A 576716-nucleotide genomic window follows, 5' to 3' on the forward strand; every position below is an offset into this window, starting at 1 on the left:
GTTGCTCAATTAATTTTTCATGGAAAATTTAAAAATAAAGAGAATAGGGAATGTAGGGGGAGCTTAAAAAAATGCTTAATATAAAAAACCCAACAAACAGGTTTGACAATAACTGTACCTCCTGTAATTTTCAAATACGATTTATCCTGTTTACTAAAAATCACTAGATTTCTCTTTTCTGGAAGAAGCAAATGCTTAACAAAAACAGAGGGGCTTTTTTTCCTGTGATAATGTATATTTAGATTCAAAAGCTTTTAAATATATGTCAATAAAGAATCTGATAAATACACGTTAAGCAATTCTACTTATGACACATTGGTCCATTGCCTGATGACAGTGACGCAAGAGAAAAGAACAAGCTGCAATCCTGCAGAAAAGAGCCCCGGGAATAAAGGGAAGGAGAACAACAGAGAACAAGGCCTCATCCAGTAGACAACAGGACACCACCTCCTGAACGACATGTGGGCTAACGGTGGGTAAATTTTCTCCGCTGTAAGAACCTGGTAATGTTGCACTGACTGTCCTTACCCAGCCTCTCTGTGTTTTCTCAACTCAATGCGTAGCTATTTTTAGCAGCAGAACTCTGCAAAATGTTTTATAACCCATTTTGGCTGTAACGCTGCATCCAGTTGCAACATCCTTCATTGCTTTAACTAATCTAGGCTTGCTATTTTGGTAAGCATTTGAGGAAAAAAAAAAATTCACTGGGAAATAAATACGGCACCGAACTCCACTATTTGGCTGTAAATGGAAGCCTTTTGCTCTAGGACTTCTGTACCTGCCACACTCAGAAATTATGATGGCAAAGACAAGTCCGTCAATGAAGGGTGGAGGCTGTAAACAAATACACTTGCTGCCACGCTCTTGTGTTTTGCCATCTGGAACGTTACAACACAGCAGGAGGTTTCAAAACAAGATTCTTGTAAGTTAATAAACCTGTTATGTTGACAAAGAGGGTCATTCTGGTTTCGGTAAGACAGACTGCTCCCTGAGGGATGAGAAAACCCATGGATGTGGAACTAGAGTGTGCCGTCTGTGCTGGCACATTTATGTGAACGCGAGACAAGCCATTGCCGGGTAGCAGTTCCTAATGAGCCTCCCTTGGCATGTGCAGGGCAGCCATGCAGAGATTCATTTGATGATAAAATGGATATGCTATAAAGGGCAGGATGCAGTACGTGTTCCACTCATGGTAACTCAAAAAGCAGCACACATTTGGAGATCTTTATACCAGCTGAGAAATCACAGCTCTCACTAATAGTAACCATTTGTGTATATTTTTATCAGCCTACCAAGTAAACTAGTAGTTCATTTCTTCTGTCAAAAGTAAAAAACACCCAGGACAGAATGCTACCTAACGGTCTCAGCATTCCAAATATTTCCAAACTTGGGAGAGTTACACTTGTGTGTAAATGAAAAATGCAAAGCAAAGCGCAGTTCTACCATCTGACTAAAGCGCTCTCACAGTAACATTGCTGTCTGCATCTCTCATGTCTCTAATTGTTTCATAAGTAAGAATTTTCTGGATTTATTTGTAACATATATAGGCATTATGCAAAGCACACACAAGTTGACAGCAGAATTTCTAGGTAAAACAAAGGTAACAGCCTTCCAGTACTTAAAGGGGTCTTATAAGAAAGATGGGGACAGATTTTTTAGCAGGGCCTGTTGCGATAGGAAAAGGGGCAATGGTTTTAAACTAAAAGAGGACAGATTTAGACTAGATCTAAGGAAGAAATTTTTGACAATGAGGGTGGTGAAACACTGGCACAGGTTGCCCAGGGAAGTGGTAGAGGCCCCATCCCTGGAAACATTCCAGGTCAGGTTGGATGGGGCTCTGAGCAGCCTGATTTATTTAGAGATGTCCCTGCTCATTGCAGGGGGTTTGGACTAGATGGGCTTTAAATGTCCCTTCCAACCCAAACTATTCTATGATTCTGTGATATCATCAGCCTGGATCACAGATCCACCTATAGCTCTGCTTTCTATAATAAAACCCATTTATTCTGGTACAGCATGTTTCAGTTCTTTCAGAATAACACCCACATTAACACATAAATGGCAACTATGGCCATGCAAATACTAATAGCATCGTATTCATCCATGTATCTTCCTTTGGAGGACAAAGCGTTGTAATGCTACAGGTCCTAATTTCTTTTTACAGCACCATTTGAAAGGCACATCTTTTTTGCAGACATTAACAGAGGTTACACGTTTGCCTTAATTTTCATACCTTTACCACATCCCGTCACCATAAATCTTTTCGTTACTAGGGTGCAACCATTCGATTCCTAGGCACAGTAATTTTGTCAGATTATTGCAGTCCTTCCTGCAGCTGACAGCTAGCATTGGTACCAGTATCAATCCCAGAATTAGTGCTCCCCCTTCACTGATACACTTTCAGTTCTAGTTTGCCTGTAAGGCAAGGACTCAAGAGTTATCTCACTCCTTCCTTTCCCCAAAGTGAATGCTTTCCTTTTTAAAAAGAGCAAAGAAAGGAAGAAAGAACAGCATATGCACTAGTGTCACACCCTCTAATCCTTCGGACTTACTGAGCTTTCAACCTCTGTTTAAGAAAAAGACACCCCTCTCCCACCTTTGAACATTCACTGCTCAAATTGTCAGCACAGATGAACATTCAGCTTATTTTTCCTTCACAGCTTGGGTAAGTAGTTCTCCCAGATCCCACAGATGTTGCCTTCCTGCCACCAAAACCAAACCTATGCACCTATGCTACAGATGTCCGAGCCAATGTCCAGCTCACACCTAGCATTTTATTTCCTTTCCTCAAAGGGAAATCATTTGCTCCCTTAATGTCTAGCTCTGCACCTATGAATTTTTCATCCTGGACTTCAGCAGTTTTCCAGCAGCAGTAAGAGGAGACTCCACACGACCAAGATTGGACATGCAGGAGCAGATCAAGTTTTTTGTCAGTATTGCCAGGATTTCTTGGAACAAGTCTTGATCCATGTGCTGAGCTGCCCAATTACAGCAGCTGAAGGCCTTTGCTCTCTACTTACTTTCAGTGAAGACATGCACTGCTCTCCGTGTCTATGCCAGCAGACTTCTTTAAAATATCGAGTTGGTGAAGGCTCTGGGATTATTTGCTGAAGCATGGTCCAAGGCATAATTTAAGTCCCTAGTTCAGCAAAACTCACAAGCACCTGAAACTCCCACTGAGGTCAGTGTAGCTGTAGTGCATACACTGAAGCACTATACCAAATCACAGCCAGGGTGACTAATGCACAATGTGGGAGGAAAGGAGAGCATTCTAGGCCAATTCTGCGAACCGTGACCATTAAATCTCAAACTAGAAAATAGAAAATGTAACCCAAGCTCTCCAAAGTGCTGTACCTTCCCCTCATATCTAAGTGTTACAGCACCCAAGAAATCAATTTCAGGTTTTAAATCTCCATTTAATTTATTTTTGCTGGACTAGAAAAGTATAAATAACCTCTATTTATAAGTACTGTTGCCTTTTTTTTTTTCCCCTAGAACCATGCCACTTCATTTCCAGGATGGACCAGAGGGGAAAAAACCTCTGTGATTCAGCAAAACACCTCATCACACATTTAACTTAAGATCATATTTAAATCCGTTCCTGTTCTGTAAAGTGCTTAGCAACTTTTTTTTTTTCGCTTTTTTGTTTAGTAGGAGTCCAATGCACTTAATCCTTTATGAAATGAAGGCCCTAGGAGGTTAAGTGGTGCATGTGAGAAAGACAGAGAAGGTGGTTGGGCATAACATCAGGTTACATTATAATTAGCCACCAGACATGCTAGTTCTAGCTATAAAAAAGTAATTTAAAGTTTAAGCAAAACATAACATTCATGCCTTAGGGACCTCTTTTATATTTGGAATCACTATTTCCGCATCTAATATCTCTTCCAAAAGCATTCTATTGTGTTACTAAGTATAGCAGAAAGATATACAAGCCAGCTATAAGCTATTGTAGATTTGTCAATAGCGTTTTTAGTTGTAAGAACACGGACTTTCTATCTGCGTCTTTTCCAATGGCAGACACAAATAAGCTTCTAACATTAACCAGAAGATGACCAGAATCTAGTATTTGCCCTTGAAAAAAATACCGTTTCCTTAAAAATGTTGTTTTTGACAGGATTTAAAAGAGAAATCATGCAGACAGATCTTCATACACACACAAACAACTAGAAAGAGTCCCAGCCTCTGCTAGCAACGTCTGAAAAAGTCCAAAAAGCTCAAAGCTACAGGTTTGATGATTTTTCTCCACACTAGGTCTTGTACTTGGCAGAAGATGCCTCCTGTACTGGTGGATTTAGCCATTACTCAGTAAAAACAGGGCTGTGAGCTAATTAGATCACAGCTGCGTGAGTACTCTCTATTACTGTCGGCTATGAGCATGTGATACTTCACAAGTCAAAAACAAACCCGTTACACAGATCGGCAAAAGTCCTAAGAGACCAGATGGGCAAATTCCCACATCATCTCGTTCATCAGTAACACGCTTACCCAGAGTCCACACAACAAAGGTTTGCCAACAGAAGTATGTTGCAGTGCAAAGATAGGCGCATCCTACTGATTGATCTTTTTCTACCAGCATGACCTCTGAAGAGGTGCAACCGCTCCGGGAGCGGACATCTTTCACAGCTTGGTTTAGCTGTCTGTGCAGCTCCGGCAGCAGTTCCTGCCGTTAGCCTGCACTTGGGGGCTCTGGCAATGTAGCCATCATCGCAGAGGCCCCACAGACGTCTAACTAGCTAAGTTCTGTTGTGGTCCTCATCTCCCGGACATCCAAACACTTGGTCACATCCAGTAACAAACCTCACCAACCTACTGTGGGAGAGGAGCATCAGCGTCATTTACTAAGGGATAGCTTAGCGTCAAAAAAAAGAAATAGCTGTGGTTGGACCAGAATATGTTTCACTGATCTCTTTAATTACAGGGTTGGTTTTCCTCCCACCCGTTCCCCACTGGCACATTCACTGCTGACATGTCAATCTTTGCTAAGAGAACTGCAGCAACTTTCCCAGACTCATAAATTGATGTTTAAGCCTGGCTGACCCTATGCTGCTGAGAACAGCTGAGAAATGTTACCCACAGAATTTTATATTTTAGTATTTCGTTTTCCTCGGATCATCTAAGTGTTCACTAACACTACCAAATCAGAGAAACCACATTACAAGAGCACTGTTGTGTTTTGCAGTTATGGCCAAATTTTATCTGCATTTGGCACCAGGTTAACTTGGATTTCCTTATCAAGGAGTATTCTAGGTAAGAAAAAGAACAAATGAGAAATATTGTCTTCCATTTTCTTGGGCACAGCTCTAGCAGACCTCCAAATAGCATTACGGTTGTGGCATATGCACAAGGTGCGCCACTGAAAGTTAGTCCTGAACCAGTCTGTGGTTCTTCAGACAGAATTCAAAGGTCATATTCTTGCTCTCCTCCTCCTATTTACTGGAGACATTCTCAACAGAAACGTTCCAGCTTTCTAAGAATTATGTCTAGCAGACTGTGGCAGAAATCACCAATTCAGTATGAAGGAATATGCGCTGGGTGCAAGTAATCAAGAATACTGAATGCCCAAGCAGGGTGAGTACCCATTTTGTTAAGAATTTTAAAACATTCATCTCTTTGCATGCATTCTGATCCTCCATAAAAAGGTTGATCTTTACAAAGCCAGTATTATTTTATTTTATAAAGTTGTTAAACTTCATCCTTGTAAAGAAGTTCTCTCGTGTATCAGAGATCTTAAATTACTGAATGCAAAGGATTTCAGTGAGGTGCAGGGGAAAATAGTTACTATACTACTATAAACTTAGAAGTTGGACAGAGGCATAGAGTAAACCTTTGATAAGGAGCAAAAGATAAGCAGATTTTCTTGATCTGTGTGTATTCAAAAGACATACTGAGATTGCCTACCAAAGAGGAGTGGAGAAGAATTCTTTGAACTGTAAACTTTTCAGAGCTAGCATTCTTCAGCTTATTGAGAAGTTCAACCAGCTGAAATAAGAAATTTGACCTAGGGCACGTCCCTTGTTGTGGAGAACAAAGTCAATGACCACTTTAAAGTCATTCCGCTGCTGACTCATCTTCTCTCCCAAGCATTCACAGATACACCATGAGAAAATACGGCAGCAAGTAACCACAAAAGATTTTGGGGCTAGCAGCTGTTAGCAAACCAAACCCTACTCTGCAATTGTGGATCTGAAAATTTATAGGTTTGACTGAACAGCGAACGAGTCTCCCATGCTTTACAGTGCTGCTAAACGGCATCATCTTTGATCTACTGCCTTAGCTGTACCAGTGGGACAAACATTTTCTGAGAAAAGGATAACACAGCCTGAATAGCCCTGCATTTTCCAAGTATGACAATCATCCAGCTCAGTTTCTTTCAAGCACATTCATTCCTCTAGGGCAGATGAGATATTTTCTTTCACTATTTAACAGTAGGGGGCATATTCAGTGTACGCCAGCAAAGCTTAATGAAATCAATGAAGTAGCACTGATTTGCAGTAATTGAGAGTCCAACCATGTGTTCTAATGCCAAAGAATCTGGATATTTTAAAGGTTTATATTGCCTTCCTTTCTGGGAAGGGGGTGTATGGGGGGGGATCAAAGTCCATTTGATTTGTGGAATAGGGTTCCATCTAAGATAGTAGGTACAAGAAAACACCTGTGCAGAAATCTAAAAATCCTGACATTTTTCTTCCCACCTTTGTAATTAAAGTGTATTTTTTCTTGCTGTGCTCGCCAAATTTCCACTCTCTATCCTCCGGTACAGGCTGTTCCCACCACTCTCAAATTAGAATGTAGCTAGTATTGGACACATCTTGTGAACTGGTTTTGATCTAAATGACTACTAGATGCAAACATCAGAAGGCCGTTGGGTTCTGCATGCCATGTAAACAGAACCATAATATAGGCACTAGAGTTGGCTGCAGAGTGCAACCGAGTGCTATTAATTTACATGTGCTAAGAGGAATTTTTACAAGCTAGTTGTAACTGTGAATAACTGAAATCTGGGGCTAACATTACTGAGTTCAAATTGTCTCTACTCCACTGAGTAGGAACGGCAGAGAAGCTAAGAACTGATTTTGCCACTTCTTTTTTCAACAGAATAATGCAGCTGACAGGAAAGAGTACAGTAGAAGGAATGGATAAATAGTAATTTCTAACATCTATTAATATTATATTCAGTGTAACTGCTATGATTTGACAGGCATGCATGAAATGCTATGTTACAATTTGAATGGCTTTTGCACATTGCAGATCGGATATAGAGAATGCATTTTTGGTTTTGTATCAGGCTGATTCTGATCAGAGTGCTCTTCAGTTGTTAAAATGGATCAGCTAAGTCTCTCACCCACAGAAATCAGTCTCTAGGAGACTTCTCTAGGACAAGGGTTTAGATCTTCCAGCTGTTGACTACATTTGGAGACAGGTCTAATCCATCAGAATCTATCTGCAAATTGACAAAAATCAGTCAGTCTTTACTTTAAAACAAGTTTTCCATCACATACCTTGCAAGAACAGGAATCGTCAGTTTGGCAAATGAGGAAACCGAGGCTCAACAAGGCAAAATCTTGGGTTTTCAAGAGCAGCTGCTAACTTCAAGACTCTCAACAGGTTTGTCTCCTAGAAAGCAAGAGCAATTTGGATGACACCGTGGAAGGAGAATGCATTGCAATCGTATCATTTCCCAAGAGAGGCCTCTAATGTTACCGTTACTGCATACGACTATGTAGAAAGTGGACAATACCCCTGTTTATTAATGCAAACCTGCAACTCCCGTTGTGTTTAACTCAGTACTTGGTGTGACATATATATATTCTGAAAGCACACCCACCATATCAAGCCTTCCAGGTAATTCAGGAATACAGATACCTAGTTCTGGATTTCGGTGTGTTTTGACACAGGACCGATGATGCAGCTCGGGCCCTACCGCAACAGCAGTTGTTCTAGACACAAACAGCAAAGAAATACAAGCTTGAGACACTAGTTAAAGACTGAGAGATGCATTTTCAGCCTTAGTCATCCAACTTCCTCTTAGGTCCTTTCACAAAGCTGGACTCTGGTAACTGAGGTAAGATCACAAATAAGTTAGATAAGATTCAGATCCCATATACAGGTCTTCCAAATCCTTTTTTCTTTCCCATTTTTGCCCCACATTTAATGACCATGTCCTCACCATCCACCATCACCATTTTCAGCTCTTTTTTTTCTATCTACAAATATTTCAAGTATGCCAGCTTATGAATGATTAAAGTAATTCAAAAGAATTATGACACTGTTTTTGCTCAGGTCAAACTTCACGTCTGCTGCAAGATTTACCATTAACCATTTATCAAAGTGCAAGGAAAGAGCACCTGAGAGTGATTTGAGAAGTACACGTTGCAGATTCATGATAAAAATCCAAAAAAAAGATAGCTGCATTGGCGTGTCCTACAGAAACCAGTGGCATCGCTATTTATTGTGCAAATATATGAAAGACTATACAGCAGTTTTCATAATGGCAGGCACAAATCTTTTCAACTAGACAAGTGGATTCTTGTGTTTCATTAAAGTCAATATACACCTTTAAACACATTTGCTTAAAGCTGCTGGAAAGAGCAAGCCAGTTAAAACATTTTGCCAGCCCTGTGAAAAAAGCCAGAATGCTCAGAAGCCATGTTTTTAAGTCTATGCAAAACTATCATAATTGTCATTACTGCTATAAGGCAGAGGTAAAGAAGCGAGGGTGAACAGGACTTCAGGCACCTTTGGCAAGCCAAATGTTACACACATATTAGAATTACTCCGTAATTACAACACCAAAAAAACCCCAACGCAAAGTGCACACAAACATCATGGCTGTGCAGTAGAAGACAGATTATTTCTCCTATGGATACACTGATGTCAGATCACAGTTCTGAAAAACAAAAAAACCCTCAAAATTCTCAAGAACAAAGCTGCTTTTCTATATACTCTATTCGGCATTTCTAGGAAACATGTTGCCTCCCCCCCTTAATTAAGGTGAGTTAGACTAGATGCCCCTTCTTTACAGAGAGGGCTTAACGCTGCATCACTCGCTGCTAGCAGAATCTAGCTCCTGGTTAGTCTTGACTAACAAGGAGCCTGTCACAGTAGCTGAAACACTTACCGAGTCTAAACATTTCTGCAAACACTTTTAGGACTAGCTTCATACCATTTTCCCAGCAGCCACATGTATATAGCAGGCACATAACCGCATTCAAATCAAGAAGATCTCCGAGCTAGGCTGTTGGCGTCTGACTGCTGGGCACAGCAAACTTCTTCAGGGCAAATGAGTCTCATCACCAAACACTTCTGCCCTCAGTGAAAGTCTGGGTAGATGCTTCACCCTCAGGGCTGGGGACTCTCTCTCAATATACACACCGCAGATCCACTACGCTAGACGCTTCTTCCTCTAGGGAAAACACTTTACAACTATTATGCACCTGATACGCTGCTGATAAGACCAAACTAGTCAGTCGTGATCAGACTGAGGTGGAAGTTACCTACCTCTTCTGAAGCTACTTGCAGAAATAAGGAGGTAGAGATCAGCCAGATCTTCAGTTCTCTCTACAACTTTTGCATTATATCCATCTTTCCAAACTTCTAACATTATGGAAGCTGAAGACTTTCTCTCTATGAGCAGAAATATCCTCCTATGAATTCTGAAATTAAGTTCTGGTAATTTTATTGTCAAATTATTTACAAGTAATTTCTGTTTAATGTTTGCATACACATTTTGATGTAGCTGTTTGCTAAGAAAATATTTATTAGGATTGGAAGTTTAACATAGTAAATCAAACACTTAACATTCACTGGACTTCAAACATAGATATAAAATACTTTACAAAATTTTGTATGGAATTACACAAAGCAAATGCACAGGGTTTGTTTGTTTCTACACTGAATTAATCCCAAGCCAAAACCAAAAAATAACCCTTAAAAGATCACAAAAAAGGCATGATAAACTGCATTTTCGTCATTGTTGCACTGCTATGTAATAAGCCCTTTTTACAAACATTTACTTATTGTTAAAAAAAAAAAATCAATTAAAAATTTATTCCATCTAACAGAACTACTGGATTAAGAGCTGATTTTTAACTGACTTTACACCATGAAATCCTATTAATAGAGGTACCTTAGTCACTTAGTTTAAAATATGGAGAATAGAGATAGAAAAAAAAATTAATCTTTAGTAGTCTTTAATATAAAATGCACTAAATTTTCCAAAATATTATGACACACTAGTGCCAATTTATGCTGACAAAAGGTGATATCAGCTTCTTTCTAACTAAAATTAATTTCACAAAACCTTTATATATTACATGAATATTCAAGTAAACTATTTAAAAATATTTAAAAACACAAAAACTGAATTATACAGTGTTTCAGAGAGATGGTTAATTTGGGAATGCTGTCATATCCAACTATATATATTTATAGATATATCTTTTTCTTATTTAAGACCATCATGATACTACCTGATATTGCAAGAAATCCTTGTCATTAACATTTGATATTTTTCAATGTATAACTTTAAAAAAAATTATAAGGATTTAACACATCACTGTGTACTTTTTCATCACTGTTCCTGTGTATTGTGTGACACTGAATCACACTACTGGCTTCCCTTTGTAAAGTGCTGAGTAACAGCCAAATTACATCAGATTTAACTTGAAGATGATGGTGCTCAGTCTCTTGCAAAAACATCACCATTAAACTGCTATAATCAAACAATAAAATAAAAACAAATGAAAACAAGTTCAGCTGAGTAGCGTGTGTTCACCGGTGTCAAATCTCTTAACAAAACCCTGAAAGACTAACAACACTTTTCTTGCAGGCTGCATTCTTTACATCCATCAGCTGCAAGGACACTAAAATATTTTATTAATGATTCAAACACCGGACACCTCCTCTGGTTGAAGAGAGTTGCTCACTAGTTTTGGTCAAGTGGCTTTTGGGAAACTTTCAGAGCAAAATAACCCAGCAACAGGAAACTGGAATGGAAAAAGCCAACCATGCACAGGTATATTACTGCAGGAATTTAGTAACACATGCAAGACAAAGAAAAGGTCAGAACATACTAAAGTAGCAATGGTTAAGAAGTTAGTAAAGTTTTCACAGTGTTTCACACAGCCTTTTACTTTAACACAAGTGCATCACTTACCACCACTATTGCTCAGACATTTTAAAACATCTCTTGGCCATGCAGATCAGTTTGAGAAGAAAACATAGCAAATTACACTTCTTAGGCATTTTCAGACATTAAGTATAACTTATAATTTTATTTTTATATTCAGTCTTATCAAACAGATGTTTTCAAGACATAATCATTCTAAGTGTTGGGCTTTAACATTCCTTCCAATTGTGTTGGATCCTAAGCGCTAAATGCCCAAAGAACTGGCCAAATATACAAAGCTAAGCTTTGTTCAAATAGCCAGTTTATTACATAAACAGAAGGTATAGGGAATTTCTTATTGGCACTCCTAAATTTCTTCCTTCCTAACCTTGAGATGATCCTAACCTTGAGATGGTTGAATTTTATTCAGTTGTTCACAAACACCTTTGCCTCCTGGAAACATTACTCTACTTGGGTGATTCATGAAGAAGTAGAACTAGACTCAAGAACACCACTGACTTTTTTTTTTTCTCTGTCCAAGAACAAAATACACTTTTTTTTTTCCCCACTTGGCAAATTCTATTTGACGCCACATCACCACCACTCAACATTAACTCATAAAACAGAGACTTACTCCACTGTTAGACACAGCAGGGGAAAAACGTCCAGAGGATGAATGGGAGGCTCTTTATCAGATATAATTGCTTGCTCATAAGGAGAGAATCCAGCTTCCCCTTAGTTATTCTTTCATAAATTAATAATTTGTTAAAATCATAGTCACAAGAATTTTAGCTATTACACAAAATTCAAGTTTAAAAAAACAAGAATAAATTAGTTACAGCCTTGTAAACAATTGTTCATTTATGTAACATACTCGGGGGAAAAAAAGTTCCTCTATATAATAAATCAGACAGTACAAGGCACACATCACACTTAAGAATCCAAAGTGATAAAACCAGCAGATGCCTTCATCTTCTTTGTTTGCTGGTGTAATTGTGCTATAGACACTGTAAAAATATGTAGATTTTTGTTTACATTACAGTCATTTGAAAATACTTCATGACTGTGCTTTTTCAGTAAAATATTTGTGCTATTTTACAGTACAGTATGATTTGAAGCTCTTGGAATGAATCTTCTCAAATGTTCTCTACAAAGCTGCCAGGGAAAAGGCCCGTTTTTCCATTTCGTTGCAGAGTGCCTTTGAACCAGCCATCCTCACGTTTTTTGTGTACAAAAACAATGTCACCTTCCTTAAGTTCAAGTTCTGCTTCACTCTGAGGAGGATAGGATACCACAACCCTGTACCTGTGTAATTAGAAAAAAAACACTTTAACTTAGGTTGGCTGGTTTGTTTTTTTAAACCAATGCTTTTAAAAATACTCCTGCGCATGTTAAAACTTATCAAAACAGGAAGCTGCCTAGAACCATTTGCTGAGTACATAACAACTTAAAAGTTAAGTACATATTGAACAGAAAATTAACAATAGCAACAAATAATGAATTTAAGTCAAACGTATACATCTCCCACCAAGTTCTTTTTCATCAAGATTCCTGTAAAAATACATAAAATGGTTAAATAACAGGAGAAAATTGTAAACATCTTTTTGGATATAAATTTGCAGATTCTTCAAGCCAGTGTGACTCAATAATAATCAAAGCATTCACGGCAGTAACTGGCCACAATTTTACAACTGTACGTTTAATATGGTGTTATCCCGGGGAAGGCTCTTAAGAAAAGGCACAGAACAAAAAGAAGCAACTCAGAAAACCTATTAATTTGCATTGTTGCCTTAAATTCTTTCCATTTATCTTAGAAGCTTTTCAGGATAAAACGCATGCCATCTTATTTGGACACAGTTGCACAATTTTTGTACTACTACATTAAAAATAAACATTTTTCAAAAGTGTTCAGTTCAACAATTTTGTTAAGCACTGATAAAAAAGCGCATTTTTTCAGTTTTTCACAGTAAAATCACTTTTCAAACATAAGCACATTAAAAAGAGGCTACACTCTTCTATCTCTATTTTTAAACATGCACGCCACCACTCTATCTCTTCTGTCACGTTTTGAGTTCACATCAACCTAAAATTTAAGTGTTACAGCTCTGTAGACAATTATGCCGACTTCTTGGTCAAGTTTTCTGATAGATATTGTAAGTCAGCTTCTAGTTACACAACCAATAATGTCTCCATGGTGAAATCAAACAGAATCCATGGCTGACTGTAGAATTCAAAAGCTTCTAAGGTTAAGAGCCTTAAATGCAATGCTAGGAGATCTGCTGGACAAAATCTAATTTTCAGTTAAAATCAGAACATTTTGCACTCATGAAGATTACACATTACTTAATAGATTAAGATATTTGTTATCTTAATAACCTTAATAGATTAAGATAATAAATTAACAATCTGATGAAAACACAAAATAACAGGATACTTCTAGTAAAGGATGGAATACCAACTCTAGCTCAATACACATATAATAATACAAGTTAATTCTGTAATACTGAAATGGGAGAAAGATACTGTATTATAGTAGTACATTTTGTTAAGAACATACAAAACAAAAATGAAGTTGCTCCGTATCTTTAGAAGTATTCAGAAAAGAGTAGCAGCACTGTGTAAATAATTAGTCTCTTGGGAAATCTACGTATAGCAAATCATATTAGGACTTAATCAGTTGTCAAATGTTATTTATTACTGACTTATAAACTACGACTTAGTTTCAGTTACGACAATCCCCAGATTTCAGAGCATTGGAATTACTAGATTCATGCTTCATAGACATTACCAAGACCATTACAAGATTTATTAGCGTACAGCTTCAGAACGCTCCTCATCCAGCCTAGGCAGCACGGCACATGCCTGCACTAACTTCCACTGTGGGCACCTTGGATTTTAATGCTGACTTAGGACATAAGAAGCAGTCATTTTTAATAGACTGTAAGACTGTAAACTACTGGAGATCAAACAAAAGCCTCTACACAGGTAGAAAAAGATAGTAAAGGATAAAGAACTGCAATAGAGCTATGAAGAACTTCTAGTATTGCAATAAACAGGTTGCTTTCAGGCTGAAAATTAATCAGCGTACTACATAACACACACATAGCAGTAGTTTTATCCAAAGGGAAGCCCGTTAAAAAATGGGTTTCAAGAAAGCATGCCTGCCTTCCTTACCTTGCATTCTGTCAAATGCTGCCCTGTGAACATCTGACTTGAAATACGCTTGGTTTCAGTTTCTAATGCTGCCTTCGGTAACCTCTGCGCTCTCCTAGCTGCTAGGCTAGGCTGTTCTTTCCCTAGCTTCCGCTGCTGCCTCCCCAGTGTTGAAACCGGCAGCTTTGCCAAAACCCATCTCCTCTTTGCCCTTCCTTGAGGATCACAAACTCGTGCAGGAATACTGTTCTCCTGAGCTTTCCATACAGTTCTGAATCCCCTTAACCTTGCAGTAATTTAGTACTTCTGGTCAGCTTTTAGCTACCCGACTACTTTGATATTCATCTTGTAAACTAATGTCTAAAACAAAGCACAACACCCCTGGTGTTAAAATGCTCTTTTACTATATTTTTCAATGTTTAATGAGAAGAAAACCATCAGGCTTTACACCTTTTAATCACATCTCCTTTTGTTATGACAAGCCAGCAAATTTCATGCCACATTTTACAAATTGTATTTACCCAATTAGCAGTGATCAGATCCAGACTCACCACACATTCACATAGCTGTCTATTCAGATCACCTTCGATCAGCTATGGAACAAAAACTATTTTTCCATTACCTATTTCACCACCTACAACATACTGCCAAAACTACCAATTTCATGCCGAGTAAAAAGCTTATGCTTCAGCTCAAAAGTTCATTGGCAGGTCCCTGGAGAAAAAAAAATAAATCACATTTACTAGTTGTGACCTATGTTTTGGAAAAGCTGTTCATTCCCACATGTTGGAATCTTCCAAAACACTTCCTTGTTTATCTCCCTATTCAGTATTTGCAAATATTTTTAATGTCTGAAGGTCAAATTTGCAGACCTTTTGTGGTGACCTAATCTATAATATTTTACATGTACCTAAGCTGCAGTATGCCTTTTCTTCTTTCTATTTTCTTTGACTGTCTTACAGTATTTTTTATTAATTTTCAAAATATTATCTTAATTCTTTTTAATCAGCCAGTGGTAAAATATTAATGTTATAAGAATTGTATTATTAATATTATAAAAATAAAAGTACTTTAGCTTCCCAGAAGCAGACACCATATTTGCCATTAGTTCTTTCCTGATACTCCCAGTGTGTCTGGCTGTATCCCGCAGTGCTCTTGCTCTTTGTACTTTTCAGTATTTGGGGGGCGGGGAGGGTGCCTCATGGATGGAGGGGTGGTGGTGGGCTGTCTTCACTTGTCTCCATTCTACTTTTCATTTTTAATATTGGCATTTCTCACACTTTTCAATAACATGAAAAATATTGTATCTTTCATGTGTTTATCCCTTTCTTCATCACTTCTGTTTCACTAGACACAAAACACAGTTTTTTTTCCCCAGCAATTTGTAGTTGATTTTTGGGCAATCATCTGTGGTTTTCCTAATCGCCAAGTAGATAGAAATATTTTTTCACATGCAGAAAATTTTAGCTGAGGAAAACACAGAAAGTTGGAATTACTATTATTACATGAGTTAAATTTACACTTAGTATTCAACTTCTTGCTTGCTTTTTTTTTTTTTTTTTTTTTTTAACGCTTTGAATTTTTACTTTTCAGGTCACCGATGCCCTGCTGCTGTGCAGCTTTTCTGCCTGCTGAGTAGGTGCCTTGACTCCTACAGATAATCAACACCCATCTAGGGCAGACTGATTCTCAGCATTTAATTACCAGCATTAAATGCTGCCAGATGCGATAAAACCTGCTGCCCTCTAAAGCCACTGGGCTGCTGACTGGAAGCAGATGTTACACCAATCATTTTGTGGCGGATAAAATGACTTAGGGTCACTTTAATCACAGAACAAAATTACTGCTGTCCTTCACCGTAACTAGACGAAGGATCCATATTATAGTTTAGGATATGCAGTGATGTGTATTTAGGTTCAACACCAGGTCTTTAACACCATTGTGGCGTGCTGGGAAGTTTACTATTACAGTGCTGTATATTTACTGTAAAACTTAAGGCTATTTAACCAATGTTTCCCTCTAAAAGAGAAAGCTCATGCAAAGAGCTTGAAATAGTCTTTTACCTCATCATGAAAAAAACTTAACCCCTTAGATAACCAAATCACTGTATATTCATAGCATAACATGGCTCCCTCTGGGAACTGCAGGGAGCTGGGTCTATCTTTTTAATGAAAAGACAGTGATCCTTTCGCCCTGTCAGCGCTGCATCAATACAAGAAATCACAACACCCCAAGACCACTTGTGTCTTGGCTGGAGAATCAGAAGAAATGACCAAACACCATTGTAAAATCTCAGGTGACAGTAATTCTCCAAACTGGAAGCAAGGCTTGGCTGAAATTTCTTTTTAACTTCTCTGTTCCTTCTGTACAAGGAACATAGAAGGACCATGGACCACAGTAATCAAGCAACCTAGTTCACAGAAAAGCAAATATAGGAATGGAATTAAATTAGTGGTTTGCTACAGAGACCACCGGCAACAGCAAACCGGAATGGAATGTCATCATCTTCCCTTCCTTTAGCGAAATGGCCACCGGTATTAAGTATACATCTTCAAATCCATGCCACAAAGAGCTTGCTGATATCAAACAAATCAAATGCTCAATCCATTTATTCTGTATGATTGGAAATAAGTTCACAATTTTTACTTCCAATTTTCTGTAGAACATACAGGAAAGAGGTACTCTAAGACAACTTGCAATTCTACTGAATGGAGAAACAGTGGGATTAGAATAACAATTTGCAATTGCATCTTAAAGGAAGCAAGGACTTGGGGGAGACTCCATATCCAAAGCAGGAACATTTTCAAGTGCTTTCCAGAGTTGAGACAGCTACTTTTGCTCCTAATTCATGAAAAGTAATCAGCAGAACTTGACTCCTAAATCCTCTAGTCACCTTTGAAAATAAAACTTGAAGCCTAATAATTATACTGCAAAGACAGTCAGAACAGAAAGATTATTTTTTCTTTTTCCAAACAGATCATAGCCTGTGATTGGAAATGTGATCTGTAAGAGCAGAATAATTTTAAGCAGGAGATTTTGCTGTTCTTCAGCTTTTTGTTGAGCTTATCCTCATGAATATTTTCCTCCCCAACCCAAAATTCTCACTGAAGATACTACTGCATCATCAGTATGTTTCTTATCCACCCCTTCTTACAGACTAATGAAGATTAACTGATACTTATAAATTGAAGATATTGAGTACAATGTAAGAGGTAAGTATTATTAAGCAACACATTTAAAGCAATTCAGCCTAAAGAAATGGAAACATGACAAGAGCACATCAGCAGAAAAAGCATTAACCCTGTCCTGAAAAGGACAGGAGAATCCAGATGAGATTCTGTTTAAATATATTGACCAAAATATAACAATTCTGCATGACTACCTCGGAGAATGATCTTGTGGTAGCACTCCTCTGGTAGCAATTATTTCAATAACAGTAAGGATACAGAGATATATTAACAAGAATGTTTGAGTGTATGTTGTTACTGGATCAATAAAAATACACAGCATCATTTTCTGTAAGTCCTTCTGAGGAAAAAACCTCCACCACAGAAGTAAAAAAAAAAAAAAAATCTACTTTTTGTGAAAATGCAAATAGCTTTACACAAATATCACTAGTCATGCCAGAATGAATTTGATATTATTTTCACATTCAAGGCATAAAAACATATTACTGTGCCAAATAGACTTATGATAATGTGAAAATAAGTTATGCTACTTTTAAAGAAAAGTCTTTCAGTTTTTATTTTCCATCGGTAAGTGTAAATCTACTTCAGAAATTCAGTATGAAATAGAAATTTCCTGCCAGGAAACTGCATAGAAACAGTAATAACCTTTTAAAAATATTAAAGGAATGACAGAAGTCAAATAAAAGAAAAACTAGAAACTTACTGTCTGGCTTTTAATACATGGATGTAGCTTAAGATCAATGGACCTCTGGAAATACAACAGTATGCTTGCACAACATGAGTTAATAGTATGAGAATAAAGTCTACAACAGTCAGCATGAATCAATTCAGTCCTAGAGCTGTTAGCATTGCAACTCCACTATTTTTTTTCTGTACACGACACAATCCTGTAGCTACTGTAAAAGAAATCCTATGACGCTCACATATTGCTCCTATTACTAGGAATAATAAAAACAAGACAGTAGTTAGAAAACTGCCACTTCCTTCACAGTCTGTGCAATCTACTGGGGACTTGGAAATTTGAAAATAATAGGTGGACACAAAAGAAAGCTGACAGAACTTTAAAGCAACTGCCTGGCAGTTTCAGAGTCCAGACAACTGCGTATTTTTCAGGCTCACTTGCCAGGACACAGAGGCTGCCCTAGAGCTTGCTATGTGGAGTGTGCGGTAACAGGGCATTCAAGTAGTAAAAGTATCTTTGCAACAGCTCAAGAAATCAAATCTACTCATAGATAAGGATCTCAGTCACCTTATATTTAGTTTGGCAGTTATGCACTGCTAATAATCTTAAAGGACTAACCTGATATTTATAAACGCAATATTATAATGTGTTCATGTTTTGCAAAATGAGAGACCTATTTTATCCACCTCAATTCTCATACCAGACCTGTGATCACTGTATTTGAGTGTCCATTCGTTCCAAGACCTCAAAGTAACACCAAAAGTAAACAAACATGAGTGTTGGTTGCTAAGCATATAAAGCACTGTTAAAAAGTAAGTTTCATTTTGCTATAAAATCCCAGCATTTTCTAATATACACTGCAAGTGTCACAGAACAGAATTTTTTTTGGGTTGCTAGAGTCTAGGTGTGTAGGATAATTTACCTTTCACAGACAAGAGGCCTGGATTCATTCAGAACTGGACCCAGGGATGAGCAAGGCTGCCGAGGCGGCGGTGCTATCGGAACAGAGGAATCCAGGGAACTTGTTTTCCAATGCAGTGTCTCCTGTGCCAGCCCAGAGACCTCACTGTCGGTGGGACAGGATCCAGCTTTGCTGTGACTGCCCGCTGATGGAAGCTCTGGCCCGACTGCACCTTGCAGGGCTAACTCTGCGGCTGCTTGCTCAGCCTCCAGTGTTGGTGATGCTGGAGGTGACAATCGGGGCTTGCGTTTAGCGGATGCTCCAGAAAGCAGTTTCAGCAAACCTTTTTTTTCTTTCTGTAAACCAAAAGCAGTGCTTCATTTTAGAACAAAAGTCTCCCGTGAAGAGTTGAACACTTCCTTCTGATAGATGCCATTGTGATCAGACAGGACTCAGTAAATGAGATATTTGAAATTGTACAGACGACAAAAAATAATTATGAAAATTATAAAAGAGAAAGATAATTAGTAAAATTTGAAAGAGAAAAACAGTAAGTCTTTTAGACCGTAAATAAGCTAAGTCCTTTCACTTAGTTAAGGCTTACCTTAAAAGCCAATGGCACTGGCCCAAAAGTCTGTCTAGAAATAGGAGTGAGGAGTTAGATTCCCACAATGGGAATCTAAGAAATAAAATATTTTGTTAACATGGACGTTTCTAGGAAGGCATAAAGAGTTGTTTCAAACCAAGCAGGCAGGAAAGTCTGCCCTGGAGGCTGCTGTTTAGATAAGTGTCTTTTACTTATCCTGCCTCAGTAAGAGAAGACCTTCATGATTTAACAGAAATTTGCCACAAGGGGAATGTATTGTGTTTTGCTGCTCTGCTAGAGGGGAGAATTGTAAACATTCTTTCTGCTTGTCCAGACAGGAATCCCTGAAGACTATTACTTACCCTGAAGAGAATTATTTAAGTAGCTTTTGTGTTTCTTGTCTTTTTTTTTTTTTTTTAAGGGGTGTGGCAGTGATCTTCTTACCAACCCTTTGACTGAGTGAATTTAGTGCTTATGAGAAGTGCCAGATTGTAAGCCCTGGAGACAAAAATAAGCTATTTAACCACAGAAAGAGAAAAGCCTGAGCAATGTGAGATTTTTGTTATAGCTTGGGATGCAGCAGAATTGGTAAGCAGTGAATGAAAAATTCTCTGTCCTTCTTCCAAGTCTCCAATAACTTAAAGCTATTTCAGCAAAGAACTGCTGTCTAGCAAATGTGAAAAAAAAAAAGAGAAACTCAAAGAAATTAACGTAGTCCAAATATCTTAGCATCTTTAACCTTAAACTATAAATAAGTTTTCTAAAAGCACTGCCTAAGGGCACCTCAGTCTGATTTCAGTGGCTATGGCTAAAGTAATTTTAAAACAAAGTTCTAGGTACCTCCATTTAACAATGATCAACAGAAATAATTAAAAAGTGGGTGAGATTAGTGCACAGCCTATGATTAAAACCATCATTAAGGAGTGCACATGGGTGAAAACTAGTAAGGTAAAACTCAAAAACATTTGAGATGTAAAGAAAGTTGTCAAAAGGAGAAAAAAAATTCTAACTACCTCACAATTGTAAAACAAAACCAGTTGGAAAGTTGGAGGAATGTTTCTGCCTACAATGTAACATAATCACGTGGCTTGTTGGACAGTGAGAATGACTTTAGACACAGAGGAAAATACTTCAAATAGAAGAAAGGAAAGCAGAAGCACTACATGCTCAACTGATCTACATTTAGAAAAGACAGAGTTACATGCTTTTTTTTTCTTTGTCCAATGAACATTGCTGGTAATGTGTTTTTCATAATCTCTCAGTGTGTCTTCTTAATAAGGAAGGCAACCTAAAAGAATACTGATTTTTCACTAAATATTAGATTTTATTAGACTGAACTTTTTATGTTCCTGCAAGTTCATAGGTTTTTTGGTCTGGTTTTTTGTTTGGTTGTTGGTTTTTGTTTGTTTTTTTTTCTTTTCTCATTACAGGCTTATTAGTTTACAGATACTTACTGATAACATTTGCTAACCATACAACTTCCTAAAGTATTCAGGAAACTGACTGCAGGTAAAGAAAAAACCAAAATACTTAGAATTCCAACAGTCAACCCAGTAATTCTTCTGAACTTTATCCATTCACCTTTTGTTTTTCCTGCTTAAGGCATGAACCTGCTACCCTATTTTAACCCTTCTCCAAGGTCTGCTCTGTATTTTATCCATCCTGAATTATTCTTGTATGGCCAAGAATAAACTTGCCCATAGCTGTAGTCACAAAATGGCTGCCTGAGTTTCAGGCTCAGTCTTAAAAACCTTACAATGCCGCTATTCAGCAAGTGCAAGAAAAAAACCACAGATCTCTTAAAAGTTTGCATGATGAAAATGGCAGAATTCAAGGGAGTGATTTTATTCTCTACCCACCTTGCCATCCTTGTCCGCTTTACTGACAGCAGCATTTCCACCAGCTGCTAAAGCACTCTCTGGAGATGCAGGGTTAGTGTTTACAGTTCTCCCACTAATATCTCCGTCCAAAGATGAAGCAGCAATGTTGGGAGAATTCAAAGAAGCTGCTGCACATGCCAGCGGGATGGTTGAGCGGTTCGCATTCACAGCCGTGACGTAAGCAGCAGTATTTGGAAGCTGGGGTTGGAGCTGCTGGGAATGGTGGGGAATGATCACGGCTGCAGGAATAAGGCATGCTGGACTCTGTGCTTGTATGGGTGTGACTGCTGCTGTAGGTCTTTCTTGACTGTGTGCAGTAACTAGAACAAAAGAATAAAATGTGAGAGGGTTCATCTTTTCACACGACACACAAAACGAGGTACAGTCCCTGTTATAGCTAATCAGTCATAAGAAGCTTCCTTCCTATCTGCATAACTTCTATTTATATTACTATAATGACATCTTAAGACAGCACCAAATTTATCTCACCAGAATCAAGTAGCAGTATATGCTACAAATAGAAGAATAACAGCACTGTAACTCTTGTGGAGAAATCCAAGCTGCTATGTAAAACGCTTCACATACAGGCAGAGATGCAAAGTGAAGATTACATTTTAGTTCATAAGAGCTAGCTAAATCCTGCCTGGAACTTGTTTGTTCCTTTTAATATCCTGTGTAGTTGTCAGGGCGCATAAAACAAAGTAGGAAGAAACACTCCTTATAGAAGCTGCTAAAAATAATTGGATTGTTTTCCCTAAACTATTCACAAAATCCACAACAGATTTAGTGGGCCTTTCAAACAATAAGTACAGTGGCAATTACTGCTATGAGTGGTTTCTCTGAAAACGTAAGCTATTGTCTCTTGGGATGTTTAAATATAGAAGTGGATTTACCCATAGCCCTGTGAAATAAAAGGAACATCTACACTGGAAGTTGGAGAATAGCACAGGGCTGAATATACTAACCTGGGCTGCAGCCTAGCTGGAAAGCACAGAGCTCTGCATGAACTACTTTATCCTTTCCAAGAAGCAACACTGCTATTATAGTTATATGGTCAACCATACATGCTTTTGGATCATTTCAACAGCTTGGGTACCTCTGCACCACTGGGTGGTATGAAGACATCCTAACCAAAAAATATAAGGCAAAATGCAGCATCTCAGTGCTGCACAGACTCTTTCCTTCAAATAGTCTGAAACTTAGTATCTGAGGAGGGGTCAACCCTCTATCTTGGTGCATGTATCTCAAAGGTATCAATTCAGTCTGATTTTTAGAGTTTCAGGCTTGTTATAAATGATAGCCTGGAATCAAGCCTCCAGCACTTATTCCCTTTTATTCTGCTCTCTACAAATTCTCCTGGTAATTTGGTTAGATTGCATCAACAGTATATTAGAGAAGACTGACAAAAGTTCACAAATTTGATGTAACAATCCTACAGTATTATACACAATTACAATCTCTATGATGAGCCACACATTCTTTCTTAAAAAGAAAGCACCACTAAATGCTATGTCTATTTTCTGATATGTAGCCTCTTCCCCTGTAGCAGACCCTTCCTAACTCTGAATACCATGAACATTTCAAAAAAGAAGATAAGGAGAGTGCAGCAAGATTTTTTTGTAAAAAACAATTACTAACACTGCCATTTGTTCATGAGACAAAGTCACTTTTCTTACAGGTAGCTGCTGTTCTTCAAGATATGTCTATACTTACATGCACTCAATGGAGTACAAGCATGGAATTAGCTTTCTGGTTTTGTTTTCTTATCCCTGATGGAATCTGTAGGAAAAATGCTTCGAGTCACCCTAATTTTCATACAGTTCGTCCTTTAATGAAACCATTTTCTTCCCAGTTCTTTTCAACCAAAGAATGCATAACCCCTCAGCGAGGGGTGATGTCAAGCAATGTCTCCCTAAGATCATTTGAAGAAGGGTCCTTGAAGTCCTCAACTAAACTGAAACTGAAGAACAGCCCTGCAAAATGCAGCATTGGTCTGTGAAGCCTCATCAAAAGGGTAACATTCAGCAAAGGTGCTAGGGAAACCTCAAGATGATCACATTTCAGATGCTGACTATAAAGTTCTCTGTAACATTTGAATATAACGCAGACATTACTGCTTCAATTCTCAGGCCCTTGTAAGGGACAGATCTGTATTTGTGACTGAACAGTACACCTTTACACTGCAATCTAATGTTAAATTCCCTGTGAAGAGAGTGCAGCCCCTTTGATTTTTCTATTTTGGACCTGAAAAGTTGATGGGAAGTATGTTGTCATGTTTTCCAGCTGAATGGAACTGTAACAGCTTATTCATCTTGACAGCGGTGCGGAGATGCGGGGACATAAAGGCCTCTGGAGCCCACAGGAGCTTTTCTCCTTTGTGTTGTCACTTTCGAGCTTCTACGCAACTCAAAAGAAGGATTTAGAGTAGAAACCTCCTAGGCCTGAGAGGCAGGAAAGTACAGATGCTTTGCTTAGTTTCTCTTACCAGATGCCAATAGCACCTGGCTATTTTTATTCAAAGGTAAAGAATAAAGCTGTTACAGAGGACTATCATATCTGTTCCAGCCTAACATCAGACTGGAGGAAGATGGGGCCAATTAAGGAAATACCTGAAGCCATACGTACATACCCTACTTCCAAAATGAAACCTGGTGCTGACATCTAAACATGCACAGGGTGTTTTAGGAGATCCATGACTCTGAAGAGGGAATGGGCTAATTCATGGATCTTGAGACCATAAGAAACAATCATCCTTAAGGGGATAACAGATAATACCATTTGCATCTTTTGTTTTCTCTTCTGCTCTGTCAATAAGAATCTTGTGATTAAAAAAAAAAAAACCTTTGTCACAGCTCTCAGCCAAGAGACCTTAGGCCCCAAATTCAAGGCTGAAAGAGGGAACACTGGGATAGTTTGAAAGGGAATATTTTTTTTTTCTTTTCTTTTGAGGCCATAGAAGCAACTAGAACAGATTAGGCTCCAGTTGTGTGGTATTTTCCTAGTCTGGCAAATCCACAGAGGAGTGCATGGATTGGGTAAACAAAAACTCTTGAAAACACCACTATCAATCTTTTTAGATCTGGGTTTAAATAACAAGAAGGCATGTTTCACTATGATGTGGCCTGCCCCAGACAGTAAAGGCAGAGTTATACCTGTCAGAAATACAGATTTTTATGACATAGATGGTATGAAGCCAGTATAGCCTTAGTGCTTCAGAGCCAAAGCTGAAAGAAGTTGCAGTCAAGTTTAGAGAACAAACTGGAATGCCGAAGGACCAACCCTGAGCCAGAGCCCTGAAAATGAAGGAGGAATGAATGCTAAAGGTCTTCAAACATGTTAGGAGAAAACTGAACAGTGAATGCTAAATTACAGCAATCTGTAGCTGTTATGCAGTCGGTATGAAAAAATAAGCTATGACTCAGATGTCCTTACCACTTTTATTACTATATGAATTGCATATGAATGGGGAAGCTCAAAGAATGTCCCCATCCCAGATACTGCTGGAATAAAAAAAATTCCACCTAAAGTACATGCATATAAATTCCCAACAGTACGAGTACGTATGTACGCACAGCTGCTTAGAGGAGAATAATAAAAGATTCAACAATTTAGAGTATATATTGTCATTTCAGAAACCATTCAACTCTAAAAAAACACAAGATAAAAAATGCTTTAAAAAAACCCAACACGTATTTACACATACCCTGACTCCAGCCACTTGCCCAGACAAACCCTACAGTTTGTCTACCACACATAAAAAGCTTTATTTTATTTTTTTACCTGTTCTAACTGCATTGCGAGCCTGGTTGACTGTCATTTGTCCTGTCACGTGCATAAGGACCTTAGTTTGTGGACTAGTTTGGATATGTGCTGCAGAAACCACAGCTGTGGGTACTGTGCTTGAGTTCACTGCCACACCATTCCCCTGGAGCTTCTGAGATGTTCCACTAGCAGTGGAAGGGCTGACCATAGTCACTACTCGTCCCGTTTGGCCAGCGGTAGACATGGGAACTTTTGTTTGTGATGCACTTGTCACTGTCCTGCCAAAATTAAAAAGCAAAACACTAAAACACAACTGAAAAATGAGCTAGTTACTAAAACTTGTAGCTCTTCTATTATCCAATTTTAGCATTAAATAGAAGAATGGAATCATTTTGGACTTGAAATTAGATAAACTATTTAGACACTTGTATAAAAATATACCTTGTAACTGGAGCCACATAATTTCCCGGAAAAACACCAATCTTGCTTGTATGCATGGAAGTTCCCTTGAACCAGCCATCTTGACAGCGTTCAAACACCAAGAACATTTCTCCCTTACGCAGTTCCAGTTCATCATCTTTTCGAGGAGTGTAAGGGTATATAGCAATATACCTAAAAGACAGGAAAGTAGATGCAATTGATAAACCTAAAACAACTGCAAACATCACTTGTATTTTCTGGCAGAGAGAGTTCATCCAGAGATGAGAAGGCATGACAGAAAGGGTTATGTGTTAGTTGATCCATCATATAGTTTTAACATTAAAATAGAAGCTATGTCACTATTAAGGGAAATAATGACCATTAAGAATATCCTTATAACTGCACTTTAATGTAATGTACAATACTTCTAATAAGATTGTCCATTTTCTTAATTAAGTTAGTGAACTTAATTAAATAGGTGTTTATCAGCTACAGATCCCAGCATATCCCACTTGTCTCTCCTTACACCTGCTTCTCGTATCTCTTACACTTTGTGACATACAAAATTTTTGTTTTTCTGGGGGAGGTGGGGAGCATGGAGAAGTTGTTAGTTGGCAGTGAAAGATCAGTATCAGAACTACTTTTCAAATTGCAAAATTGGAATCTCCCTGTGCAACTGCAGTGCCAAAAAAAAGATGCATTACTAGAGCTTGAAGTCTATGGGTAAGGTACCCAACAGTTATTCACGTGTAAAGGTCACTTCCTTTTTTATCCTTCTAAGCAACATTAATGCATAATACAGTGCATCTGAAATCATACTGAGAGCTCAGAAACGTTATGCATTTTTTCTTTTGAAAAAAGACATTCTTAGGAAAAAAAAAAAGGTAAAAATAAAACTGAAGCTCCTGCAGTTGCATGCTGGAATATTCCTAGGGAAGTCTTCAAATAAGATTGCACAATTTCCTATTATGACATTAAAAAGCGACATTGTTTTAACCACCACTGTTCTATTTTCTGCCACCAGAAAACTGTTTAAACCATTTATATAATTATGGATCCAGACCTATGGGAAAGAGCATTCTAATAAATCACATTTTCTCAAAAAGAATACACTTTTCACAAAAGGACCCACAATTACTTGCAATGCTACTCTTGCCCACTCCCCTTGCTACCCCAAGGGTAGAAAAGCAGCTTTACAGAACATTCTCCCATCAAAATTGTCCCTTATGCACAGTAACGATAGCGTTAACTGTACGCTTCTCTTCTTTGCATTATGTTTTTGTTCCTTGCTGTCCACACAGGAAACTTTGCATTATCTGCAAAAATGCTTTAAAGGCAATATAGGTACCTGGTAAAGCAAGTCCAAAACATGCTTTAAAGGCAACATATGACACACTGGCAACAAAAGGCTTCACTGGTACATGGTTTAGGGGTGATCTACAAAGCCACATACTGAAGCTCTATGGGAAAGCAAGTGATGTGCTTTAATTGGTGTTCATTAACTTCCCTTTTAGTTAAATCATTGCAAATTTCATTAGTATCCTCATATAGAGCAACCCTTTGAAGATGGAGGATGGGAATAAATGAGATGGGAACTTGATTAACTGCACTAAGCACAATAATCCATAAGAAGCAGTGTTAAAATGCTCGACACTAAAGAAACTAGCCCAAATCAAGATGCACCTGCTATACAAGAAGGGTGCTCTCTTGGAGTGGGAGGAAACCTGGTGGGAAGATAAAAATAAAGACACAGAACAAAAGCGGTCCTTGCATTATTCAAATGTGCCCTATTAGATGGTTCAGCCACTTCTGAATTTTATTTTTTTCTTTTATCATTCTTATTCTCCAAGCTGCACACAATGAAGTTTCCAAGAAAGATGCTGTCAGCAGCACATGTTAATATATAAAACATTTTCACCCAGAAGGATGATGCACATTTGCTTGTATTACAAGTGTGAAGACATAATACTAACTAGCAGCTTTCTGCCTTCATTCCAAATTACCATCCATTAATTAACTGAACTGTAGAATCTTCAGTCAAATTTCACTACATACACAAGCAGTCTGACAATAACATGCTAATATAACAGTCTAGATGAAATACAGCACTTTCTGTGTTTTGGCATAAGTTACTCCATAAGAGAATAGCCTTTTCATTCCACACTTAACAGAAAACATTGAATAAATTCACTCCAGAGTTTGCCACTTGCAAGTTACACAGTTTTCATTGCTAACTCAAGTATTCATTCATCTTCTGCACGATAAACACTTTATATTTTTGAAGTGAGTCCTTTCTATACACAGCAACAGCTGATTATATTTACTTAAGACATAAATAACCTTCAGTGTGAAGGCTGTTTGGGGATATCACCCTTATGTATGTTTTTTGTTGCTTTTGTTCTGAGTTGTATGCTTGGCTTTCTGGGAATTTTAGCAGAACATAGCCAACTGGCATGATATAAGTACATGTGAAGTTATTGATCTCAGTCCATTTTTCTGACTGGCGAAAAGTTTTAATTTTACTTACACACTTGGACGAGTCTGTGGTCGTAAATGTGCCATTTGGTCAGTTGATCCTGATGTAGGCCTTTGTACTACACCTGCAGACTGAGGTCCAGAAGAGGCCGATGCAACGATTGCAGCAGACAAGAGAGGTGGTGGCGGAAGTGGAGGATTCATATTCTGATTTTAGGAGAACAACAAAAAAAAAAGCAACAGCTGATCAACATTGTTTGATGAGTTGCATCAGTTGCAAAACCGAAGTATGATATTCTAAGGAGATGGGAAAGAACACAGCTGAGTTCAGTATTCCTTTACCTACTGGTACAATTATAACTGTACGGTTAGGTTTGTCTTTATTTCTCTTTTTCCAGTTTAAAATCTTGAAGTCTTGGCAGCTAATTAAGCAAGTCACAAGCAATTTCTCAGCACAGGAAAAACGGTAAGCTTTGTTTCCAATTATAACATCTTTAGGATAGGACTCAATAAAAATTCAGAAGCCTTCCAGGAGGTAGATTTTGCATCCTACTGCTGACTGTACTTCAAAACGTGATTGTTGTTGTAACCTGAAGCTGAAACATAATATACAATTCAGCAGCAGTGCACCCAAACCCACCCATTCTGGGGAAAATTTTCTTTTGATGTATGGGTCACAAAAGCGAGCACAATATGAGACTATAGTCACTGAGCTATTGTTACCACTTTCTCCTATTCTTCTAGTTTAAAGAGCTAGCTTTTGAAATTCAGTATTATCAAGATTGGTAATCTTTAACAAACACCCCAGTAAAAATGCACAGTTCCTTTACAGGCAGATCGTAATGGGGGTCCTGCCTACAGGCTTCTGTGCCTTTTGAGAATCAATGGAGCAATTGTTACCTTCTGCTCTGTAAAGCCTCAAACAATTCTTTAGGACCTTGTGTACTGATGCTCCTGGGAAAAGTCTCTCACAAAAGGAGAACTTTTCCTTCCCCCATCCAAAAATAATTATTTGTGTTACAGCGCACACAAAAAAAGGGTAAAAAAAACCCCAACCTCCACACATTTGAAAATGTGAAATTGAATTAATTTCAAACATGATCTTTGACTTAACGCAATCCTTTAATATTGAAACAAAACTCTAAACCACGCCACTTCAGGTTTAAAAACCACATAAAAAATATAAATTAACAAAATGTCCTGAAGTACTGCCTGGCTCTTCCAGTACACCAGCATATAAATGCACAGCATTACATTATCAGTTTGGAAAATAAATAATTGAAAGTCATTTTAATTCCCCTCAAACAGCCTACTTCTAAAGGTTTTGTTTTGTTTTTCTAAAAAAAAAAAAAAACAACCCAAAACCTATAAGGAAAATAAGTTTTAGTTCTACACTATGTGATTATTACCTCGCTGCATTTGGTGAAAGTGTTAATAAAAAGAGAGCTCTCTGAACTAGTCTTACACTCTCAAGATACAGCAAAGCACAGCATGATTAAAAGCTTTCAAATCTAGAGAAAACTAATTAACTCTTATAGTTTTGCAGCAAAAACTCTTATACTCAGTTATGATAGGAACTGCATGGTATATTGTGAAATATTCTTATTTTATTTAAAGCTTTTTTTCTGATTGTACTTCAACAATTTCTAAAGACCACACAGGCCTCATGTATCCAACACAAAGCAGACATGACCTGCTGAAGAAACATCATTGTGAGCTTTGATACCAATAGTTATTTACAAAAACGGCAATTGTATTTGCTTCACATTCTAGATCCCCATCCATCCAACAATCTTTTTAAAATATCTTGATAATTCATACTGAAATACCAACATTTCTCTTTCAGTTCTTTACAGCAGAAGCTACTTCCCCCTCCCAGTTAGCTTCAGCAAATGTCTTATCTGAATGTAAGCATCTAACTTTTAGGCAACATGTCTATAGAATACAAACTCAAATCTTTTTTTAGGCATCTAGATTCCTTTATACATGGTAGAACCTGCAAATCCACATTAGCAGATGATTAGCTGGAAAGTTTTAAAATTAAACCTATTCATGCACAATATCAAGGTTGTCACGACTCCACACTTCCTATGTCTCTAAAGATGTAAGTGCTGGGCGTTGTGTTTTACTCATTTGAACACACAATATACATTGAATTTTTAGCTGCAGTAAAGGCACCTTCCAAGCTCCATTTTATTCTGCTTTATTCAGGTTCTGCTCCCCTCCCGGTGTCTATTAGTATGGTAACGAAACCAGCAGTGAGCCACAGCCCAATTATACTCCTGAAGACTTGGCAAGTACTTAGAAATCTAAATAAACCACCTGATAGGCTTTAGAGGACTAACACTCCTCAGTTTACACTGCTACATCTTAATAAAATAGATCCAAATGCTCTAGCCAAGTTTTCAAGAAGTTTTCTGGCATGTAACCCTTTTTCTAGCTATTGAGAAACATACCTACGTCCAGAGCACAAGCTAATTTTGATGGTTCCCATGTTCAACATTTTGTGAAAGAATATATGCAAACCCCATGTGATTTAATAAAAAATGCTTATCAAAATAATTAAGAGTGTTTTTATTTTAGATAGTTGAGGGGGAAAAATTAAAAGTTTCTGAAACTTCTTTTCAGACCACAAGTGTACTTTCAAGCATATAAAACAGCAAATCAGTGATAAAGGATTTTTTTTAAATTGGAAGATGAAACATTACATATTTGATGCTTAATTTGTGTAAAAACTTCAAATAGTACCTATACTCATGCTCTAGAAACTCATACGTATTGCTAAGTTTAAATATAATTAGGCTGCATTCCCATATCAGTCAACTGGAGATTCAATAATTATCTCACCCAAAGAAAAACAAAAGGCACAGCAGAGGAAAAAAAAACATTCATTATCTGTCTTCACTCCCACAAAGTCTAGAAAAAAAAAATATGACTTGCAAAATCCCCTGAGGGCTAACAAATTAAGGCTCATGTTTAACAAAATTCCTAAACTATAAATATATGTTATGAAGAGCAGGCCTCATACGAACCTCATCTTTTCTTTCAGCTGCTTCCTCTCCCCAACAAAAGTCGATTTGAATTTTTGTTGGTTCGAACTCAGACAGTTCTTACTTAAACCTCCTTCTTACTTATGCTGTTGAATCAGCTGGAACTACATGAGAGCGCTAAATGTCATCATTATACTACAACTCTCACAGCTTGTGCCTCATTAATAATAATTCAGACTACCTCATATAATTTAACATAGAGGGCAATTTTTTTAAGTGTGTGGGCAAGAGAACAAGAACCAGAAAAAACAGGTTTTTTTTAAATTTTTGAAACTTTTGGCACGTGAGTGAACATAAACTATCCAAATATAGATTACCTATTTCTGCTAGTGAAGTGCACATACCAAGACACCATTTCAAAGTCAACTTATTCAATCTGCAGAAGTAGCAATACGGATATCTAGGTCAACTGCAGTCCAAAATACTTTTAACTTCTCAAGAGACTGTAAAGGCAGAATGAAAGGAAGGTAAGTTATCTGTTGTTGCTACATTCTGTTTTTCTTCTGCTGCTTTTGAATGTAACTTCAACTTTGCTGTGGTATATTTTGTCTCTGTTTTTCCCATATCATGGTTCAAATCACATACTTCCTTTAAAAGTTTTTTCAGCAAATTCTATGGCAACTAGATCTCCTCCATTAGATAACTACCTTATAAATTACATCCAAGAATTTCCTCCCAAGTAAATGGGCCTTGCATAATTGTACGTGCATATTTTCACCCAACAACTACTGAACTTCACATCTGCTATTTATATTTTATAAAGAACTTCAAATATACTAAGCACCTACAAGGTTCAAAAATGCCAGTGGCCAAGAAGAGCACGCCAATTAACGACCCCATTAAGGGCAAAGTTGTGGTTTGAAGTCCCAGAGAACCGTGTGAGTGATAATATCAAGTCAAAAGCCTAAGCTGGGAGAAGTTTGTCTCAGTTCATAGCTTCTTCAATTTCAAAGAATCAAACCTCAAAACACGAAACAGGAATTAATGCTGCTGGCTAAAGAACTAGGCAACAGAACTGCTGCTGTAAAATAAAACTTTTAAATAAATTATCACAGGTTTTCTGAATGCAAATTAAAATTTGCTTAAGTGATACAAGCAGCAGATAGTGTATATGGTCACTCGACAAAAGCACTCTAATTCCTAAGTCTTATCTGTGTCAATTTTGGCTACAAATTTGTAAATTAATTCCTTCATACAACGTTTGGTACCAAAGAGCATCTACAGAAGATTATTATGGACAAAATAAAATCAATACAATTGGCATTTTTTGAACCACCATACTCTTTCCCAAAGTAACAGTGTAAACAAACTAAAAAGTGATCCTGTATGTGTACACAGACAAAGGACTCACAGGCTCCTCTGGGCTACAAATTAATCCCAACTGTCTTAGAGAAACTTGCTGCCCAACAAGACAGCTCAAAATATCTCCTCTTAACAATAAAAAAAGCCATCTTTCTTACATAAGACACTAGCTTTTCTCTGCTTCTAGATTCAGGACAGATAAATGCAGCAAAGATGCATAAGTTCAGGATTAAGGTAAAGGAATATATCCTTCTTTACTTCACTGATGGGGAATCATGCTCATCCTTTCTGATTTTTTCCCTTTAATATGAGTTTGGCCTGAAGTAAAAGAAGTTGTATAAATGGTTTGCTCTGAAAGAACAATCAATTACTTTAAATAGTGTTATAAACGCCAGAATGATTGACAGGAAGAAGATCCAATTAATCCATCTTCGTGGTAAAGAGAAACTCTCCCTCTTCCAGTCCAACTTCCTTGTCATTTGCTTAGTATTCAGAAATGAAGAAAAAGCTGAAGGGAGAAACTTTGAGAAATGCAGGAGTTTATACTTACAAAAGCAAAAAATACAAAAGCAAAAGGACTCAAGCCAACCACTTCTGATGTATTAAATCATACAATCACAATTGTCCCGTAGCTTAAAATTAATGCTCTGAACATCAGGGAGGGTATTTCCAGAAGGTAAACGTCTAGAGACACAAGAACATCACTTTCTCTCCTGACCTGTCAAAACTGTTTTGCACATTTCTAAAATTAGAACAAGAGTTTATGAAGCAAGAGGAAAAGTGGAGGTAAAAGACACACTTCACAGTCTGTGACAATAAACTGGATCATCATCTAATATCATCTATAGAAAAGAACATGGGACTGTAGCCTCAGTTGCCAGCTCATATTTTAGTCATGCTGAAAACAAGTCAAGAAGAAACAGAACATTATGTACAGAAGGTTATTGACTTTTAAAGAGGGTGGCAGAGAATAATTTAGATTCTCAATGGGAATTATATGCCTAATTGGAAACATAACCAGGAACATGGTTATCACAACGAGAAAGTAGCACTCCAGGATACAGGACGATCATGTGGCAGGAGTTTCACTCCATGCTGCATTTAGCACTATAATTTAATTCCTGTGAGTACCAATGGTGAGACTGCTGTTGAACATGCTTATGCAACTAAAGCACCCGAGGTGGTTTAATGACTTTGCATCAGCACCAAAATAAAGTATTTTTCAATGTTGGCATCAAAGAACAAACTACTGATTCTTAATAACAAACAAAAGTGTTTGTTACTGAGAAGAGGAAAAAAAAAAACCACCAACTTCTGACAGAGCTTTTGAAATTATGTCCTTTTTTTTTTTTTTTTTTTTTTTTTTTAAATTATGCTTTGAATCCTGCCTACCCTAGTTGGACTTGATGATCTTGAAGGTCTCTTCCAACCTTAATGGTTCTGTGATACCCCATCCTCTCCAAAACATGAGTGTCTCAGCTACAAATCAAACCAATGTGTTAGCTAGACCCGTATTCTGCCTAACAGCACAAATGGTACCAAAACTGATTTTGTTTGCTCATTTCTTACTGGTATTTTCTGAAGGACAGGATGAAAGAAGTATAAAAGATTACATGGATTAGTATATAAGCAGCTAATTGTTTCTAGTGTTAGATGTACACCCCAGATGCAAAAAAAAGGACCTGGGGTCCTTCCTGATGGACACCTAGTTGAACATGAGCCAACAATGTGCCCTTGTGGAAAAAAAGAAGGGTAATAGTATCCTAGGCTGCATTAAGAGGAGTGTTGCCAGCAGGTCAAGGGAGGTGATCCTTCCCCTCTCCTCAGCACTGATGAGGCCAGACCTGGAGTATTGTGTCCAGTCCTGGGCTCCCCAGTACAAGAGACACACAGACCTGCTGGAGAGTCCAGGAAAGCATCACTAAGATAATTAAGAGACTGGAGCATCTCTTCTATGAGGAAAGGCTGAGAGCTGGGACTGTTCAGCCTAGAGAAGGCTCAGGGGAACTCATGAATGTATATAAGTACCTGAAGGGAAGGTGCAAAGATGACACAGTCTGAAAGAAACAGTTTTTCACTGTGAGAGTGACTGAGCACTGGCACAGGTTGCCAAGAGAAGTTATGCAGTCTCCATCTTTGGAGATATCCAAAAGCTGTCCAGACACCATCCTGGGCAACTGGCTCTAGGTGGCCCTGCTTAAGCAGATGAGACTAGATGATTGGATGATGATGGTCCCTTCCAACCCCAACTGCTCTATGACATTAAACTATGAATCTAAACAGAAGGAGATTATTAACTGGTTCCAGATTAACATACATTTAACAGTAGGATTGCACAGACGATCCACAGATTGAAGGAGTTGTTCACAATAAAAGGACACAGCATTGCTACTGCTCAACCTGCATTACCCAGCAAGGCAGGGCCAAAGCATACTGTCTTTATAATTGTTAATAATAAGGTTATCTGTCTGAAGAACAAAGAATGTGAAATACACTTACCTGGATAAGAGCAATTACTGTATCACTAACGACGATGAAAACTTGTGGGATCATGGTGGATATTTAGCTGAACATAAACTTTGTGCTACGCTCAGGCCAAATGAATGAATGCAAATTCTCAAGATACAAACATCAGACTAACAGGATAAAAGTAAAAGGGTCATACTATCAATATTTTCACCACTGAAAAAGACCCAGTTCTGGAATGCACTTACCATGTGCTTACCATGCCAGAAGGAAGTACTGGAGATAATTCAGAAAACAACATCATCACAATTTTAAGGACCGGAAAGCATAACTTAGAGTCACAAAGCAAGCTCTTAAAATGCAATCTCTCAGCTGCAACCCAGCCACATATAAGTATTTACTTAAACAACAAAAAGTTAGTAACAGAAGACAGACAATTCTGCCTTCGATTTTGCAGACAAACGTATAAAATGATCAAAGTGTCGAAAGTTGAAAACAAAACCAGACACATTTAGCAGCAAGGCTATTCACCATGTTTTACTTGCTTTAAAGGCTGCAAGGATAATTAGACACCTAAACAAGATCAAGCCTTGGGGTTGTTTGTTTTGTTTGTTGTTTGTGTTGGGTTTTTTTAAACAAAGGAGAGATTTATTATTCAACTGTGCCCCGTCTCCCTCTCCCTCCCCGGTTAGGGGCACAATTTTGAACTTGAAACAATAAATAAATTTTGAGAATTCCTATGGTCAAAATAAAGGCTCATTAAGTTCCCTTGCAGATATCTGAAAATTGGTATCCACAACCTTTACTGCCGTTTAGGTCAGGATCTGATAAGTGCAGTATGATATAGAACATTCCAGAGCTTCTCCATCACAAGCACAGCAAAATACAAAATTTCAGTTGGTTTTGGAATGAAATCCTGCACTTTTTGAAGACAATGTCATTTTCTTTGTCCAAAAGAAACAGCACTGCAGTGTATTCCTTCCTTTAGAAGATGGCCATTTGCAACAGTTTTTCATATTGATCTCCAAAAATCTAATGTTCTTCTGGCCACAGGTGGACACACAACTAAAATAATTTTATTTAATTAGGAGAAAGCAGAGTTTTGAAACTTACTTCAGAGAATCTCGATAATATTGAGCTAAGAAACAGAAATATGTGGCAGCTGTGGTCTCAATTGATGGTTTTTTTTAAGATCTTGCTTGTTTCCCCTAACCTTCCCCCCAGCATAATCTCTTTCCTACTCATGCTGAAAAGAAACACTGTTCTGGAAGGAAGTGTGCTTCTTGTGTTTACTACAGCAAGAGGAAATCTGGAGAAATGGATATGCATGACAGGATGCAAACATTATTGTATCAATAATTCTTTGGCTATAGTTCAATGTAGACCATTGTCTACCACAAAGACAATAATAAACATAACAATAACATAATTTATTATTAAACTCATAATAAAATAATAATTTCAAATCGGAATTGAGAAAGAAAAAAGAGACTGTACAGACCAAAGATAAATGGCAAGGCTGACTTTTCTTAAAATATACTTACACCAAGAGCAGCTTGGTAGGTAACTTCTGATGGGAAGGTAAATGAAGGCCCTGTTGTGACTGGGCTGCTAGGGGGTGGAGTCACAATTAGCCCTGTAGTACCGATATGAACCTGTCAAAGAAAAAAACCAAAAACAAACAGCAGGGTCAGTTCAGAGTAGTTTAATAAGAGCTGGTTTTGACACAGCTGTAAGCTTCATGGTCAAAATCACCAGTACTCTACTATCTGTAACTTTAGACAAGAACTAATTTTTTATTAGATACTCATACAAACAGTATTGGATCACACCACTCACTTTTTTTTCCTCTTCCCTTATCTTTCAAACACTTTAGAGATACACTGAACCAGCAACGTGAAACATACTTTTACCAATGTTAGTTTTCTTTTTTTCCATAAAAGGCTGTCAGATCCCAAAGACATGCAAATAAAATATATTTACTAGCTTATGTAAACTGCCACCAACATTTCTTAGTCTCCAGTACTCTTCTCCCAAAATGTAATCTCTATGTGAAACAGACAATTGTACAGAAAATACTTCAGTTAGCTTCTAACTAAACACTTTGAAGAAACAGGAGATTAACAAATAAAGCTAGATATATATTTCTATTAATCACAATTAGATTAATATGGTACATTTCTGGAATTCATGTAACTTTCAAGTTGAATCTACCTTTTACTTGCATGCACTTTATTAATATCCAAAATTATATTCAATTTAGAGAAACCCCAAGAAATTAAATCACTCCAGTTTCTAGTTTCCACAGTTTAATAATCTGTGGCACTTAAGAAATTAACAACTGTGACAAAAATTAGCTTACAAGACCAAAAATATTTGCTATCATTGTATAAGAAGTGCTGTAAAATGTTTTCCTTAAATCCTCTCATGTCGGAAAATAAACTTTGTGAAAGCGTAAGTTATTATTAATTACGTATAATCGATAATTTGAAGTAATCTGACAAGATCAGAAGCCTATATATTTATTAAAAAATACAATTTATTTATATTTGATTTCATGCAAATTACCTGAGAAGGGGCACTACAGGAAAGTCCCGTCAGCTCACTTATGCGGGCTGCTGCAGTTGGGTTGCTGGAGCTGATGAGGACAGGAGGACTAATTTCCATTGAGTGGCGATTCTGAGAAGACTGTGAAGACTTGTTGGACATAGTGAGGGAGGTAAAAGAGTGCCGTTTTTTGGTGTTTTTCTTAGTATCGGTGTGCTTTTGGGTTGAATTGTGGGCTGCCCCAGAGGTACCTTCTCCAGAGTCAACAGCAGAACCTGAGGGCTTATCCAACTCTATCAGCTGTTTGGCTGCTGTGTTAAACTACAGAAGATAGTCAGACATTAGTATTTGTTTATAAAAATCACCTGAATATAACAACAACAACAAATCTATTTTCCTTGTATTCAGAATAGAATTTAAAACATGCAATTTAAAACTGACATACTGACCTAGTCTACAAACTAGCCATTACAAACTCAACGCACTTACTGTTGGGCTGGCGTGGACTACCCATCAGAGGTAAAATTTCAATTTCAATCAATAAAGGACATTATGCTCTAGTCTAGCCATGGCTTAATTCAGCAATATCCGCTGCATGTATTATCTAGAAGTCAGATTAATCACAGCAGCTCCATTTGACCTTATAATATAAAAATCTGTATTACAAAATTTCTTGAATGTTCATTTCATTTTAAGTCTTTTTTGTTTTGTTTGTAACTATGACATAAGCCCACACCTTTTCATGTGGGCTCTTGAGGACATTCCTTCTACTATCCCTTGGTATTTAGGCATGTATCTTTAGCACTACCAGTAGTAAAAAAACAGGCTTCCTAAATGTAGACGTAAGAAGACAGTAGGACAAACTAAAGATCCAGTTATATCAGTATACTGCCTGACAACAAATAGCTATACAAGCATAAGATAGTATAAGGAGAAAATTCTGTGGAAATACCATTTCAGCTTCTGAATTTTCTGAAATTTTACCCATTTTCCCACAAGTCTTAAGATACCTACTATACTCATTAAGAGTTTTAAAGCAGTATTTTACCCCATCAAAACTCTACTAGACAATAACACATCATTAATCATTATTAATTTTTTAATATAGAAAAGGTTTTCAAGTGGTATTTGAAAGAGGAGATCTGGAAGGAAATTCCATGCATATACAGAAGAAATAGACAAAGTTCAAAACTAGGACTACTGGAACAATGAGGAGTTGACATAAAAACCTACTAGGATGTAACAGTATGAAAATTAAGATCACGAAATGCTTGAAGAGGAAGAACTACCTAGAACATTCTGCAGTGGAAGAGAGGCATAATGGGGGATTTGAAAAAGGATACAAAAATGAGAAGATAGAACTTTTTCCTCAATATTCTTATTGTTGGTCCTTTAGAAGGCAGCTGAAGAGAACAGGAAGTATAGGACAAGACAATGTATGTAAACATTCCTAAGAAAAAGGTGGATGACAGATTTTCCCTGCTAATACTGGGCATGGAAAAAATAATTTTGTACCACTTGTGTAGTACAGAAGACATAACCATACAGCTTTCTCCAATTAATTTGTAAGCCCATTATTTAGACAATTTTTTAAATTTATTAAATCTAAAATTTAGAGCAAACATACTTTTAACAGACCAGTGAAAACAATGTTATTTTATCACAGAATACTGATCCAATGCTGAAGGACACGAAACAACTACAAAATAAGACCAGAAAAAGCCTGCTTGCTACTCATCCTGTCAGGGTCCTATCCATCATGGAAGAACATGCAGGCTTTTCAAAGACTAATCATTTCATACATTTTGCACATTTTATTTTTTCCAATTCAGGTTGAAATTCTTCATGTCCTTCCTGAGAATCTGTGTCTTCCATACTGTCTTATACAATGGTTGCAACCACTTCTACTCCTTGCTAAATAAGGGAGTAGATTAGATAAGAGCCTGTTCAGAAATTACACAGATCAGAGAAAGAAAAGCAGTAGTCATTTCTAAAACAAGAACTACTTAATTGGAATAGTTAAGGGATCACACAGGAATAAAATACAAAACCAAAAGCCACTCTCTCTGCTAAAAGCACCCCAACGTACCCGTTACACCTAATTATGTTTGTTTACCTCCTGAAGCTATTTGTGCTTGCAGAATCTGATTTCCTCTATACAGAAGTATTATTTCCTCTCTATAAGAGAAGACTTAAGGCTCAGCCATGGGACTGATTCATATATAAGCAATGTACTGAGCTTTCTTATGTAGAGAAGCAAGCACAAGACAGTAGCATGAACCTAAACATGGAAGTGAACTGCATTTTCTAGAAACAACCTGAAGATAGCAATAGTTGCAGAGTATTTTGCAGAGTGCGGTTTACTTCTTGAGAAGAGAAATCAAGAACTTGCATGCATTTTCTAATGAAATGGCTAGCAACTATTCAAGGTCACCATGGGAATGCATCCCACTCATCACAGAATCATTAAGGTTGGAAAAGACCTTCAAGATCATCAACTCCAACCATCAACCCAACACCACCATGCCCAATAAATCATGTCCTGAAGTGCCACATCCACACATTTTTTGAACACTTCCAGTAATGGTGACTGCACCACCTCCCTGGGCAGCCTGTTCCAATGCTTGACCACTCTCTCGGTGAAGAAGTTTTTCCTAATATCTGGTCTAAACCTCCCCTGGCGCAACTTGAGGCCATTTCCTCTCATCTTATCGCTGGTTACTTGGGAGAAGAGACCAACACCCACCTCGCCACAAGCCCCTTTCAGGTAGTTGTAGAGAGCGATAAGGTCTCCCCTCAGCCTCCTCTTCTCCAGACTGAACAACCCCAGTTCCCTCAGCTGCTCCCCATAAGACTTGTGCTCCAGACCCCTCACCAGCTTCGTTGCCCTTCTCTGGACACGCTCCAGCACCTCAACGTCCTTCTTGTAGTGAGGGGCCCAAAACCAATCACAGGATTCAAGGTGCGGCCTCACCAGCGCCGAGTACAGGGGCACGATCACTTCCCTACTCCTGCTGGCCACACTCTTTCTGATAGAGGCCAGGATGCTGTTGGCCTTCTTGGCCACCTGGGCACACTGCTGGCTCATGTTCAGCCAGCTGTCAACCAGCACCCCCACGTCCTTTTCTGCCGGGCAGCTCTCCAGCCACTCCTCCCCAAACCTGTAGCATTGCATGGGGTTGTTGTGACCCAGGTGCAGGACTTATTAAACCTCATACAGTTGACCACAGCCCATTGATCCAGCCTGTCTGGACCTCTGCAGAGCCCTCCTGCCCTCCAGCAGATCAACACTCCCACTCAACTTGGTGTCATCTGCAAACTTACTGAGGGAGCACTCGATCCCCTCATCCAGATCATCAATAAAGATACTGAACAAGACTGGCCCTAGCACCGAGCCCTGGGGAACACCGCTTGTAACTTCATGCTGTGAAGTGTTTCAATACAGCGTTCCTTTCTGCAACAAATACCCCTGTAACTATTTCCACATTTTCCATGTCAGTGGTTTTCTGTGACAGACCTATTTGAACCAAAGTGTTTTTAACTTTAACATTCACATTTATTTGTTTTTTTCCATTCAACAAAATCTTTGCTGTAACAGGTAGCCTGAAATCCAATTCCCCTTCCCATCAAAACCCAGGAAACATAACAACTCTCCAAATGGGGCAAGACAGAGGTGGACAGCTGAGCCACATCTCAGTGCTGTGGTAGGCTAGCAGACAGGTTTCTGCCTGCTTGCGGCCATCTGGAAAAATTACTAAGTCGACTACCATGCAAGACCTATTTCAAGGTTTCTTACAGTTGTGCTTTACTGTGCTTACTTTAGAAATTAATTCAGGTGTTCTTCACTCACATGTAGATAGTTAGAATTTATGTATCATCACTTTCTGAAATTAAGTGGAAACACCATCCTCTCCCTCAAATGATCTATCCATAGTCATGCAAAATCTTTATTTATGCAATTTTACCACATCACCATAAGTCAAGGAGTTATTTTTCCACATTACCAACACTATTATTAGTCAAATTCCAATTTCTAGACAACATTTTACTTTCACATATATTGGGAAACAAAGGAGTAAAGTGTAAGTGCAACTAAGGTAAATGTTGTCCTTATTTGACCTTATTATTTTTGCTAAGCATCATCCCAGAGGATAGGCAATAGCTTAGAAACATAAATTCAGCTTTGCAATTAAAGTGTCAGAACCAATATATTTTGTCCAAACCAGTGGAAGAATCATTTTGCAAATCTGGAACAGACCACAATCATGAGCAAAGATTATATTAAATCAATTTTTGAAACAAATGAAATAGTTCCGTATTGCAGTTTTTGTTGGGGAAATTAATCAAAACTACAATGCTCAGAAGCTGTCATTGGAATGATAACACCGAGATTATCACATTCAAATATAGACTATAATTTTCTACCCAAAACTAACAATCTCTGTTTTCAGGCGTAATATACAACATTCACTTTTAACATAAAATTTTCTGTTTTAAGGTCCAGGCAGTCAAAACAGTCAACAAATAGAGGAAAGTTCCCAGAAAAGGCTTTATCTTATTCTTCGGGGTTAGTATTGTTACAAAAGTCTGTTGTTTTTTTTTTTTTTATTTCCTAAGCACTTTAAATCAGATCATATCATTTAACAGTGACAGAGAAAGCTTAGCTTAGTAAGTACAATGTGAAAAAGATCATGATAGAAATCTAGAATGTATAGACACCATAAAAAGTAACTATGTTTTGAAACACTCCTGTTTTGTACAGGAGGAGTTGCTAATATAAAACCTCCAACCTGACACACTAGCTACATAAGATCTTATGTTCTCATTGATTAAAACACTGTGTTAACTGATGGATGCAGTAGTATAAAATGACAAATAACTTAAAATTTCTACTAGTGAACATGTTAGATCGTTTGGGGTTTTATTCCCCCTACATTTATATAAGATTATTTCTTTACAAAGCTAGAGGAGCTGGATTAATACAAAGGTGTTTCCCAGTTGTTCATGTTAACTTGGGAAAACAAAAGTTGTTATTTTCTACTGACGCTTTGATTGAAAAGTGATTCCTTTTCCCTGATTTTTCTTCTGCTATTCTGGGCGTTTGTATTTTCTACTTATTCTGTATGAGTGATGAATAACTTGTAAAAATGTAAATACTTTTTACATTTGGAGTGTGTTTACTAAGTGTTAAACCACATAAAAATGTCAAATTTGAGGTTTTTCTAAGAAATGTATATTGTATCCAGAACTATACTCCACATAGAAAAATTCCAATAGTATCTGTTTAGTTCTGATTAATCTTTCTTTTTGGAACAGAGATAAACAAAAGTGTTATGAACTTAACCATACAGTTTCTAGACTCACTGCATTGTATTTCGTCACTGTGCAAGAGCCTGGCTGACTTGCTTTTAATGCAAGCGTGTTGAAATTCCATCAGTCAAAAGTCCAGTAATTTAGATATGTTAATCAAGTCTTACTCTAGTAAAACTGGAGGGCTTCTTTGGTTTTAGCACTTCTTAGAAAGCAAAATTTAATTTTTTTGCAATGTTTTGCATTATTTATTTTTAATTTACAGATAGAAGTAATTATTTCACAATGCTAGGTGTTTACAGCTAAAGACGTAATGTTTTGTGACTCAGTTAACAAACTATACTTTTAATGGAATCACTATAAAAATTCCTCCCAAATGTTTTCAATCTTAGCTTTTATTATTACCACAAATTTAGTAAGTGAAAGCGATATAAAAGAATAGAGCAGACAAGCAATCAAGCAATCACTGAATCATAAAATGGTCTTCCAGGTAACAAGCTGTCCTCAAATATAATCAGAATTTTTCATGGACTTCAACATACCTAAAGTTTATTCTGTGACCTCATCGTACAGGAAACATTGCAAATTTCAGACCTATACTACAGAACAAACATCACAGACTACACTCATTTTAAAGTTAATGACTTCAGAAAGTCTCCAGTAAATGCGGCTACTAATTCACATTAAAAAAAAAAAAAAAAGAAAAAGGATGTGGACTAACGTACACATTATGACAAAAATAGGCAATGATTACAGGACTGGGAAATAGAACTAAAAAAACTATATAAAGATGCCTCAAAAATATGAATTACTTCTCATCTTTGGCGTCTTTCTTAACAACACAAGTAAGAATGGTTTGATATACTTGTTTGTATCAATTGCCTGCATATTATCCAGAACAACAGTTATATAATCTCAGAAAATGGGTATTTCAAAATTCAAATTGATAGTTTCCTGCATATCTCACCGCTCTTCATGACAGCATGTTTCAATTTAGTATATACTGAAAAAAACCCCTATCTGATCTCTATCTGATCTGAAATATCTCTTTGGGTATTATTTATCACTCTAGATTTCCCATATCATCTTCGTGGGGATTTGTGAGTGTGTACACAAGTGCTTGTACCTGTTCTAAAAGGGTTAACTGAAGATATGTTTTCTTATGGAATTTGTCTAAAAACATCAGTGAAATACATTTTGTGACTGAGTATCATTTTTACGTATTTTTTTCCAAGAGTATATCTCTGTTTTGTAAACTTTTGTAGGAGATGGAAACAGAGTTGTTATCAAAATAGTTAGCCCAAGTGGCAGCCCAAGGAAAGGGCTTTCTCTAACTTGGCAAAGTAAAGTGATTTTGTTGTAAAAAGCACCACAAAAACCTTTACTGGCTGAACTGAAGGGGCAGTTACTTGCAAGGAGCTAGGAATGAACAGCCAGGGGCAAGAACTTCTTAAAATGAACTTATTCTTAAATTCTTAAAAAAAACTTCTTAAACTGAAGCCAGAATTGCACTAAGCAGGTTGAAACCCTTTCATTGCTGTTTTTTCAGTCATGTGAAAATTTCTATCCCCAGATATACAGATCCTTACATCAACCTATAAAAATGAATAGACATATCTTCCCTTAAAAAAAAAATTCTATGTTGGCTGAACATAGCAATTTTGAATTAAGTTCCCATCTCATCAGGGTATTCAGAAATTGAATTAATAAAACCTGACTTGATTCTTAGTACGTTTACACACTTCTTCTGTGACCTGAGGTACATATTATCATCCCACAGGTAATGTGAAAATACTTTTTTTCACTGTTATGCCTCATTTATTTAAATGAAATCTCTTCAGTGGGAGAAGTGTACCTTACCAAGTATCCATAGCATACCTATCAGAAAAAGACAAACACTGTTCCAAACCTCTATATCTTTCTGTAATGCAAGTTTTAATAATCATTGTCACATAATCACATCACCTATGTCTTTCAACTCGTAAACCTTAAAAGGTTGGGGAAACTCTCAACTGCCACCTCTCACTGTAAACTGTCATATCACGTATGAGAAATGCACGAAGACACAGAAGATTTTACATAAGGGTCTTTTGGATGTAAAAGTCAATGCTTTACCTGCTTAACAACAGCCTATATTCTCTGACTTTCTCCTGCTAATTTGGTTTTGGGAGTCAGGTATAAAGGACAGTGCAAAGATTACAATTTCTCTGACTTGCTGATTGCTTTCATTTTGCAGTTAAGTGTGGTTTGTGATTGACTGCATGACTCCAATATTAACAAGAAAACACAGTGACTGCCTCTAAGTACTTTCATTCCAATTCTATTTAATGAAAACAGGTATCAAATAGCTAAGTAAAAATCACCGGTTCAACTGCTGAGGTAATTAACCTTCCCAAACTAAGCACACAGATCTTCAATTATTTTAGGTCTAAGACTATTTATACCTCAGGTTATTTTAGAATCATCACCAGTACTGATTATTTTTCCTTTTAGAAGATGAAATACACAGTGGGCCCAACCTTACTGAGGGCCCAACTTTACTCACCTCAACATATGAAATTGGAAATATTCCTATCTTGTCAGCCAGCATTCCTTCTGCCCAGTTTTCATCCACGCGGCGAATTACAGTCAGAACATCATCCTGTGTGAACATGCAGTGATTATGTCTCCCAGCTCTAATTAAACTTCTAATTTAATTTCCCTCCATTACGCACAGGTAATCAGAGAAGGTGGTACATGGACAAGAACAGCAGAGAAGGCACTCTGTAAAAGGAACATGCCGCTTTTGGGGTTGAAGTCAGTTCCAGCCGTTCCTTTTCCTATTTTGTCAGAGTTCAGCTAACTGTCCACAGCTAGTCTCAGCCATCTGACTTCACCCTTACTGCCAGGCTTCCTGCTGTGTTCAATCCATGGTATTCATCAATCCCCCTTTAAGTCCCTGGTATTCATCAACAGAACTACAATCTTTTTCCTTCTCAACTGACTCATTACCTACTCTTCCCTAGATGTTGCTTTCCTACTTAAGTACTTAAGAACACTGGTAAGTGATATTTCTTTCACATCTACATGGAGCATTTGGGATAGATATGGTTTTGAGAATGTTACATAAAAAAAGGGTTTATGTGCACATTAGACACTGCTCTTGCTTATATGTAATTGTTCCATACGCAAGTTAAAATATTTGGAAACAGATATGCTTACTCAAGTGACAGTGCAGATTTGAAAAAAACAAAATAGTTTGCCAACAAGTTAATCAAAATATGCAAGCTAATGCCAATCATCCTCAACAGTACTGCTGTTCTGTCTTGTAATAACCACTGTCCGTCCACGTGTTAATATCCTTCTTTTTTAGAATTTTGGCCATCCTTTTCATTTTCAAAAGGCAAGGATAGAAAAGCTATGAGCTCACATTTGATCTTGCAACATTTTTGTGCAATTTGATAAACTAAAGAATCAGACTGGAAAAAAGGATTCCTGTTAAAACTCTGTATCATTACGTGCCTTGCAAAACAGAAAATTAATCACAATAGAAACAAGAACAGAAGAAACATCATATTTTCCAAAAGGCAATTAGTAATACTATAGAACGACAAAGTTTAGTAGGACTTTGTGCCTAGTATCTAGATCCTAAAAAGGTCACTGACTAAATGCAAAGCTGAAAATAGTACCAACTCAAAAATTTAAAATAAGCATTTATTTCGAAGATGGAACACTTAATTCATAATATAGGTTATTTCTCATAAATTAAGACCATTACTACTGCAATTATGAAAAACTGCATTCTCAAAAACAAAACCTCAGAGAAATTATCTGTAATTTAGGAAGAGAAAGCAGGCAAAACTAAACAACATAGGAGAAATACCTGCAGAACTACTTGCCCTTTTTGTATTTAATAAAAAATGCAGACAAGACTACAGAACAGTCTTATTATTTCTTATCCAAGTGAATGAAATTATTAAAAGAAAATAATAAGTTTTATTCTGTTTTTACCTTTGCAAATGGTAAACAGTCTTTATCTGCTTCCTTGTCTTTTACTTCAAAGTCATAAAGTGCTTTGCACTGAGGCGGAGGTTGAGGTAAAGGTTTAATAATCTGAACAAAATTGGTAGGAAAAAAGCCATGGATGCCATTGACTTCTCCATGATACCAATTTTCATCCACCTGTCGACGCAAAATGATGATGTCTCCTTTACTGAATTTAAGATCTCCAGGTTCTTTTCCCTCGTAGTTATACAATGCTTTGGCACATGGTAACTGAGGTACACCCTAGAGAAGAAGAAAAAAAAAAATCACTAGAATTAGATGAATGTTACTAAATGGAATTTGTATTACATTCTTCTATATAGTCAGAAGACTATGAATGCAACTGTATAAAATTGCGAAGTAAAATTATACACAATAAAACTATTTTATTGCAATGATTCTACTGATGTTACCCAAACATGTAGGAAGAACTTCAGTCCTATAGAGTCTTAATATCCCCCTAAATTTCATTATGATTTTCATTAATGCTACAATGTTGCTAGACACAAGAGAGGCACAAAACAGTAATACTTCAACCCTCATGTACTAATTCACTAAGCTTCAACATTAAAAAAAAAACAACCCACACAAAACAAAAAACTGGAAAGTATCCTGATCACTTGAGAGATCTGACAGAAAAATGCTGCAAGAAAATACAGCACTAGAATAACAAATTTGCTCTAAGACCTTTAAGGTGTATCTTCTTCCTGATTTTCTTATCATTTTCCTCACCGTACTTATTTCACAGGCACAGAATGCTAAGGATAAGGACATAAAGGAGGTGTTTTCCAGCTTGAAAAACAAATCTCACTTTATTAAAGGTGAGCTATTTTATCCTGGAACAACCCTTTAAAATTAATATTTATTTAAAAACCTGGCTAAAAAGCATTACGGGGAAAAATCCGTTGAAGGTGTGCATCCTTGAGTTTCATTCACTTGATTCCTCCGTAATATCTGAAAACTATACGTCATTGGTGCTGCTCTTGGGTGTATGTCGGAAGGATTACAATATAATACTATGTCATCCTCCCTCATATAGACCGCAGGTATTATTTTTTAATTGCTCAGTCTCTGCTTCCACATCGTGCAAGAGTGAGCCATAAAACTCTACAATTCTAGTATTAGGGCTACTGCCTTCAAAACTCTTTTCTCTCCAACTTTACATGCCTAGAGGAGAGCTCACTCCCTTAATGATGTGAACAGCAGCAACCTGCATTACTAAGACAGTCTTTCCATAGCAAAGACATCATTTATAGTCAACTAGAGCACAGTATTTCACATCTTTAATGCTATCCCTTATCAGAAAGGCAAATTTTAATGAAACTCAATGTTGGCAATATTATTCACCACATCTACCCATAGCATGTCTTCTCCTCTCAAGTCTTCTACCAGCTCAGATTGTAAACTGGAGTTGCACTTGCAATATCTCCAGAGGTACACACACAACACAAGGAAATTCTCAGAAGGAATTACCACTTCCGAGTCTCACTGATCACAAGACAGAGGGCTTGATAATTTATCTCACATTTAGCACTTAAAATTTTGTCTTTCAATATAATCCAATTTGTTTGGACATCTTTAATTTTTGTGTATGGTTTTATAAACAGATTAATAATTTCATGAATGGATGAAGAGTATCTTAAAGATTAGCTTATTTAATGATTTTCTTTCTATACCAAACATTCAAGGGAAACCATATGTATATATATAGGTACAGACAACTATGATTTACATATGAATATATGAAAAAAATCACAGTTCATTCTATTGCATCTGGGAAGAACACTAAAACTATTATATTAGCGAATCCATGCAATTGTTCACAAAAACTGGTGATCTTCAGACTGAAGCAAACAGTATTTTTCTTCATGATCACACTTAACTGCATCAGTGCAGAACGTAAACATCACTGGCACAGTCTGCGTAAACCTGGACAGGGAAAAAGACATCAACTAGAGGGCCAACATTTGTGGGCCCCAAGTGGTTGAGGGGGAAATTCATGGCCACAATAGGAGAATTAAAAAGTATTATATGTACGTATGTATTTTTTTAGTCCTACGCGCTCTCTGCAGAGTAAACAGAGAGAACAAAGGAAGCAGTCAGCGTAGAAGTAGTAAGCACAAGTGCGGACCATAACTGGGCGGGGGGGAGAGGGCAAGTTGGAAGCAAAAAGAAACACATCTCTACACCCGAGAGGAAACACAGCTTGCTTATCCATTGCCATTCCAATAACAAACCAACCAGCCAAAAAAATTACAGCCCTTCAGTGATTACAAGCCAAAGAATTACTTGGTAGAAAATGAGCCCCAAGCAATTATGGCTACTACAAGACATATACATCTCTCTCACGCTGGCGGGAATAGCTGAGTTCTCCCAGGAATCACCCCGTTGTCCTGGGAGAAAGCTTTCTACCTCTGTGTACTTAGGAAGAACTTTAAGATTGTCTGTGTGTATAAAATACAGTTGGGAAAAACATCTTTTTAAAAACAAACAAAACCAAAACCAAAACAAACCAGGAATGCCAGCACAGCAGATCACGTCAGAGTGATTGAACTCATCGATTAGTCATCATTTAATTGTTAGAACTCAATATTGCATTTATGCAGTTTAACACAAAGCCTCCCATGAGAAAACCTTCACTCAAACATACAAACATCTGTTTATATTTTATAGTTAGTTCCTTCCCCAGTGTATAGGTTGAGTTTCTGCAAAACTTGCTTCCCACATTAAAAATGGTTCCAGTCTGTAATTTCAAACAGAGCAAAGTTCAACAAAACACACACTTGGTTCTCAGTCAGCCTGCCAGGGATTAAAGAGAAACAGTTAAACGACTCGGAAGAGAAGTAAAGGAATGCCTTTTTCTTCTGTCCCAGAGGGAGGATGAAGTGAGAAGGAACGATGGGGAGCGCCGCTCTCAGGGGTACCGTATCAAGGGCCCTCAAGCACCATCTTCACATGCCTCGTCCTCTGAGCAACCTGGGAGCCACAGCTTCACGGCTGATGCCTTCCGGGCCACCGCAGTTAGCGGCCTTGGACAGCTCCGGCCCCCCTTCTGCCCCACTGGCTGTTCACCAGGAGAGAAGGCCATGAGGATATGCCGAGCCGGAGTTTACGTTTCGCTCCGAGCCTCTCACTTGGCTAAACATGAAAGGAAGGCTTTGGAAGAAAAACTTCGCAGCCTACCCTTAGGTTTACAGCTGCCATTTACCCTGCCAGCTCTTTGAGAAAGCAAAAACAACAGGAAAAAAACCACCAGACAAAAACCATTTTAGGCAATTAAAATATAAAACTCAGAAGACTCCACACAAAATAGGTTTCTTAGAATTATTTCCTCAGTCCTTATGCAAAATCCTCATGCAAAAATATTTGAACTTCTAATACTACTGCTGATATACAAACTGTTTAAATTAATTTTCAGCTAAGGCATGGATATACATACATTTCATATGCCAGATTCCTTTAAAGAAAATAAAATTAATAATATATCATGACTTCACAACAAACAGTTTAAGAAGAATATGAAAAAATACATACGCATTCATATATGAGAGGCTCGGGTCCCTCAGATTTATTCTTCCAACCCAGATATTTTGTCTTAGAAACCCACAGAATTTGCTTACAATTTTCCTCTTTGGATTTATAGTTTGTCTTCAGTCACCTTATTTCGAACTTTACTCTTATTTTTTTGATGGACAATATGCAACTGTATGTTTTTTTCATGAGCTTAAGCCAAGAGAAACTTATGCCTGCACAGAAACATGAGATCTGATTTCCTTTTAAAAAGGACTTTTCTGTGGCCAAAGCACAAATGTAAATATGCTTACACTGCCGTAAAACAGTGCTCATTGTATAACCTACTGCACTTGGAGAACCAGCATAAGCTAAAGTAGCAGAAATAGTAAATCCCCTCCCAAGGAAATTAATGGAACAGAGACCAGGTCATCTGCAACTGTCTCCTTCCAAGCCTCCCCGGCTGTGGTGCTGCTGGCTGTCACTTTGCCAAGCGAGGCAGGCATTCCCTGTTCTCCGGCTGGGAGACTGGGATGTGGTCTGGGCTTCCCTGTGAATTTCCCCAGAATATCTATGCCATTTTCACCTGTTTGACACACACATTGAGTGTCTTCAAGAGGCCAGGAAGTCTTGTTTTTACAGAAGTACTGTTTATGTTAGCAGCAGGACAGACAAAAAAAGATTTCTGCAACTGCCTACGTGCACAACCGAAGCGCTACCAGGCTCCAAAAAAGCTGGCCTGCTCGGACACCTCAGCGGCAGTTTTTATGCCTAGCTTCTGAGCAACTTCTGCCTTTCTTTACAGAAAATCTAAAAACTGGAAGTTACTATCATTTTGATCCATGTTATAAGAGGATCTTGATAATGATCAGTTATTTGCAATTTTCTTACAAGACAGAAAAAAATACTTTTCTTCATCTATATTGTTATTCTCTTTCCATGCAGTTCCTAAATCAGACCAAGTCACATTAATAAGCAGGACAAGATGAGAAACTTTCACAAAAAATCTCCAATTACACAGCAATTCTAAGTACAGTAAGTCTAGTGCTACAGAGGTGTTTTTATCAGTCTAACTCTTTTTTTTTTTCTCCAAAGAACCAGTATTGTAAGACATACTCGGTTGCCAATGGAAGTTGCTTTTACATAAGGAAAGGAGTTTTTAATATGCTGCAGCCAACTTGTTTGCAAGGCAGATTTGGGTCGAGTGAATTCTTTACGTGTACATTCTCCAACAGGTACAGGTATACCTGAGATCCTTTCTTCAGATCCTAGTCATTCAAACCTTTTCAATGACAATATTGCTTCTTTTAATCTTCTAGTCGATTCTCTATCATATTGTTGCCTTCTTGACTCAAATCTTTCAATTGCATCCTTTTATTAGCTTTTTTAATGCATATTTTTGCTTTCTTGTCTTCTTTGGCCTTTATGAAGCTCTCCAGTCCTACATGCAAGAACATCCCATTTTGCACTTACAGTTTTTTCATGTTTCTTTCATCTTGCTGGCTCCAATACCTGTTTTCAAGTCTTAATTTAAAGCCATCTGATCTGTTTAGTTCCATTTTCTTTGTTGCAGTCTCCTTTGTTCTTTCTGTACCTGCATTTAAATTTTCACACATTTTGAGACACACAGCTTATAAGAATACTTCACTGAAGACCTTCTTAAACTGCTTACATTGATAGATGTGTTTCCTTCAGTAGGATTTCCTTCTAAAGGAAGGAAACATGCTCCCTATGTTAAGCTATAGATACACGGCTGTCACCCGAACAAATTAAATACTCAGTTTTGCAGAACACACCAACCTAGAGGCAATAACGTTTGAAACTAAGTCTGCTCGTTTCTTTTTGAGTTCCGGAACGCAAAGTGTCTTCAATAATCCAAGAAGAATGTTAAAAGCTGGCTCCCTGCATTTACGTTTCTCATCTAAGGAACAATACAAATGAGGTCAGATTTGCTCAAAGAAAGGCTAGCTCAAGCGTTATTAATCTGCATCTGATACTAAATTGTTAGTGGAACCAGTTTTACATACTTCTAACATTGGAACTATCTTGGAAGACTGCTGAGGTCATCACTGCAAATGAAATGGTTTCCAATCATAGCGCCTCTGAGGTTCCTGCTATCTAAATATAAAAATGTAAGATATTTTTATGTCAGGAGGCTTTATCAGATTGTCAGTATGCTGTAATAACGATAAAAACAAACCTTTGGTATCATCCAATATGAATTACTGTTGCTCTACTGCATACAATGAAACAGTATTTTTTATATGACAGTTCACTAGATTAAGGAAGTAAGCAATGTTAATGTTGGTAAGTATATTCACTTCTACTAGTTTCTAATGATACAGTTGTAATAAATCTCACTGTTCTCAGCACACGTTAAATAAAGAACCACACCTTCGACTTAAAACAGTAAAAAATTTGGAGTTGTTTTGAAATGCTAAAGATGGTTAGTCACAGCTTGGTACAGTTTTTGATTTTAATAAAAGTAGAAGCTGTGCATTGAGAGGAAACTAGCTAGCCAGGCTACCCTGATTAAAGAGACCAGGTTTGAAACCCATCTGTGTGTAACTTCACAGTGACCTACATAAAAATAAACATTTCGAAGAAAGATTACTTTAGCCAAAAAAATAGGATGCAGGATAAAAAACAGAGTCAAGCCAACATATTTGTTATACTTTTGGAAAAGCTGAACAACTGCAATCAGTAAACATTTTAGGTTTTTGATAAATGAAGAAATTGGATGAGATTTTAGAAATTATTTCATTTGACCATCAAGTTCATTTGACCTGCAAAGCTTCTCTGCTACTAGCTAATGATTACAGAATATGGAAAATTTTCTCCAACACTTAAACATGATAACTAACACCAGTACTAGCTCTAGATGTAACAGTGTGTGACGTACCAGAATACTTTTTACCAATTTCCAGATTTCAGCCATCTAGTGGAGGTTGAAATGCCAAGCACTCCTACGACACTTTGCCTGACTCTGTTGAGGACTTTATCAGTTAACTTTGCTCTTGGTAACTTGCAGCAGAACTTCACAGCGCAGGCTCAGAGAAACCCTATATTTTGTAATAGAAGGGTAGCTCCTCTCCTCACGTAAACAATTTTTATGTGGTCTTTTGAGGTAAACTATCAATGACCTACTTAAAGTAGCCAGTTTATGAAAGTCCTTTCTTGCTTCCTCTGTCTTAACAGTTTTTGGAAGAAAATATTTTGGCATTTTTTCTTGTCTGATGTCAAGAAATAAATATAAGGTTGTTTAATGTAAGTACGAGCAACTCTCTCCCACAAAGTTGTTTTGAAATTAAAAGCTGGAATACAGGAGAATGAAAGGAATTTAAAAATGTTGCCTCAAGGCCTAAGCAATCAGACTAATAATATGGAAGGCTAGAAAGGGACGTTTAGAAAGTTTTCCAAAGGCACTTAGCCCAGTCCTGCAATACCTGTGTTTTTGAAAACTTTTTTTCCAAATTAAAAAAATGAGTGTCTTCAGAATGCCACCTTCTTTGCCTCTGCCTATCCAAAATGCAAAAGTTGTCAGCTACTTACTTTTCCAAGGTTTGTTAGGTAAAGAAAATTCTGAATACTTTCCACTAAGTTCTCAAAGTAACCAAACAAGTAAGTAAAAAATAGGAAAAAATGGAGAGGAGAAAATAATTATATCCTGCATACTGCATGTCCCCAAATATTTTAACTCCATGCACTTGACAGGTTAAAGATTGCTTCTTTCCATGGGAGGGGGGCGATGGGGTATGGAGAAGCGAGGAAACTGCTCTGCACAGGAAAAACTGAGAAAGTGACTTTCAATTTGCAGAAGAGAATTTGGGTCTGTATTCCCATTGATTTCGAAAAGGAAAGCCAATGCATATCAAACAATTTCATTCCAAGTTTTTTAAAACCTTTTGATTAATTGTTTATTACAAAACCATTTTCCTTCGAAAAAAAACAGATCCTTGTAAGAATATAAACAAAACTATAAAGTGTGCACTATGTAGAGCTAAGTTGTTTATATAAAATAGTTCTTTCCAAAAGTAACGATTTGCTTTAAAGATCTGCTCTTATAAGTTGTTATACCAAACTCGCTGGTCAGTCTGAAAATGCTATTATCCCCACTGGTTTTCTCTTGCGATGTTACAAGTCACTAGCGTCTGATGCCTCCATAAAACTGTTTATTTTTCTTGTCCCAGTGCCATTGTACAGCAGTGTGGATCTCCTAACCTCTTTAAGCACGTCAAATTGATATGCAGCATAAGTTCATTCTATTCCACTTAAACTCATCTACCAGTGTATTTTTCAATGCATTCTGTTTTCATGTAGTATGACCTATGGCTTCTACGACCAGAATAAGAATACTTCATACTCCAAGAAGAAGGAAAAAGAAAGACACCCAGCCCTCTTGGCAAGCATACATCTAGGGGAACGGTACAAATGTAAGACTGGGTAGCAGGACTCAGTAGTCCTACTTCAAACTGCCACTAACCACTTGCATATCCCTGAAGAAGTCTCAGTGTGGGGTTAGATTTTAGAGTTTATCTTGTGTTTCCCAACCATATCCAATTTGTCAACATTAAAATCCCCATGGACATCTGAAGTTAAAGGGAGGTCAGCACTTAGTTCTTCAGAAAATGTTGTTGTTTCCACTTTCTCTATACACACCTACAGAAGTGCAAGAAACTTACCTCACAGGGATTAACTTTATCTTTTTAAAGAGTACTTTGGAAAACAGATGCAGTAGATTATTGATCCACTGATGAACTTTATTTTTCTAGCCATCTTGAGAAAAGTGACTTATCTTTATAATATTAAGGCAAAGACTTGGGGGGGGGGGGGTGTAGAAAAAAGTTAATCGGAAAAATGTAGAAAGAAAAGCAGCACAAAAAAAAAAAAAAAATCACATAAGATAAAGTATGTGAAGGTCAAGAACCTGTCAGAGACCTGCTAAAAGACTTGGAAATAATGCATCTCATGTAGTTTTCTGTGATATATATCACTGAAGCTCAGAATACAGAACTATTCAACTGTTCAAAATACCAAATTGCTAGATAGTACTTCTGTGTTTATCAAGAAGCCTCATTTTGCCTAGTCACCCATTAAATGCCTTTTGTAACTATTTGCCAATACAGATTCTTAAGTATCACTTGCTTTTTTCGCTTGTTTGTCATATGAATGTAAAATCACAAAACAGCAACTACAGAGGAGGCAAAACACCCCTCTGAAAACCACCAAAATACAGACCATACCTGGGTGTTAATTTCTTTCCCTAAATTCACTGTTACCTGACTATTGGGTAGCCTTCTCTTCTCACTCTTCATTTTAGTTTCCACACAAACTGGAAACTACACATCTTTGGCATCCTTTTGCTGCTGCCCAAATTCATACTCATCCTTCTAATAGTTACCTGGAAGTCACTCTTTCTGTCAAAAGCCATATATGCAATTGCTTAAAGAGCCAAATAACTGACCCCTAAGCAAGATGTGTGCCATTCTGAGCTCAAAGACCAGATTAAATAGAAACTTTCACGTAAAACCAGAATACTCTTCTTTCCCATTGGCTTAATGGGAGGCAGCTAGAGATGCCATAGGCCTTTTCAGACCCTTCCACAAACAAATAAAGCATCAACACTGCAACTGTTCTAATTTGAAATCTGCAACAGTCACCAGGAAGGGGGAAAAAAAAAAAAAAATTAAGTCCAACAAAACATTCACAAAACATCTTGCTGTAATTTCTAGAGCCAGTATGGCAGATATAATTTACATGACAGCCTGTGAGAATTTCTGCAGCGTGTGTAGTAGCTGATGAAGATATAGGGACAGAGTCAACAGCAATCTCAGAGAAAGGAGACATCTGGCAATGCTAAGAAACATCTCCCTTCTTTTGTTTAATACAGTCTCACTTTTTTTTTCCCCCCCTAAATACATTAACACAAAACCTCACTGCATGAGAAAGAAATAAAAGGTCTACACAACCACATATTGTAACACTTAGAGAAGATCTCATTATAAATGTGGTACACATGGTTGTACTATGCTGGAGAAACAAAGGTGAGAAACAAAGGTAAGAAACAAATAGAAATATGCATGTCGTCTACTGGTCTTAATAGGGCTACTCAGAATACATACCTTCTCTTTCATTTTTGCATTAACCATAAGCCATCAATACTGGAAAAGTACCTTTATTTTACTGTCCACATTTAAAATTCTCACAAATCTGCATTTTTTAATGCCACTTCACAAAACACATTCTGTATGCTCACATTCAAAAAAAGTTAGTCTACTTAGTGCAGAAAATTGGAACATTTGATTCACCAGCGAAGCACTGGGGCACAGGAGGCCCTGTCCCTACTTCAGGGAGCTGCCATCTTAACACAAGTATCAAAAGCTCCAGAGCGTTTATCAATAGTATAAAATTTTAAGAGTAATGCTCTGTATTATTCTGAAGGTTTTTACACTTTGAAAATGAATGTAAACAAGCTTCCCTCACTGTGATGTGAAAACGAGTATGTTTACTTGTTGCACCAAGAAAAGGAGAGGGAATTCCAGGTGAGAAGACAGATTGAAAAAAATTGAAAAGAATAAATGAGAAATGAGATTGCCAAGAGCAAACGCTTACTGCGCTTTGAAGCTGAGGAGTTTGAACATGATACAGAAGGAGCAAAGCCAGCAAATGACTCCGAACAAGGGAGTGACTTGGTAAGATTACTCGTGGTGAGATCAGCATGAAGAAACGTTCCTTTAATCTCTCAAATATTTTGCTGCCAAAAATTGTGCAATGGGAAAACACAGAGTTGCAAATGAAGAGGTTGCTGCATTTTTTGATGAAAACCTACCAAGGCTGACAGGGGTGACTTTTTATCCAAGCATGCTTTGCTTTCCATTATGATCAAGTGTTAATGTATCCCCTGCCAAAACCGTGCCAGGTCAAAAATTAAAACAACTCTGTCAATGGTGTTTAAAAAAAAAAGTAACCACACACAGCTTGCCTATCTGAATTTGATTTTAAAAACCTGAGATAGTATCTGGCATTCTACTACCTGCTGAGAAAGTGTTTTTAGGTTTATTTTCAGTCACTTCCACTATTTTGTAAATGCTCAGGTGCTTGTCCAACCTTCTGGATGAACACAACATCACTGTCACACACACTTCTCCCGTATTCCCTGCAAACTCTTGCTGCCAGGATCTGGAGGGACTTTGTGATGCTCCTCCTGAAACCCCCTCACTCCCTTGAAATTCTTTCGGAATCAATTTAATTCCTTTAATAAGTTCAAACAGCCCCTTGCCTACTGCAGAAAAGGTACTCATTTCTGCTGTCACTGTAGTATACACAAATATACGTTCATTGCATACACACAATAAATAACAAGCTCCATTTGCTATTTATTTTTACTTATCCTTTAATTTTTTCATGCCTCACAACTTCCTGGAGTATCTCCCCCCCCCCACAAAAAAACATTTTTATGGTACTCGAAGCAGCTGGTCAGCCTTTTGAAAAGGCAACTAAACCTAGCTGAAATTATGCATTCCCCCCCGCCCCCCAAGATGAATGTTCCTGTATGCTCTTTATTATACCAAAAGAGCTGAGTGAGCCAGAAGAATGCTACATTAACACTTATCTCTTGTGCAGTGACAAGCTGGAGTTTGCACCTCCCAGTTATTTCAGCCAGACTGTAAAAGTAGACAAACAGCCTGGCGCAAATGAGCCTTCTGCTCAGCGCAGCACTGCTGGAACAGGCTCGAACCCATAATGCCTACAGAGAGTACTATGCTTCACATTTCATACTGCGCAAATGAATACATTTTAGTATAAAAGTATTAGTGTAGAAAACAAGTGTGACCCACGTCTTGATTTTATCGGGTCTGAATTGGTACGTAGACATTTCCTACCCGTATCTTGCATCACCACGCTCCCCCCCGCTGTCACTGTACCTTTAGAAGCCCTTCCTGTTGGCCCCCATAACCTCCTCAGCCTCCCTTCTGCCTGATTTTTGCTTTTCTTAATCCCATATCTACATGCTTAGTGTTTCTAAATCCCTCCAGTGTCATCCATCCCCACTTCCACCTTCCCTACAATTCCTTTCTGCAAGGGAGCTCACAGTGAGGACTCCCTGCTCGGCCAGCCTGGCCTCCCTGCAAGCCCACCCCACTGCCGGCTGTCCCTGCCCCGGAAGATAAATCTGCTCTCCTGGGGCCTGACATTACTCTGCTCCTTAACTTGCAAACAAATCTCCAGCAATATGTGACTACCTCTCTGCAAAGCAGTGCAGAAAGACAGATTCCAGCTGTTCATGTTAGTTAGCCCCTTATTCTGTTACGAGTTGCCACTGCTTTCACGTGGGAGCTAATACTTAAGCAAGGTGTCAAACTCAGTTACTCCTGCAGATCTTGACCAAGTTTTCTCCTAAGTCACCCAGCTCTAGACTGACCTTCACTGTACAGGAGTGCTTAATTTTTACAAAAACCATAGCTCAAATACAGCAAAATCTCTCATTACTCTAATTCCACCGTCAGTGGTGGGGAGAGTTACATAAAGAGTACACAAAGTAGAACTAGGTATTTCAGGATAGACAGGAAAGGATTTTCCATTTTGCTTTCAAATGCAGTTGTTTATCCAAGAGGTGTGTTTTGGTTTGTTTTGTTTTTAAGCATGACGGGTGAACAAGGGTTAGAAATTCTAGGCAAGAAGACGCTTACATTGAAAGGACAACCTGTTCATCACCTCTCAGTATTTTACCACAGAAAAACTACCAGAGCTTACGTCCAGCGAGGTCTAGTCAGTCTGCGTTTGCTTACAGCAGTTCTGCTCCTCTAGTCCACTTGCACTTGTTGACATTCTATTATTAGTTGGTTACAACAAACTGAACAGATCTCACTGTGCCACAGAAACTAGAAGCATTTAAACTACTTAAATGAATGGTCTTTCAGCAACTGTGTTTGCATTCACCATGGAAAGAAGAGGAAATTTTGAAGTACTAAGTTGATCATTACCATGCTGTCGTAACGCAGATTAAATCTCTCTGTTTACAGATAATTTCCTCAGGAAATCTTCCCCCATCTTTTTTGAATTTGGTAGACACTGCCTCAAAATGGTAATCTTTGAATATTATATGCAAGAAAGCTGCTTCTTGACAGGAGTCCTCTATTTCAAAATACCATCCTTTCTACTTCAAACAACAATTTAGTAGCAATTCTATCCTGTTGTCGTAAGAGTTTTCCTAAAAGCCCTTTGCCTCTCCAAATGTTACAAGAACTTTGTAGTCGTTCTGTAAAACATCATCAGAAGTATCTCTTGGACTTTTACCACAATTTACCAGTCTCTGTATCTATGAAAAACAAGTTTATACAAGTTGTGGTTTCTTTTTCCTTTCACGTATTTGGAAAAGTTAAGGAAGGTAATTTTTTCCATTTGTCTGTGATATAAACACAAAAGAAACAATCCATTCTTTCATCCAGTTCAATGAAAATGACCATTTTCCTTCCCCAACAAAGGAGGATTATTTATATATTATACTATTAACTGTCTCAGATCTGCTTATAGTTTTCATTTATGTGTTCATGCCATAAATGAAAATCTATACTTCTATATAATGATTTTAATAAAGCAGCTATATGAATGACAAAGTTGAATAAGTAGTATATCCTTACACTTTTTTTTTTTTTTTTTTTTTGGACCAGTCTTAAAGTATATGAACTGCACTACTTTTTGATGAAACTAAAATGGAAGATGTGCTCCAACAGTGATTTACTGTTCCAACATTCCCTGGAATCAGAGTAGAGTCTGCTCAAAGTAAAAGAAAAAATACAGGCTGTGGCCACTGAGTCCTCAGCACCCACTGTTATTCTTCTATGGATCCATTCCCACTGCAGATTACTTGCTAATATGGATATAGCCAAAGTTTTCCCAACCTAAAGAAGTTTTTTGTCCTCTGGTTGTAAAATGTGATACATGCCATGATCTTAATGTTTTCTTTGAAATAATTAAAACAGTTGTCACTCCAGCCAAGTTAATCACATTATAGTGCGATTATAGTTATATTATAGTTTATTCCATGACACCCAGATTTTTCCAAAACCTGCCTCCTAAGGATAGTAAAACTGCTCAGATAAAATCACTAACAGTAAGGGACTAAATACCAGAAACTCTCTTGTAGGAGATAGTAAGCTCTTCCACAAGCACGAGACCATGCACTTCTTGAGCAATTTTAACTTCTAAAACTTTAAGAAGCCTGTAAGCTCCTACTTCATAAGGACCTCTTGTTTGAGATTCTATAGTAAGCAAATTAATAACCACCTACTTACATTAACAGGGAATGTACAGAATAATTGTGTTCCACAAATAAATTCTCAAGAACAACTTACAAGAAGCATAACTTTCTCATTTAGATAAAAAGTATTTTAATTATGCGGTTCAATCTTAATGCGTTATTATGGGAAAGCACTGCTTTGGAGCCAAGAGTTAAGAATCAGATAGACTAATGAAAGGCTGATGGCTCTTTAATGCTCTCTCTTAACTATTCATGCTACTAAACTCGTTGAGATATATTTAGAAAGCAGAATTCAGTCGTGCTGCTTCAGAGTTCTCTGATTCAGACGCCAGTGAGGCCTGATGGAAGACAACTCCTTGAGCAGGATACTCAAGTAAATTGAAACTCCACCACTTTTTGTCGTCTTGGTTACACAGCCTGCACCCTAAGGCCCACCGCTAATGGCATTGGTATTCCTCAGCTCTTGTATGAGACTGTACCTTACTTATATAGAATCAAACCGATGAACTACTCTTAAAAGAAACGCAAACGTACAGTAAAACCCCGGCGAATCACAACTGCATTAACACAGTCCTCAGCTTTGTAATTGTTCCACTCAGCACATGTGTGAATTGATGCTGACACAGAAATACTGTCCTGAATAAAAAGCCCTGAATATATATTCATGTAGCTACAAAGCTTGCATGTGGTACGACAACATTGGTATTAGGCCAATATACCTGCTGTTGTCACACACATTCAATTTTCCTGCAAAGGAAACCCACTTCAACCCACTGACTTGAGCCCAAAGCTCCAAATTATCTTGTAAGCAACAAAACCCCCACATTTCTCCTAACTGTCCTTCCTGTCAAGTTCTGTAGACATTCCAAGTTTTTCCTCTTTATTCACTCAACTCTTGTTCTCTCTTTGTTGGATGGCTGAGGTTTAGGATTTGATGTGACCCTAGACATAGTTTTGGAAAGTATGGTATAGAAATACTGGTATATACCATGACACATTCTGTCCAAAATTTGCTGCCTTCAACAGAGCTGGCTTGTAAGTCTGTCCCTGCACTGCCTGAAAGCCGGCATTTAAGGTTGTTTCTAAAAAGTTCATTAAGCCTGCGATGCAGAAAATAATTTTTTCCAGAAGGGCACCAAGTCTTGAACTGAACATATTGACAGATGAATAATTCCATCAGGAGGTTTCCACTGGCTTACCATACTACAAAGATGTAGATGCTTCTTAAAGTACTTGTGTAACCCTCAGTAACTTTGGCCCATTATTTACCATCACTCTTCTGATTATGTAAAGCTGTAATTTGTATTAATTGCTATTCCTTTCCTGCCACTTGTTATATGAGATTATTTTTGCCAAATGTGTTATTCTTTTTCTGCTTTGGGAAAGTAGCCCCTTTGAATCACCAAACATACACATCAGGGGCTGCTTATACTGAACATAATTTACTGTTTTTCTAAGGAACCAATACTTTGTCTTGAACTTCATTATGACAGCCCAAAATGACTGAATTCCTGGACTCAGAAATTACTCTTCAATCATATTTTATATGTTTCAATACATTCTGTAAAGTAAAATAATTATCTATATTTTTAGAAACTAACATTATGTCAATACAAGCTGTATAAGATCTTCAGAATAAGACTACTGTACGGAAGAATTTCAGTTTGAGACATTTCTTTATATTACATTAAGTACTTAAGGAATAAATAATTATTTTCTTTTTTTAAGCCTTTTAAAAAACTGTAGTTAAAGAGTTGTCAGCAAATTACATATAATCTCTCTTTGTTCTTTCCTTCTTTCCAATACTGTTTAAGGTTTTCTCACATTTCCCAATAGGTAACTTTTCTCAAGTACAAAGTCACACTGATCTTACTTCATCATCTATATCAGTTATAAATCCTGGAGGAGACAGAAGCCAGACTGTAGGAATAAATACAGAGAGCCTGTGAGGGTCTGTTCCTAAATGCATTAAACATCCTTCTAACACAACAAACTGTTGTTTACAGCTATCTGCAGGTAACTCCAGTTAAAGAAATATCTCTCTAGTATTTTCTATATTGGAAGCAAACTCTCAGAAAGTAGTCTGAACTCTGGGATTTGCCAAATCAGAATGGTTACATTAATGTTACCATTTACTGTCACTGCACTGCACTAAAGTAAAATCTCCTCAATATCAAAGAAGGATCAAGTCACAGGAGCACAAGTTCTGTGGCTATGCACTATTTACAAAGAACTTGCATACGAAAAAACTACACTTGTGCCAATTTTCATGTGCTTTCATAATTCGGTCACATTGTCCCAGTTTCTGTGACTTTCAGTCTTCTGATTTTAGTACTTATTTCAAAACTCTAGGCTTTACAGTTACTTAAATATACACTCTGATGTATTCACAAATAAATTTAAAACTCTTCTAGCTACGACAAAACACCAAAAAGGTAATGCTGCAGTTTCAAAATCTGGAAGTTAAATTAAAGTTACCACCAACTTGACTTTTTTCTATTCTTTAAACATGAGTTTGGAAAGCTCCCCTCTAGCATCCTGAATGCTTCGAGTTGCTGGTAGCGAAGACTAAGTAGTCTTTAACATTATTTATGAGACCTGAAGTACAAGAAAGAAACAAGCAAACCACATACTGCAACGTACATTTCAAAGCATGTTTTGTCTCCGCTACAGGCAACTCAAATCTTCCCTGTTAATAGACTGGACTGAAGGTATCTCTGTATCCCTTAACAGTCTTTACATAATTTAAGAACAAAGGCCAAAGGAATAACGTTCTGTGATAATGATCATAACAGAAATCCTTGTTTACTGAAATTGTAAGACTTTCCACGTGAAACTACTTTTTTCAGTTCCCTGGACTCAAATCGCCTCAAATTTCCACCTCAACTTTACAGAGTGGAAATCTAAATGCAGAAAAAGCAGCCATGGATTTTCTGTTTAATCACAGCTTAAGATGCAAAAGCAAAACTATTACAGCTCTTTTTCTGAAGTATCAAATAAAATACAAAGGAAGAGAAGAATTTTTTTAATGGTATGTTGCTTATCTATCATAATTCTTGACAATGTTAAAAAAAGCAGAATATATGAAGTCTATATAGAATAAAACTAAAATAATTTCTAAAGCATGTCTTCATTTTGTATTTACAGGTTTTTGGGAACCCCAAGAAAAGTCTCTTGTGGTAAATATCAGGGCACTTTCCTTGTAAGATGTCTCCATTTTGGTTAGGCATCAGTGTGATCATCCAGCAGTACAAACAAAATTCCATCCTTTGGAAAAAATGAGTATGACACCACGCTGCTCCTGCTGTGTTGCGTGCACACACTTCTTCAAACCTCATTTATCATCCATGAATCAAACAAAATACATTGCAAATTTAGTACATTGCCTAAAGGAAATCAAACCTATTATCTCATTATTCAGGTGTTAACATTTCATTTCATGAGTTTTTAAGTCTACATTAGCAGCTGATATTTAGTTTAAACTTCCAGATGAACAGTAAATAATTAGCTCTACGTAAAAATGGCCAACCTTGGCGAGATGCTGTCTCCAGTGCTTCTTGCATCACACTACTTTTGTGCTTCCCAAACTTTCAGCTGGGAGTGCTAAATACATCTTCCTATTTGTTTTTACAGAGCTATACTGCTCAATAGTTTAATAACATAAGGTTTGACAGCTGGCTTTTCCAATTAAATTAATTAGATGTTATGCCAGGTCAGACATTGCCTCTCCTCTCCCCTTCTTAAAAACAAGAGACCCCCAAAAAACAACCAACCAAAAAAAGACATTTCTAGGAAAGTACTTAAATAGTTTTGTGTGGGTAAACATGGCGCTGGCTTAAACGGCCTCTGCAAATACATTAACTAGTTAAAAGTAAAAGCTTCTTCATATGTGTAAAATGTAGTACAGTTTGGTTTCCTAAATTCTCTTTGCCGCTGATGAAAGCTTCTGTGTGAAATGCTATTTAAATACAAGAAATGATTAAACCATTTTCCTTAGCAATTCAATCTACATCTGTAACATTTCCCCTAAAATTAACTACACAGACGTCTTCTGTTTAAATTCAACAGGAGTCTTTGAACATTGTACAGAGGAGCTTAACATAAAACCGTATTAGAAGGAACTGTATTTTACACATCAGCATTGTCATCAGCATTGTCATCATTACAAATCAGCATGTATTTCAAGAGCATGTAATTGATTTTCTTTTAAAATATTAAAGACAACAATAATAAAAGCCACACATACTTTGGAAACTTGTTCTAAACAATAATTGTTATTGTTAACATCTGCTCTAAACACAAGCTAGAATATAAACCTTAATAATGTGGATGAAAATTCCAAGATCCGATCATGACTTCACAAAAAAAAAATTCCGATTTGTATTAAATGCTCCACGTCTGCTATGGAGCCAAAGGCAATTTTTAGCTTGGTTACATTTGAAAAGGAATCCCTGCTGTCTTGGCCAGCTCCATTCCCCTCTCTATCAAGCTGCATTAAAACAAGCAGGCATGTAAAAAGGCAGAGTGCCACGTTAGTGCCATCCTCTGCTTGGTTCTCTGTGGCTGCCGGCTGCTCACTGAGGACGTGTATAATTTGACACCAGCTACAGGCGTCCCTTTTCCAGCTGGCTGGGAGGGGACACGAGAGCGATAAGGGACGCCAGCAGACCCCAAATACTGTGTGATCAGTTAACACAGAGGACATTAAGAGGCATCACAGGTCACTGCAGTGCTGGTACAGGCCTCAATTTTAGTCTAATGAAAATAAGCAACCTTCCTTACCAGAGGAGACTTCAAGTTGAAATGCCTTTCAAGAAAGTTACAGGTGTACAAATTGGAGAAATAATGTTGGTGGTCTTCTACTCTCCCCTAGCCAAAGGAGCAAAGGAACAAATCCAGCTCTTTCTTTCGCTTGGGTTCAGTGGTTTGACTGTTGCAGCTTATCACTAGCTAATATCCAACATACTGAATAAAGACCAATCAGCCAACAAAGGGAAAATTGCTAGAAAGCAAATATTCTAGGCAGGGTACCAAACTATCAGTTACAGCACAACCACAGCTTCAGCAATGCACCGAGACAATGTTATTCACCTGGTCTCTCTAGGGAAAGAAGAGACCCATGCTTCCCGATTACCCCATTCACATCCATTGTCTTATAGTTGCTTTATTTAATAAAGTTACCTGCCTTGATAGGGAGTTACAAATCCAGCCTCCCTAAGAAAAGTTTCTAGCTGAGAGGGGAAGAGGACAGTAACAAGCAGACCCAACCGTGTAAGACAACCACCAACACCCAGACTGCAGCAGCCCTGCAGCTACCCGAGCAATGAGTACTTCAATTTCCTACAAAGGGCGTAAAACACGCGTCTCCTATCTTAACATATAACTCGCTCACCACACAAAAACAAAGCAAGTCTCAATCTGTGAAGTGTGCTACAAGGTGACCATTGACCATAAGGACTTCTGACAGGCTACTCAGATTAAGAGACCTGCCTAGCTTTCCAACCCCATTCTGCACAGTACCAGGGAGCCTCAACACCCCTGCAGGTCAGAAAAACTAGGAGCAACTCATTATCTAGCTAGCTCTTAGTAGACCAGGACTACCCACACGCTGCCATGTAAGAGCTCACTTTCCAGTTTCTGGTGCAAACCACGTCGTATTGACTTTAGCTTGGTATGTTCTCAAGCTGTATCTAAAGACTTAACATTTGTCAGTCATTCACCTGAAGTAATAATTTACTGCTGCTTCTGAATTGTTACTTTCTGTTACATCAACATGGCTTCACAGTCAATGAAGCAGGCTTACATCCTAAAAATGCCAGACAGACTATAATGGCCGCTTCTAAAACATCATGTTTCACCATGCCAATGAACTTCAAGAACAAGCGCAGAAAAACCTATATCTTACATATATGATTTTAAGTATACTTAAAGCCTTCTAGAAGAATTGACTGTTTTCTCCCACTCAAAATGCTCCCTTTAGAGAAACGCCTCTCATCAAGAGGAGGAAGGCAAAGGATCCCAGTCTAGTTTCTCTTCAAAGAGGTCATCATCTATTACGTCATTCACAATACAAATTTTAGGTTTTTCCAAAAATGCAGCTGATGTTTTGGAACATGGAACGTACTAAACTGCTTGCTTTACATAGCTATAGACAAATTATTCTTCCATTATATCACTCGTAGAAGGTCATTTTAATGATATTTCTTTATGCCTCACATTGCATTAACAAAGGTTCAACTAAAAAGCCTACTGAAAGTTAACTTTTTTCTCCTTAGATGAGATTTTGACACCCAAGTAAGAACAGCCCAGTAAGTAAGAACTCAAAGATGAATTATTGAGCCTTGTTTTACTGTATACACAAATAAAATTATGCTAATATGTATAATGCTAATGTATTTTCTCAACTTTAATCCTCTGAGATTATATCAATAAAATATAAAGTCAAAAGAAAAATGAGTCAAAACAACTTTGAATACATTAGACTGTATAAAATAGAACATACTTCTACCTCTCTCCAGCCAGTTTACCAACATGTTTTTTTTTTATATTTACACATAAACAGAGGTCATAATACAAAAAGATTTGCTTGTAAATCTGAATGTAGCAGTTGAGAAATTAAGTTTTGTCTTTTAACATTAGAAATCGAAGAAATCTGCACTTTTTTGAGAGTTTTAAAACTCTACAAATTATTGGAAGCAACACGATTCTTCTTGTATGGCTGGTGTTTAGTAGACGCAAAATTATATTTATCTGTAACTCCATTTAAGTACCTGTGCTATCACTATGACTGCAAGTACAAGCCACTGTCTTACCATGATGTCTTTGCTGCAAGTGGTTATCCCTGGCATAGTTAATTACTCTACAGGTTAAATTAAGAGTTTTCTACGTCTCCAGTCTTCAATTTTATCTTCTACTCTCCATAAAACTAATAGCTCTTTCCAAAGTCTTCAAGTAAGAATAATTCTTCTTTATACCCCATCCTGACGAAGCTTCCAAAACAATGCAATATAATAAAAAAAAGAAACCATCAAACTTCTAGAACTGTTAGTTTAACCCTTTACATTTCAAGGGTGTGCATTAACCCCCCAATTTTTTTTTTTTTTTTTACTATATCCAGCAATTTATTCCAACAAAGACAACAATTCCATATCATTAACTCTACAAACATTAGCTGACCCCTATTGCCTTGCATTTATGACTACTTAGAGCTATTATTTATTTAAATCTCTTGAAATCTCATTTGTTTCCACAGGAAGGTCAAACTAAGCAGAGCAGGGCAAGGCTTTGGACAAGTAGTCTATCTAAGGCTAGAACAAGAGGCCTCTGAAATGGCTTCCATAGCACAAGCACTCCATACACAGACCTACACCTCCCACATCAACTAAGCAACAACCCATCTCCCCAGGGAGTTCAGCCATTCCTCTGATTAAGTGACAGGTATTAGTCTGCTCTACTGGTCCCTTCCAGAAGCATCAAAAGCTCATTTTTGTTGTGTTTTGTCCAAAGATGATGGAGCAGTGATGCCACAGAAACCTGCCCTGTGAATAGAGAAATCTTTATACCAAACAGCATTTTAATTTATTTTATTAAATTATTTACCAAGTAAGGAACTTAACTAATCCAGCACTTGGGTAAAGAAATGAAGAATGGGAAAGGAAGTACAGAAAATGAGAGGGTGAAGATAGGAGAGGCATGCCCCATGGAGATCCCTCCACAAAGTTAATACACCATTTTTATATGTAAGAGGAAGGCTATTGATAAAACATATTGCTACACAAATTAGGATTTGAATCTAAAGACAACTTTTCTCATTAGCTTCAGAAAGTGTTAGCATTTTGCCTTCGTTACAGACTGAAATACAAATCATGCAAAGGTTTAATAATGTTCATAAACTGGCCTGGTAATCTGAATCCCAGATTTCTGGCAGCCAAGTAACTGGCTCAACAAGTGTCATCCCATGGAGGATCTCAGTAGCCCTCCTCCCTCATCCCCTTTTTGCCAAAGGGGTAAGAAAAAATACAACAGAAATCTGTAAGATATCATGCTTGACTTCATCCATCCAGGCAACAGTGGAAAACTAATAATCCAAAAAAGTCCCCTCTCTGGAGACAGAGAGAAAGCAGATAGTGCTGAGATTGTGCTGTACCTACTGGTGTCATACTGGCATCTGAAGATGAAAGGCATTTTAGTTGAACAATAAAGCAACCCCTCCAACAATACAGAAAAGCTAGTCTCATTAGTTCATTACTGGAACCAACTTATATTTAGACACAAAGCAGGTCTTCTACTGTCTCTCCCTTTCAAATACAACTTGTGTTAAAAACAAGTAACATTACACACTCAAGTCCTCCAAGTTACTAAATGCTGAACTGAGATTGCCTGCAGAACTTTACATTATCTCCCTATATATGCACCATAATACAGTCTCTAATTACATGATCACTGTTTTAATTTTATAGACGAGACTGTGTTATATTGCTTTCTTATCATTAATCAGTGAACATAAGTCTCCATGTCTTACTCATTTAACCAGCCCAGAACACTAAATTTTCAGTTTCCCTTAGTAAGGTTTTAATTACGTTAAGCACAATAGTTATTCATAAATATTCAAAATTGCTTCAATGAAGATGAGAGAGTGGTATAACTTTCATTTTACAGATAGAGGCAAAAAGTTAACAACCAGAAGTCCTCATGCCCTTTAGCTAACTTGTTTTACTCCTTTTTCTCTAGCTGTCCTTTCCAGAACACAGGATACTGAATTTTGTACTTCTGAGATTCATGCAAATAGGTACCAGTGACGGTAGCTCAAACATCAACATGCTAAAACACACGCACACTTCTCCATACAGGAAACTACTGCATACTCATGAATGGGTACAGTGTTATGAGTTTATATTGAAATTTGTTTGATTACAAAGTCTGGGGAATAGAAAGACATCAGGCAACCACTACTTTAGATAGAATAGCTGAAGCTCTCAGCTGGCTGCCAAGGGACCAAATGATGCTTTATCCATAGGTGAACAGGAAGAACGCTTTTCCTTTCCAAACATTCAAGAGCAAAAAAGATAAGGAGAGCAGTTTTTATCTACAACACTTGAGAGAGTATTTTGATGAGGCCCACACTAAGTAGTATTGCCACATCAACCTTCATGTTGTGGTTGTCCAAGGCGAACCAGCTCTTAAGACTCAATCTTATTTGACAACAGAGAGAGGTGAAAGTATTGGCCTTTGCAGGAAAAAAAGCATGGTCCCTTCCTTGCGTTACTGGTTTGCAGCATTTTCCTGGCCCTGCCTGCCTGAATGCACCAGCTAAATGACCACTTAAATACCTTGGAGAAGGAGGCAAGAAGGCTTAGAAGCAATTGCATGATTAAAGTAACTCAACCACAAGTTGTTTCGAACTAAGCATCATTTATATCCCATAGGCACATGTCAGAATATAGAATTTGTTCCTTGCTTTAAGACCTTTAACATCTATTCTCTCCTAACTTAGACTTTATTTTTAGTTAGCTATAGATAATCTCATATAAGTACATCTGGCCCAGGAGAAACTTGGCTGCAATATGCAACTTGTACCGATGTAAAATTTTTTTGTTCTTATTCTCTACCCTCCCCTTCCCTGGCCAAGATTCTTCATTTTCTCTCATGGACAATCTTACTCTTTCCTTCCTCAAGATGGACTGAGATCCACTCCCTCATGTGGGCAACTGAGACTTGATGCGAATACCATGATTGGGCTTACATGCCATCATTGTCATTAGTACGAACTCAGGTGTAACCTAAACTTTAAAGTCTAAGCACAAAAAGTTCAAAACTTTATAACTGGTACATTTCCTAATTGTTAAAAATAATAATAGTAAAAAAAGCGCGAATGTACACATTTCTCCCCTCATCCTCCACATCCTACTTGAAGGCAAATATCATTGAAAAACTATGCTCTGCGAATGTATTCTCCAGTGTTGTATTATCAACAAAATCCAGAAAACTACTGCAGTTAACATTATATATAAAAAAGTCCTATTAAATGGACCATTTAAATTCATTATGTTAAATATTTTCCCATTCTGACAAAGTATTTTGAAGTCTGACTCATAGTTAGGATTACAGTATTTGAGGCAGGCAACTGAAAATGGAAAAGCTAATGCCCATCAGCCTAGCTATTTTCTATATACTGTTTATATATTTGCATTTCAAAGGATCTATGAATTAGGAATCAGCCATCTCCAGATGTACAGTGGGACTCCAGTTACCCCCCCAAAAATGGCTAATTGTGTCAGGAAATCCAAGAAAAACTAATCAGCATTTCAAAAAAATATTTAACGCAATAGTTAATGACTATGTTATTTTAGCTTGCAAAATGTTTTTTAAAATCACAAGTGATGATTCAAAAATGCTCACACACACATTTACACTTATGGCAACGCACGGGGATTCATCTTAGAAATTGCTTTTTATTACATGTGCAGTCAGCATCCCTAATACAGCGGGTTTTGTGCATTTTATTAAACTTCTGCTCATGCAAAAAATAAAATAAAATAAACCTAACTCTTATTCTTCGGTTTCTTAAAACAAATAAGCAGTGCAAGGTTACCTTTAAGAGTTAGCCGGTGTTACCAGAAGCCAGACAGAACATTCATTTCCAGGTGAACAAGTGTTAGTGCTCATGCACATTTTGGCACAACCTAGTTCATTAGCAGCTTGATAGTAAAAGCAGAACAGCAGCTTTCTGCAATAAAGGCCTACTATGCTATTTGAGTACGAAGCATGTTTTGGGCACAGCAGAAAAAGGGAGTATTTTAACATACGAGTTAGAAAACGCACAATTCTCTGGTCTGTTCCCTTAAAACGTAGTTGAATACATTCGAGAAATAAATTTACACAGTTGAAATGTAACTAACTCGGGAATAGGTTTCCATTTTACAGCTGCATTAAGAGCTTTGAGTCTTGGAAGGAAGCACTTGGAGAATGCTGAAGGTTAGCGTTTGTTTTGTTTCCTATGAATATTTGTTGCAGCGAATATAGGCTCTTTAGAAGAAATATGCTTTTTTGTTGGCCCTCATTTTTCCCAGCAGACAATAGCTGCTACTGTCCAGTGTTTAAATGACCTTTGCCCTGCCCTCCTACTTTGTTTCCCTTAGGAATGTCATTCATCCTTTTGTAACACATTGCAACTCATTATTGCCTTATTTTTTCCTGCCACTTTTGTTCTGGTCTCTAAAAGAGAACATATAAACTCTTTCAGTCTAAAGGGAAAAAAAAATAATGAAAAGGAAATCATTAGGACTTGGGAGAATGCTCAGAGACAAAACAGTCATGTTGTGCTCCAATGTAATCTGAAAAAGTTTTTGCCCATAAACTTCCCAAAAGTAGTTAGTGACTGAGTGAACTAACCATAAACACGATGAAATACCCCATTAAAATAAAAAAATTAAGTATGTTTTTATTTTCTCTCATTATTTCTTCTTTCTCATTGCTCCCATATCTTCTTCAACATTTCATTACATGTTTGTAAGGAAAAAGGGGTTGCTATCCTGCTGATCCCAGACCACCTATATGTGTTCGTCATACACCCAACACCTTTGCTCAGGAATTCCGGATTTATTTAGCGAAGACATATCTACACTAATAGAGTTTTCACAACACATTTGCACTCTTGCCGTTGCTACTTCTGATACACTGGCACTGAAGAACAAAGGCAGACCTCCCACTTCCATAACACTCTGATGCAGCTGAGCCAGTATTAGCAAAGACTGACCTTTTTAAAAAAAACACTCCTCACATATACAGATGTATAGTATGTTTCTTTGAAAAAGTACCTGAAAAGTACTGAGAGTCTAAAATACAAATGACGTTCAATTTCCTCAAGTACTATACAAGAATGGCATTTTCACAGCCAGCAATACAGACTAATAAAATTTTCCTTGACCACAGTTCTTTGCCTAAGAGTAGTAAAGATTTTGGTAAAAAACATCCAAAGATTACAGGAGAACGGCAGCTGCAAAAGCTCAAAATTTTAAACTATCCTAGAACTCCTACATATTAAAATATACTTCGGTAATCAAACCTAACTCTCAGAAATATATAGAATGGGGATACAATGATTAAAATAAGTGTTTTGAATAATGCTTTTTAAAAATAAACATTACATGCAAACAGTTACGAAAAACTTACTGTTACAAAAATGATAAAAACCATTATTAACAACACTGTTCACATTGACAGTTTAGTCGAGCCTGTGAGACAGGCACAATTTAAATCACTGCCAAAAAAAGGAGGGAAAAAAAAAAAAGGTTCCTAGAGGATATGGATGAGGAGATATTGAAAAGATTCAAGATTACAACCATCTACTGTGAACCAGCAACCCTGGAGGGAAAAACATTTCTTCTCCTTTTCTTCTAGTTCAACAGATATTTCTCCCCGTGCTTGTGCTACATGCTAGCAAGAAAAATGAAGTCTTTGTTTCCTTTTTTCCTTTTATTTATAGTTCTGTGGCTCCAAAAGCTTGCAGTCTCATTGCTATGAAAACTGCCACTGGAAACATTACAACACCACGTCAAATCACACGAGGTACTTCCATATTGCGTCAAACTGCTTGCTGTGGAAAACCAGAGGTCCCTCTCGTAAAAAGATAGCTTGATACATTGAACCCGGTATTTCATTCTTTATCCTTCTTCCTTTCTGCTTTTCTCAATCCCACTTAATAACCCAGCTGCCAGCCACTGTACCAGAGTCACCTGTGAGAGGGTGACTTTCACACAACCACGTTAGCTGGTTCCTGCTGCTCAAGCTAACATCGGGTTTTAAAATGGGCCCCCCACAATCCATCCCTCAGTTCAGAGCATCTCAACTTTTGCAAACAAATAGGCGCAAAGATCAGCCCAAATCATTTACAACTTTGCCAACTGGCTCCTCATTCCTCAGACTAAAACCCTTGGCAGTTTAGCAGAGCTGCTCTTCTTGTCTGCCTTCCAGCTGCCTGCTGGGATGAGCAATATTTACCATCTTACTCTTCAATCAGAGGGCAACAAATAACAGCGTGAGTTAAAAGGGGACCAATTCGCATTCCGACAGGAGTATTTGAACTACTGTCTTCAGGGGAAAAATTCAAATAGCCTCCTACATACTCACCAAAACTCAATGTAAGAGTAGCTTTAATCTTTTAGATGCAACAGTGAAAAGCTCCAGCCACTTCAGAGGAGAAGCAGTCAACAGCCGAACAGTGTGCATCTTCTCTACAGCCCAGCTGCCAGCAGCACAGAAGCCTGCTCTTCTGCAAGTTTCCTTTCTAGAAAACTTTTCAGCATTTTAATGCTGTAACACAACAATGTGAGTCCCTCTCTGAGGGCATCTTTTCATTTCAGATTAACAGGAACCAAGGAAAAATTACATTTTACAATTACAGCCTTTAATTTTTTGTTTGTATGTGACTGTTTGGGATTAGATGCGCGCAGGGCTAAATGCTTGCAAAAGAATGTAAGGGATGTGTAGGAGGAAGGTTCAGGGGTGATTATACCCACTCCTGCAACTAAAGACAACTCTGCCTTGCTAGTAAAAAATAAAGTTTTAGTCCTTTTTCCAGCATGGAGATGAGAGAGAACTAAATTCCTTTTAAATAATATTGCTTTTACAAGTTGATATGGCTTACACGTTACCACCGCCTTCAAAGATGATCTTTTAACAAAAAGAATTATAAATTATTTTCTGCACAACCCCACATGTAAGGTAACAGACACACAATCCATCAGACAAACAGTAGTTCTAATCAAATTTAATGTGATTCAAACTGCACTCAATTTTTAGATTGCAAGAACTATAGACAACTAATAGTTTTCTCCTTAAAGTATCACATCTATTCTAACTACCTCTAGCGAACGGCTTTTGGCTACCACCGGATGATAAATAATGTAAACTAAAACCCCAAGAATGTCTTATAAGAAGAATTGGAAAATGATGGAACTCGCTTCCGTTTGTTTTATTCCTTAACTAAAACAGGTGCTTTTTTGAAGGAAAACACTGGACAGAAGTAAAAATAAAGTGTATTGTATCAGGACATTTTACAATAATTAACAAATTGAAACGTCAAAAAAACAACCGAAAAAGTCAACCTACTTTAGACTTGCCTGCTGGAAGTCCCCAGCACTTCAGAAACAAGTCTGCTTTTGAAGGACAAGATGACAGTATGAGGCATATAGCTGACAGACTGTACACTTTTCCCATGTTTCAATGAAAAATGAAGAGTAAGTTTTAAGAACAAAACCAACCTTTATTTTTATATTTCTTAATTCAGAAGTGAAATTAAAAAAACAGTCATCAAACATGGGGGTCATTGAAAAGGTTTTCACAGAATACAGAAGTTTCTGATTTTAGTGATTTAGGGGCCTCACTTCAAATAGCAAAGAAGCTTTAAAAAAAACCAACACCCTCAGTTTGAACAGAAATAGTGGATGCCACAGCTCATAGTTCACATATTTTGTATCAAAATTTGCCTAGAGCAACCCAAAACATTTGCTCCTATTCATATTTTAGGTATTTGTAGTTATGAGTAACAGCACGAGATGCTAATAGTTAGACTTCAAATAAGGAGAGCAAAACCTTTGAATTTCATCGGTCATGATTATTAGTAGCGACAGGGCATAATACTCCTTGTGCTTTCTCTGATCGCTTGAGTGAAATGCGATAGCATCTTTAACACCATACTCTGAAACAATACATACATACTGACTTTTAGGGAAGATTATACTACAGCATTTTTACAACTAATGTGGTAATGTACACAATTGGTTATTTCACCTCTTTCTGTTGCATAGGATAAAACTTTCTGTATTTAACCTCCAGATTGCATTAACTAGCACAAAATAAAGCATCAAGCTCTGTGGGTAAATCATGCTTATTACTGATTCATTTAAGAATATCTGGCCTTCAAAATCACCATGTCACGGAAAAAAAATCCTTTTTGTACAAATGGCAGCAAACAAGTTAGAAGAAACCTGTATATCTACCACATACCTTAGGAAACACTCGTTATAAAGTTAAATTCCTACAGTTAAATTCTCAAAAAGATCAAGAAATTAACTAGGCAGAGAAGTTTGATTCTCTTCTATTATGTATTATAATATATAGAAAACTTAATGCTGAAACTTGGGCATTCTCCGTTTTCAAATTTTTACTGTTACTGTAAGGTACTATACTGAATCCGCAGCATGCTCTGCAGTGATATACTAGGTACTTCTCATGTGACTGATTAAGGTTTTATCAATCTAACCAGAGTAAATCAAAACACACGTGTATCCAAGGCTTTAGAAACTGTAGAAGATGACAAGTAATCATGGCAAGTAATAAGGATTGCACAAGAAAGTCTAAAGACAAGACTGTATGCTAGTTTAATTAGAACTTTGAGGTGAATACTTAACCGCATATTAGTAAAGCTGTACACATACAGCTAGAATAAGAAAAAGACTATTTTTCTATTTACTGAATGTATAATAGAAATATTTAAACATTAATAAAAAAATTCACAAACACAGCACCCTATACAGTTAATCTAATTTATGCTAAAACAATCTGATTTATATTCCTATAATCTACAGGGGTTTTGTAACCAATTCTGCCAAGACTTGCTTATGTTATTTTAATACTCTGCTTGCCATTGGGAAAATTTCTATTCATTCCGTTTCATCAGTACAATGATTTCCATTTCAACAAGTGTGTAGATACAATCTTTAAAAACTCATTTATGAGTAAGCAACCTTAATTTCTTGTGTTAGAGTTCAAGAGCAACATACATCATCTGAAAAATACCATGCAATATTCTAGCATAAACACCGTCAATATGCAGTACTTCTACATTTGAGATTTCTTATCTATTATACCCACAAAGGAGATCTAAAAGTGTTAGAAACTAAATGTTTTGTAACTGTACAAATTATAGGTGCTCATTTCATTAAAAGAACAGAAAGAGATATGCAGAGGTTTTTTTTCATTACATACTACTTGAAAAAAATATTTTTTAAAAATCAGATTAGGCCTCAAACACAATTAGAAAGGTCGTGTCAAAAAAACAGCTCTACTTCTGTTTGCTACTACTAGTGATTTCATTCATTGCTTTAGCAATGCAAGTCCACTACTGCAATCAGTAATTTACAATTTCAACAATAAATACCTGCTTATGTAAAACTGTACTACTTTTAAGACTTGTTTTGGGTGTATTATTTTTTTAGTTGAAAATTTAGCATAAAAACGCATATTTAATGTATTTAATAAATGAAAAATAATGTACTTCAGCAAGCTACCTGTAAATTACAACAATTGAGAGATTTAATTGCATAAGCTAGAGAAATGCATTACCTCTCTTTTAGGGCACCTGGTTGTTCCCTCATTCCAATATCTAAACGGAGCACAAGATGATTTCTGACCCCCCTCAATTTTAGGTACAAAGCAGTACCTAAGTGGACAAAGTTTTTTAAAAAAAAAGAAAAAAAAAGGTATTATATTCATTTCACAGATCAAGAACTAAAGACTAATTCATCCTCTCTCGAAGACATACTACAGCATCTAAAATGTTATGTCTATTTTCTACTCCCCTTTCCTGCTGAAGATTATTGTCCATTTGGCAAGAACAACAGGAAAAAACCCCCATGTGCTAGCTCATCAGCAGGCATAGTTCATAGCCTGCCGATAAGCCTAAACTGACTTTGTCAGTAACCTTCAGCAGAAGGCAGGAGTGATAACAGTTTAAATTGCCACAGATAAACCTGTCAAAGATCATGATTCAGCTCACAGAGAGACTAAGTGATTTGCCCAATGTCATATATTCAGCTTAAGAGCTGGAACTTAACAGTATCTCACAGTCTTAACTACAAGAGAGCTTTCATTAATGCATTTTTTATTGAGGGCAAAAAAAATGAAGTTTCTGAATTAATCCTGTAATTTTCAGATTTTTGTAAGTGCTTCCAGTCTGTCTCTCTCGTCCATAATGTACAACTCCATGTAAGCCTACAAAAAGCTACAAAAACTCCACAGCTTACCTAGTTTACTCTCTCTTGCAAGATACAAATTTTATCAAAATCATGCACTGCCATGTTTTCATACGGCTGGGCTAAGGAGCAACCTTGAGCACACAAACCTGAACTGAAAGAATAGTGCTAGATTCATTTTAGAGCTGTGATACAAGGTCAGCAAATTGTAGTTGATTCTTTTGCCCCTGAAGTCGTTTATTTTGCCTTTCTTTTCAAAAGCATGAGTCCATCAGCAAAGAAAAAAAAAAAACCCTGATAAATAGAAACTAAAAAAGCAGCAGTAACCTTAGCTGTGAATAAACAGAACTAAGTTATACAATCACCATGAAAGAGTTTCTTGGATATAGCATTGGACAACGACTAACTCTGCTCAGTATTTCTCTTTTCATCTGCCCAAGAAATAAAAATGCAATGTTTTTCCAATAAACAGACCAAACTATCTAATTTCATGACATAATATTTCATTATTTGCTCCAAAAATAAACCACATTTATTCAATACGTGTGCTTGACCTTACCACAGGAAAAAGTATGCTGGAGATGGTGATTCATCTATATTGGTTTCTCAAACACCAAAAGAACACTAGAAAAAAGCACCATATAAAGACCCTGACCACAATGTGTAGTACTAGAAAGGTCCCTACAAGTACGTAAAACCAAAGCAGAGGAGAAAACTGCCAATATGGCAGGAAATAGAAGAGCACGGGACAGATAATGTATTAAGAGTTACATATACAAGGTACATATACAGGACACGTACACAAGGCTGAACACATAAATATACCAATATTCATGAATGTATGAATACACTGACTAAATATAGGGATATACTGGTAGTGTTGCTGTGCCTCCACCTTCACGGACTCACTGAAGTGAAAACAACTTTCTAGTGCAATCTGTTCTTTGTTTGAAAGGAAATAATGGGCTTCAATCATACCCCTGAAAACATGTTATTTCCACAGTTTGCTACACTTACTGCAATGGACAATAAGATAAACTACTCTGATAAGGAAGTTTAGCAGAGAAGGAAAGTTAAAAACCAAATGAGTGGTATGTAAAATGCATCTTGACTACGGGAGTCAGTCCTGTGAATCAGCTTCAATCTCACTCTCTTTGTTCCATGTGAATGTACTTGTTGAGAATTACGGGCCTCATCTCCCCATCTGCTGGAAGTGGGATTTCAATAGCAATCCAATTCATTAAATATATTTTATAAAGTATTTTGGTATCATAATATAGTCTTTCTACTACAGGCTGAGACTTGAATGCAGAATCCAACAGCGAGAAAAAAAGAAACCAGGAAAAAATGGCAATTGTTAAAATGCAGATAGAGTCTTCGGTGAAACTAATAAAAGATTATTTCTTGTCCCTCTTCCCCACAAAAACCTAGGAGTACTCATATCATGTCTTTTATAAAGAAATGTAACTTGCCATAAGTTTACCCATCAAGTGAATCGCTAATAGGAAAAATAAGATAATACCTTATCGTGCCTTTTCAACAATTGTGTACAGAACATGTACATCGAATCTTCACCTCTCTTACACACTTACAGAAAACTAGAAATATTTATTTTGCCACTGCACAAATGAATACTTAATACTTTCCTACTACTATTCAAGTCATACATTTAAGAGCCACGTTTAGGTTATGTATTAAGATGTAACATAGACCTGTAATTTTGATGGATCCGGTGGCTCTTTCCTTATTTATACCACTTAAGATTACAATTTAACCTATGCCAGGCTCCTTCATCCACATATTAATTTATAAATGAGACCATTCCAATCAAGACAAAGGCGGCAATGTGCATAGTCAATCACTACCACACCCAAGAAATTTAGGGGCAGGAACTATAGAATAGCTCATAGCTCTTGTCCCAGTAATTTCCCCGATAATTCCCAAGTCAGAAGTATTACTAAAAGAAGCTATTTCTACAGTAGCTTGGAATCCTAAACTCTCTGAGCACCTGACACACCAGGTTTTCTTTTACGAGGGATTTCCCCCCCAGCAGAATTTATAAGGAAGCTGTCGTCTTTGCCAATTAATATTTAATCTCACATTATTTTATATTATCCAGCATTGATTTTTAAAAGGTTTATAGTAAAATAGGTTTTACGTCAATTTTGAATATTGAAACTAAAAATTACTTCTGAATGCAAACAGAGTATCTGAAAGCAAATATAAGCGACCTTAAAAAACTGAGATGGTAAGGTGACTAGAGATGACTCTTGTTTACCCAGTCAGCATGCTGACACCTCTTTCCCTTCTACGTTCTGTTTGAGTTAATCAAGTAGCCTGATTTTCATTTGGGAAATCCAGATTAATCTAAGAATCATCAGGCATTCATTTAAAATTTGTTTTCTTAAAACTGTGCCCCCTAAAGTCACTGAGATGTTTCTTAAGAAGCAAAAACGATATAAACAAAAACTGCAAAACTTTAATAACCCAACAAAAATAATTTTCTCACTATGAGTAAAGATCTGCTTAACATTGCAAGTGATTTGGTAACATTTGACCTACAACGCAGTATTCAGTCAACAGATGATCTTTAGCCACGGCCGTTTCATGGTTTTGTGCCCGATTAAAAAATTCGCTTTTTACTATCTTCTATCTATTTCAACTGTATTATATCAGAATTTTAGCATATTGCCACCAGCGGCACTTACTAAGCTCACCACATGGAGCATTAAAGCAAACTTCAGTTTTACCTTTGAGAAATTAAGGAGCGAATACCATCCCTCGTGCTGATTTGGAAACATTTGTTATTGAGCAATACTAAATAGATCAGATCTTTTTGGAGCAGAGACAGCCATCAGCCCTGAGAGCTGCCTTACTCCCCGTTCATCTTCTACTGACCTTTTGGAATTGAATGCATCACTTTTTTTTTCCCTGGCATGACCTGAACAAGAGAGTCGAGATGCCTTACAGCCCTTCCACCTGCAGGTGGGTAGATAGTGCCCACCCTCCAGAAGCAGGAGCAGAAGAGTCTACAGCGCCACAAACAGAATAAAAGATCACTGTATTTTGAGAAGTACTCGAGTCACTGAAATACTGCGTGGGTTTTTTTGCTGTTGTTGTTTTAAGTAAATGTTCTATTTTGGTGGAGGAGGTTTTGTCGTTAAAGAAAAAATAACTTTTAAAGGAATCATCACCATAACCATTTAACTCTAGGAGAGTATTCCAAACTGTGAATACCCCTGAAATAGTCCTCTGCAGTTCAGAATTAGCTCACCCAGCCGTGGAGAGGCAGGATTTCAGACATGATGCTTTTTAGTGCTACCTATGGGCTACGTGCAGTGGATGCCTTTTGGAATATATTTGGAAATGTAAATCAAAGCTCAGCTATGGGATTAAAGCTGAAGTATCTAGTATCTTAACAGCCAAGTTTTTGTCAGTCTAGCAAAAGAACACAAGAATCTAAACACAACTGGATCAGAGAGCCAAATTTGATGTTGCCCCCCTGACTGCAGCAACAGATTTCTGCAGAACCACATGTGGGATAAACATTATCTCTGCTGTAAAAAAACATGCCTAAAATCAGTTTCAGAAAATAGCATTTAAATTAAGATATCTCGCCAATAATTATCATGGAAAACACACTGAATTTTAACAAGTGTAAGTGTGGGGCAAGGCTGCCATTAATAAACTTTATCATTAAATCTACTACTATTAAGTCTATACATACAAAGACTCTACTGTTTATTAACAGTTCTTTCTCATCTCAGCAATATATTAAAATAAGAGATAGGTGAACAGCTTACTTCTACTGTTAAAATGATAGAGGCTACATTTAGTTTTTGATAGTCACAGCAGTTTTGATATGCCTTGGTGGCACATTTCATTGCAGGGTTATCGCTGCCAACTGAAAAATCCACACACTAAAGGCATGCACAGGAAAACACTGGTGGATAGGCTTAGCATTTAATGCTCTTGTCCATTTGAGGATGATTCACTTCAGAGAACCTTCCAGCACAACTTCACTTACAGTAAGGATTTCTCCCAATTTTGCCACCCTTGGTCTAAGCAACATCTAAAGCACAGCACGAATGTACACTAAACTCCAGTGCTTTGGGTTCCTAGCCAGCCAAGGACAGCCTGGGTCATACACTGGCAACAACCTTGGCAGCACACTCCTCTGCTTCTATCACTGCCAATACTAATGAAACAAAACTGTACGCAAGAAGTTTCTTAGAAACTTGGTGTTAATGCTGCTTGGCTGGAACTATCTGTAATGCTTGTACTAATTATTCCTGAGTAGATTAGACCAGAGAGTGCCAAACCAGCCCAGCAGCCCTTTCTGCACACACTCTGCTGGGTGACCACATTTCTAAATTCAAAATTACATTAAATAGTTGACACCAACACAAATTGCAACAAAGATTCTTAAATATGAGTTTAAGAATCATTATAGCTATGATAAGAGAGTCATCACTGAAGCACCTTGAACATAACTCAAGCAATACATAAAAGTAATTTACATAAATAATCACACAATACATAAAAAAGTAGTTTTATTAAAAAAGGCAAACAATAAAATACAACCATAAAAATCTCAGGTTTGCTTTTTATTTGAAATATTGCACAGAATAAATGAAGAACGTGGAAAGAGAACAAAGGGATGATTTCTACACACCAGGAGTTCAGCTTTCTAGTGCCAACATTTTATACAGCGCATTACAGTCACTTTTATGCCCTCATCTGCATGCGCCAAATAGAACAGTTAGTCTTCTTCTAGAGCCGCAATATGAGTACATACTTGTACTTCTCAATAATACTACACTTGTACAGCTTCAGCTGTTCTCTCTCTTCCAAGGTAGAAGATTGTGGTTCTATTTTGCTTTTTTAAAAAAGGAAACAAAGGTATATTACATTGCCCAGTGATTTTTTTTTTTTAAATACAGATTCACTACTCGGGCGCTTTATGCTATAGCATAAAGCACACAAAATTTAATCATTTTTCTACCACCTAGAAAGAACATACCTGACACTCATTTGTCATTAAGAGAAGAACATGGAATTGGAAGAAGTGAAAGACTAGATAAATGAGCAAGGTCATATGAAAAACTGCAGTCCACATACATCTCAAGGCAATTTCATAGAATCATTTAGGTTGGAAAGGACCTTTAAGATTGTTGTGTGCAGTTTTGCTGATTATTATTTTTAAAGGAATAACATTATGCTGAAATTATTTTTTTTTGTTATTCTTCCTTCCAATTCAATAAGGCATATAATCCCTGCAAGATCAAAGAGATATAGCTAACCTGAAATTGAATATTCAAAGTTATGTATATTTTTAAAGCTGTCTCTTACAAAACAATTTAACTTGTTAAAAAAAAAACCCTTAATTTATGCTTCGATAAATATTAGTTTCTTTCAAAACAATAGCACTCCAATATCTGAAAGTTTGTCCCAAGGGATACTATTTTCTCATTAAAAACAGAAGTCAGAAATGAACTATTTTTCTCCTGAATGAATCTTATCTTTACATTACAGAGGAAAACAAGAAGAGAAATATCACAGCTAAGCCAAGACAAACAACAAATGTTATGTTCCCCATCTGACAGTCAAAAAATAAGGGAAAACCAAACTTCAAGCCGTACCCAATTTTGTGCTTTCTAGATGAAATATACAATCAGAATTATTTTATCTCACCAAATAATTCATTGGGGACACAAACAAGATTAAGGAAAAAAAAAAGAAGAAAATTATGCTATATCCATAAGAAGTGTCATTACTACCTGCAATACATAATCCAACACGACATGAGATCCGACCACTAAACCACAGATATGTCTGCATGGATTTCCCTTAACCTCTATTACAGCACTGAAAGGGACGGCAGAACAGTTCTCTGGTCCAATGACCCAAGCACTCACCTGGGATGTGGGCAGTTAGGTTTTAATCCTTCTTCCAGTGGATATTTTATTTTCGGAGAGCGGAACAACTTCAGTTTTAGAAAGGGGAGCCAAAATCTACATGATAAAGCCACCACAATCACCAGTACCAATCTTCACAATACATAAAATACCAAACCAAATGTTGAATTACCCTACTTAAGATGATTCACTTAAGGCAGATTTAATGCAGAAAAAACACACGACTTCTGTATCCAATGCTATTTTTTCCAGTGTCTTTTGAAAACATGTGCAAAGACAAACAAAAAAGCATAGAGAAAAAAACAAAGTATTTGTTAACCCTTGATCTGAAGAGTTAGCCAACATTCCTAGGTCCTTGCTGCCTTAGAAAGACAAAATGAGAATTTGAAATAGTATTTACCAAGAACATTCATAATACCATGATTCTCCAAAAATAACATGACCAAGAAACAGCACCCATGTACTTTGCAATTGTTGGTGCTACTAGCAGGTCCTGTGCTCTCTGGACTTGTCTGTTGCCTTGCTGGTTCATACACAGCTCGTTTTTTTGTTTGTTTTTAACTTCTTTTTAACCCTTTCTCAGAAAATCTAGTTTTCTTCAGGCACTAACCAATGACCCAGCTCCAGTATTTATGGTCAGTTTTATCAGTCCCCGTAGGGTAGTCTCTCCTGTTTCAGATTTATTATGCTGATCAGCACCTTCAGCAGCAGCTTCTATTGCTTCAGCTACCACAGGAACACTAAGATCAGTGTCCCTCTAATGAAGGGTATCTACTGCACTTGTTCATTTTTAAAACATCTGTTTTCAGGGAAGCCATTAACACTCTTCTGTATTCCAACAGAATATTTTCCAATGTATATTTTAATACCAAAGTTTAAAACTGCAGTTTTATTTTTATAGCCACAAGTCATTGAAAAATATAAACCCACTGAGTGTTTACATAAGACCACAGATTTCTTCTATTAAACTTAATATGCTGACTAGAAGAAAGAAATCTGCAAAAAGTGTTCTTTTTTCGAAACACAGCACAAATCAAATGCTATTTCATCCACTGAGTGCCGTTACCAAGACATTCAGATCCATTTATCGTAATAAAAATCAACAATCTTCTCCGAAAACAAAGCAGTTTGGCAAACAACGGTATATTCAGCCTAGACTTCAGTAATTGCAGTCTGCACCCAAAACCAGAGCTCTGTGGCACTGACAACACCCCTGCCATTTGAATTCTGTTCAGCACCAAGTTTGGTCTGCCTTTGCACAAAGCAATGGGTTTTCCCTAAGTCAGAAAGCCACGCTCTACCAAAAGTTTCATTGACTCTACCTCTTTCCCCATAATGAAACACCCAGAAAGAACGTGAATCTGAGTTTCTAAACACATTCATACATTCAAACCTACAAAATTAGGGCATAACTTGATTTTGGCTTATCAGAAATCTTATGGATTTTTACTCATGTTCTAGCTTTGAGAACCTGAGATACCCAAGTTCCCAGGAATTAGATGCTGTTTCTAGGAAGATGTTGGGTCCTAACCTTATATTGTAAATAGAAGCTAGCAGAGAGAGAAAGACATGATTTCCTAAACGCGACTAAAGCCAACATCCAGATCCGAGAATGAGGTTACCTGTTTATGCACGAAGAGGATTTCTCCAACGTCATAAGGTATCTTATACAAACATAACTTAAGAATTCCTGAAGGCAACTACTTATCATTTGCTCGAAACACAATTTGGAATACTTTGCTTTCCATTTACAATAGGCAAGACTAACCAAGCCCAGCCATCAAATATGCTGTGACTACTGCATACTAGGCTACAAGATTTTTCAAACCGTAAGACGTGACTAATTAAGACGACCAAGTTAGTGCTTCTATTTGATTCAGATAAACTAACTTGATCTTCAATCTGACTATGTGCGACTGGGCTTCAATCTGACTATATCTAAGTGAAGCTGCACTGAAATCTCCTTATGAGCAGATGAATTTCATGCACACGGATTTCTTCTGAGGACCGTGCCTCTGAATATTAGAAATCCACACCCTTCCATTACTGCAAGTACAAAATTGGCTCTAAAATTTTATTTCTTTTTTAACCATTTCTAATCTAATATCTTTAGTTGTGAACTGAGAAGTACACTCTAGGCAAAAATATACATCCACTTGGACAACCACAGCCTAAAAAAACCCAACAAACAAGGGCATAAACTTCATCAACCTATCCATGTCATTAACTGTTGTCATCAACATTAAAAAACAAGGAATTGTGTGGTACAGCCTAACTGGCTGTGCATTGCAGACATTTACAAAAGCTCTAAAAGGATTAAGGATGCCACGTTCCATAAAATTTTACTCAGAGAATGTTTTTTAAATGGCATCTGAGTTTGCATGTAAAATTCTGTGACTGCTGCAAGAAAAAGGGGCACAAACGTTTCCTGACAGTTGTGCTGTTTTAACTCACAATCCCTTTTTTCTTGGATTACTTTAGTGCAAACTCAGAAAATTTGAAACAAGAGTATTGATAGGGAGATTTTTTCCCCCCCAGTGTAATACTTTTGTAGAATAACCAGTTCTTCTTCTATGCTGTTTAAAATCCATTTTGACCTGTTTTATGCTGTTCCTTTTAAAGGTAGGGAGGTAGTAAAATAACAAATAGGAAAGCATATAAGACATCAGCTCCCTGTTGCAAGCAACACAATTCTGACTTGAATACAGGAAAAAGTATGATTTCCTGAGTAAAGAGCATATACCCACAACAGGAGCTGAAGTTAGAAATAAGCTTTCATTGACCCTTACGTTTCTTTCTGGATTCCGAAGTTTCAGGATGACAAGGTAAATATTGCTTGAAATTGTAAAGTGCTTTGGGAATCCGTTTCCAGAAACAGCCCACTAGCTATTCTATTTCTCCACTGAAAAACTGATTCCACTTACAAGTGAAAGTAAAGATAAACAAAAATCTCCCTTACTGAACAAAAATCATGTATTTTGAAAATATAATTCTAGAAAGACAGTTTTCCTTTTAAGCGTGTTACAGAACGTTGAGCTGCTCCAAGGGACTAAAAACATACTGAAAATACTCCATTATTTTGCTTGGAGAACCTGCCCCACAAAATTAATTCTTCTTATCTGTCATGACTAAATTCAAAACATTAGTAAGATTGTAGCCATTCCCTGTAATGCCAGTAGGATGTTTACGTCCTTGTTTTCAGCTATTATTAACTGAAGAACTACAGAAAACACTGAGGAAACATGGAAGCAAGGTGAAACAAAATGCTACCAAATCAGAATAGTCACAAATGCTCACACACACCCCCCCCCCCTTCCTGCTTTGAGAATCTTTTCTTATTTCCAAGAAATGCCTAGGACATTAGCCCACCTTTTCCTATAATCTTTTTGAGTTCATTGAATGGAAGATTTAAATATGTAGCTTTATTGGTTCTATAAGAACTGTGAGAATAGTTTATTGGTAATAAAATTGACATTTTTAGAATCCTGTGAAGGATCTCAAAGTGCTTGAGAGATATGCCAGAAATAATCCTCATATTTTCCTGAATTCCTGAGCAGGAAGTTCTTCATCCATTTTGGAGCTGAAATATTCTACATGTCACATAGTACAAGACACACTGTTTCAAAATAAACTGTGAAAAATAAAATACAAAGTATTTTGAAATTGAAATACACACATACTGAAGGAATATCAATGGCATGAAAGTCAACACAGTTAATTTTTGTTATTCTTGCCTCTCATCTAGCCAACTCCTCCATATCAACTTTGTCATTTTGATGTTCTCCAAAGCCTTGCCCAAACATCAAGCTAGCTCTTCAACTTGTTCCTTCAGCACCTCCTCTTCACCAGGTCTCTAGTTCAACTCCAGTGAGCAGAGTCATTTGCTCAACCCAATTTCCTTCTCTGTCATTTTCTATTGCTATGTTCCAAATCTACTACCACAGTTCATTTTCTTTCAACATAATTCACTATTTTCTGTTCCCTTATTACTTGACCTTTCTGGTCTTTATCACCCGTCAGTACTGAAGTTTCTCTGCTGTTCAGTCATCTCTTCCCAGAGGCCTTCTCCCATTCTTTCAACAAGATGAGCGACTGTTTTCATGCCTCATACTTGCTCCGTGCTCAGCTCTTCTGCCTCCCACTCCAAACACAAGGTCACCCTTGGCATCTCCCAGACCTGGCTTGCACCCCACATCCACCTCCTCTGCTCCCGCGCTGTGTTGAACATGCCTGGCAGGGATCCTGCGGTTAGTCTTCTTCCACTATAAACTGTTTTTTCCTTCCTTGGGCTCCACTACCTCAGCAGCTCTGCTCAGTAGACAGACACAGCTTAAGTTCAACAGGCCTAGAAGAGCCAAAACTGAAGAAATATGCAGCCTGCAGAGGTGGCCAATACCACATTATCTGCATTAATGTTTTTTAAATTCTGGTCCACAGACTACTGACTGCCTGAAAGATTTTCAAAGATAGCTTGTGAAACAACCACAAAGAAGCTTTTAATCTGCATATGCATAATGGCAAGGAAGCAAACTGTTATTTTTATTTACTCTGTTCTATATTTAAAATTTAATTTAATTTTATTAGGTTGTAAACCAGGAATGAAGGCATTAATTTAAAAATGCTTTATTCCCTCCTGCAGCCCCCCCGACAAAGTGATAGTCCTTTCAACTTCTTCCTCTAATGGTAGGTGGTGTGTCTTATACTTAATAGAAGTTCAGATCAGCATTTCTCAACCTTTCAAAACTCAGTGTAGATATCAACACTTATTTTTGGAAGACCTATATGTCTTCTGAAAGATTATCTATTCATCTACTTATTGACTATCCCTGCCCTGCTTAGACTGAAGATCTAAGAGGATTACAGAACCTGGTGGCAAGGCTGAAGGCTTGTTAACTTAATAAGGCCGTGGATTTAAAACTGTGTTAAATTAAACAGGTTTTGAAAATGGCTTAACTCTGCTAGTGTGGATAAGATTTAAGAGCCTCCTCTCAGTTCTTTCTCTAGCTCATGAAAAAGAAGACCACGTGAGATAGTAGGGCACTGGCATACACGAACAAGTGAAAGTCTATGAGACATTGATTTTTCTTTTTGCAAGCTCTCAGCTTCAGAATAAAAGCTTCATCTTTACTCAGAGGCACATCACCACAGCACACTGAATTCATCTTTACTGGATTTGTTTCAAATAAGCTTCTAGAACAGCTATGCCCTATATATGCCAACTCAGATCACCATCTGATACTTTTCATCTTAACTCTTTTTAATGTCAGAAGTGCCTCATCCTTCCCCAATTTTTTAATATAAGTAAAACACAGACTATAACCTAAAGAATTAGGATAGCATGCTAACAAGGAATAATTGAAGAGACTTGTTTCAAACCCTGCAGTATTGATCCTCTCACTCCTCTGTGCAAATAAGACTACATTTCTTTTCTTGATTTCAGCAGCTTGAAAGTCTGGTAGGAGTAAGTACTTTTGTCTTTAAATCTGAGCCTTTCAGAAGTTCGTCTTGTAAAATTGTGGTTCACACAAGATAAAACAGTGCTTCAGTTCTTCAAAAAGCTTTTAACGTATGTGTATATTTTGAAAATTTAGGTGCTGAGAAGATGAAGTCAGAAGAGGTAATATGCACATCTTTCCTTTATAAAAAGGAAAGCGGAGTTACTTCACCTTATTGCAACACTAATGCCGTGAAACAAAACCAGTTTTATTAACAAAGGAACACTAAAGACAGAGCAGTGCTTTGGGTGTTATGAAGTCCAACCAGACAATCTGTGATGCCTGGCTTATCTTCTGCACAACACTGGCAATACTCCTTCACTTCAGAGAGGAGGAGAATGATATTTGTATTAATATTTAAGCAACACCTTAATGCTCACCTTTGATCAAAATGCATTTATGATTAACAGCATACCTGCCAGCTAGAAACTGCAAAATTATACTTTGCACATTTGCAGAAAATAAAACTGGACAATCTATATTCAACTCTTTAAGAATCATGCCAACTTGGAAGAAAGAAAGAACAGTTAAGCACCAAACCAGAGCTTTTCATCCAATTAAGAAAAAAAAAGCACCACAAATTTACACTTTTTAACAATTTTATGTGGAAGGCTGAGCATACCAGCACAGTTTCAAACAAAATTACTGTGCAAGAGAGACAGCGCACACACCCGTGTGCGGGAGAACCTTGTTGTAATTTTTAGGACATCAGATACATTCTTGCAGGTTCTACTTTTTTATACTTGAGAGAGTGTAAGTGCTTAAGCTGTAGGTGGTGGGAAATTAATCAAGGGACAAATAAGATAGGAACAAAGACCTAGGCAAGAGATTAAATTACTTAAAATTCTGAAGCGTTCATACTCTTATGCTACAAGAAACTTAACTTTGGATAACAAATCACATGCTTGAGTGCCTCAACAACTGTCAAATGAGTGTCACAGTCCTAAGCATCTAAGAGTACAGGGATAAATGATTTCCATGATGCGCCACAGTTGAGTGTCATGTACCTAGCAGGGTCAGATTCTGAGACACGCCAGCAACAGTGTCTGTAAATGAAACATGAAGAGCTGAGTTTGACTTCTGTTGTTTCATTTTCCCATCAACTGGAGAATCCAAACCTGTATGTTTCCAGGAAACACTGAATGACATTTTGAAGATATGCATATAAGCATCACATGTCAGAGAATTCCAAATACTGGACTCAGTTTCTCTCTTTAGAGTAATTGTCCTTCTCTCCAGAGCATCTTCTCAAGTCCTGATGATTTCCTAGTTTAAGAGGATGCAGAAGAGAAAACAGACTTAACTGTTTGCCTCTGTGCTGACCAAGGCCAGCAGGGGCTTTGTGCCCATACTGCATGGCAGCCCCGGCAATACCTATGGGATGAGACTAAATGAAAGCAGTTATTCAGGCACTCTCAGTGCAGCAAAGCTCTAACTAGGACTAGCCCCACCATTTAGTCTGATGATCAGAGGGCAGTGCTGCCATCTCCCTCTCTATACCCAGGATTCTGGTTGCACAGACAGTGCTATGTCTAGGAGATGCCTGCCAAGATGCTAACCTCAACTGTCAACACTGCTGAGCCAGAATCTGATAGATTTGGAAACCAAAGAAGAAGGACGGACTTCTAAATTACTGGAGCTATTGCTTCCTTATCCTAACGCTTCAGCCTTGGACTGCAGACATTGAAGTATAACTGAAGTCCACCAGTTACACAAAATGGTGACACAGCACTCGTAAGGGGGCACACATCATCTCTTTAAAGCTGCCTTTGAAGCAGCTTTTTTCCTTCTCTCCCTCTTAGATCTATAGGGAGGTGGAAATCTGTAAGTAAACCCATGACATGACTATTCTTCAGTATTCCCAACACATGCTGGAGTCATATACATTCGCTTGTCAAGACAGATCAGAAAGGCTGAAGTGATCTTCATGAGTGTGGAAGGTGAAGATAAGAAGTGCAGAAGAGAGTACCTCCCTGGGATGTGCCATTCTCCCACCTCCGGGCCACTCACTTCCTAAGATTAATCCAGCTCACCTCAAAGCAGACATTCTCGGTCAAAAAAAAAAAAAAAACAACAAACCTGCTCGCCAAAAAGATTCTGATTTGGTGATATGAAAAGAAAAGCAAAGAAACTGATCTAACACAACTGACCCAAGAATGCACCTCTGGTTTTCTGAGATGACCCTTTTCTGTCTGGTAACAAAGAGGCATCTACCAGGAACTGAGACAGCACAGATGCACGCTTTTCCTACATGCATGCAGTAACGCTGGCCAGATGATATTTCAGCTTTATTTACTGAGACACGTTCTTGCCCACACTAGGATGTCTATATTGGTGATGATTTAAAGAAAAAAAAAAAAGAAACTTTTAAAGCAAAGGAGGCTAAGCAATACTGTAACATTAACCTACACTTTATGCTCTTCATTAATTTAGCAGATTTAGTCAAATACCAAGAGCATCTGTAGTACAGATACTTCAACAGAACATTTTCTTTCCTATTGCTTATTTTATTTTCCCTGTGTTTGACACAGTCAAGGACAAATTGGACACAAGAGGGAAGAAAGATGTATGTTTTCTTTTTCTTGGAAATAGTACACTAAGATCAGAGGCAAGAAAACGTTTGAATAAAGGCCAACGATGGAGCCAAAGAAAAGACCAATGAAGGTGTCAAGCATATCATAAGGAGAAGGCCAAAAATACTGCAAGGGGAAGTTCACCAAAAGACAGAGAAGCAATTGAACATAATAAGTTTCCAGTTTTATTATCACAGCTGCAGTTTCAAGCTTGCTGTTTTCCACAGTTCCTATCCATACACTAAACACAGGGGTAAGAGGAAGTACCATGTGAAAACCCCTTCACTGAGGTGAAGGAGAGAGGAGGAGAAGGATTTCTATCTGACCCCATCCCAGTCAGCCCCTTCAGCCCCTCCTACTGTACAGGATGTCTATTAAAGCCACCAAACAAGAGGTATCCATTGCAGAAAGCCAGAAGCTATGCATACAGAAACACGGCAATAGCACTACTGACTGACTTCTCTATCCAGACCCTGGATCACCTATGTAAAGCATTTTCATTGGGATTTGATTTTTGTGGTAATAAGAGAAAAAAATAAAAGATTTTTATTCTCTAACAAAAAAACTGTTCCTCTTCACAAGCCCATTAAAAATAAAGGCTTTGGACTTCCTTTTTGTGTAGAAGTTTAAATTTTCTGAACGATCAAAGCTTTTTGAGTAGAGCAATAACCTGTAACTCACTGGTGAAACTGAAGTGGAGAAATAAAGACACAATTTCATTTCAGGTAGGCAGTTTTAAATGAATCTGCAAAAATGGAGTAATATTAAATTGGAAAATGAAGGGAAATAAAGACAGACCCTTCTTCTACCTGAAAACAAAGCAATCATACAACAGTACCTTCCACTAATACACAAAAAAGGGATTTAAGTATCACACTTAAATACTGTGGATTTGGGGTTTTTTTGTTTATAAATCAACTTACTTCATTCCTCATTATTTTCTAAATAAAGGGACTACACTAGTTTCGTAGCTATTTTATAAAGTAGATTAATGTTACCTGGCAGGTTAAAGATTGCTATCAAGTTTCAAAGTATGCAATTAAATATTTCTGTACTACCAACACCACTCACATTAGACATTCTCTTTCTATTCTTTTCAAAACACACTCAAATCTACACACCAGTGTGCCAGTCGGATGCAGATTTCTCTAGCTTAAGAACAGAACACTAGCTTCCACAGATTTTTTAAGTGTCTGGCTTTTCCTCAAGGAGGTATTTATGTGATCCCCTATTAAACATCCAAACAAAATGAAATCCTTTTAACAATGTAACACTAGGCACTGGACCATCTTTGGTACAGGAAATGGATTATGAACAGCTCTCCAGGAGTGTGCAAGTCAATGATTTAAAGAGTGAGCAGCAGTATCTACTGACCTCAACTAAGACTGTGGACCCATTGTAAAACACCCTATAGATACATCCAAAATAAAAAACGTCAATCTCTGCCCTAGAGAGCATACAGTTTAAATAGTGAGTCAAACAAAGGAAGTACTATCAGTCATATCTGCAGATGGGAGACAGAGGCAAAAAGAGCTCTGAACAACTCTGTGCAAGGTTATAAAGGATGTCTTTGGCAGAGCCAGGAACTGAGCCTGGAAACTCTCAATCCTAGCCCAATGCCTCTGGACACTGAGACAATTCTTCCTTTTGCTTATCCTCACTCTCTTTAGTTAATTACGTATCTCTGAGAGGAAACACAGAAACACATTAACACCACGAGAGGCAGTCTATTTTACTTTTGCATCGTATGTTAAGCTAGAGAAAATTTAATGGAGATTATAAATATAAAAGTGCTGCAGAGAAGTAATTAAAATTGTACAATTTTAAATGTGAAAGCAGAATCTGGTATTTCAGAAAGTATAAGGGGAAACAAAAGCGTGCATACATGATTTAGAAAGACTTCCCAAAATGTTTTCCAACGGTCACTCTGGAATATGTATAAGAGCCCATCTCCACATTCTCAAATTAAGGTATTTCACATGTTAAAGTTGCACCTCAACACTCCTTACTTTTGTAGGATGGAATACATGCAAGGAATGCATCTATTAAAATGCATAATTAAAACTACACAGACAACCATAGGAGACACTTTTTTTTAATAAGAGGAAAAGAAGATTTTGTACAAATTTGTACAAACACAATCCTCAAAATCAGGCATCATCAAGTAATGTTCTCTAGTCTACCGTCACAAATAGCAATCATGAAACTAACTGCATTAGCCATTCTTTCTTACATATTTCTACAACCACTTTTGCCCCAAAGTGGCATACTTTACAATCTGATCTATTATCACAATGCAAGCCGCTTCTGTGAGTACTTGACCAACAGGTGTTTACCGATACGACATTCTGTGTACTGTTTTATTCTGCTACCTTTTGTTCAGAGATGATTTAAACATCTGTTCCAATCTGCACCTGCTGCTCTGCCTGGCCATCCCCAGATTTATTTCCAATCTTTTAATTTATTTTCCTCTTTGGCATTAAAGCTGCTTCAGCAGCTCCCAGGCAAGCCTACTGGATCACAAATGATGGCTGCTGTGGCAGTATGGATGTGAGAATTTAAATTTTTGTTGTTGCTTTTCCGTGTTACATGAGCACGAAAATGGATGTGTGGGTTTACGCTACAATGCAAGAGAGCTGAGCATTAGCAGAAACTCACGGAACAACCTTCTGTTTGTAGGTTTTTCTTTCCTCCTCAGTTTAGAAGAATTTATCACAAGCATCTAGGATGTTAGTGGTTCTCAAGAGAAAAACAAAGTTTTAGGAATGCAAAGAGCAATATTTTTCTGGATACAGTTAGAAAGCCCCCCTTTAAGACCTAGATAAGCATCTTTTAATAGCCTGTAATGTTCCTTTACCCTCTCATTTCAAGTAGACTTCACCACAAGTGACATCACCAGAGGCCTCTATCAGCTTTCCAGAGTAAAACCAAGAAAAGAAAGATAAAAGCTTCAGGACTTTACCACTGTCTGCACTATAAACGTTTCTCCGTAAGATTTCCCACTGACATACAGTATAATATACTCAAATTACACCATCACTTCTTACGGAGCATAAGCATCAACTCTATTAGGCATGGACACCTTTTGAGCTATTCATGCTTTTCTTTTGAAAAGGGAGACCATTTGAGTCCTTTGCTTACCTCTCCCTGCCTACACCTGGTCCAGAGAACAGCTGAAAACTTTACCAAAAAACATTTTCAACAGTGATGAGGTCTCAGACTATCTAGACAACTCTGCGCTAGGTTCTGCTGAGAAGACTGCCCTAACTTCAGAAACATGGACTATAAAGAAACTAGCACGAGAAGTGGCATGTCTTAGGCATGTACAAATTCATGTAGAGAGATTAGAACAGTTCTCCAACCTGTCAACTTATGCACACCTCTACATTTAAGAGTCCTGCAATAAGCATACCCTTGTAAAACTACCATAAGGAACTTAAGATAATACCTGTTTGACATACTTTGTGAAAATGACAAGATGAATAACATGAGCATAAATTTGAAAGTAAGTACCCTAAAATTTTCGTGTGCTCTTTTTAAGGAAAGAAGGCTCAGGTGATCATGCAGTCCCTCAACAACTTGCTCCTGATGACCAGGCCCAAGCAGATTTGACAGCAGGCTGCAGTTCTTAAGAGCTTTTCCAAGCTGTCAACCTAGCTGAAAATTTTCACTTTAAAAAAAAAAAAAAAAGCAAAGCATTAAATTAGCATCCATATCAGAGAGGAAGCCGCAGCATGAGCTTAACTATTACTTGTTCTCCCAGGCAAGCTGGCTGCTCAGAACAGTAGAGCTGGGCAGTCAGCAAACAGTTCTCCATCATGTACAGCAGTATGGTGCCTTTGTCCAACTGGTACCTGGGGAAAGGTGCAGCAGGTTTTATGCATCAAAATATCAGTGAATAGAAAAAGGTTAAGAACTTGCAGGGAGAAACTGCAGTTGTTACAGCAGTGGAAGATTATAGAGGCTACAAAAAAACAGGGTTATTGCAGTAGGGGGAGATAGAAGGCACAAGATTTGTTAATCTCCACCACTCACCCAGCTTCATCAGTTTTAAGACTCAGAGAACCATTTGTTTGTTTACTGCCATGTGTCACCACATACATACAGAGAATGCAATATACATAGTATGGTGCAATAACAGAGCAGGCAGCTCCAAAGTCATTGATACAGTTGTTCAGGAAATCACGCTGCAGTACGTGCCGTATTAACCTTTTCTGAAAATTATGGCATCCTCTGAAACGGCATTTATGAGCTTAGTATTACTTCAGGGTATAAGCAGAATGCTTGTGACTTGACAGCCTTCATCCACATTCACTTCATTTAACATAACAGCAACTTTCATTTACAAGTTCCCCTTCAGCAAAATTAGTTTAGGAAATCTGACTCTGCCACTCATCTAGAAACAGATTTTCCTCTCCAATTCGCAGAGAGGAACTGTATTTGCAAGCATCTTTATATTATAGCTAGCAAAACAAATAGGGCATTCACTTCAACACTGTCCATTAAATTGGCATTTTGCTTTCTGGAGCGTTTCTTTTCATAGAGAAAAAGGAAAAGTTCTTCTTATCTCCCCCTTCTTATCCCTCAGGGTCAGCTTGTGTTCTTCAAAGTACTGCCTTCCTAGTAAAAAAGGCTCTGAACAAAGTGGACAAAAGATGAGAAGATTCATCTTTCCCTGTCTCCCAAAGAAAAGACGACACAATGCCTGTGAAACCCCAGAAACAAAGATATATTCAGGCCTACTGTAAAATGTTGAAATCTATCACTAATATACACTGAGTATCAGTTAACTGCATGAGGAATGCACATGGTCACAATTTTAATGGCACATGGTACAGCATAACTAATAAATTGAAGCAACGTTCCATATGTTGTCACTTTCCATGCTGCACATCTGGAAATGCAAATGTTGCAAAACAGGATACTATAGAACATTAAAAAAAAAAAAAAGAGAGAATATTCCGTATTCAAGTTATTTTTTCTAATAAGACTTTGAGAAACTCTGAAGCACAGTCATTCACATATGCAGTACATCGCTGCACCGGAAGCCTTTTTAGAGGAGCAGCAGTCTCTGAAAATACACAAGTATTTACAAAGCTAGACACAAAAATAGAGAAACAAGTTATATGGGTATTTTGTTTTAAGTTGAAGAGCTTTTGCGAATGCAAGGTATCATGGTAAACACCTTAAGGTTCTGGAGAAGACCAGACTGGCTTTGATACTGCTGAAGCTTCTTTGCAGTATTTAAGGTTTACCTTCTGAAACAAAACAAAAAAACACCACAAAAAAAAAAAACCCAATAACACCCACACATCATCTTCTCCTTTACCAATTAATCTATAACAGAACAAAACTCATTAACAGAAAGTGGCATGATAATTATTATTTTTATACTCTGAAGTAGAGAACCTAATGAGAGTCTCTACCAAGCTGAGAAAACAGTACAATCTAATGGAAGAACACCTGTATTTTAAATCCTCATGCAAACTTAAGAGGTGTATCCAAGATATTTTAGAAAGATTCCAATCATGTAAGTACAACTGAGGACAAATAAGCGTAAGGCTTCCTTCATTGGTTAAGTAAACTAAATCATTCAGTACAACTGAGGACAAATAAGCGTAAGGCTTCCTTCATTGGTTAAGTAAACTAAATCATTCAGCTATACTTCAAAATAAAAAATTAGTCCTGCCAAATCCAAGGACAGGGCTTAAACGTGTAACTCCTTAAGACATTTCTTAAAAATAAAATAAACTTCACAAGAAGGAAACCACCTAAACCATTCAGAAACTCCACTTCAATCACAGGAACCCTGAATACACAAGCATCACAAAGTAGGCATCAAGACCTTTCAGAGAAGCTGTTCTGCCTTGTCATTAGATAAAACTGAGGAAGATCAAGTCACCTCATAAAATTATATTTCCCAATACAGGCTCTAGAATGGATAATCACAAATGAGGCTAATGAGTCTTCATTATAAGGTATGACAGAATCTACAGGTTGCACAGATCCTAGGAAGGAACAGGAGTACAGACAGAAGGCAATGTCTTCCATCACAGTACGTAAATTTTCCAGATGACGTAGAAAAAAATACCTCAAGAAAATTAAAGAAGGGGTGGGGACTGAGAGTACAAACAACCTACTAGACCACAGTAATTCAAAGCTTTCTTTTTTAAAGGCAGAGAAGTAAAAATATAGCTCCTTAGAAGCCAATAGCAAAACCTTCATTGACTTCAACAGGAACATAACTTCCCCGCTCATGTTTAACATTCGTTACATCTAACTCAAAGGAAAATTATTGATAGTCGGAATCATTACAGAAAGCGGAAGAACCAAAATAAAATCTCTAATGTCGCAGTTGACAAACCAAGAACAATTTCAAGTGCTCTTCACAAGATGTTTATTCTTAACCGTTACTTAAGCTTTCCACATAAGTTATCTTGTTCTACTGAACTTCCTTTTAATAAGACAGTTAAGGTATTGAGATGCTTTTCTTCTCCTTACCTCAGCAACTGAGGGTTTTAATAAGAAAGTATTACTGCTGGTATTTACACAAAAGTAAAGCAATACCGATAAGAACACTGATGTGTTTTGCTAAAAATCTACCACAAATCTCAAAAATACTTTGTTCTGCTGAATTTACTATCTGACTATCCTGAAGCAGACGCCACCAACTGTTTTGAAACAGCCCAGGAAAAGATATGATTGCAACAAAATACCATCATCATATAGTACTTACCCTAACAGGAGGGCTGCGTGCTTGCACCCTTTGCTGCTGTCCAACTTGAGAGCTCTGCAGGTCCTTTGATCCGCAATTAGCTACAGTGTTGATAGGAACCTTTAAAGCATTTGTGCTACCAGTCCCACCACCAGCGCTGGGTTTTCGAGGCCTCTGTTTAATGCCATCCAGTAGTCTAACAAGCAAAATATTACTGGGAAGTTCGTCAACACTGCAGTCCACTAAAGTCCTGCACTCTGGGCATCGAAGCTCATTTCGAGAGCTCACAATACCCAGCAGACAGCGCTTACAAAATGTGTGCTGGCAAGGCAAGACTTTTGCAGAAGCATCAAGTCGTTCTAAGCAAACAGGACACTCCAACAGATCCAGCAAAGCTGATTCATCCATTTTCTTTGTATTACTTAACCAAAAAACAAATCTTCGCAGAAGTGGTATGTTTTGAGCACCTCAAGGATATCATGTTACATCCATTCCTCTTCTGACTGTGCTCTGAAATTTTTTGAGAGAAAAAGGTATCAGTAAGCTGGAAAAAGAGTCAAGAAGAGTATTTTACATGAAGATGTTCATACAAAGAGCAAAATAAAAGATCTCTAGACTAATTCAGTAAATATTTTCAATAAATGAAAGAAACATCGAAATAGCAATAAACAATAATAGCAATCTACATTAACAGATCTATTTAGTTAAAATATTATAACAAATGCTAATGGCTAAGGTTTTTAAAGTCTAGTCCACATAAATTTTAACCTTGAGCGATGCTGTTTTCTCAAATTATTCCAGAATGAAGAGCTATCCCCAGTACAGCATTACAATAAAGCTTACTTTTCACAGTTCTTGCTTAACACACCTGTATCTCAGAACATTTCTTTGAAATTAGCTTTTTTTCCACAAGACGACGACAGGGAACGTAACTACAACCGGGGCCAAAACAACACAGCATACACCAACAGGGCACAGCAAGGGGAATTAGCCCAGACTAAGCCAACAGCAGACTACACTTCTACCATTTCTGTGAAAAGTAATAGCAGCACATTACACACACCAGTCTTGAAAGCAGCCTGTAGCTCACAGGGTTTCAAGCTTACCACAGGCACTGACAAGTGCCGCCTTTAAGGAGCGCTTCAAAAAACTATCGCCAAGTGATTTACAGCAGGAAGTGCTACTGCCGTATCGTTAGGACAACACGAGTGCTGCGTATGCAGCCACAGAGAGAGCGGCAAGCCTTCAGCCGGCTTAAGTGTATGCAGCCAGGGGCTGGCAAAAGGGGGGAGGAGCGGGAAACCCCACCACCAAAAAACTCCCTGATGAAAAAATATAATTCTGCGGGAAGTCACGCCAGGCTGCTGCACAGGGGAGAAAATGGCTTATCGAGCTCGGCAGTCCCCACCGCGACGCGCCCGCGTACCCGGCGCGGCGAGGCCGCCCCAGCCCGGGCCGCCGCCCTGGCGCTTCCTGCGGCGGCACGGCGGGGCCCGCCCGGCCGCGCAGCCCCGTCCTGCCCCTCGGGGGCTGCCCAGGCCAGGCTGCGGGCGAAGCCCAGCGCAGCCATCCAGCCCGCGCCGCCGGCCTGCGGAAGGGGCTCGCTCAGCTCTCGGGGCGCCGGGCGCGCGTCGAGGCGCTCGTCCCCGCAGCTACCTGTTTTCGGGTTCCCCGTCCGTACCGGCTCCTCTACTTATTTCTAGTTCCCCGTTCCCTCCTTCAAAAGCGACTCGCGGGCGGGCAGACCCCGCGGCAGGCGGCACGCGCCCCTCCGCAGGCCCTGCGGGGAAAGGGGCGAGCGGGGCCGGCACCCCCGGGACACGCATCCCGCGGCGGCGCGGGGGGGAAAGGAGGCGGGCAGGGGCAGGCCCGGGGCAGAGAGCTGTTACCCCGCCCAACTCCGGTGAGGGGAAGGGGTGGGTCCGGCCTGCGGCCCCTCCGCCGCGCCAAGCGCAGCTCAGCCCAGCCCAGCCGCCCCTGAGGGAGAGCGGAGGGTCCCCGCGGAGGCCGCACACCACTCCCCCTCCCACGTCCGTCCCTCACCCGGCTCTCACCGTGTGGCGCCGCAGCGGACCGGAGGGGCTGCACCGCCCCCGCTTTGTTCCCGTGAGGAGCCGCCGCCGGCGGCCCCACCGGTGCCTCTCCCGCCGCGGCAGCGCCGAGGCTCCCGTCCCCTCCCCGCCGCGCAGGGCTGACGCGAGGGGCGGCACCGCCCCGCCCGGCACCGCCCCGCCGGGGGGCCGCGGGGAGGGTGCCGCCCCCGGCCCGGCCCGGCCCGGCCCGGGCCGCCTCCCCTCAGCGGCAGCGCCTCCTCTCACGGGAGGGGGCGGGGCGCGGTGCCGGGCCGTGGCGGCCGCCCCTTCCTCTCCACCGCCGCTTCGCCAGGTGCCGCGGGGTGGTGGTTGGCTGTGGTGGTGGTGGGTGCGCTTTCCGCCCGGTTTGTGAGGTGGGGGCACCTGGCCAGGCACCTGGGGCTGCCGCCGAGAGTCTGGGGGCAGCGGTAGGGAAGGCGGGCGCGGGTCGTCGAAGGGCTCCCCCGCTCTCTGTGGTAAATCGGGCCTGGGGTGCCGGCCCGCGGCTGCCAGGCCCCACGGAAGGAGGAGCCGGGCTCCTCCGCGTCCGGAGAGCCGGGGTGCCCAGAGCCTGCGGCCTCCCGGCCAAGGAAACGCTCCCCAGGCGGGGCGGGCTTGTGTGGGGCGAGGGGGCCTCTCCCGGCGGGTCGCCCGGGCCTGTCCCCGGCTGTACGCCCTCGGCTCCCGGCGCGAAGCGCGCAGCCTCTGAGTGGGAAGGGGTGAGGCCGGGGCCCGCGGAGTGGCGGCGTTTCCTGCCTCTGGGCGGTGGTCGGACGCCGTGGTGGTGGGTGCCCGTCACAGCAGGTGCTGCCCTCGGGTGCAGTAGTGCTCTCTCGGGCCCTTCCAGACCGCTCTGTGTTACGGTCGAAGGCAGCATAAGGCACTGATCTGGGGTGTGCGTGCCTCTTTCAGGATGACAGAAAGTTACTTGTTAGTGTTGCTCAAATAAGTAAATCAAGTGAGGTCAGAAACTGCCCCAGACTGGCGTATGTCTCTCTTGACAGGCACACCAATGTTCAAGAGACAAAGGACTTGCTCTGGAGGAGCTTTTTGTGAATTACTTCTCTACAAGGCTGTGGGAATGAAGGAGGAAGTAAGCCCTAAGGTACATACCAATTATCAGAAAATGGCAAAAAGGAATTTTAAAAAGCGTGCGTTCTAAATCGGCAGCACCTTGTATATGTGTGGTGAAAAGTTCTAGAGAAATGTCTAAGTTCGAATTAAATGTCTTGTTAGCTGCATCTCAGAAAGGAAGCAATCCGAAAGCTTCCTTCTTGTGCATAGTTTTGAGCTATCCAAGTTTGTTATCATTCATACTGAATTTGGTGTGCATGTAAAAAGCTGGGGGGGGTTTCTTAATGGGTTGTGTAGGTTTGTGTAAATTGATCTGTCTTGCTCTCTGGATTTGCTAGCTTGGTTGTTCCCTATGGTAGTGATATTCTGAGATTATTAGGATTTCCAAAAGCCTGCTCATGCTGAATGCATCTCTAATTATTCTTTTTTCTTTTTTTAGTAGTGGTAGTAGAAATATTGAAAGTGCTGAGTGTCTACAGCTCATTAAGAAATAAGGTTTCCTCCCCCATGAATTCTGGAGTGCAGGAAAACTGGTACAGATGGGGTTCTGGTCTGAGTCTGTGCTTTCCAGGGAGTATTGTAACATAAATAGAAGAGAAGCCTATAAACATCTGATACTTAAGAATATTCCCATGTCTCATAGTATTCTTCTATCTTGCCATGTGAGTGCTGCCACTACAGAAAGAAGGATAATCAGTACGTTTAACATAGGGACTTGTTGAATCTAAACAAAAGTTCATCTCACCATTGGACTTCACTTTTGGCTGTAGCTTTTCCAAAAGATCTCATCAAGGTTGCATGGTAATAATCTGCCAGCCTTTCAGGCATAGTTTTGTAAGCAACACAATTATTGTTGTGTAAACTTGGTTCGCTGCCTAAGGAATGTCAAATATCTATTAAAACGGCAGAGGAATTTACAATACAGGTGGTGCACCAGGGAAGCTAGATGAAAGTTCAGGGAAGCAGGATAAAAAGATTAGCCCTTTATCAGGGATGGTCTTTGATAATGTTTTATGTAAAGTCTGTAAAATACTAAATATATTTTGGGATACTAGCCAAAGCAGTAAACATTCTGAAGAGTATCAGATAAATATGTTACTTCCTGAGCAGCAGCAGTAGTTAATTTTCAAACAAATATAATCCAGCTAAAAAACTGGGGGTGTGTGTGCTGATGTACGCCGCTGCCCTCTTACGGATGAAATGTTTGACTCGGAGTGGTTGGAATAGGCTGACGCCAGGACTGAAAGGAGCAGAATTGCTATTGCATTGAAACATTTATTCATTCTTGCTTCCAGCCACAAGCAGGGAACTGTACACTTTGCATACTTTTACATGTGGACACCTCCCTTCTTGAAACCATTTTGTTCGTATGTACAGTTCATTAGGTCCTTGCACAATTTTCACTAAGTAATTGATGCAAAGCAGAGATTGCAGAGGGCAGAAAACCATTAAAAACACAGATCTGAGCGAAGAGGCCCTCCAGTTACTCAAATCCCTGGATTTCTAAGACTATAGTGTTTATTAATATTTGTTCATATTTGTGAAAACAGGTTTTACACATTTTTGGTGTCATAAATTGTATTTCTGAAGCTGGTTTTCAGGCCCAAACTTTTTTTTTTCCTCCAATGTATGCTGTTTCTCTTCATCTGAAAGCCACTGGATAAAGGAAAAAGCAAAGGGCCATAGGCAGAACAGCAGAAGACAAAATGTCAGTAGCAGAACTGGTAGGTCCTGTTTTCTTTCTTTTTCTCTGTGTTCTCAAGGTCTGCATCCTTGGTGCAATAAACCCACCATGTCCTCTGTGCTCCTATTTCCCTTTTGCCAATACCACCTTCTTCTTTTGCAGGCCAACCAACCTACAGGCCTCCCTACTCTGCCAAAACAATCATACTTTCTATTCCTCCCTAAACCCTACTGCAGTAATTCCTGTTTCTGTCACATTTTCAAGTATCTCTAGTTTTTCCTCTGTCTTTAAAATGTGAGGCAGGGTATACTCTGCCTGGCTTTGAGCAACACGTGCTAATTGATAAGTTGGCAGGTTGATAAGAAGAGATAACTTGACGTTCACTGCACCCCTTTTCTGTAGGGGCATTACATTTTAGATCTTTTCTGGATATGACCACTGTTTTCCATAAAACCTATAGAATTTTTGTACCTGTACAAATATTCTGTCAGGTTTTGCCAGTGAATTATAAATAATTGGAAAGAGGGGATGACAGATGAACTCTATAATCATTTACATTTAGTTCCTTAGGAAATCTAACTAAGAAGTAGTATGAGACAATTTCAGAATAGAATTCTACTTGTTAGCATGCAAAACTTTTGTACTATTAAAAATTAAATGTGCTAACATACACTAATGCACTGAAAAGCAAAACGAGGTCCAATCTCCATTCTAATGCTACAGAAAATCCCTGAAGATTGTGACCCTGATGGCAGGATAACCTGTGTGCCTGAAGAAGTCCTGTTAGCAGTCCGTGTATTTAGATTAATAAAACAGAACTGAGTAAGTGAATGCTGAGTAGAGAAACCCTGGCCTGTGAGAATAAACATATGAATGCATATTTGATTTATTTGTGAATGCCATCCTTAAAATCTTGAGATGACTACAAAAAACTCAAAGGTGGTAAGAATCTCTTGGAACAAGAGGTGTTATATCCTCTCAGAAAGAAAATATGACAGAAGATAGTATATTGTGGCAGTCATAGTCTGAATTTTTTTTTATTTGTAGTTTCAGGAATGAATTTTAACATTATTTCTACTGAGAATAAGAAACATGTTTTTGTTTTAAGATACATTCTTTATACTAAACTATTTTTATAGCTATTTGTCAGAAAGGATGATGTTTCCCCATTGTAATGTCTACATTAGCCCACCTTTCCCATGCAATATAGATCTCAAGCACAGACCAAAAAGGTCAGTCTTATTTCCTTGTAAAATTGAAGATGCAGTGGCAATTTCCTTTCAAAGGCCATGCAAAACTCCCACTGACATCAACTTAGTAAGAGTTTACCCATGATGGTGATGCTGGTATTGCAGGCTTTATATTGGCAAGTACAGCACATAGCGAAGCGTGGCCAACTTTCTTCCATCTCTGGTGGGAATGAGCAAGGATGTTCTTCAATGACTTTGTTCCTTTTTTGTTAAAAATTGTGGATTTTTTTTGTGGTTTTGGTTTTTTAGGGGGTTGAGGGGATTGTGGTTTCCCGTTTTTGTTTTGTTGCTGTTTGGTTTCTTTTTTGTTTTACCAAGGTGTCTGTGCTACAGTTAGTGCTAGCTTTAAATTGCCTAGCTCGGTTACTCTTAGTGGAATTCTGACAGCATGGAGCTCAGCATGGTTGATATCGATCCAGTCAGTTTGCTGGCAAACTGGGTTTTGTGCTGCCCCTGCTGCACCTTCTGTGTTGTGAACTAGTCATAACTAGATCAATGACTGTGATACAAATGTACTTCTAAGGCTTCTGCATCCTGCCAGAAGGATTTCTGCTGTTCTTGTATTTGTGAGAAGGCAGAGAAATGGGTTGTTGTGCCTTCAGTACATTTTGACTTCTAGTTTTGCATCTTTATTCTGTATTCTGTCTAGCTCAGGGTACAAACAAAAGTTGCCTGGCTGCATCTCAAACCTGACAAGACAGAGATGACATTTGACTTTTGATTACTTTTTAGTTTCCTGTTTTCTTGAGGAGAGTATCATTTGTGTACTAATGTTGTGAACTAGCGCTCTCTGAGAAAGTGAAGCTGGGATCGTACCTTTGCACGTATTGATGCTTTTGTAAAAACTTCATTCGTGTCGCAGTGAGGGAATATGCAAAAGAAAAAGTGGCTGTGGCACTGAAGAATAAACATGTTACAAATTCTCAGTGTTCAGGTGAGTTCTTTGTTACCTCACGACATTTCCCCCAGGCTAGTCCCAGGAGAACACTTACTGTTCTTATGATCCACATAGCCTAGCTGCAGTGTCCGCTGCTGTACCTTGTAGAAATGCAGTGAGGTGTTCATGTGTGTAGGTAGTCAAGAACTTAATTTAAACAATCATTATACTGATGAGATCATAGTGCCTGCATCTCATTAACCAGCAAGCTTGAAATTGCCCTTCCTACAATCAAGGTTAAAGAAAGAGCAAAGGAGAATCTTTGAAGAAATCAAACTAGATGGCACACCTGTGAAGATTTTTAGAAGAGGTACAGAAGTGTAAGAATCCATTGCTTAATAAGTTTATTCTAAAATTAAATTATCTTTTTCCTTCTTTGCATGCAGCTGATAAGCCACAGACCTCATCTATGAGGCTGCAGCATAGATCCTAATGCTCCTTTGCCTCTCTAGAATTAGTGCTGTGTCCACAGAAGAGATTCCTGTGGGGACAGAGCATGACAGATTCTCTGTTCAGTCCTTTTCTAGGTATCTCCCCATCCTATTTAGATCTGCCCTCCCAAAGATTCATAATGTAGTTTTAGAATTATTGACTGCCCTAGACTTTTTGGAATACTTACATGCCATTTTAATAGTTTGCTATATTGTTAGCAAATTTGAAGCTATTAAAAAGCTATTCACATTTTCCCCACTTGCAGAGGCTACATGCAAGTCACAGGGTAGAGCTTCTTGATGACCTGACCCCTGTGTTTCGTATGAACAGTAAACTGATAACCATATAAATGTTTAAGTAGAACTATTGTTTTTCCTGACTCTAGACTGAGATCAGGCAGAACTGTAATCAACCACTTCAAGTGATAGTGAGTTGGAGTGACTAAACCCTAGTTTTATCTTTGAGAAACATTGTGACAAATGTTTGGAGCTTTCAAAACACAAACATATGAGATGAGTTGTGGGCCCCAAACATTTTTTTTTTCTTTTTAAATAAGTGAAAGCATAATATTATAAAGGATATTCAACGTTCATAAAAGTTTACTTGGTCTGCACTACCACGTCTTACTACCAAAGTATCTGAAAGAAACTGAATGTCTGGAGGCTGGATACTTGGCATGTATACTATTTGAACAAGAAAAATACAGTATTAGGAGGAGGTAGAACTGCCTCAGAGGAGAGGAGAGTCAGAGGCAGTTTTGCATGGGGAGTGTGCAGAGGCGGGGAGGTTGTGGGTATTGGGAGAAGTCTGTAGCCATCATGTCAGGTCTACAGTTCCTAGATTCTGTCTTCTATTGTAGTTTTTATTTCTAGAAATGCAGTACAGCTTCATTCTCTAAAATCCTGTGAGGTAGACAAAAGTTAGTCAGCAAGTTTCATGAGTGGGAAGAATTCACAGCACTGTACTACTTTATCTAGAGGGGTGCTGCATTCAAATTAACCCTCCTAGAGCAAACATCCTTGGCCAGAGCTTCAGGGTCCTGTCCTCAGAAAAGCGTCCTCCAAAGGTTGGACCCTCAGACCGCCTCACATTTTCACACCAAAGATATCTTTAGAACATATGAAGTACCTCCTTCAGCCTTTCTAGATGAGACGTTTTCAAGTCCACTCAGAGCATAGGCTCTATGACAGGTGATTTAAGGGATGTTATTTCTTTTTTGGGCAACTGCATGACAACACAGTGAAAGCTTAGTAATTTCTGTGGGTTTTAACAAACACCATATTCTAGGTGTCTTATTCCAAGAACAGTTACTGGAAGAGCATTTACAGAGGAGCAGCTCTTAAAATTAAACCACTTGTGCTTTTGTGGTCATTAAAGCATGAGAAATGTGTAGTAACAGCAATGGTATGTCTGTACATGTATGGTGTGTATGTTTTATGGTGAGTCCTGTAGTTCCTCCTACTGTCCAAATCGGGAATCTGTTGAAAAGCACCATACTCCCTTCACCTACATCTCTGCAGCAAGAGTCAGTCTGGATTTTGTGCCAGAGCAGAGTCTGAATATAGCTGTGCCACACTCCCAGGCTTAGGAGCAGGGACTGCTCCAGGATAAATATGTGACATCTTTCCATATGACACTCGTGTTTTTAGAGCAAAATCTACAAGAAGAATTTGCTAGCTTGTTTAAATTCTAAGTTAAGCCATTTTAGAATTTTGAGTGCTGCAACAGTTTGATAGTTTGCCAAAAAAAAAAACCCCAGAGTTGTCATGTTAGTTCTTAAAAGCATGCTCAGCTGGTTTTCTTTCCAAAAGATTTATTTCCTTAAAATAGCATTTTCCTAGTGAAACTGCCTGCTGGGCAGAGCTATCTGACAGGCAAGTACAATTATCAGCATGTTTACTTCTCAGACATCTCAGCCACACTTACGCCGTTCTGCTGTGGTATCAGCCATACGTGAGTGATGAGATAGATAGGTTTTGTAAGAGTTTGTGTACTAGGATATAAAAAATTGAAGTGTGTTGCAGCGTTTAAAGTGCGCTAACATTTCATCCCAAACTAGTCAAAGCAGTGTCTGAATACCCAGGTAAAGCAGTTTCTTTGACTGAAGCATCCCTTTTTGGAACGTATCCTCAGCTACCAGGGAAGTTGCATTCCCATTAGCACAAATGACACTTCTTGTGTTGTCCAAAAGGTACAGGAGCTCCTTTACACCTTCAGTTATCTGCAGTTTCTTGTACACTTACAGAAGGAGGGAGGCAGAGGTTTGGATGTGATCGGTGTACCATCCACGTACCGTTGGTTTTGTCTGTGCTATCTTAGAAGCAAAAAGCAAGGATTTACAATGTAGCTTGACTCTGAAGGAAAGTTTTGAATTACCTGGGGTGAAAGTAAGGGAATAAAGGGGCGAGTTCCCCAGTGATTTTTTGCAGAATCACTGTCATTCTGCTACCACAGTTCTTTATGAACCGGGGAATGTAGAACCCCACCCCCCCCTTTCCTTGTTCAAAATAAGATTAAGGAAGTGAGATAAATTTATGGAGTATTCATGGCACTACTTTGGATTTCTTTTATAAAGCTTGGGACTTGGCTTTTAAGTTGATGAAGACACTGAGATGCAAAATGAATTTTCTGAGGCTGCTGGCACTACAAGACTATGTAATCACTTTGGGATTGCCAAAGATTTTTTTTTTTTTTTTTTTTTTTTTTTTTAGATTTGTGTCACTTTCACTCCCACACATCTGGCAAGAGACCCCTCTGCACTGGCTTAGTTGAAAATCTTATCTCATAGATCATTACTAGCAATAAATTCCAGCCTTTGTGCATACTTAGATTGTCCCGCAGCCTGGAGTCACTGATTTTGTGGAACTAGGAATTCAGGCTGTAAAGTATTTATTCACTAACACACATCCAAAAAAAAAAAAAACAAAAAACCAACCGTTTAGCTCTTTCTTTGTGAAGCCAACTCTGAAAATGTAAATCATATCAAACTGACTCTCAGGGCCAAAGAAAACAGGCAGCTGGACTCCATCCTTTTAGTTAAGAATCAGCCCTTAAATACCTTTTAAACATACACTTTATATGAGCTATAGTCGAACTCATTTTCAAGTAATGTTTTCCCACGTGTCCCAGAAAATGCAAACAGCAGCTCTCTGCATGTGGATGTGACTAGGGCGCTGACAATGGATAAGCGTGCCAAAAACCTGTTTGCAAGCATCCCTGCAAACTGCTAATGCAGTTCTACCATCGTTCTTCTCCAAGGTCACACCTACACGAAAAAAAGGATGTATTTTTAATCCATGTCACAGTCCTTAAATATAGCTAAGGCAGCTGTGGTCAAAACAGTTGTCGGCAAATAGTCTGCGCTAGGTGTTTTCCCATGTGCTAGTTCACATTAATCAGTGAGCATTTTTCTGGTATTGCATTCTGGAAGCATTCTTATTTATGGTATTTATTGCGCTGTTCCTTTTCTATATGACAGGGATGGGGAGCATGACGGCAGAGTTATTTCATACACTGAAGACTTTGCAACTAGTAACGAGAAAGACTGGAAAGAGAAGAGAAGGTAAAACAAATGAGGGGAAATAATGACCGTCATAGATGCAGCTACCTCTGCAGGCTAAATTAAATAATTTGCTGGGGAAGCAAAAGGACAATTCCCAGAACTAAACCACAGATCTCCAGTTTAGTGATCTGTCTCCTGGAATACACTTAACGAGCAGGATCAGAGTTAGCAGTAACCAGCAACTCTTGCTGGGTAGCCAGGGGCATTGTCTAGGTATGGGGAGAAAAGGTGCGGAGGTGCTTGAGGTGCAGCGTACTCAAATATCCCTCCATCAGATTTCGTCATCAATATCCCCCCCATCATCAGATTTCAGAATAAAAGTCGGCAAATGGCAGATAATAAAGCCAGAATATTTTCCAGGAGTCCCAACAATCATTCTTGAGTAACTCACCCCAGCAAAAACATGGCAGAATACACAATCGGGCTATAACTTAGCTTGAAATGCCTTCCCCTTTTGTTTTCATAGGACAAATTAACAATGTTTTGTCTTTAGGTAGTGTTGCGTAACATGAAACGTAGTGGTTTTAACCAACATACCAGGATTATCCAGGAACAAGGTGTAACAAAATTTTTGGCATTTTTACTTTCAGTTTCCCAAGTGAATACTACTTTTGAGTGCATGGAAGTGTTTTTTAATCAGTCCTGATGCATATCCCCATACGCTGCCGTCTAGAATGAGGTTAGTGCATTATAGCTGGTGTGGGAACCTTAACTCACTTTCATTGACTTTAGGAGGATTAAGTCAGAAACACTACTATTTCAATGCCATTTTTTGTATTTACTTGGCAAATACTCTTGTCCATTTAAAGGTTCCCATGGGAGGTGTCAAGAGGTCACTGAAATTTTCGTGGGCAAGGGAGGGAGAGTGGTTGAAACCTTGGTCTCCCCGCTGCTTCCTTCAGTGTTTTTCTTCGTGTCATTAGTGCTGTACTCGGCACTTTTCCCCCAGCTTCCATTAGAAGAGGGAGTGAGTGAATGTAAAAATGTTAGTAAGAAATGGAGGCAAGAAACACAGAGAAAGCTTCCCTGCTGTTTTATTTGGCTAATTCTAGGCCTTGGTAACAGTAAACTTAGTTATAGAAAGTGCATATAGAATGTGTTGTCTAGCATGCACAAAAAACCTCCCAGATGCTTTCAGCACATTTTTTTCCCCAGTTCATTCTATTATTCTACACAGCCTTCTGTCCAAGGATCACAAAGTCTTCTGACCTCTCTGTTATCCTATGGCAAGGAAATACAGTTCCCTAAGGCTGAAAAAGCATTAGGGTTTGATTTCCAGAAATGAGGTACCTGCACTTTCCATGACCATCAGTGTAACTGTAAGTGAGCAGCATATTTTTCAGTCACAACTAAAACAGAAATGTAGAATGGAGGGGCAGGAGGAACACCTCACATCTCACAGGCCTTGTATGCAAGCTGAAAATTTAAGAATTTAAGCTGAAAATACCTGAGTTGAGGTATCAAAACCAGCTTTCTTAAAGCTAGTGACTGTAGGAAGGGATCTGACCTTCTTCATACTATGGATTAGCGTGATCCCTCTAACAAGCCCTCATGGTTTATCATGTGATAAAACAGGCAATTTCGCAATTGCTGGATCTTTTTTTTAACTGTTTCAGTTACACATTTCTCACATTTTTAACTGCTGTAACGCAGGATAAAAATCTGTGGGGAGTTCTGCCAGCAAGTGAAAGCAAAAATAGTGTTAAGTAAGTACATTATGACTTGATTAATGCAAGAGAAACATTATATGCCACACAGCTTTTGCTCCTCAGCAGGCCTATTTCACATTGTAAGCAGTCTTGCACCATCCTTGACAGATGCGCTTTAGGAACTATTACAAAGCGGTTTCAGTTATAGCTCCATCTGTTACACCCCATCCTTCTGGTGGAGATGGCTTCCACTGTGGCAGAACAAGCAGAATGGAAGATGTGCTCATACCCTCACCAGCTGCAGCTCAGAGGCTGGCGACTTGGCTCAAACCCATCTCCTCAGCGATGCTTTCTGCCGCAGCGTGAGTCTCTCAGCGCACCAGAGCACATTTCATTCTGTTGGTCTGATAATCGTCGTCAGAGGGAAAGAGTAGAGGCGCGCAGAACAGGCGCATCTTAACAGATCACAGTGGGATTTGACTCTTAAGCTTTCTTTAAGTTTTACTGGGAGGAAGGGGCCCTTCTGGCCATACTCATCCATGCTCTGCTGTTGTATGTATGGCTAGATACCGGTATTTGTGGTGGAAAAGCTGTCCATTACTGATCTGAGCAGAGCAGTTGCTGCAGTATCACTGCATGGTTAATGAAGGTTGCGGGCTAGGGTTGAACTGCGCTCCCTTTCCCAGCTGGTAATGCTTAACCTCACTGCCTGTTAGAGTTGGAATTTGCTGGAGTCTCTTCCTGGACAATCGAGATTGCCCGATGTAGAGAAAGCAGTAGTGGTCATCTGAGGAAAGGAAGCACTGCGGTGAATTGAGTGAATACAGTGAGTTAAGTTACTCAGGGCACTGTGATCATTAACTGATGTACTGAAGTCCACGATGGAACAGGATATACTGTTCCATGCAATCAGGCTTTTCAACAGCTGAAAAAAACATGCTATATTATTAATAGCTAAATAACACAAGAGATATTTTACTGCTGTGAGAGAATTCTCCATATATGTTTACTAACAGTAAAATAGAGATCTACTAAATAGGCTATAAAACTATTAAGTATGAAACACTAAAAAATACTAACATTTCTTACAATTAAAAAGGCATAAAAGTATGTCCAGCCTAAGTCCAAACTTACTGTGTTGAGAAGCTCAACTGCCACGAAAATCTTCACCTTTTCATTTCATCTTAGAAAGTTTGAAGAACAAGACTAAAATACTCCAAACTGCCATTTAAGTTATCAAAACTAACGTCAGTGGGAAAGGATCAACTAAGAGTGCTACAACAATGGCAAATCAGATGCATTTTATTACTGTGTTCTAGGCATCTTTTATCGCGAGTTGTTACAGCTCAATACAGAGGAAGAAATGGAGTTTAGAGGAAGTACCACAGCTACAGCAGTTTAGAAAAAGAAGGCTGACTGACCCTTTAGGCAGAGGTCATGTTGGTACAGCTCCAGAATAGAGAGCGCTCTAGCTCATCATTAACGGCATCTCGGGGTTTTCTGTCTTTTCTACATCCCCATCAAACCAATCACTTCTTCAGAAAAAGGCTACGTACCTTAATTCTGCAAAACTACTCTTTTTCCACTTATTTTTTCTGCTTTAAATAACATTTAAAATCATTCTAGCAGCAACAAAACAAGTGAGCAATGAGAACTCTTGACTGCTGATGGGGAAAGCAATAGAATGAAAAAATAGCATCCCTGAAGTATTGCTTGAGGTTTAAAATGTTATCAAGAGAGCTAGAATGGTGGAGTTTTTGCCTAAAATTTGAATCTGGAGCATTTTTATCCTATATTGAGGGTACAGCAAAAATGCGTACTTCATCCCATCCCCAAGAGAAGAGCTTACTGTCAGGACTGTCTGCAGGATACAGCAAAATGAGGGTACATCAAGGACCTGATTATGGTGCAGCTATCCTCAGAGTGTGTCTGCATCAGCTTGAGCCACAGTGCTATTTAAAACCGAACTGTGTTTTCTCCTGGCTGACAATGGTCCCTAAGGGAACATCTATCAGCCAAGCAGAAGCGACTTGTGCACCGCCCCAGCCTCGCACTTGGTACGGGCAACCTCAGGGACGACTTGTGAAAGAAGCCTCACAGCCATCCTGAAACTAAGAAAATGCTGCCTCGCTGGAGCTTTCCCACTGTGCAGTCCGCCTGGTTTTGGCTTTTGTTGTGCAGCTAAGGTGAAAAAACTCTCCAAGCCTTTGGCTCTGCGAGTTTTTAAACTATTATGCTAAAAAGAGAGTTAATAGAATTAGCTAAATCACGTCTTGGTTTAAAAACATCTTGGAAATAAAGTCTGGAAGAGTGCACCAGATCAGAGGTGCTCAAGGCAAGCAATTTAGCAGGAGCAGCTGAACTCCTGTATGTGTGTCTTACAAGGAACTACAAATTAATATATCTTTATGGAAGCAGTTCAATTAACATTTTAGCTGCTGAAGAAGCGTGTTATTAAGACTCTTGCACAAGCCAACCATTCAAAGTGCTACTATTTGAGTTGATGAACTCATCAGCTCAGCTGGAAGACATCGACTTGAAAATGCATTTGAAGTGTGTATTGCATTAACACACAAATTTAATTTAAAGGAAGAAGCTCTTTATGGATTTTAAAACTAGTACTTCAAACTCTCCAAATTGCTCCAACTAAACTGCTGTGATAAAAATGTCAAAAAGAAATGTCCCAGGAATGGTGACTTCTCGTTTCTATTTCATGCTAAATTTTAGTCTGTATGTCTCATAAATGAACAAGCCTTAAAATAAGATTTCAGAAAACACACAATTATTTGGGAAGAAGAACGCTTAAAAGGCTTGAAAAATCAAATTTCTGTATTTGTCTTTGGTTTATCACAGTTAATAAAATTAAGTAGAGCCTTAGCTTCATTTGAGCCTTGATGAGGTGCTTTCAGTGGAGAGAGAAAAGTCAAACCAGTAATTTAGTTGGGGGCACAATTCTACCCCACCCTCTGGCTGAAGGGAAGATTGATACAGAGTCCAACCGTAGACAACATGGTAACCCTGCTAAAAGTGTCCTGTTTTGTTTTATTTAGATTTGTGTCTAGTCATTTGGGGAAACCAGACATACCATGCCGTCCTCCTCTGCCCTCGGACGAGGCGTGTAAGGGTGGCATTGGCATGACTGATACAAGCTGCGAAACTGCACTCTAACAAAAGCCGCCTTACCCAGCTGTGTAAGTTCTTTCTGTATATTTCTCTGTATTGTAAATGATTTGTGAATACTAACGTTTCGTTAACAGCTGAAGACTTGTGTTTATGTGTAGGGTTTTCAGACATGGCCTTGTGCGAGGAAATACAAATCATGGGAAGAATTTCCATGCTGATTCAGACTCCACGTCTACCACCTTCAGGTAAGAGCACTAGGCAGCCCCACAGCTTGCTTTCCAAACGAGCTGCATGGGGGCTTGTACCCGCTGCAGACCCGCGCCATCGTCCCGCGTCCCGGCGGCGGGGCGGGCACCCCGGCGGAGGGGCTCTGCCCGCCCCGGCCCGGTCCCGTCTCCGCGCCGCCCGCCGCGCTCGCCGTTATGCTGCCACCTAGCGGTTGCACGGCGGCACCACCGCCCCATGACAAAAGATGGCGGCTTGGGACGTCTAGTCTAAGCGGTACCTTAAGAACTCGCAGTTCACCTCCGAGTTGAGGACTGGCAGAGTTTTGAAAAGGTGTAGGTTCCCCTGCAAATAAAGGCGTGGAGGGGGAAGAGAGGGAACAAACTTTAAAACATTTTTGTAAGTTTTCAACAGGTTTATGCAAGTTTGTAAAGCTTTAGAACAAAAGGGTTCGTGGAGAGTGCCTGTTTGAATATACAGCATTTGCGCACAGATCAGAGCAAGAGGGAGACAGAAGCACTAAAAGCTGAGGCAAGAATTATTGGTGAGTGATGTAGATGTCTCAAGAGCACAGAGAGCCTTGTCAGGACTATGGTAACACTGGAACTTTCTTTCAATCAGCCGTTTGCTTACCAGACCGCCGAAATGTTAGTGGTCTGCTGCGGTTCATGTTGCCCAACCAGGTAATACATGTTCCTGAAGTACTTTCTAGTAGTAACTTCAAATACACACTCAGAGTTGAGCAAGCTGAAGAGCAAAAGTCTCTTCAAAAAAGATTTTAGGCACCAGTGCTCGGGGCAGGATTCCCGTACCTGTTCCACTCAAAATGGAACCAGTTAGCAGTCAAGACTCCATCTTCCTGCCACATGCTACAAGCAGACATTCTCTCTGTGGGGGTGTTACTCCTTTCTGCTGCAGGCCAGAAAACCCAAGGTGTACATAAAGCTATATAAGATTCCTCATCTGAACTACGGTTGGCTTTTAGGGGTCAAGATGAAAGACTGAGGATAAGGACATAATGTGAAATAGTTTACAGTAGACTGTATTTCGTGCCAAAAATACCATTCTATATTTCAATTTGCTACTCAAAATACAACAGAAAATTCTTTATAGTAACACAGTATGAATACAAGTCAAATGCTCAGCTAATTTCAGTAAGTTACTACATACAGACCAATAAATAGTCCTGAAAAGTCACAGTCATAGATTAGTTTGGGTTGGAAGGGACCTTTAAAGGTCATCTAGTCCAACCCCCCCTGTAGTGATCAGGGACATCTTCAACTATACCAGGTTGCTCAGAGCCCCGGCCAACCTGACCTTGAATGTTTCCAGGGATGGGGCATCTACCACCTCTCTGGACAACCTTTGCCAGTGCTTCACCACCCTCACTGTGAAAAATTTCTTCCTTAGATCTAGTCTAAATCTATCCACTTTTAGTTTAATACGATTACCCCTTGTCCTGTCATAACAGGCCCTGCTAAAAAGTCTGTCCCCATCTTTCTTAGAAGTGCCCTTTAAGTGCTGGAAGGCTGCAATAAGGTCTCCCCAGAGCCTTCTCTTCTCTGGGCTGAACAACCCCAACTCTCAGCCTGTCCTCACAGGAGAGGTGTTCTAACCCTCTGATCATTTTTGTGATCCATGGTCTGTCCTCTGGCCCCTCTCCAACATGTCCATGAATGTCATTACAGCATACATTAAATAGGGATTTAAATTTTAAGATAAAAGTACTTCTTTAGGAGACAAACTTATTTGCTGTGTCAATTTTAAACTAGCTCTTGAGGGATTTCAAGGATATCCAGTATTGGTTGGCAGGTTTGAAGATTATTCTTGAAAAGCTGTGCACAATCTATACATATTTTTCAAAGCATTATCTGATATAAATGTAAAATGTCTGTAAAGCTTCAAGTCTGGAGATTATGTCCACTTTTCTTACCAGAGACAAACAGCACACTGCATAAAAAAAATTAAAATGTCAATAATGGTATGACTTCAATTTAAAAAGAATTAAACACCTCCCAACCCTTAACTTCAGGAAGACTGTATCACCTTGAGAAAATTCAAAACCATAGAGCACAAAATATACCAGTTAGTACATTTTCTTCTTTCCATATGATTAACCTATATTATTTTGTATCTAAAATCTAAAAATTCCCCCAAAAGGTGGGCAAGGTATGACTTGAAAAGCAAACTTGGAAAAGGAAAATATCTTATTCTTCATTAAACTCTTCAGGGTGTGTTTGCTAAACGTCATGGACCATGTAGTTCATGAGGACCATTTCACTGCTGAATAGTCTACTCGGAGAGAAGGGGAATGGAAGAGAAGCCTAGAGAAAAGCCCCAAAATTTACTGTGGGAAGTTAAAAAAAAAAAATTAGAAGGAAGGGGAAGAAGAGAAGAGGACAGAACCAGTTTCCAACAATAATACTTTCTCATCAGAGGAAGCAACAGGTGTTTATCAAATCAATAAGGATATAAAAAATTTAATATATTAAAGGCATTTATAATTATTAGTTTTGTTCTCATTGCTGGTTCCCAGGACACAAATGGAATAGAATAAGTTTGGTCACCTTCAAGAAGTGGATATGTTTCAAAAATTAACACTTTTCAGTGGGCAAAACTTTAATAACACCACCATAAAACAATTATACAAAAATCATGTACATATTTTGACTGTTCTAAATTATATATATATATATACACACTTGATTTTAATTTGTGGAAAAGTAACTTTTGACAGTTTCAGCTGTAGCTGAAAAAAAAAAAAAAATTTCTACTTTTCTCCAATAGGGCAAGCTGGAAGTTTGACAGTTCATCAGATTTGTAACAAGAGACTTACTATATGGGTAAGGCAATAATACTGTTCCCAGAGATGATGACTGGGAAACAACAGCATACCTAATGTCTGCTCTGTATCGTACTGCTTTGACAGGAGGAACAAGGAAGTGTGGGTCAGAAGAAACCTGTTTTTTCTTTCAGGGTGGTGGAAATCACCACAAAACATAAGCCAAAAGATGAGAAGTATTATTTCATTCTCCGTCCCTTGGCTGCTGGAGCCATGAGCTTAGCAGTAAGAATTTAAAAGCAAACTGGGAAAAAACACCCCTTTCAATTCAACAGCATACTAATATTATCATTGACCAGATTATAAAATTCAAAAGAGCTAAATACTTGGGATTTTGTGAAGGGGCTTGGGGAAAGGGACGAGGAAGAAAAATATTGGGAAAAAAAGTATTTTTGCTCCAAATGACTTTTACAATTTCAAAAAAACCCAGACATTTCCATGATGACTGTAGTACCAGTTTGCCTTGATTCAGAAACACTATGAAGATATTTCAGATGACACTGGTTAAAAAGTGACAGAAGCCTTCAGCTGCAAAGTACAATAGTTTTTTTAATTAAGAAAAAAGTGAAATACTCAAACTGGACCACTAGATTAAGATGCTATTAAAATATAACCATGAAGGTCAATAAAAATGAAGTAATTCCTTTATGCAGGTGTAAAGAGAGGCTATTTTAAGTATGTACGTGAATAGCTAGATGTGGGTACTTCCACAACACAATAGTCCTTCCAAATTGCTTAACTGTACCAACCAATTGTTGATATGGCAGAAATTCTGTTTTACATTCTAGGTCTCAGTTTTGTATCAGAGTATCTGCAGATATTCCTTTCTGTATTTCTTTTGGAATTTGAGAGTTTACAGGTTTGGGGGGATTTTGTTTTGTAGTTGTGTTTTGTTGGTTTTGTGGGGTTTTTTTGCTTGTTTGGTTTTTTTGTGTGGTTTTTTTTTTTTTAATTTTGGTCATCTAAGTATTTAATGAACACATATGCAAGTACACACAAGAGAAGCATACAGGTATCTCAGTTGTAAAAGGCATATTTTTCTTCTTTTTCACACAATCAACGTTCTATTTTGAAGTCTTGCTTCTCCTGCCCCATGTTACATTCTCTGCTACGATTTGTTATTCAGCTGTGCAGACTTCAAACACCAATACGTAGTACAGCATTAAGGAATTTCCTGAGTCAGGTTTATTCATCATTATCTGTAAAAAGCAGGACAGGGAGAGAGACAAGGTGAAAAGACAACACACACATACACACAAAATCAAGCTGGGGCTACAAAAACTAGAAAACACAATTTGGTAAGCAATAATACAAGAATTCCCTAAGTCACTCACCAGTGAATGAGGCGACTGTTACCAAAACTGCCTGGAAAGCACCATGTGTACAAATACTGAGCAACGTGTCATCTGTATTGGATTAGGGAATTTAAGATAGTTTCATCTCGGGTGGCCTGCTTCAGTTGGAACAATCCTCTTAGTAAAGAGCAATATAGATTTTTTTCTAATTTTTCTTATTTGAAGAGTATAAAGCTTGAGACAGAAGCTCATGAACACGCTTCTGACTGTCACTTGTCCTCTGTTCACCTGTATTAGCATAGGATTTTTTCTTTAAATGTCTGAAATTTAAAGAACTACTTTAAATGTAGGGGGGTTTATGTACTTTAGTACTAAAGTATTACATGTACTTTAAATGTCTGAAATGTAAAGAACTGCTTTTTCTTTACAGTTGTGTATGCCACCACAGATTTGTAAAATACAGAATCAGAACTGAAGCTATTAAAAATAGCCACTTGTTAATCAGCATTTTCCAAGATGAAAGTCAGCTCATTTTAATAGGATTCACTCAGACAACAGCTTACAATTTATATGCCAACATTTCAGCAAATTGCCATTTAAGCCTTTTAAGTTCTAAAATACCCTTAGGGCAAAGCAGCAAGGAAAAGAAACTAGTAACACTGTGGTTACCATTTTCTCCTCGTTCTTTGGACGTCCTTTGGACGCTTGAAAAATTAACTACTACAATGTATCTTACCAATTCTGTTGTTAAATCAATAAAGTGCTGTTGAAAAAAATATTTTATAGACACTTTTCTGTCATACTTCTGTTAACACAGCATGTAAACAACATGGTCCTCGTTATTCTTACTGCATCAGTAGCAAAGAAAAATTGCAAAAATGTAATTTGTATTAGAATTTCTTTTTAATTACTATGTTTTTAAAACTAGATTTTAAGACTTTTTTCCCCAAGCATTTATATATAAAAACCATACACAGCCGTAATCATCTTTGACCCTGTATTCACTGCTACTGTAACACATTTGTAAAAGAATTTAAAAGATGCAGAAAGTAGATGTTGGTTAACATGCATTAGAATATTTTTTAAAAATTGAAATACATTACATAGTGATTATTACACACATTTCTAAAGCCAATATATAATGCTTCTGAGCTTTTAGGTTTCCCTTTTTTTTTCCTTCCCCTCTCCAGTAAAGACTTTCATCATTAGAAATCTAACATAATTAGACATTACATAAGTGCAGTTAGATTTTTGACATGAGAGAAAAAACCCCCACCAAAACCACTTCTCACTGGTAGGGGTCTGTGTGGTATTTCATAGAGCAATTCTGAAAGATCTAGGAGCTATCCATCATCTGCCTAGTAACCTGTGCTAAACTAGGCAGGGCTCCCAAGCAAGATAAATTCTTGTCATGTATTGTTGAGCCACCTATTGAAAACTAAGATGGATCGTACCCCCACATCAAGTCTGTCTGAAAAATTACAATCACAGGATAAAGAACTACATTAAATTTTCTTTTCAGAAAAGTAGCAATGCTGCAACCCATTAAAATGGTGTTTTGGAAATAACAGTATTGGTTTAGCTAAAAATTAGTTAATTCTTAAGACAAAATTGTTTTTAATTCTGAAAGTTTTATTCTAGACTTCCATCTTCCAAATCTGTGTACCTGTTTCACAGAAATTAAGTAATTATACTACCCCTTTCTGTTGTTACAGTTGACTGTACACGTACATGGTGTTAAACCAGGGTAGTCAGCATGCTTCATCAAAGTTTGCCATGTTTTGTTGCAAGAATAAAAACACTCTTTCTGAAAAAAAATATTTTTATCAATTTAGCCAATGAAGAAAACAAAAAGACAGATATGTTTTAAAAGTATACTAGAACCTATTGTACATAACCATAAGACAACACATAACTGCCAGGATACAGTGAGATTACCTTCTTGGTAGGCTCCATCTGCCATTACTAGGTGAAGTATTTTGGCATACAGGTGTTTGTGTTCATTTCCAAGAATAGTTTGAACTATGGTTGAGCCAATATCAATATTTTCATCTTCATCTTCATGTATAGCCTGGAAGAAAGGACAATCCATGTTGCCAAAATTAAAATGGGTCTAGAATTAAATAGTTCAAATTTTTTAAATGCAATTCATGGTTAAACCCAACATTTTCCTCTTGAATCCTCTGGCATGGCATTTTCTGTGTTAACATTTTGGTGTGTCGAAAGAAAATAAAAGACTAAAGAAATAAGCGTTGATTCTAGTCACACAATGCAGTTAGTTTCTGGCACAGTAAACAGCCCTAGGTACATTTATCTTGTTTCTTAAAATATTTTCTACTTGAGGTTATTCCACAAACCTTTATTTTCTCATAAACTTCAATGAATTTTTCAAAGCCTATTTCCTGCTCCAGGTTATATCTCAACTCTTCCAAATGGCTGAAGATACTTTCACATTCTTCACATTCACTGGCAATCTCTCCATCACTATTATCTAAAAAGAAAGAAAACAACAGTAAAACCCCCTCAGTTTTCCTGCATTCTTACTACTGTTTCCATGTCCCTAAACTCGATATCCACACAGATCTCTAAATGTAACGATAGCACATAAGCTCAGGAGTACCAGACAATGTTGGCAGACATTCTGAGCAACCTGCAAGGAAACAGGAACAATCCCTTTCTTGACAGCAAATAAATTCTGAATCCCAAATGGGAAGTGTCTAGCTGTCTCCTCTAAAACCCTACTCTGATAGCTGGCCATAAGGGTATTCATACTGAAGGAAAACAAGGTATGGTCTCAAAGCAGACCTTTATTTACCAAAGCAATGTTAGTAGGTCGAGTTCCGTATAACCTTTCCACATATTTCTGAGGTGCAACTGATGCAGGGTTCAGTGGCTGTCCCACACTAGGGAGAAGGTGGGACACCGACACCAAATACCGTAACGCTTGCAACAACAGCAGCATCACAGAAGCAGAATAGTATTGTATCTTGTTAGTGTATAACATCAGCATCGTCAAAAAATGACAGAAGATGGTATTACCTATGGTTATTTTACCTTAAAATACTTATTGGAATGTATTATATAGAAAATATCTTAAAGCAATACTCACAGATTTTCAATTTGTTTAAAATTGTCTCCAATAAACCAAAATTACACAAAACCTATGTTTTAGATTAGTTACTGATTTTATACATCTTGTTATACCTGTATTTCTAAATGCACTTTGTTTTACAGCGGTAGTAAAATACTTCTATTTCAACCAGAATTTAAAAAACGGAACTGAGACTTCAGGACACCATTGGGTGTAGCTACTGCAAAATGCTAAAAGCAGTAATAAATTTTTCCATCTCATTTTTAGTTTTACTGCATTAACAGCTATTTCTGGCTAAGGACAAGGTTAATAATTTCATGTTCCTTTTGACTGCTTGTTAAATTACTTAATTGTAACGTAAGCTGGACCCCAGATACTCCAAGTCATGTCAATTGCTGTTTCTTTTTCACTCTTAGATTGCAGTCATGAATTATTCAAAACATATAATGTGCACAGACCCTTTGATCTTCCTTGAAGACAAGTTTTAGGCAACTAGAGAAAGAGTTACTTATAATCACTTCCTAATGAATAGCCAACATTTAATTTGTAACACACAATGTTGCTTAGATGTTGACCTTAGCATTCAGAAAGTCCAAATATTATCTGATTTTTTTAAACTTCTGTATAAAAACTATTAATTAGAGCTTTATTTCATTATAAGCATTCAGTATACAATCGAAAAACATTCTCTGGGTTTGAACTGTTAACATTAATAACTAACTTCTAAACCAGGTATAACAGAAATTATACCTGATTGCCATTCTTCATTAAGTGCACTTTCACTGCTGGGATTATTTTCATCTCCTTCATCCAGCTCTGTACCATTTGTTATGCATCTGATGACATTAGCCTTTAAAGTTGACTCCTCCTCTTCACTGAATTCCTCACTAGGCTGCTCCCTAAGCAATTGTTCCATTGAGGCCCGGAGCTCCTGCAAATCTGTATCTGCCTCCACAAACATACTAAAAGAAAGTGATGTAAAGTATTAATTATATAACCTTTATAAGACAAGCCCTGTAGGAAGAGCTCATTTCTTTTGATAAGCCAACAAAATGGAAAGCCAATGTAGCTGGAGGGGGGGGGGGGGAGTGACAAATATTTGTGTCCCCAGTCTAACATGATTACCGCACTGATACCACTATAACATGCAAGACACAGCAAATAAAGATTAAACAGATACCAGACCGTATCATCGTAGAAAGATGATGATAGGTCCTCAATTCAACTTTATTAGTAAGATCATTTCAAAATCTTTGTATTTGTGCACTATAGAACCCTAGCAAGTATAACATTCCCAATCCAGGTAAAAATGTGTCTGAAGCAAAATAAGAGATCTAGATCTCATCAGATTAGATACACCAGAGGATTTTATCCTGCAGACTACCCAAGCTGCAGAGAATAGCCAAGAGCCAGGGTCAGATTTTGAAGCCCCTGAAAGAATTTGGGGGACTTGAAAGGCATCCCAACACAACAGTAGAGAAGGTAGATGAGCGAGATTCCCAGAACATACAAAGAAAGGAAATATCCAAGAGATCTTTTTTTCTAGAAGAGCGGCAGCCATCAACTTTGATCTGCTTCAGCAGAATTCAAGGTACAGAAGCCAGATAGAACAGCATCTTGGATGGAATTGGGAAAGGAAATTCAGAGAGCTATTGTAAGCAGTACATCCTGCTAGCTTCTCAGTTCTCTGGAACAAGACTCAGAGTAAACAGTGATTCAACACAGGGTTTTTAAATTTGGGTAAAAACCCTATGCTGGTATACTGTGTATAAGCGTTAAGGTATAACCAAAATTGTTCTTGATCTAAGATGCCTGTTGAAATACTGGATAAACTCAATACACTCACACATCCTCAGAATCAGAAGGTCCTTCTTTGGCTTGCTCATCTTCCGTATCATCTATTTCAAGATTATGTTGATGCTGCACATCTGCTACACTGGGAACGTCTACTAAAGTTCTGTACAGTTTGTAGAGATCCGGGAGCGAACATGTTCTCAACATCTGCAAAGGTAATAGAAAGCCTGTTTGGTAACAATACTAAAGACAGTCTGACATTTAAATGAGGGTTTTTTAAAATCCTTTTTCATTTGAGGGTCAATATCAAAATAATGATGTAACCAGCACAGATACCCTAATTCTTGAAATATTGACATCTTGGATTTTGCCTCTCAGCTAAAAGGAAAGCATTCTTTCTGCCTTTATGGGTTGCAGTGATTGAAAAGCTTTAAGAACATCAGCTGACATACAAATCCTGGTTTTGTGCAGATTTGTTAGTTACCTTGGCAGCTATCTAAAGAAAAGGAACATTGGAACATTGCAGCAGATTAAAAAAAAAAAAAATTATATATATGCAATTGTTTACAAGGTATGTATTTCAATCACAGCTTAGAACCATTTTAAGTAGCTAACAAAGGAATATTTTTTAAAATGACATTTTATTATTTCTGTTTGGTCACAGAAAACCGTAACTTTTGTTTATGGTATAGTTCAAGGCTGTTCCATAGTATTAGAAGGAAGTTCATTACAAGAAGTATTGTAAAGAAGTTCAAATCATTACAGTAATTTGTTGCAATGGAAATAAAGCAACATGGAAACGAAGTAACTATTTGCTGAGTGATCTACCAGATCTCTCTTTTAAGAAGCCTAAGACCACCCCCCCCAATTACTAAATATTCACCACAGTATTAATAAAACAAGAAACAAGACCTAATCTGCAGTAAGAAGTTTTACCAATAAGCTTCACCTTCCTTCAGCATAGCTCCGAACACATGCATGTTCAGTGTTTGCTCCTAATGAAAACCCCTACATTTTAATGAAAAACATTGTTCCTCAGTTGCAATTTATACCAGCACAGTGTATTCATACACATGCTCAAATACCAAATCTCTGTCAGCACATGGCCAGAATATCATTGTCATCAAAGGAGTAACCATCCTTATTGACCACTACTCCCAAAGTGAAGGAACAACTTTTTACCCCATCATTTGAAAGTTTCCAAGTATTTTGAAAAATGCTTCTTTTCCTACTAGCCTACTTCTTTCAGCATACAGACCTGCCTACAGATAGGATACTAAGTCTGCCTGCCCTGCTCCCTGCTAAAGGTTTCCTTCGTTCCTGGGCAAGAGCTGCAATTGGGCAATTCCAGAAAGTCACATTTGCAGATACTGCAAGCAAAGCAGCACTGAACGTCCTCTTGCTGCAACCAAGTGAGGAATGGGAATTTGTTGCGCTCTTTCATCAAGTCTACTGCAGCAGTAACACCACCACATCTGTTGCTTTTCTCCAAGTTCTCTGCTAGTATGCAGAGCTCATCTGGTACTGCATTGACAATTCTGTGACAAACATGGCCAAAACACATGCCAAATATGCAGTAACAAGTGACATAGTCAATTAATCATCAGTAGTGCAACTTCTTTCATGCACTCACAAAAAAAGGCCGTGAGGCACAAGATGAAACATTCTTCCTTATCTGGCATTCCACCACCTAGGAAATCCTTTACTACATATTGACTCAATGCAACGCAGGTGTGCAAGTTTCCGGAGAACCCTTGCTACTATTGTTTCTCCACAAAGCAGCTGCTCTTTTATGCACTTTCCACTTTAGAACCCAGACAAGTATTGCACGTAATTTAAGAAGTCTGTTTCATCTGCTAGTTCCATAACTCTTCTTAAAATATTTTAAATTCATATCAAAACCGCATTCCATGATCCTGTGCTCACTTCACAGACTGAGAGTTGCCACTCAACCCTATGTAGCTGGCCAGGAAATGCCTTCAAGAAAGCAGTTAGTTCCATTTACTCTTCTTCAGTCTTCCTGCTTCACATCCAGAACCTGTGCTAGTTGGTTAAATCCTACAGGAAAACACGCAATCACTTGGTCAGCAGAAACGACAAGATACCTTTGCTGCTTTGTTCAGTGTTTATGTTTATGATGGCTCGGTAGTGGTAAGTCTGAAAAACCGCACAAAAGGGAGAAAGCAGATAGGGGAAGTTAGGAATTTTCTCATGAACTCCCTTAGTTATGCCTCAGAGAAGTGGTGGCATTCCTCCATAAACACCTGGACATGGAATGCCAAATAGTGAAACCAGAGACTCTCACGCTGTGCAAGTCCTGCTGATACTATGAACACAATGCAGTCATACTGCAGGGCAGACATGGCTAGACAAATACAAACACCTGCTGAAACAGTTATGCCATCTTTTCTGGCCTCAGCCTCAGTAAACACATAAAAATAATATTACTATAGAAAAACAAGTATTCCTTTTTAGTTTTTTAAACTTGCCTTTGGGTCATTTGCATCAAAAAGCCCTGTAGAAAGTCCAATCAACAATGAACTTTTGCCTTTATCTTTTGCTGGTGATATGGAACGTGAACGAGGTATAAAAGGCTCTTCCTGTGAAGACTGAGCTGACAGAACTGGTGAGGCTGTTGGTACAGCTGTGGGCTGTATCACCCTCTGGAATAAGGGTTCAGGTTGCAGAGAGTCACTGGAACAAGTTTCTGATGTGGTAAAAGAAGGTTCGTTACAAATCTAAATAGATTAAAACCCCCAAGTTCTTAAGCAAAAGGTAACTAAAGAGAATAGAACTAACTTTCTGTTGTACAATAGAAGGGGAGAATAGATAGCACTGTAGAAGTTATAAAATTTCTTTGGATTATTTCAGTAAATACATTACAATGTAAAATTCTCCCATTTTAATTTTTTGAAAATACAAAGCCTGGAGCTATAGCCTGTTCTGTTCTCATGCCTTCTAGTTTCTTGTTATCCAGTCCATGCCTGAAATTATGCTGTCATCCATTTTCATCTATTGCTTCTTGCCTTATACTACATTTCTTCAAAACCACCTCAACATAATTTACCCAAACACGGCAGGGGGGTGGGATGGGGACGGGACGACACAACAAAAAAACCAGTTTGCTTAAGCCACCCACAAATAGATGCAATAGTATCACCAATGATACTTGACAGTATTGCCGATATATTTTCTATTCTGCTGTAAAATATTCAGGCCTTCTGAAGTTACTTCAAAGACCTCCAAGAGCAAGCAATTCTTCTATGCAATAAAGACAAAAGATTATCATTACCAGTTGCTTACAATTTTTTTTTAATCCAAGCTGCAGCTCAATATTAATTTGACGTGTCTATAAACAATGCAGTACTTCTATTAAGTAAATTCACATCAGATTTCATGACATTTTAAGTAGTCATTTTAAAAGGTTGTAACGTTCAGAAACTTGACATTCACTTTTAAGTATCAAAGTGGGCCATTGCCCTGTTCACCTATACAAAGTGCAGCTTTGTTGTTACATGTTTTCTTCTAAAGTGGCAAATACAACACCCACAATTTGCCCTCCTAATCCACCAGAAATTTGATTTTTAGAAGTATGAACTAAAAAAGAAAAGGAACATAGAAAACCTGCTCTTTTGGGGTTAGCGAAGAAGTGAGAAGGGATGTTTCAAGTACGCCACACTGCCAGCTACAATAAACAAAACAAGAGACTTTGACTGACCTTCTGGAGCTTCCTTCTGTGGCTGCACCTTGTCAAGCACTGCTTTCTCAGAAGCTGCCTCGTTTCTTCTGTCAAGCTGTGCCCTATTATAAAAATACCACATCCAGGGGAAACACCATGTAACAATAGTCATTAGTCTACTGAAAAAGTCACCAAGTGCAGCAAATCTAACATGGCAGACAAACAATGAAGCTTTAGCTAAGCTTAACGTTTTAACTGATGTATATATCTAAATACTACTGAGTTAAAGCTAGTTGTTTGAACTGGAGAGAGATAAGAAGAGGAGAGTACTTACTTATCCTCTTTCTCTTTTATCCACACTTCATTAACAGTGATGGGAAATTCCTTACTCCCCTTACACTGGCACTTTTTATCTTCTGCTTCTTCCAACATCTCTGCTTCCAAATCATCAGGTTCTAAAAATTAATGAAGTCACACACCTCATTAAAAATGAATCCCAACCAAACAAGATGACAGGAGAGACTATACATCTTAAGATTACACTTAAATCCTTCAGCTTTAATACTTTTCTGTATTTTGCAGAAACAACTTAAGTTTTGTAACCCCAGAGCTAAAAGTTTGTTTCCAAGACAAGAAAAATATCTTAGAGCTCCAATGAACTATGTCTTCTAAAAACCTCAGTAGCATTCCCCCAGAAGTCAGCAGGGTGCTGGTATCATTGCAGGGGAAAAGATTCCAGCACAACTGTATGGGGAGAAACAAACAAAAAAACCCCAAGAACAACAACAAAAAATCTGAAGCACTTTAGAATTCCACTTGTATTCTAAAGAGTTTTCTATAAGCACACAGAAAAGTTTCTGGAAAATTACAAAATACATTAGTGAATCAAATTACAACACGGGCATAGAAAGTCCTTGGTCCTACCTAAAAGGTGTTAATAGAAAACTCCACATTACTTATGGGAAGATAGAAAAGTATACAGGATCATTACTTCCCTCACTGAACTGGAACACAGATTGTAATTACAATTACTAATGAAATCTCTTACCATCCAGCATAATAGGTTTGGTCTGCACCTGTGTAGGCCCAGCTCTTTGAGATTCTTCCAGTATAGTCATGTCAGACTCCGTGACATCAACAGGTACTGAAGACTGAGCTCCAGCCATAGCAAAAGCTTTCTCTTCCTTGTCCTCTTTTACGATCAAGGACTGATGATCTCCTTCACGAAGTTCTGCAGTACCTAATGCAAAATTACTCTATTATTTAAACAGTGCTTTGACACAGTTTGCTAATAAACTACAGTACAACTGCAAGGTAAGTTGAGAATTTCTGTTTCTTTAAAGGAAAACAGAAAAGTAAAGTTTGCATGATTTTATTACAACTATTATGAAAAGGGAAGCTAGAAATATTAAAATTTGAATTTGACCAGAAGAAAAAGTCCACTCATATGGTAAGTCACATGCTAACAAGGTTATAGGACCGATCTAATACAAAATTCAGTTGATGATATCCTGTACTGGATTTGCGTGGCAAGGTTTTGGTAGCGCGAGGGCTGCAGGGATGGCTTCCCTGAGAAGCTGCTAGAAGCTTCCCCTGTGTCTGACAGAGACAATGCCAGCCGGCTCCAAGACAGACCCACAGCCGGCCAAGGCTGAGCCCGTCAGCAACCGCGGTAGCACCTCTGTTAACAGAGTTAAGGGGGAAAAAAATGGCACAGCAATTGCAATCGGAGAGAGGAATGAGAATACGTGAGAGGAACAGCTCTGCAGACACCCAGGACAGAGCAGAAGGAGGGGCAGGAGGGGCTCCAGGCACCAGACCAGAGATTGTCCTGCAGCCCCTGGTGAAGACCATGGCGAGGCAGGTTGTCCCCCTGCAGCCTATGGAGCTCCATGCTAGAGCAGATCTCCACCTGCAGCCCAGGGAGGACCCCACACCAGAGCAGGGGGATGCCCGAAGAAGGCTGTGACCCCATGGGAAGCCCACGCTGGAGCAGATTTGCTGGCAGGACCTGTGGCCCCACGAGGGACCCACACTGGAGCAGTCTGTTCCTGAAGGACTGCACCCCGTGGAAGGGACCCAGGCTGGAGCAGTTCATGAAGAACTGCAGCCTGTGGGAAGGACTCATGCTGGAGATGTTCATGGAGAACTGTCTTCTGTGGGAGGGACCCCATGCTGGAGCAGGGTAAGAGTGTGAAGAGTCCTCCCCCTGAGGAGGAAGGAGCAGCAGAGACAACGTGTGATGAATTGACCACAACCCCCACTCTCCACTCCTCTGTGCTGCTGGGGAGCAGGAGGTAGGGAACTCAGGAGTAAATTTGAGCCCAGCAAGAAGGGAGGGGTGAGGGGAAGGTGTTTTAAGATTTAGTTTTGATTTCTCATTACCCTACTCTGATTTGATTGGTAATAAATTAAACTAATTTCCCCAAGTTGAGTGTGTTTTGCCCATGACAATTACTGGTGAGTGATCCCTCCCTGTCCTTATCTCGACCCATGAGCCTTTTGTTATATTTTCTCTCCCCTGTCTCACTGAGGAAAGGAGTGATAGAGTAGCTTTGGTGGGCACCTGGCATCCAGCAAGGGTCAACCCAGCGCAACATCAGAATTTGGAACACCAGCAAGGAGAAGATCAATCTAGACTAAACAATACTGGCACAAGAACAAATGGATTCATACTGGCCACAAATAAACTTAGGTCAGAATTAGGAAGAGGCTTCTAGTTTAATCAGTAAAATGAGTCTTTGGAAGAGCCTTCCAAGAAGAGTAGTAAGTGCTAGAAATATGACTCACTTCAAAATGCATCTGTTCATGAAAGGGTCTCTAATATGTTCTATGAAATGATTTCTGAAAACAGCTGGAGGCTACACTTAGTGACCCAAAGATCACTTCAGTCCTTTTTCCTATTTTCACCTATTACTATCCAACATTTAAACTCACATACGTGTATGCTTACACCTCACAGAAGAAATTATGGACTATGCTTGGCATCATAGTAGGTGTAGCCATAAAGTAAATTGCTGTGCTGCTCCTACAACTTCACTTGACTGGGCAACTAGATGAAAAGAAGAGGTAAAAATTTTTGCTCAACTTCTCAGTAGCTGACATTTAACACTTGGTTTTTCCCCCACCCAGAAGTCTGAGCCTATTTCAAAGCACCTTATTGAATAAACATATATTTAATCAATTACTGTTTTCTATAGCTAGGTCACACAAAACAAAAATACAGGTACAGTTCCCATTTGTGGCAGGAGTGGAAGACAGAGGCATTGCTTAGGTATCTATACTTGTTTGGAAAAAGCAAATAGCATCTGCTATCATCTAAATCACTTTGTTCTCTCCTTTATAACAGACTGTGACTAACTATATCAAAGGCTTCAAAATAGCAGATATAAAACAAAATAATAGAGCAGCAATCCTGCAGCACTGCTTTCAGACTCAACCAGTCTCCTTCTCGTCTTCACACAAATAACTGATTTACCCTAATAGTAACTGAGAGAAACAAAGATTCTGTGGAAGAAGAGATCAGATCTTTGAAGCTTTAAAAGTTTTACAACATTTCAGTAATTTGGAAAGCATAGGCATAGGTAATATCAATGTCACAAAGCATAAACACAGAAAGATAACCATGAGGAATATACCTACAGCAAACATCTATGTCCACAGGTAATGTACACATACCCTACCATACAGGAAATCTGCTATGTGAGACACACAGGTGTGTGTAAAACAACAGTTAATTTATATCAGAATTATTTGTTATATAGCTTGTAAAAGTTTGAACAAATTGGAAGACATTTCATAAAGGATTTTTGAAACTATTTTCTGTAAAAAAGCTTGTTATTTTATTGTTCCTTGCATTTTTTTCTATGTTACCTGGAAAGCCCTCAATTCTGTAATAACCAGGGACCCCAGGCTGGAACAGTCCGTTCCTGAAGGACAGCACCCCATGGAAGGGACCCAGGCTGGAGCAGTTCATGAAGAGCTGCAGCCTATGGGAAGGACTCATGTTGGAGAAGTTCACGGAGGACTGTCTCCTGTGGGACGGACCCCATGCTGGAGCAGGACAAGAGTGTGAGGAGTGCTCCTCCTGAGGAGGAAGGAGCAGCAGAGACAACGTGTGATAAACTGACCACAAGCCCCATTCCCCATCCCCTATCCCCCTGTGCTGCTCAAAGGGAGGAGGTAGAGAATTCAGGAGTGAAGTTAAGCCTGGGAAAAGAAGGGAGGGTGGGGGGAAGGTGTTTTAAGATTTGCTTTTAGTTCTCATTATCCTATTCTGATTTGATTGGTAATAAATTAAACTAATTTCCCCAAGTTGAGTCTGTTTTGCCCACAATGGTAATTGGTGAGTGATCTCTCCCTGTCCTTATCTTGACCCACAAGCCTTTCGTTTTGTTTTCTCTCCCCTGTCCAGCTGAGGAGGGGAGTGGTAGAGTGACTTTGGTGGACACCTGGCATCCAGCCAGGGTCTGCCCACCACACATCCACTTTAAAAAACGGACTTGTTTCTATCAATAAGCGAGGTCCAAGACTTTTCAATAAAATGAAGATCCTTCTCTTTCAACACATCCTTCTTAATTTCTTACCACTTCACTGAACTTGAAATATTTTAGTGTCTTCCACCATCAGCTTGTGCCGACATTTAGAACATTTAGAACTGAGGCAACACTCAGAAGTGGAAAGCAAAAGTGAGCACAGAATACGCTTTTATGACTTCAAAATTGTTCTCAATAGACAAATTGGCAAGCTGGCACTTTCTACACTTGCAGCATAGATAATTACCAGCTGTGCTTACCGTTTATTACATCTAGCTCCTCGAGTAAGTCAGTTTGCAGCTGCAACTCTGCTTCTCCTAGGATCTTCAGGACTGAATCAGTAGGGCTTTTGCCCCAGACTTTCCTGTGGGGTTCACCAATATCCAGCCTAATTACTTCCCCCAGAGTTTGACCTTTTGGGACACAATCACAAATATAGAAACTTTTAGAAGTTAGAAACTTTTATTCACTTTCTATACAATAAACAAACAAAAAACTTCCACAAAACTAAAAACTATTAAGCCAGAACTCATGTCACCTCACCCCAAGGCAGACAGCCTAAAGACTGTGCTCAAAAGTCTAGAGTTTTTCCGCTGCCAATTCCATTTAATTGCAGGAGTTATTCAATGCCAGTTAACATCTGCAACTTAACAGCAGGAGGAGATCTGTTCAGCAATTCAGGCACTCCAAAAGAAAACAGTATGAGAAATGTTTAAAATTGGCATGAGATGGTCTTAACTTTAGCTGAAATGGGAAACTAGAAAGTCTCTTGTCCTGCTGTCCTTTGACATTTGTTTCTGTTATTTCTCCCTCCAAGGAAAACAGGACATAAAGCAACAAAGAATAGTGGAAAAGAAGTTGTTTCTTGATCTTCTAACATCCTAGCCATGCAAAACTACTATGCTATGAAGTAAGACTGGATATTAGGAAAACTTTCTTTACTGAGAGAGTGGTCAGGCATTAGAACAGGCTGCCCAAGGAGGTGGTGGAGTCACCATCACTGGAAGTGTTCAAAAAACATGTAGATGTGGCACTTCAGGACATGGTTTAGTGGGCATGGTGGTGTTGGGTCAATAGTTGGACATGATGATATTAGAGGTCTTTTCCAACCTTAATGATTCTATGATTCTATAAGTCCGTCACGTTCTCGATTATTTATTTCTACAATGGGAAATGGACCCTTAATAAGATACACTGAAACCAGGAAAAAGGTTTTCCACCCAAGAGATCAGAGAAGGCAGATAGAAAACTTCAAGACAGGCTTGATTTAAAAAAAACAAAAGAGCTAAGAAGGGCACAATAAAAGTAACAGATAAAAATTGAGAAAACTGTCAGTTTTTATTGTTCTACTGATAACATAAAAGCATTTTGAAGTTAAATAAGAAACTTGCATATATCTTAAGTGCTTTTTATTCTTTCTGTTACATTAGTGCCTATTTAAAAGCCACTTACAAAGAAAGCAATCATGCATTTAATTAGGTAACTATTTGTTGAAATTAGGATATTATTTGTTTAATCTCCTGCAGGCCATTTAATTAGTCAGCCTGTGCCTTATTCCTTATCGAAAGGAATACATAACCACCTGTTTTTTAGAAGCAGATGACATGCAACTGATAACAAGATGATAATAATAAAGAGTACTTGCTTTATAAAAATGGACCCTACACACAGTAAACTGATTTACTAATATCATGGTGACAAAAAAATAAGTACTTACGGTCTGTTCCAGAGAGAGAATCTTCCATTGATAACTGAGCTAGAGGAACTACCAACTCAGATGCCCCAGATTCCCATTTTTTGCGATCTCCTAGAAGTGGGTGGTCACCTTCTTGTTGTTCCTTACCATCTTCAGACCCAGCTGATTCAGAGATATTTTTACACTCCTTTTTTCCTTTCTCATCTTCTTGAGCTTTAAGATTTTGATTTAATCTTCTCAGTATTTCTCGTTTATTCTGAAATAAGGGCCAACATATACCACTTACAATAGTACCTTTCGTAAAAGGAAAAGAAAACTAAATGGAACTGAATACAATTTGACATACTTGCACTGCAAAATCTGGCTTTTTAATTTCCTCCTCAGCTTCCTGGATAGCAGTTACATTTTCATCCTTTAAGTCCAGGAAGCATGAAAAACAATGCAGAAGAATATCTCAGAAGAAATAATCTTGAGAATATTAATGGATGTAATAGTGAAAAATCACCTCAAATTTTTTCATTGACAACTGCAGATAGACTGAAACAGAATGCATGATACTTCTGTTTTTATGGGACTTCCCAAAGACAGAATTTCAAGGGCAGCTTCTGTCTTTGAACCATTCGCTATCTGAAAGTGGTGAGCAAATGAATCAGACTCAGTTTAAGCAGACAAGTGAAAGTTCAGAGCACAAAACATGTAAAGATAAAACTAGATATGACCTCTACAGCAAAATACCACCAAATTCCAATGCTAGAAATTAGTAACTCTAGAGAACAAAAAAACAGTGGCAAGGACAGAGTCAAGGAGTACCTGTAAAGAAAAGCAGAAGGGAGAAGAGACAACTTTAGTGATATCTAAAATAGTCAAACTAAAAATGGAAGGCAAAAAATGTAGAACTTCTGATCTTTGTGTACAAGGCTTGTCTTCGTCAATGGCTCCGTGTGCCAATTTTCAGTCAGTTATAGTACCCATCTTGCATTACTGTAAAACTATCCACGTGGAAAAAATGTGCTAATGATTTAAGCATTTGTCAAAACACAATTTGTTTATTTTTACAGCTATTAACTGACATCTTTCAGTGTATTACATTTTACATACACTATTTAGCACTGAGTCTCACTATATTCCCATAGCCATAGCCTTCAGGGTTGTATACAGTATATAATCGCACACAACACTGAAATCTAGAAATATCTTAGGTAAAACCACACAAGTTAGCATTCAAATGAATACATATTGTGTTAAAAACTCAAATTGTACCACAATTTATTCAGTTTCACAATTGTTACTGAAATCAAATGGTGGTAGTAGAGGTAAACATGTAAGCATTTACAATATCAGGACCCAAGATCACAGAAAATAGAAAGTAGGAAGCCTCTAATACTGTTTTAGACAACAAGAGACAACACTACCAGATTCAAGTCTCTTAAACTTTATATTCTCTGTTATACTCATGTCCTGGTTTCAGCCAGGGTAGAGTTAATTTTCTTCATAGAAGCTAGCGTGAGGCTATGTTTTGGATTTGGGATGAGAAAATGTTGATAAGGTGCTGATGTTTTGAGTTGTTGCTAAGTAGTCAAGGACAGTCCAGCTTCTCGTGCTGGCCTGCCAGCGAGCAGGCTGGGGGTGCACGGGGAGCTGGGAGGGGACACAGCCGGGACAGCTGACCCAGACTGGCCAAAGACATATTCCCTACCATATAACGTCATGCTCAGTATATAAAGCTGGGACAAAGACGAAGGAAGGGGTGGAGGGATGTTCGGAGTGATGGCGTCTGTCTTCCCAAGAAACCATTACGCGTGACGGAGCCCTGCTTCCCTGGAGATGGCTGAACACCTGCCTGCCCATAGGGAGTGGTGAATGAATTCCTTGTTTTGCTTTGCTTGCGTGCACAGCTTTTGCTTTACTTATTAAACTGTCTTTATCTCAAACCATGAGTTTCCTCACTTTTACTCTTCCGATTCTCTCCCTTGTCCCACCGTGGGGGAGTGAGTGAGCGGCTGCGTGGGGCTTAGCTGCCAGCTGGGGCTAAACCACGACAGTCCTTTTTGGCGCCCAACGTGAGGCTCGAAGGGTTTCAGATAATGACAAGTTTGATTGGAATGTGCTAGATGATAGAATTTATAGCTGTTATTGCTGTTTAGCCATTAATTGCCAGGCCCCTGTGCTTGCCATGGGTTTGCCTTCCTTGCATATATTAGAGTCCAGTGCTCGTTAGTGGCTGCTTTTTGCTTTCGCTGCTGCCGCCGTGCTGCTGTACCGCTGATCATCTGACCCTTCTGTGCCTGGGAAGATTTTGATAACAGCAATCACCTTGGGCCTGGGCTGGCAGATGGCCGGGGCATCATTGCTGTTTCTGTGCTGCTGTACTGGACAGGCTGGAAGTCCAGTGTGGACTCGAGTCTGAGGGACTGTGACCCATGAAATAAATTAACTCTACCCTGGCTGAAACCAGGACAACTCAGCACATACTGTCGAACTCAGTGAAAACAAGAATAACATAAAATTTTCCTATTATTAAACATTTATTTTCTTACTTCGACCAGGTTACAAACTCCTAAACTCCCCTCTTCAAGAGGCTGATGAAAATGCTGGTTATTTGATGTTTTCTTCCACTAATCATTACTGCCTTGATCAAAATTGAAATTGCAGCCTAGGGTTCATCATAAGCCATTTTGTTCAAAACTGACTGAAATTGAGTTTCAGCGTACAGATGTATTTCAACAGCTTCCAAGTTTTGGTTTCTTTTTAAATACTTTCCCTAATTAGAAGCAACAAGTATCCTTAATTTTCTTCTATCTAATCCACATTTTCATCTAAAAATTCTTTTTCAAATCAGTATCTTTGTTTCCCATTAATTTTACCCTCTAAGCAAAAGTACCTACCACACCCACTTCCTTCAAAGCAGAAGTCATGGAGATGACTGGTGTATCAGGCTTCACTGGAACTTGTGTCTTAGGAAGAGCTGCTCCAAGCTCTTGTAGACCATGCACAGGACTGAGCTCTGTAGCTCCCACATGAAAAGGCACATTAGGGTTCTTTACCCCTTTCGCTATCAGCTGTATAGATTCAGTTAAAAAAATTTAAATCAACAAATTAACTTCAAGACTTTGAACATTAAAGACAGTACTATCAAATAGCCTCTTGTAAACCTTAGAAAAGGACAATAATGCCATACATTTTCATACAGAAGACAAATGCCAACTGCACATGTGAACTATTTCCAGTTTATCAGCTTCACAACAACCTGCTTTTTGTAGCAATATATTACTAGTCGGACTTGTTACTCCACAGCACACAGAAGCAAAAGAAGATTAAGTACACTTTGGTAAGTTACAGATCATTAATAAAATACTTAAGGTGATCCTAAGGATTCTTAGGTTTGATGTTCCTAAATTCTTGAACCAAATTCTTCATTCAAGTATACCTAAGATTAGGCTTCTAATGAAGCAATGCTGACAGATGCCCTCCTCAGTTTCAGAAAACAAATGAATCTAAGCTTGAAAAATCACAGTATAGGATTTTAGTTATACGAAGATATGGCACTACATACTTTGACTGTGTGTTAACAGGTTTATTTTCTTACATGTTCTTCCCAGGCTCTTTTCTCTCTTTCATATGCTTCCTTTCTCTTTCGCTCTAACTGTTCTTTCAGAACTGCAGCTCGAGCATTTGCTTGGGCCTATAGTAAACAAGTAAAAAAAGACCAACTTAAAATCATAAAAAGCATTAGTACCCCTTTGCATGGAACATTTTAAAAAGAAACATTCTTGGATTACTTCATCTTCCTTTCCCTCACTTATTACTGTTTAGACTGTGAAGGGAGGACTCTGCTGACAATCAAAATCACCACACAAGTATAATAAATGATCTCCTATGCCAAAAATAATGGCAACACCTCAAAATTTAATTACAGTTCTTGATTTGCATGATTATATTTTTAGTGTACACAGTAATCTTAAACAGAGTAATGTAAAATTAGAATCTCTACTTAAAATTAGTTTTGAAGCCAAATGCATTAATATTAAATCTTCAGTTTGAACTTTACAAACTTACTCAATATAAACACAAAAAGCTTCAGTTGCTGTTTCACCTCTAGTTTTAAGGTTAGGCATAAGGTTAGCTTGTGTTTACATTGCTCTTTGCAGATGACGGGGAAAAAAATAATCATAGAATAGAAAGAGTAGTACTTGCTATGTATCGTATGGCAGAGAGAGTTACTGATATAAGTACACCGCAGGGAATAAAGTTCCAATCAAACATTAGATGTCTGTGAAACATATTGGCTTTAAATGTACTTCTTCACAGCGGTGTATAGCCCATCTTCCAATCTACATGTAGCCCATATCAGCACAGGTAAGGAGTTTTGCCTTCCTTTATTCTTTTAACTAAAATAAAGTTATTATTTAAGGTATATCTTCCTTCCCCTTTTGGTATCAAAATTCTATTTTAATCATAACAAATTGCCTTTAGGACTAAAGCTAACCTAGAGAAAAATCTCAAGAGCAGGCATGGCAAAAATCCATATACATATTTTATAATTTCTGAGATAAAACAGTTGAACAGAGTTGTTACCTCAATACAGTTAAAATAAAAACCCCTTGTAGCAGATGTATGAACAAACTACTGATAGCAAAATGAAATGTAAGAAACTTCATGAGATACGAAACAAATTTGAAAACACTAAGTTCCATCTCCTCCCTCCCCACAGCTACCTTCTGTGCTTCTATCCTTTTGCGTTTCAGTTCTGCTTCCTCACTCGATTCTTGTCCATCAGAACTGGCAGCTTCATTCTGTGAAGTGAGAGTCCTCAAAGAATTATCATTAATTCATGTATTCAAAAGCTGATATAAGTGACTACTTGGATCGTTTAGACTGACTGTATGACTAACACGGGTCATAATTTCACCAGGTAACTCCTCACTCAAATGTAATGTCTACTTGGACAGAACTTCATCTTTGATTTGTGAGGTTTTTTGTTTATTTGTTTGGTTTTGTGGGTTGTTTTTTTTTGTTTTGTTTTAAAAGATATGAAGCTTTTACAAGGCAGGAAGAGAGTAAGACACCTATTACTGCAAGGGAAGTGACCTACTGATGCTGGGCTTTCACCTGCCACCCCTCATCACTGTTGCATGCTCTGCAGGTAAGGTATACAAGAAAGGTTTGATGCTCTGGAATTCCATTTTTTTCCACTGTATGTGCTCCAAGGGAGGTGGAATCGGTGAGGGGGGAAATGGTAACGAGTAAGAATATATAAAGTCTATCTCCGAAATTTCTGTTTTCAATCTCTCTTAGTTCTTTCCATGGCCTTTGCATATTCCTATTTACAGGACACCCTCACAGAGCTTTGCAAAAAAAGTTCTTACAGAAGCCTTTTACTGTTCATGCCCAACTAGTGCAAACCTTTTATTTAAAATAAATTATTTAGAAGCCCTATTTAGTAGGCTTCTTGCAATATAAGAAAAAGAGTATTATTAGAAATAATGTGGAAAAACACAAGCAAGAATTTTAGGTAAATTTTAGAGTGAAAATAAAGGAAATGAGGTCATGCCCACCTTGGCTGTAGTCAGCTAACAGGAAAAAAAAAATGACTGGAAAGAACACTGGAGGCAGAAAAACTGAAGAAAAATAATTTGGCAGTTTTCACAGGCAAAGGAACAAATACATATATTCATCTACTGTACATAAAATAGGATACTATACAGTAGCGATAGATATAAAATTGTTAATTAACATAAGGAAATAAACATATCTATGAAAAGATTTGGTCTGAGATGGTGTTCCTCTAGAAGTGAACCTCCATGCTAAAGTCCGCATCTGCAGGTCATCAAGAAAACAAAACCTCTTAAACTTGGTCTCTGAATTCTGAAAAGTAGTTTAGGCCTACTTCCTGGAAAGATACTGATCTATTCTCTGTTCCTTTGCAGGTGGCATACCTTCTGGGACATACAGCACTAACCCAGGTACCATACAGCCACTGGGAAAGGAAGTTAGGTTCCCGATATGCGTAATAACCCATACAGCAAATTAATGTCATGGTCACAGGAACAGTACTTTTGTTTGACTTTACTAGCACAAGTAGCCTTGGCCTCAAGAAAAGGTTTCTGGAGAGTACCTTTACTTCTGCAGTTAACCATACTGCAGGCAGAGTGTGGGTGCTCCTAATCTTGAGAGAAAGTATTGCAGCTGCTCAGTGAAAAAACTGGAAGAAACAGTGCAGTACAGCAATGGTTCTACATTGGTAACATCTTGGCACTGCCTTCAGTATTCTATGGGTACTCAGGAGACACAGTGAGATTTCGTATAGAGATGGCTACTCCCACCGCAGCAGTTTTGAAGCTTGTCCAACACAGCAGAGGAGACAGTTATGAGTGAAATTAGCAATTTCACGTAATACGCAATTAAGATAGCATGTGCTTATGGTGCATCAGCTTAGCATTTTATGCGAGTCAGCACTAGTGATAAACTTCACTGACCAGCCTGTACGGTAACTTCATAGACTCGCAAGACCTTGATTTTCCTCATGTTCCTTAAGAGAACAGCCCATGTCAGTCCCATGCCAGACTTAGTCACTAAAACATCTTATAAAGTTTGCGTAGTCTCCTCGGGTAGAAACATACATAACTTGCTCTGGATCACTCATTTTAGATTTAAAGGGGGCATGGGTTTTCATTCATTCAATGCACTAAAGAAGTTTTGCACCTCAATCAAGGGATTGAATTTGGCTCTCACATCTCATCAGTGAGATGCAATCAAGGTTAAAGAAAATGAAGAAAAAACTTCAGAAGAAAAAGGAAAAAACAGTATCTTTTAGCATTAAAAAAACCTCCAAAACCTACAGCAATACAGAAAGAATTCCATTTAGCCAAAATGGTGGTCCAAAGAAACTGAGTGGTACTACATGTAAGATGCGTGAAAGCACTTTATACGGGTGCTTACAAGTGGGGGTGTGAGGCAGGGCAGGAACTTTTGTCTAGTTTTAAATCACAAAGATGTAAGCAGGTAATCACTTGAGGAAATGCAAACACTCTATTAAGAAAAATGGACAGGAAGGGGAAGAACAGACAGGAGTAAAAGATCACACAGTAGGTTAATGAAAAGATGAAAACAAACTCCAGACCATATCTACTACACAGATTGGTCTCAAATTAAACTTTTTTTTTTTAAGTAAATGCATTGCTTCCAAGGCTGCCTTGGATTATTCATTTGACACCTTAAGAATTGTTCATTCTGAAGATAGTTTATGAACATATTATTTTGTTTTTGCTGTATTACGAACAAATTTTGGAAAAGTGATGTTTGAAAAAAAATGTATTGATTAAATTGAGCTCATGCCAGGAATTTCTAACTTTAATATGCACCTACAGAACGTATGAAAAGAATCGCTTCATACCTATTCTGTGTGAGCATTGTCAAAATGTGAATTCTGGAGAAATTCCTATAACTAAAAGCAAATAAATATAAATATGCTAGTGCTTGATGAGAAATTTACATGTCAAATTCACATATAACCTTATGTTGTCTTGTTTTCAAATCACTGTTAGTTTACAGGCACTGAAGCTGCACCCCTGGCACTGAAATAACAAACAGATTTTGCATATTCTGGAAGAAGAGATGGAAGTACACTAACTGTGGAACAGAATTAAATGTCAAAAATATGTCTACATATAAAACTGCCCATGAGCTAAGTTTTTCCACAGGGATAAAAGAAAACATCCCACAGACAACTTCCGTAAGTATATAAGATTATTTTTCAAACAAACCTTCTCTCCACGAAGTTTTGCTCTAATCTGTTGACGTTCATTAAAGTTCTGTAGCCGGATCTGTCTTAATCTTGCCAAATATTCCTAAGGCAAAGAAAGGAAATAAGTTTCAGTTATACTGAAACTGTCACCAGTATGGTTAACTTAAAATACATAAGATTCCACAACGAAATAAGATGGGTGAAAAACACCCCCACACTATTACCATCACCATATTAACATTTACTGATCTCCAGATCGCCCATCTAATGAAAATAAAGAAAACTGGAACATATGTTTCCCAGTATCAAGCTATCATTAAATTTTATATGACTGAAGGCTAGAAATGGTTATATTTATCACAACAGATAAACAGTCATATCTATATATACGCACATTCAAGAACCTCTCTAAGGCAGAATGCTGTTGACAACTGTTATTTTGATTATTTAAAAAAACCCAAAGAAAACAAACACACAGGAGCTCTAGAACTTTATACAATAAATTATTTCCTAGGAATTTATAAAGTCTTTTTATTTTATTACACAGATGAACCATGCAGGGAAACTAGGCACAGTCAAGGTCAAAATAGTGCTATTTGTGTGATGAACAAAGTGGCAAACATGCTGCAAGCATACCTCTTCCTCCTTGTTTCTGGATTTCCTTCCTCTTGCAGAAATGGGCCTGCCTCCATAGATATCTGCCACGTTTTGCAGTGTACCCTGTTTGCCATTTAACGGTAGCAAGTTTAAGGTGGCTGGGGTAAAATTACCTGCTTTATCCAACAACTGTTCACTTGTAAGAAACCAAATCCATCAACTATCTGCAGGTGTTCCGAAGTTAACCAATAACCCCTTTTCACTTATACAAAACATACAACAGTAATAACTAAAAATCCTGAGTAGGCAAAGAGAGAGACTAGAGCTTTAAGAATATAGTTGTCTTCTCCCTGCAATTCTGACCTTCTACTACTATGTTAGAAAGCCTAAACTCTGATGGGCGCAAGTTTTTCTACATCTGGACTACATACAAATTGTGGCACAGAGTTAGCATTTCTGCCATTGTTGGGGCAAGCCTAAAATAAAAGTGGAATCTTTGTATGTTCTTAGATTAAGTTTCTATCCACAATAATGACTTTGTTAAAAAACATATTACAAGTAGCAAACTCAAAAACCTAATAAAATACTTAAATACACATATTAGATCTGGGTAATATACATATACAAGCTGTGTTAAAAGTCTAATACATACACATTCACAGTTTATTCACATAGTCTTAGTTACTTGATGGACTCTGTGTCCTAGCGGTCACCAAAAGGTTCAACCTTTAAGGAAGTCCAATACAAGACAGTGCAAGAATCATTTAACTTCAGGTTTTCTGCCTGGATTAAAATCCAAAATATTTAAATTATTTTGTTCATGATATACCATAAGCCTCTGCTGAACAGGTTAAATCTTAAAGACAGTAAGCATACACATAACAGTTACATGTTCTGCCTTATAAAACACCAGGGCTTTCTCTATACCTAAGCTTGAGAAGGCTAACCATCAGTAAGTAAATACTCCAGTTACATTCTTGATAGGGAGGACTGAATCCAAATATTCTGGCTAAATCCTCTGTCAGATTGAGGGGGAAAAAAAAAAAAAAAATCAGTAATTCAAGAAAACAGCACATTTCTGCACTTCTGTGGTTTAGTGACTGGGGGATCAGAGAACAAATTAAAGGAGCCATCCGGGTAGATAAAAAGTAGCATACATTCATGAGGATTCTATGAATTCTGGTTTCAGCTTGAGTATTAAACCATACAAAACAGAAGGGAGTATTTTCCATATTCACTTTTTCAGAAAATACTTGGTTTTATTTAGCTTTTTTATGCATGTTCCTGAGCTTTGCAAAAGCTAACTGGCACTATTTAAAGTCACCTCATTGGTCTTCATTCTAGAATTCAAGTTAGTGTAGGTTTTTTCCAATCAAACTGATGGTGATTTATATCAATGCTCTTAACAAGAAAGAAACTGGAAGCAAGATTTTTGAGAGCTTATTTTCTTTCTGCATATTGTTAACTTTTACTTATGTGCCTACATTAAAATTTTAAAGACCAGTACTCAATGTTTTGCAATGGCACACAGCTACAGTGAAACAACAAATTAGGTCAGCAGCTGTCTTAAAGAGCCATCTTAAGAGGTGACTAAAAGTACCCTCAACTCAACTACTGAGTCAAACTTTACACTGTCACTTGAAAATTGAAACTGAAGCTGGGTAAATTAGCGTGAGTCATTTGACTTACAACTCTTTGTATGACTGAGAGCTGCATATTAGTTGATTCCCACCAGTTTCTCCTCTCAGATCACCATGGTCTGGACAATAGTCCCGTATCTGTACGAGAACTACTGCCAGCTAGTCAAGTTATTTTCCCGCACAAATAGAAGCAAGCTGCTGAGGTCTTCTGCTATCAATGGCAAATGATAGTACATGGATCTGGAACCCTGACTTTGAGTTATAAGTCTTAAGCATTTGGAAGTTACTTTTACGACTGTTCAGTAATCTCCCTGTTTTATTACGGCAGCCAGTTAAGAATAAAACTTTTGGGCTCAGCTGAACACATTAGAGAAACCTGAGAAACATTAACCTGAATACTTGGGTACCTTCCATTAATTGATCTCATACATTTCTATTAATGCCAACAAAAATCAAGAACAAAATGGAAGCAGATACTACTATGGACTTGTCTAAGAAGAGACAGTCTTAACAAGAATTGTTCATTTTTTCAAAATTATTTACTGGTTTTGCTTTAAAAAACACAACCATAGTTTTAAAGTGGAAGACTCATTTTTTAAAACATAAATACTAATCTAAGGATACTTCACTAAGGCAGTGAAGTAATGTAAGTGAAACAATCCCTGAAACAAAGACCTGGCTGTAAATTGTGATCTGATATTCAGATATAACTCAAGACAGTTATATATATAAGTCAACTTCGCTAAATCTGCAGTTGGTCACCTCTCACTGCAATACCAGCACCATCAGTTTAATTTCAGCAACTGACAATTATATTGTGACTTGGTTGGATATGAATAGTGTGGAGAAGCACTCAAAAAAGCAAAACTCTCCACATTATGAAAACACATAGTTCAACCACACAAAGTCCTAGTGCAAATGAGTAATTTCCAAGATAGCTTTACTGCAAAACAAACTTCCTAAATTCAATATTCCTTTAGAACTACAAGCATAAAGAACAAAGAACATTTTATGACACTGTCCACTAGTTAATCTCTAAAGAACAAAGGTTTTAGAAATATCAACCTTGAAAAAAATGGATGTCCTTATAATAACTTCTCAATAAGCAGAATGTGTTTTTGTAAAACACAGTACTGTACCTGATCATTAGCTGTATCAGTTTAATCAAACTTCATTTTAGGTTCAAGCTACTGAATAATACATAAAGTTTAATTTTCACCAAAACTTTAAAACTATGAACAGAAAAAAATGTAAATGGATGTTCTGAAATTCACAACATCAAGCTAGACACATGCAAAAAAAAAGGTATTTTCTTTTGTTAATGAAGTTGCATCCATCAAGAAACATACTGCACAATTCTGTTACATTTTAATAAAATGAATAACAAAATGGAAAAAACCTACCTCCCATTCTCTTTTTATTTTTAAATACTGAAGGAAAATATTTACCCAGCATTTCATGGTTATGATACTACTTCAAAAGATTCATAAGCATGCTGAAACAGTAATATACATAGGAAGAACAGATTCCTTACCAGGTGTCCTTCAGCTCGAGCTTTGTTTTCCATGGCTTCTCTCTTTCGTTGCCAGAATTCTTCAACTTGCTTTGCTCTATCTGCAGCTATCCATCCTTTTTGCCTGAGTAATTGCAACACATAGCAAGATGAAAGTCTCTGAAATACAACACTCAGCTCCCCCCCCCCCCATTTATTCTAACCAGGACACACACACAAAAAAGTGATTTTCTGTAAGGCATCTTCAAAAAATGCCTTTCATCAGCCAAAATACAAGTCAGACTTCCACAAAACAGAGGAAAATAGGCTCAACAAAGTTAAAAGAACAATTTAAACAAACAAACAAAACACCACATTGTCCTTCCATATCCTGGTCATCAAAACAAAAATGAACGTCAAAATACAATCTTAGCGCAATTATTTCTGAAAATGTCTCAGCTTGTTTCATAACTGTCATCGTTTGTGAAAAATATGACTCCTTCAAGATTTCCCTTGAAGAAGCAAGAACTCATCACATGAGCCAGTCAGTAAGGTCAATACTGCAGCAGTCTTTAAAGACTGACCTATGCTTGGAGTAAGAACTTCTACCGCTTAGGTAATTAGTATAGTGCTAGTATTCTCAGAGCTTTCTACCAACTCCTTCTGGAGGATCTTGGGCGATTTTTGTTTGTTTTTAAAGGGACTGTGAAGGAATTTTCCTACCTTAGAATTAGCCAGAATGAGATGGGTTTTTTCACATGTTCCACCCCAGGAGAGGGACTTGCTTGGGTAGACAAGAAGGCTATGTTCAAGTTACTATAACTGATCATCTGGCAAGTCTCCTAGTACATACATATGACTGTTTTGTAGAGTTTCTGACAAACTGGATAGAAGCAGACTCAGAAGCAGCTTTCTGTTAAAAAAAAACACTCAGAAATGGTGTAAGATATTCTAAAAAATGGTAGAATGATGAGGCAATCCCCTTTCTAAGGTTTCCCTAGCCCTGTTTGACTGAGGAGTATTGGAGGTCCAGCAGCAGGCTGGAAATTCGAACAAGCTCATAGCAATAACACATCAAGCTGAGACAGTTACAGAAAGAATCATTCTGCAGTACAGGAGCTATTGCTAGTAATTCATAAATGAATTAGCACACTAAATAAACATCCTTGCATCTTGTTTTTACTCTCCCCTCACGCACCCCACCACAGAGAAATTAAAACTTTCCATATGCTACAATTCATTAAGAGGAAGATGGAGATAAAACTACTTTAACACAATAAAAAAACCACTGTAGCTGCTCTGAAAAGGCAAGACAACGCATGTAGGCATTACTGGAAAAGAAACAAATGATAATCTTTATATACATGTATTTGACTCACTATGAGATTTTGACTGCAACTGTTCGTTACATATGAACTCAATTGATAGGTAGTGAAATCTGTCTAAACTCCTGTCACATAGCTGAAGTTTAACTTACAGTGTTGGAGGAGAGGTGCTTTCCAAAGCAAAAAACCCCAAATCTATTTGTCTCACACCAAATTCTCAGGAAAAACTTATTTCAACTAAATTTTATGAAAATGGTTTTCCCTACTGTAAAGCTGAGTAGCTCATTTTGCTAAAACTTTTCAAATAGATTTCTTCTGGGCAGCATTTCTGTCCAAGAGACAATTTTTAAAGATTGATGATGTTGAATATACTTTACATTAGTTGTGCAAGTGGAATCAGAAAGATTGCAACTTGAGAATTTCTCAAATTCTTTAATATACACTCCAAATTATCTATCTTTAAGAAAGTCGACATTATTTAAATTCCTTGTTTGAACTAAACATTCTGAACACCTATCTTTATATTTCACCTCCAGCTGAAAGAATAAAGTACAGGAGAGAAATATTGCTAAGCTAGCTATAATAATAAAACTGTGTCTAGATTATAAAGTACAGATACTTATCACATTTTAAATGCTAAGAAACAGTACCTCAATTTAAGGCTAAACGTAATCCAGCTTATAAATAAAAAAAAAATCTCTATCTATTTTGAAACTTCATTAAGTGCTTTCAAGTTCACTTATTTGAGAAATACTGAATCAGTTTCCCCTCATGATCAACATGTTCTTCATAATTTGCAGCCCTCTACTATAGTTCCTCTCAATTTTAACACATTTAAAAAGGTTTACCCAGGTGTAGCCAAGTATCATTTAATATTGTCAAATGTGCAAGGCAAACAGTGTTTCCTAATCCAGGCAAGATTTAGGGATTGTGGCACTGTGCAATATGTTGAGAATAAAAAAAGGAGGAGGGAAATACACATCTACATCAGCTGGGAAAATACATGTTCCAATACTGGGTTGTACCAGGAGGAATTTTAGTTAACTCCCAACAGCCCAAACTACTATAAAGAAAATAACATATTCCTTGTAGCTTGCAAAATTGTAACATCAGTGTTAAACATTTTATGTTACTGCTGCAAATTTTAAAATAGAAAAAAAAATCTACAGTGGTAAAATGTATTATATTAAAACATAAACCTGAATAAAGTTAGTTCAGAAAACCAAATGTTTTGTTTGTCCACTTCCTTTTCTTCATATCAACTCCATTTATTTCCTCCTCCGTGGGATACATCATTGGATCTGCACAAGTTTAAGTAATGTGTGAGAAAATTTGTCCCCCTAGGAAACTTCGCTAGTAACACTCATGTACTAAACTTCCAGAAAAATGATATTTCCCCATTTACTGCTCACAAGTGCTGACACAGTTCTTTGGGCAATATTAACAGATTTGAAGGAGAACAAAGAAGTTTTGAAGAAGCTACCTGAAAGAGTGAAGTCATTAAAAAAAATAAAAATCAATGATTGTTTACAATGCTTGTATATATAAAAATACCCAGTTTATAGTAATTACAAAGAATAAGCATCACCAAATTAGAAATTGCACACCATTATAACATCTGGCATTCACATCTCAACAAGGAAAGCTCCTAGAAGTTTTCCACCGATCAACAAACAGGAGCTAACAATTCTGGAAACATTCTCCCTCCTACGCTAGAGAGTCAAACACTTATATGTATAGAAGGCAGTCAGAATGAGATGACAGGAGAAGGAAGCATCTTGGCAGGTAACACAAAAAGTGGAACTATGAAAAAAGCAAAGGAGGAGGCTTATAATGTTATCTGCAACTGCATTAAACCAAGAATTTTGGCTGAAATCTAGTTTAGTTACAGTTGTTCATAATCCATTTTTGCCACTATTGGGGAAGCCAAGGTTTCCATTGGTTCAAAAGAATTGTGGTCAGCAAAGGACTAACACACAAACAGACAGCGCAGTACCAATGGATAAAAGTGATTTTGAGACGTCCAACTACTAAATGAAACAAGACACAGAACAAGAATCTAACATGTAGGGACAGATTTATGGAGTATCATAGTCCAACCTGTTTGCATTGGCTTGTTTAGACACCTCCTTCAATCTTTTCATTTTTTTCCTAACTGCACCAGCATCAGGTAAATGGTGATGACCTGCAGGCCCCTTAGGAACTCCTGGACGTATTCCAGGTGGAATTCCTCTGTAGATAAATACGTACAGTAACTTTCATTACTTTCATCTAAAGCAGACCACATGCAACTTCTAATGGAAGGTAGCCATACCTTTCAACAGCTTCTCGGCCTTGTACTTTTGCCCTCAATTTGGCTTCCCTCTCTTCAGCTACTCTAATGTTTTCCTTCTGCTGTTGCATCTGGTCAAAAATAGCATGATAGTGTTCATATTGTCCTCTGGAAGACACAGGAAAAGGACCAACACCACCTCCACCGCCATAATATGATGCCTGGAAATCAAAAGGGGTAGGGTGGAAATCTCAAATACTGGTTTTAACAAGCCCTTCCAATTTTCACTTCTTCAGCAGAATAAAAGCATTAATGTCCTGCAACAATGCTGTATTGGTTCTAGTTTTATTCCTGACATGCTCCTATTTTAACGAACTACAAGATATATAAATTAAAAACTTATTTTCCTGTTAGCATTTCATAATAACACAACATTTTACCTCCCTCTGATAATAGTCTAGTTATACCCGAGACATCTGTCACACATTTTGAAAGTTATTGGTAACAAATCCATTGAAGTATTATTGGAGACAGATGATCTACATGGTAAAAATAAAAGTTTTAGCACAAAAGCTAAAAGCGATACAGTACTAACTGAAGTACTAATGAGTGATTTGTAGTCAAACACCCATTTGTTCATGAAGCTGGAAACAGTTAAGAACTGACTTAAGCACTAACACAACTTCAAAGGTTGCTGAATGGCATTCAGTCCAGATTATCCAGGAATCCCCACTGTCACCAACCTATAATTTGGTTTCATCACCAGAATTGGTATGTTTCCCTACTAAAGCTCAGATCAGGGGAACATCTACCACAAGCTACTGCTTTATGTGAATTATCTTTGTCATTCTCAAAGAATTAGAATTCCTACAGAAGCTATGTGAAAATAACAAAAAAAAAGTTGCAAGCAGCTGTGTACAGTAGTAGCTAAGGATGGATGCAGAAAATGTGAAACTGGCAAAACAAAGTTAAGGTTGTCAGCACATGCATAAAAATGTTCCCTTTACACCTGGGGGAAGCAGTCAAATAGCCCACGGTAGTGAATCTATGGAATTTGATTTAACAATAGCGTCAATGTTCCTTCCGGAGTGGTCTTAACTATTTTAAATAAATTCAAGTGATTGCCTTTAATTAAATTCTAAGTGATTGACTACTTAGAAGTTCTTGAACAGATTATATCTGACAATGGAATTTAGCTCACATTCTGAGTTTTAGGTGCTCAACACCCATTGATAGTATTCTATAATATGTTTTACGGGGAGCTACCTGAAAGATCTATCCAGGCATTCAAATAAATATGCAGGTAAGCTGTTCATCTGAATAAAAATAATTTATTATACAAGACTATAGTTTCTACAAATAGATGGCAAAGCCTTGCTTTAGGCATGATTCAAGGTTTTACCTACCATTATTAGAGCTCAGTTTTCAAAAGGATTATCTAAAGAAATAGTATGATCAATCTCCAGGCAAATGCTATGAAGCAGGTACTCATCAACAGCCTGCAGACCAGTTACAGCCCCTGCTAGAACCAGAAGCCCAAAGCCAACTCCTTCCCTCTCCCCACTTTCCCTCAGGTGCCGACAACCAACTCAAAAAGACAAGAGGAGGAGAAAATCATGCAGTGCATGACCCTGCTGTGCCCTCATAAGAGGCATCATGGCTTGCATTATTGGAAAGCTTGAACAATGCTATTCAAAAGCATCATCGGAGAGTTGCTAGGTACAGTGTTTTCATGTTGGAGAAAGGAAAAGGATAATTAAGTCAGGAATGCTGTAATAGTATATGGAAACCCAGAGTGATGATAACCCAGCAGACTGCAGTAAGATTTGTACTAAACTATCCAATCTGGAGAAGACATTTAAATGAATTTTAAAGCATGTTCGCCATGACATTTTACACCAGTGACACTTAATGAAAATATACATGGTCACTGAACCTCAGCTTCCCCAGATGACTGAGGATACTGATAGTGAAGCAGCTGCAGCTACAATAGAACACTTTATACATTTGCACTGTCTAAGGACCTTGCAATAAAATTCTCAAAGTTAATCAGAAACATGATTGTTTTCAGGAATATATATAGCTCTGATCCAAATGTGACAATGCTGATATATCGTGTTGTATAGAAGCTTGCATTGCTGCCTGCCACTTTCATCTTGAGAAAGAGAAGGACACCATAGGAGCCAAATGGTGTTTTTGGATTTTTCCATTAAATCAGCACCTGGTAGTTTTTAAAGTCTGGTATGCGTAAATTTGCTTTTATATTTAAGTTATACTTACACGATGTGTAGCACACATCCAAAGATTATGTCCATTTTGAGATATATACTTAATAAGCAGCTACTGAAACCTGGTCAGGTGTTTGTGTATTCCTCATTCTTGTACAAGGAACGGAAAATAAAACTTCTATTCATTCTGACTCTACAGCTCAGTCAGAGCTTGTTTACAAAAACCCTACTACACATGTTTAGGCCAAGTATTTTTGTAATACTTGCTACCACCACAACAAATAGCTGTGTTTTAATCCATTGTCAAATAGATTTACACCACAGCAATACTTAAATTCCTGCACTGGCTCTGTTTGATGAAAGTACCCAGATGGTAGTAACTTCACGAGACTACTTCCCATAACAGTTATATTTTCATGAAACTATGACACACAATCAGGCAAAAAGAAACTGTCATAGGAATCAGGATAAATTATGTAATTAAATTATGTAAGAAGTGAATGGCTAGAGAGTTTACTGCTTTCAGAAAAAAATAATTAGACTTACACAGGATTTTCCACCCCCTTCCTGAACAACTCATCAGTATATATAAACATTTATGTTGCTAAATAACAAAGGATGCTTAGAAGCAGGTATTTAACACTAGGGAAGAGGTCCATTATACTATGAGAACCTGAAAAAAGACTTCAACACAAGAATTCAAGAACAAACTTGAATGTGAAAGAAGCTGTTCATGCATAGATTCAGCACAGAAAAAGTAGCAAAATTAGGAGTGGGAAAAAAAAAAGTGGTGCACGAAAACCATTACTGGCAGAAAGAGAAGAGATTCAGAAATTCAGTATTAAATATGAAAATTGCACATGATCTCCAAAAATGACGTGAAGAGAGTCTGTTACACAGTTTCTTCTAAATTATCCATAGATTAATAATGGGCAGCTCCAAGAGTTAAGCTCCAAGAGCAAATCTTTCTGAAAAGTGAAGGCCATGCCAGATAACCAAAGGTGGGGGAACAGACTACACCACATTTCTGCATCTGCTGCCAACCTTAACATCACCACTTCCACCTGAACCAAGCACATTCCTCCATCCTTGTTCCCTGGCTCTGTTTATTCGTTCCATCTGAAGGAGAAAACAATACAGGAAAACATAATTCAAGGAATCACTAAGTAAAAATTGAACTTCACTATTAACACATTTTAAACATATTTTACCCTTTCTTTTTCCAATCTTCTCATTTCATCTGCCTTCAGTAAACTCATCTGCAATGTGTAATGATGAAACATGTTTAGTAACTAGCAAATCGGACTACTTCATATTCTTACGCAACATGTAACACACCACAAGGTATTTCTTTAAAATTACTACGGGTGGAAAAAGAAAGTCTTGAGAATCTTGTCTACCTGATCTTTCTGGCGCTTTTCTTTTTCAGGCAATTCTAACCTTTTCTTTTTTGAAGGTTCCTGAAAAATAAGCAAATAATTTGGTATTTATTACTGACCCATTATTCTGACAAGTCTCTGTCAAGGTAGATTAGTGCTCCAATTGCTGGTATATGTCCACAAAGATAAAAAAAAAAAAAAATTTTAAAAAAATTACTGTTACATAATGTTTAGGAAAAAAGATACAGAAGAAAGGTTTGAAGATGTTATTTTGTCATTCTCGCTCTGGGCTTAGTTTTCGCTTAGTTTGAAAAATTAACAGATGACTTCATGATGCCTCAAACATTTTCCTCCTTTCTTCTCCTGGATTCATTTTCTTCATTGGAGTTGGAAAGGCCTTAGTTAAAAGATGAAACTTAAAATTAGACAGCACAATGCCAGAATGACAGAAAAATTCTGATTGGAAAAAAAAAAAAAAAATCTTAAACCCACAACTTAGTGTGCATAAAATGGGGTTTAAAATACTTAATTACTCAGGAGGTTTTTGATGAAAAGCACTGTTAGGATCTAGGGGTAAATGCTACTGTACTTATTCATCCTACACTACAAGCTCTGTCTTGAAAGCTGAAGGCAGTAAATCTGTTTTCTCTTAATTTTTCTTCTCTGCCAATATCATTCTGCATTACAATATTTTCCTATTATAAGTTTTTGAGGGCCCCTAGATATTAAGAGTCTCTTTCATTTGGAAAACAGATGTATTAGGTTAGGTTTATTAGGCTCTTTTGCTTGGGTAACTCTAACCAAGGTTCTTGTTACCTGTGGAAGAGGAGAATGCAGCCACTACTGAATACCTGGTAAAGAAGCAGCAGTATGTATTAAGTCATGCTGCTTACTTTAATCTTCTCAAAGAGGTGATGGTTACTTTTAAAGCATTTCTTCTTCTGACCGTATTAGAACACAGAGACCTTCATAACATTTTCTTTTGATGACCTAAAATCCTATCAAATGAGTACTTTAAAACCAGGTATTTCAGAAGACAGAAGCCTTTAAAGGCTTAAGTCAATGTAGTTCAACTACAGTGTGTTAATGTAACGTCACTAAACAAAGGAGATGATTGTTACATACTCCTCTGAAGAGCCAGTTGAGAGCTGCAAGCCTGGAACAACAGCAAAGAGAAGAAAATTTATATTAAACTGTAGCCATTGTTTCTATTCTACACCTTATCCCTTGTCACTAGGTACAATCCACAGAAAGAATGTGTCTTAAAATTGCAGTGTTACTGACTCCTTACATAGGACAAGAGGATATTTCCTCAGTCTCTACCTTGACACTTGGAGTCTCTATGCAATTTGGATGAGTGTTGGCTGGTAAAACTGACTCTAAAGACCAGCAGGCTAGCAGATGGTTGCACAACGAAGCCTTAAAACATAAAAACACTCACGGTCTCATAAGGACACGCAAGAAATCTGTGCATCCCCTTCTTCTTGTTCTCTTTTTCAAACTATGTATCACAAGCCAACAAGGCTTGTGTGATCAATAAGTTTTTCTCTTAAAACTCTAATAACTTTTGAGCTTGAAGATAATTTATATCTCACGGGTAATTTTCTATCCACCTATCAAATCTGACAGATGGATAGAGATCTCAGCATTATGTTCCCCAAAATGCCAGGGGGAGAAGGAAAAAACCAAAACCAACCCAACCCACAACAACAACAGAAATATGACTCATTCAGAAGAAAATTTGAAGTAATTATCTTGCTGAAGTGGGAGCTTCTTGGTTGCTAGTTGTTTGGCACATGCATACAGCTCAAAACTAGGTGTATCATAAACATCTCCTGGCCATGCAGTAATTAAATGAATAAAGACAGAGAGAAAAAAGAGAGTTTTATATAATAAGGAGTACAGAGAAGATGACTGGAAGACAGACCAAAAGTACTGTATGAAGGTATACAGAAGACTATTTCTCATTAGCTCATGGAATCAAGTCTGGAAAAGTCCTCTTGCAATTAGACAATTTCTCTGGCTGACAATGCTTTAGAAAACTACTAAAAAAGTTTTGAAAATTTGAGATTATTATTGAACAAGGAAGAAAGATGCATAATTCTTATCCAGTGTCGATGATCTTGGTATACCTGACAGACTTCAAATATTTCTAGGAGTGGTCAACACCAACAAAGGAACTGAAAACATGCAAAGCACATCTAATTCAGCGGTGGAATTAAAAACCAAACTTAGGTAACAGTCCCCAAAAATCATTAAATTAAACCCAACTAAACAACAACAAAAAAAATCAATAATGAAGCAAGCCCAGCATTTAAACTACTACAACTTTCTCTGCAGATGCACATACCCACATAAAAGACATTCTGAAAAGGAATGCATAGTATTTTCATAGCATTTAAATAAGGTATGAGCAAAACAGTTCAATTTAAGTAACTTAGCTTCTTACCTGTCTAGATTTAGCCAGTGGCTTCTTCTCATTAGGCTTTTTAGGTGCATCACAAGACTTCCTGATCACTAAAGGCACTCCATATTTTGCAGCAGGTTTGGTAATTTTCTGAGCTGGTCCAACTGTAGACAGTATTTGTTCTTGAGCTGGTCTTTTAGCTAAAAAGAAAAAAAGCTAATTGTTTTACAGCTATTCAGGCTGACCAGTGTACCACATTTCCCCTTCTCAAGTCTTGGAACAGCAAAACTGTGAGGAGGAAAATGGGTGAACTGCTAACATTTCATTCACATGAGCTGATGCATAAGTGCAATATACCCAGTTGTCCAAAAGAGCTCATCTAAATTTCATGCTTGATAAGAAACAGCTAAACACAACCCCTGAGCTTTTTATTCTCAACACTTCCAACTGGAGAACTGAAGCTTATTTCAGCTGCCACACTTTATTATCCAGTTGTCAAGGACACAGGAAAAAGTTTTCCTAATGGAATGGCAAGACAGGCCTCCCTCCACTGACAACACTGGACTGCAATCTGCAACACCAAAGTCAGCAGAAGATGAGCTCTGGAGAAGAGCTTCAATGGCCTTCAGGTATATTGTCTTCCCTGCAGAGCTCCTGAAAATATGCCAATATTGTGGATTTCACTCTGTACTAGCAGGGCTCTCTTACCACAGAATAGCCTGCAAAACACTTACGTAACACTATCAGAAAACACCAAAGCAGCTGCCGCAGCTTCAAGTAATTACAAGGAAATAAAATAAAGGGGAAGACTATCTAGGAACAAAAGGGTAAAATAATGCAGGGAAATGAAGTAAGGTAAGACCATCTTGACAAAGTGAACCAGGATCTAATTTGCTACCAGTAGGAGAAATTCTACTGCTTTGGGCTGAAGTCAGGGCTCAATCCTGGAATGTCTAAGAAAACCTCCCATTTTTTTACAAGAAATGGTATTTCTCATTACCTATTTATCACTAGTAAGGGGGGGAAAAAAATTCATATGATAACAACATATAAATTATTTCCAGTATTTGCAGTCTTCACTGCCTTTTTTAATTTCAGAAGCGTAGCATACTGCAAGAAGAAAAAGTACACCTAAATTACAGAACCATATTTTATACTTGTATCATTTGTACCCTACATACATCCAGCTCTCCGGGGGAGAGGGGAAAATTGCTTCCCTCTTTTTTCCTTAAACTGCTAGAAACAGGTATAAGAACACACCAAAAACAACAAAAAGCACAAAGCTACATACACAATCTTGCCAGAGCTGAAAGCAAAAGCACTTTACACACTTACTCACCTGGTGCAGCATGCGGTCCAAATTTCTGGAAGATTTTGTGATTGAATTCTTCTGCAATAAGCTAAACAAAAAGTTGAATGGTTAGCCAACAGCATTTATGTCTGAAGCTAGAAAGAACTTTTGAGAGAAGTGTGCCACTCCCAGTAAGCATCTAACTAATAGTATTTACTGTAACTTAAATTTAAATGAATACTCAACTTTATGTATCACTAACATTAATATGAAGCTAGATTCAGTATTTTCAAATATTTTTGGCATAACTACTCAAACAATTTTTAAAAGGCAATTTAGTCTGACTTCTGGGTGGCACATGTTACCTCATTTATGAACTCTCTAAGTATCTAGAAGGAAGTTAATGTGAGCATCAACATAGTTTTATGCATAGTTCGTTTTAGATTTCTGTATGGTTGCCAAATTTCACTTCAAATTCTCAGACAGCTTGTGTCAAAAAAATAGTCTTTTGGAATTGTTTGCAGATTTTAGTTTCTCTATCCTTTTCAAGATGGCAAAATGACTACACAAAGACTTCTGAATCTCACCTTTCATTGGGACTTTAATCAGAACTATTATTAGTTGAAAGTCTATTTCATCGACAATTGAAATTCCAATTATATATGGCCTTCTGAAATTTCTTTAGTTGTGAGTTAAAATCCACCAGAATTCTTTATACTTAATGAGGTCTCCTTTTTCACTCATTTCCTTCACATCCTTTCCTGTCTCTATTTATTTGCCTCGTATCAGGACTACTATTCACTTGTTAATCTTGATCTCTTTTGATTAGATTTATATTAAAAGGACATGAATAGATGTCAAACAATATCAGCAGATTCTAAACCAAACAGTGAACAACTTCTAGATTATATACACGTGATCTACTTAAACATCAAGAAATTTAAAGATTAATTTACTTAGCAATATTTCACAGAACACACTTTCAGGACATTGGACATTCCAAATTCTAAACAAAAAGTGGATTGAAGAAATTATGATAAAGAAGCGATGCTGAAGTCACTGACAGCAATGCATATCTAAACAAATCAACATCTCGCTCATAGTTCCTCACTATATAGAAAAACACACAAAACAACACACTTAAGAAAATGCCAATTTAAATTTGTTTGTGGAAACTACTAAATACTTAAGTAATTTGAGATTTTTCTTTACAGTTTGTAGTAAAACTCTTTTTTCCTCAAATGAAAGTGTCTCTATGAAAGCTCTAGGGAATATCATTAATCCAATTTCTTATGTTGTATATTGACATTAGAATAAAGAAAAGGAAATGTCCTATGATGCTTTCGGCAAAATTAGAATTAAAACTAACTCCATACCTGGGGTGTGAGAAATTTTTCAACCCGTTTGGCTATAAAGTTTTTCTCCAATATGGAGTTCACCGATGGTCTATTCCTAGGATTCCTTTTAAATAACTGTGTCAGCAGATTACGCAGGTCATAGGAGTAATGTGTAGAAACAGGAGGAAAAGGTCCAGAGATTATCTTCAGTACCAAGTTCTTCATGTTACCAGCTTCAAACTATAGCACACAAGAAAGAAATCAGTTGCTACATATTATTTACTGTCTGTCCACATGTAAGGCTGTATATAAAAATGAAGAGGAAACAAAAAAACCCAAACACACCTTCCCTTGCCTCAACACACCAAAAAAAATTTTCAAGGCCATATTATAGAGATATAAATTTTGCTAACAAATAATTATTTCCCTCCAGTTCTATACTGACAATGAAATCTAATAAAGGATAAAATAATTATACAATTATGTGCTTGCTCTCCTCTCCCAAATGCTTTCAACCATCACATGCCCTCCCCCCTTTTTAGCAAAGCCACATTTCAAATGAGAGAACATAAAGCATTCACACGCATTCAGTGTAAAATCCAAAGGAATGCTCAGGCTTCAGCTTACGCTCAGGAAGCAGAGTGCAACATTTCAATTTCTTTGTACAATAAAAACAGTACATACCACCCAGCTCACAGAAAACAACCTATTGCCATGAACTCTCAGAAAGACAACATTGTCAGCATTGCTGCCACAGAAACAACCAAGCAATAAGAAATTACAAATGCTTGAAATGAAATCCTTATCCCTGGAAATTTTTCTTCTGACTTGCATGTTTTCATCTTTTTTTCTTTTAATAAAAATAGCTATTTAAAAAAAAAACACAAACCAAAATCCACAACCAAAACGAGAGAGAAAAAAATACTTTTTTTTCCCTTCCTAACTGGAAAAAGGATGATAAAGATGTATTCTTCAAAACAACACACAAAGAAAAAGGCAAGTCTTTCACCCTGGGAGTTTTTTTCCTAAGAACTATTTCTGTTCTAAACAGAAATACATTAATCCACCTGCACAAAAGCCAACAGTCCAAATTCATTCTTTCAATGAAAATGTCAAGTTTTTGGAAAGAAAGGAACACTATTCACAGTATCCTTTACTACACCACCTAACAATTTTTTCAGCTAACACAGTTCATTAAAAACCTACACTGAAAACAACTTCTACAGTTTCTGGAGAGATTGGCATGAACCAAAACATAGATGGGAAATGTTTGTCAGTATAGGAAGAGGACACTAAAATGTTGAAGGTAATTTTAAACAGTCACCATGAAAGCCTTTCATCAACGGAAACACATTTGTGTAACATCAGGAAAAATCCCTGTTTGAAATCACTATTCTTTTAAAGAAACAGTAAGTTTCTACTCACCGCATGTTTAAGTGTGCACATTTCATACAGAACACATCCAAGGGCCCAGATATCACTAAATTGAAGAAAACATACTTAAGAATTAGTTCTAGGTGTAATATCTGTGAAGTCTATCTTTGAAAAGAAAAGGTTGTATTCTGAATATGTACAAGCTCCCTTGTATCTTCCACCTCCTCAAACCGCAAAACCCCAAACAAAAATAGAAATCAGCAACCAAAAATAAGGTCAACCTGAAAAGCAGATGGGGTTACTTTGGCTCCAGGTTTTATTTAGACCTTTTCATCTGAACCACCCCAATCGGAGAAATTAGACAAAATACGGACAAAGGCTTTTTTTCTTTAAATGTATGCATTTGCCTGAGGTCTTTGAATTGAAAAAAAAACAAAAAAACCAAACAAAACCCACCACCCAGTTCAGCAAATACAATTCTTAAAGTCAATTTTCCCTGTTTAACTTATTCTCACTCATTACAGGATTACAGAATTTGGTTAGAATACCATTGGATAATAAATCCCATGTAGAAGAAATTAAGGGACTATGAACTGTAATAATTTTTATCTTTAAGAAATCAACTGAAATGTGTATAAGGCATTCACAGCAACAGATACTGCAGCATAGTGCAGCCTAAGACTAACTTGCTAAAGACCATTTTAATTATGTTAGGGATGCTGTTACCAGATACAGCCTACTGCCAGGACAGCAAATGTATAAGCAAAGTATCTGTATGACACTTTTATCTGAAGCAAGCTGAGCCACCTATCTATGCATGTGCTTAGAGAATCCAATTACTATGTTTGTGATTTCATCCTTAACTCAGTTTCACATTCATCTTGCATAAACTAAGGCAGTACAGCTTGTGTGTAGATAAGCCAAAGTAGAGCCATAATTAAGAACAGAGCTAGATCTGGAACCCAGAGCATTAAGCTAAGTCTTCTCTGCAACACACTGCTTTCTACTTCATAGACCAACTAAGGTCCCACTTGTAAAGTGAGACTTGGTACCTTCTTGGGTAAGAGATGAACTAACGGCTGTTCACCATCATATGAATGGAACAACTTTAGATTTCTAAAAGAGTTCGCTTTTTTTCCTTAGCAAAAACATTCAATAAAATGCTTATTAGTACCTTTTATTGTTGTAAGGTTTGTTCTGACATATTTCAGGTGACAAGTAGTATGGTGTTCCTATGCAAGTGCGAGCCAACTCTGCAGTACTAAAAAAATAACAATGCATGTTAACTAGTTAACTCACATGAAGTGCACAGATTCTGTTTTCCTAGTTCAAAGTGACTTAATCTAAGTCAGAGAAAACAGCATCAAAAAGGAGTTACCTGTTAAGAACTCTGGCAATCCCAAAATCTCCCAGCTGGATTGTTCCATCTTTGGTTAAAAATATATTCTTGATATAGAAATTTTAAGAAGTCTGTTAATCAAAACATTCATACAATTGCAAACTTTCTGTTCTCAACATGTTTTGGGAAGAATAAAGTTTTCTACCATTCAATTGCTCTGAAGTTACTAGCAATAGTGTTATTGACTACCGTGAAACACCAGACTTATTCTAGTGCTACTTCATCAAAAGTTAAAGAAAACACTATTACACATTCTAAAACACAACCTTTTCTGTCTCCACACATAAATATGAGTAACACTTGAGTAGCTTCATCAAATAGACTCATGTGTTTGTACAAATATCACAGAAACCTCATCCAGACAATTCTGAAGAAAAGTCCTTCCAGTATTAGAAGTGTTTACATAAAAAGACTTTTTTCCATAATTTGCCAATTTATACTAGCAAGGTAAGAATGTAACCACTTTGGAAGTAAATTCAGTTAAACAATAGTTACCTACATACCTGTGACTTTATGTCCCGATGCAAGATTTTTCTATCATGTATGTGTTTTAGGGCTAAACAGATTTGTACAAACCAATCCAGAATCTACGTACAAAAGAAAATGCAACATCAACATCAATATTTATCTGAAAACTTCCCCAGTTACATAACTGGAGATATTATCAAATCAGTTTTATAACTATAACTCAAGATTTTACCCTTTTCCCACAAACCTGTCTGCATTTATACCACAGAATAATTAAAAACGTAACACTACTGTCACTATAATGCAAACTTTTCAATGAAAGATGCCTATTACCCAAATTAGATTTTAAGCCTGAGACTACAGGTTTCATTACATATTATAAAGCTAACAATAACATGCAATATGAATTTGATTGGCTAAAACATTTAAGACATGGAGCTTTTCATCTTAGAGATTGTACTTTTGCTGTAACCAACACTGGTCTTCTTGCAGTCCAGTTAATCAACCAAGAGTCCTAGAAAGCCATGATCATGTTTACAGAAACACTTATTTTATGCATTTGACCTTAAAAAGAAAAATGCTACAAAGCAGATTTCAATGCGTAAAACAACAAGCAACATAACTAGAAGGTTATAAACAGGCCAACAAACCCCTTTTTGTTTTTTAAATAAATTTGTAAAAATCACAATATAAAAAGTGACTAACAGCAAGAACTTTTCCATGTGAATAACAGTTTCACATTCCCAACTTAGAAGCACATAGATATCAAAATTACAGTATAATGCAAGGTGTAATTTTCACTTTTCCACTTTTTGTAAAAGTAAGCCCAAATTAGAAAAATGAAAAGTTTAACAAATTATATCCAAGACGTTTCATGATTACCCTATTCTAAATACCATCAATAGACCTAATATACTACTAAGCCTTTCCATCCACAGGTAAATTGAGATCCTACTGAATGCAGACACAAAAGCATAAAAACAATTTATAAACAAGGAAGCATACGTCAGTTCTAACCAAAAAATTGAATCCTACATAACCTATTTTCACTTAATTTAATGAAATCTGTACATAAAATCCTCTCAATTATTCCAAATTCTCCCACAGTACCAATGACTTTATAACAAGTACATGGAAAAAGAAAATCTGCTGGTATACTTCCAATACAATATGAATTTTTTTCCAATGGAAAAAATAAACTTTTGAATGATGTCAACTTCATATTGCCACATTTCATATTATCACACTTACAATCAGTATTACAAAACATACCCAGGATTTCCAGCTAGGTTTTTTTTAAAGATACTACTGTGACTGATGGCAACGAGAATCACAATTTGAGAACCTCCTTTTAGATTAAGCAGCCATATCTACCAAACTGAACCAAAATAATTTAAAATGCATGAAAAAGTGTCATGCAACAAAAAACTATATCAGCAGTTTGCTGTTACCTGATCTTCAGAGAATAAGATTCCTTTCTGGGCATTTATTTTTTTAAATAGGTCTCCTCCTTCACAGTAATCCATCACTATGTAGAGACAGCCATTTTCTGTAAAATAAAACACAAAGTATTTAAAAAAGAAACAAAAGACTCATCTTCAACATAACTTTCCAAATATCTTCACTGCAGTCACAGAAAAAGCAACAAAAAAAATTCACATTTTCACCTGCAGCTTCAGATATCATTTATTAGTCCCTTTTTTAAACTTCAAGTGAAAATGCTTTCATTATTTTAAGTTTCACAACATAAGTTTCCCATTTCTGGTAACATCAGACTATTTTGATATGGAGAGAAAAAAAGTGCATCTGCTAAACCAATGCCCCAAAATGGGGTTCAAAATCACTATGAAACTAAAGATGTCGCTTGTATGAATGCAATACATTCAAACAAAACCTGTTTTCAAACATCCTATAGATTCCCTACCCTAAAAATAGAGATCTTAAGTTCTAATTTAGGTAGTTGCCTCTATTGCCTAATTCTTTCTTAGAGTTTTACCTGGACAAGTTATTACTCACACTAAGTTCAAGAACATGACAATCATTAGCTCTCACAGTAGACATACATTTCATTTCAGAGACTGAAGAACAGTAACAAAAGTTCCAGCAGACAGTGCAGATGGAAACAATTATTTTCTCATTTTTGAATGAAATTCAGGGGGACTTCCAAAAATCCTAAGCAAGTTTCCACTAGGAGGTATGAACATATATAATACATTTCAAATAATGTTACAGCTTTCTTCCCAGTGCAATCTTTTCCACTTAACAATGAAAAAAAGAGATTAGGCAGAAGCAAATTGCAAGTTACCAAAGCCATAACAACACTATTCACATACTGGGCATGATTTTGACAAGAGCTGAATAAATGCATAAAATCAATCACATGCTGCTCAAAAGAAAAACTCTTATTTAATGAAAAAGTTAATCATAGCACTTAAACACCTCTAAATAGAGTCAAAATTAATTAAGCCAGCTAAGTCGCTTAAATTTCACTCCCACAGAACGCTTCTGAAATCTGCCTTTCAAAACATCAAACCTAGGATTTTTCTTTTGTGCTTACAGCTGTTTGTATCTTGCTTAAGCTTTATAATTGGTATTATTTTAAAAGATTATCCTAGAAGCCTGGATTTCTTGCAGACCTGGTGCTGAAATAATTCTCTTTTATAAGCCAAATTATTATGTTCAAAGTCTATGTGCTTTAGCAATAAAGATGCAATACGAAGTCTTGTGAACTACAGATTACAGGATCTAACTTATAAGAAAAAAAAAAAAAAGGCAGTCTTAAAGAACAGGCCTCTATTACAGAGAGGACAGAAGCATGGATTTATAAACCAGAAGACTGTAGCTGTGCAATATGGCTATGGCACAAAATTCTTATTTAATGAATAGAAAAAATAAAAGCCCCCAACCAAAAGACATATGAAAATCAGCAGAAAGAAAGGAAAGGAGAAAAGAGCAGTATCCTTAAAGAGCATCTGAAATAATACTTAGGTTTTTTAATAGTATTTTAACCTATATGATATGCTCTTGGAATATTTTATTTGTCCTGCTTATTTCCCAAGACATTCACTGTCAGAACAATGTGGAATTATAGTTCTCCTTCCTTCATAGCTTTATGAAGTAAACAGCCCCAACTCTTTTTCCAACTCTGCAAGCAGTAATGTGACTGCAGTTACTGAAGACTGTATTCTAAGGCAACAGACTTTGAGATAAAATTGCTCTTGCTAGGTTATCAATACCCAAACTTAGACCATACTCATATTGAACATACACAAGCATTTAAGTTGTCAGGGTATATACAAGTATTCAAGGAGACTTACACTCTGGAGAAACAAGAGACCGTAATCCTTTCATTTAAGCATCAACCAAAACTGATGCATGTAAGAAAGAGACATGAAGATTTCTGTTCAATTGTTGCACTTTTTTTCTTTACTATTATTTTTAAGTGTGCAGGGAAATTGTGAAAAAAATACAACCAAAAAAGAACTGAAGTAATAAAGACATGAAAAAGGCTGATTAAACAGAGGAAACACACTGACTTTTAAACTAAATGCAATAAGTAGTGCACAGACAGTCACTTACTATCATTACTTCAGGTTCCGCTGTATTGATTAACCTTACCTTCAAATGACTCCCTATACAGGACAATATTCGGATGTTTCATGTTAGCCAATACAGCAACTTCTCTCCTTGATTCTTCCCTCTCCTTATTTGACATCTTCAGAAGGAAAAAAAATATTTTTGAGAGCAGAAATACAAAAAGAATGGATCAATAATTAATAATAATCACTTACCTTAGAGATGTTTATTTCTTTAATAACATACTGTTGGCCATTTTCTTTAGCTTTGACAAGAATTGCTTTCCCAAAAGATCCTTCTCCAATCTTTCGTATTTTAATGTATTTATCCATAGTTATCTTCTTAAAGCATCCTTACTCAATTACTAGGCAAAAAAACCACAAAACAGATTTAGTTAGCCGTACTTGGTCATCTAGCCTGCCAGGTCATGTTACTTTCTTTTTTTTTTTGTTAAACTCAAAACATAAATCATCTACTCTTAGTCTCAGTTCTATTTTGGTACAGTTGGCTCATTTGGTGTAGAAAAAGGGCTGCATTGCTAAAACCAGTTTAATCTTTCATCTTGACGGACAGTATAAAAAATGGTGTGTTTTATCTTTGAATGCAGGAAGCAGCCAGTGCCATAACTTCCAATTCAGCTAGCATGCAAACATCATACAGAGCTATTGCACCTGCTTAACAAACTTTCATTCAACTTCTAAGAACTATGATAGTATGGAGGGAAAAAAATCCCTGCATGTTGTTTCTCAAGAAGCACTAAATACAGTATTATGGAAGTTAGTCACTACAATGAAGCCAAAAATGGACTGAATTTGAGAGACCCCCATCAAGTTGAGAATCATTATTCAATATAGAAAGGCGTGACCTTAAGTCTGACTGAAAACTTGGGTAATTTATTTTTCCATGTTGCATATAAAGAAAATTCTCTTCAAAATAGTTCAAATCAGTATTGTTAATGTACTATCTGACACCTTTGACTACTACCTTTTGAGATTAAACAGATTACTCAGCTGAACATTAATGGTGTTTAAGGTTCTATATTAACACTTTGGTAAAAATAAGACACTAGTGACCTGCATGTGGAAGGCAATGTAGAGAAGTGTAAGAACAGCGAAGAGAACACCAAAGCAATACATGTCAAAATGAATTCACAGTGGACTAAAAGGTCACCTTTTCTACAGTAGAAAGAACTTCCATACCCTAAGGAAGTTTCTGTAAACTTAAAAAGACAAAAGGTTCCTAAGCTTTTCCTGCATTCAAGCCTCGAGACCACTAACAGCATTTATGCTTTGCTGTACCCAGCTTCCTTCCAACAGGAGAACCTAGTATCTTAGATCCGTAAAACACACATATCTCAGGTGAGGCTCTTCTCCCCGATTTGGGAGCATTTTTTTTGGTCACAGAATTACCATGCACAGATGCTGCTAAAGAGTCTCAGGAAGATGAAGGACCCATACCATGGAAGCAGACTAAAATGAATAAGCTTGGTTAGTATAGCAAGACAAAACATAAGAGAACTGAAGTAATCTTTTCTGCAAAATAGGAAATGGGAAAAGAAACAGGACTAAGGAGAACTACAAGAAAGAAAAAAACCAAAGTGACAGGCCTGCAATGTCTTTTTGTCCTGTCTTTTCGCCTTGAAGTACAAAAGGTAGTTTAGTGTGAAGCTGCACTTCTAAAAAAAGTATTAACATCAGTATTAATATCAATACTGTCTTTTGGGCAACGGTAAAACATAGCAGGTAGGACACAATTTAACTTCACGTGGCTTTACTAAGTTCTCTTCCTATCCCTGCTTTGTTTATGAAACAGCCTATGCTGTACTATAGCTAAACCAGCTGCATCAGGCGTCGCTTAGGGCTCCTACTGCACGCTGTTCTGTGCAAATATAAACGACCAATAAGCAGCCTGTGGGCTAGAAGGTACAGTTCAGTCAAACGAGGTATATAATTTTGTACGAGATAGATGGCTTATTTGTACCCGTGGCATAGGAAATATGAGTCTTCAGAAAGGACAGCAGCACTGACAGGGCGTTGGCTTTTCAAGCCCTAGGCAAGAAGTCATTTTATCCATCACGGACACGCACGAAAGCGGCGGGACATAAGTCACACCCCGAGACAGCCTAACCGACCACTGCGTGCGGAGAAAGCGAGGCGATAGACCCGAACCGCACAGCCAGACCACGACCAGGCGAACGTAAAGCGGCACCGCGCAGTGCCCGCCGGCCCGAGCCCAGCGGCAGGGGAGGCCCCCAGGCCACGCGCCGGACCGGGCCGCGCTCCTCAGCCGGGCCCCACCAGGCCGCCAGAGCCAGGGCGAGAGGCGCAGCTGGGGACGCCCTGCCCCGAGACAACTTAAGAGAGGGAACCCGCCGCCGGCCTGGCCGCACCACTAGCTGCTACTGCTGCCGGATCCCGCAGAGGGACAACCCCGAGCCCCGCCCGCCTCAGCCCACCTCAACATACCTCCCCGCTGCGCCCGCCACTGCCACAGCCGCTCAACCGAACCTCACGCCCGCCACGGGCCCGCCCCCTAAGCCCCTATTGGGGAACCCTCCCAGCGGCTCAGCTCCTACTGGACGACGTGCATCAAGGCGGGGCAGCAAATTCGCCTGACCGCCCTTCCCGCGTTAGCGGTGCTTCACCGTGGTAACGCACGGCCAGAAGTCACGTGACGGCGGGTGGGGCGGAGCTCCGGCAGGCCGTCCCGCAGCCGCGGCGGGGAGGGGGGGCTTCCAGTCGCTCAGGCGGTTACTTGCGTTTAGGAACACAAAAAAAATGAAACCGCTGTAAATCTTTAACGAACCAGCCATGATCCACACGGCCGCGCAGCCCGGCACCGGCGGCAGGTGTCTTCCCAGGGTCGTCCCTGGGGAGGAATTGGGGGAGGGGAGGAGAGCGTGTCCCAGCGGGGCTGTGCCCAAAGCTTGCCCGGGAGGGACAGGCCGCCCGCGGCAGCTGGCAGAGTGGATCCTCTACTCCCTAGTCAACAAGTCCGTGTTCACAGCGCGTACGTGTAAAGGCTTGTGATTCCCAACGCTCTAATTGCCTTGATCCATCGTCCTGCGCGCGCACCGTAAAGCGCGGCTCCGCCGTGTTAGTCTTTTATATGAACGAACCTGCGGCTCTTTTACTATTTCTCTTTGGGGGAAAAAACCAAAAAACAAACCAAAACCCACCTAACCTGCCACAGTATTTTCGTGGAACCTCCACTCTGTAGATGTCTAGTACACTCTTTACTGGCCACGGTATCCCGGGCAGACACGGAAACACCTGCTTCAGGCTGACGGCAGACGGGAGGCACACGCTCAAGCCCGAGAACGGCATTTCACCCGCAGCTAAGCAAAACCTTTAAGCTCTTGGGACGCTATAGTCAGGCCGCGCGGCGCCCGCGAAATTTGGATGCGGCTGGATTTGGCCAGCAGAACAAACGATGCTGCGGTGTACTACCCCGCCACCCCCTTTACCCCGGAAACCCGTTACTTCCCGTTCGGAAGCACGGGGATTTCTTCCTCCCCCGTTCCCGCCCGCTCTCTGGGCCCGCAGAGAGACGTAACCTGGGCCCGTGACCCGCCCTCACGGAAAGGGCCGCCTCCGGCGCGGTCACGACCGGCGGTACGGCCCCCGTCAGCGCCCCTCACCGGGCGCGCGCCTAACGGCCGCTCCCCTCAGCGGCCGCCGAGAAGCAACGCCCCTCCGCGGGGGTGGGCGGGCAGGAGGACCCGTGTCGGCAGCGGGCCGTGGGAACCGGAAGTAGCAGCGATGACGCTAACTCCGGCAGTCCGGCAGGCGTCGAGTGGCGGTGCGCGTGCGTGTCAGGAAAGCCCCGCCCCCAGACCGAGGGGGCGGGGCTGGCTGGCGTAGCGACGGTTGGGCCGGCGGCCGAGCCGGTGTCCGCGGCGTTTCTGCGATCCCGCCCCGTCGCGGCAGGAGAATGAGCCAGCGCTTCCCCGGGGAGCAGCAGGCGGCGCCACCCGGACAGGTAGGGGCGGGGCTCGTCTCGTCTCATCTCATCTCCCCTCGGCGGAGGGCTACGGCGCGGGACGGTCGCTGCGGCACCGCGACGTGACGGGCGGGGCTGCTTCGTCCTGCCCCTTGGCGTTGGAGCGAGCGAGGCCGAGGTGGCGGCTCCGGCCCGAAGGCGGTGGCGGCGGGGCGGGGGGGGCGGGGGAGAAGAAGAGAAGGCAGCCCCCGCCGCACGGCCCGCTCGCGGGGCTGCTGCTGCGCTCTCGTCAGCCAGACCGCTTCGTCCTGCGGCCATCGGGCGGGAAGGGGCAGAAATGGCGGTTCCTCACGGACCCCCCAACTTCTCTGTCCTCCCCCGCCGCAAGGGGAAAGGCCGGGGTGAGGGGGAGCACCCCGCCTGTTTACACGGCGCGTTAGCTCTTCTCACATGATGTCGGTGTTCTTCTGTGGTTCGCATACGAATAACTGAAGGGCTCTGCAACTTAAAGACGCAGAGTGTCCTCCCCACGTAAACAGCGTTAGAAGTATTATTCTGCTTGAGTTGCTCACTTTATTTTGGTTCACGGGTTTGGTTAGTTAGGCTGCTGTTACACAAGAGAGGGGGATAATGGACTCTTCTTGGAGCTTCTTAATTAAGTGAGGAGGGTGCAGGTCAGCGAGGTTACAACTGAAGATTGACTTCATTTTTTCCTATTATTGTCCCTACTTATCCAAAATCCTTCCTTTCCCTATGAAAAACATGGAGCTGACTGTAAAACAAGCATGTATCAGTTCTCACCCAAAATGAGCAGTGGCAAGTGTGACAGTGGAAAATTGTGTGCTGATAATGAAATATGTTCAGTGTTGAATGGTAAATTTGCTGTGTCACACTTTAACTAGGTAAAACAAGGCCTTAAAACCAAATAAGAACTGTTTCTGGTGCTAAACTGTGGTAGAATAGATACTTAAAAATATTTTTTGAAAGATGTCCCGAACTGGTAATCATTTGGGTTTTAGGATTTGCACCTCCCTATTGAGGTTGTGAGACCTCTGAAGTCTGTGGTGCAGAGTTTGTGGGAAAAAAAATCAGTTAATGATTGTCAGATGTATTGGTGCTTTTTGCTTTCAGATGCCTTTCTTCTTGGTGGACCTGTGAAGGATTTTGTGTTCTGTATCCCTTGGTAACATAGATGCTTCTTTGCAAAAACAGCTATTTGAATGAAGGACGTGTTGGCATGAGAGATTTGAAAGCAGACAGTTAGCAATACTGTTTCTCTATTCAAGGAATCTTCAGTGTGCTGTAATGTAAAATAAAAAAAACCCATCACTTCTGTATTACAGGAAATACACCTTTGTGAAGTAAAATAAGCCCCTCGAGAACTCACCACCTGTCACTATAATTTTTTTCTAAGATAAAAGTCTTCCATTGGCTAATGGCTTTAAATTTTATGTCTGTCTCTGGTTGGCAAGAAGATGTAAACTTGCTGCTCAGTACCCTGAGTTGTCAAAATAGGAAGCAGTTCTGCTCTGGGAAAACTGCGGTTAGCTTGAAACTCACAGCTTGAAATAAAATGACTTTGCATCTCTCTGCAACACCTGTGAAAATAAAAGGTATATAGTGCTCACAAAAATGGAGCTTGGTTCTTGTTTGCTTCTGTTTAGTAGTGGTATGTCAATCCTAAAAATTCTTTGCCTGACAATAGTAGAAGTCATGCACAATGTGTATTGCAATATTTCTAGAAATATATTTTCCTTGTTCTGTGGTTCTTTCTCTCTTGTGCTCTCTTCCATACCTAATGTTTGTCACAAATTGATGTTTCAGTCACCTGCAAGTGAGAACCCACTGTGCGCTGGTTATTCTAAGAGCAGCTGGGTCTAGCTGCATAATATAAGTTCTCCCGTTCACTGAATATACACTGTGGCTTCCTCCCCACTCCCTCCCCCCCCCCCCAGCTTTGCTCTGGGGCTTTGAGGGCTCTGTGTGTGTGTGTGTGTCTTGGCATTTGAACAGCAGAGTTGCATTCTTTGAATGTAAGCACTAAAGCTGGGACAACTGTTCCAAGTTCAAAACCATTGCCAAAAGGCATTCTAGGAAAATTTAGAATTTTCTTCCCTCCTCTTATTTAAGTGACTCCATATAAGTCTGGATAGGTGGTACTGTGCAGATCAAGTTTTCAGGGCAAAGTCTTATAATAATTTGGCAGCAGGGATATTTTTAACTTGGTCATAATAAAAAAGTGGAATAGAAGCTCTGCTGTTGAAGAGGTTTGTGCCAGAAACGATAGTGCCAGTTCAAGTTGTTTGAAGAGTTAATTTCCTAATTCTCAGCCACTAGGTTGTGTGTTCCTGAACTTCTTGCTTTGGCACCTCCTTGGCAGCAGCAGTAACCCAATAGTCTCTGAAAGTGGTCAGCAGCAGTGATGATGCCTGTGAGACTGCTGATAGACCCTCCCTGCTCATTTTCCTCAGACTAAGGTTTCAACTTTATACCTGCGTGCTCCAAGAGCAAGTTCCCAATTCTGTGCTCTCTGTGTCAGTCTTTCCCTTATGTCATAACCTGAAAGTGCAGATTCTGTGCTGGCTGACTTCCTAAAGCTGTTCAGGTGTCAGGCCATGTTTTTATCTGTGCTCAGGAATGAGGTGTGCAGCTCCAGGCTCTGCTACATCGTACTTTGTGCTTGTTTATATGCCAGGCTTTGGAAACTGAAGATGCTCGGAATACTAGAAAGTTGAAAATAATAAATTTTTATAGCTGTTTAACTTGAAACTTGTTTTTCAATTTTGGAAGCCTTTATAAAATCATCTGAGAGAACAACGTTTAGACAAAACAATGCTCATTTAAATTGATACTAATAAGAGGGTATTTTTACAGACTGTAAAAATAGTGTTTGCTGGGACACGTGCTCTGCCTTAAAAAGATAGAAACTGAAAAATCATCATAGAACATTGAGATAGTGGTTACACTCAATGAGCTGATAATACCTATTAGCAGAGAGAAGAGTGTTAGCAAAGTATTTCCTGGGCTTCATGCGTAAGAGAAAGGATTCTAGATAAAGCTGTTAAAATACTAGTAAATCTGTTTACATCTGGAGTATCCTTATTTGTTTCTATTATGTGGTAAGTAATCTTGCATATGTATTCCTGGAAATGAATGGAAAGAAGAGAATTTATAAGTTCATAGTGGGTGCCAGTGTGTTTTTTAAATGACTTGCAGGGGGTCTACTCTGTTGTTTCCTGTAGAACTACCTAACCATTCAGCTTTTTTGTTTCTTAAGTGCTTTGCTTAGGCTTTCTAGTTACACGAATACACTCTGTGCTTATTTTGTGAGGGTAAGGAGGAATAGTAAATGAAAAAGTGAATTAAGTTCAATCCTAAAGCACTGACCCTTTGATAAAAATAATGCTTGCTGTTACTTTTTTTCTTATTTCTGGTATATTTTGATGTATGTGGAGTCATAGAATAGTTTGGGTTGGAAGAGAGCTTTAAAGGTGTTCTGGTACAATGGCCCTGCAATGAGCAGGGACATCTTCAACTACATCAGGTTGCTCAGAGCCTCATCCAACCTGACCTTGAATGTTTCCAGGCATGGGGCATCTGCCACCTCTCTGGGCAACCTGTGCCAGTGTTTCACCACCCTCATCGTGAAAAACTTCTTCTTTAAATCTAGTCTCTAAATCTACCCCCTTTTAGTTTAAAACCATTGCCCCTTGTCCTATGGCAACAGGCCCTGCTAAAAAGTCTGTCCCCATCTTTCTTATAAGCCCCCTTTAAGTACTGGAAGGCTGCAGTAAGGTCTCCCTGGAGCCTTCTCTTCTCCGGGCTGAACAACCCTACCTCTCTCTGCCTGTCCTCACAGGAGAGGTGTTCCATCCCTCGGATCATTTCTGGGGCCCTCCTCTGGACCCGCTCCAATAGGTCCATGTCTTTCCTGTGCTGAGGGCTCCAGAGCTGGACTCAGGACTCCAGGTGGGGTCTGACCAGAGCAGAGTAAAGGGGTAGAATCACCTCCCTTGACCTGCTGGCCACGCTGCTTTCGATGCAGCCCAGGATACGGTTGGTCTTCTGGGCTGTGAGTGCACATTGCCGGCTCATGATCAGCTTTTCACCCACCAGTACCCCCAAGTCCTTCTCAGCAGGGCTGCTCTCCATCCCTTCATCCCCCAGCCTGTACTGATACTAGGATCGCCCCAACCCGGGTGCAGGACCCTGCACTTGGCCTTGTTGAACCTCATGAGATTCTCACGGGCCTATTCCTTGAGCTTGTCCAGGTCCATCTGGATGACATCCCGTCCCTCAGGCATGTCAACTGCACCACTCAGCTTGGTGTCATCTGCAGACTTGCTGAGGGTGCACTTGATCCTGTTGTGTCATTGGTGAATTGGTGAAGATGTACTGGTTCCAATACGGACCCCTGAGGGACACCACTTGTCACCAGTCTCCATCTGGACATTACATCATTGACCACTACCCTCCAGATGCATCCATCCAACTAGTTCCTCATTCACCAAATGATCCACCCACTAAATCCATCTCTCCAACTTAGAAGGATGTTGTGGGGGCCCATGTCAGAGGCCTTAACAGAAGTCCAGTTAGACAACATCCATAGCTCTTCCCTTTTCCACTGGTGTAGTCACTCCATCATAGAAGGCCACCGGGTTGGTCAGGCAGGACTTGCCCTTGGTGAAGCAATCTCTTACACCTGGGGACTGAGAGCTCTTCTGCTCCTTGGAAAGCATCCTTAAAGATCTGCCAGCTCTGTTCTGCTCCCTTGTCCCCGAGGGCAGTTTACCAGGGGGTCCTATTGGCTGACTCCCTGAAGAGCTCTAAGTTTCCTTTCCTAAAATTCAGGGTCCTGACTTTACTCTTCGCTTGCCCCATATCCTTCAGGACTGCAAACTCCAGCAGTGCATGATCACTGCAGCCCAGGCTGCCTTGGATATTGACATCACCAATTAGCTCACCTGTTGGTGACCAACAGGTCCAGTGTGGCATCCCCTCTGGTAGGGCTGTCTCTTACCTGGCATAGGAGGTTTTCCTCCATGCACTCCAGGAGTCTCCTGGATTGCCTACAGCTCGCCGTGCTACTTTTCCAGCAGATGTTGGGGTGGTTTAAGTCCCCCAGCAGGACGAGAGCCTGTGAGCTCGATGCCTCCTGGAGCTGGTGTGAAAAGGCTTCTTCAGTAGCCTCCCTTTGGTCAGGTGGCCTGTAGTAAACACCAACCACGAGGTTCCCTTTGTTGCCTCGGTCTTTGATTTCTCTAAAAAATTCATGAAAGAGGAGTACTCAGATGTGCATTTTGCATGTTCATATTGCAATACAGTATAATGAAGAAATGTTTCCTAACTAAAATAGTAAAAATGTAATTTCACTTCCGTAATATGTTTAAAGTACAATTACCGAGGTGACTTACTATTTTGACATCCTGCCAATTAAAATTCAAGTACTTGCTTTCATGAAAGATGTTTTGTGTTTTTCCTTCTACTCTTATCTCCAAAGTAGTGTTCTCTGCCAGATTTGTTGGTTTTGATGTGTTGTCTGCAGTTCTTGATCTACTGTAGCTTTTCCCCTGAGGTTTCTGTTATGAATTTGTCTCTTGTATATCTGTTGGGGGAGGGAAGCAATTCTCCATATACTTCCAAACACACTCATTTTTTGATTCTGAAAAATGAATCTACAAATTTCCAAAGGGGGTATCTTTAAGAAAGAAAACTGAAGATTTTTTAAAATTATTATTTGACTTCTTGCTGCTTGTCTTGCAGAAAACTTTTAGTCTCTCATGGAATACTACAAATGTGATCAAACACTTAAAATTGTTATCAGTCTTAGGACTTACCAGTTTTCTTCTGTTTTGTACGGGGACATGAATATTCTTTTAAATTACCCAACAAGGCTTATAAGATTGTAGAACACTTGAGGAGACCTAGCAACCTGTGCATTAAGTATTCATGTTATTACTACAGTTACAAAGATCTTGATGTTTATTCTTCTCTAACAAATTTAAAGAAACCCCAAATTTTGTTTCTTTGGATAGGGAATGGTTTATTTTTATACATTAGATCTATGAACCCCTTGAACTGATGTCATCTCTGTGCTTATGTAACATATTTAAGATAACTGACCTTCTTGTATTAACCCTCTTAGCTAAAAGCCTTTCAGTAAAGTATTGCTGAATCTTTTTTCTGTAACTTTCAAAATTAAAAGTCTCGCACGAAGCCACTTTTTTTTACTCATAAAATCTTGCTTTCAACTTGATACTACTCTTTAACAGTAATAATTCCCTTCTGAACTCTTCTGCCAGAAAATTGTCTGCTATTTGTAGACCCTGACAAAGTACACGTAATTTTAGAAGTTGTGCTTTCCAACCAGCCAACTAAGTATTACAGCTGGAGAGAAGAATATTCAGGTGAGGGGAGCTTACTTTGCATTCAGAACTGCTAACACACTTGATGTAGTGAATACTTCACTTTTGGTTGTGTTTGGTTGTGAAGCATCTAGGGCTTCGCTGCCTTTTGGTTTATTGTTTTGTTTTTTTCTTTCCCCAATCTCCTTTGGTTAGAGTATATGTTTTTATTAAAAACCAGAAACAAGCCATTAACAATCATATTAACATCATAGGTTCACAGGTATCTCTTAACAGATTTATTTATTTATTTCTTCTTTTGAAGATGACCAGAAAGGCAAACAGTAATGGTTGGATATGCTGTATTTACAAAAATGAGGTAGCTTCTGTCTAGTTAGAACCAAGAAGGTCAGCTGTGAGCCAGATCCTGGTGTTGATTGCAAAGCATTTCAGTACATCCTCACCTCACAACCCTGACGTTGCTGCTTGAGAGGATCCAGAGCAAGAAAAAGAGCAAGCCTATTCTCAGGGCTCCTAGCCTTTAAGTTTTAACAGCTCTGCATAGTGCATTTGTCAATTTATCTGTCTGTTGCACATATCAAGAGAGCCCCCAGCCTTTTTGATTTCCTGATGGCCAAAGACTTGCCATTTCTAACCAGAGTATAGCAAACGGGTTCCTCATTAGCTGGTACTTTCTGCACTTTGAAGTTTAAAAATGAGTAGTACGGAGAGTAAGTAAACAGGAACCACCAGAGGTCCCCACAAGATTTCATAAGCAGTGGTCAAATGCCTGTGCTGTATTTTGGAGAATGCTGTAGGATTTCTTTTTTTTTTTTTTCTCTTGATCTCAGGGTCTTCAGTGTATTCATAAAGAAATTGGAATTCAGTACAAGGACCTTAAAAATCTGTGGTAGCTGCTCTTATCAAGAAGATGCTTAGCATTAAACTGGGGATAGAGGTGCTTTTTTGGATTCCCATTTGACAATCCTGAATTATAATTTTGCCTATGAATACTTTTCATGTGCTTCTCTTTCTGCTGGAGTCTGTGCTCTCATATGCTCTTTGTCTTGGCTTGCAGAGCCTCTTTTCTGTGATACTCTCTTGTTTCCTTTATAATAAAGTTTCTTTTTCATTCCTTGTGCACTTTCAGGTCATTCAGATACAAATGTATTGAATTTGTACAAAATTAGCTGAAAGATACGTAACTCAGGTGTGACCCTGAGCTTACGAATCTGTGCACATAGCTAAGGACTGTTCAGTGCCTTTCTCTGAAAAGATAAAGAAAAGTAGCATGAGTAGCAAGATTGTTGGTTATTCTGGTGATGTATAAAAGCTCTGCTCTATTGTTTGCGTAACCCTCAGATAACTGTAACAGTAGTCCACATTAAAAAGGTGCAAAATCCTGTAAAAACTGTAAAGAGAAGGTCGCACGCTCTTGCTGTGTCTTCTCGTTAAACAGAAAATGAGTGTCATGGCCAAGGACTCCACAGACAAATGTTACATAGTCTATAGTGGAACCTACAGTCACAGTTCCTGCCCTCCAAAAGAGGGGTACAAGTTTTATCTTTCACGTGTCTTAACGAATTTCAGTGTTACTCTCATCTGAATATGGATCACAGAAGGAACACCAAAGATGATTTTGCTAAGGGGACTCTCCATCTTTTCTTTCCTGGACAGAATGTTTCCAGCTATAGGTACTGACACATTAGTTTAGAAACTAGTACTGCATCTTACCTGTCTTTTAGGCTTGCTCTGAAGTGGCAGCCATGGACAGAGTTGTTTATCAGGACTTGGCTAAGGATCAGTACTTGCCTGTGAAGCTCGACCTTTTCAGTTATATTTGCTTTTATATTTAGTTCAGGTTCATGGTAAAGTATTATGTTACTGGCTTTTTTTTTCCTAAGTAGTTAACTAAAAAACCTTTAAAGACCTTACCGCTCATGTAGCTGCTTATTACTGCGCTTGTGTGGGAGACTACTCTTCAACTCTTGAGTGTTTTTTCTAATGTATCAATAAATGAGGTTAGTTTAGTAAGTTTAAACCAGAGTTTTCAGCTAATCCAGCCAGTTTTGGTTGAAAGCAATTGAAAAATATTCACATTAGTAACTTCATGAATGTGAAGAAGCAGACACTTCCATTACGTAGGCTAATATTTTTGTGCCAGGTAGTATAAGTCTTCGGTTGTCACAACTATGGGTAGCCATAGCCTTAGTAGTTAAGACATTTTAGAGAGTGGAGATGAAGTTGTTTTGAATACTTCATACGAGCTAAAGTCAATGCCCTTAATGTTTGGAATCATATGACTAGAAACATGAGTTCAGTATTCATCCTGCAATAGGCTCATAGTTTTTAGTGGGTTGTTTTTTTTTTTTTAAAGCTGAGAAGATAAAAAGTGTTATCAAAAATGAGTATTTATTATTGATTCTGCTTCTATGAAGATCAGATATAGTGGTGATATTCTGTGTTGGTATGTATCATAAAAGTCAAAAAACTTTTCAGGCTGTTCTTATGTTATACTAAGCTTTTATAACTAAGACTGGTAAGGTTCAACAGAATCTAGAAAGTAGATATTAGTACTGTTTCCTTGCTGCAGTTTTAAAGCTAAGATTATCTTCGTGCTTTAACAGTATTATCTTTTCAGGTAGTTTTGTCTATGTGTTTCTGTGTTTATCCTTGCTTTCTTTCTTGTTTAAAGAATATTTGAGTATGTGTCTCTCTCCTCCATGAACATTAATTTTATTTTGGAAGTAGCTGTTAGTCTAAGCTTTACCTATGTATATTTTTGCAAACTGACTTTTTATCTTCTATTCCAAGAGAATCTACTACATAAATAGCATTTTTTTTTTTTAAAACCTCAAATAACTTAATTTAACTGGCAATGCTCCTTTGTGAATTTGTTTTTCTAAATATAACCTAAAAATTGACCAAGATCCTTTCTCACTAAATGACTGAAGTAGGAGCAGTCCTATTCCTGAGATCAGTTAAGTTAGTTTCAGATGGGGTTTTTTTGAATGCTACAGAGAATGATTTTCTGTGTATTTATTTTTGTAACGTTGGCATATGCATTCTCTAATTTTTAAGTTTGGGTTCTTGAGTATCTTTAAGAATTTTTGTGGTCTAAGCTGACTTGAGAAAGTTCAGGAAAGCTGTTATTTCGCTCATCTTTCATTCTGTGAAATGTAGTGTAAGAAGTGTAAGACTTTTTTTTGAGCCTTTTTATGAAGAAGTAGTCTGCTAGAGATCTAAAAATTACAGTGAGAAATTCCTCACAGTTCACCCCTTTTCCAAACCTGAAGTTTGGAAGATGAGTGATGTTCTCATCTTAACTACCTTCACGTGACAGGCAAAAGAGGTAACTGGAGGCTAGATACGCTGGGGCTGTGATGAAAATGGGAATGTAATTTTGACACTGGTGAGGCTAAAGGTGAAAGAATGGGCACAACGTGGCCTTTGTTTTAAAACTGTTCTAAAAGGCTTATCATGTCTGAGCTCAACATTTCTTTCTGAAGGGCAAGCTATTTAAAAAATAAAAAAGCTGACAGAATACTATTTTAAATTAGTGTAAAATGGGAGGTTTGGAATTAAGTGTTCAAAGCTGTTCTTGAGTGCTGCCATCTTTTGGGCAATTGTTCTGATACACATGCATATATGTATATATATGGAATACAGGTTAAAATTTTAGTTTCAGCGTGGGTGTGGGGAATGCTTTTACCTGTTCTTAAGGTATATGGTAGTTGGATAGGGGTTTTTTTTAACAAGTGGAGATGTATATAATTCCTGAATACTTGGTAACACATAATCACTTTTGAAGGTTTTACCAGTTAATACCTTTAAAATCCTAACATTTTTTCAAAAATTTTCAACAAATGACTCTTCTTCTGCTGTGACTGCATTTCCTCTACTGTAGAACACATTCTTATGTGTAAAGATTGTATTCTTAATTTTCATTTAATCTGCTTTTGTTTTATGTCTGCACAGTATTTCTCACTGGGTAGTGCCCTTGTGTAGGGTTTGCAGGAAGATATGTGTGAGCTATAGAACAGATGACTGCCTTTTAGCTTTTAGTTCTTCGTATTGCACAGAAAAATTGAATATTACATTGATTTGTGGGGTTTATCAATCTTCATGGTTTGGGAAAGAGCTCTTCTGTTAACAATTTCAATTTTCAACATTGTGCTATTCCCCGCCCTGCCCCCCCCCCCCCCCCGACCATTTAATGCAGATTTGGAATCTGGAATCTGGAAGAGTACCTGTAAGTTTTCACTCCCCTCCCCTCCAGGGGAAATAATGAACTTAATATGCCTTTGTTATGTATCTCTTTGAGATACAGAAAATTGTTTTTATGTGTGTTTATGGGACAACAGAGCACATACCAGAGGTTTACAGATTACTCAGGTCACCTGACAACAAATGTCATGTAAATCAGACTTCTTATGGTTCTACTCTGTCTTCTCCAGAGACACTTCACTGTGCTGGAAGTGGTTCCCTCAGCTGACTTGCTTCTCTGCTTGACCTTTTATTTGTAGAGCTTGAAAGATAAGCAGGATGCTTGATGTTTGAGAGCAGAAATGTGCCTGAGGTACTAGACTGCAGAAAACTGCAATAGCCTTATATACTTTTTTCACTATTAATGCAGCTGTTTTTGTGTTGTTCTCATTTACCAATGTAGTTCCTGCTTGCCCTGTATTTAATTAGATCTTTCACAATTCGGTATACCTGTATGGTTATTACTTTCTTCCCTCTCCCGGGTAAGACATCCTGCTCAAACTGCATGTTCTTTGGTTTTGTTTGGTGTTTGTTTTTATTTTTTTTCTTTTGTTGTTTAACTTTTTTAGTGTCAGAGGCTTCTCTGTTAACCTGCTTTGTAGAAGAGTTTTGATGGGTCAGGACATCCTAGAAATACCTTAGTACTGGAAACGTGATGGGTTAGTTGCACCTTTTTTGCTTTAGAGTCTTTTCGTAGAAGACTTGGGTATGCGAATTGAGTGAAATTCCTTCCCTATATCAAGAACTCCCTGAATATTGCTTAAATTTTTTTTTTTGTTGTTCTTTCAGTGCATTACTTCACTATTTTGAGTTTGGTTTTTGGTTTTTTTTTCCCAAAGATTATCTGAAGCATTTTTGAGTCTGCTTTCTGAGATATCTGGACTAGACTCTGGATCAAAACTATGATGCTTTGTAGAAATAAGTTAAATGTAATATTTTTAATGTTCTCATTCTTTGTAATGTCTCTTGGATTTTCACAGTAGTCTAGGTTGAAAAAATAGTTTCTTAAATATACATGAATATTTACTCTAACTAGTGGCTGTTGAGAATCTCGTGTAGGACTTTTTGTTTGCTTTTTCAGGATATTTGGTTTGGCTAGTATTTAGCCAGTACCTTTCTTTCTCTATTTGCAATTTCTCTTGAGTAACTTCCATCTTTTCCCACTTGCCTTTTAGTGCCCATTTGGATAGGACAGGGAATCTGTGGAATGAATCTGACATTATAAAATGGCAAGTTGGCTGGTCAGTTCTCTCTTCACAACTCCATAAGCATTTGTGCAGTCTGTCTTGTATGAATGCACTCTTCCAGTACCCACAAAGGATAATCTGTACCCGACTGGGTTAGGCACAATACTGGTTCTCTTCTGGCTGTTGTAGCTGTAGAAAAAACATTTTCCTGGCTCTTCCTTTTCTTTATTATTACTGTTCCCAGCAATATGTTTCTGAGGAAGAGTCTACTCTCTGTGTCCATGTTACTCAGTATCCTTCACTCAAGCGAGGCAGGTCTCTTACCTGCTATAATAGTATTTGAAAGTCACATCAGCATACACTTTTAAGTTTTCTTGAATGTTTAACACAGATCAAGATAGTACATCCCTAACTTAGTTATCCTAGTTTGTTAAACAAATCCTTCTCGTAAAAGACACAAGAGAAAATTTGTTTTATGTTGACCTAGGCAGTCTTTCCCCACCTCCCATTAATTGCAGGTAGTGATGGACAAACTAGTGACTGATGTACTGTCAAGAAGTAAAATTTTAATTCTATGTGAAGCTTGTTGAACAGTCAGCGTTCTCAGGGTCTTAGTTGCCTGCGTTCCTGCCATTGCTGCATGCTGCTGTAAGGTAGTACCTGTAACACAGTGTCAGATAAGAAGCAGTTGGGGTACTTGTGTGTCTGAGAATGCAGAGAATTAATGTACAGTTCTTAAGAATCTTGATTAGTGTCCTCAGAATGAATGGTTTTGGTGTTACGGCTTTTGCTTGATTGTTGGAGAGGTCTGTCAGCAGCAATACTGCTGACATGTAGTGACACTGAGACACGTAGTGTTTCAAAACAAGAAGAGAAGGCCGGTAGTATCATGCCTGTCATGTAACTGTAGGCATGTATGTGCCAGAGGAGTTGGCATGTGTGATCACATTTGTGGAGAGACGATGCAGGGATTCTTCGCAGTATGCTTCGTCTGGCTCTGGAGAGTCTGTTGCATTTGTCAGTTACTGACTAATTTATGAAACTTTCCCTTACATTGTAGATGAGGCTGAAAGCATTTTCTCAGTTATTGGAAGATCAACTGGTCTGACATTTCTCTAAAGTGATTAAGAAGACATCCAAAGGGAGAGTTATTTCTCTTATTCTGAATAGCAGGTTTGTAGTAAGATTAACTGAAGCGGTGGAATTTAATGTAAAGAAAAGTGGTATTTTTTTAAATAATTTTTAAGAGACATTTACAGTGTTCTACCTTTTATACTATAATAAATATTTCTGCTGAGACTATTACAGGAAAATGTCTTTATTAGATGAAAAATCTGTATGTAGCTTCCAAACATGCTACAATAATCAAAAGACTAAGCAGGCTTTAGCCATGCCCTCAGTATGCATCAAACATAACAAACTGTTAATAACAGAATTCACTCCTTATGCCTCATTAATTTGCATGTGTTAACACTATAGAATCAATTCCCCCTGAGTTCAAGTAATTGCTTTTGCTAGTTGTGTTTCTGCCTGTGGTTTGCAAGAGAGATACTTTCACGTTTGCACACTAACAGTAAGCATCTTCAAGAATTCTTGGAGCAGTCTGAATTTTGAGTTTGGAGGCTGGGCTTTACACAGAATTAAGTAGTACTTTTGGGGCCTAGCTGTGCTACCTCTTTGTTTTCATATGTTTACAAACAACTCTTTGTGATTGCTAACTGAACAGTGGTCTTTCTCTTGCTTGTTAGTTGTTTTCTCTTTTGTAATAAAGATTACTACTTAAGTGAAAAAAACACAACTATTAAAGTCAGATATACAACAGGAAGAGAACACAATAGACTAAAACTCATAATGTGCTACAGAGAGGGGTTTGTGTCATGCTTTTCGTCTTCTAGTGCTACTTTCATGAACGGGGCAGGAGAGTTTTTCTGTCTCCTTGCAAACCTCATCAGAATGTAGGAAAAATCAGATGAACGTAAAAGTAATAAAGATTGCACTCAAGCAGGAGGCCAGCTGGCGGATGAGAGCCTGGAATATAATTTTTGGTGCATAGAGCAGGTGGAGGAAGGTGACAAATGATGCAGTGAGTGGAAACACTTCTAGGAAGTCCCCATGTCTCATTTCAGCTGTGCTATGTAGCTTTGATTTATGATAGTACCCAACTGGTATAGGCAGAGTGATGTTAACAGTGAGCATAATGAAGAAGTAGTCGGACTGTTTGTGACCTAAATTTTTCTTGGGCATGTTCTTTGTAGGCACTGTTTTATTGGGAATGCCAAAAATTACTGTGTGTGAGAAATGAATATCTGTTAATCAGTTTCAAGTATAGCTTGAATATATAAATTGCGATCTGATCTATTGGGGGAAAAAATGGAGATGCTTTCGTTGTTTCCAGATGTAAGTAACTATATTTTCAAACATGATATGCTTTGTCATATGACAGTGTGAATTTTTTTTGGCTGTCCATTACGGAGTTTTTCCTCAGTGCCTGCAAAATGGTAGAAGATTAAGAAGAATTTTCACATAAAGATGAATGGAAGTAATTTATTTGAAGATAAAGTATGTTTTAAATCGTAAAAATTCTAAATAGTTTTTTAAGGAAATGTGAATAAGTAAAGCCAAAGGGATGTGTCTTGCCCAATAGCAGATCTCTAGGGTAGAGTATAAGAACAGAATAAGCATATGCACATCTCCAGAATGCTCTCCTAGCCTCCAGCATTTCTGCCAGAGGTGTCATCTTTAATAGCTTTTGATTTTTTTTTTTTTTGCCTTCTGTGAATTTGTCAGACTGCTTTATGAACTATTGCATACTTCTGTGAAGTGGGAAAGAATTATGCCACTTCCCTACATGCTGTGTGAAGAATCAGCCATTTTTTCTCTGCTTGTCTCCTCACCTCTTATGACATGTAGGGACTACTGAAAAACAACTGATGCTCTCCACTATCTTCATGCCACTTGTGGTTCTACTGACATCTGTTGTGTTATCTTCTACATTACATCTTTTCCAGACTGAAGGATTCTGATCCATTTTGTTGCCCAGTAGAAGGAAAGCTATTTTGTACTCCATCATTGTGCTCTTTTGTAACCTGTTTCAGGTCTTCTACAATCCTTTTGGACTTTTGGCACCATGTAAAGTATTTAGGGTGTGGACAAGCTATGGATTTATACAGTGGTTTAATGACGTTCTCTCTCTTAACTGATAATTCTTGTATCAGATTAATTTGGGGACTGCTAGTGCATGCTGAGCTGTTTCTTGCAACTTTTTTATTACATTTGTGAATGACTGTAGTCAGATCAGAACCCATTGCTTTATAAAGTAAGTTGAGATTGGTTCTGCTGCCTGCTTGCCGTGTGACGTGATTCATATTTATCTGTATGGAATTTTATCTCGTGTTATCACCCAGCTGAATGGTGCTGAGAGTTCCATCTGCAGCTACCCAGCAAACCTTGTTGCTTCGTTTTTCGTCCCTTCTTCTAAGTCTAGGTAACTTCCTTAGAAGGCTGAACCCTTTGCCAATATGGGAAAGCTGTCTGTTTGACCTCTGCAAGTAACTTTTGACCAGTTTGGCTATACTTCACAAGGCTCAACAGCTGGGTAGAGGAGGGGGATCTGAATTGGAAGTCCTGTTACCTGTTTTTATTGCTGCCAGCTGGCTGGATGTTTACAGTGCATATAGCTTTGTAGCAATTACAGCGATTGGTTACAGAATTTGAGGATAAGCAGAAGAAAAAGGGTGTGAGGAAAAGATTTGGAGATGGATTGGGGGGACATCTCCTTTGCTTGGAGGGAACAAGAAGTTTCCTGTAACTGGAAAAAAATGTATTGGGCTGTTTTATGTTAAAAAGGAGTGATGATGATTGAGAAATGACAAACACAAGACTTTCTTTGGATAAAGGGGAGCATGGAATCAAGGTGTGATCACATCTTGTCCTCCCTCCCACCCCAGCCACAGTTGTTTCTGTGGATTTAACTCTACAAGGCACAGGAGGACTTGGCCCGAGTGTGTGAAAATCTAATGTGTTAGTGTTACACCAAATGTGCAAAAGCATGTGTTGCTGACATGTCATTATGTTTAAAAACAAAATAACAACCAAACAAACCAAACATTCATTTTTTAACCTTAAGATTGGCTGGATTTTGCACCAGCTCCATGGTGCATACGCATGGGGCATGCACATTCCAACCACCTGTACTAAAGGTGAAATACTTTCATGATGATAACGTTGAACTAAGGAGAGCCCAAATAAGGGGTTGAGGAAGCATCATCCAGTTAAAAATCACTGAAGATTTGTGTTAAATGTTCTATATATAAAATGTTCTGCGCTACTGCTATGCTTTTTGTAACATAGTATTGTGACCTTAATATTTTTCCCCAAAGCATGAAATACACTTGTGTTGTTTTATTTGGTATAAACTTCTCAGTCTTCTGTGCATATTCAAAGAGAAAACAACTCTTTTTCTTTATATAGGTTATAAAGCAGCTAAATGGAGTCTGAGCAGCTGTTTCATAGAGGCTATTATCGAAACAGTTACAACAGTATAACTAGTGCAAGCAGCGATGAGGAGCTTTTAGATGGAGCAGGTGTAATTATGGACTTTCAGACTTCTGAAGATGACAATCTCTTGGATGGTGATGGATCAATTGGTAAGTTAATGTTAACTTCAGCTTAAAAATTTCTCTGGGTTGTGTTTTTTGTGGCTTTGTGGGTTTTGTTTTGATTTAATTTTTTGTTTTAATAAACAAAACCAAGCCTTTTTAATAACTAATTAATGTTTCTGTTTAGCTAATCTGTACTTCAGAGGGATGCTTTAGACCTGAAAGTGGCTGAACATTTTTCTGTTGCTTGCCTAACGTTTACATTATATGGGATGACTTCCGATACGAGGCAGATCATAACTGACTTCTGGCAAATGACAAACTTGCTGTAAAGTAGGGGAAGGGCGGCTGTTCTGCAGCTACCTGGTCTTTCTTAGCTGCAGCAGGATTTTGGAAGTCTCGCTGTCTTCAGTATTTCTTTGGGGCAGAAATTAACAATCTCTTTTAATCGTTACTTCTAGGGATAAATCTGTTCATGCTTGATTCAGCTTCAGATCTGTAAGAGAGGCAAAAACCATCTAAGTAGAGGTGTTGTTAGAAGCAACCAAAAACACCGTATGAATTAAACCTTTGACTAGGTGAAAAGTTGCAAAGAAAACTTTCTACTGTGAGCACTGATAAAAGCACTGAAGTAATACATAGAAGAAAAAACTGGGAGGCTCTTCCTGTCTTATTTTTTTTTAATTAACAAGGCAGTTAATGGAGTGAAAGCATTAATGTTCTCTCAGCAGTGGTCAAAGAGAGGAACAGAAGGATGGAAAGAAAGAAATTTCTGTTTAAGACAGTAAACTTTGGTTAAATATATACTCTTGTCACTTCCTCTCACTTTGTTTAAAATCACTCAGCCTCTTGAGTTTTCTTTTTTTGTCACCCTTTTCTCACCTGTTAACATTCAGTTGTCTTCCTCCTCTGCAGAGTCTCTTACGCCTTTTCCCTTTGACATACTTAACAATTGGGTTTTGGCATTGTACTCGATAGTTGTGTTGTATCATTATAAGCATCCTTCTCATCTGTATTCCTTCTATCTAATTAGATACGTCTTGAATGTGTAGTTATTTAACTTGTATACCAATACCAAACACCTTCAATCTACATAAAAACTCCTTCTGTCAAATTACTTAGAGAACACCAGCATGATGTGAAGCACTTGATAGTTAGGAAATTAAGCTAACAACTGTCTTCTGTGTGTAATACTTTATTCTGAATACCTGACACTTCTAATAAAGTCAGTGCCTTGTTTGTCTAACATAGTATTTGCAACCTGTACTGAAACTCTGAAGCTATTTTGGTTATTGTTTATATAAATCCTCTCCATCACTTCAAGCTTTAAGGAGAGAGATGTTTGCAGTAAAATTTTCAGAGCCAGTGTTCTGCCCCTTACTTGTTGTGAAATTAGATCTGTAAATTGAGTCCAAACAGATGAGGTGGTGGTTTTGTTTGCACTGTCAAGAGCAATGCTAATTGCTGGACATGCCAGCAGCCCCATCTCACTGTAATGCTATAATCTGCAGTTAACCTGTCTTTGTTCTGTTGAGTCTTAAGTATGGATGAATTCACTCTACAGAATCTGTCCCACCTCCTGAGGAAGGGCAGGACCATCCTGGTCCCTGGAAGATCCCATGCTTCTCAACACTGCAGGCCCTTCAGAGCATGGTGTGAATGCAGAGGCATTAGATTTAGCTCTGTGCTTTAGTGGGTGAACCCTGCCAAAATCAGGAGTCCTGTTTAAACATACAGTTTGTGTTTTAAAGTCTGTAGGACTGGAAGAATTTATGAGCCTGGTTTCTTAGCAACATGAACAAAATGGCAATAATGTATCTGTACTTAAAATTATTCTGGAAGTAAGGTAGTTAAATTGAAAGCTGCATAGCTGCAGAATGTAAGCTTGGAGTACAAATGAGCACAGACATCAACTTATCCGATCTGGTTAAGTTGCCATGGTCAATAGAGTGTTCATCATCATTTTACAGTTTATGTAATAAAATACAGAATTACAGAGTTTAAAAAATCGAGATCATGCAGTGAGGAGAAAATGAAGGTTAAGAAATTATCTTTGGGATTTTTCCGTTCTTTTTCAGCTAATGAAAATTGAACCATAAACTGCACATACATTATGCAGATAAAAAGCTAACAATATGGAATTTCTAAAGTAATTGTAGTCTTATGACTTACATATGACTTATTCATAAGTCTTGATGAAAATGATCATCACAGTGACTATACCTCCCTTATTCAGAGGGCAGTAAGTTAACAGAAGTCTGCTCATTTCCGTAGGCTTGGTAAGTCCCTTGACTATCAGGACAGCAATTCTATAACGCTGGCACAGTACTGTCATTCACATTACCGCTCATACTTAAGTACTTAATGGGGACTTTCAGAGCCATTGAGGCTGTTATTCAGTGGTGAATATGCCTTCTGTTGAAAGCATGTGGAAATTGGATGATATTGGGAAAGAATTCTAATGATACCTACTGCTACTTAATGTGCAAAAACCTTTCATATGGGACTAAACAAGTGAATGTTAACTGGAACCAGTTTTCAGAAAGTCTTATCACCTAGTCTTTTAGATATCTTTAATATTTAGTTGATAGAGATTGGGCTTTTTAGTGTCACTTCTGATTTGCAATTTGAATGATTCTATGTAGTCCCATGTGGGGGACTCACCATTATGTTAAAAACAATGCAGTACAACAATCTTGTTTCTCTTAACATCATCTGAAAGCATGTATGTTACCTGTTCTTCACTGTGTCATCTGAGAAGAATACAGAAATTGTGACTATGTGGTGTTATATAGTAAATACAAATGTTATATAAATATATATGTATAGTATTTATATATATATCTGTATCTATAGTATATCATATGCTTGTTTTGTTCACCAGTAGCTGTTTTCTTTGCATAAATTTCAGACTTATAGTGGCAGTATTAAGGCAAACAAGGAGGTATTGTGAAATTATAAATTCATTGAGCGTTTTAACATGCTAAATAATGAAATTGCTATGCGTGTGGAGGCTTGGATGGCTTGCACCAAAGCCCTGCCTAGAAGGGATACTGCCTGTCAACTTTGGTGAAAACTTGCTTTTGTTCCTTATCAAAACTAATCTCTTTGTAGGATTGAAGTTGGTGGTTTTCCTTGAACTGCTGTCTAATGAGAAGTACAGTGGCACTATACTGATAACAGAAGTATCTGCCTCTTTGTAGGGAGGAGTCTTATCCTCTTTGTAGGATAGGTCTTGCCAATGCTTGTACATGCAATGTTCTTCCGTATATGCAATCTGTGTGGATCATTTTCATCAAGACTTATGTATGTTTTATTTTTAGACTGTTTGCCCTGCTTCTTGTTAGGTCAGTTTAAACACCTTATACTTACCATTGAGAAGCTTAAGTCATATAAGCTGATATTTACTGGTTTAAATTTTATAGGGGATCTATACTATTTAGTTTTTTAAAAAATTGTTACAGTAGGATAGGTGTGAAGGTGAAGGGTGTAACAAGTCTCTTCAAGAGTTCAAACTTCTTCCTTTTATTACTCAGGGTTAGCCAAGTAGTAGGTAAAACTGAGAGGTCTCCATAATTATACTCAGAATTGTGGGATGTTTATATGATGTAAAAGAGGACTGCATCAGTTTTAACTGTTTTTTAATTTAAGTGTAGGACATGCTCAGAAGGAGGTGGATTCTTGTAATGTTGTCAGACTGCAAAATTTTCAAGGCACTGACTGAAATCAGATGATTAAACCTTATTTGCAGTAAAAATGGTTTGCAAACAAATGATCTCAGTGGTGTTTACATCTCAAGGTACTTTGATCTGTCTGTGGGAGTCTGAGTCCTGAATGAGCTTGGTGTTCTTTTCAATAGCTATAGTGATTCCTGCATCAGTTGAAGGAGCTTAGTTGCTTATATTGTGACTTCACTGTGGAGACAGCTTACAGTCTGGCATATGGTGTTAACATAAAATTGGCAATAGTTAACCTTAATATGACAACCTGTAAACTGGTAATTCAAAAGCTGCTGCTACAGCCGTTACTATCTCCTTTCAGAGATAGCAGTGCCACCAAAAAAAAGAATATACCAACAGGTCACAGTGTAAAACACCGCAGCTCTCCTAAACTGTCCTTACCCATAAGTTGGAGTCCTTTGCCTAAAGTGAGAGACCAAACCAATCCATTTTCAGAGCCCTAAATACTGACATTAAAAATATGATATAGTGAACTAATATTACGGCATTATTTGAGGAACAGAATGTGATTTTCAGCAAGTGCAGGTGTTTCTATATAATCAAGAAATTTGTACCACATCAGATGTTAACCATTCACACAAGATCTAGACATAGGTCTCTTATCCAACAACACATGAATGTCCTTTCACATGTGTGCTTGCTTCTATTTAGCTATCACAGTTTATAAAGAAAAGAAAGAATACAAAGAAAAGAATAAAATAACTTATTTCCTGCATAAAAAAAAATTACGTTCTTGATACATTCTTTATATGTGGAAGTTGCATTAGCAGAGTCTTCTTGTTGTCCACAGCTGATATGAAGAAGGATCTTCAAAGTAATTTTGCACCATTGTCATTGTCTGTGTTTTCCATGCATGTGGTATAAAGCTGACTTGACTGAGCAGTCATTATGGCAGTTTAACATGTCTCTTTCCAAAGTTACATACGAACTATTTTTCAAGCTAGCAATATTTGCATTAAAGGGCTCATTGTTCTTCTTCATTAAGGAACCTATTTGCTCCCAAATGATGCCATGAAAATTGAAGCATGGGGTAATGACTTGCTCTGATTACAAGGGCAAGCATGAGGCACAGCTAGTTTATTTTGAATAGTTAAATTGTCAGTAACTGGTTATAATTTTTTTTTCTGTTGGACTGTTAGAGCTGCAGACACCTTGCCTATGCTTCATATTACTAATGCAGCTGAACACAGGATATCTGACATACAGAACCATGTTTTCTTTTACTTTTTTATTAGTAATGCGTGAAGTTAATTTTGTCCACCTATCTGGAACACAGGTTGTTATACGTTATGTTTACATAATGGATAACTGGGCTAATTAAAAAATTTCTTTCCTTGAGGATTTCAAAATTCCTGGCAGAAAACAAAAAAAATGACTGGAGGATTCTTAGGCTAAGGGTTTTATCTTAGTTATTGGATGTCATTATTGAATCAGTAAGTTCCAGGTGTTTGAAATGTCCTTTGCATCTTACCTGTTCATAGTGATAGTGATTTTTCCTGAACTCAGATTTGTTGGTTTTGTTTTTGGTTTTTTTTAGAGTAATTATTATCCAAAATGAAAATTCACTTGATACTGTTTTAGTTGAACAGCCTGTAATGGTGTTAACAGTGTTAGTCTGGGCCTTCAGATTGTAATTGGTTTGGTATGGCATTAGACTTCCTGAGGGACTGAAATTATGGCAGTGTATATGTAGAGTTTTAGTAACCAATTAGTTTCTTGTTCTCTTAAATGTTTAAAACCGAATATTGACCATTTCAGTTTCTCACACATGCCGTGGTCAGGTCTTGAAGACTTGTTATAGGATATGAGAATTGTATTAGTTTTAGAACTGAACCCTACCAACAGTCCTTGAGTGATCTTACCAGTCTTCCCTGCCAAAGTCATATTTACAAAATTAGATTTCATCATCTTCCAAAACACGCAAGCATATGCATTTCCAGCCTGATAATCTGGAATAAGATGAATCTTAATACTAGTAATTAATTTTTTCATCTTTTCCTATTATATAATCATGTTGGTTTCCTTCTGCAGCTCTGCTGAAGTGCTTAAAGCACACTGGCTGTGTTAACAGATGCTGCTGAGGCAGTTATTACTGCCTTCACAGCCTGTTGTGATGTTATCATAAGTATGTCCTTATCCCAGGCTCGCTGTATGAATAGCGTAAGATGAAGGAATAAAAGCAGAGGAAATGTGATGCCATATATGTAGGTATGTAGAAAGAAGAGTCTGAAGCGTACAATAAAATATAGTCTAATATGACTGTCAAGTCTTTAGGTATTAAATAAACAAATTTCACTACAGCTTTAATAATACTTTATTTATTCGTTTTATCTTTGATTTGTTCGCTCAAGTCGACCAACAGAGTCAGATACGATTTTAATCAAATTGATGTCAGGCTGCACTCTTGTTTTCTACCTTTGAGAATATTCTTGCTTACTAGCGTTTTAACATGAAAGCTTTTAATCTGCTTGGATTAAACAAAAATGTTATTCTGGAAGAGTATATCATGATGTCCCTGAAACACAAGAACAGCTGCACTGAGTCAAGCGACAAATCCACCTAACTCAGCATCCTGTCTCTCATAGGGGTCAAAAGTCCGTGCTTAAGGTAGAGTAAGAACAGGGTGAGTAACTGATAGTCATCTGAGTTCTTGTACAGCAGTTTTGTATAGCTGAGGGCTTCTCTCAACTGGGTGTGGTTTTTAGAATTTTAGTTCTTATCAGTGGATTTTTCTTCTACTGATGACTTCTTGAAGCAGTTCTTTAGCATCCGCACCATCCTCTGGCAAGCTTAGCTACGTTTCCTGTGAAGAACCACCTTCTTTGCTTTATTTAGAACCTAAATCCCAGTATAAATACTGCTGAGAAGCTGTAAGTGACAGAGTCTTGCCTAGGCTAACACCAGCCTATGTATTAGCATGGACTGACACATGGACTTCCTTGTCACTCTCCCTTGTACAGCAGAAATGCTTAAGTGCTCTCTTTTTTTTTTTTTTTTTGTTGATAGTTGCAGCTGTGAAAAATGTTTCTGCTGATACACAGGGTTTTTAGGAAACTGCTGTTGATACAAAAAGGTTTGATATGAAACTAGGACAAGGTGACCTGAAACTAGGATGACTTGATTGTCTTGCCAAATACACATACTCTGATAAGGCCTATCATGCACTGGCCATATGCATGTAGAAACTAACAAGGATTAACACACGGATAGCGTGGTGTTGTCACTGTGAAAGGTGGCAGTCCCCCTCCCACGTTTTAAGAGGAGAGGGGAAAGAATCATGGATTAAAATCCTGTTTCCCACCAAAAAGAACTGCATCAGAGCAGTGATTTAATTACAGCAAATCAGTGAGCAGGTATATTTTATTAATCACTAGTGTGAGATATCAAACTGTTTATAGCTTATTTTTTTGTTACACCTGTATACAATGTATCCTCATAAACAAAAAATTCTTGTTGTCCTTGCCCTTGTCATTTGTAGTGGTCTTGATCCTCTAAAACAAGAACTCCTTTATTAGAATAGATATTGAAAATTTGATTTCCATTGCTACTTATTTCTTTCCCTCCTCACTTATCTCTTTTCCGGGTTAACGACTTAAGGTTTGCTCCGTTGGACCTTGCAGCTATCCTGTGCTATGGATCCTTTTTAGTGCCCCTTTCTGAACCTTTCCTAGTATCTGTAACTTGAAGGGTCAGAATTTCATACAGTATTTGGAAGATGGGCATGTCATGGAAATAGAGTAGCAAGTCTTATTCTGACAACTAAGTAATGAGCTCATAGTTTCATGGAATTCAAATATGCCTGGCATAGTATATGTATTAACAACATACAAAATTGCTAATGGCACTATGTTCACACAGCTTATGTACGTATGGAAAGATGTAATTTTCTTGAAGATAGAAAGTAAGCTTAATATATATGGCATATCTAGGGAGGAATACACGTTGGTGCTGTAATTTTATCCCCTGCACATACTTTGAACAGCAAGTTGGAAATAGTGGCCAAAAATAAACAATCCTAAACCAGAACAACAGCTATCTAGCAGATAAAACCTATTTCCTTATATGCATTTCGGTAAGCGGAAAAGTAGAATGACCTTGGTAACAAAGTAGAATGACCTTGGTAGCAGAATTTTGGTGAGCCCTAGAAAAGGGGCAAGTAAACTTTAGGAAAGCTGCAAAGTAAGCCAGGATCACTTCCTGCTATGGTTGCCAAATCTTTTTGTTGATGTCATAATTACAGTTTTAGCAGATTTGAGTGTGAGAAAAGGACACATATGCAAAGGTGAAAATGCAGCAGGACTGACTTTCTTAATAAAAGCCTAACCTGTAAAAAAAAAAAAAAAAAAAAAACCACAACAGAAAAAAGATACGAAGTAGTTAAGAGGCTCTTAGAGAATCAGAGAAAGCAACTTGTTTGCAGAAAATAGCTTGCTTTTCTTTCCAAGTCCTCCTTGCACGATTAGTACAGTAAAAGTAGATATTTTTAATGTCAGTGTAGAGCTGACCAATTTAAACAAACAAAAAAAACCCACAAAGGGAAAAAACCCCACCTGTCTCAGCTGATAGCTATATGTAGTCTGTTGATCTCAAGGATTTTCTTACAGCATCGTTGGGTTATAGATCCAGAAGAGTGTGGTGGACAACCCCAGAAAGCAGTGAAAAGAAAACTGGAGTAGTCTTGCCTTCAGTGTTTTGGGCCAAGATATCAAAGCAGTCTTTAGGGCCCAAACACTCTATTTTTACCCCCAGTTTATTTTCGGTCTTAGGCATTAATGTTGCATCATGATTTCATTATTTCCCCTTTTTTCTGTCTATTTCTTCTCCTGCCCTAAAGTTTTGCATGTCAGTGGGGAGCCTTTACTTGTATTTCACTGATTATTAGTGAAGGTTCAGCTACCCTGGGGGGAAGTCAGTCTCAGAATTGATTACACAACATGCCTGTGGCTATATGACCTGTTCTACTGCATTCTGTTTGCTGGTTGGGTTTGACTTCAATTACCATCTTCCGTGTCTGGACAGTGAGTAAAAGCACCACTGGAAGTCATACCGTACTTGTGGAAGCATAATTCAAGAACCTGTGGTTGGCCAGTGAAGAAGCAAGCTTATTAGGCTAGATCCTGGAATAAAGTGTTCTCTGCTGGGTGAAATGATTGTAAGCAAAATTAAATAACTAATTTGTGGGAAACAAACAATTATGAAAAAAGAAACTGTGATTAAGAAGCTATTTTTTTTCCCTGTATAATAAAATGCAAGTAGAGAAAATCTTATTGTGTATTACTGCTAAGCTCATTCCTCTGGGTTTTTTTGATTCCTGTTTTGTTTAAACCCCATCTGCCTTGAACAACTCAACAGCATATGTTATAAATTTGTTTTCTTCTGCTTTTACATTACATTTGTTCTAAAATTTTTCCTGTTGCTGTCTGTCTGCCTCATTGTGATTGTGTCTTTGAGTTATTTCATCCTGGACCACGTCTGGGTACCAGAACTGGGAGAAGGGTATTTGTCCTTCTTTTATAGTTTTTAGTGTTCCCACTGCTGGCTCTGTGTGACCTAGATGAGAAAGTTGTATGATTTTATGCAGAGTGAACAAAGTCAGATGGAAGGGACTGCACGATAAGTAAACTGAGACAAGTTAAGCATGAGGAGAAGTCAGGCTGGAAGAGGGATTAGACCTGGGTTTAATTTGGCTGCATGGATTGAGAATAGGGTAAATGAAAGAAGAAATTGGGAAAAAAGGCAGGAGAATAAAGCTGGAAAGAAAAGGAATGGAAGGAAGAGAAACGGGACACAGTAGGTTATGAGACAATTTATGTGTTCTTTGGGCACCCTGTTATAAATGGATGCTTTCATGCCCAACCTTCAGCTGAGGGTGCATATGAGTTAAATTCTTTTCAGAATGGTTGGAGATGGTAGCTGTTTTGAGGAGTGCTCTATTACATAGCGTTTTTCAAGAGAACATTATCTTCTATTTCTGCTGAAGGAGAAGCTTTTTGTTTTGAATAATAATACGAAAGAATATGACAGTTAAGAGTCACACTAACATTTGGAATTATCAGACACATTTTTGGAATCTCTTGTTACTTTAATGAAAATGTTCAGCATTCCAAATCTTAGATTTGGAATTCCATAAAAGACACGATTTTATTTTTCATTACCTGGTGCAATGAAATTACATTTTCTGTCACCAAAATAAACCAAGTCATTGAGGGAATTGACAGAATATGTTTGATTTATATGTAACAAGGTGTTTGACTGTCTTCCTTAAACCTAGGTTACTTTTTAATACGAAATAGTGGAATAATGCTTCAGAATTAAGGCCTTCCCTCCAACCTTGGGTAAGCAGGCCATCACACCTCTGTGATACTCCCCTTCTTTTCATTGGCCTTGTTCTGTCACCTCAAAACACCTTTCCCTGTGTGTATCTGGTTTGTCTAGCCTCTGACTTGTTCTTATATTTTCAAATACTTCACCTTGAATGTGTTTCTTCTCTCTCCCTAAAAGGGAAAAGATAAGGTGTGGAGAGAGGATTAAAGTATCTTTCTTCATTCTCAGTATGATTTAAAGGTGTGTCACCCATTGTGATATTTCTAGAACAGTGGACTTAAAGCCCTTTTCTGCAAAGATAAATGCATCTAAGTGATGGTTAACAACAGTACGTGCCTGTTGAGAACAATGGGAGCACTCAGATGTGTGAAGTTACTTGGGTATGGAGGTTTTCTGGGATTGAGGCCTTAGTTTATAATTACTGTGATGAAATCTCCTTGAAAGCAAGCTGCTGTACAAACTTGCTGTTTATATATAAGCTGTTCTATATACTAAAATGGCAATTTTAAGGGATTCTCGGTCACTGCAAATAAGGCTATTGTAAGGCCTAAACTTAGTTTTACAATAAGTGTTCATAACGTTATATACTCCATCATACCCAAAATATCTAATCAACTAGAGAGATCATTTCGCTAACGGCAGTTTTGGAATTTGCTGAACTTCACAACAGAAATAACTGTTATATTCTTTTGAACATAAAATTATCAGACCGTTAAAGTCAGACCAGCTAGAAGAGTAATTTGGAAAGATGAAATTGTATAGACTTTTAGATATTAAAAATAAGACTGGCTTAACTAGGTCAGGTTAGTATGCATAGTATCCTTCTCTCTCTCCTTCTCTCTCTCGAAACCCCCCCACTTTTCACTGTATTCCAGGAAAGGGAATGCACACAGTGGTAGGGTTATGAACAGTAAGAACACAAGCTGCTGGTAATTGAGAAGGGAAAATGACTGTTCTGCTTTTTAAGACTAGCCAAAGAAAGGACTGTATTTGGCAACCAGTCTATAAGCAGTGACCTTGGAAGAGCTGTTACAATTTAATATTAGGTAGACTCCTGAAATTTTATGTAGTAAATACAAGTTGTACCTGTTTTACACTTGCAGAATTGTTGTCATTATTTTCCCTCATATCTAAAGTTTATCAGATATGCCCTCCAACTAGTAACATCCTTCATATTTTTCAACTTGGATTGAATTTTAGACTTGTATAGAAATTTTGCAAGTGCTGCAATCCAGTGAACAAGTTTAGGCCAACAAGTTAGCCACTTCTTTGCTATGATCAATTTTTATTATCAGTTCTAAGACATTCCAGGCCTTCAGTAACCACATCAAACTCTTAAATTAGTGGTAATCTTCCAGACTGTGCTAATGTCCTTTATTTAATATTCTTTCAAATATTAGTTGAATTTACACTCTTGTCTTCTATAATTGACATAATAAATACACTAACAGTTCATTCTGTAATAATTTTCTTCAGGTTACACAAATTGTTCTATTTCTTCCTCTGCTGTGAATGACTTTTTATTTAGATCCTTGCAATAAGATTACAGATTCTTTCCACGTGCTGTTGAAATAAGGAACTGAGAGTGCTTGGGGATTTCTGTTGTACTACTTAAATCAAAGGATGTGGAAAATTTAGAGTTCAGAGGTGCTTAGGTTTGTTTTCACAGGCAAAAGTAAATGGTGAGAGTGCATAATGACTCTGAAAGTCACACCACTTCTGGATGTTCAAGATCTAACAGGCTAGTACTGTTTAATATCTTCATCAGTGACATAGACCGTGGGATCAAGTGCACCCTCAGCAAGTTTGCTGAATGATACCAACCTGAGTGGTGCAGTTCATGCGCCTGAGGGACGGGATGCCATCCAGAGGACCTGGACAAGCTCGAGGAACAGGACCGTGTGAACCTCATGAGGTTCAACAAGGCCAAGTGCAGGGTCCTCCACCTGGGTCAGGGCAACCCCCAGTATCAGTACAGGCTGGGGGATGCAGGGATGGAGAGCAGCCCTGCTGAGAAGGACTTGGGGGTACTGGTGGGTGAAAAGCTGATCATGAGCTGGCAATGTGTGCCTGCAGCCCAGAAGGCCAACTGTAACCTGGGCTGCATCGAAAGCAGCGTGGCCACCAGGTCAAGGGAGGTGATTCTGCCCCTTTACTCTGCTCTGGTCAGACCCCACCTGGAGTCCTGAGTCCAGCTCTGGAGCCCTCAGCACAGGAAAGACATGGAGCTATTGGAGCGGGTCCAGAGGAGGGCCCCAGAAATGATCCGAGGGATGGAACACCTCTCCTGTGAGGACAGGCGGAGAGAGGTAGGGTTGTTCAGCCTGGAGAAGAGAAGGCTCCAGGGAGACCTTACTGCAGCCTTCCAGTACTTAAAGGGGGCTTATAAGAAAGATGGGCATAGACTTTTTAGTAGGGCCTGTAGGGATAGGACAAGGGCTAATGGTTTTAAATTAAAAGAGTGTAGATTTAGACTAGGTCTAAGGAAGAAGTTTTTCATGATGAGGGTGGTGAAACACTGGCACGGGTTGCCCAGAGAGGTGGTGGATGCCCCATCCCTGGAGACATTCAAGGTCAGGCTGGACGGGGCTCTGAGCAACCTGATGTAGTTGAAGATGTCCCTGCTCATTGCAGGGGGGTTGGACTAGCTGACCTTTAAAGGTCCCTTCCAACCCAAACTATTCCATGATTCTATGGTCTTAAAGATTCAGTTGCTCTTGTTGAAAAGGGGATTGTAAAAGGCCACTCTTCAGAAAGCATTTCCTTGTATAGATGACAGCAAATGGAGATGTCTCTTTAACTCCATACAAGATACCAGTAATTGAGAACTGAGTGCCTGTGGCTCAGGGGTTCCCTCTGTCTTGGACATAAGACAGTCTTTAAGCTTTTAAAATATATTTTGCTGTATGCTCATATGGTTTGATTTTTTTCTTTTTTTCTTCCTTCATTCTCACTTGTTTTTCCAGTTATGGAGATTCTAGTGTTTTCTCAAGGTTTGTATTGGATCCGTATTTTTAAGATTTAATATATTAACAGCTCTGTGAAGTAAATCCAGTATTTCTTTATGTCCTACTCTGTGCTCAAAAAGATCGTTTACAGTACATGGCTTGTAGCATTGGCTAATAAAAGAAGTAACTTCCTTAAGAACATACTTGGAAAATTATTTAAGAAACTAATGCATTTGAAAACTGAAATAGTTGTGTGTCTATCACACTTACAGAGGTGGAGGCATACATAATAAAATTAATTCCCTTCATGTGTGAATGAAGCTGAAGCTGGGCCTTGGTGCTGCAGGCATGCACTATTCTTAACTTCGCTAAGCATGAATAGTCTCAGTAATTTCACTGGGACCCCTTGGTTACGTAAATTGTGTGTTTGTGTGTATACAGACACATATGTACAAGATGTTTTAAAGTGTTACGCTGTGGCAGTATGTCTAGTGACTTGCATATCCATTTTTAGCTCTTGAGAGCATTTTTTTTTTCCTTTTGTGTAGTTTGACAAAAATGCATCTGCAGATTATGTGATAGTGTAGTTAATGTATGACACATTTTACTGAAGCAGAACACTTAAAATGACTGAGAATAGTAGATCAGGGAACAATAATTTTACATTACCTGCTGGAGGGGAAAAAAAGGAAAAACAATATGCACATCTTACATAACTGTTTCATTACAACAGAACTAATGATGGAAATCTCATGTAAAATAATTTTCTTATCTGTATCTACAAGATAGGACCAGTACAAGATCATACAGTAAACATAAATGAATGTATGCATACAATACGTAATAACATCATTTTCAAATCCAAGCATTTAGATAGTCAGTTTACAATTTCTTGTCTTCAGATACCGATTATTTGAAGTGCTTGGGTTTGGCCAAAGCTGTAACAGGCACTGTTTGGTGATGTATCACATGAATGCCTCGGTTAGCGTGTGTGTGGGTTGTTGTCTATTTTCAGTCTGTGAATTTTAAGGGTCTCGGAGCATTTTGTCAACGTGCAGAGTAATGCAAGCTTAAGTATGGACTTGTGTTTATTAATTTGCTTTTTTCCCCCCCCTCAGAGCTTTTTAATGTGAGTATGGGTATGATGTGGTTGTAATACCAGAATAATAATCACAAAAATACTGGAGACATCAGACCATTTTAATTAGATATGTGATTAAATTCTGGTTTTAATGTTTTAGATTACAAATGTTCAAATGTGACATTCCCTTCTGTAGAATTGAAAGTTCTGCAAGGCGGATGGGGGGCAGAGGTGAAGGTGGGGTAAGCTAACCTATGGGGCAGAGCGCTTGGCTTCTAGCAGGTCACGTTCTTCATTTTTGATGGTTGAAACAAGCAAGCACAATTACTGGCAAACAGGCTTCCACCCCACCAATAAAAATGTGATGGTAGCTGTTTGAAAAGTCTCTGCTGGTGTGGCTCCAGAATGCGAGTATCTTTCTCTTCTTCCATGTCGTGTACCGAAATGCAGGGTTGCCCTTCTCACTGAGCCAGTAACCCCCCCCGGTCGCTTGTTGAAGAGGCCGGCATTTTGGGCAGCCTCACGTCTGCAAGTGAACTTATTCCGTCGTTCACCCCGAGACGCTTCCTTTCGCTGCCGAAGCCGCGGGAGGGGGGCGGGGGCAGTGCTGGCGGAGGGGCCGGCTGTGCCTCTCCCGCAAGTTGCGGACGGGGTCTTTTCTCCTTCTCCTCCTTCTCCTTCTTCTTCTTCCCGTCAGCAATTAAAAGCGCGGCTTCGTTTTCCCGCACGGGTGAGGCTCCCCGCAAGAAGCAGCGCTGTAGCGCCTCGCGGCAGCGGGCCCCGCCTCGCGGCAGCGGGCCCCACCGCGCGCAGCGGTAGGCGCGGGGCGCAGGTAGCGGGGCCGCGCCCGTCGCCCGCGCCGCCACTGGCGGCGGCTGTGGCCGCCCCGCGCTGACATCAGCGGCGGGGCAGAGCCCGGCTCTTGCGCCGAGGCGGCGGCGCGCAGGCCGGAGCCTGGTCAAACATGGCAGCGTCCCCCGCGGCCGCCCTTGTGTAGGAAATGCCGCGGCCCTTCTGAGCCGGCAGGCGGGCTTCGGGTTCGTCACGGCCATGGAGGTCTCTTCTGATCCCTATCTGCCCTACGATGGCGGGGGAGGAGACGGCATTCCCCTCAGGGAGTTGCATAAACGAGGTATGCCGAATTTGCGTTTGAGGTACTTGTTTGCATATCTGGATGCGTGAGACTGCCGTTCAGGTTTGAAGCAGGGGGAGTGTAGAGACTTGCTGATCACCCCATTGCTTTGCTTTGCCAGCCTGATGCCTTTTGTAGGAGGAGAATTCGGCCCTGGCTGGTTCCTGTGCTGTCAGTGATTGTTGTCTCTGTGGGCAGATTAGTCCTGCTTCACATCGCATCGGCAGTGACTCCATCTTCGATATGTGGCAGTCTTTCCTGGCGCTCTCTTCTCTCTTCTTTTTCATCAATAAAACCATCTCGTGCACAAAGAAACCCAACAAACCGAAGTTGTGGTTGTGCCTGACCACGACCAAATATGCAAGAGTTTATTAAATAGGCTGTTTTCATGCCTCTCGCTAACTTGAATGGGAGCAGTATTTAGCTTTGAAGTTTCCATACGTGCTTTTAGACTTGATTGTTGACGTCTTCGATCCATGAAGGGAAAGCCATACAGCTGTAATATGTCTGTTAAGCCAATATTGATGAGTTCTTAAGAAACTGGAGCCTTGTGGAAGGTTCTTTATGCTGTTGCTTGCAAGGAAGCAGATTTAAAAAGAAAACAGTGTTACAGTGTTTGCGGGGAAAAAAAATCCGCTTTTGAGCTTGCCTTTTGTTTCTTACTGCAAATTTAAAACAGAATGCATTCTATAAAGATTTCGTTTTGTACTGAGAGAAGTTGCAGTAGGAATAAATTGAAGTTGTGCCTTCAGATTCTGAGGATATAAGTCTTTTTTTGTTAGATTTGATTTGTTACACTTTGGTGTTTAAAAACAGTAAATGTGGTAAATTCTCACGTTTGTTTAAATTGGTCTATCTAAACTTACAAAGTTATCAACATTTATGGCTGGTGGCGATGGCATTAGAGAGGAGGTAAGCTGGGAATAAAGATGTGATTTACATATGATGTATTTTTTTTCTGTCCATGTTAATTCATTGTTTCACCTTTCCTTGCAAACTTTTATTTCTATAAATAAATAAATTAGGTCACACTTTTTTATGTTCTTCTGGTATTTTTGTCTGTGTTTTAGTACTTTACGTAAAAGGTTATTTGTTGTCTTTTTATGATTCTTAGAATGTTTTTCCGCATACGTTAAGAATATCATCAAGTTCTAATATGGCTTGGTGTATTTTAAGATAAGCAAATTTTTCTCTGCCCAGACTACTATTATAGAGCAGGTGCTGGATATTTCTCTAAGTCAGATTTTAGAATCACTTCTGAGAAATCGAGGACGATATTTTCTTAGAACGTTGCAAGGTGTGAATTGGAGATCTTATCAGTGTATATAAGTACCTGAAGGGAGTGTGCAAAGAAGACAGAGCCAGGCTTTTTTTCAGTGGTGCCCAGTGCTAGGACCAGAGACAATGGGCACAAACTGAAACAGGGGAGATTCCCTCTGAACATCAGGAAATAGTTTTTTACTGTGAGGGTGACTGAGCACTGACACAGGTTGCCCAGAGAGGTTGTGAAATCTCCTGCTTTGGAGATACTGAAAAGCTGCCTGGACATGGTCGTGGGCAGCTGGCTGTAGGTGGCCCTGCCTGAGCAGGGGGGTTGGACCAGATGACATCCAGAGGTTCTCTCCAACATCAACCATTCTGTGAGTGTAGATTTATAGATAGTTTTAAAGATTAAAACTGTAGAGCAGCCCTATTATTACACTTTCAAACTCTGCAAATTGTAGTTAAACACTGAAATGTGATCAGCTCTCTATTCCGGGAAATTGCCAGATTATAGTTGATTTTACAAGATAAAGGTAGAGATATTTGTACTGCAAAATGGTGTCTGACACATTGGCGTATTGCTATTAAATATACAGTCTACAAATACTGTAATGAAAGCAGTCGCGGTTTCTACTAGGTGTTCCCATTGTGGTGACACCACTAGGAGCCAGCAGGAGAATCCCCAGTTGTGGCTTGTCACTTTTTGCATTTTCATTGAATTCCGTTAGGGTTTGTACTTCCTATATTCTAATACTGTGTTTCAAAACCAGTGTTACTGGTGCTTCTTCGGTTTGCTATAGTGAGTTTTTGTTTAAAAGCAAACAGACAAACAAATCCCCAACAGTGTTACCATAATCTCTTGCAAATCTTAATTTGTCAAGTGCGTATGACTCATAAGAAAATTGAGTCCCCAGACCAGTTTGTTCATTAGACTTAATCAAAAATGTGTGTATTTCCTGCTGATTTACAATACCACAGTAATCTGTTAGTGTCACCTAGCTATTAAAATGAGGCTTAAAATGCTGTCAAACCCAGAAATTTAAAGTAAATTCTTGACATTTACTTATTTTCTGTGAGTCTAGAAAAGGATGCTGCCAGGATTTTTTCCTCTCATGTAGGTTTTTAGAGCATTGTAATAACAAGCCAAGAGAAAATGGATAAAGATATTTTGCGAAAACAAGCTTTATTGTTAAAGCCTGTGGAACTTTTTCCCTTATTCACATACTGACGGCTCTTCTGTCCTGCAGAGTAATGTTCCCATCATGCAAAACTGCTTTATAACATCAAAGCATTTGTTGCACTTAATTGACTGCAGTGGCTCACCCGAAGTGATGGTGAAATGACTGTTTAAGTCATGAGGGGTCTTTAAGGTTTAATTAACAGCCTTTATTACTGTTTAGTGAGGTGAAACACAAAGTATTATAATACATTATTATTAAAAGTCTGTGCCGTTGGTTTGCATTAAGAAGATGTTTTATTTTTTTTCAATGCAAATATACTGTGAAACATGAAATGGAAAGATTTTAAAATACGTATTATTAATCGTGGTTAAATCTTACTATTGATTAGTCATCATTATCTCTTACGTAAAAATACAGATATTATTGAATATTTGTATCAGGACTTTAAACTTGCTCTGTACTGAAACTTCTCTTTATGTGGTACTAAATTCTTTGTTCCAGACCTGCTTATCCTCCCTGAAACTGCAGGAACGCAGCTCACTTAGAATCATAGACTCATAGAATCATTAAGGTTGGAAAAGACCTCTGAGATCATCAAGTCCAACCACTTCTACTCTCTTCTCTGGTAACTAAAAAAAGAGTTAAAAGTACTACTTCTCTTCTCAGAAGGAGTTTTTAAGTCTTGATTTAGAATTGCATATATGCAAGTAACTGCCATGTATACTTTTTCATAAGAATTTTTTATATCATAAACCATATGCAGGAATATGTGTTGTGTAAATAAATTGTGTTGCTCAATTCTTTGTTTTTGCATAATTTTTGCTGGTTGGACCCTTCTCAGAGTTCCAAATGATCAGTATCTTGCTTGTCTTCCAACAGTTCAGAGACATGCTCGCAATCTTTGATTCCTCTCTTCCTTTTTTTTTTTCCCCTACATAAGCATTCATTTTAGCATTCTTTAAAAATTTGAAATCTGAGCAATAGCAGCACATATATAGTGGCCAGGCTACCAGTAGCAAAAATGGAGCTTCAGCAAGCACGAGGGTTGTTAACTCCCTTTTATTTGTTGCATGCACATAAGTACATCTTAGATTTTCAGATGCTGGAAGTCCTCAAGCAAAATTAATGAAATGCTGTACCACTAATAATCTGCAATTGAATCAGTAGCCAGAAGATGTGAAAATAACATATAAAAAGAGCACACCAAATCTACTGATGACTTAGTTTTAGTAAAGTTAATTTTTTTTTGAGAGACAAAATAACTCTCAATTTCCTTTATTGTGCACCAGTCACCCCTGCATGTAGGTGCAACTCCTGTTGCTTAGACTATACTATTAATAGTAACAGTTGGGAAACCTCTCCCACCTCCCCAGCTTCCCTTGTTATCATCAGCTATGGGGCAAAGGACATTTAATAATATCCTAGGAAGAGTTTGTCGGATGCATACTGAGCCAGTTCAGATCCTCGAAGTGGTAAAAGTTAAACTTTTGTATTTTAGGCTGCATTTCTGCTGATGGGCCTCTTACATTTAAGAATTAGTAGGTAAATCAAAAGCCATTAGAGACTCAAATTCTCAGCATGACCTTTGAAATAAGTGGGTGTGAAAGTTGTGTACTCATGCTTAGAGCTAGAGTTTGACCCTGAAAATTTACTGGTAGCAGAGGAAGAGTAATAAAATTATTTTTTAGACTAATTACAGGCTCATGACAGAAAACATGATCAAGATGATTATAGCTGTCTAACATTGAGTGTTTTGAGAAAAAGCATTACTTGGAGAAACTCAACATGGTTATGGCACTGAATTACTGATACACTTTTTTTTAAGGTTCCTAGTATAAAAAGAGCATAAGGGTTTTCAGTTATGAGTTTAGTACATTTGATTTTGGTGATTAACAGAAAGTACCATGAATCTTCTGAGTTGTAAGTTTAGTAGTGTGGGAATCCCCAAAACTCTTCAACTGCATATCTGAAGTCCCAGTTCATTGTAGACGTAACTAAATAAATACAGTCCATTCTGCTTTTAAGACTACAAGAAGAGAAATATGTAATAACAAAGACATTTTTTTCTGCTGCATCGTAGGAACAGAAGTGTTTCTTCCACTTAAACTAAAATACCAAAGCTATTCATGTTCTTTTTTTTTTTTTTTTAAATTATGCTATACACGTTGAGCAATAGTTGACCTCTGCTTTGCTGCCTTTTAGATTTCTGTGCATTTGCACTGGATGCAAGTCTCCAAAAGTCTTGGTTTAACTGTGAGGTGCTACTATTCAACTTTCATTTAAAGGTTATTTTCAAACCCAGAAATATATTTTTTTTTTGGCAGAAGAAATGGAGAGGAGTGGATTATCACTCAGTACTTCGGTAAAGCATTTTATTTCTGTTCCCTGTTCTTCAAATCTTGTTCTGAGTCTCGCTGTTTCCCACCTATCAGATTTTTTCCAGCTGATTTTTTTCAGTCTGTGTATATATAGTTTTGTCTTTTTTTGTATGCATTTTGATTGTAATGCAGAGACCAATTTCTGCTTGTAGGCCTCTGATGCAGAAGAGCCAGCTGAAGAGACAGGCTGAAAATTCGTAGTTACACAGAAAGGGGAGTGTATTACTTCATCACAAAGACTTTAAATTCATTGATCATTAACAGTAGCGAATGATAGCACCCTGGCATGGCATGTTGTGCCTCTGATTCTGAAATTTAAAAATTACTTCTAGCCAGGAAAAGACAATAGTGCTTAATGACTGTTCTTGAGTGGTTACAGGCAAATTTAAATAAACTGATAATTGGATGTTTGGTTTTTTTTTTTAATTGAAAGCCTCCTATTTTGAGGTCTGAATATGGAGACAGAAAGAATCTGAGGCACTAACATATCTTGTGTGTACAAATCTTCTTTGTTAGAAGTGTAAATGATCCTTATGGTGTGCGTTGCATTCAGGGTGCTTCCTGCCTCCATTCCCCTTGCCACCTAATACCCAAGGACACACGGGTGAAGCAAAGCCTTGGATTAGTATCTGGCCTCTGGAAAGCTACAGCCCCTGCTGATTTTAGCACTCAGCAGGTTTGGATGGTCATGTCAGGGAGAGCTTATTCCAGCCTTGCTCTAAACTGATTAGCTTCATTTTCACTCTTGGTGGTGCATTTATTTTTTTTTCCCCTCCTTTCATGCTGCTTGGAATAGCATAAGTGAAATACGTCAGCCAGAAGGACGGCTGCTGAGGGGACTGTGTAGTTGTGTGCTGCCTAGAAAAAGGGATGTGTGAGCAGCAGCAAACTAGTGTGTTCTTGCTGTAAAGGTTAGCAATTACATAGCTTGTAAAGAAATACCTTTGAGAAATTGGGTCCTATTATTGCTCTGCCATTGACGCCAATATTGACATTGTTTATCTGTTGTTTTGTTCACAAATCTGAAATGTTTCTAAACATAGCCACCTTTGGGAGTTTTGAGCTCTGTGAAATGGATATTACTGTATAGTGTCTGGATATTAATATTTATGTAGAAGTTTTGAATTGTTTCCAGCAGGAAGATGTAATGAAAATCTAACAAGACCCCAAGGGTGCATTATATATTTCAGTATAACTAGTCTGATAGTTTGTTGCTGTGGAAAGGGATGAACTTGCTTGTCATTCCTCATCTCTCAGTTCTTGCTCTTGCACTGACCGTTTCTTGTCTGACAGCACAAAAGGTTGATTCCAGTTCTGTATAATGGCAGATTTTTTTTTTTTGGTAGTTTTGTCAGCTTAGCTGGATTAGCATCTTTGATTGGTTTACTGTGCAGTCGGACCCAAGGGTGACAGAGCTCATCCAAGGGTGAGAGTGGGAGTGTGTGACCAAGAATGGGAGGGAGAAATAGGAGGAGCAAGGTCCCCTGTTTGGGTGGCAGCAGTGTGTTAGATCAGCTCAGCCTTATGGTGTAATTATGTCCTGAGAGATACGTCTCATTTAATAAAATGGAGTAAGCTGATAAATGCTAAGTTTCAAATGGAGTGGTATATTTTGTGATGTGCATTCGGAAGATATATATCATATGCTCTATAGCATATAGAAGGAGTCTTAAGCTTTATCATAAAATTATGGTCTCTTATTAAGTCTGCTAGCCACACTCTTGACAGGACTCAGTTCTGTATCTTGTCCCTCAGAGAGGCTGTAGCTCTGTGGTTTTGTTCTCTAGGTGATATTAGGTAATTGTTCACATAATTACATGGTGGAGAACCACATAAAAATTTATCGTGCACAGTTTGATTACCCAGAATGCAACATTTATTTTAAATCATGGTGTTTCTCTTCTCACTATTTTTATAAGAAGGAGCACTGCACACAAGGATTGGGAAGGATTGTTGAGCAGCTATGCGGGCATCAGGAGCATCAAGTATGTTGCAAAACCTCTTTCTTGTGTGAAACTGCATTTAGATAACCATGGAGCACTTGCTCCCTCATTTCTTTAACTCATGGTGTTTTAAGTGTATTTTCAATGGGATTCTTAAATCATAGAGTGTGTAAACTGGAACGCACTGCCTCCCTGGAGAAAGAACACCAAGAAAAAGTGAGAACCCAGGTCCACTGGCTCTTCATTTCTTCATATCAGGGACAGGATAGCAGGACCCTTAAGATACAGGTTTCCTTCACTGGGGACTTGTTCCAAGAGATGCATGAAGTGAAAAATGCAACACCATATGAGTGTCGGCAACTCACGTTTTGATTTGTTAGTGGTTTAAAATGTTTTACCTTGAAAATTTTTGAACTGTACCATAGTGAATAGGCAGTAATAGTCTGCTTGTGTTTTAAAGGTGTTAGTTCTTGCTGACATGATCTTTGTCTTTTTAAACAAATTAGTGAAAAACTTAACAGGTATTTTTCTTTAAAAAATCACGACTTTAATCAGCTGTGTGTTCCCCAGAGTTCCTTTCAAATCTGAAAGAAATCTACTGAGCTGCAAAAGGACAGGGGAGTATGGGATCACTACTGGAGGAGGTGAGGCAGCCTTTGAAAATGCTCTGCATGGCACCTGAAAAATGCTGTGGGTGATCTACAAAAATCAGCTTTTTGCCTTGTTTATCATAGTTCCAACATAAATCAAGATCGAAGACTGCTTGTGTGAAGGCACATATATGCAATATGAAAAAAGAGAGATTCCTTGCCTCAGGCGGCATAAGGCAAGGAGGAATCTGTAATGTATGAAACAACTTGTGTTAGTATAGCAAAACATTAGTTCTGTGATTTCTTTGTTCCTGGTTTACGTCAAGAGGGACTAGCTAAGCAAAGCAGGAGGTAGGATCAGTGTTGGGAGCTAACAGGCATTCAGTATAACTTCATGTTCAGAGGGAAATGAAGGAGAGCAATGTGGTAAGGACTGCTTTCTCTGTTGGACGTCAGTGTGCTCTCAGGCGATTTTGGATTGCACTTTTTTATTTTTCATTCTCATTTAAAAAAAAAAGCAAAAAACCCAAACCCCCACTTCTTCAGACCTGAGAGCTTTTTTTATGATGTTGTAATCTACTGTTCTTATTCCAGTTATGTCGATGTAGCATTTTGTTTGTCTTTGCCGTACCTCATTCTGGTCAGGTGTCCCAAAGTAAAGCTTATTACAGTTTTTTTTCTTTCAATATGATGTGATATTCTTTACTAGGGTTTTAACAGTTTCACTTGAAACTGTTCTTAGCACTACCAGAGCTGATTGCTGAGAAAGGATGGTGCTGAAGGCTTGGAATTACATGCATGGAAGGATAACAGAAGTCAGCTGCTTTCCTAGAAGGTAGTTCTGGCAAGACCTCTACAGTGACTGAATCACCTAAAAAAGAGTCTTCTTTCTCTGAAGAAGGATATTGCTTTTATTGTCTAGAAGCTTACTGTCTGCAAGCTTGCAGTCTGTGATTACAGCAGCTCGCTAGTTATGTGTTGAGAATACAGGCTTGTTAAAGATGCTATTGAAAAAGAGTGTGTGCATAAAGGGATGCCAGCTACCTTGGTTTTGCTACGTATGGAAGGATTGTGTTGAATCTGCTTTGAAAGGATTCCTGTGAGTTGTATTGAGCCTCTGAGAGGATCAGTATATTACTATTTGCCTCCCTGTAGTAACATGGATTAGTTTGGCAGAACAGTAGTAATAGAAACTGTCTGCCACTCTTACTGTCTGCTTCCCAGTCTAACAAAGCCTTAAGCAAACGCGTATGTGACCAAAAAAAAGGCTTTACTTTCTTTACAGCTGCAGAATGGCTCAGGTGTGTACATACGGAAAGTGTCAGTGTTTTCTTAGCGTAGGTGGAGGCTGTGTCTACATACCTTGTGTGGAAAGTGCTTGTTGCGCTTTTTAAGACTAAGGCTGCTTGTATTTTGATGAAAAGCACTTGTATTGAGTTATAGCATGAGAAAGACTCTTGAAACTTGAGGACTGGGGAAAAGGGGGAGGAAGAAGGGGGAAGTACTTTCTGCATGTTGGGAGTGTCCAGAAGGCTACATTTGCTAAATGCTACAATTTATCAGAGTAATGATGATTTCCTGCTTGGAGGCTAGAATGTTGTGATGAAAGATCTATATTATGGTGAGGACTTTAACAAAATCTGTTGAGTTGAAAATAAATTTAATAACATTTTGGTGAAACTGGCAATAAATGATGAGGATATGCTGATGAGAATCATTATCATCATAGCTGGAAGGAGCATCTTACTGTGTGAAATGCTAGAGAAGGAAGGGAAGAAAGGGAAGTGGAAGCTTGGAAAAGTGTTGAGTATTTGTAAAAGTGTATTTCTCTAAATTCTCCTTTCGGGTAGTTGTATGCTACATAGTTCATAATACTACCTGGAGAATGCCCTCTCCCACTGCTGTCAGACTTAAGTATCTTACATAGAGCATCAGATTTTGTACAGTTGTCCTCTTCATGGTCCTCTAAAGGGCAGCCTTTCTACCACACACTAATGCAGGGTATCACTACTGCCTATTTCTCACTTGGTACAAGATTATAGCTATTCAGCTGCATCAGATGTTCACAGCAGCTCTGTATTCCACAAAACCACTTCTTCAGCTTGTCTCCTCCCTATCACACAATAATCATTTATATTCCAGTATTTGGCGTGCCAGCAAATGCTGGCAAAGTAGGAACCTGACACAGTTTTGGTGGGATTTCTATTGTATCCAGGTAATGACCATGCTTTGTGGTCTACTCCTAAAGTTCTGCTTGGGATCTGGTGCAGTGAGTATCGTGCCATCCCTGATGGCTTCCCTGGAGATAATTCCAATTCAGCACCTTGTGATGTGCATAAAATCATCTGTTACTCTTTGTGATACATTTATAACTCTCAACTCTCCTTTGCCTTGTGTGGCATAGGATAGCATGCTGCTTATAGCTTGATACTGCTTCATATATAGTAGGGCATAAAACTAACTCCCCTGGGACAAAAGCAAGGGGAGGACAAGCTTTTATTCTCCCATGATCACTCAGGTTCAGGAAACTGCTTGATCACATTGTAACTTTGTAGGAAATTAATTATTAAAGTGTGGCTGAATTTCTGTCCACTTGCTTTGCAAAGGAGGTTAATTTCATGTAAAAAAAAGTTTTCATAATGTATTCTGTTATTATTTTAATTTTGAGAGCTAAAGAAATCATTACAGTATGAATTTTGTCACTATCTTGTCCAGAAGACCGGCTTGACCTTTCAGCTAGCTGGAGATGTATCTTAGACTTCCTTTTTAGTTACGAGAATTGGAAATGGCAAGAGAATCGAAACCCTTATCCTAAAGCAAGGTTTTCACAATCACCTCTATTAGCAAACCTGATTAAATTTGTTGTTGTTAGCATTTTATTAATGGAAGCATAGGTAATGATTCTTTACATCTGCCTTAAGAGAGAGTAGCAGCAGATTTGGGAAGAGATTTACAGGGCTTAGCTACAGTGTATACATGAGGGAGAATTTAATATGGCATAGACTAGGGAAAAAAACAGTATTAAGAAAGATGGCAGCCAGGCTGGCATGAGAGAATGGTATTGGCATTGTTGAGGAGTTGTCTCCTGCATTTGCATTCTCTCCTTTTACTTGAAGCTTAAAAAAAAAAAGTAATCTTTTAATGGAATGTTATAGAATGTTAAACTTTTCTATATGTAATGTGTATATGTAATGAATAGTAGTTTGTGTATATTGAAAATTTTAGATTGCATTTTGTCTTAATAGGGTTTTTGTATTATTTTCTTGTGTGTTGCCTTTCACCATGAAGAAAATGTCCAAATAAACACTGTGTTGTATATAGGCATAAATGAGACCTCTCAAGCAGTAGATGGCTGAGGCACATCTTTGGGTCTGAACATAATGCTGGGTATCACACTGCTGCTGCTAAATCTCAGACTTCACAAATTTAAAGGGAAAAAGCACATTTTATGTATGTATAAATCTAAATCTGTCAGTTGTTGGTGAGAGCTAGGGCTCGTGAACTTGGCATTTGTAGCATTTGGAAGTTTACAGGTAGGCCCTTTGAAGACATTTTTTTTTTTTTGATAAGTTGGAAACTTCTGCTGACAACAACTAGAACTGAGCCTGCAATAAAAAAACCCTCAAAAAAACAACAAACCAACCAAGAAAACCCAATTCAAAAAAACCCCCGACTTGCCTAACCATTCCAGTGTCAATCTAGTGAAATGAATTCTAGTCCCTGTCTGAACTGATAAAAGTCTTGGCCAACTTGGGCCGACACCTTTAAGAATAGAGATTGCTGTGGTATGCCATATGTTGTTGGTCAAATTATTTTGCTCTTAGCCAAACAAGTAAGAGTAATGACGCTTTAAATCATTGTCTATATTAACCTCATTATAAATGCTTCCTTTAGAGCAATTACTGTTGCAGAAGCAGTTTGTGTTGGGTGGGCAAAGGGTGGCCATGCTATATTTAGGCAGCCATCCAGCAGAAAATTATGCTTGGAGTCTGTAAATGTACCAGAAGAACTCAAAAAAACCAAGATATTGCACAACTGATGACAGATGAAAGCTTAAAAAAAGGAAGACTTTCTCGATTACTTGTGAAGAGGGAAAAATTCTTAGTACTCCTCTTGCTCTGCTTATTCTGATCACTAAAAAGAAATGCTGTTGGGTATATTGCTATGCAGGCTGCCTGTGAAGGAACTAGCTAGTGATGACAAATTAGCAGAAGACGTTTTCTTATATGGTATTTCCAGTTTTCATAACTGACGGCTATTCTGTGAGTTACCTGAAATAAATAAATAAAAATAATTTTTAAAAGCGATTTGCTTGGCTTTCTGTTATTTTTTAGCTGCACTGATAATGTATTTTAGGTTTGGCTTAGACATGTAGGAGAGATTGGTAATCAATGGTATGTATATTTAAAAATAACTGGCAACTTATGGAAATGCTGTGAACTTTGTCTAGTCATCTGGTTTTGTTTTCTTGCAGGCAGATTTTCTTCTGGTAGTTCATAAACTGAAATAAACTTCACGTTAAATGTGTGTCGAAGCTGCTCATTTCTTCCACTCTGTTCTCCTGCAGTTTCTCAGGAGCGTGCACACAAAACAGAACAACAATTTGACCAGTGCATTCATATTTAACCAATGGAAATACAAAAGCACTAATGTGCAAATTTAACCTACAAATGAGTGACAGAAAAAAATGATAACATGCAATGCTGAGAGACCTAGATGAAGTAAAATATGTATATTATGAGAAATGTCTTAATTACTTGCTCAGAAATTCTATATGCTGTAGTGTTATGAACATTAGAATACTTTGTTTATTGCAGAATTTATTCATTCCTGTCTTTCCTCTGCCACAGGAACTCATTATACAATGACAAATGGAGGAAGTATCAACAGTTCAACACATTTACTGGATCTTTTGGATGAACCAATTCCTGGAGTAGGAACGTATGATGACTTCCATACCATTGACTGGGTTCGAGAGAAGTGCAAAGACAGAGAAAGGCATAGACGGGTACTTGAGATAAATAACAATACTTGAAAAATATTTTTTGTTGGGTGTTGGAATTAAGGTCTGATCTAGTAACACATACAAGTATGTGCATACTTTAAATTTGTAAGTAGTTACGTCAGCTAGAACTACTCAAATGCTATATAAAAAACACCTATTTCATTGATATCTTCAGTCCTGCAACAGTTTTATAACTTGGAAGGGAAACAGTAATTCTTCTTTATCAGTGGTGCGCTCTGCAATGGGTTCTTTCATGAAATGGCCTCGAGTTGTGTTAGTCAGTAACATGCTGGATACTGTCATTCGTGTAATAGACTTGTTTAATAGCGTTTTAGGAGGAAATACGCTATTTAGAGCCTTACTGCCAAACTTTTGGGATGGATACATTAATCAAGCTTAAAAACAGAACAGATTTGGAGATGTAATTTTTCCGAAAATACTTTTAACTGATCAACATGAATGGTTAAAAATTAATTGTCATTGTATGGAGCGGTCAGGGGAGAGGTTCCTTCATGTACAACACTGTAGCGTTATTCTGCTTTCTTTGGAAGCACCGTTTTTAACTTTCTGGAAGGAAATGTAGGATGTATGTGCTGATTTGTTCTGACATGGTTAAAAATTAACCTTACAGTCGTTTAAAAAACAAAACGTCCACAATTGCACTACCTAGTTCTTTTTTAAGGAAAAGAGATCCTTGGACAATGGATCTGAGAACACATACCTTGTTTGAATGCTTTTAATGAAAAGTAAGAAGGTATTTTCCATGTACTACTTCATTTCATAATTTGATGTCTAAGCAGTAATTAACACAACACCATCTTTACACTGCGGATGTGTAGGTTAGTGTCTAATGGATATGCCACTGGATAGAACGCTGAGCCTGACCAAATCCTGGCAAGGCAGATCACACTTGGAAATAGGTTATCTAGGGTGAGGTCTCACAGCTACTACTCATCTTAATGTCTGAGACCAGAAAAGTCAGACAAGCCTGTTCAGTTTATAGTCGCAGAACTACTGTGGAATATATAAATATGCCCTGAATGATAGGAGACTGTCTGGCCATGTAGTCAAAGATGTGGAAAGAAGAGGAAACGAGTACTAGTTCATGGTGGTTTTGAAAGACACGTTACTGTAGAAACAATACTTTATATTAAAAAGAAAAAAGTTTGAGAATCCCATAAATGTAGAGGAAACTATAAAAGATATTTATTTGCTTTAGGGATGCTATTTTTTTCTAGATTTCCTTGTGTAGTATGGTGCTTTCTTGGTTTGGTTGGGTTGGGGGAGGTTTTGCTGTTTGTTGCACATACAGTCTCCCTCCTTTTATAGAATGAAAAAATTATAAGAGTAGGATCCAGTTACAAATTGAAGGTTTAATCATAAAACAAATTATGCACAAATTTCAGCTAAGTGCACAAAATAAAGTAAATAAGGCTAAAAGAAGAATTAATTGTTTTTTCAGTACAGTAACTTCAGATGTCAGTAGTAGTAGTTGTCTAGAAGAATCACAGGGTAATTATCCAGTTTTTGGTTTTACTTTTTTGTCGTTTTAGTCTAAAGATAAAAGCAATATGTTTACATTTGAAGTAGAAGTTTAGGAGCTTTCTCCTGGAGAAACTGGCGGCTCGTGGCTTAGACGGGTTTACTCTTGGCTGGGTGAGGAACTGGCTGGATGGCCGAGCCCAGAGAGTTGTGGTGAATGGCGTTAAATCCGGCTGGCGGCCGGTCACGAGTGGTGTTCCCCAGGGCTCGGTTCTGGGACCAGTCTTGTTCAATATCTTTATAGATGATCTGGATGAGGGAATTGAGTGCTCCCTCAGTAAGTTTGCAGATGACACCAAGCTGAGTGGGAGTGTTGATCTGCTGGAGGGTAGGAGGGCTCTGCAGAGGGATCTGGACAGGCTGGATCGATGGGCAGAGGCCAACTGTATGAGGTTTAATAGGGCCAAGTGCCGGGTCCTGCACTTTGGCCACAACAACCCCATGCAATGCTACAGGCTTGGGGAGGAGTGGCTGGAGAGCAGCCCGGCGGAAAGGGACCTGGGTGTGCTGGTTCACAGCTGGCTGAATATGAGCCGGCAGTGTGCCCAGGTGGCCAAGAAGGCCAACAGCGTCCTGGCCTGTATCAGGAATAGTGTGGCCAGCAGGAGTAGGGAAGTGATTGTGCCCCTGTACTCGGCACTGGTGAGGCCGCACCTTGAATACTGTGTTCAGTTTTGGGCCCCTCACTACAAGAAGGATGTTGAGGTGCTTTGAGCGTGTCCAGAGAAGGGCACCGAAGCTGGTGAGGGGTCTGGAGCACAAGTCTTATGAGGAGCGGCTGAGGGAACTGGGGTTGTTTAGTCTGGAGAAGAGGAGGCTGAGGGGAGACCTTATCGCTCTCTACAACTATCTGAAAGGGGGTTGTGGCGATGAGGGTGTTGGTCTCTTCTCCCAAGTAACTAGTGATAGGACGAGAGGAAATGGCCTCAAGTTGTGCCAGGGGAGGTTTAGATTGGATATTAGGAAAAATTTCTTCACTGAGAGGGTGGTCAGGCATTGGAACAGGCTGCCCAGGGAGGTGGTGGAGTCGCCATCCCTGGAAGTGTTCAAAAAACGTGTGGATGTGGCGCTTCAGGACATGGTTTAGGGGACATGGTGGTTCTGGATTAATGGTTGGACTTGATGATCTTAAAGGTCCTTTCCAACCTAGTGATTCTGTGATTCTGTGATTCTGTGAATAGCTTAGTAGTAGTACACTAATAGTTTATTTAAAGTTCAACAAAAAATAATTTAAGATTTGGGAGATAAATAATTTTACAATTATATGTTTTAGATGTGTATCATGGGAAGTATTCATTTATCCTAATAATGCATTTCCTGGGCTTTAGTTCTTTAAATTAATCAAATTTACTTTCCTCTGTCAGTTGTTTGATGTCTGAATAAACAAGCTGATTTCTCTATGTAAAACACTAAATACAAGGAGAACGCTTGTAGTATAAAGAGAGGGTATGTTTGTTTGCAGCTTGCATCATGCAGTTTCTATGTCATACTTACTTTTTTTCTCCTGTTCATATTACAGAAACACGTACAAGTATACATAATGATTTCTCTTTGCAGATTAACAGCAAGAAGAAAGAATCAGCATGGGAGATGACAAAAAGTTTGTACGATGCATGGTCAGGATGGCTAGTAGTCACACTAACTGGTTTGGCATCAGGTAAATTAAAAAACAGAGGATTTCTTTCTTACATTTGTCAACAAGTATAGTTACTGTGCTTTGCAGTTGTGTGTTATCCACCAACCTGGGTAACAGCTGGTTCAGACTACTACCATAATTCCATGAGGGAAGGAAAATGTTGACTACCTCGATTTACAGGCTTTAGCATTTTGAGGGGAGGGTTTACTAATCAGATGGAAAACAAAATCCCCACTGAATTTAGTGAGAGCTTCTCAGAATTATTGAACTTCTACCTACTAAATTATCAATGTTCTTTAATACTGTGATTGAGATTGGTGTGTTCCCTTTCTGCTAAATTTTGCTTTTTTCCTGTAGGATTTATTGTGAAAGTGTATTAATTGATTATGCTACATCATTTTGCTGCTATAATTTGGGGTTTTGTTTTTTCTTTTCACTTTACGGAACCTATTAGCTTATTCTATGTGAACCAAAAAGTAGCTCTGGTATATGTATAGTTTTGGTAAACAGACTTCCTTGTAAAGCATGTGTTTATACATGAGCAAAGACTAGCTATATGTTTATGTCATACCTTTCCAGAAGTTGTTACACAGAAAATAGTAGATTTAACAGGTAGAGTTTGTTGGCCTCTACTTCAACTCTTATGTTTTGTTTGTAATGTATTTTAGGATGAGTTTTACAGATCAAATTGACTGATAGTTTGTGGCTCCACTGTCATGTGGTGCTGCTTTCTGTCAGCATTGCTTGGAGTGACCAAAATGTGTAGGAGTGAGAAGTCACAAACTTTGTGTCCAGTTTTTCCAAAAAAGTACTTCAAACTGATTCAAAGAAATCACAAACTTAAGAAATTTAAACTCAGTAACATCAAAGTGTTATTAAGCAGACATCTTTATTGCAGCGCTGGACGCATGGGGGTTATCTCCTCCTATCTTGCGTGCGCTGAAACAAAAGTTCATCCTTTATATGCCTTAAAGACATGAATATTCACACATTTTCCAAGAAATCACCGCCTCCTTGCTTATCTACTACATTTACGTAATGCTGGTGTTGCAAAACTACACTACACGTGCGTGGGGTTCTCAGGTGGTCATCGGTGGTCGTTTGGGGACTTAGCCCCCTACTTCTTTTTCCCTTGTCTGGTCACGGGTCTCTTGAGGATAATTTCTTCTCCTTGGATGTTTGCCCCTTCTGTCGTTCAGTCAAGCAGTTCCTTCTTATCAGTCTTGTTAGCGCATTCCTGCTAGGATGTTTCTATTCTCAAGGTTAAGATACCTTCTCTGTACTCATTAATTTCTCAGTCCTTGCTCTTAACTCTTCTCCTGTTGGTTCTCTCCACCTGTCTTCTCCATTTCTACTTGTGTTTTAATTTTCATGAGGCCTGCTTTCCTTGTGATTAACTGTTTACACAGAGTTACAATGTTAGCATTGAGGCAAATACAGCCTAAGGACTATGAGAATAGGCTGTTAAACATAATCACACAGTTATTAGGCTAAAGAATTCTATAATAAAGTTAAACTAATCACGTACTCAGTAACCTTCCAGAACGAACCTATATTAAGAAATCTGCAAAACTTACAGTTGATTAGTTACACATGCTAAAACCTTATAATTGTTTTAGATCCTTGTTTCAAAACAGAGGTCTTAGATTAAATGCTAGGAAAATTGGATTAGTTGCAGAGTATGGCTACACCTGTTTGAAAGGCATGGTAACTGTATGATTACTACTTAGATATAGACGTAATCACTTTCACAAATCACATATTAATATATATGCAAAGTTTGTAGCATGTTTATATACCTCTGAATATACAAACAGGGAGTGTATAATTACTGGAAATTGCTTGTGATAATTTGGGTGGGAAGGTGCAGTGTTGTGTTTCCACCCCCAAGCTGCTGAGAACAAAGCAAGCAAATTCTGGACATGAACATTACTAGGTTTTTTTTTAGTTTCAATTGGTTTCTTTTATGTATGTCTAGTGCACCTTAAATGGTACAGCCTTGATTTCAGTCATGGGGAGATCTTATGTTTATGTATTTTAATTAATTTAGTTCAAATTTTGTTCTACTGAAATATTGCCTTTGACTGAGGGTCTGTCAAGATTAGTAAGTACAAATTAGTAAATAGGAGGTAATTCTCTACTACCAACTTACACAAGTAAATTGTGGCTGTCTCTAGACAGCTATTTCCAGTAGTGATTAATACCTAAAAATAGTAAATTATAATTAACAGTTGTACATGTTCACAAAAATACTGGCTTTTGAAGGAGTTTTTCAGTATACTGCAACCATGAAAAACTGTTTTGCTTTTGTGAAATAAAGGGGTTTTAAATATTTTTTTTTTAAATCCTTTGAAGCTATTTCCTAAATAATGCCTGTTTTGTGAGGACTCTTCAGCAAGTTTTCTGCATGTAGTTAGAACACAGAAGCCCTCTTAAGCTTTGAGTTTGTGAACTGCTTACTATCTATACTGTTTGTTACCTGCAGTAGGAAATTTACATGCTCACTATGTTAGAGAATTAAGTTGTTTTGTATGTGGATTACATGAATGTCACTAGGGTTTAGTTAGTGTTTTATTTATCTTGTCCTAACACTATTGTTGTCAAGGTAAGAATTATTTTCTTCAAATATGCTGTTCTATACAAAACATAGTAGGCTAGTTCATGAATTCTCTGAGGCATGGCAAGGTAGTTTTGTCAGAAGGTCTATTGTCTTTTTTTTTATCACAAAAATATATCAGTCCTCTTTTGACTCTTAACTCCTTAGTTTCAGTGCACTGTTGGACAACTGTGGCATAGAAAAAAAAAAGATGCATTTACCTGGGGAAATATACAAGGTACTAGATTCTTCAGCAAATACTAATTTTACCATATTGCAAATAGGATATATTCCTGGAAATCAGTAATATTTTAAATGTCTCTCTCTTTAGGTTTTCTGTAATTTCGGTTTAAATCAATTAATACCAGCACATTTCTTCATTTTAGCTGTGTATGTTATTCTTATTTACCAGAATATTAATACAAAACTGTTTCTACAACAGGGGCATTGGCAGGGTTAATTGATATTGCTGCTGACTGGATGACTGACTTAAAGGAAGGCATTTGCCTTAGTGCTTTGTGGTTTAACCATGAACAGTGTTGTTGGGGTTCAAATGAGACCACATTTGAAGAAAGAGATAAATGTCCCCAGTGGAAAACATGGGCAGAACTAATAATTGGGCAAGCAGAAGTAAGTATCTACCCATTCTTTGATGGTCTTGCTCAACAGATCAACTGAACATGGAATGGAAATAATGGTCTTAAGGTTAGGGCATTGAACACAGATTTGGGTTGTACTGTCTGATCCATTTTTCAACAGTTGAATTGATTAATAGGTTGTACTGTAATAAATGTGCATTTCATGCACTGCAAGGGGGCTTGGAGTGTTGCAGGTGTAAGGAAGCTGTGAGAGTGTAGAACTGTTAATAACAGGAGAATTTTATTCTTGATCATAGCTATACATAAAAAAATAAAAATGAAATTTGTGGTGTTCTTCAATAACTAAAAATAGATCGGTTTTATTTTTTATACTGCAAAACTTTTTAAATAAAGAAGACTCACTCTGTTCAGTAGATTTTAACAGCTAATAGCTATTAAAAAAATAGCTGCATCATGTTTATTTTTTCTTTTTAAGATGAAGTGTTAGAACACTTTCTACCTTGTATAACACAACTGCTGATGTGCAGGTGTCATGATTTTATGCTTTTCAACCCAAATTCTCTCTTGGCTTGGTAATATAGTTACTGTCCCTCAAAACGTGTGTGTAGCTGTACTTGAGCAAGAGTACTTCTGGGTTAAGTAGTGATTTTGCTCCTACATCAAATTTATGTTCTGACTTTTTGTTTGTATTTGGTTTTGCTTTTAGGGTCCAGGTTCATACATAATGAACTACATAATGTACATTTTCTGGGCTTTGAGCTTTGCCTTCTTAGCAGTTTCTCTGGTGAAAGTATTTGCTCCCTACGCCTGTGGCTCGGGGATACCTGAGGTGAGATCTAAGTAATGTATACATTATGAATGTTTCATGTGAAGGTGAAAAGCCCTGCTGCCTTACGGGGCCAAGAGGGAGCACCCTGTGACTTTGATGAAATATGTTAATACAAGTATTCAAATTGAAATAATGTAATTGTTGCTGAGAAAAATACCCCAAATTTTAGAGAATCTCCTGAGCTTGTAGATTTTGCTGCACGCTTCTCGCTGGACTACCTTTTAAGCCAGCATTGAGCTTAAGAGAGTAGGCTTCTGAAGAGTGATTTCCAAACCTCCCTCCAATCCTCACCCTCCCTACAGGGATAAGAGAGCAGTGGTTCATTGACAGAATATGGGTCCTTTGATCAGCAGTTGATCTTTTGTTGCACTGGCTTTAATTGCCTTGTCTAGCACAAACCATTGGAACAGTCACAAAGTAAAATGTGTAATATCCTCAAAAACTCATTATTTTTACAATTGCTGTCTGCTACTATACACAGAATGGGAGGGATAAACCCCAAGTCAAAGTCTGGTTGATGTCACTTGTCCAGTAGTTGTGTAAATATTTCTTTATGTATGTGTGTTGTAGAAGTTGAAGGACAAATCCTGCCACTGAATAAGCCTGGAGTAGTTCTGTGTCATTATTCCAGAAGAGATTTCATCCTAAATTGGTTTCCATATTTAACTAACCTTTACTTTCTAGCCACAGCTGCCCAGTGTTTTGTGTACAACCTATTTATAGGCATGTTGTCCTTTCCTATGATAACCATATTATTTCCTGTATGTGGGCATATTTTCCAGGCTAGTAATATGACACTGTTAGGCAAAGTAATACCTTAGGCAAGTGGCACATCTTTTCTAGTGGAAAAGGCTGATCTTTTCCATCTTTATGTCAAGAAATCTACTGCTAAATTTTTATGTAGAGATCGAAAAACATAAGGAGAAAACAGAGGATTAAAATTGGTCCAAATATGATATTGCTACAATAGATGACCTTGAGTGTAGTGTTTGAAGGGTTATGTTTCCTTTGAGTGTTTTCTGACTTTCGCTTGATAATTTACATCATAAACCAATAAATGCAGTCTTAGAAGCTACTGCAGATTAATATTCTACTAAATATAATTGATAATGATATTTTATGTTCTTGTCTGGTGTTTAAGAATAATTTGCAAATGGAGAGCATCTGGCAACCAAATGGACTCAGTGTAGCAATCTGAACAATACTTTTTTTAAAGCATGATAAAGTTAGTAATTTGAAAAGGCTATTTTTGAAGTTTTGCAGCTAAAATGATAAAAGTAATTATTTTCTGAAGAAAGGAGAATACAGTAAGAGATACCATTTTTTCTCTCTTCCAGATAAAAACTATTTTGAGTGGCTTCATCATCAGAGGTTACTTGGGGAAGTGGACTTTGATGATAAAAACAATTACTTTAGTCTTGGCTGTTGCATCAGGTTTAAGTTTAGGAAAAGAGGGTCCCTTGGTACATGTTGCCTGCTGCTGTGGGAATATTTTTTCCTACCTCTTTCCAAAGTACAGCACAAATGAAGCTAAAAAAAGGGAGGTAAGTTCTTCTAAAAGCATTTCTAGAATGTATTGTATATCAATGCATTTACACTGATTTATTTAAAACAAGATATTTGTTCTCTTGGTCCGTGTTTAGGCTTGGATTATCAGTGTTATTTTTTGTGTTAAGAACAATATATTATCCCTAGCATTCTCCAAGGTGAATTGTTTCCATGTCATACTCCCACCTCAGAGACCATTTGATTTTACTTAAATTATTTCTGTTCTTGGCTCTACCTTTTGGTAATTGATGAGTGTGTTCAGTTGTGAGGACAGCAGAGGACTTTTGAACTGTGAACAAAGTATTCCTGGGAAAGGGTTGGTGAGAGCAGTGTTTCTGCTCTGTGTCAGTTTGTTGTTGTTAGTGAGAGTGTGGTGGGTTAAGCCTTGGTGCCCACTAAGCTGCTCTCTCACCCCTCTTCCTCAGCAAGACACCAGGGGAAAATAAAATTAAAAGCTCATAGGTCAAAATAAGGACAGGGAGATCACTCACCAATTACCATCACAGGCAAAACAGACTAGACTTGAGGAAGATTACTTTATTGCCAATTAAAAACAAAGCAGGATAGTGAGAAATAAAAACAAAACTCAAACCACCATCCCCCCACTCTCCATTCTTCCCAGGCTCTGCTTCATGCCTCAACTTCACACTTTTCTATCCCAAAGCAGCACATGGGGATGGGGAACAAGGGCTGTGGTCAGTTTGTAATGCTTTGTCTCTGCTGCCCCTTCCTCTTCATGCTCTTCCCCTGCTCCAGCGTGTGGTCTTACCCATGGGAGACAGTCCTTCACAAACTCCTTCAGCATGGGTCCTTCCTCCGGGGTGCAGTCCTTCAGGAATGGACGGCTCCTGCCTGGATCCTCCACAGGCCACTGTTCCTGCCAGAAAACCTGCTCCTACGTGGGCTCCTCTCCACAGACTGTGGCTCCTGCCAGGAGCCTGCTCCAGTGTTGGGCCCTCCACGGGCTCCAGGTGGATATCTGCTCTGCCATGGTCCTCCATGAGCTGCAGGGGGACGGCCTGCCTCAGTGTCGTTTTCACCATGGGCTGCAGGGGAGTCTCTGCTCTGGTGCCTGGAGCACCTCCTGCCCCTCCTTCACTGACCTTGGTGTCTGCAGAGCTGTTCCTCTCACAGTTTTCTTGCTCCTCTCTCACAGCTGCGGTGCAGTGTTTTTAACCTTTTCTTAAGTATCTTATCACAGAGGCGCCCCTAGCATCATTGACAGGCTCAGCTTTGGGCAGCGGCAGGTCCATTTTGGAGACAGCTGGAACTGGCTCTGTTGGACATGGGGCAGCTTCTGGTAGCTTCTCACAGAAGCCACCCCTACAGACCCCTGCTATCAAAACCTTGTCACGTAAACCCAATAGAGAGAGCCATGCTAATGAAAGCAGGTACAGTCTTAGAGAGTAGCAAGATTAACATTCTTACTAATTCAATAAAATGTTTGTATTGTAAAATAAAAAAGGGTGTCATCCCAACTGTGCTTCAGGTCTCAGTCTCAACTTCTATACTTCTGGAAGGAGACTGCAGAGCATGGGAAATTTGCATTCACTTCCTATTTCAAAGCTGTGTATTCTTAAATCATTTAATTTACCTATGGTTTAGCTACTCATCTCAGAACAGAATAATGCAATAATTCTTAGAGTTTCTCTGTGTATTCTTCCACAGATGTGTAAGGGCTACTACCTGGGCATCAGTGTTCTTGCAATGAATTTGTCCATTATTGTTACAATTAGCACACACTTTAACAATCCTCATGTATTGAACAGAATTCCTCCATGATGCTGGAGGACTGTCTGCTGCTTCAGTTCCTCTTAATCTCTCCCTTAATCTCTGCAAGTTTTTGCTTGACGACTACTGAGCGCAAAGCTCCAGGTATAATGATATAAAAGCTATGTACTATGTCATCAATTTTTGTCCCTTGAATAATACTTGTGGTTAGTGGACTTCACCACCACACACATCTGGCACAGAGAAAGCTTACTACAGTTTCTTGAAAATGAGATATCAGCAGTTTCATACTGAAGCATAGACTCCTTTGGGTGCTTTTCTGGGGAGGCTTTGAGCAGCATCTTTGGCTTTGTTGTGGCTAGTACCTGATCTGTGGCTGCTGGTCCCCTGGCCACATCTTCTGAGCATTCTGATACACTTCCTTGATGCTTTCCTGTTAGTCAGTCTGTGTGTCCTTGGCAGAAACGTAGAAGAAACTGGTAGCTGTAATGAGATTCGGTTCTTCATGTTTAAGACATATCACAGACTGGGGAAGAAAACCCTCACCATTGTTCTTTTCCAGGTGTTGTCAGCTGCCTCAGCAGCAGGAGTATCTGTAGCCTTTGGTGCCCCAATTGGTGGAGTCCTTTTCAGTCTGGAGGAGGTATGTCAAGAGATGGCACTGAAGGATAGATATTAAAAAAAAAAATCTTTTTTAGCATGAATAATGTCAGACTCCTTTAAGGTGCGGGAGTCTTTCCCAAGAAGGAAATTATTTTTGGACCCACATTTCAAAATAAAGAGCCCTGTTACCAGCGAACTTCTAAAGATGTTTTTTCTTTTCTTTAGATGAATGTCAGCTTTGCTGTATTCTCAGTTACATTTTTCTGGAGAAGGGCTGATTCAGTTAATAATTACAGTTTACATGCAGATAGAGGTACAGTAGTTTTTCACTCTAGGAGTGTATTCTAAAAAAAAAAATAATCAGGCATTTTCTTTTTAATTTTGAAAAAGGCTTTAGAAAACTTTTACAGTTTTGTGAAACAAGTTTTTAAACATTACTTTTCCTAAAGTTTCAGACACTAAACACAATTGAATACATGAATTATTAAAAAGACAAATACGCTATAAAATTGACCTCCAAGGCAACCAAACTCTCTTCTCCAAGAAATGTTTTGTATTAAATTAGTTTCCATTAGTTGTTTTCAAAATACATAAGGATGTTATTTAGAACATCAGGTTTTTCAAAAAAACTAAAAATCTAAAAGTTTCTGAATTGAAAAAAGAAAGCTAAATATTCTTTCATGTATAATTTTGCTATATCACTAGGGGATTTTGAGGAATTCCTTTGTTGCCAAAAAAAATTCCAGAACAGCTCAGAAAAAAACTCTCTTGAAATTCAAATTAGTCTATGTGGGGCTTAAGTATGAAATTGCATGCTCTGTTTTGAGGATTTTTTAAAATGTTTTAATTGTACTCCATAAAAATAACACATCTGCCAGAAACCTTTCAATGTAGGCTGAATGGAGATGAAACAGTATAAGCAGGAAATTTGAGAGAGCAGCTAGTACACAGTCTGGTTCTTGTGAATGCTAGAAAGAGATATTTACAAACAGAGAAGCTTTTAAACATAAATTACTATGCATTATTTCCTAACAGTCTTAAAACAGCAGTGGTTTCAATACTGCTTTAGTATTGTCTTTAAAACTGGTATGAGTATGAATTGTTGTAGAGCTTTATAAAAACATAGTATATGCTGGAGCGCCAGTGCTCCAAGTGATAGGAATAATACTGTTAATGTAAATTGAGAACTTTTTTTTAGCCTATACCATGTGAGCAGCAGTACTGTAATATGTGCATAAAACACTCTTTCCAGTATTTTTAATTGAATCACTAATTATTCTCATGTATTGCCTTTTGCAGGTCAGTTACTATTTCCCACTGAAGACCTTATGGAGATCATTTTTTGCTGCGTTAGTAGCTGCATTTGTTTTAAGGTCCATCAATCCTTTTGGTAATAGCCGCCTAGTTCTTTTTTATGTGGAATACCACACTCCTTGGTACCTTTTTGAACTGCTTCCTTTTATTCTTCTGGGAGTATTTGGTGGGCTCTGGGGAGCGTTTTTCATCCGAGCAAACATTGCATGGTGTCGTCGACGCAAATCTACGAAATTTGGGAAGTATCCTGTCCTGGAGGTTATTATTGTTGCAGCAATAACAGCTGTCATTGCGTTTCCTAATCCATATACAAGGCTAAACACCAGTGAGCTTATTAAAGAGCTCTTCACAGACTGTGGGCCATTAGAATCCTCCTCCCTCTGTGACTACAGAAACGATATGAATGCAAGCAAAATAGTAGATGATATTCCTGACCGTCCAGCAGGCACTGGAGTCTATTCAGCTATATGGCAGTTGTGTTTAGCACTCATATTTAAAATAATCATGACAGTCTTCACCTTTGGTATCAAGGTAAGTGCGAATGCAGTGGCTGTATCATCTGCTGTGATTATTTAATTACCGCCTTTCTCGTTTTGCATCTCTTAAAGCTAGCAGCTTTGTTTATAGCGTTTTTTCATATGTAGTTCTTCTAAAAAAAGGTCTTTTTACTGTTGATTAGTAAGCAGTTGTTGTAGAAAACAATATTAAGTTTAATTCAGACTAGCCCTTTGTTCAGCTAAATAGAAATGCATGCTAAATTTAATAGGGAACAGTAACTGTGTGGGTGGATGGCTGTTTGTATGGGCCTGATTCAGCAATAAGGATGATTCTAAAATTTCCAAGAGCTGAGTTCAAACACAACCACTCGGGTTCCCTAGTCCTATCACATGGAAGAAGAAAAGACTGTACCTCTTGAACAACTTGTAGTTTGGATTTTTTTTAATCCCCTCTCCTAATTTATCACATAAATGTAATTACTGCAGACTGTCAAAGGGAGCCGATGATGATTTCTTTCCTGAAATTTCCAGTACTGCATGTCATGACTAAAAAGCGTGCTTTGTCCATGTGACTGTAATGGGAATTTCTTCTTCATTACAAAGCAGCATAATTTTTGTCTTTCCTGGTCATTTTCTAAATCTGTTTTGGAGCTCTCTTCAGCTTCTCTTCAACCTGTGGCCGTTTTCTGAATGATATGTAACAGTCATGCCTTCATCATTTTCTGTCTTGTCAGGCTCCCCTCATAGTTTTTTTGCAACTGCATCATTATCAAACATTTCTTAACACAAACATATCGTAGAATGTTCACTAAGCAGGATTTGTGTTTAAACTGGCTTTAACTTCTCAGTCTACATTACTGTTCACGTGACTTGCGTGCATAAGAAATCACCTCTTTACTGTGAGAGTGGTTGAACACTGGAATAGGCTGTCCAAAGGACTTGTGGAGTCTCCATCCTTGGAGATACCAAAACCTAACTGGATGCAATCCTCGGCAATCTGCTGTAGTTGACCCTGCTTGAGCAGAGGTGTTGCATTAGACAATCTGGAGTGGTCATGTCCTCGACCATTCTGTCATTCTGTAATTGATAGAACAGTATTGTTCTGTGTTTCTCATGTGTTGAAACTTTAGAAGATGTTGCAGTCTGTTGCTTGAAGTTACTTTCCATCTATTGTTTGATGGGTAAGAGAAATCTATTGTATTTTAAATGCTAGTCTTCCATAGGTCAAAATTTCAGGTGTTATTCTATAACATGACTGCTCCAATCTGTTGCATTTACTTACTGTACTTGTATCTACGGCTCTGCCCTTCTAAGCACTGTAACATTTCTTTCCATTCATGTGTTCAGGTGCATCTGGCTCTTGTGGGATTGTCACCACATGATCACACTTTGTGTATTAGAATTCACTAGATTACAGAAGGGTAGAGCTTGCACTTCATTTTGGTTTTGGTTCATTTTCTCAACTTAAGCATCTGCAATTTGGCGGAAACATTTTTCTGAAGTTGTAAGAATATATTTATCACTTTGCCAATAGAGCAGGAGTCATGCTGCTGTCATTGATGGGACTGTGCTAAATACATTTCTCTGAAGCTTTAAAGCATACGGCTGGTTAGAATGTCAGCCAGTATCTGGAGACCTGGAGAAGGGGATTTCACTTTAAAAGCAAATAAATATAACATTATGCTTTATTTCTATGAAATGATGAGAAAATTGAGAATTCTAAAAAAATAAATTTAAAAAAGATGACTTTGACAATTAAATCATTATCAAGGATCCTCTCAGCTCTCCAGGTGTGTTCCTGGAGCTGTAGCCATGTGCACACACATGTCTCCCCCACAGGCACTGTTTTCCTGTGAGGTAAGCAAAGCAACTGGGCTGCTGCCTGCGGTGCGTGGAAGTTCCTACTGCTCTTACTGCCATGAACAAGGAGCACCAGGAAGCTGATGCAGCAGTGGCTTGGGTTTTTTCTTTTGTTTGGTCTTTTTCTTTCAGGCTCTTGTACATATACTGTACTGCTCATTGTCAGTAGACTCATCACTGTATCTAAATGCTGAGGATCAACAGTTGGGTGGGATTACAGCTTTGCCTCAGAACCTGACTGATACGCAGCTACACTACCATAGAAGTGGGAAGTTGCATCCATATCCTGATTCCTTGTTTGTTTCAAAAATGATATACGTACCCCAGAATAATAATTGCCTCTGTAGTATAACTTGAGTTAGGCTGGCATGCACTGGAGAAGAAAGCTAAGACAAGGTAGAACCTAACTTTTTTTCCTTGTTCCTTCTCAGTGAAGGTTCCTCTCTGCTTTGTGCCTTGTGATTCAGAGGCTTATGCAAACGAATGCAGATGTAAAATCATAATTGCAGTTAGACTTGTAACCATTATCCACATGTGATAGAAAGAAGAGAGGGAGCTAAATGCTTAAAAATGGTTATGTTAACAAAGGACCGGAAACAATGGGTGTTGGTCTCTTCTCCCAAGAAACTAGCAACAGAACAAGAGGAAATGGCCTCAAGTTGCACCAGGGGAGGTTTAGACTGGATATTAGGGAAAAATTATTTACTGGAAGACTGGTCAGGCATTGGAACAGGCTGCCCAGGGAGGTGGTGGGGTCACCATCCCTGGAAGTGTTCAAAACACGTGTAGACATGGCACTTCAGGACATGTTTAGTGGGCATGGTGGTGTTGGGTTGATGGTTGGACTTGATGATCTTAAAGGTCTTTTCCAACCTTAATGATTCTGTGATTCTGTAGTTTGGATGCAGTTTCCATGTGGAGACTGAATTTCTGTGGCACACTGCAGCAGCAGACTAGAATCGGAGGCAGTTCCAAAGATCTATTAAATTACTTTTATATTGGAAATGTTCTTTTTCTTAGGGTGCTATTGAACTGTTCACCAAGAAAGAATTTCACTCAAGAAAAAATTGGAATTTTAACAGATAGAAAAGGGTTTAGATGCATGATTGATTGTGGGAAATAACAGTAGTGATATAAATGCACGGTTTGGATATTACACTAAAAACATAGCATTGAATAGTTCCCTCTATCAGCAGTGAAATATTAGGTAATTCAGGATAGGAATGAATTAAACTTCTTCTCCAAAACCTGTGCTGCTGGCTTTCAAACACAAAGCTTGCTATGTTTGTTTGTCCTTGGTTTATCTGTTAGAAATCATCTTTGCAACCATAAATATTGGCATAATAATAATAGATTCTGAAATACAGTTCTGCACCAGCTTATTGGATTCCATGGCAAAATCTATAGTTTGGAATTGCACAATACTTACATTTCACAGCTGTACAGTGGGAAAAAAAATTAAATTATGTGTCCTGTTAAACCAGGAGTGCAATTTTTTAATGAAGTTATTTTGACAAGATGGGTTTAGGTACATTTGGGCAAAAAGTAAAAATTCTACTTATTTGTAGTCAGATCTGTACCTTGCTCACAGTAGAAAGTATTTTCATACTAACAGCTGCTGTGAGGTGAAGCAGCAGGCATTTGCAGTTTAATGAGACATTTAGACACCAGTATGTTTTTTGGAAAGAAGATTAGCTTCCTAAGGAGGAGAAAAGATACACAACAGCAGTTTCTCAGATGAACCCTCACTCCGTGTGACGCTGCTGAAAAAAGCAAGACTTGCAATGATATCTTACTAAGCCATGTTGGTCTGACAAGGCTGTGTGTCCTTTTCAGATTTTAGTTAATAACAGAAAAAAGAGTTTAAATAACTAAAATTACAGTAGGAACTTTTTTGTGCAGTAATATGTTATCTACATTTTGCAATGGGAGTTGTCCTGCCCTTTTCTCTCTTAGTGTATTCAGCATTCTATATACATTACTTTGCATGGAAAACTGCAATACAGTAATCAAAGCTTCTTTTAAAAATCACCTATTTCGTTGGCCGTCTAATTTATAGCAGTGTTAGGAAACAGCTTGGGAAGGTAGTCCTATGTGCAAAGCTTGTTTAGTCAGTGAATGTTGACTCGAGCACATGAAGTAATAAAAGAGATGGGAAATAGTAAGGAATACTTTTCAGTGCTAGTAGTGTATCTCAGATTGTACGCACATATGGTGAGAATTGTGCTGCTGGCACTGAGAGTCTAGTTTGCGGTCCTGTATTAGCGATAGATTGGCTCTTAAATACAGTAAAAAATAAACAAGCATGCTCATAAAATGGGATTCAGCTAACCAGGTTGATCAGAGGTATCAATAGCATTGTGTTAAGTTTTACTAACCTTGCAGTGTCAATTTGCATGTTTTTAACATGACAGTTTGAGCATTTGCATCTCCTTTGGCAAACAGAAAATTACTGGTAAATCTGTGCATCAGGTATGTTCCCATCAGCATGATGGCAGTTCTTCTGTTTTGATTGCAGGTTCCATCCGGGTTGTTCATACCTAGTATGGCAATTGGAGCAATAGCAGGCAGGATTGTAGGAATTGCAGTGGAGCAGCTGGCTTACTACCATCATGACTGGTTCATTTTCAAGGAGTGGTGTGAAGTTGGAGCCGACTGTATTACACCTGGTCTTTATGCCATGGTTGGTGCTGCTGCATGCTTAGGTAACTAAAATATAATGAAGTAAATAAGTATCTGATTTCTTGTATGTTGTCAAAATAATGATTAAAAATGAAGGGAGATACAAATGTGTGCAGTTTTGGAACACATTATCACAATCATACGGACTTCTCTCCCTTCAGAATAATACATTCACATCTCTAGATGAGACCATTGGACCCTTGCGATCTGAGGAGTAACACGTGAAATTTAAATTCATGAGAAATAGAAGAATTGAAATTGTACTGTTTGCTTTCTCTTTTTGGTATCATTACCACATCAGTTAGGAAAATATGTTTCTTGAGATTTATGAAGTAGAGGATTTGCAGAGTCAAGTACTGTTGAAATTATTACAAGGAGGTGACGTAATCAGCTGCCACATCTACATGAATTGCAAAAAGTGTTTTTGAAATTCATAATCCAAACAAAACTTTAAGACGTGTCTAATGATTTGAGGAGTCCAGCCTGAGATATTTTTAACAAGTCTAATTTACAAGCTGTTGAAAATCAGCTTCATAGAAAGAGTCTTAAGTTGGGCCTTAAACTAGGAGAGGGTTTTTTGAAGGTTTTCTGTGGTCCTAGCTTATAACTTCGTTGCCTTAGAAATTAAACTTAAAAGCTATTAGTACAGATTCTGAAAAAATGTAGACCTTTTCCCTAAGGAAAAGTGCATTAGAATGACCAAATAAACGAGTGGTACAAATACAGTTTTTGGAGAGGTTGTTTTGTCTTTTAATAGACCAACTCAAATCATTTGTGGGTGCATTGGAAGAAAGATCATATTCTTTTATTGAATGAAGATGTGGCATCAGAAACCTTGGCAGAAAAAAACATCTTGAATAGTAACAAAAGAGAAATACAATCCCTCTTTTCTCCCATTGTCCAAGAAAGAGATTTCTTTTCATCAGCTCAGAATTCTCTTCAACTTTTATGATTCAGCGACAGCATTAAATTCCTAATCCTTTGTACAGCATAGATGTTGAATTGCTACCTGTGACTTTCCTTCATTAGTTCCATTCTTTTTCCAGATTCTTGCTTTCCTGGATTTCCTTGCATTTCTCGGTATTTTTAACCTAGGTGTGGTATGGAGAAATACATAGTTTTATTCCTAGTTTACATGAAAGAACTGCACATATTTTCCCTTTATTCTCTGACCATCTAGGAATTTTCCCTAAAGCTTAGTTTCACTTCTGAAAGTTTTGTGCTCATTTTTCCTGTCTGCTTCTGTGTTATACAGAATGATGTTTGTCAGATGACCGTTAATGGCTAAGTTAATGTTTGTAGTTCTCAACAGGAAGGCAGGAAATTCTAAATTCATTATTAGCTGATACTAGAATGTTACTGGCTACCATTTTTTTTGCAGGTGGTGTGACAAGGATGACTGTGTCCCTGGTAGTTATTGTCTTTGAGCTAACAGGAGGGCTGGAATATATTGTGCCCCTAATGGCTGCAGTCATGACCAGTAAGTGGGTAGGAGATGCCTTTGGGAGGGAAGGCATCTATGAGGCACACATCCGACTGAATGGATATCCTTTCTTGGATGCAAAGGAAGAATTCACTCACACAACACTGGCTGCTGATGTTATGAGACCTCGAAGAAGCGATCCACCTTTAGCAGTTCTGACGCAGGACAATATGACAGTTGAAGACATAGAAAACTTGATCAACGAAACCAGCTATAATGGTTTTCCTGTTATTATGTCAAAAGAATCGCAGAGACTAGTGGGCTTTGCTCTAAGAAGAGATTTAACTATTGCCATAGGTAATTATCTTCCAGTATTGCATGATTATATATGCCAACTGAAATTATATTATAGCTGAAACCAGAATTTACTCTGTGCATTTCTAGACTTATTTCAGAGTCAGATACCTCATGCAGGCTGTCCATTCCTTTATTGAAGGTTATGATTATCTTCAATAGCAGACTCTGAAATAGGAAAAATAATAATGTCTTTGTCATAAAAACAAGAGTTGTCATACTGAAGTAAGCATCATCTAGTCCAGTATTTTTATTTGTATTGAGGCTTTAGCGTCAAAATCTCTCTTCCTCAGATTACGTTATATTCACATTCTTCTTCAAAAGTGAGTAAATTCTCATTTTAGAACAGCAGGCTTCTGTGAGAATAACTGTCCAAGTAATTTTTAAATTTAAATGGATATCGCAATTCACTCTTGACAGTATGTTACTTACTTTTGTTACAGCAACTGGGATTGTATTATGGAGAGATAATTGAAATATTAATTATTTTAGGTTTCTGTTTTCCTGTTTGTCTGTATAATGGGAAATTTGTGCACATCAGCACACAAGTCCTCTTTGAGCCATCTGCCTCTGGGGGAATATTAGAACTTGTGTGATTCTTGTGACAATGCCTTGTGCATTGGCAAGAAAAAAAATTGTGGATTTTGAGGGTATTACCATACACAAAAAGTCATTACTATGTAAGAAAATTATTATGTAAAAAAACCTGTAGCATTTGGTGCATGAAGTCAGTGATGGAAGTTGCATCTCAAACTACTTGGGGTTTTTTACAATTCATAAGATTGTACATTGAGAAGTGTCTGTCTAACAAAGACACTTGAGAAAGAGACACAAAGGTCTCCTGGAACATATTTTTTTTTAAAAAAAAAGCTTTGCGAACACAACATTGGTCATTTCAGAAAAACTTTTGCCTGTGGTCTTTATACTGTGTAAACTGTGGTCTTGGACCATGTAGGATGTGTGTGAATGTTCAAAACTTGGAAATTATCATAAACGTACTGTTTTAAGTTTCCATTTAGAGTAAATGAGGGAATAACAGAACATTCTTCTAATAATGCACTTCCACAGGTAAGACTCGATTCAGCTGCTGAGATTGCACAGTGCAAGTTGCTTACTTTTGGGTTTTGGCTGGCGTAACAGAGTCCGTTGTGTGAAATAGTACAGGGAGGGATACTGATGTCACCAAGGTGATGAAGACGTGAAGAGGAAGAAGATGCAGTTCAAACAAAGCTAAATAAATTCATACAGACAAGACAGGATTTTCAGAGTGATCAGAAACTAGTCCTCTGGTTTCAAACTAAGAATAATTACAGCCATTGGAATGATGACAGGGAAGCTGTCAACTGAGATTGGCTTTCCCCTTGACAGTTTTTTCAGCAGCCAATAATGTGCTTCCTGCATGTTAGTTTTTACGTCTTTCCACCTCTTTATAATAAATAGAAGTTACTTATCAGAGCGAGAAAGGTAGTAGCTGAAGAATGGCTAAAGCTGTGTGGTATATAGATGGCTTCTGTGATTACTGCACAAACACTTCTTAGGGATAAAGCAGTGGCTTTATGGAAACACATCAAAATAGCATATATCAGAATGTCAGCATCTAAAGAATAACGTCAGAACCTTGATACTATCGATAGATCTGTCTGTTTGCTCTAAGTTATCTTACTCCAAGAATGTAAATTCTTCCTCCTCTGCTGTTCCCCCCCCTCCCCTCTTTTTCTTAAAGAAAGTGCTAGAAAGAAGCAGGAGGGGATTGTTGGCAGTTCCAGGGTCTGTTTTGCCCAGCATACTCCATCGCTTCCAGCAGAAAGCCCTCGACCTTTGAAACTTAGAAGCATACTTGACATGAGCCCTTTCACCGTGACAGACCACACACCAATGGAAATAGTGGTGGATATCTTCCGGAAGCTGGGTCTGAGGCAGTGCCTTGTAACACACAATGGGTGAGTAAAGTGGCAGCAATGCTGTTCATTTTGTTAGATACAGTCATTTTTACTTCCAGGATCAGAGTATTTGAACCAGGATATATTCCAGGATCATGGTGTTTGAACCCGTAAGTTTGGTACTGCAAACACGGACCCTGACTGTTCATTAAGAAGGTGCTGTGCTGTGGCACTTGTCATAAATTCTTACTCCTGCCTTGTATTCCAAGTAAGCAGGCAGGTGATTTCAGGCATTTTAAGAAGTGCTGTTAAAACTTAGGTCCCATTCAGCAAGTTTTGTGTGTGCAGCTTGCATGCAGAGGAGACACAACTTGTCTCGCAGAAATTTGGTCTTGGGTGGTGCACAGTCTAAGGCCTGTATTTCCTTGTTCTTAATGTATGTTCTGGCAACATGCGATGTATCAGCTATTGAACATCTACAAATATCTGGGTTCATAAAAAGCAAGGGAGAAAACGATCCAGTCAGTATCTCCTATTCTGGAGTTTAGTGATGGCGACTGCCACCAAGCTCTTGTTTTTTGGAATACTAACAACTAAACAACGGCTACTAGTTCTGGACTTCAATCTGCAGTCTTTGTTTCTACACTTCAAAATATTTCAAGAAAGTAATTTTAAGATTTAGAATGTTTGTAAATGAGACTATAGGGACTTGTCATGTGAGATTACCTAGTAAATAAATCAGCCCTAGGCACAGAAACAGTTCATTATAATTGCCTCTTAGGTAAACTACTCCTCTTTTTTTACCTGATCTTTGTCTGTATAGCTGTTCCTTTAAGATCCTGCTTTCCTGTTTCTCTTGTGTTAAAAATTTGACACACAACATTGCAGCTCCTACCATAGTATCTTGCTTTCTCCTTAGCATGTCTTTTAAGGCACCAAGGGAGTGAAGCATTGTCTGCTAATCCACGTTATTTAGGATCATGGGACAAACACCCAGGAACCTGAAACATGGGTGGGACTTTCTTTGTTTGGCTGTAGGCAGAAGGACTGCTGCTACAAATGGCAAATATTTAAATACTGCATTGGTTTCCAAGTTTATTTTTTCACATTTATTTAAAACAAATGTATTTTAAATGTTCTCCTCTTCTTTTTTCTTCAATGCACCCCTGTATTGAATGGCGAGTACATGTTTTCAGAAGCACAGGTGACTTCAAAAACCTTTCTCTGATGGGGAAAGGACATTGTGATCTGACACTTAGAAGTCAGTGCAGGCGTGCAGTTATTCTTGTTTTGGGGAGGGAAATCTGAATTGATAAAATATCAATGAAGACTATTTACTGTGATGGTTTTTTTCTTAGTTTCTCTTGTGGTTGAGTGCTCATTGACATTGATGTTAAAATCGACTCTAAAGAAGCTTAATTGTGCAAAGTCAAACTGCACTATAAATTTTTAAATTTTATTATAAAGTAGCAGCAAGTATGGATGGCTTTGATAATATGCTTTTTTCAGACATTGATATTTGTTATCCTACTTCAGTTTACAAACTTGTGATATTCCATGACCACACTGTCCATTACAGCAAGATGAGATAATAAATACTAGTACTAGTGGTATTTAGCCATGGCATACAGCCATGTGGACATCAAGGACTAATCTATATTTTGGCAAATTTCCTGCAAAGTGAATATACCCACATAAAGACACATACCAACTTGTTGGTTCCAATCCAGATTGGAATAGGAACTGTGCAGAAACTGGTGCTGGTGACAGAGATATATAAAAACTGAGCTTCGCTCTTCCTAATTTGTACCAGAATATCCATTCCAGGGAGTTGCTCTTGATTTATACCGTCATGAATGAGAAATTTTCCTGAATTGGTCTGTTTCTAGGGACACCAGATAACCCCACTCTATAGTGCAGCTTCAAACCTCAATTGCTCTGACTTCACACAGTTATTATGACGTTCATCTACTATGGCTTGTTAAAATGTGAATAATTTATCTGTATGCATGAGGAAAAATTAACTATTAAACAAAGGAAATAAAAGTAGATTTTAGTTTCAGTGCCTCTAAAACCTGAAGAGACGTGAATTTGGGGAGAAGGGATGAAGTATGTTTCCCTGACCTGTACGTCATATGAGAAACACACTGCTCTGGGGTGGTTGAAGATCCAATTGTGTTCAGCATTTTGAGAGAAAAATTAAAAAGGCAATGTCTGGGGAAAGGGTACTGACATTTTTCATTTAATGATCTCATTAGCTTTCCTGCAACCTTTTTTTTTTTTTTTTTAAAGTTTTGCTCTACTCCTAATCCTTTTTCATTGTGATTAGAACTTTTTTTTTTATTTGATTTCATATACAGTTATTAGCATAACGTGATCTGTTTCAGGATTGTCTTGGGGATCATCACAAAGAAGAACATATTAGAGCATCTCGAGCAACTAAAGCAGCACGTCGAACCCTTGGTGATTAGATATATCAGATCTCGTAATTAGACACATTAGAAGTCAGGAAGCATGAAACTTGTGAACTGTTCAGGGCTTTTATGACATCAGCTGAACAATGAAATCATCTTATGCTAAAAATTTGTATTAAACCATAAAATAATATGTGCAAAATCCTTTTGTAGAAATTAAGCTGTTACTGTGGACATACTGTTAGTCACAACATTAAAGTAAACAGTAGACTTTTGGATATTTTTGTTCTTGAGATCACGTAGATCCATCTAGTTGATCTGCTGATTTCCCCAGGTGGGAAAGCACGGAGCTAGGAATACTTTTTCTCTGCCTGATGCAAATTAAGATTTTTGTGTATGCCAGTTTTTTTTTCTGATCTTGACAGCTTTAAGTAGCTGTTCAATAGCAAAGTAAGTGTCATGTCTTTTGAGAAGCACAGCCAAGCATGTTTTCAGTGTATCACAGCATTAGATCTTCCCTGTAGTCCCCCTTTATCAACATGATTTTTTGGAAGTACTCTTATTTTTAGTAAAGTCCTGTGATTTTATGTAAAGTCCTGTGATTCTGCTGCTGTTACCTACAGCAATTAATGTACTCCTTTATAAAATGTTCAGTGATATCGTAAGCCACTAAGTGATGCTCCTATGTTGACTATCGACTTCAGCATCTAGATGTTGTTTCAACCATGATGTTGTGAACTAACCTTAGGTAGAAGGTAGACTTTGTCTTAATTTGGACGTGGGTTGCTACGTCTCTACTAAACATGCCACCAAGTTTAGCTGCTTATGTGCAAAACATGCTAATTATGTTCTCATTTTATGCTAATATTTCACAAGTATTTCATGCATCCTTTAATAAGACAAACTGAAATGTACTAACCAAAATAACAAGGGCAGCAGCTCATTCATTCTGCTCTTTGCTTCTCCTGTGATATTATCCTTTTGGACAGTCTCACCTTTTTTGGTATTTCGCAGAGTTATAATTTTAAAAGCCATGAAGACCCTGTCATAAGAGCACAGTATCTAAATTGGAAAATGAAAACTCTCTTTTTATTATTCACGATTTATTTTCTAAAGCTGGGAACTCCAAAAACTACTTATCCGTTGTTTATTTTACAAAAGTTTCACGGCCAATACAGTGTGCTCCTATGAATACATTCAGCCTGAGCCAGTGCGTCAGACTGGAAGGATCCTTACGATTTAAAAATGGAGGGAAGGGGAGTTTGATTTGCGGTTAGGATTTTGGGCCATCAAGTGGTACGTCACTTCCCTTATGAAATGGGATCAATATCACTTCTTTTTCATACCTCTTTTTTCTTTGTCCCTCTTTGTTACTTTTTTGTTGGCATATGCTAATAAAAATTTCATTTTTGTAGAAACAAAAAGTTAAATAAAAATTGTCACGGGCTGTACTTGTATCACTTGTATTTCATTAAAATGGACTACAGCTGTCAGATACCATCCGATATGGTGTCTCAGCATTGCTGTCTTTTAACAAAGCGGTGGTTCCTCAATATTTTGATTAATAAAATGTTTTTGTTTAAATAAGAAAATCAGGCTGTTTACTTTTGCTCTATTCCTGTCAACAAAAAGGACTTGGCTACAGATTTGTTCTGCTTTATTGTTTTCCTGCTTGGATTAATATCGATCTTCCCTTTATCCTTTTCAGGCGCCTCCTTGGCATTATAACAAAAAAAGATATCCTCCGTCATATGGCCCAGACGGCAAACCAAGACCCCGCCTCAATAATGTTCAACTGAAACCCATAGCTGAGGAGAGAGAGGAAACGGAAGAGGAGGTTCATTTGTTGAATAGCACAACACTTTAGTCTGGGGGATACTCCCAAAATCAGAGGCGAGAGCTGGGTTTTTGCGTAACAGTGCTGCTGGAACTCAGGAGTTGGTCTGGGGGACTGTGTGGCGAGGAGGAAGGCTGATGGGAGCGTGGGAAGGGAGAGCTGCTGTCCTGCACTGGATGCGTCCCGAGACGTCAGGTCTGCCATGATAGTGCAGTGGGTGAGCCGTGCGAGGTGGCGCAATTCTCCAGCCCCGGCCTGGTACTTCAGCATTGAAGAGACGCGTTATTAGTCCCTGTTTCTGGAGGGATCATTCCGAATTGAGCCATCTTACGGAGACTGAAAGGTCTTGCCCTTTTTACCATTGAAAACTGTTGTGTTCACTCGTTTAACAATTACACGTTTCATGTCACCTTTCTACATTCCAGAAGAGCTTTATTTCTCTCTCTCCTGAGCCGTAACAAAGCCTCTTTAAAATTGGTGTGCCCTCTTGAAGCAGTTGTTTCTCATATTGAGATGTACTGTGAGTTACTGAGGTTTAATCACAAGAAGGGAGGTTTTTCTTGTGCCATTAATTGTGTAAGTTTGTACATCATGAAATGCTTGGGGCAGTACAGATCCGCTGCAACAAAAACAGACTGGACAGGTAATACCATGCGAGAACAATGTGAAACTGATTTCAGCCCGTGAGCTGTCATGATACGAGAAAAATAAAAACTAGATGAAACTAGCGTTTCAAAGAAAAATACTGGTTTTGCTGCAGAAAATATCAATAATAATGTGACCCGGTCTTATGCAATTTTTGTATTATTGAAAACACTTACACTATATACCAATGTTGTGCAGTATAAGTAAAAATACTGCTACTCTACTAGTTAAGAGCTGGAACAATTCTGTATACGTGTATCTGGTAAAAATTGCATGCTACAACACTGGAGATCTTTTTTTCCCTCCCCTGTAAAATTTGAGAATGGTAATTTTTATTTTTTCTTCTCCACAACAGACGTTCCACTGCTGACATGGTAGGAAGAAATGTAACTCATAACTTGCACTAAATGTATATTATTTTTCTTGAAGTTTTACCATTCTTTATTTATATTTGTATGAATTAAAAATCTATTAAATATGAATCAGTTAATATCTTACATAACTAATTACCTTTTTAATGTGATTTTATAGAATAATTCATAATCCTCTGCAAGTAATGGAGGATTAGCAAATGTTTACAGCTAGATGAAGGGTTTAAACAAAATGGTTTCTTTATGATCCAACATGCATATAAGATCACTTTCAAATGTAACTTTCACTGCCATTACCTTAAGATTTCCCTTTTTCCTTTACTAGCAGATAACTGGAACAGTGATACTAAAAGTCTATTTAAGAAAACTGCAGGGTTTTAAAAATAATAGAAAGCAACTATCATTATTAGATTGCTTTTGACTTTGGGTTTGTTTTGGGTTTTTTTTCAAGTACATAGAGGTGTAAATGATACATAGCCACAGAAGATGAGCAGCAGGGCAGAATTGAATCCAGTACTTGAAACTTTGGCAGGAATTTAAAATTCAGCAGCAATGCACATGCTAGCAGGTGAACTGGCAGACCCCTAGCTTCTGTACTTTTTTCTTTCTGGTCATTAGATTAACTTGTTTCATATTAATCTCATCAAACTACCACCACCACACAAACACATGCAGAGGAAAAAGGCAATACGCCTTAAGCCTAAAGTAGGGAGGAAAAACATGAAGGAATCTGGCTGCCAAAAATCATGCTTTATAATATGGGGTTAGATAAAAGGAGGAAATTTTAACAACAATGCCCACAAGACTGCAAAAATGACAATGGTGAACGTCTAAAATAATACTACTGCTAGCTATCTCTAAGGCATTCTTCCGTTACCTCAAATGTCTTTATTCACAAAGCACTCGGTATGATTTTATCTTAAGTACAATAACATACTGAAACAAAATCCTGGTACTTTTGGCAAGCTCCAAAATAAGGCCTGTGCTTAAGTGCTCTGCTGAATTTTTAACTGATTTTTCTGAGTATAAAACTGCCACCTACATCACCTCACCTCACCTCTTGCAGCAACTGGAATCTGTAGAAAGCAAAAGGTGCCACTGGGCTCATGGTGATCAGCCCCTGTACTAAAAATGGGTTTGGAACTGGAAGAGGGAATCAGGCTGTGTTAAAACCCCAGCCGGCTCTATTCTTCCATGTGAAGTCAGTGCTAGTGGTTCAAAACTTGTTCTGTTACATTGCGTACGCCTGAAGTACAGGAGAAACTTCACAAAGAGCAGCATTTGGCCCATTTGTAGAGGCCAGCTCTGGAAGTTGTCTGTGGTGCCAATTTCTGTTGTCTAATTTTTTTCTACAGTGGAAGAATTTATAAACAAACACTACACATAAAAATTGCTTTAAATCAGCTTGAAACCTCTGCCATTTCTGATGTTCTCATAAAGCACTGCTGTGTGTACTGTATTAACTTGCACCTAAATCTACAGACTGTACTCTCTGAATTAAAATACAGTTCACACCCCTGCTGTGGTTTTTTTTATAATTTCAGTATGGATCCCGAGTGCTGCAGATAAATTGTGCATCTCAGTTTATTCTTCTTACCTGCTTAAGCTTTCCCTGTTGACATTTCAAATGTCTTCTGGTAATGAAGTATGTGTGCCTGTGTTGTGCAACAAAAATTTTCTAATGTAAAACTTCCAACGCCTTACTCAAGTTACTAATTTGAAAAAAAAAGGTGGTGGATGGGAGGGGGAAGTGTCAGCTTTTTTTCTTTTTTTTTTAAACCCATTCAGTTACTGGTTGATGAAGAATGCATTCTTTGTTAATCTGTGATGTTGCCTAGAGCTGTATTTAATATTGATCTCAATGTTTTTATTTATAATAGTGTGGTAGAGCTGCATATCATTACAGTACAAATTCTGATTACTGTGATGATTTAATCAAACATTAAAAACTTCTATGACCATTTATTGTTGTCATGTTTTCTCATTGTTTTCCCAAACAACCTTTGTGTTGATTTTTGAATTTCATTTCCCTGAGAGAAAATCAACAGCTAGGAATTTTACATCCAAAATTAGTACACAAGATAACAAAAGAATGACTTGACTTTTAGGAGGAGAAGCAGTGTTTGTATTGCCAATGATTGGCTACAATTAACCTGATCAAACAGGATCGGTATTGGATACTTCTTTTTTTCTAAAGAAGACATTTAAAAAAATGTTTGTTTTAATTATATGGTTATAGAATAGTTGGCTTCCAAAGAGTTAAAAGTGGATGTGCTTTTGCTGTCTCTTAAAAGCAAGGATGATGTAGTTTCTACACAGTACTCTGGCTTACAAAATATGGGAAGTCAGACATCGGCTGATGATGTATATTAACAGTGTACACCACTTCAGTATTTTTTCACTTAATGTAGCAGTTTTCCTCTTTAATTAGAGATGAATAGATAAGACTGGAAAATCCATACAGAGGTCCCCATTTTTGCAGATTTAAGTTTGTATTTAAATTGTGAATACTTTTTTTTGTTATGAGTTACAGGGCATTAATGTGCAGGTCCCTTCTGCTTGCAACCTAAAAATGGTGAGAATGAGACTGAATTTTCAAGAAAGTACCTCTTTTTTATGCATTAGTCAGACATAAAATTCTGGCCCATGAAAGAGTCCACACCAGCCTGTGCTTATGTTTGAATAAATGGAACACACATTTGCCGAGTGAAAGGGGTGGGGTTGGCAAACCTCCAACAGTACATGTGGCAAACAATTGCCTTTTTCATTTAAAACTCGAGATTTTTGCTGCTTTTGCAGCAGTCTAACCTACCTTGTGAATAACGTATTAGTTTATGCTAGAAGGGACCTTTGGGGGTACAATCCTTTGCTAGGAAGTAGGGACACTCTGAGATGGGAGCATATGGCCAGTGCCCCATCATCTTCAGCAACAGCACTACCGCCATTAGCAATGGCATCAACTGCAGCAAGAGCAGTCAAGTCACTGCATGACGCCTGGCCTGCTGGGTAAGAACAAATCTTGCCTTCCAGCGGTTTCTGGACTATTATCCCAAGCAGCTGCCTGAGAATAAAATTCTAGGTGTAGTGACAAGAAAATAGAGCAGCAGGCTAGCAAACTTGAGAACAATTTGCATCTTGTACAAAATCACTTTGATTCTATTTTTAAAAGTCCCGATTGCCTAATAAGGTAGCAAATGTAGTGGAATTATTAATTTATCTTGTAATGTCAGCTAGCTATTTTTTAACCCTATTAGTTTCCTGTTAATTGAGCCAGATCCAGATTTACTGCTTTGCAAAAGGGAAAGCAGCCATAACCGTACTTTCACCCACGCGGTGGGGCAGAATTCCGGGAACACAGAACGCCAGCAAACACCCAGGAAGAGCACGGAAACGCAGCTCGGCAGGCGTAGAGCAGCAGCCGGCTGCCGCTGAGCGGCGCCCAGCCAGCCCGTGACTGAGCGGGTCCGTCCTCCCAGGACAGCACCACAACCGCCTGCTCGTGCTCGGCGGCAGTAAGCCGCGCGGCGACGCCAACCGCCCCAGGGCCAGCTTCAGCCTACAGCAGGGAGACCCGCCGCGCCGCCCTGCCCCAGCTCGCGCTGCCGCCACCGGCAGCCCGCCCAGGTAGCAAGGCAAGCCCCCCCCCCCCCCCCCCCGGCAGCTTCCGGCACCCGCCGCAGCCGGGCGCCACCCGCCCGCTAGCAAGGGACGATGCCTCCGCCGGGGGCGTGGCCTCCACAAGGCCAGGCCCAGCCCCTCTCCCAGCTCCACGCGCGCTGACCTCCGCCCATCGGTTGCCGCATTAGCAGCACGTGACTCCCCCTCCACCTCGGCGCATGCGCAGCGGGAGCCGGCGGTCATCACCGGGAACCACCCTCGTCTTTAGAAAAGCTTTACTGACCGCGGGGGTGGGACATCCGCGGGGTACAAAAAAAACACCACACACGCGCTCACACACACACACAGAGGCAAAAACAGAACGAAAAGCCCATGCCCGAGAACACAAGAGCAGCTGGCCGGCTCAGGACGCAAGCTGGTCCACCTTCTCCTGCCGCCGGTCAGCCAGGTGCGACTCGATGATCTCAGCAAAGAGGTTCCTCTTCAGCAGGGTGTAAGCCAGAGGCAGCAGCTGGCCCACCGTCTTGTGGAAGTACTGTGGGCAAGAAGGAAAACAGGAACAGCCCTGGGGGCTCAGTGCCTCTGTGCAGCCTGAGCTCTACCCATGGCCGCATTCAAAAGCCCTTTCTTCAGCCTGTGGCCAGAAAGTGGCGAGCACCCACCCCTGCTACACCTGTAACGGCCACAGCAAGGTCAGGCTGGGTTACCTGAACTGCCACAGTGAGAGAGGGAAACCAGGTTTTAGCAGTGCAAGAGATGATGGCTATTGCTGAGGCACCAGGCATCCAGCCTGCAGTTTTAAGTCCTGGCACGCTCCACAGCTCGAGGGGAGCACAATGGTACTTGGAGTAACCATTTAAGTGCTTCAAATGTATAAAAGTCAGCATATGTAGCATTTGTGATAGTTATTTTTGTGTAAGGCCATTATACCTCTCAGATGAAAGGGTAAGAGGTTTAAGTGATTTTCTGTGTCTTGGGCTACAGCTGAAGTGTCAGTGTTGGCTCTACGCAGAGCTCCAGTTGGAACTGGAAAGCAGCTCTCAGGCATCAACAGCCAGGCAAAAACACTGGGACCAGACCCTGGGTTATTTATGCGTGAAGCCATTGTTTTCCTTTTCTGTTTACCAAACTAGAAAATGAAGGTTTCTATTTTCAGAAAACAGCTGCAAAGTTACAGCTGTTTCAAATTGCTGCCCAAGATAAATATCAGGCCAAGATATAACTATTTATGACACGAGTTTGTCAGTGGTTAATCTCATGATGAGAAGCACAAAACATGAAAGATGGGGTTTTGTCTCCACCTACTCAGCCAACTGGAAGTAACTATTTCCTTCACTGCCCTTCCAGATGTTGGAAGGAATTAAGGAGCTGAAGGAGCATAGTCACTGAAGGAAAGGTCCTAAATAAGCAGGGTATCAGAGGGAAATACAACACATTCTCAGATGCTGTAGGGAACTTAAGACTTCCTGCCCTGCTCTCCTAAGAAACAAATTTGCAATTTAACAGTGTATGGACAGAGCAGTGAGTCTTCCTTCATTTCAGTGGCTAAGTGTTTTAACTAGTGTTTAGCATAACTTTTCTGGGCCTACACTTAGTATTGCAAAATGTTTATCTTTCTACATGATGCTTTGGAGCACCCCTTAGCCAATACTGTTTTTACAAAAAGAAGTATTTTGCATGAGTGTTTCTATGACACTAACATTGCACTGATGTTGAAGCTTCTTTATGTTATTTCCTAGCCATAGATTTATCACAGACACAACCCTTTTCATCAATGAGACAGTGGCTAATACAGAACAAAGTGTTAAGCAGAATCTTTACATGTGATTAAGCACTAGTAAGTCAATCAGCTTATTTATGATACTTGTTGTTAACACAGAACTAGAAAGAGACTCCTTGTGGGAGATATCTTATGCAGCCATACAGGCAGTGCAGGCAAGCAACTGACCTAGGTTCAAATTTTTTCAGCTGGATTTACTACAAACATCAGTGTGTTTCTTGATGCAGCTGAACATGAGTGCTTGCGTCCATATGAGCAGCTGGGGACAGGGGGCTATAGCTATTCGGTATTTCTGGATCAGATGGCTGATCATTTTTAGGCGTCTAATAACAGCTCTGGATTGCAGGACTGCTTTCATGCAAGCAATTTTAAATTCAGCATGGAATGGTGTCATTAAGTTTGACTTTTTAACAGTCTTCACAAACTAAGAATATTCTTGTAGACTTTCACGATTCCTAGGGACAATGATGGGATAGGGTTTGGAATAAAGATATACGACAGAACTACTCCTGGTCCGCGCAGAAAGCAATGCAAAATTTTGTGAAGTATAATTGTTGTGGTACTCACATGTGATCCATAGCAAAACAGGTCCATACCCAGTTCATACCCCATTCCATAGTCGCATTCATCGTTAGCAAACTGAACAAAGGTCAGCATTTCTTGAATGGGTGCAAAGGCCTTCAGTCTCTCATCATCAGTAGGAGCATCAACAATGGCCTTACAAATTTTTTTAAGATTAGCTGCAAAAAAACAAAGTAGAAATATTTAGATGTCTAAGTAAAGAAATTTAATATTGCACAGAAGTAGTCTGTGGCAAAAACATACCTGTGTGTCATGCTTACATGAAGGCTAAGTGGGCACACCCTGAGCTGCTGGTGGAACAAGCTTCTCCCTCTTCTTTGCTGCTCATACTTGCCCCATGCCCATCTGTCTCAGTTCCCCAGAGACAAGCATTTGTGTGGTGAACTTGCACCATCAAGGAACTGATGCTTAGAACACCACCAGGAGAAGAGAAAGGAACAAGGAATAAACCCACAAATGCCTGAAAGTAGATCAGTTTTTTGGATCTACCTCCTGCGTGGCTGTGATAATACAAGAGAGAAGGTCATCTAAACTACTACTTCAGGAATTACTTCAGATTTAGCATGTTCCATTGATTCTCATCTGGTTCATTTAAAGAAAATACTTGGAGCTCAAGTGTGATGGTTAAGACTTCTGCCATTGAATCCCATTGCTCATATTCTTCAAGTAGGAAATACGAATGCAGTTTGGTTTTTGCAGACTAGCTGTGTGACTGAAGGTTGTTTACTTAAATAAAACAGAAGACTATAGTAAAACAAGATTATTTACCATTTGTTTCAGGAAGTTCTCTGTATCCAACATCATTTTTATCTACAGGAACAACTAGGCCTGCTCCATGAAATGCTTTGGTCACCACCTAAATAAAGAGAGACAGGAAATTGAATATAGCACTGTTAAGTCAATACTGTGACATAAAATCACTCACCTCACTACACCTAACTGCTGGTGGTCAAACCTAATATAGTGTCCCAGGGCTCCAGGGCGTCAACTTAGTTTCAAATTATAAAGCAGTTACTTTCAAGTATTGAAGTTTAAAATAACTGCAAACTCCGTTTTAGTCAAATTCTGAAATCCAAGAATCCTTCTAGTCACTTGTGTAGCATGGTTCTACATTTGTTTAGTCACCTCCTAGCATATTTCTGATAGGTATGCAAAAAACCTCTATTACTAATCCATATCATCCTTAATGTTCCTGTTTCCAATAAATCCAGCCCAACTGTTTGCGCCAATCTTCACCTTGAAGCAGGTTTCTCCATGCTCCCCATTTGTTTTAGTTTTTGGACTATTTTCCTTCTCTTCCCCCCCCCCCCCCTTAATTGAATAACAAGCCATAGTTTACAAGAGTAAAGAAAGTGTTTTTATTTAATCCTGTTACTTGGAACACATTTGTATTAATCTTCCCTCTCCTGAATTTTTAAAGAAAGTGCTGATTAACTTTGGAAATTCCTAATGAAGCATCTTTACTGACTAGAAGGAGGAAAAAAAAAATAAAAGAAACAGGCAAGTAAATGAAAAAAAATTTAACAGAACTTAGTTCTCTCCAGTGGATCAGGAAAGTCATACTTTCTTATCTCTCTGCTTCATCTTCATGGTTTTTTGTTCCAGAGAATAACCCAGTTCTTTTGCTTTTCTTGTTAGTTTTTCATCTATGTCTTTCAAAATAGCACTTTTCTTTTTATCGGTCACTTCCTTAAGTTTTTTTGACAAAAATAATCTGCAAACAGAAAAAACATGTCTTAAGAGAGCTTAACAGGAAAAAAACCAGCAAATAGCCTTCTAATCACTAAGTCCCCAAATCTTATAACAAAGATTAGCAGTCATGGGTTTATTTATACACATAGACTTGATAATGCAAGCTTCTTCATGACAAGAAGGAAAAAAAAAGGTCTGGCACAGACAGTACTCTGGTGTTTCCTATCTGTATTTGCATTACAATGTAGTTTGTGCAATCTGCAGGTGCTGAAGATTCTCATGGACTCGGTAGCTGTTCATCTTTCTATCTTATGGATTCAGTTTGCTGCTTCAGTGCCAGATTTACTATTTGTCAACCAAGTCAGGCACATAAATACATATTTATGAGTTTCATCACGGTGCTTTCAAAACAGATGTCCTCGTTTAACTCTGCACTACACGAAGCTTTTCTTCAGTATGCTTTCACTTACTGACACGCATCTGTCCTCAAGAGCCTTCTATTTTTAACTGGCAGGTCATGAAATATGTTGTTTACATTCACAATGCAGGACCATGTAAAGCTTCATGAATCACACCGAATTATATATCCATATAAATGTTATCCTGTCTCAGGTCAAATAACTACAAGAAGTACAATTTCTATTACATGCAAAAATAATGTATTTTTTACGTAGGCAAGAACAAGAGCTAGATGCTACTCATTTAGTATGATATTCAGATTTCCTTCATCACTGTTTGGGATGCCCTTTCTTTACTTATGAAGTATTTTAACACACCCAGTGGGCATTTTTTTTGCTGTAGAGCCTATCTCTTCCAATATATTTAAAGAATGAAATAATTTACACTTATCTATTTTACTTGTAAAAGGAAAACACTGTCAAGAAGCCTATTAAGACTTTTGAGAGTACCTTAAAACTTGCTACCAGGAGCAGAAAATAACCAAGTGTTTCTCAAGAAAGACAGATATGTAGTAAGTTAGCTACATTATTCTACATTGCATATCCCAATTAATAGTTTCTCTTCTACTCTTAATAAAGAAAAGGAGGGATGAACCTTACTTGACTGCAGCAAAGACATTATCACCAACTTGTGAAATCACACAGCCCTTCTTAGCTTCATTTGCACCAACCCACACTGGAAGCTCATCTGGCACATCCCTGTTTTTATGAAAAAGTACACACAAATAGTCAAGCTATGTCCATTTCTCCTATTTCAAAGTAAAATTAATTTTCCTCCTTACCACGCTGCCATTTCCTTCAGACACTTAACAAAAAACACCCTTAGATCTAAAGCTCTAATATCTTACAGCATGGCTTTGAAAGGAGCTTGTACCAATACATGCAGAGAGAATACAGGCTCCCTTTATTTCATAAGGCTTGACTTTTTCTTCTAGAGTATCATGGCAAAAGTTTAATAAGTGAAGGTGCTCTGGAGGGTTGGGGGCATAGTTTAGTAAATATTTACATTTAGTCTCCAACTCCAGTATCTTTGATCTCTCTTAATAAAAGATACCAACCCATGTTAATATTCTATTACAGAAGGGAAAGATTCTTGTTTGGTGATAGCATGCAGTTCTCAAATCCCATCTCGTGGAAAACAGAGGAGAAAAAGCTATACATAATTTTAGTCCAGCAAGAGCACACATTAAATAAAATACCTGAAATATCCCATGTGATACTGTGTTTTGCTATCCCCGACAAGTATCGTTTGGAATTCTGGGGGATCATAGAAGAATCTCCAATGAAGATTGAAGTCCAGATCTGTTGATTTTGCTGGTTTGTGTTTTCCAGCAAGAATATCATATGGTCCAACCAGTGTAAGCCCAACACTTGACACAAGTGCATCTGAAAAATAATGCATGAACTCGTTTACTTTCTGGTGGGTACATATCTAAACTAAGAAGTTCCTGTGTCACTCAGGTATCAAAAGCTTCCCACTAGACAAGGAAAGCTGAGACATTCTTTTATTCAGATAGCTTTCATTCAAGAGCTAGGTTATTACACTGCGCCTAAGAAGTAGTGGCCAACAGTTCAATGTCTAGATGGAGACTGGTGATGAGCGCTGTCCCTCAGGGATCCGTATTGGGACCAGGACACCTTCAACAATGACACAGGATCAAATGCACCCTCAGCAAGTTTACAGATGACACCAAGCTGAGTGGTGCAGTTCACATGCCTGAGGGATGGGATGCCATCCAGAGGGACCTGGACAAGCTCAAGGAGTGGGCCCATGTGAACCTTATGAGGTTCAACAAGGCCAAGTGCAGGGCCCTGCACCTGGGTTGGGGCAACCCCCAGTATCAGTACAGGCTGGGGGATGAAGGGATTGAGAGCAGCCCTGCCAAGAAGGACTTGGGGGTACTGGTGGGTGAAAAGCTGGACATGAGCCAGCAATGTGCACTCACAGCCCAGAAGGCCAACCGTATCCTGGGCTGCATCAAAAGAAGCGTGACGAGCAAGTCGAGGGAGGGGATTCTGCCCCTCTACTCCTCTCTGGTGAGATCCCACTCGGAGTCCTGTACCCAGCTCTGGAGCCCTCAGCACAGGAAAGAGAAATGGACTTGCTGGAGCAGGTCCAGAGGAGGGCCACAAAAATGATCAGAAGGATGGAACACCTCTCCTGTGAGGACAGGCGGAGAGAGTTGGGGTTGTTCAGCCTGGAGAAGACAAGGCTCCAGGGAGACCTTACTGCAGCCTTCCAGTACTTACAGGGGCTTCTAAAAGATGGGGCAGACTTTTTAGCATGGCCTGTTGCCATAGGACAAGGGATAATGGTTTTAAACTAGAAAAGGGCAGATTTAGGTTAGATCTAAGGAAGAAATTTTTCACAGAGGGTGGTGAAACACTGGCACAGGCTGCCCAGACAGGTGGTAGATGCCCCATCCCTGGAGACATTCAAGGTCAGGTTGGACAGGGCTCTGAGCAACCTGATCTAGTTGAAGATGTCCCTGCTCATTGCAGGGAGGTTGGACTAGATGACCTTTAAAGATCCCTTCCAACCAAAAGTATTCTATGATTCTATGATGCCACGTTGTGTTACATGTAATAAGTTTGGGGAAGCTGAAACCTGGATTGATACAAGGAAACTTCAGTTCCATACTATACACTTCAAACATATGTGCAAGAAAGGCAAATTTGGACAACAGTTAGTCCCTTTGTATTACACGATTTCAGTAATTATATTTTATAAAGCTTGAAGTGTACTGACATCTTTGTGATTATCTCCAGTGTTCTTGTTTACACTCATGTAAGTATCCTGCATCTTAACTGGACTGAAGGAGCATTAGAATGCATCTGACCACCTCCAGTTTGCCTGCCTTCAGGCTGGTTTTGAGAGTTAAAGTTAGAAAAGGAAAAAAAGAATTAAAAACCCACCACTTGGTTTCTCAGGATCTAGTTCCTCACAAAACTTCCAAAACTGATAGAAGTCTTCAGGCAGTCTAAGCCGATAGCATGTTTCTGCTTCTTGACAAAGACTATCAGGGCTATCTGCCTGATTTGACCTTCTCTTCTTGACATCTCCATTTTTTTCACACTGTGGATAAAAAAAACCCACCAAAACAAAGTTCATTTAATTGCTTCCTGTCAGTTTTACTAAAGGATTTTACAAAGCTTCTGTTTTAATGGAGGAACAATGATCAAAACCATTAAGTCACGCTCGTTACTTAAACCAGCATACCAATTAGAACATCTATTTTGGACAGAAACCCTTAGAAGTGCCTTATCTGAGACATGTGCTAACCCTGTATGAAATAGCAAAGTGCTACTTTGATATTAATGGGTCAATCTAACCAACAGAAGCACACTTACTAGCTAATCAAGGAAAGGACTAAGCAATCCCAAAGTTTAATCCAAGTTCTACATTATTTTAAAATGACCACTTCCAACCACACAGCAGCCTACATCCAAGCCACTCGTGTGTTTTACAGACACTTGGAAGCAGGGATACTATTTTGTCATGTCTGGCTAAATGATCCAACAAAAGTCCTGCAAGTCCTTACTATCTGAACTACTCCACTACTCAACATCTGAACTGGTCCAGTTTACAGCGCAGCATTTTAGAAGTACATTAAAGTTTCAGTTGTTTTAAAACAAGCCACGTAACACGAACTGAAACACGCTAGGAAATGATCCATTCAAGCACGCACACCACTGAAGCAGTAGCCTCAGCTACCTCGTTCCCACGTAAGCCTCCAAGTCTTGGTAGGAATCGTTACACCCCTATTTTGAAAGAATAGTAATAATAATTACAAAAAAGCAGGTTTCTTTTCTCTTGTTAGGGCAGTACGAGGAGGCAAATATTCCACGCCTTAAGCGGGCCGCCATCAGGCAGCGGCAGGCAGCCCGGGCGGCTGCGGTTCACAGCACACCTGAAAGGCGGCGGTCACCCGGCAGAAGCGCGGCTACCGGGGAGAGGCTCCCGCGTCGGAGAAGGGCCCTCGGGTTTTCCTCAAAGTAAACCAGAACGAAGGGCAAAGGAGGCAGAGGCCCGGCACCACGACAAGGCATCCGCGCCGATTCAGGCCTACGGTCCCCCGGTCCGGGGGTGCCTCAGGCCGCGCCTGCCGGCCCCCGCGACACCCCACAGGGCCGCTCCCTCCTCCCCCCCCCCAATACACACCCCCCCGCGCGCGCGCGCTAACGGCCACCTGCTCGCTGGCCGGGTCCGCCGCCCCGCGCGGCCTCCGCTTCCCGCCACCTGTCATGCTCCCGCCCGCCGCATCGCTCCCGCCCTCCCCGCCGCTTCCGAGGTCGTGCACTGCGCCTCCGCGCGTGCGCAGGCGGCGGCGCTCGCGCCTGGCCGGCCCCGCCCTCCCGCCCCACCCCCCTCAGCGCACCGGCCGGCGTTTAACGGCAGCGGCGGAGCATGAGTGTGTCTGCCCGCCACCGCCCCCGAGACGGCCAGCAGGGAGCCGGGTAGCGGGTGTTTCGGAGAGAAAGCAGGGGCCGGCTCGGGCCCGCCGCCAGCGGGGACGGAGCCCCAGCCCGAGGCGGCGGGGGCGCACAGCGCCTTACCTTCCCACGTAGGCGCCTTGCTGCAAGGTGAATAAGCGCTTTTGCAAGGGCAATACGCAGTTTTACGTCTACGCATCAGCTCCGGAGCCAGCCTGTTCCGGAGCTGGCTGGCAAGAGGTGGCGGGAAGGGGGGGCACAGCGGTAGCCCTGCGGTAGGCTGCGCTAGCCGCGGGCTGGAGCGGACAGCACCGCGTCTGAGGCGGGAAGAGAAGGGAGGCGGTTAACCCTTGATGGCGGACAGGTCCGCGGCTGGAGCCGGCCGTGAGAGAAACTTACCGCCATGTTTCCTCAGTGGTAGGCTACCTCACTTCGGGACAGCCTGCATACACTTGCGAGGCTGACTTTTTTTTTTAACCGTAATTACACATACATGCAAGTTCCTGTAATACAAGTTAGGGTCGTATGTTGAGACGAGGCAGAGGAAAAAAGATTGCCTGACTCAAATATAATATTTCGCTTCAGAGCTAAAAACGAGACAGGAAGGGATACTAGATTTCAGTACACAGAAGAAAGGAAAAAAAAAAAACCCAATCTCCTCAGACTTTAGTTTAGCATTTGACGGCTTCCAGGAATGTAAATGTCATCATGTAATTTCTCTTCCAGTGAAAAAATTAAGGCAGCAATGTATAACATACAGCAAGTGGGATGCATTGCTCAGCTTAGAAAAAGCATATAATCATACTGTCCAACATTCACTCATTTAAGTATACTGCTGAAATGCTTTGCATAGCAAAAGAGGCCTAGAAAACCAAGAGCACAGGAGGCGGTGGGAAGCCAGTTATATAAACCTTCACTTTGTTTCAGTAAGTCAGATTGCAGTGGTTTTATTTAAAGAAGCATAATATAATTTAGCTACAGGAGTTCTTTCTGGTGTGCAGTGTGTGTTCAGCAAAGATGCATATATGGCATAAATCCAGTGTGTTTTTTTGTGTTGCAATCCATTAAATTTGTAAGTATTTACTGTGGTATAGATTATTAGCTTAGGTCTAGGAATAAGATGCAGTGCCTTTCAACCACATATGACACTGGCAGTTAGGCAGGTAACATGAAAGCTTGGTAATTTTAAGTCCATCTGCAGCATTCACTATTAGGAGTTACACACAACATCACAGGAAACTTGATCCTGACTGATGATGTTCTTTCCTGTATGTAAAAACAGCTGAGCACTTCATAGAAACCATGGGTTGATACCATATAGATTCAGTCAATGACAAAGTCTCCTCCTTCAGCTGGAAAAATTGTTGTTTAAATCAACATACATATGAAATTGTGTATAAAATCCTGCACACGTAAGGAAGGAATATTAAATTTCAAATCCAAACCTCAGGGGATGAATTATGTTTCATAACCTGAAGTTAAGCAGAAACAAGGTGCAAAAGCTCACTAACAAACCACAAACCTAATTTTCTTCCTGAAAAGTGTGAAGAGTACCACTCTGATGTTTCTCTGGGAAATGTTTTTAATATTAGTCTCACTCCATAATTTCTAGTATACCAAACTTTAACTGTAGTGGACGCTAGACAAAATGGCACCCAAAGGAATGACAATTTCCTCAGTAGCTTGGTGGAAAATGTTCTAGGTGACTTCAAAATAAAGGCCTACCTGCCACACCCCCATCATGAGTATCCACATTCTACCCTAGCTTACCCAAATGCCAGCCTCATGCAGCATATTGGTGCCACTGAACCAGTATTTCCCATTTCAATATTAAAGCTAACAAATGCTAAGTTCTGTCACACATTATTATTTCAGGAGAAGCTTTTCCCCTATTGCAAGGTGAGGTTAAAGAATTAATCTCACCTCCAAACCTACAGCTTTGCAGATGCTTATCATGCTGTTCTCCTCTCAGTTTTTGCTGAAAGAAACCCTTCACATAACCATTTTCAGTTCCACAGTTACAATTTTACTGAGGTGAATGCAAAAGGGACAAGGCCAAGCATGCCTCATGTCTTAGCCTAGAGTCTCAAGTATGTATTCCTGCCACATTAGTCTTTTGCTATAAAACAAGTAAATGAAGTCAGCATGAAAGCTTCTACCTTTACTTTGGGTCAAGAAGAAAAAAGAACCTTTTTACAGGTGGAAAACTGAAAACTTCAGAGGTTGACATTTGCCTCTTACAGCATTTTCCATTCTAGCATTGAGAGAAAAGTAATAGAGGCATGAAATACACTTGTGGTGGCCCCATTTTAGCTATGCCAACATCTCACAAGGCAAAGCTATGCTGGAAAAAATGCAAGTTAACTGGAAAAAAAAAATACTACTGTGTTGGCTTGTTGTTAATATTAGTCTTAGGTCTTAAAAGCCTAGCTTGGAAGGCCTTTACCACTTCACTGAAGATACAGCTCTCATGAGCTTTATTGATCAGATTTTTTTTTTATTCTTTTCTCCACACAAGCTATTAAAGTCTCCAAGAGCACCTCTTTTCTAGAATAGCCTGCAGTTTGGTGATATCCCAGAAAAGACACACAATTCAAGAAGGAAGATACTAAATCCTCTCCATCTGAGGAACTCTTGCATTTTCCAGGCAGGTACCCCAGCCACTAGATTATTAGTTAAGAGTAGCAGTGTTTGGACATATTTAAGATAAAGAGGGCTTTAAAAAAATATTTTAATGTATATATATGTGTTTTTATAGATATAGTGCAAGTCATAATCCTTTTCTAGAAATCTTCCAGACAATGTTGGAATAAATACCTCATGAGAGCTAGGTAATGAAATGCCCAGTTGCCTCATCCTATCCCATCATGCTTGAAATATAAGGCAGATAGCTTGGTTCCATTAAGGTCATGATAGTGGTTATGTTCAGAAAACTAACTTTGCATGGTTGGATAGATAAGGGGTATTTCTGAGTTTAGATTTATCTAGTCCTAGGTGGCAGCTGATAAAACGTTTTCAGAACAGCAGTTTTGAGCTTAAGTACACGCTTTAGGTTTGATAAACCCTTTCAGTTATTCTTCAGTTAAGTCTATTCTACTCCCTCTCTACTCTGCACTGGTGAGGCCTCATCTGGAGTATTGTGTCCAGTTCTGGGATCCCCAGTTCAAGGGAGACAGGGAACTTTCAGAGAGAGTCCAACAGAGGGCTATGAAGATGATTAAGGGACTGGAACATGTCTCATATAAGGAAAAGCTGAGAGACCTGGGGCTGTTTAGTCTGAAGAAGAGAAGGCTGAGAGGGGACCTTATCAATGTCTATAAATATCTGAAGGGTGGCTGTCAGGAAGATGGAGCCAGTCTCTTTTCAGTAGTGCCCAGTGATAGGACAAGGGGCCATGGGCATAAACTGCAGCACAGGAAGTTCCACCTCAACATGAGGAAAAACTTCTTTACTGGGAGGGTGACAAAGCACTGGAACAGGCTGCCCAGAGAGGTTGTGGAGTCTCCTTCTCTGGAGACCTTCAAAACTTGACTGGATGTGTTCCTGTGTGACCTGCCCTAGGTGATTCTGCCTTGGCAGGGGGGTTGGACCAGATGATCTTCAGAGATCCCTTCCAACCCCTACCATTCTGTGATTCTATCCTCATTAGTTCTTCTCTGAAGTATGGAAATAGATTGTGGGGTGCCACCATGCAAGCCTTTAAAAGAGAAGCTATAAAATACTGAATGATTATTCAGTGCACCATAGTAATTTTTGATCAAATCTCTGTGAACAAGTGGTAACTCCATCTCTGTGTATCTACCTCCAAATAATTTGCTCTCACTTCTTGAATCCTAGATTTGAAAAGCATATATACTTTGATATTGATAGTCATATTGTCATTCATTCCATTAACCTCCAAGGCTGTAATATGGAAGACTTTTTACAAAGAAGGATAAGCAGCTAAAGCAGAGTTGACAATGTAGTATTTTAAAACCCCCTCCTTCAAACTAGTAAACCTAGCCTCCTGTGTCTATATCAGAATTCTGAATCAGCGTGAACAATTAACTCAAGAGATTAATCTGCAAAGTAGCTTTATCAAGCTCTAAAGCCATCTGTATGATTAGTCGTACTCCGCAATGAGCCTAGCTTTTTTTTTTTATTCCTAACTATGCAGTAACAGGTTTTGTGAGGAACCACAGAACTGGAGTCTGTTGTCTTGAAACAAAACTTCTCAGACCTGCTTTCTCAAAAGCTATGGTAGATACTTCCTATGCACGCATTTAATTTGTCCCTTGAGGTCACCAAGACCTTAGTGTGTTTTATGAGGTGTTTTTTTCTTCCTATATACATTTCCAAGATTAATATCCCTAAAGTTACCAAAGTATGCCCCATGCTGTGACAGAATCACAGTAATTAATAGCTATAAAACTCTGAAATGAATAATTGAGAAGAAAGCCTTCATGAGTTAAAAGCCTGAGGGAAAGCCTTATCAGCTAATAGATACTAAAAGAAGGAAAGATGACTTGTAAGGTTGTTCAAATCCAATTTATGCTCCCTCACTGTCTTTCACTGACTCATTTATGCTTCTAGCTTTGCTCCAGAGATGATTGCTTTCCTCCTACCCCTTACAAGGTTCGGATTTGCTCACCTGTGAAAAATATCAGAAAAATTAAGCTGTGCTATCCAGGTATTCTGTGCTGATGTGTGTTCCAGAGATTTATATTTAAGGACAGAGTTCTCTGTGAGACACAGTGTAGTCTAGTCTGCATTAGCAAATTAGGTGGGGTGCAGTATGTATAGTTCATAATCTATTTTTCCCTACCCTTCAGCATAAACTGTTACCTTTCAGATGTATCAGTCATACCTAGGTACTTTTTAGGTAGTTTCAAGTGTATCTAAGCAGCAAGGGCTAGGTCTGTGCAGTCTCCTCAGTCACCACAACATCCTGATGACCAGACTATGCCATATAATTTCTGTTCAAGGCCTGAGTTTTGCCGAAGAAAATGATACTGCATTTTTCATTCCACAAGAGGGAGCATTTTTCTTGTCATTAAAAAAGCAGTTTGAAGAACGAAGAGGAAAAAAAAAAATAAGTATTTTAATACACGATTGGCCACATTGATGTCCTTTTGTACCGTTCAATACAATGGCTTTACAAGTAGACATCTTGTTTCTGAAAACCAGATAGTTTAGTTTTATTCTAAATAATCCCAGCATATGTAGCAAGTACATTGGATTCTTGTGCCTGTCAGCTGTCATGTTGGGGTTGTACAGAATGCACTGTGACACAAATACAGTGAAATTATGCTATTTAAAAATATTTTTAACACTGCAGTTTAGGTGAAGGTCTGGTTCTTAATGAGTTGCTTTACAAAATTGCTGGCTGCCTTCTCAGGTTAAGCCTCAAGTAATCTTCAGATCACACAGAGCCTCTGTTCCTTGGGTTATTTAGCTTCTGTAGGGCAGCTCCCTGTTTTCAGGTTCAGAGGATGGCATGTCCTCCCTTCTGTGAAAATAAGGATGAGCAGGAACTGTGGACACATTCAGTGTCAAAGACAAGACTTCCCTCCAGGAAGGTTGCGAGTGAGCGGTGCTGCAGCAGACTGCAAAGACACACAGTGCCTCTGCTGAGTCACCACCTCACTGCTGCCTGTGCTGACAGGTTGCCCTGGATCCCTACCAGCTCCCCTTGCAGTTCTGTGAGGTAGGCCATATACATCAGGATGAATCAAAGAAGAAAACGCAGTGGGAGGAGGGGGAAAAAAAGAAGTCATGTCCCTAGAAGAAAACTAATCAGGATAGTGCAGGATGTATATTTCCTGAGAAATCCTGGAGGCTTCAGATTGTTTTGTATTGTGAATGTTTAAAACAGAATACAGGTGAAGATACACAGTAGTCTTGCTGTGAAGGACTTGAAGTTAGATATACATTTTAGTGTAGTGATTAATATTGTTTCGGCATCAATTCAGTGAGCCTTGCAATAACTGCTCTTGCCAAGAATGTAAACTCACAGCTTGGTACTGCTGTAATCCAGCATTTTGAACCACTATTTATTTAGATCTGGCAGTTAGCAGTAGACTATGCTTTTAAGGTGGCAATAGTATTTTACTGCAAACCAAAGTTGTCTGTGTTTCTGCTCTATTTTGAATATAGCAAAACAACTTTGATCACATAAATTAGTGCTTGGAGTGCTGACCCCTACATCTATGCTATTCTGCATTTAAATTACTCATTAGTCCTGTGATTGTACAGAGCTGCAATTTATGTAGGACCATTTGCCATGCCTGCCAGTTAAGTTTTACAGATAGCCATAGACATAGTAAGTTGCCCAGTTTACCTGGAATCACAGCTATCTGTGTTCAAAGCAGGAGCGAGGTACAGCTCATCTGAATGTACTATCGCAGGAAGTTAAGAGTCTTCCTGTAAAGAGCCCCTTATAGGAGCAGATGCTAACAGGAACACAAAAAAGTGTTCCCCCCACAACCATTGAGTTAGTGGGTCTAATGCAATTTTATTTCTAGTAGGATAGTTTTCTGAGCCAGGCAATCTAGGCACAGGATTAATTTTTCCAGTTATATTCTTTTGTCATTTATGGGTATTGTACTTCTCTTAATCTTTAACTTTTCACCTTAAACCCTTCCCTGCATATGTACAAAATACACCATACAGGTAAGGAAGATAAAGATGTATAAGGACAAATGGGTGCCACTGGAGGCAATAAATTAAAAAAAAAAATTTTATCTGATACATAAAAGTAGTCTAATGGCAAGTTATTTTAATCAACGGCTTCTTAGTAGAAACCCCCTTGTAAGGCCTTACATTTTTAATATGAAAGAAGCACCATTTGATAAACATGATTATCACCAAGACAAGCCCTGCATATATTGCTTTATTGTTAGTAACTTCTAAGAGTGTCATGTCTTTTATATTTACTTATATTTATACACACTACCTCCCAATCTTCAGTTTCAGAGCCCTGTTTTCGTGGGAGAGTTTACTAACATACACAGCAATTCACATTCTGCTGTCAGGTTAGGTTAACAATCAATACAAATACAAATAATGAAACAATATGTATTCATTAAGTGTTGACTGATGACTTCAACATTTCATCTAGTACATATGCCTTGGTTTCCTCCCCCAATATATAATGGGGTGAGTGGGTGGAAAATACTGGCTCCGAGTCATTTTGGCTTAGACTAGAGTGAGTCAGGAGGCAAGCAACTCAGTATGATTCCTTCTGTCCTTTTTCTTCAGGGTCTAAAGTTGGGGTGAATTGATCATATTCCTATTATCTGGTCGTTAGAGACAGAATTGCTGGCTACAACTGAGTGGCAAGACTCCTTTAGGAACAGAGTAAATCCATTTTTGTATTTTAACACCCCGAGAAGCAGCAGTTTACATTTTCAGATAAACCACTCTCAAATGACAACTTTTGTTGTCATTACTGCTACGAGAGTCCCTAAATCTGAGGATTTAGTGTATGGTTTAGGGTGAACAATCCAATTATATTTAGCAGCTTCTGCAAGAAACATTTCTTCTTGTGTTTTTTTGGGGCACCCTAGCAACCACAAAACATTAAAAGGAACAAAAGCCGAGTTAAGCGTAAATCTTAGAGGTGGCACTAAAGTAGAACATTGACTTTGGACTTATGTTCATATTTAAGGCTCTTCCCTCAGACCTGCTCAGATGTTTCCCCTCCATGTGGCTTCTAGTGCAACAGCATGGTAGACTTCTGCTGCAGACCTCTCTTAGCTAGTAACACAGAACCTGGTATATTCTCACTGTGACATTCCCAGCTAACAGCTTGGATGCCTAGAGCTGCGTAGCATTAGCACAGTCTGTTCTCAAATACGTTAGCTTTCTATCTATAAGTGTGGCTAATTCAGGTGCAGCACCATGCTGACACAGCTCTACTGTTTCCAGTTGTGGAACTGGTCAAGTATGATGCTCACCTGGGACTGCTACGCTGTGCCATTGCAAAACATGGGTAGCACTGACAATATATCCAATTCTGTTTTATGTGATCCCATTTTACATTCATCTGTCTTGATATTGTAAGCTACTATAAACAAGTGCCACAGCAGGGAAACATGTTTAAAGCCCTCCCCCATGGTTATAGCATATTCAAAGACAACAGCACTGTCTAAGGCAGGCTTACACCCAGTCACAAGAAGCAACCCTCTTCTGATCAGGATGGTGGTGGGAGAAGGTGGAGCTTGGTGTCCCACCTTGATGCAGACCTGCTCAAGTCTTGGGCTTGCCGCTCCTTTCACATCAGGGCTGGATCTGCCCTTTGCGCAGTAACCCAGCTACCACAGCCTCCACTGGGAAGCTGCAAATACAGCATGTCTAAGAGGCCAGGCCTTCACACCACAAGAAGAGACTGACAGGCTTCCTCAGCTTCAAGGGGCCAACATATTTCTTATGTAACTTTGATTCTCTAGGCCCCACAATTTTTTTGTACAGATATAATATATATGTCATTTAGACAGCTGTAGTATCAACACTGAAATATAAAAATAGGTTAATAGCCCCAAAAGATAATGAATGCTTCTTTCACATTAGGGTTTTGTGTTTAGCATCATCACTGTTTTCTGTTGAGATTTTGTGAAGTTAAGCTTTGTCTTTGTTGGGATGTACTACTTTTCACAAGCCGCAAACACTCACAGCTCATAGGGATTAGGGATATTCATGAGTATACTGAAACTACATTTCATCACCTACCCGTAGTAATACACCAGCTTCATAAGCCACCAACTTAATTACCAGCACAATACAAGCTTTAAGGATTTTTTTTTCATAATATATTGGCAAAAAATACACAGGCTTTGCCTCTGTCCTAGAAGTTGATGTGGGACCCTTCCTAGGGACTCCTGAGTTAACAGTTATTAGTACCAGCTAGCCAAGATGGCTTTAAAAAAAAATACCCTGCCAAACCCCCTCCACAACATCCCAAAACAAGAAAAAAAGCACAAAAAAGTCCCCAACCAACCAACCCAAACAAACACTACCACACAAAATGCCAAGATCATGAAGAGTCTCATCCAGGTATTACATAGATACAACTCTCCACATCCAGAGAGAGATCAGTTCTCCAGTTCAGAAGCCAACAACTGTCTTAAGTTCATCATCAACTCCAGCCTTTGCAACAAACAACAAAAGAACCCCCAAGTTGCATTAGTGAAGAATTACAGAGCACTGTCTCTTTTTACTCCATTTATTTCTCATTCTGTATTTACACCAAGAAAACTATTTGATAATTAGCCTTTTCTATTTTTTAAACATTTTCAAAGCTTAAGAACATTATATACAAAATCACTTCAGTGCACAAGACATTTTTGTGTTAGATTTAGAGGCAAATTGCTACAGTTTAGCCAGGTAACCCAGTTCTTATTGCTCAACTCCCTCACAGCTTAAGTTTGTGGGTTTTTTTCCCCCCATACTTCATAAAGAAGTTAGACCAGTACTTCATCTCAAGACAACCTAGCTAGTACCTCTCTCTACCAGTCAGCAGCTGTTGCTTTCTCACAGAAAGAAAAATACAGCAGGTATTGGTAGACAAGCTCTCCATTCTTCTACTGCTCTCAGAGCAAAAGGGAATAAAACCTGTTAATAATTACACATCCCAGCAGATTAAAAGAACAAACTCTGAATAAAAGTTCTTACCATTGCAGAGCAAAAAAAATCCAAAGTACGACCAAAATCTGTGACTTGGTGGAAAAAGCTATATGACTTCTTAACAGACCAGAGTAAAGCTAGTATGTCTTGTTCTCTTATGTAGATGTGCTGTTACCAAGGTATCAGCATTGGCTGATGAGTTGCAGGGTCTCAGCTGTACCTGTTCCCTGGCCATTTAACCCCTCCGTTTCTGGTTCCAATTTTCAGCAGATGTAACTGAAAAAAGGAGGTTTATGATTTTGCATTGTTTAACAGGCTGTAGCTTAAGGAATTTGTAGTGCCCCCAAAAACACAGTATAACTTACCATAGCTGCTTTTTTCCTGCATAATTTCCATATTTTTCCCTTCTCCTGTTCCAAGGGTTTTTTTTTATTTCCCCCCTCTCCTTCATGTTGCCTATCAGAAGAGATAACAAGTGTCAAATTTCCTCTGAAAAAGAAAAGTAAGAAGCTAGGTAGGGACCTCATCATGGAAAATCTACTCATTAATATGGCAGTTGAAACTCATCTTCATTTTTGTTACACTGTCAAGACTGGCTTAAAAGAATAGCAGTACTTCTTTTATTGATTTTATCATTCAGATAATTCTGTGTAACTAGAGGGAACTAATTAAGGAAAAGGGAAGCACTGAAAAGCAGCAAATGGGATAGATGTTCCGAATAGGGTTTTTGGAAACCCTTGCTGAACTACTGCTAGTTGTGTTTTCACTGTAACTGGACCATGGTCCATTAATAATAAAGAAATAAATCTTGGATATTAAAAATACGTTCTAAAACCCACTTCTTTTTAATGCAAACTGTTTAAAGTCTCAGTGTTTTCAGAGTGTCCATCCACTCATTTAAGCACCTAAATACACCATTTAAGCATTACTGATTTTTTCAAATTGGTATCTGTTAGGTGCTCAGTTTCTGCCATTGGTCATGTATAAAGCCCTCATGGTGCTGATGCAGCCTACATCATGGAATTTAAGCTAAAGCGTCAAACATCCCAAAATCAAATTCCTTTTTGCTAGAAAAGTTTGGATATCTGATACTTTCTGGAAGGTTCTGGAAACTCTGAATTGTAGGTTTAATACACCTTTCAGGAGTGGACCTCTATGAGCAAACTCATTGCATCATGGGTTTTGCAGGACTTTTCATAGTTCCAGCAATGTAATATGCGTGAATTTTAAAATAAAACTAAACTGCAGTATATAGCAAAATGAACTAAAAAAACTTTGCAAAGTCATTGACTCCATCTCTTCTCTTTATTTCATCATCAAATTTAACTCTCCCAGAGGTCAGTGTTTTACAAGGACAGTTTTTAAAATTTAAAAAAAATTGAAACATGGTTGTTTTTCATTACTTTTTGATCCCTGTGATATCTGAACAGAACAACTTGGTTCTGAAGCATGGTGCCTCCTAACAAAATTCAAAATGCTAAGATTGTTTTCTGCTGGCATCTTGTAGTATTTTACTGGAAGACTTCCATGAACTTACTTCCCTGACCATCATTAAAACATTGCTGTGGTCACACAAGGAAGGGGTGTCCGCTGGAATGGTAGATTATATAGTGTAATTCATGCCTTAAGTAGGTTCAAACCAGTGACTTCAAAAGTTCCTGGCAAAACATGAACTGCAAAAAGTATGCATAAATGTATTGTGGACATAGGATAGAAAGTTATTAAAGGCTTTGAGCAATTGAAGAAGTTAAGTAGCAGGATGTAAGTACACATAAACAAGACATGATTCCAAAGGTGCCACATCCAGAAATACTCAGCCATGTGGATATTCCAGGGCTGTCGTTCAAGTCCATGCAATGTCATAAGACATCCCAGAAAGATGCGTGGAGTAGTGATAGTTAATTCTAGCATATTTTAAAATGTCATCTTATATACTTTACTGTATGCGAGTGTCTTGTTACGATCAGTAATAATTTTAATTGTCTAAGAAAGACTGTAGGCACCTGTACTTTTAGCAGGTTCCAGCAAGACCCATTGTTCTGTTGTGTAGAGACTCCTGTGACTTTCAGATGACCAGCTAGCATTAAGCCATTGAATGAAATAGGCTACAATTTTTCTCAAACACTATGATTATATAGAGTTGTGGAATAGCATCTCAGAAACCTTGTAGGAAAGCAGTTGCTGTCTATGTCTTATTAAAGAAAAGGTCAAGAGTATTTTTTTTTCTTTCAGAGAGAAGAACTGGTCCAATGAGGCTGGTTTCCTAAGCAAAAATTGCAGATTAGTCCTCTTAATGCTATATAGACTTTTTTCTGTGACAATATTTACTGTTAGGGGTCAATTGTGATTAAAACATCCATTGGGCTGATAACCAAGAATCCAAAGGAAGGTGATGGGGCCGAGAAGACCGCAGTGTATTATTTCCTAAGAAAGTCAAAACCAATGAGAACATAGAGGTTTAGACTTGCAGTTCAGATGGGAGTTGGAGCTAGAGCAAAGTACTTCTCATCTTCCTCATTAAAGCTTTCAGAAATTCCCATTTTCTAGTCCCCACGGTTGCCCTGAGGTTGTCCTGGCTGCTAAGAGCTTGGTGGTAGCTGGTGATTCTTGAACACCAAGACAATTCGGGATCTGTGGAATGGGCACTCTGTGGAAAGCTTGCCATTTACATGAAGTTTCTTCATAGTACTTCTTTGAATTGAGCCCCATAGCGCAGGCAGGGACTCCTGTGCAAAGCAGGCTCCATGCTCAGTCAGCTACGTGAGAGCTGAGCACCTGCTAGAGGCATAAGAAAATTATGTAAAATTTGATCTGTACTCTGTAACAAGTCATTTAACTTTGCCATTGCCTTCTCTCATATTCACCATTAATATATTAGCTTTCCTTTGTGATATGACTAATGTCTTTTTTCTCCTCCCCACCCCCCAAATGTGTATCTTCACAACATTTAAGTGTAATGTGAAATAGTTTTTGAATTTACTTCATTGTTTGGGGAAAAAAATTACACGGCTATTATGATGTGTACGTATACTTGAAAACAGCTATAAAGCACAACAACAGACAATTGTCTTCAGCCTACAGTTGGCTGCACACATCATATTAGCAGCTATATGTATAGTATGATATTGATAAACAAGTGTTTTTTGTAGTATGAGACAAAACCCAAAATGTCCACAAAATGGAGAGTTTTGTTGTGAGATAAATTAAGGATTGAAATATTTACTTTTTTTTTCTTTAAATAAAGCATGGTGATTTAACCATATGGCTGCTAACAGTAAGAGGAGGCAAACAGTTAAATTTCTATAAATCAGAAAGAGCATTACCCTCTTACGGTTTCATCTTTTCTAAAGCAACTGAAATACTCTATGATATGGCAGCATTTCTGACTAATAATAATAATAGTACTTATCAGCGATCCTTAAATCAGTATTTTATCACAAGATTAATTAGTGTCATAATTTTATTCTTCATTAATTAAGCAATTTGTAGCTAATTGCTAACTCCTTGCGTTTCTCAGAAATCCTTCCCCAGGATGGTTTTTCTTTCTACCTGTATGATATTGCCTCTAATGGGACACAGCACAGCTGTTGAATGAGTCCACATGCTTGTTGAAAAAAGTAGGTGGATGACATGGTACCTGGCACTTCTTACATGCATGTAGTCAGCGCACATAATCTTATTTCCATGTGATTCATTTATTTCCTCTCTCCTGTTCAGTCCTGACGGTAGCTTTGGATTTCACTGAACTGTTTCACGAGTGAAAATTGGATTACACTTTGCGGGAGCCTTAAACCAGTGGAGAATAGAACATGTGGCTAAAGAAGTTGGGAATCCCTTGTGAGTATCCTGTCAGAGTAGACAGAGTAAGTTGGAAAGTGAAAGTTCATTGCATCTAGCTTTGAACCGAAATGTGTCCTATCGCTTTAAATGAACGGCTTTACTTGGGGTCCATCATGAGCAATGAAAGTTGCCATGGAAACCTTGATGAAATAATTATGATCCAGGCAGAGGAATAAGCCCCCCCCCCCCCTTCCACTTCTCCCCCCCACCACGCCCCCCTGGAGACTCTGTAATCAGATGGCCATTTATTCTGGAAGACTTGGGCTTCTGTCTAATAAAGGAGTATGGAATTGGTTGATTAAAGGAAAGCTGCTCTAGTAGGATCCAATAATGAGATATAAACATTTTTTCCTGTCTGTCAAAGACAATTACTGCATGGCACGTTGGTTTATTCACTGATAAAAATATTCTGAAGCTGTTTAGAGGACTCCAAGTATGGAAACTAAAGAAGATTTTGTTCCTGAAGATAGTTTTGCTCCAAATTCTCCTCCCTTCCACCTTGTCTACACTCTTGCTGTAATTATCACAATCTTATTTGAGGTGGGCTGACTCTGGTTGGATACCAGGTGCCCACCAGCTCTGCTCTATCACTCCCCTGAGCTGGACAAGTAAGAGAAAATGTAACAAAAGGCTCATGGGTCAAGATAAGGACAGGGAGAGATCACTCACCAATTACTATCATGGGAAAAACAGGCTTGACTTGGGGAAATTAGTTTAATTTATTACCAATCAAATCAGAGTAGGATAATGAGAAATAAAATCAAATCTTAAAACACCTTCCCCCCACCTCTCCCTTCTTCCTGGGCTTGACTTCACTCCTGATTTTCTCTACCTCTTCCCCATCAGCAACACAGAGGGATGGGGAATGGGGGTTGTGGTCAGTTCATCACACATTGAAGCAGGCTTCCCACAGGGGCACAGCCTCCTTCGAGCATCCACCTGCTCTGGCATGGGGTCCTTCCTGGACTACAGGTAGAGATCTGCTCCAGCATGGAGCTCCATGGGCTGCAGGGGCACAGCTGGCCTCACCATGGACTTCACCACAGGCTGCAGAGGAATCTCTGCTCTGGTGCCCGGAGCACCTCCTGCCCCTCCTTCTGCACTGGCCTGGGGGTCTGCAGAGCTGTTCCTCTCACATGTTCTCACTCCACTCTCCGGTTGCAATTGCTGTGCCAATTTTTTCCCCCTTCTTAACTCTGTTAACAGAGGTGCTACCACTGTTGCTGATGGGCTCAGCCTTGGCCAGCTGTGGGTCTGTCTTGGAGCTGGCTGGCATTGCCTCTGTCAGGCTTAGGGGAAGCTTCTAGCAGCTTCTCACAGAAGCCACCCCTGCAGCCTCCCCGCTACCAAAACCTTGCCACACAAACCCAATACAGCGTTCTTTCCTGTTAGTTTGTATATCTCTGTATTATACTGCATTACACAGTGTACAAATAACCGAAGTGCCAATTACACCACTTGAGATAAATATTATCCTGTGCAAAAAGAATATGTGTGATTAGTCTTGTTTAATTTGAGTATTTCACAGTGTAAGTGCAAAGAGCTGAAATAATCACACGATTGTAGTTGGAAATGTTTAAAAACTACTTCACAAACTTTTGTGAAATAGATGATTGGAAAGCTTGTCGAGTCTTCTGAGTCATACTCTTCTGGTTATCCAAGAATCCAGAATTCAAGCGGCACATGTGTCCTTGATGTAGTTTTTGGAGCTGTTTCCTAATTCCATCACATTTTTATGTAGTTACCACAGCAGAAAGAAGATGGGAAATAAAAAGAAATGGCAAGATTGTTTGCTGACTCGATACTAGGACTCTGAATCTCTCCAGGATCGTGGCTTGCCCTTTAACGGTATATAAGGTAACCATTCATAACTGTCCACTTATTTACACTGGCACCATGTTGGAGACAGTTGTGTCTTAGATTGTAGACATCACTTGTAGGATGGTTAAAAATAAAATTGCAATTCAAACTGGCTCCTTCTGAGTTTCAAAACTGTCATGAAAGCAATCTGTTCATACAGTATTGCTATATGTAGTCAGGATGTGAATAAGGGTGCTATTGAACAGCACAACACATCCTCTGTCATATGACATGGAGAGCACATCAATCTGAGCAGAGCAAATGGGGTCAAGCAGGAACTGTAACTCCTTTATATGCCCCACTGGTAAATCTGTCCTTCATTCTGGAAGAAAAATACTAAAAATATAGGTATATAGAAGCTTTCAAAAGGATGAACTCCCCTTTTTAGTCTGCAAAGCTAATGCTTATTATGCAGTTTTGGTCAAATATCATCTGCATGCATGAGGCACATCAGTGGATCCAGTCAAGTGGTTGGTACTCTGTGAGACTCCCTAAATATCATTCCTTTAAGCAGATACTAACTTAGTGAAAAAAATTACGTGTGAACAGAAAACACGAGAGTGGAGGATCAGTTTTGCACAGGTGCTGGGTAAGAGTGAGGAGAGGGTCTGTGTTTTCTTTCCTAAATAGTTTTTCTGCAGAAGGAAACAGATCCATGAAACAACCTGTGTGAAGGTTGGGTGTAAAGTAACTCTACAACCAGAAACTCAGCCGAGGGGTCTGTCTTTTAAGAACAGAGATCTGTGTACAGATGTGTTTGTCTCTCTGAAGAGCACAGGTAGTCTAACTGGGTGTTTAAAGTATCTGTAAGAAACCTATGTATTTACAGAATCAAATGCAAATTTAAGACTTGCCTACAGATTTGGATTCCTGCTGTTTGGCCTTTAACTCGGGATCAATTTAGAGTCTGTTTTGTGCTATCCTTATTCAAATACATGCCCCCTTGGAGGACAAAACTGTGTGTGAGTTTGTGAGGTGATATCTTATTACTCTCACCAGAGCCTTAAAAATAGCAGTTCAGTACAGTATTTAGTCCTGAATATGAAAAGGTTGAGTGTTAGAATGGGTGATTGTGTCAGGTTAAAAACCTGTTTAAAGACTGCTTTGTTATCTGAATGAGCTAAAAGCAGGTATGTGTGCTACATAAATTGTGGTAACAGCCCAGCAGTGAGGTAAATGTCCCCCAAGACAGATCCAGCTAGTGAATTATTTTAACTGCTGCATGATTCACTAATGTGAGCGGATAGCAGTTCACAATAATATAATGACTGAAACATTACTGTGGAATCCCATACTGCTATTTCTACTACAAATTCTGCACTGCCTGCCATGTCTAAAGAATACTCTCTCCGTTTGTGATGTTGTTCTTCTGTCTGTATTCACTTTTGTATTTTTCCTACTTTCAAAAATACACCTTAAAAATATTAGGGATATCCTTACTCTGTGTTTTCAAAAAAGCCCACCATGTACAACGGTGACCTGAGACAATTTCATACCTATTTACAAACTGAACAAGAATTAATTTTTTTCTAAGTGTTGGGACAGACTGAAGAAAACATACAATTTGAGTGTACATCTTAAACCTTTCAGTTTTGACACTTCTGGGTAAACCAGGTCAAGACAATTTGGGTGATAAGAAAGAACTGGTTAAAATGGTTTTCACATTGTTAAGTCCTAGACCGTAGCCTGTCAGTTTATTGCAAGATGTCAGTCTTCTGTTTTTATTTTTGTCTTATAGAGATCATGATTTTATTTTACTTATGTTATCTTTAGAGTGTTTTCAACAAGAAATTATGATGGACAGGGAGTGCAAAAAAAATTTCTCATACATGATTATCCGCTTGTCCAAAAGGTTTACATACTTGTGTTTTCTATCAGTATTTGTGTAGAGGGAACCCTTTTTGTTTACTTCTGTCTGACAAAATTTGATCAGATTTATAAAAATTCATATGGGTCTCTGCTGGCATATCAAAACTAAATAGCATTTGGATAAATCCATATTTTATTTGGGGTTAGCCAACACTTTTTAACTCCCTGTCAGTTACTGGTAAACACTACTCTAGAAAGAGATGTCCTGTTGGCTTGTGGAGTTAGATACAGGAATGACAAAGCTCTGCAGGAGTATTGTGCAGGAGTTCATGCTGGAGAAACATGTCTGAAGAAGTGAAACATTTTCATATGAAAATTTCATATATTAATATTTATTTCCCTATCAGTGGGGAAGGTAACTACGGAAAGCTCTTCAGTTTTGAAATATGATATGCTGTCATATTTGAAATAGGACATTCATCTCACATAGCTGTTTAGTTTAACTGTTACTAAACTACATTCATACTGCTAGATCAACTATGAATTATGATGTACAGATGAAAGATTCTACTATTATAGATATCTAGAAAAAACATTGCTAAAATTGTATTCTTTCTGCACTGGTAACTTAAGGGTGGCTCCTGAATTAGATATTGACAGTGGAATTTGCTAGCAGTGTAGCTGTAGACTTTGGCATTTTGGTATCTGAGGTATGAATATGCTGAGATTTAGTCAATGAATATGATGAATATTCATAAATTATTATGATTAATACTTTTAATTATTAATTATATTTAATACTTCCCCAAAAGTCAAATTGTGGAAGGAAGTGGATGCTTCGATTGCAGCTTCTACTAGTCTGTGCTAGTTCTTACCATTTCAAAATTGTAGAAATAAATGTTGACTCCAGTCCCACTAAAAATCATCTTGCTTGGCTGTCTTGTATGCTAGCAGTCAAATCCTCTTTTGATGGATTGCAGCTGACAGACTGTTGCAACACACCTGGTGCATATCAGTTGAGAAATAAATGTTATGCAAGGTTAAAAGTATGATGAAAATATGTGTTGTTACAATAACAGTAGGTAAAGTTGCACTTTTTATCAACTTTACATGAAATTGTGTCTTTCTCAATCTGTTGATAACATACTGTTGCCACTCTATCACTATTCCCTTCTGCTACAGTGGCTCACAGTATAACTGGCATTTCATAGATCGTTGGTATTCTCAGCCTGAATCCCAGGTCTCAGCAACTCTGTCTATACTGATGAGTTGCTCTTTTTAGACTCTCATAGTATTAGTAGCTGTTACAAACCCACTCATTCTAGATACTTAGTTTATTGGTATATTTTGGGAAGTGATACTTTTCAGTCTTCTGTGTTTATCATCTTTTTACTGTGACAGAAATGTTCGCATTCCTTTTATATAGCAATACTAAGATAGTCATGAGAAAGTGCTCTGGATTTACTTCCGCAATGCATCAATAAAATTTTTTTAGCCTTACCTATGACTGTGCATTTGCTCCAGCCAGAAAAAGAATATGTATTTCATATATATATATATGCAATGATATATATAAAAGAAATCTTATATTTCTGAGTAAGAAATGCCAGCATAGTAATCCAAAATATTACAGCAGCACATATCGTAAACACTGATTCTCCTTATTTTCCCATGATTAGGAAATGCCCCCTAAGTCAGAAGGCCAGGTTAAACACATTTAGGTTTCAAGTGCTAAGAGAAGGGAGTATGCTGTGTCTCCCCTTCAGACTACATGCTTAAGTATCTTCCTCTTTGAAAACAATACAAACATAAGGAATAATGCATATGCTGATGTGGAACCAGGCATGTGTGCCTGTACCCAGGAAATAACAGATGTTCAGATGCCACAATGTAGACAGAACCACAAAGGCCAGGTGCGGTTTAGATGCATAAAAATGTATTCTGCACCTGTAACAGATTATCTGTAAGAAAGCATTTTCCTCAAATAACTGATTTTTATTTAAAAAGGGTATGTATTTTCATAAATAAGGGTTACACTGAAATAATTTTATTTGTAAAAAATACTCTGTCAATACATGGGAATTAGACTGACTCCATTCAGCTTTTAATTCCTTCTTCCCTGATGTTGAAAGGGATGGATTATTTTCATTAGTAAAGACTGAAAAATGCTGGTGAAGCCATGCAAATGACCTTTAAATTTACAAAGACAGCATTTTAATTCTGTTACCATGTCGGACTGTTGCTGTCAGGATAGCATTTTTGACATCGTCTGACTTTCTGTGAAGTAAACCAAGTGTGTGCTGTTTTTCTCTAACTTTTCCCACTTTCATGCTACTAAGGGGCAAAAAGGAAAGCTAATACTATGGACATTTACAAGTGCCTATTTTGGAGTGTTCAGTTCATGAATTCTGTCTTGTAATTCAGTTCAAATTGCAGGGCTACAAAGATTATGCCTTCACATGACACTTACTAATTTCAAAGTTAGAGTTACTGTTCTTTGTGTCTTCAGGGACTGACAAGGAGGAGGAAAGAAGAAAGAAAACTTTGTTAAGAAATCTGTGTTCTTGCCGTAAAAACAGAAATGTCAACCCTGATCTTTTCGCTATAATTGCAACACCACTTCTCCACTCCACAGAAGGATGTTATTCAAGCAGTTTCAGTGCATGAGTCTCTCTCATGTCTTCCAGAGCATCTGCCCATATGAATCTGTAGGCCTTGATAACTAGTCTCCTTGGGTAGTTGCTTCCACTGCATGAAATACTCTTTTGCTTACATATGCACTGCATCCTGTCCAGGAGGAACAAGGGGCAGATTGTTAATTTCCATCAAAGGAGAACTGAAGTTGTCTTTCAATTTTTCTTGAATGGAAAACCTGAATTATTCAATTACCGTTTCAAAGATTGTTTTATTTTAAAGAAGAGCCTTTTTAATAACAGTGCTATGAAAAGCATTTTAAACCATCATGTAAAAGACTGATCTGCTTAAGCAGCTGTAAAAGTCTTCCTTCAGTACTGCAATGTTAGGTGAACTCTTTTGTATCAAGGTTTATCTTTTATTTTTCTGAAAATTTCTTTTCAAAACTCTGCCACCAATTTTCCAACCCTTTTTTGCTAGGGTGCCTTAGGAAGCCACACTTTCTGACTTCCCTTACTATCATAGACTGATATCTTTCTGTTAAAAATGCTTGAGCATATCTTTCCTGTCCATTAGCAAGATGACAAGTTTTAAAGAAAGGAATTCTTTTGCTGATGTTGAATTTACACAGACATCATTCTAACTCTGTCCAGTTCTATCTGCCCAGATTGTTACAATAATCAGAGTAGTATTGCTGATTTAATTTCACTTGAAATGAGACCAGTGCTGAGATGGGCAATACTAACATAGACTCTCAAGAAGTTATAAATAGTATTCCAGAGAATTTGAGCACAAATACATTTGATCTAAAATAACCACTTTCCCTCCTCCAATCATGTGCTGAGTTTGAAATTGGATGAATGCAATTTCTTTTGTCTTGTTTATAATACACAAAGTAATGTGCTAATAGAACAACATTTTGTTTTCTGATGGACATTTACATGTGATTTGTCTGTTTCTTCTCATTTGCAGCATGATAGGACTTCTTTGGAATGGCCCTTTCTTTTAGGCAATGATTGACTTTGTAGCTTTCTAGATGAGCAGATGGCTTACTTTTAAAGAATTTAAACCTCGTCAAAGGGTATTTTGTTTGTTTTTCCTGAATTTCAATGTGAAATGGTTCAATTTTTCTGTATTGGTTTGCTATGTTTATAAATGTTTAACCTTCTTCATCAAGTCCCTTTGCATTATATAAAAGTAGAAGACTCCTGGTTATTACAGAATTGAGGGCTTTCCAGGTAACATAGAAAAAAATGCAAGGAACAATAAAATAACAAGCTTTTTTACAGAAAATAGTTTCAAAAATCCTTTATTAAATGTCTTCCAATTTGTTCAAACTTTTACAAGCTATATAACAAATAATTCTGATATAAATTAACTGTTGTTTTACACACACCTGTGTGTCTCACATAGCAGATTTCCTGTATGGTAGGGTATGTGTACATTACCTGTGGACATAGATGTTTGCTGTAGGTATATTCCTCATGGTTATCTTTCTGTGTTTATGCTTTGTGACATTGATATTACATATGCCTATGCTTTCCAAATTACTGAAATGTTGTAAAACTTTTAAAGCTTCAAAGATCTGATCTCTTCTTCCACAGAATCTTTGTTTCTCTCAGTTACTATTAGGGTAGATTAGTTATTTGTGTGAAGACGAGAAGGAGACTGGTTGAGTCTGAAAGCAGTGCTGCAGGATTGCTGCTCTATTATTTTGTTTTATATCTGCTATTTTGAAGCCTTTGATATAGTTAGTCACAGTCTGTTATAAAGGAGAGAACAAAGTGATTTAGATGATAGCAGATGCTATTTGCTTTTTCCAAACACGTATAGATACCTAAGCAATGCCTCTGTCTTCCACTCCTGCCACAAATGGGAACTGTACCTGTATTTTTGTTTTGTGTGACCTAGCTATAGAAAACAGTAATTGATTAAATATATGTTTATTCAATAAGGTGCTTTGAAATAGGCTCAGACTTCTGGGTGGGGGAAAAACCAAGTGTTAAATGTCAGCTACTGAGAAGTTGAGCAAAAATTTTTACCTCTTCTTTTCATCTAGTTGCCCAGTCAAGTGAAGTTGTAGGAGCAGCACAGCAATTTACTTTATGGCTACACCTACTATGATGCCAAGCATAGTCCATAATTTCTTCTGTGAGGTGTAAGCATACACGTATGTGAGTTTAAATGTTGGATAGTAATAGGTGAAAATAGGAAAAAGGACTGAAGTGATCTTTGGGTCACTAAGTGTAGCCTCCAGCTGTTTTCAGAAATCATTTCATAGAACGTATTAGAGACCCTTTCATGAACAGATGCATTTTGAAGTGAGTCATATTTCTAGCACTTACTACTCTTGTTGGAAGGCTCTTCCAAAAACTCATTTTACTGATTAAACTAGAAGCCTCTTCCTAATTCTGACCTAAGTTTATTTGTGGCCAGTATGAATCCATTTGTTCTTGTGCCAGTATTGTTTAGTCTAGATTGATCTTCTCCTTGCTGGTGTTCCAAATTCTGATGTTGCGCTGGGTTGACCCTTGCTGGATGCCAGGTGCCCACCAAAGCTACTCTATCACTCCTTTCCTCAGTGAGACAGGGGAGAGAAAATATAACAAAAGGCTCATGGGTCGAGATAAGGACAGGGAGGGATCACTCACCAGTAATTGTCATGGGCAAAACACACTCAACTTGGGGAAATTAGTTTAATTTATTACCAATCAAATCAGAGTAGGGTAATGAGAAATCAAAACTAAATCTTAAAACACCTTCCCCTCACCCCTCCCTTCTTGCTGGGCTCAAATTTACTCCTGAGTTCCCTACCTCCTGCTCCCCAGCAGCACAGAGGAGTGGAGAGTGGGGGTTGTGGTCAGTTCATCACACGTTGTCTCTGCTGCTCCTTCCTCCTCAGGGGGAGGACTCTTCACACTCTTACCCTGCTCCAGCATGGGGTCCCTCCCACAGAAGACAGTTCTCCATGAACATCTCCAGCATGAGTCCTTCCCACAGGCTGCAGTTCTTCATGAACTGCTCCAGCCTGGGTCCCTTCCACGGGGTGCAGTCCTTCAGGAACAGACTGCTCCAGTGTGGGTCCCTCGTGGGGCCACAGGTCCTGCCAGCAAATCTGCTCCAGCGTGGGCTTCCCATGGGGTCACAGCCTTCCTTGGGCATCCACCTGCTCTGGTGTGGGGTCCTCCCTGGGCTGCAGGTGGAGATCTGCTCCAGCATGGAGCTCCATAGGCTGCAGGGAGACAACCTGCCTCGCCATGGTCTTCACCAGGGGCTGCAGGACAATCTCTGGTCTGGTGCCTGGAGCCCCTCCTGCCCCTCCTTCTGCTCTGTCCTCAGTGTCTGCAGAGCTGTTCCTCTCACATATTCTCACTCCTCTCTCCGGTCGCAATTGCTGTGCCATTTTTTTCCCCCTTCTTAACTCTATTAAGTTAACAGAGGTGCTACCGCGGTTGCTGATGGGCTCAGCCTTGGCCAGCTGAGGGTCTGTCTTAGAGCCAGCTGGCATTGTCTCTGTCGGGCACAGGGGAAGCTTCTACCACCTTCTCAGGGAAGCCATCCCTGTAGCCCCCCTACTACCAAAACCCTGCCACAGAAACCCAATACAGATGTGCTGTCATAATTGACTTAATTTTCTTTTTCTCAGGGTAAGCGGGCCAGTCTCTTTAAGTCTTCCTTCAGAAGGCAGGGAATCCTTCTGTCCCTTGATTATCCTGGAGAACTTCTCTGCACCTGATCCAGTTTGAATCTATCTTTTTTTTAACACAGATGATTGGAAGTGTAGACTGCATTCATGCTGCAACATCAAAAGTGCTTTATACAATGGCATTTATACTTTCTTTTCTTTGCTGTACATAGTTTTCCTGATGCATCATAGGATTTCAGTTGCCTTTTTCACAGCTGTATCAAAGGGATGTCTTGGGTATCCTGTGATGGCCATCCTTTTCCTATAGTGCTTTTAGTTGTCTGTATTTCATAGCAGCCTTCAAGTGTGTAACACTGTAACTTGTAGTATTAAAATTTAATCCAGTTTCTATTACTTCAGTCCTCAAGGTCATACAGCTGTTTCTGTATGGTATTTTGGTCCTCAGCCAGACTGGTGCTGCTTCTCGGTTTTAACATCAGCACCCATTAATTAGTACATGTATTTTTTGTGTCGAGGTCATCAATGAAAAAAGACTCATCCTAAAATGGATCCTTGAAGACCTCCTTTAAGAATTGCCCCTCATTTGAGTAGTTCCACTTTCAGTACAAATCGCTGGGTTGCATTTAGCCTGTTTCTTACCTACCTCACGTTTCTTGTGCTCATTTCCTCCATCACGTCTAACTAAGATTCCATACAGAGCAAGTCAGTGCCTGAAAGTAATTGTCTTCCTTTGGAGGTGTATCCTTATCTTTTCAATACCTTTCTGAAGTCCAGATGTAATCTTTTCCATTTCCCTTGGTTTTCTTTAGAATAGTGTAAGATTTTTGTGGAAAAAAAACCCTGTCAAAATCATCTTTAAGTAGAGACTAGGGAGGCAGCTAATAGATCCTTTTCTTTCTATGTATATTTATCAGAGTGAACATACAGAGAATTATGAGGGCAGACTTCCCTGTTAGCATTGTTGGTATGTTACCTGGGCTCTGAGCTTTTAGCAGCCCCAGTCATGTGTCTGTGCATCTGCTTTCATCACTATCAGCTTCACATAGCATCCATGCCTTGTTTTCTCAACACCATTATTTAGGAAGATCATTTTGCTTGCATGGCTTTGAATTATTGAAAATATGGTATTTTCTCTCTTTGAATATGTCCTCTTTCCAAATATTTATGTGGGATCACCTAGAGCCTTAAAATATTCTCTTTTAATAGGGCTGTACTGTAAGAAATGTTTTAACGTTACTCCATTTCTCACATCTGTGATATGCTGCCATAAGTCTGTGATACTCAAGTTCAGTCTGTCCATGCACAAAGATTTATTAGTTTCCCTCCACGTAACATGGAACTTTCTACAAGGGAAGGTGCCAACTGTGGTTGGCCTGATCTCAGGACAATGTTCGTAATTAGATAATAACATCGGTTTGTCTTTTTATCCTCATTTGACAGGACATCTCTTCTAGTATAAGGTAGTACTCTGGCATCATGGTAGGCAGCAATCCAGTGGTGTCTCTGTTCTTATTGTATGGATCAGTCTTTCACTTGACTTACTTTCATATGACTTACATGAATTACTCTGTTCCCATATTGTGTGGACCAATTTCTTCGTTAATCAGATGGTGCTTAAGTCTGATCACCATGTCTCTCCTTCAAAGGATAAATCATTTACATTTAACAAAATACTGTACTGGAAAGATCTTTTCTGTCTCATCTATATTTAATAGCAAATCTCTGCTTTTCAAATGGAGATTGAGAGAGGATCCTGTGAACTACTGCAAACCTACAAGTGCTCCTGGTAGCAGTAGGAGCTGGCACCATTCAGTAACTCACTTGGATTCTAAAAGCTAAGATTAATGGGAAGCTTGTGCCTGTGAGAAATTTTATTGACCAGCTCTTGGAGTCAGCCAGACCACCATCATGGATCCTGTAAGAACCTTTTCCCCCATAGGAGAAAACTCCCTATCCTAAAATGGAGGCACTGTGATGTCCATTCACTTTCAGCATTTCTCTCTTTCTGTTTTGTGTAATCAATCTTATTCATGAGCTTTCTTTTACATTCTAATTATGCAATGCCTCATCTCAGATGAGGTCTTTAAGGGCTACCGACAATGCATATAACTTTTTCCAGCACCAAGATTTGAACTCAAAATTAGCGGGAAAAGGCAGGAGCTGAAATTAGGCTAGAAACAAATGTTTTTACCAGGGTGTGTAATTAGTCAATACAGCAGCTTCTGGTAGGAGTAGCTGATCCACAGTCATTAAAATGTCAAAGACTTACTGTGGTTTTGTTTGTTTCCCTGTATTTAATATGAGCCATATGGCAATGAACAATACTTCATTTTGAGTATCCAAGAAGGGGAATTCTTATTAACAAAGACTTTATAGTAGCATGTGTGAAAGAGGGCTTTCATTATGTTTGTAGGGTTAATTTATATGGGGTAATGTTTGGTCTCAGTTAATTCATCCATCTAATATTTTAACAATATTTTAATGAAACCTTGAGCCAGATGTCAGTGTAGTAAGAGTTGCTTATTTTATCTGTTGATTTTCAGTAAAATATTGAAGAATGAAAAACTGAAAACCTAACTCTAACAAAAGGGAATTGTAGTGATCGTCATTGATTTCAACAAGGTCAAAATTTTATGGAACATTTATATGTTCAGTCACTGAACTAATGAAATATAAATATACAGATTTGAGATTACTATTATGCATGTTAACAGAGGCAGTTGTAAAACCTGCAATTCTGTCATATGTAGTGGGTCATAATGTTTTGTAATACATAGGCAAAAAACCCCCAACAAAAACCCAGCCTTTGTAAAACATGAATTGCATGTCAGCTTCCTTCCTAGTTAATGATAGTCACAAAGCTGGTCCCAGATCTCCTATTGCTAAATGAACGCTAAATTGATACTGGTCATTCTGTTTTTATTGTTCCGTAGTGTGGTCATCACTATTTTCAGCCCTCTGAGTAGAAGTGTCCAGCAGACATTGATTATGCTCATTACACGCAAATTTTAACTGTGTCTTCAATCTTTGAATTGGTGATGGAGGAACATAGACTAGGGCACTACCAGACCTTAACGGTTCTGATCAGGCTCACCTTGGGCCTCTGCCTACATCCCTGCCCATGGGCCCAGGAGCCTGATTTCAGCTCAGCCCAGGGCCTTCAGTCCCCATCCAAGCTATGTCAGAGGACTGGTAGTCTCCAGCTCAGCCACAGCCCTGTCCTGCCTGGCTGTGGGCTGTGTTGATTGAGACCCTAACCTGGAGACTGATTTCCTGGCTTGAGCTCAGCCCTGCCTCATCAGCATGAATTTGCCTGATGATCTGGACCCTTGGTTGAGCCTGACTGCCCTCTCTGGATCTGTTGTGCTCTGTTCATCTTACCTGGGTACTATGAGGCTGGGCCTTCTCTGCTGGCTAGGAATCATGCCTCCTTCCCATCCCTTAGAAAGCAGCCAACCCTCACTGTACACTGCTATAAACTGTCTACTAAAAGAGTTAGAAAAGGTTAGGTTCAGCTCCTGTTCCAGTTCACAAAGGGATGTTGCTTAAGGATGCTGGGATCATGGGCTGAGTCAGTCCCTGAAATACTAGAAAGAAATCTGTGGCAGAGTCAGCTGTAGTAGGATTCTGGTCACTCAGATGATTGTATTTATTGGTTACATGCATGAGCCTGTGGTTAAGGAGTTGTTACAGAGCTGTACTCGGTCATGTGCATTAGAATATTGAACCTGCTTGGGACTGTATTTAGCAAACTTACAGGTAATTTTCCAACTTATTGCAAAACAAGAGGCTTTTATCAGGCTGTCATTTCTTCACTTCAGGATAGATAGATATCACATGGTATAAGTACCCCAGATGGCTGCATGGGCAATTCCTGTATTCCTGATTTAAGGAATTTAAGATTCCAGTCTTTAAAATTTCACTGCTATCAAATCCTTCAATGCACTTGTGGCTGGATAGTATTTTGGTTTCTGTGGCTTTTGGAGCAATCTAACTTTTAGTTACTCTGCACAATATTCATATCCCTTCTCCCCCTCCTTACTATGTGTATAACATTTTTTGTCTTCAGACTATTACATCTAGCAGTACATGACTCATGGGCCGTTGCAGCTCAGTAAAATGTCACTGTTATGAATATATTGCACAATGAGCTTGCCTTGCACATCTTTGGTGCAATATTTATTATTCACCTCTTGCTGGAGTCAATGGAAAAATTCCCATTGGATTGCAAAGACATTTGGAGCAGGTCTGGGTTTGCCTTTAGTGTGCCTGGCTACTGAGCAAACAAAAAAAAAAGGCACATTTGTAGACCGGGTAGCCACCTCTTTTGTAACTGTAATGTAGTCACTACTGGTGACTAAAATGGAAGTTTCAGCATATTGTTTTCGCAAGACTACATACACAGGGCCTCTGAAGAACTCATAGGTTTTCACATGGGCTAAAACCAGTTGCATTAAGAACACCTCTTCTACTTCTTGAACAGGAAGCCTGTAACAGATACCCATTTCAATGTGGCCCATGATGGTCTGCTCACTAATCCTAACCTGTAAATTGTCAGCTGGCTCATGTCTGTCCCTAGGCAGAGCTCTGTGCATTCCCACTACTCTCTCACATAAAGGGCAAATCTCTCGCCTTGCCTTCCCAGTCTTCCTTTCCTAAGGGGCCTCCTTTCTTTCAGAATTTTGCTTTAACCCTCATTAATGGCATTTCATTCCTGTTGTGTGTAATTTTGCCTGCCTTGAACTCTTTTGCCTGTTTACACATTCCTCTCTAGGCTCAGTATTACCTTTCCCAATATTTCCTCATCCCCATTCTTATGTGTCTCCCAGTCTATCTCTTCCTCTGTCCTCTCTTCCTCCGTCACCACTTTGACTTTGGTATCTTCACATCAGTAGCTATCTGGGGCAGCAGAAGACCCACATCTCAACAGAGACCCACATCTCAACAGATGTGCTTTGATGCCATTCCTCAGTCCCTCAGAAGTTGTATTTCTTCCTCTATTGTCTTCCATGGCCCTCAAGGCTTATCTTTTCATAAGGTAATCCTCTTGAAAACGAAAACTGCCTGTTTTCTTGTAGTCTCAGAGCATTGCTATTACTTAAGTTACTAAGTAAAATTGTGAAGACACTGATGGTTTCTTAAGAAAAATCAGGATGTATTCTACCAGCCAGGATAATCTGTGATGTGCTAGTATGAATAGGATCTAAAATAAAGGTATGCTCTGGGGATGGTTTTCATGGAGTTCCGTTTCTTCTTGACGTATTTATGCAGCTAGCCTGACCACCACATATACAGTCAAAGAAACCACATATGCAAGTTGTCTTGTGCAATGTGATAAAAATGTACCTTTTTTAAAGCTATCAAGGTCATTTCATATGATGGTACTGACCCGTGCCATTCTGTGTGGGCTTGCTCGTTTGGCAGAGCTCCACAATAGCTGTGATATCCCAGCAGGTTTTTTGCTGAATATCACAGCAAAACAGGAAATCACTGGCTCAATTTCAAAGCAGGGTAAAAAAAAACAACATGGAAAACTAGCTTAAAATTATTTACAATACAAATACACAAATGGTTGTAGCAGTCACCATACACATTTAACCCATTCTTAAAATTTTGCTTCTACTTTTAAAATAGTAAAACTGCGTAATGTTGTTCTTTTTGTTATCTCTTTGGTCTGAGATTCACTAATTTCTACTGCAGGAGGTGCAAACTCCCTTAAAATAGGATTTGCTGACACTACATCATTACTACAGCACAAATAAGTAGTTTGAATCCATTGCTCCTAGCTAACTGGTGTTCTTTGCTAAGCCTTGAAATTATGAAATTGATTTTTCATTGAGGCTGATGTAATTGAGACTACCTCTGCAGAAATAAATGGAATAATAGGAACATAAGAACACAGAGAATAAGGCTCCACATCTCTGAAGGGAGGTGACATTTTTGGCTCAAAAGATTGTCAGTTTTTATAGTCATTTATGACTGATTCCCAGAAGACAAACATTGTCTAAAATTAAATGCTTCAGATTTGCAAGCAACAATGAGTCATGGCTAGATATAGAGAAAAGTAGCAAAGCCAGCAATGACAGAAAGTGGGTGTCAAGAATAATACAAAATAAATCTGAGATCTGATAACTGAATATTCATAATAAATCTCATTCTATTTCAGTTCTCTAGAAATATATCTGAGTTTCATTAGCTAGTTTTTCCAACATCATCAATCCCAAATAAGGTGAATAAATTGTTATCCAAAATTGCAAAATATTCAAATTCAATTAAGGGAATCTATAGTACATGTGAAAATCAATAATTTTTAAAAATATATTTCACTCTTTTTTGAAGGAGTTCTTGTGTCATTCTCAACTGTAATGGAGTCTGATTATAAATGACTTTATAATTATTTTTGCAAAAGTATTAAAAATAGTTTCATGGAGTACATCTGTTCTTCATTATTTCTCCCAAAGCTTTTAGTTTATCTTCACAGTACTCTGAATAAGATCAGCTCATCTAGATAGCTGGTAGCTTAGCTTGGTACTGGCATATCAGGTGAATGATAATGATCAAACTTATCACGTGGAACTGTGGGATCATATCCCAATTCATATTTTCTCTCCTGGAAAGGCTGAGAGTAGCTGGCAGTCATGTCTGTAGCAGATCAAAGCAAGATGCAGATGGGAGGTATGATGGCAGCCATTTCTGCAAGATTTCCTTCTGTGCGGTGGGAAGGTGAAACACATGAACAAAGCAATTTCTACATGAGTGCATCTTACTGCCCTGCAGTCAGGTTCCCTTTTCCTTTCACTCCTGAAAGATGTCCTTAATAAAATAACAGATAATAGCATCTCTGCATTTAGTATCATATTTCACAAAATCAGAATACATGTAAAAAGAAATTACATTTTAAAACTGGACTTCATAACAAAATGGGAAAAATCACACCTCAACTTTTGATGACAAAGGAGAAAATAGACTTTGTTGTTAAACTTCAGTTTTTGGTTACAGACAAAATGTCATTGTCAGTGTGGTTTCATAGATGCTCTGTTAATTATGCATCACTGAATATTCTGACCCTGTTTGTATACTGGAATATACAATTCCTAATCTTCATGTGTCAAACACTCCCCAGGAAAAAGTGTACCTTCTGTCCCAGGTAACAGCAAGAAAACTTGATTTTCTAGATGTAACACAGAAAGGAAGAAAAAGACACTACCTCTAAAGAGGGGAACTTACTGTGTCCGGTAGATCTATGCCTGGCCTTCTGTTGTGACTGCTCTGTGCTGCACTGAGCAGTCCTAAAACTAATCCAGAGACCAACCTGGATCAGGAAGATTCCTTTTGAATAAAGCCAACACCAAGCACTTTGCCCTCTGCTTCTCCTTTTTCTTCTGATCTTTTCCCTTACTGGTTAGTGATTACAGCTTAGCTTTGTGGGGAAAAGTGAGGGTAGCTTTCAAGCTCTCATCCATCTGCCTCCATTAATTTGAATTGTGATCATTTGAGTGGAGCATATGAGAAGCTGCCTGATAGCATCTTCCTTTAATCAGCAGAGAAAATGCACATCTCTCCCACTTAAATTAAGATAGGAATAGGGTTAGGACTTGAATGTGGGTCTTAACTCTTTTGTTGGTTTAATATATTTACACTGGAGCTAGAAATGAATGTTATGTACTTGATATTTAAAACACAACATTGAAATAATAATTGGTAAAAGGCTGCTCTATTCTTATTATATCTAATTGAAGTGACCCTTCGCAGTTCTCCAGAGGACTGAAAATCAAAAGTAAATAGTAATGCCTCCCACTGCCCTGGTGATAAGAACAGGTGATTATGTTTTATCCAGAAGCAAATATCAGAAGCACAGTGGAAAAGACATGTGAGGCACCTTACAGTGAAGGCTTCTTTTATAAAAACTTGAGACTTTTGGCTTTTAGGAGACCTTTTGGGCCTCATACTGTGTGATAAGTGGCTGGACTGCACATACCTAATAACCTGCACATATCTAGAGCAATGAGTTTAACGGGGTATGTGACGACATTCAAGAATCTTAGCCCTTAGAAAAGATGATTAAAAGGAAAGGGTAAGATATGATACATGAAATAAAGAATAAAGTACCATCAGCTGATTAAATAGAGAGGTGTGGTTAATTTTCCAAGTCCAGTGTAACAGAGATAACTTGAAGACCTACTCATGGTGGGTCTCCCTCTTGCTTGCATCACTGAAATTCAAGACTGACTCCAATATAAACTAATAGCACGACCACAAAAAAGCTGCAGGACCTGTGATTCAGTGTCTTGCACTAATTATCTTTGTTTAACAATGGTATGAGAGCTTGGCATGTGCAGGTGGGTCAGCTCCTTTTCTTCCTGCCTGCTTTTTCTGCTGCCACTTCTTTGATGGGTCTACTCTTAGGTTTTTCTTCTTTAGTTTTTTATTTCCCTTCTGAGGCTGCTGTAGAAGCTATGTTTCACACTCTTTTCAGGCTGCACTGGGTAAAGGCACTGTTGTTTCAAAAAAGAGTGTCAAGAATCTAGTTTTTAATATTTCAAATAACATTTTACCTTGGAGCAATCCTTGGAGAGTTTGAAGCTGAAATAGGTTTACGCACTAATACAGGCTGCCCTTCTATTGTGTGAGCATAGGCTCACATATGCGTGCTGACTTACTGTTCCAGCTTACAGCTTCCAGTTCTGGCCTGCTGGCAGGAAGATGGTATTTTATTCTTTTGTGTTTTTTCATTTGAGCACTGAAGGTCTTTGGTTTACTAGCTCTACCTCATTTTGAAAGAGAGGTGGGTCTAGCTGATGGAAGACCTGGGAAGAAACCAAATTAATTCACAGGCCATAGAACTTCAGAGTGTTCTGTCAATTAACACTAAAACCACTGGGGAAACAAGCTAAACAAGCAGTCAGCTGGAAGGAGGTACACAAGCACATCACAATAGATGTGACTGTAAACTGATGGCTACAATCAATTTAATGAGGGAATGAAAATAATATGCTACGTTTCAGTGCTTCTGAAGTCTTTTCCATGGGCCTTCTTTCTAATCCTTTAGGTAATCCCTAACCAAAACACAAATAATCTGAAGAACAGAGGGTGATAATTCTTCAAACAATGTCGCTGGAGGAATGGACTAGTCCAGGAGGAGAGGACACACATCTTTTCAGTTTGATACTGCTTCACCTTCTTAATTCTCCAATAGCCGTGTGCCAGCTGCAATGTAAAAGAATCTCCTACACTTCATGGACCCTTCTGTTAATGTAGATGCTCTCACAATCATATTTGTACTTAATTATTGAGGACTTGATCCTTCAGTCTTTGCAGGAATAAAACTGTGTTGGTTTCAGCAGGAATATTGAGACAAATTCAGCCTTGTCGCCAAACAACTGTCTGTGTTTGTAGTAAAGAATATCTAATGCTGATTAAGTTCAGCCTGTAGCCTTTAGGTGGTATACCTAAAACATCTACACCTAAAACCTTTCTTCAGACCAGAACTTCTAAACTCCAATATACTTTGCTTGGAGAGTATTTTTTGCTCTGCCACTTTTTTTATCCTCCTGTGCTTGGGTCAAACTGCAAGTCTGTAGGTGTACCCTATGGACAGAATTAGGAATTCTGTAAGCTCCTCCTGTGTTGAGACTTCTAATCTCTACTTAGGGATTGTCCAAGTCTGTAAAGTAGCCAGTCTAATGTCCATTCCAAGATCTTTATCAGTCTTACACTACCATTTGATACCTTCAATGGAATGCAAATTCTCAGTCTAACTTCTGCACATTGGTAGATATCTGACAGCCTCTGGCAATGAGTTCCTTAGTTTTATTTCTGTTTGTGTGAAAATACAGTTCATCAGCTGGGAATTTACTTTCTTTTTGTTTGATTGTATATATCCTTATTCTCCTATTACAAGGCAGAGACAATAGTTGCTCAATGTTCCACTCGTCATACACATTATATACTTGATGTCACTTAGTATTCCTCTTCCTGATGTAAATTACAAATCCTTACAGCATCCCTTCATCTTTCTTTGTTGATAACAAAACATTTCTGATTCTGATACATATTTTTACATGCTAGGTGTCCAGTGCTGCACAGAATACACCAGACAAGACTGTACTGTTTATTCATATAAAGGTATTGTCTGTAGTACTGGTCAGATTTTGGGAATTTTTTTTTTATTTTTTTTTTTAATGCAGTTTATATGGCTTTCTGTAATGACATGCAGATCTTTTTGGATACAGTTAAACTGTACAGGTGGTTTATATATTTCTCTTAAATGTGTATACTCTTCAGTGTGCATATTAAATACTCAATTATGCTATCATAATGCTTTTGTTTAGGTCTTTCTGCACTTTCCTGCAGTCTTCGTTGGACGTTACAAACTTAAGTAACTTGGTATGATACGACATTTAGTTACCTTGCAATTTTTTTTAATGCAGTATTGCATATTCCCTTTAGTAATTCAGTCATTTAATATATAAACTGCATCTGCACTCTCAGATACACTATTTAGGCTTGATGACTTATTGGTTTTGAACTACTAATTTCTTTTTCTTCCATACCCCTTTTTCTGAGTCTACCTCTCTCTGTTAATTCTGTCTCAGTTCAGTGGTTTTCTGGTGCCTGGGACCTGGATATTTCTTATAATTTGGATACATTTGAACAATTTGATGAATGCCAGACTCATCCTTGAGTGTGAAGAGACGAAATCCAAACCGTTAGCTTCTAGCAATGTCCTAGTCTGTGTTTATGGAGGTGTGTTTCCTTGGTTTTGAATTTGTAAATGGAAGCTCATAAAAGCTGTCAGACAGGTTTGTCACTGCAGATTTTAGATGAGAAAGCCTCTTAACTCAGCTGATCTGGATAGAAATTAATCCTCTGAAAAAAATAATGAACAGGTAACATATAGTTTAAAAGTGCCAATAAATGTTCTTTGTTAGTGTGTCCATTATTTCTACAGCTAGTCAACACAAAAAGCAAAGATGATTATTACTACATTGCCTTCAAGTATACCCACTAAGGGTAAACTTCAGTGCCTAAAACTCACATCTAATAGTCTAAAAGTATATTAAAACTAATTTCAGGATTACCTTGAAGGATAGGCAGTATGCACTGAAGGGAAAGTATGATTTGACTTCCGGAATAATTCAATTTGGTCAATGAAACTGGAAGTAAAATATTGTGATAATCACAAGTCTCTTTAGCAGGGCTAGGGACACTGTCTTTCTTAATGTCTGCTATTTTCCAGTAGACTAATGGGCCTAAAGGGAAAAAAAATAGCCACAATTTATGGCGTGGGCAGTATATAAACAACAAAAAGGTAATGAGCAACAGTGATGGTTTTATTGCAAGCATACGGAACAAGTCATAACCCAGTTGTATTTTGTACAATTGGATTTGGGTTTGTCTTTGGCTGTTGAGAGAAAAAATGGAATCTGACTGTAAAACTTGCTTTTTTGAGTAGCAGGATATGGAGTACATTACCATAAGCTGTCACTTTCTGATTCTCTTAACTCTTATAGTTATGAGTTAATGTAATGAGCAACTGATTCGCACTTCATAAAATAGAAAAAAACAATTGTCTATACACTTATAAACAAGAATAATGCTTAAAAAGGCACATAGACAGTATTTTCCATAAATACTTCCTATTAATGGATTGTTCTAAGTGCAGTTCTTGAACAACAGCTTTTGAACCTGTAATCTAAAAAGTGTCTAAACTGAACAACAGAGTAATGGCTTGCTGCTTCAGCTGTCCTGCTAGAATATTTTATTATGTATTATTTTAGCTATAGATAGTATATTTGTTTCCTGAATACAGATTAAAGATGATAAATATTCTTTTTTTTTCCCAAAGCAATTTGCTACACTTCAAATATTACATATTCATTTTTATTTCCAAAAACAATCAGAGGCTTTACTTGTAAAAAAAGTGAGTAGCTTTTTATACTATATGAATAACTCTAGCACATGATTAATTTTCTAACTGTGCCATTAAACATTGTAATACATATCTGTACTGTGTATATCCCATAAAGATGTATATAATCTCTTTTGAATGATTTATTTTTGTGCATTTAAGTTCCCCCCTTTTTTAAGTTCATGATCTAGAAAGCTCTTGGCAAGAAAATTTAATGATTACTGTAAGGCAAAATATATTTTTGGAGAACAATTTTATTCTGTACCCAGGCTCTTCCCTGAAATAACCTTTCCTTCTATTTACACCATGTTGCCATTGCTGTGCATGCATTCAACCATTTCATGATCACTGTGGCCAAGACGGCCACCTACCATCACAGCCCCCACAAGTCCTTCTCCATTCAAAATAGCAAGTCCAGGAGGGCATCTTTCCTAGTTGGCTCAGCGAGTACCTGTGACAAGAAGTTATCTCCTACTAACTTCAAGAATTTCCAAGACTGCTCATCACAGCAGTATGATATTCCCAGTTGATGTCTGGGAAGTTGAAATCTCCCATAAGGACCAGTGCTACTGATCCAGAAATTTCTCCTAATTGCCTATAGAAAAACTCATCAGTGCTTACATTCTGGCTGGGCAAACAGTAGTAGACACCCACTACAACATCTCCATTGTTTTCCATCCCCCTGATCCTCACCCAGAGGCTCTCAACCACATTGCCACTAACTGTAAGGACTGTACAATCAAACCTTTCCCTTACATATAGTGTGACACCTCCATCTTGCCTGCCCACATTCATTTGTGTTTGAAATAGCAAATACAGCATTTCGCTAGATAATGCTGTATGCAGATATTCTTCAGAGAAAGGATGAATATGAACTAAAACCCCACAATGTCAACCTTGCTGAACTGTGAGGAAGTTTTGCTCTCAATTTGAATCAGAATTTAAAAACTTTCCTGCTGGCAACCATTTCTGTACTGCCTTGGAGACAGAGCACCTGAAAGGCATTCTTTAAGACAAAATTGAAATATTTATGTAGGCTTTGTAAAGACGGCCGATTCTGAGCCTGCTTTTTGTTTCTTATGTGTCAGTGCTGAAATCAGGTATTCAAAAGAGTTGAACTAAGCAAATTTTGAACACAATAGTCACAAGGCCCATAAGTGAAGCAATTCATCGTGTTTCGCATGTCTCTGACAGAATGCAAAGTGATGTTTGAATGCAGAGATATTTATCCAGTTTAAATTAGTTACATTTGCTGTCCAGGCAGCCCATTTCTATCTGTGATTTTAAAAACAAGCAAAGGTCTAATTGCTCAAATGTCTTGTCAAGGGTGTGCCACAGATTACGTGGACTCCATCAGAAATTGTAACTTGGGCTCGCTGATGAAAAGCAGAGGAAGAGGAAAGGGAAGTGCAATAACCAAGGTATAATAATGCAGCAACAGAAACATATGGAAAACAAATATTCAGACAGTGTCCCAGTATTTAATGGGAAGAAAAAAACCCCATTAACTAGGGAGGCTTCTTGGGCCCAGCTGAGACCTTGAAGCTGTGAAATGACACAGTCGACTTAGCCGAATGAAAAAATGCAGGGAAAGTAGATAGGATACAAGAGAGAAAATCATCCAAGTTGCCTGGAAATTTCAAATTGCTTGGAATTTTCAAACTGCATATTGTTTAAGAGGAAAACACAGGAGGATGGGGAAATTATAGATGTTACATGAAAACTTCAATTGGTTATGAGCAGTCCAAATAATAGGAAAAAGAACAAGAAAAAAAGAGAGGATTTGGAGGATTTTGCTTGTGTGGGTGGAGTTTTATTTCTCCCTGAGGTTAGCTGAATTGTAAAATAGAAAGCAGGATGTAAATAATTCACTATAGTCCCAGGTAACTGAAGTTTTCTGTAGGAGGATAGTGCTCAGTGCCTGTGTCTGTATATAGTAATATCAGCACTCCTGATTAACTATTCCCTGATGGACTTTGGAGCCTTTTGGGACTTCCTTCCATGGCAAGCACAAATAATGTATTGTGTTTTATTGAATGCAGAAGTAGAATAACCTGGGGAAAAAATATCCCTAAACCAACCAACCAAATAAATAAATAAATAAACCGGTCCCGGAAATATTTACATCGAGAAATCAGATTAAATGATGAGTGTAACTAGCAGTTTCTGGGCCAGAGATACAAGGCAACCTGTTTTAATTATATCCAGCAACAGGCAGTAGTACAGCCACACATTAGTCGCACCCTCCCAGTGGGTCACGAGCCATTTGTACTACCTGCTTTCAGTCACACATCTTATTTGGAAGAACTAGGATCCTCGATTCACTCTATAAATTGTTTAGATTGTGCTAGTGCTGCAACTCTAATAGCAGAGTAAGAGGCTGGTAAATAAATAGTGCTACTGCCATGCTTGTGAATTCAGCCTTCAGGCAGATTTTCAATAAATGATGAGAATATGAGAGGCAACAACATGGAGTCCTGAAGAATTGCCACTTTGCAGAAAAGAGAAGTAGAAAATAAAAAAGTAGTAAAGATAACCTGCTTAAAACAGGGTTTTTTTGGCCCCCAAAGCATTTTTATAGAAGCGCTGTGCTGAAGTAAAGATGTTTAAGCAATTATTTACGTATCAGTCCTAACTACCACAGTGGTTCACAAAATATGATGAAAGCAGTATTAGCTATTCGATGTGTATGGATACAGTTTAATGTTGTCTGAACTGATTTCATACATTCATTTCATTTTCATATAGTGTTGCGTTCTCTTTCAGTGAGGATCAAAGTCAGAAGGAGGGCTGTGCCTTAAAAGTGGCTTTACCGTGGTTGTTCCCTGTTTCATAACACTTAGTTATGAGAATTTTCCTGTTGACTTCAGAGAGAGTTGGGCTGGGCTCTTAATGCTTGGTACATGGAACATTTCATTCATATTGTTGTCTTCCTAAATATCAGGAGTTTCTGGGTTTTTTTTTTCCTTTCCCTGTGTGCTAATGTTCAGGCTTTGCAGAATTTGTTCCATAGTGCATCTGATGTGTTACTGGCACACCACCACCAAAGTGAAACATATTGTTCCTACTTCAGTATGCATCTGTTGCTGTTTTATTAACAGGAGGACTAAAATATTATTCCCTTTATGTGTCTTTCTGCCTTTGTCGGGGTGGGGAAAAGATGAATACAATTTGTTCGAACAACTGTAGTAAATAGAGATACTGTGATGCATAGCATAATACTGTATACAGATGCATGTTCACCCATAATTACATGTAAAGTGGAACTTTATTCTGATCTCATTTACATTAATGGGAGCTATGAATAACTTATTTTAAGTAAGTAGATTTACATAAATGCAGGACTAAGAACAGAGGGAGAGGTGTTAGACTAACAAACTGCATACAGTCTAGGATACTCAGTAAAGGAAAATAATTGGATTATATTTTTTGTACAACAGTTTTTGTGATCCTTCAACAAACTAGGAGTTTGTCCCCATCTGCAAGTGGGTATTTTCAGTGGGTAGTTAAAAGACTTTATCTTAATGTGGCATCAATTATTTACACCTTTATCATTTCTCAGTTGTGTTACAACAGTGCTGTCTATCTGGAAATGAAGTCTGCCATACTTAGGCAGCATCCAGTACAAAATGTTACTGAGAAATGTCTTCTGCCTCATAGATCGTCAGTGCCACACTCAAGCTTCCCTTTCTCTGCTAAAATTCCCGCTGAATTTTGAATTATATCACTGCTTTGACCCTGATAGGCAACATCTTCCTTGGTATATCTAAACAGCCAACTAAGACCCTCAAATAAAAGCCATCATCAGCAACTTTCTTTGCTTGACATTCTTTGACATTCCTGACATTCTTGACATAGTGCAGCTCTCTATAGGTAAAACTCCTGTGTTCAGATGTTAGATGTTTTTCAGGACAGTCAGACATGGGACTAAATGACCACAGAAATTAGACTGACACAAATCTCCCTGCCCTGCACTTAAAACATAACATTCATATACTTACCTTCTTTAATACTTGGTAGCATATATAGCTAAAAAGATGTATAAGAAAAATATTCAGGCAATACATTTTTCTTCTGTAGAGTAAGATGACAGCAGAAGTCTAAGTTCAAAGGTAGAGGTAGGTAGTCAAGTTGCCTTTACACAATATGAAAAAAGCATACGGTGGCGTTGAGCCACGATCGTACGATATGTGGTGCTCTTGCTGACCCAAACTAGACCAGAGCTGCAACACATGCCACAGTGATGTAGTTTCACATAACAGAAGTGTTGGGGATCAGCAGTAATTTTAGAAAGAATGCTTACAACAAGAAAAGCATTTCTTCCTTTAATTTCCTTTCCATGCTTTTCTTTTTTATTTGTCTTGTATTTTTATCATTGCAGTTGTGTTGAATTCAGATAAGGATTATTTGATGCATCTCTTTTTGGACATTTGCAAATTATTCTGGTCAGTAATGATGAATTGTGGCAGCTTTTTGCTAAATTTTGGTGATATGAGATAGCTCATTCATACCCTTAGGACAAGAAGCTGGAGTTCTAGAGTATTTCAAGAGGAGCAGTAATAAACAGGCAGATTTCCTTTTTGTCAAAATAGTTTCTGTATTTTCATTAGATTTTGTTTTATCTCTGTAAGCAAAAAGAAATATCAGCACTGAATATCAGCCTGTATTAGGAAGTGTGATTTTATGGTGTTGGTTATTCAGGAGGCAGATTAGTATTTGCAAGTATAATTATCAAGTCTCTTTCAAAGATGAAGTGAGCATAACCTGTAACATTTTAATTGGCCACTTTATTGAGGTGCTGCAGAAGCTGGACACATACAAGCAACACTTCGGTTACCAGTAGCTGAAATTTTGATTGAATAATATTTCCATGTCTTTCAAATAACTCTCGTTCTCCAACAAAGCAGAAAGCTGTACAATACCATTTTCATAAACAGCTTTCTTAATCATGCACAGAACTTAACAATAGGAGTTATGGGTTAGCAAATGAAGAATCAAAGGATATAACTGCACCCTAAGGAAAAAGAATGAGAAGTGCTTTTTTTTTTTGCTTTTTTTTTTTATACCATCTGGCTTTTCACTGCAATACTACAATAACTGAGAGGTAGAAATGTAATTTCAGTAAAAGTTTTGACGTAGAAGAACTGCGAGTTCTTCAGACAGCTTTGGTGTGTCTCCTAACATTTGCAACATAGCCCAGCTCTTACATTCTTCACTAGAGTTGACTGAGGTTTTGCCTAAGTGTAGAGCTGAATGTGGGACTTCAACTGATACAGACTAATGATCCTTTTTTGTTCACCCTTGTTTTGCAGCTTTTTGTTAGTGGTGTTGAGTCGACTGGTCAAATTCTGTTGTTTATAATAGGTGATAGATTTGGAATTATTTTCCCAAATTTTGTGGAAGGCTGTAACTTTCCCAGACAGTGGCTCCAAATTACAGATATATAACGCAGTCAATACTTTATGAACATGTTGTACAAAAATAGTACTTTTGAGTGTTGCCAGTTAGTATCTTAAATCATAGCCTTATCTCATTTGGTGTGTTTTCCTTAAATTGTCAACTTTGAGACTGAGATTAGAACTGATTTGTTCTTCTCTTAAGAACTATTGAGAGGAACACTTCCTAATTCTGAGACCTGTGCAGGACCAGGCACCTGCCCAGGCTCCATGCTGGGATGCGACCTTATTGCACACTCTTTCTTGTCTCTGCTTCAGGTCTCGATGGAAGTGAACCCAGCTGTGTGGATTGGGCAGGCACACCAGGGTCACTGCTGAGGTTCTAGTCTATAAAATCCACTTCTATAGTAGCCTGGGAGTGTTAGTTTTGAATTAAAGCAAGCTCCTGGCCTTAGTAGCTGTGAAGAAAAGCTTGAAAATATGAACATAAATGCCCTGACATCAGAAGACAATGAAAACTATTAAAAATCTGCAAGGTTTGAGATTTCATGATCTTTTTTTGAGGGACTGGTAATATTTTCCTTACTACAGTTCCGTTTGGAAATAGATTCTTACTTTTGTTGAGGGTGTCTTTCTGTTTGCTATGTTAAACCTTGCAGAGGTGATGCTTGTCAAACAGATGAATCCCCTGTGTAATTTCATTGGCTTCCCTGGAGCTTTTCCCGGTGCTATTTCAGGACAATCTCAAATGGTGCATAAATGCTTTCTCTGGTTGGAGCTCTCTCTTGTTCTGCATACATGGAAACTATGACTGTAACTTGGCCTTTAAGCCTTCAGCTGGTCAAAGAGCTGTGTTCCCCACTAAGCTTCATGGTGTGCATTAATGGCATTAAGTCTAATAGTGATGAAGACTGGTGTCACATTATGTGTCTCATAGCACTCAGCTTGAAACAACAGGTCTAGGATCCACCCTTTGTTCTCTTCTGAGGCTAGTTAAGATGCTGAACTCACAACTAGAAACACATACCTTTTTTAAAGCAGAAGGCACTTGAACCTTGAAAAATATTTGACTGTGTTCAATAAAACAGTTTTAGAATTAAAAGGGTTAATTTTATTCTATGAACCTCTTTTTTTCATGAAGGGAACAAAGCAGTTTTCCCTTTCCTCCTTTCCCCATAGGAATCTTTTACGTATATTCTTTTAAAACTAAACAACTCCCAACTTCAACATACTGTGCTCTCCTGGCCTTCTCAGCTCCATCCCTAGACTCTGAACATCAGAGATAAACCATTTCTCCTCCTGTTTTTTCCCCACACTTTAATAGCATCAGTTTAAAGACCTGTTTACAAGCAGATAAACTACATGAACATGAGGGGGCATTAACTTCTGGCAGGTATGTATGGTAATGGGCTAGTCTGGACAGGGTGTGGAAAACTTGATTTCTATCTGCCAGCAAAGGAGTAGTGAGCCTGGGAGGGAAGAAAGGAGACAGAGAGATTGACCAGATCTATGCCATAAGAAGAAATGCATGAACACTTCCTTTCTGCTCCCTAGTCATCTTCTGGGTTGGACTTAACAAGTACAAGAGAGCTTGTTCCAGGAGAAAGAATGAGGGTGTGTAAATAAGGAGAGTTGGCATTGGGGTAAACGGCATGTTTTCTGAAAGAAATGTGTTGGGCCAGCTGGTTTTTAACATGTTCAGCTTAAATTGTTGGCTGATGGTAAAATATGTCAGTTGAATATTTTATTCACTTGAAAATAATGCTGATTTAGATTAGGCAAAATTATGTGTGAATTCAACAATTCGGCCAAGAAACCCTATCAGCAATTCAAATGTTTTCATCAAAAGTCAAGTATTTTGAGTTGTTTTTTTTTCTTTTTTTTTAATTAAATGCTTCAGATTTCCATTTCTGAACATTTTGTATCTAAGTATATTCACATGTAGCAGTAAGGAAGAATAGCTTTTCTGAGGTGGCAGCACTGTTTATTGGCTTCGTTGTTTCTCTAGAGAAATATTAAATATACACTTCAGGCTGAGGTGTTTTATTTTTCTTCTCGGCTTCCAAGGCAGTAGCTGATTTGGTACAGTTAGTTTCTGAGATTTAGGTAAAAGCTATGTCCATTATTTAGCATGTAGAGAGATGAGGACAAAACAGGTCAAGAATCTCCTGGATTTCAAGAGGTAGTACAATCAATATTCATATACTGCATCAAAGCCAAAGGTTTTTGTCTTTTTTATCATTCTTTTGCATGGGATCATCTTGAGGAATTAATTTATTTGCTCATCCCCAGTTCAGTTAAATATTATTTGAATGCTGATGTACTTTAAAACTGATACAGATATTCCTGGAAATATGTCCTTTACTTGAATTTGTGTTTTTATTTTGATTTTAGTTATTCTGTATCTCATTTTAACTGAAGTTAAAATTTGACCTTTGAAGGTGTTCATAAAGATTTTGTGATTCAATACAGATTTCATCCTTCTGTGATAAGTTCCAGTTTCTGTTTTTTCAAAGAATGACAAATACAGAGTTTCTGGAAGAGCAGGACTGAAAATTAAGTGCTAATTTTCTGTCATTATGTTACATTATCAGAATGATAGAGTGTCTGCAAAGAAGATTGGATTTAGAAAACAGTGTACTTCTGTAGTGGTGAAAGGAAAAAAAGTCTGAGAAAGAGCATGCAACTACTTTCCAGAACATCTAACATTAGTTGCAAACGATTACTGGCAGTAGTGTTATCTCCAGTTCACATCTTCCACTATTTAGAGAAAAATGCTACTATCAAAATGAAATTCATAAATGTAGGCATGTGGGCATCTTACAAGAAGTTTTCAAAATTTCAGTACTTTTTCGGGTTTTTTTCTTGGCAATAATCTCATTCATAACAGTTGTTGATAGCAATCAGTCAAAAAAACCCAGTATCTTACTAAATCAAGTCAAATCAGATCAGATCAGATCAGATCAGATCTAACCAAACCAAACCAAACCAAACCAAATCAAATCACTTGTACTCAGCTAAAGGAAAGACTATTTCTTTTTATTCTGTTACACTGATGCAACATGTAAGTAGTTTCATTGCTGTAAATAGAGCAAATCAGTGCAAATGAGAATATAATCAGTCTTGAAACATTTAAATGATTTGTATAGATACCAAATAAAATCAAGACGATTTATATGCTGCATAATAGCTTAGGAAAAAATTATTATGCTGAAATTATCTTTATCTGTTTTTTCTAAATTCATTCTTTTCTTTGTAATAATGACATCATCTAGTAGAATAGCAATTTTTTTCCAGAGTAATATAATTGAAACATAATCTTCAACCATTACACCATACCCATATTCCCCATGCTTTTTTGTTTCCTGTGAGGTAAAGTAAAAAAGTTGTACAATGGATGGATTCAATGATCTTAAGGGTCTTTTACAACCTAAATGATTCTATGATTCTATGATAATAAAAGAGGTCCTTCTCTGAGTACCTGCCCAGTACCAAATCAATTCAAGTTCCACTACTTTTCCAAGTGCATCTGGTTTTCTGACAGCTGTATTTCTTATGTTTAAAGCATACTGCCCATGTGAATTTGTTTGTCTGTCAGGTCTGACTTTGGCTCAGTTTACAGCTTGTTAATTGTTGTTTTGGTTGTTGATTCTTGGAGGGTTTCTCATGCAGTGTTCTGCACAGTTCTTGCACAGGAGATGGGCTGATCCTTTTTTAGGGTTCCTAGTTATTATGGTGATACAAATAAGAAATAAATATTAATCACAACAGTGCCCACTAGAAATTTCTGGCTTCTTGTTGAAAACTTCCTAGACATAATACCAAAGTCATAACATCAAACCATCTCCTGAAAGATACTGCTTTCTGACAAATCTAATTGGTAGTTACATGTAAAACAACTGTTAAGAGCTTGCGCTGAGTGAGAATGAGTTGATGTAATGTGTAGCTTAATCCAGTTGTCATATCTGCATTCTTTGATATATTTACCCACATTTTAATGGTGATACATGCACATGGATTGTAAAGCCACATACATTATTCTGGAGAATACATTAAAAATTTTTTTTGTGTTGATTCCTAGTTTTGTAGTTGGCTCACAGTTTCTACCTAAAATGTTTGCTGAGACATAACACAATTTTTAATTGTGATTTAAAAAAGCAACACAAGTGACTTCTGAACAAAGTGATCTCAAAGTGAACAAGGGGAGAAATGCTGGATTAACTAATCTGAAAGCTAAGAAATAGTTTTCTTTTCGGACCTCTGGTCTCCTCAGGCACCATGTGTATGAATCTCTTTAGAGAAGTATTGAGATTCAGCAGATCCCTGTCATTAATTTCACACAGGGCAGGCAGTCTCCTGCAGAGGCACTTGGTGTTCTCTTTTCTCCCTTTTTAATCAGCTAGGATGCTGTTAAACAACAGGAAATTCAACTAGCATGGTTAATGCCAATAATGAAATAAACTGCCTATCAGCCCTGCAAGCAACGTATGAATAATTGTTGACTGCTTCAGGGAAAAAAAACCAAAAGACAAAAACCCCAGACCACACAAAATAAATACATTTAGGATGTCTAAAAAAACAAGCGTGTTGAAGGGCCAGTGCTGGGTTTTAGCTAGGGCTGAATGGCAGCTTGAAATGTGCAGTATTTCTCAAGATGGCAGGGATCATGTTAAATTAAATCAGATTTCATTGCAGAACATGATTTCAGGGGCCTGTGCAAGCCCCTTGCTAATATTCTGCCACTAAACTGAATGACAAGGTTGCTTTTGATTCCCTATTATACAATGGAAGAATTCATTCCACTTCTGGTTACTGTCAGATCATTCCTGTCAAGAAGAATCTTAGAATTGTTTAGGTTGGAAAAGACCTTTAAGATCATCAAGTCCAACCGTTAACCTAGCACTGCCAAGTCCACCACTAAATCATGTCCCTAAGCACCACATCTTCATGTCTTTTAAATACCTCCAGGGATGGGGACTCAACCACTTCCCTGGCCAGCCTGTTCCAATGCTTGACAACCCTTTCAGTGAAGAAATTTTTCCTTGTATCCAATCTAATCCTCCCTTGGTGCAACTCGAGACCATCTCCTCCTGTCCTATCACTTGGCATTTGGGAGAAGAGACTGACACCCACCTTGCTACAACCTCCTTTCAGGTAACTGTAGAGAGCTATAAGGTCTCCCCTCAGCCTCCTTTTCTCCAAGCTAAACAAACCCAGTTCCCTCAGCTGCTTCTCATAAGACGTTCTCTAGACCTTTCTCCAGCTTGATTGCCTTTCTTTGGACATGCTTCAGCACCTCAAGGTCTTTGCTGTAGTGAGGGGCCCAAAACTGAACACAGGATTCAAGGTGTGGCCTCACCAGTACCGAGTACAGGGGCACAATCACTTCCCTACTCCTGCTGGCCACACTCTTTCTGATACAGGCCAGGACGCTGTTGGCTGCCTTGGCCACCTGGGCACACTGCCAGCTCATATTCAGCCAGCTGTCAACCAGCACCCCCAGGTCCCTTTTCTGCTAGGCAGCTCTCCAGCCACTCCTCCTCAAGCCTGTAGAGTTGCATGGAGTTGTTGTGACCCAGGTGCAGGACCTGGCATTTAGCCTTGTTGAACCTCATACAGCTGGTCTCGACCCATCGATCCAGCCTGTCCATATCCCTCTGTAGACCCTTCTGACCCTTAAGCAAATCAACACTCCCACCCAACTTGGTGTCATGTGCAAACTTACTGAGGGTGCACTCGATCCCCTTGTCCTGGTCATTGATAAAGACATTAGACAGAACTGGACCCAGTACTGAGCCCTGGGGAACACCGCTTGTGACCAGCCACCAACTGGATTTAACTCCATTCACCACAACGCTTTGGGCTCAGCCATACAGCTAGTTTTTTACTCAGCAAAGAGTACACCCATCCAAGCCATGAGCAGCCAGTTTCTCCAGGAGAATGCTGTGGGAAACACTGTCAAAGGCTGTACTACAGTCTAGGTAGACAACACCCACAGCCTTTCCCTCATCCAGTAAGCAGGTCACGTTGTCATAGGAGGAGATCAGGTTAGTCAAGCAAGACCTGCCTTTCATAAACCCATGCTGACTGGGCCCGCTCAGCTGGTTGTCCTGTACATGCCACGTGATGGCAGTCAACATGATCTGCTCCATAACCTTCCTCAGCACCAAGGTCAGGCTGACAGGCCTGTAGTTCCCCAGATCCTCCTTCCGGCCCTTCTAGTAGATGGATGTCACATTTGCTAGCCTCTGGTCAACTGGGACCTCCCCGGTTAGCCAGGACTGCTGATAAATGATTGAAAGTGGCTTGGTGAGCAGTTCCGCCAGCTCCCTCAGTACCCTTGGGTGGATCCCGTCTGGCCCCATAGACTTGTGTGTGTCTAAGTGGTGTAGCAGGTCGCTAACCATTTCCCCTTGGATTATTGGGGCTTCATTCTTCTCGCCATCCCTGTCTTCCAGCACAGGGAGCTGGGTACCCTGAGTACAGCTGGTCTCATTATTAAGGACTGAGACAAAGAAGGCATTAGATACTTCAGGCTTTTCCTCATCCTTTGAAAACCAATTCTTGACATAAGTAATGAAGAGTACAGACTCTTCATTCCTGATGACTGGTTAAATCCACTTGGGATGGGGATGGTCATATTTGCCCTGGGAGGTTATCCTGGGAAGGAATGAACCTTTTCTTTCTGCTATCCTATGCAGCCCCTGTGCTGACTCACTGACAGCTGTGGCACATCAGAGAGCGGTTGGCTCTGTTCAATGCAATTCTCAGCCAAGGGTATATTCTGGATATTCCTTTTTCAGAGATTAGTCTACATTGCTCTACAGAGTCGGGTATGATGATGGTCCTCTTCATATTATTCCATCTCCAGTCCTACTCTGTGATTCTGCTACGTCCACACTAAGGACTCCTTCCTTATGTTTGAGTGCTTTGATAACTGCTTTGAAGGGCTCTTGTCCCTGAGTGTGTCTCTGCAAAGACACGTTACAATTCCAAGCTGAATTAGCTTTTGCATGTAATCTCTGCTGAGTTGGGGACAGAAACGTAGGACAAGCCTTGGCAATCTGTGATTGCAGCACAACGAGGGGGTTTCTGGCCTTTCTGAGAAAAGGGTATCACATAAATACAGAATAAAATGTTGATAATTACAAATAATGTCCACTTATGAAACTCTGTTCTCTCTAAGTTAGACCATCTCTAAGACCATCAAGTAATTGCTAATGTTGTCAGTGAATTTTGCCCTTCATTTTATCTGTATTTTTTTTCCTTGCATTTGCTCATTGCTATCCTCCCTGCAAATACCTGCTCTTTCAGCGAGATCAGAATTCCTCATCTTACGATCACACATATGAAGAAGAAGTTATCAACTAAGGCAGATGATAAAGGACTAGGAAAAAGTGGACCCACTGGGGCAAATGTTTCTTCCTCTGACCACCCCCATGTCTCCCATAGTGTTGTTTCTTATTATAAGGAAGTCAGGATCAGGGAGTTCAGTCTAAGCAGATTCTGGTGAGTCATTTTGCTCTTTGAGGAGTCTGCCTTGCCCAGTTCTCATCTCTGACTCACTGCAGCTGTAAATGGTGGGGCATATAATTTTTGAAGGGCACATACTAAAACCCTCTTGAGAACAAGTTCATCTGCTTTTACCACTGATTTCTCTATAAAGTATATTTTGATCTTTTCTAAATCCTGATTCCTGGTATTGGCAAGTTCTTCAGGACCAGACTGTAGTCACAGAAATGTTAAAATTATACAAGTATTGCTTAAATAACACTTATTTATGTAATTCTTTTACATATAAAAAAATAGATTTTACTGACTCATTTAAAACTATAAAAATTGGATGTAGAGGAAAATTGTGGGGTTTTTTCCTGTGGTTGAAACAGAAGTGTCCACTGTTAATGCTGTTGTACCTCTGGATTTAATGAAAACTCTTGTATTTAAATAGATTGATCTTTTTTCAAACTTTGCCCATTCTATTTCTAATTATATCAGCATGTGAAATTGGGATAAACATTTCCTGTCTTGTTGCAGGCAGAACCTGTATTAATATCTGAAATGATTTCTGTGTGAGAAGATGACACTTGTTTGTCCCTGGATACTATGTGCCTCAGCTATAGGAATAAATCTAGTAGATAAAAGCACTGAATTATATACATAACCTCAGGTCACAGAGTGATGTACCTGCTGTGTTTTGCTATGGCTATTCAACTAGCAAAGGAAAAAAACAGAAAGTCTTGTCTTTCTGTGCTTCTATTTTAGGAACTTGTAACTTCTCAGAAATTTTTCCTTTGGGCTGGAGTTCCCTATCCTTGTTCTGAACTCATGGGTGATGTCTGAAGACCAAACCCAACAAAAATACTAAAACAATAGCCAATGTTTTAATCCTAAAAGAAAATGTTACCAACCTTGAAAGAAAAGGAATGGTATGTTTTTTACTTTGCCAACATAAAGGCCGTTTTAAGATGTGACATTAGGCAGGCAAAATGTGACCTGCAAATTGAGCATTAGGATCCAAACTTTGTTGTTTGGACCTAACTCCGGTTAGTAAAAGAACTGCAAAATCACGTCAGTAGTAGCTATGATAATAATACTGTATCTGCTTTTACATGATGCTTTTCATTGATAGATCATGTTTTTCCTGTTTTATGGATGATGGCTCCAAATGTGGAGAAGTTTAGTCTATTTGCTGAACTAGTTACAAAGCTCAGGTTTCCTGAATTCCAGTTCAGTGCTCTGTACTTTACTCTGATAGAGCTATGACATTCAAGCTGAGTGCTTGTGTGTTCAAGTAGCATTGGAAATGTCTGAATCGGTCTTGAAGATGTAGACATTTATACTTTATCAGCTGGTAAAGTATTTCTTCCTGAGCAAGGTTACCATATATCTGTAGTCACAGCTGCTGCAGGAGACAGTAACTGTGAAGCGTGAAGCACTATATGCCACAGCACTTAAGCACATAGGCGTATCAGGGAAAGCCCTTTTCTGCAGGGCACAGAACAAGAAAACAGCTTGCTTTCTTAGATGTTGCATGGCCAGCAGCCTTAAAGCATACAGAGAAGCTGCCAAAGCTAGTTGTTAAAGTTTGCAGCAAAGAATCCCTAAGTGGTATCATTTGTCAGCTGTCAGCAGAATTACGCATGCTGCAGCAAAACTGAGTTCAGACTGTGCCTAAGACCACCAAGTTTGCAATAAGGAAGCAGGTCTTTTCATTTTAAGCAGAGTTTCCATCACAATAGGTGAGTAAAAGATAGAATATTAATGAAGAAAAAGACAGTATGACCATCAAGACTGAGTTTCTGCATACTATAGCTAAAGATCCTCTTTAAATAATTTCTGCACTGACTACCACATTTCCCTTTGAGAATTTGTATATCTTTTTAGAAATATATCCACTTTTGATCTGGGATTTCTAGGAGTGTAAGCCTATACAAGTTATTCCAAAACAGTATTTGAAGCTTCAGTATATATCCCTTAACATTATTGCTGTAATATATACATAGAAGCTAACAACAAAAGAATGTTTTCCACAGAAATGTTCAGCAGGAATCACAGAGAAAACTCAAGACAACATGTCATGAAAGATCTTGATTCAGACTAGCGGGACTTAATGTAGTGTTTAGTGTAACCAGCTCGTTCTGTCAATCATATCACAGAAGAGAGGTCAGCCTAGTTTTGCTGGAGTTCTCGTTTTATAGCTATGAATATATAGCTTAGCTCAAAAAAGTATAAAATCTATTATCTGCAATGGTAATTATTATTACTCACTACATGTATATATCACCTTCTATTTGTGATTCTCAAAGAATCATTTGACTAAGTTTTGTCGTATTTAGAATAATGAGGTTTTTGGGTTTTTTTCTGTTGCTGTTTGAAATTTATGTCTATTTCAATTGCTTTCTTAGCTTTGTTAAAAAAACCCAAAAACCTAAAATTGAATCAAAATATTCTGGTGGAGCAGAAAGGAATTTTGCTTGTTTTTTATTCCCTTTTAAAAAATTGCCCTTGTGTAGAATTTTGAAAATGTTGAAGGGCTTCTTCCCAACTTGAAATATCACCATCTTTTCTTAGGTAAAGTTCTGTTTTCCATCCAGGTCTAGTCTTTATTATACACTTGTAATAGCTGTCTTTCTCCAATAGCTCCAAAATGGGGAAACTTGTGAAAGGATCTGCCCAGCATGACAACAGCTGCTGGTAAAGAAGGACACCCCTTGACTCCAAAGCCACTTCTCTAAGTACCAGATTTGGGGATGGAGGTCAGGTCAGCTTAGCCCACATTCTCTTTTAGTGTACACACTTCCTGTTCCTCAAAAGATGAAATCACAGATCTGGAGGGGTGGCTGCCCACCCACCAACCTGCCAGCATCTGTCACAAATCAGCAACAGCAAATTGTCTCTTTCTTAAAAGTCAACTACTAGGTATTGACACAAATTACAAGGCAGAGCCATGTACTGTTTTTCTAATAAATACCAAGCAGGCATCAAAACCACTGGCTCTGAGGTTGTTAGGCTTTTTTTTGAGGTAAGTAGAATGTATATTGTACTGTATAAATGATATATACGTGATGTTATAAATAGATTGTTATATTCCATACCGTGTATAGAATGTATATGTAATGTGTGTATTTATGCTATGCAAAAGTATTTTGTGCTGGTAAACAGTCAAAGAAAGAGTGTCAGCATCTCTGAATAGTATGCAGCAGACTGAGGCTCAGTCCTCCCTTCTGCCATGGATGTTCCATGTCCCCTCTTCCCTCTTCTCCCCCTTCCAATATGTAAAATGCAGCCCTATCCCTATGTATCTCAGTGACAAAGCATTGCTGCCATTTACCAGTGTAAGATCCTGAAATGGGTGTTCTGAGTCTTCTTTTTCCCTGCCAATTTTCTTGCCTTGTCTGTTTAGCCCTCAAGTTCTTTGCTTTCTGAAGCAGAGCTGATATTTTATTATATACATGTTTGTACTGCATGGCAGGGCATGCATCTTAGTTGGAGCTGCAGCAATAAATAGAGTAATATAACTAACATTCAGCATCACCTAATGTATCAAAGGCAGATAAGTAAAATGAGCAAAAGACAAACATGTATGCTTGGAACTAGTGCCTTAGAACAACCTTTTGCTTTAGAATTAGGGTGGGGTTTTTTATGATAGAGCAGCATGTCCTTTATTGGAGCTGGCGATGAGCTTTTGTCTTTGTTTTTGTTCTGTGTGAGATTAATGCGGGTTTCTACCCTTGCATGAATATTTTTTCTTTGTTGAGTTAAACTTTTTTTTTGCCTGATCAGTTCAACTGACCAAACTAAATTAGCTGCTCTGAGGACACACTCAAAGCAAAGCATTTTTGTATCGTTTCTCTCATAAAACTTTAATGCAGTGTATAATTAGAAAAGCTTGAGTGCTTCCATTAATTCTGCAAAGTTTTCTCACCCGTTTATTCTGATAAACCTAATATTTTGCTGACAGAATGAATCTCAGCTCAATTAAAGGTGTATGCAAAGACATGTATCATCGTACCCCATGGGGGTACAACATCCCACGGGAAGGGAAACAAAGCAGGAGTTTTCAGGAGGCTGAGCTGACATTTGCTGTCCTCTCAGAGCTTTAGGGAAGATGGAGCAGTCCGTGGGAATGTTGAAGTCTGGGTATCCCAGATATGTGCTTAATGGGGTTGAGTGATGTGCAGATCAGTAAGATGTCCCCGAGGAATTGGTGCCTCTCTGTTTCTGTTGCAAATCCCTTCCACTAATAGCACAGGCTGGGCAGAAGCCATGATGTTGCCATAGATGTGTAGCAGCAGCAGTAGAAAGATATTTGCAACAGTTAATACTGCTTGAGGCGTCATTAATTCCTAATGGGGCTTGAGAACAATACTGTGGAGGTCCTTTCCTGCTTGAAATCCCATACAGTCTAATCCCTCTGTGTGCTTGTAATAGTAGTGATGTAAAACTATGAATGGTTCTGTTATTATGTCTTCTACTTTGCTCTCTGTTTATCTTTTTATTGGAAAGCTGGCTAAAATTAGGCTTTCTCAGGAATTTGCAGAAAGGTTTATCCTTAGGATTATGACTTCAGGACTCTGAATACTATCTATATTTCTGCTCTACTTTGTGGTTATGGCAGCTTCCAATAAATCTTGGAGAGTACTATATAATTTCTTCCTGAAATAATTTTAACACTGTTTCCAGACAGTATTACTAACTCAGAACAAAACTAATGTGGAGCAAATCAGTTCATAAACGTGTCTTACAAGACCCACCCCGCCTATTTTACTGTCAAGTTTCAATGCAAGATTTCACTGGAATGCATACATTTCCATATTTTAGTACACTAAGCTACAAGGTGTCTTTAATATAGACACCTCTGATCATCTCAGGGAGGTGATTTTGTAGTCTCTGTTGGGTGGCCTCATAATGTGTGTGTGTGTGTGTGTCTGTGAATTCTTGACTCTTCTGAACTCAAGAGAACAGCAGCATTTTACCTCTCCTTAAAACGCTTCCGACTCCTTGGCAAAATAACAGTTCAGTGATTCCTGAGCTGGTAAGCTGGCTGCTGCATCAGCTCCTAGCAAGGTCAGCACTGCAGCGTGTCATAGATAATAGAAGGCAGCTCCTACAGCAGGTGGGGATCATCCTTCCTCAGAACTATTCCCCTCTTCTGTGCTTGTATATATGGAGGAGGGGGGTGTATGTGTGTGGGCGTGCACTTGCATGTATAGCTTTTCCTCCTTAGGTTTAGTTAGTTCATCACTGGAGTATGGATGTGGGGAAGTTAAAAGACTTTGTAGCTTTATCAAAAATTTCTGATAAGTAGACACTAGATATATGTTCGAATTGTTTCAGTGCTCCTTACTGCTTTCTAAGATGCCTGTGCTGCTCTCTACCCTATTCTACTCTGTGCACATACAGGGGTACAAAGGATACTCAATTTAAGTTACCTGCTTGTGAACACCTTAATAACAACATTGCAATATTGCTGCAACAATATAATTCTGTTCCTTAGACACGCACCCGGATTTTCTGAAGGGCCAGGGAAAGAGGGAGAAAGGTTCAAGAGCCAACTGTCTTCCTAAGAAAAAAGTTGGCAACATTTTGCTAGAAGAAGTGGAACATTAACCCACAGCCAGATGTCCTAACTGCTAGCTGTTTCTGTGAATTGGGTCTGCAAAGTTACTCCAATGCTTTTAATTTGTAGCAGAGCATCTAGCACGTAGGCTATAATAATCTCTACCATGGTGCCACTGAAATTCATCAGGGATGTCAGGAATGGATTTGGCTTCACTGCTTGTTGGCCTTTTGTACTTTGTCAAAAAGATTTTCCATTGTCTGTTTCCCAAAACAGTTGTGTCTTTCCATAGAGGGCTGTACTGAGTCCAGAGGAGAGGGAACAGATGCCTCATCATCCACACAAATTAAAGAATTTTTAGAGGGAAGGAAATCCTGCCGTGGTGCCTGAGTCACCATGCTAACATCGGGGACTGGCATCTTGTTCCCATTGTGTGCTGAATTGATACTTCCTGATATAATTAAAATTATATAACTTTTTCTGCTCTTAGGAACGTGGAAAATTATTCCGGGTTCCTAGTTGCATTGTAAAGGTATCTTTTACTGCAATTTAGGATAGAACTCTGAGATACAAATACTCATGCACTTTCTGAACAATTTATGTGAAGCAAGTTTTGTGTAACAGTTTTTGTTCAAATTTTTAAAAATTAGAAAGCAAAACAAAGAAAAAAAATCTCAAAGCCCTACTTGTCATGATTGTAAAGAAAACCTTAAAAATATGTCCCAGGCATGGTTATATGATGTTATTAAAAAATGGTTATTCCTGAGTAACTCCATATGTGGGTATTATTCCATAATTAGCATGACTCTCATTTTTAGCTTCACTCCTTTTCAAAGTGCATTAAGTTGAGCAAGAACATAGCAGTTTGTGAGAAGAAGTGAAATTTAAAACCAGGCTCCTGAAGAATGCCTTCCTGTCTTAGTAGTGTAGTCAGTTTACAGGTTGCTTTGAAGAAGGAAGATGAGGAAGATCATACCAAACCAACTGTCAGCCCAAAGTGGTGACATTGTTATCACAGTTAGAGTATAGAGCTACTAATAAGCCACATACTTATTTTTTTAAATATAAATTTGCAAATACACAATATGGACCATAAAGTTCAGGAGGGAAATGCTTTAAACTGAAACACGTGCAGCGAGTCATCAACAGGGAAAAGGGGAGAATTTTACCCCTGGTTGACAGAAGGAGCTGTGTGGTGGGCGGACCCTGGCTGGATGCCAGGTGCCTACCAAAGTGGCTCTATCACTCCCCTCCTCAGGGAGACAGCGGAGAGAAAATATAACGAAATGCTCGTGGGTTGATAGAAGGACAGGGAGAGATCACTCACCAATTACCATCGTGGGCAAAACAGGCTTGACTTGGGGAAATTAATTTAATATATTGCCAATCAAATCAGAGTAGGGTAATGAGAAATAAGACCAGATTTTAAAACACTTTCCCCCCAGCTCTCACTTCTTTCCTGGACTCAACTTCACTCACAAATTCTCTACCTCCCCACCCCAAGCAGCGCAGGGGGATGGAGAATGGGGGTTGTGGTCAGTTCATCACACGTTGTTTCTGCTTCTCCTAACTCCTCAGGAGGAGGACTCCTCACACTTTTCCCCTGCTCCAGCGTGGGGTCCCTCCCATGGGAGACGGTCCTCCATGAACTTCTCCAACATGAGTCCTGCCCACAGGCTGCAATTCTTCATGAACTGCTCCAGCCTGGGTCCCTTCTACAGGGTGCAGTCCTTCAGGAACAGACTGCTCCAGCGTGGGTCCCCCACGGGGTCACAAGTCCTGACAGCAAACCTGCTCCAGCGTGGGCTCCTCTCTCTCCACAGGGCCACAGGTCCTGCCAGGAGCCTGCCCCAGCATGGGCTTCCCATGGGATCACAGCCTCCTTCGGGCATCCTCCTGCTCCGGCGTGGGGTCCTCCCTAGACTACAGGTGGAGATCTGCTCCAGCGTGGAGCTCCATGGCTGCAGGGGCACAGCCGGCCTCACCGTGGGCTTCACCAGGGGCTGCCGGGGAACCTCTGCTCTGGTGCCTGGAGCCCTTCCTGCCTCTCCTTCTGCTCTGGCCTGGGGGTCTGCAGAGCTGCTCCTCTCACATGTTCTCACTCCTCTCTCTGGCTGAAAACACCACATGGCATTTATTTCCCCATTCTTAACTCTGTTATCCCAGAGGTGCTACCACTGTTGCTGATGGGCTCGGCTTTGGCCAGTGGCGGGTCCGTCTTGGAGCTGCTGGCATTGGCTCTGTCAGACACAGGGGAAGCTTCTAGCGGCTTCTCAGGGAAGCCACCCCTGTAGCCCCCGTACTACCAAAACCTTGCCATGCAAACCTGATACAGGCTGTTAACTAGGCAGTCAAACACAGGACCTGATACCTTGTCTAGCAAAGAGGTATTTTTCAACTCCAAGGGAGTGAAACAGTGCTTATTTTAACGAAGTGGAAATGGTCAGCTGACACAGTGGATAGGAAGGAAAAAAAAATGTTTTTTTGACTCCTGGCAGGATTTTAAATAGGAGGTGGGCTTTATAGAGGGTGTCATTCTCCAGTATGATAAGATACTTTTTAATGATTATTACCTGAGATATGTGTGTCACTGAAAGAGGAAACCTTTTGTCAGGAAAATCTGCAGCTATGCAACTGTATCATGAAAGAGAGGTGTAGGCAGAAAGATGCTGTTATGTGCATCTTTAACTTGTTTTGTGGTAAGAGTGATTTTGAAGTAGCTGGGTAATAAGAAGACATTTCACACCCAGAACTGAGGTGCTTCTAAAGCCATCACACCTAAAGCCATCACACCTATAAACCAGGGCATCAGGGGCATTGGAGCAAGCACCTGTGAATTCTGCGGTGTATCCAAAGGGCAGCAGTTGCCCCATCCAGGTGGAGAGTATGTGTTACTGGGGTCTAGAGAGGAAGAAGGGTTTTCTGTTGTTGGGTTAGAGCTGATGGCAGAGCTCATTGACAATCAGAAAAATACTGGAGAGCACTCTCAGACTCTGGCTGGCCCAAGGGGAGTTCACTGCGGTCAGCAACTGTGCTTGGCTGGCACAAACTGCATTTTCAGCACCTCTAGTTTGCTGGAACAGTAAAAAATATACGTATTGCTAGGCACAAAATACAGACTCCACGCCCCAGTGTGCAGGCCACACAAGAGTGGTTATAGGGAAACACTTAACCCCCAACCCACACGAGAGATGTATAGCACAGGGAGGCTTTCAGAGTCTGCCTCAGTGACTTTATGAAGTCTTTGGAGACTCTGTGGTGGTTTTCATGGCTTGTCTGAAATTGGAATCAATTGTCTGCTGAAGTGTTGAAAAGAAACAAAAGGATCCTTTGTGAATATAATACAGCCAAAAAACTCTGAAAAACACTGCCCTTTGTTCTGTGAGACTCTGTTCTTCCTCTTTATGCATGAAACATAAAAGGAGTTAACATTGCTTAGAAATGAGGAGCTCCATACAGGAGTAGGTTTTATTTTTGTAACAGTTTGTTCTTCTTTAGGGTGTTTGAATTGTTTACTTTTTGCTATTTTCTTTCTGTTGCCTGGAAACAGTTAGTAAGTTGTCAGCACTGTAACATCGGCTGATTTAAGATTCAGCTAGAACGAGCTCTAACACAAAAGCTTATAGTCTGTTTTGTAAAACACCCCAAGAATATCGAATTAAAGGGGTTTTTGCTTTGTCAGCTTTTGAGCAACTAGGAATTAATTTTACTAGGACAACAGCATTGAATGTACTTTTACAGTAAGATCAACTTCTTGTCTTTGACCCTGTATGCACTGCTGAGGCAAAATTTTTCACCAGAACCATTATCCCTTTCTCTGAGAACTAGACTGATGAGGTTGCACATGTTACATGTCACTAATTCAAGACAGACTTTTTAAAAGTTGCTCTTTTAACTTACACCTTTCTTTTCTCATTTTAGTCTCAGAAAGCTGAGGTATTTGCTATGTGAGAGGTCTGTCAGGACTTTGACTCTGCAAGATTTTGAACACCTCCCTGAGGCACACTGTTAACTCCCCTTAGAGTTTATGAAAGTTAAGGATGAAGAGTATTTGACCAGCATTGGTATTTCTGCAGTACTGACCATAGGACTCAAATCATTCAGTGTAAACTTGCACCGTGTTGGACACATCTGCAAAGAGTTCATGTCTGGCATTTTAGAGTAGATATCCCATCAGCAGTTTTAAATATCTGGTTCAATATATGGGAATTTCCAACAGGAATTTGTAGGCCTAAAGTAGGAGAATTGAAATGACTTGATTATATGAAATTGTTTCCAGGAGAATTCATGTTAATGATCTGTCTCAATTAATACCTATCTCTAAATGCTTATTTTTCTTATGGGACTGTTTGAAACACATTGATATCTCTCCTTTAAATATACACCACTGATCATAGGTGAAAGAATATTAATAGGTTCACAATATCATACAACCTACACTATTTATTTTTGAGTAGTTTAGTTTTATTTATCACGTAACATCCCAACTATATTGTAACTCATAAACCTTCACTACTTCTTCTGCAGTGATATTTCACTGCCTAAATGATCATCCTAAAAGTTGAAGCCGAACAAGCAAGCTAGCCAACAGTTGTTCTGACGCATGTTAGTTGGTTGAGATCAAAAGCAGTGCTCATTTTAAACACAGTTGTATGTGTGTTTTATGTCTCAGTCCTTCTGAGAGCCCTCTCCTCTCAGTCCTGGGGGTGATCATATGCATAGCCTGTACCCCATTTTGAATTTACAGGAAAATCCTGGAATAAACAGAAAGGCCACATGCAGTAATGGGGAACAAAGAAGCAATAGCAGAGAAAAGACTCATGGCAAATATTGGGAAAGAGCTTGTACCCTTCACAATGGTACTATTCATATATATAAATCACGTGCTTATGTGTTCTTCTGGATCTGGGCCTAACTGCACAACTAGATTTCTTTCAAGTGGCAAGTAGGTGCAAGAAAAAGCAGAAGACAAACTTAAACTCAGATTCCTCTGGTGGAGGGTATAGTTCATGCCCACAAATCAGAATGTCAAGGACTGTAAAGGAAAACTCAAAAGACCCGGAAAAGAGAAGAGAGCAGAAAGTGACTTTGCACAGTGGTGGTTTAGTGTTAGCATATAAAATTGAAGATGCTTATTTAGTGAGCTTGAAGTTTTATTTTCCACCTTCTATTAATCTTTGGTTGTATTATAAGAGAATAGGATTGGATGTGGACGAAAGCCCTTTTGAAGTAAAGAACAAGGGTATATTTTGGTCTCTGAGAAGGTTGCTTCCTGTTTCAGTGCAGAAAACGGTTTTGAAAGCTTTCCTAAGAGTGTATTATGAAACCCGGAATTGGTAATGGATGGTGTCTGTGAAAGATACTGAGGGTATGGGGTGTGGTAACAGATTGGTGAATACCCTGAGTGCTGCACAGTGTAGAACTAAGTTCATGTGTGTCTCAGCAAATTCCCTTCAGATCTGAACGGTGTTAATATGCAGAAGGCAGAATACAGCTTGATCATCTGCTGGATCAGAGATCCTGCTACCTTGCTTAATCTCTTCTTTTGTCAGGTAGCCAGTTGGCAGCATAAGCCATGTATTTTTTTATTTTTAATGTTTGCATGTTGCATAATAAAAATATGAGAGGTGTGGAAAAAAAATGCAGCTTGCTTAGTTTCATTTTGAAGCAGATCATTCATTTGAATGGAAAATTAATGGCTATTCTAAACTGTTTTCCTCTACACAGATATACATGGAAATAGAAAAAGCATTTATTAATTGATGATACATTAATGTCAACTAAAGATGTAGTGAAACAGGAGGATAATTGGGTTAATATGTAAAATACAATATTTGAGCCCAACAGATCTAACAAATGTGACACTGTGCTTTATCTAATGAGTGTAAATGGAATCTCACAAAAGGTTAGAGAATGCAGTACTTTGGTACTGCAGAATCTTCCATTCCTGTTCCAACCACATAGCCATAATCATAAGTCATTCATGACAAAAATCAATTATCTTAGTTTTCTGACAGCTTTTGTTCACTGTTCCTAGGAACTGTTTTCTATCTTTTCTCAAGAGGGTATTTAGAATTTAAGCTCCTTCTCTCTGCTTGTTTATTATGCACAGTGCCATTCATTTGCCAAGTGACCACAGTGCCAAGTTCCAGCTTGGCATTTGTGGAACATTTTCCTTTCAGACCCTTGAGAATACATGCTTTGGCCTCTCCGAAGACAGCAAATTCTCAGCACTGTAATGAAGTGCTGTGGTTTAGGCTGAAGTGGGCAGAAGTGTTACCAGCACCTGGTTCAGTGTTTGTGGCTACAACATGGTGCAAACAATAAGAGTTATTGATAATAGTTTTTGAAAGAGAAAATATGAAGGAAGACTTTTTTCTTCTGCTTCTGTGTTTGAATAAAACTTCTCTAATTGCATGGGTAGAGCATTATAGTTTTCTAGTACATATTATATCCTATAGGAGACTCTTAAGAGAAAAGAAAAAATGTGCAGCAGTTGGCCAGACGTGTGAAAGATTGTGTAGTTCTGCCTCAATAAAATTGTCCTTTTACAATCCATTATATGGTAAGTCAATGTAAATGCAATAGACCTCATTTACAAACTGGGAATTCCTAGTGTAGTTGCTTTCCCAACAGGGTACCTGATCAAAAGCATTTGCTATCAATTCTGCTAATTGACAGTGCCTTAAAACCTTTTATTCTGTTACCTGGAGGCAAGCTGAGGACAACAACCATCATTGAGAAAATATTGATTTTTTCTAGGATATCCTTTGTTTGTTCTGCAAATTGCAAATAGACATAGAATACAATTTGTACCATTGTGAGAAGAAAGTGTTGTGATTAAGTCTGTTCTCTTAACAGTTCATTGCTCAATTTTCACAGGTTAAAAAAAAAAATCATAGAAAACTCTCCATTAAAACACAGCAATAGGTCAAGCTGTACTTTGCTAAATCTGGCCAGCATCCTGCCATTACAGAATGAGAAGATGAATAAGCATACAGGACTTAACCAGGGAGAGGCTTTAAATCTATTAATTCAATTTGTTGTGCCTCACTTCTGCACATCCTCCTTTAGAACAGAATAGTTGGTCTGTTAGGTCTCTGAGGACTAGCTTTTTACTTGTGTGCTGGCAAGTGAATCCCATGCTTTCTTGTAAGTTAGTAATGGGGAGAGACAGGGCAAGAAGAGCCAGAACAAATCTCCTTTATGATTAGGCAACCTTGTAGCTGCTCACTAAGAAGCAAAAACTGGCTGGTCAGAGCCTGAATAAACAGAAAGACAAGGAGCTGTTGCTGAGCTGACAATAGGTGACATAGTTCTTTGGAGAAGAGGGTTTAGGGGCAAGGAGCTGATTTTGCTGGAGGTGTTTTTCAGCAGTAAGCATGGGACTGTCATCTTAATTCCATGTCTATTGAACTGGCCCAGTCTGCCTCCAGCTCACTCCCGCCTGCCTGTTTTCATCTGCTCCTGGCTTCTCCGGCTTCACAGCATCACAACCCTTTTCCACTTGAATGCTGGCCTCTGGGAGAGTCTTTATCTGGTACGGTACAAAGGCAAGCTCACATCTGCCAGTACAGCTGAGCTGCTCATTCTTCTGTGCATTTGCATGGTCTTCAGCAGCTGCCTCACTGAAGAGCCCATGTTTAGTCTCCCTTGAAGAAGAACTATGAGGTACTGCTAGAGCAAATAAAGGAGTACTTTGGTCAAGATATCAAGCCAGAAGGAAAGAATTGGGTTCTTATGAAAGGGTCTGACTCCACCATCCCAGCACAGAGTCTTTGGTGATGTTCCCAGTGCCTTTCACTAGTCAGGACACAGGCTTGAGTTTCAGATGCAATGCCCTCACCTGAAAAGTTTGGGGACTGCATTTTGCAACACCATCTGTAGGCTCCTGGACATTTCTGATTTACATGATATGGAATAATGTTCACCTCCTTATAGTATCGTGCATTACCCTGAGAAGTGTCCTTAGCTACTCTCTGACAACTCACAGCTACCTACTGGGAGTGATGAGCTTCCGTGCTGCAGTGAGCCCCATCTTTGGTGATATTTTAGCTCCTGCATCAATTTTGCATGCAAGATCCCCACTAATTACCTAGCTGTTGTTTTTTTTTCTGAAAAACATGTGAAACATTGAGTACCTCAGAGGCTTTCAGTCCCTGCTTCTTCCCTGCTGAGAAGGGATGGGTTTTCTCTGGAGTTTTTTTCTGAAACTGGTATAGAGTAGGAACATAGTTCTCAGTGGTGCTGTATCATATAACATTTGGCTAAAGGTCTGAGGCTATTTCTGGTAACTGCAACAGGAGTTACAGTGTCAGGGTAGGTCTATTATACGTTCCAATCAAATAACTTGTAGTCTGATGCAGACTACATAACAGATTTGGAGCTTTTCACCTCATTTGTGGTGTATATGTTAAAGAATGAGCTCTGTGCTTAACAGAGATTACATGGATTATGAAATGTAGAAACTGCAGTTGCAAAAAGCAGTTTTATTCAGCAGCAGATTAATGTAATTTTACTGCATACTTATAAAAACCTGTAGTTTCTAGTTAAAAGAATGCAGAAAAACAGACTCTGTTAACAAGTAGATATCAGCCTACATAGAAATACAGCATTTCAGTTAAGAAATGTGAAAAAGGGTTTATCAATGCATTTGAAATGAATATCATTTACATAGTGCCACCAAGCTGTCTGCAGTCTCTTCAAAAATATCTAATTTAGAGAGGCCCCTGCACTTGGCAAGCTATCCAATGCTAATGAATAAGATAAAACAATCCAGATAATGGCTAGCTGAGGTACAAGTGTAGGGACTGTGCAAATGTGCTAGTCCATCCATGATGGGAGGCTAAGCAAAAAGAAACACATGATTTAAGGCAGAGAAGTATCGTATATGACTTTTTTGATGTGAACAAACAAAAGAACATATATTCATAGACCCATATATGACTGAGGACACTTATTTAATTTATATCTTGGGAATTATGGCTTCACCTGTTCTGTTGATGCTGTTCTGCAAAAGAGATCTGCTTCAGCCTATTTATGAGTTCATACTACACCAACCTTGGAGTAGTTAATTGTACATCTGCATAGTTACAATTGAATTATATAGATGGGTGTGAAAGAAGCAAGAAGATAAATCCTCAGTGGAATATTGATTTTTATATACAAAGAAGAGATCACACAGGGTAAAGAATATTTAACCAAGAAGAGGACAGCAGGAAAGAAATGCACTTCCATCAATCCCTTAAGGAAGCTGCAGTCACAGAAACAGAACCATAAAAAGGACTAGAAATATCTTCGCTGATGAAAGATCTCCTGGGAGAACGGCTGGGCAATATGTTTTGTATTTTTGTGATAATATACTTTGGGGTTGGGGGTAAAATTTTCATTGTTTTTAGGAATCTCCTTTTTCTCCACTTCAGTATGTTTAAAAACAAATGAAGACTATTAAATGAGTTACAATTTAATATACTTTGAAGATAAATCACCTCTGGATGTTTTGAGTGAGGAGAAAAATTTTCCATTTTAATCTTCTTAAATTTCCTTCTGTTTTTTGCCACCTTTTCCTGAGGCTGTTTACTCTGCACATATTAGAAGGATAATGAGGCATTTTAAACAGGCAGGATCCATGCTTTTCTCCTTAGAAGGGAGCTTCTTTTTCTGGCTGGTATTTTTTTTAATCCTATGTTCTGACTAAGGTAGTGTTCACTAGCAGGAAGGAGTTAAAGGATACCCAAACAACTCAGGAGCTATCTGTCCATCAGGGCTAATCTTGAGGTAGAAGCAGTAAGAGGCTTCAGAAAGAGGGAAGTGGTGGCAGCATTTATTTTGCTTCTCTGTAATTATCAATTGAGAATGACTGGGCCTGAGCCATTAATAAATACAAGTGGTTTATTGGGTGGTATAATCAAAATCTATGCAAGAGAAGACAGAGATATTTCAGAAAGACCAGCTTATGCATCTCACATGGGAGCTCCCAAACTCCTTGGCTCCACAACAGGACAGTGGATTGATCAACAGTCTGTGGTTGACCTTCGATGCATAGCTAAATGGTCCTGAAAATAATTTCAAAAATGGTAGATGAGGCAGGCAAGGATCTTTCTGGTAACTCTTGTACTATTTCCATGCCTAAGGTGCTTGCCCACATAGGAAAGGTCTGGTTACAGTAAATATAACAGGAATCTGTTCTCAAAATGAGAATTGGCTATAGAATGGCAAATTGATTTGATACTGATGCTAAATTTCTACTCAATCGTAACCAAGGTTTTACATGTATTCTCCATCCTACACAAGGCTGGCTGTTAATTTTTTTCATTCTTGCCTCATCATGGTATGAAATAGCTTTTCGTTACGTAACTTGAGTGTCCTAAGTAAGTCTGCTACATTTATTGTTTGCTGACATACATTCTGATTTTGAGTAAGAAATTGGTAACTTAGCTTCAGTTTATGTTACTGTCTTTGACCAATTTACAGACTTTTACATGATACCATGGATTCACGAGTCAGCCTTTACCGTAAGAGTATAATGAGTCAGTTTGGGCCTGGGAGCCAGAGAGCTAAATATAGTACATAGCTTTAGAGCATGGTACAGCTGGGAAAAAAAATCCATTTTGGGACTTACAAAAGGTCAGTTTGGAACAGAGGTGCCTGGAGTGCAGAAACACTTGCCCTGACCACTAACTTCACTCTGTTCTCATTTGAGAAGTAGCACTGCAGAGCTGGTGGGGACAGAGAAAAGCACAGGAAGGTAAGACAGGGAGAGAAAGATACAGAGACTGAAAAGGAACCGGTTTTCAAGTCTCTTAGCTGGTTATTCCAGCCACTGGTGCAGGATGTGGGCTAGAAAATGTCCAGTCCTGTGGGAAAGGGGTGTTGTAGCACTGCAAATATCTGGGGTACCAGCCCTGAGCTACACACCAGCTTTCCCTGGCTCCAGTCTTAGCAGGGAGAGCAGAACTCCTGCACTGTCCCCATCTTTGTCTCTGTGGAGATAGTACCCACCAGCAGGTTTCAGTTTTGGAATGCCTCTGTAGTACTGATGTAAGGCAGTCTCCTCCACATGATAACTATCTTCTCTTCATAAGAAGCACTGGGGCTGGGGGGAGCCCCTTTCACAGTGTTCAGGAGTGTAGCTCACTGGGACCAACTGCTTGGTGGTACACTGCCTTCCTGAAAAATGCTCCAACACAGCTGTTGGAGGAGTTCAGCATGCTGGAGGGGAGCATCCTGAAGTGGTATTGTTATATAAAAAAAAAGTCACAGCATATCAAACTGCCCCCATTGCAAGAGAGGGTCCCATGCTGAGACAGTAAAATAGCATATGGCTCTAGCCATACATATTCCATTTTTATGATCAGTTTGTGACCCTTTCACTATTTTTCAAAGAGATTTTTAGATAAATTGTGGATGTCTCTCAGCCCCTTTAACGCAGCTGAAACTGTTGAATAAAAATGTTTCTGAAAATATTTTTTCAAAATTGGAGCACTCTTCAAACAGCAGAGTTAAAACATGAAATAAATAGCTATTGTTTTCCTGCTACTGGCTATGTTTTTCAGCCTAGAACAGGGAGCTGGCAAGAGCAAATCTTTCACGTGTGAAAGGGCTAGTCTAGTTCTATAGCACCAGCAGAGCCAGGACAAGGTATTACAGTGTCAGCTTCAACTAAGTCCTGCTGAAGACTGTTAGGGAGTGATACAGTCCAGCTGCTGTGGGACAGGAAAGCCATTTCACCTCATCCTTCTAGGGTGGATAAAGGAATGGGGGCAAGTATGACAACCCACACTTCTATTTTTTCTTGGTACTAGGGTGGCTCTGACAGAAGAGACACTTACTTTGTTGGTCCCAACTCTGTAACAGCAGCAAGATTTTTTGCAAGGCCCCATGACAGAGCTCAGAGAGGAAACTGCTGACAAAAAAGTCCTCTGGATTACATGCTGAAGTGCTGACATACTTCCAAAGAGGCTACAGACATGAGCAAGCTAGGCTATTGATAACGACACCAATTAACAATTGGATCTATATTCTGAATAACGACAACAGCTCCCTTTCAGAGCTTTATTAAAACTTCCTTTCTAGGTAAATAACTGTTTCTCCCGATCAAAGTTTCTGGAATGTTAGCAGATGTACAATGAAAGACATAGAAGTAAACCACCTGAACTTGAGTCATGGCATACTCTTACTAGGAAACTATCTTCTTGTTGAGTGTGTACAAACCCGGCATACTCTGTGCAAATTCTTTATTGAAACAATGATGAATTTACAAGCTGGATCACATTTCGTTTTGCCACTTCAGCATGAACTGGTCTCTTGTGGTTTACGGCCATAACCTATAAAATCAGAACAGTTACTAAAATCAAAATACAGTAACGCTTTCTCAAAAGAACACATTCATATTTGTCTCACATTTCTTGTAAAATCAAAAAGGGTTTCATAATAAATGAAATATAACTTAAGATACTTTAGTGCAAGCATTTCCTTTGCATCTAAGAAGCTTTCAGTTGTCCAACTAAGTATGGCATACTTAGGAGGCCAACGCCTAAAATAGCATGCTGCCAAGACATTCCGTGAGAACTTTGAAAATTCGACACTGTTAACAATTTCCAGAATTAGTTGATTTGAACCAAATTGAATGTCAGAAAGCCCTGGCTATATGTTACAGTACTCTTATCAAAAGGTAGCTGCAAATCGAGGAACTGACATCATATGTACATTAGAATAAAACAGGCACTGATTTAAAAAAATCAACATCTGCCCCTATATGCCATTCTGCAAGTCTTATGATTATACAGTAATTTGTGCACAGGATTGAACTGCTATGCTAATACCAATAAACCTGCATAAAAATGATCTATGGGTTCTTTTAAATTTTTTAAATTACAATCTCAAAAAATGAATGAAGGGTACATTTCATCACAAGCATACTCAAATCAGAGAACAAAAAAGGATCAACAATAAACAAATGCTGCTCAAAAAGAAAATGTTAAGGAGATAAAGTACTATGTTCAAGTGGTCTGATTAATATGGTCTGACATTTAGTGCAAAAGAATACTAAGTGTAGAATTCAAATGCAACACTGATTTCTTGTGCTCCAGAAATCTACTCACGTTTCATGAAATTTTGGCAAAAATATTTTAAAATAGTATAAATATATCCTGCAAATCTCTTTTCCTTTCTAAGCCTGGCTTGGTGTTCCTTATGCTTTTAGAATGCAAATTCAGTTGGACTGGATTTTCCAGATTCTGAGTGTTTTAAGAACCATTAGTGTTTGGTGATATAATAAATAGAACAATAAAACAAAAGGTGTGCATAGTCCAACGATGGGAACGGATCATTTGTCCCTGAAGTGCTTAAGGTGCATGAAAACACATAACAATGCAAATGTTAATGTTTCTTTAGAGCCATCATTAATTTTATGTTTGTGAATTGTGTTCTCGCACCATAAAATAGCCATTGCCTAAGAAATACTGCAAGACAGAATTGTTTACTTTATAATAGCACAACCAGAAAGTTTGGAACAGGAAAGATGGGTTTGGATCTTGCTTCCCATCTATCTCCCACAAAGGCAGTGCCTGAAAGCATGTAAAAAGCTTTATGCTTACAGGTGTTACATAATGGATGCATAAAGATACTTAGCACCATACATGCAAAAAGAAAAAATACATAAACCAGAACCATTACAATCTGTATTTTCTTCAGATACAGTGCTGTTCTGTTTTTATTCTGACTGGCTGGAGCACTCCTATCTGTGAACTCTCAGCTCTGAGTGAGTCCAGCTCCAGCAGAGTCAAGGCTCCCTTTGACCTTGCGACTGCAGGAATTCAGCTCTGCATCCATTACGTGCATCTAATCCAAGTAACTGTTGCTTACACGTGGTTTGCAATGTACCTTTGTGTCTACTTCAAATGCATGCTCTTTGTGGGCATTTTTCTTTGGAAAAAAACATAATCTGTAACTTCAAGGAAGTTTACACAGAGATACTGAAGAAAACCATGGGGATTGTTTGCTCTTAAATGTTTCTCAATAAATAAATAATAAACAGGCTAGAGGACAGCCTGAGGACAGCAGTCAGGATCAGAACTGCCCGGTACCAATCACCACATGAATACATGAAGGGGTCTGGTCTCAACTGTAGAAAGTTCATAATTGAAAACAATTAAAATACTGTAGTTAAATAATTTTGAAACCTTAATTTTTTCTTATTTTAAAATTATTTTTAGTTTTCAAGGAGAACATCCTTCCTTATCTTAGTTAGGCACCAGGAAGGTAACTTTAAAATGCATGAGCATTTTTTGTAGATGCTGGACAGGCAGAAAAATCAAGATGCCTCTTTTCAGGAGGTTAAGGTGAATTAAAATAATTTAGTGCAAGTTCCTGCTTTTTTTTCTGCCTTCCTCCTTTTTCATACCAGAAACAAATTAAGTGACTTGAAAAATTGATGTGAACACTAAATACAAATGTACTTTGGACTCAGACAAGAAGTTAACAGTTTGCATCGGTAGTATTTTCAATCACACTGGTCACAAGTGAGGTTCTCTATGGTATTCTCTTAATCTACCCTGTGTTCTAGATTTATATTGCTTCATTGGAACTAAAATATTTCCAGCCACGCTCCTAAAGGGACTTTGCCCTTGCATGTTTCCTTTTGGGCACATGCAAATGCATTTTGTATAGGTGCCTGCCACTGTGGTGACCACAAACAAACATTAGGCAACTAAATGCTGTCATTTTCACAAGTTGGTTGCAAAATCTGAAGTCCATTATTAAACATGTATTTTTTTTAATAAGCGTAGAAAGGTGAACATGGAGCCTTCTCTGCATCAGCTACGTAAATCACAGGGTGTTGTTCCTGTATTACACTGCTAGTGAAGCTCTGCATTTTAACATTAAGAAGTTCACATAAAACCTCAGTTCATTATCAAGGGTTTTTTTAGATAGCTGCAACATTGACTTTGTTTGGTCTCAATTGCTTGTGCAGTTAATATAGCTGATTGCTTCCACAGTATACCTTATAGAGATGTAGCTACTTCAATAAAATGTCCAGACAGCCATTCACGCATCGTCTCCCCAGAGACCCGTGACTTCTTTTTTTGCAATATACTAGATTCCAGCTTTATTTTGAGTATCTACACTTACACTACAGTCGTCCTTAAAAAGTATCAGGTGTTAGTTTGTTCATTAGTTCCAAATTAAATGTGTATCAAATAATTAAGAAATATGCTATTAATCCTACACAAACTCCTTCTTGTAAGTGCTTTCTTTCCAGACTCACTCCAGAGAAGGTCCTTTTTATTGTCTGTCTGCAATAGAAATTATCACTTCCCTTCCACTCCTGGCATTTCCTGGCATAAATGTTGATCCTTTTTAATGCCACAGTCACTGTGATCATCTACTGGGGTAGAGTTACATGTACTCAAGCAGTGAACATCTTAGGAAGTTCTTAAAATACCACGGCAATTATAAACGGTAAACAGGTTGTGTGATCGTCATTGTAATTGCACAGGATACTTGATTTTTTAATTTTTTTTTTAGTTTGGATAAAAAAGTCTCAAACTTATGGTTATAGATGAATTTAGGCTTGATCTGCAGAATATGAATCTGCACAAAATTGAGAATCCCAATAAAAGGGTCTTCTGCCATTTCAGCCCTGTCATCAGCTGATTATTGGCATTTGCAGGACCGTTAAGGAACCTGCACATCTTCTGGTAAGGTAGTGCATACTTAGGCCTACCGAATTACTACAAAACAAGACATCTCGCATATTTGCACTGTTTCCCATACAAACTTCTGGCAAAGTAAAAAATGGTCAAATATACACAAAAAACCCTGCAGAACCGTTGTGACTGCAACTTTCTGTAAGATGCTTATGGGCTTTCCCATCGTAAAATACACCTCAAAGTTGCTTCTCAGTGTGAAAAAAAAAAATGTTGGCATCTTCATTCTATGGAAAAGGGAAAACTATTTCCCTTGTGCCTAAGCAGTGTGGTCTCAAATGAAATGGAAACATTTTAACTTTCTTTAATAGCCCTCTAAATCACAATGCAGCTGAGCAAACAGGCTTTGTAAATGGGATCTATTAGGATTTTATCTGGCTACTGGAGTGCTGCCTCTTGGGTAGTATTTCAAATTCACAAGATTATATTTGCAAAAATGCAATAGATGGAAATAACGAGAATAAAGGAGGAAAATGAAAACCAGTTTTATGTTCAGTAAGTTCAAGTGTCCTACATCAAAGACTACCAATGACTTCCAGGAGGCCACTACAGGTGACTCCAAACTAGAAAATGCTGAGGTAAATGTTTCTTGGAAATACTCCTAATCGAAAAGAGCAATTATTATTAATGTAATAGCAATTACTCTGCCATACATCATGGTAAACTAAAGTCAAACTGAGAAGAAAGTGCCAAATAATTCACATACATGCTTTTGCTATGATCGTCTCCAGGTAAGGCTTAGCGGCAAGTACAATATGTATTTTTAAAAGAGCTCCACCTGATTTTCCTGCTATGCATAGATTCAGGAATAGCTATCATACATGGCTTTCATATATAACACATGTATTTTTGTCATTTGCCAATGCTGTGTCATCAGAACTGAGTTCAGCAGAAGGCTCAGGAGGGGGCTCTGCAGGAAGTGCTGGTGTTTGAGGAGTGTCTTCTTCCTTGGTGTCCAACTGCACACTTTCTTGTGACTGACCATCCATGCAGTCCCTTTTGGACAAGGGGTGAACTGACACTTTTATTGCAATCTGTTGAGGTGGTTCATGTAGTGACGATGCATCAGAGTCCGCTGTGGGAGAGTCGCTGCGCTTCAAAGCATTCGGGATCATATACAGCTCATCTGTTTCCGTGGTTTCCTGGCCTTCTGCTGTCTGCCGTACAAAATTCTGTCCTTGCTCCTCCAGACCGACAACCTCCATGATTTCTTCCATTATAGTCCTGCAGTTCATGATGAGAGGTGGCAAAGGTACGCTCCGGGCAAGCTCTTCAATATAGCGGGCAAATTCCATAGTCTTGAACTGGGTTACTTTGGCAAGCTCAAGTGTTTTGGCTGAAGTGATAATTGGGATACGCTTTGCAATCTCAAAGGCTTTCTGGAGTTTCTCTGCCCCTTCTGTTCTGAAGAAGTCATTGATGGCTTTCTCTGTTTTCTTCAGATGACTGCTCATCATACATAACCGAGTAATGTTCAGTATCATAACAATAGTAAAAGCTACAAGGCAGACAATCATGTAATATATTCCCATATCTCCGGAAGTAAAAACAACCCTCAGCGTCACAGTATTGTTAACACTGCCATATGTATTAGATGCGACACATGTGTATTTACCTCTGTCTTCAAAAGACACGCTGGTAATGTTTAGTAGCCCGTTGTCAAGAAACCACCATTTTCCTGCTGGAAAGGAGACAGAATAACTTAGAAATATTTTGTTCACAGGATCAGCATGGTGTTAAACATCAGCTTTGTCAAACTGGCTTCAGATTTTAGAAGAAGGATATAATGTTCACAAGAAGACAAAGAATTTACCATCACAAAGGTCTATCTGTCTCTGAGCACCTAGCTGTCTTACTATCAAATCCCTGACATCAACTGTGAATAATCAGATCATGCTCTAGAAAGGTCTCATGAAAAAATCAGTTAATATGCATGACATCTATCACAATCTTATGGTCAGTTAAGTTACAAATGACTATTTACCCCAGAGAGCCTCCCAAACACGTGCTGCGCTTCCTCAAAGAACAGTAACAATGGGACTGTGAGGCAGAAAAACTTACTTAGAAGACTAAAACAGCACAAACCCCCTGTGCAATGCATGTAAATCACAAGGCAAGGATTGCAGCCCTGCCACAGGTTGGTGTATACCTTGCTTCTACATTTATTTTATCCTTTTCATGGAAGTTCTTTCATTGTTAAAAAGATTATTCTAATTTTTTTACTTTATTTCTTTCAAGGAAGAATCTGTGGGCAATTCTGAAACTCATTAGGCAAAAGAAGCCTTTAATTCAGAGCAGTTACGGACTTTTACCATTTCTAAAGTTTTGCTAATTAAACATGGCTTTATCAAATTGCTTTTTTACATTACCTCCAGTAGAAGCCTATGTAGAAAGTATTCCCACAAGATCCCTGCCTCAGTTCCTGCATGGACAGTTCTTAATTACATCTTCTTATCCTCTTACTTACAATTTTTAACTTAGCCAAACCACTCTTTTTTGCCCTAGCTTAATTCTTGAAAACAGCTGAATCATTTTGCCTGAAATTAAAAAATACAGCATAAATAAAAATCTTGGTCTGAAGCAGACCTTCACATAAAAAAATCACCCCAATCTGCTAAAGTTAGGTAAATTCAGAAGACAACTCTCTTACAGAGGAAATGTCAGCATCTGTAACAGATGACACTTCCTTCTCCACCTCTAGAATAAGAAAAAGTACAGAGTATTGGCTGCTCAGTATTTCTTTGAAATACAATGTTGGCAAAGTAGTTCTTTATTAATTGTAAAATGACAAGATGCCTTCCTGATGTATCCTGGCTCCAGCTGTTATAAATGACATAATGGCATTGAACTGTGACTCAATGACTGGGTCTGTGCCAATAGATCCTGGCAGATAGTATAAGCCCGATGAGAAAACAGTGATTAGAAAAGGTATCATTTCTGGGTTTTGATAACAGTTCAATGACATAGTCAACGTAACTATATACATAGTAAAGTAAGGTCTTGTGCTAGGAAACATGGGATTGTGCAGTCTGGAGAAGAAGAGGCTGAAGGGAGACATTATCACTCTCTACAACTACCTGAAAGGGGGTTGTGGTGACGTGGGTGTTGGTCTCTTCTCCCAAGTAACTAGTGAGAGGACGAGAGGAAATGGCCTTAAGTTGCGCCAGGGAAGGTTTAGACTGGATATTAGGGAAAATTTCTTTATGGAGAGAGTGGTCAAGCATTGGAACAGGCTGCCCAGGGAGGTGGTGGAGTCACCATCACTGGAAGTATTCAAAAAAAGTGTAGATGTGGCACTTCAGGACATGGTTTAGTGGGCATGGTGATGTTGGGTTGATGGTTGGACTTGATCTTAAAGGTCTTTTCCAACCTTAATGATTCTGTGATTCTGTGATTTCTTAGAGGAAGACAGTCAGTTTTTTAAAGGAGGAAATGCACTGTTGAAAGTCAAAGTTGAAGTGACATTGTCTTAATACTACATCTGCAATTTTTCCTGATTTGGTCAAAGTTTTTGCTCACCTACCTGAATGTTTGTGTCAGTAGCTACCTCTCCCAGTTGAGTATACAGAGACCTGAAGTTAGATGCCTAACTAAAGGGGGAAATTTCTGTTAGTGAGCCTTAGTAAAACACTCTAGCACACTAGTCACAGTATGTTGCTGTGACCGCACAAATTATACCTGAAAGTCCACTTACTAGCTCAAGTAGTTCCTTTCTCTAGCTTTACTCAGAAAATGGTAAAATACTGTAATGTAAGATTATAATCAATTATGCAATAAGCTTTTACAGATACATTATGCTGTTGCACATCCAGCTGGGTCAATCATTACTCCCGTCATAGCAGAGTTCTCCCTCAGGTCAGCTATTAGTTAGGCAAGCTACCCTGCATTTAGTATGAATAACTTAAGAATTTATTTCATCATGCTGTGAACAAAGCAGTCAGTACAGAAGGATTACATGAGCAAAACACCTTCCATCCCCCCTGAAACGCTCCCTAGAAGTGTAACTAGGATTATCACCCAAACCTTCCATTTAAGGAAAACAAGCTCATGTGTAATTAAGGTCTCTGGCAAATGCAACTGAAGAGTCTTAACTAAAGCCAGGAAGGCTCAAACTTGGCTTGACGTTCTGACTGCTGCCCTGTATAGGTTCTTCTGTTGGTCATTCAGGGCATCTCCTGTTTCTCACACTCCCATGGCACTACGCATAAAGACAGGAGCCGTATGAGGGAGTTAGCTGTGTTGAATTCACACCAACAAACTATTCCATATGTCGAGAGAATCCTCCCTTGAGTTGGGAAATATCTGTTTAGTCTTTTTTTGGTGCCACAGAAGAACAAAAGAGGACAGAATGGGAAACAGGATCGAACCAAAAGTCTTCCAATGAAAAGAAGCCTATCTACACCTTCTGTTAAGTGCTCCAGCTTCTTGCTATGTGTTGCTATGAATAACACATTACAAAAACGTTATTGTTTTCTTCCAAGATGTGCACAACAAATTTATGGCTGCCACTGGGCTTTCATATATTTTCACACACACCACCACCAGAGTCAGGCCATTAAATTCAGGTTATTAGTCAACCTGCTGAAATCAGGAGTGTCTCTGGACAGGCTGCATCAGTGGGAATACTAAGATCTTACCTTTATTCTCTTCCTCTTGGAGCAGGTGGCCGTTGGAATTGTACCATCTGTAACGTGGACTAGGACTACCTTGGACATTGCAGTCGATCAAGGCACTACTCCCCTCCTTGACTATAATATGGTCGATGTGGGAGATCACCACAGGCACAGATCCCATGTTCACGTCAGTGCGGTTGAAAGTGCTATTATTCACATCCTCAGCAGTCGTCAAAGCTGCTAATAAGACGACAAGGCGTGTGGTAGGCAGAAGGTACAAAAAGTGGTGGCTGTTCAGTATGTTCATTTTCCTTCAGTGGGATATGCAACTGGCTGGGAACTGGGATCAGTTCTGTTGAACACAGGCCCTTGAGGTGAAGAAGTCACAGGAGAGTTCTACTTTGATCCATGCAATTTAATGTTTAAAATATCCTATAAAATAAATAAATAAGTACAATGTGATGGCATGTATAAACAATCCATTAGATGTGCTCTTTTAAAAAAGTGACACATCCATTAATGCATCACAATCATCAGCTCAGTGTCTTGTCTAAATGGCAATGTTATCACAGTCCTTATTCTTACTGGAAAAAGATGCATACGTTTTCCTGACAATAGTGTTGTTCAGAGTGGCAGGCGTGGGAGGCGGCTTTTATCACCTAGACACTTAGCAGCAATTTACCTACAGCAGCAGCTACAGTTTTATGCCAAAAGTTCTAAAGATGTTTCTTTTTTTTTAACATTTGCAAAATCAACAGGAAAAACAAAAGTGCAGCACATTAAAGCCGTCACTAGCAGTGCAGTGCTGCAACTCTGTCACGTGCATAGTCTTAGGTGAGTTGTGGAACATGGTATAAGAAAGAACTGCTCCAGGAGCTTATGTTGGAATTCTTAATATGCACAGTTTTGTCCGAATACAATAGCACATACAGCAAAAGATCTCAGACCATTCACTTTTCTTAAGCTACTTCATTTTTTTAAGTTTTTTGAAATACAACATAGCATGGAAGAATATTCTTAAAAGAAGATATTTAGTAGTTGATAGTGTCATTTCAATGTCATTTTTAGAGCAGATTTAGGAAGAAAAATAATTGCTAGTGACATAATTATAGGTAAAGTTTCTTTGAGATACAAATGAAATTGGGACTTTTTCATTCCTTATGTGGCACTAAGCATTTTGCCTGTATACTTTTTGCCCACTCTCACTACAATATTTTCCCTCAACTAATCATCTACAATGAGCCCTTTCTTAAACAACTGATTTCTGTTTGTAGACAGAGGAGGGGGGTTTACAAATGTGCTCGCTATTGGCCTCATTATGCTCCCAGTGAACACAACTGGCGTTCAGTACTGACTGAGGGCACAACGGCCTGAAAGTGAGCACCTCTGAAAATGTCACTCAGGAGTCTCAAGGCCACAAATGATTTTAAAATAACATCAGACTATCTAACTATATTCATTTTACTCATGTTTTTGTAAGGTAAATAATTGAAACTTAGAGAAACTTATTAGTTAGAGGAAGCTACCTGGAATCCAAATACAAATCCAAATACAGGTAAAAGCAAGTATCTAACAAACCTTCCCCAAATGAACATTTTACTTGCAGAACTGTTTACATTTTATCACACATCTGGTTGACACTATGGTAACTCATCTACCTTAGCTGACAAGGTTAGGTCAGTTCCATATATAAAGGAAACAACAAACAAAAAACCAAACAAAAAGGAAAGAAAACATTACTGTCTATCACTGCTAATATTTGACTTAGGTTGTTTTCTTCTCCATCCCATGTTCTCTGTAAGGCAATGAGCTTGATTTAATACAACTAGAGACAACTGTTATTAAAAGAGCAAAATAGTTTCCTGCATTTTGTAGGATGAATCATTACTAGAAATGACAAACTATGTTTTTTTAGACAAGCTGCATGGATGGCATGGATGCCTGTCACAACTGCAAGCCTGCCCTCGCTTTTTCTCTGTTTTTCTAACTATTGAATGTGGAAGTATTTGTCTTGAACAGCCAGAATAATTTTTCACTTTAAATTAATATGCAAATCTCATTTGTCATATAAAGCTATATAAACAATGACTTCAGAAATCCATTTCCAATTATGCAAAGCGTGTAAAGCCTGCGCTTTGGAAGTTCTGTATAGGTACAGCCTGTCTGAATCTGCACTTTGTTAAAAAATCCTTCAATTCTGCCTATTCACTTCAGTAACTATTTACATCTCATTTCTACTACTCCATTAACCTTGGAGACAACCATTCTTTACGGTTACACATATTCACTCTATAAAATGTTTCTGTGCAGCATTATAGATCTGCATTGCACCATACAGAAAAGCCAAAAGACATGTCACACTTCCTGGCAAGGGAGCAAGAACAAAGACTGGCTGGATTAAGACAATGGGAAGGGCAAAAGAACAACATAAATTGATTAAGCTTTGTATTGCTAATTACTGGCTGTGGCTTGTTATTATTGTATTTGAGCCTACCATGTTTTTTGATGGCAGAAAAATCAGTAGCAATCAAAAAAAGTGTTTAGTGTGGGGAGCAATTTGCATTCCAGAAGGAAATGAAACCGCATCACCTCAACGGGTGAATAGAAAACCTGTAAGCAAGGACTCGCAGTATATTGGGAAGCTCAAGGCAGTTGGTGGCCCACTGAACCCCTATAGCACAGGGATGCTGTGGATGGATGTTTGGAAAGTGTGTGATGGCAGTAACAGCACAAGGCGTGCCTATTCTGTACATTTACCTGTGTTTAAGGTGGAGCATATGAAAGCTAAAACCATACCTTCATGTAGCAATAACAAATGTGACTGGTTCTTAACATGATTAAAGGGACAATTACTTGTCTGAAAATAACAGTGACGCTCTTACTCTGGCACCAAAGTGAATCATAAATAGCTGCAGTAAATTTTAAGAAATAGAGACAAATAGTTTGTGTCTACTGTGTGAGATTCATGCCTACTCATGTTACTCCTGGGAATGTACTTTCCTATGTATGTTTCTGAAATGGAGAATATGAAGAAAACACTAAATATGCAGATGCCTTTCTTTGAAATAAATACAGTTTGATGGCTAGTATGAGGAATAACAAGGAGGTAGCTTTAAAGCAGAATGCTTGAAAATGGTGGCTGCTACTTTCATGTGCTATCCAAGGAAGTGCTCTTGATGGACACTTGAGTATGTTCGAGGAGTCAGGGAGAAATCTCTCTGAAAAGCAGTGTTTTAAGATGCAAGTTTAGACGAATGTTCCCAGGGCAACTAGGAAGTGATAAGGAATCTTTTCTTTGGTGTGCATCCTCTGCACTGTTAGTAGGGAACAAAAAATGGAAGAAACCACAAAGAAGGTTTTCTCAGCCTCACCTAGCAAAGAAAGTTAAAGGCTGGCCATGCGGGGAACTACACATCCAGGATCCTCTGCTAACCTCTTAGGCAGGACCAAAAATGCTAGGGTCAGGTTAGGAAAGCAGGGAGAAGCAAACAGAGAGAACTGAAAGGGTAGAAAATGTGCTCACACCACACTCTGGTGCAAAGGGAGATTTCCTGGTTGTTTCTGTCCTACTGCTGTGCCATCAGCACAGTAGCAGCCTGAGGATATCAGGGAAAACAAATCTGGGAGCCAGCTGCTTTGTTAAACATAAGCAATGTAATGGGTTATGATTCAATCACACAGCTAAATGGGGAGAAGGCTAAGGAGACCAAAATAGGACTGCTAGTGATGTCTGCCCACTTCTGGCAAAGAAGCAAGAGAATCCAGCATATCAGAGAAGTGGGCACAGTGCTGTCACCCTGGATCTTGGCCATGAGAGGCGGTAATTAGCTGTGGCCCATGATAAACCTGATGAAGGCAGCCAAGACTGTAACCTTTTAATCTGACCCAAAGTCAGAGAACAGCTGGATTGACTAGATTAAAACAAAGATTCCTGTAACTACTCCTCAAGACTGAGAGTAACACAGGACACTTCTGAAGGAGAACATCTGCAATACTGAGTATTGCTCTGTAGGAACAGACTGAGTCTCTGGGAGCATTTTTTGCCACAAAAGGGGGTCACTATAAATAAAAAATTAAATTTCTGGTCATGGAAAGAATGTAAGCTTTCTCTCCTCCCATCCACAAAGCACAAGGGCTACCTGTAAAAGTCTTATAAAAAAATTATAGTACATTTAATGTGGTTACATACTCTTTCCCCCCCAATTTTAAAACTGTGGTGCATGCAAAGCTCAGCTATTCTGAGCTACCTTTTCCACGCAAAGTTGTAGTCAGGGACAGGCTTACCTCCAAAGATGGAATCAGAGGAATCCCTAAACTCTCCTCCAGCACCTAGCACGTATATATAGATAATTTACTCTGCTGTATTTTATCTGTAGCAACATTTACCTCTGAAAGATGGTCATGAATGGTCCTTACATTAAATGGTTTTGGTTTTTTCTTCCCCAACTCAAATGATATAAACTGAAATCTGAAAGCAACAGATTTGCGCCTTGTGGGATTGATTTCCTTGGAAAATTGCACAAGACGTACGGTCTATAACAGGCTTTTCTTCTAAGTGACATGGCAGCCAGTTCTAGTGTGCTCTCTATGCATTTCTATCTAGAGAAGTTCCCTGGAACATGCTCCAGAACAAGTACAGCTGATGGTATTACTCCTAACTGTGTGAAACAGGGACAAAACCTGAGGTTAAAACTTCTCTGTCCAAAGCCTACCATCAGACTAAATTTTATAGCTCGGACTGGCTGGGAACATTCACTCAGAGACATGTTCTGACTTTTTCATGTCACAGGTGAGTTTGCTTCCCAGTATTACTGCCACCAAAAAAAATGACTGTGAGTGAGAGGCCACATTGGTAAGTAAGTACTGCATTTGTGCAGAATGACAAGATGACAGAGCACAAAATAATAGAAAAGGAGGGCAGTGATGCATACCTTTTCCTGGCTTACTCACTTCTGTAAGTCTGGTTCTTGTTCTTGGAATAATATGTAATCCTCTTAACTGTGAGGTTATTCAATTCAGAATTGAAGCACAAGAATCCAGCTCATTGTATAATACATAAATTATGTTCCTACAGCTTTAACATCCCAATGCTATCTTGCTTAGCTTGTAAGTGATCAAGAAAATGAAATTATTTTCATTCTAGTTCTCATTTGTCTATAAGTAAGTATCAAGGATGATACTACAAAAACAAAATTAAAGCTAGCTCTTTATTATTTAAAAACTACTTACTACCTTTTCTAGTTTCACAGGGCAGTACCTTTACAGAGTGAGCAAAAGTAAAAGTTAACAGGTTTTACTGGAACAGGAATGCAGATGAACTTATGCCACACAGAAGGTGAGAAGCTCATTGCCAGTTCATAGGCTTGAGAGTGAGAAGGACCTACTGAAAAGGTTAAGCTATTAAGAGTCCACACAGGCAGATGAAGAAAAACATCACTCATTTACAATTAGCAGAAACTTTCTAACTTATTTTTCTAGTCATTTGCTAGTCAATAAAATATTAAGGCTTGGCTCCAAAAGAGCTGCTCTGTTCATTTTTTTGGGGGGGATTTCAGTCCTTCATAACTTCATGATTTTTTGCTTCCCCGTCTATGTCAAATAGGCGACACGCCAGTAACATTTGTAAGATGAAGAGCTTCCTTCTTGCACATCTAGACCGGGGCTTCCCAAGTGGGTAGCAGCTCCCAACTATGTGTGTGTTTCAGTCTCTTCAGCTGCTTTCAGCTGCCTGGGAATCTTTTAGAAACTTCTCATCAGGGCTGTGTGATACTGCCCTGGCCACGTGTGCTCAGCCACTTGGTGTCACACTCGCTGCCTTCAGCCATCTGATGGGTTTAGAGAAGACAGACCCAGGCTCCTCTCAGAGGTGTGCAGTGAAAGGACAAGAGACAAGGGACTCAAGCTGCAACAACAGAAATCATGATCATTTATGAAGAAATTTTTAACCAGGAGGTCAGCCAAACCCTGCAAGAGGTTGCCCAGAGGGGCTGTGGAATGTCCATCCTTTGAGATGTTCAAAACTTGACTATACACAGCCTGAGCAAACTGGTCTACACTAGCCCTGCTTTGAGCAGGGTGTTGGATCAGCTGGCCTCCAGAGGTCCCTCCTAACCTAAAGAAACTGTAATAGTCAGGAAACGCAAGCGCAGGAGTTGCCTTGGAGAAGTCAGTGTTGAAAAATACTGCTAATCTTGAAAATTTCTATATGGGGTGCTGGGAAATTGCCTTCATGATCCCCTGCATAATCCTTTTACTTTTGAGTAACAGTATTTTAGAATGATGAGACAAGCTGAGAGTGTTGACTACAGCCTGAAAAAAAAAAAAATTGGCCTTATCCATTGTACTTCACAGCATCACATAATCATGTTTTTTGAATACTTCCAGTGATGGTGACTCCACCACCTCCCTGGGCAGCCTGTTACAATGTTTGATCACTCAGTAAAAAAATTTTTCCTAATAGAGTCTAAACTTCCCCTGGCACAACTTGAGGCCATTTCCTCTCGTCCTCTCACTAGTTACTTGGGAGAAGAGAACAACACCCACCTCACCACAACCCCCTTTCAGGTAGTTGTAGAGAACGAGAAGGTCTCCCCTATGGGTGCCTTTGCCACATAAAAAGGACTTATTTCCAGCCTAAGTAACTAATGAAATATCACTTATTTGGGGTGTCTGCAATAATGAATGTTGCTTTATCTTCCACATGTAGATAGTTAGACTCTGAAGTTTATGGGTTATTATCTGTTGATAGATACGGCTTCTTGATGCTAGAGAATTGTCAGTTGTGGTGAATCTAATCTTGAAATAGAATAAAGCAGAAGTAAGTCAGACTCAAAGGCAGACAAAGATAACCTTTTCAGACTATTGACTTCAGAGGGTAGATGAGTAAGAAGAGATGTTTTTAAAAATATACACAATACTGAATGGTGTAAAGAAGCCAGCTGACGCATATGTGTTTGCTGCTTCTCATAACGCTAACAGGAGACAAATGTCAGTGAAACTGAGGTGGAAGATGGGGCAGTGGGAGCAGAGAGAAAAAATATTTTTGATTAATATATGACTAGACTGCAGATTCTTGACACAAGATAAAATAAGGGCTGGGAATTTAGGAAGATTCAGGAGAGACTGTATATAATTTACATATGCAGGTTCATAGATTATGATGGTTTACGCAGACTTAACTGTCTTCTGTGTATTCACTGTCCTCTGAGTGTAGGGCTCTGGGCAGTGAACAAGAATGGCTGTCAGTGTGGCAACTTGGAGCCCTTTTCTAGGACTCCCGTCTAAAAGAAATTGTAACAAAGAAGCCTATAAATTAATTTTATGTTTTGTAGGCACTGGTAAGCTATTACAGGGAAACATTTGTCAATTTGTTTTGTAAGGTGACATGATAAATTACAAAAGAAAGAAAATGGAAAAATCAAGGGCCGTAGCTTACTGGCAGAAATGGAGTAAAATTTGTAATGAGTGTCTTCAAAAGTTATTTTGTTCTGAACACATCCGACACTGTAGGGGGTAACACAGTAAAGTGAATGACTGTAAAGGTTCAGTTATCTTAGTTTCAGGGTTTCATAGTGTATTAATAAACCGCAGCAAGAAAGCATCAAGCAATAAGGTGATTCCACAATTTACATGTGTGACCAAAAATGAATGCTATATACAGATTTTTGGTGTAAGGAAAGAAGCACATGCCATTCTATTCAGCAACAGTACAATGAAAGAGTTCTTCATGCTGCTTTTACGAGTGTGTAAATATTTTAGAATGTTTTTACTGTAAATTTCTCCTCAGTTTTGTTCCTCTCTATGCTACTTCATGTCTTGATATTGCAAAACTGGCAAGCATATGGCATCCTAGAGACTTTAAGACGCCCTTCACTTTAAATATTTGAATGGCCCCATTGATTTAACCATGTCTTTGAATGGTCTGGTGTGCACTCCTGTCATGCCAACGAGCTCTCAGAGACCCTAATCCATTAACCTAAAAAGGAACAGATGAAGGCTGTTGGTGCGTAATTATTGGAGAGATTATTTAAAAGTACCTCAAGAATGCCAAACCTCTGAAAAGTCTCCTTTTGATGTCACAGCTCCTGTAATCACAGCATCATTGCTGTATCATATCAATTTTTTATGAAATACACTGAAGCAACAAAAAACACTCAGGAAACCTGGATGCTTAACTTTTCATTAAATAAGCTGTATTTCATATGTGCATTTTGATACGGACTGAGCCATTTAAATGTTCTTTCTTGGAGGTATTTTAATGACTGCAGTAAAAACAAAGCGAAGTTTTTTATTTAGTGGAGAAGCTTGCTGTTTCTAATCAAGACAGGTACTGTGGTAGAAATGTCCTACTGAGTTGTGGGCTACCCAGATCATAAAGCAGATTCAACACTATTGGTAGTGGAGACTCTTCAAGGCCCAGCTTATATTTCACTAGGTAGGCACTTTACAAGATTTTTAATCTTACAAATAGATACTTCATTTATGTAGATTATCCAGATTTATTTAGCATTTGTATTTATGTGGAGGCTGGACAAGCGCCACTTAATATAGTTTTGTATACAAAGCTATTATTCCAGAAACATCTGTATGGCTTTAAGAGACACTTGCTTAACTCCTTGCAAGCTTTCAGCATAGCTGCTGTTCTGCTGTTGCAGTAAATGCAGATGGATCAATGCTTAAAAGTCCCCTTTGTTGAGAAAGGAGGAACAAAGACGATGCATAGAGAATCTCTTCCACATGCATCTGCACACTGCCTGGCCTCACCAAGCGCTACGTATTTTTCATTTTCTTTACTCACCTCTTATCTTTTATTTATACCGGCACTCTGTAAGCATTATTCTGCCAACAGTTTAAATAACTGAAGTCAGCAAATACAACAGATCTCATATGCTCTTGGCATGGCTTATGTGACCCTGCTAAGAACATAGCAGTGCAGAATGTGGCCCAATGTACTTCCCTCTTCCTCTTTTGAGCTGTGTTTGCCAAAACTAACCATCCTTTAAGCACATCTCATTGGTTTTTTTTTCCAAATGAAGAAGAAAAATTCCAGATGGAGGACATTCAAACAAGACATAAAATTAAAAATTACGTTTTGTTTAAACAAAGATATGAAGGGCTCTGCAGGGCTAAATATTTCTGCTATTTAATCCCTAAATTTTGTATGTGCTTTGAATAAGTGAGTGTTTTCAATGCACTGATACAGTTTTATGCTATTTTAACAAAAGGCTCCCATTTTAGTTTGAATATAAAAGAGAAAAAAATAGGAGAAAACAGATTTGAGTATGACTAATTCTTCTCTATCCCTATAGAATTGCAAAATGGATGTACTTTTTAATGACAGGCTTTCACATTTATTGGTTTCCGGGATACAGGGCAAAGAGGTTACACGTGGATGCCGTGATTAGGACAGGATTAACCTTGTCAGAGGGGGAATTAAAAGGCATCTAACCATTCATGACTGACTGCAGTAGAAAAGGATCATTTCAGGTTAAAAGTGCCTGTGCCTATTTCCTCCACAAGTAACAAAGGGGGACAGCAGACGGGATTCAAAGGACTTTGCCCTGCACCACACAATAACTTCAGTCTTGCTTGTACACAAATGTGATCAATTCAGCCCTTTCCAAGCATGTTTGTACAAGGCAATAATTTAGCCGGAAGCCCTCAAGAGTTTACTAAAGAACCTCTATAATTTCAGAATTTTGTGACAGTTATTTCTACTTCAGAGTGAAAAATGTAACATTAAAGTAACAGAACTTTCTCAGCATCCAGTATTGCTATCAGTGTCCAGTACTGTTGGTACGACTGCGTACCACACAGTCATGCACATATGACTGGGGACTGCACACACAGCAGTGCAGCTGCAGTGCAGTGTACGTGCACTGGCCCTGCATGACTTAAAAACAGCGGCAGAAATCTTTTCTTGGTATAAAACTCTCAGAGGGGCAGAACCATGTCAATTAAATGTTAAGCTTGGGCTAGGTAGGTTACTAATGTAATTCCTCTGCATGTGGTGGCCCTCTTCCAAAATAAGACATTTACACACGTCTGTACAGAGGTCCTTATTTCCGATAAAGAGCTGCTACTCATGGTAATTACTTTTACTCTGACATACAAGAGTCTTACTACCAAAGTCTCTTAGATAGCTAAATCAACATCACTAAATCTGTTTGAATTCCTCTATCCTGACACAAATAGGTGCAAGTTTTGTCTGCCCTTCACAGCCTTCCTGGCACATAGAAGATATGATGCTCTAAAATGCTGCTATGAATGATTTTAATCGTAGTAACTGGTGAAAAGTAATAGCATCTCTATTGTCTTGGAAATGATGTTTCTAACATGAGTCCGTATGTGGATAGAAAATGCCACTGTTTTTGTTAACAGAACTAAATAACAAAATTAAGACTACAAAGAGAGGTTTGCAAAGGCACACATGGATGGACGGTGGCTCAGAATCACAGGAACGAAAAAATTCCAGGAAGTATCCAGGAGCTTGGTCTTATACCACAGTCTTCTGGTGACATATTAATATGGTCCAGGATATCTCAAAGTGGGATCAAAGGCGTTTGTGCCTGCAAAAACTTCTAGTAAAGGTGCAACTTGCTGACAAAGATGCTAGAAAAGCTCAGTACAGGTTACTTTAGCTCCTGGCAAGCTCACTCTCCCTGTTATAAGTTGCATCCATCTCTCAGTGGTGCCTTACACTGGCAGCAAGTTTAAACCATAAAAGAAGTGCCAGTCCCCAGATTCTAAACTTTCTAGACAAGAACTGAAATTGAGATTGATTTTGTTCCATTTAAATCATTCCCCAGCACCCATATCATTGTGTCACAAACATGACCCTCTGAAACTGTATGGGGTGGCTTTGCCTATTTTGATTAGTTGTTTTTGTTTTCCCTGGTTGAAGTGATGAATACACTTTAACCAGGCTCCTGAGCTGACTCCATCCTCTTCCTCCTCCATACTAGAGCAGGACCTATCTAAAGCGAGCAGGATGGGGCAGGGAGGCAACTGGAGTTGGACAATATAGATCACTTCAGAATTCACTGCCACGCTCCCACCCTGTGTTAAATGTTTTAAGAGTGATTGATTTTATCTCTAAGCTTTCAGGATGGGAAACATGCCATGGACAAATATCACATATCACTGTATTAAAGTAGGAAGAAAGCCTTTTTTTTTTTTTTGTGGGTGTTCTGCTGTTTGTCTAGGCCTCTGAAAACTTCAAATTCTTCAGAAAAAAAGGGTGTACAATGTGCAATCCACCTGTGTAAGCTGCACTCAACATTAACTGATGTTGATATACTGCAGCCTAAATAAGAAAACTTTCTAATAATAAAGGATTCCTACTACACCAACCACAAGTGTATCAATGGTGCTGTTGCTAACTGTACACGCTAAGCCAGACAAAAGATTCCTGCCATGCAAACATCATCTCCATTGAAAAGAGATCTGCCGTATTTTGTCCTACTGCAGTGAAGGGAGAAACTCTTCCACAGTGTAATGGTTCTAAACAACTAAAATGCGACATTTTTTTCCCTTTTAACTCCTTTGAGTTTTTCCCTCTGAACTGACTTTACAGTCTTTCAGGCAAATACGGACCAAGTGAGGTCGCGTTTAATATTTCGCATGGCTTACACAGCTGGTACTTTTATTTCCGGAGCAGGGTTATCAGAGGAGCTCCGTCGGAGATGCTTCAATGTAACAACTGAAAGAGGACTGTTAGGAAGCGTATTCTCTTACAAGACTCTCCAGATAACTTCACTCGAAAAGTGCCTGCTCAGTAGTGCTCTCTGTTCTCTTAAGGTCCCTCGCCCTACGCTGTCCGAATTCGCCCCTTTACGGAACAGTATCTGACAGCTCTTGCAAGACGGCTCTGGAAGTTTTAGAGTGTTGCTCCCTCAGGGCACTTCTGAAATTGAGTTTTATCTCATGAGACTACCCTGTGAAGCAGAAGGGTAATTAAAGCAAAATATCGGGAGGCAGCCTTTATTTTAAATGTAAGGCAGCACAACTGAAGGTCCCTTAAGAAGCCAGCCCCACGGACGGGGTCTGTACTGAATTAACACCTCTCTCCCTGCGCCCCGAGCGCGGGCTCCAGCGGTGGCGCGGGTCTCGGGGAGCGCTTTGGGCTCGTTGGCCTTTTTGCCTAAAGCAGCACATTTCCCCGCAAGCAAGCCCCGGTGCTGCCGAGCTGAATTAATCTCTTCAACTTTCACGCTGAACACAGCGTTACTCCACTCCCGTTGCGCGGGTAGCTGCCGCTCTCCGCAGCGGGCTCTCCGTGAAGCGCCGTGCGACAGGCGCGGCGGGAGAGGGACGATGTCGGGCTCGTAGAGCTCGCCGGGCTCCCCCGCGGCACGGCCACCCTCCCTGGGCTCCCATGGCGCCGCTGGCGGCGGGGCAGCGCGCCCGCTCCGGGGCTGACGGCGGCGGCTCCGCGCCGGGGCCGGGGGCAGCTCCGCAGCGCCCGCGGCACGGGGGCCGGCGCGCGGGTCGCCGGCAGCCGCGGCAGGTGCCAGCGGCGCGGCCGGTGGAGGCGGCGGCGGCGGGTAGCGCCTCCCCGGGACCGCCGCCTGCTCGCCATCCCGCAGGGGGAACCGCGGCCCGCGCCCCCCGCCGCGCCCGCTCACCTGCCCGCCGGCTGCTCCCGCTCGCACACTGCTGCCGCCGCCCCGCGGCAGCGCCTGCCGCCGCGCCCCTCAGCGTGCCCCGCGCAGCACCATGCCGGGGCCGGGGCGGGCGGAGCGCGGCGCTGCCGCAGTGCCGCGCCGCGCCGTGCCGCAGCGCTGCCCGCCGCTCCGCCGCTGCCGGCTCCGGCAGGGGAAAGTAGGTCAGGGCGGCACTGAGCATGCTCGGGGCCGGGCCGGGGGGCGGCCCCGGGGCCCGGGGGGGGGTCCGGAGGGAGCGGCAGCGGCCGGGACCCGCCGGGGCGAAGCCGGGCCCGGGGCACAGGGCCGGCGGGAGCCGTGCGGCGGCTGGAGGCGAGGCGGCGGGGTGTGAGACCAGCGGGCTGCTGCGAGGCCACTTGCGGGGGGGGGAGTTTGACGGGTGATGTCGCCGCGCCGCCCCCGCGAGTCCCCTGTGCCCGCGCGGAGCCCGTGGCGCGGCGGGAGCGCTCCCCCGAGCCGGCCGGCGGGATGCGCACGGCTGTCATCGCACCCCTTGGCAGCGATGTCTACGGCAGCAAGGGCTGCGGGAAAGGGGGAAAAAACCCCACCTGTTCTGATAACCTCGAAAATCAAAATGCTGGGCTTCAGAGAAGTGGCATGCGTGGTCTCCCCGCAGGGCTGTATTCATAACGGGACCACAGCACCCAGCTCCAATTTCAGCCCAGTCTGAGGAGGTCCCAGCCCGCGAGAAGCTGACACTGACTCTAGGTGTCCGAGTGCTCTGTCACAAGAGGGTAAAGCTGTCTTTTAGCTTGAGCGAATCGGCTTGAATGTGGTTGGTGCTACCTGTACAGGCTGTGCAGCTGCTAAAAACAGATTGGGATGTATGCTGGCAGCCACAAGCAGGAGTGTGGCCAGGATCTGGTGTGTGCAGGTGCTGCCCTGCGCCACTCTCCCATGCTTCCTCCCTGACCTTGTGGCATCAGAAGAGAAGGATGACGGGCCACCTTCAGCTGAGCATCAAGGCCAGTGGGTTAAACCATGGAAGTCTATGTTTCCAGATGTTCATAATCCTCCTATAGCCAGGCTTATACCCTGCTCATGATACCCTCTTCTGATTGCTTCCAGGGCAGTAGTAACTGAAGTTCCTCTGCTCCTGGGAGAAGTAATCAGACAAGAGAGCATTCGCTGAAACTGCCAGAAAAACATGGGTTAGGACTGCAATCTCGCTGCACGAGGAGGTGTACGTGAGGCGCACTGTAGTGCACATCAAGGCAGGTCTCCAGCCTGCATAGGGAAAACTGAAGAGGAACAGCAACAGAGGGTTTAGAAACTGAGAGGAAGACCCAATCCAGGGAGCTGGACTAGTTACACCAAGGGCCTGGGCACCTGGACCCACCACCTGGCATGCAAGAAGAGCAGGGGTGGCTGCAGTTGTTGAACATGGATGCAGCCAGCATTCGGGAGTGGTGCAGGCTCTGGTGAGACCAATGCTGCTGACACCCAGGGCTCCCTGTGCTCAGGGAAGACACATCTGATGTCGTCAGGCTTGGCCAGACCCAGGTGCCAAGTGATGGGATAGGTCAAGGAGTGTGCTTCTTACTCATCCACTTACCCAGCAAAACATTTTCTTGATGGGAGGAGCTGTTTTGGTCATAGGACCTTGTTTGCCACTGATTTGTGCTAGCTTGGCCCCACTTACTATGCTTTTGTTTTTCCTTCTTCCCATGTTTAAGTACTGGTTTTGAACGCGAGTGGCTTTTATCGGTTAATGATGGAGCAGTTGGATAACTGAGTCCCCAATCTCACAAACTCCTATAAGTCAGGTAGCTGCTGCTCTCTGAGTGTATGTCAGATCTGTGTGAGATGAGGTTGAATTTTTGTGTTTGGAAAAGTCACACATTTTTTGTTAGTCCCTCTGAAAGTGGCTACCCTTTCAGTCTCCTCAGGTTTCAGTGAACATAAGCCTGTGTTGCTGGAGACAGCTGTAGGAATTTGGATGCCCACATACCTGCTGAAGAAGCAGTTTTGCTGGGACTTTTGTCTCCTTCCAGTGCTTCCACATCTTGATATGACTCCACTGCTGACAGTAAAGCCACCACATTATTTGCTCTATGCCCTTTCCTGGGAGACCACTATCTCCTGTGCTTGGTGTGGCCCATGCTTGTCCTCCCTTTCACTATAGGTGTTCTGGGGGTAACTTGGCAGGGAGATGTAGATATGTAGACTACCATGGGAAGTCTCCTGTTGCTCTTCATGGTCTGCAGCAGGTAGGAAGCAAGGACTTACACCACCACAGCAGTTAAAAGCAGTTGCTATCCTGCACAGTTTCCTTTGGTTCAATGCTTCCTTGATGTCCTCCTCTTCCTTCTCCATCTCCCAGTCTTGCAACCAAGGTGTAGTAGCCCTGAGGAAGGCAGCTGAGCTGGGAAGGTGAACTGCCTTTTCCAGCACCAGTGGCACGCAGAGGCTATCTGGCCATAAGCTCCTGAAGACCAGCGAGGAACTGCCTTCCAGCAGGTCAGGCTGCCTTGCCCAGGGTTTGAAATGGCTGATCCTGGCCTTTGCTTCCAGGGCCCACCTGGTATATCATTTGTGCCTCAAACGCTGCAAGTTTGGCAAGATTTCTGAACTGACTGCACTCTGGTGGCTATTCTTGGTGTCTTTGATGCATAGGAAAAAATGACTAAGGTCCCTGGGAGAGAGAGGGAGAGCTGGCTTGAAATTTGTGCTTTATCCAACCTGGAGCAAGGTCTGAAATCCCAGTCTGTTGAGTGGACTTCTGGAGGTGCTTTTCCATCCCATGTTTCCAACAGTGCTTGCACCGGCTGCATGCAGAGGACTGGCACATTGAGTGGAGCAGGGACTGTAACACGGGTCTTCCAGATGTGTACTGTAGCTCTAGATTAGCTATTAAAATCTCCCTAATTTACCTGAGATTAAATTATTATATACAGATGAAAGTGCGTAAAAAATAAAATTGAGAATGTTGTTATTTTCTTTGATAATGCCTGCTGTAGATAAACACTGGCATTTTATACTTGGTACTACAGTGAGCACATTTTACTCTTCTAAAACCATAGCATTGTTTAATAAGAGGCAGCCCTTTACCTTAGAGCAAACAGAACTTTGGTATTGCTGATAGTTGTATCTGAATAGCATAATCAGGAAAGCCTTGTAATCACGCTGTTAGAAATCTAAGATAAGATTAAATTGTACATTTTGTGTAACTACAATCTCTCCACCCACTAGGAGGAGCGGGATACAGGAATGGCCAAGACAAGCTTGTGTGCCACACAATGTAAGGTAACAGCAGAGAAATGAAAGAAAAAAGGGAATTTTTCAAGTATTGTTGAGCAAGATAACTGTATTACCATGCCAGTCAACATAGATACATGAGGTGATATTCCATTTAGAAATGGATTGGCGTATTTCACATAAAGTAGAAAGGACAATTTTGATTATGAGAAATGCCTTTTTTTCAGTATGGTGATGTTACTCTCTTCTTTCTTTTTTAAAATTTCTAGACCCAAGTGAAATTAGATCTTGTCTGAATACTAATGAGAACTTTCTTTATTATGCTATATGTCTTCAGCATGCTCTATTAACTCAATTTAATTTTTTTCTGAAATATGAGCTTTATTTATATCTGTTACCTGAGATTGTTACGTTAGTCACTGTAATCACATTATTCCTATCTGGAAGACTGCAATTCCAAGCTAGATGAGCACTGCTTTCTTCGTTGAGTAACATCCCAGGTTTTGGGAAAGATGTGGATACCTGAAAGGCATGGATCTGGCCTGCAATTCATCTTGGGTGGGAAGATGATACGATGCAGAAATCGTATGGTGCTGGGAACTCCCCAGTGTGCCGGGTTGGTGCGGGAGAAGGTGTTACAGGGAGGGATGGGCGTTCCTACCTTGAACCAGACAACTGGGGTCTAGTTCAAAATACTTTATTTATTTATTCATTTATTTAATCCAGCATACATTCTTGCAGCAAGTGAAAAAGGACACACTTCTTTTGGTACCTGATCAGGGGGAGAGCATGCTTTGAATCAGTCCCTTCAGAAATAACTTACTCTGAATTGTGTCATAGAACATCGTGGCTTATATCATGGCTTGTGTTTTGTTCTTGTTTCTCCTCCTTACCTTTTGAAATAACTCAAAATAAATTAAAAAAGGTTAGGCATGAAGCTCATGATCTTACAGTGTTTTTTATTTGTACCTCATAATATCATGTAGTGATAACTATTTTTCTTTGCACCTCTGGATTTATTACTTTCTAGTTTTGTTGGTGGTTCCTTTTTGTCCTCTACAAGTGTATGAATGGGAATGACCAACTAAATTTTATTCCTCCCTATGCCTTATCTTTTAAGGCATGGGGTTACAAAAGTAACTTGTTTTTGTACCTTTGCTGTGACCCCTCTCTTTGCTCCTCCCAGAGGGGGAAAAATTCTTGTCTTGCTGAGGAAGACTTTCTCTGAAGTGATCAACTTTCATCACTCACTTCTGAGGGAAATTGCTTCCTGAACTATGTCATTGACACACTCCGTAAATGAAAAAAAAACACTGATTATGTGGTCGCTATAATATTATCTTACAGAAATGCAAATACGATTCTTCTTGAAATTAACAGCATATCTTCTACCATTTCATTTCCTCTTTGAGCTTCTCTTGGCTTTGCAGTATATTCTCTTGCTGTAAAGGTCTCTCCCTGTCCTACAGCATGTATGTAAACACTTTCTACATGTGCTTGCAGTTGTATTGAAAGACTTGTTGCTCAGGTGCTTCAGTGATGTGTGCCACAGAAAGCCTCGCCACGCGGATATGCTAAGCCAAGGGCAGATATGTCTGCATAAATTATTGGCAGCTTTGGAGAGGGTGAAATCCACACCTCTTGTGATCTGAAGGGAAAATTCCACGATGACGTCACAGAAAACTAAGTTCAGAGGGTTTGGCACCATAGCTTAAAAGTTGCCAAGCTCTTTAGGACATGAGGAAATAAAAGAAAGGCTGGTGAAAGCCCCTCTGTCCCCATCCCTCCCCCTAGCAACTTGCAAAAGAAACTTTCCATGTGTAAGTTGAGGCCAACTGAGAGCACTTCTTATAGGTAAAAGAGTTTTGGTTCCTTTCTTTTTCTGCACTCCCCACCTCTTCCCTGCCCAATGATTTCCTATACATTTCCTTCTAGCTACTGAAAACTGGAGTCAGGGTGTTGCTTCAGATGATTCTGCTGAGATGAAAGTCTAGGCTGGACATGAAGAGTCACTGAGCCAGGAATAGAAGGATCTCAGTTCTCTGTCAAATCCTGAGAGGGCTTTTGTCTTCAGACAGAAATATTGGATGACAAATAGATTAGTGGGGACCCTGGGTAAGCCAAAGGCCTAAGGGTGAAAACAATTCGTTTACAGATACCTTAATAATGTCAAATGCCTCAGACTCTTTAATTCTTTTCCTTTCTATGCCAAATAATCTTACTTATTGCATCTTTCTATTGTATGAAACAATGATCATTTCTCTAGTCGCCTTTGCTGACCTCGCCTGCCCATAGCTCTCCAGCTGAATAAACTGAGATAGGGCAATAAAAAACAAACCTATGCCACTAATTAGCTTTAGAAACGTCAGTGTTTACCATTCACTGCATGAACTGACTATCAGACATTATACCACCATGGAAACAATCTAAAACTGCATGTCATGAATGTGAAATAATATGAGGCACAGAATACAGTGCTGAACTGCACATAAATGAGAAGATACTGGGAATGCTGCATGACCTTCAGCAAGATTCAGTGTTTATGTCAGTGAGAAGGATGGGCCAAATTATTCATGAGGCTGAAAGGGGGAGAAAAGGCATGTGATCTTGGAGCAGTCAGTATTGTTATTCTTGTAGGAAAAAATCAAGATGATCATGTTAATATTACCATTTCTGTTACACTCTCACCAGACTCAGAATTTTAGGAATGTGTTAAGCTTTGTGTATATTACCCAACTGCAAAAAGACGATAGAATTTTAAAGCATCAGTCGATGCAGTTTTTATTCCTTTTTGGGCTTAAATTCTTATAAAGCAAATGCTTTCAGAAACAAGGCAAATCAATAGGCATGAATCACCAGTAAGGTGCCTATAGGATGGGGGAAACTTTTTAAGAATGTAATGTAATCACACATTAATATGTAAAAACCAAAAATATATGACAACAAACTATTAAGGATTTTATAAAATAAAACAAACCCCAGAACTGTTTTCAGTGACGTAGTCCGAAGCTATGTCCTTTAGTGACACTCTACGCTTACCAGAGGAAGTTGAGTATATTATTGCAGGAAATAATAGGAAATGTGAGTTTGAAGATAGTGTTTATGACTAGAAATGAGAATTCTGTTTTTCTGCATGGTCCACAGTCGGGTAGCGCTGCTGAGCAGCACTGGTACAATGAATGCAGAATTCGTCCTGACACTGAAGGTGTGTCAGGCTGGGGCTTGTTACTTTTTGGAAGCCCTGTGTATCATCACTCCATGCATTTTCTTATGAGATCTTCACAAAAGAATGCAGAAACCTCTTTTTATGAATAAATAGAGTATTTCCACTAATCCTCTAGTTCCACAGTTTAATAGTGGAATCAAATATGTAAGTAATTTCAGCAAGGCAAGCCAAATCTGGCACAGGCCAAATGAGACACAAAAGCATTGGGTGTCTGATGTCTGAACCTTTTCTGCTAAATAAAACTGTATAAAATATGGACTGGTATTTTTTCTTGTAGCCATTTCAGTTTGCCTGCAGTGTACAGAGGTTTGACATTAGTGGTCATCCACAAATGTTTTTAGAAAGTGTTGACACAACCAGAATGACCACATTTATATCCACCTCATCAAAGTCCAAGTATCCTTCAGGGAGATGCCCATACAACCTCAGAACACTTACAAGGGAATTCACTTACTAGAGTCATTGTGTTTGAAATACAGTGGGGTGCTTCTTACTGCTTTGGCTGGAAAAGCAGATTGAGACAATTGTAGTTTTAAGAAGCTGAAGCCTCGTCCATTTGCAGCCAGTTGTTCTTAAGTCATACTGGGCTACGTGGTTTGGTTCCCGGCATGTAACAAAACATTTCTGACATCCTCAGGGTGCATCAGGCCTTCCTCCTGGCTGTTTTTGAGGAGTGTCCCAACATGTGAAGGTGTTCTCCACCCACTGAGGTCACGATTTCCCATATTGACAAAAGCGGTACAGAATTCCCTTTTCGGGACGGCCTGTATCAGGAATAGTGTGGCCAGCAGGAGTAGGGAAGTGATTGTGCCCCTGTACTCGGCACTGGTGAGGCCGCACCTTGAATACTGTGTTCAGTTTTGGGCCCCTCACTACAAGAAGGATGTTGAGGTGCTGGTGCGTGTCCAGAGAAGGGCAACGAAGCTGGTGAGGGGTCTGGAGCACAAGTCTTATGAGGAGTGGCTGAGGGAACTGGGGTTGTTTAGTCTGGAGAAGAGGAGGCTGAGAGGAGACCGTATCGCTCTCTACAACTACCTGAAAGGGGGTTGTGGCGATGAGGGTGTTGGTCTCTTCTCCCAAGTAACTAGTGATAGGACAAGAGGAAATGGCCTCAAGTTGCGCCAGGGGAGGTTTAGATTGGATATTAGGAAAAATTTCTTCACTGAGAGGGTGGTCAGGCATTGGAACAGGCTGCCCAGGGAGGTGGTGGAGTCGCCATCTCTGGAAGTGTTCAAAAAACGTGTGGATGTGGCGCTTCAGGACATGGTTTAGGGGACATGGTGGTGCTGGATTAATGGTTGGACTTGATGATCTTAAAGGTCCTTTCCAACCTAGTGATTCTGTGATTCTGTGATTCTTTTGCTCAGTCCCTAGAAAGGTGAACACTACTACACTGTCCAGCTGAACTGATTTTAGTCCCGAAAGACACTTTTGCTGATCACTTTCAGTGATATTTGTGAGGGTTTTTGCTTTGCCCATGACTTTATTCTGCAGCTGGAAACTCCAGTGGATTCTCACATTAAATACTGTGTTTTCTGTCTTGTCAGTTCTGTGTTATAAACAATTGTATAAATGAAGCTCATTTTAAACAAAGATAATTCTTAATATTGTATTGAGGTTAAAGATTTTTCACTACCTTAAAATATAACTTCTACGTTTTCCAGCGTCAATTAGATCAGTTAAATCAGCATGTGTTTATGCCCTTTCAGACGTTAATGCGTTCTGCTAATTAAATATACTTAATCAGTACTTGAACCTTTATCCAGCAGCCCTTGCAACTCGAGACTTCCAGCTTTGTCACAAGGTAACCCTGCCATCTACTGGGAAGTTTTTAGTAATGGTTTTTGGTCTGTAAAATTGGGGTGGGGATGTCTGCAGTTTTTACCTACAAAAAAGGCCACCTCTATTCTGGAAAGCTTAGGCTGATTTCCTCTTGTTCAGGGGATGTTTCCCCTGTATCTGTATCTGAAATGCACAGATAATGAGTTACCTGGGAAGGGATCAAATATGTAGTAAACAAGGACTTTTCCTCTTGGACTGACAACATTTTCTCCATCAAAGGTTTTCAAATCTCTCATCCTCCCCTCTAGCAGCTTTTTGTTTGGTGTGCCAAGACTAGGGAGGGTGGCTGGGGTGTCCCCTGGCTTCCCAGTTCTCTGCATGGTCGGAAAGGTTGGGAGCTCAGTGGGCAGTTGGGGATGCACAGCTCCTTTGATGGCTCGGAGATTTTGCATGTGTGGGTCTGATTTCCAGTTGAACATGCATCTGGACCCTGGGGATCATGAGGCATTCATCCGGAGAGACGGAAGCAGCAAGCGTCGGGATAGACCAGCTGTGATATAGACCAGCTGTGCTGGGGGAGCTGTGCATGCTTCTGTGTTGCCAGTCTCCGCTTGCAGGTGATGCTGTGGAAGAGTCCTTGGGTCTATCTGGTCCAATTTGAGGCTAATTTGTCCTCTTCTCTATAAGTTACTTTGCAGCTGGTAGACTGCTGCCATCTGGCAATACTGGGTCTAGTAGAAGCTGAAGGCTCTTCTTGGCTTTCTGAGCTGGTGTTTTTCTTTCCCTATGTATCTGTGTAGCTGAGAGATGCAAAGAAGGTCTTGTAACACGGTCAGACATACACTGTTACGTCTGCGCTTCTGGGAACATCTTGCCTTGAAGGCATCAGAGCTGATATCTTTACTGACCACAGACCCACTCCATGTCATGCTCTTCCTACACCCACTCTTTGTGGGTGGGGTTTGATTTAGTTATTCCACAGGACTGGTTTTATGCCTAGAATTAAGTCTATACCTTTGTATAAAAGTCAATCTAAAGAGCAAGAAAAATTATCTCCTCTGAAAGAGAGAGAAACAAAACCCAACCCCAAAAAAGTAAAGCAAAGTTTGTCCCATAAAAGTCTTGAAGGAATTTATAAATCATTTGGCATTGGTTTGCAAGGACTGGAAGCCATGTCCCTTCTTGATCAACTGCCATGTAGAGATTCACAGCTAAATCTGTCTGTAGGGGGTCTGTACCCCTTAGCACAATACAGGCAACTTCACCAGCTCAGATACAGCCATGTGTTGCATAATGTTCAGCCCCAGCAAATAAATCCAACAGCAACTTTAGCTGTGCTTAGCAGGACATAGTACTCGATCAGACTCACATCCAAACATCTTGGGTGGTGTCTCTGTGTGGGTGTCCCTGCAGAAGGAGCTAGGTTAGATGTGCCAGCACCTGGCAATGCAGCTATGCCTAACTAGGACTGGCTTAGCAACTGTGATAATTCCTATTAGCAAGCAGAAGTTTCTCCAGAATGATTTTTAAGTATAAGTAGCATTGCAAATGTAGTATATTAAGCATTTGCTTCATTTTTTTTTAAGACTAGATTACAAAGCAAGATACAACAGGTGAGTAATTTTAAGGGTTATCATGTAATGGCAGAGATGTAATCAAAGTCTCATTAGTGCTCTCTGTCCTCCACATACTATTTTTCACAAGAGATGATACTTCTTGGTAGGAGACACTTCTGTTATGGGGGAAGTGATGTTAACTTTCTCTTTGCTAGCACAAAAGACCAAAATTGTTATCTGTGCTGAGTTAAAATTGTAATTTTACAGCTCGCCTCCTCACAGAAAGACCTTGAATAGGGTTGGTATTACTTTCAGATATCAGAAGAAAAAAGTAATGGGTACCAGAACATTATCTGGATGCAAATAATATTTCAGTTTTACCTTTGTTGAAAAAATAATTTATTCCCACCATATATTAGAAGGAAGGAGGCTTGGCGCAATCATAGCGTTACTTAAATTTAAGCTCAAATACTTTTTAGGTTGTTTAGTCTTATGGAGGATTGTCTCCTACAACGTAATAGATGGCAGTTTTAGATGACAAGGTGTTAAAGCCCCAGAGATGGGATATCTTTTATCTAGGACTGAAATGGGATGAACTGCAGAAGGTATTGTGTCAGTGATGGGTCCGGTGGCATCAGCCTCTGGGCTTTACAGAAGAATCTTTGCATTAGGCATAAACAAGGGTAGTTTTGCAGGGAGAGGACACAGGAACTCCTTGAGCTGCTCATGATCAGAAGAAAAAAAAAATTTTTTTTTTGAGTGATTGCCACTGAAATGGGTTCTGATTTTCTGTTTCAGCACTGAACTAGCACTGCTTGTTCTTAGGCTGAGAGAAGGGTGGGATGGGCTGGGACAAGGTACTGTGATGCTGCTCTGCCCTCTGCGAGTGCCATGTCTCTTTCATGCAGTCAGCCAACTGATGTGGGTTGGGTTATTTTTTTTCCTCCAACTGCAATACATCTCTGCATATTACATTGAAGTATTTCTTGAACAAAAGCAGGACAATTTCAGTCATGGCTAGATCCTAAAGGGAACCAAAAGTATTCTGGTTTGACTTCTCCTGTCACATCATGATACAGTGTGTGGGGCAGTAGTAGGAAAAATCTCTTCCATCTACCCTGCATTTCACCTCCTGAAAGACTAGCTAATGTCTACCTTATGCAGAACATGTCATTTTTTTGCTCACACACCTCCTTTTTGTCTTCTGATAGTTTTAAAAAGCTCATTAAAACTGCTGTTTCCTTTTCACAATCCATTTCACAGGGCGCTGATATTTATGCATTATAAAACTTTCCTTTTGTCTACAACACAGGTTGATTTTACTGCCTACTCTCATTGTTCCCAAGCCTACATTAACGAGACACTGTAGGTGAAATCCCAACAGATACTGGCAGATTGCCTAAGAGGGAGAAGGTGGTACCATCTATTAGAATAAATAAAATTGCAAGAAATTCCATAGACTTCCAAAATATTCATTGTTGCAGAGTTAAATAGGGTAATTCTTGTTTGCAGAAAGCTACCTATGTACTTTTCAGAATAGATAGATGTACTAAACTTAGTTCTTTAAAAAACAGGAAGAACAGAGCAGAGTATCCATCTGCCCAGCCTCCCACAAGTAAGGAGCCTCCCTTCCCGCTCCAAAGGTGGGAATGGCTGCTGTCAATAAATTGAGCAAGGTCAGGAAAGGGTAAGCACAATAACTCCAGCTGGCAGAACAAACAGAATTTGGTGTTTCTCCTGTGTTCTGTAGAATTTTATTCTGTTTTTTATTTTCATTTGTGCCAAATACCTATCACCTTTAGCACTTGCACTGAACAGCAGTGAGTTGTCTCTCCACTCCGAAGAGGAGGATGGTGTCTGTTCTCGTTTACAGTGGAAATGCACTGGAAGGAAGCTATGCAGTGGCAGGGCCAGTACACCCCGAGATGCTCTCTCCCTCATTCTTCATGCACTTACAAGCCATGAGTCATCTTAGATAAACCCAGGTGGTGTGAGCCACGTCCAGCCACCTCACAGGTGCGGTGGGGCAAACATATTCAAGCTATCCACATCAAGTATTTGGTGGGAGACGTAGCTGAGCATTTCAAGCAAATAGGCAATTCAAGGTAATTGATTCCTCACAGCAACAGGAGCACATGGCTTTCTCTTCACTGCATGTGAACTGATATGTGGATAATTGGATACTCTTTGCATGATATATATAGCACATGTATTGATGACAAGTAGTTGTTGAAAGTATTTGCAGCTCTGGAAAAATAACGCACTTCCACTCTTGGTGTTTATTGTTTGATGGAAGAGACATAATTTTGCTCGAGGGGTTTATTTCTGGAGTCCAGAGAACAGCTTAATCACTTTAGATGGCTAATTTCTGAAACTGTTGGAAAATACCACAGTCCATAGAGTAACTTAACATGTGTACAGGGTGGCTTATAAAATTAAACAGTATTTAAGCATAAAAAGTGAGAAAGTTATTTGATATTATATTTATTTAAAAAAATGTAGATAGGAAATCAAGATGTATTAGAAAAAACAGTACTCTATTCTGTCTTATTTTATTTGGAAAATATAAGTTGGTGGTAATTTTAATTAGCTGTAGTAATTATTGATTTTTAAAGTCAACTGAGACTTTTAAAATGTAAAAATTAAATGGTTATTCACTCAAATGTCATTCATTCTCGTAAAGATAAAGCAAACTGTCAGTTCATCTGAGTGGGAATTTCCTAGTATTGGTTTGTTTGGAAATAGTTTATGGAGATATTTTCAAAACTAAACTCTTTCTTTTGAAACAACATTATTATTAAAAATTACCAAGATATTAAGGAAAAAGGACACTGTGCTGCAAAAGAGATTTAACTTTGGTGACATTTCTTTGTGGAATGTACGGCCAAGCACATCAGACTTGCTTAAGTCCCATGTGGAGGTACGTAGAGGTGCTGCTGGGTGGTTGTAGGCTGCTCTCGTGGTTCTCCTCTCCCTCACAGGCCATGCAAGGAGGATTGCAAATGCTCAGATTTTACATGGGGAATATAGAATTCATCCTTTTGGGTCTGCTCTTTCATATTTTAAGATCTCAGAGTGCTAGAAAAAGTCTATGAAGCCACCAGGTGCATGCACCCACTTTCATTAGTATTACAAACCTTATGACTGACATGGTAGTGACATGGCTGAGCAACCAGTATTTCTTTGTCATTGCGGTTCCTGGGCTGCTTGTTGATGAGCATAAACACACTTATTAAAAAGGAAACAAAATCATTGTGTACTTTGATCACACAGAGAGGCAACAATAGTCTTAAGTCACACATCCAGGGGGGCTGGATGCTCTCAACTCTTGGGCTCTCAGTAATGTGGGGTGTATCCTTGAGCAAATTGCTTAAAGTCTTTGCCGTGGGCTACAGTTTATACAACAGTAAAATGGGGCTAGTCGATTCATAATTAGGTTACAGGTATACCTTCAGGATGTCATACCTGGATGTTCTGTTGTTTACATATACCGTGTAAAGCATTAGTATTTGGAGTTGTTGTGCAATTCTTGATAGTTACTGAAGGTAAGATGGTTACTTTTTTAGATATCATTGAAATTAGAGCCATAATTTCTATACATTAATAAAGGCAGGTTTCAAAAAGTGCCAGTTCACAAGAGAATTTTGTTTTGATCTTTTCATACAATTTCTCTTACAGTTTCCGATAGTGTCCTAAAATCCTACTGTTGCAAATATAGGAAAAAGCAGATAAAACAAGTGTTGTAAAAGAGAAACTGGAGTTGACTTAATCCAAATACCAGCAACTAACATACTAACTGCTAATATCAAACTGCAATACTGTGCTTGTAAGGAGCTTTAGGCAGTAGTATCATTTCACATCTTAAAACCCCCAGGCAAACATTTCATCTTGCTCCCCTCCATGCCATTCCACTTGATGGCAGTTTGAGCCTTCGTTCTCTCAAGTCATGATTGACTTGACTTGTGTGTTTAGGATGGCATATAGGCTGATGTCTTACGCTTCAGAATTTATACTTCAATGCAGAAATTTCTCAGTGTCGGAAATGACCCTGCTCTGAAAGGAACTGAATAATCAGTCTGAGGGAGTGGGGAAGAAATGGGCAGCACTTCTACCTGCCTGTGACAGTCTCCAACATCTGGAATCAGCAAACACAACAACGGTGTCTCTGAAAGCTGTCTGGTGAGATGCACAGATCATAGACGAACTTAAGATAGATGGTTCAGCTCTGGGGAAAAGCATATGGAAGCAGTGAAGTATATCAGGAAAACTGCACTGATTTGTCATGTTGCATTTGCTCCCTTCTCTTCATCAGATGAGATCTTGCTCTGCACCTTCTGAGCAACGGAGCTTGGCACTGCAGACACCGAGTGCTGACTCTGTTCTGCTCATCTCACCTGCACCGTATACTTTGCATCCAAACAGCTCAGAGAACTTTGCAGTAATAATCTGTGTAGCTCAAAGTTGCCAGGCATTAACAATTATGAATTCGTCAGTATTGTAAAAATGAATTTGTATGCTTACAACTAATGAAAATAACCACATGTTAGTGAGGGGTTAAAGATGGGTGGCTTTTTGGATGGGTCCATTAGGTAAAGAGAAAACTAACCATGTGCAATTATCTTGCTTTTTGGTACTCAAGCTGGTGTTGGTCAGTGTAGACAAATCTGTTGTCTGACTGGGCTGACTGACTGTGTGAATGGCTACAAGTCCATCACTACCACATCTGGAACTGCTGACATCTCCAATGCCTTGGCTCAGCTACTACTGACCACTTTGATTCTCACACCCAAACATCCCCTGGACTTTCTGATCCACAGGGTGAGAGCCAGTAAGTATTTTCAGAGTATTGCTAAGACAGAGGAAAGGAGAGTATGTGTTCATGTGTGCTGTGTCAGCTGCCTGAGCAGTCTTGAGAGTTCAAACCTACCAAGCAGAGCTCCTAGCTTGGTCCTCAGAGATAGGCAGCCTTGCTAGCATGGTTACCACTGCTGAGCTAACAGCCCTTCTGTTTCAGTTTATTCACGTCACCACTCTAATGTAGCTTCACTGCTGCCAGCTTCGAGGCCAGCCACCTCTGCTAATTTGGGGATATGGTCCGCACCCTGTAGCCATCTTCTGCTCAATCAGGTTCCCAGCGTGAGGCTGCAGATCCCTTTTTGCAGCAAAGAGATAATGCTCCTAGGAGTGAATAATAATCATGATCCACTCTGGATTTTACTCTTTAAGATCCCAACAGTAAAATGAAGATTTTATCTACATAGCAGGCATGTTGTGAAAATACCTACATTGTGTATTATCCAGCATTCTAATACTATGGTAGTCTTCAACAAGCAGGAGCAATGCTGCTTCTGATTTTGTTAGGACACCGCTTCTTAGGTCTTTGTGACTTCAACTAATTACTGACACGCAGGATCACATACCAGCGTTAGGCTTTTAAGGCAGTTTTTAATAGCTAATCTCATAACTACCTGGCATCTCCTTCCTCTCTCCTGGAATTACACTGATCCAGGCTCAAAGTGACCAGAATTGGCTATAATGCCGTGACAATGTCAAATGTGATTATAGGCTGTAAATAACTAGCTAAAGGGTTATCACAGACCATCTAGGCTGATGGACAGAAGATATCATGGTTAACAGGAGCTTGGAAAGAATATAATTTCTTCATTTAACTGAGTAAAACCCAAAGAACAAATTTAGAGTAAATGAATGTATTTTTGACGGATGTACAAGCCAATTCCAGTGGGGACATAAAACCGAAATTGTTAATTGCATTTCAGTTGCCAGATAATTGGAAAATGGATGTAAGTATTTGACAGTGCTGCAGAGCAACCACTATTAAGTGTCAGTTTCTATGACTTGGGCACTCATCAGTGGTTTAAAACAAATAATTTGCATGTGAAGGCAAACAAAAGTGAGGAGGATTTAACAGGATTTGTCAGAATGAAAAATAAGCATTTCAGTCATCAGCTTTAGTTTTTCTCATAACATTCTTATATTTTTTTCAACAAGCTTGGGTGTAAGGCCTACCCCTTCTCTGCCACCTGTGGAGATTATGCCTCCATGTCAGAAGCTTAATCTGAGCCTTACAGAGCTTCAGATAAGTAACCACAAGTGTTTTGGGGCTAGATTCTGACAAATAAACCCATACAACTATTTACAGAAACAACTGAGGTTTTTCCTGTTTTGTGGAAGTATCATTCCTGTTCAGTAGTGGAGGAAGACTTAGGTGCCCCTTTGGTTATTGTATGAATGTCTCTTGCCAATACAATAGTGAAGGAGGATGTATAGCAGACCTAGAAAACTCCTGTAAAGTCCTTTCTGATAACTGAAAAGTGATCCACAGGAATGTGTGTCTAGTTTTGTCCTGGAAGAAAGTAAGTCCATGGCTTGGTTACAAGTGTAATTGATGTTAGAACAAAAACTGAAGATGGAAAGAAAGCTAAGGCTATTGCGAGGATATTTCTTAGACTTTAGAACAGCTGCGGTTTTTTCCTCCACTCTAAAGAGTTTTTTTTCCTAGTTTCCTTTTGGTTTTGGCATAATGTTCGTAAATTGTATAATGTCCCCAAGTATTTATAAAGAAAAACTAATCAATAAATTAATTTTTGGGCTTCCAAGAACCAACAAGCTCACACCATTTAAAATTCTCTATAGCCTGTGTAAATACATTTTTTTGTACTTACATCTAAGGTGCAGGCTAGGTTGCACTGGGACTGAAAGAAGCCAGTGGAAATGCTGTTATTGGGGAGAGCATTTTTGAATATGTGAGTGTGGTCACTCAGAAGACCTTCCAGGCTGATGGTGTCCTTACAATATTATATTAATACTTCTTCCACTGTTTTACATTTTTTAGTATAAAAACTGTAAAACTGCTAAAAGTTCACACCCTAGTCTTGCTAATCTTTTAATCTCTTTGCTTCTTGCTACTTGCTAATCATGTTACCTCTGCAAAGAATCAGGTAAGATAATTGGTAGAAGCTTTTTCATCAGTAGGTTAACGAGATTAGTACAAAGATTCACCCATCCTGACTTTTATACATGCCTGGGTAGACAGGCATTCTTCTTTGTGGACATTTTCTATGTCCATCTCATTTAATGGAATTTTATTATATGACATTCCCAGAGGAAATGACATGCAAATAATGGATCAGATCTAAATTATTATAATAACCATGTGATTCATTCACCCTTCCCACCCCTTGAAATTTTATTGTCTTCTGAAAGAAAACATCACTTGACTCACAGCATATGCAGAACAACAAAAATTCACAATATAGGCAGAACTACTTGGAGAATAATTAATTTTTCCCTCCCCTGAGTGGATAGTTTTTACTTACCCCTCTCTCCGTGGCTTCTTCCATGATCAACTGTTGTGTTTTGGAGGTGTCCTTAGTTGTAATCTACAAAACCATTCCAGTGGCAAAAGAAAAGATATAAAAAGAATGTTTTATTGATCCTGTAATTCTCCAACTCTATCATACTGAAAGTAGCTTCAAGATGGGCAAGATTTAATCTACAATACTGTGGGCAATTGACTGTACAATTTTTTTACAGCCATGTTTTAAGCAATGACCAAGCAATTCTCTTTTTCTGGAACCTGGGGTAGGTTTCCCTTTGTCAATCAATGATCATTGCAAATCAGTGATGTACACAGCTCAGCATAACTTAATGCTTGGTTTAAATTAAAAGATTTGAAAAAAGAATTCAAAAAGCATAATTATCCCCATTACTACCACGTGTATACTGGCACAAAAGGTAAAGAAATGCAGGAATGCTGTCTTCATTTGCACTGCTAATGGTCATGCTATTTTGATCCTTTTCTGTGCAGCGTATGTGCGTGTATGCAAGGGTGCACACACAGACCCTCTGGACACATATTCAGACCCCGGCAGCTTGGTACATTGTCTCTTCCCATAATTCCATTATGTGATCTGTGCCTGCTGCTAAATCATTATATTTGCATCAGATCGTGGTACCAGTTTGCCGTGTATTTCACTGTGAAAGCTGTAACTTTAAAATTATGCATCCTCTTAAAAAAATACTCCTTCCAGACAGCCTGTTTGCAGCTGGCACCTTTCAGTGAGAGTCCTGCTAACCACACTTGCCACTGTCTGCTTTACACAAGTGGTGGGCTGTAGGCTCATTGACAGAGTCAATTTTAGGGACAATTTTAGGCCCCTATTTTTTTTCCTAGCAAGTTTATGCAGGCCATACCTTCTGATTATCAGCACATGCAGCTGTTTTAATAACAATTATTCCCTCAGAGGATTTATTTCATTCTTGTCCATTTTCTGCTCATCATCAAAGAATCTAAACAGTGTTTTGTGGAAGGCCCAGGTCACCAGGTCAATTTTTGCATGGCAATTATTTTTTAAATAAAGCAGACAGCATCACAAAACAACTTCCTGGGAACATACATGTCTTGTATAATTACCTCTGAGTAAACTTATGCTGTGAACGTAAATCTGAACTGCATCTGGTTTGATGCAGTTAGAAATCTTTCTACATAGTTTTAATATTTATAGCAGTTCTTAAAAAGGAAAGTCCAGCAGTTTTAGTGAGATGTACTTGCATAGCTTATTTACCCCACAGACAGCAACTACCTCTGCGGCTTATCAGGTGAAGAAGTATTGCTCTGAAGGAAGGGAGCCCACCGCACTCCGTGCCACGCAGCTGTACAAGCTCATGGTCGGCAAACCAGCGTTCGGTTGCCTCAGCAGTGCCTTTCAGACATGGCCCGTCACACCCACCAACGCTGAGGCAAGCGGCTCACACCCCCGGGGTGGTAGGACAGGCACAAAACTTGCCTTTCCTGTTCTGAGCGCAGGCTGCGGGGGTTTGTGAGTTACTGACTGTTACCTCTGCCAAAAGCAGTAATTTGGATTAAAAAAAAAAAAATCTGATTAGCTTATGTCTGGAAGTCATGACTTACCTAGGGAGGGATGAATGTGTCAGAGTGCAGTCACTTCCCATCACCAGAGTGACTCCAAAGTTAGGTCCCTCCAGGTGTTTCCCTCTCTGCAAGGCTCAGGATCTCAGTAGAGCTCAGAGACTCTTTTATATCCTCGCTAGGCAAAAAATTTCACTGGAACTGCCTCCAGTCGCTGGCCTTTGACAGACAGCAGGACAGTCCTTGGCAGAGCCGAGGGTGATTTGCCTTCGGATCCCCGTGACGTTCCTGCAGCTGATGAGCTGCCTGCTTTGTGAGCGCTGCGGTCTGACGGGCTCACATCCCTAGCTCCTGGCTGAGTGGTGCTCTCCGATAGCTTCTGGTAAAACTGCAGGTATCACTTACAACCTGTGATGATCTGGGTGATGCAGGCTTTCTGTCTATATCATTTTTTGTGTGCGAGGAGCTCACTGAATGTGCGTGGCAGGGTGTCCCTTTCCGGATGGGCTCCCAGTTGAAATCTCCCTAACTCTCATGGTCAGAAAGCTGTGAAAGTTGCCCTGGAGTTCACCCACCTCTAGTCCGTAGTGCCTGCCTGTTCCTTAGTGTCTGTCCGCACTTCTGTGTGGAAGTGGCTTTGTGCTGCAGGTGAAGAGGGGCTTCTCTGTCGGGCTAATTTCTGGTAGTCTGGCGAGCCATTACAGCAAGTGTGACCGGTAAGCTTAACGCCAGAGATGATTATGCTAATTTAAACCTTTTCTGCACAGTTTGGCTCTGTGTGTGTGAGTACATACACAGACTCCCACTTCCAAAGACAGGCAGAGGCTCCGTCACCTCTTTCCCTCATGCAATTATGCAGCTCGCTGCTGCTGCTAACAGATTACATTTGCAGCCGTTACCAGCTGCTCCTAGTTATAATTTCGTCTCGTCAGATGCTTGCTATGATGTAGGCAGAAAACAAAACAAAAAAAAGGCAGTTTGTTATCAGATCATAATAGTCTTACCTCATAAAACCTTGCCGCTTATTACCTTCAAGTTAGTCAATAATGTGTTCTGATGCTATCACATAAGTGGAAATGTGGCATCCAGAGTAATATGAGACGGTACACGTGCACAGCAGACATTGTCTCATCTCGAAAACATCACTGTATCCCCACTGCAAGAAAAGTAAGTTAATTTTCATACTAACTCAAAGAAACTCTCTGATTCTTGTCAAACATTGAGCATTTTAATGTGTTTGAGGTTCTCTTGGCACTGCTTCTGCCTTAATAAAAGAGTTTTCTGCAAGATAGGCAGATCTGAAAGGCTGGTACTCCTGGCTGTACATTTCTTTCCAAATTAAGGTTACATATCCTGGTGAGTGTAAAGAGATGTTGCATAGAATTAGAGGTTGTTTATGTAAATTTATAAAGTAATGTAATAAGTAACAGTAATTAACAGGACCCACAAAACTAAACTGAGAGGTGGTGTGATCCAGTGTCATTGTGAAATGAGCTCCGAGATGGGAGGATGGATCACTGGGTAGCATAGTAAAGTAAGGTAGGGTTTGACCTCTAGAGATAAAAGAAAAAAGGGAAAGCTTGAGTTCATAGCAGGTTACCAGGGGAGCTTTTCAGAGTTCAGGCATAAAGCGCTGAGCTGTGTTTATGTTGGGATCCTGAAGCAGTTTTTAGGCTATAATGAGCTTTGGCTGGGATGAAGGTGAGGAGTCAGACTGAGTAAAACCATGATTTATGCAAACCTAAAAAGTAATCCTAAACTCCACTATAAGCCTAGCTGTAGTTTCTAGCTGGCCTAGAAGAGGTATGGGGCAAAACCACATCTGGGGAAAAGAAGAGGGGTGCAAAGACTGGAGCTAGAGTTGGGGCTTGAGTTCACAGAGCTCCAGGGTAACAGAGAGTGTCTGCAAGGGGAAACAGAGCTGCTGTTCTGTGTTTCCGCTGGCAGGTTGGTAGCAGGCTAGGAAATTCCATGGCGAAAGGATGGAGGTGAGATTGGGATATATGTTGAGTCGAGGCTGAGATAAATCAAAGGGTTAAGGTGATGACTTGTTCAGGCTGACTTAAGAAATGATGCCAAATTTGGTTTCTGAGCCACCATTTGCTCTGGGGCTTAAACACAAGGTTGGGGAAAACGTTAATATTAGGTTGGGGTAAAAGCTGGGATTTGCTTCTGCCTGTGCCAATAAGTGGTGCTGACAAGTTGGTTACACAGAGGTGGCCAGACTGTGTTGGGTGTCCGTGCCCGTTTATGTCACCATGAGGTTTGTACACGTGGGACTGGATACTGGATAGTGTCGCTAGGTTAGGGGAAACGCTAGTCTTGTACGTAGAATTAGAGTAAGTCTGCAAAAGAAAGGGTAGAAAAACTCAAATGCAAGCCTGTTTAAACTGATGTGGACTGTCCCGCACAAACGTATAAATAAAAGTTAGCAATGACGGGCATTTTTCAGGGGGCTGAGCTAGAACTGCAGGTCAACACTCTTCAAACATAATTTTCGTCTTTGAATTTGCTTGGATCTTAGCAAATACAGCAGTAGCACAGATGCTACCGGTGTGCACTGAGCACACTGACCTTTCAGCAATTTGCCTATGTGTTAGGCATTGTATCCTTCTGGGCCCGGGGGAATCCCAAGACGCTGGAAGCAAACCCAAGTAAAAGTATAAAAAAATCAATGCTCTTGATTTCAAAGAACAGCAGAGACATGAGTCAGTCACAGAGACGTCATTCCTTACTACCCTCCCTGTCATGTTCAGCCATAATTTCATTGGAAACTGATTTTAAGTGCTATCTTAGATGGTGCTGCTTCTGACCATATTTTTCCCAAGTCCTTTGATTTTTTTTCATGCAAGCTTTAAAAAAAGGAACAAAGCTGGTGGCTGACCAGTGGCAACTGATGAGTTAATTGAACGCCTGGCTTTGGGAGGAAGCAACCAGGCATAAAAATGCAGCTGAGAGAACTATTGTGGCTAAACTGTCCAGCCTGCTGGCATCTGGCAATGGAGCCACACAACCCTTGGGGAATAGCTGTTTCTCATAGTATTATCTAAAACTAAACTAAAAGGCAATGTCAAATTCTGTTGTCCATTACATGTGTTCTATAAGTGTAAGTTATGGTAGACTTTGGTCTCTAATGCACCGTTGATTACACGGTGAGGAAGGTCTTGTGGCTGAGTCAGAGAACTGAAAGTCAAAAGGTCGAGGTTTCTATCTCTGCCACAGGCTTCCTCAGGAACTTTGGACAAGTTGTTATTTTTGTGCCTCAATATTCCAAACTACAGAATAAAAATATTTAAACTATGAGGTAAATGTACGATTTTTTGTAAAGAGCATCTTAGAAATAAAATACTTTTTCTGGGTCTACCAACATGTTGCATGCTTACATCCATTTTGACTTCTGAGCCCAGGCCTGACACAGTTCAGTTTCTTACCTGAAAGCAGGTACGTTTCCCTACTTTTGCTCTTATGTTGTGCACAGAGAAAAAGAAAAAGCATCAAAACAAATGTGTATAATCTACAGCAGTTTATATTGGACTGTGGTTTTGCTTTGCTAGAATAGGTTAGGTAGATTTCATCATATTTTGGGAAGCTGATGAGTCACTGCACTTGCTATGAGTGGATCCTTGTGGGTTAAATTATTGAACCCTATTACGTCATATGCACATTGCACATTATATGAAGTAGCTCTGCCTTAATTTGCTTTATCATCAATCTTTATAAGTAAAAATTAAATATAGGAGTTATCATCCACATGGAGTGTAAGGTTTTGTTGGTAGACTGAGGGGTGATACCTATTTGGTGTTTGCCTTTGCTAAGTAATATAAAGCCTGCTTGTCAAGGATGAACCCCAAAGGATTCACAAATCTACAGATTTGTTTTTTTAAAGTATCATCAGTAAGGAGTCACTCTGTGGTCACGCATAGGTGAATCGAGAAAGAACAGTACTTGATTCCTCAAGGACTTGTCAGGGAGAAGGACTGTCAAAATCAGCCATGATACTTGGAAGCACTGCAAAGAGCGTACTGCTCAGGTGAGCAACTCACTCAAGGTGAGTATTGTGTTAACCAGCAGAATTATCAACACCCGCCACCTACTTTTCTCTGCATAGGTCCGAGCAGCAGTTGTACTTTCCAAACATAAACACCAGTGAGTTTAAGCAGCTCTTGAGTTTGTGTATATCCAATTGCACACGTTTCACTCTTGCAATAGTATAAGTGGGTTTTGTGGGCTCAAATTCAACCACTGGTGAATGACAGCTTAGGTGGTCTCTAACTGCCAAATATATATTTAAAACAGAGGGTTCTTTCAATATGTTTGACTATTTACAAGTTTTAACTAGGGCAGATGAAAATATATTGCTTCTTGAGAAAGAAAAACTGTTCATGACAGGAATACTAAAATCCACAAGCAAGTACTTACCTATTCCTACGGAAGAAAATAATATGGGTCACCCTCTGTCATAAGGAAGTCAAAGTCTTGCAAGCAAAAAGGAAACTGTATTTAAAAAGGAGCTATATTCTACATTTTCTTATCACCAAAGCATACTGACAAGAACAAGTAGGGCGATCAGTGACAGTGCAATGAGAACCAGTGGAATTAAATTCTATTGCTCCTGGAACTGTTTTATTCCTCTCTCCATACCTACAGTAGGGAAATTGAGGAATGGTTACAGACTGGGTGAACTGGAGGGTTTCTAACACCTGCATGTGCAGAGCCAATATTTTTCTCTCTGAGTTATATTCTGGTTATATTCCCCCCTAGGAGGGACAGAAAAGAAACTTAAGTCTGGTCAAAGTTACATTACAAATCTGTCATTGACAAAGGGTGCCTTTCATTTACAGAGACTTATCGGTGCAAGTTTTCTGTGACTCAGCAAACTGAGGGGTTTGGCTGTCAGAATGAAATCGTCTCTTGTGGCACAACGCCAGAGTTCAGTGTGCTTTCACTTAGTGTTATCAGAAACTAAAAGTCAATAAAATTTATAGCAGCAAAATTTTCCAGCATGTCCACAACCTTGCTGGAGAAAGTTGTGCATTCAGCAGTGCCAGTAACTGTCTCTCATTGTTCAGAGGTTGAGTCCTTGCTGTGGGTTGTATCCAGACTACCTTTTGTACGTGAGGAAAAAGATGGAGTTTTATGACATGTTAAATTCTAGTCTTATGATGTGGTGCAATTTCTACTAGCTTATACATTATAAGAACCCTATGTACTAAATTGGTCTCTCCATCTTGCTTTATCAAGAAATGCAAGGCAACAGCTCTCCTTAAGAACTTCAAAAAGAGATAATTATCCTTTCTGCTGGGGGAAAGAAGAAAAAGCTTCAGGGGACAGAAACCTGGCTTATTTTTCTGGACATCTTGTGTGTTTCTTTCTAGCTGGAATAAGTTCCACTACTTTATTATCAGCCCAGTCCTTAGGTTCATAAAAGCATTTGCTAAATTTTCTGAAAATATTCTGGAGAATTAAAACCAGAATATAAATTCAAGAAATCCTATTCACAGGTTGCACAGCCTTTTCACTTCAACAGTCTGATGAAACCAGAGCCTGCATGGCCTCGCTTTGGGCTTCATGATATCAGCTATGGCTCACTGATGGGGTTTCTAAAGCTTCCCATCATCTGGACGCTCTGTGCTCTCAGTATTCCGTTCTTGTTCTCTCTGTTATTAATAGGATGACGACTCCTTTGTTTTAATAAATCTAATACATTGCTCATACATCAGGTGGCGAAAAACATCATCCCCATTTCTGCTGTAGAAATACTGCATTGGATGTTAGTGTTCTGCTATATGTTTTTGGAACCTTTCCCATAAAGCATTTAATTATGTTTTCTCTTTCCCTGATTATTTTTACCCTTATCTCGATCATTTTTTTCGGCTGCTTCCTCTGGCTGTATAAACTAGATAGCAAAGCGAAGTGGCATAATCCGTGGGCTGGCAACAGTGTTATATGTTGTTAAGGGGCCATTTGTTTTGTAAATGTTGAACCTGGGTCCTGAAAAGCATTCTGATTAAAAACTGTGCTGTTAGATATTAACAGATGATACTCACCAGAGCTTGGCATCAAAAAGCAAAGACTAGAATTAAAAAAGTGCCACCTGCTTGTAAATTCCCTTGAAAAGCCCCTGAAATAAGGTGGTGTGTCAAGTAGGTGAGGACATAGTTCCAGTGAATCATAAAGGCAGTTAATATAGAAGTGCAAAACCACCTTTCTTAAATTATAGTTATTACAACAATTGACCTATTTACCACTTCAGACTGAAGCAAACCAGATCTAGTTTGATACTGTTCAGTGGAGAAAATAAAATCTTATTTTGCAGATAAGATTGAGTGAAAAAATAGGGCCCCAGAACAGTATAAATATAAACACCTTCTCCTGAACGACATTATCAGATGCATCTGTTCACCCAGGGCTATTCATATTGAGCAGCACTATGCCCACTTGGTCCATCTGGTCTAGAGATGCACTATGAAGGAAGATTATACAGAATAAATAGGATTTGTGCTACCATTTGAATGCATGACCAGAGAACAACAGTACTTCAGAGTTAAGATACTGACATATTTTTCTTAAGACGTACCTTAATTTGAGATAATTTGCTCTATAAAATGAGCTATAAAAATAATTTCTGAGCTGTAAAAAGGAATTTAAAGGAATTAAAGTGTATTGCTCTTTGACAGCATAAATAAATCAAATTATTTTTTCTTATCTGCTATTCTTTCCAATACTTCATCAGATCAGATACTTTCTGAAAACTGGAGTTTTCTTCTTAAATGGAGAGGAACCAAACTATGTGAGAACAGAATTCTGTATCTGTGATTGCAGTGAGATTGGGCAGATTCAAGACAAAGGAAATTTTGAGCCTGTAATTAAAATATGCGAGACAAAAAACCAAAACAATTTCTTAGAAAGAGTGTCAAGCAATTCCCAATGTAATTTTAATTTTTAAATGACAGGTAATGTTCCAAGTTGCAGATGTTTGGAGACCTCCCCATTGGGAAGTTTACTCTAAGACCATGTTTATTGTCACTTTGTTTTTTTTTTTCTAACTAATGCCAGTTTCAGCAGTGGAAAAGGAAAGTATTATGTAGTAATACAAACACATCACTTACCTGCATTCCTCAGGAAGCCCCATTTCCATGTCTGAAGAAGTTGGGATAAAGGTACCCAAGAAAGAATTGCCATTATCACTGATTAATAATTTGGGTGCTGCTTTGTGGGTTAGCGATCTTGTCTACATTTTGAGCGTTAGGACAGCAGTTCTGTGGGCTAAGCTCTATCCAAATATTATCTCCTGGAGACTTGCTAAAACGTTATGTCTTTCTGCTGCTTTGCTGGCATGGTGAATGACAATTTAGTTTGAAACCATCATTGCTTTCCAGCCCATTTTATCTTTTAATGTGAACACCCCAAGGCTCTACATATGCATGGTCTTCTAACACAGGTGTCGTGGACCATATCCTTAATGCTGCATGACTTAACCGAAAAAGCTTTGCTCCTTTAAAATTCTCCTTTACTGGCCCAATATTGTTTCCATGTGTCCTCCCCTTTTGACAGCTCTGGAACCCTGTTCCTGCTTAACCTCATGCAAGAGAGCAGAGCTGACAAGCATAAAAAGGAAAGGCATTTCTTTCTTATTTGCACGTTGGTACTCACATATGTGAGAGTGCCAAGATATGCTCCGAGTTCTGCATTCACAGAACTGTGCTGATAATAAGAGTGTTGGGATCAGTTAAAAGGCCCAATTTTATTTGTAATAAATCTCAACTAAGTAGAAAAGTGAACTTTTTAGGCCTGCTATTAAAAAGTACCTTTAATTGTAAAAATGACTGATTGAGTGTATGGACTTGTCCTGGTTTCAGCCAGGATAGAGCTGGTTTTCCTCACAGAAGCTAGTGTGAGACTGTGTTTTGGATTTGGGATGAGGAACTGTTGATAATGTGCTGATGTTCTGGGTTGTTGCTGAGCCGTCAAGGACAGTCCAGCTTCTTGTGCTGGCCTGCCAGCGAGCAGGCTGGGGGTGCACGGGGAGCTGGGAGGGGACACAGCCGGGACAGCTGACCCAGACTGGCCAAAGAGATATTCCCTACCATCCGACGTCATGCCCAGTACATAAACTGGAGTTGGCCGGGGGGGCGGAAATCGCTGCTCGGGGACGGGCTGTCGATCACGGGGTGGTGAGCAATTGCTGTATTGGGCCTCACTTGTTCTTGTACATTCCTTTGTTGGTATTATCATTATTGTTCCCTTCTTTCTTTCTGTCCTATTAAACCGTGTTTATCTCAACCCATGAGGTTTTTCCTAATTCTCTCCCCCGTCCCGCTGTGGGAGGGAGAGTGAGCGAGCGGCTGCGTGGTGCTTAGTTGCCGGCTGGGGCTAAACCACGACAGTCCTTTTTGGCGCCCAACGTGGGGCCCGAGGCTTGAGATAACAACGGTTGCAGGTCACAATATCAGTTTGATTTGCATCATGCTCTCGTCTTTGCTGTACATGTTAAGGATCGGTGTTGGTTTCTGCGGGCTGCTGCACTCTGCAATGATTAGTAATGTCTCGCCTGTGAATTTTGTTTTTAGAGCACTGACCTTGAGCTTAATGTGGTATCATCTGAGCTCTGTACTAAAGCCGTTACTGTATTTTGGCTACAGTCTTGTGGAGACGATTAGCAATTATACTTCTGCCTCTGAAAGGTTTTTTATGGAGGAAATGCAGAATGGTACCTTTGATACCCTCTATCATAACATTTCCTCCTTCATCACAATAATTTTTCAGTATTTTGAACACCCTTGGCTGGTTAAAATACCTCTATTGCTACTTCTGGGGAACATGGTTTCAGTTTTGTCTAAGGTTAGCAAGCAATTTAAGAATATCACCCGGAGATCTGCCCCAAGGCTGGATAGTTATGAATGGCAGGGTGTGTGGAACAGCATGGGCAAATGCCTGGGGCGGTGGGCACCTCCGGTGTTTTGGAGCTTCACTCCCGAACAAGTGCAGAATCCTGATAAACTAGCAGAATATCTGGAAGAAGTATGCTGTCAGCCTGGCAGCTCCAAGGAGACACAAATCATTGCCATGTGCTGGGGCCTGGCCCATGCCTACCGAACCCTATTTAACACTATGCAAAGGGGAGAGGGGCTCTCTGGGTCTGATGGCAATGTGGCAGGCACTGTGACTACTCCAACGTCTGTAGCAGGCACTGCCACTACTCCAACCCCCACGGCGGGCACTGCCACTACTCCAACCCCCACGGCGGGCACTGTAGCTACTCAGACTGTTGCAGCTGAACCAGAGGACCAGCCCATCCCGGTATCAGTTGCCCCTGTACAAAAGAAGAAATCTTGGAAGCGGAAGTCAGCTCGTTTAGTAAGGGAGGAGGAAGATCCTGCTAAGAAGGAGCCAGAGGAAGAGAGTGAGGAGGCAGAGTGCTCTGAAGCAGGGCCATCACAAGCACGGAAGAGGGAAGAGAACGAGTCATCGCTTGAGGAGGAGGAAGAGGAAGAACTTATAAAAGAGACGGTAACTACCCGATCTCTATCCCTGAGTGAATTGCGAGATATGCGAAAGGATTTCAGCCGTCGTCCAGGTGAGCACATTGTCACCTGGCTGCTCCGATGCTGGGATAATGGGGCCAGTAGCCTGGAATTAGAGGGTAGGGAAGCCAAGCAGCTGGGATCCCTTTCTAGGGAAGGGGGCATTGACAAAGCAATTGGAAAAGGTGCACAAGTCCTCAGCCTCTGGAGACGACTCCTGTCGGGTGTGAAGGAAAGGTATCCCTTCAAGGAAGATGTTCTATGTCACCCAGGCAAGTGGACCACCATGGAGAAAGGTATCCAGTACCTGAGGGAGCTAGCGGTGCTGGAAGTGATTTATGGTGACTTGGACAATGGACAATCATCCAAAGATCCAGATGAAGTCAATTGCACGCAACCTATGTGGCGGAAGTTTGTACGGAGTGCACCATCATCATATGCCAACTCATTAGCAGTAATGGCCTGGAAGGACGGAGAGAGACCAACGGTGGATGAATTGGCTGGCCAACTCCGGCAATACGAAGAAAGTCTCTCTTCCTCCCTACGGGCCTGCGTCTCTGCTATAGAGAAACTGTCCCGAGAGTTCCGGCAATTCAAAGAGGATATGCCCTACCCTCCACCCATACGGACCAGTGTCTCAGCCATTAGGAGTAAGCGCTCTTCTGTTCAAGAGAGAAGATATAGAGGATACACACCACGAGCCACCCTGTGGTTTCAATTGCGTGACTACGGAGAGGACATGAGGAGGTGGGATGGAAAACCTACCTCGACCCTAGAGGCACGAGTACGCGAGCTGCAAGGAAAAACAATTACAAAAGGGGGTTCAGGTTCCTCGAGGAAAATCGTCGCTCCACTTTCCAGTGGGCAGCTTCCCAGAAAGAATAGAAGAGCTGATCTCACCTCTGATCCTCTTGAAGGGACTTCTGATTCCTATTTACAAGAAGTGGGTAACGAGTACTATGAGCAGGATTAGAGGGGCCCTGCCTCCAGCCAGGCGGAGGAGAGGGACAATCGAGTTTATTGGACTGTGTGGATTAGATGGCCTGGCACATCAGACCCACAGGAATATAAGGCTTTAGTGGACACCGGTGCACAATGTACCCTGATGCCATCAAGCCATATAGGGGCAGAACCCATCTGTATTTCTGGAGTGACAGGGGGATCCCAACAGCTGACTGTACTGGAGGCTGAAGAGAGCCTAACTGGGAATGAGTGGCAGAAGCACCCCATTGTGACTGGCCCGGAGGCTCCGTGCATCCTGGGCATAAACTACCTCAGCAGAGGGTATTTCAAGGACCCAAAAGGGTACCGGTGGGCTTTTGGTATAGCTGCCTTGGAGACGGAAGAAATTAAACAGCTGTCCACCTTGCCTGGTCTCTCAGAGGACCCTTCTGTGGTGGGGTTGCTCAGGGTCAAAGAACAACAGGTGCCGATCGCTACCACAACAGTGCACCGGCGGCAATATCGCACCAACAGAGACTCCCTGATCCCCATCCATGAGCTGATTCGTCGGCTGGAGAGCCAAGGAGTGATCAGCAAGACTCGCTCACCCTTTAACAGCCCCATATGGCCAGTGCGAAAGTCTAATGGAGAGTGGAGACTGACAGTAGACTATCGTGGCCTGAATGAAGTCACGCCGCCACTGAGCGCTGCTGTGCCGGACATGCTAGAACTTCAATATGAACTGGAGTCAAAGGCAGCCAAGTGGTACGCCACCATTGATATTGCTAACGCGTTTTTCTCGATCCCTTTGGCGGCAGAGTGCAGGCCACAGTTTGCTTTCACTTGGAGAGGTGTCCAATACACCTGGAATCGACTTCCCCAGGGGTGGAAACACAGCCCTACCATTTGCCATGGGCTGATACAAACTGCACTGGAACAGGGTGAAGCTCCAGAGCATCTGCAATACATTGATGACATCATCGTATGGGGCAACACAGCAGAAGAAGTTTTCGAGAAAGGGAAGAAAATAATTCAAGTCCTTCTGAAAGCTGGTTTTGCTATAAAGCAAAGTAAAGTCAAGGGACCTGCACAAGAGATCCAGTTTTTAGGAATAAAATGGCAAGATGGACGTCGACAGATCCCAACGGATGTGATCAACAAAATAACAGCTATGTCTCCACCAACTAGCAAAAAAGAAACACAAGCATTTCTGGGTGTTGTGGGTTTCTGGAGAATGCATATTCCAAATTGCAGTCTGATTGTAAGCCCTCTTTATCAAGTGACCCGGAAGAAGAACGATTTTAAATGGGGCCCTGAGCAACGACAAGCCTTCGAACAAATCAAACAGGAGATAGTTCATGCCGTAGCCCTTGGGCCAGTCTGGGCAGGACAAGATGTTAAAAATGTGCTCTACACGGCAGCCGGGGAGAATGGCCCTACCTGGAGTCTCTGGCAGAAGGCACCAGGAGAGACTTGAGGTCGACCTCTAGGGTTTTGGAGTCGAGGATATAGGGGATCTACTAATAGAGCCGGCCCTGCCCAATCAAAACTTCTACGTACTGTAGAAGGGGATAAAGTCCCTGTGGTGCATGTGAGAAACATGCTGGGGAAGACAGTCTGGGTTACTCCTGCATTAGGAAAAGGCAAACCCATTCGTGGGATTGCCTTTGCCCAGGGACCTGGGTGCACTTGGTGGGTAATGCGGAAGGATGGGGAAGTCCGATGTGTACCTCAAGGAGACTTGATTTTGGGTGAAAACAGTCAATGATTTGAATTGTATTATGTTAATTGTTCAGAATGACATTACTACTATGGCTGCTATCTACCATATCAATGGTATTATAGTAAGAATCACCCAGACTGATGAAGAATGAGCTTCACTGAAACCAAGCAACGTGCAGCAGTGATGAAACCAGAACTGGCTTCAGCAGCTTGCGCCCAACAAACCCCTCGAGATCGACATCTTCGACCTGCAGATCATGGACATGGACCGTGCCAGATGACAATCCAACACCACATACCATCTCCCCTGCCCTGAGAGACTGCTATGATGGATGAAGCCCAGAGTCATGGACTGACTGAACTCCATAGACATTTTAAGTGATGGCCCATGGACTAAGAGAGTGATATCTGTGTGTATATATTAAAGGACAGGAAGAGTAATAATGAATAATTGGAATGTATTGAAAAGTATAGGACCTGGGCATGACGTAAATGGTATGGAATAAGGGGTGGATACTGTCCTGGTTTCAGCCAGGATAGAGCTGGTTTTCCTCACAGAAGCTAGTGTGAGACTGTGTTTTGGATTTGGGATGAGGAACTGTTGATAATGTGCTGATGTTTTGGGTTGTTGCTGAGCCGTCAAGGACAGTCCAGCTTCTTGTGCTGGCCTGCCAGCGAGCAGGCTGGGGGTGCACGGGGAGCTGGGAGGGGACACAGCCGGGACAGCTGACCCAGACTGGCCAAAGAGATATTCCCTACCATCCGACGTCATGCCCAGTACATAAACTGGAGTTGGCCAGGGGGGCGGAAATCGCTGCTCGGGGACGGGCTGTCGATCACGGGGTGGTGAGCAATTGCTGTATTGGGCCTCACTTGTTCTTGTACATTCCTTTGTTGGTATTATCATTATTGTTCCCTTCTTTCTTTCTGTCCTATTAAACCGTGTTTATCTCAACCCACGAGGTTTTTCCTAATTCTCTCCCCCGTCCCGCTGTGGGAGGGAGAGTGAGCGAGCGGCTGCGTGGTGCTTAGTTGCCGGCTGGGGCTAAACCACGACAGGACTTAACGACGTTACTGGAATAGAGTTATACCTGTGAGAAGACTAATACAGAGTGCTGGGAACCACAGCTGTCTGCACATTGTAGTTATTTCCTGGTCACGATTCTGGAGCAGCACTTACCCAGGAAGAAAAATAGCAGAGGTATCGGGCCCTCAGCTTCCACTAGCAGAAATATTGGTGCCTATGACATGAAGGGAAAAATTAAGTTATAAATGAACTAGTTGTGTTACCACCAAATAATTTTTATCTGCTTTCATTAACCAAGAAAACAAAAAATATTTCAATAATTTCTAAAAATGTCTATTAGGCTGTCACTAGTACACATCTGTAACAGGAGATCCAGTGTGACACAGAACAACAAAAATGTAATGTCATGAAAAGGAATATGGAAGATGAGATTCTTCTCACAGAGCTTTTGATAGCTAAAATATTATTCTCTATAATGAAGCAAGTCACTGTAAGCTCCCCTTAGGGTCTACAGTGGAAAAAGGAACCTTAGCAATATGATTCACTGGACCAATTTTAGACCTCTGCTATAGAGAAGATGAATTGCATTGACTGATGTGAATAATTCAGATGCAGATATGTACATTGTGGCCTTCATAAATTGACATTTGTGTAGATGGGTTCCCAGAGCACCACCTAGTAAATAAGCTAGTTTAAAAAGCTTTGTAAATATTAATAGCTTCACTTTCCCTCATAATTGCTGTTAATGTATTGATGATTTTTTCCCCCTTTCCTGCCCTATGCTTCAAATAAAATTGAAACGATAACACAACAGGACCAGTTCTTGCAACAGCTCTAATCAGGGAGATGTGTTTAGGAGGTGCGTATGAGGGAACCTACAAATGCCAGGCACTGTGTGATTCAGCGACACCGCTGATGCTCTGCCACGGCGAGACTTCTAGAGCAAATACTGCTTTAAAACCAGTCTGCTTAAGAATTTGAGAACCACTATGGCAAGTTAAAAGGCATGTATGCGCCCCTGTGGTATCCAACTGCCTCATTTAACACAGGATTACCTCAAATGCGTCTCTCTCTGCATTCAGAACTGTGCAGCATGGGAGGCTGAGTTAGGAGACTGTCTTCCTGGGCCCCATGTACTTGGGGTAGAGAGATGGGGTAACAGCCTTCAGCGCAGCTTCAGAGTGACTGGAGAAATGACCCTCCTAGCACGGCAGAGCTACCAGTTTAGATTCTTACAGACAGGGCGTATACTCTTCTCTTTCTGCTCTCTTACTGAACACTAGTAAATTCAGAAAAAAACTTTTACCTCTTTGAATTGCAACAGATGATATGGATCATCGTCCTCGCTAAGAAAATAATAATATTTTGCAGCTATGAAAAAAAAGAATCTCAAATAAATATGCATTCTTTGTCAGGTTCTACTAAGGAATTAGATGATGTAAGGAGCTGGGAATGTCAACAGCACCATTGGATATCAAAGTTCCATACAAAAGATGGTAGCTGTCCTTATCCCCATGGGGAGAGAGAGAACGAAGGGACTCATTCGAAGTTACTCAGAAAACAGCAGGAAATCCAGGTCAAAACCTTTTACAACGCTCTGCCCACCTGGCAACAACCAGTTTGGGTGTTGTTCCAATGCAGCTATTCATTCCACCCATATTCAACTGCAGTTAGAAAGGGGAAATAAGATATTGTATATAGACTCTGCATGATAATGTAGCCACTGTCTTAAGCTGAGCACACAGAAGCCAAGCCAAGTCTGGAAAAAAATGTGACTTAAAGAAAAATTTGAAGTTACTTAGCAGGAGACTGACTTGGTGCCTGCGTATGAATTAAGGATTACTTCTAAACCTTGTCCCTAGGTTTTAATTCTTGCTATCACTAGCTTCATATACAATAAGCTGTCTTGCCTGAATTGTCCCTGCTAAAAACAGAGAGGCAAGCTAACGTAAACACCCGTATTGCCGTTCTAGTTTATACCCATGGTTTTTAGTCCAGTATAATATCTCTGACAATGGCCAAAGCAAGGGCATAAGAAATGGGGAGATATTTAGTGATCCTTTGAGCACCTCCCTCTTCCAGGCAATCATTGGATTAGGAACTCCTGATCCGGACCGTGTGGATCATTGTATTTAACAGTCTTTCATGGACCTATTCTCGATCGTTGTGTTTGAACCTTTTCTCAGACCCATTTGTATATCTGGCCCACACAGAGTCCTGTGTGATGTTATAGTGCATGTAACACGTTTTCCTGCGTTTTTTCCGCATCTGCTGATTAAATCCCCCCTACTTCTTTTGCCATGAGAACAGTGCACACCCACTCCCTCTGTGTTTTGCTTGTGCCATTGCTGGTTTTGTAAAGCTGCCTTGCATGCCTTCAGTCCCTTTCCAAACTGCAGGGCCTGGCCCATTTTATACATCCTTTAGGGAAGCTGTTTCAAATCCCCGTATGCTTTCTAATGCTGTGATGCTGGCTGCACGTATAAAACAGTTACGGTTTTCTGAGTGAAGAGTGCTGTGTAACAGCAGGAGAACAGGTTTTGTTGCAGGTTTCAGTTTTTGGCAGGGGCAAAACATTTGTGTAGCTCATTCATCACAGTATATTGTATCTCATCTCCTGTGCTCTGTGAATCAGTTACTGGTACCAAGCTGTGGCAGCTATTAAATGATGTTAGCAAAGCTATTAGAAGAATTCATTATAGCCTGGGGAAAAACAGGGTGAGCAGTATTTTCAGTGAGATTCTTCGAAGGGTCAGTAGTTACATAGTGTTATATGATTGTTTTGGCCAGATGTTTATCATCCTTAATATATAAATAAATTTTAGAAAACTAAAATATTTTTGTCCCGTGAGAAAGAAGGCCATTTCACAATCAGAAAGTGTGGTTAGCACTGTGAATGAGTATTAGATACATCTCTAACAGAGTAAGTCTCTCTCAACAATTTGCATGGGGCTTTGGGAAAGTTTCTTCTTGTCTGTTATCACTGGACTTTTCTTATAGGCTTTGTTCTACTCTCCTTTTCTCCTCTGTTGTTGGGCTTTTCTCCAGCGTTCTCTCTCGCTTCATTTCTCCTGAGCATCACCAGTACTTCATTTTGAACAGTGAGAGAAAAGTCAGAGCATGCTATGGAGCTGTTTGCAAAGATCTTTTCCACTGTCATTAGACATCAGAGGCAACGTGTGGGGGTGTACATGTGGTCATGGCATTGCAACATTTCATTCAGGAAGCTCACAAGAACGTGGCTAAGATTTCCTCTTGCCCTTACAATTCTGAGTCATGAAACTTTTATCTGGGGTTTTATTAAAGAGGACATCAAAACCATGTAATTGTCTTAGGAATTTTAGTTCCATTTAAAAAACTAACTTGGTCATTCTGGAGTCTAATTTAACAAAACTTCAGTAGGACTTCAACCTCCTAAATACTTTACTCACTCTTAAAATCAGTTTTACTTTTAAAAACTTCTAGGGGATTGTAGGAACTTTTGCCGCATCCCTCCTTCATGGCTTTGGTATCACAGCTGAGGAATTCCAAATCATTCTTCTGAATGCTACTTTTACAAAGTAGCCCAAGGCCTAAACCGCCAGGATGCTAAGCAGGCATATCTAATGGCCTTTTAAAATAAAATGCTACTGACATCAGATGTCTATTTTGTTTATTATAATATAATATTCATAAAAGGCTCAAATGTGATTTCCTTATTTCTGACACCAGACAGCAAAGGATGACTTGCCAGTACAGAAATTATGTCCATTGGTGTATTTCCCACCCGCTTTCTGACCTACTTGACAAAACCTTCCTGTCTAAAAGGGAAATGTCACATTTCCATGCTCAGGATAGGTTTTGAGGAGACTCTTTTGAAAACTCATTAATTAGGAAAGAAGCTCCAGACTTCTGAAATATATTCTTTTTATCCCTTACTTTTGGCTTTAGGGAATTAGCTGAATTCATAGAAGTGACATGACTGGAGAGAATGCCATGTAATGAAGGGCTTTTTAATCTGATAGATTATTCTGGTGGGTTTTCCATCATTTTAAGCCTTAAAACCTAGATAGCATGTCTTTATCAGAGATAAGGGGGATGCGTGGCCTTTATTATAAAGCTGATGATGATTTCCTCTGGCTTTGAAACTTTGAGTCACTGGGATTCTTGTTCACAGCAAACACCACTTGCAAACATGACTGATGAATTCAATCCCTGAATCATCTGTGCATGTTGCTTTCTAAAAGTCCTCTCTGGAGACCCATTATGTGGGAACTCATTTAACATCTAAGGGTTACTGCAGAATTGCTAGGGAGCGAATTAAACATGGCCATAAAGATTGCCATTGTAATAGGCTTCATAAAAATGCTACTGCCGAGTAACCTAATTCATCTTGAGAGTAAAAAGGAGTTCCTACAGGTATCCAATAGAAAAGTTTAAACAGAGTAACACAAAGGTGTCAGTTTCCTGATAAATATGACTAGTTCCTAATTCATATGACTGGTAGTAAGTAACGATAAATAAAAAGGAATAAGAAAGATAAAAAATGGGAAACATTTTATTATGCCAATCAAGAAGCAGAAACAAGTAACACTATTATTTGTTTGGTATAACTGCTCTTACTTGAAGATAAAGGCAATATTATATTCCTGATAGTTACTCTTCTGAGGTGCATCTCCCCAAGTCTCCTACAGTGATGCTGGCTGCTTTAAATGAAAAAGTGTTTGGGTCAGACTTGCCACCAGCCAGAGATAAATTGTGGATGGGATTATGTATGATGTGCCGTACAACAAATGCAGAGAATAGGGTAATAGCTTACACTTGGTCATCAAATTAATAAAAGCTAAAAAAAATGGTGGTGATCGTAAGAAAATAATTGGCCTTGATTATTGAAAAAATATGTTACCTGGGGGTCTGTGGAGACAATGATTACAGAGAACCATGAAAAGAGCTCAACAAAGAAGTCCAGATGAAAAAAAAATGCACCGATACGCAAAATTGTGGGTTAAATACTTGGGGTGGAAAAGGTATGAAAAAATTTGATATCTGTAAGAATCAAGGCTGTTCTCTTTTGGTTTAGGTTTGTGATAAAGGATTTCCTTTCTTAGGTATTTCTTAAGGGCTTTTTGCTGTTTACTGTCATGTTTGTGGGATGCCTAAAATGTCTACAGTTTAACTGGCTATGCCCATACTAAGACAGTAACTCTTCTCAGTCTTGCTCAGAGATGCAGGAACCAGCTTATTTGTTTATTAAATAATCTCTTCCAAGTTCTTGGAACTGTGTTGAAAACGATATTTTACATAGTCTACCAAGAAAACTGAACCGGTGTTTTCATCTGTTTATTGTTTTGGGGGAGAGGCAGACAGGGAGAGAATGTATTAAATTAGGCACTGTCTAATTGAAAGAGGATTCCCTATAAGGCAAAACAATAATTTGATCTGTCAGAAAAACTCCTTTATCCCAGAAAAATGGAAACAGAAGTCATCAATACAGATGTAAGTCCATAAACTTCTCCTGGAATAACTGGGCTAGCACTAGTGCACCTTCATAAACATAACTAGCAGTGGTATAGGGATTAGTTTGCCCAGTTGAATTTTGTTTAATGTTGGCTTTCACTAGATGCAATTTAAATTTTAATTTAAAGACATTAAAAAAAGTAAAATGTAAAGAAAATATGTAAAGAAATACAGTATTTCAAATTGTTCTTGCATTCTGGTGGCTACAAAATGGAGGTGAACAAGCCATGTATATGATGGCTAAAATCAACCTTTGCTATCAATTTCATAGCAAGAGGTGTTCTACCTTCTGCTAAATTTTCATGGCTAAATAACAATAGAAAATCTAATGTTATATCAGTTAGACCAGGTATTCACTTAGGACCCAGACTAGATAGTGTTTTCCTGAAGTGTTTTTATATGCGGATAAAGTGTTGATAATTCATGCTGATGACACAAATAAGCAGATTTCTGGATTCAAATGATGTAACAAGCTGAAAAAAAGATCAGAAAAGACTTCTCGTTTCTGCAAAAACAATAGTTGGTTTTTACATTCTCGGATTCTGGGTTTACACAGATGGTTATATTCTCCTTCCTGAAACGGACACTGCAGTGGCTGCTCCTCCAGGGTTCTGCTGATCCGGCGTGCACGTACGTGCTGAAATGTGCAGTGTACAAAAGCTGCGACCTTGTCCTTTCTTGAATGCTGTCGCCCAGCACTAATTCAGGATGTGCCGGCGTCATCTGCTGGTGCTTATTCCAGTACTATGGAGCCACACAGATGCTCCCCTGTGTCCTTGGTGGCTACAGGCTGCTGGTCATAGGCACTGAAAAGATGCGCTTGGATACCAGGAGGGTTTTAGGGCTGGTGTCTCAAGCTGGATCTGGTTAGAAATGCCAGCATACAATAAGCAGGAGCCAAAATCCTGGGCCAGGCCAATGGTATTCTACCTCTCTTAACACCTGATTCTTTTGAGGAAAGTATTTTGTAATCTTTTGAAACTTTTAGGTTCAAAGCTCATTATTAGCCAAACGCAGAGAAAGTTCAAAGTTCTATCTAAATCAAGGAACCGAAATACCTTCATGTTAAGTTTTCCCAGGTCACATCACGGCATATTCACATGCTGTATCAATCCAGATCTATTTAATATAAGGTGAAAATAAAAAGAATATATAATTTTGAAAGTGTTTTCCAAATTCTGTACAGCTAGCAGGAATCTTCTAGCAGCAGTCAGATTTGTTAACATATTTCTGGGATATTCATTCTCAAAAAGAATCAGCAAGACCCTTATCCTTATCCCACGGTGATATCTCAGCTTTGCAGGGTTATACAATACCTTCCACAGCCATTATGAGAAAAGTGAGGTACTGGTATTCTTGATAGCAAAGTTAGAAGGATGAAAATGTGTGTTTCTTTGTATTTGCAGAGAGCTTTTCATTCAGAATGATTACAGTTCAAACACTGCAATTGTTCTGTTCCCATCTAAGACACAGCCTACACGGGGCTGCTCAAAAACTGTTACTAAATAATATAGAAAACAAGACAGATTAGGGCATGCACCAGCACAGCTCAATGGAGTTCATTTAAATATTTACCCCAGTGTATCACAATCCATATTGCAAAGGCAGAACTGAAAGCACTGAAGATCTGTAGGCCACAAGGTTTTAAAATGAAAGGTTCCACACAGAGCAAATAATTTTTAACGGATGAAGTTTGAAATGAAACTTGCACTCAGAATTTCAGGTACAATCCCCCAAAACTAAGCCAAGTGTTTTCCACAAAAACTATGAGTTCTTGAATGCCATTACAGATGCTCAGGGACTGATATTAAATTAGATGAAACAATTCTCTACATGCTAACAGTTTAACATAAGAACTATCATATTGTGTACACACATACATTTTCTCTTCTAATGAATTCCCCATAGAAATATTTTCTTCTCACTCATTAATCACAGCTGTGCTGAAGGGCTCTCATTTAAAAGTAAAGGGAGATATTTTCCTTCAGATCAATGACCTGTGTGAACCTAAAATTTGTAAATATATTTTATGCAGAAATTCAGGAATTATGTTGAAGTTGTTATAGTTAACATTTCCATTCTCCCAGGAAAGAACTGCTACCCCTTGCTACGTCTGTAAAACTCGCAGAGCAGAAGTGGGATGCGTTGCACAAGCCTAAATGCATGGAACAACACGTGCAGACATGATGTGTGTAGGATGGGTTGAGATTTATGTACCTTGTACAGCAGGATTGTTTGGGTCACGTACAGTGGCTATTTGTCCTGAATTTCTAGGTGGTTTTTATCTGCCAAAAGCCTGAAAATCCAGTGGAACCAAAGTGTAGGTACAAGAGAATGGGCAGGTAATTGCCCACTTGGAAAGAAGGCTGGAAACCCAGCCTGCCCGGAGCTGCCTACATGTCAGGCAGCTCTCTACAGCGCTGCTGTAAGCCCCCATCTAGGTAGCAGCAGCAGATGTGCTTACCACACCGCGTCCTTTCCTTCCTCTGTATCTCCTCTCTCCCAAGAGTAGATTGCATCACTTCCATCAGATGGCTTAAACCCAGCATGAATGAGAGAGGTTATTTGCTCTTGGATGGATGAAACAGAAAGGAAAAACCAAAACTTTCATTTGCCACATAATTTCTTTCTGTGTGAAGCTGTTGCCCAGCCTTTTCCTTTTGACTCTTAAGTGGCTTCCTCCAGGAACATTTAATCACAGCTCTCTCCCTGGAGACCAGAAACTGTGCTTTAAGAGGTTCAGGGAAACAGTATATGCATGTAAGATTTCGCTGCTGTTGTTCAACTTGCGTTGTGTAGCATATTAATTTAACTTTAGATGCTTCACCACAGTCAGGGAAAAAACCAAACTCTCTCTAAATTAGCTGATAGCAAAAGCATCTAACGTGCAGCAAATGGAATTGCATTTTGCTTACATTCAACTAAATTAATGTTTAGATCTCTGAAAATTAAGAGGTGTATTATTCAACACATCACCAATATACAGCTTGCTTAATAATGATATTTTGATTATGTTTTTCTAATTCAGGTCTGGCTGAATGACAGTATGACAATAGTATTTCACAATTACAATAGTATTTGCCTGAGAACCAAAAGCAGTCTTAAATAATGTTTACATATATTCCTCTGTAAAAGTATATTATGTTAGTTAAACAGACACATCAGTTCATTTTGTTGTATAAAATGATTTCCTAAATTGAACCCAAGATAAAAACTGCCTTGCTGTCGTGGTTTAGCCCCAGCCAGCAACTATGCACCACGCAGCCGCTCGCTCATTCCCCCACGGTGGCACGGGGGAGAGAATTGGAAGAGTAAAAGTGAGGAAACTCATGGTTTGAGATAAAGACAGTTTAATAAGTAAAGCAAAAGCCGCGCACGCAAGCAAAGCAAAACAAGGAATTTGTTCACCACTCCCCATGGGCAGGCAGGTGTTCAGCCATCTCCAGGGAAGCAGGGCTCCGTCACGCATAATGGTTTCTTGGGAAGACAGACGCCATCACTCCGAACGTCCCTCCACCCCTTCCTTCTTCTTTGTCCCAGCTTTATATACTGAGCATGACGTTATATGGTAGGGAATATCTCTTTGGCCAGCCTGGGTCAGCTGTCCCAGCTGTGTCCCCTCCCAGCTTCCTGTGCACTCCCAGCCTGCTCGCTGCAGGCCAGCACGAGAAGCTGGACTGTCCTTGACTACTTAGCAACAACTCAAAACATCAGCACCTTATCAACATTTTCTCATCCCAAATCCAAAACATAGCCCCACGCTAGCTTCTATGAAGAAAATTAACTCTACCCTGGCTGAAACCAGGACACTTGCTGATAGCAAAGGTAGAGCTTTCAAAATTTCTACACATGGTCAAGAAACTGAGTTGAAACCTGAAAACTTGCTGTTAAGCAGCACTGCACGGAGGACACTGCTAGTTTAGACCCCCCTTAGCACCATTAGTGTAAAAAGGGACAGGTTTGCCTTCAAAGACAGTGTTGGTGCTCCAAGAGCAGTTTCGGGACTAGGGCCTCACCCCACACTCTGTCACCCCGTGAGTCCTGGCTGCCCAAGCCCAGCCCAACTTTGGTGGGGCTGGCCTCATCCACTGCACCAGCTTGCCTGCCTGCCCGCCAGCGGCAGCCCCACAGCTGCTAACAGGGGGGTCAGAGAGGGACCTGGAGATGCAGGTTGGGTTGCAGACGAGGTGTGGTGGGACAATAGCCCCAGCCCCACATTTGCAGAAGGAGGGCAGGACTGACAGACAAGTTGGGACCATGCCAAGTATTTTGAATGGGTTCGAGAGGAAAAGTGTCACGTACTGGTATCAAATTGGGAGAAAATTAGTCTGAAAATCATGTGGACTTGACTAAAAGTTGCAGTAATCTGGGAAGAGGGAAAAGGATTGAGCTTGGATATGCTGCTCAAGAAGCTGCAAAGTGCAGAGATGGCTTGGATGTGTGACTAAATTAAAAGGCTTGAGATAGAGATAAAAGGTGATGCTGGGTTGAAGGCACCGGAATGATCCTGATTGATAGGAGAGATGCTGGGAAAGGCACATATCCGTGCTAGTTTGTTATGACACAGGCTATTTATAACTAGGGGGAAAAGAGGGAATAATAATTATCGTTACTAATCACAGAATCACAGATTCCATGAAACCAACCAGCATGGGTTCATGAAAGGCAGGTCCTGCTTGACCAACCTGATCTCCTTCTATGACCAGGTGACCCACCTAGTAGATGAAGGAAAGGCTGTGGATGTTGTCTACCTGGACTTTAGTAAAGCCTTTGACAGCGTCTCCCACAGCATTCTCCTGGAGAAACTGGTGGCTCGTGGCTTAGACAGGTTTACTCTTCGCTGGGTGAGGAACTGGCTGGATGGCTAAGCCCAGAGAGTTGTGGTGAAAGGCGTTAAATCCGGCTGGCGGCCGGTCACAAGCGGTGTTCCCCAGGGCTCGGTTCTGGGGCCGGTCTTGTTCAGTATCTTTATAGATGATCTGGATGAGGGGATTGAGTGCTCCCTCAGTAAGTTTGCAGATGAACCAAGTTGGGTGGGAGTGTTGATCTGCTGGAGGGTAGGAGGGCTCTGCAGAGGGATCTGGGCAGGCTGGATCGATGGGCAGAGGTCAACTGTATGAGGTTTAATAAGGCCAAGTGCAGGGTCCTGCACTTTGGCCACAACAACCCCATGCAACGCTACAGGCTTGTGGAGGAGTGGCTGGAGAGCTGCCCCACGGAAAGGGACCTGGGGGTGCTGGTTGACAGCCAGGTGAGTATGAGCTGGCAGTGTGCTCAGGTGGCCAAGAAGGCCAACAGCGTCCTGGCCTGTATCAGAAATAGTGTGGCCAGCAGGAGTAGGGAAGTGATCGTGCCCCTGTACTCAGCACTGGTGAGGCCGCAGCTCGAATCCTGTGTTCAGTTTTGGGCCCCTCAACTACAAGAAGGATGTTGAGTTGCTGGAGCGTGTCCAGAGAAGGGCAACGAAGCTGGTGAGGGGCCTGGAGCACAAGCCTTATGAGGAGCGGCTGAGGGAACTGGGGTTGTTTAGTCTGGAGAAGAGAAGGCTGAGGGGAGACCTTATCGCTCTCTCCAACTACCTGAAAGGGGGTTGTGGCGACGAGGGTGTTGGCCTCTTCTCCCAAGTAACTAGCAATAGGATGAGAGGAAGTGGCCTCAAGTTGCGCCAGGGGAGGTTTAGATTGGATATTAGGAAAAATTTCTTCACCAAGAGAGTGGTCAGGCATTGGAACAGGCTGCCCAGGGAGGTGGTGGAGTCACCATCTCTGGAAGTGTTTAAAAAATGTGTGGATGTGGCACTTCAGGACATGGTTTAGGGGACATGGTGGCGCTGGATTAATGGCTAGACTTGATGATCTTGAAGGTCCTTTCCAACCTAGTGATTCTGTGATTCTGTAACCATCTGCTGTTGGTGGAAAACTATAGTGCTTTCATCCAAACAGCAAATAAAACTTAGGTCATTAAGCAAAATGGGAAGCCTTGGAGAATCTGTACAGTTAAAACTTTCTGAAGGTTTTGTACATGTTGCCAAGTATCAAATGTTTGGGATGATAATGACCAAGGGATTAGAGATCAAAACATTTCTTTATTTTTTTTATTTTGCTTGCTTTGTACCTCTGGCAGTGTCAGGGTATTGTCCATTCCACTACGTCCCCTGTTCAGTTACCTAACACTGTTCAAAAACACGCCTGATTAACAAAGAGCAGAGAGCCGTTTTATTAGCACATCCACATGCCTTTGTCTACTGCAGATTTTCTAACACAGCTACAGAGTAATTATTCACAGACTGAAGTGAAAGCCAGCAATCAGACAAACTTTTACAAATTAGAGAATGAGCTGCAAAACCCATGCAAATTGCAAGGGACTTTAGGCCAAATAGTTTATTTGTAATCATAGCCTAATTTTCCTGGACCGGTTTCAATTTTTTAACATCCTTAAGTCAGTTTTGTCTGACAAAACTTTAGTAAAATTAAATACTGATCTTCAAATCTTCAAAACCAGATGCCATACAGCAGGACAAGAAGGAAAGTGACACACAAAAACAATTCCAACATAGGGTGTTGGAGGAATGTATCAGTTGGGATTAAGTAATAATGGCTAAGACCACCTCAGGTGCAACTTCCAAAGTAACCAATTTCCATCTTTCTCAACCCAAATGGGAAGCAAAAGCCAGAACAAAAATCAATTAAAATCTAACAAAACCATGGATTTGACAGGAAACAGAACATTTTGTTTTTGAGTATTTTAAGTGTTTCTGAATTGGAATAAATATAGTAATGCAATGTCCTGTTAGAAAAATTAAGCATATTGTTTTTCAATCTTTTGTATTTTTGCTTTTTTAGCTGAAAAAAATCTAAGGAAATATCCACTGTATTGTGCTTGCATTTAAAGTGTTCTGATGAAATCCAATTGTCAATAAATATTTTCTGGAGAAGATTTTGATTGCTGCAAGAGCTCTACTTAGCTTTTTCATAAAGCTTCTTTTATAAGGTCAGCCAGTCTCTTGAAGGCCTACAATGACACAAATATGGTTCACATTTATATTTCAGCATTACTTAAATAGGCGACACACCAAACCTGTAAAGCTACTAAAACTACCCTAACTAACCATATACAAACTCAGTATTTTATACTACAAAATTCTGCTGATATTCTGTTTTCTTTTTACAACAACAAAAGAAAAAATCAGCTAAGAAACAGCTTACACTGCTTCAAAAGTACTGCTTAATCATCTAAGTACTAAAAAAACTACACTTACATTCAAGAAAACACATAAGGAGAAGTAACTAAAAATAAGGGAGCATTAGTATGTGAGAAACTATCTTGTTAAGAATGTAAAAAAAAATAAATCTCACTTACCAGATCCATCTGGGCTGGAGAAGACAGAGAGAAGGAGACTCTGACATAAGAACTAGGCTCTGAACTATCGATACTGAATGCTGCTCCAGGTACAAGTAACACCTAAGAAAAATTGATTAGCTACACAGTTATCACCAATTCTACCATTTTAAAACACTGTGTTAAATTAAATTTGAGAAGGCTCACTGCTGAAATATTGGTATCAGAACATGGCTTAATGTACTTCTTCTCTTCAAAATGAGAAGCCAAAAATATTCAACCAGTAATCAGACTTTTCATAACAAAATCAAAGGGCTTTTAGGTTTTGGTTACCTAGGCTGGTGGGTTGCCAGGTCTGTCTTATCATCACAATGTTTAAAAACACCAGTGAGGTGGGATGTATTTTCTCTTATTAAAAAGATATAATGGACAGCCAGCATTCATATAGATACATATATTAACATTATATATACAGTATACATTACATTGTACTATGTATTATAATGTTTTAAATTTAAGTAAACTCATTAAATATGAACATCTGAATACAGACATGAAAATACTTTATTAATGAAGCACCATGTGACAATGCCTGACTTGCACTCAGTGATGGTGCACAGCAAGTTCCCTTGCTTTTTGATGTGTGTGCATATGTGTGGGTAGATATGGTAAATTTATTTTACCCTTCCCTCATTTCATTTTAACATAATAAGCCATTAAACCATAGGTCATACTTCTTTCTGCAAAGCTTTTTCCATGATCAACTGCTTTGTATCAGAAACACCCTTAATTTTGATCCATAAGAACATGCCAGCAGCAGGAGGGTACCATTCTGCCAAGCCTGGAGAGAGATGGAGAGAGAGAAAAGAAGGGAATCAAGAAAGAAAATTCTGCCCCACCTTTAACTGACACATCATAGATTCAGTGATATTATGGATTTGTTGCTCCAGTGAACTCAAAGGGAATGTGGGCCACAGAGCCAGCATGCCACTCACCACATCTAAAATGCTCCTAATCAAGTCTGTGTGGGTGTGGGCTTATTGCACTTGTGCTGGTATCCTCAATACTTCTTGTGAAAGTGATTGCTCTGAATTACAGAAATCCCAAACGTTAACAAACTATATTTGTTGATTACTTTCAGAGCAAGTAAACAATCTAAAATAATTTTTCTGATGCAGTTTCTCCTAGTATCACATTGACTATCAACACAATTTAAATTGTAGCAAAGCACAAAACTATTTTCCTTTAAGTTACAATGATTATAGATTTTTCCCCAAAGAAAAGGAGACCCTAGGAGTTTTGAGGCGGATGGGAATGCTTAGAGAGGATTTATGCCTTAAATTATATATGCAGACTTACTGTATACCTTTTGTTTACCTAGAATTCTTTATTTGGTTTTGGACATATTTTTGAAGAAACTATTTATTTGACATCCAGCTCTTCCTTGATGCATTTAATAATTACATATCTACAAAATAAAGGTCCATCTTCCATAATATTATGTCTCCTATTACTAGAAAATGTGAAGAACCTGTAGTCTTTTACATGAGTGTATTCTCACAATACACTTTAAGGTAGCCCAGTGCTATTACACTATTTTGATACTTGAGGAATTGAAACAAAGAAGGCCTATCTAGGTCAACAACTCATGGTTGTTCAGAGCCTCGTAGAAAAAGAAGAAATAGTTCATATCTAAAAACCTGGAATTAGCAAGAGTAAGTACATTATTGACACTGTGGTACCCAAATATCCATGTCCCATGGAAGTATCACCTAAGGCAGGTTGGCAGCTCTTAAGCAGTTACTGCTGATTCCACTTTGAGCAAAAGGAGTGAGTCACTAACTGTAACTGCATTATTGTTGATCAAATTCTTTCTATGCATGCTCTGTGATAAACCACAAAAAGGGACATTTAAACTGATTTCTCACAAAAAAACCCATTATCACTACTGATATATCAAATGTTTCTGTTTTCTTTTAAATTAAGGCCACTAAATCTGGTTATTTCAGACAGAGATTTTGAAGACAGCTATTTTAAAGATAAGAAGTAAAACACAGTGGAGTGAAATATATAGCCTTTGTAAAACTGCTTTATATAGTAATGTGGTGAGCTTTTTTCTCATCGCCATCTCCTTGTCCCACCAGAAAAGCATGAAAACAGCAGCACTAGATAATTTGTCCCAAGCTTAATATTTAATGTCATTGATCTGCTTATAGTGCTTATCTGTCACTTCAGTCAAGAGATGAACTTTAGTGATTTTTCTTGAATGCAAAGATGATAAATAGCTAGAAAAAAATCTAAGTAGTTAGCTGTGTTGCACTTACTGACCTTTTAACCACTTGTCAGCAGCAATGAGCATTGCATCCCGCTGGGTCCTGTAGAACTCCACCACTCTGAAAGTAAATTACCAATTCAAAGTCATGATTCCATAGTGCTTCAGAGTCCATTTGTTTCCAAAGGCAGAAACAAAGCTTTTCTACTTAACAACCTAAGTGCACACTTAACGAAAATATAAGTATATCCTAGATGGGCACAATACAGTATACTGTCTGTATAAAGCTTTGTATATATATCGGAGAAGTCCTGAATGCTTCAGTGTGTCTCCAGCAATGCACCGATCAACCCGACAGAGGAAGTGCCTGTGTGGCTGCTTCTTAAGCTTTATGTATGTCATGGAAACTCTTTCTATATTATACCCGTTCTGTCTATTATATGAGTGGATACAAGCCCTGTTAGCTATATTCACCACACAAAACAGGCATACTGAAGAAAATTAATGACTTGTACATATGCAAAAGCACAGACTCGATATTTGTGGATTTGGGTTGAATTTGTGTAACAGGTAAACATGGAAATGATATTTCACAAGGTAAAAAGCAAATCATATGATAAACCTGTGATGACTATCTGACAGTTTCCCCTTTTCTAAACTTTTGAACATATATATCTCCTTCACACTTTACGTAAAACTTGGAAATAATTCAATCTCTTATTTTGGAAAATGACCCTAACTGAAGTTTCAACATGGACAAGTCTTGTGCAGTGGCTTTTGTTGATGTAAGACAGCTGTGATTCTGCAACAGCAGACATGAGAGAAATGCCTGACACAGAATTCATAAATCATATGCAAATGTGTTCCCTTCTCTGCACAGAAACCATACTTAGTAATTTTCATAATTTTACATTTAGATTTTTTTATACTCTCTCAAGCAATAGCTTTGATTTCTGGATGCATTTTATTACACCCAATACCAAAGGCTTATATAGTTTAGGGACTCAGCCTACACCAATTACTACATTCTGTGAAATGGTAAATCTCACTCGTGCAGTTTTTACCACATCACAAATTCTGTTGCAAGCTTTTTACCTTTTTGTTATTTTACTTTCATGTTGGAAGGAAATAGTAAGTGCTAGTGAAACAAGACTTCCACAAAAAATGTAGTTGCTCCAAACTATAGGCTAGCTCCTACTCAAAAGCATGATCTAACAAGTTAACCTTGTCCAAATGAAATCACCTGGAACAGATTGCAGTCAGCTGTTAGGCCTCATCAATAGGTCACCTGATAACAGGCTCTAGAAGGTTATAAAGGGTTGCAGCTATCCTACTGCAGTACTATTCTCATTAGTCAAGGGGAAGAACAGCTTTCTGGGTTGAGCGAGGAGGCCCTTTGGTCTACAAGAAGGTGGTAAGTGAAGTAGATGCATTTAAGATATATTCTTCTAACTGCTGAAAGTTCAGCTAAAGTGTGGTCTGAGTTTCCTTTCAAAACCTCTCTTTATGCTCCTATTTCTTAAAACAAGACAAAGCCAGGACTGATGCATCTGTTTGGTTTTTTTAAATACTGGTGTTTACACTATGGACAACAGGTGCTCAGGGGACAGAAGTGGCTGTTACAGTCAGATACAAGAACTTCTTCTATGCTTTGCTCACATGCTTGTTACAGGCCTCTGCAGAGTGTAGCAACACTACCCACTGAAATACAGAGCTTGGGGTTCTAATGGTATCCAAGTATGGATACTTCTGAAATGAAGTATGGATACTCAAGAGAAACTATGTTCCTCCAGCATAATGAAAAACAAATGTGTGTCAGTCAGTAGGCAAGAAACACCTTGCCGAGTTAGACCTTAGCCCAGTGCTCTGCCCTCCAAGAGTGGTGACAGAAGCAATGTTTAGCAAGTGTCGGTGAACCTCACTGCTCTCTATAGTTCTTTCCATCAGCGTCCACCATCATTAGATTAAGGATGCTAGAGGGTGAATCCCTCCTGTGAGTTAGTGAGGCAAGAACTCCCTTTAGAGAAGCTATGCTGACTCTTTCTCAGTAGATTATGTACTTGGTGATCTTAGCCTTTCCTACGGACACTGCCACTTCAGCAGGGATGAAAACTTTATTCACGGACTTGGAGCTCAGGATCCTCTTGAGTTCCCTTCAGGTGGGAGCTGCATAATGACTGTGCTAGTGCACTGGCAGATTGTTGGTCTGTAGTGGTAATTTACATGCCCTGACCTGCATGTCTGCAACTTCACACAGACCTCCTTCAGGACTGGCTTAACCATTTGGCCTAATACTGATGCATCTCCTCTGACCTGTTTACGGCAAAGAATGTTTTATGTAGGTAACAAGGAGCAGAGTGACAGATGATGGGATTCAGCATATGATGTGATCCTACCTGTCTATATGCTCCAAGAAACCCTTTTCTCCCCATTGCTGAAGCAGCTGTGATATCATAATCTAGAGAAATAAAACACATCATCAATACCACATTTTAAACAGGACTGTTCCACAATCAACAAAAGATATAGCCTGATGCATTATTCAAAATTCCACACAGGCAAGAAATTGCATGTGGGGTCTCTTGGAGCCCTTTATAAACAGAGGTGGCAACAGCAACGGGCCGTTGTGGTCCATGCTACTGCTGTCTCCAAGGATCATGGCAGTGTTTGGAAGCTGGGGTGGGAAGAATGGATGAAGAGCTAAATAAGGTAATCAGGGAGAAAAAGGAAAGGCGATGTTATATTGCTTTATCTTCCTGCGCGTATCGGTGTGTCTGCTTTAATACAGCCTCTGTGATGAACTAATGGAGCTGGAAGATGGAAGCCATATTTAGATGTGCTCAATGTCTGCTTTCCTTATTAACTATAAAGGTACTGTAGTTGGCAGCCTGCTTTCTAATGTCTCTGTGGGCTGCTGGTATTGTTCTAACTACAAAGTAGGCTGAAAAATAGAAAAAAACAATGAACAATTTACACAGCGGTTTTTCAAGTGAGCTTACTAGCAAGAGATACGAAGTATTTTAAATCTTGATTCTTGAAATTTAGGGTTAGCTGTGCTTTCTGTGCACTGAGATACCCTCTAGCTCTGGTTGCAATTTCTATGGTGGTCTCTTTTCCGTTGGCAGAATTGACAATGTATGTGCTTATAAACAAAACTGCAAAAATGCAGAGCAACTGCAAAAGTGCAAAGCTGGCTGGTTTTTGTTTCTTATGACTTGGAATATGTTATCTTCTCTAAATACAATTCAGTTGGAAGTTTGGTACTTGCCTGTGTGAAAGTGCTGGTGTGCATTGTTGAAACCTGAATGTGTAGAATAACTCTGTCAATAAGAGGCTTGGGACCTGTCAGAAAACCTATTCTTAACCTAGAGAAAAAAAGCAGAGAAAGTTACTACAGAAATGCAGTGTGCTAATACTCTGTGTGAGTTATGGTTTAACTTGTAACTGGGAAAACCTGTAACAATTTTGTTGATATTGTAAGGCTCTCTTATGCATTTATCTATATCTTAATACTGCCCTAAACCCCAGGTTTATGCATCTTAGGAGCCGAGTATCAAAGTCATGAAATAAAAACATTTAAGGGTTTTTAATGCTTATAGTTGCTTCTTAGTTCTGAGACTTCAGGACATATCCCATATTTGTAAGCTTTCCCCTGCAACCATAAAGATTATATGAATCAAAGTCAAGAAAAGACAGGTTAAAAATCAAAGTCAAGAAAAGACAGGTTAAAAATCATGAATACTCAGGCTTTATGAAAAACAGATGAGAAGTGGCACACAGCTTTACTCTTTTACTCCCTTTCAGTACTGTGGAATAAATGGAATTCAGACTGATAAATCAGATTCTTATTCGTGCTTCAATGCTTATGACCCATCTTTACAGACTGGCTGAAGTTTTTCTTCAAAGAAAAATAGAACTAGTAAGCTCATATGCGTCTTTGACAAAGATAAAATTGCATCATGCCTTTTTGCAGTGTCACTTCTGAAACAGCAATCACACTTAGCATCATGTTGTCTCCTCACTTTCTCAGGGATGGGGTTATAATCCACTAGCTGCCAGTGCAGAATTCACATTAGTTTCTTATATCTATTAGAATAATAAACAAAAGCAAGTTAAAAATCAAATATGTTGACTTCTGTGAAATGGAAAACAGGCAGCCTAGTTTTTCAGGCAGGTGGAAACAAACTGAAAGAACTTGTAAGGCTAGAAGACAAGAGATCAGTATAACCCTATGAATAGTTTGTGGAGAATGATGCCATCGTTTCTTTTCTGTATTGCAAGTTCAGGGAGTCTGCAGGAATGGTAAGAGACAGGAGAAATAGAAAAAGAGAGAAAAGCTCTTAGGAGTTCCAGGAACAGAACTGGAATCCAGCATCTGCCTTCCTGCCTATATGGTGTCTGCAAGAATGAGCTGCCTGGGCAGGGCGGCTTAACTGTCAGCATCAGAACAGAAACAGAATCTGGAGTTAAATGACTGCCAAGAGATGACATGAAAAGTGAGCAGGCTGAGAAAATCTGTGTATCCAAAAGTACATTCCAGAAACGGATCGGTATTAGATGAAAAAACACTGACATGTCTGATCATTTTGTATGAAGTATTAGTCTTGTGCCTTAACTGAACAGGAAACGCTGAGCAGTGTGAAGCGGGCCTTACCCAGATGAGAGAATTTTAGAGAAAGAGTCAGTCCTGATAACTCGGCCATCCACATCCATTGAGAGGAAAGTTGGAGCCCATGGCTTGGAAGAAAAATAAAAATAAAGTTCAAGGTGCTAGTAAGGATTATGATAGAATTATTTTCTTTATTATTTCTTAAATATTTTTGATAATAAATATTTCACAGATGCACATTCCAAGAAAAAAAAAAATGCAGTAACTTGCTGACAAGGGATTGTTAGGCTAGCTGTCTTGAGATGTGATGACAATATTCTATGAAGGTCATAAAGAAATCAGCCTTGGTATTTTTTGATGCTTAGCCCATGGTTCAGCATACAAGTGTTCAGTTCAAGTTTTGGTATGATGCCATAAGTAGGGGAGAGAAATAATGATTTCTCTGCCAAGATATTTTATGGAATAAGCAGAAAGATACTGTAATTTCTAAGATGGGGGCCTGTAGATTTTAGCTTTATCTTAAAGGAAATCAGAAGATATGACTAAATTTTAATGATCTGAGTTCAGCATGCTTTTTTCCTTAACAAGAATTCTACTTTTAGACATATTGTCTAATGAAGCTACACAATGCTATTCAATGTGTAAGTGAAGGAATTTTATTGCCTCCTCCCATAAACATATTTCAAAATACAAAACACTGAACTTTAGCTTCTACCAATGTTATACTGCTTTATAAGATCAGCTTTTATTCTTTGCAGACTGTGGAACTGTAGACCCATATGTGAAGACAGGTCAACACTTGATTTTTTTTTTTTTTTTTACCATCTGGGGAAAATTTACATGAAGTGGGGAAGCTGCCTATCCAGTACTATGTTCTGTGGCACCTGAGAGAACTCTCCAGAAAGGCAAAGGGGTAAAATTAGGATATAGTAGATTGGGAGTAGGCAGTAGCATTCCACTGAATTAATGAGGAGCCTGGGCTGAAAGGAACATTGAGGCTGCTATTTTCAAATGCTGCTTCAGTGGCACACTTGTTTTGCTCTGGAGGCAAAGTCTTTGCCATTTTCTGACTACTGAAGGAAATTCTGTCCTGTAGAAAGCTTGAAGGAATTTGGACCACTGATTAACAGGACTGATGCAGTAAAATGCCACAAAGGGGCCAACAACTGAAAGTAGCATAGGCTGTTACGCCTTACAACTACCTTGGTAGGACATGAAGGAGCATGCAGGAAGACTCATGGCTCAAACCTTAGTTCTCTCCAGGACCAGAAAAGGAGGTCTTAATAAGGAGTATGGAAGACAAATTACCTTTTCAAACTGAAGAAAGTAGTAAGGGTCATCCTCTATTATAAGGAAATCATATTTTCTTGCAAGCTAAAGAAATGAATAAAAAGTAAAGATTCATTAAAATGTAGACACTGTAAATTCAGTTCTTCCTATACCCTGGGCCTATTACCAGGACCATATTATGAATCTATGGATTGTTTATTCGCTATATACAAGGGCCTATCAAGAGAAGCTTTCAAATGCCCAATTTAGAGATCAAGTGTAAACGTAAGAGCAAACATGATACCTGCAGTAGAAGGGCACATGTATATAACAAAGCCTGTTCCATGTAGTGTTCAAACTGTGCAGAAAACTTGCAATATGTCCAGTTTGGAGCCTATGGCAAAGATACCAGCCAGTGATGGGCTACTATTGCAAAAACAATGTATTTAATGCATAGTCCACCTCTGAAGAGTTGTCATGAAAGAGGTTCTCCTAGAAACAAGTTCTAGGAGGAATGTCTACTGGACCAATAATGGGCCCAAATGCCATACATGGGGTATCCTCAACTGAAATGAGACTGACATTTATCCATTTCCACCTACAAGGTTCACAAGGCCCCAGCTACATACCTGGTAAATCTCCTTCTTGCGCTCTGCGGTCAGAGAGTTTCCAGTTGGGTTGCAGCCATTTGGAATGGTGTACAGGAATTTGGGGAGATGGTGGCTACAATTTTTTACATCTTCTGAGCTCCAAGTAGATAGAATTTCTTTTAGAGCTTTTGGAATAATGCCATGTTGGTCGCTAGGAACATTAATTATGTTACAACCCAAAGGTCTCAGCTGTTGGTAGGAGGAACAAAACTGTCATAATACCGTAATTCAGAGGTCTTCCTTTTGTCATTGGCATTGTAAAATTTTAGTGATACAAAGTCTTTCTGGCTTTACAGCTGTAATCTCTAACTCCATTTGCTCATAATTCAAAAGAAAGCTTGTCTGAATTTGCTGCAGAGCTTGTCAAACTTACCACACTACTCTTATTTGCCCTGTTAAGACAACTGAGAAGAAACAGGTAGCTCCTATGTCCAACTGCTGTTCTTCTCTAGGAAATCACACCTGGTTTTGCAAGCAGAAAGGGATTTTGTGAATTTGAACTGTTCCCAGGACTTCCAACGCTCTCACCACAGGTAGTAAGTTCATAACACCTTCATTCCCTGATGACAATTTACGCTCTACTTCAGTGGAAGTGCCAGAACTATAAGCTACTCTTCACTGACAAAGGGCAAAGAATCTGTTCTCAATAGATATATTCAGCAATACAAGGCAGAATGAAATGATGCTACTGCAATGACAAGTTGACAGCAGCATGAAAAAAAGAAATGGGTAAAATGCTAAAAAAAAGCATGCTGTCTCCCCTCTGGAATTTCAATTTGTACCATGTAGTGCTCTGCACTACTTAAGTAAAAATGTAAGTTGCTGCATTGTCAAAATATATTCCTAAGAAAGTATATTTGATTAGATAAGATATACTCAACACAGAGAACAATAACAAAATTCCTTTTGAATCAAGGGAAGACTAGACTGAGATTGTGGTATGTTATCTATCGCAACCCTTCTTACAGTTCTTACGCATTTTAAGCTGACATTTAATTACATATGGATTAAATTACTTTTCAGAAGTAAAATTTGCTATTTTTGTGTAGTTCTTACTAATTCACATCTTCATACTCCTATATGGATGTTTCAGGACTATTCCAACTTTATACTATTTATAGCTATGGTATAATCTGACCATGAAACACTTCAGGTGTATGTGCTGACAGGTTGACATACCTGCTTGTTATAAATTTGCTTCAACCTGACTAGGTTGTGATGGCTTTCTTTCCAATTCCAAAAGTGACCCTAGCCCTTGAATGAACTAGGATTTGGAAGTGGAACTTCTGTCCTGGGAATAGCTTTTATAGAATTTTTAGTAGAAAAGCTTCTAGAAATTAATTTTTATGAACTTAACTAGACTAGTACTAAAAACTTGATTCTTAGATATGTTTTTATAGTACATACAGACAGTTTACATAAGCCTGCAGATCAGGTACTAAGTTGCTGTTTACTTCAAATATAACATTCACAATTTTTTGTAGCCAAAAAATACTTACAGCTGCTAGTGTCCCAGAGTATGTAGGTGCATCCAAAAGGATGTTGTCGCCAGGATTAATGAGCATTTCAAACACCTGTGAAAGAAAAGATTCTACTTTAGAAAAACTATGCCATTCTTGTACACATGGTTCATACTTCTGACTTCTTAGCTGGGTTAAAAATCTTGAATAGATATTAGTAATTCCCTAACCATTTAATTATGCTGTCTGTGAGGAAAAACAATTAACAGATGAAAAATCTGCTTTAGAGCAAAATGAAGCTAGGCAATCAGCTAGAGAATATCAATTTGAAATGGAAAGACACTGCTCTATTATACAATAGAAATAGTCCTTCGGTTACAGAAAGGATCAACTAAGCAGTAGTGGGAGTGGACGGGAAAGGGTAATTACTTAAGTAATTACTTAAGTAATTACTTAAGTCTAACATAATTAGAACTGAGTTATGGTAAAGAAAATAAAGCACCTATGTCCTTCTTACTGCAGTACTTGAGTAACATTAAATTTTACCTTGTAGTGCATTTTCTGACAGGCTCTTTGGTTCACCCAAACATTCATGCAGTCTTGACAGTTTAGATGGCTGCACCAGTTTTATTTCAGTTTTATTATCTTGTATTGATGAGAGACATATATTTAACAAACTACCTTGCATATAGTTACACTGTGGCACTTAATGCCGAGTGTAACTGAACTGATGGAAGAATAAGGAGCTTTTGGTCTTACTTTACACAAGCCTTCCTGGCTGCCAGTCGTGACACACACTTCCATTTGTCCTTGCTCAGGACTGTAGTTGGCTGTGGGGGGATTATGTAGATTCCGCTGGAAATCCTTTAGCCAAGACAGCAGCTCTGGAATCCTAAAACATGAATAAAATAAAGTGTATCTAACATCTTACATAGGCCAAAGCTAGGCTGTTCCTCTAAATCACCGCAAAATCTAGCGTGCAGCCCCGAGTCTGATTTCAGCTGTCACACAGATACACTTAGTTGCTGCTTTTATCACTGCTTTATCAAATGATGAAAATGAGATAAATGTTTCTTATGGAAAAGCAGAGGAGATGGGCATCTATGATCATAGACTCATAGAACAGTTTGGGTTGGAAGGGAGTTTTCAAGGTCATCTAGTCCAACCCCCCTGCAATCAGCAGGGGCATCTTCAACTAGATCAGGTTGCTCAGAGCCCTGTCCAACCTGATCTTGAGTGTTTCCAGGGATGGGGCATCTACCACCTTTCTGGGCAACCTGTGCCAATGTTTCACCACCCTCATCGTGAAAAACTTCTTCCTTAGATCTACTCTAAATCTACCCTCTTTCAGTTTAAAACCACTACCCCTTGTCCTGTCACAACAGGCCTGCTAAGAAGTCTGTCCCCATCTTTCTTATAGGCCCCCTTTAAGTACTGGAAGGTTGCAATAAGGTGTCCCCAGAGCCTTCTCTTCTCCAGGCTGAACAATCCCACCTCTCTCAGCCTGTCCTCACAGGAGAGCTGTTCCATCCCTCTTATAGTTTTTGTGGCCCTCCTCTGGACCCTCTCCAACAGGCCCATGCATTTCCTGTGCTGAGGGCTCCAGAGCTGGACACAGGACTCCAGGTGGGGTCTCAGCAGAGCGGAGTAGAAGGGTGGAATCACCTCCCTCAACCTGCTGGCCATACACCAAATTATGATACTGAAATCTGGGTGGAAATGATTTGCCAAGAATGGTATAGGTGTGGACGCTGAACAATATCCACTCCTAGGAGTGATCTTTTCATACTGAACTGTGGCAATGTGACAAAGCTAGTAATAATACTAAAAACAGGCTGCAGATAATAAGGATTTCTGAAACAGATGTTTTCAAAAAATGTCTTAAGATCTAGTGGCATGTCCAGAAATGGCTAGGTTAATTTAAATATTAAGACATAACTTCACTGATTAATACGTGTCTTTGCAAACCTGTTACAAGCCTGACTCCAGGCTGTCTGCTGGGGAGTTCATAAGTGCTAAAGTACTAAAAATGACTATACTATAAATACCTCCAATTGCTACAAGTAGTACATACTGACTTTAATATATAGTACCAAATGAGGGCAAAACAAATACTCCAGAATGTGGGAACTACGTATTGCAATGCAGTATCTTTTAATGAATATTTTATTGCAAACCACAAAATGATTCCTCCTAGTGATTTGGGAGTCTGGATTCTCAAATACTAACAGCCAGGAAATATTCTGGCTTGAATGTTACTAGTATTGGGGCTTTTTTAATTACTCATCTGCTCAAAACTTTCTACTTAAACTGAAATGTAGATAGTGAGGCAAATTGAAAGACATCAAACCTGTTTTACAAACAAACTTTAAAAACATAGGTGGATTAATGTAATAATAAAGAATTTTATGATAATTTGATCCTGGTATCTTGCTAGCAGCTGTGACAGATACCCTGCTGAGGCCGAGTACTGGAGAGCTCTCTTCATCAGATCTTCCCCAATCTCAACAGCAGTTCCATGTCCAATGGCAATAGTAGCTCTCTTAAATGGAAAAACATTAGGGTTTGGTGCCCCTCCAGCCAGAGAGATGAGAGATGGAGGAGACTTCTGCATCAATTCAGCTAGAGTAAAAGAAGACCTTGGTTACAATTTGATTACTGTAATGCTGATCATATCCTTTAGTCACTATATAACAATGGGTCAGAGAAGCTTGTTCTGTTTTTCACTTTATTTTTTTAAACTGTTATGAATTCAAAAGGGTGATAATTCTTTTTAAACTCACCTTTCTACTTGGATTAAATGGAGAGGGAGACATGGGTGATACAAGCCAAAACAAAAAATCATCCTTGTTTTAAAATAAATTTTAAATAGCTTTTTTATCTTATTTGGACTGTTCTACTACTATAAAAACTTCTTCTGTGACTGATGTCTTTTAAGCTTCAAGAATTTAAAATCCTGATGATCTTCTGTTTAGAATGAATTTTTGTTCAGTCTCACTTTAGCTGATGTGGCAGTAGTGCAGCTACACTGACAGTTGCATCTATGATTATAGCTCTTGCATAACAGAGTGGGAATGTTGCTGGCAGCTCAGCTTCAGTGGCAGAGGGAGTGTGTAAATAATTCACAGTATGAAGAAAATGTTAACAACTCTTGCTTTAAAGTCAGTTTCACAATCATTCAGATCCAATCTATGCAGTGCAGACTGGACCTTAATCCAGCAAGGGCACTCGATTGCATTAAATCTAAGAGCTCACAATATGGCATTCATGCTGGCTTGACAGTTTTACATCAGATATGAGAGGACAGGAGACACCTTGGCTTAAAGCCTCCTGTTATCGAGTTTATTCTCCGCTACTTATTAGCAAACTTGAGCATGGGGAGTTAATTCTTACCAGTTCAGCAATATGGGTCATGTCTGTGACTTCTGCTCTGGTAGAGAGATTTACTTTGTCATCAAAACAGCACACTCGGTGTGTCTTTCTGCACAAGCTGTGCTACTTGGTATTTCTGTTATGATGCGTATCAGTGTATCACTTGAGAAAGTATGGAGACTGACTAGAGTAAATTAGTTGACTTAGCTGTACCTATATGAAGCATTTTAAACAGAACTGCAAATGCCAACTCCTTACCCAGAGAGGAAATTCACCCCTGAAGGCTTAAGTAGTGAGGTATGTCTCATGCTCTGATTCTGTTGGGTCCCTCTAAGTTTCAGCTGAGTAAACAAATAGGCAGCTAACCTTTTCTGTGACACAGAAGACTGCAACACGGTAGCCTAAAGATAGCATTATATAGAAAAGGAAAGTGTAGTAACACTGAGAAGGTGGTGGGTATTTATGAACATTAACAGGATACAGGAAAGCTAGGTGGAAAGAAATATTATGCTGGGACTGAAATTCAAGTCATTAGCAGTTGCTTGTTCCTAGACAACCAGCGTAAATTCAATAGCAGACTGCCAAAAGCTCTGCTTCAGTAGCAGAGAATTTTTCAGACATGTGTTGAAGTGACAATACTTCTGTCTGGATGGGTTTCTGAAATGGTTCACGGCTATTCACTTTATTATTCTTTCTACCTGCTTGACATCTCAACTTGATGAAAGTTAAAGCAGTTAACTGGCCTTGCTTGTCAGCTGACAGCATGGGTTTTTTTCCAAGCCTTTTTCTAGTTTTTAGCCATGATACACCAGCAGAGTCCAGAATGTAGAATGATACCCTTCCACAGAACTGGGAAAGAACAGCCGCATACTTACTCAGAAGTCTTATTGGAGATCCTTTTCTTGCTGCACTTACAGTGGTGATAAACCGAGAGTAATTCATACCTATGGGGAAAGAGCAATTAGTTGGACATGAATCTAGGAAAGTTGAGTAGGAACCCCAGTGCTTCCGGTATGTGCATCTCCCACAAGTAATGCTTCCAATTTGTCATCTCCATAGATGTGTTCTACCATAAATTAAATGTAAACTTAATCCTGTTAAATTCCAGCACTGATTTTATTTTCCTTTTTGAATTCAGGGAAAAGGTTTCTGCTTCATACTTGCGGGTTCTGTCACAGTTTCCCAATGGCACTGGAACAGTGAGATTAGGCCAGATGCTGCCATTCTGATACACGCAAATAGCTGTACAGCTTTGATCTCAGGGATTTGCTGGTCTGCCATTGAACAGGAAAAAGCCTTTTTCCCCTCCTTTTACTGCCAGCTGTGGTTTTTAAAGGCAGTTTACAAATTTGAAGATCTGACAGCTCTTTTTTTTTTAAGAGAATTCAGCTTTATTTAGCTCTAAGTTTTGCACTTAAAGTGCTTTAACGATTACAACCCATACTTATGAGTCACAACACTTGTCAAGTTAGAGGTGTGTGTGTTGGTTTTTTTTTTTGGAAGAATAATTAAGGATGTCTTTCAAAATGCTTCAGATGAGTGCTTTCCCTCCTTTTCCCTGGTGCCCACAGAGATTCAGTGGATGGTGAAATGCAGTCCGGCAGGAAGCCTCAAGGCCTGTTCTCACAGGAGAGCTAACTGCTCCTTCCTCAGGAAGGGAAGCACAGGACTGAACTGGAGGGCAAAGAGATGCTGTCATTTTGGCTACCACTTCCAAGTGTCCTTCTACTGAACTCACAGAAAAGAGCCCTCTAGCAGCCACAGCAACACGTGTATACTGGAAGTTATTAAAAATGATTTGTCAAGGAAGGCTGCTTTAAAAAAAAAAAATTCTTTTAAAATGTACCGTTCTCAACTTTCCTCACCCTGCGGCGCCTTTCCCCCAGTAGCAGCACACCCAGGCCCTGCCGTCATGCTGCTGGCTACATACCACGGCCTGCTCCAGCACTTCGGGCACAGCGCCTGCCATCCCGCCTACCGCCAGCTCCAGCCGGGGCCGCCACCCCGGCTGCGGCTGCGCTTCCGGGGATATAGTTGAGGCTACGCTGCGCCCCCTCCCCGAGGTGGTTCCCGAGACAGCCCGCCGTTGCCCCCCTCCCCGGAAGGGCCGCTCCGAGAGACGCAGCCCGACCCCACCGTTGGCCGGCCGCTCGCTCACCTACCGGCAGGACGGCACGGAGCCGGCGGCGGTGGCTGGCCGCGCTGCTGGGCATGTGCGGGCCCGCCCGCTCCGTGCCCGCGCAGCCGGGCGCTGGGGCGGCCCCTGGGCGCCGGGCGGGGCGGTGAGCGCCCCCTGGGGCGGCTCCCTCAGCGCCGCGGAGGCCGCCGGGGCCTGCGAAGGGAGCGGGGCCGGCAGCTGGTCCGGTAGCTGCCAGGCTGTGCGGCCGTGAAGGCAGCTGGGCGGGTTTGGGCGCCGATCCTGTGTAGATTCGTGCAAAACTCGTAAAACGCGCGGCTCCCCCATCGGTTCCTTCTGTTGTAACGCCCTAAAAGCAAGGGCTGAAGCTCGACGGGAGGCGGGGTGGCCGGGCAGGGGGCAGCGCGGTGGTCGGGGCAGTGCCGGGGTGCAGCCTGGGCCTGCCGCCAACCGTGGGGCGAAGGAGAGGGTGGTGGTGGGGAAAACGGAGGAGAATGTGAAACCTCCTACCGTTTTCCTTTCCTCTGGAAGGATGCACTGGTTGGGTCAGTACATCAGTCCTTTTACTAAGATTATTAGTTTATAAATCGCCAGAAAGAGGCAGCAGTGTGGAATAGGAGAGCTAAACCCGGTGTTGGCCTGTCAGACCTCGCCAGGGTGGTGGTAATGGAGTGATGGGGTTATTGTTTTCCTTGCGCTCTCAGCTTCCTCCAGCGGCAGCGCAGATGGTCTGTGCTCTCACCGCTCGTGGGGGCTTGCTCCTGGGGACCCACATGGGACGAAGGAGCTCCCTTTGATTAAAGCACAGCAAAAACGTTCTCATTTTTCAACCCAGTTATGATCTGTTCCAATTTATCATGTTTTCACTAAAGCTTATGCTGGTACAAGGAAGCAGGATTTAGATCAAAATTCAAAGTGGGACATCTGAAAGTAAGTTGGGGGTTTTTTTTTTCCTTCCCCCTATAGATGAACAGGATGGGTGCAGGGAAAAGCAGGATCAATTGCCTTGTGACATGTCCCCTCCTCTCGGGGTGTCACATGCGGTCGTTTGTGCAACACATGTGACTGTAGCTGCTGCTACTTGGAAAGGTCCAGGGACACAGTGTCACTTTTTAGTCGTGGCTTTGGACTTCAGCACTTCAGGGCTGCTGTGGTCCTTGCTCCTGCGTGCCAAGTGGAACAGATGGGTCTAGGTGTAAAAAAGGTGGTCTGAAAAAACAGTGCAGGGACACGGAAAATCAGGCGTGCTTTGCAACATGAGAGCCTTCCTAGTTAGCTTGGAGGCAGGAGAGTAAAAATACTGGATGAGATGAGCACTGAAGCATCTCTAGGCTTTAAATAAGTAAATCACCAGGCTTAAAGGTGCCCAGTGCTGAAAGCACTTTTTAACTGGCACCTTCCAAAAACCTGTTCAAGGCAAAGCTGAGGTGTGAGAGCAAAATGGCGCTAGAAAAAAAGAGGAGGCGCCACAGCAGGTTACCTTTATACCTCTTTTATTTCTGTAACTTTGTGCAGTGTTCAGATCTGCTGACAGGCTCTATAATTAGATGGAGTGGATTGAAATTGAGTTCCTGCCTAGTTTTTGATGTAGGTGAGGAGGGATTGTTTGTTTCGTTGGTATGTGAATGCTGTTACACTGAAAATAAAATTTTGTTGCTAACTTTCATGGCCTGAAGAATTTCAAATTTAGGTAATTACCTTGTAATAGTGTCATGTACAAAAATAAAAGATGGGTATGTAAATATGAAATAACCTAGAGAATGACAACCTGTGAGAAAACTGCTGAGTGTATTGATTAGGCCCCGAAGCAGCCACAAATGGAGAGGTACCAAAGTTCTGTGGGGAGCTGGCTGTGAAAACACTGGTTGAATCTGAACTGCTTTTTGTGTAATCTTGTTTTTCCATTTCCAGGCTGTCAGTGTTGCAGTTCATGGCACAGACCAAAGCCCAGAGAAGTTAAAAGAAAGATTTCCATTGATTTTGGTGGTCTTTGTCTGGTCTCCTAGCCAATTGTGGTGTCATCTTACTGAAACAAATTTAAAAAAAAATTAGAAAATGTGCAAATGTTTGGATGCTTATCCCTGCTGGATTCATATGGCAAATCTCTGCATCACTGTTTATATTCCTTAGCAACCACAAGTCGAGTGCTCTGTTTTCCTACTGTGTAAGAATAGTTATTTCCTTGCTGTCTTTGTGTATTATGTGCACACTTGGAACAATGGCTATTTGGTGCGAATCTTTGATAATTCATGAAGCATTGGTAAGGCCTCCATATGGTTGTTTCTAACGAGAAATATCTCCTCTTGTCTTAAAATGTACTCTGCTGCTCTCCAAAATGTCTACAGGCTGAGGCTCAGCTAGGTCCAACTATGTGTTAAAAAAACAACCAACAAAGAAAATAAAAACCTCTAAAACAATTTGATTTAAGAGAATAAGGAGATCAGGCAAATAATGTTCCTGCACTATTTCTTTATCCTCTAAGGACTTAAGAAATACCAAAACAGTATTCCTTTGGAGAGGACCAAGAGCAGAGCAAAGAGTTGAGACAGTGAACACCAAAATTCAACTTAGATACTGTTTTTGCAACTGTATCAATTTTAGTGTGAAGTGTAAATAACCTTAAGAAGCTGCAATAGTACCCCAGGCTACGTATTTTTTTATAGTTTTAAAGCATGTTTATTCTGTAAGATTTGAATGCCCCATTTGAAGTGAAATTTTCACATCTATTAAACGCGAGTCTGTGAAAAATATGATACTGCCTACAGAGGACCTAGTCGGGAGCAAAACTATTAGAAGGGTTAAAACCTCAGTGGTGCCTTTGAAGAGCCTGATTTGTGGGCTCGCACCGGCTCTCGTTGACCATAAGATGGCGCATATGTACTTCGTTTCCAGGTAGTGAACTCGAACTAAATAAAAATTTAAGCTAAAATCATATTGGCATATTTTATTTGACTGTAATTGCTTCCCTGCAGGCAGTTCCTGAAACTCGAAATTAAGAGTCCCACCTGAACAGCTTGGCTATCTGCATTTCAGTCAATGGGTTAAATTTCTGCCAATAATGCTTATTACTGGTTGGAGACAACAGAATGAAAAAGCGGCGCTGTCAAAATAGCGCTATGATGTGAAGGTGGAAATTTTAACATGACGAATTGGAATGGCTGCCCATGAGAAAAATCGCATAAGACCGGAAAATGGATAAGCGTGAGATCAGCCATTTTAAGCATCAGAAGCAAATTGTTACTGCCAAGGGCTGCCTTCCACAGGAAAAATGTTGACTTTGGCAGTACTTTTCTGTTTGCAGAGCACCCTGTATGCAGCAAACCATCACAGGTGTGCAGTAGTCCCGAAGATCAGGAAGATCTTGGCAGTGCAGAACAATTTGAATCTAGGATGTGAGCATCCACCGACACAGTTACTCTAAAGATGAGAGGTCCTTCTTTTTCCTGTGGGAAGCTAAAACTGCTGGGAGAGTGCTGGCTCTGTGTCTAGAGAGAATTAGTTGAAGAGATGTGATGTTCCTCGTCCTTTGGCTTGCAGATTACTTGAGTAATTTCCCGACTGTCTGTCTTCACTCTAAGCTCTTGTGAAAGTAACTCTTTTATTCTTCCTTTATGTAGTGCCTTTTTCAGTGGGACCCTCATCTTGCTGGCCCCTAATCAGACCAAGTGTAAAACAAGTAGAATGCTGTCACTTGTTACTCTCTTTTGAGGCAAATGCATAGTAAAACCTGTTGATAGTGTTTTTATACAGGATTTTTAGAACTTGATGCATCCCAAAAATGGGAGAGGGCTTAGGTACCAGTGTAGGAAGATTCTCAGTTACAAATCTTGCTGCCTATCCAAATAAAATTAAACAGGAACATTGGCTCACCTATAGGTGAGATCAGCCATTTTAAACATCATGCTGTTCATGCTTGTTGACCACCTCACTATCAGGAGGACATTGTTATTGTGTCAGCGTGCTTTCTGCTGGTGCTCATTTTGTAACATATTTTCCCGTATTTTTTTAATGGCTGGCTCCTTATTATGCTTCAGAGACTTAGATGAAAGTAACAGGACATCCATGGTATTCCTAATATTCATATCAGCTGTCAAATGATACTGTCTTAGAGTGAAAGACTTACGGTTCTGCAGAGTGACAGCTGTGGCTTGTATATGGTTGAAGCAGCCCTCTGTGCTTGAAAGGTGGTTTCACCCAGATATGTAGCAGTCTTATTCTCTGATTGACAACCTTTTTGTTTTTTTAGTGTACCAGAGCTGTCGTCATTGTGTCCATCTTTGTGTTTTTCCAGTCAAGCAGAGAGGAAAGCACGGCATCTAGAAAAACACAGTTTTCTAGATACTCTAGTAAAGAAAAGCTGACTTTCACAGTAATGTATTCCTCAAAAGCAGTTGCTTGTTCCAGAATGTGTTCCTTTGATAGGATGTCTAATACAATGAAATGTTTTCCTTTGACATGTGTCAGAGGCTCTGGTGCTTTTAAAAAAAAAAAAAAGCATCAGGCGTGATACTTTTCAGATCACTTTGTCCATGCTATAGAAACTGAAATTGGATGGAGAAAAGATCAATAATATATCCAGTTAATACACTAACGAATAAATGAAATGAATCATAAGAAATGAAATTACTTTTCCTGACAATCTTGAGATAAATGCAGTTCCATAATACCTCAGTCTTGTCAATTTGAATTTATATTGTAGGCAAACAGTTGCTGACACGTGAACTCCATTGTGTAAATCTCCCAGGAAGTGGATACTCACTATTATTTGCAACATACGTTATTCCCTGGGCTCAGCCTTCACTACCCATTTTCATTTAGTACAGGCAAAAGAGTTTTTCTTCCCTGGCCTTGTATGTTCTTCTGTTCCGAAGAAGGTCACATGTTTTAGTCTGATGCAAGAGTGATGTGAAATAAGGAATTATCCTAAAGGCAGAATGAGATAATGGAAAAGTCAAGTTTTTGCTTCATTCTTGTAATTTTGTCATTGCCTTCGTAAAAGACGTTTCCCAGCTGTGGTGAAAACTAGTACTAGAGATGCGTTGTGTCTCTGTGTATTTTGAAGTTTGTCTACTCAGCATGGAGTGATTTGTTGGTTTTGCATCTAGTCGTCTTCAGACTGCTGAAGATACCTTTTTGTTGTTGTTGTTAATTCTTGATTAGAATTTGGCCTCTTGGCATGAGAGTAGATTTATCTTGACTTAGGCATTTATCTATTAATTTTAATTTCTGTGCCTTCTATAAATAGAAAAAATAATTTAGACTATTCCTCTATCCTACTTCAAGCCAAATTTTACTTTCAGCAGTTGCAATATAATTATGCTTCTGTTCCATTAGGTTTTGCTCTTCTTAAGAGCTAAGTTTCTTCAGTTCATCTTCAAATTACATCAGTAGTAGAAAGAAAAGAATGTCACTTCTGAGAACAGATGTCTACATGCGTTATCAGAGCGGGGTGTGGATAAGATGATGCTCATATCAATCAGTCTTACGGTGGTTATCTGCCTGCAGTCATTACATGGCTCCAGAGATGATACAGAATTCCTAAAGCAGCCTGAAGGTGCTTCTGTCACTCTGAATATACAGGGAATCTCGGGAGATTGCCTGATGTAGCTATTGCCTTTGAAGCATGCAATTTCTCTCCCTTGTTATGTATCCCGTAATATCTTGTCTTAGCTTGATACACTTCACAATTATTGCATGTAACTAGGACTCTAAAAATATTGGAAAACTTTTGGAAAAGCATATTTTGTATTTGTAGAGACTTATTAAATGGACCAACTCAATCTCCTGCTTAACTGCACTAGTGGCTATTATTCTAGTATGTTTGTTTTGATATACTGTACTACTGTGTTTGGCATATCATGCTTACCTTGCTGTTGGCCAATGCCTTTGAGATTCAAACCTAAAATAGATGAGAAGCTTCACAAGCTGTGGAGTCTGTCCTTTGATGTAAGAAGTTTCTGTCACATGGGTAACAAGTTAATCTCTAATGAAGGGTAAATGTTGTTCAACATACTTGAAGAAAGAAAAGAAAAAAAAAAGGCAGGAATGGGGATAACTGAGAACTGAGGAGGTGAGTGCCATCCATTTATAGGAGTGCTTCAGGGATACTCTGTATTATTTTTTTTTTTTTCTCAGACCATCTCTTGTTTTGTTCTCCTTTTGTCTCTCATATTGCAGAACATCATCTCTGTCAGAACATGCTCAAAGCACTGTGTTTCTCTTCTGTGGACAATTGCTGCATGTGACTGCTCCTTTCCTAATAAAACTTCTAAATGCGCCATTGTTCTGATAATGCTATTCTGTTAATTAGGTTGAAGCAAGGTCTGTTTTAATTATGGCATGTTTTGCTACTCTGTAATCCTTTTTCAAATAAATGCTGAGACCTGCAAGTCCAGGAGTGAAAAATAAGCACTGTTGCTGATATTCTTGGGCTTCTATCCTTGCAGGTGGTCAAGGTGATCCTTCTTCATGAAGTATATTCATGCTTGCCTGAATTCTGCAGTGCTGCAGGATCTTTGGGCATCATGTCAATTTTATCCTTCCTTTCCCATTCAGACTCTGCATTCCTCAATCTCGTGTTTCACTGTCCTGCTCTCCTCTTGTACCTATAACTCTGTCATTGGTTCCTTGTACTTCCTTCTCATTTTGCTTTCTTTTGTATCATGTTCTTTCATATTACATGGAACAGCTCGCTAGTTAAACCAAATCCAATTTCTTGTCTCATTTCAGAGGAGATCCTTAGCCAACCTGTTTGGGTTATACCCAGGGTACGTTTTGTTGTTGTGGTGGGTTGACCCTGGCTGGATGCCAGGTGCCCACCAAAGCAGCTCTGTTACTCCCCTCCTCAGCTGGACGGGGGAGAGAAGATATGATGAAAGGCTCGTGGGTCGAGATAAGAACAGGGAGAGATCACTCACCAATTACCGTCATGGGGAGAACGGACTTGACTTGGGGAAACTGGTTTAATTTATTACCAATCAAATCAGAGTAGGGTAATGAGAAATAAAAACTAGATCTTAAAATGCCTTCCCCCCCTCCTCCCTCTTCCCCCCCACCTCTCCCTCTCAATGTTACTCTTGAATTCTCTACCTGCTCCCCCCAAGTGGTGCAGGGGGATGGGGAATGGGGGTTGTGGTCAGTTCATCGCATCTTGTTTCTGCTGCTCCTTCCTCCTCAGGGGGAGGACTCTGTTCTTCCCCTGCTCCAGCGTGGGGTTCCTCCCATGGGAGACAGTCCTCCACAAAATTCTCCAGTGCGAGTCCTTCTCACGGAGTGTAGTCCTTCAGGAACAGACTGCTCCAGCATGGGTCCCTCATGGGGTCACCAGTCCTGCCAGCAAACCTGCTCCAGCGTGGGCTTCCCACAGTGTCACAGCCTCCTTTGGTCATCCACCTGCTCTGGCGTGGGGTCCTCCCTGGGCTGCAGGTGGAGATCTGCTCCAGTTTGGAGCTCCATGGGCTGCAGGGGCACAGCCGACCTCACCATGGGCTTCACCAGGGGCTGCCGAGGAACCTCTGCTCTGGCACCTGGAGTGCCTCCTGCCCCTCCTTCTGCTCTGACCTAGGGGTCTGCAGGGCTGTTCCTCTCACATGTTCTCTCTCCTCTCTCCATCTGCAGTTGCTGTTTGCTGGTTTTTGCCCCTTAACTCTCTTCTCCCAGAGGCGCTACCACCATCGCTGATGGGCTTGGCCTTGTCCAGCAGCAGGTGCATTCTGGAGCTGGCTGGCATTGGCTCTGTTGGACACGGGAAGCTTCTAGCGACTTCTCAGGGAAGCCACTCCTGCAGCCCCCCTGCTACCAAAACCTTGCCACGCAAACCCAACACAGTTGTCTACATGGTACTTGATACTAAATGCGGTATTTTTTTTTTTGTTCTTTTATTTTTTTTTAACTGAACTTTTCCTTAGGCAGTGACAAACTGTTTTGCTACTGCTATGTCTAATGCTGTAATGTGCAATGTAACTTTCATAGGACAATGAGAATGATTGTTGGAATAACAGGGCAGATGGAAGCAAAGTTCTAGAGGCTTGGTAGACCTTGGGAATGCTCCTTTAGTGGTGACAGATGCTGACTGAATTCATCATCAAATAATGAAAAAAGTTCTAGGAGGGATAGTTTTACCTTGTTTTTAAATAGTACAGTTAGTTTCTTCTGATGTTGAACTCCTCACTCTCACTTTGTAGAACAGCTTTATTCCTGTGTTGAGAGTCTTGATTGTGCTATCATTGTTTAACGTATTTTGTACTTCAGTGTTTGTGCCCCAGAAAAGTTCCTCATCTTTTTTCCTTCTGGCTTATTTGGGGCATGATTCAAAATCCTCAAAGAGACAGGCTCAGCCAAGTTATTTTTATGATCTTGATTTGTAAAGCACACTGGCTTTCTGTGTTTTTTCATACACCACTAAATTTAAAAAATGATAAACGGTTCTGCAAGCACCAACAATCTGTGGACTTGTACCTCTCTGTCAGCATATTCAGAGGATGCAATTGCATTCACAGAAGGAATGATAAAATTGACTGTATCATATAGACTATGAACAGCATTTTAATGGCATTTTAGCATTCATCAAAAGCTCTTAGCTTTGCAGTTGCTTTTGTTTTGCTCCCTGTTTGCATTTGTGCCATAAATCACTGCTTTTAAAATGGATTTAGAAAGTGCTTTTCTAACACTGTCAGCAATTAAACTGCAAAAGTTAATTCCTCAGGAATTATTAAATTATATAAATTAGTCCGATTAATTAGTAAAACTAAGGCAGAGATTAGCACAAGTAAGATGAACTGTAGGGTGATGGAAGTAAACATAGAAAACAAGAATATTCACAAGGCAAATTCAGTTGATGGCATAATAAAACACTTTATCATGTATAAAGTATGTCTGAATTTCCTTCATTTCTCCAAAGCACTGAGTATAAGTAACTATTTATACAACCAGGACAGGTTTTTAGGGTAATTTTGGCTAATGCCATGTCTCTTGTGTCATGGAGCTTTGGAGAAAGACCCAGGGAATAGTCTGTTGCCGATGCTTATAGGTAGATGATCTTGTGTTGCGATATTGCCTATAAATGATTAGCTATGTTTGTGAGAATGTCCTTGGGATAGCAGGAATTAAGAATCAAAATTCTAAGACATATGCGAGTTTAGAGAAGTCCCTTGTTTTTGTGGTGTATAGGAGTTCTTAGGAGGGATTATCGTGTGAATGTGAGACTCATAGTTGGTTGGAAAGATTGATGCATGTTCTGGGATTCCCTGAAATAGCTGGGGTCAGGATCTGAATGAATATGCTTTTGCTTTTAGGATGGCTGCATATTGCCTGTGCAGGTACTTCAGGCTGAAACTTGCAGTAATTTTGTAGAAAACTGTTTGTGTTAGCATGCTTACCTTGTGCCTGACCTAACCAGATGCCAGCTTTGTTTTAACTACACCTACCATAGGCAGATGTAGGGATGATACAAACATTTAAAAATACTATATAGAAAACTAATCACCTTATTGAGTGTTCTTGGAATTTGCCCATGCATTCTTGACATCTTATGTTCTACAATATAGTGTGTTACCCGCAAGCCTTAGGTATTATTTTTTTCAAGTCAGTAGAAAACTAAACTGTCAGACTGAAGTAGCTGTGAAGTTTTGTCCATTTTATGCTGCAAGAAAACCACAATTGCAAAACAGAAGCATGTGTCCGATTCCTGGCTATCTGTCTATGAAAGACTGTTGAGGTGCTGTGCTGGATGTTCGCTGTTGGACCTTAGACTTGTCAAGATTGGTAAAATATCAGGATTTTTATTCTTTTTGCTATCTTGATAGATGGTGTTGCAGCTTCTGAGGCTGCCAGGGCTGAGGTGCATTAGACACATTTTGAGGATTTCCTATCAGATGGTGTGCTTGAGCCTTCTCCAGCTGTCAGTCACCTTGATGGTTCTGACTTCTATGACATGAGTCTCTTGACACTAATGCATCTAGAGGCGGTACTCTTGAGAAGATTCTGCAGCTGAGCTTCACTTTGGGGGGAAAGAAGAATACTATATATACACAAGGCTGTGAGCCTGTAAGAGTGGAAGGAGTGAGGCTCAAATGGCAGAGAGAGAGCCATAGACGAGGAGCCATAAACATTTCCTTTTAGACCTCTGGGTTGTGACCAACAGTGAGTGGAAATAAATGAGTGTTGGAGGTGAGAGGAATGTAATGGATGAGATGTTTTTACATTTGTTCCTTAAATGAGTTCTGCTGTCAAATGCTTTCAAATATTTTCTCTCTCAAAATGAAAATTAACATCAGTTTCAAAATAGAAATATTACCATACATTGATCTGTTTATGAGAAGACATTATATGCCCTTTCTTCAAATTTATTTATGTAGATGTTGCTGGGTTTTCTAAAAGTTTTTTGAATTACCGACTTGAACCATTGTTTTTACTAAACATCCTCTGTAATCTAGTAGTATCTTATCAAATGAAGTTTTTAATTGGATAAAGCTGCATCAAAATTTTGGACTTAGTTTCATACAGTATGAAACAAAATTTTAACCTTCCCACTCCCAAATCCTACTTCTTGGTTTGATGGCACTCTATTCTTTATTTAGTTTAATATTAAATGACTGCATATTTTGATATACTTTGGGTTTGCTTGAAAGGAAAGATTTTGTCACGTAATCTTTCAACATGATTCATTTACAGATATGCTTGGATATCATGGAGACAACCTGAAAGCCTGAGCAGTTCTCCTAATTATTCTTTGTCTCCTGCAGGAATGATGAGCATACTCTGTAATTCTGGGACTGCATATAAAGTAAATCTTGCAGAAAGTAGCAGGAAGGCCTTGAAGTGCATGGGGTATTAAAGTCTGTATAGGCTTAATGAGAGAGTTTAAAGCCTGAAACTGTTCTGTGGAGACATCTCGGAGGGAAGCTGTCCAGCTGAGCATGCCTGCTTGCTTAACAAGAGCTATTGCATTGAAGCAGAAGTGGGAAAAGTCTTAACGTTACTGGCATATGCCTCAGGTCCCTGTGCATCTTTGGTTATTTCCCAATTTCCAGAATACCTGGAAGAGTGCAGTATTCCATAATAACCTGTTCTTTAAAAAAACTTTTTGCATAACTGGTCACTTGAAAAGTTTTTCTTCACCTTCAAAGGATACCTTTTGAAGCTGTGGAAGGTGTAAGCTAGCTAATAGGATTTCCACCCCTGCTCAAAGGAACTGATATGACTAGCCTTGGTGGAAGCAGTTCTTTTAGTGTTCCGATTGCTCTTCCCTAAGGGGATCTTCCTGTAGTTTAAGGCAGAAGCTTCTTTCCTCAACCTGCAGATAACAGTTTCAAGGCAGAGAACATTATGGTGCTAAAGCTGAGGTCTGATCTACCCATTTTCTCCCTGGAAATTGTATCCACAGCATTTCGTTCCACCAGAAGAAATTGCAGAAAATGCAAATTCAAGCCTCTTGACTATCTGTATTTCCCGTATGAGTGCATAGATGGAAAAGGGTGCTGAGATTTGTCTTGGAAACTAAATTTCAAGTTAAAAATCAGTTGTCATTGGAAGAAGCTGCTTTGAAAATTTGATCTGGTAGCTCATGAAGATTTTTTGTCGCTACACAGTATGGATACAGACTGTGGTAATAATATATTTTTCTAGGTTTGAGGAGCACTTGTAAACTGTTTATGGACCTATGAAAGCACTTGCATCAGGGTGACTGAATTTAGAAACTGATTGTATTTTGAGCATTTTAGACAAGACTTGCACAACAGTACAGAAAGTTATTTTTTTCCACTGTTGCCCTGTCAGTTGTTTACTTTATTTCTCTATTTTCCAGTGTCCCTCAAAGGTGGGCCAGCTATAGTCCTCTTTATTTTATAAGTCATGATAGCCTCTACGCTTTTCACAGAGAAATTCTTGCTTGATTGTCAATTGACTTTCCTCTATCCAGGTATAGTCTTGGTTTTACAAGTTCCTGCAAAACTGGCAATAAGCTTTCAATAAGTAAAATTGTTAAAATGATGCTGTTACTATGTGCAGAATCCAATATTATATGAAAGATTTTGAGATTTGAGTGAAGTATAAGTGTATTTTGAAAACTTCTAAAAGAGAGAATAAAGTTCCTCACCTTGATTGAAATATTGTTTGTAATTCGTTTTGCAAACTCTTCCCCATCTGCTCTGGAGATATTTCAGACTCTTCCCCTCAAAAATACACCACTGACAAAACTGGTGCTTGTTTTGTGAAACTTTAACGTTTATATAACTGCCTCTCCTGACAAAGACCCTCGCAAAGTTTTGCCATTTATCTCTACTGCATTCATCTATCTTATGGGCTGACTTTCCTTGCAATGTCTTGGTTTAGGAAAAGTCACCTAAGAAACAGTTGTTCTGATGAGATTTTGGAATTGTCTGAACAGTTTTCCCTCCTCCTTTTGTGCTGATACTAACTTTACTGTATCTGGTAGTTTAAATTTAACACAACTTGAGTAACATTTCATCCCTCTGGACTGGCTTACATTGCTTTCATTCACCAGATAATTGTTGGCTGTACTAAACATGATATTTGTAAGTCCCAGACTAGACTGAACTGGAAGTGCTGAGTTTTCAAGTTTGAAGCTCTCTCGCTATTTTATAAATGTTACTGTAGTCCATGCAAGAATACATTTAAAAGATCCTGTGAGCTTCTTTATCTCCAGAACTTGTCAAAGATCTGAAGTGATGGCCTTATGTCACTTCTCTGTCTAGGAGAGAATGGTGTCTGCAGTAGCTAGAACAGAGTACAAAATATTGGTTGGAATGCATATGCTAACTTCTTGGTTTGCATTTGTTGTGGTATCTGAAATACCAAGCACTGATGACTATTGATGACAGCATGCCAGAGGCTGGTTGTCAGTTCTTGCGTTCAGGGCGTGCTTTGTAATTCGTTTTCTGTTTAAATTCTTGAGGCCTCCTACTCTATTTGAGGTCTTTCATATAAGACATGAGTTATAATCCTACAAGAATAATTAGAATATGCCTAAGCTGCAGAGGCTGAATTTCATACCTGTTTGGACTCCAGTGTTTGCTTCCAATTATGAAGCATAAAATGAGAAGGCTCAGTTTTTAGACTCATGAAATTGGAGTTATTTAACATTGAGTTCTCTCATCCCTGACTTCAGTGAAGCAGTGTGGTTCAGTGAACCGAAGACAAATCTTTTTTTTTTTAAGGTAATCTTTGAAACAGATTAACATAAGCTTTAGATGCACATAAAAGCTTTCTCCCTACCACCTTATTTTCCTTTCTCGCTTTTTTTGAACAGTTAAAATTAAATTTCTGAGGTAGAACTTGCACAAAAATAGTAAACGGAGGAGAAAACATTCTTTTATTATACTTTACATCCAGATCACACTTCTCTTCGTGTCATCTGAAGATGCAGCTGTTCTTTCAGAGAGTTGATTCATGTCACCCACAATTAAAATGTCCTTGCTATTTAAAAAATGCTTCTCAGAATGTCTAAAAAGACTGTCCAAACAATTGCTTGTTCACAGTGAAAGGCCCTTAATGCTTTATAGAAGACTGATGCAATGACTTGATTAGAAAAATCTAGTTTTATCTGATTTCAGATGAATTAATATATTTTCTTGTATCTTCATAGTTTAAAACCAGATCTTCCTGATTTGGAGCCAGAGATGATAAGTTACACTGTATTTGTGTTTCCTGGATTATACAACATATTTACAAGTACATTCGTACTCATCTCATTCAACATTGCAGTTTCTATCAAATACTGAATTTCTTGCACCAAATGCAAGGCATTTGTACCTTGCTGTAGGTACTCGGGGATATGCAGTCCAAACTTTCTAAACTCCAGACCTTTGATTATTGATAAAGTTGCATTCTTTCTGATATTACTGAGTCCTTTGAGGAAAGCAATGTCATGAGGCTTGTTCCTGCTTAGTTAGTAATGGTTGGGCATTTCTAAAATACTGACACCCCCCCCCCCTCCAAACTTCTGTTCATTCAGGTTGATGGAAAGATTGAGTTGCCACAACTTTTAACATCATAATAAAGTATTATCAATGTAATTTTGAACTTCTTGCTGCCTTCTGGAGATCACTATCCCAAACGGGCCATGTAGGTATCTTGTACGATGTGTGGGGAGGGTTCCCCTGCTCATGAGTGTGGGATCCTGGCGTACAGACTTCTGACTCAATGACTGATGGCTGTACTTCTGTCCTTGGTGCCTGTTGGGATCCTTACCTTGTAGGGCTGCCTAGCTGCGGATTGTGGCAGCGTTTTTTGGCTGTAGTTCAAAACCCCCCGTTCTCTCTGGGAAGCTGCCTGGCAAGCAGCGGTTAGGCCACTTGCTGGAACATTGGAGAACAGAATCCCAGTGACGGTTCCTGACTGTGAAGTTACAGATGTTTTGTGACATGAGGTTTTTTTCAGTTTGAAACTGTTCCTCTCTTGGTAGTATAATTTGGTGTTCACAGACTGGGTGTCTGGTGGTGTTTGTGGATGGAGGGTTATATAGATCCTTGTTCAGTGACACAAAAGCATGCACTGAGGCAGGAACTGGAACCCAGCTTGCTGCCCTAGTCAGTAGGACTGTGGTGTGTACGTCTAGGTTTAGGCTCTCAGAAGCTGTTATTCCCTTCTGAACTGCAACAGCTTCAACTGAAGAGTTTTGCATTTTGTAGCAATTGCTAGATGAGAAAGATCCCTGCAAGCTGGACTGCTGTAGCAGTTGAGTAGCTAGACCACCTGTCAGCCGTACTTCAAATGAAGATACTTGTATGTGGTTTTTTTTTGTTTGTTTGTTTGAACTGTTTCAAAGCATAATTCACCATTAAAGCTTGTGAATTTCAAGTGAGGGAGGCCACCTTTTTTGCAATGCAAAAGCAAGACATCTGAATAGCACTGCTAGGTGGGTTTAGGCTAAAAGGGGTCTATTTTGCTTTTTCTGCTGTTAGGTCAGTGTGAGGAGATTTGTTAATCCTTCCTATATATTTGTAATTACCACCTGTGTTAAGGGAGAAAGAGAAAAAGCCCTCAGGGCTTGTGTGATTTGTCGCAGTTTCAAGATGCTTAAAAATTGAGTACCACAGTTCTAAGCATTGCTATATCTAGGTGCTTTGAAAAGACCAAAGTACCTAAATTCAATTAACATTTGATCTGGTGCACCTGTGCCACTTAAGCCTGAAGATTTTTTTCTACTTTGAAAGGGTTGTGCCATTCATGCCTTTACCATTATCTGTTCTGTGCACCAGATGTGCTTGGTGTGATTGTCATCTATTCCTTAGAGATGGCTGCAAGCCGGTGTGGCAAAGGGTTTATGACATTGATGTGAGTTTTACATGAAGACTTCTAACAGTTGAGTGCTCTTGCTACTCTTTGAATCCCAATGACTCTACCATTTTCCTGTTGCACATGGAAGGAAGTTTATTCCTCCAAACACTACTAACTACTTTTTTCCCCTTTTCTCTATCTTTTGCTTGTTCATATATACATGTAGCTTGACCATTTTTTGTGGCAGGCATCACGGTGATAAAATCCACCCCCCTCACATGAAACTGATAGGAATTGGCTTAGGATGTCACATTTAACACAGCATATGTTTTTAAGAGTATCTGTTACCTTTAGAAGAATATTCATCTCATCTAAGAACACCTGTTTACGTGCCAGTCTTTTTATGCATGTTTTCCACAGCTATTTTTTCACCTCATTCAAAACCAAGATGCTCATAGTCTCATTCTATTAAATCTAAATAGATCACTTACCTGTCTAACTTGTAATGTGCGATAGCAACAGAAATATCGCTGTTGATGCATGCAATACTTTGAGGCATAATACAGGTTGCTGCAGGCAAAAGGAATTTGCACCGTAGAAGAGTAAATGTGGTATGGTCACGAAAACAACGGAGATGTTTCTTCTCCTTCAGAGAGTGCTTTCTATAAAATATAAAATAAACCAGCCTGAACTGAGGGTGGCAATTTCCTCGGGTGGCAGTTTGCTGGTCTCCTGTCCTTCGTGTCTGTCACAAGATTAAGGAAGGAATGAAGAGTCACAGGAGAAACATAAAATCAACATCTAGTAGGACAATTAGCAATCTATTCAGAGCTCATCACTATACAAATTAAGATCCATTACATTTTGCTACTATGTTTAATTTAATGAGGGTAGCAGCTGCTCTGCTGCTGCTTCTAGGGGTGTCAATATTACAACACTATGCAGAGAGGGGCTTTGTTTATTTTTATCAGCACAGAAGAAGGCATTATATTCAGCAAGTAGCATTTCAGAGGAAAAAACTGCCTGTATTAAGAGACTGTTCAATTATTCCCCTAGCACCATATGACTTCCTCCCTTATGTCTTCACTAGTCTTCATTATTCAAAAACTCATTTTACCATTAAATTATAAGAAAATATTTTCCACAGATAATGGAATTAAAAAGAAGTCAATAAACCATTATGAGAATCACAAACATAATAATGTCACAACAATGGTACATGGCCTGTTCGGAGCTACAGTTTTGTTGCTGTGGTTTGTGAGGAGACTAATGATTTAGCAGTAGTCTTATTTTTGGTTTTAGAGGACAGAAGCTTAACATTTCCAGTTGATATTTAAGTCCTTCAGAAAAGGGGTTCAGGCTGGCCAGGTTGAGTCTGAGGTGGCTAGACTTCGTTAATTCTCAATTGCTGGCAAAGAGACAAATTCCTTCTGGTAATGATTTAAAGTGCTTAAATGCAAGATTTGTTCTGAATTGACTCCTGGGGAAGGAGACACTGTCCCTCCATGCACAGAGCCATGCGAGCATTTGTAAATGCTCCACAAGTAAGTTTTGAAAACTTAAGTTTCAGAGGCCCATGTAGCTTAGTGCTGAGATTCCTAACTTTAACACCAAGGGGAATAATTGGGTTTTCAGGGTTCTGATGATGTTGGAATTTAACTGGGGGTATTTGGATCAAATGCCCAAACTTTGGAGGAAAGTTCCTAAGTCAGAATGAAAAACAAGTTACTGTGTGACGTTGACTTCAGTGTTTAATTAACACGAATTTTAGAGATTTTGTTTGCTAGATGTTTCTCAATGTGTACTTTATATATATTAAAATATTATACATATATATGTATACTTTAAAAACTAAAGGTTAGGGAAATATGGCACTTTGAAAATGCTGAAATGTTCTTATAAATGTTTTTATATTATGAAAAATTCAATGTAACTGACAACTTTGCAAAGCATTTTATATTCCAGTGCATGTTTTGCTGAAAGCTGCCTGTGTGTCTCTATCTTAGGCTTTAGCGTATATATAGTGCTGAGATAGTGTAGATGTATTTCTATACTGTGAAAGAAAGGCATATTCATCTGATATCAGCTTATTTAATTTGTATACATGACTGGTTATAAAATGTATCAAGTGAGCCTTTTCTATCTAACATGAAGGTTGTATAGGACGTGACTGAGGAGTGACTCCTTCGCGAAGAACTGGATCCCCAAGCTTAGAATAATAAAAAGAGAAAGTCCATTTGGCTGGCTGCTGTCTCAGAAAGATGCACTCTGAAATGCACAGAAAATGTCAAGAGAGGAGTTATAATATTGCATTTGTGTGCCTTAAAACTTTCAGCCTGACCCTCCCTGCCCTGTTGGAGGTATTGTTTCTGCTTGGAAAGGTTATAATGGATTATTTGAATTCACTCACCTGCGTAGTTTCTTATCTCGGAAGGAGCCAGCTGTGGGACTGGCTGAAGTGGAGGGGCTGGGGTCTAGGCTGTGCTTTACGTGGTCCAGAGAAGCTCAGGCGTACTTCTCTTGAAGTGCACAAAACACTGTGGGTGGGACTATGTTTTGGATGAAGTTAAGATAGCTAACTGAACACAGACAGAGGTAAAATGTCTATCGCTGAGGAAAGAAATTGCTTCAATATTAAATGATAAAATGCATACCTAACTAGAACATAGTAGGAATGATATGTTTTTAACTTGGTCAAAACTGAAGCGTTGGGTACCCTTCCCCTCGCTTCTCTTCGGCTAAGCAAGTAGCTGTTTTGATCATTTGTTTAACTGTAGCCTTATAAGTCTAAGATGGACAAATAACACAGAGCATTTGACCCCTGGAGTAGCTTCAGTCTCCTCTTGAAAATAAGTCTCTTCTGTTCCATACCATTGTCTTGACCATAATAGCACTTGTATTCGGATCATAGTCCTTGTAGCTAGTCACACTATCAAGTGAGTCTCTTCTGTCCCTGAAATTAAAATGTCATCGTACTACAAGCCCTTTTCTCCTACTTGAATTACAAACGGTAGTTTGATTCTCGAATCTGTCCTTCTCTTTGGGTTTTTAAAAGTGGCTTTATGTTGTGGGACTGCACCTCCTGAAAATTGTCATCAGATGTGAGGCATATCCTGAAATTTCTCAAGGCAAGTAGTTTACAAAATATAGGGCAGAGCAACCTTGCCTTTGTAATAGGAAAAAAGTATATAATAAGTTGGTATAATTCTGTTTGCCTGTATAATACATATGGTTCTGTTTACATATTTCATATTGTGATCATACTTACCTGCTTGACCAGGAAGGGACTTCATGCATGGATTTTGCATGTCTTACGGATTCCTTCTGAATTTTTTGAACTCTCTGAAAATAAGAATGTCATATATGACATTTATTTGATGTGACTTAGATATCTACCTTAAACATGTTTTTCCCTTACATGTTTTTGAAATCATGCAGGGATCTGCATGTTATTCCTTTGTTAATTTTGGTTGTAAGAGAATTAAATCATTAAAAACAGTGAGCTTTGTGCTGCACTGTTGAAGTTAATGGGAGGTTTGTAGTTTATAGCAATGGGTTTGCAGGATCAGTAGTCACCCAATTACTTTTAAATAAGGTCCTAATTACAAATAGAAACATACTGACTATGTGTAGACACCTTCATCTCTGCTGGAGTAGAACATTGGTGACTATTAATTTTGCTAGATAACCATCCTTCCACCCTGTTGTCTTGTATCAGTGTAATAATAGCATTGCAGAGAAGGCTTTCATTTCTGGCCAGTGAAATTTGCTGGGGAGTTCTTATCTTTTTAAAATAATGAAATTAAGGACAAATTTCACTAAGGAAGCAGCTGTTAAAACACTTTTTGTTGGGTGATGAGAGAGAGGGGACTAGCTTCAAGCGTTCTTTGTGCCATTCTCTGAAGGCTCCTTATCTGTACAGTGCTGCGTCTACATTCCAGGAGCTGTGAAGAAAATGTCTCTTTCAAGGAGTTTGCAATCTAATGCCCTAAACCTGCATTGGAATTCAAGGAGCAGAAGGCTGCAGACTTGATTCTTATTACTTTGGCATGTGTCTGTGTAGATGCCTGGATGGTCAGGCTTTCCACACTGATCACAGTGTAAGGTGGGGAGGCGGGAAACAGGAGAAACAGTACTGCTTTTAAATGTGACGCTTTTTTTAACACTGCAAGTAGCATTGTGGCTTTTTCCTTCACAGTTCCTTCCAGTAGACAGAGGGTTGATGATTTGTCTTTGCCGTTCCCCCTGAAGGTGGGATGGCTCAAAATTAGGTAAACTGATAGAAAATTTGTGGCAAATTTCACATCGTTGTGTGAAGACATGGGACCTGAGCCTATACTTAGTGGTATAGTTATACAGTGACTATGTTCTTTGAAACACTTATGCTACAAGAAGGACCTATCTGTTTTAGGTGACCGCATGAAGGTCCATGGTTTTGATCAGCTTTACCCAGCAGCTGGCATTTGTTAGTCTTCAGAGTGACTACTTAGCAAAGGCTGCATTGTGTACCTTAAACCAGAAATCCATTGTGTGACTTCTTGTCAGAGACTTGCAGCAAAAGTGGCTTGTTGTTTCATTTTATTTCTTGGCACTAAGTAGCTCTAGAAGTTAATTGTTAGTGAAATCTGCAGTTTATTTCCAATTACAGGAAGTAAGAGCTGTGGTCACAGTGGAATGAAATAGTTAAACAGATTAAGCAAAGCTCTTAAAATGAGAATTGAAATTGGCTGGCATACCAGTGGGAGATGTATTTGATTCCTCACCTTGGACTTACTAGTATTTTCCTGACTTGTAGGTGAATGAGAATAACAGGTACTGAAAAAAAAGAAAAAAAAGAGAAAAACATTTACATTATATGCTACTGGTATATTTGACTTAACTGGTTGAGAAGAAATTTTAACCAAAAAAGCAGCAATCAGTGAAAGATCTTTCTGGCATAATGTAATTCTCTTACTGTTCAATAACATTAACTATTCATGCAAGTAAATCCCACTCAGCTGAAGTATCTTACTTGCAGTGAGCTTGGGTAATAGAGCTGTACTTTAAAAAAAAAAAAAAAAAAAAATTCAATTTTGTGATACTTAAAATGCTATTCCTGTGACTAAGGATTTCAGTGATGACACTGTGACACTAGTGATTCCCTGGGTATTTTTGAGTAATGCTGTTAACACAGGTGTTGACTGAATCTTTGAATTGATGTGAAAGTTACTGTAACATTCATGGTAAAACAGTATATACCCATTACTTGATTTATAGCTTATATCCCACATATTGGTAACTTTGGCCCTGGAAGGAAAAGTCTGTTTGGCAAGGAGTGGGAAAGATGCTCAGTTTCCTCATATAACCTTGGAAAACTGCATTTAGGCTGTTGTGACACAGCATAACTATTTATGCTTAATGGAAAATTATATGTGAACATTACTTAGTTTTCAGATACCTGATGTGCAAGGTAGATTTTAAAGCTTGCCTGTTTATGTTTCAGTAAACCTTCTGACCTGCTGCTCTCTAACTATTGGATTTACCCAAGGGTATACTTGCTACGGCTTTTCTTCTGTTTCTCCTACAAGAACAAATAACCCCAGCCATGCAGAAATAAAGATAGAGACCTGCTTTGCTCCTCTCTCTCTCTTCCCTTGGGCAAATCAGAGACTGAGATGCTCACCGTAATTTTTATATACCTGTGGGAAAAATGCATGAAGAAATCCTGCTAGAAGAGTAACAATTCAAGCATGATAAACCACTGAAACCCAAGCAATTCTCTTCCAGCAACACCTGCTTTCCCCTCCCCATTTTAATTTCTGAACAAGTTAAATGATGAAAGGACTATGTTCTCCCCCTTCCCATATCACATTAACATTGGGGAAGATGGTGTCTGTGTTTTCAACGTTCTTTGTAAAACAACTATAAAGAGTAAGCCCATCAGAAAAGAAAGTAACACACCTTCTTTGATGGATCATGCTTAACAATTGTTTATTATAGGAGCTTTTGAGGAAAGTGTCTTTACCTGTCATAATTCATTCACTTGTGTGGTGCTTATAATGCAGCTCATAAGGAAAAAGGCATGGATTTCAAAAGAAGTTTTTGATCTGAGACCTAAAGCATCTGACTTAATAGTTCTTTTAACTTCTGTCAACTATGAGAAGAGACAGTGGCCAAATGTTATCCTGGTGCAAGTTTTAAAGACGGCTTCTGTAGACATGTAATCATAGTCATATACATTTTTCTTGAATTTTACTAAATTATCTACTTCATTGAACTGCTGTGGCAGTAAGTCTCATGAATTTATTTTATAGGACATAAAATATGGCCCTTTTTATATCTCTATTATATAATTTTGTTTCACTAATTGAGTTTGTACAATACCCTATCTCGCACCATTTACACAGTGAGGGTAAATAGGTTTTCCAGTATTTTCTATCTGTATGTTGTGTGTGTAGAGTCATTGTTTGGCATCACTATGGAGCTTAATGAGTTTGAAGTAGACACAGCTTTTCAGAACACAGGTTTGTTGTTTTGGGGGTGGTTTTTTTTTTTCCCCCCCCTCATTTGGTAAGCTGAAATTTTACATTGTTATGCTTTGATTTTATTTTTTTTTGTTACAGTGAGCTTCTAAAATACTTGTATTCCATAAATCTTCATAGCTAATCTCTGCATGTTAATGAAATATGTTCTAAGATAATACACATTATTCGTACAGTAAAAATTCTGTCCTAACACAGTTTTGGTCTCTATTTTGCAAGATTACAGAGCTGGAAGCACCATGATATCTATGTGCTATGTGGATGAGGAGTGATAAGACTAAACTAGAAAACACTGTAACAGAGTTAGGGAACTGTCTTGGTTTCAGAGGCTTAATCTCAGCACCTGAAATGTGAGTGAATTCAAATATTTCTGTAGATTTATCAAGATCTGTAGCTCAGTGTATATGAAGGTAGATACATACCAAAACATGCATTTGCTTTAGAATGTTGTTTTTGAGGAAATGGTCATCGACTAGACTTGAGTTGAACAACAGTGTCTTATCTCTAATTGTTTTACCTTTTAGATTGCTCAGTTTTTACTTATCTGACTACTTCTTTAGGACAACAACATGTTGTTGTGAGTGAAAGCAAGTGGAAAAAAAAATCCAAAACATTTTATGCATAGGTTAGGGAAGATAGGGGCCCAACTGATTAAATTACATTCTGGTAAAGTGAGCTTAGACATTTAAGGGACCTACTTTGGATAAGTCATTTTAGAACGTTTAACTCTTGAATAAAGTGGTTCTTTTTGGGGAAAAAAAACCCTAGGCATACTTCAAAATTGATTACAGGTTATCCCTTATTTAGCTGTTCATTAATAGCAGTCACTTTGAGTGATACAGGACACAAATTGAAAGACAGTTCTCTTCAGAGTCTTTATGCAACCAAACTGGTTTTGGAAGCTTCACTATAGATCATCAACCTGACATTGTATGTATCAGGAGTGACAAGTCCAGCAATATTGTTTGGATAAATAATGTTATTTGACAGTAAACCACTATCTTTCTCAAGAACTCCCCAACAAAGCTTTCAGTGTTCCCTTGGCTAAGAATTATGATGTTCCTATGGTCAGAATTGGCATAAAAAGCCTATCATGTTAGAAGCATACATCTGTGAACACCAAGCATGGTATCTGTTACTTGCCTATATTTGGCTTGTGACATACCCAGTACTACCAGTGATGTCCATCACCAGGGACACAAATACCAAAAGTGATGCATGTTCTGCTCTATGTTTGGAGTCCAACTGAGGTGGAAATGGACATGGAAGCATGTGTACTCTGAGCAAGCTTGCAGATGACACCAAGGTGAGAGGTGCAGTTGACACACCTGAGGGACAGGATACCATCCAGAGGGACCTGGACAAGCCCAAGGAATGGGCCCGTGTGAACCTCATGAGATTCGGCATGCATCTGGGTCAGGGCAACACCCAGTATCAGTACGGGCTGGGGGATGAAGGGATGGAGAGCAGCCCTGCCGAGAAGGACTTGGGGGTACTGGTGGATGAGAAGCTGGACATGAGCCGGCAATGTGTGCTCACAGCCCAGAAGGCCAACCGTATCCTGGGCTGCATCCAAAGCAGTGTGGCCAGCAGGTCGAGAGAGATGATTCTGCCCCACTACTCTTCTCTGATGACACCCCACCTGGAATACCATGTCCAGCTCTGGAGCCCTCAGCACAGGAAAGACATAGACCTGTTGGAGTGGGTCCAGAGGAAGGCCACAAAAATGATCTGAGGGCTGGAACACCTCTCCTGTGAGGACAGGTTGAGAGAGTTGGGTTTATTTCCAATTGCACATTCCATTGGCACAGGTTGCCCAGAAAGGTGGTAGATGCCCCAACCCTGGAAACACTCAAGGTCAGATTGGATGAGGCTCTGAGTGACCTGACCTAGCTGAAGACGTCCCTGCTGATTGCAGGGGGATTGGACTGATGAGCTTGAAAACTCTCTTCCAACCCAAACTGTTCTATGGTTCTATGAAAATCATGGCAGAGGGGTATTAATATGGCACTGCTTGTTGGTCGGGTCTGTTGATGGGCCTCTTGTAGTCAGCGCTTATGCCTCGCAGTCAGTGTGTGTAAATTATATTTTTTTTTTTCTGCTCATTCCCCATTTATAAACCTCTGTCACTGCTACTAGGCGATTCTACACATTTGCATCCATTTCTTCTGTGGGTGGACACATACATGTACTGTTGTTCCACACATCTGTACCAGTTCATGTCTGTGTCCGTTGTTTATATATCGATATACAGGGATCGAAGCAGCAAGCTGTGTATGTGCTTGTAAAGGGAGTAGGCAAGAAAAGCAACTGAGGCAGTTGGATATGCATGTGTGGAGTGGGTGATTAGGGAAGGTAAGATGACAGCAGAATAGGTCATGGCACACTTGCCCTTGACCTATCACCTGTCGCTTGTCCCTTTTGTCCCTTCAAACTTAAGCAGAGTTATCCAGGGGCCTAGGAGAAATGGCTATATTAACCAGTCTGTATCCCTGCCAATGTGAAAATGCTCACTGCAGCACACTTTTAAAGCTTTTATCTCTGATAGCCTGAAACATGAAGTGGTTTCACAGTATAATTATTTCACTGGTGGAACATGTCAATAAGGAGGTTCTTATCAAAATTTCACTTTTCTGGTCTTCATCATTTTACTTTTAATCCTTGTGTGTTATCCTAGATGTAACTTCTAAGGAGGAAGAGATATATCTATCAAATATTCATGGGTACTCATGCTCGCTCTTCACTGTTAGCAAAGATCCACGTGTTTAACTCTTAATCTTTCCCCATAAATCAGTTTCTGAGTCTTATCATTCGTGTTACTCTTCACAGCCTGGTGGTGAGTGTTACCAGAGCCAGTGTTTCGAGTGGGAGCACAGTTAAAAGAAGGAATGATTATTGCTTTTCTGCAGTGTGGTTTCATCTCCTGTGATCACCAGGAAGGCTTTACAAATCACCAGTAGCACATCCTTTATCTCAGGTGTTTCTTCCTCCTTTGTCTAGTTGGATTCTTTGGTTTTGTTTATATTTAACTTAAGTTTAACCACATATATCTTAGCAGGAAACAAAGTTTTTGTCTTTGAGCTGCATCTGTGCATAAGTGATTTTGCTAATAGTGGTCCCTGGTCTACAGCTGAGGTGGCATATTGGCTGCAAGATCCTAAGGTGTTCATTACAGCAACAAAGAACTAGCCTTCTGTTGTTCAAAATGACGTTAAATACCCCCTAATCAAAGTATTCTGTATCAAGTTTCAAGAGATGAAAGTGTTATCAGCTGGGAAAGTTTTCATGTAGATTTTATAGCTTATGAATGAAAAATACTATATTATTGTTTGGTTTTATTATAGTAGTGAATTGGTGTGATTTATTGTTAGAAGGAACTCAGGCTTTCAGTGCACTAGCTTTAACACTGTTTCTTCTCTTTAAATAGGTCATTGTCCTCCTTAAATCTTACTGTTAAAATGTTTGTAAACATTAGGGCCCTATTCTTATCAATACATATCTGAAAATGTGAAGAAATAAGCAATCTGTTTTTTTGCTGTTTCTCAGTTAGTTGTATACCAAAGATGACAGCCACTTCACTAGTAACTTTAATGTGCTCCAGATGTTCAGAACTGTTGTGGCTGTGATAACTTTACATGGCATTATGCTGATACAACTGTCCTTCTTATCATTCCCACTACTGGATAGGTAAAAATACTGGTTTATGCAGATATAAATCTTAGAAGCAGTCATTCCTGCTTGAGTAACATTCCAGGGCAACTAAAGAATGACTCCATTTGAAATGAGTTGTCAGTTTGCTTAGTATGTATTTTGCAGCTGCTCATTTGTGCTTTTAGCCTTGACACTGCAATGGAGAGAAGAATTCCAGGCCATATTCATGGCAGTTCCATCTGTCACGAAGTGAGTCAGTTAAGATACATCCTCCTCTTTGCACACTGCTTTACTTTTTTTTTCCCCCTCAAGAAATATCCTATCATTTAAAATATTTAACAGTTTTCTTTGATAACACTTTGCAGTGCATAAAAACTTGTGTTGGTAGTAATGTTAACCTTTCTGTAGGTGTTTTGGTATGTTTGTCACTAATTGCCAGCTTTTAACAAGGGCAAGGAGTAAAATTGTAAAAAATTAGGGGCAAAGAGTGAAGCTTTGAGATAACTTTTTTCTGGCTTTAACAGGTCAAAATCTCTACTGAAAAGTAGGGAGCAGAGAATGCTTATTTGGTCAATGAATTTGGTCAATGTAATCTGGATTACTGCTGGAATAAAATGCTTATCTTTCTGCAGGCCTTGCTTTCAGGAAGGAAAGCTATTCCTTTTCAGAAGTCTCATAAATCATGTGTGTTTTAGCAAAGCTAGCATGCCACTAAGAAAAGATAAAATACTCAAAGAAAAGCCATAGTGCTGTAGAATGCAGAGTGCTTCTACATTATTAATAGTGATTGAGAAATTGTTGAAGTATCACGGTACAACTGTTTAGTGTTGGGAAGGACTCTTTGTAGCATGTGCTGAGAGAATTTATTTAATGGAACAAGGAACTCAAGACTTACATGTACCACATAGTGAGAAATTTAATGAGAAAGTACTTTCCAGAGTAAGCAGCTTCATAACTACAAGAATGGCGTACAGAAATACGCCCGTTTTGGTATCTAGACCATATCAAATAGACACAGCGCCTTTGGGAATATTTTTCTCATACAGTATGCAGTCTTCTTCCAAGCTGCACTCTGCTGACTCTGAAAGATGCAGTTTGCAGCTCTGCCTTCTGTAGTTTAAACAGAAGGGCTTGGGCCTGACCTTTGAGAGTGAGTGCCTCTCTCTTGTCATCTAATGAATAGGATTGTTGAAGACAGATTCCTTTCAATAAAAAAAGGGAAGACATGACAGGCGGGGGATTCTCAGCATTACAGGATTCTGTACCTGCCTCCCTTGGTGTAAAACTTTGACCTTTCTAAGGTCAAAGCATGCTAAAGCATGGGAGGTGTTTTGTTATTGTTTTTCAGAGAGCCAACCCACAGCTCACACATTTATTCCGCAGCAGGAGTATGCACAAAGCTGTTTCTGTAAGTGCTGGTTCAGCCAGTTCCTTTGAACGTGATGTTAAAGTTCTCAGTTCTGGTCCTTGGCGTCACTGCAGCTCACAGCTATAATTGTCAAGAAATCCCTGACCAGCTGTATGCCGAACTAGATCGGTGCAAGTGGCATCTATCAAAGTTTTGGCACTGAATCTCTGGCAAATCTTATCTTCAAAGTGCACAAACAATGGAGGCAAAAGCCATATATTTGTCTTAGTGGCCTGTTGCTGTGTTATAGCAAGTCTTGGCTGCAGATCATGTGTGTGCTTGAGATTTTGAGCATTGACGTGTCAATTTTTTGACGTGGGGAAGGCATCTTGGCTTCAGAAGTGATTGCAGTGTTTTGGTTAAAATAAAAAAAAATTAAATAATTATTTACTCATTCAGACAAGATTGCAGACTTCAACCTGAGCAGTTAAAAGTAAGTGCAAAGTTGTAAGCAACTGAAAAAATCTTACGAGGAAGGGAAATCTTAAATATTGTCCTTGTAAGTGTTTTGTATGTGAAAACAAACTTCAAGCAATAATCAAGGACGCAATTACCTTGGAAGCTGGCAGAACTTTACCAGAAGCTCATGGCTTGGCAACATGAGTGTGTATTGCTGACACCTTTCTCTTACGAGATGCTCACACAAAAGCTGATAAGCGTTGCTGATCAGGAGGCAGGATGGAAGAAGTCTCATGTAGTGGTGTATAGGTATGGCTGGGATCTAAACTTTATCTCTACTCTGTGTAAATATCCAAGGAGCTGGGACAATCCGCTTGCTAACAGCTGCTGAATTTGAAAGCTACCACCTGTTAACAGTACAACAATGCCTAAATATTGCATCTGTTTTGTCTTGTAAGACATTGAGCTGCTATAGGAAAATCTTGACTCTTCGGTAGCATGTGGTAAAGATGAGTGGGAGTTCATCTGGCTGTCTAAACGTGGAAAAACATGCTGGCCTGCTCATTCTTCTTGATCTAGCTTTAGCATTAAAAGAAATTTGCTTTGCATTATGAAGCTTGCTGATGTCAGAAGGAAAAAAATTAGGCCCAGATGGTGTGATGCTAAATAGAGCTGAGTACGAAGTGTGCATGTAAAACGAGGCCAATCAGTTTTTGCTGATCCTTTTTAAGTGTGAGGAGGAAGAATAATACTTGCTTTTCAATTCCTCTTCCTTAAAGAGACCCAAACTGGCTATACGTTATAGCTGAGCAGAAACCTGCATGACAAAAGCCTCTCGCTGCTTTTAGCAGGACAGTTCTGTCATTAGTTCTCAGATTTCCCACCTCCATCATGTTTTAAAACTGGCTGTTATCTGGAAGCTTAGTTTCATAGATAAACAAAGATCAGCCCTCTAAAGATGGGGAGGGAAAAGACTAGTTGATTGCAAATATAGTAATTGCTCTTGATTTGTTAAAATCTTCAAGTGAGCCAAAATTTTTTATGTACATTTGAGTAGGTTGGCTACTAAATCAGCTAGAAAGGGACAAATATGTCCAAACTTTTAGTCACACTATCTCTAGCCAGGTTGCTACTAGAAGATTTGTTTTTGAATAAGAACTGTTGATGCTCATAAAATGAAACTTGTGAAAGATTCAAAGAAGAAAAGCTGTAATGTTACTTATTTCTCAGCTTTAAAGCAGGAATACCAGGTGCTTTTTCTGTTTTCATCAGTAATACTTTCCTTCAAACAAGTTGGAAACAAAACCCCAGGTAAGCCAAAATGTCTTATATGGAGCTAAATTTGATTTCTTTTATACTATTTGCACTTACTCCAAGATAACTCTAGGTTAGATTCTGGCTTCTATACATATTAAGGGTACAAAATAAAAATCAGGCCTACATTCTTGTTCAGTTATGGTCACATAGCTCTTATTTTGCAGGGTTACACATGCAGTAGTGCTACGCATCAATGCTCTCACTCTTTGGTGTGAGTTTATAATGTTACATGTCCATAGCAAGAGCTACAGTTGTTTTCTTAATTTGGATGAGGAAGGTGAAAATTCAGACATATGCTTTGATTCTTCTGCAGTAAAATTACATCCTTGACTAACGGGCTTTTTGCTCTATAAACTTTCAGTTATCCTGCTGATTAAAATTGCCCTGAAATACTTTGTGTATAAGGTCACTGCTTCTTAAAAAGACGTGTTTTGTCTTTACCAGACATCACCTGCCCCCCCTGCCCCGCACTGTTTTATCAGAATCTTCTTAGTGTGCCTCTTTTTTGCTCTTTTTAAGCACTCTGGTGTGATATGGATCTTTCTGGTGATACACGTGGGCATATACTTGTGTCATATATGTGCTATTTTTTCATAGAGTAGCTGGTGTCAAGGTGGTTGTGATCTGAGACTTCCCCTGCTCCCACCCCAAAAAAAGTACTGAATTACAATCCATGTCAAACACTTCTTTTTTTAAAGGGTGAGAGGAGGAAGTAGGAGCAACTCTACAAACGAAGATGACACAAATCTTTCATACATCTTATATATCAGCTTTTTGGCTTTATTTAGTGTTTCATAATGTATGTGAAACTTGGGGAAGCAAACAGAAGCAAAAAGGTGAACTTCACAGGATGTCTGTAAACTGGAAGGATTCAGAGATTCAAAGACGTTCTCCATCCATTTCCTTGTCCAAAATCTAGCTGTACCTCTTGTATTCACTAAGTTGCATTGTTACAGTGTTCTGCGGGTGGCAACCTTTTCAAAAGCACTAGGAAAAAATGTGGGAATAAGACTTATGCCATGTCTCCTTCTTCAGTAGCCACAGATGGTATCATTGCTCTTTAAGCTTCCTCCAGGCAATAAACATCTATGCTAATTTTCACTTAGTAGAAGACCTTTAAAATACCACTGTTGTAGTAATTCTCCTCTTGACTTTGTTACTCAGAGTAAAAAAAAGAAGCAAAAACAGAACAAAGGGAACAGGCTGCAACTCACACGCTAGTGCTTTTTGAAAGGAGAAGATAAGCAAAAAGCCAAACGAGTCTGGTTTTGTCCGGTATAGCATTTGCATCTGGAAAATTTGTTTAGGCCTAGAAACAGATGATGCAATAACCCCTTTTATTTGCTTTTTATTAAGAATAGTCCAAGGAGGGGTGTAAGAATTGCTTCCTAAAGCTTTTAAAGTCATGACAGCTGACTTTCACAGGTGTTAATTCCGTTTGTAGCATTTAACATCCTTAAGTGTTCTGGTACTTTTCCATCAAATTTTTTTTTGAGTTATTAAGTTTTGCCTGCCCCGCATACCCTCTCTACCCCCCTTCTCCAAAAAAGAAGAAAGTGATAGTGTTTAGAAAATGGCATGTACAATGTGTTACCTAGGTTCGTTTTGAAACCTGCTCACTCTGCTGTATGATGGAATATGACTCTAAGGAAATATTCTGTATAATACAGTAGAGAAAAATAGATTTTGTTGTGACCTTTAAGTTGAGCTTTTCTGTTCTGAACCGCATTATGTTGCTAAATACAAGGGAACTGGAGCCAGCCTGTGACCTTTTGTTATCGTGCAGCTTTGAGAAATGGCAAAAGTCATTCTGATGCTCAGAAGTTCCATTACAGAGATACTGTTCGTTTTTTTTAAAGAAAAAAAAAATCAACCTTGAGAAGATTCAGAATTGTAGTTATATACCAGAACAATGTAACCATTTTCAATATTGGCATAAATGAAAGCTGCTTATACAAAGACAGTAATGTCTGAAGTTAACTGCAATCCATGTTCTCCTCAGTCCTTTTTGATCCTAGAGGTACTCAATACCTCTGAGAAATGGGTTTTCACCTTGTCAGTCCTTTCAAGTATGGAAGCTGTAGCAGAGAACTGATTAAATGATTTATCCTTAATTTTCTATGACTTCTGTGAATTTGCATTTGTGGCCTTGTATATTTGCTGTCATAGGATTCCATAGCCTTCAACTGATGTTTCCTTCATAGCTTGCTAACTGAGAGATACAATGTCCAGAGGAAGCAGAGGTGTGCTTTATTTTAAATATTGATGTTGTGATTTAATCTTCTTCATTAATCCCTTTTCCCACTCTGCTGCTCAGCAGTAAAGGAGACTGATTTGTTGCTGTCACTGAAAGATGTCTTTCTCTGATCTTTACAGTGCAGGGTTACTACTGAATGGTGACGACCTTCCTTGGGGTGCCAGATGCTGCAAATGTGGCACCACTTGAAGATCTTTCCTTCCTCAGGATTGGAGTGTTGGGGCCTTGCGTGCCACTCTATAGTTCTTTGCAAAGCTCTTGGTCACCATGTGTTGGGATGGATTCGGAACACTAAAAAATGTGTTGTCTGGAAGCTACCTGTGACTCAGGATTAGCTCTGAAGGATTCCTTTTATTTGCTTCAGCTAGCAGGCTGCCAAAGGAAGCTGCTCTTAGGCGGTCTCCCATGGTTCTCCAGAGCTGAGATTCTATCTCCTGGACAATCTTGGTCCTTAGGTGTGTCTTTCCAAAATTAATACTGAAGATTTGTCATGTAGATATTCCCCTTATTTCCTTTACTAGAGAGGATTTCACCCTTTGTGCTTCTGACATGTTTTAGTTCTGATCATTGACCTAGTCATGAGTATCTCTCTTCTGGCCTTGTTTCTTTGGCAGGTGAAGTTGCATTGGAATAGATAGATACGTGACACTTTGGGAATGTGCTTCCCAAGGAGGTGGACCTCAGCTAGCATTATATCTCATTGATGTAAAACCACTATGTACTTACCCTGTGCCAGAGCCTCCTTTTCTGGGAAGACAGGCTTTCTGGATATCATTGAGTTTAAATATATTCTTTCAGGTCGGGTACAGATTTAGAATTAGCTGTACAGACCTGTTAATGAGAACAGGGAATCCAGTCATTACTAGCTCTTTAAAACTACATCCTATGAAAAACAAATGTTTTTGATGATAGTGGTAGAAGTGGAGCTATATTAGTGATTGATGTTCTGAGTGGTATATGTTTCGAGTTGCATTCAGACCATGAGAGATGGATTGCTTTGTTTTGATGTGGGTGTGCTTTGTAGAAGGAAAGGACTTCAGAAACCTTATCTCTTTAAAGCACAGTCTGAAGACTGAAGTCTTCTGGACAGACAAATGGCACTGGGAAGTTTGGATCTAGATCCAGTTTGCTACTTGGGCCCACTGTTACGTTTCCAGCAGATGGGCTCAGAGTTTGTAGGCGATGAAGATAAATAATGTGCATCCACTGTGTCACTGACAACTGATGCTGTTCTGTTTTTAAGCCTCAGTTCCCTCCATTTACCGCTGCAGTTCTCTCATCTCTCTATGCCTTCCTCTTCTGCCCTGGGCTTTCGGGAGGAGTGAAGCGCTGCAAATCATTAGCCAGAGGCCCAGCTGAGTAGTTAATCTAGGACCAGGTAGTTTGAGGGATTAGAAAAAAAACAGTCCTAAGTTATCAGGAGACTCAGTAGGTACTGGCTGGGCAAAATCTGAAACAGCTTGATCAGCCAGCCGGTTCTCCCGGTTAGGGTACACACAACACTCGAGCAATGCTTGTTTTATAAAGCTGTATCCTGAAAATGCCTGAGACATGGTGGGGCAAGGCAGCCTCTTAGCAACTGTGAAGGGTTATGTTTTCCGTTAACAAGGCGGCTTTACAGTGCTCTTGTCCACTTTTAGGGAAGTGCAGTGGACAGGAAAGGAGCAGCAATAGGAAAGCTGGGAGACCCTTAGCCCTATGGGACAGGGTAGTAGTAAGAGGTGGGGGGAGGAGTGATGTCTAATGATTAACACTTAATAGAGCTGTATTAAGGCAGTGGACATAAGGATAACATCAGGGAAAGTAGTAGTGAAGTAGCAGTGAGGCACGGTGGCTAGGCAGTAAAGGAAAATATAACGGGGTATGGCAGGGATGCAAACATTTTTAGTTTGCTGGGTAAGGGATCAATACCTTATTAGAGAATGTGTCTCAAACTTGTGGATGTGGGAATACTTTCTGAGCAAGGAAACCGAGAAGCCTTTCTGGTGAGATTCACCATCTGAATGATGAAGGAAGTAGGATATTTGGTGTGCCACGGAGCACAGCTCCCTACTCATATGAATTTAGAGTTGGCTGGTAGCACTCACACTGATACAAAGCCTACCCGGCCTCAGACTCTCTGAGCTTTTAGTTCAGCAGTTAGCAGAGCTGCTTCAGTCTCTCATAAGAAAGATGAGGACAGACTTTTTAGCAGGGCCTGTTGTGACAGGACAAGGGCTAATGATTTTATTTGTTAAATTTATTATTTATTATTATTTATTATTTTCAATTAAAACAATAATTTAAATAAATTAATTTAAATCATTATTTAAATAATTATTTATTAAATTTTTTAAAAAAAGGCAGATTTAGACTAAGATCTTTAGTCTAATTTTAGATCTAAAAAACTTTCGATCTAAGAAAGAAATTTTTCACAATGAGGGTGGTGAAACACTGGCACAGGTTGCCCAGAGAGGTGGTAGATGCCCCATGCCTGGAGACATTCAAGGTCAGGTCATTCAAGGGCTCTGAGCAACCTGATCCAGTTGAAGATGTCCCTGCTCATTGCAGGGGGGTTGGACTAGCTGACCTTTAAAGGTCCCTTCCAACCCAAACTAATCTATAGTTTTATGATTTACCAATTCATTCAATTGAAACAATTATATGAGGACATATAGTACCTCTCTACTGATTTGCTTGTATCCAGATGGTGTCTGATGTGGAGAGGAGGCCTAATTTCTTTTACTTGCCCTTGCCAGCTCTAAATGTGGCATTAAAAGATTGCATGTAATGTCTGTAGTCCTGAAACACATGTGAAAGGCCAGAAAGCTATTTTCCACTTATCCCTTTTTGTCTGCCTGCTTTCTTGTTTGTGTGATCTGGCAGGAACGTTTTTACATTTATCCCAGTGTTTACTGCTGATAGTTAAATCTACAACGTGAAAAGATAAAAGGAAACGAGTTCCTTTTCCAACTTGCTTCCCTAAGCAAGGTATTCTAAGGAGAAATCTACCTATTTGCTGCTGTGAATTGGTTGCTTGGTTGCACTGCAAATCACATTAAAATCTTTCACATACTTTTTTTTTTCTTGGATGATCATGCTGCAGCTTCCCCGTTTACCTATCATTGCGCCTTGCAGACATACCTGTTCTCATAGACTCGCTCAAGAGTGTTAAGTTTTGGATTTTGTTTCTAAAGTAAATAACTACCTGGCACTGAAAGGGTTTCCCTGTTTTATCAGAGCAGGCAGTTAATCACTCATGGACTACAGAGGCTGCTTCTGCTGTTTGCTCCTGTGCTACTTCCCGTTGTTGGGGTTGTTTCAGCATATTGCATCGTCCTGTCCAGAGCTCATGCAGAAATGTTAGCAATTCATCTTAGCATTTTCCCTTTGTCAGCTGAGGTTGCAAACCAAACTAACATCATTTTTCAAAATGCCACTTTAGGTGGCAAAGAACTGAATCCTGTAGTCCTTAGCCAGGAAAAAAAAAAAAAATTAAAAAACCTCATGCTTGCTGATTTAACAGTACAGAATCAGATTCAACTGTCTATAGAATTAGTGTTTTGAAGTTTACCACTGATTTTAGTGACTATTTTCTGCCAATATTAAGAACTAACTGCATTACACTGTAGATTGTTTTTTACATGCTTGTGATATCTGAATGGTAATTTGAAATGTGAAATTTTATATGCTTAGGTACAAATTCTAACTTCACAATTGATTTGGAAATGTTACAAGCAGTAACACTTTTGACTCACATTAGTGGTAATAAATCCAGCCTTGAGTACTTTTTTCTGTCTGTCTGAGGATTGTATGTCTTTGACCTGCAGTCCTAAGGTAACCAGAATTTTGGCTGAATTGTGTGACAATGTGAGGAGTTGGAAGAAAATGATTGCCTTCAAATTGTGCAAAAGAAAGTTGCTAAGCAAAGAAAATATCCTTTTATGTTCCAGGGAACTGAGGGTTTGCAGTGTCAACTCAGCCCTATTTTTTTACCACAGAATTCTCAAAGGGAAATTACTAATAATGACCTAAAATTTTTAGATAATGTACTGTATTAGAAGTCAGAAGATGTAATCCCCAGTAAAGCATGCTTTTCTCATTATATTCTCTACTGTCTAATAAGGAGTGAGCTTATACTTTTTTAGAGCTGTAGAGATCTAAGAAAAGCTTGTGTGCTCAAAACTATGTTGCTCTTTCAGTAGTATCACTTGATTTAATAAGGTTTTACCACTCTATAAAAGCCTTGCATTGCTTCATTACAATGCAGTTAAAAATGTCAATCGGGCATGAGACACAAATCTATCAAAGAAGCAGGTGTCATTAGTTTCTGCTCAGACTTGTTTGTTTTATGGTCAAGATGGGCTTCTTGAGGAAGAAAAATAACTTAAAAGCAAGTCATGTTTTTAGAAGAGCTATAACTTTTAGAGGTGCTATTAAAATTGTAACTAATATGACTGAAAGTCATACTTATTGAAAATGACTGCAACTGCATAGTTTTTTTAATGAATGGAAAAGCTATGAGAATGCAGGAAAACCCCATATCTATGGGTAAAATAAATGTCATCTTAGGGTTGCTTGCCTCCCACTTCCATAGTGTCACAAGCATTCGTTAATCGTTCCTCACAGGTTGGCAGAATGACTACCTCCACTTTATAGATTGGTAAAAATGGAAAGATCAGAAAATTTAGGAGCTAATTCTGGCAGGCTGTACTACAGTGTCATTTTTGTTTAGAGGAAGTGGTTTTGAGTGAATCCCCTGACTGTTTCCCCACTCACTGTTCTGAGTTTAGTTTGAAGGGCAGTTTTGGGGTGCACAACTAGATATCTTCCAGTATAGCCTCTTCTGAAAAGAATCTTTTGACTGTCTTGATGAAATCATAGGTTACTGTGTGATTGAATATCTCACTGAAATGGGTTGAAACAGCCAGATCCCTAGATGTATTTGGTCCCAAGCCCATCAGTTAGGTGCTATTGCTCAGCTGCCATCTTACCCTGTAGGTTCTTGTGTTTCTGCTGTCAGTCATGTCTAGAGGGATGATTCAGCTCCTCAGGCCTTGCACTGCTATAGCTCGGACTGAAGCTTGAGGTTCCCTGAAATAGGATTCTTGAACTCTGAATATATTTTGGCCAAATCCCCTACCATAAGGTAGTTTAAAGATTGTAACATTCACATTTGACCTGTGACCTTGTGGTTTGATGGAGGGTCAAAATCAGCTGTAAGGTATTTTCCACGAGCTTTTCTGCATTTCAGATGAGTTCATTAAACACCAATGCAAGACATTTTATGGGACTCATTTTCTCATTACCTACTATTGGCTTTCCTTTGTTTTAAAATATATTTAGGGTAGAGTCTTGAGCCTGGTTTTATGCCTTAGGGAGTTGAGGGCTATGCAACTAGTGTGACACAGTCCCCTCGGCCACCGTACATAGATCAGAGGCCATATTTTATTGTGCTGTCCTGATTTTGGCTGGGATAACTTTCTTCCTAGTAGCTGGTATAGTGCTGTGTTTTGGATTTAGGATGAGAATAATGTTGATAACACGCTGATGTTTTAGTTGTTGCTAAACAGTGTTTTACATTAAGTCAAGGACTTCTCAAATTCTCGTACTGCTCTACCAGCGAGCAGGCTGGGGGTGCACTGGGAGCTGGGAGGGGGCAAGGCCGGTACAGCTGACCCAGGCTGGCCAAAGGGTTATTCCATACCATAGGACATCATGTCCAGTATATAAACTAGGGGGAAAGCTGGCTGGGGGCCACTGCTCAGGAACTGGCTGGGCATCAGTTGGTGGGTGGTGAGCAATCACATTGTGAATTGCTTATTTTATATATTCTTTTATCGTTATTATTAATTATTATCCCTTCTTTTTCTGTCCTATTAAACTGTCTTTATCTCAGCACATGAATATTACCCACCACCTGCCCAATTCTCTCCTGCATCCCAGTGGCTGAGGGGGAGTGAGCAAATGGCTCTGTGGTGTTTAGCTCCCTGCTGGGTTAAACCACAACACATGCCCAGTTTTGTAACGTATGTACATGTCTTTTGGTCTCTGTTTAGTTGTGGGGCAAGCTGATCACTTATAGTATTCACAAGGTGGTATAATTGTTGCCCTTAATTCATCATTTGCAACAGATAAAAAGTCTTTCCTGATTTTTATTGTTTTTTGAGCAAAGGTGGATAAGCTAACTGGTTTAAAAAAAAAAAGTGTAAAATGAAAGGGAAGATCTTCTGCATTTGCACTGATAGCAGAATGTTAGATGAAACCAGGCCTTTTTGTCAGGAAAGGAATTCAGAGGTGCTAAGTCTTTACTTAGAAGGATCTACTATTTTAACGGAGTCAAACAAAGCAACGTTGCTTTTCCACAGATGCCAAATGAGTATGCAGTATTCTGAAGGTGTATAAAACACTTAAAAGCCTGGGTTTCATTTATTGCATACTTTAGCCAAAGTGTATTAATGTCTCATTAAAGAAATTAAGAGAAAGGAAGAAAAGACAGGGAACTGAAAATTGTGTGTAAATTGAAAATGTTGTACATGGTGTCTACAGAGTGGAATCTCTCTTAGTGGATGGTCCCAATCAGTTGCAAGTAGGGAGCAATGGGAAAACACCTTATGACTGAAATTGTCCACATATATTATATCCAGTCTGTTGTATTTAATACAATTTTGAGGACAAAATTGCTGGGCTCAGTAAGAAATCTATACCTAAGGTGGAAAAAAAGGAGTATATTTTCTGCAAAATCTTTGTGATACATCTCGAAGTGTTGTATCTAAGGAAGGTTTGAAAGTGTACCGTTTCTCTTTTTCTACTACTGCCTGTACAGAAATTGAAGAAGAGCAATTTTTTTGATTTGGTAAGGTGAACCAAAGGTCCTAATGCTTTGGAGTGGTCTAATCAATTAATAAATTAGCATGAAGCAGCATCTGTCTCCTCCTGCCCAAGACTGCATGTCTGATAACAGTGTAATTGCTTGGGCTATGAGAACCTGTAACATCATGGGAAATGTATTTGGTCCAAACATGTGTCTTACTGAAAAGCTCGAGAGCAGGACTGCTTCAAAATACCTGAAGTTACATTTGTTAAAGTGAGTCTGTGTTCTCAAATTTTACAATAGTAACTTAGTAAATTAGTTATATTATGGAAATAATTTAAGTGGTATCTAAGTTTATGAAGGTTAGTGTGGGTAATAGTAGATTCTGAGTTCTTCTGAAGTCTGGAATAGGTAGATCTTTTCTGCTATACTAGAATAAACATTTAAAGGGCTCAGTGGTCTAAAAGTCCCTTTACTCAACAAATGTTCCCTTCCATTTTAGGGACAAGGGGTGGTTAACCATCCTTTCTTAAGTTTTACTGTCATGTATGCTGTAATTTTTTCTATAGTACATCTGGGGAAAGTGCTCATTTGAGGATCATAAGCAGTTGACTCCAGTTTTGTATTGGTGGCATTATGAAATTGTGATAGCTAGAATAATTTGATATCTGTCACTGACCTTTTCCAAAGATATTTAATGTGTATGACTTCAGCTGTTAGAATAATTCCTTAATACCATGCAGATATTGAAATTAGTGAATCAGGGCCCAAAGGAGATGTTTAGAAACTGATCAGCAGGTGTGCATCAGCCTCAAGTATCTCAGTTTGGCAGTTCAGTTTAGTTCATTATTTGTCAGAAAAATGGAGGATTAGCTAGAGGCAAGACATGTCTCCACATGTGGAGTGCTGTTCTGGTTTGCTTGGTAATGCTTCCCTCCATTATTGCCGTTCTTGTTCTTCAGTGCTTCTGTCTCAGATCCTGCTGCTTCTCCAAAGCAGAGACTTTGTTCCAGTAACCGGAGAAGCATGTAATAAAACTTGATCTCTATGACAATTAAATAGTAAAAATCTATAAAAATGAACCAGAGTGGTTCATTTACACTGTTAGATGCAGGAGTGTCTTAATGTGTTCACCTGTGTTTTTATTTCCTTAGCCTAGGGTTACATCTATGGGGTAAATTAAAGGATAAGGATTATTTACATCTGGTGATATTAATTAAAGTTACAGAAAAAGCTATTACTTTCTGCCTTTCCTTTCTGCCTTCATAACAGAGGAATTTCCTTATTTCCTGCTCATCTCTTCCACAAAATGGACAGATTATCTGTGCTGGCCTTATAGGAATCCAAGCGATGTGGCTCCCAGCTTTCTGCCAGTTCCAGGTCTCTTGGGATTTAATTTTGTAGTGAAGAGAAGAATAGGAGAAGGGGTAATGATGATCTGTCATGCTTTAGGATGGCTGCTGCTTCCAGGTATGCTCAGAAAAAATTCAGCTGTTTGAATTGCAGTAGCTGTTTCCTTTGGTGTTAGATAACTATGTGAGCTCTTTGCCTGAAGATATTGTCCTAGGTACCCCTCTGACATGAGGTCATATTCAAGGTTCTGATTCTTCTCTTCAAAGCACCCAGCAGCAACATGTCCAAGGAGACACTGCTTTGCTGTGGTATCCAACTGACATAAAATTCTGCAATAAATTATGACAAAACCATCAAATCTCTTAAGAGGACAGTTGATGTGTTTTAGTGCTGACATGGTTTTAGACAGCTGCGGATTCACTACCTTCAGGATCCTAGCATAAAATTCACTTCTCTTTAAAATTTTTTTTCTAGTGTCAGTGTATAAGAAACAGAAATTCTAAATGCGTGTTCCTGACTTACCTCTAAGGGGAAAAAAAAAAGGAATAGCAACATGTCAATAGTACTACCAACGTGTGGAGGTGCCCTAAGGATGAACCTGGTGTCATACCTGAACAGACAAACTAAAATGCACAGAAATCAACCAGGATATAAAGCAAACCAAGAACTATTTCACATCTTCTAAAAAAAAAGGTGCAGAAAAACAATTTTGTCCTGTGTAAATGTTGCAAGACTGAGTACTCCAGGGGTTTGTTATAAAAAAATGTAAACTCAAGAATTTGCTAAACTTTGACACAAACCCGTAAACAATATGATTTACTGCAGTTCACCGATTCTGTGCTCTGTACAGCCAAAGTGCCATGTGTTGCAGCTTGTGGTTGTGTTCTTCCAGTGCTTTTTGAGTGGCTTTTGGGCACACAACCTGGCACTCTCTCTGGGTGCAAACTGAGGTGTGCTGGGAAACACTGTGCAGCTTTGTGCTCCTCTTGCATAGCACCGGGATTGGGAGAGCACTCATGGAGATCAAGTGCTGATGTTCAAATGTAAGCTCAGTCAAAGTGGAACTGTTCAATATTCTCACGGTGCAAAAAATGATAAACAGAACTTTCCCTAAAATTTAGAAGTATCCTTCCCACATATTGGTCAGCCACAAAGTCAAACTGACAAAGAAACGGTTCTGTAAAAAAATTTTTTTAGGTATATTGTGGTTTTTACAGAGGAGTTCAGATGTGTAATGTTTGGTCATATAATGTTAAAAGTAGCCATGGAACAGATTCTGCCTCAGAGCACATGAGGGCGAAGTAAGCATTTGGAGAAGGTTGAGGTAATTCTGTGGTGAATATGTGACTTTCCTCTGCCCTAAACATAATGCAGCAGAAAAGGCCCAGAAAGAAAAAGAAAAAAAAAAGTCAAGGACTTTTCCTAGGTATCATATGCGTTCCTTTCTCTTGAATTACTAGGTTTTTTTCTTTCTGCATATCTGACACCAAATGACTATAGCACCTTTTATATTCCACAGCCTCTTTACTTTTAGTTTAATTGTAAAACATGCGAAGTTCTACGAAAGGGCAAATATGTGAAATATAGGTGGGCAACAAAAAGGACAGTCATCTTAAAAAAAATAAATGAAGGAATGTTATCAGCAAACAAATAGCAAGCCCCAACATATCTCTGCTGACTTCTATAAAACTTACGTATTTTTTACACTTTACTCAATATTTATCAGTTTCATCAGCCTTGAAATGGGAACTACAATCGCTTTGAAAAATGGATTCGAGTTTAGTTTCACTCTACTTTCTATAAGCAGCACTGTGTCTTCTGCTGAAATGCTATTTGTGACTTCAAGGAGGATTCTTAGTAAATTATGACCTATACCTCTATACCTTTTCCCTCCCATGAAAACAGTAGGAAGGGGGTGTTTTTTTAGCAGACCAATACTTTCCAAAATGTAACAGTGTCAAGCCTTTCCTTTATTGGAGGAACATGGAGTCGAGGTTGTAACTGCTTTGGTCTTGCAGCACTAAGGTTAGGGTAGTCTAGACCTCATTAGAAATCAAAATTGGGATCAAAACTATCAGCTCAAGCATAAATAATCTGTTTTCCCTTGCTCATAGCAAGACACTTATCTTCCATTGTTCCTGTGGGTGAGAGACGATTTGTTGAGGGGTTTGTGGCATGGATACAGCATATGAATGCCACATGTTCCGAGCAGTATGGATGAGCACTAAAAAAAAAAAAGAAAAAGCTAGTGTGAGAACTGATACAGGCTGTGATATATCTAGTGAAATACTCATCAGGAACGATCTACAACAGCCATTTAGGCATGCCCACTAAGAATTGTCAGTTACTTAGCTTACCCTGAGCCATCTCATCTGTCAGTTGAGAACCTCTAATGTTAAGACTGAATGAGCGTGCATTAAATGTGTGTTGGTTAAGGAATACTAGACAGCCCGAAGTTTTAGTCTCTTAAAGTTACTGCTTTTCAGTGAAACATAACTAACCAACTTGTCTAGGCTTGGTGGACAGGCTTTGTGCCAGAAACTTCATCGTGTTCGGGAGCCGTGCCACAAATACAGTTCCAAGCCCACGCAGGTGTCTCCTGTGCTCACTCTGCGTTGGTAAATCTCAACTTTTTCCCCTCACCGGCTTTGCGTATCCTGCTCCATGCCGATTTCTTTAGAGCTAATGCGGAGCGTATCCATGTTTTATATTAAATACTCTCTGTATAGTTAATTTTTTTCATTTGCCCTCTTGCTGGGTTTTTTTTTGTAGATCTTGCATTGCTGTGAGTTTCATGTTTTTGTCAGTCGTGTGACTGTTGTAATTATTGCACATGTGCATGATTACACTGACCCCAGCGCAGCCCTGCATTTAGAGTTAAGTGCATCAAGATCAGGAATTTACTGTTTAATCCTTCAGTTCTTCTAGGAAACAAGATTTTGAATTATACAGAGGCACACCATCATATGAACAGCATTGGAATAAAAAAATATTTAATGCTAACAGAGAAAATATTCTTAAACAGGAACTGAGGCCTTGATCCAGTTTTTGACAGTTATCAGCCATGCTTTTGCAAACTTGCAATGTGCAGGATTGCATCTGAATTTAGCTGACACGGGGTAAATTTTTAAGTCTGCATTCTTGTTGGAATCCCAACTTTAGAAAAGTAAATAACCTGGAAAGTTAAAAAATAAAAGGGTAACTGCAATGGAGTTGAAGAATGCAACACTGAATATATGCTGTATGTATGTGATATTGTCTGTAAATATGATCAATCCCATTTGTCATGCAAACTAAACAAGCCTAAATCTGCAGTTTTCAAGTTTCTTTTTTTGACAGGAAACTGCACAGACTTGTTTTAATTTGTTCCATCTCGCTGTTCTTTTCTTTCTCCAGGTAGAAGCTAACAACATAAAACCTACTGTTCTGATAAAGCACCTGTAGCCTAAATATTTAGAGTTGTTTGTCTTTGGTCTGGGATTCTACCTACCTTTTCAATCCATTTTTATATTATGAAATATTGAAGTTTTGCATGACATTTATCATCCTCCAGCTGAAGGAAGAAAATTCATTACTGGCAGTAAATGAATGCAGCCATACTGCTATCACTGAAATAACATCTGCTTATGTGGGGGAAACTTTGGTCCAATACTTTATTTTCTACATCAATAGGACTAAATTTGGAACTGTAATTATTTTTTTTTCTACATAATAATGCTAAATATTTGCAGCAATTGAAAATCAGTAACATTTTATAGATAAGCATATCATATAAACTCAAATATGCATTCCTGTGGACCTTTAAATCCTGCTTTCAGCATAAAGACAGATTGTTGGTGTAGGAAATTAAAGCTGCCTTACTGCAGCTATTTTGTCCAATGTTCTATCACAGACCCATATTAATATTTTATCCCCTTTAATATTATTACATGATGCAGGATTTATTTAAATGGATTTGACGGGCCTCTTGGTTGGCTTGACAACCAGAGGGAAAAATTAATGTTCTGCATTTAATCTCAGCTCAAGGCGCTAAATTATTTTGGAGGTCGAAGCTGTCATGCATATCATGCTAAATTATTGAATGTAATAACTATTAGCCTGACGTCTATTTATAGATTTTTTTTTTTTAATTGTTGTTTACTTCATGCATCTTCAGCTAATTTTGAAGGGAACATCTCTTAAGTTTTCCTCATCCAGTACAGTACTACTGTATCTTTTACAGATACAGCACTGGAGCTTATTTAACCAGCAATAGAAAAGGAGATGATGGAGTCAGCAGTCTTTAAAACTGAAATAAAATAGCTTTCATGCTGATGAATTGCACGGTGTACACAGCCTGTGTAACATACGCAGTCTTAACTACTCCAGTTCAAATATATTTAACTTTAAAAGTTCATAAAGGAAAGAATTATTTCCTTGTTTTTACTTTTATTGAAGAGCCATAGATCCCAAGGAGGAACTGAACCGCTAAGCATGTAACTTAGAAACACGGAGTTAGAGCTTAAGGACAGTGGGGTGTTACCTTAAGAGTACCATATGCTTTAGTAACAAGGTAATGCAGGATAGACTGAATGTTATTAGCAGTTATTTAAAGAATGCTACAACAGGAATTGCAACATTAAAGCTTAAGACAACATAATTATTCTCACTGATGTTGGTACATGTTTTCATAGCTTTGCATCTCTCCAGCTGTCTTGATCTGCCATTGCTAAATAACGTCCAGAGGTGTGATAACGTATATAGTCTAGAAGACCGTTAGGCTTATAGGCCTGTTTGTATCGCAAGGGCTCTGAGGAAAACCAGTTTCTAGAAGTGGGTGTGTGTGACACATCACTGTCTTCTGAATTGCTTCTTCTCTCTCCTGGTATAAGAATCAGTTTCTCACCTCCGTTTTATTCTTAACTTTTGAGTATGAAACTAAGAGGTACTTTATCTGTATCATTTAATAGCAATCCGTATATGACACTCTGTGAAGTCAAGCTTCTGTAACTATTTCCTGTGAAGCCGCCATCAATAGTGACCAATGGATAGGAATATAAGGATGTATTCCTATATATAATACAATACAATGTAAGGAAGCGCTAACATCTGGAGAACTTTATCTTCCTAGCAGTGAGTAGTAATGGACCAAAAATATTTCTGTGCGATCCAACAGTGCATGCTTATCACAAATGAAGGTGTGGAGACCATTGTACTGGTTGTATGTGAGCTGACATATTTTTTTGTTTAGATGTTTAACAGAGAACTCATCCTATGGTACATCTTTTAGGGTCCACTGATTCAATATTAGAACAGTTAATGTAATAAACTGACTCCTTTCAGGCATTGGTATAACCAGAGTAACTGCAGTGTTACCTTGTCATTCTGACAAAATAAAATTAAATGCATCCTTGTACAAAAGCCATCATAAAATTTTTTTTTTAGATTTGTGTTACTTTGAACCAAGACAGGATGAACAAATACCTTTTTTTACATAACTGTGATTTAAATAGTTCTGCTGTTCACTGTTTTGACTGCAGTAGAATGATATGTTTTCTTAGCGAGAATTAAATTTTCCTTTGGTGTTTTTTTTAATATACCCTCTAAACCTCAGCCCACATACATCTCACACTAACTCTTCAGCTGCTGCAAATTCATTGTTGTAACACAGGACTTGAAACTTCCCTTTAGCAGAGTCTATTGAACAGCTTGAATTACAAATAGAAATGGATAGCTGGAATAATTGCCTTGGCATCCGTACACAAATGTCTGTAGCAAAGCTGGGGATAAAGCCTTAGGGAGCTCAACTCTGTGTGCCTTGACCACAGCCCTTCTTGACTTGAGGGAAAAGAGTTGTGTCCCTTCACTTCAAGAGCCACACTGTCCTTTCTAAAAGATTTTCAGTTACTTAATAAAACTTCTCTTTGAGATTGGAAAGAGGGATGGGAAGAAGCCAGTTCTTTCCTTGATGCCTCCCTCCCTCCTTTTTTTTTTTTAACTTGGTATTTACAGCTGGAGAAAATAACCCTAATGGTGACATTAATCCTGTATGGACTTTTTCCCACTTTTCTCTAAAAAATATTGGAAAAGGAAAGGAAAGGTAGTAAGCAGGATTTTCTGATACAGGAATAAATACATAGTCCATTTAGTGTCCTCAGTGTCTCTGATGGTAATGATTGCTAGGTAGTTTAGAGGTGGTGGTTTTTATTTTTTTTCTTTTGTAAAAAACCAAACCCAAACCAACCAAACACCACCCCCCCACAAAAAACCCAAACCCCAAACAAAACCCCCGTGATGAATGTTGTGGAATAGCCCCATAACTTAACTTGAACTTTAACCTCGATTTCTTTTTAAATGAAGTGGATCTGGATTGTTTTTTTTGGCCAAAGATATTTTCACCAGTGCTGATCCTTTCCTTACAATGTTTTAGTTACTGAAGCATGCTGTTTTCCAGAGCTTTTTCTCACTGCTTTGTGTACTTGGTGGACTAGAGAAAACTGAAGATAGGTGTTTCTTTCTTTTTTTGTGTGGAAAGATGTTCTAAACAAGTACAGCTGGTAAAGGACACATGCAGGTCCAGACAAACAGTAGGAGCCTGTGTATGCTTTGCTTTCATCTTCATGATTTATTATTTTTTGGGGGTCTGAATTACCTAAAATATTTATTACCTAGAAGACATTTTTTCCCTTACGTGTGGTTTCTCCTCCAAGTCAGGTAGCCTTTCTTGCTAAAATTGCTGGGTATTTAACTGTAAATAGAAGAACATTGAGTCTTAGTTAATTGCTGGGGTGTATTACTACTAATAATTTTACTAAATTACTTCTTATTGCTATCTTATCTTACTTTCTGTCATATTGCTACTCTCTAAATTCCTGATCCACAATGGAGATGTAAAGGCAGCCCACTAACTCTCTGGAAGTGAAGTAAGATTTGTAGTTTTAAAACTGCAGGAAATTCAGTCTTGGACCAAAATTATAAATAGGCGATAGACTCCCTTATTCATCACAGCTTGCATTTTGCTGTGCACTGTGAAATGCTGATTAAAAAAAAAAGTATGGCTGTATAGCAGACTAGAATAGTTTTCTGGATACAGTATGTAAGTCATAGCTTTCTGGGCTGTGTTTCTGTCATTTCCTCTTCCCGTGAGTTAACATGACGTGCCACTGTTACACAGTTAGGGTACATCTTCACAAGCAAAGAGGAGTCTCTCCTTCAATCTTGTGACCTCAGTTGAATGAACTTAGTATGATTAAATAGTCGTCTCTTTAGTTTGGTCAGCTAACGTGGCTTTAGATTTTCTAGCCTGCTCCTAAACAGTGCTTTTCGATCATCTCGCACCCATTCACTTGAGTAAAGGCGACTAAAAAAAGCGCATTCAGTTTTTTGCTCATTGAGACCCAGCCTTAGAGAAACTAGTTGGGAAGGGGCCTGAGGATGCCAAGTTCAACCTTTCTTACTTCAAAGTCAATGGTAGCTTTGCTATTACTTTCACAGGATCACAAACATAGTATGAGAACATGATTTCTCAAGCTATTTCACTAATTAAAAATTGATTTTTGGCTTTGTGTGGATTAAAGCTGCTAGATACAAAGTTGTAGGTGGCTTTATGTTTCCACCCTGCAAACCCAGTTGCCGTACAGCTTGTATAAGAGCTGAGCTGGAAATAGTGGTAAATCTGCTTTAAAAACAGGAAAAAATATGGCCAACAACTATGTACACAAATATCTGGTACCTGCAGAATTTAACTGACTTTAGAATAAAGCACTTAATAAAACTGCCAGAATCAATAACTACATTTTTTTTAAGGCAAAACCCAAGTTCTGACTGTATATCAATTTCTTTTTTTGCTAAAATTCTGAATCTTGTTAAGTTCTTTTTGGACTGCCAGTTTTCCCTATCCATGATGATTTAAATCAGTTATTCCTGAAGGGAAGCAACTAATGCCTTCTGGATTTAATTAAGTGTTTGTTCCTCCTTGCATGTCAACTGGAAGGTTTTTCCAACAGTCTGCTTTCCAGAAACACTGATGCAGGATGTCTCTCCCTGCATCTGTCCAGTGGCATTTGGAGTCTGAGTAGATTCATTCTAATTCTGAGCTGTTCCAGTAAAAACTTCTAAATGAAGAACTTTTTTTCATCACCTATTTTCAGTTTGAACAAAGTGTTGAAGTTTATAGCTGAACTCCAAGGAAGGTCTATCTGGACAATAAAGTTATATTACCGTTTTACTATTGAACAATTCTAGTTAGTTCTTTAGCAGATCCTGAGGAACGAATTATCTTGATATCCTTTTTTTTAAATTTTTTTATTTTGTTTTGCCAGGCAAGTGCAGGCTGGCAAGTATACAGGAAGTCTACAAATCTGCAGTAGGAGTGAAGCATGTTGAGTGTGTGACTTGCATGCAGTGACTACAGACCCTAAGACTGCTTAAATGACATTAAGTGAAGTTTTCCTACTGAGTTAAGTGGGAAATTCTCACTCAAGCACTCTCACTTAGAGCTTCATCCAGATTATCTACCATTTAACATCCCACTCTGGTTTTCCTCACTGTGATTTACACTGGAGTGAGGAGAATTTAAGTGAAAGAAAAGTATGACCTTTATGGTTGTAAGCTGTGGAGCAAAGGGGTAGACTGTCTGGGGAAACTCTGAACCCTTAGAGGATGTAAGAGGTTAGACATGCATCTCAGAATGGTTCAAGTATTCTTGATCCTGGTTTAGGTCAGCGATGTGGACTGGATGCCTCCTTTAAAGCCCTGCCAATACTATTTTCTGATGGTTCTGGCTTAGCCATGTAATATCTTACAGTGAGTACATCAGTATGGGTGGGTGCAATAGAACAAGGAAGAGAACCTGAACTTAAGCCAGTACAATGTATTTCTGTGTGTTGTTCAGAGGTAGGAAATCCATGTGTGTTTTTAGCTTTCTACTACTGTAGATATGTAATGAGAGGTTGTATTGCTCAGATGATAGAATTCAACTGGAAAAACAAAAATTTGGGGAAAAAGGTACTGTTGTCTCCTTATAATGCATAGAAATCTGATGCATAGTGATATCTGGAGTTAGTCTGTGAGCCTGAAGTCCAGGACAGGAACCAGTATCATGAAGTCATTGACCATAAGCAGCATTTGCTTAGCTGCGTGTCCCCAGTGTATCGGTAAAATGCGTGGGTGTCCAGAAACATGCCAGAGTCATTTTGCTGTTGTAGAGATATAGCACATGCTGTCCCTTTTAAGTATCTAGCTTTTAACACTGTTTTTAATGATTCTGTGCTTAGTAACTGGGCTTCTTGGCTTAAATAACTAAATAGAAGTAGAATATGCAGGTTAACTTCTCTCACTTGTTCGAAGGTGAAAGCTGATGAGACTCCTAATTTTGCAATTTTTCCTAGGGAAAGGAACAACATTTTTCAAATTTCTTAGAGCAGACAGCTTCTTTTCTATGCTCCTGTTCATTAGGAGGAACTAAGCTCTCAGATCATCAAAAAAGGTGTTTGAACAGCAGGAGACTATTAAAAAGGATTAAAAAAAGTAGCTAGCTACACATTTTAATAGAACAGATATTTTGATGGTGAAACATTCCTATATAAGCAATTATATTGCTGAAAGCCCACAACCTTTTAATGCTACTTTCATTATTTTCTATAATTTCGCATCATATTTAGTTACCTAGAGTTCAGAAATCCCGATGAATAATATCTAGTCTGCTTTCATTTCTTAGCAGTGATCCTCCTATGCAGTCTTACCTTCTGTTGACCTACATTTGGAGTGCAGCTCTGTGCTGAAAAGCTGCAACTGTCTGTTGAAAAGCATCGTGTAAAGTGGACTTACTGCTCAACATCCCCTCTTAGAGTGAAAAGTCAGCAAAAAAACCCCAAACATTCCTGCTTTTTCCTGTGAGCACGTTGGAGGCAATAGTCTTAAAAAGAAATACAGAAGACTTGCATCGCATGTTGTTCAAGGGCTGGTTGTTGAGCTTCACGAAGAAAATTGAGTTGTATAATTGCGGAAGGTGTGATGGTGGCAGTTGCACGGGCCCCAGCGAAGTGGGGTGGGGGAGTCTGTGCCAGCAGGAAGCCTCACCTCAGCTGGTTAAGATCTGCTCAGAGGCAAATCAGACATATACTCATTCCTTCATGCTGCGTAAGTGCTGGTCAGTAGCTTCGGAACGGGGCCCAAAAGATGTACCGGATTTTTTAGCTCTGGCTGGCTGGCTTTTCTTTGAAGGAAGTGGTGTTTATGTATGTATTGACTGGTGAGGAACATTCTGGATTGAAATGCTATCAGCTGTGGCGCTAGAGACATTTTGTCCTCTGATTTTCTTTCTGAATTTTAGCTTCCCTGTAGATAGAGTAAAGGCTCCTCTTTGGTATCAGTTCTGACTGAGTCGTCTTTAACCATTGTCAGGACTGGAAGTAGGAATAGAGTGGTAGATGGAATAACAAACCTTGGAGTATCTTAATCAAGAATAATTGCAGACAAATGGAGAAGAATCAAGGATAAAAGTAATCTCTTAGGTCAGTGAAATTACGGAAATGGAATTATTTAATAGTACAATGACATGCAATCCAGTTATCAAACTTGTAAAAAAGGAGAATGATGTTGTGCTTTGTGGAAATAATTTTCTGAGAGGAGTTTCAAAGAGACTGAAGTTGGATAAACTTTGGAAGTGTTTTGAAAGTTTTGGGACTTACTCAAGTACACAGGTTTTGAGGCTGGTGGAACCCCTAACTGAAACCATATTATGATGGAGCACCATGGTAAGAAAAGACTGTGGGAACATCCTGGTGGGATGTGGAAAAAGCAATGAGAATTTGCCTGCTGCAATGTGAGATTAGGCTGTAAAACTTGGAAGAAAAATAGGACGAAGTTATCTTTGAACCTAAGGAGGAGCTTATAATTTGGTCAAAAGAAGCTTGTGAGAAATAATGCAGAAGATTTCACAAATCATGAAAGAAAACAATGTCTTAATCTGTGTCCGGTTTTTGGACAGATAATTGAGAAGTGAGAGAGGTATGCCGATGCCTGGAAGTAAGAATGGAAAATACCTGAGGAGAAGCAAAATGTATTTTGTGCAGCAGAGGAAAGGAATTATGAGAAGTTTTCTGTAGACCTTTCTGTCTAGTGACTAAATTATCACCTTGAACACAAATGAAACTTATATGCTTGCGAATTTGCCCAGTTGTGCAGAAACCAATACACTGTAACTAAAGTTACAATAAAGAGTATATGACCCAGTCACATTGAACATAGACTGGTGTTTGTGTCTTAGCTTGTGCAGCAGGGGAAGTTGCTTACTAAATACGTCTTTGAGCTAAATGGGTTTGTGTCAGGAAATGAAGTTGCATGTTCTAGGACTGAAAACATGCCCCAAAAAATAATTCAGAAAGACATGCTGCCATAGAAACACAGGAACTACTGTAGGTAAACTGTAGAGAAAAAAAAAACAAGCTAAGGGAAAGTATGGAAATACTCTAGGACAGGCCAGAGTCTCAGAAAGGAGATAAATGATGCCATTAAGCAAAGGGTAAAACTGATACTTTGCATTATTCAGTGTCTGACAAAGAACATTATTACATGTTGACATGCTTAAAGAAAGGTAAAGACCTTGGTCTAAAACTCAAGTGTTTGTGCATTCTATGATATAATTACTCTATGGTCCTCCCTGTGGTTGTTATTTCTGCAGTCCAGAAATGCCATGTCAGAGTGCCACCCCTAAACGTGTAATTTGATCCATAAATTCTGTGCTGAATACTAAATGTTGTACGTGCCCATAATAGATCCATTTGACCCTCGTGACGTGTCCTACCAAAATACAGGGCATCCAGGGGCTGTTCTGGTATGTGGTGCTGTCAGCTGAAACCCTGCTTCTTGGAAAACATGGTATCAGGCTCTTGGTTGTGTGGTCACTCTTGTTACAATAGAAGAAACCCCAAAGAGACCATATGCTGCAATCAGGGTTGACACGACCTACTCAGCTGAACCTGAGGCTGCTGGATAGATTAAGGCACGTTTGAACATCTCCAGTTGCAGAAAGTCACTGAGGGGTGTCTGGAATTTCAGCAACCCAAGAGAGTGTTATCCATGGAGGAAATAAGTAACAGCAGTAGGAAGGGCTGAGTGGAAAAACACAGACTAAAACTGCCAAGGTGCATCTTTTCGCACGGATGGTGCTCTCACTGACTGACAACTTCAATTTATGTGTTGTTTTATCAAGACTTTTTCTTTCTTTCAAAGAAGGGAAAGATTAGGGCTAGATTAGTTAGTCTGACAGATGGAGATCCTTCCCTGCTTCTCATGTGTTGCCTTTTTAAAAGTAACGTTGGTTTATGTACCCAATAAAAATATATATAAGAATCATAGTTACAAGATCATACTGAGTGCTTCGTTGCTTGATTGCTCAAGTCCTTGATTGCTTTCACCTAAAATACTGTAGGATGTTATTTGTAAGACTGGAATATTACAGTGCTAATTGCATATGTTCTTTTCTCATCTGGATTTCTTCTTACATATCAATGAAGTGTTTTTAAAATGTAAGGAATTAAATGTCACCACTTTCTTCCATACTTCTTTTTTTTTAAAATGGAAAAATATTTTTTTGCTGCATTCACTAGTTCTAAATCAGTTAACTGCTGCTGCTTCTATAAACAAGATAGTTTTAAGCAAATTATCGAGAGGCAGGTGTGAAGTCTCTTTCCTCCTTGTGGCTAGTCCTCTTGTCATTACTGTTAATTATCATGCAGTTCCATGGACAGGACCAGAAGGCTGTTTTGGCCTCAGATGAATTTGGCCTGTGAGTTCCTCCACTTAAGGACAAATACCAAGCTAATTTCTAGGAGAGAGATTTGAAAATGTGTAGTTTGGGATACCTGAAACATTTCAGTCTCTGCTTCGGAATCAGATTTGTCCTGGCACATGAGGAAAAGCCAAGGGACCTTGAATTTTACAGCACTGTTTCCTTGATCCTCTGTCATGATAATGTAATAATGTAGTTCTGAATCTGCCTCACCAAATGCTTTCTGTACAGTGGTAGTATACATAAAAGCAGAATCCCACAACTGCAGATTCATGTCACTCAACAGAAGTTTAACCATCTATTTTACGGCATTTCTGGGACAATCTTTTTGGACTCTGATGAGCATCTCATGATCAACCTTTTCTTTGAAATCTACAATGAGACACATTAAAAAATCTACATAGATATTTAGCACCAGAAGCTTTCATATCTTTACAATTATCACTTCTGGATTTTTTTTTTTTGAAAACAGAATCCTAACTTCTTACAAGAAAACCTGGTACTTTCCTTCTCGTTGTGGTGGCACAGCAAGAAAAACGGATTTTCCCACAAATTTGGAACTATGATAAATAGATTTTTATAGAGGAAGAGTCTTTAGGCTGCTAAATTGCTTAGTATGTTTTTTACATGTTGAAAGCTGTGCTTTAAGCATACACTACTGCAATTTAGGCTGTTGGAAAAAATTGTAGACAAGTTTTGTTCTGAAAAGGAGATGCTATTTTCATGGAGAAGTCCTATGAAGTAAGATCAATGGCACATTCCACCGTTCAGTGGAGTAAAAGTGTTGGAAGATTATTTTAAAGAGTAGAAATCTCAAGGACTCTGCATGTATTTGAGCCTGTGGATGCATGATCTTCTTGTGCTGCCACGGATATAGCAGAATGCCTCTTGCCAGGGAAAAGGAACGCGAGATGATGGTTCACTCACTTTGGGACAATGGATATGACAGATAATGGAGTATGTCCTTACCCGCTGATTCACATCAACTGATAACTTATTCTCATTAGCAATGCTCCAGTCAGATCCTTTAATCACACTTCTAATTCGGTGACCTGTAAAATCAGAAATGTCTAAGTCACTGTCATAAAAATATGTATCCTGAAAGTGCACATTACAGTTCATAGTATTCAGTTCAAGCTGAAAATAAAAGGTGAATTTCATCTTGTAAGAAGTGTTTGAAAGGATGTTTTAAGAAAAGTCATATGCAAATATGATTGAGGTTGGTAATTAGCTATAAATGCTTGTCTTTTGGGAAACTGAACTACAGTAGCAACCGGAATGCTAAAGGCTGTCCCTCTCTGACCTCCCCTGAAAGGTTATAAAACATCACTATTCTGAGATCCCAAGTGCTGGTATTTTTGGCTTTCATGGAGATTAGTTAATTTAATTATATTTCATTTATTGATTGAAATAAATTTAGTTGATTTAATTATATTTAATTATAGTAGTTGGATTCTTCTTCAGAGTTGTTGAAACAATTGTTGAAAATATTTGTCATACTGAAGATGAAATTCTGTCCACAGAGATGAGTGGTAGTATTGCCATGGACTTTAAACAAATTGATCTCTTACCTACTAGACCCTCCTGTAAGCAGTAATTGTATTGTATTAAAACAAGGAGTCAATGAGCCAAATTTTCAGTGAAAGGGTGAAATATTTCTGAAGTCAGATCTTTGCTCATTAATATGCTAACAGCACGGCTGGCTATAAAACAATGTTTTGTTTGCTCAGTTAAGGATTCAGAAGCTGGGAAATGGCAAATCTTGGTCTTGTGGTTGTTTAACATCACAGTTCCTAATTAGATTAATGTGTACTGTTTCTCAGATCGTGCCATATGATGTTTAACTGGCTAACTTATTCATTAGATTGTGTTTTCAAGCGTTTGTTCCTTGTATAATTTGAAATCCATGGTTACATACAGAAATAATCTATATAATGTATAGAATTCAAATAACGTGAGAAGGCCAATCTCTCTTACAGGGAAAAATATAACTTATCTCTAGAGATACCTTTTATAAACTCCCTGCAAATTAATCTTTTCCTTTCCTGAATACTTTGTATGATGGTTTTCAGTCTTTATACCTTGTTTAGAAAATGCTCCTGTGATTAAAGAAAATGACTGAGAAATTATGATTGAGAATTAAATTATGGATGTATATAAAGAGGGTTTGTTTTGATAGTTTTCCCCTTTATTCCTGCAGTCCTGCATTAGTGGTTTTTGTGATCTCCACCATCTTTAAGGTGGGGAGAGGGGAAGGGTGAGAATAATTGCTTTGCTAACAAAGTGTAATTTTATAGCACCAGACTTCCATCAAGTGATACGTGATATTCCTGAAGTGTGTGTGCCTTCTCTCCACAACCCCCTTCAAAGCAGAGTTAAATACTGGAGATAGGCACTAATGGTCATACTACAGTAAATTGTATCGAACCGAGGAAAGGAAGAATAGCAAGAAGAGAAAAAGACATTGATTCTATTGTATTTTATCCATATTCTACAGTAATTTTGACCCCACGGTGATAACGGCAAGGGGTAAGTACTACACTCTGTGTATAATGGATGACTGCTTTTCCCAGTTCCGTTACTGTGTTGGTGCTGGTTCTTTAATGCTTGAAATTCTGGTTTATTTGGAGTTTGTGGTTTGGTGGTGGGTGGGTGTGGTGTGTGGGGGTTTTTTTTGTTTGTTTGTTTTTGTGGGGGGGTGGTCCTGAAACAGAGCCAGAACTCATATTTTCTTACTCAGTAGTTTAGAAAATTTAAGAATATCTGATTTGAAGCCACAGACACCTTATTTGGGAGAAGAATCACACCGCTGCTTTAGGTATGTTCGTGCCTGTGATTAAAAGCTTTTTACATATGCATCCATCTTCTTTAGCTATTCTGCTGCCTCTGTTTGAGAATAACAGTGCTATCAAAGTGACAAAAGGCTAGGTTGTACTCCTAAGGGGAGTAATTATAGCAGCACAGAGCAGAAGGTAAAATTATCATTTGTTTGCTATTTTATAATGCAGTACCAAATATTTATCACAGTATTAGTAAAAAAGCCATAAACTTTATGTAGATTTTAGAATAGAACAATAAATGAACTCATACGGCAATGAAAAGCTAGGCTTTCATGAGACCCAAAAGAAATCTGTTCTAACAATGGCTTAGTCACAGTACCAAATATTAAAGATGCAGTGTTCTGCTGTCTCGTCTTATATGAAAAATGTGGTGGTTTTATCCATGGGTATTCTTACAAGTTTTTGGATAAACTGCTCTCAGGCTAAGCTCTAACTGTCAGGGCTTACTGTATCAGAAGGGAGATGTCGCACGTATGTCAAACGTAGGCAATGTTTTTCATGTTTTGGAAAAAGGTGTCTGAAGGATGGCCTCAAAATCTGTATATTTCCCTGGGGTATCAATGTAAAGCAACATTTTGTTCATCTGCAGTTATTTGGGATAGCCTGGACTGTGGCAGTAACGACTTTGATCTTTCATGCAAGTGAAAAAGCGCGCCATACGTGCTTTATGGTTTTTGTACCTCTTGTTCCTTATTTTCTGTACCGCCCTTCGTGCGGTGTACACCCCCGCAGCGATTAATCCGGTCCTTGGATGTGCCAACTACAGGTAGTTAAGTATTTGTTCAGCTCATAAATGACTTACTGCAAATAATGCACTGGTGACTTCTTACCGCCTCGCAACTTAGCGCATATACTTCTTTGAACAGGTATAACCACAGGAAAGACACAGACCCTGGTCAAATCATGTTTGCTGTTTGTACGTGTAAAACGAAGTGTTTGTTCGTCAGGCAGCGCGACCGGTTGTTCCGTACGTGATCCGACACGCTTGCATCGCTCGGGCAACGCGTGGGCTTGGCGCCCAAGCGGCGCGTGAGAGCCCTCCAAGGCTTGCCTGTCCCCGCGGTGGGGCAGCACCCGTCCCCCCCGTGGAGCAGGGAAGGTGTGAGTGGCTCTGGCGGCCTGCCTGTCTCCCGTAATGCATCTAGTCGCGCTTTGGTGGGGGAGGAGTTTGTATCCCCGGATTCAGTACGAGGAAGATAACACATGCCACGGCCAGGTTGCCTCTAGCAGTGACTGCTTCTTCTGGTGAATGCAGGTCAAAGACAAGAAACTCTTTTTCTTCTGTGGAAAAGTCAGGGAGATTTATTTTCTGCTATACAGTCATGTGTGGGTGCTGAGGAGCTTGAGTTAATATGCCTTGGTGAAGGCTGCATTGGATTTGTTCTCCTGTTCTATGTTCCTCTGAAATCTTATTTGATGGCTGGTAAAATTTTGAGGTGTAACATAACAGACCTTCAATGTAGTTTCAGTACAGAGACCATTGCAAACCTGTAGTCTGGGATTCTTCTACTACCTTCTACCGATTCTCATCGTGGCTCAGTAGATGGCCCTTAAGGTGAGGCAAGGCAGGGGGGACCACAAGCATAAATAGGAATAAGCATGTAGGTTCATATACAATGTTATGACTCACATGTTGAAGTACATAATGAATTGATAAATTCATGTTCGATGAAACGTTTAGTAAACATTCATGACAGCTATTCATCAATTCTACTCATATACTGATGCTAAGAAAAAAAGGACTTAATTTCATATTGCCTGCATAGCAGAATAACGCTCAAGCCAGTAGACCATTAATGACTTGATTGATACTTTGGTTAAATTTGGTGTGTTGCGCTAATACAGATCACAAAAAAAAAAAATCAACAAAGATCTATGTTTTTATATTGATTATACATTGAAATTCTATATATTTTATCAAATGTCGTTACTTTCTGTGCTTTTTTAACTGCTTCTGATATTATAGAAGAATTTTGTTGAAAATTCTGCTTTCAATAAAATTTGGAATTAAAAACATTTAGCATCATATATCAGTAACACACCTCAAATTACATTTATCTTACTCTTAGTGTGTGTATATAACCAGTAAGAAAAATCTTGATTTTTCAGATCACTGCCTTTAAGCACATCTCTATAAATTTTGAATTAAAAAAAATCTTTGAGCCACGAAGCATTTTTTCAAGTATGGTATACTGTAAGATGTATTTTTAGTAATTTTATGAATACAATTAATACATTTCAGGTAGGATAGAGTGAAGTGCTGGAAGCAGTAGTAGATTCCAGGTTGTGCTCCCAGATGGGGGCAGCATTGCTTTAAAAAGCAAAACAAGAATCGGGCAATCCTGGACTGGTAATTGAACTGTTCACTCCGAGCAAGTAGATGGGCTCCCAGACCAGACTAATAAATCTGTGGGTTAATAACACGTTAGTCAGATCAACATGCCCCATAATCACTGCTGTTGCTCCATTTGTCTGTCTTTACAAAGCAAATTGATTTTAACCAAGGATTCATCAAAGAGGAAACTTTCGTAAGAAAAAAAATACAGAAAAACTAAGAAAACCCAGCATGCTACTCTCTTCTTTAGCCCTAGTAGATAATTTCTCCTTAAAACTATGGTGCTATTGTGTTAGTCTTGTTGGGAAATTAATTCTTGGTGTTGCAACTTAAAATATTCTTCAGATATCACCATCTGCTTCCCCAGTATTTCTCATTGCCATTAATGGACTATGTAAAGAATTGCAAGAAACAAGGCTGGTGCTGTAGAGATTGAAGGTGGCTGAGTTTAGTGCCAAGAGGCTGCAGAAGCCTCGGCTTCTGGGCTTTGTCTCTGGTGGTGCATTTTTGGGTTTTCCATAGCAAGAGAGGAATTCCTTCTCCTTCGGTCAGGCAGGTGTTTATGCACACTCACTTACCTCCCTGTCTCAGAGGACTGCTGCAGCAGATGGAAAATCATCTTTATTAATCCTGGAAAATGGGGAATACGTTGAGCAAATGGCAGTTTGCTCAATAAAGGAAAAAAAAAAATGGGCAATTAAATTATATTTAGGGTGTGTTACAGGTACAGTTCAGACCAATTTCAAATTCTGGCACTTACTTGCTTCGGAGCTAGGTCATTGTTTTTCTTCAGTTCATAAAGTTTAGTTGCATTGCGACTGTTTCCATGGCATAAAGATAAAAGCTGCACAAAAAGTTAATGGACTTCTCAGAGCATTCAGAGGTAATATTTTTTTCCATGTGGCTTGTTTTTCTGTGGCTAGAGCAAAGGATAGAGTGAGAGGACATGTCCCATTGCTGCTCCTGCAGAACTACTGGATTAACTAGCCTTGGAACCTGCTGCCAATTGCTTGTTCGTTTGTTAACCAGAACAACCCATTCCTCATTCAGTCTGAAAGTGGAGGGGTGGCAGTCTGAAGGTTTGCATCTTTGCTTTGATTACCATGAATGGTGATCAAAGCCTTGTAAGAATAAATTGGTGGCACTTGCTACAGAAAATTTCATGTTTCATGCAGGCTGTCAGCTATGAAATCTCCTTCTGGGACGAAAGCAAGCTGGAGAGAGATACCTGTAAAACTTCGCACTTGTGTGCATAAAGTTTTTGTGGAAGTCTGCATAACCCAGGGTATGTTGGCGTAGATATATTTAATAACGAAAAATAAGTCTCAGTTGGATGTACAGAAGCCTGCGGAAGTGGGCTATAACACGGATGGAGTTGTGGTGATGACCAGTGGGAAAATTACGTGTTTCTCCTCAGAGATGCCTACATTTGTAACTTGTGTTACCACGCTTGTATGTGAAGAATCCCACCAAAGTGCTCGTGGCAGTGGCTTTCAGGTTTTTTATGAGCAGAGACAATGTCCACAGGGCAAACACTCTTCTCCCATTAATAAATTGCAAAGGTGTGTCCTCATGGCAAACGCTATTTGAGAAAACTCATATGCTGCAAGATATTCGCCCCACATATTCATTGGCTGACTGAATATTGTGCAGGTTCAGAAATGCCACCCTATCCTCTGGGCCAGCTCACGTAAGGAAAGCACACGTGTCTCTGGTACGGCGAAGGGGACTAAGGTCTAGATAAGACTGAAATCTTTCAGGGTGACTGAAAAAATTAACTGTTGGATACACAGGACTGCCTGCAGCAGGTGTAAAGTTACATTATGTTCAACCTTTGTGCAAGAATTGCAAGAGTAGTAGTTTTGAGTTGCAATTAGGAGGAGAATAAATCAAAATACATCCTAGGGAGAGAAAAGCTAGAGGCAAGTTGTGTAGGGAGCACGTTCGTTTTGCTTATTTCATATCTGCGTCTGCATTGTGGTGAGAGGTGTGATTACAGCACGCAAAGGCATACCCAAGTGGTCTTTATCCAACTCAGCTGAACACTGATGCCTTAAGGCCATGGTAATATCAATTTTGGAAAGGGAGGAAACATCCAAAGAGATGAGTGAGTTTTTAGTGAAAAATAAGACTAAAATTGTGAGAATGAAGTATTTAAAATGCAAATTAATATTCTTTAAAATAATACAACTGACATTAAACTTGAGAGCCGTATCCCTAGACGGGTATCTCACGTGCAGATATCTCTACCATGGATTAATAATTGCACTGTTCATGTGATAGCTGTTAAAAATGTTCTCAAGTTCTCAGAAATTACTCATATAGTAAAAGAGGAATCTGAAGTGATAGCATTTCTTCTTTTGCCTATTTATGGTAGACAGGTTGAGGTTGTAGGACCAATTTAAAAACCTAGTAGTTTTTTTTTTTTAATGTGCTTTCCTTAAAAACAAAGAAACAAGCAAAAACCCCAGACTGCTTTATTTTTCATTGGCTTCAGGAATACGCTTATGGAAAAAAATCCTGCTGCGGATATTTCAAGTGATTGTGGCCATGCAGATTTGTAAAAAATGGAGGACCTAGCAGAGCACTAAATATTACTGTACATAAGAACAATATTTTCTTGCTCTTTTCCCTTTTCATGATAGATTCTTTTAACTGGAAAAAGTAAGCTATTAAATAGATATGGTTGTTTTGATTACTCAAAATATTCCCAATGTTTTATGCATGCAGGTTGATTGCAAATGTATCATGACTAATTTATTTCTCAATTAATGTTAGTCCATTAACTAAAATATTTGTCTACTTGGACATATTTTTTAGATACTAAACTAACTCTGGTTCTGTGCAGCTTCCTTTCAACTTCTGCGTTGACATACCATTTTCAGGATAAAGATGCTTTATCAGATTAATCCTGATGAAACTCCATTGACATTGGCCATATCTGACTGTTAAAGTCAACCAAGTTTTACGGCACCTGATTGGCTCTACAGTGATCAATGATGAAAACTAATGTTATGTTCTTCATGGTTTCAGGATGTGAATAGCATTCATTAATGTGTATAGCAGATAGATGGAAAACCAGATCTTATTTTCAGAAAGGAAATTTGTGCATAATGTAATTTTTAAACTGTTTGCTCTATTCCACACTTAAGGAAGCATCTCTTTACTTTTATTATTTTCAGAAAATCTGTAATACCAAAACATAACCAATTGTTCAGTTAAGACCAAGGCAAGTTATGAGGAAACTGATACGCAAGGAAGATTTGAATGCCTTAATATCTTTAATTTATTATATGTTTACTGGTAGTAACATATACGACTCTTGGACAGGGAATAGCACAACAGACTTCACTTGTCATAAAGCCTTTTGTACTCAAATACAATGGGCCAGACATATGGGAGTGGGGGCAGTGTGTTGCATTGAGACCTTTTATTTCATCTTTATGAAAGAGTAGGGTTTATGTCTTTATTGTGTTTTTTCAAGCTACCAACTGATTTCCTCTTTTAATGATGTGTACAAGACACAGAGTGCTGGTGTGCTTGCATCCCAGAAAGCTACCTGTATCCTGGTCTGCATCCAAAGCAGCGTGGCCAGCAGGTTGAGGGAGGTGATGCTGCCCCTCTGCTCTTTTGAGATCCCACCTGGAGTCCTGTGTCCCGTTCTGGGGCTCCCAACATAAGAAGGATATGGACCTGCTGGAGTGAGGAGGACCATGAAGATGATCAGAGGGCTGGAGCATTTTTCCTGCGAAGACAGGCTGAGACAGTTGGGGTCGTTCAGGTGGAGAAGAGAAGGCTCTGTGGAGACTTTGTAGCAGCCTTCCAGTACCTGAAAGGGGCCTACAAGAAAGCTGGAGAGGGACTTTTCACAAAGGCATGTAGTGATAGAACAAAGGGTAATGGCTTTAAACTAAAAGAGGTTAGATTTAGATTAGATATAAGGAAGAAATTCTTCACTATAAGGGTGGTGAGGCACTGGAACATGTTGGCCAGAGAAGCTGTGGATGCCCCATCCCTGTGAGTGTTCAAGGCCAGGTTGGGTGGGGCTTTGAGCAACCTGGTCTAGTGGAAGATGTCCTTGCTCATGGCAGGGGGGGTTGGAACTAGATCTTTAAGATCCCTTCCAACACAAATCACTCTATGAGTCTATGATGTGATATGATCTTGTATTTTTGGTAACATAAAGTGAAGCTAAATGTGTCAGAGATACAGCATGATGGTACCATGGTGTGTGAAAGCTATCAGAAAGTGAATTTAAAATAGAAAATACCAGGGAATTTCTGGTGGAAGCTTTTTCATCACTATGGGCTTAATAATATTGGTTTTAATCAGGGATATTACTGACCGTAATCTGTATTCTTGCTCCTAGTTAGGGAGCAAAAGGCATTAAGATATGGGAAATGTGGACTCGGGTCCAGACCAAACACTGATTGCTCTTCTTGGTTAGGTCTCTTCTTAACTTTATGTGAAACTTTTTGAGAAACATCTGTTTTATCCTCATATAGAACAAAGCAGGCTTCTCGGCCTTGAAACCTTTTCACTGAAGTGGTATGTTTATTTTCCGACCTGCTTGGTCATTTAAGCCTTGTGATTACTTTCAAACTCTCTCCAGGACAGCATCTCCTCTCCTAAGGACACTGGAGCTAGACCATATTTTTTTGTTTCTTATATTTTTCTCCTTCAGCAATGCAAGCCTGTGTCATAGATTGTTTCTACAGCTCTTTGTAGCCTTTTCCTGCTCATTTACTGGTATGGGGAGCTGCTCAGATAACTAGACTTAACAGTTGGTTTAAGTCGGAGGGGGGAAGCAGAAATGCCTACCCCCTTTACCATTACTCACAATTACAGTCTTTATAAAGTGCTTAGTCTGACAAACTCTTTTCATATACCCTAGGTGGCAGGCAGTAAAAGCCAAAAATGAGACCCTCTCTTACCAGAATTTTAGGCAACTTAACAAATTTAAATGAAAAGATATTTAGTAGTAGTTAGTTTTATCCCAGTAATGCAAATATCCTGGGTCACTGTGGGTGAATTATAACGTCTTAACAGTATGTGAAAATCCTAACCTGAATAAAGCTCAGTTCAACGAGGATTTTCTTCTCAAGGTAAAACTCAGCCAAATGTTTTCAGGAGGATTTGCTCAGGTCCAAAACTCTTTCTTTCTGCCTTGATAGCATGCATGGTAACGTTGATGCTACCTACCCGTGCTCTGTATTTTTCACTGGTTAGTATCCATTGAATCTGCTAACTGGAAAGAAAAGTAATACCTAATACCAGTTAACAAGTTTTCATTGTGGGACAATCTCAAAATTAGGTTCTGGGAGACTTTTTGTTGGCTTCAGAAACCATGAACTTGAACCAAACTTATTAACCCGTCCTAAAGATACGTTCCACTTAAGTTCTAAAGCTCTTTGAACTGTTTCTCAGTTTGTAAGAAAAGATATGTCTTTAAGATGTACTTTTTTTATTTGATCAATTTCTAGCATGATGATTCATTTTTTTTGACCAAAATTTTCCTATTCTGATCTTAAATTTCCACCTTCCTCAAATTATAGCAAATGCTTTGCAAGACTGCAGAAGAATGGAGTGAAGGTTATATTAGGATTATCTATTTTTTTTTTTCCTTTTTTTCTTCCTCTTTTTTTGCCTTGGAAACTTCTAATGGCATTGCCGTTTTGTGGCCTGACTTAAGAGTGAGGTAGAGAGCAAATTTCTTAAGCAGGTTATTTTCAAAGAATCTGAACCATGTCCATAGAAACGACTCCACTAAACTACCCAGTTTCTTCCCAGAAGTGAATGTTTCCATGCCACAAAGACGACAACTTGAAAAACAATCTGGAAAGTTACTAACTGACATATCTTACAGGGATGAATACCAGATGTGGAGTAGGGAATTTTTCTTACCTTTGGTCCTTGCTGTATACATGCAGATGTTTAACTTGGTGGCAGTTTGTGTTTTATGGGTCATCAAATAGTTCTGGGGTCTCACTGGATTTTTTTTTTTTATTTCATAAAGCATCTGAATAAGTCTCTGTGTTTTAAAAATGTAAATCTGCATCTCTCCCTCTAGATGTATAAGAAAAAAGGGAAGAAAAGAAGTGTAAAGTTCAGAAATGACATGATTTACTAGCAAAAGAAGCAGCTATTTAAAACTACAGGATCATAGTTTCATAAATGAGTGTCACGGTAGGAACATGGTTATGTAAAAACCTTCACAATTTTATTTTCTTATTTCATTTTTATTGGTGAAGATAAAAATCAGATGAATATCTCCTACATAAAAATTGTAATGCTCTGAGTGCGTTTCTTTATATAAGGAGATTTAGCTAAAACTTGTGCCTTCAATTTTTGAAGGAAGCTCAGTAGTAAAGTACGGCCTTTTATAGGCTTATCATGGAACACATACGACTCTGTATGTGTCTGACAGTACATGACACATGAAGAAAGAAGTTTGTGTGATGCCTTGAAAATGCAGGGGGGGAAAAGTAATATTAAAAGTTGCTTTAATGTTTGCCAGGGTAAATTAGTGTAAGGATAGTGACTGTGAAACGTGACCCATCGATGGAGCTGCTCTAAGTCTGAACAAATGCACTGCTGCATTTCGTGCAGTGTTGAGTACACCCAGACTTCACCACCCAGGAAAAGCAAAGGATCAAACAAATGCTCTCTTCATCCTTTCTCTTCCTCTCCGAGCCTTCAAGCGGTCGTTACAGCTGTGAGGGCAGCTGTTTGGCAAGCCTGGTATGGGCAGTCCTCTACTTTATGCCTTGGATGTTGCATTCTCATCTTACTGGTTATCTTCTAGATGAAAACAAATATTTCTTTTCCACAAATTACAAACTTGATATGTTTTTAAAAGGAGCACTTAAAAGCTTTATGCTGTGTTCTATTTTATTTCTTACTCATCACTTTTCATGTTCTTTTACCTTCTAAAGTGCAGGAATGAGCCCAGTGACTCTGGCAGGTTAAGAGTATTGTCAGCGCAGACCAGATTCGTCCTGGTAATGGTGTGTATGACTGAGCAGAGAATAGATGGTTAGTGTGAGTATAAGGATGAGAGTATCAAAGATTTCGTACGTGTTGCTTTTCAGAATCTATTTGCTTGCATCTCATGTTCTTCGGTTGTCTTTTCTGACCCTCTGACCGAGTCTTATTTGATGTCTCTTGTAATCATTAATGAAAAGTCACGAACCACTTTGCTTACTGGATGAATTATTTAGAAGAAAAAAAGCCTATATTTCCATGCTTAGAGTGTTTAAAATTACTATGACCTAACTTTGCCACATAAGAAAAAGGGAGAAGCAGAAAGAGCGACTTTACCCCCCACTCCCCCCCCAAACCAAACCCCCACTGTTTAAGCATTTGTGAACTTGTTTGTCAAGCTTTACATGCTCAGACCCTTCGGTGTTTGTATGTATGCAACCGCGTGTACATACAGGTGCACTGGAAAGGTGAAGGCAGCCTAGGTTCCTAACTAGGTGTCCCTTTCCATTTTGAATCATATTTAGAATGTGGCTTTCCCCCCCCCCCGCCCCGTCATTGTGGGAATGTTCTTACAGCTGTTTGGAAACCCAGGTGAAAGTTTGAAGCTGAGGGCTCCAGTGAGCACAAGTAACACAGCGTGCCTAGTCTGCCATAGCAATAGGCCCTGAACAAAATAAATAAGGCATTCCACAGTAGTTTTTCCCATAAACAGAAATAATTGATTGCGACTTGCCTGATAGTTCTCAAGAGCTCCAACGCCCTATTACAATCTGTTTGTTAAAAAGAAACACGCTTTATAGAATTCCACTAAGGTCTGCTGTTGTAAAAAAGCAACCCTGTGTTATTTTATAGATTATGAAGTACTGGAAATTTTGTATGTAATGGGTCATATGCAATTGGTGTAATACTGTGCTGCTACCCCATGCAGCTAAGGGCAGCTAGTGTTCCTTTGGTAAGTTTTGTATGAGTAAAGTAGATGACTTTAACAGAATCTACCAGATGAGTTGCTGTTAAGAGGTTAGAAGCCCCCCAAAATTGAAGTCTCTAGGAAAACAATTGCCAGTTGTTAAATAAAAGAATTATAGTAACAATGTTATCCATAAACTTGGTGTTTGCCTAATTATTCATAATGTTATGCTCAAAGAGGAAAATGGAAGGGGAGGTAAAGCAGGGTATTAGGGTAAATGTTGGGGGTTAATGGAGGAATTGTTCTGTTTCCATCTTTGCTGTAAACTTTTTGTCTTACTACTGCTCCACAGAGCCATAGAGTCCAGCTCTACAAATGAGGCTGCTAGTTTTTTACCTGTGAATGAATGTACGAAGCCTTCATGGATGTTCATTAAAAAATAAAATCATATCCTAACGCAGGAGAGTTATATCTGTATATTGCTTTATGCAACCACAAAATAAATGGATTGATAATGTAAACAATAATAGACTGGATAGGAAGTCTTGTCCTGGAGAAATGTTAGAAATAATAAGAAAATTCAATCTTTCTTTGATAATCAGCTCTGAAAGCAGCCTGTTGTGTTGAGTTTTACAAGGCGCCAGGAACCTGATGTGATGTTGGACATGCTATGACACCCACAGCCTTAGGGCTGAGCTGAAGAATGAATGTCAACTGTGATGACAGTTTTGATGCTTTTGACAATTTGTACCTGAAGTGTACTTTTGCATTTGCTCTTTAGGTTAATATATGCAAAATGGACATAGTGTATGTTTACAGTTGACTTTTATGAATGTTAGCTATATCTTCCATGTTATCACAATCACAGCCGAATCCATTTTTATTAGAAAACATAGATAAATTATACTCTAGGAGCAGGGAAATCACATTTAGAATTGAATAAGCTGCCATCCCACTGAAATGTCAAATGTAACTTATTTGTGCAAAAACTTAGTCCTAGAATTTGATCATGGTCTTAAATTGATTAAACTTTTTAACCTATTAAATTTCCTATATATTTCCCTTTACTAAGAGGCGGTGGCTAAAGATGGTGTTAAAATGCTAATGTGAATCTGACATAAGATTTTTTTTTAAACTTCTCACCATTCTGCTGAAATGTTTTACAGTCAATATTACTGCAGTTGTCTCTTCTCATTGAGTGCAGGTGTCTTAAAGGAATACCCAGTTCTGAGGGAATTCACCCTTGTGGCACAGTCTATTAAATCAGAGCCTGAAGAAATTAGAAATGGAGAGTGAGAATGTGAAGGAAAAAAAGTGTAGGTGAAGACTGGATCATTGCAGTCTACATGAGGAAGCAAGTACTTGCAGACTTGGCTACTGACCATGTCACAAAAAGACAAAAATGCAACTTAATGGCCCAGTTTCCAGAAATAGGAGCTCTTTACTCAGTGCACACAGTTGCATATGCTAAACCAGTTATACAGGCAGACATTTGCCTTTATGTAGCCATTGAGATACTTACCCTAATACCTAAAAGGCATTCATCATCATGGCAGAGGTCTACAGTGTGATTTCAGGGAAGTGGAATGGAAAAATCGCTTGATTGGAACACATTAAGTTTCAGAATTTTTAAAAAGTTTGCCTTGAAGGAGCAAATTATGATAATAGCACTTTTGCCTTTTTCTTGCTTATCTTAATTCTAGAATTAAGAGGTATCTGTGTATATACAATTGTATCCCATATCGTTTAAGTTCTTACCTTGCTGCTTTTTCCCCTTCTGTGTACAGGCTGTATACAAGGAAAATTGTATTGCAGTGAATGTGTCTACTGCAATAAAGGCTGTCTTTAGTGATGATGTTGAGGAAAATGTGGTCAACCTTTGTCTTTCCATCTGGATGAACTTCTCTCGCAGTTTTAAAAATTGTAATTTAATGTGATCTTTTTAATAATCTGGGCGCTATTGATGTGAATTGGAAGGTAAAGCTGTTAAAACTGGTCTATATGACTCCAGAAATTAGGGGAGTAACTAGCTTTAACACCATCAAATGATTACAGTTAGTTCTCCATGCTAGTTCCTTTCCTTTCAAACTTTCTGCTTGCTTTTGGATGTGGAGAACAGCAACACAAGTCTGAGTTACAGTCCACTTAACCCAGAACATGGTGAACGAACATTATGCTACTGCGAATATTTGGGTGAAACTATGCGCTTGCGTTTAGAGTTCCTGCCAGCAGAACTGACTGAGCATGTTTTAAGCAGGTTGCTGCCCTTCCACTCCAGCTTTACCTTCACACTGAAATAAAACTGGCTGTTGTAATTCCCTGGTGATGGTTTTCATAAGCCAGTTCAGGGACGGGGGATGTCAGGCAGTCGGAAGCCTGTGTCATGGAAGAGATGGCTCTCGGCAGGAGGAACTGGGTAGCAGCTGACAGCAGCAGCTGACTCAAAGCAGGTTGATGCACTCACTGGTGGGGCCCGAAGAGCTTTAGACATTCTATCAAACCTAATTCTACCTGTCGCTGAGCCATGCACAAGTAATCCAACTGCCATTTCCCAGATAGAAAGTTTTCTGATGGTGGAATTACCTTGAGAAATTTTTCATTTTGGCAATGTTTGGCGCTTCGCTAATGCCCAGCCTGAGGTGGGGGCAACCAAAGGAAAGCACAGGCTGCAGCACGAGCTTGGCTGTGTTTGAGCAGTGGCTGCGAGGTTTATTGTGCAAGGCTCAGCTAGTGCTTATGGTGGGGAGAGAGAGAGAGTTTTGATTCTAGTCGTAGTAAGGCTGAACAGAGGCTGCCACATAATTAATGTAATATTCTTTTCAGACGAAATAGTTTTGGAGAGAAAATAGTAAAGAGAAACCAGGGGAATTGAACACAGTTTCTATTCTAGAGAAACAGGGCTGATTTTATCTCTTGTTCCATCATAACCATGTTGAATTTTGCTGGTTTTGTCTTAAGTCAGGTTTATAAGACATCCATTCTAGATATTGTATGGAAAATGGGGGTAGAAATGGCTTTTGGTAAAGTGTGTTTGTTCAGAAGTCTGTTTCTGATATGCACTTTCCCATTCTTGAGTTTTCTGTACTTGTGATTTTGTAAAGTTCTGAATATAACATTATTGGTTCATCTGGGATTTCTTTTTTTTTCTTTCCTTTTTTCCTCCCCTCTTTTATGCTGTGGCCATGTGATCTCAGCTGGAGCCTGAGATGTGGATGTGACTGACAGCATCCCTTAAGCAAGGGACAATGAGTGAGAAAGAACTGATGACCTTCACATTATTCTCTGATGATTAGAGCTGTGATCTAATTAACCCTCATTGCTATCACATGATTCTTCTTAGAAAATAATTTCTTAGTGAAGTTCCCTTACTTAATCAAAATTGCAAGGAAGTGGATAATTCTGGACTAGAACTTACCTGAATGCTTTTAAAACTCCTTTGCTGCATTACTGCTATATGACATCACTTTCATTACCTCTAGTGTTACTATTTTTATGTATTTGTCATCCTAAATTTACTCTGGAATTACACATTAATTTTGGAAATACAAAGCCATTTAAGTCCTCTGAAATTTGCTTTGCTTAGGAAGAGAGGTTTTTAATGCCTAAATTAAGATGTAGGCAGGGAGAATTTAGACACACTGTTCAAGAAATTGGCTTAGAACAACTGATCTTACTAATGTGGTTGTAGTGAATCTCCTCTTGCTTTACCTCTTAAAGCTGAAACGGTTCAAGATAATGCTTTCCTTACTGAGTCCACTCTAGTCTTCCTCCCCTATTTTCAGTGTTTTTTCAGGGATTTAAAGATGCAGAGAAGGGATTAATCTTTAATGACACCCTTTATTCAGAAGACAGCACTCTGTTTTCTAACTTAGGATGCCTTGCCAGAATCCTTCTTAGCTAAATTCTGAAGTGCCAACTTTAGATTTAGTGTCGGTAGTCAGGAAAATGACTCGGAGTAAATGAACACCAGTTATACTTAGCTTGGAAGAATTCAACACTCTGGATTCCAAAGCAGGATATCTACTATTTAGGGGGCAGTTAAAGAAGGAAGAGGAAAAGGAATAAAATGATGTGAAAATGACAATCGCATATTTTTAAGTCATAAAAATAATATTTCTTTATTGTAGGAAAACACACATGTGAAAAACGTGATGTCTTCCCATGGCTAAGCTGTTCCCAAGTGTATTCTTTCCTGCACGGCAATGTAGTCTCAGCCAGGAAAAGGCTGTGTCTTATTTTTTATTTTATAAATCACTATATTCAATTACTTAACAGCAAAACATTCAGAAAACTCCCCCAAAGAGTGTTAATGTTGTTACTTTTAGTACTTTAAAGTCTAAAAAGATGTTCATTGCATTTTTTCCTGTATCTGATATTGAAATAGAGAAGTATATGTAATGAGTCTCATCACTTAATGGTGATGCTGAAGATAAGAACAACAGAAGAGTTTAGGTAGCTGTGTACAAACTGTACAAAGTAAAATCAGCTCTATAAAATGAAGATTACAGTGATACATTTGAATTCCGAAGGAGGTTGATCCTACAACCTTTTTTCGGTCCAGTAGTACCAGAAGGGACCTGAAAGATACTAATCATTATGACCTGCATTGAGCAAAGCTTTTAAACACTTGCTTTGTTTTAATCCTGAGATTTTATTTCCACACTGCTTTAGGGATTGCTGTTAGTACAGAAAATAAAACTGCAAGCACAAAGTACAGCCTGAACCTGTCCTCTGTGGAGCAAGTGGAGCTGAAGGAGCTCAGCTGACTTCTTGTGCTGCCTGACTAGATGGGCTGCTTCCAGGTAAGAGTGGCAACCCAGGCTAAATAGGTTGTACTGTTCATCTTGATGCCTTTCTTGTAGACTTAGGCGTAGTGTTAACATTTTGGCTAATGGGCTCTGCAGAGCTGGATCTTCCTTTGGACTAAACCTTGTGGGACAGTTTTTGATGACGAAGGTAGAAAAGCATAGGAAAAAAAAATAGTTGCAGGCCAAAATTTACCTTATGAGAACTATACAACGCCAACCACTGAAATACAGTTCCAGGTATTTCAGTGATTACATCCTGACTTGCAAGAATAAAGTTCTTCTCATTTTATTCTACGAAGAAGAAAAAGTAAACTTCCCTATGAGATAGGAGACTGACTGAATCCGGTATCTGATGTATTTTATTTGACCATCCCAAGTTTTTGATAAGATGAAGCAATTTTAAACTTGTGTGACATTCTCATTCACATGCTTGTGATGAGTCCTTAGTGACTTGCAGTATACAACTGTTTAAAGTGTAAATAAGATTTTAAAAGGAAGAATTTAATCATTGTTTACATATCTTTAGAACTAGATGAAGTGTTGGGTATCTGCCACAATGGAAAATTTAAAAATGTTAGATATCTGATGTATTTATGCCTTTGAAATTTTTCCCTAAATAAATTTTAGTTCTTGTGGCTGCGGCATGTGACTAATCTTTCTCTGCTTTATGCCTCTGTCAGGGAGACCTACTGTAATCAAAAAACTTAAAAAACCCCCCACCCAAACAAACCCTCTTAAATGATTTTAAAAATCTGAACACATGGGAGGAATGTGCTGTTTTCCTCTAACTTTTATGGTTAAGAAAGGTCTGACTTGTTGAGAAAGCTTTTAGCTTTAGATGCTTAAATTTCTATCTGTATTCTAGAAAGCCAGTATGATTGTCTTGTCCTCCCTCTCTCCTTAGCAGTACTAAGAGATTTCTAAAGGACCACATTAGCCTCTTGAGTCCATTCAACACCTGGTGTTTTGCTATGGAGACAAAAGTAATACTGAAAGTATTCTTTTAGGACTAGGAGTATAAAGCCTCTTACAATTGCCAGTGTAGTAGCAGCTTACACAAGGAGAACAGGACAAATAGGAATAGTGTCAGGAATGGTGTTTAAATCTTTCTGCTGTGGCCTTTTTCTTATGAAATGATGAGACCTGGCAGCAGAAGATAATTGATGATTCATCAGCATTCATTGCTAGAGGCAATAACATGCTCTTGCTTTCCTGATCTTAGCATTTTGAGTTTCATTGCAACCTTAGTGCATGTCTGTAGGAGCAAAGAATGATTTGCATGGGTGTAGTGTTGCACATGAGCTGACTTCCCTACATCATCTGCTGCAAATAGGATTCCTCTTTTAGCAGTCATATTTTCTTATGAGGCTGACAATAAGTCAAATTACTGCTAATCATGCCAGAAGTTTTAATAAATAACAAGTTATTTATAGTTTCTCACGGAGAGTCAGCTTTCTTAGTGACATAAATCAGCATGGTGTTTTTTAGCTGAGAATGTGTCCTCATGTGACAAAATCATTGACTCAAATCCACCGTTAAAAGAATTGTGTTGTGATGGCAGCCAAGTTCGGCAGAAGGCCCATGTGTTGATACGTGCTTTGACATTGGGTTTGAAAATGTTGCTCTACTGTCTTGTATGGCTATCAAAAAGAAATTTCTCTGACATTTAGCAGTTATAGGAATGGTTTTCAAAACAAACCAAGCCATTGTCAGCAGATCTGGGAGGGCTGTGAGGGAAAGGGAAGAAATATTTCAAAGCTAGGCATCTAAAATTAAGTGCCTAATTTACCAAAAGTGAAAATATGTAGCGTAATTGTCTTGATTTCTGGAGTTACTGAGTACCCATCGGAGTGTACTCAGCAAGCCCATTTGGGTGCTGGAATTGACTCTCTGCTTAGCTTCAGAAATACAGATGTATTTACCTTGGTTTAGTTGAGGAATTGATCCCATGTTTGCCAAGTATGTTTCAGCTAACAATCAAGAACTGTTCATCTCATGCCAAACCTGGCTCTGGTAAGCTAAAAATCCTGTACTGCTTTGGATCTAGTAGTGGCAATCCATAATGAGATGATGGGTTGTTGTTAGTGATGGCAATATGTTACTGAGTCTTGGGATCTGAGGAAGTCCAAGCAGTGGTGAAAGTACCTCTTTTCAAAGCCCTGCTACTCTGATATAAGAGAGAGATGAGTGAGAAGGGGGAAATTCCTTCCTGTTGTCTTAAATGTTAACTTGCGAGCAGGAATACCATTCAGTTGTAGGAAGTAAAGTTCTAGACTATTTCAGATAACCAATTGTTTTGGTATCCTTGACCCAGCCATAGTTGATCTCTCTCACTTGTGGAGAAAAGGTTATCCTCGCAGCAATCCTTTAGTAGAAATTACTTGTAGGGGAGGAGAGAGGTCAGAAAACAACCTCATTCTTCTATAGGGACTTTATAAAGTATTTATTATGATTATTGTCTTAACAACCTAGGCTGTCATGACCATTTTGGGTAAAATGAACAATCCGTTATGCAAAGGGACTGAACAGTATTAGCACAGAGTCTGGAATAGAGATTCCTTGCCCAAGAAGGCCTAAGGCTACCCCAGGAAAGCTGGATCCAAGCATAACTTGGGGAAGGGGAGAAAGAACATCCGAGGTGAGCGGTTTCAGTGTTTATTAATTTTCACTGTTTCTTTGGAAAGCTTCCACTTTTTGCAGTCTAATTCAGTTTAACTCCAGTTTGCAATTACTATTTTTTTTATCATTGTCAGCAAATGCTAAATATATCACCTACCCCCAGTAGCAGATCTTTTTCTCTACATAATTCTATATGAAGTGATAACCACCTTACAGCCTTCTTTTGATCAGTGGAAAATGAACCTGAGTTAAAAAAGCTTTTCTTGGGAAGCTTTCTGCCATGTGCTAAAAACTATGTCTTAGGAACTTATATTTCTGTTATCTTGGACAAACATTTATGTGCCTAACATTTAGCTATCTAACTTTCCAAATGCTGATATGAAACTGGTCCTTTTTTGTGCATTTCATATAATTGCTACAAAGGATTTTCTCCTTACTTGAGCATGATATGATTTGGGGTATTTTACATTTGTAAAGAGTAAACCAAATTCTCCACAGTATTGTCTGTATTAATGAGAATGATCTGCTATGCTTTTAAAATAGTTAATCTCTAAAAAAAATCTTGAAAGCAATTCAAGATTTTAATTCAGTCTCCTTATTAGTTATTTTTCATGATCTTGTCAGTGTGGTAGTTGTACTCTGTATATATGGGTGTGAGAAAAATTTGAGAGGTTTGGTTAAAAGAGGCACCAGAAAACTTTTCAGTTATTTAATGAAACCACACAGAAGAGATTTTACAATCTAGCAATTTACTCCATAGTGTGAGCTCCTAGTTGGGAGTAACTTGTAGCAGGAGAACCTGTATTACTGCGATTGCAACTTGCAGTCTTTATTTGGAAACTACAGTTAATGTTCTAAAAGCATGATATTCAAATACTGTTCTCCCACTTCTCTTAACAGGTTGAAATTTGTACTTTCAAATACAATGATTGAGACAATCTGAGCATTGGAAGCATGCAGTCAACCTAAAATGCACTCAACTTAAAAACAAAGTCAAGCCATGTCAGAGATGATATCTCCTCTGTTTTAACTATGTACTACAGCACACTTTCTCTTTCCTCCCTTTCTCTTTCCTCCATTCTTGTGAGAAAAGAGACAGTGACTAATATCCTTGTTCTGTAAAGAACAAGATATCTGGCTAAATCTAAGCAGGTGAATGGTCTCACTGAAATCAGTGGGACTACTTGGTAGCTGAAAATAAATTGAGTTTAGTTCCAAGTTATCTCCTTTTTTTTCCTATTAAAAATATTGTCTATTTCTTGATATTTCTCATGCTTAAATCAGAATAATTTTTCTTAAGTGTCTAAGCTATCACTACAAGAAAACTAAATAAATACTGGAATTAAATTTTATAACAACCTCTCATTATGGGATATTTCAAATGTTCCTATTGAGATTTTGGAACCTCATTTGCTTGAAATTTGAAGTTATTAAAGCTGTAATTGCTTTATGGGTCCAGATTTATTATGCCTAGTACATCAAGATGCTTTTGACAATGTGTCTTAACTACTGGAGAGAAGCTCAGATGGTGAGTCATGTACATATTATTACACTATTTCTAGGATCTTTCCTCAAAAGGAAAAATATGAGCCTTTTGACAATAGACTTGTAGAAGTAATTGGCAGTAATGTCTGCTAATAACTCCTCAGACTTGGTTCTTGCGCTGTGAATGTGCCACCTGTGCTGCTGTGAATATAGTGCAGTGTTTTTCCTAATTTTTTTACTCTTTTTTGTCTAACATCTTATTCTAAATATCAGTGCAGGAATCAACCTTAGTAATATTTTTAGATTTGTTTCTTTACCTTGGCAGGAGATTATTTAGCACTTTACTGAGCGTGATAGTGCTACAGAGTCTAGCGCTGATGCGCTGATCACCGTGATATGCCTCCAAATGGCCATTAATTTACAACAGTTTCCGTATTATCTGTTGGAGTCATTGAAGAGTGGATTCAGCCAGAAAACTGCCACTTACAAAACTAAAACGAGAGATTTTCTTAGAATAGCTGAATTATATGAGGTCATATTTGCTTTCATAATTTTTGTTTCTGATTTGTCATTGAGAGGTGCTTGTGTAACTAGACATGTATTTTTCTGGCAGCCTTTTTATTGAGGTAGTAGAACAAAGTTAGGATGCCTAACAAGGAAACAGAGCAGCCACAGGGGCCTTAATGAAATAGAAATATGTTAGCCAAAAGAGAAGAAAAAAAGTCCTTTTGCCTGTCTAGGTTATTAAATTCAGGAAAACAGTGCATAAATGATCTTCTGCCACTATTGGCTATCCTTTGACAGGTTAACTAAAGTGAATATGGAGATATCAGCAAGCCCTTTTAAGCACGGAGGAAGCCTAAGGCACGCTTGACAATGAGGTGGTGTTCCTGGGTGCAGAAATGGCAGCTGCTGGGCAGTTTCCCAGACCCGGCTTTTAGATGTCTGGGCGCTGTTGGTTGATATGCTGGGAGAAAATGCTCTTTGGACTTCTGTTTGCTTTTACTTAAACTTCCAAGGATAATGTGAAACGTAGTAATTTGTACTACATGGAGTACAAGGATAGATAAAGGAGTAATTTGCTATTTGTAGCAGATTAAATCAGGCTTTTAGTTCAAGCAAAACAGCTTGCCGCTGAATGTTATAATCGGATTACCTGATATTGGGAGAAAAATTGAAGCTCGCCGAAAAGGCCTCCTCAGGTTGTCTTCATGAAATAGAATTTTCAGTTTCTCCCAGTTGCTGAATGGTTTTAGATTTACTAACACCCCACCCCCCACCAGCTACCTCAAAGTTGCATATTGAAATTTAATGAAACCATTAGTATAATACAATAGAGTGATGGTGCTGCTTTTCCATTAAAAACAGTAAAGCACTTGGTCAACATGCAGTTAGAGTGGGGAAGGATGATTTTGACAATTATATCTTGAAAACTTAATAAAATGGTCTTGTAAAGTTATTTAGCTGAAAGTGTCTGGCAGCATAGTCACATATTTAAAAATGCTGTATTTTGATTTTTGCTTTTTTTGCAAAAATTAGAAAGAACCTCTGTCTGCTCATACTTGCAGATTTCTTATTTTACAGTTTTGACCTTGGCTATTGAATGCATGCCTGCTTGCTTTCTCTTGCTTTTATAACATTGTGGTTTCTTAATTAATCTGAGTCCTATTTCTGCTGCTGCTACATTTCCATGGTTCATTCATGCCAACTGGCTTGCAAAGTTATCAAAACTCTTTTATTGAATGTCATTCATAGCAGCAATCGTGCCTGTCTGTTTCCTGTCTGACTCTGTAATTTTATAAAAATATAATAATTCTGAACTCCTGCGCCTTGCACAGCAAGCTGACAGTTTGCAAGTGACAGATCTGCTGAATGGCTTTGCAAATAGAAAAAGAATTTTGAGTAACTGAATAATTGTTTAAGAGCACCTTTCGTGTCAATAGGAGTCTTTTCATAGAGTGCCGTAATCTTTGGATCCAGCCTATATAGCCCATTAAATTCATTTAAAACATTGTAAGGGCATAATTAATTCTTGCAGTATTCCTTGACAATATCTCCCTTTAAAGTCATAACATCCTATTATCTGATGTAGGTTCAAGTACTAGACAGTCTTGATGTGCTATTCAAAACGTTTTTTGTCCGATGGGAACTGTGGGCCAATCATGTCAAATCCTTTTATCATTAGCAGTTACAAGTGCTTTCTAAAACTATCCCAGATTCAATGATCTAAAAGCTGAATCTGTCATCTTAAAAAGAGTCTCCCTGTTGACTGACCTTTTCTCTCTCTCCCAACCTAGAATTCCTGGGATTATAGGAGTGAGTATTCAGAAGGAAAGTACTACAGTTTTTCCTCTTTTTACTTGGATATCAAATATGATGTCGTCAATGTTACTTATTGTGCTATAGCTGTACCGCAGTTCCAGAGGTGACAAAACCAGAAGGATGCTGGTGTGAAACTAGCTAGGATTGAGTCTGGCTGCACTGAGCGGGGCAGGGCAGGCTGGTGGCTCACTTTGGTGATTGCACTGCTGTGGCTGAAAATTGTGAACTTTTCTTTTGAGGGTTGTGCGCTGCAAGAGGGAAAGGAAACCTCTTTAGGATTAGAAAATGTGAATATTTGTGCAAAGACTGAAAATTCTTTGAGCCTAACATGGTTAGATCACCTTTTCAATAAGACTGAAGTCTGGTGTGTTTTTGTTACACAGCTGAGTAAGCTTTTTTACAGTATACCAAGCAACTGTTTGGAGGTTGTCCTTTATTTATGGGAACTTTTCTCTAGTCCTACAAAATATTTTCTTAGGGCCACAGGGGAATCCTTCTCCTTCTTGCTGAGGTAATCCAAGCAATTTCTGCTAGGCTCAGTGGGAGTTCTTTTGAATTTTTCAAGAATGCAGAGAAAAACAAAACCTGAGTTAGTCAAAGTGAGTTAAAGTCAAAGTAAAATGGCAAAGCTGATGTCACTGACCAGGTTTTTAAAGGTGGTACCAGTGCAAATGGCTCTTTAGAGAATTGTAGAAAGGATGTTATAAACGGGGTTAAAATAAAAATGATGTATTAAAATAAGCAGGTATACAGATGTCAAGTTCTTGATGTGGCCAATAATTTGAAGAGGTTTAAAGGTAAGAGAGTGGTGTTTGAAATGAATAGAAACAGCAATTATTTACAAAAGTGAGGAGAAAAAATACAGTTGCGAATCGGGAGTCACAAGTCTCACCAGGCATCAGTTCCAAGGAGCTGCTAATGAATTATTAAACTGAACTGTGGCCCTGAAAATAGATTTGGAAAAAAAGAGAGTGGGGAAAAGGACACCTCTTGAAGGATCTGAAATAAATGTGACAGTCATCAACTTTGAAAATGTTGTGAGGATGTTAGGAAGACACTATCTGATTCATACATTTCTACACCAATTACATGGTTTAAAGTAAATATAAAGAGGTTCCTAATTATTTATTTGTGCAGCTGTCAATCTACTTTTATCTTTATTTAGTATTATGCTTTCAGTCTGTGATAGAACACCAGTGATTACAGATAGAGACCTAGAGTGAAGGAAATAATTTGAAATGCACCGAATAACTTGAAAACAGGTATGTGCTAAATGGCATTTATGTTGGGACTAGAACTGGGCAAGAACTTTGTGGTCAAAATGTTTTTCTAAATATTATGGTGTATTTTGTAGTTTTTCTTTTCCATAAAGCACTTGAAAAAGTTTTATTAATCTGAGAAAGAAATAATACAGTTGAATATCACTTCCTTCAGGAATCTCAGTAAAACACTTTGGGCATGCATATCTCTGAAAACCAAAACACATACACCCACACTCTCTCACTCACACTGTGTATGCTGTCTCTTTTGCCCATATGAAGAGTTGCGCTGATAAGGTACCAGTGTCTGAAATAATATTTCCATACACAAATATGTCACTTTGCATCCGTATGGATTTAATCTGAATTTATTTTCTGTAACCTTGAAATAATAAGATAAAACGTACCCCAGTGCAAGTTTCGAGTAAGAAACAAATAACAAGATAAACTCAAGATAAAATTTCTTGAGGAGACTGTAGTTGAGCCATCAATGGGAACAAAATTACCAGTGAGGTTCTGTAGAGAAAAGAATGTCTTATTCCCACAAGGGGATAGCTGGAGATCAAAGAGGATCCTTATCTCCACATAAAAGTCTCTGAGTGAGCGCAGGCAGGCAAGCAAGTGAAGACCACCTGAGGGAAAGAGAATAATTACATGGGTATCAAATTATGCCGCTTCTCCTTTAAAATGATGGAAGTTACTTGGGTTCATGGGGATAGAAAGTGTGAGAAAACTCTGCAAGCAGTCCTGATAACTCTTTACTTAATGGGTAAATAAAAACACTATGTTTTTGGAGAGGCTCGAGTTACTGTGTCACTTGCATTGTAATTCTTACCTGAATGTGCACCTATGATGTCTTAACGCTGGTTAGAGTTGCTTTGCATATGGAATTTAATAAAAGATATAATTGTAATCCCATGGCTCCTCTGCCAGGAGAAGCACTATATAGTTCTTAAAAAATTAAAGCACAGAATCCCAGGCTTTTCACAGATGTGAGTACAAATATACAGCCTTATCTGTAACTATGACATCCTTTAAACTCCGGTAACATGATGCTCATGATCAGTTTATTCCAAATCCTGTAGCGAAGCCACAGAAACTATCAGTATGCCGCAACTTAAGTCTAAAATGAATGGAACAAATTAATTTCTGGCTAGTATTTAACTAGCCTGGGTTTGATCTTCTGTCACAAAGCATCTTAGTGATGAACATTTCAGCTGAGGTGGTAACACTTCAATTTCTCTGGGTTTTCCAATTTTATGACTAGAAAAATTGTTTTATCTTTTTTGGGGAAAAAAAAAAGACTGCTGTCAGTTAAAAAGCCTTTCTCCTTCTACCTGGGGTAAAAGCCTACACTGAGAGAGCAAGAAAGGTCAGGCCCTATCCTGTATGCTCTCTTTCTAGTGTTTACTTTGCCATTCCCTCTCAGTAATTCTAAATTATTTTTTTCATGAAGAACAGTTGTATTTGATAGGAAAATATGAAATTTTAAATACCATTGAGAGTATTTTATTTTTAAGATTGTAACCGAAATTGTCAGACCCACTGGTGAGCTTACAGTGCCTTTGACTTCATTAGGCTTTCTCAATAGCATAGCTCATAACAGCATATTATGCACTAAGCTGTTTGTGCTGCAGATTAATCTGTGGGATGCAGGTGTCCAACTGTGTGGAAGTCTATAGGATTGAGGACTAAGGATGCTGTGTTTTCTATATGCTATTTCTGCATTCCCAGATATCCAGGTTTCAGATGTATCTAGTACTCAAAATAGTGTGTGGTACTCATAACATTTGCTTTATGTACCCTTATTACTGTATAAATCTATATTACGACAGCTCAGTTTTCTATAAATAGCTATGTCCTGTGGTTAAAACAGCAGGTACAATGCCTTACTTGGGATTTCTGTTCTGCTTGGGAAAAAAAAAAAAGTCAAAGATGAGTAACTGGTTTCTGGTTGCATCTAACTGCTTATATTTGCTCCATAAATAAAAATAATCCCTTCCTTGTGAATAATTTTTCCTCAGCTGTGATCTTTGCAGCCAAGTGATACATCTTATTTTTATTTTTTCCATGCTGTACAAGCTTTAATTTCCTGACAAAGACATTTCTGCATTATATTTTGCTGCATTTTTCAGTGGGTTCTCCAGATGATCCATGAGATAAAACAAGGAAAAGGATAAGGGCCGTGTTTCTTCTTTAAAAAAGTAAATTAGTGATGGAAAAAATACTGACATATATCCCAGAATATGTGAAAGATCTGCTGTGTGAGAAATGTCCATAATTCATCAGGAAATGTTATAAAAGACAAGACATACAGATATTGCTTTTAGCTGCACCAGTAGCTCCACAGGTAAACTCTGATTAACAGTTTCCTTGTACTGGGCTAAAGCAACCAGGATTTGTAGACGACTTCTTGCCTGGAATGTGCAGTAGTGCTGGAACCTACGAAGAGGATAAATACCCTCCAAAGCGATTGCCTGCTAGTCCCTTTTGTGTTGCATTTCACACTGTAGAATTTAGACAGTCTGAAGCATGTTTTCTGAAATGGAATGTTTGCAGTTCAGTTGTAGCCATGTCTGGGGTAGCTTAGAGGATTCCCCCGCAGTCTTCCTCCTTGCTTGTCCTTCGTTGTGTCTGCTCAGATTAGGAAAATGTTGCACTCACTTTAGGCTCTTACTTTTCAATTCCCGGTGTGTGTTTTGGTGTTGGTTTTTCTTTTCTTTTCTTTTTTTTTTTTTTTGAGGAAAACAAGCAACAAAGCAAACTGTAAACCTTACAGACTTTTTTTTTTGGTGGTAGCAAAATCTCAAATTTCATTGAGTGTTTTAAAATACAACTTTGTTGCTGAGATGTATTTGGGTTCATTGCAGGGCAGAATTGGTCTGCCTTCTGCAAACTTCAGCTGAGAGGTCAGAACTCAGCTGGTGCAAATCGAAGTGCTTCACTGAATTACATAGGGCTTTCCTCAATAACTCCATATTGCCTACCTCCTGTCCCAGGAATCACAATTAAAGTATTAAAAAGAAAAAAATGTCCCCCCCCAGCTCCTATACTTGCTGCAATAGAAATAAATCTAAATCCTTTTTTTAGGCAGTTCCTCAATACAAGGTAATAAAATTCTTTCCAGGCTTATTCCAAAATAACTAGTGTAAAACTTGTTCCTAAATAATCTAGCTTCATTCTACTTCTACAGAGATGGGAATGTAGGCTGATAACTGTGGAGATTTGAAAGAAGAATTTCGCCTGGAGTAGATGAAGTTAACTAAAACTGTGCAAAAAATGTTCCACTGTTTTAATTATCTTTGTGGTGTTTGGTGGTAAATATTGTCAGAAGTCCAGTAGAAATGCTGCAGTAGGTAATTTTCTTCAGGTCATACAAGATATATGGAAATTCTTCCTTCTGTTTTTTAAATTATTTTTTAACTAGTCTGAGAGTTGTCTTAGAAGTATGAAAACATGAGTTATTTATTCAAGTTTTCAGCTAGCTAAATCCACACTGCACTGATTATGTTTGTTTGCTTTTGTTGTGTTAATCCTGCTAGTCATTGCATGCAGAACTTTCCCTGTCCTCACTTTCCTCTGAGGAAATCTGACAGGATGGATTAACAAGTGAAAAAAACATGGATTAACAAGTAAGAACGAGCAAGCACGTTTTGTTCAGGCAGGTGAGCAGTCCTAATGTGAACTAGCTGGACCCTCTGGGTGTTACTCGGTAGGCGCAGCGTAAATCTTGATACTTCCGAGGGAATGAAAGTAGCTGTTCTTACATCTGCTATTGGCAATATACGCCAGCACAGCTTCTTCTGCCCTTTTCTTTGGAAGTTATTTTTCTTTCACGACACTAGGGAGAACAGAGATATGAAATTTCAGCCTGAATGCTGAATTCTACATATCTAAACACATAGTTAATTCACGTAATGGATGGACGGAAATTTTCATTAGAAGTGAAATCTTCTGTAGGTCCTTCTGACACAAGGTATATTTGAAGCTAGTTGTGATCTAGAGTGCAACTATGGCGTACAGAATTGTATTTTGCATCCTGATTCTTGAGAGAAAATTGTGCGGAAGGCTCTAAGTTCACTTCTTTCGGTCTCTGCAGTGGAAAGGTTCCTCAGCACTGCTGTCCTCCCTGGTTCTCCAAGGCTACTAAAAGGCAGAAGGAACTAGGTGGTGTCTTAATGACTGTTTGGAGGTTACTATATGCATACATATACACACCTATATACACTTTTTCTCAACAAATTTTTACATGAATTTTCAATACTGTGATACCAGAGTAAATGTTATCATAGCCATGTGTGCATGTGCTTACCTCTATGTCCTTTCTACCTTTTGACAGTTCTTATTATCGTAGTATGCAGTTAGGAGTGATAGACCAGTGAGACCAAATACTTCCTGTGCTCTTGTTTAGCTTTCCTTGGCTTCCAGTTGCAATTCAACATATGGAATGTTTTCTTATCAGCTGTGATACAGAACTATTCAAGACACTCTTTTTTTGGATGGGGAGGGAGATGATGGAGTCACCATCACTGGAAGTGTTCAAAAAACATGTAGATGTGGCACTTCAGGATGTGGTTTAGGGGGCATGGTGGTGTTGGGTTGGTGGTTGGACTTGATGATCTTAAAGGTCTTTTCCAACCTTTGTGATTCTGTGATTCTGAGGGCATGTGTTATCAGCTATAACTGCTGTACTGAGGGACTACCATCTAAGAGAAATTCTTGAGACAGTTCACGGATTGTAATTACTGAAAATAGAGAGTTGTATGTGTTTGTCATTTTTCACCTTGGGTTTTGACGTACCGAGGATCATTCTTCCTGGATAGATTATAAAAAAAGGTTGATTAGTCTGACTTTATAACAGGGTACACAGGAGTTGCATTCCCCTGGTATGTCCTAGGTAATATTACTTACAAAAATGTCCAATATTAATTTTACAGTTGCCAATGACAGAAAATCAACTGTTTGTTTAGGAAACCATCCTAAAACTCTTAGCTCTTAAATGCCTGGATTGCTAAGTCTAGTGATTTTTTTTTTTTTATTGTGTTGTAGAGTTCACTGTCAAAGTTTCCTTCCACTTTTTATTTAGTTTTTACTTAACTAACTTTTTGATTGTTCTGCTGGCGTCTTCTATAATATCTGTTTTCTGGTACTGGAATCGTTCATTGTGTATAGTCTCTGAATCTGTTCTAATTTATGAACTTTAACACTGTAAGATACGTTATTCCAGTACTGATCACATTGTAAAAGTTGCCTCACCACTCTGACTTGATTCTGTTGTATGCACACAGACTGCAGTAATGTTCTTATGGTGCAAAGACTAGTTAGTCTTTTTCTCACTGTCTAATAGAAGATATTGGTGTCTCCTTCACAACTGGTCTGCTTGGGCTACATTTTTAAGGAGTTAAGTATTTAGCTATAACCATGTGATTACTCAAGTTTGTGCATCATTCATGTGCTTAAACACCTGCAGGATCTGAGCATTAGCTCTGCTCTCCTTTCCTCCTTTTCTCTGAAGAATATGGCTTTGTAGTATTTGAAATACCATACTTTTTTTTCCTCCCTTTAAGTGCTGTTTTTGTTTCTAGCTTTATTCTCCTCACCTTTTAGTCATAAATGCCTTTTCCCAGATTCTCCTTGACCCTCAGCATTTTCATTTATGGGCTTTTTTGTTTCTCCTTGACTAATCATCGTGTATTTTTTTTAACAGCCTGAAGAACTTTAGCCAAAATGCCATTTTTAATCTCATTTTCTGTTTCCAGCATGCATTTTGGTAATCCTCTTTTCTTATACTATTTGAAATTAATGGATCCCATTAGTGTTCCAGACTATCAATGTTTCATTTGCTCAAAGGATTAATGCTGAAAAATGTATTAGCACTAATACATAGTAAATGAGAGGGATTCCACTTATGCCTTTGACTTCAGCATGCTCACTGGAAACAAGGACGCTGGCTTTACCTAGAGTCCTGACTAGAATGAGTATAAAATATAAACTAGGACTATTTCTAGGTGGATTCTCTCAAACATTCACTAAAACTCATTTCCCGTAGTAGGCAATATTCTCCTGCAGTCTGGGAATCCTCTCGTGGTATGCTTTATGGTGATAGTCTTTGCCAAATCAGCCTGCAGAAGTAAAAGTTAACTAATTGTTGAAATATTGTGTGGAATTAGCTTTATAAATATAGTTTTGAGAGGAATTCAAAATACAAAAATAGCTTTCTGGTCTTTGGACCTCTTCAGTTCTGGCCAGTCCCTGATAGAAGTAAAACAAGCCTCAGAAGGATTATGCTGTATTGCCTCTTTGCCATGGACAGGTCAGGTACCCAAAGTGCATCCTAGTCCAGGCAGGTTTGAGTCAATTCCGTACCTTCTTGGGAACTGTATTACAAGATGTGTGAATAATCTGTTTCCTGGCCTAGATTGAGTATATATACCCTAGTTGTCACATGTCTTCCAGTAGAAAACCATAAATTGGCTTAATCTGTGCTTGGGAGCGTCTTACCTGTGGCCATTACTGTTTTCCCAACCAACAAGGACAACACGCTATTTGGGAAATTGCTATTTATTTGCTGGGCTAACTGAAAACTAAAGCATAAAGATTTTCACTACTCATTGTTTTATATTCATGTTGCAGGAAGTTCTTGAAATGGATATATTCTTTATTATGCTCTGGTGGTGACAGAATCAGTGTCTTTTATAATAGAAGCAGGTCCTACTCTTGATATCAGCCTGAACTTTGCCAGAATTTGTGACATTTCACTGCCATTTCTTGGACTCTGTTGATCTGCATGCCAATGCAATAAACTGTTGATCTCACAGTCAATTATAAATGAAATTAATTTGAATTGCATGAATTTTGCTAAAATTTCCTCAGTTTTTACTTGCATGTTTCTGAAAAATAAGCTTCCTAATTAAAATATGGGCTTTATTTGTAAAGTTTTTATTTCATTCCTACATAACATATATGTATGGGAAAGAGGGAGGATCTAGGGAACCATGGGCTGCTCAGCCTTAATCCCTGGAAAGAGGGTGGCTCAGGGAATATTATCAATGTGTATAAATACCTGATGCGAGTGAATAATAAAAGTGCAGCCAGGCCTTTCTCAATTTTGCCCAGTGACAGAACAAGAGACAATGAGCACAAACTGAAATACAAACTGAAAATGGTGGCGCTGGATTAATAGTTGGACTTGATGATCTTGAAGGTCCTTTCCAACCTTAGTGATTCCGTGATTCTGTGAAATACAGGAAATGCATAAGAAAAAAATTTTTTTTACTGTGAAGGTGATTAAACATTGGAACAAGTTGCTCAGCTGCTGTAGTCTCCTTTCTTGGAGATAACACAAAACACAACTGTATGCAGTCCTGAGCAGCCTGTTGTGGCTGGCTCTGGTTTCAGCAGGCAGTTAGAGTAGATCTTCAGCTAACCCTTCCAAACTTGGCGATTCGGTAATTGTTCCTAGGATTTGGATGGGACATTTGAGTTGGATTTTATAATAGATGAATCCTTAATATGAATCAGTAGATTAGCAAGCATTAACAGAAACACCGGGACTCAAACTCCTGGTTTTATAATTGAGTTCATTCTCTGATGGATGAGAGCCCTGGTACACCAGAATGGTTTTGTCAGTCGTGTCTGTTGCCTGTGTGATCTTGTTTAGATTGGAAATACGGAATAGTTGCTTCCTTTTGTCATATGCCTCTTTCTGCAAGAGTTATAACATCAATTCTCTCAAAAAACAACCTAAATCCCAACTAGAGTGTTTGAGATTCTTGTGCTTCAGTGGTCATAGATGGTGTATTCCATGACTTCAAATAGACTAAGTTACTTAGTTGAAGATACGGTCAATGTCAGGCAGTAGATACCCATAACATTTTGAAGACAGTTGAAACTGTCCAATAAGAGTTCAGTCAGGCTCTGAACTGTGTTTTAGCCTTATAATTTTATTCTTATGTATGAGGATTCAGGGTGATTGGATGGGCAGTTTCAGCCATGTACAAGATGATCTAATCCTGCAAGCCAGTTAAGGTGGTATGAATAGTAGAGCTGGATGGAAAATGGAAATATGAAAATTAGATTATGAAAATTAGGTAGTAGATTGGAAAAGCGGCTTTGATTTTTAAAATGGTTATTGATGTTATTAATTGGTGGTTGGATCTCTTCCCAGCTGTTATTGTTGAGAAAAATGTACCTGTCTGTCATGCAAAGCAATGTATTGTTCCAATCACTAAGAATTTAAAAAAGTATGTGCATTGAGGAAGAATTCAGAGGAAAATTGAAAGGTATTTATTCTCACAAAGTTTATATGTCTTAAGTTTACATGCTTTCAGAGATATTTGCTTCACAGAGCATGAAAGCATGGGCATAAGTGTTCCATTCTCTGAGACTGAAAAACCGAGGTGTTGCCTCTGTTCAACCAGTAGCTAAATTGGTAAGGTATGTAATGGGGCTATTCATTCTTTTCTGTCAGTTACTAACAGTTGATGCTTTTCTTTGTTTACAAATATTTATTGCAAAATTTTTTCTTAAATAAACCTGAGATGGGCAAGAGTTTTACTCTTCAGTCGATGCCATGATAAATAATTTTGGGGAGCAGATTCTCAGCAAGTTTTAGTTATCGTGTCTGGCTGGATTTCATGGACAAGTACCAATTTCCATATGTTGGGAATTTTGACTTTTCTTAGTATTCTACACCTATTTGAATGATTTCCAAGTCCTTTCATCCATAGACTTCAAAGTTGGCTTGGGTGTGCAAATGTGGCATCTGGATCCTCTTCAGAACCAGGGCATTACATGTTGCAGAAATATAGGATATTATAGATAATATAGTTTAATATTTTTGTAGAGGAGTCCTTCATTCTGTCAGTCTTTCAACTAGTTACATAAAATAAAAATGTTTAGTGAGTTTATCTCTTACCTTGCAAAATGGCTTGCTCTATGAATTTATCCACATTACTTAATAAGAAATAATTTTAAGACAACCTTAATGTGCAGCTTGTTAAAAATCTTACAGTTGCCACTAATTAACTGATACAAACGTAGTGCTAAATTTATGGTTGTTGATGCAAGCTGTTAACTGGGTGTTAAGGCAATGTCATTTCATATAGTTCAATTAGTGGCTTGTTGACATCAGGAAATAATTGGAACAATTGGGAGGTCACTTTAAATGGTCAGTTATTGTCTCTTGTCTTAACTCATTCCTTGAAGATAATTTGACATAATTTTCTGAAACAATACAGTATCTTTATATCACTGTGATTGTTCTTGTTATCACTATTGTCTGATTAGCATTTGATTTTTTCCTTAGATGTGTTAAATGCCCCAGTTTTCATTTAAGATTTCTGTTGCTTATTTCTGCTGTAATTTTTCTCTCCCTCTCTCTGTTCAACCTTCTTTTGAAAAATCTGTTTTGAATACAGCCCTTTACAACTTGCATATGGCCTAAATTCAACACAATCTCCTTGGCATTCAAAAGATCCTTCTTATGATTTTTGGCCTGTTGCATTCTTCCCATGAAGCCCTGAGACTGTCGCATGTACATCACTGCTATGTATTTGCTTACAGGACCTGCTATCACATTCCGACTTTTTCCAAACACCAATTTCAGATCTTTTTCTTAGAGAATCCTGCAGAAGCAGCTAGGACTTGGGGCTCCAAATGGAAGTTCTTCCAGTAGTTCTGTGAAAGCCAGAGTGTCTTACTACATTCACTAGATTGCAAAGCTATTTCAAAGACCTTGCAGGACTTAAAAGTACCTGCAATCATTATGCTTCAGTGACAAATTGGAGTTCTTACCGACATATTTTCAAATATCTTTGTCAGTATGACCCTGAATGCCTGACATGGAATTTGAGTGCTTAATGCTTATGTAAAAATGCTGCAAGAATTCATCTCAATGGTGCCTAAATTGTTTTCTAGACCTTGATGCAAAGGAGTGTATAGTAAAAACAGTTATTTCCCTGACATGCTGCCTTTTCTTAATTGAGATCAGGAAATCAAGCGCTTCCAGGAAGTGGGACGATGCAAGTCTAAATTAAATTAGTCATTTATTTCTAGTGTTATGTTAAAAGCTTGTATTGACCTTCTCTACAAGGACTGATATTTAAAGGGAAAACTAAACAGTTAATGGCATTACTAAATGATCTAATATGGAAAGATAATGGTTTGTATTATCTGCAATCTTGATTACAGGAAAAGAGGAGTCATTCTAACATTTTGTATCTATTTACGATAAGAAGCAAACTCCATTTTTTTTTCCACTAAAGGAGAGGTGATTTTTTTTTTGTGTGTGTTCTAAAACTTTTTTTGTAGTCCTTCCTCTACCTGTCAACATTAATCAGAATTATTTTATGGTAACCTTTGTATCAGCAGTTTCATATGAGGTCAGTATCCTTCTGTGTTTCTTCCTTATACATACAATGCCAGAGAGAAAGTATCTGATGGAGAATTTAGATTTCCAGGCAAACTGATAACAGTACATAACAGAATTTTATTTGTAGGTATTAATCTAAAGCAGAGAATTTGTTCAGTGCTGGCCTAGTAAGTTTGCGTCAGAATAAGTATTGCACTTGGAACTCCTGAGTCTGAATGTATTACCATTGCTGCAATATTTTTCCTGTCTTACTTAAAATACATATGTGTATGCATGCATGCGTACACACAAATATGCACAGACATGTTTGCATTTGAAAACCGACACAATTCCAAAGACATTTGATCATAAAGGCAAAAAAAAAAAAATTTCTACTGGTATATAGTTTTTGGGCAAGAGACTGGTGTGGAGTTAACAGACATAACAGAACCTGAGTGCTCAGGCTCTTTCTCTGTAGTGTGTAGCTATTTCATGACTCCTCTGAGAAATTGCAGGCCTATTGAACTTGATAGTTGTTTCGGCTATACAAAAGCACAGCGACTGGTTTGTGTAGCAAAGAACCTTTTCTGAATTGTGGAAGGGATGAGAATCAGAAGACACATCAACCTTTGAGTTCACAGTTCAAATGTTACAACTGTTGAGACTGGCTTGTTTTCATCTTCAATTTGTGTACAAGAATTGTTTTTTGGTTGATTTGTAACAATTTATTTTCCAGGTGCTGGTAACTTACTCTGAAAGTCCTTTCTCCCACCTTAGTTAAGTGTTCCACTATAAATAGTTGATATTTTGTTAGGTAGGCAACAAATCTATTAACGAAGTCTTTCCATGCCAAAATCACCTGGTGTGCTTTTAACTTATTGCTTATGTCAGGACAGTTTCACATCAGAGAAATCAACCAAGAACACATTAAAATATTTATAAGATTAGATATGATGCTTACAGAATGTAGTGATATGCTACTTACATTACTGTAAAAGTTAAAGATGGTAAAAAAGTTTTAAAGTTCTTAATACCCAGTCTGCTGGTAGCTAAAAATTCTTTCAGTTTTTGGCAAATATGGCTTGGTCTTTGTGATGAGTGTGGTGTAGACAGTTGTCAAGAGGGAAGTCAACAAGTTCCCATGTCCTGCTGCATCATCACCATAGACAGAACCTTCTCTGTTGTCAGTTATTGAACATTGTGGGGAAACTCTCCTGTATGTTTAATACCTTTCCAAAGCCACGCTTAACAAATCAGAGTATTCTTTCCTCCAGCCTCTTTATTAATGATCTAACCAAACTGCAGGATTGTGTCTTCTTCATGAGTATTTCAGTTGTATTTGTCCAATGATCAGGTCAAAAGTTGACGCTGTGCGTTAATGGTTTGCCCTAAAGAGTTTAGACACCTGGAGGAGCAATAGCAGCCATTCTATTAGATGTAGGAAAAGTGAACCAAATATAAACTCTTCTTCTTTCTTTTCCATTTTATGTTGATGGAACAGGGTGTGATATGTAGCTTCTGTTTTGAAACCTATGTGGACTTTGTTCTCATAACTCTGGCAACCACAACCATAGTCTAAAGAGGCTTGATGTGAGCTGGATGCAGGGAGAGAAGAAGAGATGCTAGAAAGCTGCAAGCATTCTCATCTTTGCGGTACAGAGAGAGACACAAACTCTCCTAGCGTTCCAAAATAACTATGGCCTCCACTTCTAATAGTTCCCAAAGTCCTTAAAAGTCTGAATTTTAGACATTGTTGTACATTATCACAGATGTAATCAGCCATTGGTGTTAATAATTCAGATGTCTGTGAACAGTAATTTCAGCAAAATAAAACAAACATCCTTGATTACACGATCTGAATACATTTGAATAAAGTCTAACCTTGCAGTCTAGTTATAGCATAAAATTCTTAGTATCTGTACACCACAAAAAATGCTATTTTTCAGATCTCAAAGTAAAGATTGAGGCTAAAAGACCGCTTGCTTATTTCCAATTTACATCCATATGCCTTCCTGGTCTTACAATAAGAAACACTATATTCCTTCATCCCTGTGGCTCTCTTGTAATTTATTTACCTGGGGAAGATCTGCTTTTAGATGCAGCATCTGGTTTTCAATGATTTCCTGCTCTTAGCCAGCTGAATAGACTGAACTAGAAGGAGGTCAAGTCTGTTGTCTGAGGTCACACATGGAATGAATGCCTGAGCTTGGATTTAAAGTTAGAGCTGGAGTAGCCCTTCTTGGTTCTTTGATGCTTGCAATAAATACTTATTTTAAAATGTCAGGTGTATTTGGAAATGATCTGTATTATATGCAAGCAGAAAATGATCATGCTTAACCTGGTGCTTACTAAGTACATACAGAGTTCTTGCAAATGTTCTGTCAAAGCAGCTAGAAAGCAACAAAAGGGTAGAGTATTTTACAGTTACAAAATGTAAAAATATCTAAAACAATAACAAGTTACTGTAAACTGGTAAATGAGTACACGCTTTTTTTGGTAAAAATCAGATAATTATTTCTGTTAATTGCAAACTTAGTACAATGTTATTTGCTTTAATGGTAATCAGGAGAGAAGAAAAAGTGTTCTTTATCCTTGTTCTCAATAATAAATTACACTGTGTACATCTTTATAGGAACATGAATTACAGGATCTTGACCCTCTGTGTAGCATATTTCTGATATTCTGCTTGTGTAATTTCTTTTTTTAGTTAATCTTTATGTAAGAAGCTGTATATTAGGAATTAGAGAAATTCAGTCTTTACATGATTGTATTGCAAAACATTCGTCGTGATTAAGGGCATGGAAAAATGAGTTTATCTCTATAGTTCTTGGATATGAAAATGTTTGTCATAGATGAAATATAATTTGTAAAGTGTTTTTTTTTCCTGTTCCTCCTGTGAACAAAAAAAAATGTCTACAGACATGCTTTATTCGACTTGGAAAAAAGCCATTGATATTGTCAGTGGGACTTTTTATGTCTCAGCTAAAGAAAATTCTGAAATACTGTTTGCAGCTAAAACGGAAATATTACTGACCCTTGAATTTTTCTAGTTGAAAAAGTACTGCCATAGTTTTGCGCAATTATATCTGCAGTTTCTAGGTGGGAACAGTTCATCTGAAAAAGGACTCCCTTTTCAGGCTACTGTGAAGCTGGATGGTCATAAAGCACCTAGGAGAGTAGCTGAAATGACAGTGCAGTCTAAATGGAGTAGGAATAATTATGGTCCCAAGTCATCTTGAAATGAACCTCACAGTTGGTCAGCAATAGCAGTTACCCATAATAGTTTAAACAGCTCCTGGGAATGTTAACATGTCCTGTCCTGTCATGCAGAGGCCGAAAGAGGAAAGAAGCTGGGTCAGTCAGGAAGAGAGACACTCTTCAACGAAAATAGCAGAAAGCCTCGACAGGGATTATTTTGACCCATGACACTTTTTTATTTCCTTTTGCTTTCTGACCTTATTTCTGGAGATAATGAAAGGGACCCTTAGAGGACATGTACGAGAAGTTTTATCTCCTTATCTTGGCTGTGAAAATGGTATCATGTTAGGAGTCCTATAAACACAGAAGCAGAGGCTGGAATGATCTAGGAAAGACTATGTATTTGTGAAATCAGGAATTTTTTTTTTTCTGAAGAACCCCTTGTCTTGTTTCACGGAAGCTTGGCAGGAAAACAAAATTGTTCCTGTTTTGGGACACTGTTTTCTCCATGAAATGCCCCCAGGAAGTATAAGAGGACTCTCCTTCCCTGTAGCATCCCAGGAGCTTGTGAGCAGAGCAAGGAATGAGATCATGATGGGAGGATGAGGTATTGCGGAGAAAGGGCAGGAAAAGCAAAGGCAGGGCTCTGGAGTTGATGGAAATGGGACCTGTGCAGCCTCTGAGGCAGAAACAGGCTATTTCTCTGAGCGAATGTTTGGAATAAATAAGTGTTGAATTTGGAGGCTATTCAGGCCCTCTTTTATCATATGAATTACATAGAGGAAAGATGCTTTTCCTGCTCCATTTAATCTGACTGTGGGCTCTCTAACAGGGTGTGTTTTTACTGTGGTTCTGCTGAAGGACTGTAGCATGAAACAAGACGCTGCAGTCAGTAGTTATTTCCTTGCATGGATTTAAAATACAAAAAAGAATGAGTTTGAAAAAGTTAGCCAAGTTATGGATGGAATAGTTAGACTAGTTAGGAGAAGACTTTAACAAACATCTGTATTTAACAGAAGGAACAGATTTTTTTGGTGTCGGTGTTGTTTGGAAGATATGGGGTTTTTTGGACACATTAATTTATAGAATCTTTCTGATTAATTTCAGATAAACTTCCTTATTATCACTTTACTGAAAATCCTTGAATGTATAGGAGAGCATTTTAGTAAACAAGAGAGCTACTAGAGCTTAAGGTAGAAAGTAGTCAGCTTGGCAAAGTTAAAGAACTATAAGGTCGTTCAGATAAGTACTGTTTTCCCTGTATCTTCATTTGGACAAAACTTGGAAATATTTGCATCCTCTTTACATCATTGTGTTTCAACTCTGCTATCCAGCAAGGACAGGAGATATTTAGTTCTACTTCTTGTATAGATAAAGCTGGAAGTGCGATAGGCATAATAAAATGCAAGGATCAGAACAAATAAATGATTGCTGTTCGTTAAAAATGATAGTCAAAACCCCACATTATTCAGATACTTCAAACATGTTTTGAAAAAGGAGTTTTAAGTATATAAGAATGTTGCATAGTTTTGAAGTTAAAATTAATAGCCTATTGCAAAACATTCATTGCCTATATACTGCTGCAGCCAACATATAACCTATGAAATGGTGTTGACTTCAAGTATGAGTGCACTCAGACCCTTTTAAAAATTAAACTTTCAGTAAATACAGTATATAGATTCAAATACTGTATTTCTACTTATACAAAATAGTCTTTATTGGCATTTTTTGTAATGCTCCTTTCAAAGATATATTTTGCAATTGCTGCTTTTTTAAAGCAGTTCCTACAAGTTTCAGATGTAATACACCAAGCTTTCTATACAAAGTTTACTTAAAAAGACTCTCCCTTTGCTACTTCAAATGCACAAAAAGAACATGCTGTGTATATGCTTTGGAGCAATGCCAGGAGGGGGAGGATATGCCTACCTGTAGCGAACGTGTGCTTTATGAGTGGAGCTTACACAGGAGTAAGCTCTTGCTGGGCAGCAACGTATGGCTTGCTTGAAGAACTGCGAAGACCAGCAGAAGCTGCAAAATCTATCTGAAAAATGGAAAAACAATAGTTAGCTTTCTGTTGTTGTGGCTCCAATGACAGAAGGTATCAGTTAGCTTTTTGTTACGTTGGTGAAAACTGGTCTCGTAACTTAGAGCATAACCAAGCCCTAAAGTACTCTCCCAGACCTGCTGTTTTCTTGGAGGTGTGGTGTGTCTTAAGTAGTCACAGCTCAACTGAAAATCTTTTCTGGTGTCTGCCGTGAAGTGTGAGTAGTCCTAGAAATGTCTAACGCTGCTGCTAGGCTGAACAGGTTGGAAAGCCTCTGGATCTTTTCCTGCAGCGCGACGTTGCGTTGGTAGACTTCCATCTGTTAATCAGCAGGTTGCACCAACTGAAACATGCCCGTTGTCATGAGATACACGGTTGTGAGTAGAAGCTCTGGGCTAGAGGAGTGCGAATGTTTCACTGTCCTGCATAGTATTAATGAATAGAAAGATCATATCTCTCCACTGTCTGCTTCTTGAAATAGTATTCTTATCCCTCTGCCTTCTCATTTTGGTGTGTAATTAAACTTCTGAGGCCTTGTGAAATAGTGCGTACTAGTACTTTTTTCCTTTAAAATTCTTCACTCTCTCAACACAGTAAAAGGGTGTGCTTTTGAGAGCTCTTTTTGTTGGCACTTTTGCAGCACACTCAATATTGTAGTGTTGTGCTTTGAATAGTCAAAAGTTATTGTTTCTTCAAGTTGTTACAGGGCTAAACTTGTACTCCAAGCTTTCTTCTATGCATATCTGGCTTGAAGGAAGTGTGGTGGGCTGACCCTGGCTGGACACCAGGTGCCCACCAAAGCCGCTCTGTCACTCCCCTCCTCATCTGGACAGGGGGAAGAAAATATTACAAAAAGCTCCTGGGTTGAGATAAGGACAGGGAGAGAGCGCTTGCCAATTACTGTCGCAGGGAAAAGAGACTCGACTTGGGGAAAAAATTGATTTAGTTTGTTACTGATCAAATCAAAGTAGGATAATGAGAAATAGACCCAAATGTTAAAACAGCTTCCCCCCACCCCTCCCTTCTTCCCAGGCTTAACTTTACTCCTGAATTCTCTCACTCCTCCCCCCAGCAGCACAGAGGGACAAGGAATGGGGGTTATGGTCAGATCATCACACGTTGTCTCTGCTGCTCCTTCCTCCTCAGAGGAGGACTCCTCACACTCTTCCCCTGCTCCAGTGTGGGGGTCCCTCTCACGGGAGACGGTCCTCCACAAACTGTTCCAGTGTGTGTCCCTTCCATGAGGTGCAGTCCTTCAGGAGCAGACTGCTCTAGTGTGGGTCCCCCATGGGGTTACAATTCTTGCCAGAAAACCTGCTTCAACGTGGGCTCCTCTCTCTCCCCGGGGCCACAGGTCCTGCCAGGAGCCTGCCCCAGCGTGGGCTTCCCACAGTGTCACAGCCTCCTTTGGGCACCCCCTGTTCTGGCGTGGGGCCCTCCCCAGGCTGCAGGTGGAGATCTGCTCCACCATGGAGCTCCATGGGCTGCAGGGGCACAGCTGGCCTCACCGTGGGCTTCCCCAGGGGCTGCTGGGGAACCTCTGCTCTGGTGCCTGGAGCCCCTCCTGCCCCTCCTTCTGCTCTGGCCTGGGGGTCTGCAGGGCTGCTCCTCTCACATGTTCTCACTCTTCTGGCTGCAGTTGCGCAGTTTTTCCCCCCACCTTCTTAACTCTGTTATCCCAGAGGTGCTACCACTGTCGCTGATGGGCTTGACCTTGGCCAGCAGTGGGTCCATCTTGGAGCTGGCTGGCACTGGCTCTGTAGGACACATGGGAAACTTCTAGCAGCTTCTGACAGAAGCCACCCTTGTAGCACCCCTGGCTACTAAAACCTTTCCATGTGAACCCAGTACAGGAAGCGAGTTGCGTTATGGAATAATTTATTTTGTCATCAATTATTAATTATTTATGTGGCTCCAGCAGGTAGATTTAGGGACTCATATATGCATAGAAAGAACTAAAGCAAAGATAGTCTCTGCTTCATAGAGCTTAACATGTAGGATCCCAATGGCATCTATCTGCAAGCTGTGTTTTCTTAGCCTAGTTTCTAATTTTGTTAATTTTTTTGCATTTGTTTTTTCTTTTATAAAGCATTGTTTTGGAAACAACTCCCTACACATGGGCTAGCAATATCAGAGAGATACTGCGTTTTGATTTTTTTTTTTAATAGTTCCTTGAAACTATTCACTTCATTGAAACTTCCATCAATTCAAAATTTCCTCTTTCCCTTGAGCACACTTTTTCCATATTTTTTCACTGAAAGTACTATTAATACTTTCTGATTATTCAGCAGAAAACTAAAAATGTCTCTTGAGCCACTCAACCTGATTTAATTGGTTTCGGTGTATGGCAAGCTAAATTCAGATCTCCATTTATCAAACCCCAAGTTTCTCCTCCCCTCTAAAACTGAGCAGTGCCCAGGTGAAAAAAAATCATGAGCAAAAAAGTCTGTTTGGGACTGTGCATAAAAGATTTTGTAACATTCAGAAGGTCATTGCATAGCACAAATTTAGGGAAGGTTGGTTGCTTGCATTCCCCTGCACCCCCTCTGACTTCAGTGCTTCTCTGAGCCCCTAGACTGTTATTTCTGACAGCTTTCCAGGTTTCTCTGAATTGGTTTGAAGTAATATTTTTACTTTGTTCTTTGTTTCTCTGTTTTTTCCTTACTCTGGCACAAAGAAAAGGGAGTGGGGAGTGCGTAAGAATATAAAATATTCTTTTCTTGTGTATCAAAGACAAGCAGTGTATTCAGAAGGTCAAAGTTCCTTTTTTTTCCTGAAGAATTTAGATTTCTAGGCCCCTTGAGGTATGTGCAGTTGAGTATCACCTTAAAAATTGTGTTTTCTGTTCATATTTTACATGCTTTTCCACAGCAAAAAAGCTTTCCTCCAACACTCTCCTCCTCTAAACCCTCTAAATTCTACCTGCTAAGTTTTGCTTACTCTAGACTGGTCAAACTTCAGGACAGTGCATAAAACAAAGTGCAAGATATCTGGAAGAAATTAATGAATTCTATTCCGAGTTATTTACATGCTTAAATAAAAGATCTGATGTGCGTGTTTGTCCTGATCTTGGCTAAATGTCAATTGCATAATGGTTCACAGTTTCAGGGCTGGACTTTTTTGTTTCAATGCCATGCTGTTGGCACCCCATGTACTGCTGGGTCTCCTGGTTTATTCTTCTAAAAGTGGGTACAAGAGGAAAAAAGGCCCTCAGCTGAATTTCTGCATCTTCATTTTTTCCTAACTTGGCAGCTAATGCAAGCACCCTGTGGCAGAATTAGGAATAACACAGACTACTTTTCCTTCACCTGACATAAAAAAAGGGGTGTAAAGAACGAATTACATCTAACCTTGCAATATGTGATAATCCTTGCCTGTGATGCCTGTATACATGCGTAAGTGTGAAGAAGAGACAGGAAGGCAAGACTGGGTTAAGCTTCTTCCTTCTCATCTTACTGAAAATCTTGAATTCTCCTCTGTACAGTTGCCTAAGAGTAGGGAGAAGACTTAGTCACCGAGTAGAGTTACAGCCTGGTAGGCCACTCTTCATGATACCTGTAGAACCAAGACAGCAAAACACTCCTATATAGAGGGGAGGGAGGTTGGTCCATGCATGTAGAGATAATCTTTTCTTGTAGGTCTCTGCATACGTAGGTCTTTGCTCTGCAAGCAAAATGTATCTAGCTTACTTGTTCTTACATAAAGCTTCAGCTTCTGTTGAATTTACTGATAATTTGCTCTCCAGAAACTCAACGGTACAGCAGTGTACGTGTGTAAAATCTCCTGGGGTGATGCAGTTTTGCTGAAGTGTGAGAGAGGTTGGCCTTGCCTCCCTGTGAGGCTGCCACACCGGAACACTGGAAATGTCCACATAATCTAACATTTAATTATAAACTCTGCCAAACTGTTTTCTGATAAGATCTGAGCAAATATTCAAGTCACAAGGGCTGATAATCTAAATCCTCTGCGGTCTACTCAGTTGTGTTACTGTGTAGGTCACCGTTAAAATAGGTCAATAGTGTAGAAGAGAGGTAAACTTCGGGTAAGCCTTTTAGCTGTATGCCGTTATATAAGGTCTAGAGTAATCTGTTAAGGATGGTGATTGCCACCATGGCTTCACCAAAAATAAACATTTTCCATTTTTAAAAAAATGATTTTTTTTTGGGGTGGAGTGACTAAGGCTAATAGCTAGAAAGCGTATGTGGGGGGTTATTGGAAAGGGGATGTGGGTGTGTTGTTTGTAAGATGTTGTCTAAAGTGTTTCATTGAAACTTTGTAAGGTCAAAAATGCTGACATCAATAACAGGCTGCGGCCAGGAGGAAGGAAGAAATAAATGGGAAATGATCTTTCTAGCAAAAACTCATGAGTAGAACCCCTGGAGCGGGCTGATGAAATATCTCCATTTTCCACTTACAATATACTGTTTCTTTATAGATGGGACTGTGGTGTATATTTCTGTCTGAAAATTTCAGGCGTGCTGCACATGCAGTGGAAAGTTTGAGGGAATATAGGGAGACACATGGGTAGCACTCCTGCACATTCAAGCAATCTAACTTTTGAGGGTGTTTAGTTATGGCAAAGAGAGAGCAGAATAAAAAAAATCTTTGCAGTGCCTGTATGTACAGTAAATGGAAGATAGAAAACCTTTGTATGGAGGTTGCTAGAAGGGAGTGAGAAGCATCTGAAGTCAATCAAATGGCTGGTGATAAATCAAGAGAGTTAATGGCTCAGCTAAATGACTTTAAGACTACTGAGTAAACCTGGACTGAAATGGTCCCTGGTATAATTAGAGAGGCTGCACTGAATTGAGCAAAATGTGAATCAGGCTCTGAGCCTGGAGATCAGATTTCTGGGAGATAGTGGAAAATAACTGAGATGATTACTGGGGAAATATATGGATCTGTAAAGGTAAATTAAGAGCTTCAGTTGGTTAAGCCCATTTGCAAGAAGACTGTGGTATGGGAACTCTATCTTAAACTGAGTTACGTAGAACAGAAATTGTCCTGATAACTGGTGTTTTGGCTAAGTTAGTGGATTGGAGGTAAGTGGGTGAGATTAACTGACTGGAACATATACCCATGCACTTGCTCTGCTTGGTCCGTATGCTCAAACTGGGTCTGCTTTAAGGATGCCATATGGGAAGCTGTACTGCCAGGCTCTTGTGAGTGGGACGGGTGCATCCCCATGCAGTAAAATGCCACAGAGGTGCTCGGGGACCAACAGGCTGCTGGGGACAAAGAGAGGAGATGGTTTGGCTGAAGATTATGATTTATGGTTATGATCCCTTGTGTGGTACAAGCAGTATTTAGGGTAACTTAAGGATGCTGATAGGGATAAATAGCTGTACCAAGGTATGTTTGGTCAGCAGCTTTGAAAAAGTCAGCAACACCAAAATTTTGCCTATGTGCCTTTTTAGGTGCTTAAGCATGGCATAGAAAACCATAAAATCAGAGATGTGTGCTGTGTAAAGGCAATTCTGAGTATTCCTGTAGAGGTCAGAGGCTTTCTCTAGCACTGTGTCTTGTAGAGAAAGTCCTTATATGTCATTTGAAGATCTATAAATTTGAGAATCTGTGCAATATTGGGGGCCAGGGTTCGGTAAAATGTAGCTTTAAGTCATCAGGTTATTAGAGCTCATAATTCCTAAGAGAGTAAAAGAACAAAAAGGAGAACAACATTTAGGTCAATGAATAGACTTCCTCTGATTCACATTAGTGTAGCAAGCTTAATTAACTGGGTGTTTTATGTGATTTGCAAACATCATCATATAGACTCTGCTCAATTGTGCATCTGTTTTGTCAGTGCCAAGGGAATACCCAAGGTTCAGCTGATCTCCATCTCTGGAGTCGTCCTATGCAGTAATCTTCTGTGTTACTTTTAATTAGTAATAAAGACAATCATTACAGATTTCTTTCATCTTAAACTCTTTGATTTGCAGGCTAAGACATTCTGATTGACATCTCTGCCATCTGCCTGTCTGCTCTCTTTCGGGGTGGTGGGGAGGAGAGGCGCTTGGCAGTGCCTGGGGCAGAGTGGAGGGGAGAGGCTGGATTCACAGGGTCTGTTCTCCACTCTGCTGCTGACTCCCACTTTTGGGTACTTGATCTCCAAAGGAGTCCCAGTCCATGTCTCCATTTGGCTCTATAAACAATATAATAAAAAAACTTGGTATGCTCTTAAAGTACGTTTATATAGGGGGAGCCAATTCTCGCTGCCTACAGGCTGGATACGAACTTTAAATACATCCTCAAGTAAGTGAAACACTGTGCGCCGCACAAGTGGCCTCAGGAAGCACTGACCCCAAAACACACCTCCACAAGACAGTCCTTCCCCTGTTTACTTTCTACCCTGGAGACCAGTACCTCAATGTTGGCTTATATCAGCAATATATTACTGCTTTCTATTGCTTTGGTTTCAGCTACTCTACACCTCTGAGGGAAGGTGGTATCTGTCCCATGCCTCTCACTTCTTACTTTACAAAACAAAGACGTACGTGCAATATTGGGTTGGTCCTGGGCTGTTTTGATATTGCTTATGTGCAAAAGCTATGCACAGCTGCAGTGCTGGAGTTAGGGGTTTTCAGTAAAATTCCTCATAAAATGAGCAACGACAATAAGAGCAGAAAGAGCTGGATTTCTTTAAAGTAGCTTGAGGAAGCTTGCCCTCTCAGTAGTAACACTGCCTTGGCTTTGTCTAACCTAATGCTTGCACTGATACTGAATTACCAGTATTAATTTTCCTGCCTCAGGCAAGGTCATAGTGATCAAGTGACTTAAATGAATTTATAATCCTGGGTATGCTGACTGCTCATGCTTAATTTTTATTCTCGGCAATTTCTTCATGACATCAAATGCTCAGGAAAAGTCAATAGTCAAACTCCCACTGTAGATGACTTCAGGTTTTTAGGAATATAGGTGAATCTGTTTGGTGTATTTTTAAGAAATTTGTAACAAACAAGTTACTGGGACATCACTAGCCCCCCAGTTCACCACTCCTCATGTCAGCTGTTGATATAGATGTGGCGGAAGCCCACATTTTAGTTTCAGGGCCTAATAAAAAGTTTGAAAGAGTGAAAGGACCGGGACAAACTGATAGTCACAACTGCACGGCTATATTAAAATCTTCTCTGGTTATTCATTTCCATGTACTATTTTACAAAAGTTATTATTGAGGGGATGGGCACGTATGCAATCCATCACAGGCCAAACTGAGGGTGGTGTAAATTTGTTTCTGACACTATATGCACATAGGTGGTTCTGATCTGTCAGTGCTGTATGGTAAAACTAGATCCTAATTTAACTTCTTGTAGCTGGTTTGTCTGCCCATACTTAGAGTATTTCATAGGACTAAAAGTCTCTTAACTTAAGTATCTGAGAAGTTTAAGATAGTTGTATCTAACTAATATATATTAACTATCTAACTGATATATATATATCAGGCTTATCTGAATAAGCAGTGAGAATGTTGGTGCAAGACAAGGAAGGAAGCACATGAAAATTGGTGTGAGTGATTAGCAGAGGAGAACGCTCCCATCCATTCAATTGAATTGATTTTCACCGCATTCCTTCCTCGCTCTCTCTTCGTCAGCTACAAAGGCAAAAGGCAGTGATGCAGGAAAGAGTTAAAACACTGTTTTTGCTGTGCTGTAATTGATTTTGCTGTATCATCTTATATGGCTAACTTGTTAGCACCGGGGTAAAAACATGAAGGTGGGTTGCAAAGAAGATAACTGTTGTTTCTGCATGGAAAAGGCATAGGAGTTGTAGGTTAAACAGGCAAGTAAGGAACAGAGATCATGAAATATTTTGCCACGGGGGGGGGCAGTGCAATAGGAGAGAGCAAATATGCAGAGTTAGGAAGAGCCTTGAAAACAAGAGAACAAGTTTTGAAATTTATTTACCTGGAAAAGGGGAGCAGTGGTGTGAATGCAAATGCAGTGGGGACTGGGGAAAACAGCACTGTGGAAATTGCAGATAGCTTGAAGTCTATGAAGGTGAGTTAAAAGAGATTCAGGCTTATATACAGGAAGTTTTGGCAGTAAAACTGTGAGTTTTAGATATATACCAAATACTTGGATGTTCATGTTTGGATGCCTGAGGAGTGTGGATCAGGGATGTCAAAGATGCATACACTTGGGTGGCAAGAAGGATACAGACGTTATCAGAAATGGGAGAATATATACAGTAGGGGGAGTGCAAAAGGAAAGGTAAGTATGTCAAATAAGACCAGACTGGTTATATTGGTGGTGAGGCCCCTGCAAGATTGTGTTTGAGACAGCTGAAATGAAGAATAATAGGGTTGGAAAACCAATTCTTCAAGCGATCATCTATAAGGTATGCAGGGAGATAAGTATGAGGTGCCTTAGTGTAACACTTCATGGTATTGTTTGAAGTCACACCTTCAGTCTTTGGATCTTTCACCTCTGTCCAAGAGTCAAAATCTTCTCACAATTTGTGTTCACTATAATGTCATCACTTCTTCTGTTATGTTGGTGGCATTTATTTCCCGGTAGTATATATTTTCCTTGCAGTCTTTAAACTTCATTAGTGTGTCACAGATTTTGCCTTTGTACTTCAATACCATCTACCTTTGCTCATAAAATGCGTTTTTGGTAGACTCACTTATTTTCCTAAATGGTGGTGAATAGGGAAATTAAATGAGTTAACATATTCAACTTTAGTTAGGTCACAGGACTTCAAAAAGAGCCTCGACTAGCTTCAGTCGATTGGTTGGGTTAGACAAGCATGAGGATGTTACATTCATCAAGAAATAACTCTAGCTAAATGGACAGAAGTTTTGGGGTTTTTTTTCAGATTTTTTTTTTTTGGTGCTAATATTACAGTATCTAAGACACTAGGAATTCAATCTATCAACTTTACTGTATTTTAATCATCTTCACAATGTGAAGATGATTAGTTGAATAGTTGAATCAGTTGAATAGTGCTTCTATTTAAAAAAAATTAAATGAATTAATGTATTGTAATATATCTAGTTTTGTAAGTTACGCTTAGAGGGCTGCTGCACTCTTTTATACCTGCAAGGTGCTATACAAGTACTAACCTTTAAAATAATGGTCAAGTTATTTTAATTATCTCTCAGTTATCCTAGGGACAAAATAATGGAGAAAAAAAAATCTCACCAGTGGTAGTTAATATTTCTACATTTATATGAGGTCTCTTCAGAGATTATCAGAGATGGGGGTATGTGAAAGAAGAAACTTCATTAAAAGCACCCTGTTGCCATCATCTGTGATATTGACTGATCAAGTTAAGTCCCTGAAAATTGGGGAAAAGCTGAAGACATCATATAGATAAGTTTTGATTTATAGGGTGGTTTGTGGCCTGGTTTGTTTGTGTGGTTTTTGGTTTTTGTGTGTGTGGTTTTTTGTTTTTGTTTTTAGTAAATGTTTCCTATGTTTTATAATTTTTCTTAAAGATGTTATAATGGTCCAAAAATCCTGTAACTAAGTAGCACTGAATGTTTGCTTTGAAGCTGGAACAGAATGTTTTCTAAAGCTAAACTTCTTAAGAATGAAAGAAAAGATGAGGCAATTATATTCTTAAGACCACATATTAAACCCAAACTTTGTCTCAGACAAGGTTAAGGTCTGCCTATGTGTCATAAAATGTTATCTTGCTTATTGTCTTCACTGTTTTTTGTAGCATGTGAATCCAGAGCGTAGATACCTGCCGCATCATTTTTTTCATTGTAATTAAAAGGATATGTATCAATGTATTTGGTAATTCTGTAGTGTTTAATATCCAGATTTCTTACTGTCATGGGAAGTGTCATGCTTTTGCTTCATAACCAGACAGTGTATGTTTTCAATGAAATCTTATTTAGGAAAGTACAACACATTCATCCTTGATATTTAAGCAAATTCACATTGCAGAATGATTAATTGCATTCAGCCTTTTCATCCACTTCTAATTTTTCAGGGGACATAATTGGATGCAAATTGGCCAGTGTTAATCATTAGATACCACTAATTAAAAACAGAAGCTGTAGGTAATGGTATGATTATTGGTAGAAATAAATGAAGCAGATCAGGTAATACTTTTCTTCAGGGACTCATGACTTGTGCCTGAGCCTCATTAAATTCCAACATGTGAAGGTGCCCTGCTGGTAGAGGCTGCAGGAGAGATGTATTTATAAATAACTTAAAAGTAACATAGGAGGGCAGTGTTTGAAAAAGGAGGTGGGGAACATTCCTGTGGCTCAAGGACTCAGCAGTTTAATAAATTAGGAACTTTAAAAAAGCAATTTAATTAGGAGGAAACTGGTTTTGCATAACGAAAAGCTGGTTGAAAGAGAAACTAAGGACATTTCTGACCCTGTTCCTGAAGCATACTGAGATGCCATGTTCTGAAAATTCAATGAGTATTTTTTGAACCCAAACAATTCATTTTATACTTTGTCTTTTAAAACTGACTCTGATGTTAGATGACCTGTGTACTAAGGTGGTGGCTCACTGGAAAAACTGTGATCATGCAATCAGATTGATCAGAGTGTTTTGTGCGTACACTCAGAGGAGAGATTTTCCTCATTCAGAATCTTCTGACTTAGCTTTTAAATTACTTTTAAAATATACTGACAACCCATTAAACCTTGCAGTCCAGGGATTTTTTGCATCATAATCACCAAAGTTTATCAGGATTAAATGTTAATAGTTACCTTTAAGGGATTCATACAGTGATGGAAAATACCATTTAAATGAACCAAAATACTGATACCAAATAAAAGATGTCAACAGCAGGTACTGTTCAATCTTTCGGACGGAATTAGTGAATTGGTTTTTTTGGAGGGTGGGGAGAGGCATGAATGAGAGCCTCTTCATTTTTCACTAGACTCCTATTCCCCACCAAAGCCATGTTCATCAGTGACGTAGGCAGCCACGAGGAGCTGGGATCCCCGTTTTCTGGGAACACACGGCGCATGTGCTGCTACAGCCTGGCAGCTTTGCGCTGGCACTGCTGCTCTGGAGAAGGGAAGGGAGAAACGTGACCGGACCGTGGTATTGCCCATCCGACGGCTGGCGTGAAGGACCTGCGCAGAAGGCAGAGACTGAGGAAGGAACCTGAGCAAACAGAATTGGGCCCCAAGCTTACTGCTGTGTGTACCGCAGTTCTACACACACGGACCACGTTTAATCGTCTTGATAATGGCTGCTATTATATATACTTAGATTTGCAACTACTACTCGTGATATCAATATATTACCACCACTCATCCGTAAACATAAATGATGGCTTCAGCATAAAAAGTTATACTGAAAATAGATATTTTAAATTTGATTGTTACAGTTTTAATGACATAAAGTTTATCGTCTCCAGTCAGTTTATTACCTACACAAATAGCTTTCTTTTTCAGTGCCACATTCTTATGCCTGAAAGAAGTATTTTATATTGCGGGATTCTCATCAGATCTGAACAAATACTGCGTTAGTGCCAGCAGTACCAGAAAATACGCACAAAAGAATATAAATGTAAGTACAGTTTCTAGGACTAATATCAAATCACAAAAGGATATTTTTACCCTGCATAGCTGCTGGATCTGTAAAATAGAGGCCATCAGAAATACAGCTCTCTGCAAACTATAACATCTGGTGTCAAAACAGTGGGAGAGTTTCAGAAGGAAAGTACAAGCCAATAAAGCTTGTTTGAGTAATCTTACTTCTCACACGTGAAGTTCATCTGAAGTGAATTAAATTTTACTGAACTTTATGGCTATATGACCTTCTTTTTAAATGTGGCTTTTTATATATGAACGTGAACCCTAGTGAATACATCATCGAGATGTTTTTAAGAGACAATACTGTCCCCTGAAATAGTCGGTGGAGCAGATAGACTGAAAATTCTACATCTGAATTGCCAATTGTAAATCCAAAGCGAAATATTCTTCTAAAACAAGATGTGTCTAAAAGCAAAATAATGCGCTCAGTGGGGCACTAACAGAACAATTGACAAGTATATAGGTGTATTGAATGAATGAGGGAGAAGATACTTGCCTACTGAAATGTTACAATGCAAGAACTCTTATTTCAAATTGCGCCTTCTATCTGAATCTATTTCACTGAAAACAAGAAATACAGGATCATTTATAGGCAGCTATCTTAGGAATGGTGTGGGAGTTGTCACGGATCACCAGTGAACGTGAACCAACAGTATCATGTGAACATTTTGGGGGGCTGTACGTAGGCAAAGTTTTAGCTACATGTGGGTAGTACCCCTTTTTGGCCTGAGCTCTGTGAAAGAGACGGACTGATTAGGGAGAGCTGAGAGGAGGGCGGCAGTAAAAATGGTCGGAGATTGGGAAGTCATCACTGACCGGGAAAGACTAAATGTGTTGGTGGGTAAGATGTACTCTAGTGAAAAGAGGAGGGAACAGATGGAGGTCTTTAAGTCTTCAGGTGCTTACAGGGTTCTGACAAAGAAATAGTAGATAATCTGTTCTCCAATTCGTGATGCGTATACCAAGTAGTGGATTTGCATTTCACAAGGATGATTAGACGATAGCAAAACCCTTTTTCAAGTGAAGAGTTAAAATAGACTCTTTTCCTAAACTGGAGATCTTTAGGAGCAGGTTGCATCTTTAAGGGATGCCATAGATATAACTGAATCTGCCTTCGGGCAGGGGACTGAATTAGGTCAGCCTGTGACAGCTTGGCCATTGACAGTCTTTATGACATCAGGAAGTACTTTGGAAAAATGACTGTACAATGTCTGAAAAAAGAGGTGCACAAATACGGCCCTATGAACTAAGAAATTAAAAAATGAGGGAAGACAAAAGTCATCAGCACCCAGAATTTAATTCAATTGTCACGAGAAACAACAGTGGCAACCTGCAGAAAAAAATTAACCCCTCCCATGAATTAGATAACTGTTATTTCTAATTTGATTTTTGGCAGTCTATTTAACACTTTAAAATAACTTCTCTATAAATATATATTTTTTGATATATAGAGAATATATAATTTTTAAAACGCATGATAAAATTCCAAGCTCTGCACAGGGGACCAACCAGTGCCATAGTGAAAAGTAGGGCCCTGCTTTACTTGTCTGCTGTGTGTTATTTTAACCATTTATTGATATTTCCTGCTCATTCTGTATATATAAATGCAAATAAGTGTACTGGCACTATGAAATCATGGATAGTAGCAGAGGATACTTAGCACTGTGACTATATGAGCCACAAGGAGCTGTGAATCGTTTCATGCTGCTGTGGTATCTATATCTGGTATCGCTTTTATACTAAATAAATTACAAATTGAGAGCCGTGTGCTGCTGAGGTAGCTCGGCGGCCCAGGCCATGGCTGCAGGCTGGGGGCAGCGTGGGGTGCGTGCCCGGGGGGTGGGTTGCAGCGGTGGTTTGTACCCAGACTGCGTGTGCTGCCTTGTGTCAAAAACCATTTGTTGCAGCCTCAACCATGGTTTCTTTTCCCTGACTGGACAAGTAGAAAGAAAATTGACTTCAGCTTTTGCTCCGAGACGAGTTCCAGCAGTCAGGAGTGCGGTGGTAGGCCAGAGGCCGGGCCTTCTGGCTGCCTTAGCTTCTTCCAGCGGCATCGCAGCAGGCCCCAGTGAGAAGAAGGGTGCCGGGCCTCCTTCCAGGGCTGGCCTCTCGAAGAGACTGTTCCCTGTGTTCAATCATTCAGTGCAGCTCAATGTTAAGGACAGCCATGCCAAGTGGCCCTGGCGTGGCAACGTCTATCCTGGGCAGTGACGGACACATCTTTTATCTTTTTTTTCACCACCTCTCAGCACAGAGCAAGGGCTGGTGCAGGCACTGTGCAAGTGGCGACTGCGATGTGATGTTCTTTGCAGTAGGTTCCACCTGAGTGTCCTTCGCCCGTACTGCTCTGGCTGCTACCTTACTGTGCCAATGAGTGAATGAGAGGCCTGTGAGCCTGCCCTGGGGAATGGACATACTATAGCAGTGCAAAAGATGTGTACAGCATAGTCTGACCATGAGGCCTGCTAGAAGGTTGTGCCACGGAGAGAACATCAAAATAGTAAGGAACTGTTAACACACAAAAAAGCAGTCCTCTTCATTCCTCCCTGCAAGCCTGTCAGTTAAGCCCTGTCCATAGGCAGCTTTCTCTGCCTATGAAGAAAATAAGTTTTCACTCTAATTTTCATTCCAAGGTAAGGACAATAAGTAAACATGGACTATTGAAGAGATACTGACCAGTGGCTCCATTCAGTGCTGTCAATGTGATATCATATTTCAGGTCTAAACAAAACTGTTAGCCTGTTTTATATTTACATGGTCAGTGTAACAGCGGTCACTCTGCAGCTGACTGTCTAAAGAAAAACAAGCTAATGAGTCAATCCATCATCATTAGAAATCAATGGAAAGGCTTCCATTGGGTTAGCGAATAGCCTCATCAGCTGTCATGGTAGCAGACTATCTTGACTTGTGCGTTCAGAGAAGGAAAATAACGAGCATGGATAGAACTCCTTCAAACACATCTGGACTGAGTGGAATGGGTCCTGTTGTACTAAAGACTTCATTCTCAGGTGGAGAATGAACATTCTGTATGCCTTCTCTGAAACTCTGCCAGTCCCCATGTACTAAGCTGGGAAATGTTTTTTCTTTTTTTCCCTCTAGTGACACATACTTCCTTAGACAGCCTTTTTTTTCTTTTAAGTACAGTGCTTAGTCTTCAGTTTTTACAGAAGCCTTAAAAAAAAAAAAAAAAAAGAAGAAAAAAAGCAAGTTGTAGTTTCTTACGTTGAGACATAATCAGAAATGTGGACAAACTCATGTGTTTGGTTTTCCAAACAGGAACATGGGTAAATCCCATGCTAACTGTATGAGGAGTTCATAAGCCCATTTCACCTCTATTGCTCTAGGTTATTAGTGCTGCTGAACACAAGTACTACTGAGTCCTTGTGACTGTCACCCAGTCCATGTTTCAGATCTTTGTTGCTTGTATGACTCTAAAAAATTGATATGAATTAATTAAAATCACTAGCACAAAAATAAGTATTACATTGTTTTTCTGTAACTGTAAAGAACACTATTCTGTGTTTTTATGGGTCATGGCTAATACTGAAGTTTATTTGCAGGTGGTTTTCTAGAATGGACTGCCAATTTCACGTCAGCTGTGCCTTTACACTGAGCAAGGCAGTACTCGGTCAGCAGCTTGCATCATCTTCCATGCTTGACATCTTTGCGTTTTTCTGTAGTAAACTGCAGTGGCAATGTGGTGGCATGAAACATTTAATCCTGCTTGGATGTGATGCACGCATTTACGCACCTTGTCATCCTTGCCTAACGTGAATGAAGGTGTGTTACATGTGTCAGTATCATAACGGGTCTACCTTGTCTTGTTATGACCTAAAAGTTGACAGATGTCATTCAGTAGCAGGTCTGACTGAATTCTTTGTGCACTTGGCGGAGGCTTTATTTTCATTTTGTGAATTGTTAGAAGAATCTAGTTTCTTGAACTCATATTGTTACTGCTTCAATCATAGAGTTTCAGACTTGCTCAGCCGCAAAAAGGGAGAGAAAGATGGCGCCAGTGTCTTATGCCAAACATAACTTTTTCCTCCTTCTCCTTCTTCCTCCCACTTCCATCAATAGTCACCTTTATCACAAACTGCATCGTAAGACTTTTTCTGGCATTGCAATGGCTAAGGTCAAGAGAAAGTGCAGGAGCAAAAGAGCTGTGGAAAAGCACTAACACCCTGAAGTGTCTAGAAGCTGGGATCCTGGCGTGTGAATCCTGCAGCTGGCTCTCTGCATTATTCTTCTCTCCACCTAAACCAAGGAGAGGGGAAAAAGAAGGAAGTATGGTTCTTTCCCCCTAAATTCTTGTTTTTAACATATTTGTAGTTGTGCATCATGACTGGTACACACTGGTAAGTGTTGATGGAGTTAAACCTGAAAGCATATATTAAGAGGAAAAAAAGTGGGGGAACAGAATGGAAATGTCAAAATATGTCTTCCAGGAAATGCGCCTAGCATGCCAATGTTAAGAGTCAACCAAATAACTTGAACTGACTCAAAATGAGATTACTGATGATTAAGCTAAAATCACATCAAGTGTAGAGGCTTGGATCTTTTGATATATCTTTTTTCCTGCAAATAATCATCTCAACATTATGCAATCTATAGCCCTTCCAATTTTGTGAAAATGTCATGCTTTTGAAGTGCAAATAGTGGTGATTACTTTGCTTTATCCACAGTAATTAACAGGGGGTTTCTTTGCCCTGCTGTATGTACATCCTCTATTTTATCTTGCAGCAAATCTGTTTTACTGGAATAGCCTTGTAATGGGCAGTCTGTGCTTATCTACCCTATGCCTTTTTTTCTTCTTTTTTGAAGACTGAAATATTTCATGTTGGAGGTTGTTTCAGTGCATTGAAGTTTGTATCTATGGATAAACATGAGCCTGAATTTTCCATCTTTAAAAATGTAGCTTTTTGAAATACACTAAACACTCATAACATTAAATTTACATCATTATTAAATACTCAGTATACACAGTCTTAATCAGCACTAAGTGGGTACCCCAGGTGTCCTGTTCTGATTTGCAGTAAATTGTTGTTTAAGCTCCTGTAGATTTCATACTTTAGACAGATATGATACCAAGTGAAATATTTTATGAGATTTTTAAGTGAATTTATTTCTTTTTCTTTTATTATTTTTTTTAAAGAAAGCTTACTTTCTTTTAGATGTCAGCAAAATTAAGTTAGCTGCATCTAATTTCAGACATAAGCCAGCATGGCCTATTTTCCATACAAATTTAATCCAGTGTAGTGCGCATTATCCATGACTCAGAATAGCATAACAAAAAAGCCATCAAAGGTTTCCATTATGAGTAAAATAACTGCTAGATAAGATGAATATTCAAGACAGATGATAGCGGAAATTAAAATTTTATAATTGGCCTTCTACAATTAAATTCTAAATTGAAAAAGATTTTCTTCCAGTTCCATCTATTCTTCATAAACACCATTTGTTATGTCTTTGTGTAACTTGAAGAGGGGGAAATGCATTAAATGGATTGTTTTTTGAAAAGGATTATTATGATGCAAATTGCAGCCTGTACTACGTGGTGCACAATACTGCTAAGAAAGAAGTTCATTAGAGGAAGAGTGGACAGTTCAGTGGGCTGCAGATGGGAGAAGTCTTTCAGTTGTGTTTCATTTTTGGGATGGGATCTGATAATAGTGCAAGGCTAGTTGTAAACTGGTTATGTGTTGGCGATCTCATTTATTTTGAGTGAGGACAAAAATCACTATCACTGCTATAGTGATCTTTTTGTCACTGATAAGTGATCAGCGCTGAGGATCTGGAGTGCACTCTCCTGTCAATTCATTCAAGTTGTTAGTGACAGCAAACTCTTCTCCTGAATCCTTTCTTGTAGAGAGGTCAGATTAATTAGTAATGCCAAATAAACATTACATGTCCTGCGTAGTCAGAAAGTCCCTTTGCTGTTTGAACTTTTAAAAAGTAAACAAATAGGGAAACAAGAGCTTCCCAGCTCAGATTCAGAGAGAAATACTGGTGACTACATGAATCCTAAAGTGATGATTCTATGTTTTGTTTAGCTGGCTGTTGCTATTGCATTTTTAGGGCTCAGTCTCCTTCCTTCTTCGGTCCTGTGCCCACACAGAGCACAAATGATGGCTTCTAATGACCTTCTGTAGTGTTGCGCTTTGCAAAGGTAATTTTAGGATTGAGTAAATCATGGGCATGAAACAATCCTTGGGGGAAATGTGAGTGGAAAAGTAATTGGTATTGAAAGCAGTATATGGAGAGCCGCTTCTCACGTTTGGACTGGAGGCAGCCTTTTGAGAAAGGGGACATGATGAACGGGAGGGATGCACACTGGAAAGGAACACAAGGAATTGGGGCTGGGGGGTTATATTGGGAGAAAAGTGAAGTTTCCCCATTCTGATCTAGTAAAAAATGTTATTAGAAAACTAGATTACTCTATACTGTGGACAAGAAATGCAAAAATACCTGATCCAGTGCCAGAGCCATGAAACCCTCTTGCTATACAATTTTCTAGAAAGCCTTAAATTTTCAGCTTTGCATAAAAGCTTTTCTATCACTGCCTCATCCATTACCCTCATCTCTCTGATGTGGATGAGCTGGAAATATGGAATGTGTATCAGAAAGCACTGATCATAGAAAAAAAAAATACAACTGTTGTTTGATAGGATGAAATAAGGTAGTAAATACTGAATAAATAAATCAAAAAGCATGGTCATCATAGCTGGGAGTGAGACACATTAAGGTGCTGTCTGAATGGTGATGCTCTCTTTGCATACTGTTTTGGCTACATTGCCCTGAGAATGTAGATGCTTTAATGCAAAGATAATTGAAAACAGAGATTCTTAAGTTCTTCTAGCAGGCAAGGGGAGCTTGTAATGTAACTTGCTCTGATTGCAGTTGTGGTATGTTTTTTTTTCAGCAGCAACTCTTGCATAATTTATTGTTCCTAATTTCACATATTTACCTGGAGATAGAGGACACTGAGATGATGAAAATAGTTTCTCTGTATCTGATTTTTCCATTCCAGAAAGAATCTGCACATTTTAGTGATACAAAAAAATAAATAAAATTTTGCATATTCTTACCATGTTAGACATTTGCTTCCTGAAAAAACTGTATGTCAATACTAATTAGTGTCATCTTTATTCACAGGATAAATTGCAAGACACTAAATTTCGTTTTCATGATGATGATGTTCCTATTGTCGTAAAGGAAAGGTCTCTTAATGAAATGTGATCACCTCAGAATGCTGGTCTAGAGTGTCTCTGAGCAATGGCCAGATCTTCACTGTGTGATGCTCCACAGAGTGATAGGCAGTGAGGAATTCACTCCGCAGCTGGGGATGCTGTCAGCCCTGCTGGCTCTTGTGGGCCTGCCTCTCCTGCTGCAGTTACATTTCTGATAGCAATCAAGACACGGTCTTACTATGTGTGGGTCTATACTCTACATATTACGTGGTCTTACTATATATGTGGTTCAGACACTAACTAGCAGAAAGCAGAATTTTGCTGTGTTGGTTTTACAGCCCTTATGCTTGGTCTGGAATTTAATTTATGTTAGATATAGCTTCCTTGGGATCATTTTTAAGCTAGGGTAAATACAAGATTAGCTGAGAAGCAGAGATCTTTTCTCCTCACGAAGGAACATACTTAGAAGTAATATCTCTGATATGAAAATGCGAGTTGTTCTTTTAAATGTAGCTAAGTGTACTCTCCTAGTTAACTACCTTTTATGAAATATCTTGTTTTGAAAGTACATACAAAATTCATGCATTTAAAGGTATTTGAAGTATGGAAGATTAATTACCCATTTCAAAAAATAAGTTTGCAGTCTATTTATCAGTCAGCTCTCTTAAAGACAGCTCAAGGGTTTTATTGACACTTAAGGTAAGAAATCTTTGGTATTAGAACCATAATGGAAACTGTCTGCTTGATGATGACTGTTCTGGAAAGCTGTTGAAGGTATTGAAGGAGGTATTGAAGAAAAGATGTTTATCTTGGAAACCATTTTGTTTCTAGCTACTCTAGCAGCATAATTTTGAGTATGCAGAGCTACTTCCTCTATGATTACCAACTTACTGGATTTTGTTGTTTTTAATATGTATCCTACTCTGTCTTTTTGGTGCTGATGCAATCTTACTGCTTACGTGGAAGAAGCTAAAGATCTCAAGAAAAATAGCTGCTTTAGACATTGCCATACTCTGAAAAAATGAAGTGGTTATACTATGACATGGAGAAAGTAATCTGTTCTCATTAGAAGGTTCCTTTTTACTTCCTCATTGCAAACGTGACTTGAAGGAGTAATAAAATACAAGAGCTTAACTGTGTATTATCTTAAGTACAACCACCTAGGCATATTGTCAAAAACTGAGAGGTCCTAGCCAGGGGATGCCTTGGCTGGAATAATCTGCAAATCCAAGCTTGAGTGAACCCAGGAGCCCAAGGAATTAAAACAATGAACCAGGTGCGTTAACAATGACAGGCCATTAAAGAGCAACGCATTATTATGTGTCACTTTTGGCCTATCAAAATACGACGCTGAAAGCTAAGACTGAATTGAGGTTTAGGCTTGTGTTGTGAATCCATAAGTCGTAAATAGGTCTTTCCTGGCGGTGGCTGTCTGGTGCGTCACAGAAGTGAACAACTGCCCCTGAGGAGCCAAGCAGGGAGCTTGCAGAGCTACGTGAGGTCTTGCCTTTTCAGCAGTGCAGCACTATGTTAGTTGCTCACTTTGTGGTGGTGAATAGTCTGTGGATGCCATAGCTTGCTGGGTTGATGCTATTTGTCCATTGGAACGAAGAGGCATGGAAACTTATAAATTGTTTCGGGATTTATATATTACTTCACCTAATCTATTACAAAATGTGGGCTGAGTGAGGATGATAGGAAGTGATGCTAGTGGACAGTGTCTGAAACACATGGCTAAAATAATTACTTGTCATTACTTCTGTCAAGTGTCAACAGTGGATTATTCATCCCCAATCATTTCTAAAATTAATAAGTAAAAATTACTCCACATTCTTCCTCTTTGAATGAAGAGTTCAAGCCATCATTTTGAGGCTTTTAAGCCAGTGAAAGAGAAACTTCTAAACTGGTCTGAGTGACTCAATAGTATTATGTCTGCAACTTACAAATGACCTTCAAGATGCAACTGAGAATAACTGTATGATACTGCTTTTTTAGCTAATGACTCTTTTTCTTCTTCACCAACATAACCTTTCACAATTAGATTAGTTCCCAGTTAGAAGACTGACAAAACACTTTCATATGCTTAAATTTTAGAATGGCTAATAGGTATAATAGCGTTCATTTAATCATTTAACTAAATAATTATATCCCCAAGAAACAATCTGATGGGATGACATGTCAAAGAAGCCAGAAAGGACTTTTAAAATCTGCAGTGAGTTAATTAAATAAATAAATTTAATATTTGCATATAGAGATTATATTATTTATAATTAAATTCCCAAATAATTTATTTTGCAGTCTTTTAATTTCCTCCATATCCTCCTGCCTCATTGATAAATCCAGTCACATTTGACAGCCTCAATCTGGCATTTCAATGTGACCAAAGTAGACAGAGCAATCATTCTTTAAACATATTAAAAAAATCTTAAAATCAGTGTCAACATTCTTTTTTGCCCATGGCAGTCATAGATCAGGCCATTTCAAGGCCAAGCATGCTTTTTTATTATGTAGATAGAGCTTGCTGTATTCTGATTAATTTTATCCACAGTGGACGAAGTATTAATCTTTCTGGGTGCTCTCTTATGGGAATTAGTAGTCAGGAAACACCACACAACAGGAAGTTTATTTGTCTTTTTAATGGTAACAGAGGCAATCAGTGAAGGATTAAATTCTTTTTAAATTGCTTTAAATTTAGAGCAAAGAACATATATACTCTTTTATTGTGAGTCCATCTCACTACCCAAATTCTTCTCTGCCTCCAACTCAGCTGATGATCTTTTCTTCTGGCTTTCCCAAGAAATACAAAGGATTTTTACCATGTGAATCTTCTGCTTTTAGCATCTCAGTTTACTCAGTCTCTCCTTGAGCATGGAAAGTGATACATCCTTCTTCCTCATGTCTAGATTTCAGTCCAACCCCTGTAAAAGTTACTAGAAAGATTATGTTACAGTGAGAATTGAATCGCTCCTTATCAAATTGCCTTTATCCTGCTTCATCCAAGTGTGTCCATCATAATTATTCCTACTGTTTGATTTCGTGATGTGACCTAGTTCTCTGCTGTCAATCCACTTCCAATAAGCAAGGATAGGGAAGAGAGAATTGCATGTGAAAACAGAGTGGCATATAGCAAAGTGGAAGCTGTTCTGGGATCAGTTAGTTTCTCCCTTTCACCCTCATTACACCCAGGCTTGCTATCCAAATTACTTAAATAAGCAAATACTTTTTTTTTTATTAGACTAATTTTTCTTTTCCCTTGAGTGTCCTCACAGCCACATAAGTTTGATGTTTATTGTGCATAAATTGTTCATGTTAAATGTTGAGAATTATCTGCTTCCTGAAGTAAATGTAGAATGCGGAGGAGAACTAGTTAAACGTTATCTTAATTACCTGGACTCAAGGTATATGCTGTACATCAAAAATCAAGTAATGATTTAAACCAGACAGACATTTCCATGACTATGATTAAATCAAAGAATAACCAAGTATATGTCTAGTATTAACACCTGGGTATTTAGCTTTTGCCGGTAACCGTTGTCTGAAGAACTCTCTCTGCTTTTCATTGTGATCGTTACTCTTCAGATAAGAAGAATGTAGGGCTGCTGTGTTTGATACATCCCCTATTACCTGGTTTTGCTACTTTTGCTTAGTTGTGGTTCTAGGTGCAACACTGCTGTTGTCATCTTGGTTACCTTTTTATGTGGGATTGAATCACAGAGTGGTTAGTATACGTTGTTATATTAAAGATAGTAATTACACAATTCCATTTGCTTTGGAAATCTAACATGTTTTTTCTGAACTGAAAATACTTTTAGCTTGATATTGTAGTATTTTTCTATTCTGCACCTCTGTCTATATGTATATTCATTTTCTCTAGGTGAAGAAGCATCTGATAGCAATATTACCCAAATATTGCTGGGTGTGATGTGATGCTCTCTTAAATGTGGGTCCATTAAGTCTACTGACATTAAAAAGAAGAAGAAAAAGTTATGCTGTTTGCACTGACTAATAAAAAACTATTGTCATAATCACTGCAGAAGAGCCTTCTGTTAACAAACAAATAAATGAATAGCCTAACTGAAGCAGGAAAAATATGTAGTAATGATGTAAATGTTCTTTAGCTTCACGAATGTACCATTAGTCTTTGGAAGTGATGGAGCAATCTCGTGAGACTAGAGAAATATAATCTGTGATGGCCTTTATTCAGATATTTAGTATGTGAAACATTCATCTTGTCAGAATCTTGATGGATTCTATCATTTTTATGTAGAATGTTGCTGTAAGGAGATGTATTTTTTGACTGTCGGGTGAAAGTGTGGTATGTATACAAACTTAGGGCCTTATTCCTGTAAAAGTCTCAGAAAAGTTATAAAAGGAGGTTAATTTAGGATAAAGCTCACCCCTTTTAATACAGCCTAAAGGTAATAGTTGAGCTTTTCCAAATAGGAAGAAATTCTTTCAGAAAAGTTGTGGTAAATGGATGAACATGTTGGATGTGGCTAACTAGACTTGGTCAGGGTAAGCTTGCACTGGTACAGATCTTTGCATCAAATCTCAATCCAAGCTTTCTTAGATTTTTTTGAAAAGGATTCACCTTTTCTGTGTGTGTTGGAATTGCTTCCATTTCTAAGCAAACACACTGGAGGTGGAAATGCCTAGTGGACAACTGTTTGGAGCTTTTGTGTTTGTCAGGAGTTGTGTTGTGAACTTGGGCAAGTCAGTTGCTATTTCTGTATTCATTTGATGCCCACAGATACACTGAACAACAAGTTTGGTTTTCAATCACTCTAATTCCCGTTACTCTGTCAGACTATAAAGGAAATTTGGTGTATTTAAATGCTGCAAAGAATGAAGAATATGATCCAGATCCCAGTGAAGTCAATGGTATTTTTTTACTTAGGGAAGCAATCTTCAATGAACTCAGGCCATGCATAAAAACCAGATATAAAAGTTAAATGGGAATTAGTAATTTCAGTTATTGATATCTTGCTCTCACTACATCCAGCATCAAATGAACTCTTTAGCACAGTTCTCAAGTACTTGTATGATTAGCTATTTTACTCTTATTTATCGCTCTGGTGTTGTTATTCCACATGTTTTCCTTGTGATGATGAGATCATGAAAAATAATTCCTCATGTGGGCCCTATATGAATAGCTATAACATACAGTCATACTAAAACAGTCCTCTTAACTTAAATCAAAATTACAGTTACATTATCATACATCAGCTATAATGCCTTTGTAGCAAATGGGAAACCAGCTCTATTATTGAATATACACTACTTTTTGTTGATGATAGTAATAAAATGCATTCGGAATCGTATGAGCTTTTGGCTTCAAGCCTGCAGGCTTGTGATCAGTATACCGACCTGCTGCTTTCTAGAAATTGAGTATGGTAAATCCCTGAAGTGTTTCACCTCCACCATTTCCTTTGACAGTCTTTCACAGAACTTCCACTGATTAATTGTTAGGCTGAGTATGCTTGAACTAAGTCATTAATTTTGCCAGAAAAGGCATAATTCCAGAGCACTTTCTCTAGCAAGATGATATTCCCTGCATTATTAAATACTTTCTCTAGTGCCTGTCATCCATAAACCCTCTGCTCCCCAAGCACAGATCCCTTCTATTTACCTGCAGTTCACGGATAGAGGCAATAAACTAAGATGAGATTTTGTACTTCAGATGTCCTTTGATGAAATAGTTGTTTTTCTGAATCTAAAACAGCAGTAAATGATGAACTTTGAGTATTTTGAAGCTTTTTGAAGTGTAAGAAGCAAAATTGCTCATACTTAACTTTTTGTATACAAAGTTTTGCATAATTTAACCAAAGTTCCCTCTCTCCTCAAAGGAACTCACAGGCCTGTTAACTGTGGCCTGACAATGACGAAGTGAGTTGGAAGAGTGGAGAGATAGTGAAAAGAAAGGTAGTTAAAATGTAATTCCTTTTGCTATAAAAAGTCATAGGATATTAGACACTTTCAGCAAATAGTTTATTTTCATTTTAATTTAAGGTATAAAATAAATAAAGATTTCTTTCTATTGGCATACACAACTACCTCAATTTATCTCGTGTGATTTTGCACTACCATAATAAATTGCTGCAGCTTTTTTAATGGACATTTAAGTCAAATGAATATAAATTCTTAACATCAATAGAAGAAATAAGGATCCTGAGCCTTATTCCTTTAGAGAGTGTTCTCAGCACACTTGTTTGCCTGAAAAGATCCATGTTATTTATTGGACAATGTAAACCAATATAGGATATAGCCTTGGCCTATTTAACACTTTATGAGTGCAGTGTGTATGATTTTAACTCCCTAGATATGAACATAAGTACAGTCACAGAAAGCTTTCACCATTATAAGTTTCTAATGAAAATTAGCACAAGTTTATATACAGACACGTTCTTCTGACTGCAATCATTGACATTCATTGGCATCTAAGTGCCTAATTGCTGCATCTTCAAAGAAATCCTTCCAAACTCAATTCAGCAAAGAGTTCTAGAATTTAGTCAGTTTTGACAACAACAGCATGTATATTCTTATCCTCCTGTCCAGAGAAGCATAGAGAACCTCTATGCTTGCAAACCATTCAAGGAAAGAAAAGATTGTAGCAGGTGATATAATTTTATGCAAATCAAGTATGTTGTGTTTTCTCAATTTATGTTCCATTAACACTAGTAAATTTATAGGATAATTAAAAACTATTCTGATAATTCATGCTGGGGGATGGTGTAATAGCTTGCATCTAAGTGAGGGAAGGGAGATCAGAGTGGTAAGTGTGTGAAGCAAGGTGATAGAAGTGAGGAAGCCCTCAGGAAAGATAAGAGGCTAAAACAAGGCTCACCTCAAGTGCTAGTAGATGAAAGTGCACTTGTCTGGGGAACAAGCAGGAAGAGTTAGAACTCCCTGTGCAGACACTGAAGCATGGCACTGGTGTAGTAACTGAGATACAGTGGGATGGCTTGGAAGACTGGCCTTCTGTGATGCATAGAGACAGGCTGGGAAGATGAGGAGGGAGGCACACCTTTTACAGGAAGCAGCAGCTTGAATATATCGTAAAGGGTGATGTGTTCATGGGTGTTTTTTACAGACTACCCCATTAGCACGAGGAAGTGAGTATAGCCACCTTGGATCTCGTGAGTCTGCTATTCACTAACAAAGAAAATTGGTCAAGGAGGTGATCATCAATGGCAGCCTTGTCTGTAGTGGTGTTCAAGATCCTGCGGGAAGTGAGGAAGGCAAGTAGAAGACTCTGGTTTCCGAAAACAAAGGGGGCTTTATTTTGTGAGATAATACACTTTTCAGAGATAAATGTCTTTCTAATAACAAAACAAAAGTTTGTGGAATGCATATATCTGAATTAAGATTTCCCCTTAATATTTCTTGAGGGGAAACTTCCTTTCAGTAACAAGGACTTCTACAGAAGTCAAATCTATAGAATATATAGTTTTCTATAGAAAATGAATGGATTTAATGTCTGTGAAGTAACCCTACTCCGTTAGGGTTTCAAATTATTTTATACAATTTTTACATTGTTGCCAGTAAGACTTGAAAAATATTACTTATTTGTCATTCTTTAAAGCAGGCATGGGTTGTCCAGATTTTATTCAAAGTACAAATTTGCCATCAAAACCGGGTGGTGTAATAGCTGAGAAGGCTGAAATCTGGCTTGGCTTTTAAACTCTAGATTGTTTGCAGGGGTGCTGGCTTTTGGAAACATCCTCTCCTCTGCTTTGTTATGTGTATAAATGGCAGGCGTTGAAAACTGGTGCTACTGGCACGGCAAGGAACATGAAACCTCATGACAACATCTGTGAGCTTTGGGCTTTCCTCAGAGCAGAAGCAGACCTTAAAAACACCCTAAACTGGTGCCACGATTGTAATAATCATTTAAATGTGTTGATGAATAATTAAAAAATAACCAGTAACCTGTTCATCAAGACTACCTGGGAAATAATGAGGAACATCTTATTAGAACCTCCATTTCTATGAAAAGTCAGGGACATCACATTAAGACAGCAGAAGCGGGGCTTGAAATAACAGGATTGGGCTGAGGAGGGGATTAGTTTATAGTCAAGCAGTAGAACTCTTTGCCACAAGATATGGAGAGTCTATCTATAGACTATATCTATCTATAAAATGATCTTAGTTACACTTTGAGATTGCTAAATACAAATTAACTATATCTGTCTTAGTAAGTCCATGAACTAAAATGATCAGAAGTTGTGAGGTTGCTTTGCAAATATACTTATCTTGTTTTGCTACTTCTCAAGTGTTCGCTTTTGGCTACTGTTGAATATGACAGTGGGCTAAATGGACTTCTAGTGTGAATCTGTAGTTTGTATGTGCTTAACTGATTCACAGATAATTCAGTGAGGAGAAAAAGAAGCTAAATTTTATGAGTTAGTTACAGTGGAAAATTTTACAAGATCAATCAATTTTTAATTATAAGTTATGTAGAAAGATTTTTTTCTTAGGAAAAGGCTAGCAAGATAGAACACTAGAGTTTAACAGGCTGTTTGCTGTAATGTGTGCTGTTAGCATGTGCATGATATATGTCCATATAACTACATACAGTATCTGTCAACTTATAGCCTTAGTATTTTACAGAATACGGTTGGAAAACATCAGTTGAATTTGAGATAGTTATGATGCTATTGCCATGTATTAAGACACATGAAGCACATGTTCAAATTTTGATACGCATATTTGGCAGTATTTAATGTTGTTTTATAAAAGAAATAAAGATCAGACCAGAAAAGAAGGGCTACCATTGTGGGAAGTTCATGACAATTAGAAGGCACCGCTGGCAGCGGTAAAGTATCTTTAAAACCTTGCCAGTTTTCCTCTTGTGACATTTGTTGATCTACAAGCACAGGCACAAAAAATGGGGTGATTAAGGAATTTATTCTCATTCATTGAATCCTGCAGGCAAATGTCTTCAATATTTAACCAAGAGATCAATGAAAGCAAATTGTTCACTGACAACCAGTTAGTCACTTCCCTTCAGGTGAATTACTGTTCCAAGTACTCTATCAGGACAGTTCTCTCCTTATTTTCCTTTATTTCCTGTTCATTTTCCTCCCTATTTTTATTACCTCTCTTCCAAGAGCCACCTTACAAGATGAATCTGGAATTATTTAGAAATGTGAAACAGCTAGTCGCTACTGTGTCATATAGCAGTCAAGCTCCAGTAAGTAGCTGCATGTTTCAGTTTCATATATATTGATTAACAGTAATTTCAAAATGAAGTCGTGAGCCCAGACTATGGAAAGGTATTTCAGTAGCATCTGCATGCAGTCTTCCCAACTGGGCAGTGCCATTTCACTTGTTACACCATTTTGTCCTTTGTTGGGCTAAGAATTTACCAAATATCTCTACTCGTCAGTACTGGAGAGGGCACAGCGCCTGTAAAAATGATGTCACCATTTCCAACGAGGTAATAGTTCTTTTTCACTGCTGTAAGGCGAGGTCTGACATTCTGTATGTTTTTTTCATAGGCTGTGGGTAGCAATAAGAGAAACACCTCTCTTGTCATATCCTTTCCTTGTTATGGGAAGAGTGACAATAGTTGTGAAGTGCTTTAAATAGCTCCCAAGCTGGGACACAGTACATTTCAAAAGTCACTGTATACCTTAGAAACTAACCATCTTTTCATTTTTGTGCCTTTGTGGTTAGGAAAGTGGCAACACATCGTCAGCTTACAGAATTCTACATGAGAATTATTTGGGCAGTTATTTTTTTATGTAGGCTTATAGATAATGAGCTTTTGATTGTTCTTAACCAAATATCTTAAATCCTAAATTGTAAACCTGTAAACATGAAGAAGCTGACCCATGCAGTAGACGACCAGCTTACAACATCATGCCAGTGCTTAGAACAGCTGCAATCTCTTACCTCTGTAGCAGCCCACGTATTGCTTCTGTCAGTTCTGCCAAGGGATGGCCTCATTTGCACAGCTCTCATATGCCACTTGCTGTTATTAGGTCTTGACAAATCATTCTTCTCAAAGAGTAAACCAGTAGTTCCCCCACCTATCTTAAGCAGTTTCTCCTCCAGGTGCAAACAAGGGAACAACAGAGAAACAGTTTCAAATTAAGAAGAAGTTGTAAAGACATTTTAAAAATATCTAATGAAAAAATTTATACTTAAATATAAACTGCATAATACTGCTCTTTATACACATTGTCATGTCCTAGAAGCTCTTATCTGTTGTCTAAGATCCTATTGAGCTTTGTGCTCTACAAACACAAACCAAAAAGATATTTCCTGTAACATGCTCTCTATTATCCTATGCCATTGTATGTTCTGAAAATCTCTTTACAAAAGACTTTAAAAAAATCTGTAAGCATTCTTTGTCTTAGTATGCTCCTGCTGCTTAGTTAAGAGACCTATAAATATTCTCTTGAAAATTGATTTCTGAAAATTTCCAGAGAAAATGTTTTTGGGAAGTTTTTTATTTCCAGGCAATTCTCTTGCTTTTACGAAACTTTCTTTTCAACGAAAATTTTGTTACCGTAACTGGTAGCATTAATGCAGAAGCAAGAAATTATTAATAGTGGGGGGGGGAGAAAAAAAAAGCTGTGTAGCTAATAGAACTTAAGTGGGCTCTGAAGACATGGCTAGTCAGTATTCTACCCTGTTGATTATTTTTTAAATGCTTTCATGATAGTGTGACAGACTTGGTTAAACAGATCTGTAGGGCAAGATATAAATCAATGTAGCAATTTTGACAGCAAGAAAATAATAGCAGTTCAGATACACTGAGGATTTGTGCCTATGTCCTAGCCATGTTGGTTAATTCTCAATATGTCTTTGATGGACATTTGTAATCAGTGACACTGTTTGGAATAACTATACCTACTAATAAGAACCTAAGAACAGTGGTCTTGGGTCAGATCAGAGGTTTGTCTAGTGTGATGTCCTGTGTTCATAGGAAATGCTTAGGGAAAGAAAGCAGCAGCACTGATACTTCCCCTGGCATATTAATCCAATTTCTGTTTTTAGTAGCTAAATACATCCTGGCCTAAAGTCTGTTTTATAATTCTGGATACATTGTACTGTTAGTTTATCTATATTCTTTCTTCCCTCAGTTGGATATTTACCTGAAATTTTATAATTTCTCACACAGAGCTGGAACATTATATAAAATAGAAGGTTAAAGTCTGTACGGAGATGAGAACATGTGGTCCAGCCACTTCAATGGGACCACCATAAATACCCCCAAAAGATATGGGTAGACTTTGCACATGATGCCAGTGGGCATATAGTTCATATGCTTCTGTGCATAAAACCCTACTTCTGTATGATTTCTCATAGAAACCGCTTTTTAATCATTCCGCTAGTGAGTCCAAGAGAATACAGACATACAGTTTGCACAGTTTTATCGATTTCCAAAATTCCTCTGCACATGCAACCTTCTATGGATTTCTGTAACGCTAAAACTGGAGAGAAAAAACAAACAAGGAAATTCTTTAAATATGAAATCCAGTCTAAAGCATTTCCCAAAATACAGTAAGAAATGTAGAGAAATATGCAACAGAAAAAGCTCAACTCTTAGACCGCTTCAAATAGAGAAGGTTTTTTTTATTATGTAACTTACTATCAGAAATAGTTACTGGCATGACATCAAGGAATTTTTTCTTCCTATGATTGTGTCACTGTACTGCATTGATTAATCACAATTCCACAAAGCTGATTTTTCTGCTTTAAGTAGCTGCAACTCCTGCTTCAACTCCAGCAGAATCTGACAAGCAATAGACTGAAAAAAAGTATTTACAAATATAAAGTGAAAAGGACTCGCGTTTATCTCCTGGACCAAAGAACATTTCGTGTCCCATCTCTATTTGCTATCGAAGAGTAGGTTAAGCATTACTTACCTGCCAGATTCTCTGGTCTTGATTCAAATATACTTAACTTTATTACACAAGCTGAAAAAATTGCTGAGATAATCTATGCATACTTTTCACTTTAGTTTTTCCCATTTGTGCTCATTTTCCTCTTATTCCTATAGGTGTTGTATTGATGTGACATAATTCCAGTCAGGCATTTGCAGGCTATCTGTCTGAACACTAGACCGACAATATATATTTGACAGCAACCAACTGGGTTGGTAGTACATAATTTGTTGATAGCAATAGACACAGGGCATTAGGGGATTGTAAATGACGTGCTGGTATAGGAGTAATTACCGTCAAACTCAGCAGCATTGCCAAAGTTAAGGACTGAAGTTTGCTTTAAAGTCTGTTTTCAGTGGTTTATGTAATTCAGATAGGGTAATTTGCAGTTGAATGAAACCTGACATGGAAATTGTCAGCTCAAATGTAGATTTCTTTCGGAAAAGCATTCAAACAAGAGTCTAGAACACAGCAATCACTAGAGAGGAAGTTAATTTTTGCCAGATATAGTTAAGTAATAAATCAAGCATAAGCATTTGCAGCTTCCAAGAATTTATTTTTGAATGATTCGCAGCTTTGTGTTTAAAACACATTATCAATGAAAAGGTACATTTTTGTTACCACTTTATGAAGCTAGATATCAAACAGCCAGTCACTCCACGTAAACTCATGAAATGAAAGCAATACAAAATGGCATGAGACCACAACCAGAAGAACAGTTTAACTTTGAAATTAGTTCTTCGTCCTTAGATGTGTAGCTCTAAATGGCTACTGTTAACATTGCTCACTCTTTTAGGTGATACTGAAGCTTGGTCCCCTAAAGGATCACAACAGGTGAAAGCAAAAGAGGGAATTAGGAGGGCCTCTAAAAATTCAAATAGATATTAAATGAAGTTTTCATCAGTGATGTGGCTGTATTTCTTAGAATGTCAGATCACATTATGGGCCTTCACTCACTTCATTTGGAGCTTTCTCTGTATTGCAAATTAAGAAGTTGAAGAAGAGGTCACTAGCCAATCAACACAGCAAATTGATTGTAATTACTCCAGTCCCCAAAGGTAATAACATTTTGCTTCAAGTGACAGGTCTGCATAGCCTTGTGGTAACCAAGGTCACCTGAAGAGCTTCAATCCTATGTAAATATTGCACCATGGGAAAGGAAACCTGCTCTAGGAAGACATTTTTCTTGATTAAAACCTCTGGAGCTCAACATTAATTCCTTGCTCAGTTCAGATTCCACTTTGGTGTATTTACCTTGTGGTACTGTATGTCTGTGCTTACTATTATGTATTTATTTTCTCAGAAAAGAAGTAGAAGAACAGATTAGGTATTTGGTATTGAAGGTTAATATTACTTTTAAGAGATGTAAAGCAGCGTCATCCTCTGGATTATGCTTTTTCTCTTCAAGATCACTTGGCTGCTATTTGTGCCATTAATTTTACAGATGTGCTATTGAATTTGTAGGGACAGATATAATGTTCCACTTTAATAGTGAACCATGCTTAAGCCAAAAAGAACAAACTTGCAATCATTTCTCTTTGGACTCAGACCTCTTTAGTTGCGATCTCAAGGTTCCTGTATTGCTGGCATTCACCGTGATGGGATTTGCTTCTTAGAGGTTGTAACATGAAATAGAAAGTGTTATAGGCAGTGTTACTATTATCATTTGTTTACTGAGCAGCACAGCATTCAGGCTTGTTTCAATTATAAGGAGAAATTGGTTGTATTTTACTGATGTCACTTTATTTACAGAATCTGTTTTTCTGAATATGGTATGAATTAAACAGCGGCATTTTGTGCTCATAACCTCAGGACTTCTTCCACTAGCTCCTGACACAGAAGCCTCTTACTATTGGTTCTGAGGTTGCATTCAACATATTAAGCACTTTATGGTAATTTAGGGTGTGTTGGTGTTGGAATGCTCAGCCCCAGTTTATTGCTGCATGAAAGGAGTTTTAATTAGATGGCCAAACTTGTATTCTGTGAATGAAACAACTGCCTTTGGGGCATGTTTTTTAATAACTTTTTTTGGTCCGCTATACCAAGCTAAGTACTCAGCTGTGAGCCTTGGTTCTCTCCATGCACTAATATTGACAAAGCCCAAATAACCTCTTGTTCTGAAAGGCTACAAAAATAATATAGCATGTTTGACACTCCTTTCCCTGTCTCATTCTCCACTCCCCCTCTCCTAGTCTGTGTTGCTGCCTGCTTTTCTGTCTTTCATGTAAGTGTGTTCTTGCTTAAATGGAAAATGCTGTGTAGTGCTGAGGATGGTTTGAATTCTTGATGGAAATTGTATACGCTTTTTTTGTGTTTTCAATCTGAAGGAAACGAGAGGGAGCGCTGGTGAGAAATTGTTCTTTATACTCAATACTTTTTTCTTGAAATTAAGGAAAGAATGCATGGATACATGTTACTGTTGCCAGTTTTAAGTAGGCTATTCAAACTACAATCACCATCTCTGTTAAAATGGATGGGGGTGGGGGGAAAAGAGGGGTCCCAAACACTCTCCAGAATGCTGTTTTTCAGAATCTGTTTCAGAAGCTGAAACTTCATGAGATCTGTGTTGTGGGTTAACCCCAGGGACTAACCATTGTTCATGAGAGCTGTGCTCAGGTAGCTTTGGTTCTCTTCTGGACCAGAATTGTAGAATTGGTGGCCTTGGAAAAAATCAGTGCCCAAGGGCTGCTTGGTGTCAGAGAATTCCACTGGAGTTTCATAATTAACATGATAGTGCCAGAATTCCCTATTCTGGGCACCTTTCAACGTTTAGGTCCATGCTCCATTATGATTGCCCTTGCGAAGACTATATAAACCTCTCACAAAGTATCTTCATGGTGCAGCTAAGGGAGCTTGCCAGTTTTCTTTTCTGGAGCATATAAATAAACCACAACCAGTCTGACCATAGAAAGATGTTAAATCTGAAGAGATGTGTAACTAATGTATCTTGATCTATCTTATTGATAAATGTTGGGAGACGCTTTAGTTGTCTTATTGTTCAGAACAAAGAATGAATGACCAGAGTTTCTTGAATGAAATGCAAATCCTTGAATTTGTTCTTGGTTTCTTCTCAAGTTCTCACTTATCTTTTAAAGGTTTTTGTTGATACTGTTGCTTACTTTGCTTCCGTCTGCTCCATATGTTCCAAGAAGTTTAACAGATTTCTCTCAGCTATCTTGCTGTGAGAATTCATTCTCTTTACTGTGTCCTTATGTGTTGCATGAAGAACTTTGTAAATTATAATTTATATTCTTCCTACCACATGGACAGCTTCTAGGCTCTGTCTCCTGACTCAGAGTTGTGTTCAAACGATAAAGTTGAAGAAAAGGTGGAACTATCAAAAAGTCTTTGTTAAATTTCTGATTTCACTTGGGATTATGACTCCTTAAGTTACATGAAATAGATAGCAAAGGAACGTACACTTAAAGGCTGCTAGCCTGTTACTGTGTGTTACTGGTTTTATTTGAGTGGGGAGGAGAGGAAACAACCCCCAACTTCTCCAAAGCTTGAAAAATGCTAAAATCTCTGTTCTTTGTCCATACTACATTACTCTTTGTTGGAGATACAAGCTTTTCAGATTCCTGCACTCAATTTCATGGCTGTTTAATCCAAATCAGGATTTAAGCATACCTTGTGGAATAATAGGACTTGCCTACAATGGGGAATTGCTGCAAGCAAGCTGTATATTCATCTATGTAATTTAAATACTTTCTTTATACTAACTCCTTGCATAGACAGTTTTAGAGCATGTGCCCACAATACCTGTCGCAGAAGTGCCCATGCTAGCTTCAGAAATCGAAGCAGCATGGTTACGTCAGAGCTGCATTGCAATGAAGTTGATGTAGCTTTTAGGTTGATCTGGTTAATAGCTCTTCATAACGTCATGTGGGTGTACCAGCTTTGTTGGAGGTAGCTGCAGGCTGCTGTGCTGTATGCTGCTAAATGGTGTAGATACGCTCTTTCCATGTTTTTCAATAAAAGAATATGTAATCTTGCTTAGATTAAACTAGAATTTTTTTACAGTGGGGGATTCTCAGAACATACCACGTGCACTGTGTATTTCACACAGGTTAGTGTGCAATATAGCTTCTCTGTAGCAGTCTTCAGGATAGAGACTATGTGTCCCTCATTGCCTCACCAGATTACCTGAAGGCACTTCTGTGACTGAGGACTAGTAAACTGTTAGATTTCAAATTCCTAGCATCTCCCACTAAAGCACTGCAGCTGTTGAAATTAACAGTTAAGAGACATTTGTATAGTGGCAGGAGTATTTTATTTCTCTGTTTAGGATCTGCGCAAAGAATAATTTCTTGTGTTTGTTATTCATTAATGACACTGCACAAACTATACTTCATGATGCACTCGGGTACAATAACTTAGCTGGATGGTTGAATGTAATTTAAATATGCAAAGAGAATGGACTAATGGAAGATCCTCAAGGACCAGCTGATACTTTTATATATCATTACATCATGCTACTTAACTTCGCGAAGCTTTGTGTTCGTTACACACTGTGTTGTTGAAATGTAGTGTTTTAGATTTAGGTATAAAAGGACCTCAGCATTTTCTCTGTGGAAATATGTTACTCTGATTTGTGTGGTTGTGTTTTTTGGTTTTTTTTTTTTTTCATCTGTAACCCACCATCAATTCAAAAATGCCTCCTAGGGCTGGGCTTTCAGAGCAGTTCCCCACTTAGAAGAACTTCTAAAAACCTAAGCACATTTAGAGAGGAAAGGAGCAATGGGGGAAAAAATAACAACATTTTATATCCAAGGGAAAAGAAAGTGTTTAGCCTGGGAACCTGGAGTAGACTGTGAATTTTGTTGGAGCTCAAGGGTGATTGTCTAGCAAAACCTGCTCCCTCTCTGCCAAACTCAATCTGTCAGGAGTTCGGAGTGCTGGGACATGCACTGTTGGTTGGACTTGTGAAGAAGGGGAGCTAGGTCCTCTTCTGGGGCTCCATCCCCTTATTCAGCTAGGCTAAAGGTTCAGGTAATTCCTTCAGGTCTGCTACTGCCAGTAGTATTGCACCTTTTCAACAATAGCTAACTCTGCCATTTCTCCTTGTGAAATTCTCACTGCAGGACCTCAGTGTGTGAGTTCTGAGCCTCAACTATTGATGCAAAGTTTAGGAATAGGCTTAGGATCTGAGGAACAACGTTTTCGGTGGAAGAAAACCAGTATTGCGTAGGAGTGTTAAGTAAAGCGTTGGCTTCTATGTGGTGGATGCTCTTTTATCTTCTGACCAGTTTTAGTGGTTTTGGGGACTCATAAATAGTCATCCAAATAATTTGCAGATTAATATCTTTAAGCCTCTATAAAGTATTTACCTAAAATACCAGCTGGACAGAAGCACCAAGGACTCTGGAAAATTCCTTATTTTCGAGAGATTAACTGCTCTCTTGTAGGCAAACATTTTACATATATTTCTGAAAAAACGCATTGCCTGGAACACCTAGAACATCTACTTTCTGTCAAACAGCAACATAACCAATTGTGTGTGTTGTGGCCCAAGGGGTATCTGCTGCCCCCGAGGAATTTTTGTTCCTTCCAAATTTTATTTAAATACAGTTTGTTCTGAACTCTCCCTAGGTACTTTCACAGACATGCCTATTAATATGAAATGGAAGATATTTGCTTTTCTGATACTCTCAGTCACTTCAATCAATGTGATTGTCAGCTGCTAGTTAAAAAATGGACTTTGACATAATTACATTTTTTCATCTACAATCTGCTGGGCTTGTTTCTAATTCATTTTACAGCTCACCTGTCTGCTTTTATTCATTACAGGAAATTTAAATACCCTATTTAGTCTGAGTATAATGTTCATTTCCTTTGTATTTGTGAAAGCTGTCATCTCAAAGAAGTCATTAGATTTAATGTTAACTTTTAATGTGATCTGTGAATATGACGAACTATTCTGAATTGTCTGAAGTTTGTATATGACATTTCTATGTTGCCAAACCTGTCATTGATTAGCAATGTAGTGGTGCATTTCCAGTTTCAGGGCAACATCTCGTTTTCTGAGGTTTTGTGGATGTTGTGAAGTTGTTTTGGCCTTGCAGTGCTGATTTTCTTGCTCTAGATTCTTTTTCAACTAATATTAAACATGACAGGTCTCTGGCTTGGAGTTTCAGTCCCACTGTTTAGTAATACTGCTAAACTTAAGTTTCAAGCACTCTAATACTTTTTTTTTTTTTTTTTAACAGACCAGGCATTAGACATTTACCACTTACTTTGGAGTACCTTATCCTTCCAGCCCTCACTGGGCACTCTGGAACATGATCTGCAGCAAGAGCATCTGTGACTCAATAGACAACCTGCTTAATAAATGTTTATTGATTTAAATTACATATTATACACATACATGACATACCGAAATAAATTAAATCAGAGCTGGTTATGCGTCTGTCTTCACTTGACTGTACGTCTGAAATAATTATGGCAATATTTGAAGCTGGTGGGTTACTGGGTTTCTTTCTGTAGGTGCTAATCAGCTGCAGCACCCCTAGAAGGAGGTTTCTGAATATACCCATGAAGAACAAAGACAGCTTTTCAAGTGCTTACTTTCTGTACATTTTCAGGGACCTTTACCTTGTGGGAAAGTATTACAGGCCACAGCTGGTGCAAGTAGAAGTAAAGGCACTTACCATATGACCCAGCAGTAAGTTTGGCTTTATGCCTTTCTGCTTTGTGACATATTTCCATAGCCATATTGTATGAGAAATTAATTTCTCTCTTCCTCAGTAAGCTGTTGACTCTAATCAACTATTGGAAGTACAGTGCATGTAGCCATCATAACAATTTTCTTACACATTTTGTGCACAATTACAATTTTCCTTATTATTTTTCTTGACCTTTATCCTTTCTCTCTCCCTAGGCCTTTGGTTTAGAGGTCTGTCACATACAGAGGACATCATTATGTTCATAACAAAAGCACATCTGAAAGCTCTGCTTTTAAATCACTGCCTTTCAGCGACGATTTCTGGACTCTGTTGCAAATAACTGCACTTCTGTGTGACTGCTTTAACTATTTGAAATAATACAGGAATAGCTCAGACACAATTTACCTGTGTGACTTACAGTCTCAGATCATCTATTTCAGAAGCTAAACTGTTCCTAAGCTAAGCTGTATGTATCAGAGAGGTGTGCATAGATAGCAGTTTCATTTTGTATTCATTTTACGAAGTATACAAAAAGGTCTGGTTTTGCTGATCATCATGTTCTGCAGTGTAATACAGTGGATCATGTTTATGCTAGTGCTAACCCATGGCAACAAGTTTGTAGTTCCAGCTCTGTGATACTTTTCAACACTGGCTTGGCTCCAGAGTTCACTTAATAATCTTTAGGATCCAATTTTTAGGTGATGGTTAGATGTTTCAGGATGTAGATTTCTGCTTTTTCAATTTCAAGGGCCTTGTGCAGATCTTGCACGGCTGAAGTCATAAGCAACTGTTTCTGCCTGGAAAGTTTCCGTTAGTTTTTCTTCCACATGGGAATTTGTCCCATGGTTCTCTAGCCTCAAGGTACTTGCTGAGGGCAAAAAAGTGATTTTAGAATGCTTAATGAAAACTGATGTACATTATAAGAGGGTTTCTTACTTTCTTATTGTCAATACCTATGTTTAGAAGAGTTCTGCTTGATTCTTTTTGAGGGGTTCAGAGATTTGATCCCCACATAAAGAACTCAAATCCCATAGCAAGGTGAGGTGTAAGATGAATATCAGTCCTTGACATTTGCTCTTAATTGGCCTCACCATTAGTGTAGGCAGGTCAACCAGCAGCATAACTGCACCCAGTCATACATTTGCGTAGCTTATATGTCCCACTCAGGGCTGGGGGTGTTGTTACCAGCCCCCTCAAAGTGGCATGGGTACACTGCAGGGTGTTTTCCCAAGGATAAAGGTGTGGCCAATTCAGAGCGCTTTGTGCTGCTAGAGCTGCCCAAATGGACTTGATTGTCATTCTAACTTTTCTCCATGAATATTACCAAAAGGCAGCAGGCATAGCGAGTGAGAAGCCATGGTGAGACGCCTGATGTGGTTCTATCTAATCAGGTTTCTCATTTCTGCAAGTGTGTTGTCCAGGTGAGAGCACTGGTGAGCCTGGACAGCGAACTGGGCAAAAGAGCTGGTCCAACTGAAAAGAAACCATGCCAACTCCCATCCCCACTGTTTTATGTTCAGAACATAGGAAGTTTTATGTTTTACTAAAAAATAAAGCTGGATCAGTTCCACTGTCTGATTTACCAGGCACTGGCACAGGCTGATGGTGGGGAAGCTGGAGCAGGTGGGCAAATGGTGTGAAAGTGAGGAAAGGGGGAAGGCTTAAGCAGCTTGCTGGACTGTATTCTCAGTGTCTTTATATATAAAATTGCTTAGTTGTCATGATCATCCATCTGATTTGTCTTTTTACACGTGAGAATCTTGTTTACTCCTCATTATTTTACATTTGGGTTTACTTAAATTTGTTTTGTTGTATAGTATTGAACTGACTGCGGCCTAAAGAGGTTTCTCCTGAATCCTCGTCAATACTTTACTCCCTCAATATTTTGGATCTAAATCTCTTGCTTGTAGCTACATAGACTGAACTTACTGAATGGTTTTTTTTTTCCATTTAGTATATCAAGTTGAATATTATGCTAGCAAAAAGGGAAGTTTAATGCTCCCTATTTAGAGAACTATGTATCTTTTACTAATTATGCTGGCTGACTGCTGAGTTTTGGGAATGTCAGCTGCCTTCCATGAGTCTTTTGTACCATTTATAGAAGTAAATACTAATAGCACTTAGTTCAGAAGTGTGTTGCATGGCTAAATTAATGTTTGCAAATTATTCTGAAACTCTAAGATGCCAAATAGTCTGGTGCAACAATTAGTGTTGCTAGTGTTAAGTACCATCCAATTTCTGTATTACATATTCATGTCCTTTAACAAGGGAAAGGAAGCAGAATGTAATGCTCATTGATGTTTTAAAGTCCTTTATTAGCACTAATGTCTTATTAATAGCCTGGAAAAACTTCTTTGCAAATATGAGTTTCAGTTTTTCTGCTACTTTTGAAGTCTAAAGACTGTATAGAGGAGCTGTTACTGCTTCATAAACAGTTTCTGGGATGAATTTGCAGATTTACTCATGTTTCATGTTGGGGTAGTCCTAGAGGTACTATTTCATGAATATGTAGAGTATGTTTTCTATAATTTTTTATACTGTAGATTCATGGCAAATTCCTAGTTTATTCGGAAAGTCACCTGCTGTGGAATACTCTCTGTATAACATGTGCTTGTTTCTTTGGCAACTCAGACTTTGTTATTGATATGAAATAAATCTGCAGTGCAGTATTACTGTGCTTTGAAAGCGTTAAATGACATTTGTAGTTCCTTTGTTCTTTACAATGCAAAGAATTTTTAAAATAATTTTTAAATTTTCTGATACCAGATTTATCTCTACCATTCATGATTTTGCTTGCCACACCACACATAATTTTCTGTTGAGTCAGCTCCCTCCCTCTTTCTGTATAAATACCTCTGTTGAGTCCTTTTCACTCATAAACGTTTAGAACTATGCGCAGTTTTGAGACTCTTTCTTACACTGTTGCTTCTCTTCAGTTCTCATGGTCACATTATACTGATTTATATTTTAGTTTCTTTCTCACTATCATTTCCTCACTGGAGATTCCCTAACATAGTTGGAAATGGGGTTATCAGGAAAAGGTATTTTTAGTTTGAAATTAGCTGTAGTCTAGGAAAAGAATGAGACAATCTTGTAGCTGAGATAAAGCAGGATTTAGAAGTACCTATGTATTACTGCAGGAAATTTTCTAGTAGTTTGAGTGGCAAGAGATGTCTACATGAAATAAGAAATACTTCAAAGTTAGTTTAACTGAGTTAAGTGGGCAGGTGTATCATTAATAAACTTGGAAGGGAAAATGAACAGAAATTTGAACTCTGTGCAAACCATTCATACAACTGAAATGAGAATGTAAACCATGTACAGTAGTTATTGAGAAAAATACCAGTGGTCATGAAAATAAAATTGATCTCTAAAATTTATTCAACAAACTGCTGTAGAGCAGACCAAATACGCTAGTAAATTGATACAAAAAAATACAAGGACATTATGCAAATTGCATTTTAAGTAAGCGTAGAACATGTTATGTAGTTTTTGCATGAGGAAAACATCGTGACGGAAGAATCTGGAGTTCTGCTACAATGGTTATTTGCCTCCATGCTTATTTGGAACACTTATGACTAGATAGATTCCTAAAAATGAATTCCATGAAAAGTGCTGAAAATAATGTACTCAAAGTCTTGAGAAAGTACCAAAAAGCAATTGTAGCTCAAGTATATGGGAAAATTAAAGAAAGATTATATTGTTTACAAGGGCATCAAGAAGAGAGCAATACTTAAAGAATCTTATATGTTGAATGCAAAAGTCTTCTAACATCATTAAAACATAACATGATTTCCAGTACAAAAGACTGAAGGCTAAAAGTTGTTATACATTTTTGTAACAGATACTGCTTCATAAAACAGACTACCTGGGATACCAATCTTCTGGAAGTAAGTGTGGAATGAAAATTTTTACAGGCACTATACTTTAATAAGCAGATGAAGAATAGCATAGAAGTGGAAAAAGAAATGTTAGCTTGTTGTGTGTAGACAGTAAAAAACTTCCAACACAACAATACTGATTTTGATTGCAGAATTCAGATGTCTGATATGATGCTGCATACGTTAATTAAACTGAAGTTGTGGGCAGCTAGCCTCCATTTCCCTTCCATGTGAAAGTGTGATTCTACTGGGTGATTTCCTGTGATTTTAGTGCCAGCATTTTTGGGTGTGATTATGGTGGGATCTTTGAAAGTAGATGCTTCTTGCCATTCATGAATCTTATGGTATGCCTTCTCAGTGTAAAAAGGAAGAGTTGAGATCATAACCTCACAGACTGAATTGGGCTTCCATATTGCAAACTCCATCACTCCTGAATGGCCCAGTGATTCCATAAATGAAATTTCTGGTTTCTGTAACCTGTTTGCCTGCCTTCTCAGCAGTCTGTTGGGATAAAAACAAAGGACTAGAAGTACAGGACAAAATCAGTCAGGAGGTCTAAGCTGCTGTAAATAACGTAGATGCTCAAAGTAACTACATCAGTACTTTTTTTTCAGTCACAGAGATGCACTCCGTTTTGAGACACGTTTTTCATATCACCATTAAGGCCTCTCTTCTATATTCCATTTCTCATTTTCCTCTGTATTAGTTATTCATAACCTTTGTATTTCTATGATTAGCACAGACTACAACATTGTCTTTCTTTTTATCTTGCTCATTTTTACTCCAACAGTGAAATCCACACTGATTAGACTGGTGCAAATTCTTCATCCTGTAGTAGCTTATATAGCCCTTAATGTAGACGTTACTTTTTTATCATTAACTTAATCTTTTCCTGTATAGTGCATATAGATGCAGATCATTTAGACCCTATGCATCCACTTGATTTATACACCTCTGAAAACAGATCTATTTTTCAAATAATTCTTTATAATAAGGTTAGGGTTTTTTTCCTTTTGTATTAGAGTAACTTATCTTAACTTTTTTCTGTTCTTACTATCCTCTCAGTTTTGTCTTTATGTCGTTATTTCCATTTCACTTTTTCCTATCCATTAACTGTTAGTAGAATTCGTGAGTTTGTTTAAACAAAATGATTTTTACTACTTTCTCCTCCTCTTTCACATTCATCACCACTTACATTTTGTAGAGCAAAATTGACTTCAAGACTCAAGCATAAGTATATATTTTATCAAAAGCAAAACCACTGGTTGGCATTAAAATTCCAAGGTAGCTTCTGTGAGATGATAGGGTAAAATATAAAACCTGCATATAAGAAGTACTATAGATAGGAATGTCATAGTAAAAATTCTAAGAAGCCTCGTAATATCAAATGTGATGAAAGTGGTGAGGATTGTTAGAGCAAAGATAAAGAACATTAGTAAAAAAGATTTAGTTAGTTTAACACAAATATGCTTGCTCCTGTGTCTGCCAAGAGGACCAATTGGTTCAACCTTTTCCTGGAACAGTTTCAACTGGTTATTACCAAGTCTGACAGCCTCTGACAAGAATATCTGGCTCACCAGAAGGTTGTGTTGTGAACTTACAGGAAGATACTGGCATCCTGGATAGTGATGTGGGCCGGGCAGAGTGCCTGAATTATTCTATTGGAGGCTTGGAAAAAGCTTGATTTTTTTTTTTTTTAATTTTAATTTTAAGTACAAAGTATTGTTTGAGGATGATTAGTAGTGTACTTGAAACTATCATATTTATTTACCTTTTCTTTCAGTGTGAAATGACCAGCTAAGATCATTGTTAGGTCAGATGCCTGTTCCTGCATGACATTAGAATTCTAAATGCCAGACATGAGTGTTAGCACTTTTTCTAAAGTGAAAAATATTCTCCTTTCTGTGAGGAATCCTTTGGAAATAATTCTAATTTTCTTTTTCTCTTGCCTTTTACTAACCTCTGTGTCTGCCTTGTACTGCTTTGCGGAAAACAGTGTTTAGAAATGCACACATATGGCCCAGATGCTTCCATTCTGCTTTTCACAGAATACCTCCTGATGTCAATAATTTGCTGAAAAATTTTTTTTAAAGAAAGGAGATGAGGCTGTAAGTACAGAATTTTATTATAGAGAAACCAGAGCTTCGTGAAGTGTGCTTATGAGTATTTTTACTAGGGGAGGCAGTTTTCCAGGTATGTGAATCAGTTTTCACATAGAAACTGTAGAAAAAGAATTTTTATAATTTTTCTGTTAAACAAAAATAAAAACTACATAGCACAAATTTGAAGTAGTTACTTCTTCAAATATCAGCATACTCTATTTCCCTGAAGAGTAGTTTACCATAACATTACTGTCTTCCACCTAAATGGAAAACACTTCCTGAAATTAAAAAGACAACTATTTCAAGAAGCTAATGCTTATAGTTAACTTACGAAATAAATTTGGTGAGATATTTTTATGATCCACTGCTCTAACTTTCTTTAGGAAAGTACTGAACTCAATAAAAACAGAAGTTTAACTAAGATGTCTATATATACCGATACTGAATTTACCCACAATAGAAATAGTCAAACAAAAGAGATTGTCTTTGCTGAAAGAAAAGTCTCATAGCAATTTTATATAAAAATGTTCTGGAAATAAATCACCTAGATTCCCATTCATCATCATACTGATTTTTATGATCCAAAGGGAATGATGATGAGAGTGACACTGTAGCCTAGTAGAGAGATGCAGGTCCCAGGGTTTGCTTTAATGAATACTGAAGTCTTTTGCACAAAATGGAGCAGCTATGACAGCACAAACTGAGAAAGACTCTAAAGTTTTAAATAGTGTTTCATACATTCTTCTCTTCCTAAAGCATACGCTCACCCGTGGATCACAAGGAAAAAAGGTCTTTCTAGTGTTCTTGGTATTGCCGTATCAGCTAGCACTGCTACTAATGAGCCAGGTATTTACTGTGCTAAGCTCTGAATGAAAAGGTAACTCCTGCCTTAGAAAGCTAAACTAGACTTTTGTATGTTATGGTAGCTTTAAAAAAAAATTGTTTTTATGAAACAAAACAATACGATAATCTAGAGAGTATCACCCAATATTGGGAATAGCTATAGAGTCTTAAAAAAGGTGAGAGAATAGACAATAAATATATATAATGGGTTGACTTCAGCTTGAACTACTCTGTCATGTGCCTGTTGATTGCTGCAATTAGTCTTGAACATGTCAAACTTCTCTCAACTTGACTTTTCTAAGAAACTGATAAATTAATTCATTCAGCCTCAACTTACTGGCTTTGTTCTTAGCAATTCTTGTTCCAATCTTGGTGTTACTTCTTTTTGTCTATCGATACCTCTCATCATAATGCTGTTTGTAAAGGTACTGCAACTTTTCAGTCACAACTGTTCTATTATTTTTTTGTTTTCTCCATGTCTGATTAAATCTCAAAGTCATTGCCAGGAAGATTTTGTTAAAATGTTTCTTCTTTTTTGCTATTAAAAATATCATGTACTTAGAATTGAATCAAATGTAAGTTCCCAAACATCTGTTTTCATCCTTAGTTTTCTTCCATTGAATATTTAAAGTTGTTCTGGAACCTGCCCTAGTAGTTTAATGACATTTACGTAGTACGTAGACTTTGACCTTTTCTCCTGGGCAAGGAGAATTTTTAGTGAGTGGTCTCCTGAATAACTAAGAAAATATACGAATAAAGGAAAAGATAAATGTAGTGCAATTTTCCTGCTTCATGCATAGTCTTCAGAGGATTATATCTGGTATGGGTAGTTAGACTAATTCAGTAATAAGACAATTTTTTTTTCCTGCAAATATATACGACTCTGTGAGGATGATGCCTACCTAATTTACAGGGGCAGATTCTCCACTAAAATGTAGGACACTCCAATTTGAAGGGTTTTCTTGTAGAACTAGTGAGAAAAGTCTTACCTTCTCCTTTTGCTGTTCCTGAGTACTAAATTATGTACATCATGTCTATATTTTTGACCAGGTGCTTTTCAGTCATAGGTTCCTTGCTGCTGAAGCTCTGTGAATTTTTTCTGCTAACAGAAGTAGTCTCTAAGAAGACTTTCAGTTATATGCTGAGGTGCCATCCACATAAACAGGCAACCCAAATTTGGCTTTACGTGCATATAATATTCCTGTCATTCTGTGCCATTTAATTTTTGAAATGTAAACAAGATGCACATATATGACTAAGTCAATGCAGAACTTTACAAGACATGTCAAGTTATGAAAATAATTTCATTCATTAAAAAAGAAGTGAATTCTAAATGTCAGGAAAAGCTCCTATTATGAGTAAGTTATTCTAAATAACGTGTATTAGTCTGAGATAATTTAACAACAAGCAACATGAAAATGTGTCTGTGGTTTGCAAAATAATTTGCAGCATATTGTTAACATTTTGAATTATTTTCATTCTTCAATACTGATGAGTTTTTCGCTGTTTAACTTGGGAAAAGGAATTCAAGTGTATGGCTGCACACTACATAAAAACTGTTAATAATTGCCTAGTCTATACAGCTGCTGCAGGAGGGGATCTTGCTGCAGTTCTTGGGAGGTATCTGCCAGGAATTTTACTTGAAGAAGTACTTCATGGTCAGGCCCAAGCTAACATAGCAAATTAAAGTCTGAGGCACTATCTCCCTCCTTCTTTCTGGTGCCCAGAAACAAAATATATGAGAAATATGTACCACAGGAATGTTACCACTAGAACATGAACAGAATCATCAAGTGTTGTGGTTTAACCCCAGCCAGCAGCTAAGCTCCACAGAGCCGCCTGCTCACTCCTCCACAGTGGGACGGGGGAGAGAATTGGAGGGGTAAAAGTGAAAAAAACTCATGGGTTGAGATAAAGACAGTTTAACAGGTAAAGCGAAAGCCGCACACGCAAGCAAAACAAAACAAGGAATTCATTCACCCCTCCCCATGGGCAGCCAGGTGTTCAGCCATCTCCAGGGAAGCAGGGCTCCATCATGCGTAACTGTTACTTGGGAAGACAAACACCATCACTCCAAACATTCCCCCCTTCCTCCTCCTTTCCCCAACTTTATAAGCTGAGCATGACATCATGTGGTATGGAATATCCTGTTGGTCAGTTGGGGTCAGCTGTCCCAGCTGCGTCGCCTCCCAGCTTCTTGTGCACCCCCAGCCTACTTGCTGGTGGAGTGGTGTGAGAAGCAGAAAAGGCCTTGACTCTGTGTAAGCACTGCTCAGCAACAACAAAAACATCCCTGTGTTATCAACACTGTTTTCAGCACAAATCCAAAACACAGCCCCGTACTAGCTATTGTGAAGAAAAATAACTCTATCCCAGCCAAAACTGGCCCAACAAGTTGCAAGTAGACGGAAAGAGATTTAGCATTTTAATAAATATGCCAGTTCTAAGAGGCATTGTAAACTGGTGCTTAAGATGCACTCTTTATATTACACAAAACTTGTGTGATATATTTATATCAGTCTTGTGATCAAAATCATATAGGTAGTAGATACTTGCAGTTCACAAAAATCTTTCCATTAGTGTATAACTTTTTACCTACATACATTCTTGCTGATTCTCGCTTAGTTGTGGTAGCAACACCTTGTTTTGCAATGCCAATGTATATAATTAAAAAATTGGTTACTGGTGTATTCACAGATGAAAAAACAAGATTTTTTTGTGAATCGGCACCTTAGCATCCACCTGATGCATGATAATACTCTTTCAAAACAATAGTGCAGCAAAATTTCACTTTTTTTTGTCATGTACAAATTTTACTCTTCTCCCTAAACACACTCATCTTTTTGACTGGTGCATGGAAAGTAGATAATAAAAATAATTCAGGAGGTTATAAGACCTGTTAAAGCACTCTAGGTATGAAATGGCTGTCACACTTCACTTTCACAACTTCAGACATAATTATTGCTGCTTAATGGTTAACAGGCTAGAGTCAGTTTTTACAGGCTAAATGTTAAGAGTGGATGATGGCAGCAATAAATACCTGTCAGCAACAGCTTTCAAATACTATAAAAAAAATTCCACTTGTATCTGGTCAGAGCGATAAAAGCACATGAAAGTTCACAAATTAACTGACTTTAAAAGGATTTGTCAGGTCAGAACTGCTGGATTTCACAATTTATCTTTTTTGAATAATATTTGTAGCTACAGATTAGCAACTATTGTTACAGAAAATCAAGTGAGAGATGAGGAGAATGGCAAGTATGAGGTTTTTATCTGCATTTTATCAGGCTGCCCCTATTTTTGAATAGTCTATGCAGTACTTGGTAGCAAAGTACCTCATCTTGTGCTGACGAGGCAAGAAAAAGTGTTCAGCTTTGGACTATAAGCCTAGCTCTCATGACATCAGCAAACTTGTTTAGGATACTAACATTTTAATGTATTTAATCTTAAATACTATTGCTTTAGGTTTTTTTTTTGGGGGGGGGGGGGCTTCTATAGTCTTTCAGCTTTAGTAGTAGACATACAAAAGAGGTAGTACCCAACTTGTCAAGTAGTGCTTAGGTAATGCACAGTAAAGCCCTCCAAGCACCTAAGCAGAGACAGCTGCTTTGTTTATTTTGCTGTTTGTCTTTAGTTCATTGTGGAAAGGGGGGAGTGATGGGGTACCGTTACCAGAGGTGAGTGAGAGCCAATCTACCAGCACCTACGTTTAAGGCATTGGATCTTCTCGTGTTTAGATCTAGGCTTTTGGTGCAACACGAAGTGGCCAAAGTAAAGGCCTATGACTGCTCCTTCGTCCGCACTCTTCCCTGCTCTGTCCTTCTTGCTCGTGTCCTCCACTCCGGCATGGGACCTCTGTGGCCACAGCCCCCAGGATTGCCAGTGCCAGCCCCACCACAGAACATGCCATGGCCACCCTGCCCCTGCTGTTCCTCTTCCCTTGCTGCCTGTCCTTAAAAGGCTTTCCATGGTGGTGCCGCCAACTCTGATTGGCTGAGTGGCACCACGGACTCCCCTGATTGGCTCTGCAGTGTGCTGCACTATGTCCATTGGGGAACCGGCTGGAACTGGCTGTTGCCAGTTAGGGGGCAGCCCCCACTCGCTCCCACAGGGGCTCCTCCTGCATGCACACCCCCTGCCCTCCTGCAACCAAAATGTCACCATTTACACCAAACACAAGGGGATGCAACAGGGTAGGGGAATGCAGGGGGGGCAGATGGCAGCTGAGAATAGATGAGCCACAGAGCCACCCCACAAAGGTGCCCTGGGTCCCACCTTGCTCCCCCCTCACCCATGCAGCCTACCCCCTTGGTGCAGGCAGCTATAGGGTAGGTGATGCTCTCTTTCCCCTCCATCACTCCATGGTGACAGCTTCTTATCCCCACCTTGTCCTGCACCTGGCTGGAAATGGCTTCTATCCCATCTCCAAGGATCAAGGTGTGGTCAATGGGCCTGTGGTGCCTGGCTCTTCCTTCTGGCCTTTTCTGGAGACAGGAGTCACATTTGCTTTCTCCCTACTCCTCAGGAACCTCTCTTGATCGCCGTGACATTTCAAGGACAATCAAGAGGGCCCTCACAGTGAGGTCAGCCAATTCCTTCAGCACCCATGGGCTCATCCTACCAGTCCTCAGTGTAGCACTAGAGTGCCCCCCCAACCCTAGGAAAGAAACATTGCCTCCCCAATGGTACAACAGTGCCCAAAGTCTTTTTGACCAAAGTCACAGAATCATTAAGGTGGGAAAAGACCTTTAAGATCATCAAGTCCAACCACCAACCCAACACCACCATGCCCACTAAACCATATCCCGAAGTGCATGTCCACACGTTTTTTTGAACACTTCCAGTGATGGTGACTCCACCACCTCCCTGGGCAGCCTGTTCCAATGCTTGACCACTCTCTCAGTAAAGAAATTTTTCCTAATATCTAGTTTAAACTTCCCCTGGTGCAACTTGAGGCCATTTCCTCTCGTCGTATCGCTAGTTACCTGGGAGAAGAGACCAACACCACAACACACACAACACCACCCACCTCACCACAACCCCCTTTGAGGTAGTTGTAGAGAGCGATAAGGTCTCCCCTCAGCCTCCTCTTCTCCTGACTAAACAACCCCAATTCCCTCAGCCACTCCCCATAAGACTTGTGCTCCAGCCCCCTCACCAGCTTCGTTGCCCTTCTCTGGACACGCGCCAACACCTCAGCATCCTTCTTGTAGTGAGGGGCCCAAAACTGAACACAGGATTCAAGCTGCGGCCTCACCAGTGCCGAGTACAGGTGCACGATCACTTCCCTGCTCCTGCTGGCCACACTCTTTCTGATACAGGCCAGGATGCTGTTGGTCTTCTTGGCCACCTGGGCACACTGCTGGCTCATGTTCAGCCAGCTGTCAACCAGCACCCCCAGGTCCCTTTTCTGCCAGGCAGCTCTCCAGCCACTCCTCCCCAAGCCTGTAGCGTTGCATGGGGTTGTTGTGACCAAAATGCAGGACCTGGCACTTGGCCTTATTAAACCTCATACAGTTGACCTCGGCCCATTGATCCAGACTGTCTGGATCCCTCTGCAGAACTTTCCTGCCCTCCAGCAGATCAACACTCCTGCCCAAGTTGGTGTAATCTGCAAACTTACTGAGGGAGAGCTCAATCCCCTTGGTCCAGAGGTGGCCACAGTCATAACAGACCTTGTCTGCTCCCTGTGGTACTTGGGAACCCTCAGCAACCCACAGGCCCTGGAGAGCTACAATGACACTGGAAGAGCTGTGAGGAGCTGGCCCAGCTGGCTGCTTGCCCTGCCACCCTAGAGCTGTTGACTCCTGGTCTGCCAGCGACCTGTGGAGGATTTGCTGGCCTACTCTTGGGCCTCTGATCTCTGCCCAGACCCATGATCCGGAGCTCAGCCCTGCTTGAACATATATGCTACAGAAGGAGTTTTATTTCCAGTCCCATGCCACTTTTTCCAGGATTTAACTTACCAGTATGGCTTTGAAGTTAACATTCTTGTATATGAGTGGTAGGGCCCCATAAAGCCCTGCTGTGGTTTCCCACCTGCACCCATTTAATTGTTGCTGTTTTGGACTCATGTTGTCTCCTACTCCTCCACAAAAACAACTCCTGTAATAGATGTATCACTCCAAAGAAAAAAACACAAGCAGTAGAATGTTTGCTAGGGCCTCTACCAGAGCTTTCCTACAGGTTACCAGCTCAACGTTTGTCTCACGTAAACCACAAATTATACTGTCTCACCAGAAGGGAATAAAAACCTTTTACCTCCCTGCTTGCAACAATTGTCTTATATTAAAAGCCTCTTCAATTTTAGACAGCGCTTTTAATTTCTGCCAGGCCGTGCAAGGTATCTATGCCAGACCATTGCTCCCAGCTCAGCGCTAGCTTCCTCTTTAGTTACTGTTTTGGATCCTCAAAGGACGCAACCTTACTTGTTTCTCCAAACCAAAACCACCTTGGGCCTGTAGCTGAAGAGCTGCAGAGAGACCAGTCACTCAGAAATGAGACATAGCATTTCAGCAGTTCAGCACGGTGAACTGTGCGTGTCCCACACCCAGAGGCCTGGGAGTTTTGATTCTGCTCTGTGCCTCAAACACATGCTGAGCTGTTTCAAACCTTTCTTTTAAAAATGAAACAGCTTTTCTTTCTGCTGGCATTTTTTCCTGACAAACATCTCCAAACTTGTTTCCAGAGCACTATCTTCCCTTCAAAAGAAACCACGTGCCACTCCTGTTATCAAAGTAACTGTACATTTCATGAGAAGGGCACACAGGTTGTGCCACTACAGCTTGGATCTGAGCTTTTCTCCAAAGATTTCAGTAAAGATCCCTTTCCACACTTTGCACATTACAAGAATCCAGTCTGGGCATCTTTGGAAAACTGCTTTCAAAAGCTGTGTTCCTCATAATACAGATCAAGCCCTTGCAGACAAATGGGCAGGGAGTGCAAACCTGGTGTCTGATGCTCCATGCACATCAACTGATGTTCACAGAGACCCACACCCGCACATAGATGTTTACTGGTGGAAGCCTGGTCTGAGTGGAAACTTCTGCTATTACAGATCCCATGCGTGTTGCTTTCCTATCTGTCATCAGATTTACAAATAACTTTATTTCCTTTCTTCTTCTAGTACTGTGCTTTGTACTGTTTATGCCTATGATTTATGTAATTTATATTGCTTTTCTGTTGTTTATACTGTACTTTATACTGGTTGTTACAGAGCTCAGTCTATGTGCACTGCCTGACAGCTCAGCAGACTTTGTAGTTACAGCAATAAAAAGACTGCAAAGGTATTTTATATTCATACTAGAGTTGAAAAGGCTGACTCCTGCATGAGCTGCGTTTGAGTTAAACACAAAGAGATTGTCCCATCCCCTATAATCAGAACGGCATTGAGAACTTTCCCAAGACACGTATTTATATAAAATAACCCTCCAAAATTGTCCCCTCCAAACTGTAATGTCTTGAACTGATCTTGAAAAAAACACAAATCTTAAGGATTCCACTCTTGACTGTGGAGGCGCATTTTTGACACCCTGATCTGTTTGCAAGCTACTTGCCTTTCAGACGAGGCTGAGGAGTGGAAGCCAGTGAAGTTTAAGCAGCAGTCCCTCGGCAATGTCTTGGTTTTGCAGTTTCACACATGGTTTGGGTTTTCCTAGATCAGGGTCTGCCCACCAACACCCTGAGAAAAGCTGCTCCTTCTCTACAGCCTGCCATCCCCAAGGCCTTGAGGACAGCCCAAGCCCTGTCTACGGCTGCCGAGCTGGAGTTATTCTGTTATCAGGGGATACTGAAAAGTAGTGCCCATAGAAAATTACCTACTGCAGTAAGCTCTCCAAAACACCTTTTTTTTTTTTTTTTAATCAAAGAAGCCATTTTGTTTAAACGAAAGCAATGTAACTTTGGAACAACAGCTCGATGTTTCTGGACTTAAGTTAACATGTTAAATAAGGAAAATGTAAAGTAATCAGAGAAACAAAACAGAACTGAAGAAGCTCATACCCACATGAATATTCTGTTTGAGTAATGATAGCAGCATCACAGGGAGCAGACAGGGAAGCAGGACAATCAAGGGGATATAAAGGGAATACTGGTTCCTTCTGTGTGATGAATCTAAAATGCAGGAAACCAGACGTGTTTCTGTGCCAAAAAAGTATTGAAGTTTGCAAGTTACCCACAAGTGCTATTGCTTTCCACTGGAGTAAATGAATCTTCAGTGTCTTGAAGTTCATGCACTGATGCACAGGTCAAGAGATTTGTGCCCACAGGTTGCTCACTCTCTTGTTGAGTGGGAGACATCAGGGCTTCTGCACAGCATAACTGGAGTGAAAGATTTACACTTAGACCCTTACAGGCAGAGGAAGAAACTGAAAAGCAGGCATGGCTTACCTAGGTGTTTCAGTCAATTAACATGGTGGTAAAGATATCCTGAAGGGAAGAAGTAAGGTTGAAGTTTCACCTTTCTTGGTTGGTGCTCTAACAACTAAAATATTATGTAAGAGTAGAGTGTACATTTCCCTTCTTAAATAGTAGTACTGTTTACTTCAGTGTTCCTTTACTTATATCTTCTAAGTTCCCCACAGTTTTTCCAATTGCTCATAGGCTGGATTTGACATGCCTCAATTTTGTCTTATGTGTGTTTCCTACCTGTAGTTCGGCTAGGTTGGTTGAAGAATGAGTAGCTACTGTGATGCTCATTCTGCTTTTCTCAATCGGTTATTTCCACCTTTGTTAGTATTCTGTTCTGTGCATAGTTGGAGTATTTCGGTTACTTATGGCTTATTTGCTCTTGATGGATAACTTAAAGTTACAAAAGGATTTGAATAATTATCCTAGAATAACTGTGTTTATGGGGTACAGAATTGCCACAACGGTTTCACAGAATCACAGAATCACTAAGGTTGGAAAGGACCTTCAAGATCATCAAGTCCAACCATTAATCCAGCGCCACCATGTTCCCTAAACCATGTCCCGAAGCACCACATCCACACGTTTTTTAAACACTTCCAGAGATGGTGACTCCACCACCTCCCTGGGCAGCCTGTTCCAATGCTTGACCACTCTCTCGGTGAAGAAATTTTTCCTAATATCCAACCTAGACCTCCCCTGGCGCAATTTGAGGCCATTTCCTCTTGTCCTATCGCTGGTTACTTGGGAGAAGAGACCAGCGCCCTCATCGCCACGATCCCCTTTCAGGTAGTTGAGGAGAGTGATAAGGTCTCCCCTCAGCCTCTTCTTCTCCTGACTAAACAACCCCAGTTCCCTCAGCCGCTCCCCATAAGACTTGTGCTCCAGCCCCCTCACCAGCTTCGTTGCCCTTCTCTGGACACGCGCCAACACCTCAGCATCCTTCTTGTAGTGAGGGGCCCAAAACTGAACACAGTATTCAAGCTGCGGCCTCACCAGTGCCGAGCACAGGCGCACAATCACTTCCCTACTCCTGCTGGCCACACTCTTTCTGATACAGGCCAGGATGCTGTTGGCCTTCTTGGCCACCTGAGCACACTGCCAGCTCATACTCACCTGGCTGTCAACCAGCACCCCCAGGTCCTTCTCTGCCAGGCAGCTCTCCAGCCACTCCTCCCCAAGCTTGTAGCGTTGCATGGGGTTGTTGTGACCAAAATGCAGGACCTGGCACTTGGCCTTATTAAACCTCATACAGTTGACCTCATCGATCCAGCCTGCCCAGATCCCTCTGCAGAGCCCTCCTACCCTCCAGCAGATCAACACTCCCACCCAACTTGGTGTCATCTGCAAACTTACTGAGGGAGCACTCGATTCCCTCATCTAAATCATCTATAAAGATATTGAACAAGACCGGCCCCAGAACCGAGCCCTGGGGAACACCGCTTGTGACCAGCCACCAGCCGGATTTAACGCCATTCACCACAACTCTCTGGGCTCAGCCATCCAGCCAGTTCTTTATCCAGCGAAGAGTAAACCTGTCTAAGCCATGAGCCACCAGTTTCTCCAGGAGAATGCTGTGAGAGACACTGTCAAAGGCTTTACTGAAGCCCAGGTAGACAACATCCACAGCCTTTCCTTCATCCACTAGGCGGGTCACCTGGTCATAGAAGGAGATCAGGTTGGTCAAGCAGGACCTGCCTTTCATGAACCCATGCTGGCTAGGCCTGATCCCTTGGTTGTCCTTTATATGCCCTGTGAGCACTCTCAAGACCAATCGCTCCATGATCTTCCCCGGTACGGAGGTCAGGCTAACAGGCCTGTAGTTCCCCGGATCCTCCTTCCGGCCTTTCTGTAGATGGGCGTCACATTGGCAAGTGTCCAGTCATCTGGGACCTCCGCTGTTAACCAGGACTGCTGATAAATGATGGAGAGTGGCTTGGCAAGCTCCTCCGCCAGCTCCCTCAGTACTCTTGGGTGGATCCCATCAGGCCCCATAGACTTGTGGGTGTCCAGGTGGTTTAACATGTCCTTGACTGCTTCCTCCTGGATTATGGGTGGGTTATTGTGCTCTCCATCCCCATCTTCCAGCTCAGGGGGCTGAATACCCTGTGGATACCTGGTCTGGCTATTAAAGACTGAGGCAAAGAAGGCATTAAGTACCTCAGTCTTGTCCTCGTCCTTGGAGACAATGTTCCCCGCCATATCCAGTAAGGGATGGAGATTCTCCTTGCCTCTCTTTGTTGTTAATGTATTTGTAGAAGCATTTTATGTTATCCTTTGCAACTGTGGCCAGACTGAGCTCTAGCTGGGCTTTTGCTTTTCTAATTTTGTCCCTGCTTGATCTAACAACATCCTTGTACTCCTCCTGAGTTGCCTGTCCTTTCTTCCAGGGGTGATAAACTCTCCTCTTTTCCCCGAGTCCCAGCAAAATCTCCCTGTTCAGCCAGGCCAGTCACCTTCCCCACCAGCTCTTCTTACGGCGCATGGGGACCGTTCGCTCCTGTGCCTTTAAGATTTCCTTTTTGAAGACTGTCCAGCCTTCCTGGACCCCTCTGTCCTTCAGGATTGTCTCCCAAGGGATTCTCTCAACCAGTGACCTGAACAGGCCAAAGTTTATCTCAAACTGTTTTCAAAATGGATCATGTTAAACCAGATGCGGCACTTTTATCCTGGAACAAGAGTATTCACAGATTAATTCAGGGACTGCTGTTCTGGAAAAAACTATTCTTGAGTAAGTATTTCTGAGGCGCTCATATGTAGAAAGGCTTTTCTTCTAATGTTCCCCACAATTCATTCATAACTCGCTACATTTAGTGTAACAGCAATTTGGAAGCAGAGGTGAAAAGAACCACAAATCTCACTTGGTGTGCCACGTGGGTTGTTTTTCCTGCAAACAGCTTAGATGTTCCTTTATAGACATTAAAAGTTTATTAAAATGCATGAGAGACATCCATTATAAAACAGAAAAAAAGTCCATTAATATTACATATCAAATGAGAGTTATATCCACACATTACACCCCCAAGAGCCTCTAACACCAAAAAAAGCACCATTTAAATGTAGAAATTTAGAAAGGGCAGAAGAATATTTTTATACTGTGCTGAGTAATTGATTAAACTACTAAAATGTGGATCAATAATGAGACCTTCTGTCTAGAAATCCAGCCAGTTCCAAACAGTGCTGGCATAGATCCATGATATGGTGCAGCTGACATTTCCTGACCTTGCATACTTTGAAGGAAAATTGTGTGGCCTTCATACAATAGTTCTGGGAAGAATGAAAATAACCCATAAATATTTGAAGGGTAGTTACAATAAGGAATAAGAATCCTTTAGAATAAACACAGTGGTACAACTAGAGTTAATAGGATGAAATTAAGGAAAAGGTAAAATGTAGGTGGACTATCCTGAGAAAATCCCTGTTTGTAATTTACTAAGCTATATTTGGATACAAAATAATTTCCCAAGAGAAGTGGAGTAATGCTGTAACTGGGATCTTTTCATGCTGGTTTATGCACAGCTATATTCACGTGCAACACTAATATAGTATTGACAGAGAGTAGATTGTTTGTTCAGTACTTGAATGTTTGTCTAGTTTACCCATGAAGTCTTCTTGTTTCAGTTACATGCTGGGAAACTGATATAGAGTGTTTCACAGATGTGTAGAATATGAAAAAGTGAACAAGCATAAACTGATGTTCTAAACCAATAATAATTCCTGACTGCAGCTTTAAAGATGTTACTGTTTTCTTTGTAGTCAGCTCTAGCTGTGTTTTAGCTTTTCAGCCCCCTAAGAGACTCCTTACTGCAAGTTCCTTTCAAAATTAGGTCTTTCTTTTCCAAGGTATGTGCAACGTTAGTACATCTGTGTAATTCTTGCAGTGTAGCTCAGCAGGCTTTTGCCAAGTAGTAGCTTTCAAGATAACTCCCTTTTGGTCTCCTCTGGAAGCAATTGATTAGTAGCTCGGCTTTAAACAAAGTCTTTTTCCAAAATATTTTCTCCTTAAATAAGCTTTTCATAGCTTGTAACCACTTTAATTCTCCTGTAAATTATAAGACATATATTTTTGGAGGAAACTCATTCTCTTTCCAATACTAGGAAGTTAATATGTGCTGATCTCAGCCAGTACAGCCAAAGATGTCCATGAAACACGCTAGGTGGATAAGCTGCTTTGCTATTAAAGATGAATCATAACTTGTTTGCATTTATTTCCCTCATGTCTTAACGTTGTAACCCTGAAAGATTAAGAAAAAATAAATTAGGTTTTAAAAAATATTCTTCTTCTTTATGACAACTTCTGAAATTATATTGCAGAACTTAATCCTTCCCTGCAGAAGGAGCTCAATTTTTGCAGTACTCTCAGCATTGCAGCACATTATTTTAGCTGGTCTTCTCCAGGTAGAAGCTGAGTGAAATGCTCTGTGTAGACATTAATCTGCTTCTTCAGAGTTTACCTGCAAGGTCAGGAAACATTAACGACTTTGTCCATTGAAACAGCACAAACCTCTAACAGAGCAACATGAACCACAATATTAGTCACCAAAATTTTCTTCTACATATGATATTAGACAAGTGGACACTGCAAACGCAGAATAACTTGATATTGCATTTACAGTGAACTGGAAAATTTTGGGATACGTCACATCAGCTCTGCGTACAAATTAGGTCCCGATCAATTTTTTTCATAATATTTTTAGACACATTTCAGTATATATTGGCCAGGAACAAAAGAAGAGATAGCTGATGTACAAGATTCCTGATGTTTTTTCTTGCTACTGTTACATATATGAGTGGTGACATATTGTTGTTATCAATTTATTGGACAGTGTTTGGTTTTGAATCAAGGAAAAAAAAAGTCACATTGCTCATAAAGAATTGTATAGATTCTAAATTCAAGTTTAAGAAAGGTACTGAATATGTTGTAGCAGATTTATGATGTCCAGCTGTTTCTGTGGCATAGTATTATTGCAGAGAGAGGAAGAAACCAAATACCACAATCTTCTGTGAAAACTGTTAAAACATTTAGATTGCAAACTATTTTGTTATGACTGTAATGTCTGTATTAAAGAGGGGAAGTAAAAAACTAAGGGTTTTACACCTTTTTAATAAAGATTAAAGTCCTTGAGCTGCAACTTTAATGTGGTCAGTTTCAACCTGTCATAGCTTTAGATGGAAAGGGAACACACAGGTCGGGACATATAGCTAGGGAATACTCATCACAAAAATTGCCTGCTCTGGAAATCTAGTATGGGTATGTTACACATCTGTTCGCATTCTTTTACAATCTGAGATTTGACACACAATTCAAAAGAGCCTGAAAATTGACTTCACATAGTGTTTCAATGCACATAGGCTGGAGACACTTGTGTGTATAAATCCGCTTAGTATTAATATGTGTCTGAATTGTTGAATTACGCAAGCAGAAAGCTTTCTTTTTACTCAGATTTAAATCACTGAAACTAGTTCTGTCTATAATAATACATAAACTTTAATGTTATCGCAGTTTTCCATGGGCTTTAGTAAAGATTAGTGGCAACTGGTCATCTGCTGCAAATTTATATGCATTTGATTAAAGCAGCTCTGTACTGATAACTACAAAGAAATTCTTTGTTAACTCTGCCCTTAATGCATTTCTGTAGATATTGCCAAAATACATCTACTGAAAATACATGTTTATCTGCAGAGAGTTTTAGAAATTTCCATAACATATTTTTGGTAGTTTTAGGCTTGTTTGTATATTTCTGAACTTTAAATTTTCGTGCCCTCTGGCTTGTAAATTATCTGTTAAAACATGTATTAATAAATCCTTGTATTTTGATTTGAACTTATTTACTCTAAAAGTCTAGAGTATTTCTAATTAAATTGTAAATCCTGTATTTCATTCATTGCTATATTTACATCCCACCTTTGTATTCAACTCTCAGGCACCATTTATCATGACAAAAAAGTTAAATTTAATTTTAAAACGGGACTATGAATGTTAAAGAGCATTAAACTTTAGTTCGATTAAAGCCAAAGGTTAAATTTCTGTGGCTACGAGGGCGAACACAGTTAGTTTGGCAAAGAGTAGTTTTGAAAATCTATGCTATGTACCTAACTTCCAATGATTTTCAATAGGAGTTGGTTTCTTATGCTCTGCAGATGTCATAAAATCATTTGAAGAATGTACCTAAGTCTGTACTGGAGTATCATTGTTTTTTTTATCACAAGGATGTTACAGCAAACCTTAGAAATTAGCAAATCATTCATTGAGAGTCTGTGGAATGGATTTAACATTTAGATAGCATAGGCATCTAAGCTTTTAGACTTTGGCATTACTAGATAGAATAAATCACAAAAATACAGTAAAATTCAGGCTAAACTGAAGACTGATAACCTGTAACACTTCTGACATGGTTTTACTAGCCCTGCAGTTTGAATAGACAAAACAACATACTTTAACATCCTTCCAAAATCTGAATTCAAACTTTTCTATACAATTCTGGTTTGATGATAACTAATACTTTCCTAGTTTCATTATTACATTAAGTTTTCTGCCAATTCTGAGCAAGAAATAATACTGCTAATCCAAAAACCACTGCCTGAGAATTATTACCATGGAACCATGAGAAGGGAAATAAGTAGAATGTAAAACCTGTATGTAGGTTGAAGCAATGCTGTAAAATGATATATCAAAGAACATAGAAAATATATTAGAAATGTGATGATTCAAAGATAATAGTGGTTAATAATTTTTCTGCAAATTAATACTTTTAAAAAATTGGGGAACTGAAAAGGCACTTTTTTGTCAAAAATTCAAACACTTTTTTAAATCAAACTTGTTGTAAAAAAATGTAAATTTCTAAACAAGGAAATATTTGTGTAGCTCTTGTGTATCAGTGAAAGGGAACAATGAAATAATCAGGAATGCCTCTGAAATATGAGCATTGCAGGAAGATCCAGAATGCCTCTAAGGATTGCTTCAGCAAACACAATTTAGCAGAACTCTTGATTATGTGTTAGGAAGGACCAGTTCCTAGATTTATTCTGGAATGAGGAAGTAAAAATGAAGTTTCTGCAGCCCTTTTCTGACACACTTGTCTGGTGCTGAGTTGATGCTGGGCCAAATATTTTCCCTAGAATATCTTTGGGGAGGGAGAACTGGAAGTGACAGTGGTGGTCAGGTATTTTAGAGAAAGTGGGCTGATTTTATTTTGGGGTTTTTTTGTCTGTGAAAAATCAATTTTATCATCAGAAGCTGACCTTCATCAGCTGAATAAAGGCAATTAATCAGTTTGGATAATTCTTATAATACAGGTGAGAGAGTTGTAAGAGTACAGGTGACTTAAAGATTTTGCTTTTTTGTATTTTTCATGAGTAGTATGACCTTCCTAACACCATCTTTTACCGACTGTGGCCAGACTGAACCCTAGCTGGGCTTTTGTCTTTCTAATTTTGTCCCTGCTTGACCTAATGAGATCTTTGTATTCCTCCTGAGTTGCCTGTCCTTTCTTCCAGAGGTGATAAACTCTCCTTTTTTCCCTGAGTCCCAGCAAAATCTCCCTGTTCAGCCAGGCCGGTTGCCTTCCCCACCAGCTCTTCTTACAGCACATGGGGACCGCCTGCTCCTGTGCCTTTAAGATTTCCTTTTTGAAGCCTTCCTGGAACCCTTTGTCCTTCAGGACTGTCTCCCAAGGGACTCTCTCAACCAGTGACCTGAACAGGCCAAAGTCTGCCCTCCGGAAGTCCATGGTAGCAGTTTTGCTGTCCCCTCTTCTTACTTTGCTCACAATTGGGAATTCTATCATGTCATGGTTGCTAAGCCCAAGACGGCCTCTGACTGTCACATCTCCCACCAATCCTTCTCTGTTTGTAAACAGCAGGTCCAGCAAGGCACCTCCCCTTGTGTAGTGTAAAGCACCATTACGCTGTCCCTCTGCCTTGCCACTTCACAAAATGCTTTCTTGCCTGGTGAGATTCTTTATACTCATTTCAATGGCCCCATCTGAAACCTGTTGGTGCACAGCTGATCTGACAGCTCACTGAGCATGCGTTTTGATGGTATAGTCACACATGGGACTCAACAGAAGGCTGAGACTAGCATGTAGTACAGAAGATTAATATGACTTTTCTCCCATTTAAAAGGACCATGGAATAATTCATCATCTTTCCCTAAGAGGTCAGGAGATAAATTCGTTGTATACTGGTTTTGATATTTGTTTATGTTGAAGTATATTCTTAAAACTGTCTTAGTATGTTTTAACTTTTCTTTCTACTCAGCAAAATTTCTGGAATAAATACCTATTACTGAATTACCTTGTATTTAAAAATAGCATAGCAAAAATGAGGATGCCCATGTAGTACTCTACTGCAGAATTACATCATCGGAATCTGATTATCCTCTGAGCTGGACAATGATGTAATAAGATTAATTTTTGCTAGTGGAGTTAAGATATTTAACCTTTGTTATTAATAAGAGGGCCAAGAATTTTATTACAACTGCCAAAGGTCTGAGCCTGTATTTCTTCTAAATAATGCAGAATGGGCAGTCTCCACCAACCCCTGAAACTGAAAGATGCTGAATTCCCATTTCCCCCCATTTTACCTCAGGGCATCTGTGATATGTTCTCATTTAATGAGATAAGCAAAACTGAAAATAATGCAACCAAACCAAGTCCCACCCCCATTCTTTCCCCCCTCCCTAGTTTTTGATCTCTTTGCTACAACTGCTGGTTTTTCTTAAATATCTGGGACAAAATGCAAAACTAATGAATGTATATAAGGAGAAAATAGAAAATATATCACTGAATTACAGTTCTCACAAACTAGATAACAAGCTTGCATAATTTTTTAAATAGTAAGTTTCAGTTTGGAAATTCTAAACTGGGAAAATTCTGTCCAAAGTTATTAAAAAAAATGCTCTCCTAGGTTCTGATACTAGTTTTGCACTTAGTTAGATATGTTAATGGACTGTGGTGGTCAGTGAGCTCTCTGAAATTCATTCCAGGTGCCAGAAAGAAAAATTGTAGTCTGTCTTTAGATGCTGACAATGAGATACTATTGTCTGTCCCCTACTGAGTAGGTAGGAAGAGGGAGAGGAGATTTTCCTTGGTTTTGTTGTGCTTTGCTTTCTCTGCTTTTGTAGCAGGTTTATTAATGTCCCTGCTCCCAACAGTGCTTTCAGCTTCCCCGCAGGCAGCTGCCTGCTACTACCTATTTCTCTAGTACATCTCCTTTGTCTTACTTGCTGTCTGCTTCTGAATCTGCACACCTCCTGTGCAGTGGCGTACCTGCTGCTAATTGAAACCTCATGATTAAGTGTTTTGTTGCATCAGCATAGTGTTAGAAGTCTAACCTCAGCTATTAATGACAGCTCACCTATCAAAAGTGTTACTGGAAACAAATGTGGTAAAAACATTAAAGAAATGCTTGACTGAAAGAATTTTTTGCAGTTTATTCACTCTCTTATTATCAAATTATGTTTTTGCTTATTTTTAATATTTTTATCATATAAACAGTTTGATGGCTTAAATATTGAAATACATCCAACTATGTTCTATATATACTCTATATATATCAACGAGCATATATACTTGATCTAAAACTGTATGTGTTTAAGATCAGTAAAGTACAAATATGTAACACAATTCTATATTTATCGATAATTAATTTACATTATTATAAGACCAATACCATTACTATACTAATAGATATTTGACATAGGAACCATTTTCTTACCCAGTGGTTGTGGTTTATTCTTTGAAACTGTTCTTGCATTTCACTTTCACCTTTCAGGTTGAAAATACTTTTCCTCACAATGTATAATTGCCATTTTTCCTGGCTTTGCTCTGTAACTGTTGTGTAAACCATAAGCAACTAATGATCAGGGGCTTTTCCAGTGGTTTCTGGAGAGAATTGGTCAGCACTTGCAAGACCAGTTCTCTCCAGAGACTATTGGAAAATGAGCTCTTGCAAGAGCTTAGTGGCTGGTCGGTGAATTCTATGTTAAACTTTGTGTCATACCGTGCTTTACCTGCCCAGTATTAATGTTCTGAGGCTATATGCTAGAAGCTATGATGAAACTCTGTTATATCAAAACTGCTTCATGGAAGTCTATGTGTTCTGATGAGAAAGTTTCTGTGAACAAAAGCGTAGATAGCGAGCCATTACAGAGTAGCTTGTAAATTGGTAGTAAAGGTACCTGGGAAATGAAGAGAAAGTCAAGTCCTTATTCTGCCTAAATGAAAGCAAAGACATAAACCTGAATCTCTCCTTGAGGAGACCTTCTTGTCTCAGTAAATGCTGAGGGCATTGGAGGTAAGCTAATTCAGCTCTTTCAGCTTACTCCACAAAATAGGCTGACTTTATAGCCTAGTACTCCAGTAAATCCCTGTTCCAACCAGAGTGAGCTAAACAGAGTGGAAGAGCTTGAGCAAAGGGGTTGCATCAGACTCAGTTGGTTTCTGTGAACTTCCCTCAGGCTGGAAGAGTAAGGTGAGCATGACATCACACTGACCACCCTAAGCAACTTCCAAGTGAGACACCAGCTTGCACGCTGCCAGCATGGGCATCTCTACATCCTGATTTCATGGGCAGTACGGATGTATTCTGTTTCTGGCCTTGAATTGGCAGAAGCAGTTCAGGTGCTTGAGCTTGGATTTCCCACCTTATCACGGTGTTTTCTGGGTAATGGACTGTTTTGGTAGGGATGAACAGAGAGGACGAGTTTGTGGTCAAGATACGGCATGTGTGCCTTAATGACTTTGTTCTTCTTGCTGTTAAAATACTGCAGGATGTTTTAAGCCAACAAGATTGTATGACTGAGCATTGGAAACTTCAGAATAAAAGACTTGTAAAGCTAATAAGTAATTCAGTTAAATAAAGGAAACACATTTTTTCCCCTGTTAATATTCTCCAAAGTCATACTGGAGAATGTAGCAGCCAAACTTCCTCTCAGTTCAAGGATGTTCAGGACTAGGATTTGGCTTCTCATGGACTCTGCATAGATAAGAATTTGTTGTCAAATAAATCACCAAAGTGTCTGCTTTGTCGGTTTTGTCTGTGAAGTTGCTGGAGCAGTAAAGCAAAGCACTTTGGGGATGTACAGAATATGAATAAAGATTAAAAAAATCTTTAGGGAAGGAGGGAAGGCTGAAGCAGAAAGCAAGAAAAGCCCGATCATATTAGTATTTAGCATACATGAACTTTACCAGTGTTCTGTTAGAATGTGACAAAACCAGATGATATCTCAACTGAATTTATTTTTAAAAGTGTAAATTTACAGTAAAAGGAATTAAACGAATGTACTAAGAAACTAAATGCCCACCATGTTATACTGGATTGACTATATGGATTAAAGCTGAATTTTGTGAAGCACATTATTGCAAATGTGTGTAAACTCACATGCAATGACTCCTACTCTTGGAGAGTTATGGTAACTACTTTTTTACTGTTTAATTAATGCTATTATCTGAGAATTCCTGTTTTGCATTGTGGTTTCATTGTCCTTAAGCCAAGATCTTGAGTCCTTACAATTATATTTTAAAAGGATCTTGGGACATATATGTTGACAATCTAAACTTTAATTGATGTAATTGAAACAGTAACTCATCAAAATTCCGCTTAATTTTACTAGGAAGAAGGATCCAGCCATTAAAATCAAAGTAAAGGATTCAATGAAAAACATCTAAACAAGCCCAGAATGATTTATGTTCACAGCAACAATTAATTATATGTCAAATTAAATTATTTGATTCACAATAGATATTTTATTTACAGTACAGTTCTCATAAATTAATACTTGTCCTTCAGAAAACAGACTGGATTTTTCAGCAGTTTGCATGGAGTTAAGCCTGCAGCTATTAAAAACAATGAGAAATTTGCTATTAACTTTGGTAACAATTAAGTCAAAGTGAAGAGGGTTTGGAAATCCTTCTAATTTCAGGCTGAAAATCAGTTATACAGAAGTGAATGAATTGTGGCAGATGTAGATGGAATAGCTTAAGATACTAAACTCCATTTCCCTGTTCTGTAGTTCTTGCCTGATTCATGAACACTGAGTTTCTAATAAGACTGTCAGAGCTCGAAATCTTTTTCAGACAGACTTTAAATAACCCCAACAGATAACTAATGGTAAACTGGAGATAGATTTAAGGGGGATTTTGACTTACTTGGTATGGTCTTTTTGCAGAGATTTATCTAGTAACAAAAAGATTAGAATTTATCTTTTCAAGCATCACAAACTATGAAAATCTGAATATTTATCAAGTGTCTTTTCAACACTTTTCATCTGGACCCACTGTGCTGCTCCCTGTTTTCTTGAATCAATGTTTTTCAGATTAGTGGCTCCTGTCAGTCACTCCAATGCTTCTGTGTCTGGGCATGCTGATATGTAACAGTGAGCAGCTGACACAGAAATGGGCAAAGCAGGAAGGGGGTCTGAGCTGCATTTTTAAAACTAACTGAAAAAAAAAAATCATTATGGGAAAGTCAAGGTTCTTTTAAAACCAAGGCTTGTTTTGGGTTAACCCTCTTCTGTATTTGCCCCTGCCTCCTATAAACAGTAAGCATCAGGAATATGTAGTAAGTAAACATTATGATGATCAAAATAAGATGCATTTAGATGAAGGATATTTAGAGGAGTAGATGGTATTGCTTTATGTACTGAAATTGATAACACAGTCTTGTCAAATTACTATGAAGAGTTTGTTTACATTTGGCTTATTTCTGAGGCAGCATTGCTGCCTTTCTAGCACAGACAAAGCTTATTGAAAACTTTGTCATGGTCTTTTCATCTTGTAGAATTGCACAACTGAAAAAAATATTAATTGTATTTTCAGCAACAGATTGTTCATTTTGCATTAGGGGAAAAAAGAAACAGCAGCAAAACAAAACTCAACATGATATAAATCCCATTAAAACTTCAAGGAAAGAAGTTCATATTTGTTTCTTCATATAAGCAAGTATTGCAGGAAGAGATTTAAGTTGTGCTTACTATTTTCAGGGCAGAATGTGAGGAAAAAATTAGTAAACCCACTAAAATTACCTAAATTTTGTTTGAAGAATGCAACACCTTGTGACTCCTCTTTCGTAATTCTCCTTTTTTCCTAATTCTGAATCTTTCCCTTATATATTTAGACTTTTGTTTTTTTTTAAATCAGGGAAAATATATCTTTTTATTGCAAAATTGGATGTTCAGTACTGACTTGATTATGTCTTATTTTGGAAAAGCTATTTGATGCATTTAATTATCTACATATTCAGTGTGATCTTAAATTGTTGGCTATTTTCTTTCATGATGAAGCTTATGCGATGTCAGGGCTTTTATCAGAGGACTCCCCTATGAATGATAACATCAGGTAGCAGTGAAAAGGCATACAGCCAATAAAAAGGGAAAATGTGGATTTTACAAGCCATAGATTATCTGCTCTTTTGCCTTTTTCTTGGTGAGTGTGGGAAAGGTGGGAGGTGTTGCAAAAAAAACCTTGACCTCCTTGGGAGAGTCAGGAAACAAACTGAGAGTGAACTTATAAAATTGGATCAGCAGTGCAAATTGGTCGGGGTAGCTTTTGTTAAGTCAATTAGACTGTGGTGAAAATTCAGACTTCAATGCAGTCAGTCTTCTATATGAGAATAACTGGCTGAAGCACAGGAAACCAGTTTAGTCTGGGATAGTTGGACTTTTTCTGCTAGGTTATTTTTGCAGTGTAATCTTTATCTCATTTTACAGTCTATGGTCTGGAAAATTCTCACAGCTTGTAGTTGGGGAACTTGCAAGAGCAGGTACCTTTTGGGCAGAAATTTTGCAAACATGAGAAGACAAGGAAAAGCTTGGGGCAAAACAAGAATATAAAGTTATTACAAATCTTCCACTTCAATTCACAGAAAATTGAAATAAAATTTAACCACATTTACTGTTACAGAAACGTTATGTTTAATAAATACCAGTGAGATTCTAGATCATGGTAGGTATTTATGCTATATGAATGATGACTAGGTAGTAAAACCACACACACAACAAATCATGTGCCTCAATAGTTTTTATTGATTCATTTGATCAGTAGAAAATGATTTGTATAAATATATGAATACATGTGAATTGTCTATGCTATTTTCACTTCTAATTAAAAAAAAAACCTAATAAGCGGACAAGTAATTTCCTGTAAACAAGGGAATTCTTGTTTGCTACATTATTTAATGAAGCTGTGGCCTGTGGAGCACTAGGCGGTAACTAGTGCTGATTTCTTCTTTGCCACTGTGGTGCCATTTTATCCCTGATGATGTGTTTTTGAGACAACAGCAATTTTTTTCCCAAAGGTTTAAATAGGGTCAGCTGTTTAACACTATTTATAGGAAGAAATGGATCTTATAATAACTGATACATGTCTGAAATTATTCTAAAATGTTCAGAAAATGTATTAATAACTGGAAACAAATTATATATTAAAATTGTGTCACATTGTTAGTTTCTCTTCTGTGCAATGAGAGACAGGTGAAAGTATTCAGAATAAATAGAGCAATGAGTTCTTTGTAGGAGCACCTTGAATTTCTTTTCTGAGAAAGAATTCCATTCTTGAAGCAAGAACAATTTTTTTAGAAGACTGTGTGTGGTAAGTTGACCCTGGCCAGCACCCACAGAGCTGATTGTTCACTTCCCCCACCCCACTCCTGCCCCAGCAGGACAGAGGAGAGACTAGGAAGAACAAAACTCAGAAGACTCATGAGTTGAGAGATGGTTTAATAAGTGAAGGAAAGAGGGGAAAAATCCCGACAAGTGATGTAGAGGCAATCATTCACCTCCTCCCACAAGCAGAGTGATGCCCAGCCAGACTCTGAGCAACGGTGACCTTTGAAAGCCAACCCCCTCTCTGCTTCTTCTTCCACTAGCCCAGTTTTACTGCTAAGCATGACATTATGTTGTATGGAATATCCCTTTCACCAGTTTGGGTCAACTGTCCCATCTGCGTCCCCTCACAACCTTTTGTCTACTTCCAGCCTTCTTGCTACTGGTGCAATGCCTTGAAAAATGCCACTGGTTCTAGTACAATAAATGATATTTTTCTGTTTTTCTCCATTTAATACTGTGAGTTTGGAGGCCAGTCACAGCTGATTCTATGTCTGAAAGCTTATAACATAGCGACAAGCAAGCTAGAGAGTGTTTTGGTTCAGCTATTTTCTTCTCTGGGCTCTGCCATATCACTATACTCAGAGAAAAAGAAAGTCTGGGCAGAGTTGCTTTCATTTCCTGTCCATGGAGAGACAGAGCTCCTTCTTCTCTCTGAAAGGGGGTTTTTGGCATCTTGTTTTGTGTTCCTCTCACTCCTCTTGATGTGGCAAAATAAGTGTTACTCCACAGTTTTCAAAAAGCAAGTAAAGTTTATTTAATGTTACAACCTCTCCTCCAGTAATGTGCTCTTTTTATATTACAATAAAACATTATCTGCCTAAGGCTTTGAGTCGGGAGAGATGGACTGTCAAAAGCCTTTGACTCTTTTACGTTTAGAGCCATCGCATGTGCAAGTGTGCCAGGAATTAATGTGTTCCATTTCTGGAGTCCCAGCTGGTTTCTTAAAGACTTAGCAAATACTGACACAGTCAAAATGCCTTCAGGCTTGCAAATGAAGAAAGGTTGCATTTCCAATTGGACAACAGGCTGATGGCAGATGGGAGGGACCCATCTGTGGAGGGTCTTTGAAACTCCATCGTTTTCACCTTGAAAAGTTTGGCTTGATTGTAAGATTCAGGGTTATCCTGTAGGCTGGCAAGTAGGGTCTGATAAATAAAGTGCATTAAATTTGCTTACCATTCTGCTTAATAAGATCCTGACTTCTGTTTTGCCCATTTAAAAAAATGATTGAATGGAAACTATTAAAATAGATTTTACTATTAATTAACAGGTAAGCACTGCATCATTTAAAAAAAAACCAAAACTCTGGAAACGTGACAGCAACTGAACAATGATGGAAAGCTTTAGAAATTACTCTGTTCATCTTTATTGGATGTACAAAAAGCCTTATTCTAGGATGATGTAAATTGATAGATCTTCACTAAATTCAGTTATGCCTCTCTTGCACTAGCTACAAATTTGATTTGGTGTTATCTTTCATACAGTTTAGATACTCTATTGCTCTTCCTAACACTCAGCTTCAACAGTCCGATTATCTGTCTCTAACTTGCAGAGGTCAGAAATCAGCCCTCTGGGAGAGATCCACCTGCTTGGAGACGGCTCTAGGCAGCTCTGCCACTCAGGAAACACTGAATGTCTCTCCCTGAGGTAAAGGATGGGGTCAGGCTTTGGGATGCTCCTTCCATGGGAAGGGCTGGGACTAGGCTTCCCTACTGCTGTTTCCCTCCTGGAGGAAGGATGTGGAAAGAAAAGTTTCTGCTTCTGTGAGGAACAATGCTGCCCAGCTCCCCCATGCTGGAGCATCCAGCAATAGCAGCAAAAGGCAGCTGTGCAGCTCCAGAGCTCTGTCATTTGAGGCATGTGCCTTTCCCTGCCTACACCTTGAAATGGGACAGCTGTCACATACAGTGATACTGAATTTACTGAACAAATACTAGTTTTCAGAAGGCTCATAATATATTTATGTGTTTCCTCCCTCAGTTACTTGGTTTGTAACATTTCATATCTAAAGAATAAATCACAGTTGATCAGAATATCTAGAACCTTAATATATTTCAGGGTGAAAAACATTTTACTGTTCTAACTATGTTAAAAAGCAACTTCTGTTTTACCAGTTTGAAAGTTAAGGGTCATACTGTGAGTTTTTTCCACGTTTTTGAGCATTCAGTTTAGTGGCAGCTATTATTCTGTCCCCTCAAATGAAATTAAAGGTTTTCTGTCTTCTTTACTTCTACCTATATAACCTGAACATCTGTATCAGTTCATCTATACTCAGGAAAACACTTAGGTGCATGTTAGAAATTGCTCACCAGAACAGCACTGTCATCTGCAGAAAAATGAATTGATAATGTAAAGGGTTTGAAAACACCTTTGTGATAGTACAGCACTAACTATTGATGTGGACATAACTGGGGAGATACAGTTTTTTTGTTAGAAACTTAAAGTCACTAAGATAATGTCAAACCCCCAAAAGCACTTAATATCTTTAATTTAATCTTTTTGCCATTTCTAGCAACAGAGACTACTCTGATGATTGGGGTATCCTTGGAAAACTTATCTTCTCTGAATACCAGCACTATTTTGATTGTTCTGTAACACCTGATGGTTTATTGCAAGCAGGAGTCAATGAAGATACTGACTAAAGGTAAAGTGATTGCAAATTCTCTTTTCCTTTTTAAAGGTGAGAAAGGTACAAAAGTAATTGATCTTTGTTATATAGTATTCCTGTGTTTGGCTGTTTTTCTGATTGTATTTAATCAGGCCTAGTCAACATGGATTTATGAAAGGCAGTGCGACGAGCGAGGGAAGGCATGCAGTCGACTCAATATGAGTGATAAGGCAAGCTTCAACTTTATTGCAAAACCTTACACATATTTATACACTAAGTTCTACCTTATGCATACTTGTCTTACAATCATTGGCTTAGCTCTAAAGAGTGCATTATCATACTCCTCCTACTTGCGGTTACTGCTACGTGGTCTGGGTTCCATCCTGTTTTTCTTATACAGTGCTGCTTCTTAGCTGTTTACCACAGCTCCTTCTCCTCAAGGCCGAGCCCTGCAGATGTCCAGCTGTTTACCAGCTTCCCAGTGCCACAGCTCCCTCTTCTCAAGGCCGAGCCGTGCAGATATCTAGCTGTTTACCAGCTTCTCAATGCTGCAGCTCCTTCTCCTTAAGGTCGAGCCGTGCAGAGTGATCCCAACAAGGCAGGTCCTGCTTGACTAATCTGACTCCTTCTATGACAAGGTGACCCACTTAGTGGATGAGGGAAAGGCTGTAGATGTTGTCGACCTAGATCTTAGGAAAGCCTTTGACACTGTTTCCCACAGCGTCTCTTCGCTGAGTAAAAGACTGGCTGGATGGCCGGGCCCAAAGAGTTGTGATGAATGGAGTTAAATCCGGTTCGTGGCCGGTCACAAGTGGTGTTCTCCAGGGCTCAGTACTGGGACCAGTTCTGTTTAATACCTTTATCAATGATCTGGATGAGGGGATCGAGTGCTCCCTCAGTAAATTTGCAGATGACACCAAGTTGGGTGGGAGTGTTGATCTGCTGGAGGGTAGGAGGGCTCTGCAGAGGGATCTGGGCAGGCTGGATCCATGGGCAGAGGTCAACTGTATGAGGTTTAATAAGGCCAAGTGCAGGGTCCTGCACTTTGGCCACAACAACCCCACGCAACGCCACAGGCTTGGGGAGGAGTGGCTGGAGAGCTGCCTGGCAGAGAAGGACCTGGGGGTGCTGGTTGACAGCCGGCTGAACATGAGCCAGCAGTGTGCCCAGGTGGCCAAGAAGGCCAACAATATCCTGGCCTGTATCAGAAATAGTGTGGCCAGCAGGAGTAGGGAAGTGATTGTGCGCCTGTACTCGGCACTGGTGAGGCCGCAGCTTGAATCCTGTGTTCAGTTTTGGGCCCCTCACTACAAGAAGGACATTGAGGTGCTGGAGCGTGTCCAGAGAAGGGCAAGGAAGCTCGTGAAGGATCTAGAGCACAAGTCTTATGAGGAGCAGCTGAGGGAACTGGGGTTGTTTAGCCTGGAGAAGAGGAGGCTGAGAGGAGACCTTATCGCTCTCTACAACTACCTGAAAGGGGGTTGTGGTGAGGTGCGTGTTGGTCTCTTCTCCCAAGTAACAAGCAATAGGAGAAGAGGAAATGGCCTCAAGCTGCACCAGGGGAGGTTTAGACTAGATATTAGGAAAAAATTCTTCACCGTAATGGTTGTCAAACATTGGAACAGGGAAATGGTTGAGTCCCCATCCCTGGAGGTATTTAAAAGACGTTTAGGCATGGCACTTAGGGACATGGTTTAGTGATGGACTTCGCAGTGCTAGGTTAACAGTTGGACTTAATGATCTTAAAGGTCTTTTACAACATATATGATTCTATGATTCTATGAGGAACTTACAGATTAAATGTGCATTGTGGTTGTATAGTGTTTTTCACATCTTTGCAAACCAAGACCTACACAATATGTCAAAATGTTTGTGAGTTGAAACTTAGTTTTATTTCTGATAAAACATTGAAGTTTGTAGAAGGTACTAATTCTAAAACATCTGCTTCCTCTTATAGGTACATTAGTGCCAACTCATTTCTATAATTATATATTATAGTTCATAATTAATGTTACCAAAGATGATGATATAATTTAAAATATATTAATTATGAATGGCTTCTGCTCTTTAGAGATTTTTTTTCCCCTATGCATATTGAGAAAGGTATTACCAATGATTAAGTCCAGTCCACATTTCCCCAACACTTTTTGTGTATATTGGACTCTTTTTAGAAAAACTGCGGCAACTTAAGGAACTGCACAGAAAACAGTTTGCAGTGCTTTAATTCTGAATTTGTTTGCATGTGTATGAGTTGCTGGGAGTGTAAACATTTGCAGTGGTGCTGAGAAAGAGCCAATGTGGATTTTAAGCCCAGATGTTCTTTTCTATCACTGTATTAACACAAATATTCTAGACATGGAAACTGCTTGGAAGTGCCAGCTCTGCCAGAGACAGTGTTGAAGTACTGGTATTTTATACATACTAGATATTTATGTGTGTCCAGTTTTACATCCATTACTCACAATGAATATTACTTAGGTATGCAAACAGTTCTCTCACTTAGATGAAACATCTGCTTTTAGGTCTCCGAGTAAAAGGATGCATATATTTTTATATCAGGAGAGGGAAAATGTGTGGTTTCTGAATCCATATATTATGTATAATTTAGAGAGGTTGTGCAGAAGCTTGTGTGAAACTGTCTTATTCCCCTTTGTATTCAGCAAATTCATTTCAATAGGTTATCTGTTGGAAAAGTTGTGTGGCCAGTGTGGGCTTATTCAAGTGACATAGATTAGATAAAGGCCTAAGCACCAAAAAGGCAGACAATTTTTTAGTACTTCCTACGAGTTATAACTGGAATAGATTGGATCACAAAAAGAGCTTCAAACCAGTGTGGATGGGAGAAGACCATCTCAAACTTCCAGTCTACCCCTACAGACCACAAATTTTACTGAAGCTGGACCACCCAGGCATCTCAGATTGTACTTCCTCATCCATCATCTGAAAAATGGGAAGGACTAGACACTTCAGCTGTCATGGACAAGCTTCTTGGAGTCCCTGGACAATTTATGACCTTAGAGTAGAATGTGATATTCTCCTGTCAAGATTCTGGTGTCCAGATGGTAGTGTGAAATTCACTCCAGTGCAATTAGCCAGCTAAGCATGCACATCACTGCGTCCATGCAGAATCTCAGGACCTGCTTGAAAAGTCAGTGAGGGTTGGAGGCAGACACATTATCTGTGATGTAAACTCTAAACTGGTGAGGCTGAAAGCAGGGAGGCCAGTAAGCTTGAAGATGTTGGTATGAGTGTAGTGATACTGAATGTTTGAATAGAGGCCTTCAGTGGGCAGTGAATTAGAAGGTAAACACCACCTTTTGGCAGCCAGCTGGGGAGTGATCAACATCATCTTTGAGATAAATGTATAGGCATGGAAGATGTGCTGGATGATGATGCCTATTTCTGTGACACGGTGATACATTTTTCCACACTAGTCTGAGTGAAATAGCCAGAATCCAGGGAGTGGAGGCTGCCTTCTTGGGAGCTAGAACAGGATTTAAACGTTATGTGCTAGTGTTGCAGATGTCATAGGTGACACTGCACAGAAGACAGGAAGGTAATTCTTGCTTTTCTCTTGTCTCCCATAAAATGCACTAAAGGATAGATATCCCCTTAGCTGGAACTCATGCACTGCCTTCCTGTGTCAGGAAGCTGAGAGAGACTTTTGTTGCACTTGGCCTCAGCACAGAGAAGGAAACAGGCTTGAGGTCCTCTCTGATGACAGACTTCTGATCACTTACTATCGGAGCAGCAGCTGGTAAGAACGCTTGTGCAAACAAGTTTAGCACAGAAACTATAACGATGAAACGGAGCCCCCTCTGAGAGGATGTGTTTGAAGAGCCTTGTGGTGGGAAGAAGACACAGGAGTTAGTCAAGGAGTGCCCTTTATCCTGCGCTGTTGTGGGTGGCACATTAGAGGGACTGTCTTGTGCAGTGTGTTCTAGTGTCTTGAGCCTGAGAGCAAAGGCAGCTTACAGGGTGGATAGTGCTGATGCAGATCACTTGTCTTGATAAATTTAAGCCTGAATTTAGGCATGTCAAGGGCAGTTTAGACATTAGCGCTGAGGCTGATTGCAAAACTTCCGCTTAGTACTGTGCTGGCCACCCTTTGAGTTTGATTGCATCTGTGTTGTTTTTTTCTAATGCAGAAAGCCTATTTCTTCTTACCCATTCATATGTCAAGCTTATGTTCACATAATTTTTGCACGCAAAACTTTCTATGCATGGATTCTGTATGGAATGCATACTAGTACAATGACTCCAGGAGACTGCATATTTCATAATAATCACTTCAGTGTGGGTATAAGGGCTCCTGGCAGTATGTTGTGTATGAAAATGCTTTCAGAACATAATTTGCTTATGGTACTGCAACTATAATTCACTTTTTTCCCCCCTAATTTTAAGGAGCAGCTTTTTTTTTTTTTTTAAGAGACTTGTATTTATAACCCTCTTTCTCTGATTCACTTTGGCAACTTTTACTCCTTTTGCTCTTTTTACTGTGAGCATGAAGCACAGAATTTACGCAGCTGAAGGGTACAGAGCAATTATTTATTGGTAAGCATACTGTGGATAGCTAGGAGTAGCGAGCTAGTCGATAAGGGTTAATATTACTGGACTGAGCATTATATGGTTGCCAGTCTGATAAGACATCTGACAAGTGCTTGCTGCTCAGGCAGTTTTAAGTCAGGTGAGCAGGGGTCAACCATCTTTGCTCCTTTGAGCTGGTCCTTGATGTTGCTGAGTCGCCACCTTCTGGTTCCCCATTTTTTCAGCATTGTAAACCTTTTAATGTCAGTGTTTTTCCTCCCAAGTCCTCATGATGCTAACTATCCCCATATCCACACTTACACTTTTTTCTGTGTTTTTATACTTCTTGCCTCAGATGGCTTTTGTTTCACTTGCTCTTGGTCATCTCAGCAGTTTTCTCAGTAGGCTGATCACAGGTCACACAGCTATACTGCCTCAAACTTGGGCTTTGGATCATAGGCAGCAGTAGCCCTTGTCTGAGGGTTGCATGTGAATGGTTTCCTCAGATACTTTCCTTTTCTGACTTGTTTTTTATCTGAAGCTTTTGAGAAAATATTAATATATTTGCACTCATGGATTTAGATACATCCCACTAAGCTGAGATAGTATATAGAAACAGCCAAGACCAAATTTAGTCTCTTGGCAGTGTGCAAATCTTTACAGAATTTAGAACAATAACGTAAAATGTCATGATAAAATACTATGAATAATACTTAGGATTTCTGTTACGTTTTGCTGTTCAAGGATGTATACAAACATTAAATAGCTAATCTCTGAATAAAGTATATTTAAAATAAAATATAAAAAATATTCTAGTGTTCACAAGCCAAAGATTACTGTGCTACTGAATAAGAATTATATGCAGAAAATTACTTGAGAGAGATCTCTACAGTAAATCAGATATTACTACTTTCATTATTTACCATTTCCTGGCATATAGAAGATCCTATCCCAGACTAGAATTCCACCCTTCTACACACCATACAAGCAAAAACAAATGATGATATCCCATCAAATAATTTACAATCTAAGCATAAAATGAGGGGTGATAGGCAACAAAAGTTTAGGATTTGGTGAGATGCGTCAGACTATAGCATAGGTAGTGTTCTACTATATGAACTGCCTAACTTCAATCTGGATTTTCTTAGACTTTAAACAAAAGAGGTTATAAAGAAGGAATATATATGAATGTAATGAGAGAGTCTGCAGCTGTATTTTTTATAAGTTTTATGAATCTTAAGCAGATATCCCATGGGAAGCCTGTATTCTGCTTAACGATATAACCCATGTGGCTCAGACTGCTGCCATCACTGTAAGATTGGCATTCTTCTTTCCATGCTGGAAGAAATGTCAAGTTAATTATGAGCAAAATTAATTAAATTTTCTGATATTTACTTGCATTTTTATAATTTAAAGCTGTGATTCTGCAGGCATTTAGACAGGTGTGTACCTTGGCTCATGTGAGCAGTTATCATCTGATGTGATGAAGTGAGTCACAAACATCTTGGCAGCTTTCCACTCTGAAAATACACTGGTCTCTAGCAGACTCTGAATCTACCAGTATTAGGTCTTCAGCAGCATCCTGAAATAGTCTTCCAAGGTATCTTGTCTGGTTCTCACTGTGCTCTTTCTCTTTAAGACTGAAACTTTAGAAGAAGGAAAAATCTCCCTTAGATGATTGCTAGTCAAATGTTTCAGAATTCCTCTGGAATACTCCTTGGTTATGTCATGACAGCCTTTTTGTGCTTCACATATTAAAGTACCAGAAAAAGCTGGTGGAATATCTTCTGCTCTTTTGTTGCAAATGGATAATTTAGGCTGCTTAAAGAATCACCGTCAAACAATCAAAGATTTTAATATAAATTTATAAAAAAGCGTGACAACAGAATTCGATGGCAAAGTTCACTCTATTACTTATTCAACATGGAAAAGGTATACAGAGCGAAACCAAATTACAATTAAATTGGAACGGTTTACTCATGTATCAAATTGAGTTAATGTGTATATTGAGGAGAGAAAGTACAGGACATCTTCCTGTTGAATCATGAGGTTCAGAGTGGACCAAAATCCACCCCTCGTCCCAGACTTGGTCAACAGTTTATGACTAAGGTTAGGTAAGGGAAGTAAAGGAATGCCCTCCCGTTGAGTCACAAGGTTCAGAGTGGACCCCCTTGCTTTCTAAACTCCTTCTCAGAGAGGAGTCTAGGTGCAGCTGAATCCACTCCTAGTCCCAGACTTGGTCAACGGTTTATGACTAAAGGATAGGGTATTGGCGATTCTGGTGTATTGGGGATGTGTTGTACTTGGAACTTTAGGATGGCGACAATCTAATAAAAAATAACAGCAATCAAATTCACTAACGATACTGAGATAAGTCACAGTGTTAAATCATATAAAACTTAGCAGCATAATCAAACTTACTAAGATTCCTTAATCACACACACATATAGGTGTAGAGATAGAGACACATAAAGAGATATAAAGAAAAAGCGACAGATATGTACAAATGGACCTATTAAATATCCCCCTCAAATTCAGTCAAATACTCACATTGAATGCTTTGTGTCGCTCGACGGGTGCACAATCGAGCCTCTGAGTTGATCGCAAACTTGAGGGTTCACGGACTCTGAGAGGTGTCCCACTCAGAGGGAGGTGGTCGTTGCAGCCTGCTGTGGTCCAGGGGGGCCCAGCTCAAAGGGTCTCACTTGGAACCACTATTTATAGGACTGGGAGATGATTGACTTTAGGCATCAGTGAGTTTCCATAATCCAGGCAGGTGGTTTCTCAAGTTTTTGCAGTAAGGCTGCCAGGATTGTCTGGAGATAATTGATCAGTTCTGTTCTTGTTCTGTACTTTGTTTAGGTGATCGGTTCCTGATACACTCAGTGCCATTCTCCTCCTCGGCTGCACAAGAGCGCTTGTTACGATTGAGGGGCTCTCAACCGCCAAGCCCTTTGTTCAGTGGCCAAGGCTTGTCAGGCAACTTAGAATGCCCCAGGTACAAGGTGAAGTGGGGCAGGGGGGAGTGCACCACCACATCTCTTGAGCACCTCACTGTTAAAATAAACACACAGCGGTGTGTTACAGAATGGTTATCTAAGATTTACAGAGATACAGACAACATGTTTAAGGTTTGGACTTTATTAGTTTTTGGTGAAACCAAAGACTCCCAGCAAAAAATTTTCTTTTTGTTATTGAGAGGTTGTGTAGTTTCACATCTGTCTTTGAACTTTCAACTTTCTTTATACTCCTATGTACACATTGCAATCTATCTATGTACGGTGCAGCACATAGGCACTTCACTCAAGAACAGAGTGGAAACATATGGACAGATAATATCCCTGTCTTCTCTCCTGAAGTATGAAGAAGTATGTGATTAATGATCTCTGGCCTGCAAAGCTAAGATGTATCATGTGCCATGGTGTAGGATGTTTTCCACCTAGAGGCCTTGATTATGGAGATGAGTGTATAATTGATGAGAAAGAGGAAAACCACCCATAGCATTAGAGAAAGAAAGTCATGTCTAAGATGGCTTAAGTGTCTCTGATTCCATCTTGGGATGCAATATTAGACTGGGTAGTCTCTCAGGATTGCTTTCATCTCTGCTTTTTATTATTCTGTTTCTCTAGGAGGCAAAATGTAGGATGCCAGGATTAGTACCTGTCTGCATGCAATGCTGTTTCTAAATAACACGTAACACCAAAATAACATCTTGTCCACAGCCAGTGGTTTCCTCCATGCATCTCTTTATCTGAGTTTGTAAGGAGGGATTTGCAAGGGGAAAGAGAAAGAGACCAAACAAGGACACAGGCAGAATTAAGACAGGGCCTGAAAAAGGGACTGACATCCAGCTGGCTCTGCAGTGAAGGAAAACCAAACAGTCCAAAGTCAATAGACAAATATAAAAAAGTGTCTGGTGATACTGCAGACATTTAGCATGTTTATAAAGAAAGAAATGTAATGCATTCTCAAAGCGAAGCTATCTTGTAGTTCTGCTTGCTTTAGCAGGGTTTTTCATGTCCCTGAGGGCACCAACAGCCCTGACTGTCCCTGCCCACCCCCTGGGACCACCCCCCACTTCTCCAGGGCCCGGGACCCCAGTTCAGCCCTGGTGGCCATCAGTCCCCGTCCCAGCAATACCACATGGATGCTGGTCTCCAGCTCCCCACAGTCCTGCAGGCCAATGTCCTGGCCCAGCCTTGGCCCATCCCCATCCCCAGGGAGGTGCATCAAGCACCTCAGGGATGCTCAGGGCTGGGGCAGTGGGATGGGCTCTCGCTGTGGCTGCCAGGCCCTGCCCTGATGTCCCCGGGGACCCCCTGCAGCACCCTGGCAGGGGCATAGAAATCAAACTCTGGAGTTAATTACCGCATTTGTTACGTGGAGCAAGCCTACCCTGCGTGTAACTGAGAGCTTACACATCACTACCTCAAACCCTTTCAGCAGCTACAGCCCCAAACAAAAGCCATGTGTGTTATGTAAGAAAGTTCTGTGAAAATTATGCACATTCTGCATGACCATACTTAATAACAGAAAAACAGGGATGTAAGGAACCTCAAGAAGTGATAGAGTCAGTCTTGCTCCAGTACAAGTCCTGTTTTCAGCTGTGTCCAGCACATGTTTTCCAGTCTGTAAATACTACAGCTATGTGTATGTTATTTATCACTGCATCTCTCTCCTTCTTAATCACGGAGGTTTGAAATGCGTGGCTGAATTTCATCTGCTACTTTAAAAGTGGTGGGAAATAAAGGAGTAGAGAAAAGCTTGACAGGAGAACTTGTGTTTGTAAAGAAGGAGCTAATTCAGGTTTAAGTTAGTAATACCATTTTCAATGCAATTCTGATGTTATGTGAATGTTTCAATTCTTTACTGCTTCTTATTTTTCACAAACTCTTAAAAAAAAAATCTTTCTTTTTTCAAGCTCCATTTTTTCTTGGGCTGTTATGTAAATCCAAAAGCCATGTTTGCATTCAAGTCTGTGTACTGTCATTTCCCTCGGATTCTAAACATGTCCAGGATTACTCAAAAAGCTTGGTTTATTCCAAGACTGAGGCACTTATGGATCAGATTGAAGAAAAAGCTGCTGGTGTCTGAACTGAGAATTCTGTTTCTCTGGGACATGGAAAGCGCATTTAGAGAGTCTAGAGCAGAGATACTTACCAGAAATTAAGGTGGCTCTGCCTTCAAACAATAAAAGCTAAGCTACAGTGACGTGTGATGCCTCAGTCTTGCACATTTACCTGACTCTAGCTTTTGCTTCCAAAATGGTTTCTCATGTCAGTTTGTCTGACATTTCCACTCCATTTCTTTGCCTTTCACTCATTTCCCAAGACACTGCTTGAATTCTGTCCTAACATAATTTCTCTGTCTGCAGACCAGGTTGAATATATGAAGAGAACAGAAATTTTGTAAAGACTTGAAGACACTGAAATTTGTTTTGGTTTGATTTCCCCCCCCATAATGAACAAGCCCTAATGTTTTTAAATTTGTTACTAGGAAAATCTAGGGTTTTTTAGGATAGGTTAATCAAAATGTATCTTCTTTACGAAATAAAGCTGTTGTGTGTTAAAAATCAGACTTGTTTACTATGCTATTACACAAATTGGAACTCTTTGGACAAAGAATTATTTGAAAATGAAAAGGTGGAACGTTTTTTTCTGCTTGCATCTTTTCAGAGCTTTATTTTCTAGTTTTCTTTTGAAACTGAATTACAACATAATCCAGTTTTAGTAAATGCTCCAATTTCAGCTAAGCAGCCCATTTTTCAGAATTTCTCCACCAGTTCTAATTCCAGTAGCTAGTGTTGAATAGACACAAAAAGAACACATTCCTTGGCAGGAGAGGAAATAATGTTGCTAAGCAAAGACTTGTGCTGAATAGCCACCACTGAATGTACAAAATTAATTTCAGTGTGCAGTTTTTGATTTTCACAAGAACTGTGTTGCAGTATAGTTCCTGCAAGAATAGTTGCACTATAATTCGTAAGAATGAATTTCAGATAAAATAGAAAACTTGGAGAAAACAGGCATGCAGGACAAGCACTGCCAAACCAGTAAACCACAACATGATTTTTTCCTGCCAGTTCTGCTCCCTAGATAGTAAAACTTTCATCCTCTGTCCAAAAAAGACAAAGATACATTGTAATAGCAATGCACGATGTATAGGATTTTGAAGAAAATGGGCTTTGGAGTTCTGGCACTGGCTGGTGTGTCAGGTTCTATGTTGAAAGGTCTTTGGATTTTGGTGCCACTTTAGTTAAGTTAGTTGCCAATGTGGAAAACATACTAGATGAGATATTTGACAATATATCACATATAGTTTGATATAAAATGTTACGAGTTTGTGTGTTTTTTATTTTTGCCTACTGCCATTATTAGGGCTTTGGGACATGGTGAGAAATGTATAGATGTTTGAATTTCACATGAGTTAAGGTGATAAATAACCTTTAATGCTCTCAGGAAGACTAAATACTTTAATCCCTTGCTAAAATCTCTTTTATGCCTTTTACTTTCAGATGTAAAATAAAGGGTACAGACTAAGAAACTCACTCAAATCATGCAGCTGAATTAAAAAGTAAAATATTGATGACAATGCCCAACTCTGCAGATGAAAATAATAGAGGCTAGTAACATAATATAACACATTATCTATTATAGTAGCAGTTAGAAAATAGAGAAATGAATTGGGGTAGGTTGTAGATGGACATGAACTGAATGTGGTTTTAATCCAGTACTCTAAAGTGTGTTGCAAATTAAGAGAAACATTTACCTTTAATGTAAACAGTTGGTAAGGCCCTGTGTAGAATTATTAGAACTGCAGAAAATCTTAAAATTGTAATGTGCTTAGTGTGTGAATGCACTCAGATTGAAGCCCATAAAGAGCTTTGAATAACAGAGTAATTTGAAGTGAGACTATGTTGCTGCCTGCATTCAGTATCATTGCAATTTATACAAAGAAGCCTTCCTCCTTTTATTTATTTAAATAAAACACAATCCCTGAGTATACATTTACTCATAAGCCTTGTTGCCTTCAAATATTTTTCAACAAATGGTTAAGCGCTTGGAAATACACTTTTCTGCAAGAAAAATAATAAATTTGCTAATTTTGTGCTGTTAGAAATGGAAGTAGTACGATTTTGCATGGAACTCGTTGGACAAAAACTTAAATATCTCTATGACTTACTAAGAAACTGGCATTTTTTGTCATTCTGAGATTAGCTTGTGCTTAAACAGCTCCCGTGATACCCCATGCTTTCCTAATGGTAACATTTCTTGCAGGGTTGCTTCCACATTTCACTATGGTCTGTTCTTTGGTACCTGTGGGATACATCAGGAGAGCTAGGACATTGTGGGTTTGTCCCATAGAAGAGACTCCCGTGATGAACAGCATTATACAGATCCTATACAATTTTGTGGAAATATAGGAGCGTGTCATATAAATGTTGAATCAAGGCAAGGTGAAGACTTTCTATTACTCTGATATTTCAGTACCTCTCCTGACTTTCAGAAGAGCTGTAAAAATTCATGAATAGATTACTTCATAACAGTCATTCTGAGTTTGACCAGTTCTAGTGCTTATGTAAAATATTCCTCCATGGTTCCACAGTGACAAGCACAGTAAAAACCTCGTTGACGATTGCAGTCTCTGTATCTGACCAAAATATAGATGATAGCAGTGATACGCTGCAGTTGCATGGCACATACCTGAGAGGGAGAGAAAAAAGAGAGACGATGCTTGATCTCCTTATTGCAAAATGAGTGTGTAGTGTATGGACTTCTAAAAGAGAGGCAATAGCTCAGAATAAATGAAAACTTTAAGCATGCTGAAAGTAGCTTTAAAAAGATTGAAATATACTCTCTCTGTTTATTTTTTAATATTTAAAATTATCAGAAATCTTTATCATTGAAAAGGAGTTCCTTAGCATGCTCAGCTCCTTGCAGTATGTTGAACCATTTAAAGCAGCACAGAAGTGCAGAGTGAGGAACTTGGGCAGACACCCAAAGGCACTTCGGCGTTTCAGTCATTCAGGGACTTTTGATCTAAATATTCTTTGATCATTTGAAAGTCAGGACAGGTAAAATTGTGGAAATTGATGGAGAAATATTTTTTATTTTCACTAATATTCTATAAAATGGAACATAGATATTTTTCTTTGTTGTTGTTTTGAAAAAGAGACCTTTTTGAAATCAGCACACCGATACATCACGGGACTGCTCTGTTGTGATGCCCAATGATCCTAATGATCCCTTTCATCTTTACTGCAGCAGTTTGTAGACTGCAAAACAAATCATAAAGCAATCCAATGTAAGTGCATGAAAAATTGATGTAAAATTTTGTATATGGTGCTTTGAGAATCAGAGTGATTTGCCAGTAGAAATGATCTCTTTATAGAGCTTGGTAGCTAAAAAGAGGAAGCTTTTCTTTTAATTATTAATAGGACAAATAATTAAAAAGTCAGTATTAGCAGAACCAGTGCATTCAATAGAATGAGACCTATTGTATTTTCCTAGATCGATACTGAGGATGAACTGATATGGGATAGTTGGCAGAAAGTTTCAGTGCATTCTCTGTAAAAGAATGACTTCTCCATGTAGACAACATTGTTTATGCTGTCTATTTCCAGATTATAAATCATGCCTGGACAACATGAGACTTCAGAAAATCAAAGGTCTTCATACTTTCCTTTTGGTTTTTGAAGTTCTTGGCTAAGTCCGGTTGATTTTTTCAGACTTTTTAATGTGGAAATGTTATATGTATTTTTACTTCAAGGATTTTATCAAGCCTGTTGCTACAAAAACTAGAATGCTTCTTGCAAATCGCAAAACATAAAACGGTATTAAAAAACTTGGCTCACTAATACTGAAAGCAAAAATCACCAAGATGGATAAACACATCTATCTCTGAAACTCTCTGGAAGTCCTTGAGATTGAAAGGTTTTTTCCTGATCCTCCATATGGAGGCCTCCTCATGTGAGCAAATGGTTGGCCGACAATGACCAGAATTCAGAAAGATGGGAGTGGGGAGGGTGCCAAAAGAAGACTAGAATTAACAAGTAATTAATGTGTTAGAACTGGAGTCACTTAAGAAACAGGAACTCAAAATAAGTGGTTGTACAGAAAGGTTCTGCTTTTGTCAATAGGATCCCCAGTACTTATGCCTGCCCTCAGGGTGTTTTAAAATGCAAATAAATATGTTTTCCTCATAGATGCATTAGAAAGGGAAAAAAATTGATGGCTGGGAGAACATAATTGGGGATTAAAATGTTAATGTATCTCTCATTTTGCATTGTTAATGCATTTATTGAAAGATAGCTATTGATTTAATTATACTGAAAAAACAAATTATATTAAAAATGCAGTCCAAGTCAGCTTTGAACCTTGGAAATGGAAATAGGTTTTTCACCTTCAGAAAAGAAGAAAATCCTATTTCAAAGACAGGAAATCAGTTGGATTACATCTAGAAATTTGTTATGGATGCTTTTGAAATGCTATTGGCATTGAAATTGCAGAGTGCTATTATTCTCCAATGTCATTATAATGGTTTTGATTGCATAATCTTACAATTATGCAATCCTGGTAATACATTTAATCCTTACATCCTGGTAATAACATTTGCAGAAGTAGATATGGTCTAACTGAAATCCAGGCAGACTTAAATTTTCTGATAACACTGTTAAAGCCCCACAGTAAATTGTAAAGAAAGTAGATTCGCAGTGCTGCTGCATAATACAAGCACAGTTTGATATGTCCATGGAATGTGAAGATTCAAGGTACACAACTTAAGGAGTGATAAGACTGCATATTACGTGTTATGTATAAACAGCAGACATTCCAGTTATGAATGGACTCTTTTTGGTAACTATTCTTCCCAGAGTCTGGGATACAGGCAGCCTCCTAATAATGTCCTAATAATGATTTCTGTTCGTACAAAAGAGCTAAACCACTGCCGTTCAGCTTGTGTGTATTTTGAGTACTTAGGCTCGTAAGTGGCTGTTGAGCAAGCAAAATTTTGCTCCTGACCTAGGGGCCAGTCCGGGATCTTGTTCACCAGCTACTCAGTTTCTATTGCTGGCAGGCGATAAATACGTGGACCTTCACTACTTTACGTAAGTCTGCTCACTGGCCAGCTGGCTGCTGCTCTTCGACTGCCACTAAGCCGAACACGCTGCATCTTAGCTTCTCAGAAGCCAAGGCCCTACAGCTTCATGTGGCCATGGAGCCATGCTTTGTGCAGAGCTGTTGTAGGAACCTACCCCTCTAAGTGCTTTTGTTCAAATGTGGCTGAAATTTGCTGATATATCCAAAACACAGTGTGCAGGAGAAATAAATAGACAAACTCACAGCATGACAGTAAACGCTGCTCTCTTAAGAAGCTGAGTTATAAATGGTTTAGAAAAATGTTAAAAATTAGAACTTTTAAAAACCAATTATATGCAGTTGAAAAATGCTTTAGAAACACATATCTTTTTTACTGTGGTTAATTCTTTCTCCTGACTCATTGATTTTCTTTTCCGTTTAAATATTTTTGTTAGGCTGATGTTACTATTCTCATTTGAAGAAGCTGAATAAGTTACAGAGGTAAAGATGGACAAAAAAATAAAGTGCAAACAGAAAGAAAAAATGAAAATGAAACAAGTATCCCTACGCAGTGCTCCTTCTGTTGTGCTTAAAGGCAAATTCTGAAAATGAGTATGTAAAATATTTTGAAACATCAGAATTTTAAGATGTCCTGTTTTGGCCCCAGCTTGAAAAATGTGAATCATTGTATGGAAAAACAAAAGTTTAAAGGAAATATGCTAATGAATATGAAATACGTTTTTAACAGTAAAATAATCAAACTTGTAACATCGCTTGGTCACAGGGTGGTTATAAACAATAAGCCTTATTTCATCAACACTACAGAAGCGCAATAGCAGGGACTTCTGCATGCTGAGCAGAAAGTGCTTTCAAAAACTCTAGAAAGGCTCTGACAGAAGATGGTTTTGAACCATGTTTTTCTGCTGACATTGACTATTTTATTTTCTCCACATTGCCACTAAAACAGTGTCAACTACACTTCTATTAAAAAAAAATTTTCTTTGAACAGTTTATTAATACCATTGTGGTTTTGGTGGTAACTGCCATTATTTCTCTTAGTTTTGCATTATGTTGTTTTGTCCAACATAATTCTTGATAATATGTCTATATATTCCATGTTCCAAATTAACCATCTTTGCTTTCTCTTGAATTTCCCTTTGCTAGACAATGATTTGCTTCACCATTCCCATTGATGTGTCTTCATTCTTTTTGCTAGTACACGACACAGAATCATAATTTAGGTTGGAAGAAACCTCTGGAGTTCATTTAGTCCAACACAAGTCTCATCAGATCACGCTGCTCAGGGCTCTGTTGTCTAGTTTTGAGTACCTCCAAAGACGGAGAATCCATAGCCTCTCTGGGAAACCTAGTATGTGTTTCAACCTGTGACCATTGCCCCTTGTCCTACCACCATGCACCTTCAAGAAGAATTTGGCTCCATCTCCTCTGTACCTCACAAGTGCTGAACAGAGGGGAAGAATCACTTACCTTGATCAGCAGGCTACACTCTTGCTAATCCAGCCTGGTAGCTAAACACTGAGAACATCTCATGCTTTCAGACTACTGGTGCTCCTAGTACTTTTTTGAGAACTTTTGCTATGAGGTACCGAAAGGTTGAATTAAATCTTTAGTCAGATTTGGTCTTTGACTTTTCTGTTTTGCCTCATTTGTGGCTTATAGAGAAACCAGAAGCTGCTATTGCTCGTACCATACT

The 576716-nt window shown here is 39.1% G+C and overlaps 6 protein-coding genes across 9 annotated transcripts; 1 reads left to right on the forward strand and 5 right to left on the reverse strand.

The window, feature by feature from the left end:
- Positions 1-12246: 12246 nt before the first annotated feature.
- SH3RF1 (SH3 domain containing ring finger 1) lies at positions 12247-98708 on the reverse strand (the record flags this gene model as incomplete). Its single annotated transcript, XM_081999535.1, has 11 exons — positions 12247-12415; positions 19056-19390; positions 21480-21820; positions 25281-25540; positions 25704-25874; positions 28210-28364; positions 36520-36630; positions 37544-37843; positions 45378-45473; positions 46823-47098; positions 98322-98708. The coding sequence occupies 11 exons, from the start codon at positions 98706-98708 to the stop codon at positions 12247-12249; spliced, it is 2601 nt and encodes an 866-aa protein (XP_081855661.1).
- Positions 98709-114324: 15616 nt separating this feature from the next.
- NEK1 (NIMA related kinase 1) lies at positions 114325-164101 on the reverse strand (the record flags this gene model as incomplete). Its single annotated transcript, XM_081998899.1, has 34 exons — positions 114325-114653; positions 120384-120516; positions 120803-120936; positions 122287-122498; positions 123383-123537; positions 125820-126037; positions 127049-127131; positions 127344-127464; positions 128058-128249; positions 131805-131957; positions 133262-133496; positions 133587-133652; positions 136126-136299; positions 136827-136922; positions 137956-138033; positions 141004-141087; positions 141621-141704; positions 144756-144858; positions 148139-148270; positions 148353-148531; positions 151583-151657; positions 151750-151797; positions 151939-151998; positions 152255-152314; positions 154367-154524; positions 155664-155724; positions 156992-157192; positions 158378-158432; positions 159501-159587; positions 159705-159772; positions 160229-160312; positions 161645-161742; positions 163812-163908; positions 163985-164101. The coding sequence occupies 34 exons, from the start codon at positions 164099-164101 to the stop codon at positions 114325-114327; spliced, it is 4230 nt and encodes a 1409-aa protein (XP_081855025.1).
- A 19893-nt stretch (positions 164102-183994) lies between these two features.
- On the forward strand, positions 183995-237266 carry CLCN3 (chloride voltage-gated channel 3; the record flags this gene model as incomplete). Of its 4 annotated transcripts, XM_081999281.1 has the most annotated exons (13): positions 183995-184154; positions 211537-211694; positions 214791-214890; positions 217908-218095; positions 218771-218893; positions 220231-220437; positions 222735-222815; positions 224075-224620; positions 228965-229151; positions 230510-230908; positions 232629-232845; positions 235173-235248; positions 236908-237266. In XM_081999281.1, 13 exons carry the CDS (start codon positions 183995-183997, stop codon positions 237064-237066), a joined length of 2601 nt encoding a protein of 866 aa, XP_081855407.1. The 4 variants fall into 4 exon arrangements, with proteins under 4 accessions (XP_081855407.1, XP_081855408.1, XP_081855410.1 ...); XM_081999282.1 differs by lacking the exon at positions 235173-235248 and having other exon boundaries at positions 236908-236998; XM_081999283.1 differs by lacking the exons at positions 183995-184154; positions 235173-235248 and adding an exon at positions 198879-199331 and having other exon boundaries at positions 236908-236998.
- Positions 237267-242073: 4807 nt separating this feature from the next.
- HPF1 (histone PARylation factor 1) lies at positions 242074-250444 on the reverse strand (the record flags this gene model as incomplete). The annotated part of the gene is made up of 8 exons (XM_081998900.1): positions 250373-250444; positions 249099-249258; positions 247382-247568; positions 246783-246881; positions 245596-245746; positions 244801-244888; positions 244018-244190; positions 242074-242205 (listed from the first exon to the last, which is right to left on the reverse strand). The coding sequence occupies exons 1-8, from the start codon at positions 250427-250429 to the stop codon at positions 242074-242076; spliced, it is 1047 nt and encodes a 348-aa protein (XP_081855026.1). The 5' UTR covers positions 250430-250444.
- Positions 250445-320900: 70456 nt separating this feature from the next.
- MFAP3L (microfibril associated protein 3 like) lies at positions 320901-325057 on the reverse strand (the record flags this gene model as incomplete). Its single annotated transcript, XM_081999721.1, has 2 exons — positions 324723-325057; positions 320901-321766 (listed from the first exon to the last, which is right to left on the reverse strand). The coding sequence occupies exons 1-2, from the start codon at positions 325003-325005 to the stop codon at positions 320901-320903; spliced, it is 1149 nt and encodes a 382-aa protein (XP_081855847.1). The 5' UTR covers positions 325006-325057.
- A 56638-nt stretch (positions 325058-381695) lies between these two features.
- Positions 381696-396638, reverse strand: AADAT (aminoadipate aminotransferase; the record flags this gene model as incomplete). The annotated part of the gene is made up of 13 exons (XM_081999285.1): positions 381696-381737; positions 382086-382187; positions 382799-382905; positions 384393-384457; positions 386733-386794; positions 387605-387701; positions 388991-389073; positions 390254-390319; positions 390844-391053; positions 392364-392438; positions 393084-393216; positions 394778-394946; positions 396572-396638. 13 exons carry the CDS (start codon positions 396636-396638, stop codon positions 381696-381698), a joined length of 1278 nt encoding a protein of 425 aa, XP_081855411.1.
- Positions 396639-576716: the final 180078 nt, after the last annotated feature.

This window comes from Phaethon aethereus (assembly GCF_964289735.1).
Source record: "Phaethon aethereus genome assembly, chromosome: 4".
Classification (NCBI taxonomy): Eukaryota; Metazoa; Chordata; class Aves; order Phaethontiformes; family Phaethontidae; genus Phaethon; species Phaethon aethereus.